This window comes from Candoia aspera, chromosome 6 (genome assembly GCF_035149785.1).
Source record: "Candoia aspera isolate rCanAsp1 chromosome 6, rCanAsp1.hap2, whole genome shotgun sequence".
NCBI classification, from domain to species: domain Eukaryota; kingdom Metazoa; phylum Chordata; class Lepidosauria; order Squamata; family Boidae; genus Candoia; species Candoia aspera.
Window position 1 is genome coordinate 350,882 of NC_086158.1, and position 560,604 is coordinate 911,485.

General features: G+C 53.0%; 13 protein-coding genes across 19 annotated transcripts in view; 8 read left to right on the forward strand and 5 right to left on the reverse strand.

The window, feature by feature from the left end:
• Positions 1-3,807: 3,807 nt before the first annotated feature.
• FAM43A (family with sequence similarity 43 member A) lies at positions 3,808-5,764 on the reverse strand. The gene has a single exon (XM_063306202.1). The coding sequence runs from the start codon at positions 5,607-5,609 to the stop codon at positions 4,257-4,259; it is 1,353 nt and encodes a 450-aa protein (XP_063162272.1). The 5' UTR covers positions 5,610-5,764; the 3' UTR covers positions 3,808-4,256.
• A 2,825-nt stretch (positions 5,765-8,589) lies between these two features.
• On the forward strand, positions 8,590-26,379 carry LSG1 (large 60S subunit nuclear export GTPase 1). The gene is made up of 14 exons (XM_063306203.1): positions 8,590-8,686; positions 8,797-8,917; positions 8,990-9,083; positions 10,660-10,746; positions 12,511-12,597; positions 13,521-13,581; positions 20,958-21,134; positions 21,562-21,963; positions 22,950-23,051; positions 23,487-23,630; positions 24,205-24,328; positions 24,981-25,060; positions 25,742-25,924; positions 26,165-26,379. The coding sequence occupies exons 1-14, from the start codon at positions 8,606-8,608 to the stop codon at positions 26,342-26,344; spliced, it is 1,923 nt and encodes a 640-aa protein (XP_063162273.1). The 5' UTR covers positions 8,590-8,605; the 3' UTR covers positions 26,345-26,379.
• Positions 26,380-31,785: 5,406 nt separating this feature from the next.
• ATP13A3 (ATPase 13A3) lies at positions 31,786-74,337 on the forward strand. Of its 3 annotated transcripts, none has more exons than XM_063306205.1 (33): positions 31,786-31,883; positions 42,021-42,100; positions 43,852-44,025; positions 45,203-45,394; positions 45,728-45,798; positions 45,905-45,985; positions 46,375-46,444; positions 49,395-49,529; positions 51,430-51,502; positions 51,960-52,091; positions 52,179-52,358; positions 53,102-53,259; positions 53,638-53,826; positions 57,007-57,068; positions 57,619-57,769; positions 57,932-58,048; positions 58,345-58,362; positions 58,458-58,611; positions 58,708-58,828; positions 59,597-59,721; positions 60,541-60,719; positions 61,558-61,680; positions 62,186-62,265; positions 63,373-63,415; positions 63,507-63,616; positions 64,167-64,263; positions 65,645-65,717; positions 66,210-66,387; positions 68,889-69,076; positions 69,402-69,490; positions 69,809-69,889; positions 70,378-70,497; positions 71,290-74,337. In XM_063306205.1, the coding sequence occupies exons 2-33, from the start codon at positions 42,053-42,055 to the stop codon at positions 71,485-71,487; spliced, it is 3,810 nt and encodes a 1,269-aa protein (XP_063162275.1). In that variant the 5' UTR covers positions 31,786-31,883; positions 42,021-42,052; the 3' UTR covers positions 71,488-74,337. The 3 variants fall into 3 exon arrangements, with proteins under 3 accessions (XP_063162275.1, XP_063162277.1, XP_063162276.1); XM_063306206.1 differs by lacking the exon at positions 31,786-31,883 and adding an exon at positions 32,912-32,981; XM_063306207.1 differs by lacking the exon at positions 70,378-70,497.
• Positions 74,338-101,443: 27,106 nt separating this feature from the next.
• On the forward strand, positions 101,444-104,385 carry LOC134499524 (leucine-rich repeat-containing protein 15-like). Its single transcript, XM_063306208.1, has one exon. The coding sequence runs from the start codon at positions 101,444-101,446 to the stop codon at positions 103,184-103,186; it is 1,743 nt and encodes a 580-aa protein (XP_063162278.1). The 3' UTR covers positions 103,187-104,385.
• Positions 104,386-106,330: 1,945 nt separating this feature from the next.
• LOC134499525 (carboxypeptidase N subunit 2-like) lies at positions 106,331-110,916 on the forward strand. 2 transcript variants are annotated; one of them, XM_063306210.1, is made up of 3 exons: positions 106,331-106,429; positions 106,768-106,792; positions 108,363-110,916. In XM_063306210.1, the coding sequence occupies exon 3, from the start codon at positions 108,377-108,379 to the stop codon at positions 109,817-109,819; it is 1,443 nt and encodes a 480-aa protein (XP_063162280.1). In that variant the 5' UTR covers positions 106,331-106,429; positions 106,768-106,792; positions 108,363-108,376; the 3' UTR covers positions 109,820-110,916. The 2 variants fall into 2 exon arrangements, with proteins under 2 accessions (XP_063162280.1, XP_063162279.1); XM_063306209.1 differs by lacking the exon at positions 106,768-106,792.
• A 779-nt stretch (positions 110,917-111,695) lies between these two features.
• LOC134499526 (SLIT and NTRK-like protein 4) lies at positions 111,696-115,897 on the forward strand. Its single transcript, XM_063306211.1, has 2 exons — positions 111,696-111,776; positions 112,812-115,897. Exons 1-2 carry the CDS (start codon positions 111,730-111,732, stop codon positions 115,216-115,218), a joined length of 2,454 nt encoding a protein of 817 aa, XP_063162281.1. The 5' UTR covers positions 111,696-111,729; the 3' UTR covers positions 115,219-115,897.
• A 55,229-nt stretch (positions 115,898-171,126) lies between these two features.
• On the reverse strand, positions 171,127-173,563 carry HES1 (hes family bHLH transcription factor 1). The gene is made up of 4 exons (XM_063307852.1): positions 173,338-173,563; positions 173,144-173,239; positions 172,584-172,671; positions 171,127-172,056 (listed from the first exon to the last, which is right to left on the reverse strand). Exons 1-4 carry the CDS (start codon positions 173,443-173,445, stop codon positions 171,518-171,520), a joined length of 831 nt encoding a protein of 276 aa, XP_063163922.1. The 5' UTR covers positions 173,446-173,563; the 3' UTR covers positions 171,127-171,517.
• Positions 173,564-231,158: 57,595 nt separating this feature from the next.
• On the reverse strand, positions 231,159-285,435 carry OPA1 (OPA1 mitochondrial dynamin like GTPase). Of its 4 annotated transcripts, XM_063306224.1 has the most exons (31): positions 285,359-285,435; positions 283,028-283,340; positions 281,294-281,390; positions 279,484-279,591; positions 278,387-278,440; positions 270,847-270,914; positions 266,975-267,085; positions 263,758-263,811; positions 262,729-262,833; positions 262,147-262,233; positions 261,673-261,786; positions 261,460-261,540; positions 259,703-259,777; positions 259,486-259,557; positions 259,022-259,121; positions 258,582-258,712; positions 257,113-257,185; positions 256,944-257,016; positions 254,377-254,492; positions 252,653-252,717; positions 251,549-251,625; positions 249,416-249,581; positions 247,505-247,657; positions 247,307-247,415; positions 247,025-247,104; positions 245,727-245,867; positions 244,809-244,925; positions 243,107-243,200; positions 242,531-242,641; positions 232,138-232,218; positions 231,159-231,529 (listed from the first exon to the last, which is right to left on the reverse strand). In XM_063306224.1, the coding sequence occupies exons 1-30, from the start codon at positions 285,397-285,399 to the stop codon at positions 232,151-232,153; spliced, it is 3,054 nt and encodes a 1,017-aa protein (XP_063162294.1). In that variant the 5' UTR covers positions 285,400-285,435; the 3' UTR covers positions 231,159-231,529; positions 232,138-232,150. The 4 variants fall into 4 exon arrangements, with proteins under 4 accessions (XP_063162294.1, XP_063162295.1, XP_063162296.1 ...); XM_063306225.1 differs by lacking the exon at positions 278,387-278,440; XM_063306226.1 differs by lacking the exon at positions 266,975-267,085.
• Positions 285,436-290,220: 4,785 nt separating this feature from the next.
• On the forward strand, positions 290,221-470,460 carry LOC134499535 (probable cation-transporting ATPase 13A4). The gene is made up of 31 exons (XM_063306229.1): positions 290,221-290,335; positions 295,621-295,794; positions 297,412-297,543; positions 299,057-299,127; positions 299,218-299,298; positions 301,012-301,081; positions 305,215-305,349; positions 306,832-306,904; positions 307,323-307,454; positions 308,797-308,970; positions 309,518-309,675; positions 311,329-311,517; positions 313,283-313,344; positions 314,207-314,357; positions 314,982-315,059; positions 316,749-316,902; positions 317,316-317,427; positions 317,865-317,989; positions 318,565-318,731; positions 319,864-319,968; positions 320,084-320,163; positions 320,274-320,316; positions 320,926-321,035; positions 321,718-321,814; positions 322,495-322,567; positions 323,165-323,339; positions 324,484-324,704; positions 325,891-325,979; positions 326,812-326,892; positions 328,714-329,547; positions 470,450-470,460. Exons 1-30 carry the CDS (start codon positions 290,273-290,275, stop codon positions 328,942-328,944), a joined length of 3,606 nt encoding a protein of 1,201 aa, XP_063162299.1. The 5' UTR covers positions 290,221-290,272; the 3' UTR covers positions 328,945-329,547; positions 470,450-470,460.
• Positions 353,276-385,089, forward strand: LOC134499797 (probable cation-transporting ATPase 13A5). The gene is made up of 30 exons (XM_063306641.1): positions 353,276-353,389; positions 353,722-353,895; positions 355,022-355,162; positions 355,799-355,869; positions 355,956-356,036; positions 357,345-357,414; positions 358,115-358,249; positions 359,990-360,062; positions 360,476-360,607; positions 361,201-361,371; positions 363,151-363,308; positions 364,143-364,331; positions 364,662-364,723; positions 365,625-365,772; positions 368,590-368,676; positions 373,357-373,513; positions 374,761-374,878; positions 375,253-375,377; positions 376,303-376,469; positions 377,773-377,892; positions 378,066-378,145; positions 378,800-378,842; positions 380,212-380,321; positions 380,541-380,637; positions 381,314-381,386; positions 382,341-382,515; positions 382,735-382,919; positions 383,506-383,594; positions 383,741-383,821; positions 384,691-385,089. Exons 1-30 carry the CDS (start codon positions 353,276-353,278, stop codon positions 385,087-385,089), a joined length of 3,825 nt encoding a protein of 1,274 aa, XP_063162711.1.
• LOC134499798 (uncharacterized) lies at positions 387,430-465,014 on the reverse strand. The gene is made up of 100 exons (XM_063306642.1): positions 464,920-465,014; positions 464,192-464,436; positions 463,808-464,091; positions 463,447-463,718; positions 462,518-463,116; positions 461,523-462,096; positions 460,894-461,093; positions 460,414-460,794; positions 459,903-460,189; positions 459,277-459,548; positions 458,667-458,723; positions 458,050-458,199; positions 456,895-457,154; positions 455,135-455,418; positions 454,774-455,045; positions 453,845-454,443; positions 452,850-453,423; positions 452,221-452,420; positions 451,741-452,121; positions 451,229-451,515; positions 450,603-450,874; positions 449,993-450,049; positions 449,376-449,525; positions 448,219-448,478; positions 446,472-446,755; positions 446,111-446,382; positions 445,182-445,780; positions 444,187-444,760; positions 443,558-443,757; positions 443,078-443,458; positions 442,566-442,852; positions 441,940-442,211; positions 441,330-441,386; positions 440,713-440,862; positions 439,564-439,823; positions 437,817-438,100; positions 437,456-437,727; positions 436,527-437,125; positions 435,532-436,105; positions 434,903-435,102; positions 434,423-434,803; positions 433,910-434,196; positions 433,284-433,555; positions 432,345-432,730; positions 431,053-431,143; positions 430,325-430,569; positions 429,941-430,224; positions 429,580-429,851; positions 428,651-429,249; positions 427,656-428,229; positions 427,027-427,226; positions 426,547-426,927; positions 426,036-426,322; positions 425,410-425,681; positions 424,800-424,856; positions 424,183-424,332; positions 422,973-423,289; positions 422,395-422,485; positions 421,667-421,911; positions 421,283-421,566; positions 420,922-421,193; positions 419,993-420,591; positions 418,998-419,571; positions 418,369-418,568; positions 417,889-418,269; positions 417,378-417,664; positions 416,752-417,023; positions 415,818-416,203; positions 414,526-414,616; positions 413,798-414,042; positions 413,414-413,697; positions 413,053-413,324; positions 412,124-412,722; positions 411,129-411,702; positions 410,493-410,692; positions 410,013-410,393; positions 409,502-409,788; positions 408,876-409,147; positions 407,945-408,322; positions 406,815-407,065; positions 405,136-405,316; positions 404,821-404,929; positions 403,525-403,613; positions 402,914-403,090; positions 401,699-401,931; positions 401,223-401,367; positions 400,645-400,895; positions 400,187-400,357; positions 399,585-399,712; positions 398,490-398,758; positions 397,920-398,131; positions 397,556-397,700; positions 396,924-397,174; positions 394,515-394,644; positions 394,131-394,299; positions 392,692-392,880; positions 390,890-391,020; positions 390,433-390,635; positions 387,798-387,942; positions 387,430-387,605 (listed from the first exon to the last, which is right to left on the reverse strand). The coding sequence occupies exons 2-100, from the start codon at positions 464,372-464,374 to the stop codon at positions 387,430-387,432; spliced, it is 28,104 nt and encodes a 9,367-aa protein (XP_063162712.1). The 5' UTR covers positions 464,375-464,436; positions 464,920-465,014.
• Positions 467,980-472,649, reverse strand: LOC134499534 (zonadhesin-like). The gene is made up of 5 exons (XM_063306228.1): positions 472,456-472,649; positions 469,956-470,008; positions 469,582-469,731; positions 468,822-469,084; positions 467,980-468,093 (listed from the first exon to the last, which is right to left on the reverse strand). Exons 1-5 carry the CDS (start codon positions 472,536-472,538, stop codon positions 468,004-468,006), a joined length of 639 nt encoding a protein of 212 aa, XP_063162298.1. The 5' UTR covers positions 472,539-472,649; the 3' UTR covers positions 467,980-468,003.
• A 74,229-nt stretch (positions 472,650-546,878) lies between these two features.
• The window catches only part of MB21D2 (Mab-21 domain containing 2), a 26,634-nt gene continuing 12,908 nt past the window's right edge, over positions 546,879-560,604 (forward strand). Inside the window, exon 1 of the mRNA XM_063306230.1 lies at positions 546,879-547,160. Coding sequence (XP_063162300.1) covers positions 546,920-547,160 — 241 coding nt within the window. The 5' untranslated portion in view covers positions 546,879-546,919. The remainder of the gene's footprint in view (positions 547,161-560,604) is intronic.

The following is a 560,604-nucleotide window of genomic DNA, read 5'->3' on the forward strand; positions in this document are numbered from 1 at the left end:
CATGATTGGGCTGGCCTAGCTGTTTATCCCTGTAGCCACTGGCAGCAGTGGGCAAGAATCCCCCACTGCTCCTCCCTCAAGGGGGCTGGCCCAGCCAAGGGGGCACTTCCACATCCTGCCCTTTCGCTGCCCTGCAGGGGCCAGTTCCACTAAGGGGGGCTCGCTGGGAAAGGGGGGAACTTGTGGCTGACTGTCTCATCACAGGGAGGCAGGACCAAATCCTCCATCTGGATCCTCAAGCTGCTTGAGGGAGTGTCGTGCAGATTCCTTGTGGATGGAATGCCCCATTCCCTTAAAATAGATGCTGCAGTTCTAAATAAAAGCAGGGATGGGCACAAACATAGACTTTCTGCCATTCTGGAGGCCGACCCTGGAATGAACTGAGTTTTGAGGCGCCTGTAGGTGGCCAGCATCAGCGGCTGTTGTCTGTGGCCCAATTGGAAGGATGAGGATGAGGGTTGTGGCTGGCCTTCGGGAATCCTGGCGCTTTGCTTTTCCCAGCAAAGGGGCTGAGGCTGGGGCTGGGGCTGGGGCTGGGGCTGGGCCAGGGCGCAGGCTCTCCCCCTGCCAGGACTTTGGCCCTCCCGGCCAGGCAGCCCCCTTGGCCCCGAAATCAGGCCACAGAGATGTGTCTGGAGAGGAAAGCTCCCTGCATTCCAGGCGCCCTCCTCCCGCCTGGCCCCAGGATGATCCTGGCCGCCTTCTCAGGCTGGGTTGAGACTGGGCCCGCTGCTGCTGCTGCGGTTGCACAAGCCACCACCTGGCCCAGGTGAATCACTGGCTCGGAGGGAGAAGCTGAACTCTCCCCTATACACCTGTGCTTGTGGCTGTCAGGAAGGATGTGGGAATCACCTCCTCTTTCGACCAGGGCGGGGGCGGGGCAGGGGGATCAGCGCTGTTATTCACACACCTGAAACGCCCTCTAGCTGCCCAAGACCCAGGGCCCCTTCTCCGCCTTTCCTGCCTCGTTATGGATGCATTGTTTATCCGTTTATTAAAAGCATTTCTGTATTGTTCCTTGGTTTCAAAATCCTGAAGACACTAATAATATTTACCAACAAAAGACTTTTAAGCAAAAAAGCCCAATTAAAAATAGAATTAAGACCATCCATTCAAACCCAGAGGCAAATATTGGTGGGATTAATGGCAAATGGCAGGCTACGTGAAAAGATTATTTTTTCATAGGAGCCAAAACCCTACCCAGCGCTACTGGATGCAGCATAAAACACTCTCAACTATTCATAGCCTTCTCTTCCGGGACTGACTTCAACCTTCTTTTAATCTGGTTGGCAGTCATGGTATCTCGCCTGTTAGCTCGCCCCAGCCCTTTCAGGCCACACTTCCTGCCTTCTGTCTTTCCTCACCGCCCCCCACGCCCGGCACTGCCTTATTTTCCGCTGTCAGGGCCCTCACGTCCCTTTCCTAGCTGCACTGCCCTTCTTTCCCTTGCATCACACCTCTCCGGCCGGGCAAGGGTGGTGCCCGTGCCCCTTCCCTGGCAGTGGTTACATGGCAAATGGTTCCTTTGTTGTCCAGAGCAGAATGCCCCTTTCGCAGACCTCTGGACCAGTCACAGGAGCCTTGCTTCTCCTCTGGCCAGCTTTCCACCCGAAGACCTTGGTCACCACCCAGCATTCTGCCAACCTTGGTTAGACGGTTCTAGTACCTTTGGGCTTTGTGTTCTGCCCAAGGCATTGTGTGAACCCAGAAAAATGGGTTAATCCAGGACCCCATTAAGCGAGTTGTGTGAATGCAGCCAAGAGAATTGCCATACTTCCTGCAGAGCAAGGTGTACGTGGGGGGCAACGGCTAGAGTGGCACACTTAGGTGAGCGGGATCCAAACTGTGGGGCTTCATTAAAAAAATTAAAATCCTTTAACAACGCCAAAGAGCAAAGTATTTCAACAGGCATTTCAGCACCAAATTGCGGCATCCATGACCCGCCTACGAGAGTGTAGGCGCTGAGAAGTGGCTTGTGCTGACACAGGTGCCTGTCTTCTGTCTCAGGACCATGGTTTGATTCACACAACCCACTTAGCAACTCAGGTTAAAAACCTCTCAGCTATATTCACACAACACACCAGTTGCCTACTTTTAGTCTTGGTTTTTGTTTTACTGGCTTTGCATGTTATGTGATTGCAGGTGCTAGGTTTTTATCCGATCAAAAAGTAAGTTGTGCAAACTCGGCCTATTCGGGTAGCTCAGGGTTCAAGGTGTTCTGTGACTCCCCAGATGGGCTAATTCACTAAACCAGGTCTGCTGGGTGGAACAACCAGTTTTCCTCCCTCCCATGTGAAGTCGATGGACAGCAAGGCCAGGACAGCCCTCTGCAACTCCTTCAGCGCCTGGCCAGGGAGCAAAGCCCTCCCCTGGCTGCAGGTCCTCCACAAGGCCGTGGGGAAAGGAAGGAACTGATCCCACCCGGAAGGCTGCTGGCTGGCCAGCTGGCCAGCCTCTCACCCTCCCTATGCCTCCAGCAGGGGCGTTTCCTTTCTCCCAAGCAGGGCCTGGGGCTGAGAGATGCTTCCCTGGGCAGAGGAGCTCCCAGGCCCAGGGGTGGGGGAGGCTGGGGGGTTGCTGCTTCCCCTGCCCAAGGGCCAGAGGATCCTGGATGGAGACAGCGAAGCCTGCAAGCTGCAGCCATGCTGGCCCAGCTGGAGAGGAAGGGCCGAAGGTGCCCTGGTGTCCACCTGCCGGAGTTCCTCTGCAAGCCCCCACCTCCAACAGCTGGGCAGCTCCTATGGCACTGAGTACCAGCCCCCTTCCAGGCCAGTCACCTAAGCGCTTGGAAGGAAGACTGAAACCAAGCCGGCCACAAGCTTGAATTAATCATAGTCCATGACGGCTGGAGGCAGCATTCAGCTCAAATGACCCCCCAAAGGGCATCCAGGAGAATGGAGAGCCACCCGGAACGCTCAGCCACTGCTCGGTCTGGCATAAGTCGGAAGCAGCCCGCCGCTTGCTGTGGGGCCTCTGTGGGCCACCTCAAGAAGGGACAGCCCACCCCCACAAGCCAAGTTCCACAGAGTGTGCCTGCTGAAGGGGTGGGGCAGCTCCTGAGGCCTCTCTGCAGCCCTCTGGGAACACCTCCTCAGGGCCCCTTGTTCTCAGGTCTCCGCACGGCCAAGAAGCAAACAGCCCAAACCAGGACTTGGAATTAATTGGCTGGAAAGCAACACCTGCGTGCACCTGGGGCTGCCTGGCCCTGAAGGTGGGACAGAGCAGGACCTGGTGATGCTAAGGGGGCCTGCCCAAGAATGTGAGGGGCACCAGGAAGGGCAAGACCCTGAGGAGCAGGAGTGGGGACCCTCCAACAACCCGTCCCATGGCAAGGAGGGCCAAGGAACAGCCTTGCTGGGCAAGACTCCCCCGCCCCCCATCTTTCGCCAGCAGGGAGAGACTGGCTGCCCTGCTGAGCTGCTGGGGCTGGGTGCAGGCACTCTGTAGGCTGCCCATCCCATGAATGCACGGGGGGGGGGGGGCAATTTGACCAGCCGCCTCCTTGCCCCAAAAAGGGTTACAGTTCTGCTGAAGGTGGAAAGTCCATGCCTTCTTATTCTTTACCTCAAAAAAGCTACAGAAACCAGGCAGCTGCAAATGGGACAGTTGTTCCAAAGCAGGACCCCCCACCCTGGACCCTAAGGGGGGACACAGCCACTTCCCAACCCGAGGCCCTCAGAGACTGCTGGAAGCCCAGCTGCTGGGGATGGAGGAGGGGGCTCTCCCCACCCGCTGTGGGAGGGGCACATGGACCAGCACCCTCCAGCCTGGGGCTGTCCGGGACGCAAGCAGGGTCTCTTTCCTGTTGCTTTCTTTTATTGTGTGCAAAACCAACCACGACAGCCAAAATCCGGGCGCCCCGGACGAAAGGGAGCAGCGACTCGGTAGGTTCCAGTGAAGATCCAAAGGTCCAGTTTCTTTTTGCACAGCAAAAGATCCCGAGAGCCCAGGGGGGGTGGAGGGGGAGAAGGCGGGCTCCTGGGGAAGAGCCCCCACTGTTTTGATCCCTCCCGGAGAAGTTCCCCCACCCCGCAGAGCAGGAGCGCGGAGGAGCCCCGCCCTTTCCGACGCCAAATTCCGCGGCGGTAAACAAACGCGCCCCTCCCCCACCGGGACGACCGGCTTTTGGCCGCAGCTTTGGGGGCGGGGTTCGGCAGGCCGAGATCCGGCGCACATCCTGGGCCGTTCTCCGCCGGCCGCCCCACTTTCCCAGCGCCGCCCGGGGACCCGCGGAGCAGCGGGAGGGAGCGGGGTCGTCAGCCGCAGTCGGGCTCCGGGCTGTGGCAGGGCTGCAAGGGCGGCGGCGGCGAAGAGCCACCCCCGCCGCCTCCCTCGTGTCCGTTGCTCTCGATGGAGGACTCGCTGCCGGTGCTCTCGCCCGAGAGGAGGCGGGTGACGCGCAGGTCGGCGCGGAGGAGCGCCACGTCGTTGCCGATGGCCAGTGCGCCCAGCCCGCAGATGAGCTGACCCAGGCTGGGCGCCGCGGGCGCCGCGCCGTCCCCGTCGTCCTCGTCCAGCGGGGCCAGCAGCTCGTCCTCGTCTTCGTCCTCGTCGTCCTCGCAGTCCTGGTCCCGGCTGCCGTTGGCGCAGCCCGGGCCGGCGGCGCGCTCCTCCAGCTCCTCCCCCAGCAAGTCCTCGGTGATGGAGCCCAGCTTGGGCGCGCTGCGGCTTCGCTCGACGGGCGGCTTGTAGCAGCCGCCCGGCCCGTGCAGCAGCAGTTTGCGGAGGGGCACCAGTGGGATGGCGCCGTCGGCCCCAGGGCCCACCTGCTGGAGTTGCTGGTGCCGCGCGTCGGCGCGCTTCTTCAGGCGGCGGAACTCGGCCAGCGCCGCCGCCGAAGTCTGGTACAGCAGCAGCGCCATGGCGCGGGCCTTCTCCGCCTTGGAGACCAGCACGGCGTGGCAGCGGAGCAGCACCGCCTTGTGCTTCACCTCGTGGCGGTAGATCCAGGCGAAGAGGCGCGGCAGGCGCGGGTCCGCCACGCAGTAGGTGACGCGGTGCAGCAGGTAGAGGTGGCCGGGGCGACAGGCTGCCTCGGCCGCGACCGCGGGCGCCATGCGGATGCCCTGCGGCCCGATGGTTAGCTTCATCTTGGTGCCGTGCCGGCCGGCCTCGCTCTTGGCCCAGATCTTGCCCACCGCCGCGTCGGTGCAGCCCTCGCCTTTAGCCTGCAGCGTGGTGGCGTTGCCCAGGTAGAGCGCCGTGTAGGTGGGAGCCTCGCTGCTCACGCGGAACTTCTTGCGCTTGGAGCGGAACAGGCTGCCCACTCGGGAGAGCGCACTCTCGGCCGGGCAGGCGCGCGCCAACGAGCCCAGGGCCGCGGAGCAGGGCAGGCTCCCGGCGCCCGCCTGGCAGCGGTCCTTGGCCTTCCCCGCCGGCGGGGAGCAGACGCAGGGCGGCCCCGCCGGCTGCTGCCGCTCCCGCCGCCGCCGCCGCTGCTGCTGCTGGCAGTCCTCGTCCGCGGCCAGCAGCTCGAACTTGTGCCTTTTCCAGGGCAGCATCGCGGCGCCCCCGCCGTCTCCCGACGGCGCAGCCGGTCCAGGGCGCTGCTGCTGCTGCTCCCGGTCCTCAGCTGGAGGCGCCCGTCGCAGCCCCGGCCGCCCGCGCATCCCGAGGGACCGCCGGGCCGGGCCCCTCCGCCTGCCGCCGCTCGCGCGCCCGTCGCCACCCCGTCGCCATCGCCGCTGCCACCGCTCGCGTTACATGCCGGCCTAGCGCCGCTCCGCCGCCGCGCCTCTGCTGGCACTGGCTGGCCGCGCCGCTACATATAGGCCGGGCGACGGAGGCCGCTGCGCCGGGAGGCGGCGCCCGCGATGCCGGCAGCGAGCCGAAGGGGAGGGCCCAAGCAGCCGCCGCCGCTGCCGGGAGGGGCAGAGGATGTGGCCACGCCGCCGCCAGCAGCAGCGTTGGGGTCGGAGGGCTTAGTCGCAGCCCCGCGCCCTGTTTGTTCCCCGCTGCACCCGGAGCCCGTACAGGTGGTCCCCGAGGTTACCGGCCCGGCAATCGGGGACGGAGGGAACCCGGCGTTCTGCTCCGGAATGGTTTTCCCAGGTCGGGCGGCGCCGGGAATGAAGGGTAGCGCCATCTGTCCTGTGGAGAGCCCCCGCCGCGCGCGCGCTGGAAGGGGGATCCCTGCCGGCCGACCAGCTGACACTTTGGTCGCCTGCTTCCTGTGCTGCCCCCCACCCCACTTTCGGGAGCTGCCGGGCAGGCCCAGGCGCGAGCCGCCTGCTGCTGGGGCTCTCCACCCCACCTCTTCCACCCTTGTGGTCACTGCAAGACGTTCCCCTTGGACAAACGTCCCCACTTGGGCCATTTCCTCACGGGGGGAGGAGGGTTAAAGTGCGGCATGGCATCACCCAACATGGCTGGGCTGGCCTAACAGGCTTTGTGTTGCACAAGGAGGGCTGATGATGCCAAAAGACAGGACAAAACGATGAGCAACACTCCCTGGCTGGCTTCCTGCTTCTGATGCTTTCAGTGTTTTCGGCTATTGTGTTTAGCAAGATCAACACACTCTTGAAAACGTGTTTTTCTTCCCCCTTTTTGGGTCCGTTTTGCTTCTCTTGTTTCTGCTAATGAGGATTACACTTCCATATTTAAAAGGAAGATTCCAGAGGAAAACTATCCCAGAAAGTGTTTGACTGCGTGCTTAAACTGGTTACTGAATTAACCCATATATTGATTGACTAATCAACAAGGCTGGGTTTGCTATGACACTCTAAGCCACAGTTAACTGAATAATTTGTAAGCCATGTTTTTACAGTAGTCTTTCTATGGCCTCAAGCGTACATGTTTACATGGCTTTGGGGTCCCAGTGAAGAGACAGCTGCAGTGATCAATTTTACCCTAACATGTTGTGTGAACCTGCCCCAGCTGGCACTTCTGAGCAGGAGGTACTGTAGCATTCTGGTTCCCCAGGGGCTTTCCCGAAGGCGCTAGCTAGCCGTGGTAAGCCCCCAGAGGCAAGACTGTCCCATGGACCGACTATGGTGCTGCACTGGAACTGGCCAGGCCCAGGTTGTTCAAGTCTGCCCGTAGCTACGGAAGCCTCTGGGCGACTCTTGACCCGCCCGTCTCACAGGGCTATTGTGGGGAAAAGCAGGAGGAGAGAGCACCATGTATCCTGCCTTGAGCTGCCAAACACAAGGTGGGATTCAAGTCTAACAAATAAACCAATACATCATTCCTCCATTCCAGATAATGATTACCTGCAGAGCATCTGTGTCCGCTGCAAGAGGAAGGAGGGGGGCTTGCTGCTGTCTAAAAAAGAAGGGCAAGGGAGAGGAGAAGCAGCACTGCAAATGCACCCCCCTCTCATGTGTAGTGCTAGAAGAGAAAACTGTGGGGGGGGGTTCCCCTTCTTCAGCTCCCAGGCTCAGCTGGGCAGGAACTGCGTGTTGGGGGGAAGGGAAGAAGAGTCTCAGGCAGTTCCCAGCACTGATAGGCAGTAGGAGGAAGAAAGGGTGCTGGTCCTATTTCCTCTGTTGTTCCTTGTGCCATCCTGCTGGACTTGCTCTTCCTGGGCAGCAGATGAGGTCAAAATGTGCTTCCTATCGGTGCTGGACAGCTTAGCTTGGAAGCTCTGCCATTAGCCCATAAATATCTAGTCATTTAACGTAGCCTAAAGTTACATTCAACAAAAGTTGTAAATCCCTTCCTTCTCAGTTTAAAAGCAATCACAGAAACTGGCTGGTGGAATTACACTGGGGTGAGAGCTGGGCAATTCTTGTTCCCTGTGCTGGAAATCTCTTCCTCTTGCGCTGACCTCAAGCCCAACAGGCTGCTCAGTCTTACTGTGGACCTTTTTGCGCTGGTGTGGTAGATGCCCGGAGCCACAAGCTCACAATGCTTGCCTTGCAGCTCACCTTTCCAAGCCTTTGGGTGTGGGTCTGTGCAGGCCCTTTGCCAACAACAAACAGCCCTCCACCGCCCACCCCCATGCTGGACCAGATGGACCCTTGGACCAATTCAGCGGCCAGGCAGGCAGCCCTTCCTCGCCACGGTGATGCCACTGTGTGACCTGACAACACAAGCTGCATGCTTTAGGGCTCCTGCTGCGATACGCATTTTGTCCCCTGCGGACGACTGTGTGGACTGGCCCGCGGGATCTGACACATTCCCCAAAAGGAGTCAGCAAAGTTGTGCCATCGTGACACCGGCTCCGCCCCTTTTGTACGTGCAAATCAGGTGCACGGAAGTGGCGCTTATGTCGGGAAAACGCAGCGCTGCCTTTGCCCCCATGGTCCTTGCTCTGAGGCCTGAAGGACCAGCCTCGACCATCCTCCCTCGGGCATCCTTCCGGCTGTCCCCCAGCTGCTTTAGGCCCCCTCCTCAGGGCTTAAGTTTCTAGTCCTCCTTGCCCTCCTCCGAAGCTTCCCCAGGGAAAGCTTTCAGGGAAGAGGCGCCGGCCCAGGGGTGGGTTACCGGGTTGCAGCCGAGGGCTTTCCGCAGCGGCCCTTTAGCGCCCCCGTGAGGCCGGCGCCGCGGCCGCCGGAACTGCAGGTCGTGGGGCGCAGTTTCCGCCCGGAGCCCCGCGCTGTCACTCCCGGCCGCACCGCCCATTGGCTGCGCTCCGCATGTGCCCGGAAGTTGCGGGCGTGCGATGGGCAAGAAGCAGGCGCCGGGGCTGGGGCGCGCCCTCCTCCGCGGGGGTCGGGGAGGCCGCGCGGCCGGGGCGGGATGGGTGAGCCGCGCCGCCTCCCTCCTTCCCTCCCTGAGCGGGGCCGCGGGGCGGGGTTCCGGCTGCCGGGGGGCTCCCGTGGCCCTCCGGTAACGACACGTTTCCTCCCGCAGCGCCACGCGAGCGAGCTGGGCGACGGGGGCCGCGCCGCCCCGCCGCAGTCCGTGACGGAGCAGAGCCCCCTGGAGGCCTTCCTGGCGGCGGCGGAGCTGGCGGGGGCCGCGTTCGTGGCAGGTGAGGGCCGGGGCGGGCCGGGGGGTCGCGGGGCGTCTCTCCCCGCCTGACGCTGACGCTTTCCGCCCGCAGAGAAGCTGAACGTCCGCCTGGCCCCCGGCGAGGCTGCGGAGGAAGCCGGCCAGCTGCGGGAGCGGGAGGAGCGGGTCCTGCGCATCCCCAGGAGGTGAGCCTCGCTGCGCCCAGCCGGCGCTGCCTTCGGGGCTTGGGCGCCGGGAGAGCCGCCCGCGCGACCTCCGAATGGGCAGGCGGCTCCGGGTCGAGGGAGGTGGGCTTTGGCTCCCAGCAAAGGCCAGGAAGACGGAGGGCTGGGGGAGAGGAGGATTCGGCCTCTTAGCTGCTGGCTTAGACCCAGATCCTTTTTGCACCTACTACTGCCTCCTCGCTGCTCTGAGCTTGGGCCTGTCCTGTTTCCTGCCCAGGTGCAGAACTTTTCTTCCTGTTAAATTTCATCCTATGTATTTCAGCTGGCTGTTCAAGCCTGTCTGGATCTTTTTGAATCTTCTCGCTTTCTTCTCAAGTATTAGTCCCTCTTTCCGGCTTTGTGACTTTTGCAAACTTGATGCTGATGTTATGATCAACTCCTGCAGTAATTTGTTTCTTTATTGCCCAACTAAATGTGAACTTGTTAAAGTTATAGACTTCGATAAGATAAAAACTGTTGAAAGTGTGTCTTGTTTTGTTTGTTTTCACCCTATCAAGGTATCTGTGAGTTTTGCTTAATCGTGAAGAGCAGTTTGAGCTAGATTCTATATTTCTACTGTAATAACTGGGGAAATGAGGGCTTGTGAATTGTCCTTCATTCCAGCAAACCCTGAAATCTAGAGTCCCCTTTGCATTCTTGCAGACTGTTTCCTCCTGCACTTACTAATAATGGCAGATGTGACTTGGGCATCTGCCATCTTTCCCCTGCCCCTTTCTTCTGGGTTTTTAAAAAATAATTTTGCCTGATGAAATATTTTTGGGAACTTGACAGTTTGTGATATTTTGTGTTCTTGAGCTGACCTATGTACGGTATTGTGTTAATATGGATCTTTGCTTTTGTGTGTATTTCTTAAGTGTAGCATTGATGATAGGGAGGGAATCCTTGTGGTGAGATCTTTGCACTTGGGGAAGACAAGGCCGAGCGTGTTCTTATACTTGCCCTACCTCTTTTTCTATGCCACCAAGGAAGGACTTTATACAGGGCAGGGGGGTGGGCCAGAAGGCCTCCAGGATCCCTTCCAACCCTAGGACTCTGTGATTCTGCAGCTCCTGGAGGCAGCTGATTTCAAGAATGGATAGCTCTCTTCAAGCTAAATTTCCCTCACTTGTTTTGCTTTTCTGCTCTTGCACTTGTTGTTTTTTCTCCCATCTTTCAGGCAGGATTCTATGAAATCTGTCCTCCCATGAGTTTTGGATAGATGCAAAGTGTTTGATCTCTGTTCCTCTTTCCTTCCTGTTCCTTTGTTCTCAAGCAGTGGAGCTGAGGGGTAAAGGTTAGTCCCTGTCTTCCCTGAGTGCCAGGAAGAACCGCCTGAAAGGCTGTCCAACCTGAAAGGCGCTTCTCAGCCCATCCAGCTTTCCTTTCTAGTCTGGGCAGACCTCAGCTTTTCCTCTAGCAAGTTCCTTTTGGTTTCCATTAAAACCCAGTGAAATTGTCTCTCCCAAGGTCATTTTCTGCATCGGAACAAAATTTTTCTTTGTGGTGCATTCATCAGGCTAATGAACCTGTTCTCCCATTTTGTGCTTGGTTCTTCCAGGCCCCCGTGGGACAAGCACACAACCCCTACAGTGCTAAACAAAGCCGAAAGAGACAGCTTCCTGAGGTGGAGGAGGCAGCTTGCTTGGTGAGTCTCCTCTGCTGGTGCTGACCATGGAGGCAACAAAGAGCCCCTGGCCAGCCTAAGTTAGGATTCCACCTGTGGAGGGGAGATGGAAGTGGAGCACACCAGACTCATCTTGCATTTGCAGCTGTCCTCGTGTGAGCTTTTGCAGCCTTGACTGGCCCTCCATTGGTATCCCCCCACTAAGGTGACGCGGTCCTGAAGGGTGGAGGGATATCTGGCACTCTTGGATCCACAGTCAGTCCATCTCTTGGCACCATGGGAACAGTTTTGAGTTTGCTGATGAGAATGTGAAGGAAAAACTCATCCTTCATTGAAAGCAGTTTATTTAACTGAAAGAAAGAGGAAATATTTCCCACTAATTTGCCTTTAAAATGGGAGTGTTTGTTGGAGATGGAGGCAGTTGAAGTTTCATTGTCTGTCTAATCATCCTTTGGGAAGGGAATCCAGGTTGCCTTCTACCCGGGCAAAAGGACTTTGGGCCCTCAAGCCACAAGCATTACAGAAAACTTGAAGTGGAAGAATATAATCAGCATCAGAAATTATACATGGATGGTGTTCTCCACAGACCATTACTTTCACTGAAACAAGTATCCTGTAGGCAGACCCCAATCTATAAGCATTGTAAAATGTAGTGATCCTAAATCTTTAGCCAGGCTTAGATCAAACCAGGAAAGGCCCCCAAACCCTATCCATTCGATTTTGAAATATGTATTTGGTCACCTCAAGGCAGCTAATGTACTTAATACTCATGCCTCCTATTTGCCCCTTCTGAGGTGGGTTGGGCTGAGAGAGGGGGACTGGCCCAAAGTCACCCAGCCAGCTTTCATGCCTATATGACAACTGATGCCATTTGGTATTTTGCTGTAATGGATGCTGTAACAGATACTGGTTTGCAGGAATGGCCTTTCATGACCCCTCTTTTTTTTTTTTTAAGTTATATCCTCAGGTAACAGGATGTCTGAGCAGTTTACAAATGAAAAAAACAGAGATTCCCAGACAGTAAGGCAGATCATGAGTTAAAAGCACATGAACAAGTTTAAGGGGCTTGGATAATAAAAATGTTTTTCCCTCTCAACAAAGAAACTGATGGCAGCATGTTAGAAGCTTCTTTGAGATGATTTTTCAACTCTTGTCAAGATCCTGTCAATGTATTGAACATCCTTCATATGTTCAGATGCCTCACACCGAAGGAAGTTTGCTCATTGAACAAGATTAGCCAAACTAAGGATTGCATCCTATCCATTAATAACATTTGTCCCTGCGCTTGTTCTTCCTTTGTCATGGACCAGCTTTAAAATGAAATCAACTAAAAATAAAAACATATGAATTATGGCACTAAATAAAATACAGATAGCAGCAAAGCTTTTATGAAATGGCAGAAGCAGAGCCCTGAGGGCCAAGTCAGCAATGAGCAAATGGACAAGGCTAGGCAAGACCTATTCTCTGTGGCCCCCCTTTCTTGTAGAGCAAGGGGGCCCTTCGTTGCACCTTTGGGGAAAAACTGGTAGAAATTTGGGTTATGGGTCTTCCTGGGTTTAGGGTAAGCCCTCTCATGCAGCAAAAGAGTGTGTGATGATAGATGGAGAATCAAAGCTGTTGCTTCTTGGTCTTTCAGATCTGTGTTTTATTCTGCAGGGCTTATGTCCCTCAAGTTGGTGGTAACATTAAATAAATTAAAAATGTGATTGCAGGTAGAAAGCCATCGCTGAATGAGCGTGCTTTCTTAAAATCCCCAGGACTATTTCTTCCCCTGCACTCTTACAGGCTAGAGGAAGAGGGGGAACTCCTGTTGACCCCATTTGAACGAAATTTGGATTTCTGGCGTCAGCTCTGGAGAGTCCTTGAGAGAAGGTAAAGCTTGATTATGGCTCTCGGCTTCCTGGGATCCCTGCAGGGATGGGCTGTCCCTGGCCTGCCGGGGGAGGTTTGGGCTGCTGGTTTCTGCCTCTTCTTGCCTTGGCTCTGATATGCTGCAGCACTTGCTAAGGCTATCCGTGAGAAGAATGCACTGTGCCCTCCCCTGTTCCTTCCCTGCCTGGCTCTCGAGGGCGTGGCCTCAGTAGGGGCTCTGTGTGGGTTAGTCACCAGGGATTCTGAGCTAAGGGGGGCTAGCCGGGTTTTGTCCCATGTCCCTGCAGAAGAGCATCCCAGTAATTGGGGCTGCTTCAGCAGGGCCACTGGTCCCCCTGGGTGAAGAAGGTGTGTCTCCTCCTGTCCATCCTGCAGGGGTGATCTCACTGTGGAACTGGGGAGATTACTCAGCAGGCAGATAGATTTTCCCTGGAATCTCCTGGAAAGCTCCCTCCCCCTCCTCAGGGAGCTGGGGAATTCAGTGCAAAGGTGCTTGTTGGCAGGACAGCCGGTCCCTGCTCTGACCGTGACAGTCCTGCCTGCCTCCCAGAATCAGGCAGGCCCTCTCCTTGGATTCCCAGGCTGCCCGTCAGAGCAAGTGGGAGGGTTACTGCCTGTCCACTCTGAAAAGGAGCCTCCTTGTGGACCAGGATGCTCTTTGCAGAGGCTGAGCAGGGGGGCCATGGCGAGGAGCTCCTGCCTGCCAGGAACAGATCTGGGAGTGGGTGGGGTGTTAGGATGTGTTCACCTGCCTGCAGGCTTTGTGTGTGGGGTGGCTGGATGCTGCCTCTGGGCTCCACTGTTCGGATCCTTCGTGCCGGAGCCTCCCTGGGCCCTTGGTCCTCGGGGAGAGTGAAGTGGGGATGAGCTCAGGCGTGTGCCCCAGCCTGGGGGAATAGCACATCTTGTCTTCTCCTTTGCAGTGATGTTGTGGTTCAGATCGTGGATGCCAGGAACCCGCTCCTGTTCAGGTGCCGAGATCTGGTAGGTAAAACAAACTGAGATGTTTGCATGAGGCAGCAGTTCTACTGAGGGCGTTAGAAGCCTGCTAAAAAAATCACCCGTGTTCCAAACCAAGCGAGCTACTGTATGTTGACGCTGATCTCCTCCTCCTGGCCAGGATTAGAGTGGGGAGACAGTAGACTGGTCCTCACGTACGTTAGCAGTCATGTGCATTTTGGCTTCTTCAGAAGACTGCAGCTTGTGTAAATTACAGGTCAGAATGAAGCACACACAGGGAACTGAGGGCTCTCTTGATAGGCTGGACATTTTAAAACTAATCGAAGCAAATATTTGTAGCTCATGGTTGAACTGTGGAGTCCAGGGTGCTCTCTGAGCCTTGTTGTTTCCTTGCAGACGTTTCATTGCCAGACTAGGCAACATCTTCAGTGCGAAGAGGGAGCGGGCCTTGCTCTCAGTTTATAGACCGTGGCTTGCCCTGCTTGTGTTGGTGGGGGTGTTGTTCTCTTCTTGGGAGTTCCTTGATTGGGCTGTTGTTTGCTGCTGGGTTGACTGAGTTAATAATTCCTTGATTAGGGTGCTGTTTGATTGTTCATCTGGTGTTAATCCTAGTGTTGATGCTTGCATATCTGGGTGTTGATTGCTGGTGAGGAGGTGTTTTGGCTTTTCTATTGTCTCTTTTGATGGTATGTAAATGTTTACCTCTATGTGTCTGTTGATGGCTGCTTTGTCTGAGTGCCAGGCTTCCAGGAATTCTCTGGCGTTTTTGGATTTGGCTTGGTTTAGCTTGCTCAGTTTCCCAGTTGAAACTTTGGTTGAGTCTGTCCATGTGTTGTGAGATTAAGGAGTTCTCATCGTGTCTTCTAACTGCCAGTTGTGTTTGTGGATGCGCTCTGCTAGTTGACAGTTGACAGTTTTGTGACAGTTACAGCTGTCACAAAAGCCTGGCACTCAGACAAAGCAGCCATCAGCAGATACATAGAGGTAAACAACATTTACATGCCATTCAAAAGAGATGATAGAAAAGCCAAAAGACCAGTACACTCCCTGGCCAACAATCAACACCCAGTTATGCAAAAATCAACACTAGGGTTAACACCAGATGAACCATCAAACAGCACAATACACCCTAATCAAGGAACTCAGGCAATCAACCAAGCAGCAAACAACAGCCCAATCAAGGAACTCCCAAGGAGAGAACAACACCCCCACCAACACAAGCAGGGCAAGCCACGGTCTATAAACTGAGAGCAAGGCCCACTCCCTCTCTGCACTGAAGATGTTGCCTAGTCTGGCAATGAAACGTCTGCAAGGAAACAACAAGGCTCAGAGAGCACCCAGGACTCCACCTTTTAAAACTACTAGGTTCAGCACTCCGAAGGTAGGTGCACTTTTCCCGCAGACGCACTGAATTTGGAACCCACCATGTGGCTTCAGATTCGCATTTCTGGAACAGTTTGAAAGGCTGGTGGGGAGAATCTGGACAGCTGTAGCTACTTGTGCAGAAGCTGGAAGCTTTGCCTTCTGCCAGATTTCAGGGCAGTTGCTCTTCTGAGACGTGAAGAGATTTCTGGGCCCAGCACTGCTGCTCAGGCTGAGTGGAAAAGCAGCAGAAGCCTTTGCGAGTTCAGGAGGTGATGAACTTTCTCATCTGAGAACCTGGAAAAGGTGTGAACTTCTCTTCAGGAAGGGCTGGGTCAGGTCTCCCAGAGTTCCCTGTGCATCTGGGCGTGAAGAAGGTATGAAGGCTGTCTTCCAGGTGCTCCTGACAAAGCACAGTATGTGCATTCAGTGTCACAAACTGACTGTGTTCACACAGCAACCTTTCCAGGTAAGCTGAAGGCTTCACAGAGACATTTACAATGCTTAGCCTTGCTTAAGTTTTCCTCTGGCTTTGTGCATTGGGCCAACCCAGCTCATTTAGTTAGCTGGCGGTTCAGTGAATTCTGTAGACCCAGCAAATGAATTCAAAAACTGGGGTACCAACCGTGGCATGAGAAAGCTGGAGTGACTCAGCTTTCTGATGGCCTGGGAGGGGGCAGCGGGGGTTGGTGATTGAGCGACGGAGCTGCTGCCTTCACTGGAGGTCTTCAGCCAGAGGCTGGTCATCTGTCACACAGGGTCTGACGGATTCTGCACTGACCAGGGGGTGGGGCGAGATGACGTTTAAGGTCAGCCCCAATCCCTTCCGGCTCTTTCGCAGAGCCCTCGGTGATGCTCCATCCCTGGAAGCCCCAAGGCAGGGTCAGCCGTTCTTCAGCTGCAGAGGCAGGGCCAAGGGCTTTCTTCCTCTTCCCAGAGCGTGAAGCACTCCATTTGTGTGATGTACTCACTGACACCATCCCACAAATATTTCACTTGGAGCTTCACAGAGAAGTGAAAAATTTTCTGTCACAAGAACAAATGGACAAGATGCAAAGGGGAGCAAGAAATCCTGCCTTCCTCACAATCCACATTCATAAAACCAACAGCCATCCCGGCGTGATGGTCACAACTACAGGCTCATGTCTGTTCATGCCCACCACAGTGCTTCCATCTAGCAAAATGTCCATCTCTGAATATTGTGGAACATCATCCAGTGCTGCCCCAGGGGCTGGAACCAGGGACAGGTGAAGAACACTGTTCCAGGGATGGAATGTTCCAGGGTTCCAAGAACATCCTGTTTTGTTATTTTTTTGCCTGGGCCATGTCCAGATTGTGTCAAATCCCTTCCTGATCCAGAAGATATATTTCTGTAAAATTGCAAGCAAGCCCTGGAGATTGGCACATTAAGGGAGGAGAACTGAATGTTTGGGATGTTGCAGATAACTAGCTGAAAGCCATAAACCTGCCAGCAGGATTGTTACTCAAATAACTGATAAAGGAGGTGATCAGGTCAGTATAGATGCCCACCTCTGTTGGGGGACCACCGGAACAGATTGGTTCGTGGTTCATAGCGTCAGCATGAGTAAGACTTCCCGTCCATCGCCTGGAAACACTGTGTATGCACAGTGTTTGACAAGAGCCTAGGTAAATCAGCAGGGGATTTAAGAAGGAGACTGACTCCTGAAATGGGCAGAGAAACATTTCTTACCCATCACAATTAAGGACATAAATCTCATTCAGGGAGAGTGAATGCTGCACCCTGAATCTTTCAGTGGAATGGGGCATCCTGGAAGTCAACTTTTTTGTAAGTGCAAACAACAGTACGGGTACATCTCTTGCGTCTCCATGGCCCTCATGCCTCCCTGGCAAGTTCCACTGATCTCAACACTATTGAGGGTGTCCACAGAAAAAAACAACCAAGAGTCTTAGTTGTCCTAATAACACTACGCTGGCTCTGGATTATGATAGACCTGATGGAGATGAGGAAAGAATGTCTGTGATGCACTCTGATGCACATGAATATATTGTCATGTGCTCCAGTGTTGCGTTCAAATCTGACTGGTTCCAGCTCTGTGCATCAAAATTCGCTGTGACTTGTGCTTCTGCAGTAATCAACCCTGTAGGTGCGTATAGCCACATGCAGTGAAGGGTGGTCCAGTTTGGGCCGGATGATTTATTGTTCAATAATTGTGACTCTTGAAGTTAGTACAGAGTATGAATCACAGAATTACAGAGCTGAAAGTGGCCACTTAGGCCATTGGAACAAAGTCCTTGTTTAGTGCAGATATAGACTGTTTAGTCTTTGCTTTAAGGTGTCCAGTGAAAGAAAGCCTAACATTATGATGGGTTATGTGGTTCCATTATCCAACTGCTCTTATTTTTAGGGTTATTTTTCTAATGATTGAAATGAAGGTATATTATGTTATAGCCTTCCCACAATCTGTTAAAAACGTTACCAATTCAAAAAATGAAAGGGGATCAGGCTAGCAAAAAAGAATGCCTCGAGAAAGCCGTGCTGATTTCTGGTAATTACATTTTTTCAAAGTGCTTTCAGATCATTCTCTGTGTCATGGCCTGTGGGAATGGCCTGGGAGACAAGAGGGAGGCCCACAGCCCAGGCAACAGGCTGATAAGAGGTAGCTCAGTCCGCAGGTGGGGAAAAGCAGGGGAAGCCTCTCAGAAGAGACCTCCCTCATTTTCCAGAGACTAAAAAGAGAGGAGGGTCCCTTCTGAAATGCTTCCCATGCTCCCTCCCCACCCACCGTGGACTGAGCTGCCTCTTATCAGACCGTTGCCTAGGCTGCTGGTCTCCCTCCTGTCTCCCAGGCCATTCCCACAGGCCATCACTTCTCTTTGTGATCGGCTCCCTCAGGGATACCCACGCCTGACTGTCCTTAGTTTGCTGCCTCTTCCTTTCTTGCCTTTGAAGAGAGAGACAGCTTGGCTCTTCTCCAGCTCTCTGGCACTCCAGTTACACAGGCTTTTCAGGGATAATGTACTGTAAAAAGGTTCATCCAATCCCTTGCCTAGTTCCTTTAATAACCTGCGCTGCAGTTCATCTGGTTCTGGAGATTTAAATAGGTGTTCTCTGACCATGTTTTTGTCAGCTTTAACCTTCAGTCCTGCCCTTCTTTTTTTTTTTTTAATAGTGAAGACTGAACCAAAATAGGCACTGAGCAGGTCTGCCTTTTCTTTGTTACCTGTTGGCATTTTGACATCCTTATGGAGCAGTTGGTATGCTGATCCTTTTCCTTTTCTTTTGAGCATATCGAAAGAAACCCTTTTTTTATCCTCCGCATCCTTCACCATACTCACTCTGAGCGTTTGCTTTCCTCACGCAGGTTCTACAGTTCTGGTGTACCTGTCTGTCCTCTTCCTTTGCGGCCTGAACCGTACTTGTCTTCACCTTGAGTTTCTTTTCTTACTATCTTCTCTTGCCAAGGGATCCTACTAATCATTGTTCTGAGTTTACTATCTTTTTTAAAGCCCTAGGTACATGTTTGGCTACACTCAGTTTTAGTTTCCCTCAAGAATTCCCCCAACGTTTCTGCTACTTCCAGTTGTTTCACTAAATTTTCCCTGTTGGTTAGTATGCAGTAGCTGACCTTCTTGTGCCTCCTTCCACCATTGGAAGGAGAAAATTCTCAGCAAACAAGTCAGGAATTCCCTGGGAGGACCATGCTTGGCGAAGTTTGTCATCCATCGGATGTCACAGGGTTGTGATATTTACAAATGTAAGGTCATGCAGCTGACATCATTTCATGTGACTGAACAGAGAGGGCTCCTCCCAAGGAAACAGGAAGGAAGTTATTTTGTCTGTGACTTCCTGCCTGAAGAAAGTTCATTCTTTCACAACCGTGACTACAGAATCATAGACTGAGAGGGTTTGATGGGACTCTGGAGATGATCTAGTCCAACACCCTGCCCAGTGCTGGAATCCACCACTGTAGCATCCCCAGCAGAGGCCGTCCAGCCTTTTTGGAACAAGGGGAAGCGCACCAGCTCCTAACGTTTCTCTTCCATTGCCGAACAGCTGTTACTATTAGAAAACGCTTCCTGAGGTCCGGCCAAAATCAGCTTCCTTGTACTTTAAACCCATTGTTTCTTCTGTCTTCTGGAATATTTCTGAACAATTCTGCCCTGTCTTCTCCATAGTAACCCTTCAGATATATGAAGACAGCTTTCTTGTCTCCGCAGGCTTCTTTTCTCCAGACTAAGCATACCCAGCATCTCCAATTCCCCCTCATAAATTTTCCCCTCAGGCCCCTTGCCATTTTGGTTGCTCTTCTCTGGACAAGCCCAGGATTGACAGTGTCCTTCCTAGAATGTGCTCAAAACTCAAGGCAGTATTCTGGGTACCATCCGAGCAACGCAGCTTGGAGAGGGACAGTGACTCCTCTTGGTCTCGACAGCATTTGCTTTTTGTTGTATCTGCATCACGTGGTTGGCTCATGTTTGGGTTGTGATACGCCAAGGCACCCAGATCCTTTTCACACGCTTTGTTGCCCAGATGGTCCCACCTGGTTTTTCTCCCCTACCCAGATGTAGGACTTTGCATTTATCCCTGTTGAAGCTCATCTTGTTGGTGTGTACTCACTACTCTAGCTCAGCCTTTCTCAACCTTTTGACCCTGGAGGAACCCTTGAAATAATTTTCAGGCCTCGGGGAACCCCTGCACGTTCAAACTCAAATATAGGCCAGAAGTGACAAAATTATTATATTCATTTCACGGGTAGGCTTATACATATGCATTAACAGTGCTTACCTCTTTATGAATGAAACTTACCTCTTTAATGTCGTTGCCTGAAATTGAAATAATTTTTTAAATAGTGATCTCCCAGGGAACCTTAGTGACCTCTCACGGAACCCCAGGGTGCCACGGAACCCTGGTTGAGAAACCCTGGTCTAGCTCGTAAGATCCTCCTAGATCTTAAGACTGTTCTATTCGCCATCCCTCCAAATTTGATAATCATCCAACCTCTTATAAACATGTGGAAGAACCCAGAGCCTAGGGCCTTGTGGTATGCTACTGGGCACTTCTTTCCAGCTTGAACCAAAATCACTGAGGTGCATTCATGGGGCAGCCATGTGGGGTTGCCATTCCCTTCTTTTTTCAGTTGTTTTTGTTACATCCACTTAAACACAGTTATTCTTTGGGAAATAAATGGAAACAAAGTTGGAGTTGAGGAGCACTGTCCTCCTCATCTGTTACTGTCCTAGCAATGGGTCCATCCCGTTCTTTTTCCTCCATTGATATAGCCAAAAAGCCCTTTTTGTTGCTTTTAGCTTCCCTTGCAAGCCTATGTTCCTTTTGTGGTTTAGCCTTTTTAACGTTTTTACTGTGTATACTGCGTCCTTGCTGGAGCATCATCTTGGGTGTTACACCCTGTTGGTTTCCTAAGCTGCCCCGCCCATTTTTTTTAAAATCCATTTTTCCATTCTGTTATGTTTGTACTTCCGCTATCATATTTTTGTGTGGTTCCCGGTTCTTCTGGGCTTCCTTTGACTTGATGGTTTCTGGCCATGGGATCTCACCTGGTACTTTGCCAAGCTTTTTGTAATCGGCTCTCATGAAATCTTGCATGCATGTATACCTGTGCTTCAGTTTCAGACTTCGAACAACGGATCCCCTTGTCTTTTCTTTAGAAGTCTAGAAAATTCTGAGGAAGTTTTGGGATCTTGGCCAAGATGGGTTTTTTTAGTCTCTCCTCCTGAAAGTTCTGTAATCAGGCCCAGGAAGGCATTATCCAGATCTTTTGCCTGGCTTGGCAGTCGATAGCTCACCAACCCAGTATTCACTTTGTTTTGTCTCCTTCCTTGTATTCCTACCTGAATGTTCTCGGCTGGATTCTGATGTTCAAATTCTTGGGGGTCAGCACCCACAGGTACTTCTGTCGCAGTTATTGCCACTCCTCCTCCAGAAGTCTAACTGCCACTCCTCCTTCACAACACCATTTAAGGTGGCAAGACTCCCTCACTTAATTCTCCTGTGTGGATCTGGTGATGACCGCCTTTTGTTGCTTTGGATCCTGCAGGAGTGCTACGCCACAGAAATCAGTCCTGAGAAGGAGAACCTCATCCTGCTCAACAAAGCAGACCTGCTGGGTGAGGAGCAGCGCTCGGCCTGGGCACAATTTTTCAAGAAGGAAGGTGTCCAAGTGGTCTTCTGGTCAGCCTTGGTGGAGGGGAAACAGCTGGTGGCCAATGCTAAGGTAACAGGTGGTTGTCTGTGATGGCTTGTGGACTATTAACCACTGCCTGGCCTCCCAAAGGTCAGAGTTTTCTGTCGTACCCAGAATATTTTCCATAAACTTACAGCTGATTCAGGTTCCTGTGTTAAACTTCCTGCCAAGTTAGCGCCTTGAATGAATTCACACTACTTGACCTGCACTCCCCACCCACCCCATCCCTAGTCTTGTCTTTGGTTTCTCGCTTGTTGGGAAATCTAATCAATCTGAAAGACCAAGCATCATCTGGCGGCCGTGCGACTTTGGCGTTTAACGTCTTTCAGGCAACTCAGTCTCTTGCAATAGAATATATTGAATGGCAACTTGGTCTGTTTGGGGAAAAAACCGGTACTAGGAAAGTCTCTTGCAACTGTCTGCAGCTTCTGATAAGTGTCCTGTTTCCTTTGCTCAGGAGGTGGAAAATGTAGAAGTGCCAGACCCGGTTGGCAAGGGTGCCAGCCAGAGGGAGGAGCAGAGAACCGGCAGAGAGGCCGAAATCCCCCTCGGCTCTCAGCGGGAGTCTCCTAGGGGCGAAGAGCAAGAAAGTGACCCGGAGGAAGACTGTGATGTGTATGAGGACTGTGAAGAGGAGGAGGAGGAAGCCTGGCTGACCTGCTCTGAAGATGGGGAGAGCAGGACCACCATCGAGCCCCTGGGGAGAAGCAGGGCTGAGACCCCACAGCCAGGACCCCCTCGGGGTCACCCTCTCAGAAACAGCAGCCGCTTGGTCCAAAGAGATGAACTCCTGGAGATATTTAGATCAGTTCATGCTGGGAAGAAGAAGGTCAAAGAGGGGGAGCTCACTGTTGGCTTGGTGAGTCAAGGGTGCCGCTGAAGGCTGCAGCTGTTCTTCGGGAAGTGCTGGGGAGGGACGTCCTGCCCCAGCTTTGCTCTGACTGCCCCCTTCCTCCCTCTAGGGCTGAGTGCAGAGCAGGCTGGGGGTGGGCAGAGCCCCCAAGGGCAGCCAGCCAGTGCTGCTGCCGCGAGGTGGCAAGACAGGAGACAACGCGGGGTTCCCTTCCAGCGCCCAGACGGGCACAGCCGAGGACCAGGCTTTCAAGACAGCTCTGGGGGAGGGGTGTGTGTCGCTGGCCCTGGGAAAGGCTCCTCGGGGGAGGTAGAATGTTTTCCCTCCCTGCTGAGTTGCTGTGACCAGAGGTGTCCAAACAGGCCGTGGGGCTGTGCTGCTGTGTCTTGGGGCCTTGTCTGGGGAGCCTGTGGGGCTGGATGAAAGGAGGGGAGGGGGGCTGTTTCCTCCCACCACCACATTGTTCCTTATGTGATCTTTAAAAAGACGCCTTCAGCTTTGCTTTTTCACTTTTTGCTCCCAGACTTCCATTGTGGCTTATTTCTTCTTGCACACCTAACCTCTCCTCACACCCTGTTGAAAAAATAGGTGGCTCTGAACCTTTAACTCCCCAGAGTCAGGAGAGGGGCTTGAAGTCCTCTGAGTCCAGGCTCCTGCCCAGGGCAGAAGCCCCAGTTCAAGCATCCCCAAGAGCTGGCTGCGTAGCCGCCTCTGGAACGCTCCCGTTGGAGGGGAGCCCGTCGCCTCGGCCAGCATCTCACGCTCTTAGGAATATTTTTGTTTTGTGACCTTCTCCCTCTACCTCACACCCATTACTTGGTGCCCTGTCCTCTGGGAAAGGAGGAAGCCAGTTTGCCCTTCTGTCGCCAGCTTTCTGGAATTCTTAAAATCTTTCCTAAGAATGCACAAATAGTCTGCTCTGCTGCAGCTCATACAAACATGACTCTGCCAAGCTTGTTGGAGTGACCAATATGTCCTCCCTCCCTCCCTAGGTGGGCTACCCCAATGTAGGGAAGAGCTCCACCATTAATGCCATCCTTGGGAAGAAGAAGGTGTCTGTGTCGGCCACGCCAGGACGCACAAAGCACTTCCAGGTACTGCAAGGAGCTCACAGGGCTGATGGCCAGAGACGCCTTCTTCCCTCTTCTTTCCTCCTCGGTCTCCTGCCTGAATCCCCTGCATCTCAATCTGGGAAAGGCTGTGTGTCTCCTGTGGAGGCGTCTCCAAGCGGCCACCCCAGCACAGGTGTGTCCTGGAGTGTCTGGTCTGTCGGCTTCCGTGGATTTCCTCTTTCACTCCCTTGCAAGGGAGTCCATTCTTGTCTCCAGAGACCCCAGGAGATGAAAAAGAGGCGCTTGCTGGTTCCCTATTGGGTGTGAAGGAAGGGTGGGAGGGTGGAAGAACCAGGATAGAAATGCACAGGGGAGCCCCCTCTGCTCTGCTGTGGAGAAAGCCCCGTGCCTTTGTCAGCCTGGTCCCCATTTCTGCCACACCTCAGCTGGTTCTGAGCCTGGGTCGCTCCTTTGCAGACGCTCTACGTGGAGCCTTCCCTTTGCCTTTGTGACTGCCCTGGCCTGGTGATGCCCTCCTTTGTCTCCACCAAAGCCGAAATGATTTGCAGTGGCATCTTGCCCATTGATCAGATGCGGGACCATGTCCCCCCCATTGCTCTCATATCCTTTTATCTTTGTGCACTGTGGCTGGGGAGGGAAGGATTAGTGGGGGATTGGCAGGAGACAGAGAAGCCTGCTGGGGGGTGGGGGGCAAAAATCCCAGCTGCACAGATCTGTTGATGGGAGGTGTGTTGGGGATCCCAGTGCTCAGAATGAAGCTGCTGTGAAAAAGGCAGGACTTTAAGGAAAGAATTTGTGAATGAAGCTGCCGATATTCTGAAGTCTTTATATTGTTTGTGGTGCAGTTCTGCAGGCTTCAAAATGGGATTGGGACAGACTCTCCCTTTGGGAACTCATGCTGGACTTTTATCAAACCAGTTTCCTGAATAAGAGAGGCAGTTGGCCTTTTGAACTGTTTTCTGGGGCCTCTGGCTGGGGAGGGCCAGGGACCGTCAGGTCCCTGAGGTTTGGAAACGGCTGAAAGGCCAAGTGAGGGGTGCCGGCGTTAGTCCAAACGGTTCTAGGCTGTTCTTGAGTTGGGGGGGGGGAGATGCAGAAGGTCCCAGATGGGGAGCCTGCTCTGCTCGCTCTAGAAGGTGGCACCTCACCAAAGGCGGTTCCTTCACTCCCTCACATCTGCCAACGGATCCCTCGGCCCGTCTTGGAGGCAACCTATGGAATCCGCATCATCCGGCCACGTGAGGGTGAGGACCCTGACCGGATGCCAACATCAGAGGAGCTTCTCTCAGCCCTTGGCCGTGAGTGAAGACCACCTTGGGTGCCCGTGACAGTGCCAGGGGGGCAGGATCTTTATGCGTGGGTCCACAAGCCCCATGGAGACAGGGCCAGCAGCTGCAGCTAGACCACTGGTCTGGAGCATGACCTCTGGTGTTGGTGGGGGAGTGCAAGAGTGTGTGAGATGTGGCTTCTACACAGTGCATGTGTAAGGCTGAAGCGGGAATCTCTGATTTTCATGCCAGAGAAAGCCGCTTTGTAAATGGGGCAGATGGCAGAAGCCTTCTGGGCTGGAAACAGGCAGCTTTCTGGCTGATGGCTCAAAAAGGGGAGGAAGAGTCCCAGCGGACCGTCATATGCAGAGGGCAGGATTCTGGGAAAGTGTTGAAGGGGGAATGTCTTGGCTGACACAGCTTCCTCCTCCTCAGCAGTAAATCTGATCATCTAGCCCCGCATCCTCTTGGAAGGGGGAGTGGGGAGAGAGTAATTGCCATACCTGGTACAAAGCCTTGATAGGCCCAGATCCTGGTTTAGGCTAAGCCGTGTGCTGGCCCCTGTGTCTCCCCAGCCAAGGCCCTGCTAAGTGGGCTTGCTTTCTTCCCCTGAGATTCTTGTCCTGTAGGTGCGGTGACCCCCCGCCCCTGGTGTCTTGCTTTCTCCATCCCCTCCACACAGGCATGAGGGGTTTCATGACGGATCACGGACAGCCAGACCAGCCACGCTCAGCCCGTCACGTACTGAAGGACTATGTCACGGTGTGTTCGAGGACCTGGTTTATAACTTTCCGAAAGGGGAGGATGCATCCTTTTGTCACATTGGCTTGCAGGTCTGCTTGGCCAGGCAGTCCCTTCACCGCCTCTTTGGCCTGGCAGGAGGCAAAGCCAACCCCCCCACCCCACACCCCCACTTTTCAGTCAGGAAAGAATTATTGTAAAGAAGGAGAAGTCTCATATCACTCCAGCATTTCTGATCCAGATTGGAAGATGTTTCCTAAACCAATATAATGACAGATAGACAGAAGCTGGATATATGCAACAACCTGCCCAGCAAGTCTTAAGCAAAGTGTTGATGTTTGCGCACAGGCTGGGTGCAAGCGTCACACCAAGCCGTGGCTTGCCTGGTTTACAGAAGTGGCTTGTTTTACCCAAAGTGCTGTTTTAGAAAAGCCACGCTCTCTTGGTTCCCAGGTCACCCTAAGCCCAAACCGCACCACACTGGTTTAGCCTGGCCTGTGAACCATCCAGAAAGTAGGGAATTCCTGGAAAATGAGGGGTCCGAGGAGCAGGGGAGCGCTCACTGCCAGATTGGGGCAGGGGGTTGCCAGGGGTGCTTTGGGGCCTGTGGGCGTGGCCTTGCTCTCCTGGGCTGGGGTCAGGGCCCACGGGTTACATGTGCCTCCTCCTGGACGTTCTCCCTCCTCCCTGACCCCCCCGCAGGGCAAGCTGCTGTACTGCCACCCACCTCCGGGCATGGATCCCCAGCACTTCCAGCTCGGGCTCGAGCGGCTTTATTCAAGCAAGGGAGCAGCAGCAGCAGCACGCAATGAGGAACAGTGGCCCGGCAGGGATCCCAAGGCGAGGCAGATTGACAGCACAGTGGACTTGGCCTTTTTCCACCAGGTGAGGCAGGGGTTCCCCGGGTGCGGGTGGGCAGGCGGGCTTCCTAGAACACGGAGGCTCTGGGATTTAGAGGGCTGCTCCCATCAGCTGCAGCCAGTGTGGGCACCAGCGAGGGATGGTGGTGCATCTGGCTGGGGAGGCTGACTTGCCCAGGCCCCTTCTGCTGCGGGATTGGGCTGGCCCTTGCCTGCCCGGTCACCTGTCCCCGGAGGGGGCCTCAAGGCCGTGCCTGTCTTCAAGGAGAGTGTCCAGGCCCTGACCCGAGGCACCCGGGCTGGAGCGGGCCACGGAGCAGGGACGGCCACCCACAGCCCTTCCGGACCCAACTCGGCCAATGGAGCGGGGAAGCCTTGGAAGAGACACAGGAACAGGAACAAGAAGCAGAAGCTCCGCCGTCTCACCAGGCACCTGGAGCTGTAAGGGCGGGAAGCCCGGGAGGACACAGAGGTGGCGCCCTCGGGGAAGGAGCAGCCCTCGTGCCCAGGCGCTTGGCCAGGCAAAAGGCCAGCTGGGCCCTTGGAAATTAAAGGAAGACGTTTCTCAGCAAGGTCTCTTGGTCGGTCTGGCTTTATTGTGAAGGTTACGTCCCGAATCGTTTTGACAACATCCTGCTGGTGGAAGCTGCTCCCCGTGGGCGGTCCTCCCCGCTCCATCTTTTCCTTTCTCGTGCTGGCAGAGGAGCCGCGGGTTGCCTCTAAGTCTTTTTCTAGCCCTGCCTCGGTTTGCTTCCCCCCTGGCCCTGGTGGACGTATCCGGCTCTTCTAATTCGTTGAAGGAGCCGTGATGACCTTGGCAGCACTCTAAGCCTGGCACTCCCTGGCGTGCTGCGTGCGCCTTGCTAAAAGCCCCCAGGCTGAAGGCTGAGGGGACCTCCACATGGGGGCAGATGCCTCCCGGTCCGCTTGCAGGGGAGGGTCGGTCTCCATCTCCCGCTTAAGAGCACCCCAGAGGCAGCTGTTGGCCACCATGGGAGACAAATGCTGGACTCGGACGGGCCTTGGCCTGATCAGGTGAGGCTGCTCTTAGGTTCCCCAGTAGGGCCCAGTTTTGTGGGCTGTCCTGCTGGCCCTTGGCACAGAGCCCTTTCAAAAGCCAGGGGGCCCCTTGGAGCCCAATGACAGTACAGCCCCCCCTTTTCCCTGCCCAATCTGGGTGGTGCCTGGCCCTTGCAGGGTGGCTCTCACGCAGATGTCACAGTTCCTTTCTGCTGGTTGGCATCTGCCTGCGGCCTTTGCGTACTCTCCCACATGGAGGAGCTCCAATACCAGGATTAAGCACCAGGGAATTCCAGAGCAAGAAACCAGTCTGTTTCCCCTATGTGGATGAGAAGGGGGAGAGAGCAGACGATGCGGACCAGCCTTTCTACAGTCATGTGAAAAAGCACACCCCGTGTAAAGTTTTTTCTTTTTTAACGTATGTGGGCATATCAGTATTTTATCTTCATTCAAACAGTATATAAAGGTGATACAATTGAACCAAAAAATACCCCTCTGAAAAATGGACTTTGCAATCATTTATTCAATAAAAAATTAACAGATATGCTATTTCCTTCTATGGAAAAGGTAAATACATCCTTATTTTCCCCTTTGCAGAAACAACCTTAAGTAGGCATTTCTTATAACTGTCCGTCTCTGACATCCAATGGGAGAAATTTTTTCCCACTCCTCCATGTAGAATTGGTTCAGCTGTGTGATGTTTGAGGTGCTTCTTGTGTGCACAGCCTGTTTCAAATCAGCCCACAGCATCTTCATGGGATTTAGATGTGGGCTTTGACTTGGCCAGTCCAGAATTCTCCATTTCATTTTTTTTCAGCCATTCCTTGGTGGACTTACTGGGATGTTTAGGGTCATGGTCATGTTGCAAGATCCACTTTCGCTTACACTTCAATCTCTGACAGATGGTCTCACGCTATCCTCAAGCACCCTCTGGTACACTGGAGGGTTCATGGTGCATTCTGTGATGAGAAGCTGCCCAAGCCCTGATGGAGCAAAGCCACTCCAAGCCACAACATTTCTTTCATCATGCTTTACAGTTGGTGTCTGGTTCTTCTGGTGAAATGCTGTCTTTGGTTTTTGCCAAACATGTCTTCTGGTATGGTGGCCAGATAACTCTATCTTTGCCTCGTCTGTCAGAGCCCAATGTTCCAGAAGTCCTGGTCTTTGCCTAGGAGTTCATGAGCAAACTTTAGTCTTTCCCTGATGTTCTTTCTGGACAGCCTCGCTCCTCTTGCAGCACAGCAGAGCTTGGCCATTATGCTTGACCTTGGGCTACAGGTAGCTCTTGCTTAGTGACCAGAATTGGGACCAGAATTTTGATTCCTAAGCGATGCAGTCATTAAGCGAATCAGATCCGATTGTACAACCATTTTTGTGGCAGTTGTTAAGCAAATCACTGTGGCCATTAAGTGAGCCACTTGGTTGTTAAGCGAATCACGCGGTTCCCCGCTGATTTTTCTTGCTGGAAGCCAACCAGGAAGGTCAAAAATGGCGATCATGTGACTGTGGGACACTGTGACATTAATGCATAAATCATGTGACTGGGACACTGAGACATAAATGCAAACCAGTTGCCAAGTGCTCAAATCATGATCATGTGACTGCGGGGACACTGCGATGGTCGTAAGTGCAAGGAACAGTCACAAGTCGGGTTTTAGAGCCGTTAAGTCCAAATGTCACTAAATGAATGGTCGTTACGTGAGAACTACCTATAGCCTGCTCAACGCCAGGACCCACCCATCCTCAGTAGTGCTGACAATGACCCCTTCCAGTCCAGTGGGCTGCATGTGCTCCTGCCTAGCCTTGGTGGCCCCAGGGTTCTCTTCCTGCTTGCCACTAAAAATTGACAGCAATTTGCCAAGTTGATTGCTGTCAATTTCAGCTCAGGAGAAAAAGCGACTCACAGCAAAATTAAGTGTTGAACTGAAGCTGCTTGGTAATGTTTAGACAGTTTACCTGTCTTTCACTGAATTGAGACATCCACAGCTTGCAGACAGCTTTGCAATTTTAAGTTTTCTCACTTTGCTGCATGAGATTGTTCCCACTTGCAGTACTACTGTCTTGCCAATTTCATCTCTACCTTCATTGTTCTCAACTTTAACTTGCCAAATTAATCAGTCAAGTTAATTGGAATTGATTAAAGGACTTGATGATTGATTAAAATATAATAATGGATAGAGGTTTTAAAACCCTTTTTGTTTTGTGTCCTATCACTTTTTCATTCTGGCCCTCTGATCACCCCCCAACCCCTTGACTTTCACAAAACACACTTTACTGTGTTAAAATCTAGGGGCTGCAACCAGACACAATAAACTTGGTTAGTTTAAGCTTTGCTTCCATTCCTGTGTGGCTCAGCAGGTTGTTCAGCTCTCCAAAAGGTTCAGTTCTAGAATCACACACATTGTGTAAATGCTATTAAGTTGCTAGAAGAAAAACTGAGCTGCATCCACACATTTAACTTGGTGATTGAACTGACCATTTCCTGGGTTCACACCACCTCCTGAACCATAACAATGGCCTGGGATGGCAGAAAAATGAAATCACAAAAACTAAAACGATCCAGGCTTAGCTTCTCTGGTATTTTTCTGACTGGTGAAGTAGCCTTTGAGTGCAGTCCTCAACTCATGACCCAAAGCTGAATGTAGCCATTGGCCCTGAAAGGCTGCCTGCTCCCACCCTGCTTGGGGCTAGGAACCAGGAGATGATGAAAGCTGGCTCTGTGACTTTAGGCCAGTCCCTCTCTCTCAGCCCAACCCACCTCACTGTGGTGGTTGTGGGAAAAATAGGAGGAAAGAGCATTAGATATATATCCTTCCTTGAGATGTATAAAAACAATAAAGGCAGGATAAAAAAGTATTTTAAAAAACAGACTTGTGCACTCAAGCCTTTGGGTTTTTTTACTTTTAAAAATGCACCCTTCTTGTTTAAGATTTAACTGTATTTCTGTGAGCTGCTCTGAGCCACTGACAGAGCAGGTGGCAAATCTCTCTCATTACTTACTTAATTGTATATTTATATATATATTCAGAGAGAGAGAGAGAAAGCAGCAGACTGCATGGAAGGAGCATGCCTGTGACCTCGCCAGCTTTTTGGGGGTTGGTGGATTAGAAGTGCCCTTGTTGTGCTTGTACAAAAAGTGCTCAAGGGGTCTCTGGCTTTGTTGGCCTCTACCATTTTGTCAATTTTGTGTAGTCCAGGTGCTGCTGACTTTGGTCCAGTAAACACAGGCATCTCCTGGCGATTCTTCCGGATTCCTCTCTAGCAGCTTCATGTCCCATTTATTTTCTCTGGAACCTCCAGACTCCTGGCTGGGCTCTCCGGCCCCCAGAACTTCTGGGAAGAGGGTGCCAGAGCGCTTGCATCAGATGAAGCAGCCTGGGGAACTCGCTCTGTTCCCCCTTTTCTGCAGGAGCTCTGGGGCAGCCCCAGGCCTCTTCCACAGCGCTTGGCTGCTTCCCTGGCTTAAAAGAAAGCGCTGGGGGGCGGTGAGCTCTGCCTCAGCTTGGGATGTTTCACCAGGCAGCAGCTTCAGAACAGCCCTGCGTAGTCCTTGGGGACCCTGCAGCTAGGGTGGCACCCCACGTGCCAGAGGAGATAGGAAATCTGCAGCAGCTGTGCCCACCTCCCTCCGGGGCGCTCATCGGCACAACCAAAGCTCCATCCCGCCGCCAGCTAACCCGCCGGCCTGCTGGTCGCCCCCTCCCCTCTGCCATTGTGTCCCGAAGCCCTTCCCGGTCCAAGACAATAGGGGGGAAAGCGCCAAGGGAGGGCCCTACGGCCAGCCCTCTCCCTGCCACCCCGGTCAGCCCAAGGCAGGCTCGACTTCTGCCCCGGCGGCATAGGATGTGCAGGGCCGGGACAATGGGAGCCGGCCAGTCACCCTGGCCCAGAGCCCCACCTGCTCCCCTCGGCTTCCCTTCTGATAAGGCCCAGATAAGCCCTCTGAGAGACAATGCCAGTCCCGCTGTCTGCCCTCTGGGGCCAGGGTGGGGAGGGGGGCTGCTCCAGGGCCCTGGCCACCGTCCAGGAAAGCCTGCGGTCAGCCGGGGGGCGCTGGCCGGCCTGCGCCCCCCTCCCTGGCTTTCCCTGCAGCTTAAGCCACCGGCAAGCGGGTAGGGTAGCCGTCGGTCAATTTAGCCAACGGCTTGGTCGATCAGAGAGCCGCACTCACCCCCCCCCCGCCGGAACTGCTGACTGATAGACGCTGCCTGGCTGCCCCCAGCCCCTCTAGGCTCCCCAGTCCCCAGCAGCGGCAGCCTGGCACTCGCGGGCGGGCCAGCCTCACGACAAGATCCCACCCCCACGGGGCATAAATTGCGGCTGCAGAGCTGGGACGGCTTCGAGGGGTCCCTTGGGGGAATCCGGCCGCCCTGCTGACCTGCCTGGACGGCCCTCCGCGCTGGCGGGGCTTGCCGTGTCCGCGAGGCTGGCGGAGCGGGTGTCCGTCGGGGCGCTGCACCGGGACCATCTGGGCCCCGGCGCCTCTCCAAACCGCCGCCACCCAAGGAGCCCTGCAGAGGCCCCGGAGCGGGGGGGGCAGGGAACGGCCCACGGAAGTCCCCTTTTCGGGGGGGGGCAGGGCGGATTAACCACGCAGGCAGGGAGTCGCCCGCGGCCATTGGACCCCTCGTGGGGGGGTCTCTCGTGGCGCGCGAAACGCGCGGAGGGAGCCCATCTTTGGGGGCGTCGGTCGGGGCGTTCCAGGCGCGGCGGCGGAAGAGAAGCCCCGAGCGCACACCGTTTCTTGGGGAGGGGGCATCGCAGCCCCTCGCTGCCCCGCCCGCTGGGGGAGCGCCTCGGGGCGGGACGGCACCGACCGCCCCTCCCGCAGAGGCACGTGGGCGCTTCGGGCGCCCGGCTCGGCCGGCGCGACACATGACGTCACTTCCCGTCGCCGGCGAGGAGGGGGCCACGGGAGCCGGTTGGACGCGCGCAGCCTCGGCCGGGCGGGGCGGCATCGGCAGGTGAGCGCGGGGGCGCCCCCTCCCTCGAGGGGAGCCACGTGGGCCGCGGCGGGCCCGGAGCGCGCCGCCCGGCCCGGGGGCGAGGAGGGGCCGGCGGGGGCTGCCGGGGGCCCTCCGAGCGGAGAGAGCAGCGCCCCGTCCCCGGCTCGTCCCGGGCAAGGAGGGCTCCGGCGCGCCCGCCGGGAAGCCCCTTGGGGAGGCGCCGCCGCCGCCGCCGCCGGGCCCCTCTGGCGTCGCGCTCGGGGGCGGCCGGCTCGGCTGGCCGGCTGGCCCTCCGCGCTCCCGGCGCTTCCCGCGGCCAGGGCCGCCCGCCCGTGCCCGCCAGTTCGGGTCGGGAGGCTGGCGCCCCGCCGCCCGCTTCGGGCCCCCCCCGAGGGAGCGAAGGCCGGAGGGACCAGTCGGGTCTCCGTGAGTCTCGCTAAAAGCGCGGCCCCCCCGCGCGGCGCCGAGGCGAAAGGGCGCTGCCGAGGGCGAAGTCCGCGCTCCTCTCTCCGGCGCTTTCTCCGGGTGGGTGAATTCTCCCATTACCGGGCGGGGTGAGCTGACGGGGAGGCCCGGGAGAGGCGAAGAAGGGGGTGCGGGGAGAAGCCTTTCCCGGACCCTGGGAAGGGTTCCCTCCGCGGTGGCCTTCATCTCCACAAACCAGCGGGGTCACCCCTCGGTGGGATCGTCGCAGACCGGCGGAGGCTTTTCTGCTGCCCCTCGCCCCGACTGCTTTCCCCGGGCGGCCGGGGCCTTCGGGCTGCCTCTGCCGGTCCCCCTGCGGGGCTGATGGATGGGATCTCCCCGTCCCCTGGCAGCTTGCCTGGGCTTCAGGCTGGGCGGCCAGCGGCCCTTCCCCCGCCCCCCCCCCCCCCGCCAAGTTAAGTTGGGAATCAGGGACGGGTTGTCCTTCTTACCCTGGAGGACAGGCAGGTCTAAAGGTTTTGGGTGGAAGGACCTCCCCCTCGTCCCTTCGGACCCGCCAGGTGGGCGGCAGAAAAGGGCGATAGAGGAGGATCCCTGTAGCTCCGTAGGGTGATGGTGGAGTCCTGGGTGCCCTCTGAGCTGGGTGGTTTGCTTGCAGACGTGCCCTGCCCAACTAGGTGACACCATCAGGTAAGAATCCTGGATTCAAGAGACCAGACTCTCTTGGGCCCAAAGCAGGGTATTTTCCTTATGTACTTGCATCGGTTCTAATTGAATTCTTACGGTTACCTTGATGTAAAATCACCCACCCGCTTTATGAACCAACTATAATTTAAATTTAATGTATCAGATATGATTTTATGAGTAAACCAACTTGTATATTTTATGTTCATAAAGTAAGAATATGGCTTTGGGATTTGTAAAGCTGGTTAAAAAAAATAACTTTCCAAAGTTTCCCACCAAAGGTGAAACAGATGTGGGCACAGTTTAATAATTACACATGTTTATGTGAGAAAATATTGCTGGAAGACACTCTTAAGTAGTGGGAAGGTCCTTAGTTTGATAAGGAGTTTGCAAGGTATTTCAAACTGGTTCTTTCCAAAGCACTTTGGAGTAACAAAAGAAAAGAAAAAAAGAAAGTCCTGGTGGTGGTGAAATGGGAGGCATGAATCTTCAGACAAAAACAAACAGACACCACGTCTTGTTTTTAAAAATGGATTTAAAGCAGCTTTACTCCAATCTGCTGCAGCCACATTTTTGTAAGTTTATGGGTTCCTTACCAAGAGAAACCTGCACCATCTGTTGACTTCATGGCATTGTTCACCCAAGAATAAGGGGAATTAACACATCTTTTTAAGTTACTGACTTTCTTTACACAATAACTCCTATGACTGTTTGTTTTATGTTTAGTGGGATTAGTTCCCATGGAAGAAACAATTATGCCTTTAATCTAGTTATGTCCCTCCAAAAAATTCATTATTGTGGGTGTTTTACTTGATTTTTATACTTTATGTAACCCACTAAGAGTCTCAGGGTAGAAAAGTAGAACATAACTAAGAAAGACTTTCCACTCCCCTTTTTTAAAAAATCAGAATTGACCAGAACCTAGTGCAAAGCCATTTGTCTCTGTCTTTGTGACATAAGGCAACATTTTCTTAAGGATCATGCTGCATCTGCAGAGTTCATTCCATTCAGAAAATAAAACTTGAACAGCCATTTGGGGGGTTCTGGAGGGGGAATGACATTTGAGATTTGTTTTTTTTCATCATTTTGCATTCTTTCTTTTGTTTAACATGGCAAACTAAAAATACAGAACATTTTAAAAGGAAAAAGACTAAAACAAAACCCAAAAGAGAGAGAGAAAGATGTGTGTGTGTGTTAGTGTTATATTACATGACCAGTCTTAAGGAGAGAGTCCATATTCCATATTCCTAGAATTTTATTAGAACAGACAATGGTAATCTTGGTTAATGTAGCCAAGAATAGAGGGCCAGATTTGAAAACCTGTCCTTTAACAACAGGGTTCATCAAAGTTCTTTGGCTGTTGTTTTAGTCAGAGCTCTGGATTTAGAATTTCATTTCTGTCTCAGGCCCAGAGTTGAGTGTGGCAGCCTCCAATTCAGTCTAAGTTGAAATGGCTGTTTTCCAAACTGCCAGGCTGGACCTGAATCTTATCTTGTGCTGGTGATGCAAATCCCTATCTTAATTGGGGTGCAGGTCAGAATGTCTTGACACAGCAGATCTGCTTCCCATACCTGAGCGTGTATCATGTTTTGAAAGAATGCGCAATCTAGGCATATCTGTGGGGAGACCAATGGAACTACTCCTGGGTGTACATTGTACTGCAGCTGCGTGATGTCAGGCTTTGGTTGCCTGGTTTGTCAGCATAAGGTATCTCTGGCCTTAAATCTCACTTTCCAAATTAAATGCGGCATTTTTTTTTTTACAGATGGCAAAACCCATAATTATGTAAGGAATGCACTTTTTACCAGTGTAAATATTGTTTTAGTTTGATGGGTGCTAGATACAATGGTCTTCCTTAGGCCTAAACTTTGAAACAAAAGCTTACATTATGCTACAAAACCCAAGATGGGAAACGATAAAAAGGCACATTGAGAAGAGAGCTTTGTTAAAAAGTAGCTGGTATGCTTGTAAAATTTCCAGGTATTCATTTGGAGATGAAGTCATGCTGACTTCCAAGGGGCGTAAAGGGTGCAGCCTGGTTTGCCATTCAGCAGCCAAGTCTTTCCGGCAGCACAGAGGTTCCTCAGGGGGGTCCCACAAATGCTGCTCAGCACCAGTGTGCAAAGAGGTGGAAGGACAGTCTGGAGTAGGGGCTCCTTTAAAAAGAAGGCCATTCCATAAAATCTGCCTCCTCCTTGCTTATACACAAGGAGGATACCTCAGTGAGGGCAGAAATGTGCGGGAACCACTGTCCCTTTTTCAACAGGAAGAGGGAGACTATGCTCCTTGTGGGCTTCTCAGTGGCATTCGTTTGACCACTGAGGGAGCACTTTGGAGCCTGAGGAGGGGCACTTTGGTCATTTCCAGCAAATCCGTTTTATGGCTGTACCCCGTTACACCAAGTGGACTAGGCCTGCTGGAAGCTGAGATGGCAAAGTGCTTGTCCGGACTGGTGTTCTGATTCATTAATGCTTTAATGGCACTAGCTCTCTTGGCTCAGTTTTCTGGTGTGTTTTTCTTGTTTTGTAAGTGAATGGAAGTGTCAACCTTCTCATCTTGCACCAAAGGCTTGGATTTTAAGTTTCCTCTGAGCTGACTGCAAAGTGGGCAACCGGTGGAGCAGTGGTTGTGGAAAAGGCGTCTCCTCAAGTGGGGGGTTGGATCCTGATGTCAGATTTTGGAAGCCACTCAGTGGGGACAGGAGCCAGTGGCAGGTTTTGGGGGTTGGTTCTTCTCAAACTGGAAGGTTTCATCGCAGGAACGGCTGAGCGCTTTGCCACAACGGAGGCTTCCCTGATTAGAACTCCAGTGACACATCTCCTTAGAAATGTTATCGCTCAGAGGATGGGGACAAGGACAGACAGGGTGGCTGCTGTTGCATGACATAGTTCAGGTATTGTTTAAGCAAAATGCACACTATTTTTAGGTGCTCCAAGTAGATCTTGCCAACTTCCTCCGTGATTTCATCTGGCCTCCGACTCTTTGGCGAGCTGTGGGTCATGCGGGCCACTCTGGGAGGCGCCTTTCTTGGAATGCCTTTGGACGGTCCAGAGCTGGTATCCCGAGGTCTGAATGCACAAAGCACACACCAGTGTACTTCCTGAGCCATTTCTTTCAGGTTTCTGCTTTGCTGGGGGAGAGAGAGAGGCTCCATCTGAATGGAAGGGCTTCTTCCCTGGCCCAGTGAGATCATTTCAGTACTCCTCTTGGCTATTGTAGTGTGGTGGCACCTGTGGGCTCTCCTCTGTTCAGAAGATATGGATGGGGATCCCCAAAGAAAATGCATTGTAAATAACCCATTCTCTGCTTTAGAAACAGTTTGAAAAGACATTGAGTCATTCTGAAATCCAGACAGATGCCAGTTCTACTTGATGGTTTATGTGATGCCCACATGATGATCCCACAACATCTGTGCATAAATGTTATTTTCTCACTTCCATAGCTCTGCCTCTTCTAAACAGGCCCATGTAGCCTTGTGCAAAGTTACAAACTTCCTTTGTGAAGGCTGTTGTGCCTGCCCCGTGGAACACCCACCCTACCCGGCTCCCTCAGAGATCTGGATTGCCCTGAAGACTTAGCGCTTCCCTCAGGCACTGAGACAGCATGTCGCATGAGCTGTCAGGATATGCATGTGCTAAATTTTGATCCTGTGATACTGTTGGTGTTTATTTGTGGTTTTCTTGTGTTATTTCCTTTTTTTTTTTTTTGGTTGGATGATGATGATTTAGTTGTTTTTAATGTTGTCCGTGGCCTAGAGTTGCTTGGTGAGCGAGCAGCCATACGAATGAATGAATATAATTGCATCGGTAAGGGATGTGATGTGGTTGAATTCTGTGCATAGTTTTTTCCTGCATTGGCAGGAAAATTTCTGTATTGGTGCACTTGTCACAGCTTTTCTCACCAGAAGACACAAAATGGAACTTGGGGATCTGATCCCATGCTTCTGAGTCAGGCTGCTCTCCTTGAACTGCACTGGTCTTCCGAGCCCCACGATTTCTTCCATGTGGGAAGGTGTTCCATGAACTAGGAAGTGTGTTCTCTGGAAGTGTTTCTGTGTGTGTCAAGTTTGAATCCTTGGCAGTGGTGTCTTCTGACACCCAGAGGGGCCTACCACATGTGCTTTTCAGCCTGCTAACACCTCATCTGTATGCTTCTAAGAGAGCAGGTTGAGAGATAACCTTTTCCAGTAATGGCAAGAAGTCACATCTGTGCTGCATGCAGACTCCCCTGTAAATGGTGAGAACACAAGACCTGTCACTCTTGGCGCATTTTGACCAGTCTGCCGCATGTCCAGCCAAAGCCTGTTTTTTCCTGAAATGCTTATTCTGTTCTACAGAAGCTAAGGTCGCTCAGCTAAAGATGGACTTGAAAGCCAACGAACTTTTTCTGATATCGGACCAACCAGGAGGCACATGTACAGATTGAGCATCTGCCTATTTTGTTACGTGGAAATAAGAGTTGGGTGAACAAAAGTGAGTTCAGTGCCATGCAAATGGAGGTCTTAATAAACGTGTGGTAAAAAATGAAATAACAGTCATGTCATGAGTGGGTGCTGAATGAATGAGGACTGAGTCCAAAAGGGAGTGACCACTGGAGGTGGCTTGGTCATATGGGGAGACTGAAAATGCTTGAAGGGAGAGTAAATGCATTGAGAAAGAGATCTGTCAATTTCTATGACCGCCCACTTGCCATGCGATTCATTTTGGCTAACAAAAATGAATAACAAATAATCAACCCAAAACCTATAGCGTGCTGCGCCAAGGACAGTTCGTACATGCTACACGCTCTGAGGTCTTCAAGGCCTTTTAAAAGGCAGTCATCTGGACCTCAGGGAACCTCCGTTCTCTAGGGCAGGCCCAGTGACAGAGAAGCCCAGGAAGCTGGAGACAGGCGGTCCTGCTAATGGCTGGGCCTTTCATCCTGGGAGCCACAGAAAGAAAGAAACGAGAAGCGGTGGAAGTAAAAGTGGTTTGATAGACGGTATGGAGAATTTGTGAATGGTCTTGCGTTGAACCTGCTGCTCCTTTTTCTCTTCTTCTACTCTTGGCATAGCACTGTTTCCCCTGAAAGGGAATAATATGATGGGTACGTATGCAGGGATGTCCTATTTCTTGGATGTCCCCGTCCTGCGGGTAATACGTGAATCTGGGCCTGATCCTCATCTCCTTTCCTCTTGCAAACAGAGCCGCTCTCCCAGGCCCGTCTCCCGCAGCCCAACGCCTCCCAGCGTTGCTTTCCTCTTGGGCTCAGTGCCTTTCAGCGGCACGTCCGGTGTGCTGTCCCCGCTAGGTCTGCCGTAAGGTTTATTCCCTGGGGCGAGCGATGACAGCCATACTTCACTGCTAGCGCGTTGGCGCCTGTTCCGCCATTTTTGGGTCTTGCATTGTGTGCTCGCCCCGGTGCTGAGCACAAAGCTGCCCATTGTGGAAGCGAGGAAGGGCTTGGTCAGAGGCATAATATCCTCCTGCCTTTAGCTGGGGAGATAACATCGGGACTCCTACTCGCACAGCCCGCAGCCCCAAGCGGGCCATTTGTGTGCTCTGAATAGAGTGCGCTGCACCCACAGTCCGGGAGCTGCCGACACATCCGCCTGCCCCGTTCAAGCATGCCATTGTTGTTTTTGGTGGTTGTGCTCCCAGGCGAGCCGTGCCAAGAGCTTTCCTGATAAAAGAGTTGAAGCGCTTTGGAGACTTTCTTTTTTGAAGGTTTTGACAAAACAGTTCATTGGCAGGACTTCCCTTTGAGATAGCAAGGTGGCTATTAAGAGCCGGCTGCAGCGATAAAAAGCGGAGAGGATGGAGGGGAGCTGCTGGCGGTGAGAGAGTCCCCGTGCTGTGGGTTGTTCGGCCTCGCAAGCAGCCTGCCTTTCTGGCGCTCCCCCCACGCCTCTCCCGGGCTTTCATCCCTGGGGCGAGTGATACGGCGATAGGAGACACAGGCAGGAAGGGGTGGGTACTCGGCAGCCTGGCTGAAGCAGCGGAGGAGGACAGGACAAGTGGACCGGCAAGGGGCAGCTGGCACGAGGGCAGCTGGGGGCTGCTTCACCCACAGGGAGTCTCCTTGGATCCTTTCACCTTTGGCATCTTGCTGGGCAGGTAGGGACCAAAGTGGCAGATGGCAGTGCCCATTCTGCAGACCTCGCTTTCTTCTGTAGTTGAGGCTCATCAGCTGCCTGTTCTCTGGATCACTTTTCTCCCTTCAGCTTTCACACATGCCTGACGGTGAAGCTGCATTGCTTGCGAGTGCAAAATAATTTGGGGAGCCAAGCAAAGCTTTATTGCTTAGAAATGTGTTCTCCTTTCTCTGCCCAGTTATCATTTCTACGTCTTCTGAACTGGCGAGGTGGCTGGCACCACTTCCCCTTTCAGAGGGCCTACATTTTTTGGCATGTACATGTTGTTGTTTGGGAATCCACAGTGGAAAAATGTCCACTGAAAAATGGTGGCATGGGGTCTGCTTCCATGGTCTGAGTTGGGTCCTTCGCACTTGTTTCTTCTCCTTTTCTTTACCAGTATTTCCCCACGAAGGATCAGATAGACTAATTTTTCCCCCCTGTTTTGTTCCCTAGTAGTGCTGCTACTTTCTTAGGCATTGTTGGGAGTCTGGAACCTGCAGGACAGGAGCTGGACCAGGGATGTGTGCAAGGCTGGGAGATGGTAGCCAAGGGGTCAGCTGTCTCCTCATCTTGGCATCTGATATGTCCCTTGTTGTTCTGTAGCTGGTGATGGACAGCTGGGCAGTCAGGTGCTGCTCTGAAGCTTTTGCTTGGCTGCAAACTTAGATGAAACTAATTTATTAGAGAACCAGCATCTTTGGTCCGTGAAGCTCATGAGTATTTAATTTTATTTTATTTAGCCAACTTATATAGCTGTCTTTTCGAAATGACTCAGTTTGCTTTTGCTGGGCATCTGTGTTTCTGGTGAAGGCTTTGCAGAAAGGTTAAGCAGAGCAAGACAGAATTGGTAACCTCTCTCTCCCTTCCCAACATGGGCTGCCTGGTTGGGGTGCAGGGGCAGGAGAAATAACGTCAGGATAGAGTCAGGGCATGAGATCGTTCTCTTTTGGGATAACTTGCCTCCCCCTTTAAAACAATGTAGAAGCTAAGAATTAATTGTTGAAGGCATCCTTCAGTGGAATAACACAATGAGAGTTGCATCATCACCACCACCACCACCATCATCATCCCCTTCTCCACCCAGAACAGGTCAGCACAGGGTGGATTTTTTTTTTACTTTTTCCCCAAGGAGGCATTCTTAGTCTGTTGGATCTGGTTGGAGGTGACAGCAGTGTAGATCCTGAATCTGCATATTGGAGGGAGATGTTCTATTTCGGGGTCCAAATCTAAGTGGCAGGCTTTTAGCTTACTCAGGGTCAGGTCCTGGGCTGGGCGTTCCAGGGAGTTTAAGAGCTAAACCTGAGGTGGTGTATTTCCCTGCCCAGTGCCAGTCGTAGGGCCTGGGGCTGCGCTTGCTGGGGAAAGAGCAGCTGCCTCATAGCCTCCTTGGGGGGCTAGTTGTCCTTTTGGGAACCGGTGCTGGGCTCTCCTGTGGGTTTATTCAGTCTAATTCTTTGGGGGAGCTTCAGTTCCACCTTTTATTACAGAACTGCGATAGGAGAGGGCCCTAATGCTCTGCTGGTTCTGGGGGAAATGGGGAGGAAGAGGCTGACTGCTTGTTTCTCAAAGGTGGCATCCCAGCCCAGCCTACCCCCAGTGGCAGAGTGGGTGGTCGCAGCCTCCTGCCCTTCTGAGGTTGCTCTGAGCTCTGCTCCTGACCTCTAGCTGTGTGCAGAGCTGTTGGCAAAATGGGTATCCTTGCAAGGACCATAGTGCATTTACACAGACCAGGATGGGAAAGCCCACTGGGAGTGAAATCATAAACACTGAGGAAAAGTGTAAAAGGCCCCTTCTCATGTACAGAAGTTCACATCTGCAGTGCTCATCGTTTAACCCAGGATTATCTTGCTGCCTCCCATTTGTTTTGGACCGTAAAACCTACGGTAGCACTTGCAGCAAAGTCCTGTAGTTCTCTGCCACCATCCCTGTTGACAGCAACTAGGAGCTGAAGCCCAGAGCATCAGGAGACTGCCAGGTATCCGCCCATTCTTAGATTTGTCTTCTGCAGAATGGTCCTTGTCATCCAGGGGATTCTCTGCATTCAACAGAACAAGCTGGAAATGAGGGGATGCCTCCCCTTTGCTTGGCAGGGAGAGGAGAAAGTGGTGGTCCTCTCGGAGGCTGCAGTAAAGGAAGACCACAACAACTACACCAGGTCCCAAGGGGAAAAAAAGAGTGTGAACTGAGTGGTTCATGTTGGTGCTACGTGTGGCAAATTGCTTGTGCTGTCTAGTGGTAAAAGTGTGTGTGTGTTTGGAGAACTGTTATAAAAGCAAGTCAAACCTTTATGGGAGGTATCTGCCGTATTTGGCAATATTACATTATTTCCTGGTATGGGGAATCCACGATGGTGAAAGGTGGGATAAACACATGTACTTAATGTCTTGAGCATAGGAGCATACATGATCTTTGAGGCAAAGGGCAGTTTTGGGAAGCTGTGAGGGGAGGGGGGATTTAAGTGGCAGAGAAAATATCTGGGGAAGAAAGTGTCCTCGCAGCTGCTTTGGCTGGGTGTGGTTCTTTGGGTTGAGCTGGTTTCCATGGTTGACAGGTTTTGATTCTATTTACTTTAAGAGGCCTTTATTTCTTTTATAGGATTTATAGCCCACCTTTCTGAGCAGAAAGGTGGCTAGGAGCAAAATCTTTGCATGCTTTTAAGAACTCCACAGTTCAGTGTATGTCAAGAATTTCATCTCAGGGCGTGGCCACAGATCCGCTGCCCGGGCCCAGTGGTGATTTCTTCTCCTCCATGAATGCTCGTTTGCCGGTTGCACTGTGGGTGACATTTAGAGAGAATTATGATTTTTCTCCATGTTGCCCAGTTTGAGTGTGTCTGGGGTGCTACCAAGGAATGCTTCACGAAGGCCAAGGCAGAGCCGATCTTTGTAAACGTGTTTTCAAAGCTTCTTCCCTTTTCTTCTCCAGTCCAGGTTTCCTGTGACCAAGCTAAGAATTCAACACCATGGAAAATGAGGAAAACGTGCTTCAGGAAGGCGAAGAAGAGGAGCTGGTAGTTTCTTAATCCTGATAATTTTCCTTCCCCACCACTGCACAGCTCTGGGAGCATGCACCCCCACCCCAAGCTGCAGAAAATAGCAGAGATTAAAGATCTGGTGCAGCCATTGTGAGACTGAGTCCTACCAGGGAAGAGCCCACATGTTGACCAAGGTCCCGGGAAACCAGAGCTCAATGCGCCCTTAGCCATGGAAACTCCCTGGGTGACTTTGGGTCAACCACTCTCTCAGCCCAACCTACCTCACAGGGCTGTTTTTGGGAGATAAAATGAAGAGAGACAGCCATGGGTGCCACCTCCCAGGAAAGGGTGGGATAGAATCTCAGTAATGCCTCAACCAGTCCTCCTCCTTGCAGGCTATCACAGGGGCCTTGATGGCTTTATTCCCTCAAACAAAGTGCACCACTGTCAATGGGCAAATTGCCCCTCAGTAAGAGCTCCAGAAGGGCTTCTCCAAACCAAAACTCTCACCCCACCTTCACCCCGCAGTTTCCAGAGGCCCCCCACCCACAGAAAAAAGGCAGTCCCTGCTTGCAGGCCTAAAGGCCAGCTCACAAAGGGAAGCCCTTTGGGAGGTCCTTACTGTGAATGGTTCAGGGAGAGGAAGAGCCGAGCAGAGCAGTCCTTCAGCACGGCTGACGCATGGACAGCCTGTTCCCCCTTCCTCCTGCCAGAGCAAATGTTCAGGGATAGCAGTGGGGGCAGGGGGCAAAGCCACCTTATCTTGGTAGGCCTAATGGAGGGAGTCCCAGCTGGAAGCGCCAGGGACTGGGTGAGCCCCACTTGCAGAAAACTCCGATGAGCCAACTTACCAGTTGAGGCCACTGTGGAGATGAGCGCCCAGCTGAATATTTATTTAGGGCAAAGCCCCTCCAGGGCAGCTCCTTCATAACAAGAAAGGCAGAATCATTGAACCCAGCAGCTAAAGCTCATTTCCAAAAGGCTGGGCTTGGTTGGAAGGGCTGTGATGCCCATGGCCCTGAAGGAGTGTTGCACAGGCAGGCTGACCCCAGAAAGGATGAGGGGACATCAAGAGAGGCTGGGATGGCTTCAGGGCCTTTCAGAGTTCAAGGGAGCTCCTTTCCTTCTTTGGCCTTCCTCCCAGAGATCTGTGGCTGCTCACCTTTTTCAGCCGGACCTCTGGACCTTTTCGTTTCCACTTCTGGCTGCCCTGACTTTCCTTAGCATAACCATGACCCGCTGCCTTCCTTGTTCCCCCCACTGGACCCTTTCTGCCTCTGCTGTGCAGTTGGGGAGTTCCTCTTGGGTCTCACGGCCTGAGTGCCTGTGCCTGGTCCGTCGCTCTTGCGGCTCACAGCCCTCTCCTTGCGCCACCTTCAAATTTGGCCATGCCCCACAGATCAGAAGAGGTGTAATTCGGTCACTCGCTCTAGACCACGTCCTGTTGTCAGTTTAGCCCCAAAAGGGGCTTCAGCTGTTCACCTCCTTGCAGTGTTGTTGGTGGGGAGGGGTGGGGGAGCGGGGTCTGCTAAGGCCTTCTTCCTGGCTTTTCCCTGCTTGGCTGATGCCAAAATGGGGTTGATGGGGAGGCCAGTAAGACAGCTGCTCTTGCTGCCCACTGCACGAGAGCCCTCTGGACTGGCTCCATCTGGGCCAGGAGCCGCTCCTAAGCCTGAGAGAGCTGCCCATTGCCAGGCTGCGGGGAGGGAATTCCCCCCTCCCCCCTTCACAGCTGCGCTGCTGCAGCTGTTGGGCTGCCATGCTCTCCCTGGTCTCTTTCTGTGCAGAAAGTCTACGGTTACAACTTTTGCCGATGGAAGATGGTCTTTGTGGCCGGAGGTGTGCTGTGTTCGGGGGGCCTCCTCCTCCTGCTCCTCTACTGGATGCCTGAGTGGCGAGTGAAAGCCACCTGCCGAAGGGCTTCACTGAGACGCTGCCAGGTGGTGCTGCTGAGAACAACCGTAAGTCTGTGCCCCTGGGCGGTCGGCCAGTCAGTCATCAGCTTGAGCCGGGGCTGCGGACATCTTGGGTGGCTCCGTGGGCTGGGGCTGCTACCACGGGCTCCTGGCCCCAGAGTTGCTCGTAATTCCCACTGGGGGTGCTGCTCAGGCCCTCTGCTTCAAGAGCCAGCAAGGGGCTGGACTGGCTTGCCTTTCGCCCTTCTCCAAGCACGGCACACCCTTTGTGTATCCCATTTTTCCCAGCTGAAATGGTGTCGGTGTAGAACAAAATAATAATAAAAAGCAGAAAACTGTGCAGGATTAGGCTAAAAGAATATCAAGGCTGGGTTCACACAACATGCTAACACCTAAACCTGGGTTAGCAAAATGCAGTTTTTGGGCCATGTAAGTTAGTAACAGCTTACTACCCAAAGTGCCAAGATAATTGCTAGGTTCCTACACTCAGTCAAAGAGTTGAAGAGTCTTTGAGCAACAAGAGAATCAAGAGATTCAGAATAACAGGAAGGAGAAGAAGTGGTTGTGTTTTTATGACTTTGGAAACTGGCAAAAACTGCACCAAGTGACAGGTCGTGGAGAGAGAATACAGCTAGGAGGGTAATGTGAAGATTCAAAGCTTAGTAAATACCTGGATGGAGAGTTAAGAGAAATCAGCTGCAGTGGGCCAAACAGGAACAAGAGGATGGACTTTTGCAAAAATTCTTTAGAATTATCCTTGGTTTAGGCTCTGAATTAGGCCTCTTGGCCTAATCTGTCAGCGGACCCTCTAGCACCAAGCGCATCCACTGGGAGCTGAAGTGTGGTGGGCTGCCGTGAGGAAAGGCTCTCCCTGTGGGCCTCCCAGGCTGCCTCTGACCTCCTGCCCTGCTCTGGGGAGGCTCCTCCATGCCTCGCAGCCTCGGCCTTGGCAGGCATTGGCCCCGAGGGCTCGGCTCTGCTCCGCCTGGCCAGGCAGCTTTGAGGCGTTGGGGAGGGGTCTCTCAAGCCGGCCCGAGCAAGTCTGAAAGGGTCGGCAGCGGAACCCATGCTTGTGCTTCACCTTTGGGGGGGGGGCTTCTGCGTCTTGTTGGCGCTTAATGCCCATTTTGTCTCACGCGATGGGGATTCATTTCCAGAACACCTTCTCACAAAAGAAGTAGAAACCCACTCTGCCTCTTTTTCTTTCTCCCTTTTTCCGAAGGATGAATTCCAGACGTGGTTCTGCGCAAAGGTCTGCACCATGTCCTCCCTGGGGCACCACCCGTTGCAGGCCCCGAAGCGCCTGGCACCAGAGAAGGTGGCCAATGGCTCCAGCCCTCCTTTCTGCGTTGCTCCCTCTGAGGAGGATGGCAGCGCTTTGAACGGACTCTCCCAGGCTCACCAGCGGCAAGAGGTACTTGGGACTGCCAGAACGTGGCCCTGGCCCCCAAGAGCAGCTTCGGTTAGGCCTGGCTGGCCGGCCTCCTTTCGTGAGAGAAGGCCCATTTTCCCGAGGGGGGGCTTGGAATCAGTGCCGGCCCAGCTGGGAAAACAGCAAAGGAGTTCTGCTCCGTGCCCGCCTCTCCCATAGGCAGACCGACCCACAGGAGCGGTGGGGCAGCAGGTAGAAGCGAGCGGCACTGCTATTTGATGTTTAACACTGTCAGTGCTCAGTCTGCTTTTGCGAGCAGCCTCTGCCAGGTCTCACCCGTAAGTGGCCAAATCTTCTGTGTTTCTTGCCTTCCAGCTGCGCTATTTCACCCACCACAGCGTGAAGTATTTCTGGGATGATGTGATCCAGAACTTCACTTCCATAAAGTAAGACACGGACGCCGGTTTCCATCCCCAGGAGAGAGGCCCTGGCAGCACGGGGGGCTAACACGCGTTTGCCTGTCTTTCATGCAACCATCTCCGTTTCCTGCAGGGGTTTGGACGAATCTACTTCCTGCGCGTCAATTCACCAGGAGCACAGCACAGGGCTGACAAAAGAGATGCAGGACTACAGGTGCGCTTCGGCAGCGAGCACGGGGTTACAGGGAGGTCTCCCTGTCAAGGCAGCTGCTGTGGCGTCTTTGGGGTGGCATCGGAGGAGGGCATCCTCCCTTGAAGCAGCCACCCTCCCTCCCTCTCAGCCTCCCCCGGCACCAGCTGCTTCCCTGCCTCTCGCCCACCAATATTGCCTCCCCCTCCCCCAGCTCGGCTTCCACGTTCTCGTGGCCACCCAGAGAGCCCAGGTGTGTCTCAGGAGCCCCTGCAGGGTGCTCAGATTCTCCGTATTCCCCTTCATCCCACCCGCAGCCCTTCCTCCTTCCAGCTGTGTGTCTTAGTGCTGAGTAGCTGTCGGGAAGCAGCCGCAAGCTAAATTTATGCACTTTTCATCTCCTTTGGATACAGAAAGATATTCTACGGACTGAATGAAATTGCGGTCAAAGTGCCTTCCATTTTTAAACTGTTGATTAAAGAGGTAAGCCTTTTGCTGTGGAAGGGGGTGGGGGAACTGCTGCTCTTGGAAATATGTGGTGGCTAGCAATCACTCAGCTCCTCTGTCTCACACTGCCTGCGTGAGTTTCTGTGGGAATCGACTGACTTTATCTCAAAAAAGCAGAGAGTGTTGGGTTGTTAGTTAGAAAGTTCCAGAATCTGCGCTGGGCATATCTTCATTTGGTCAGCCTGTTTCTTAACGTGCTGTGCAGTCTAAAACAAGTTCCTGCTTGTTAACCAGAGTCCAGTGGCTCTGCTTCAGTCTTCCAGCAGTCTGTGAGCTGAGGATGGAAAGACCCCAGGCAGTGACCAGGTGGTTGGGGGAGCAGCACTGGACCATCACCCTGAATGAGGCCTTTGCAGTCTGCTCTACTGCCTAATTTCATTTTTTGTTTATTTTGTTTATTTTGCTTTTATTGGCTGAGTTAAAAAAAAAAGAAGAAAAAACAAATAATTATAAAGAAAAAAATCTAAATAAAGAAGCAAAATCAGAGTATATATGCACAAAGGCATTTCAGTGAGGGGTATCCTTATTTCCTTATAATCATCTATAACTAACCTACCTCACTAACTGATTCACTCCTAAATTGCTAGTAACATCAACTCTGTAATCTGTTGAATAGCTGAGGCCCTGTACTTATCTTCACTGTGCCGAAGAATATGTTTTCAGCTTTAACCAGGACACACAGAATCCACTTTCTTTGTCCAGATGCCAATTTCCATGTAATAAGAATATAGTTCAAGAGAATCTGATATTAAATCATGTGGAGTCCTGGGTGCTCTCTGAGCCTGGTTGTTTCCTTGCAGACGTTTCATTGCCAGACTAGGCAACAGCTTCAGTGCGAGGAGGGAGAGGGCCCTGCCCTCTGTTTATATAATGCTTGTGTTGGTGGGGTGTTGTTCTCTCCTTGGGATTCCTTGATTAGGCTGTTGCTTGCTGCTTTTTATTAAATCTTGTCTCAAAATTGAGTTGTAAAGCTTAAAACTGTTCTTTGGGACACCCTGTATTTAAGTAAAACATTAACCTCACCCCATCCCCAACAGTATGTTGGAAATATGTAAGCCGCCTAGGGTAGCCCTTATGATTGAGGCAGCCCACAGGTTGATTAAGCGAATAAATATGACAACTGACTCGAGCTCTTTCTACATAAATGCAGTGGAATTCAGTAGGTCTGAATTATCTGTTGTTGAATAAAGTGTAGTGCAGCCCCGGTTGAGATTTGGGGTACTGATGGTAATGTCTTTTCCCAGGGAAACACCCAGGGAAAACGGGAATCTATTTCTTTGTTACGCTGAAGCGTGCCTATCGAACGAATGCCTCACCAGCAGAAATTAATAAAGCGTAACTGTACGGGGAGGTTGTGTTGTAGGATTTGATAACCACTTGCAGATCAGGCACTCCCAAGAGTAGAAGCACCGCAGCTCCAAGCTGAGCATTGGTAGCTGCTGTAGCTGTAAATACCCCCACGGAGCCATTCTGGGCAAATAATACTTGTCCTTTAGAGGGGAGGGTGGTAAAAAAATGGTCACTTTCATCTGCCAACAGATCCAAAAGATAAATCCTACCTTCCACCCAAATAATAGGTATTATCGTCCTCATCCTCAAAATGCAGTTTCTTAGGAATAATGTACCATGAAGAGGAATTATTTGAAATCTCTTTCATTTTGATCGCAAGACAGTCCAACCAACGAAGGTACATTATATGAATATTCTAGAGGGGCCCCAGGAAGAAGAGTTTCCACTAAGGGGAGTCATCCAAAATTTGGTACTAGCTAAAAGATATGCAAAATAGCTCATTCAAGATATGAGACCAAATTCCCCCTCTTTAAGGGACAGCTGCATCTGTTTAAAAGATAATACCCCCAACAGTTTAGGAAACATTGTATTGAACGTTCGAAGATATTTTACAGGGGTGTGTGTGTATGGATTCCCTGCAAAGTCTATAATACTCTGTGTACCTTAAGAACATGAACCTCGCCCCAAAGGTTAATCTTTAAAACAGCCCTCTGTCACAATCCAAAGAGTCTCCTTAGACGTGTTATTCATACTGCAGTTGCTGTATTACTGAAGGGGCTTTTACCTATTGGCGTAAATTGAGTATCCTGCTGTTTTCCCAAACTCACTTATCAGCCCGTGAAGTACAGAAATAAGTAATATATGCCACCGGCGTATCATGCATACCCGTGCCTGTGCCTGTGCCGTGTATATGAGGTTTTACCCAACACTTCCAATAACTTGAGAGTTCCCTACTACCTGGTGGCTGCAGGTTTTAACAAAACCGTCCTGGCCAGTGAAGGCACCATCTTCTGCAGTCTGTTCGCAAAAAGGGCCTCCTCCCACATCCCATCTAAATGGGAAGTCCGCAGCACTCTGCCTTGCTGCCTCGTTTGCCATCCTGCCCGATTAAGCGTTCTGGAAGGCGGAGAAGCTTTCCCACCCAAAGTGGTGGTCTTTGAGTTGCCTCAGCGAAGGTATTGCCTACTGTGGGGGTTGACGTTCATGGTGACCGGAGTCCTGTCCTCCTCAATGTGCGAGCGGAGCTTGAACTCCAGCCTTCGAAAAGCCGAGGAACCTTCCGGGGCCTTTTATTCCAAGCCATTACGTGATGCCGGAGAGTTGTGGGGAGCTTTTCAAAAGGCAGCTTCTGGCTGGTGGTAGCTGGTCCCCCACAGCAGGAGCAGGAGGCGAGGAATGGCCAGCAGAGCCCTGTGTGGGGTTTCGGTGGCCCCTGACTTTGTGGCTGGGACGCTCCACCCCTCAGAGGAGCAGGACGGCTTCTCTCGGCCCCTCCACCTGCCAAGCTTTTCCCTTTCCTCTCTTGCAGATTAGGAGGGCTCTGAATGTTAACCCTGGATAGGAAATTCAGCATTCAGGCAACAAGGTGAAGGAAGGGGCATAACCTAAGGTGGTTTCTGTCTGTCTCTCTCCACAGGTCCTCAATCCTTTTTACATTTTCCAGCTATTTAGTGTGATTCTCTGGTGTACGGATGAATATTATTACTATGCAATAGCCATTGTGATCATGTCTCTGATCTCCATTGCCAGCTCTCTGTACAACATCCGAAAGGTGGGTTGAAAAGTGCTGCTGGGGGAGGTGGTCTTGACCTTCTTTGACCGCTCTGCATGATACATTTAAGCCAACCGGCTTTGGTGCAACAGGCCAAACTTGGTTATTTTAACTTTGACTGGGCTCTGATTGGCATAGTGAGTTGCTGGGACCCAGCCTGTTTGGTTAGTTTAGGTCCAGTGTCTGGGGCAAACACAGTAAGTTACTAACCAAGGTAAGCACTGCTTGGCTTGCGCTGCCCTGAACTGCGAACGTGTCTGGACTCTGAAGGCTCACAGAACTCGGGTTCGCCTTCTTGGTGTCAACTTTCCTGAAAGATGTCACAGATCCTGCCACCATTTTGCCACTTACTTTGGGCTGACCAGACTTCTGAAGGGCTGACCAGACTTCTGAAGGTGCAAACACATTTCTGAGGAGGTAACAGTGGTGCTTAAAAGTTTGTGAACCCTTTTGAATTTTCAATGTTTCTGCATAAATGAATCAAAACGAAATATGTGTAGCTTTGGATCATTTTCCTCAATAAATAAGTGAACAAGTATAATGTTTCTGACTGATCTGTTTAATTGGGTTCATTCTATCTAGTTTTAGGACTTGTGTGGAGAACAGATCACGTTTTAGGTCATATTTATGCAGAAATACTGAAAATTCAAAAAGGGTCAACAGACTTTTAAGCACCACTGTAGCTCTGAAAGTGGAAAGTACAGGTTGAAGTAGATCATTGAGGCCCGTTTCAGCCTAGCCCCAGTCTGTCTGGGTCACCGCTGTCAACAGTGTCTGCCCAGGATTGAACAGAAGGACCGTGTCCTTGATGGCTCTGCTGGCCCCTTGGTGGCTTTCAGTGACCTCCAGAAGTGGCTGACAAGGATGGGGTCTGAAGAACTTGTTCCATTGATGTCTCTGGCTGTTCCTTGAAGATTATTAGCTCACAACAATCAAACAAAGAAATTGTAACAAAAGCAGTGAAAGATTAAGATAAAAGGTGGCAAGCACGACGAAGTGAGGGGTCTTATTCTCCCTCACCAAAGGCCTGAGTGAAGAGCCAAATCTTCACAGCTCCTCTAAGCAAAGCAGGGCAGGATCCCATTCCAGAGGGCAGGCACTGCTGTAGATAATGAATAAATCAAAGTATTAATTCAGAATGTGGCCTCACCATTTGACTGGGGCCACAAGACTTCACCTGGAGTCTTGGGTTTGTGCTACTTCCTGCTGGGGGCCCCAGCCTCAACCTCTCTAGCAAAGGCCAAAGGAGCTTTTCATGTTCCCAACAGGTGGGGTGGGGTGGGGCGGTCAGGGCAAACAAATTAAACCCAGATAAGGCAGAAGTGCTCCTGGTCCTTTGAAAGGCCGATCAAGGTTACAGTTTTCTCTGAAGACTCAGTTTCCAGGTGTGGGTGCTCCTCAGTTCACCCCTGAATTTGGGTTTTGGGGGGAAATTCTGCATAGCTGAGCTTAGGCATGTCAGCCGCAGCTGTCCCTGGAAATGCTGGCTGGCTGGCTCAGAGCACGTGAACTTGCTCTGCGCAGGCTGCCTTTTGACGTGTTCAGAGGTCTCAGCTGAATAGAGCACCTCCTGGGACACGCGCCCCGCTGCTATGCTGTGGATTTCGTGGCAGCGCCAGAATCACAGGCCCGGCGCCCGGCCCAGCTCTGGGGAGGTGGGAGGCCGGTTCCGGGAGAGCGCAGGGGTTCCCCAGGGAAGGTGGTCTTGGCCCATTTGCCTTGTTTGCCTTGGCGGGGCCATGCGTCTCCCCGAGTGGGTGAGGCCTGCCGTGGCGGGTGGGCCAGCTGGAGCGCTCTCCCTTCCTGGATTCCCTTTTGGCTTGTGGGGTGACTGGGCTGAGGGATTGCCCGGCCAGACGGGTGGCATCCGGCTAGCAGCGTTTTCTCCTCCTCCCTGCAGCAATACACGATGTTGCATGACATGGTGGCAGCTCACAGCATCATCAGGGTGTCCATCAGCAGAGCGAACCACGGTAGGACAGGGTGGGGACGGGCAGCGGCTGAAGGGGGAGAGGCGTGGGGGGGTGACGGGATTCCTGCTTGAACTCCTCCCTGTGTGCGGGCTGCAGTGGGCGCAGCAGTGGCGGTGAGGGGCTTTCCAAAGCAAGGGGGAATGTTCCAGGCCTGGCTCCCCGGAGTTGGGTTCTTTCGGGAGAGGGTCCCGGGGGCGGGGGGCCTGTCCTTGCTTGCGGATATTCTGGGAGGCCACTGCTGGCTGCTGCCAAGTGTGCGCGGCGCCAGCTCCTCCCATGAGAAACGGTGGCCTCTCTCACAGCATGAGGGCCCTTTGGGGGCCAGGGTCCCTCTGCCAGCCACCTGCCCCACCCAGAGTCTCTGCCAGCCACTCTGCTGGCAGAGGGTCCGCCTGGTCAACCTCGGCAGGGGCCGTGTCAGTGGCCTGCCTGTTTGCAGCCCTCTCCTGCCTTTCAGGTGTGGAAGAGGTTCTTTCCACGGACCTGGTGCCTGGGGATGTGATCGTGGTCCCGCTCCGTGGAATGATCATGCCCTGCGACGCAGTGCTTCTCAGCGGAACCTGCATCGTCAACGAAAGCATGTTGACGGGTGAGTCGAAGGGGCACTTGCTCTGTGCTGGGAGCCGGGCTGTCACGCTGCAGGTGGGTGGGCAATGAGTGGCTGTTTCTTTCCAAGGTGAGAGTGTCCCCGTCACCAAGACCAACCTGCCCGACCCGTCCGAGGACCCCCGAGCCCTGGAGGGCGAAGTGTACAGCCCAGAGGGGCACCGGAGGCACACGCTCTTCTGCGGCACGACAGTCATCCAGACCCGCTTCTACACCGGGGAGCTCGTCAAGGCTGTGGTTGTCAGAACAGGTACGCCAAGGGCTGGGCAGGAGGGAGGTTCCCAAGTGGCCTGTTTGGGGAGGGCTGCTTCTGACCCCTCGCCGGCTCCTCCCCCCTGTTGCGCCCCCTGTCATGATCTCCAGCTCCCCTGGAGCCAATCAGCCGCTTGCCCCACAGCAAGGTCCCTTTGGCTGGCTGCCTGGGTGCCCTCCTTGGGGGGCGGGGAGTTCTCTGCTGCAGGCTTGCGGGCAGCCTGTGGGCTCCTTGGTTGTGGGCCCCAGAACCCCTCTGATGACGTTGCTAATGGCTAAAAGTCTGGCCTCTGCCAGACTTAGCACAGCCTTGGCACTTGGTGCCTCCCCTGACCTTCCCAGCATGGGAGAAACAGGCCACACCTTCTGGCCCTCCCCTTTTGGTGAAGCTCCATGCAGCTGTCCACCCCTCCCAACCCCCCCCCCCAAATAGAATGGTTCCAGACACCTGGGGGCTCCATGGAGACTGTTTGGATATAGTAATGGAGACCTTCCTCCTCTGCCCTCCATTCCCCGGAAGATCCTCGGTCTCTCCTTTTGCAGGAGAGCTTTCCCCAAGACTTTTCCCAGCTTGACAGAGCTGCCCTGGGCCACCGGCTTCACCCACCTGCCCAGCAGCTCAGCTCTTCTAGGTCGGCGGCAGCCTCTGGGGCCCCTTCGTAGCCTGCTACCCAGGCTGTGCCCGAGGTGCGGGGCAGGCTCCCCTTCTGATCTGCTCTTTGGAAACCCTCCTGGTTGCAGGTTTCAGCACTTCAAAAGGGCAGCTGGTCCGCTCCATCTTGTATCCCAAGCCCACAGATTTTCAGCTCTACAGGGAGGCCTACCTGTTTCTGCTCTGCCTGGTGGGGGTGGCAGGCATCGGGTTCCTGTACACAATCGTCATCAGCATTCTTCACCAGGTAGAACCCTCTCTTGGTGTGGGGAGGTGTCCGTGGTCTAGGGCTTGCCGTCGAAGCCTCCCTGTGGCAGAACAAATGGTGCGGATGCCGGATCGGCTGTTACACAAGGTGCTGGCAATGGATGCCCTGGCCACAGAGCTGCCTGCTGGGCTAGGCTTGGCTGCTTGTGCATGCAGCCTGCTGGGTGGCTCTGGCAGGCTGCACTCACCAACGCTGGGGGCACCTGCAGCCAGCCGTGATGGTCCTCCCCCAGTTTCTAAAGCTGCGGGCGCCTCCATCAGGGTCAAACCTGAGGCCTTTCCCAGCTCGTGCCTGGAGGCCAGGCAGCCCTTAGGAGGCTTCATCCCAGTCCATTCTTCTGGACGTTCATTCTTCCAGGTTCCTGCCCGCATCATCACCATTGAGTCTCTGGACATCATTACCATCACGGTCCCGCCGGCTCTTCCTGCCGCCATGACGGCGGGGATCGTGTACGCGCAGCGGCGGCTGAAGAAGATTGGGATCTTCTGCATCAGCCCCCAGAGGATCAACATCTGTGGGCAGCTGAACCTCGTGTGCTTTGACAAGGTCCTGCCTCTCGGTGACTCTCTAGGGCTTTGGGTGGAATGAGCTATGGGGAGGGGGGACCACCAGCCTCAGGCTCTCTTTTTGCTGCCTTTGGACCCCCGCTGGACCCCCCTTCCACGCTGAAGGGATGGGGGGGCAAGGAGTGCTAGAGCGGTCAGGAAAGGAGGAAGCCCCTGACCAAGGCAGCCCCCTCCCCCCCCCCGAAGCTCTGTGGCCACAGTCTGTCGCGTGCGTCACTCGGCCCCCGAATTGGATCAGAAGCGGCTGCCGGATAGCGGCCCTGCCTCCGAACGGTTTTCCCAAGAGGCAGCCTGACCCCTCCCAAACTAGGTGGCCCCCTCCCCGCCCAGGTAAGAATCGGGCCTTGCTTTGAAAACACTCCGAAAAGCCACCCCCGGCTGTCCCGGGAGGGCCCTGGGCTTGGCTGGCAGCCTCCTGTCTGGCTTGGCCATACGCATTCACACACGCACGGACGTCCCTCCTCTGTTTTGCTTAGAAAAGCCAAGAAAAAAAGCCATTCTGGAAGCGAGGAGGAGGGAAAGGAAGTCGCGCAGCATGCGCAGGAATTCAGCCCCGGCTGCCATGTTGACAGAGGCCCAGGGAGGTGGGGGCATGGGCACTGGCGAGGGAGGCGGGGGTGCACGGAGCTGGTGTCTGTTTTCTGCAGGCCGGGCTTTCTCCACAGCTGATCTGGTGTCCTTACAGAGGGGCCTCCTCTCTGCTCCCAGGGAGTTTCGGGGCGGGGGCACGAGCCCTGGTCATTGGGCCCCAAGGCTGCCCAGCCACTTTCCCCGTCCTTCCCTTGCGATCTTTTGCGGGCGGGAGGGTGGAGCCCGTGGGGGACGCGCTTGATCAGGAGCCTGGCCAAAGCAAACAGGCCGGTGTTTGCAGCGTTCGTTCTCACCCATCCGTGGGCCTCCTTCCCAGCCCTTGGCTGCAGGTGTCCCTGGGTTTAAAACGAACACAGGCTGAGCTTATGGAGGAAAGCAGAGGAGATTCTTGCCTGGACCTTGGGGGTTTCCAGCACAGTCCCGTGTTTCTCTTCTGCGCTTTGTGTGGGAAGAAGGTGCAGACCCAGCCGTGCCAGGCGGAGTGGGCGCTTCTCAAGCCTCTGCCCTGATCACACCCCTGCCTCTGGTGGCTGCCCCGCGTGGGGGTGATGGGAGGGGGGAGTCCTTCAGCAGCCCCTCCCTTGGCTTTGCCCCCGAGCACTTGGTGCCACCAGGAGGAGCCAGCTTCTCTCCACCCACCAGTGGGTTGGCGCAAATCCTGGGCTTTCCTCTGGGGCAGGGACAAAGCCAAACATCTTTGGGGTCGGGTCCACCAGGTGCTTTGTGGCTGCAGCCGCGCATTTAAAGGGGCTTCAAGTTTGGAAAGACCAAGGAGCCGGTGAGTAGACCGGTCCCTTGGAACCTCTCTGGATGTGGAGAGGACGGAGGCTGTCCACATGTGCTCTGGATGGCGGCTCCCCGTGAGGAGGCCGCAGGACGGCGGCTTTCCGCAAGTCTGGCTGCCGGGAGACAACAGGATCAGCCACCTTGCTCGCAACTGCGGTGGAGACTTTTAAAGGACACTAAGCTTGCAAACCTCACTTTCTAATCGCTTTTGGAAATTGCCTATTAACCATTTTAAACCTATTAAAAACCTTCGGAATGACAAGTTTGAAAAGTCTTCATCAAGTGAGTTTATCTTCAACTCTGAACAATTTAATTACAAGCTTAAGAATTTAAAGAATTTGAAATAAACAGCACAAAACTAAATGAGACTTTGCTCTTAGAAAATTATAAATAGACCAGGGGTCCAGATAAATTTGGAATATTGACTTTTATAATAAGACTTCAGAATGAATTATAAACAAAAACAGCTTCTTGTGGGAAATATATCTGTTTTGGTTTTTGGAAGACATAACAGATAAGTAATTTCATGATTTAAAAACGACATTAGAGGGGACTAAAGATTTTAGGTAGAGGGGAAAAAATCAAGTCTAAAAAACGCAAAACATTACAACAATGAAAATACTGAAGGAGACTTGATGGAGTCAGAAATTAGTAGCCACAATAGCGACAACATCAGTAATGATGTCTGCTTCTGTGGATAGACTCTCCAAAAGATGTTATTGAAGAAATGACAAATGTAGAACGAATTTTATCTGACAAGATAGAGATGGTATCGAAAGTGGATTTATAACTGACTGGCCAAGAAAACGATTTAGAAAAGGATGTTTCCTGGATCTTCAAAAGAAACCGGCTGAGGTTTTAAAATTAAAAGGGAGATACAAATGAAAAACCAAGACATTTTTTTCCTATTGGATTTACAAAAGGGACTTGTTACAGTCTTGAAGAACTCTGTGCGATGGGACGAAGAAGAAATGAAGAGAAATCATCCTATTGCAATATTTGAATGAACTTAAGATTAAGACTGTTAGAAGTAAAAGGAACGAATATAAAACTTGGTTTATTTGATCAAGATTAAAACAGGATATTTTGTTACCTCTGGCAATCCTTTATGGATTTTCTGCTGACACCAGGACTGAAAAGATGATGCTTTATATAGATAAGAGATGGGACATAGGATGAAGAGCTAATTGTTCGTAACCTTAGAGGGGATGAAGAGTCGCTAAATTTGTTTATACCTGCTGTGATGAAGGTTGGAAGTCACTTCTTTATATATTTCTTTTCCCCTTATTGTAGTTTTTTTTCTTTTCTTTTTTTCTTTTTCCTTGCATCTTTTATCTTTCTCTTTAAGTTTAGCTTGTATTAGTTTTTACTATTATAATCAAAATTCTTAATAAAATTATATATAAAGAACTTGAAAAGTTTCCACCTGGATACCACAGGGTGCTCAGCTAGACTAGGGAGCCAGGAAGAAGGCAGGGCCCCCGTTTTGTGCAGCAGCCAAGAGAAAACAGGTGGCGTCCCTGAAGCACCGGGAGCCGTGCTCCACGACGTTGCGTTGTGTGGGGTGTGGCTGGGCCGGCTCTTGTTCAGTTGTGGAATGGTTTCAGTTGTGCTTTAGTGGGACTGGCTTGTTTCAGATTTCCTGTTAGGTCTTTGTTGCTGCAAATGCCCAGAAGGACCGCGGCCCCCAAAGGCTGCCAAGCAGTCTGTGAAGCCAGTAGGCAGGCCTCTCGGCCCCACGGCCCCAGCTCTGCTTTGAAATACCCTTTTCCCTCCACCCTAGACAGGGACCCTGACTGAGGATGGCCTGGACCTCTGGGGGATCCAAAGGGTGGAAAACGCTTTGTAAGTAATGTAATAATAATATGTATATGTGTATGTATATGTATATGTATATATAAATAAAATAAGTCCAGGGGGGAAGAAGCTACTGGGGGGCTGTGGCCCAAGGCTTCTCCCTCGGTCAGGGACTTCAAAGGAACCAAACTTGGATGCGGTTTGCCACCAGTTTTATCAGGGTTAAGGGAGGCTAATCTGTTCCCCTTCAGGAGCCCCAACGGCAAGGGTTGGGGGCATCGTTCAGATGTCGAATCTGTCAAAGCAGCCTCTGTAGTATCCTCCTGCTCCTCTCCCACAGGTGGTGGGACCCGACCCTGATAATCCCGAGCCAGGCTGGCCAGGGTTTGGGGGGTGGGAGGTGCAGGTCAGCCCGTCTCATGGGCATAGGATGGGGAAGGCGTTTCTGCTTGTGCATTTCCATTAAAGGGAGTGTAAAATTCATGGGGCGCTTTGGCTTCGGGGAGCTCTGGCAGAAGGCTGGCTTCCTCTTCAAGGGAGCAGAGTGGTCCAGGCACAGCAGCCGCTTTTCTCGGTCTCTCCTCTCTGCTCTGTTCAGCTTCCATGTGCCTGAAGAAAACGCGTGCAAGGAGAGCTTGGTGAAGTCGCCCTTCATCGCCTGCATGGCAACGTGCCATTCCCTTACGAAGATCGAAGGGGTGCTTTCCGGAGATCCACTCGATCTGAAGATGTTTGAAGCCACCGGATGGGTGAGGATGGCCCGTCTGGGGAGGATACTCAAAACGCCCGAGAACGAGCGGCCTGTGGGGGTGGTTTTCCCACAGCTGTGGTCGCGGGTGGGTTGCGTTTGATTCCGCTGTCCAGATTCCAGGATTTGTGCTAATGGACTTCTGGGGCTCCGCTTCCTTTAGGTCCTTGAAGAAGCAACGGAGGAGGAAACGGCCCTCCATAACCGGATTATGCCTACGGTTGTCCGGCCACCCAAGCAGCTTCTTCCAGACTTCAAAGCTGGAAGCAACAAGGAAATGGTAGGCGGTCTGGGGCCCCTCTTGCTCGCCGCCTGGTTTGGGTGCGATCTGCTTTGCCAAGGAGTGGCCTGAAGTGCTGCCTCGCGAGGGCTGAGGCTCTGTCCAGCTGAGGACAGCCAGGGCGTGTGTGCATGTGTGTGCACAGCGAGTGGTCCTAAAACTGCAGCTTCGGGGGGGCTGTTGCTGTTTGTGAGAAATACTGTGGGGCTTAAGAGCCGCTGAGCTGCCTGGGCTGGCTTGGGAGGATTCTGGCCAGACAGCCTGGAAGAAAGGTGTGTTCTCTTCTTCCTCTGCAGGAGCTTTTCCAGCTCTCGGTGAGTGGTTTCCCTCCGTCCCCTTGGCTGCCATCCCCACCCTCCCCACTGACTGGTCGTCGAGCGCCTTCCTTCACCTCCCCTTCCTCGACCAGGCCAGCTACGAGATCGGGATTGTGCGGCAGTTCCCCTTCTCTTCTGCGCTGCAACGGATGTGCGTGGTGGCCAGGATCCTGGGGGAAAGAAAGATGGACGCCTTTGTCAAAGGGGCCCCGGAAGTGGTTGCAGGGCTGTGCAAGCAGGCCACTGGTAAGGCCTCTGGCGCTCGCTCCTCTGCTGGTGGGGGATGGCTTGAACACTGCCGATGTGGTCCTCACCTCGTGGGGCCTCTCTTGCTTCCACTAGTGCCGGCTGATTTTGAAAGGGTGCTGGAAGACTACACCCGGCAGGGCTTCCGGGTCATCGCTCTTGCCCACAGAAAGCTGGAGTCCAAGCTGACCTGGCACAAGGTCCAGAACGTTGGCCGGTGAGTGGACGCAGGGCTTGTGAGGAAGGGCCCCCTGCACCTTTGCTCTGAAGCAGCAGCTTCCCAAAGCATGAGAGGAAGAGGGAGCTTTGTAACCCCCAGCGAGTTTCTTGGGGTTGTGCCCCAAATCCTGCCCAGCAACGGATTGGTTTTAATATTCTTTTTGGCCCTGACTTCAAGCAGCCTCCTCTGCTAGGCAGGTCCAGGCTGACCCCCATTTCCCACCCTGGTAACCTGAGCAGCATTTCATAGATGCCCCTGGTCCCAGAAGCCTTGTCGCCAGCTCTTCTGGCTCGGACACAGTGGCCTCCAGCAGTGCCTGGTCCTTGCCAGGAATCTCTTTGAGCAGGACTGAAACGAGGAGGCCTTCTTTGGAGGCACTCCCTTGTGTCTTTCTGAGGATGCTCAGTCCCTTGGCAGGAGCCTTTGCGAGTTCCCCCCCTTGTAAGTGGGTGACACTCCTTGCATATCGAGCAGCTGCTGGACAGATTGCTTCCTTATTGCACTTAAACTTTGCCCTGTTTGTCTGCCACCCCCTGAGATGGCACAAAGTTCTTTAACATGGTAAAGACTAACGGTATTCAGATCTGAAGTAGGTGAGGTTCAGCATGGGTGCCTGTGCTGGGTCCCAATACTGCACCCCTCTAGTAAAAAGGGGTGAGTTTGAATTTCATGTGATTTAGCTCTTGGGAGTCACAGCAGCTTTCCAGATGCGATCTCTTTGCAAAGTCTACCCTGATTTTCACGGAAACACCTGTTCTGCTGTAGAGATGCCATTGAGGCCAACATGGATTTCATGGGACTAATTATAATGCAGAATAAACTCAAGCCAGAAACTCCAGCCGTACTTGATGATTTGCACAAAGCCAACATCCGCACCGTCATGGTCACAGGTTTGTAAGCGGCTGTACCTTTACTCTCACGCTCTCCCTAACGGTGGTCCTTTATTAAGTGAGTGGAGGCCACCTTCGAAAGAAATGATGCTCCTGCGCTGCCCATATTTCTACTTGCTTAGCTGTGGTTGAGAAGCAGCCGTTTCCTCTTCTAACTACCTATCACTTGGAGTCTAGGGTGGAATCTCTCTTCCCCAGCTCTGCCCGTAAAGGAGGGCGTATGCGTCATGGAGGCTGGCCGCTTCTGGTGGGTGTCCTGGCCCAGGCTGTCCCCAGCACGTGGCTGAGATGATCCCATCTCCCTGGCTGGACTACTAAAAAGATCAGACACTGAACACTGTCAGGCAGAGGCAGTGCAAGTCCCACATGTGCCTTGCTGGATTCAGGCCCTTGGGTCAGCTGCTCCTCAGTCCCCCCGGGGCTTCCCTTGCTGCAGGGGCTCGGTCTTCTGCCTTCTGTGCCGTCTCCCTTTGGGGGACAACCCGTAGGCTGCCTTGGTAGGAACAGAGTCCTAAATCCGTGGCAAAAGAGTTGGGTTTCTGAGATTCAAACCTAATCTTGTTTCCAGTTCTAAATAAGTTATTCCATCTTTGCTCTCTTAAAATAAACATTTGAGCCAAGTGTCAGCACCATGGGATAAAGCTCAGTAGGGAAGTGTTAGAGGCGTTCAGGACGCTTCTTTGCTGAGGAAGTTGCTCCAGGTCTGTTCCAGCAGCCGTAAGAGGCCAGAATGCTAAGCGGGGTGAGTGAGTGTGTGGGAAGTGAGGGATGCCAGGCGGGGCCTGAACCCCAGCCAAGGGTGTTCTGTTTGCGTAACAGGCGACAACATGCTGACTGCCATCTCTGTGGCCCGGGATTGTGGAATGATTCTACCTCAGGACAAGGTCATTGTGGCTGAAGCACTACCTCCCAAGGATGGGCACCCTGCCAGGATCAAGTGGCACCACGCAGATGCCCTTGAGAGGGATTCTGATGCCATGCCCACCATTAACTCAGAGGTAAGGGCCTGTTCCTGGATCTCTCTCCCAGCAGTGAGAGGGCTCTGGAGCCCCTTCTGCCCCTCTCTGCCTTTTAGTGAACTTGGGAGGGAGAAGCAGAGGGAGGGAAAGGGGTCCCCCCCCTCTGTTTTTTCCCCAGCTGCGTTTCACAACTAGGTGGAGGTTGTGCTGTGGGAAGAAGAGTGGTCTTGGGGGAAGGAAGGCGGGTCTGTCACAGAGGAAAAATGTGCCGGCCTTGCTGTTCCTGAATTCCTTCTGTAGCTGTGGATTTCACAATGCTCATTTGACACAAACGCACCTTTTTGCCCTTGATCCTCTGGAACCTTTGCCATTAAAGTGCTAAGTAGCTAATGCATCCCTTTAGCAGCAGTATTATGTAATTAATTTTAATGTATAGATGGGTTGTATCTACCCTGATTTGAACATCTGTCAATGTTTATCATGCCTGGCACGTGCGATTCTTTCTTGTTAATTTTTTTTTTGTGAAAGCTGGCTACTCATTGGATACGCCTTATTAATGGTGATTGGGTCAGCACTCTTACTTCTGGATTGGTCTCCCTTAAGATGCCTTAGATCGAAAACCTAATTAATTCTAAATTTGGATGTGGTTTGTTTCAGGTCAGATATTTTATCTGCAGCAATTTTAAGCCAGCAGTTTTTTCCCCTATCTTTGCTGGGTCTAGGTGGTAGTGACCAATTATGTTGACTTCATACTTCAAACATGGTCAGGAGGTACTGCTTTTAGCAGCTGTGCTTAAACATTCACTGGAAGTTTAGAGGTTTTGCCCAAAGGATTGGATGGTGAAATTTAAATGGTGCTGGTTCTGTTCTGTTACAGGATATTCCAATTAAACTTGCCCAGCAGAACTTTGAAGACTTCCACAAAACCAAATTCCATTTTGCTATGAACGGGAAGTCCTTCGCAGTAATCCAGGAACACTTTCAGGACCTTGTGCCAAAGGTCTGTCTCTGAGGTGGCTTTGGGGTCTCTCTCTGCATTTGTGCGTGTGTGTAGTTTGTCTCAAGTGAGGGTCTGTGCAGCCCCTGGGTCTCGTGGCCATGGCGAGACCCACTTGGTGGCTGAAAGCCTTCTAAAGAGCCCATGGGGTCCTCCAGCCACTTTGTTTCCTTCTTCCGCTTCCCTGGACCCTCCCACGGGAGGGGGAATGTTCCTTACACTTCAGCTTTTCCCAGTCTTGAAAGCTCCAAAGCTTGAGCCTGTGGTTTGTTCGGCCTTTCTGAGCCTTTCCCCCGGGGTGCTAGTAGGAGTTCTGGAAATGCGCCCATCATTCTGAGAAATACAGCTGGATAAAATGCTGCAAAATGTTTTGTGCAATTAAAGAGATGTTTCCTGGGTGGAAAGGATGTTGCGCTGAACTTTTGTCCCTGTTGCCAAACCCCTCCACAACGGTTGTCCCCGCTCTCCCTTATGCCCGGGGTGCTCAGAGACCTCCCTTATGTTCCAGCTGGTGCTGCACGGCACAGTGTTTGCTCGCATGGCGCCGGACCAAAAGACGCAGCTGGTGGAGGCCCTGCAAAATGTTGAGTAAGTATTTTTCAGAGACGGCGGCGGCAGCTACTCTGCAGGTAAAACGTGGCTTTGGCTGGATTATTTTCAAGTGGTTTAGGATTCAGAAGGGCCAGCCTGCAGCTCCCCTGGCCTCAGAGCAGCCAGCGCCTCGCCTCCTGGCCCACGGAGCCTGAGTGTGCTCCCGGGAGGCAGGATCTCTGCCCCGAGGAGGGCAGGGCCGTCTGGGGTCGCTAGACATAAGACTGGAACTCGGAGCGTGAAAGGGGGTGGCGGGTATCCCTGGCGATCGCTGCTGCCTGGCCCTGTGCTCTGCTGCTGGGGGCCTTTGGGGGTGGGGAAGAGAGCCATAAGAAGTGGGAAGCCGCTTCTGCTGCCGGGCAGCTGCCTTTTCCTTTGTGTCTTGCTGCCTCTTCTGCCCTGCCCGTTGCCCCTGGGCGAGGAGGGGCCGTTCTTTGGCTCTGCCTTCTGCTCCACACAGACCTCGCTGGCTTGCCCGCTGCCGAACCAGGGCTCCTGGGGCTCAGTCAGCTGGAGACGGCTTTGGGGCCAAAGGATGTGGTGGCAGTGTGCCATCTGGCTTTCCGCCTGGGAGGGAGAATACCCCTGCTGCTGGGCCGCCCTGGGCTGTTTCTGCTGCCTCAGCATGACCTGAGCAGGGTTGCTTCCTGCTTGCTGAGCCTCTGTTTAACCCGGTTCCCTGTGCAAGAGATGGCAGCTAGGTTTCCTCTTTCCGGGCCCGAGAGCATCCCCTTCTGCCCAACCCCCTTTGGGACCTGGGATCCCTCGCAGGGAACACTGGCCAGGACCTGCAGGGGCAGTGGGGCTGCTGAGGGTGCCGTTTTGCTTTGCTCACACACGGAGGGCAGACCTGGGGCTCTGGCCTGGTACATCCAGAAAAGCGGCTTGTGGGCATCTTTGTTGGGGAGACTCCTGGAATGCCTCCTCTCTCTCTCTCTCTCTCTCTCTCTCTCTCTCTCTCTCTCTCTCTCTCTCTCACACACACACACACACACACACACACACGCGCCTTGGCGTTGCCTGCTGCTCCCGCTGCCTGGAGTCATGGCAGAAGAAGCTACGGAGGCGCAGTGGGACCCTCACCCCTTCCTCTGTCTCTTGCAGCTACCACGTGGGGATGTGTGGGGACGGAGCCAACGACTGTGGCGTGAGTATTCCCACTTCCCTCACTTCAGCCCCTCGATTTGGGCCAGAGGGTGCCCCTTCCGCCTCGCCTCACTCCCCCTTCCTCTGGGCAGGCGCTGAAGCGGGCCCACGGGGGCATTTCACTCTCTGAGCTGGAGGCATCGGTGGCTTCCCCCTTCACCTCCCGGACAGCCAGCATCGCCTGCGTGCCGAACCTGATCAGGTGAGGGGTTGGGGCTCCTGACAGGTGGGCGGATCTCCCCCCTCGGCCCAGCACCCAGGGGGCTGGCTCTGAGGAGGCGGGGGGCCTGGGCTGAGGTCCGTGGGCAGGAGGGGCGGGGCGAGAAGGCCACTGGCACAGCCCCTCAGAGCAAGGCCTGGGACGCCCTTCAGACCTGCTGCCTGGGTCTGAAGGACACGCAGAGCTGGCAAGTCAGCTGCAGCTCATCGTGCTTCCTCTCTGGGTCTCCTGTTCCAAGTGGGCACAGAAGCACCCGGCCCGGCCCCCCATTCCTACTTCGCATTGTAGGAGCTGGAACCTGTTTTGAGATGGGGGGGGCTTGCATTTTGGAGCTCTGAACTGTCTGGAAATGTGGTGCTTCTCTTTTGCCCAAGATGTATGTGGGCAAAAAACGGGCGACGCCCCCAGCCACACAGATCCTCTCCCTTCCTACTGTAGTTGTGTCAGAGCGGGAATTCTCGGCTCCCCAAAGGAAAAGAGGAAGCTGGGCTGGGTTGTGGTTGTCTCCACGTCTGCTGTTTTGCTTTTGCAGAGAAGGCCGGGCCGCCCTAATAACTTCCTTCTGCGTCTTCAAATTCATGGCTTTATACAGCATTATCCAGTATGTCAGCGTCACTCTGCTATATTCTGTGAGTATCTGAGCAAAAACTTGGGGCTGCCCTGAAGGTACTTTCCGTGAAGGAAGGCTTCTTCCGAAGTACGTTGCTGTGCACCTGTCCCTGAGCCTTACTCATGAGTGCGTTGAACATCCTCCTGTAGGCAGCTGTGATCCTGAATACAGGCGCTGAAGGAAAAGTGGGGGAGCTCCGTATGGCGGCGTTTGCTTCTTAAGGAGGGCCCTAAACCAGTTCCCAATACACCCGGGGGAATTAGAATCTCCCATGGGGCTAAGGATGCTTAACCGAGCAGGGAGTGGAAAATCGAGGCTCAGTTGCAATAAATACAAACCACGCAAGTAATGCAGCAAGATCCAGGGGAAATAACGTCGGTCTGTGTGAGCAGAGAATTGAAGCAGTCCTGTTTCCTGAAGGTGTGGATCTGGGTGCTTCGGGCTGAAGGAGAAAGCATTCGGAACAGCCTCTTCTCTAAAGGTGGGGCGGTAGAGAATAGCTGGACTGAAGGCGGGGATTGCCAGGTGCTTGACTGAGGAGATGGGGAAGGGCAGGCCCAGGACCACCAGAAAGGGGAGGGGGAAACCCATTGGAAATAAGCTTCAGAGGAAGGTTTTAACTTAGAGGAGTTGAGGGGGGTATCCATCTCCCAAGGAGAAGAAAGTGAGGCAGGACAGCACAAAGGTATCCCGCTCTCTGTTGGGTTGAAGCTGGCTGATGCCACGGTGAGGGCAATAATACTACTAATAATACTGCGACTAACCCTACTACTACTACCAATACTGATGATAATAATTCGTTACAAGCCAAAGTGCTTCTGTGATGACAAAAGTTCCATCCGTCGACAGGGCAGGACCAAGGGACCCTTCCAGGTGGACAGAACTGTCCTTGCAAAATCCCGCTGCCAGCAAATGTCTTTCTATTCCACGCTTGGTAGATTTAGTAACAAATATAAGCCCAGGTCCCGCTTTAAAATGCGCCCTCCAGATCTGGGAAATGGACGTTCCGGGGACAGAAAGCAGAAACCGGCTCTTCCTTTTCCTTCTTGGGCCGGGGGGAACCGGCCGTGCTCAAGCACACAGGGGGCCGCAACCATACCGCAAGGCGTTAAGAGAAAGAAGGCGGAAGTCACAAAGGAAGGTGCCAGAGCCCAGGAGGCGCTCCTCTCAGCCCGTGCATCTGCCGAGACAGAGCCTCTGCCCTCAGTTGCAGGATATCTTTTCATAGCAAATATATGGCAGGGCTGTTGCCAGTACTGGTCCACTGGGGAGCATAAAGGAAGGGCCACGCGGGGAGAGAATGAAACTCCGTCTGACGGGGGTGGGGGGAGCTGGTCTTCTGGGCCAGAGCAGCTGCCCCATCCAAGCACCCTGCCTGACGCACAAACTCTCTTCTGCAGATCCAGAGCAACCTGGGAGACTTCCAGTTCCTCTTCATCGATCTCGCCATCATTTTGGTGCTGGTTTTCACCAGTGAGTAAGACTGGGCGGGGGCCTCTGGGGTGGGGCTGTGCTGGAGGAGCAGGTGTCGTCCCTCCGCAGGAGCAGCATCTGGAGCGCTGGGATCCCTGCCTGCCTGTCACAGGCAGATTTGTGACCGGGCTGGCCGTGGGCTTTCCTACCCCTGCTGGCCCTGCAGCTTCCTTGAGAGAGACAGGCCTGGCTGCCGACCCGTTTCTAGTTCTGCATTCCAGAGCAAAATTCCTGGACCATTTTGCTGGGGGGCGGGGGCAAGAGAGGAAGGCCTCCAACAGGCCTAGTCTCATTCTGTGCAAGTCTGCCCCGATACGTTGCTGAATGAGAACCAAGCCGATCCTTTTACTTAGCCTAACTTGTACCAGTCCCAAGGCTTGGCTGTTCTTTCTGCAGGTTTGGGCCGTGTTGGTGTGGGCAAATTTGCCTGATTGCCTCTCCTCTCCTCTCCTCTCCTCTCCTCTCCTCTCCTCTCCTCTCCTCTCCCTGCAGTGAGCCTGAACCCTGCGTGGAAAGAACTTGTGGCTCAGCGGCCACCCTCCGGCCTCATCTCAGGGCCCCTCCTCTTCTCTGTCCTGTCCCAGATCCTTATCTGCCTGGGCTTCCAGACTCTGGGCTTTCTGTGGGTCAAGCGGCAGTCCTGGTATGAGACCTGGAACCCGCTCTCAGAGTAAGTGGCCAGCCTGCTGGGCAGGGGCAGTCGAGACCCTGGGGCATCTGCAGAATTGTGGACCCGGCTTTGACTGGAAAGGCCCCTTTCCAGCTGCTCCTGTAGCCATTTCAGAAGGCGCAGCATGCAATCTCGCTTTCTGTTGTTGCCACAACTTCAGGAGCTCCTAAGGGTTCACACACCTCGTGGCAGGGGGAGCATGCAAGCCGAGAGGCCACAGAGCAAGGCACGCATGTATTTGTCACTGCTCGAGTCCTGAGCTGCTGTGGGGTTCATTCTAAGCCGTCCCCCCACTAGGTGGCGGCAAAGAGTTAGCGCTCTATGGCCATCTAGCGCCCGTCAAGATTTCTGCAACCAGGGCTAAGCTGTGAAGCTTTCTAAGGTGACAAGCGGTTGCTTGGTCTTCCCTTTTCTCAGCGTCTTTCTACGTTGAGTACTGACATTTTGTCACAGAGGACGGGTCTGTTCCCTCTGAGTTGGGGCACTGTGCCCCCCGGCCTGAGTGCCGGAGAGAGGTGCGCCTCTGTCTTTGGCTTGTGAACACCCCAGAGGCGCCAACTTGGACACTGGGAGGAACAGCATGCGGACGAAGGCCGGCCTCGGCCCGATCCAGCAGGAGGGTTCCTGCCTTGTCTCCAGCTGACTCGTCAGAGCGCAAAGCGTGGGTGCCTGACCACGGGGTGCGGCAGTTGGCACTCCCTGGTGCCAAGGGAAATACGTAATTTTCTGCCTCCCCCAAATTCATGTCAGAGAACACTTGCCTGGTTCTCTGCAAAAAGATGTGAACAGTTGCTCTGAAAGGACAGCTGTAAAGCCAGTAAGCCAACACTCCTTCCTTGCATTTGACAGGCTCTTGCTAGCTAGGATGGTGAAGGGGCAGCCTGCTGCCATTTTGGAACCCAGCGTCTTTCCAAGTATCCGCAAACGTAACTGCAAACTGTTGCAGGCGTTGGAGTGGGGAGAGGGGAAAGGCATCCCAGATGAGACCTGTAGGTACAGCAGCAGGATGTGGAAGGCTGCTTGTCTGGGAAGATGCAGTCCTGGAGCAGCCGAAATCTTCCCCTTCTTCTGACAAAAATTGCTCCTAGCCCTTCTCCCACCTAAAGGCAGCCCCTCCCCCCGCTCGGTTCCCAAGGGAAGGAGAAAGCAGGAAGAATTCTTTGTCAGTCTCACCCTGCTTCCTCCTCTTCCTGTGGTTGGAAGAGAGCCGTGGTGGTCTACAGTGGCCAAAAAATCAGGGGGAGTTGGGAGCAGCTTTTCCATCTAAGACATTTTTCTCAAAGGCAGAAGCTTTTGTGAACTGCAACTCACCTCATCAGACGCAGTGGAGTGGCTAGGCCAGTGTAGGATTTAAATTATATTTTGTTCTTTTGTTCTTCGCCTTATTGTCCTTTTGGAACCAGGGTTCCTAGTGGTTTTGCGCAAATAAGGAGTCTAATAGCACTTTTTCTGACTAACCAATTTTACCACAAGGCGTAAACTTTCATGAACTGCACCTTACTCCATCAGATGCTGTGGAGCGGCTAGACTGGTGTAGCATTTAAATTGGGGTGAGATGGGAGGGGAAGGTAGGTTGGTTATGCAGATTACATATGAGACAGATTACCCAATCAGTTAACAACAATTTTTTTGTTGAGACCTGCTAAGATTGCCTGAAACATTTTGATGCAAGTTCAGCAATTTCTCACTCAGTGGTACATCAGTCCAGCCACTGTAGGCATCTGATGAAAAAGTGCTCCCAGATTCCTCCTGAGTTTTTGCTAGCAGCATTGCAGAGAATCAAAATAGCCCAGGTCAATCCTGGCTGCACTTTAAAGTGAATCTCTGGAGGGAGACCTGTAAAGCCATCAAGCTTCCTTTCCCCTTTGAGGACCTAGCTCAGCTGAAGCACAGGGCTAAGAGCATTCCCACGAGTGGAAACACAGGCCGCCTGCTGTTTCTACAGAACCTCGGCATTGCAAGTGGAAAGATTGCTCTGTTGTGGTGCTGGGTGCCCTGCAGCTGGGCGGAAACTTAATAGAGAGGATAGCACAGAAACAGACCAGATTCTGTGGGCTGCAACGTTCCCATTTGTCCCAGTGGGGCTGCAAGGATAATGTGGAAATACACCCTGTGGTGGTGGGGTGAGATAAACAATAGCTGGGTTGGCTGCTGATTGGCTGGGATCTTGCGGACGGAGGAGGGTTGCGTCTGCTTATCTGCCTCCAGTTGAAAAGGGGCCCCTGGCAGCCAAGGAAACCCCTCCTTCGTTTGCCTGCAGACGCCCTGAAAGGGAAGGGGGACCTCTGGCCACCTGCAGGTCTTATGGATGGGGTGACTGAGAATGAAGCATTTCAGGTTCTCCAAGGGCTTGTTACAGACCCGAGTCTGCCTGGGCGGTCAATCCGGGATCCCTCCTGCCTGGGTCTGGCCGAGCCTGATGCCCACGGAGGGAGCCAGCGGCAGAGCTCGGCCTCCCCCTGCTTGGCAAATAACTCCTTTGGCCGCCACTCCTCTTGCAGCGCCTGCAACTTCTCGGAAGCTGCCTCGGCCAACGCTTCTGGGCACATCAACGCGTCCGGCCACGACGAGCACAACATCCAGAACTACGAGAACACGACCCTGTTCTTCATCTCCAGCTTCCAGTACCTCATCGTTGCTGTCGTCTTTTCCAAGGGCAGGCCCTTTCGGCAGCCTTGCTACAGGAACTGTACGTCCCCCCACCCCCCGCCCAGAGGAAGGCACCTCGGGGATCGGCCTCCTTTTTGCTGGCTCGGGTGCCCAGAGGGGCGGCCGGGAGCCTGCTGAAGAAGTGGCGGCTGAGATTGCTGCGGGGGGGGGGCACCCGGGGGAGAAGCAGCCCTGGAGGTCGGGGGTGCCCTGCTAGGGGGAAGTGCCGGTGTGCAAAGGATGTCAAGTCCAGCCCTCCATCGGGGGAGTGGCAGGCGGGGGGTTGCTCTTGATGTCCTCGGAGCAGTTTTCTCTTGGGGAGGGGGCCGCAGCATGAGGCAGCTGAAGTCCCCTCTCCTCCCCAGATCCGTTTGTCATCTCTGTGTCCACCCTTTACGCCTTCGCTCTGACCGTCCTGCTGTACCCAGTGGCGGCCATTGAGTCCTTCTTGGAGGTAGGAGGGGCGGGCCCGGGCCCCCGCCACAACATCAGCTCCCCCTCCCCGGGAGCTGAGCTTTCCAGCCTTCCTCGTCTGGGGGGCTTCGCAGCAGCAGCCGCTTTGGCTGGGCCAAGGAAGGCTGGCTGGCGGCCCCCACCTCAGGGCTGCGTCAAGGTGCTGGCAGGACTCCGGGGAACCCACCTCCTGGGAGCTTTACCTCCCCCAGGAGGCCCCGGGGCCTTACTTCACGAGAGGACCTCCTGCCCTCCAGAAGGAGGCGCTGCTGCCCACCTGCCTGATGTGAGTGTGTGTTCGTGTCTAATTTCCCCACAGCTGGTCTGTGTGCCTTTCACTTGGCGTGTCACGGTTCTTCTCATCGTGGTCGTCAATGCCATGGTATCTGTTCTGGTGGAGGTAAGCCATGCAGAGCCCATCGTTCTGCTAGCCGCGGGCAAGGGGGACACACCTTCCGCTTTGAAACGGGAGCCGAGCAGGCAGCGTCTGGGTCTCAGGCAGCTGCCCTTCCTGTGACTCGTCCTGCCAGGCCATCTTCCTCTGCACTTAAGATCTGGAAAAAAGCTAACAGGTAGTTAACCTCTGGTGCCCCTCCCCAGAAGGAACGTGTGCTCCTCCCAAATGCCGGGTACAGGGAGCACGTGGAAGGAAGGAAGACACCTAAATCCAGGCGTCGGATGTGCCAGGCTGGAAGCAGGAACAGCTGCCTTCTGCGCGCAGCCAGCTGGCCTGCCAGAGTCCCTCCTCAGAGCTGCCCGGGCTTTTCTCCCAAGGAATCCCCAAGCTATTCTCTGCGCTGACTTAATTGCCCCAACTTTGCTCTTGTTTCTGAAGCCCTTTCTGATTATGCCTTCTTGATTCTCCCCGCTTCTTGGATCAAACCGCAGAACTTTCTCCTTGACATGGTCCTTTGGAAGGTTATCTTCAATCGAGACAAGCAAGGGGAGGACCGCCTAGCTTCCTCCTCCTCCTCCTCCTCCTCTTCCTCCTCCTCCCACCCGCCTCAGGTTGGAACCGTGCACGTTTCCGTCCGTCCGTCCAGCATGCAGTGGCTCCCGTTCGAAGGCAGTGGTCGGGGAGGGGGCTCAGCGGCAGTTTGAAAAGAGCTTCTGCTCATAATTGCGGCACTTGGCAGAGACCTGGTGGCATGATGCGACGGGGGAGGGCGGGGCAGAAGGTTCCTTTGTTTGCTGAACGTGGGTGGCCGCAGACGTGCCAGTAGGCTAGATGGCGAGTGTGGGTGGGTGGATGTTGGGTACCAGTCTTCTCCCCAGCTTGGAGACCCGGGTGCTTCCTGTGTTGGGTGATAGCATCCCCCTCTCAGCTCCTGAAAGCGTTTTGCTCCCTTGAGGTTGCCCTCCTGGTGGGGGGGTGCTCAGGCGAGCCTTCGGTCACGCAGCTGAAGTAGAGGACCCTGGGGAAAGGGGGGTGGCGCTGGCGGTGGTGGGGGTTAGAAGACGCAGCAGGTGACTGAGAGAGCTGCCGGTTCAGAACTAAACGGATGAAGAGAATCTCTGGAGCTCAGGGCTGACCTGGGGAGTCCTAGGCGCTCCCTGAGCTGGGCGGTTTTCCTGCAGACGTTTCATGGCCCAGCTAGGCGACATCATCAGAGCAATCACGCACTGATCTTCATGCACCGATGATGTTCCCTGGTCAGGTCACAAAAGGTCTGCAGGCAAGCTGCCCGGCTTGGAGAGCACCCAGGGCCCCCTAAGGAGGCCTCCCCAGTTTGTGCTGCTCGAGTGCCCAGAGGTTGGGCAGGGGAGCCGCCCCGCTTCCACCCCTCTGTCTCTTTCCAGGGGGGCCTGGACCGTTGCTGTGGGTGTGCCCTGCCGGCACTGCTGGGCCTGAAGAAGAGGCCGCCCAAGGCCCGCTACATGCACCTGGCCCAGGAGCTGCGGGTGGACCCGGAGTGGCCGCCCAAGGGCCGCACGACGACTGAGGCCCCTGGCCCTGCCTGCCAAAATGGCGCCTGCCAAGTCATCACCATGACGTAGCAGTGGAGGCTGTGCGGGAGCGGGGGCAGGCTGGGGCTGCCGACGGGCTGGACGTTCCCCTCCCTCCCCACCTCCCTCCCCATCAGCCATGCTGTCTTCCTCCTACCAGCCTGCCTGGGGCTGGGCGCTTTGAAAGACCTTTCCTCGGGGGTTGAGCGGCCCAACGAGGGACAGCGCCTGCCTGGGGCAAGGACTCCCGGCTCCTCAGAGCAGCACGCGGGGGGCGCTACCTCTCTTGTCCCCTTGCCCTGGGAGGGGGCCTGACCTGGCCCTCCCCGCTCCCTGCCTTGCTGGGGCTGTGTGAGGGCATGGCAGGAAAGCCCACTAGCTCTTCTCGGGCGAGACTCTCTGCTGCCCGCCGTTGCTGCCAGGGAAGGTGGCCCTGGACCTGTGGGCCTGTCCAGGATGGGCAGGGTGCCCACATTTCTCAGGCTGCCCGTTCCCAGCTGGTGAGCCTCCCCATCCCTACCGGCTGAAACCCCCCACGACACATGCGAGGAGATGCGCCCCCCCCCCAATCCAGACCTCTGCGTAGGAATCGGAGACCGCCCGGAAGCCCCAGTGACAGTCCGAGGGAGGAGGAAGGGAGCTGGTGGCACTTCGGGTCCTTGTCTTCCTTCTGCAAGACACCTGCTGTATGCAGGCGCACGCAGGGCATCTTCTGCCCTTGGAACAACTCTGCACTCGCCCAGCCCCGGCACAGGAGTCTGTCGCTGGCTGGAGCAGGATTGCCCTAACAGGAGCACTTGGCAGAACCCTGGCTCAGACCAGCTGTGGCCACATCGGTAGAGTCTTCCCCCAATGGAGCTGAAGCCTTCCACTGTGACAGCCTCCTTTGGGAAATAGCCCAGGGCACGAGGACGGAAAGGACAGGAACACAAGCTGGATGTCCTTTGAAGGCTGACCTGTTGCCTGACCTGTGCAAAACATGACGCCTCTCTCGCCCGCTGAGCGGTAAAGCTATTCTCTGGGCTGCGTCGTCTTTCTCTGCGAGCAGCCATTTCTGCGCTGCTGTTGAGGGGGCGGCTGCACCAAGATTGCAACTCCATAATGGTGCTAGAGAGTTGGAGGGCCAGCAGCCACCAGGAGAAGCTGCTGGAGAAGAAGGCTGCTGTTGGGTTCCCACCCTGGTGCCATGTGAAAAAGAAAACCATCCCTTGCAACATTTCTCCCTTCTACATTTGAAATTCACAAGTATTTTACTTCGGCAGTAGTTATAATAAAAAAGTCTGTGAGGCTGTACGTCCGTCCTTTGGCCTTGGAACTGTGACTTGCAAGCACCTCCTGCTGCTGGGAAGCTGTGGATGCCAGGGGACGGAGGGTCCACAGGGTGTTCGAAAAGCACTCCTGTGAGTGCCAGCTGCACCTTCCAGCTCTGCTGCCTGCGTTTGTCCCCCCCCCCCTCCCTGGCTGAAGATGAGGGGGCTGGTCAGCCAACCTTAGAGGACTCTGAGGGACTGTCTGCAGAGTGTTTGCACAGGATCGTCGGGCTAAAAGCAATATTGGGGTCAGTGCTGGGGAGAGAAGCAACCCGGCCCTTTGAAGAGTGGACACTGGCAACCCCTCGGATCTCCGTGGTCTCCCTGCTGGGCTGGTTCCTCGGGAAGGGATCTGGTGCATCCTCAGTCTGTTCCAGTTACACTTAAAATTCCTCAGTTGGTGGTTTTTAAATCATTATTTTCTTATATATCCTTGATTGCTTGTGAATTCAGGTGAACAAATGTCACTTGGCTAACTTGGATTCAAAGTGGTTCTTAAATTATTTGAGACAGACCTACCCCTAAACCTTTAAGTTAGGATTGTATATATGGCCAATTAAATATTATTTTATTATTTATGCATATCCCTAAAGGACTTGCTTGCTCAAGAAAGGAGCAACTCTTAAATTATACTTTTTAAAAACAATATCCAGATTTTAAAATAATATATATATACACACACACACACATCTCCATCCCTCAGGGTTATTTTTTTAATTGCTTTTCTTTCCTCCCCAATAACTCTAATTAAAGGACTGCTGGGTTTCATGGCACGCAGGCATCTCTCCGCCCTGCACAGGTGGGCAGAGCCCCATCCCTGGAAACCACGTGTGCCCCCAGTGCCCCTCAGGGCAGCTCCCCCCACAAGGGGCAGCCCCCGTTCCACCTCCAGAGAGAATGGGGGGGCACAGGGGTCCTCTGGAATACTGGAGTCTTCATGTTCTGCTGGAAAAAGAAGCTTCCTCAGATGGGCCAAGACTACATATTCCCTATAGCAATGTTTTCAATTGGCAACTTTAAAAACCTGCACTCTTCTTCATTTTTATTTATTTTTTCAGTGGAGAGTCAGTTCACCTTCACTGGATGAGTTTATCTACTGTAGTATATTATGGCTGCATATCAGTAGTTACGAGGTGAAGAATAATTCTTAATGCTGCAAATGATCTTTTTCTTAAAAGCTTTCCTTGATTGTCACAGACTTAAAAGGGCTTCATGACTTTAGCTTAAAGTTTAAATTCTAAAATCAAATGTTTGTATATATGATGGAAAAGTTTATTTAAAGGTTCAGATATGATCATTTTAGGGCATAGGACTGTCCAATTTTAAGAAAACCTGTTTGTATAAATATGCAAACATTTGGATAAATTATGTATTCTCTGCCACCAGCACCTCAGGTCAGGATTGGCAAGATCACATCATCTTAAAATGTCTAAAAAATACTTTTGTTTAAGAAGTGGCTCTGCATAAAAATTATTTTGCTGTTTTTTTATAATGGTACCCAGTTGTAATAAAGACATTTTATGTAATTGTAGTAAATGGCCTTGTAAAATCCCGTTTTTATTGGAATAAAATGTAATGACCATGCCCTTTCCACATTCTTGGGCTGATATTTATAATCACTGCTCCGTCCCCAGCGCAGGCCTCTGCTTCACACGGGTCAAGACGTTCTGCAGAGGGCCAGCCCTTGTGCGGAAAAGCAGAGCCCGGACCCTCAAAAATGAGGTACAGTAATGGGGATTCCATCTGCAGAGACTGAGCCTGGAGATGGGCAGGTTGTGTGTGGCAGGGAAATTCTGTGGGGACATGATAATGACCAAGGGCCCTTGAGCAAAACCTCTGCCGTGACCCAGCTGAGTTGCCTCACAGTGGTGAGTGAGCGTGGCAGATTTTTCAGGTGGAAAAATTATCAAGCAAGGAGGAAATACAAGGATGAAGATATCCCCTAAAAAAGGGAGCCACAAGGTGGGACTTCTGTGGCCATCATGGCAAGCCTCTGCTCTGCTCTGCGAAAGGAGTGAGAAACTGCTGGGGGGAAAACCATGCGCCCACCTGCCCTGACCAGCTGCTCTTCTCTCCCGCTCCATTTCGTGTATCTAGAACTGCCCAAGGTAGGGTGGCCTTCAAGGCAGAGCATCAGGTGGTGATGTTGGCTGATGAACTCCTGCAGCCCCACCTCCCCCATTGCTTCATCCGACATTCCCAGACACGTGGGAACCTGGCAAATGCAGCCTCATTCCCAAGGCCCCTGGAAAAACAACGGGGGGTCCTCCCTGCTTTCAGAATGGAAACTGGCCCGTGTCTAGCATCTTGGTTGGGTGGAGTGGTCAGAACCTTGCTAGTTCAGGGCAAAGAATGTAAGCCTTTCCTGCTATTTTCTGGAAGCTGGGGCCTCTCGAGGGCCACCACCACCCCCAGCCTAGAATGCTGAAGGGGCTGTGCAAGCAGGAGGGAAAGGACCCGAAGCTGGAGCAGGGCGGGCTCTGCCAGGGTGGCCAGGCTCTGGTGCTCAGCTTCCCGGGAGGAAGGACGGTTGGGTTGAAGAGCGTTGGGGGTTCACTTGCAAAAGAGATGATAGCGGTCCTGGTCAGGACAGGAGCCCCGTCAGTCTCTGCTCGCTGCCTCTGAAGATGCCAGCCGCAGTTGCCGGCAAAATGTCAGGAAATCTGCTGTCCAGACCACGCTCACCAACACCGCCCAACATACTGGCCGGCCGTGAAAGCCGATAGATCGTGATCCACAAACTTTGAAAAGGCCGCTGCAGGCAAGAGGGAGGCGGCCAGGACCCGGACCGGCGGGCGAGTTAAGCCCCGCTGGGACCAAGAGGAAAAAGCCGCTTTGGACCAAGGGAGGGGGCCTCCTCTCAAGCCTCGGCAGGAAGCCAAGGACGGCTCAGCCGCAGCTTTGCCTGTTGAGAATGGCGGCTCTTGAGGCAGATTCAAGCACCATGTTAACATTTCATGTTAATCAGGTATCTAGGTTTACCTACAATCACCGAATCGTTTGGGGCAAAATCCGGCAGGACCCAATTGTGAATCGGATGGATCTTTCTGAACCTGTTTGGCTAGAAGAGCAGAGGCCACTCGCCTCACAGGAGCTAAACGGAACATCTGGGTCAAGAAGGGAAAAGGGGGTGGAGGGGGATTTTAGAAAATGTCAAGCTCGGAAGAGCCATAACGGGGCGGGGGCGGGGGGAGAAATGAATCCCATCGCCCTGGGGCCGAGCTGCAGAAGCCTCAGCCCCTGAGCTGGATTTCCTTCATTCTATATTTGCGTGACGCGGTGGCGCTGCGGGTTAAACCGCTGAGCTGCCGATCGGAAGGTCGGCGGTTCGAATCCGTACCGCTTTGGCGAGCAGATAACGGCGTTTAGTCATGCCGGCCAGATGACCACGGAAGTGTCTACGGCTCTTCGGGTGTGAAACGGAGATGAGCACTGCCCCCTAGAGTCGGACACGACTTAATGTCAAGGGAAACCTTTACCTCTACTATCCCACCACCAACGCCCAAGGCCATGGGAGGCTAACACCCGAGTGGCAGCGGGTCCAAGCGCTCTTCCCACCGAGAGCGCTGGACCCCCTGCTCGGGGAGGGTGGAGCCATCCAAAATGCTGGTGCCACGGCAATCATTCAGTGATTGGCTGCGCGCCTCTAGCTTCGTCCAATAAAGACTTCCTTTTTCCCATAAGAGATTTTGGGGGAAGGGCAGGGGGGTTCCGGGGAGAGAACGTGCGGGACGTGGCTCTGCTGGCCCCCCTCGCTGGGACGCCTCACTCCGCTCTTGGGGAACGTCAGGCCTGAAGTCTAAGGCGACCAGGCTTCCGCTGCAGCTTGCAGTCTGGAGAGCTGCATTTCTCCTTGCCTTTGCGCCTTCCCCCTGCGCAGTCGCGCAGTCGGCGATGGGATCCCGAGTTCCTCCCCCCGCGAAGGGTGTAACGGAGACTGAGCGCGTCTGATCCGAGCTTTTACCGGGCGGTCAAGCTCGGACAGGGCTGGGAGGCGAGTGGCCGACCTCTTCCCGAGCGCAAAACACGTGCCTTCCTTGCCGACGTGGTTGGGGGGTCCTTCCACTTGCTCACAGTCCCCGGGAGAGGCTTTCCCCGCTGCCTCTGCGCTTGGTGTCCGGACGAAGCGAAGCAAAACTCCGCTCGGGCCCCGAAGCACATCTCTCCCTCCAGGCCGCTTCCTCCTCGGGATCCACCTGCTTCTCCGGCTCCGTCAACCTTCACCGGGTCATCCGAGCGAAAGAGGCAACAGCTGGGCGAGGCTTTCGGGCACAAGCAATCCTTGGCCCAGCATCGCTTCCCGGAGACAGCAAAGCGGCCTTTCTCCCTTCCGGTCCCCGCGTGGCGTCCAGCGGGATGAAGCCCGCCACGCTTTGCCACCCCTTTCCTCGGAGGTGAGGACTGGCGACTTGGGGCAGGTGGGACTGGAGGGGTGCTTGGGGAGGTTGGGAGGGGCAGCAAGCTCTCTCCCTGCCACCCACCAGCCCAGTTTTTCCGCTGCAGCCGTTGCTCTTCCAGCCCCAGCCCCCAAAGGGCACTTTGCTCCCTCCTTCCCTTCGGTTACAGACCAGCATCATCTTGTTGCCTCTTCTGACGCTCCAGGCTCAATCTGGTTTGACGTTCTGTAAGCCCCCCGTTTTTCTCTTTACAGCGGCCAGAGAGTCATAAAGACTGAAGGGAACTTTTGTTGTTAACCAGCCAGTTTCCCCGTATTTGTCAGTTTCAATCTCTCACTGTCTTCCCCCAGTACCCCCACCCCCACCTCAGAGAGGGGCTGCCCAGCAGCTGGTCAGTTCCAGTTCTCCCACCCTCTACAGGCATCAGTGAGTGGAACCAATCTGGCCAGCTTTGTCCCCCCCATCTGTAGGGCTCTTCCTGCTTTGGCAACTTCCCATAGGCTGCACTGTATGTCTCTCTCTGTCTCTCTCTCTCTCTCTCTCTCTCTCTCTCTCTCACACACACACACACACACACACGCACACACGTGCAAAGGAATGCATGCAGTCCAAAAGTATGATTTATTGGATTGCTTGTGATGGACTGAGAATTAGGGCTAGTCTGCATGACCATGCAGGAGCCAGCAGACGGAAGACTGTCATTAAAAAGCCTGCTGTCCATACTGTCAGACTCTTTTCTGCCTTGGCCACAAAGCAAAACTGGGCACCTGGTTATGAGAACTGGGGAAGGAGAGAGGCAGGGGCATGCCAGGTTTGGGCCAGAGTGGTCACTCCAAAGGCCCAGGGAGCTGGCCCTGCAGGACCCACTTTCGCCAGTACCCCCCTTTTTCTCCTTCTGTCCATGGAAAGAGAGGGAGGAGGAGAATGAGGGAGCCTGGTGCTGAAGGCCAGGTCTTCCAGCACTAAAGAGAACTGATGCCCCCCCATCCTGTGGAAGAGCCACTTCTCCCCAAAGAGAGTAGCCCACTCCCTGTGGCTGAAGCATTGCAGCACCTACTCCACATGGGCACCTCTTTGCTGCAGGGCTGTTGGCCTCAGGGCACGTCTGCCTCCTTTCCCTTCCCTGCTGGGAAAAGGGAGTCTTCCATGGCCCTTCTTCGAGGGTGGGGGGTGACCCCCTTTGGGGATGGCAGGATTGATGCCATTGCTGTCAGTCCTCTGACCTTGCATGGCCCTGTGGAGCAGGTCCAGAAGACCTGAGCTGCTTCCCCACTTTCTTCCCTCCCCAAAGCTTAATCTGCAAGGTCTGTGAAGGGTTTGGCACCAGCCTTAGACCCAGCTGTGCTGCGCCTGCTCCTTCAAGCCTGAGTGACTGGCCTGACCCAGGCCCACATGGCTAAAGATCTGCCCATCTCCCCCTTTTCTGCCCCAGCAGTCCTGCAGGATGGAAGAACTGGAAGCTAAAGACCCCCCCCCCCATCCTTTCATACTCAGGCTTCCCTCGCCAGCCCTCTGAGCCTGGCAGTCAGGGATCTGCACCACGCCTGGCAGGACTGGTGAGATAATTGCGAGAGGAGGCCACTTGGCATGGGCAGGAGACTGAGCCTCCTGCTGCCAAACAGCAAGTAGCTGGAAGGCAGTTGCCAGGACCAAGAGGAGAAGGGCAGGACCCCACCCCAAAACTCATCTTGTGGGCCTCCTGTAAGGAATGCCTAAGACCAAATAAAAGACTCAGACTCTAAATCAAGTTTAAGCTCTGGCTTTTATTTAGAATAGAATGCACACCAGTAAAAAGCTGAGAGTGAGGGAAGCGCGCCAAAAGTTGAATTAAATAGTCTCGCGCCAAACAGCGCTCCACCCCCACACTCCCCGGGTGTGCCCCACGAGTTCCACGGAGTGACAGGCCATCAAGACTTGATAGGTGAGAGGTCGTCCAGCCCCATTCGCCCCGGGCATTGCCCTGTTTATCTTCCTGCGAGGTAATGGTCCATTACCGGGCGATTAGACCTCGATATTCCTTGAAAGCCCGGACACGCCTTTCCGAACCTCACCCTGATCCTTTCTTTATCAGGGGCGTCAATGGCCGATTACCAGGCGATGGGATCTTGTTTGTTCAGTAGATCTCCCAACCCCATTACCTTCTTTGTCCGGTTTATCACCCGCAGCTCTCCAGCCATTGACACGCATCCGCGCTTTGTCATGCGAGCCGTTACAATGTCACAAACATCGCAACGGCGATCATGACATACTGCCCCCCTGAAGAAAATCAAGCCGAGGGCTTGGAGGGATATGCAACATGGAAGTTGCGGACTAGCTTGGGGGCCTGAATGTCACGGGCAGCGACCCACTCGGGGTGGGGAAAGTGTTTCCAGCGCACTAAGTATTGGAGAGAGCCACGAAGCTTGCGGGAGTTGAGAACCTCCTTGACTTCGAAGTGCTGCTGTCCGTCGATCATGATGGGTGGAGGGGGGGGGAGTGTGTGGATGCCACTGGGAGGGGTCACTGGCCGGCTTGAGTAAGCTGCAGTGGAACACAGGGTGCAGCCGCTTCAAATTATGAGGTAGATCCAAACGCACTGTGACCGGGTTCACAATTTGTGTAACCTGAAAGGGGCCAATAAATTTGGGGGCCAGTTTCTTGGAAGGCTGAGGTGACTTGATAAATTTAGTGGAGAGATAAACCAGGTCCCCTACTCGAAAAGGTGGTTGTTGGCGCCTGTGCTTGTCAGCCTGTGTAATGATTGCCCCAGCCCAAATACTCAGACTCACAAGAGGCTGCTATATGAAATCTGATTTATTAGGGAACTTAGGGCAAATACAGAGAAAGCTGAGAATGAGCAAAAGCGCGCCAAATACAAACTTAAACCCTTGGTGCAAACGTATCCCGCCTCCCTCGTAACAGCCCCGCCCGTCACAGGTGCTAGCAATCGTCAGAGCTGCTAGCCTGGGAAAGTAACCTTGAACGCAGTAGATAATGCAAATACATTCCAGAGCAAAGCCAAAAGATAAATACTCCCATCCTCCCGAGAAAGATGAAACACGCATCCAGCTAATGACATGCGAAATGTTACGATGTATCAAAGACATTGAAACGGCGAACATGACATACCGCCCCCCTAAAAATACCCCTAGGGACCCGGCTTAGTGGGATAAGCAGAGTGGAAACGGGCAACTAGGACAGGGGAAGCCACATCTGGTGCAGCTACCCACTCCGGATGAGGGAAATGCTTCCAACGAACTAAGTATTGCAGAGTATTGCGAAGGCGTCTAGAGTCCAAAATTTCTTTAACTTCAAAGTGTTGCTGACCGTCAATCATGATGGGGGTTGGAGGTGGAGGTTGGCGATGCCAGCGGTCAGAACGAATAGTCGGTTTGAGCAAACTGCAATGAAAAACAGGGTGTAAGCGTTTGAGGTTATGAGGCAAGTCAAGTTTAAAAGTCACAGGGTTAATTTGAGCGGTAATTGGGAAAGGACCCACAAATTTAGGAGCCAGTTTCTTGGAAGGTTGTGAGGACTTTATGAACTTAGTGGAAAGGTAAACCGAGTCCCCGACTTGAAATGCCAGCTGAGGGGCACGCTTCCGATCAGCATACTGTTTATAATCCAATTGTGCATCAGCTAGTGCCTTTTGAATCATCGGCCAGGAGTCTGCCAGTTGTGTTGCCCAATCACCCGGAGTGGTTGATCCGCCTGGAGGTTGCGGTAGATCCGGAATAGGTACAAAGTCTTTGCCTTGGGCAACACGAAATGGGGTTTGGCCGGTGCTTTGATGAACCGCATTGTTGTAAGCCACTTCAGCAAAAGGGAAGAGGTCTACCCAGTTGTCCTGCTGGTAATTCACAAAAGCTCGAAGGTACTGCTCCAGAGTAGAATTTAAAGCCTCTGTGGCCCCGTCCGTCTGGGGATGCCACGCCGTGGACAGGGCTTGCTTCGTTCCTAACAATTTGAGGAACGCCCGCCAAAATTGTGAGGTAAATTGTGTGCCCCTGTCCGAAATCAAGCGGGAGGGACATCCGTATAGCCTGTACACGTGTACCAGAAATAGGCGGGCCAATTGACGTGCCGACGGAATGGACACACAAGGGATGAAGTGGGCTTGTTTTGAGAAATAGTCTTTGACCACCCAAATGACAGTTTTGTGTTGACTGGGTGGTAATTCAACAATAAAGTCCATGGAAATTTCATCCCAGGGGCAAGAAGGGGCAGCCACCGGCTGCAGCAGCCCCTGGGGCTTCCCCACCTTGCGCTTAGACATCGCACAAACAGTGCAGGAGGCAATATAGTCCTTGACATCTTTGCGTAATGTGGGCCACCAGAACTGCCTCTGAACAAGGTGTAAGGTTTTAACAAACCCGAAGTGACCCGCTAGTTTGTCATCGTGTGAACGTAGTAACACCTCTTTTCTTAGGCTTTCAGGGACGTAGAGGCGGTTAGATTTCCAAGCGAAGCCTTGGTCAAAAGTAACATTGTCTTTATTTGCAAGCAACCAAGTATCAGTTTTCAGCTCTTTTAGAAACTTTTGTTGCAACTGGGAAGGAATTGACAAAGCGCTCGGCTGGGCGGCGTCTGCAGCGGGTGGCTGCTGCGCATGCGTTTGGCTACGCGTCACAGCCTGCATACCCAATTGGGGCGCCGTCCACAGGGTGCTAACCACTTCGGGCGCTGCCCCAGAGTCCTGAGGTTGCCTTGACAACGCATCAGCCAGGAAATTCTTTTTCCCCGGAATAAACTTCAATTGAAAATTGAACCGATTAAAAAATTGAGCCCAACGGACTTGTTTCGGGCTCAGTTTTCGAGGGGTGCTAAGAGCCTCCAAATTTTTATGGTCAGTCCACACCTCAAAGGGATGATTCGCCCCCTCTAACAGATGCCGCCAAGCTTCTAACGCGGCTTTTACCGCGAATGCCTCTTTCTCCCATACATGCCAACGTCTCTCAGTCTCGGAGAATTTGCGGGACAGGTAGGCACATGGCTTGAGGCATCCTGTCCCATCTTGTTGCATCAACAGTGCTCCAATGGAATAATCGGAGGCATCAGCCTGAACCACAAAAGGTTTCGAGGGATCAGGATGTTGCAAAATGGGCTCTTTGATGAAAGCTGCCTTGAGCCGCTCAAACGCCGTTTGACAAGCAGGCGTCCAGCACAACAGCGCCCCTGGATTCTTTACTCTTCGAGTGTCTCCCAAACCCTTGGTTCGGAGCAATTTGGTTAGTGGCAAGGCAATTTCAGCGAATCCCCTTATGAATAATCTGTAGTAGTTACTGAACCCCAGGAAACTTTGAAGTTGCCTGCGGGTGCGGGGACTTTCCCAGTCCATGATAGCCTGCACCTTAGCAGGGTCCATTTCAATGCCTTTATCTGAAATTCTATACCCCAAATAGTCAATTTGTGTCTGATGAAATGCACATTTAGACAGTTTGGCATACAATTCTGCTGATCTGAGTTTACTCAGCACCCTTTTCACCAGAGAGACATGCTCTTCCATGGTTTCAGTGTAAATCAATACATCATCCAAATACACCAATACCCCCTTAAACAGATGCTCATGCAGTACTTCATTGATCAATTGCATAAATACCCCAGGGGCCCCGGCCAAACCAAAAGGTAACACCTTATACTGGAATGCACCCAGCGGGCAATTGAAGGCAGTTTTCCACTCATCGCCCTCCTTGATTCGTACACGATAATAGGCTTCTCTTAAATCGAGTTTAGAGAAGATTTTTCCCTTAGCCAGATGTGACAACATGTCCTTGATCAATGGCAGGGGATATTTATTGGAAACTGAGACGGCATTTAATCCGCGGAAATCGGTACAAAGTCTCAATGTCCCATCCTTTTTTGGGCAAAAGAGAACCGGCGCCCCCACCGGTGAATTCGCTGGCTCAATGAATCCGCGCGCCAAATTTTTGTCCACAAAGTCTCTCAACAGAGTCAGTTCCTTTTGTGTCATGGAATAAATCTTTGGCTTGGGCAATTGGGTGTTGGGCACCAGTTCAATGGCACAATCCGTTTTACAATGAGGGGGCAATTGATCTGCTTCCTTTTCGCCAAACACATCAGCAAACATCCGGTACTCCGGCGGCAAGCCTTCCAGAGGAGGGGCCGGGAAATGCGGAGTCGCAGCTGCCGCAACCCCCACCATCTCCTCTGGGGCACCCTTCCCTTCTGTCGCTTGGTAAAACCCATCCCTAAACGTGAAAGTCCGGTAGACCCAGTTTATTTGGGGATTTTGCTGAACCAACCAGGGCACCCCCAACACCACCAGGGGACCCCCTACTGGAGCCACGACAAAAGACAAACCTTCCCGATGGCTGCCCAGCTGCAAGGCTACCCGCCCTGTGAAATGGGTGACCGGTTTGCCCCCTGCCATGGACCCATCCAGCTGTGTAAAGGCGATGGGTCGCTGTAAAGGGAAAGTAGGTAGCTCCAGAGCCGCTACCACATCGGGGTGCATTAGACACCAGGAACACCCTGAATCAATCATGGCCCATACTTCTACAGTCTTGGATCGGGAGCCCAACTTCAACTTCACCGTGAGAATGAGGTAACTGCCACTCACCGATGAAGGCTCGCGCCCTTCTTCCACCACCTGCCCTGCGGCGCCCTTTAAAGCAGGTGGCTGGCATTTCCCGCCGGCTGCAGTAGTTTGGGCTCACCCTCATCCTCGTAGAACATCACATCGTCTCCCTCGCTTTCAGCCACCGCGGCTTTCTGCTTCCTCGGCAGGGCAGGGGACTTCGTCGGTGGCTTGCCGTGCCGTTCCTCTCCCTTTGCCTTCGGGCACGACGCCACTCGATGCCCCTCCTTACCACATCACAGACACTGGCCTTTTGCATACCGCTTCTCTCACTCCTCGTCCCAGGGTCGTTGTCCTGGTCGCCCCCCGGTGCTTGGTGGGCGACTGGGCTTCACCTCCCGCCCCGATTTGGCAGTCTTTCGATGGGCGAAGATCTCATGGGCATGCTCAGCCCTTCCCACCAGCTGGATCCATTCATACAGCGTATAGGTGTCGTCCCTCCCCAAGGACCAGCGCAGCACCTCTGTGTTCAGGCCGTCCTTGAATAACTCGATGATGGTGGCTTGGGACCAGTCATCCACCTTCCCAGCAAGTGCTTTAAACTTTAGCGCATAATCAGCCACAGATCTTGACCCCTGCTTAAGTTCTTTCAGAGCTCGCTTTGCCCTCTCTTTCGCCAGGGGATCCTCAAAGTGTTGCCTCAATGCCCAGAGAAACTCGTTGAATTTCTCCAGTTCAGGCGCTTCCGACTGGCACATCTGGACATACCAGTCTGCCGCCCGCCCTTTCGGTTTGGTGGCAATGGTGATGATCTTTGCCTTTTCCGATTGAAAAAGCGACCCCCATTCTTCCATGTAGGCTTTAGCATTTGTCAGGAAAAATGAGAGTTTGGTCGGGTCCCCATCAAACTTGACAGGGAAGTCTCTCATCCCGCCCCCCGCCGGGCTGTGCCCCGCCACTGGGGCTACAGGGATTTGCGCTTCCCAGGCTAGCGGCAGCGCGGGGCCCGGGGGCGGCCGCACCGGTGATGCTGCTATTTCCATCTGGACCGTCTGGTCCCCCTTGCGCATCCACACCGTCCGTCGCCGCTCCGGGGACTGCCCATGGGACGAAGGGGTCGAATGCTGTTGGCTTGACCATTCCCGGGTTTCTCTCAACGAGGTCACATCTAGACTCAGCTGCTTCAGTATTGTTTCCAACGAGTCCATTTTTGACTCCAGCACTCGGATACGATCTGGGGTGGGGGAGCCTTCTCTTGGCTGCACCTGAACCACTGTGGGGGATAATGGGTATCTTTGCCTCCAGGATGGGCCCCCCGCCACCGAGACATCCCCTTGGGTCTCATCCCAGGTGACCAGCTCACCCGGAGAAGTTACGGTAGTCTCCGGGGCAGTTTTCATGCCCCCGGCTTCACCCTCCGACTTGGAGCTCGCCTCTTCTAGGATGGCTGACAGCTCCCCCACTTGGGATGGTCGGTCGGGTCGCCTCACGGTCGAGTCCGGTTCCCCTTCTTCCATCATCACGATGTCGGGTTCGGTCATCGCTGGCACTCTCCCTCACAGGGTTAGACAACTTGTCTTTTCCTGGACAGGGGCCAGCGGAGTTGGGATCTTAGATTCTCAGCTTTATGTAATGATTGCCCCAGCCCAAATACTCAGACTCACAAGAGGCTGCTATATGAAATCTGATTTATTAGGGAACTTAGGGCAAATACAGAGAAAGCTGAGAATGAGCAAAAGCGCGCCAAATACAAACTTAAACCCTTGGTGCAAATGTATCCCGCCTCCCTCGTAACAGCCCCGCCCGTCACAGGTGCTAGCAATCGTCAGAGCTGCTAGCCTGGGAAAGTAACCTTGAACGCAGTAGATAATGCAAATACATTCCAGAGCAAAGCCAAAAGATAAATACTCCCATCCTCCCGAGAAAGATGAAACATGCATCCAGCTAATGACATGCGAAATGTTACGATGTATCAAAGACATTGAAACGGCGAACATGACAGCCTGAAGTTTGTATGAGGTCTGTGCCTCATTGAGGGCGTCCTTAATGATGGGCCAGGAGTCTGCGAGTTTAGAACCCCAATCACAGGCCGCCACTACTGGAGACGGGGGCTGTGGGAGCTCGGGAATGGGGATGAAGTCCTGACCCGATACCACCCTGAAGGGGGTTTGTCCTGTGCTTTGATGCGCAGCGTTATTGTATGCGACCTCCACGAAAGGAAGCAGATCCACCCAGTCGTCCTGGTGGTAGTTGATGTAGGAGTGGAGGAATTGTTCAAGGGTGGCATTGAGGATCTCGGTAGATCCGTTAGTCTGGGGATGCCAGGAGGTTGACAATGCTTGCTCGGTGCCAATTAATTTCAAAAAAGCCCACCAAAACCGTGAGGTAAATTGTGTGCCCCTATCGGTCACCAAGCAAGAGGGGTAGCCATGAAGGCGGTACACGTGCACCAAAAAGAGCTTCGCCAGCTGTTGCGCTGACAGGATAGAGGCACAGGGGACAAAATGAGCCTGTTTGGAAAAATAGTCTTTGACTACCCAAATGACTGTTTTCTTTTGACTGGGCGGTAAATCCACGATGAAATCCATAGAGATTTCATCCCAAGGGCGTGAAGGGTTAGCCACGGGCTGCAGCAGCCCCTGGGGTTTACCGGACGGTCACTTAGACATTGCGCAAACAGGGCAGGATGCCACATACGTTTTGACATTCTTCCTCAGCGAGGGCCACCAAAATTGGCGTCGGGTCAAGTGGAGGGATTTGAGAAACCCGAAATGACCAGCCTGTTTGCTGTCATGAGACTGGCTGAGGATAGTTGATTATTGCGAGTCAGGGACATATAAACGTCCCTCCACCCAGGTGAGGTCTTGTTCCATGGAAACCTTGTCAGGGTTAGCAAGGAGCCAGGGATCAGACTTTAATGCGAGGGCAAAATCTGCATGCAACCCACCCGGCATCTGTGGTTGCCTGCGGCCTGGAGCGGGCTGTGCCAGAGTCGTTCGCGGGGGGGGGGGGGGAGGCTGTTCCCAAGCATGGCTCCAGGTGACAGCGGCCAAACCCAATTGAGACTCAGAGAGCACAGTCCCCATGACGTCGGAGACAGGTTCCGCGTCCTGGGGCAGTCGGGAAAGTGCATCTGCCAAAAAATTCTTCTTCCCCAGAATAAACTTCAGCTGAAAGTTAAAACGGCTGAAAAACTGAGCCCAGCGAATCTGCTTAGGGCTGAGGTGCCTGGGCGTGCGGAGCGCCTCTAGGTTGCGGTGGTCTGTCCAGACCTCAAAAGGGCAAGTTGCCCCTTCCAAAAGGTGACGCCAAGCCTCCAGTGCCACTTTTACTGCAAATGCCTCCTTTTCCCAGACATGCCAGCACCTTTCTGTCTCGGAAAATGTCCAGGAGAGATAGGCACAGGGCTTCAAGAGTCCGGCAGAATTCTTTTGTAATAGGATAGCCCCAATTGAAAAATCAGAGGCATCAGCCTGAACGACAAAAGGCCATTCAGGGTTGGGATGGGATAAAATTGGCTCCGCTGTAAAGAGAGCTTTCAACCGGTCGAAAGCAGCCTGACAGGCAGGAGTCCAATTGAGCACGGCCCCTGGGTTTTTTTACCTTGCACGTTTCCCCGACGCCTTTGGTCCGCAACAAATCAGTCAAGGGCAGGGCAATCTCCGTGAACCCTTTTGTGAAGGATCTGTAGAAATTTGCAAATCCCAGGAAACTTTGGAGCTGGCGCCGGGTGCGCAGGCGCTCCCAGCTCAAAACAGCCTGAACCTTTGCAGGATCCATTTCGATGCCCTTATCTGAAATCCTGTAACCTAAGTAATCCAGGTGCGACTTATGGAATTCGCACTTGGAAAGCTTAACATAAACTTTAGCATGCCGAAGCTTGGTGAGAACCTGTCTTACCAATCTTTCGTGTTCTCTCTCAGTTTTGGAGTATATCAGGACATCGTCCAGGTAAACCAGTACTCCTTTAAACAAATGGTCATGCAGAACCTCATTAATTAGTTGCATGAAAACCCCCGGGGCCCCTGCAAGACCAAAAGGCAGTACCTTATACTGGAAGGAGCCCAAGGGACAGTTAAAAGCTGTTTTCCATTTGTCCCCCTCCCTGATGCGAATGCGGTAATATGCCTCACGGAGGTCAAGTTTGGAAAAAACCTTTCCAGTCGACAAGTGTGCCAACATATCTTTCACGAGGGGGAGGGGGTACTTGTTTGACAAGGATGCTGAATTTAACCCGCGATAGTCTGTACACAGTATTAGGGTACCGTCCTTCTTCTCGCGGAACAGAACGGGCGCTCTAACCGGCAAGTTTGCCGGTTCGATGAAGCCCCGAGCGATGTTTTAATTGAGGAAGTCCCGCAATGCCGCCAATTCCTTTTGTGTCATTGGGTAAATTTTTGGCTTAGGCAATGGGACATGAGGGAGCAGTTCAATGGCACAGTCCGTCTTGCGATGGGGGGTTAACTGGTCCGCCTCCTCCTCCCCGAAGACATCAGTGAAGTCTGCGTGTTCTTCTGGCAACCCCTCCATGGGGGAGGCGTGAACTTGAGGGTCGACAATCTCAGCCCTCCCCACAGTCAAAGTGAGGGATTTCCCCTTAGTAGGCGCCTGATAGAACCCATCCTCAAATGTTATCGTATGGGTCCTCCAGTTAATGTAGGGATTGTAGCAAGTTAGCCAGGGGATTCCCAGAACCACTATAGGCTTGCCCACTGGGGTGACCACGAATTCTATGGTTTCCCTGTGCGTGCCTATTTGTAGGGTAACATTCCCTGTACCCTGGGTGGCCACCCCCCCCCCCCCCACCATGGAACCATCGAGTTGCTGGAAGATCAGCGGCTTCGGGAGAGGGAAACAGGGTAAATTTAGTGCAGCGACTAGGTTGGGGTGGATCAGGCATCTGGAACACCCGGAGTCCACCAATGCCCCGACTTCGATGGTCTTGGAGCCGTAGCTCAGTTCAATTTTTACGGCCAGGGTGGGACAGTCCGCACTCACCCTGGTGGTATCGCGCCCATTCTCCACCACCTGCCCAGCGGTGCTGTTTAGGACAGGTGGAAGGCATTTTCCGCCGGCTCCTCCGGGGTGGCCAACCCGTCCCCCGTGAGGTAGATGTCCTCTTCTTTGTCCAGGGTCACTAGTGCCCCTGTCAGCCATCGGGGAGGGTTGGGTGGTTTCTGCGGAGCCTTCTGCGTCGGTCTAGGTGGGCGATCTGCCATCCTAGCCTTGTGGCATTCTGCCGCACGGTGACCTGCCTTACCACACTTGATGCACTGCCCACAGGCAAAGCGACGTTGTCTTTCAGCATCCCATGTCGGGCCCGACTGTGGCACTGGCCCTTTCCCGCTGGGAGGACGCCTGTCTCTCTTAGTCGCCAGCATGAAGGTGCGCTGGGCGTGTTCAGCCTTCCCAGCAAGACAGATCCAGTCATGCAGTGAGTCTGGATCATCTCTGTACAGCGCCCATTGCAACACCTCTCAATTGAGGCCATCCTTAAACATATCGATCAGGGTGACCTCCGACCATTCAGGGACCTTCCCTGCCAAGACCTTAAATTCTAGGGCATAATCTGCGACCAATTTCTGCCCCTGATTAAGTTCTTTCAGAGCGCCTTTAGCCCTCTCCTTCGCCAGGGGGTCTTCAAAGTACCGCTTCAAGGTGGCCAGGAAGGTGTGGAAGGTAGCCAGGGCTGGGGCTCCGGACTCTGACATTTGTATGTACCAGTCTGTGGCTCTGCCTTTAAGTTTTGTGGCAATAGCCGAGATTTTAGCCCCTTCCGATGCAAAACAATGTCCGTATTGCTGTACATAATTTGTTGCATTGGTTAAAATAAATGACAGGTTCGTGGGGTTGCCATCAAATTTTACTGGAAAGTCTTTAGCGATCCCACCAACTGGAGAAACCCCAACCTGTGAGTGAGTAGGGGTAACCCCCACCAGAATAAAACCACGGGGCCCTGGGAAAAAGTCCTGCACCTGGCCCCTTCCTCTCAGGGCCGGCGATAGGGTGGGTGGGATGCCGAGACCCCTCCCTGTGCCCTGCTCAGCAGCACTCTTTGTGAGCTCACTCACCACAGTTGACATGGATCGCAGCATGTGTTCTAATGATTGCACCTTGGACTCCAGAGCCCTGATCCTGTCCGGTGTGACGGGATCGTCCATCCTCGGTGCTGCCGGTTGTTGCCTGATCGGCAGTCCTGCGAATTCCCTCTCGGGCATCTGGGGGTATTGGAGTCTCCAAGTGGTGTGGGATGTCCCCGGCCGGGGGTCCGCTACGCCGTCCCACCTGAAGTGTTGTTGACTCATGACTCCCTCTTCCATCAGGGCCCTCCACTCCGGGCTGGGGCTCCAGGCTCCAAACTGGGGTGCGGTGTGGGTAGGGAGGGGGCTCGTGTCCCATCTCGGGAGCGCTGATTCCAGAAGCTGTCTGGTTGCCTCGCCCACTCGCGTTGAGTCCTTCACGTCTCCGCTCTGAAGCACTGACTCCAGGATCGTCCCCGGTTCAGTCATCGCTAGCTGCTTCTCTCGCAAAAAAAAAATTTCCTGGTAGAGGCTAGCGAGGTTCGTTCTTAAAAGACTCTCAGCTTTATGTAAGGAATGCCTAAGACCAAATAAAAGACTCACTCTAAATCAAGTTTAAGCTCTGGCTTTTATTTGGAATAGAATGCACACCAGTAAAAAGCTGAGAGTGAGGGAAGTGCGCCAAAAGTTGAATTAAATAGTCTCATGCCAAACAGCGCTCCACCCCCACACTCCCCGGGTGTGCCCCACGAGTTCCACGGAGTGACAGGCCATCAAGACTTGATAGGTGAGAGGTCGTCCAGCCCCATTCACCCCGGGCATCGCCCTGTTTATCTTCCTGCGAGGTAATGGTCCATTAGATCTTGATATTCCTCAAAAGCCCAGACGCGCCTTTCCGAACCTCGCCCTGATCCTTTCTTTATCAGGGGCGTCAATGGCTGATTACCGGGTGATGGGACCTTGTTTGTTCAATAGATCTCCCAACCCCATTACCTTCTTTGTCCGGTTTATCACCCGCAGCTCTCCAGCCATTGACACGCATCCGCGCTTTGTCATGCGAGCCGTCGCAATGGCGATCATGACACCTCCACAGACAGACCACACAGCATGGCTCAGAAGGTGTGGTGGGAAATGCTCCTTTAAAACTGGAGCAGGAAAAGATGAGTTTAGGCTGTGTAACAGTATGTGGGAATGACCTTGGAGGACTGGGCAACAAGACACAACCGACAGAACAGTCAGATAAGAGACAGCTTAGCCTGCAGCAGGACTGTGGATGGGCAAGAAGTTTAGAAGAGACCCTTCCTAGTTTGGGCTGTAACTGACATGTGGGGAGAGATGTACTTTCAGACTTGCAAGATTCTGTTAATGTAGCCTTACAGTAAAGTAGAAGTAGCTCATCTGGATGTGTTTTCTGTCTGGTCTACCTCATAAGGCTGACAGGCTGCCTTTTTGGTGGATCAGGAGTGAGTTGAAGACTACCCCATCTGTTTTTGTCCTCCTAATATAGTTGCTGAGATACCTCCAATCCACAATTAGCAAACCATGCAGAAGGATACCAGGGTGAGGAAATAGAACAGTGGGACAGACCAGTTTTTGGTAGTGTTAGAAGTGAATCTTGGGGGGAAATGGACAGGGAAGAGAAGGAAAGACCTGAAGGAATCAAGACTGAAAGTAGAATTACTACAAGAAGATAAAACACCCACTTTATATGGAAAAAGACACTAGATGATTAATTAATTAATTAATTAAGATTAAGGAGAGCCAGTTTGGTCTAGTGGCTAAGGCTCAAGGCTAGAAACCAGGAGACTGAGAGTTCTAGTCCCACCTTAGGCATGAAAGCCAGCTGGGTGACTTTGGGCCAGCCGCTTTCTCTCAGCCCAACTCACCTCACAGGGTTGCCATTGTGGGGAAAACAGGAAGTGGAAGGAGTATCTGGTATGTTCCCTGCCTTGAGTTATTTATAAAAAAATAATAAAGGCAGGATAAAAAATCTTAAAAAAAAACATCCCCACAGAATGAATGGAAAATGAACTTAAGGAAAGATGATGTGGAAGTTGCTAGGAAGGGAAAAGAAAGACTTATATTATGAAGTGCTACAGAATGGGTGGGTTATGCTAACAGGAAGTATGAAAAAGAATGCTTGGTGGAATGATGAATGAAAAGAGGCTGGGGATGAGAAGAGTATATAAGAAGATACTGTAAAAATGAGGATAAGAAAGATATTGTATGATGAGCATATATAGAAAGTATGGTTGCAAAGAAAGCAGTCAAAGAGAGCAAGGAATCATTAAAAGCAGCAGAGAAAATGCAAAGTGATTTTGATGGAAATAAAATAAATATTTTGATAGTAACTGAAAAAGGATAAACAAGGAGCCTCCAACAGAATGAATTGAATTAAAAATTAAATATCTGAAACTATTTGTGACAACACTGAAGAAAGGGAATGTTGGAAGGAGTAGAGATCTGTATGGTAATGGTAAAATAGTAGTTATGTTATGTTGAAGAGTAGAATTGGAATTGATGTAATAAATGTTTGTATCCAAGGAAAAAATGTTGAAAAGGAAGATGTATATGTTTTGAGAATGTCGAAAAATGATAAGGCTGCAGGTGTAGATGGTGTAATTGGAGAAATGTTAAAATATGGATGTGGTTTGCTTTTGGAGAGATAGTGCAACATGTTTAATGTGTGTGTGAAGACTATATGTGCCTGACCATTGGAAGAATGCCATATTTTACAGAAAGAAAAAGGTAGCAAGAGTCAATGCAAGAACTAGAGGAAGGTTAGTTTGTTAAGTATGCCTGGAAAAATCTGTCTGGCAGGCGGTTGTCTGAAATGGTACAAATGGAGCAAAATCTGGGAAATGCAGTGAGGCTTTATGCTGGGCAGAAAGTGGCAAGACCAGATTTTTGCTCTGCAGCAGGTAATTGAGAGACCCATGAATGCACAAAAGGAAGCTTATTGAGAAAGAAAGATGATTGCACTTTTCTTGGTTTAGAAAAAGTATGTGATAAAGTGAATCAGCTTGAATTGCCAAACATTTTGCAATGTTTTGTAAGGTTGGTTACGGAATGTTATGTTGATGGAAGCAAAGCACTTGTGAGAGTAAACGGAAGCACGCTGGATGTTTCAAACGAAGCAGGGAGAAAGACGAGGATGGATGATATCCCCTGGATTGTTTGATGCACTAACGGATAAATTTGTAAGGGAAACCTGTTGTGATGGTAGGGTGTTGGTTGGTAACGTGAACAGATTTGCACTTTTATATGCAGATCATTCCATGTAGTTGGCTGAGAACCCAAATAATCTGCAGCAAATATTAGAGAGATTATATGATGCAACAAGGACAATGGATAGGAATATAAATGCATAAAAGTTATGTTTAGCAGGAAAGATGAACAACTGCAAGTCTATAGATGGATTATGCTTGACATGGCTGTCTGGCTGTGGCCTTGGTTTGATTTCCTTATTTCCTGCCTCCAATTTCTTTAACTTATCACTTTGGGGTGGGTAGGCGTGCCTGCCTATGATTCTTTATTCCCACTTGGAGGTGCCCAGTGGGCCGTGGGGGAGGCCAGAGCAGCTCAGGCAGAGCCTGAGGCAGACCCTCCCCTTTCCTCCCACCCTCATGATTGTGGGGTCCCCTGTCCCCACTGGGCATCCTGCTGAAAGGGGAGGGCAGCCAAGCTGGGGACAAAACCAGTGTCCTGGCCCAGCCTACACTGACCAGCACCTCCCTGGTCAGGAGACCTGTTTTGCAGCAGCTTTGAAGAGAAGCCAAGGTTGGCGATGTGGACAGGCGCTTTGACGGTGTGGCCTTCTGTGTCCACCTCTTCTGGATGGGGGTGCTTGAAATCTGGAGTGAGGAAGCGGTGACGTGGAGGTTCCAGAAAGATCCCTGGCTGGAGAAGCTCCATGCGGCTGGCGGGGTGTGGGGGGGGGCAGGGAGGAGGAGGAGAGAGATTCTCCAGGCCGCGGCAGCGCCTGTCCTTCTCCAAGGGAAACGTGGGGAGGCAGCCAGTCGACAGCAGAGCAGCAACCAAACCGCAGCCGCTTCCCCGCCAGAGAACACATGGCCCAGGGCGCTGCTTCTCCCACACGGAGGGTGCGCGGGGGGGAGGGGGGGAGGCCGGGCACAACTCGTCCCTGCAGGAGCCCAAACAGGATTGGCAGCTGCTCCTTTTCACTGTTCCATGGAAGGAAGGTCCAGTTTCAGCGGCGGGAGGGGAGCTGGGGCTGGCCACTCTCTTTTGTACAGAGCAAGTGCCTCCCTGGAGATCCCCTTGGTACCCCCCCCCCCACAATCCTTCAGGGAGGTAATGCTATTGAGAGCAGCTGTGCAGCTGGCGGGGGATCCAGCCCTCCCTGGAGAACGTTTTCCAGATGAGCTGCAGAGGATTCCTGCTCCGCCGCAAGGTGTCCTCCCCCTTCGTGCCTGCGTGAAATGAGTGGGGTGGGGGGCTCCTGCCTCCAGTGACAGGCAGGGCCCTACTTCTGGGACCCAGCCTTGGCGAGGCTGCTGCAAAAACTTTCCCCAGACTGCAGAACGTGGCAGCGGAAGGCCTGGGGCGGCGTTAGGCGCCGGCCAGACTCGCACAGTTAGAAGCGGATCTCATGGCTGCAGGTGCACGACATTCAGATTAACCTGGTTGGCCTTGCTGGGGAGGGCGTAGCGCTAATCCGTCTGATTTGGCCAATTTATGGAAACCCAGAAAAAGGTAAATGGAGTTAAGAGGATTGTCCGAAGATAATCTAGACTGAATGGTGTTTACCAGCTCCTAACTTGTTTCTAGGCTCCGTCCAGAATTTTATTTGTTTGTTTGTTTGTTTGTTTGTTGAACTTCTCGACCGCCCAACTGGTATGAAACAACTCTGCCGAATGCCGCTTTGCGGCTGTGGCTGTGGAAACCTACTTTCCCTGCTGGAATTGGCGGGGGGGGGGAGGGGGGGCTCTGAAGAGCAGCCTTTTTCCTCTGCACCCCCACCCCCCACCCCCCCACCTCCAGAATGTCCTCCCAAAGAGAAGCACTTGGGCCAACTCTGCTATCTCTGGGAATCATGCAAAATCCTTTTCCTTCTCTCAGCCTTTTTAATCCTCTGCATATTTCTGTTGCTTTGTTCTGATTTAAAGAAATTTTGAACTTGGTGATGTCTTTGGGTCATCCTGTTGTTGATGCTTGCTCTATTTTAAGTTAATGCTGCTTTCATCTCCTGTTTTATGGTGTTGATTTTGACTTGAAGTATGTGGATTTGGGATAAGCCGGATTGGTTCCCGCAGGCCCCTTTGAGAGCTATTGGCTGTAAGTGACTAATACATCTTGGAAATAAATACCAGGAACCGCTGAGGGCTGCCAGATTTAGAGCAAGTCCTGGGACAGTATTATCCTCCCCACCCCCGCCCCCCGCCCCAACAAGTCTCCCACTGCGATCCCTGACACAGAGAATTGCTGATCGCAGGAGTCTGGTCAGGAAGCTGCCTGTGGACTCATTTTCAGAGGCCTGGATGAAGTGCTGACTCTGCAGCTGATCTGAAATCCCTCCTCAAAAGGACTCTGGACAAGCGGGAAACCAGGGCGGCCGTGCCTGAAGATGCCTGTCTGCTTCCATTTCCCCATCTCCTTCTGCCGTCTCTTTGGCAGGTCCCCTTTCAAGTGCCACCCCTTCCCCTTCAGGACTAGCCCCCTGCGTGGCTCCAGTGTGCATGGCATGTGGTGCAACCAGGGATGCTGTGTTCCATTGGGGGTGGCACACTTGGGGTAGGAAGAGCAGCTCTGCTCTGGGCTCCCCCCCCCCACCTACATTGTTGTCCTGAAGCCTCCATTTAGAAGCGCCCTTCCTCTTCCTTGGTGGATCCAAGAGCAGAGCAGAGCAGAGCCCCTGGACTGAGAGGACAGCCGGGGCCTCGGCTTGGGAGGACCAGAGGACCGGTTCCCAGGGAAACTCTCTGGGAGTGTTCAGAGGGCCAGCAGGGAGGAGGAGGAGGAGGGGGCAGGAGGGAGGTGGATCTCTCCGGAGAGGCCTCTGGCAGGCAACTCAGCAGAGCCCCCAGTGAAAGGGTGTGTATGCGAGAGATCCAGGATGCCCCAAAGCAAGTCCTTCATCCCACAGGGCACACTTGACCTGGGGATTCAGCAAGATCCTGGATGGGTTCACACATGCTCCACCAGTATTGCATAATTTTTCAGTTTTGTCGCATTAAAACCTGCAGTTTAGATGCAATTTTGGGAACAGTTCTGAGCCTTGAGGAAACACACAGCACTTTCTCCTGCCTTTCACAAGGTGGCGAGGGCTTCTGATCACACCGGCGATTTGGGATCAAGCTCTGGTCCGGCCAAAGGCAGGGCCGCCATGATTCCTGCTCCCGAGCGCAGGGCCGAGGCCGAGAGCCCCTCGCTGCGGGCGAGGCCTTCTGACAAGCAGCTCCGATCCTCCTAGCTGCTCCCAGGACTGGCCAAGCCGCTTTCGAAGCTCTCCCGCTTGAAGCCTTTTCTGCCTCTTGCGGCTGCAAGTGCCGCAGGCTTTCCACGGGACTCCCCTTGTTCTCCCTGAATATCCCGCCCGCCATTCAGCTCCTGTCCGTGACCCTGTGAGTCTGTTGGGCTTTCGGAAAAGCGACGGCCCTGGTCCACCCGGGCAGGGCAGCGGCAGCCAGGTAACCCTGGGGAAGGGGCTGGCTGGCTGGCTGGAAACGCGGCCGAGAGTCCAGCCTGACCTCGGCTGCCCAGGAAAGCGGCCTCTCCAGCGAGCAGCTGCTCTAGGCGGCTCCCAACACGGGGGCTGTTTCCTCCCTCCTGGATGCAGGCCGCCGCCGCCGCCGCCGCAGGCCTCCAGCGCAGGCTGCAGTGGGGGGGCTGTCACTTGGGGGCTTCCCAGGAGCACCGGTTGGAGCCGCCTTGAACCCGCCACCTCCCTGTCCTCCTCTGGGCGAAAGGCCAGCGCCTGCAGAAGCCCCCAAGGAAAGCTAATGCTGAGCTGCCCCGATGGCGGCATTCACACGATATCTTAACCAGCTGGGTTAAAACCCTAGAAGATGCATTTCCTTGGTTAGTGTTGACTTTGGCTACGGGGGTGCATGGCAGCATGTGTGAACTCAGCCTGCTGGGTCAGTCACTGCAGGAAGCAAACCCAGAAAAGGGATCATTTTGTTAACCAGGTGACGCCTGTTGCTTCTGGCTTATTTATCCTATTGGGTGAACGGCCTAAGGGGTTAAAACTGCAAGGAAGGAGGTTCAGGCTAGACATCGGGAGGAGATTCCTGACTGAATGAGCTGTAGCTGTGGAACAGGCTGCTGCACGAAGGGCTGACATCTTCAAACTGAGTCTGGAGGGTCCTACTTTGGAAGGTCCTCTGGAAGATCCTCCTTTGAGCAGAGGGCTGGATTAGATGACCTCTAAGGAACTCTATGATTCTAGGGGGAAGTACGTTGGCAGGCAGGCACTCCCCACCCGGTGGCCTAAACTCTCTCCGACCCTGGTCACAGAGGCACAAGTGAGACATCCCTGCAGCTTCCCTTCCTTATACTGCTCCTGTGAATCCAGGACGCAGGTCGGCCTCCTCGCACTAACAGACGGGGGGAGGGACGGAGGGAGGGAGGCTGGCTCTCGGGCCGGCCTCCTTCCTTTTCCCCGTTCCTCCCGCCCCTCGCTCTGTTGCAACAACCTGTGACGCTCCCCTCGCTGGTGGTTTAAATGCAGGGAAGAGAAGGGCGGAGGAGCGCAGCACGGCCAAAGTGCGGCAGCCTTCGGCACGGCGTCGCCGTCTTTCCTCGGGCCTCTCGCGGTAAGTCCCGCCCGTGGTGCCTCTGCAGCCGAGGAAGCCTCTTCCCCAGAGCTGGCTCCTGACGCTCCTTTCTTCCTCTCGCCTTCCCCTCCCCTCACTTTCTCGCGGGTAACTGAACCGCCAGTCTTGCCCGAACGCACCAGAAGGCGCGCGGGATGTGAGGAAGCCCGAAGCCAGGACGAAGAGACCGGTTCAAACGAGGAAGGCAAAAGTGACCAGAGGCCCCCACTCTGAGCTGCGGGGCGCGGGCGGGGGCGCGGGGGTGAGAGAGGAGCGGCGGTCACAGCCGCTGCTCGTGGAGCTGCTCCCTTCCTTCTACAGACCAAACCCGCCAGAAGCGCTCCTCTGCCGCGGCGCAGCTCCTTCCCCGAAGAGCTTTTGGAGCGCCGAGGCGGGCTCCGGCACCCCGCAGGCGCCCCGCTCCAAGCGGGGCCGTTCCGCCCAGCGAACTGCTTCCATATGGCCGAGGAAAGGCTGCGGTTGGGCCAGATGTTTTCCTCGGGAAGCCGGCGGGGGTTTAGTCTGGAGCAGCTGCAGCTGCAGGCAAAGTTCTCGCTTGGAGGACTCGCGCGCGCGTCCGGAGCCAGCGGTTGGTCGGTGGCGAGGGAGGGAGGGAGGGAGGGAGGGGGACAGCACGGGATTCCTCCCAGACGGAGGCTCTGGAGAGCCGCGGCGAGGCGTGGGTGGGCGACCTGGAAACGCCCCTGTCCCTCTCCGGGCGAGGACGGGCGTGTTGGAACTCGGATCCCGCAGCCGGCAGGCTGAGATGCCCTTGCAGACAGCAGAAGCGGCCGCCAGCGGCCGCACCTCCCGGCTGAGCTGAGCGCCTCACGCCCCCCGCTTCCCAGAGAGCAGTTCCCGGCAAGCAGGATTCTTGCCCAGCGACTCGTTTCTGCCCCACGGCGGGAATGGAGTTGGGGGGTTGGCTGTGGCCAAGCCCTCGGCTCAGGGAAAGGACCTCTGCATGTTCAGAGACGCGCGCTGGCTGTGTTCACACAACACACTCCCCGATCACATACAGACTTCGCAACTGGGTTAGGGCAGGCGCTAAACTTGATTAGTCTTCACTTTTATTAGGGATGTGTGTGTGCGAGAGAGAGAAAGTTAGTTTGGGAAACAGCCCATCTAGATCAATTCGGGTTCAAGGTATTTGTGTACCCAGAGAATGAGTTAAATCAGGAACCAGGCAAAGCGGGCTGTGTGAACGCAGCCACGGGACAGCTACCCTGGAGCACCGCACTTCCTCCAGGCAAAAGCGAAGGAGCGGCTGGAAGGGGCCGGGCGGGCATCAAGAGCCGACCACACGCCGCCCCGATGCTGTAGTGCGTCAGCCTGGCCCCGCGCCCGGCAGCCTCCATGACCTCACCAGCCGCGCATGTGCTCCCGCCGGCTGCGGTGGCTGCTCCGATGCCTCCCCTCCCGCCCCCTGGGGCTAGGGACCCCGTCCAAGCTCGGCCTGGTGGTGTGTAATTATCGCGGCCGCAAAGCCCCGCTCAGAGTTTCCAGCGGGAGGCGCTTATTCGCTGGCTGGGGACAGGCGGGCGCGCCCCATAACGAGTGAAAGGCCTTCGGGACTTGGCCTTCGGTCTCCGCCGACCCCGCTCTGCGCTCCGGGGGGAGGCAGCCTGTGACCTAACGACCCCTGAAGCACCAGGAAGAGACCCGAAACGGTCCCCCCACCTCATTTCTCTTGCCAGACTCGCCTCCCGAAAAGACGAAGACAAATCCTGTCGGGGAGAGGTTTCGGTCAAGCAGGCGTGGGGGGATTTAACGGAGCGCTGAAAGATGCTCTGGGTCTCCGGGCTCTGCTATCTGCCTTGTTGATGCAAGAGAGAGAACTGGGAAACGCGCGTGCGTCGGTGCATGGCCCTTCACTGTGGACTGCGGTTCCTATCATCACGAGTAGGGCTGAAGGGAGGAGGTGACGAGGACCTGGGGTCACCCCCCGCGGAGATCGGTCATCTCTCAGAGAGAAAAAGTGATCCCCTCCCTGGCACGAAGCTCAGAGCAAACCCCCACCCCGCCGCCCCGTTTAACCAGAGAGCAGGGTTGGTCTGGATGATCTCATGGACTTTCCTGGCTTCTTTTTATGAGGTTTGCATGAATTAACCAAGTCCTGCCTGCTGACCAAAAACGACTGGCTTGAATTTCCCCCAGCGAGATGGAGTTACTGGCCGGAGTTAAGCCCCTCTGTGCCACCCCTTCCTGTGCTGTGGGCAGCCCGTGACCACAGCCCCCATGACCCCTTTTCCCCTCTAGATCCAAAGGACCGTGACAAAAGGGGCTGTGCATATGCTTGGTAAACAGGAAAGTCTCTGTCACAACATTATATATTGATGGAGAAAGGGATCTCAGAGATCATCTAGCCCAGACCCTGCCTTGTAGATGCATCTACAGCATCCCTGATGGATGTCCACCCAACTTGTTTTGTCTGCTGCCCAATATGGTTCCCCTCCCCCGCCCCTATACACATGGCTTTTTTCCTAACCAAGACCAGGACTTTACATTTGTCTTTGTTGAAATTCATCTTACTGGTTTCTACTTGTTCCAGCTTATCAAGTTGTGTCTGAATCTTGAAACTGTCCTCTAAAGTTTTTGCTGTCACCCCCGCTGCATCTTTATGTTGCCTTCAAATCAGATCATCCTATTTTCTAACAGCGCCCCCATCCCAGCCATTCTATAAACGCGTTGAACCAAAACGAATGAAGCCCTCTCCCCACCCCGTTGCTATCCTAGATGGAGCAACAGCCAGCAGCTCAGAGAGCTTAAGCCAGTGTTTCTCAACCTTGGGAACTTGAAGTTGTATGGACTTCAACTCCCAGATTCCCCAGCCAGCATGGCTGTCTGAAGGATTCTGGGAGATGAAGTCCATGTATCTTAAAGTGGCCGAGGTTGAGAAACGCTGGCTTCCACACACCTGTGGAGAGGAGAGCCAGACGGAAGGGCAGCAGAATCAGCTGCTGGAAGACCAAAGACTAATCGAAGAGAATTTCTGGGTGGAACTGTGGAATCCCTGGTGCTCTCTCAGCCTGGTTGTTTTCTTGCAGTCGCTTTTTTGCGATGAAACATCTGCAAGAAAACAAGGCTCAGAGAGCACCAGGGACTCCACAGACCAAAGACTGGAGCGACTGAGGGCTGTTCCGTTTGGGAAGTGGAAGGAGCAAGTGGGTTCTTCTGGATCGCATCCCGGGCTGCTCCTACGGGAGAGACACGCAGAGAGTCTGCCCAACCGCACGAGAGCGTCTGCTCCCCGGTCTTCCATCTGCCTTGGTTCTTCCAAGCCACGGGCTCTCCTCCCGCGGCTCCTGCCATCTCGTTCAGTGCCCGACAGGCTGCAGCGTCAGCGCCTGCGGGGAGCTGCCTGGTTCGCCTTCATCCGCGTTCAAGGATTGCTCCTTCTCTGCGGCCGGCACCACTTTTTATCCACTGAGCTTTTATGGACAGGGGTCTCCTCGCTCTTCCCACCAAGACGCGTCCTGGATCTTCTCTGGTCGCTACCCTTAATAGATCCCCCCTCCAAGTCAGGGACAACGAAGGGTAACTGCTGGCTGTGTCAGTCTGCCAGGCCAGTCATCTGTAGTGAGGGGCGGGCTGGTGGGGGTTATACAGGCAAGAGGGGCACAGAGGGAGGAGGCCGAGTGCCGGGTTGTTCGGAAAGTGGGCCAGGGCGAGCAGATCTGGGCTGCAAAGATTAGAACGGGAGGGGCAGAGCCACACAAGGAACCCCGCGCACTCTGCTGCCGTTTCACGGCCACCCGGGGTGGGGGCGCGGCAGCCCCGACTGGGGGGGCAAGCGCGAAGCCCTGACCCGCTTGAGCAAGTTCTCCCGCGGGTTCGCTCACCAAGCCGCTTCCGCCAGACCCCCCAGCGCGCCCCAGGAAGGCTTCAGCCTGTCTATTGCAGGGCTTGAACTGAGAGGCACCTGGCCCGCGCGGGCAGCCTAGACCCACGTCTCACGCCGGGTTTCTCTCTCTCCGCAGGCGAAATGGCGCTCCGCGCCGCCCTGCTCTTGAGCTTCCTGCTGTCCGTCTGGGCGGGCAGCCGCTGTCCCAGCGAGTGCTCCTGCTCCAAGTCGGCCCAAGTGGAGTGCTCCGGCGCTCAGATCGCGGAAATGCCCGCGCCGATGCCCGGCGATGCCATGAGCCTGCAGGTGGTCAACACGCGACTGGCCGCCCTGGGCCCCGCGGCCTTCGGCAACGCCTCGCAGCTCATTGCGCTGCGGATAGAGAAGAACCTCCTGGAGCGCCTCAGCCCCGGCGCCTTCCGGCCCCTGGCCTCCCTGCGCTACCTGAGCCTGGCCAGCAACCGGCTGCAGGAGCTGCCGCCGGAAATCTTCCGGCCGCTGGCCCGGCTGGAGGCACTGCTGCTGTCGGGGAACCAGCTGCTCCGCATCCAGCCCGCCCACTTCGCCGGGCTGAGCGCGCTCAAGGAGCTGCAGCTGCACGGGAACCGCCTGCAAGCCGTGCCCGCAGGCGCCTTCGATCAGCTGCCCAACCTGGCCCGCCTCAACCTGGCCCGCAATCGGCTGGTGCGCCTGCCGCCCCGCCTCTTCGCGCCGCTGGGGCGCCTGCAGGTGCTGCGCCTCTACGAAAATCAGCTGGCCGAGCTGCAGCCCCGAGCCTTCGACGGCCTGGGCGAGCTTCAGGAACTGGCCCTCTACCAGAACCGGCTCCGGCAGCTCCCCGCCGGCCTCTTTGCCGGCCCGCGCCGGCTGCAGAAGCTGCTGCTCTCTGGCAACAGCCTGGAGGCGCTGCCCGAGGGGCTCCTGATGAACCTGCCCGAGCTCTCGCGGCTCTCGCTCTTCGGAAATGCCCTGCGCGAGCTGCGACCCGGCACCTTCGGCCTGATGCCGCATCTGAAGGAGCTGTGGCTAGCCGACAACCAGCTGGCCGCCCTGCCCGGCGGCGCCCTAGCCAACCTCACGGCGCTGCAGGTCCTGGTCGTGAGCAGGAACCGCCTCCGCTCGGTCGCCGCCACGGCCTTCGCCGGCCTGGACGACCTCCAGGAGCTGGCCCTGCACTCCAACCGGCTCGCCACGCTGGACGGGGAGATCTTGCGCGGCCTGACCAGGCTGCAGAACCTCTCCTTACACAGCAACCAGCTAGCCGCCTTGCCCACGCGCCTCTTCCATCGGACGCCCGGCCTGCGGGCCCTTCAGCTGCAGAACAACTCTCTGGAGGCGCTCCCCGCCGGCATCTTCGACCGGCTGCCGGACCTGCGCGACCTCCAGCTGCACGACAACCCCTGGCGCTGTGACGCCGCCCTTCGGGCGCTCCGGCGCTGGCTGCGGGAGAACAGGTCCCGCCTGGGCGGGGGAAGCGACCACCCCCGCTGTGCCGCGCCGTCTTGGCTGCTGGGCCGGTCCCTGCTGGAGCCGGAGGCCACGACCTTCGGTCCCGAGGTCTCCCCACTGCCCGAGGGCCGGGGAACCGCCGGGAGCCGGACGGAGGCCCCTTCCCGGCGCGAGCCGAGGCCGGAAACGCCCCCGCCCGGACGCTTGCAGCCTCCGCTGGGTAGCGAGCCGGGCAGCGCGGACATCGCTCAAGAGTTCCCGGATGAGGGCCCTGAAACGGGGCGATCGGGAGGCGGGATTTGGGGCCTGACCCGCACCCAGACGGGGGTCGTGGTCACCTGCCTCGTGGTGGCCTCTGCCCTGCTCCTGGGGGCGGTGCTGGCTGCAGGCGTCTACGGCTCCAGGCGAAAGCGCTCGACGCGGGCCAAAGCATAGGCCCACGACGGGCTCTCCCGGTTCGCGCCCGTTCTTCCAACAGCCACGCGTTCGCTCGCCCCATCCCGCCGGCCCTCCCCCGGGCACCGGCTCAGCAGCGGACCCGGAGCGCGGCAGCCCTAGGCGCGCCGAGCCGACTATTGTCCCGGCGGAACTGAGCCCTGCCGGAAGCCCGCGCTCTTTCTCCAGAGCGCGGGGGCCGCATGGCGCTTCCTGGGGGACAGGAAGCCCCGAGTGACGCCCAGGAGCGCGCAGCAGGACGGCGTAGAAAGGCTGGGCGGTGCCTGGTCCCCAGACTGGGAAGTTGGGGTCAGCTCCAGGCGCTTATGGAACGGCGCCAACCCAACCCGCGCCTTTTGCACGCCGGAGGCAAGCCCCGGGCTGTTCGAAGGGGCAGGAACCCCATGCAAGCTCACCGTCCCGAAAGAAGGCTCTTGACTCCCGAACCATGGATTCCAAGCGTCTGGAGCTTGCTCCGGTCACCACCGAAGGCCCGGGGCTCCGGGGCGAGTTGGGTGCTCCGGTGGTGGCGCGATTCTCACGCTCCCCATAGAAGTGCGCAGAAGGTCAGCTGGTTCTTTCTAGGGAGGAAGACTCCCCTCCGGGTAGCCCCGTCGCTGACCGATAGGGAACCGGACTAGTCAAGCGCTGACCTGGCAAGAGCGGCCCTCCCTGGTTGGGAAAGGCCCGACGGTCTCCCGCTGCCCTCTTAGGGCGAGGCTGGTGCTCCAGACACATCTGGCATCGACCGGAATGGGACCCGGGCTCAGGCGCCGGGCGGCAACGCAGCAATGATTGAGCGTCGCGGGAATGCGCGTGTTTCGCGGCCAGGGTAGTCTCATTCTCCGGGAGCCTGGGAGAGAAAGGACCCCGGGCTCAGTCTTCTACGGTGAAGAGAATGGAGTTGGGGCACGGGGGCTGCCCTGCTTTCCCGCGCAGGGGTCGTGGAGGCTCGAATGCGTTTTGCATCTCCTGGCGGAACGGAATCGGGCAAAGACTGGGAGGCTCCCGCAGTCCACCAGGCCGGGAGCTCCGCCGGCGGAGCGTGGCCCGCAGCTACGGTCGCTCCTTCGCAGCCCAGGCGACTTGGTTCGGCGAGGGGTGGAGACGGGGACAGCTCTGGGAGCGAGCGGACGAGCCCCGTGAACGCGGCTGTAGATGGAATGCCCGGGGCGATTAAAGCTGCTGTTCTCACTTCATCTCACGCCCCGCGCCCTTTTCTAGACCGCCCGCCCGGCCACGGCCACGGTCTCGCCCCGCCCCTCCCCTGAGCCCGGCCCAGATCCTTCCGCTCCGCAGAAAGCTCCGGCTAAGGGGCGGCGCCGAGGCTTCCCAGTGCCTTTGCCCTTTGGAGTTGGGCGGGGGAGGTGGGAGCGGGGTGCAGAACTCGCCAAAGAAGGGAAGGAATGTCTGGCTCAGCACAACATTCTAGCTGTGGGTGGTGGGGGTCTTCAGATAACAGCAAGCACTCCCCACTGGTTCTTTGCCCAGCGCAGGACAGGTTGAATGCCATTATCCAGTGCTTGGTCAGTGCCAGGAAAAGCCCTCCATGGCTGACACAGAGGAGTTGCCAGCCTGGCTGGGAGTTCAGCCTCAAAGCTCAAGGTCTTGGTGTGCCCACCCCAGCCCCACCCCCAGCCAAATCTGAATCTCAGTTGCTGCTTCACAAGGTTCACACCACACACAAGCGTAGGCTCAATGGGGCCCTGTGTGTTGTGGGAACCCAGCAGCCTCTATTTTTCCTGGGAGGAAGGGGAATCCCTCCCCCTGCAAGGCTTCACAGCTTGGCTAGGGCTGTCCAGCCAGAGGTGGCCATTGGATGGAGTGGGGGAGGGGAAGGGAAAGGCGGGCACTTCCCTTGGCTGGCCTCCAGCAAGCGTTCCTGGGGAACTGGCAGGGCTCTTTGATGCCAAACTGGTCAGGGAATGCCAGGGAGAGTCCACCGGCGGTTAACTGATGGCTCTGCGGCTGTCCTGCCCCCACAGCCCCTCTTCCTGTGCCATCTGTGGGGTTGGAAGGCGATCCCAGTCCCAGACCGGTGTGTGTGTGTGTGTGCGCGCGTATTTGGCCATTCTTCCAAGAAAGGCACCTGGAAGTGGAAGCACATCCACCGGGAAAGTTCCCCCCTCCCCACCCTGGGTTGTGTCTGCGACGCAAGAAAAGAGGTGTTCCCGGCTTCTGAAGCAGAAGGGAAACCCTCTCTGATTGGGCAGATGCTGCGCTCCAGCCCACAAAGGCTAGTGGGGGGTTCCAGTGTGCCCAGGCTGGTGAGATGCCCAGCCACCCCAGGCCCCTGTGGAGCAGGGGAAGGCAGCCAGTCCATATGGGCAGGTGGTTGCAGCCCAGGCATGGGGGTCACAGGGTGGGCTGGAGGTGGCCAAAGAGCTCCTCTCTCTTCCATAGCGGACGTGGGCAATCCCCGGTTGAATCTGAAGGAAGGAAGAGTTGGACAGGCCTAGGAAAGTTCACAGCCATGGCATTCACACAATACATTTGGCTTGGTTCCATTTCACTGAAAAATCAAGGAAACAAACACAGGAGGGGCTCCCAGGATGCGCAAAGCTACAGAAAAAATATTCGTGCAAGGTTAACATATCAGGGCAGGTGCCTGCTGTCAACATGACATGCCTGCTCTCGACATGTATGAACACAGCCACCTAGAGGGCCCTGAGAAGAACCAGGCCAGGCAGGAGACACAGAGGTGGGTGGCCCTCAGCAGAGAGGCCTGCCCTGTGCAAGCGCTCCTTAGATCTGGGGTCCCTTCAGGAGCTGTTCTCTTCCTGGGGTTCAGAGGACCAGCCACCTGCCCTGTTGGGGGTCCTGGGGATTCTGGGACTTGGGGACCTGGAGGTGGGTACTGCTGGGGATTTCTGGACACCTGGTGAAGCTGGGGCCTTCTCTCTGGTGGAGGGCTCCCCGAAGGCCATGCAGCTGCCCTCCAGGTGCTCAGGTGTGATTGGAGGCAAGAGCGAGGGCGCTTCTCCCCTTCCCCACCACTGGGGCCGAGGACCCAAAGAAAGGCTCCCTTGCTGCTGCGGTGGCAGCGGCTGTTGACTCAGAGGCCAGTGCCCGCCCTGCTCCCCTCCCAGGGCTGCCAGCCTTTGCCCCGGATCTCTGGGCCTCAAAAGCAAAGTCCCACAGCTCGTCCTGCCTGGTGGGTCACTGACTCAGATCCTGTAGACCAAGCGCTGCTAGTGGAGCCGGGGGACCCGGGGCCTTCCGTGGTGCCTGGTAGCACAGAAGGTAAGGGCCTGTGGTGTGAGCGTTGGGGAGCAGGCCCTGGGCAGGACCAGGGGATGTGGCTGTGCATTGTGGGGGGCGTTCTCCTTCCACTTGCCACACTGGGGTGGGGAACGGGGTGCTTTCGACCCCCACTGCTGAGACTTGGCAGGCCTGTGCCAGCATTCGGAGGCAGGAAACCCCAGGAAGGTGTAAGGGAGCCCTCAAAGAGCAGCATTAGCAAGGCTGAAAGAAAAAGAGCCCCCCCCCCCAACACACGCATCGGGGAGAAAATTAAGAATCCCGGCTGGCCTCACCTGCGCCGTTCAGCCACGCTCACTGCGCTTTGTTGTCTCCCTCAGGATGGCCGCTGCACCTCGACCAACAGTAAGTGCGACTTCCGGTCGCCCCTGTCATTTTGCCGCCCCCCCAAGTCCTCTGCAGGGGATCCAGCCCAAAACTCTGCATCTGTTTCCGGGGAAAATCCACCATGGCTCAGGAACCCTGGTCTGGATGTTGAGACACTGGGAAAGGGTGGGGGCAAAAGGCACCCTTTGATCAACACAGTGAAGAACATATAACATTTCCAGAAATGGGGCTTTGGCATGTAGGCCCACAGCAAACAGGGAAATGAGGTCATCTGCAGCATGATGAGATTGTGGTCAAGGGCTAACTCACTGGGTGAATATACCTAATCCTCCTGCCTCCTATTTTCCCCTGTGAGGTGGGTTGGGGTGAGAGAGAGGGACTGGCCTGACCTCCCCCAGCTGCCTTTCATGCCAAAGGGAGGCCTCGAACATACCCTCTCCTGGTTTCCAGGCCAGCCCCTTCACCACCCCACCAGGCATGCTCTACCAGGGGCTGCCTTTAAAGACCATTTGGAAATGCAACGGCGGGTATATTATCCCTCAGTTGCTGGTGGGAGCACATTGCCCCTCCGGCACCACAGGGGCTTCCAGGCGCAGCTTAAAGTGCTGGGTGTTGACTTAAACACCTTCCTGGCCTGACCCCAAAGCCACCTTCAGGGCTGTCTTTGCCCATTGGCATTGGCCAATCTATCCTCGCAGGGAAACGCAGCTGGCAGCTCCTAAGGTGGGTGGGGGGCGCGACACAGAGTTGCTGCTTTTGTGTAACAGAACCAGTCCTCTGAAATGCCCTCCCCCGCCCCCGACCTTAGATTAGTCCCGACCGTGGCAACCTCCCGGAAGCTGCTGAAGGCGCAGCATCTCCAGGGAACCGCAGGAACTTGGCGCTTCTTCTTTGGATTGGTTTTTGGATTTTCTGGTTTATACATTTCAGGTTGTTGTATGCTTCCAGTTTTCACTTGGACTGTGGATGTTTGGATGGTTTTTGCATTCCTGTAAAGCTCCCGAGAGTCCTGTGGGACCGCGGTGGGTTCTAGATTGGACCCTCGTGAAGATGGGGTAGCGGCCGTGAAGGGAAGTGTCTACAGCCCCCGATCTCCCCGTCACCCTTCTGTGCACCTCGATCTCCCCCCCGCCGCTCCCCACCCCAGTGCGCCTAAAGGTCCTTCCCGAGACGCTCTTGTCCAGCTCGGCCATGCCCACCCCACTTGTTGGCAGATTGCTGGGAAAGCCTTTGGCCCAGGAGAGATCAGAAAAGTCACACACACCAGGCATTTCTATAAAAATAATTTATTTACAGAAAGCAAAACGAAAGCAAAACATATTTAAAAGTCTTGGGCTCTCAGTGAGAGCAGCCTGACTTTCTACATGCCTGCACACAGAGGAACAGAAAAACTAAAAAAAGTCCGGGCAAGTTCCTCCCCCCCAGGTGATGCAACCATTTAACACGTGAAAAGGAGACAATTAAATTCAACCTCTTCACCCGGCCAAAATGATTAGTTACCATAGCAACCTTAATCTGTAGTAGGAAACATTAACACCATTCTCCGATCCCGGGGGATCTCGGCGGCTCATCTCCTTTCCTTCCGTAGGCAGAGAAGAGAAGATGGCCGGCTGGCCCTGCCTCCTGCTGCTTGGCTTCTTGGTGCTGGCCCTGCCAAGGAGCACTGCCTGCCCCCAACTGCCCCCATGCCAGTGCTTCGGCAACACCACCGTCTTCTGCTCGGGGAAGAACCTCTCGGGCATTCCGGATGAGGTCCTGGCCCACGCCACGCAGCTCTTCTTCGTGGAGACGTCGCTGGACTCCCTCCCATGCCGGGCCTTTGCCCGAGGCGGCAACGGCAGCCGCGCCCTCAGCAAGCTGGCCTTCCTGGACTGCCCCCTCCGCGAGCTGTCGGAATGTGCCCTGGCGGGGCTGCCCCATCTGCAGGAGCTGGACATCGCCCTCAGCCCACTGGCCGGTCTCCCTCGCGGTGTGCTCCTCGGCTTGGACCGCCTGCGCAGGCTGGCCGTCAGGTACAGCCGCCTCGAGGCCCTGGAGGAGGGGCTCTTCGACGGCACCCTGGGGCTCGAGGTGCTGCACCTGCAGGGGAACCGGCTGGCGGCTCTGCCCCCACAAGTCCTCCATCCCCTCACCCGCCTCCGGTCCCTCTCCTTGTCTCAAAACCGGCTGGTGGAGCTGCCCGCTGAGGCGTTCGGGCCCCTACGGCACCTCCGGGAGCTGCGGCTGAGCAACAACTTCCTGACGCACCTCCCACCGCGGCTCTTCCGGCCCCTCTCGGAGCTCCGGGAGCTCTTCCTGGATGGGAACGGCCTGGCCCAGCTGCCTGGTGGCCTCTTCGCGGGGCTGCCCCAGCTGAAGCGGCTGCACCTGCAGCACAACGCCCTGCAGCACCTGGAGCCACCCGCCCTCTCCCCTGCGCTGCCCAGCTTGGCTTTCCTGAGCCTGGATGGGAACCAGCTGGCGGAGCTGCCTGAGGGGCTCTTCTGGGGGACCCCCAGCCTGGTGGAGCTCTCATTGGCCCACAACTGGCTGCGGGAGCTCCCGGAGGGGCTCTTCGGTAACCTCTCTGACCTGTCAGTCCTCTGCCTGTCCCACAACCACCTCACCGGGGTGGCCGCCGGCGCCTTCCGCGGCTTGCCCAGCCTGGCCCGGCTGCAGCTGAGCCACAACCGCCTCTCCCTCCTCCCCGGGGCAGCCTTTGCCGACCTCATCAGCCTGGAGGCCTTGGACCTTGCCGGCAACCGGCTGGAGAGCCTGCCGGAGGGGATCTTCAATGCCAATGAGGTCCTGGTCAGCCTGGCCCTGGGGGGCAATCCCTGGCTCTGCGACTGCCGCCTGGCACCCCTGGCAGACTGGCTGCACTCCCTGGACCACCCGCTCAGCTTCCGGGTCTTCTGTCAGGGTCCCGCCTCCTTGAAGGGCAGGACTCTCCTGGCTGCGAGGAAGGAGCGCCTGCTTTGCCCCCGTCAGCCTGGAAGCCCCCGTTGCCGAAGGGAGGCTCGGGGCACCTCCGGGGAGTCGGGCGCCCTGGCCCAGGGCACTTAGAGGCTCAGTCTGTTGGCTGGTGAGGGTCGGATGTCAGCCGGCATTGAGAAGGGGCCCCCGCCATGCCCAGGAGGCAGGGTGCCAGCAAGCAAGGGCATTACCCAACCTAGACATTTCTGCACCCCCCTGGCACAGCTGGGGTGACATGAAGAGGAGGGCCAAAATGGGGTGGGGGTGCGGGATACACACCTCTCTGGTGGTCTTCTGTTGGACAGCTGGATACCTGTTGTAAGTGCCCCCCTCCCGCAGCTTCTGTGCTGTGGTGCCCACGGTGTGGGGGTGGGGGGAGCTGTATTCTGCAGTCCGCGGCTGGTATCCTTGCGGTGAAACTGCCACAGCCTGACGGTGGAGGAGCCGGTGGAAGAGCCTCCTCTCTGCTTCCCCTGGGAGGAGGGAAGGGGAGAAAGTGGGTCTTGCGTGCCCTGGGGGGGAACCCCAAAGCCCTGCTGCCCCACCTCCTCTCTCCTTTGGCTGCCCTGCTCCCGGTTGGGAGTCTCCCTCTGCTGAAACCAGGGACCAGGTGTGCCCCCAGTAACCTCAGTGAGGGGGCTATAGGAGCAGGGCAGCCCAGCCCCCCAATCTAGTTTGGAACAAGTTGCCACAGGCTGTTCGGAGTAGCTCCTGATGGCAGAGCCCAAAAACACCTTTTTGAAAGCAGGGCAAGAAAAGGGAGGCCGAGGCTGTTCTGGGAGGGGGGGGGGGAGCTCCATGCTGGGCAGGCAGGGCAAGATAGGGAGACCCCCATCTTCCTGGGCAAGCTGAAGACAACGACACGCACACACCCCGAAAAATGTTTGCCCCCCTTCTTTTGGGCCAGCTCTAAAGACCTTTGGATTCCAGCTTGGCTTGATGATGTAACTGCTGCTGCTGCTGCTGCTGCGACCATTTAATTTTTTCCCCCCGTTTTTGCAGATTTCTCACGTATTTATGTGTTGCTATCATTGTCGGTGTCATGATGTTTCAGGACTTGCGTATCTGTGAGATCATTGTGTGATATTTTACAGAGGCTGGGTGAAAGCTAATCCGAAGTTAATCAAACTAAAGTTCATATAATGTGTTTTGCCCAAACCAATAAACCATTATAGTCAGTTGTTACTTGAACAGTTTTATCTCTCCCTCCCTCTCTCTGGATTTATATCCTGCCTCCCCCCTCCCCCCTCCCCTGAGTATCCATAGCTCTCCCCCCTCCTGTTTTTCCCCAGCAGCTTCCACAGGGCTGTGGCTGCAGATGGACTGGCACCTGGGTCTCCCTTGCCCTGGCCATTATGTCCAACCCGGGGGTGGGGGGGAGCAAGTCCTGGCCTTTCCCATAATCCTAGTCCTGGTCACTGGACTCTCTCCAATTTGGCCCCACGTGGGTGCTGAGGGCCCCTAGCTAGGGAACCTCCTAATGTTTCTGAAAGAGGGAGCCTCTGTTCCTTGTAGGCACCTCCTTCCAGGTTTGGGAGGTACAGGGAACATGTGGGGATGCTGGCCCTGCCTCCAGGGAGATGGAGGCCCGCCTCTGCCAGGGGGCCCCTCTCTTCCTTCTGCTCAGCTTTTGGCAGTGTCAGACTCCTGCCAGCCTGGTGGGCTTGGCTGCTGTCCTCATGAGAGTCTTTTCATGTGGAGAGTTCGTGCCAAGGGAAGGGCAGTTCCTATGCCAGGGGGCAGCTCAGCTCCAACATGCTCCTGCGGGCCAGAAGAGAGCAGCAGCCACTCCTGAGGCTCCAAAGTGTCTCTCCTGGCTTATCCAGCTTATCTGACGAAGCCAGCAAGTGAAAGGGGCCTTGGGCTGTGCCTGAATCCCCGCCCCTCCAGAAGCAGGAGGTCTCCTAGAGATAAGGCCCAGCTTCTCCCTCTGCAGAGGCACCTTCTCGAGGGAATGAGTGGTGCGGCGGCGTTCTGGAGACCTCTTGCTCTCCTCGTCCATGAAAGCCAAGCCAGCAACAATCTCCCCAGGCTGCTCAGCCAACAGGTGCGTCATCTTAGCCCACTTGTCTGAGGGCCCCGGGGTGGCCCAGGGACCGTGGCTGCTTGTCCATGGAAGGGAAGCCCTGGCTGGAAGGGCAGGCCACAGGTACCCAGGGAGCATGCACCAACTTTTACAGAGCCGCATAAGCCCTGAACCCATCTGGTCTCTCGTGAGTGTGGCCGCAGCAGCAGAGTACGGGGACCTGGGCAAAAGTGAGCTGGCAGCTTGCTTGCATTCTCCTGTGCAAGAGTTTTGTGGTCTCCGGTGATTCTGCCCCTCCCTGGGCTGTGAGTGTGTGCTTTTTACGCTGCAGCTCTGGCCCCCTGGTCCCACTCACCCACATTGCTTGCTAGAAAGCCGTCTTGGAAGGCTGGCAGGGCCCTCCAAGAAGCTGCTCCCTTCCCTGACATGAGGGTGTGAGGTTGTCTGAGCCTGGGAAGTTGGGCCCTGGAAGGAGCTTCTGGTGGAGCGGCAACTGGTGCGCCCTCGGATTTCCCAGGAAGAGGGGTGAATGGGAACCAGCCCATGTCCAGCTTGACCTCAGGCCACCCCCTTGTCTGTCTAGATGTGGCCCAGCTCCAGGTTCTCTAGAAAATGAGGCACTTTGAATCTCGACTCCCTTCCAGAAAGCAAAGCTGATCTGGTTGCACCTCGGAAGAAATAGGTGTTCATGGTCTACTTGCATCATCGTAGTACTTAAATTTCATGTCATTTAAATAAATTATCTCATTTAAGTAAATTATGATATAAAACCTCAAAGAAAGTCTGGCAGCACTGGCCAACTGACCAGTATGACCCTTTACACACTTACTCAGAAGGGAGTCCTAGGGTGTTCTGCCAGGTCAGTGGGCAGAGTATCTTGGGTAAGTGCACTGACCAATCGATTTGCAAGAATCAAAACAGTAGGCTGGGAAGCTCTAAGAAGGATGGAAGGATTGACTCAAGGCCTCCTGGAAACTGGGATGCCTCAGTTGCAGAGAGCCATGCTCGATGCTGATGCTGTTTCAAAAAAGGCTAAATGCTGTTGGTTTCTTCCAGCATGTGGCTCAAGAACACCGTCCCCCTCCTCCTCCTGCTCCTCCTCTTCAGGACTGCCCAAGGGAACCAGGGCTGTGGTGGTAGTCCCAACGACAGCTGTCCCTATCAAGATGTCTACACAAGAACGAGAGATATCACAGAGATCCCAAAGTCAGTAGCTTCCATTATCACTGAAATGTTCTTTGTTCAGACCAGCCTTGTAGAAATCAGAGAGGGAGCCTTCCGAAACATGCCCAACCTAGTGAAAATTGAATTTATGAACAACAAGATTAAAAGAGTTGAAGCAGGGGCATTTGATAACTTGGAGAAACTGGAGGATTTGGAAATAACGGGGGCTGAGCTAGATGATCTCCCTCTGGGCACCTTCCAATCCCTGTCTCATCTGCGGAAAGTGAACCTGAGGGACTCCCAGATCAAAAGGATTGAAAAGGGACTCTTCGATAATCTTGGGAATTTGGAAGAGATCTATCTGCATATGAATGAAATCCCTTCTCTCCCTGATGGAGTTTTTGATGGGCTTCCTAAACTCACCTTACTACATCTGGCAATGAACAAGATCTCAAACATCTCACAGGATGTCTTCAGGCAGCTGACACAGCTGAGGGCTCTCCGGCTGCAGAAAAACCAGATCATTAGTCTAGCAGAGGGGAGTCTGGACAGCCTGCAGGGCCTGGTGGAGCTCAACCTTGAAAGCAATAGGGTTCGGACTCTGTCGCCCACCTTGCTAAGACAGCTGACCAACCTGGAGAAGCTTTCTCTGGACAACAACTTGCTTGAAGTCCTCCCAGATGAGCTGTTCTTTGGGCTGAGAAAAATGAAACAGCTGAAGATAGCGTCCAACCTCTTGAAAGTGCTGCCAGCCTTGGGCGCCATGCCAGTGCTGAAGGAGCTGGACCTGAGCAGAAACAGGCTCTTGTCCCTGGAGAATTTGGCACTGGCTTCTCTCCCGTCACTGACAACTCTCAGGCTTCAAAGAAACCTTCTAGAGAGCCTTCCCACAGGCCAGTTTGACCACCTGGGAAAACTTAATTCCCTGTACCTTGGTGACAATCCATGGAGGTGTGACTGTCGTATTTCCTATCTTCATCAGTGGATAAGCAGCAATACCAAAATAATAAAAGATGCCAGAAGGGTGATCTGTAGAAGCCCAGGCAGCCTGGTTGGGACAGAAGTCAGTTCGCTGACAAAAGACCAGTTAGTCTGCTTAACGACCACCCCCATTTTATCCACCTTTAAAACCACACGGTCGCCCATGCCTGCTTCTACATCGGCCACCTCAGCGGGGAAGAGCACGGCAGGTGCCCCAGTTTTGTCCACCACACTCCACGCGACCACCACGTCTGAGGCTTCAGCCACAGCTCCCCAAACTAGCCCTGCTACAAGCAGGCAAATCCTGAAGACCAGCAGGGCGTTGCCTGAAGCGCCCCTGACGCAGACCCTGGCTTCGAGTCCCCCCAGCGCCCCCACCCAGAGCTCCACGTCCACCAGGACAAGTCCCGAAGTCACAAGCCCTCAATCTGCAGCTCCCACAAGCAGTCCAACCACAACCACAGATGCCACAACTGTCACCGAGGTTCCTTCCACAACCCAGGAAGTGGCCCCTCCCCTGAGCCACCGGTCCTCACCTTGCACAGACACTCCGACCACAGACTACACACTGGGTACCAGGACCAAGGAGGCCACTGCAGCCCGGGGCTCTCCCACCTCAACATCCCTCACGGCCCCAACCCGTATCAGCTCAGCGACCCTTTCTGCGCAGTTCACAACTCCCAAGACATCCACAGAAACTCAGGATCCACCCACTAGCAGTCCTGCGATCACCCCATCATACATGACCACCTCTATGCCACGCGTGAGCAGTATCAAAACCCCCTGGGTCAGGGTCTCCTCCACCAAGACGTTCCCTTCCTGGCAGATTTCTACTCCAACAGGCGCTGGGACAGACCCTTGTGGGTCTCACTCCCTGGCTGTGTGTAGCTCTCGGCCCTCAGCTCCAGAAACGCCTGCCAGGCGGGCAGTCACGGTGCCTGGCACCACACCCCCTTCAGCAAGGCTGACACAGACTCCCATTGCTGGCTCGGCCTCAGAGCTTCCCTCTGCAGCAAATCACACCTACTGTTCTTCCCCCTCCCCCCCTCCTTCTCTCCCCCGTGCTGGGACCCCCCTTCCCCCCCACATGACCTCCCTCCTTCCCCTGTTTCAGGCCTGGGGCTTCTTGCTCAGTCCCAACTACTGGTATTGCCAGGTGTTCCTCCTGCTGTACCTTTCCATGCTCTGCGTGGAAGTCTTGTGCGCAGTGGTCTTAGGGCGTCTGGCGTATGCACTCCACAAAGCCACAGGGTCAGTTGAGCTGCCTTCCAGGCCAGTGAGGCTGTTGCACGTCGAGGCCAGAAAAGGGGGGGCATGAATGTTTGGGGAGCAGAAGGTGGTCCTGCAATCTCTCCAGCAGGAGCTCTTGCCTGCTGGGGCACCTCCTGCGACCCAGCACAGAGGCGCTTCTCGCCAATACTGCCCCCCAACTGGACTCCAGAGGAGAGGGTGGATGGGGAAATTGAGTGTGCCAGCTGTAGCCCTGCCTGGAACATGAGGACCTTTCTTGTCCTTCTCACCATGTGGCTGGGCTACCACAATGCACCTGTGGTGGTAAAAGGTCCCCTCCCATGCACGTGTAAGCTGCATTATTACCGAACCTCTGAGATGTCCCCCCACCCAGCTACACATGAACAACTGAAAGTGCCCTTGCAAGAAAACATTCCTGGCAAGCTGAACTGACCCTGAGTGGTGACAGGAGGAAGAGTCCACCAGGACCCCGTGGCCCAGGAAACCAAATTGCTTCTATTCACCAAGCATATCTCAGAGATAATATGGCTAGCATGCTAACCTCATAGGAAGGGATGAATAATAATGTGGTCACATGGATGGGTTTATCTAAAACATTCCAATGTCACACTGTAATTTCTGCTGTGTCTGCCTTTTCCTTTGTCTTGTCTTTGCAAAGTAGGCCAAAGGTATATAAACTCTGGTTCTGCTTTTGATCAGGGCTGCTAAGCAAAGTGCCAAAGCTTTGCTGGGAGCCCAGTATATACCGTATGCATGGTAATATAAATTACGTTCTATCTTCAAAGTTGTTGTTGTTTATTCGTTTAGTCGCTTCCGACTCTTTGTGACTTCATGGACCAGCCCACGCCAGAGCTTCCTGTCAGTCGTCAACACCCCCAGCACCCCCAGGGATGAGTCTATCACCTCTAGAATATCATCCATCCACCTTGCCCTTGGTTGGCCCCTCTTCCTTTTGCCCTCCACTCTCCCTAGCATCAGCATCTTCTCCAGGGTGTCCTGTCTTCTCATTATGTGGCCAAAGTATTTCAGTTTTGCCTTTAATATCGTTCCCTCAAGTGAGCAGTCTGGCTTGATTTCCTGGAGGATGGACTGGTTTGATCTTCTTGCAGTCCAAGGCACTCTCAGAATTTTCCTCCAACACCACAGTTCAAAAGCATCGATCTTCCTTCGCTCAGCCTTCCTTATGGTCCAGCTCTCGCAGCCATATGTTACTACGGGGAACACCATTGCTTTAACTATGCGGGCCTTTGTTGTCAGTGTGATGTCTCTGCTATTGACTATTTTATCGAGATTTGTCATTGCTCTTCTTCCAAGGATTAAGCGTCTTCTGATTTCCTGACTGCAGTCAGCATCTGCAGTAATCTTTGCACCTAGGAATACAAAGTCTTTCACTGCTTCTACATTTTCTCCCTCTATTTGCCAGTTATCAATCAAGCTGGTTGCCATAATCTTGGTTTTTGTGAGGTTTAGCTGCAAACCAGCTTTTGCACTTTCTTCTTTCACCTTCATCATAAGGCTCCTCAGTTCCTCTTCACTTTCAGCTATCAAAGTGGTATCATCTGCATATCTGAGATTGTTAATGTTTCTTCCAGAGATTTTAACCCCAGCCTTGGATTCCTCAAGCCCAGCTTGACGCATGATGCGTTCTGCATACAAGTTGAATAGGTAGGGTGAGAGTATACAGCCCTGCCATACTCCTTTCCCAATCTTAAACCAGTCCGTTGTTCCGTGGTCTGTTCTTAATCTTCAAAGTGATTTGGTCATATTAGGTGAGCCAGGTTTTGGCCACACCACACTGGATGTGGGGATGCTGTTGAAGACCACTGAAAAGCTTTAATTAGTCCAGAAGGCACTGGCCTAATTCTGGGCCACCACAGACACATTATGTCTGTGCTGAGCCCCACGCTGGCTTCCCATTCACTTCTGAGTGCAGTTCAAGGTGCTGGTTGTCACCTGTATGGGTTGGCACCAGGGTTTCTTCAAGACCGCCTCCTCCAATTTGAGTCAACCTGCCTAACCTATCCATCCTGGGAAAAAACATGCCTAGTCCCTATTTTTGTGGCTTGTGGGTGCTGAGTCTATGGGGCAACAGCTATCCTGCTTGAACTGAGGGTGGCCCCTGCCGTTTGGCCTTTCAGAAACAGCTGGAAACAAACCTCTTTGGTGGCACGTGATGTCACCGCCCCTCCTGCTGGAGCGGAACCGGCGGCAGGTCGAGTGGTGGGACCCCAGGTCACGGTAGTGGTTCCTCTTCGGGGCGGAGATCCATCCCGGAGCCGTCTCCGGCCCCGCTCCGCCGGCGGTTCGGGGGGTAGGATGGGTGATGGTTGCGTGAAGCTAAGACTTCCATCGTATCTCACCTGGCCGCCCATCGCCAAAGACAGGCTTTTTAGCAGATACTCTACCGATTCCATTTTTGTCTCCAGTACTCTCGGCCTCTCAGGGGTTTGAGATTCCTCCCTCTGTCGCACGCCAGGCTGCCTCCCCGTTGCTACCATGGTGGATTCCACCTCTGGGGTCAGCGGGAAACGGTGCTTCCAGGATGCCTGGGACGTCCCTGGCTGGGGCTCTCCCATCGTATCCCAGGTGATCAGCTCCGCGGGTGATCCACTCGGTGCCAGTTGCTCTGGCTCTCCCCCATCGCTAGATCCCCCCAGCTCAGGGCTGGAACTCGACTCCTTCGGGTAATATGAAAGTTCGGGGTGGGGGGGCTCGGCTCTCTACTCCAAATTGTCGACTTGGGTAATGGGTTAGTCGGCTCCTCCAGCTCCCCGGACGCTAGTTCCGACTCTGCCATCGCTAACTGCTTCCCTCACAAGAGTTGATCTTGACAGGAGCTAGCGGTGTACTTTGGAGATTCTCAGCTTTATGTAATGGTTGCCTATCCTAAAATACTCTCAGACTCACAAGCAATAGCTTAATAAAATCTGGTTTATTTAAGAATGGTATGCAAGTACAAAGAAAGCTGAGAATGAGAAAAGCGCGCCAAATGCAAACTAAAAACCCCTCGGTACAAACGAGATCCCTCCCCCGGTAGAATCTTCCCAGGCTCACAATCCCAGGTGCTCCTAACGGCTTCTGATGGTCCGCAGGAAAAAGTCCTTGAGCGGAGCACATAACCCAAACACGTTCCATTGAAACGAACACAGATACAGAGCTTGGCACAAGGTCTCCCAGCAGCTCCCTCCCAAACAGAAACGAGCGTCAGCGCCATGGCATGTGAAATGTTACCATGTACAGTGCACATTGAAACAGTGAACATGACACCAGGAGAGATGGATGCGAAGGTGTTAGGTCCTTTGGTTTTTATGATTGTGTTTCGTTTCCTGTGTTTTATTGCTGGAAACCACTGAGAGTGTTGGGATTGCGGAAATCTGATAAATAAATAAGCCAGCACACTGGATTAATCAGACCTGGATGTTTTCTGCTGCTCTTTGGTGACCGGCAACCAAGGGGACAATTTGCAGCCATTTAACATCACAGCTTAATTGGCTTACTGAATGAACCTGTTTTCCAGATTTCCCCAGTACGTCAGGAATGCCCGGAGATTCACGTGACTCTTGTTGGCAGATTGCTGGGAAAGCCTTTGGCCCAGGAGAGATCAGAAAAGTCACACACCAGCCATTTCTATAAAAATAATTTATTTACAGAAAGCAAAACAAAAGCAAAACATATTTAAATGACTTAGCTCTCATTGAGAGCAAGCCTGGCTGACTACATGCCGGCAGACAAGAGAAAGAGGAACTGAAACAAGTCCGGGCAGGTTCCTCCCCCAGGTGCAATAATTAACATTCGAAAAGGGGGCAGTTGAATTCAACCTCTGCACCCGGCCAAAATGATTAGAGACAATAGCACCTTAATCTGTTAGTAGGAAAACCATTAACACTCCCCTTTTTATACTATAGATTAAGATGCAAACCAATCTTCTTTGACAAATTTGTATGTCTTTCCATTCACATTATTTTACCATTATTTCCCCTTTGGTTTAACAGAAAGCTACCATCCTTCTCCCTGTGTACTTCCAAACCTAGGTAATTTGTCACAACTCCAAGGCTTTTTAATATGAAATGGCTTTTCATGCAGGCTTCAAAATCAAGCCTTTGTTTTTCTGTTGATGTGAACAGCAGCAAATCATCAACATAAATGCACAGATACATACAGCCTTGTTTGTCCTTCTTCATATATACACAGGGATCTGCTTTTCCTTTTTCAAAACCAAAATTCTGCAGTTTTTCATCTACTTTTTGGTTCCAGGATCTAGCAGCTTGTTTTAACCCATAGATTGACTTCTGCAGTTCACAGACTAGATTCTCCCCTTTTTCATAGCCAGGGGGTTGCTGCATGTATAATGTGTGGTCTAAATCACCATAGAGAAATGCAGTTTGAATGTCATAGTGGTGAACTGACATTCCTTTCAGTGCAGCAACTTTTAACAGTAATCTAATTGATTCACCTTTAGTAACTGGTGCAAAAGACTTGTCAAAGTCTAAATCTTTCCTTTGAGTGAACCCTTTTTCAACCAACCTTGCTTTATATTTTTGGATTTTGCCATCAGCATCCTTTTTCAGTTTGAAAACCCACCTACAACCCAGACAGCGTTCATTGGGAGGTAGATTTACCAGTTTCCATGTTTTATTTTCTTTCAAGGATGCTAATTCCTGTTGCATGGCAGAATGCCAATTTTGTGCAATCTCTGGTGGTAAAGACTTGTTCTAAAGACTCAGGTTCTGTGAATATGTAAAAAGCCTTTACTGTTTCAGCCTGAAAACGTGATGGAGGAACGCCTTTATTACTTCTCTGAGATCTGCGAGGTAATACAGGGCTTAAATTTTGACTCCTATCACTTTCCTGAGAAGCATCTGTCTCATCAGACAGATCTTCAGTTTGCTTTTCTGGTTTAATGTCCTCACCAGGCAAAAAATCACCATCAGCAAGTCCTTGCTGTTCTCTTGTGGTGGTCAGATCAACTGGAGAGCTAGAGTTTAATCTCCCCCAGTTTTGTTCAGCAAAAGAAGCGCTTTTGCTAATTATTAATTTATCTCCCATTATGAACCTGTAGCTCCTTTGGCTTTGTTCATAGCCAACAAAGATGGCTTTCTTTGTTGTGGGGCCACCTTTCCTTCTCTGTTGTTTTGGAATGTGAACCCATGCAGTGCTACCAAACACTCTAAGATGGTTTACCTTTGGTTTCACACCATAAAACAAATGGAATGGAGTGTCCTGAATCACAGAGTTATACAATCTGTTTTGTACATAACAAGCAGTAGATATTGTTGCAGATGCTGGGAAAGCCTTTAGCCCAGGAGAGGTCAAAAAAGTCACACACCAAGCATTCTATAAAAATAATTTATTTACAGAAAGCAAAAACAAAAACAAAACATTTAAAGGACTTAGCTCTCATTGAGAGCTACCTGGCTTGCTACATGCCGGCAGAGAGAAAAAGAGGAAGTGAGAAGACAAGTCCGGGCAGGTCCTCCCCCCAGGCTATTTTGCATGAAGCACGTGAGAGGAGACAATCACTTGCAACCTTTTCACCCGGCCAAATGATTAGGTATAAAAGTAGCTTAATCTGTTAGTAGGGAAACCTCAACACTCCCCTTTTTATACTATAGATTAAGATGCATAACCAATCTTCTCTGACAACTTTATATGTCTTTCCATTCACATTACTTTACCATTATCTCCCCTTTGGTTTAACAGAAAGCTACCATCCTTCTTCCTGTGTTTTTCCAAACCTAGGTTATTGGTCACAACTCCAAGGCTTTTTAATATGAAATGGCTTTTCATGCAGGCTTCAAAATCAAGCCTTTGTTTTTCTGTTGATGTGAATAGCAGCAAATCATCAACATAAATGCACAGATACATACAGCCTTGTTTGTCCTTCATATATACACAGGGATCTGCTTTTCCTTTTTCAAAACCAAAATTCTGCAGTTTTTCATCTACTTTTTGGTTCCAGGATCTAGCAGCTTGTTTTAACCCATAGATTGACTTCTGCAGTTCACAGACTAGATTCTCCCCTTTTTCATAGCCAGGGGGTTGCTGCATGTATAATCTGTGGTCTAAATCACCATAGAGAAATGCAGTTTGAATGTCATAGTGGTTAACTGACATTCCCTTGAGTGCAGCAACTTTTAACAGTAATCTAATTGATTCACCTTTAGTAACTGGTGCAAAAGTCTTGTCAAAGTCTAAATCTTTCCTTTGAGTGAACCCTTTTGCAACCAACCTTGCTTTATATTTTTGGATTTTGCCATCAGCATCCCTTTTCAGTTTGAAAACCCACCTACAACCCAGACAGCGTTCATTGGGAGGTAGATTTACCAGTTTCCATGTTTTATTTTCTTTCAAGGATGCTAATTCCTGTTGCATGGCAGAATGCCAATTTTGTGCAATCTCAGGTGGTAAAGCATTCACTTGTTCTAAAGACTCAGGTTCTGTGAATATGTGAAAAGCCTTTACTGTTTCAGCCTGAAAACGTGATGGAGGAATGCCTTTATTACTTCTCTGAGATCTGCGAGGTAATACAGGGCTTAAATTTTGACTCCTATCACTTTCCTGAGAAGCATCTATCTCATCAGACAGATCTTCAGTTTGCTTTTCTGGCTTAATGTCCTCATCAGGCAAAAGATCACCATCAGCAAGTCCTTGCTGTTCTCTTGTGGTGGTCAGTTCAACTGGAGAGCTAGAATTTAATCTCCCCCAGTTTTGTTCAGCAAAAGAAGCGCTTTTGCTAATTATTAATTTCTCTCCCATTATGAACCTGTAGCTCCTCTGGCTTTGTTCATAGCCAACAAAGATGGCTTTCTTTGTTGTGGGGCCTCCTTTCCTTCTCTGCTGTTTTGGAATGTGAACCCATGCAGTGCTACCAAACACTCTAAGATGGTTTACCTTTGGTTTCACACCATAAAACAAATGGAATGGAGTGTCCTGAATCATAGAGTTATACAACCTGTTCTGTACATAACAAGCAGTCGATAAAGCTTCTCCCCAGAACTTAAAACATAATCGTGAATCTTTTAACATGCATTCCATCGCATTTTGCAAGGTTCTGCCCTTTCTTTCAGCAACATCATTTTGCTGAGGGGTGTACGGGTTAGAAAGAATTTGTTCTATCCCCTTTTCCACTAGGAACCTTCTGAATTTGTGAGAAAGGTATTCTCCTCCTCTATCACATTGGAGTGCAGATACAGGCCTAGGGAATTTTCCATTTGCCCACGTCACAAAACTTTTAAATTTCTCAAATGCCTCATCTTTATGTTTTAAGATGTAGATAAATGTGTATCTTGAGAAATCATCAATGATGGTCATTGCATACCTTGCTTGTCCAAGACTTGGAGCAAAAGGACCAATAATATCAGAGTGTACAATTTCCAAAGGTCTAGTTGTAACTCTGTCACTGTGCTTACTCACAGGAGCTTTCAGTGTTTTGCATTCTTTGCAAACTACACAATCTAAGTATTTGTCACAGGGTTTTATCTTTAGGTCAGCACACAGCTGTGGCATTTGTGCTATATACTTGAAATTAGCATGACCAAGTCTCCTGTGCATCAGGTGTACACATTGGTCATGATATGGAGTGTTGCCAACTGCAACCTTGCAGCTTGGCTTCCTTGCATTTTGCACAATGTACAAGGAGTCTTTTAACATACCAGTAGCACACAATTTCCCATTTTTACGTATCTCACAACCATTTTTCTTAAATGTTATGATATACCCTGTTGCAGCCAATTGTGCCACAGATAAAAGGTTTGATTGTAAATTTGGCACATACAACACACCTTTTACAGTTTCTCCTAAGCAGGATAAATACAAGTCACCTTGTCCCATAATTTTGGTCACAGACCCATCAGCCAAAGATACACTTTGTCTTTCAGTTTTAGACAGTGACACAAAAGAGCTTTTACAATTACATAAATGACAACTGGCCCCAGAATCTAACACCCATACATCAGAATTACCCATCTCAGCAACCTGTGCAATTTGGGTTGTCTGAAGAGCCTTCTTCTGTGTTGCCCTTGTGTTCTTCTGCTCTGTCTTTCTACTCTTGGGTCTCATGGCACAGTCTCTTTGCAAATGTCCAGCTGAACCACAAGTGAAGCATCTCTGGCTTGCTAGCGCTGTGCCCTCAGGTTCCTTTCCCTTCTTTTCCCTCATTTTCTGGTCTTGCAGCTTTCCAGAAGAGATGGGGGGGGATCTTTCCTCTCTCTTCTCCCATTCAGCGAGTAAGCACTGTGTAACATACGATGGGGTGAGGTCTGCTTCAGGCATAGCCTCCAGGGTACAAATCAGCGTGTCCCACGTTGCATTCAGTGAGGACAGGAGGATATAGGATTTTGTGAGAGGTGTAAATTCCATTCCTCTCTCCTGCAACTCAACAAACAGCTGCTGAATAAAATGCAGGTGCTCAGGAAGGCTATCTCCTTCTGCAAGGTAGGCTCTGTACAGCTTTTTCGTCAGAGTAACTTTACTCCCTGCTGTTGCCTTTACATATAAGTCTCTCAAAGCGTCCCAAAGTTGCTTTGCAGACTGCATGCCTCGAACGTGGACTAGCTGATTGTCCTCAACTCCCAAGATAATGGTGGCTCTAGCCCGCTCATCCTGTCTCAGCCATTCAGCACTGGGATTTTGGGGGTTTTGCTCACCAATTGGCAGCCAAAGATCCTCTCTGCGAAGATACATCTCCATCTTCAGGGCCCAATTCAAATAGTTGGTCTCTGATAGGCGCTCCAGAGGCATCGCTGAGGGCTGGGAGGCAGCCATGGCTTCTCCCTTCTTTTGCAAGTCACCTCAGCTAGCTTCTAAGTCCTGCAGACCGGCAGTTGCTGGAAAATCTCCAGGTGGCTCCAAAGAAAATCTTCACAGGTCTTTGCTACCTGCCTTTAAATTGTGCACGAGGTGTGGAGCTGACCTCTCTTTTCTCTCTGGGTTTTACTGCGTTGTTTACTGGGCACATAACCTGTTGGCAGATGCTGGGAAAGCCTTTAGCCCAGGAGAGGTCAAAAAAGTCACACACCAAGCATTCTATAAAAATAATTTATTTACAGAAAGCAAAAACAAAAACAAAACATTTAAAGGACTTAGCTCTCATTGAGAGCTACCTGGCTTGCTACATGCCGGCAGAGAGAAAAAGAGGAAGTGAGAAGACAAGTCCGGGCAGGTCCTCCCCCCAGGCTATTTTGCATGAAGCACGTGAGAGGAGACAATCACTTGCAACCTTTTCACCCGGCCAAATGATTAGGTATAAAAGTAGCTTAATCTGTTAGTAGGGAAACCTCAACAGATATGGCCTCTCCCCAATACTTAAAAGATAAATACAAATCTTTTAACATGCATTCCATCGCATTTTGCAAGGTTCTGCCCTTTCTTTCAGCAACATCATTTTGCTGAGGGGTGTACGGGTTAGAAAGAATTTGTTCTATCCCCTTTTCCACTAGGAACCTTCTGAATTTGTGAGAAAGGTATTCTCCTCCTCTATCACATTGGAGTGCAGATACAGGCCTAGGGAATTTTCCATTTGCCCATGTCACAAAACTTATAAATTTCTCAAATGCCTCATCTTTATGTTTTAAGATGTAGATAAATGTGTATCTTGAGAAATCATCAATGATGGTCATTGCATACCTTGCTTGTCCAAGACTTGGAGCAAAAGGACCAATAATGTCAGTGTACAATTTCCAAAGGTCTAGTTGTAACTCTGTCACTGTGCTTACTCACAGGAGCTTTTAGTGTTTTGCATTCTTTGCAAACTACACAGTCTAAGTATTTATCACAGGGTTTTATCTTTAGGTCAGCACACAGCTGTGGCATTTGTGCTATATACTTGAAATTAGCATGACCAAATCTCCTGTGCATCAGGTGTACACATTGGTCATGATATGGAGTGTTGCCAACTGCAGCCTTGCAGCTTGGCTTCCTTGCATTTTGTACAATGTACAAGGAGTCTTTTAACATACCAGTAGCACACAATTTCCCATTTTTTCGTATCTCACAACCATTTTTCTTAAATGTTATGATATACCCTGTTGCAGCCAATTGTGCCACAGATAAAAGGTTTGATTGTAAATTTGGCACATACAACACACCTTTTACAATTTCTCCTAAGCAGGATAAATACAAGTCACCTTGTCCCATAATTTTGGTCACAGACCCATCAGCCAAAGATACACTTTGTCTTTCAGTTTTAGACAGTGACACAAAAGAGCTTTTACAATTACATAAATGACAACTGGCCCCAGAATCTAACACCCATACATCAGAATTACCCTTCTCAGCAACCTGTGCAATTTGGGTTGTCTGAAGAGCCTTCTTCTGTGTTGCCCTTGTGTTCTTCTGCTCTGTCTTTCTACTCTTGGGTCTCATGGCACAGTCTCTTTGCAAATGTCCAGCTGAACCACAAGTGAAGCATCGCTGGCTGGCTAGCGCTGTGGCCTCAGCTTCCTTTCCCTTCTTTTCCCTCATTTTCTGGTCTTGCAGCTTTCCAGAAGAGATGGGGGGGATCTTTCCTCTCTCTTCTCCCATTCAGTGAGTAAGCGCTGTGTAACATACGATGGGGTGAGGTCTACTTCAGGCATAGCCTCCAGGGTACAAATCAGCGTGTCCCATGTTTCATTCAGTGAGGACAGGAGGATATATGATTTTGTGAGAGGTGTAAATTCCATTCCTCTCTCCTGCAACTCAACAAACAGCTGCTGAATATAATGCAGGTGCTCAGGAAGGCTATCTCCTTCTGCAAGGTAGGCTCTGTACAGCTTTTTCGTCAGGGTAACTTTACTCCCTGCTGTTGCCTTTACATACAAGTCTCTCAAAGCGTCCCAAAGTTGCTTTGCAGACTGCATGCCTTGCACGTGGACTAGCTGATTGTCCTCAACTCCCAGGATAATGGTGGCTCTAGCCCGCTCATCCTGCCTAAGCCATTCAGCACTGGGATTTTGGGGGGCTTGCTCACCAATTGGCAGCCAAAGATTCTCTCTGCGAAGATACATCTCCATCTTCAGGGCCCAATTCAAATAGTTGGTCTCTGATAGGCACTCCAGAGGCATCGCTGAGGGCTGGGAGGTAGCCATGGCTTCTTCCTTCTTTTGCAAGTCACCTCAGCTGGCTTCTTTGTCCTGTAGACCGGCAGTTGCTGGAAAATCTCCAGGCGGCTCCAAAGAAAATCTTCACAGGTCTTTGCTACCTGCCTTTAAATTGTGCATGAGGTGTGGAGCTGATCTCTCTATTCTCTCTGGGGTTTTACTGGGCTTCTCACTGGGCCCATAACCTGTTGGCAGATTGCTGGGAAAGCCTTTGGCCCAGGAGAGATCAGAAAAGTCACACACCAGCCATTTCTATAAAAATAATTTATTTACAGAAAGCAAAGCAAAAGCAAAACATATTTAAAGGACTTAGCTCTCATTGAGAGCAAGCCTGGCTGACTACATGCCAGCAGACAAGAGAAAGAGAAACTGAAACAAGTCCGGGCAGGTTCCTCCCCCCAGGTGCAATAATTAACATTCGAAAAGGGGGCAGTTGAATTCAACCTCTGCACCCGGCCAAAATGATTAGAGACAATAGCACCTTAATCTGTTAGTAGGAAAACCATTAACAACTCCCACCCTGATGGCATCTAAAAGGTGCTGAAAAACATATTGTTTTCCCTGGCCTTGGGGTGGGGGAGTGGGTGAGCCCCTGAAAAATTTTGGGCTGCTTTGTATGGTTTTCCTCTTTCTGGACAGATGTCCTTTGCTCCTTTATTGTAGGGTTCTGGCTTTTTATAAGGTCAATGCCAAGAGTTGTTGGGCAGCGGGCATCTGTCATGTAGAAAAATAAATAAAAATAAACTCTAAACCAGTGTTTCTCCCCAGCTGGCTGGGGAATTCTGGGAGTTGAAGTCCACACGTCCTAAAGCGGCCGAGGCTGAGAAACCCAGCTCTCAATGAACCAGGCAGACTGGCTTCACAGAGCCTGCTCAGCCCCAGAAAAACCGTCCCGCAGCCTCGTCTTATATCAACTTATATCAACTTATATCCCCATATCAAAAAAGGGAAACACTAAAGAATGTTCAAACTATCGAACAGTGGCACTCATTTCACATGCCAGTAAGGTAATGCTCAAGATCCTGCAAGGTAGACTTCAGCAATTCATGGAGTGAGAATTGTCAGATGTACAAGCTGGGTTTAGAAAAGGCAGAGGAACTAGGGACCAAATTGCCAATATCCAATGGATAATGGAAAAGCCCAGGGAGTTTCAGAAAAACAGCTTTTCTGTTTTATTGACTATTCTAAAGCCTTTGACTGTGTGGACCATAACAAATTGTGGCAAGTTCTTAGTGGTATGGGGATACCAGGTCATCTTGTATGCCTCCTGAAGAATCTGTGTAACGACCAAGTAGCAACAGCAAGAACAGACCACGGAATGGACTGGTTTAAGATTGGGAAAGGAGTATCGCAGGGCTGTATACTCTCACCCTACCTATTCAACTTGTACGCAGAACACATCATGCGACAAGCTGGGCTTGAGGAATCCAAGGCTGGAGTTAAAATCGCTGGAAGAAACATTAACAATCTCAGATATGCAGATGATACCATTTTGATGGCTGAAAGCGAGGAGGAACTGAGGAGCCTTATGATGAAGGTGAAAGAAGAAAGTGCAAAAGCTGGCTTGCAGCTCAACCTCAAAAAAACCAAGATTATGGCAACCAGCTTGATTGATAACTGGCAAATAGAGGGAGAAGACATAGAGGCAGTGAAAGACTTTGTATTTCTAGGTGCGAAGATTACTGCAGATGCTGACTGCAGTCAGGAAATCAGAAGGGCTTAATCCTTGGGAGAAGAGCAATGACAAATCTCGATAAAATAGTTAAGAGCAGAGACATCACACTGACAACAAAGGTCCGCATAGTTAAAGCAATGGTGTTCCCCATAGTAACTTATGGCTGCGAGAGCTGGACCATAAGGAAGGCTGAGAGAAGGAAGATCGATGCTTTTGAACTGTGGTGTTGGAGGAAAATTCTGAGAGTGCCTTGGACTGCAAGAAGATCAAACCAGTCCATCCTCCAGGAAATCAAGCCAGACTGCTCACTCGAGGGAATGATATTAAGGGCAAAACTGAAATACTTTGGCCACATAATGAGAAGACAGGACACCCTGAAGAAGATGCTGATGCTAGGGAGAGTGGAAGGCAAAAGGAAGAGGGGCCGACCAAGGGCAAGGTGGATGGATGACATTCTAGAGGTGACTGTTGGCAGATGCTGGGAAAGCCTTTAGCCCAGGAGAGGTCAAAAAAGTCACACACCAAGCATTTCTATAAAAATAATTTATTTACAGAAAGCAAAACAAAAACAAAACATATTTAAAGGACTTAGCTCCCTTTGGAGCAAGCCTTGCTTGGCTACATTGCCGGCAGAGAAAAAAAGAAGAGGAAGTAAGAAACAAGTCCGGGCAGGTTTCCTCCCCCAGGTGATTTGCATGAAGCATGTGAGAGGAGACAATCTAATACAACCTTTTAACCCGGCCAAAATGACTAGGCACAATAGCAGCTTAATCTGTTAGTAGGAAAAACTGAACAGTGACGGACTCATCCCTGGGGGAGCTGGGGGTGTTGACGACCGACAGGAAGCTCTGGCGTGGGCTGGTCCATGAAGTCACAAAGAGTCGGAAGTAACTAAACGAATAAAAAACAAGCCTCGTCTGCAGCCACTTGCAGTCTGGCGCCGGGGAGCGGAACCGCAGCGGCGCTCAGGACGTTCTTGGACGGAGGCTCTGCTGGGAGAGGCCCCACCAGGCAAGCCCACCAGGTGAGGCCACGGGCCCAGACGGGCAGGAGTCACGCCCCTTCTCAGGACTGGTTTGAGATCAGGCAGGGAGAGGAAGCCGGTTCTGATTTCACTCCGCCCGGGCGTTGCGGAAGGGCCGGCAGGGATGGGCGCAGTTTATCGGCCCAGCCAAGGGGCTGCTTGCAATCGGGGCGAGAGCGGCGTGAGAAGAGAGCACTCTCTCCCTGCGGGGCACTCCACTTTGCCATCCGTCATCCATGATGGCATAGGAGGGCTATCTGTCATAAACGGAAGCACGGAAAGGACCCGAGTAATCTGAAATTCTGGGTGGGCGTGGAGGGATCTCCTCCGTGGAACCCCGGCAAAGAATGCGCAATTCCCACCTCCTCCTCCTCCTCCACTCCTGCGTCCAGGCCGGGCGACCCGAACCGAGCCACACCGCCTGCCCTTGAGCCTCTCCTGCCTTGCAAGCGGGGTCGCCGCCAGGACCCTCCTCTCAAGCCTTGGGCCGCGCAGCCACAACGCCTTCCTCTGGCAGAGCTCCCGCCGGGTTCGGTCGCTGCTGCTCTCGTTGCGGCGGCGGCGGCGGCGGCTTCGCTCAAGGCAGCGCCGGAACTGAGATCTTCGAAGGCAGAGCGGGCCTGCCGCCCTTTCTCCGGACGGACCCCGGCGTGGGGAAGTCCGGGGCGCCGCCGACCGTGAACCATCTGAGCCGAAACCCGAACCCTGCTTCGCGGAGGAGCCCGCGGGCGCCGAACCTCGATTCCTTCAGCAAACTGAGCGTCGGCGTGCCCGGAGGCTGGTGCGGCTTGATCCGTGTCCTCTCCGTGGAGCAGCGTGTCTCTCCCTTGGCCGCTTAAGGTAGGTGGACTTCAACCCCACAATTCTGAGGGCCGGAGTCCTCCTGTCTTAAGGCGGCCGCGGGGGAGCCGGAGTTCAGCCCCTGGCCTGGCCGAGCCTCGACCGGCGATCTTCTCTCGCAAGCAGCCGGCAGATGGCGCCAGAGTCCGGCTCGGCTCGGCTCGGCTCGCCGCCCGCAGCTCGATCCGTCCGGCGCGGGCGCGGCGGGGTGACGGTCGATAGCATCCCCCCGAGGGCGTGGGGGTCGGGAGCCTTTCCTGCGAGGGCAGGTGGTGCCCCCCCGGGGCTGGGTGAGGCCCTGCCCATGCTCGGAGGTGCTGCTTTCTACAGAAGAGGAGCGCTGCTGAAATCGCGGCCCCTTCGTGTAACGTGCATCTCAAAAGCCGGCAGGCGCGGCGGTCTTTCCCGGCGGCCGCGCCCTCGCTTGGAGCCGCGAGAAAAGGAGTCCCCTCCGCCTCCCGCGAAGCCCTGAAAACGCTCTACGTCCACCTGGTGCTTGGGAGCTGCCCGGCGAGTTAATTGGGCCCGTGGCTGTATTGAAACTCCTGAGGACGGGGGCTTGCCAAGTCCACGTGAACGGGGAGGTGGTCAGTCGGTCTCTGCGCAGACAAGGCCCCGCAAGCAGCCAGCGGCCACCGCCCCAAGGCCACCTGCAGTTTGCCCTAGTTTAGGGAAGAGTCTTCGCGGGTCCCCTTCCAGCGCTGTGCCCGCAGGTGGAATCCTGTCTGGGTTTGGTTTGATCTCCATGTTGCCCCCCCCATCAGCTGGGGCCCAGCACATGAAGTGGAGGGCCCCCTGTCTCGTCCTCTGCCTGGCTGAGCCTAGGGCTGGCGGCTGCTTGGGCTGCCTGCCCACTCAGGCTCTGGGCAAATAAATCTTGATCTCCCAAGGAAGCCCTAGTGACCTCTCATGGAGACCGAGGGTGCCATGGAACGCTGGTTGAGAAACCCTGGTCTTGGGTATGAGAGGGAGGGAAGGAGGGAGGGAGGAACCTGAGAGGTTCTGTGGTTGTCCTCTGTGACAGAAGCCGAATTCCAGCAATTCTTACCGTACCTATTTCCTGACCTGGCCTACCTGGAAGGGCAGAGCTGCTGGTGCCTCCCTCTCTGCAGCATCCTTTCCAGACAGGCTCAGCAATTCTGGCAGGGCTGGCGGGGGAGGAATTAGCCCCCCCCCAGCACATTTGTCTGGCAGTCTGTTTGCAGGGAGTGGGGTTCCTACTGAGAAACACCCGAAAGTCCTCCATGATACTTCAGCCCCCCTTTTCCAAAATGCTGCTGGTTAAGACATTTTTCTTGAAAGGAGGGAGTTTTGTTTTCTCTTTTGGCAACTATACTTTAAGAGCTGTTTTTCTATGGATACAGGCCCTCTTTAAAAGAGGCCATTTCTGTGTGATTTGGGGGCTATCAGCTGGCCCTGGGGGGCCCTCCAAGACTTAGGCTGGGATGCCAGAGGAGCCAGGGAACCAGCCACCCAGTGAGTGACTTGTCCAAAGCACTTTTTCTGTAAACAAGGAAGTTGCTTCACAAGAACATACTGCCCTGAGGATCGCTTTGGCTTGGCGGTGTTCACATGCTGCTCAACCAGGCCAGGTAAAGACCCAGCATTTCTGCGCAAGACCTGCCATGCCTGGCTAACTTTAACCCTGGCTATATGTTGATGAAAAAGCTGCTTGGACAAGCAGCAAAACATTTCAACCAAAACGAAAGAAATCCAGTTGCCATGACTTAACCTACAGACAGTTAACCCTGGCTAGGGCATTGGAGCTTGGCATGCTTTGTGCAATCTCAGCCCATGCTTTGAGCTATGTGGCTCTGGAAATGGACTATTTCCATATCCAGGTTAAATGTTATGGACCCTGCCCATAAGAGACTGTCGATTGGGAGGGTCCAGGAGGAGGGCCTTCTTTGCTGTGGCACCCGCCCTCTGGAATAAGCTACTCCTGGAGGTAAGGCAGGCCCCCACTCTCCCAGCCTTCTGAAAGGGGGTTGAAACCTGGTTATGCCACCTTGCCTGGTGTGGGAGGTGGGATAGCCAATCACGGAGGTGGTTAGCTCCCTGATGGGGCCGGTGATAACATCACTATTTCTCATCTTGAATTTTATATTATTTATTCTATATTACTTATTTTATAGATATAGATATAGATTGATATTATATTGTTTTAATGACATTTTATTCTTCTATTTCTAGTTGTCTGTAAACCACCCAGAGTTGTCATAGTATGAGTTGGGCAGGGAGAAATATGACAATAAATTAAAAAAAAATAAAAAATGTCTTGTATAAATGTGGCCACTGTGTGGTCTGAATTTTGTGTTGGGCTCCAGGCCCTGGGAATGCTCTGTAGGGTAGCTGAGAAGTCATGGGGGAGGCATTTGGCAAGGGTGGTGCTGTGGGGCACTCAACAGCCCAGGGCAGGCCTTGGTTCCTCTGGCCCAGGCAGCGGAGGTTTCCAGAGTGGGTCTGGGGGCCTTCTGCAGGCTCTGGGACACTGCAAGAGAGAAGCAGGCAGGGTATCCTTGGGGCAACCTTCACCCTGCCATTGCTGAGAATGGGGGATCCCTGGGAGTGGGCCCCAATGCTCTGAGTCTAAACTCTGTTTTGTGGGGCCATAATGGATGGATGTGGAATTAGAAGGTCAGTATGGGTTGGGGGGCGCATTCAGGGGCACAAAAGCACATGGCAGGCCTGGAAGTTGGCTCCAGGAAAGCCTCTTAGGGGCTGCTGCTTGACGTCCAAGGATGCCTTTCTTTTTGTAGCGCAGCAGCCTCCTCCCATGGTCCTGGGAATATGGGGCATTCCAACCTTCTTCTCTTGCTCCCCTTGGAGACCACCGTTTGATTGCTCTGCCTTCTGGCTCCAGGGTGCAACTTTTCAGGGGCAGCCCAATCACAGGATGAGAGAAAAGGGAACCTAGCAGGCATTTTGGGGTGCTCACAATGGCTGCATTTCAAAATTTAGTGTTGTCACTCTAGGTTCAGAAAGGCTAGGAATTCTGAAATATTTGGAGGGCTCCAGGATGGGAAAAGTGGTGATATTCTGTATTTGGGCCTCTAAAAAACCTGACTGCCTTTGGAACCCGGCAGTGTCTTGCCCGGCAGTTCAAGGTGATGGCTTGAATCACAGGGAAGCAAAGATCAGAGCCTTGGTTCTGCAGCGGGAGATAATGTAATGGAGCAGAGATTTCTGGAGTGCCAGGATCAGCTGTCACTGCCTAGCCGCATTGTTCGTTCGTTCGCTCTTTGACGCTCCTCCGCATTCCAGCTCCACCCGCTCAGAGCCAAAGCAGATTTGGGCAGCAGGCTGGTCTCGGTTTCAGCTGACCTGGCAAGATGGGAGGGAGGCCCCCCAGAAGATGTGCTGCAAACAAGGGCAAAGCTCCCGTCCCCAAAACTTAACGAGGTTTACTGTTTCCCTGTTTAAGCAGCTCTCAGGGATCTTTTGTAGCCCACTGGCAGGACAGAAATGCTGTTCCAGATGAGTCAAAATAGCAAAATGTTTTCAGGATGACAAAATACTGAAGACCTTCTGGCTGAATTCTGGAGACAAACCTCTCCTTGGATTCTGCATTCAAACCACCCTTGCTGATGCTTTGATGGCTCAGAATTCGCGGGAATGCTGAATTCCTGCAGAGGCATCCTGAGATTCCGGCCTCTGAGCAGGGCTGGGGCTGGGGCCATCTGGGAAGGAGGCCAAAGGGCAAGCAGGGACATAAATAGGAAAGGTTAAGGGCTGGGAGCACAGAGCTGTAACTGAGTCATCCCATCAGACATGTCTGGATCAGCAGGGCAGGCTGTTTGTCTCAAGAGGAAAATGCCCGGACAAATTCCAAGCAGCGGGACGGGGCACTCCCCTGGGTGGGGGCGTGAAAGGGGCATGCCGCCACTCTGCAGCCACCCCCCCTGCTGGAAAAGAGCCCCTCTGGCTCAACTCTGCCAGTTTCTGTGCTGGCTGGGGAGACAGAGACCCCATGAGTGGGCTGTTGCAACCTCCAGCCTTGGGCTCCATGGCCCACGGGGGAGAGTCAGGGCTCCCACATGCCAGACAGGGCGGGAGAGCCCTCTGCAGCCACCCCCTGTCTCTCCAGAGTGCTCCAGGGCCCTTCCAGGGTCTGCTGGCTGCTTCCGTGGAGCATCGCACCTGGCTGCCTGCCTGACTCAGAGTTCACACACACAGCTGCACCAGAAAGTAGCTTGCCTTAGTCTTAGTGCGCCATGAGCCACAAACATGTGGCTTAGCCTGAAGTGCATACCTGGCCACTATGGCTAGTTTAAGAAACCCTGGCCAACATAATCCTGGTTTCATGATGTGTGCGAACACAGCTCATCCTCTTTCAGTCCCCTGGCAGGGAAGAAGCTCAGTCGGGAGGCCTCGCTGGAGCTGTCCGTGGTCCTGCCCCCCCCCCCCGCCCTTTTCTCCAGGAGCCTCTGCCTGTGCTTGGCCTCCCTGTCGCCCTGCAGGGCAAGAAGCTCTTCCTGCTGGCCCACAGCCTCAGGGCCAGAGCAGCTCTTGAGGAGAGGCCACAAAGGCAAGGCCCACCAAGAGATGGATGAAGCCTGAGAAGGTCTGTCCTGGCAGCTCCTTGGCTGCCTGTCTTGGCATTGCTTGCTACGTAGGGGGCCAAGCCCCTGAATGAAGTGGCCCTGATTACGGGCCCTGCAGTGGGGCGCTGTTCCTCCTGGGACCAACCCAGGCTGCCTGACAGGAACTGCTCCTCCCTTCTTCTTCCCTGGACCGTTGGCTCCCTGGAATATGGTCTGTGTTTTGGACAAGCATGCCTGGTTCTTTAGAGAGAAAGTTGTGCTGAAAAGAGTCTCAAAAATCATTACTTTTAAGTTAATGACTTAAAACGGGACTGCTTTTTCAGCTCATTCTCGAAGGTTCTGGCCTTGTTCTGAAGAGGGGTCTGCTGCCTGCCCAGCAAGGTGAGAAAGACACCCTCTTCAACCATAACTCCAGAGAAGTCCCTCTCTCTGTGGAGAAAAAAGAAATCCCCTGAGACCAAAAGGACTTTGGACATCTCTTCCATTCTGACTTGTGGACCAGATAAATAATCCCATATGAGATGGTGTAGGTGAGCAAAATGAATTTTTTTAAAAAAATGAAAAGGATTGTTGAGGCAGAAGAGGGAAATCACAGAGAAGCTGAATTACTTGATTTGTGGATCTTCCCAACCAAAAATGGTCTGGAAACCAGGCTTTAGCTCCCTCTCATTGAGCTGTGAAGCCCATTGATGACTCTGGGCCAGGTCCTGTCTCCTGCTGAGTCCACTTCTGGGGGGGCGGGGTTTGCAAAGATAACATTGGCCAAAATGGGAGGGGGAGTAGAAGGATTCATAAGCTCCTTGGAGGAAAGGTAGGATAGACATGCAATTAATCAATAAAAGATCTGACTGGAGACCTGCCTGAACCTTTCTTCTGTAAGGGTGCCTTAATTGGATTCTGGCCCTGTGCAGGGTGCCAGATCTGGGGCCTTTTGCCCCTTCCACCTTTGGATGCTGTGACAAATTTGCAGAATTCATGGAAAGGAGCAGCAAGCATGTCAGGAGAACTGAGCCAGAAGACCCTGTAGACTGAGGTTGCTTTGTCTTCCCCGCTTTCCTAGGAGAGGTGTAGATGATCAATTTTCCCAATTGGGGGTTGGGAAGAAGCAAAGGTTTGTCTTTGGATCAGTGATTGTGAAGTTCTTCATAAGAATTGGACCACTGTGGAGGGCCCCAGATTCTTCAGGATAGTAAAAAATGAGGTGGCAAGGAGTTCCAAGGGGAGATCCATCTTCGCCAGCAGAAATCCGAGACAGCCCTTTTATTCATCGCTTCAGCATGGGCAGGATGTAGTCCACAGACCACACTGGAGTGCTATGAAGCCTGAGGAGGCTCTAGATTTCAGTGCACCCCAGTCCTTGCAACCCACTTCATGGACTCTGAGCCTTTCCCTGCCCAACACACAACCCCCAGCTTCACCTGGCCCAGCTCAGCCAATAAAGCACGAGGCCATGATCTTGGCCTTCTGCCAGGGGATTTGACTCCAAAGCAAAAAATGGGGTGGAGGCTGTGCACAAACTCCCACTCCAGAAGGTGCAGTCTGGAATCCCTAGATGGAAGGGCAAGGCCGCATCCTGACCCAGCCAGCAAAACGTGAGGTGCTGGGCAACACCACCAGCGGAAAACCCTGTGAATAGGCCCTCCCCAGATGGGATCTACAGAAGAAACAATGGGGGAAGTCTATCTCTGAAAGGTCCTTCACGCAGGCCTGCCTCGGCTGGGAGAAGGGCCTGCTCTGCTCTGGGGCGCGATCCCAACCTGGTTGACCCGCCTGGGAACTTGGGGAAGATTCCCCCTTTCCTGCAGGACAGCATCACCCAGATATCTCTCCCCTCTTTTTCCATGCAGATGTTTCCACCAAACTCTTTTCTTTTGTCCCTGGTACCCTCACCCAGCAACTGCTTGACAGCCAATTATTTCAGTAGGGTTCTGCCAGTACCAGGGACAAAGGCTTAGGAATGGTGCCTCGGCGAGCCTCTGACCTTTCACACTGTTGGACAAATAGGCAGCCTGAGCAAGAGCCAGCACAAAGGGGCCAGAGGAAGCAGTGGCCTTGCCGACCATTGCCACCCACTGCTCTGCCACAAAGCGGACCATGTCCCAGAAAGCGGAAGAAGGAGCTGCTGGCTGGCCCTGCGCCTGGCAACGCGGCCCTGTCGTTATGCCCCAAACAGCTTCTTCATCCTCCTGGATGATAACCCAGAAATAAATGGGGAAGAAAAGCCTTTGGGAGGAGGGAAAAGGCCAACATCTGGGTGTCCGGCAGCAGGACCAGCCACAGCTGGGGTGGATTCTTTCAGCCTTCCAAAAGACAGGGCAACAGCGATGTGCTCAGCACCAAGAGGAAAGATCTGGGTTGCCTTCTCCTGTGCCATTGGGCAAGTGCTGCTAATACCACCCACCCCTCCCCTCCATTCAGGAACTCAGAAGCGGGGTCAGAGTGGTGGGGTAGGAGGCAGAAAGGAACCGCCAAAGGATTGGGCAAACCCACCTCTACTTCTGCCTGCTGGGAGGAAGGGAAGGGAAGCAACAGGCTTCAGAGAAAATGCAGCTGAAAAGTGTTTCTTTTGATGGTCCATTTGCAGAGAGAAGCGCAGCCAAGGAGCCAAACCTGCTTAGGGACCCCACCCCCACCAGAGGCCCCTAATGCAAACATGATAAATTCAGAAAGCAACAGTCCTTCCTTGTGGTTGGTCAGTCTGTGCAGATGGGTTTCCCCCAAGACAGCCTTGGCACTGATTCTGGGAGTTGAAGTCCACACATCTGAAAGTTGCCAAGGTTGAGAAACACTGGACTAAGCAGTTGGGGGCAAAATTGCTGCAGAGCCCAGTGAGATGAGGACAGGATGAGAATCTGATGAGGTCATCTGGGATCTGTGGGTTGAGGGCATTTGGACCTGTGGCTTCCAAAGAAATAGACAGGGTTCTCTGTAGGAAGAGCTTGCCACATCTTTCCCCCTCCTGGCTTCTCTCAGAGGCTGGGTTCAAGAAGGGCAAAGGGCTGTTGGAAAGAGAGGGGGCAGCGTGATTGTCATGAGTACCGTTGAGCTGAAGGCATCAGCACAACGGCACACATGACAATACCTAGGAAGCAGGGGAAGGGATTTAAGATAAGCAAAGCACGCACAACAACAGACACAGACCTCGAGGAGAAGGGAATGACCCCGGCCGGATGACCCAGCCATCAGGACACAAAAGAGGAAGAAGGAAAGACAAAGACAGGGCAGATCACGAGGCACACCTGAAGCTGTCAGCAAAGCGCAACGGAGATCGCCCAGCTGACAGCAATCACCGGCCGGAGAAAGAAACCGATTATGGGCGAAGCCCGGGGCACCAGCAGAGGCCCTGCAACCCTTCACCTACTGGCACGAAGCATGCAGGACTAGGGGGGGATGATGCAACCCAAAGTGGGGGGGGCGCTGACCGGCGCGGGCTATTTAAACTCCGCACCGGCGCGCTCCCTTCACTCTCAGCTTTTTTCTCGTCTAGCACTACACTGAAATAAACCTGAACCTGCTCTTCCCTGAATCAGTGTCTGTGTTTCACTCAGCGGTAGGCAGCGCATGACATAAAGCTGAGAGTCATAAACTCAGCCTCGCCAAGCCCCACCGGACAACAACGAGCCGCGGGAGGAACAGACAGCGAGAAGAACACGAACGGAGGGCGATGGAGCCGACGCGTCGCGGCCAGGACGGGCGAGCCGCACGGCGAGAAGCGGAGGAGGACCGAACGAGGCCAGAGGCAACGCGGACCCCAGGAGCCACGGACACCCTCCCGACCCACCCCGAGCCTCAGCTCCAACCCCGGAGGGAGGCGGAGGCGTCCCGGCCACGGGAGGGAGCAACATACCTCCCGAGACCCGCGGAGACCTCCCCGCCCCACATCGCACCCCAGCCACAGGCGTGGAGCTTCAGCCCAACTGCAGCAAGCGCGGTGGAGGACGGAGAGGCAAACCAGCCGATTCACTTCCAAATCGGGGAAGCTGACCAGCGGACGGGAACACCTGAACCCCACCGGTGGCTCAACCTTACAGAAACGCCGACAGGTCCGACCACAGCTGCGGCGCGGATCTCGGACCGAGAAACGCAAGCCAGACTCGTGGCCATGGAGGCCCAACTAAGGGACCTCGGGACCATGCTGCAGTCGCTGATGTCCTCCATGCCTCACAACTACATTCCCGTGCAGGTACACACCCCGATCCAAACCCCGAGCGGGTCTTCGCACCCCCATAGGCCAAATGCTACCCAGCACGTGTCCCAGGTGGACGAAGCCATGGGTCAGGAAGCGAGAAGAGGGGACTCACCGAACACCCGGGCCCCAAAGGACTTCCCCATTTTCTTCGACCCCGCGAAACTGTCGTTTTTCATCACAAGCGCCAGGGAGTTCATGGGGCGGCACGGACACTCCTTTAACTCAGAAGCGGACAAGATCGCAGCCGTGGCGATCAAACTACAAGACAGGGCGGCAGACTGGTACGTCCAAATGTACGAGTCCAACTCCCCTGCCCTCTCTGACTTCCACGCCTTCATCACTGAGATGAAGCACTACTTTGAGGACCCGCTAGCCAAGGAGAGGGTTAAAAGCGCGCTCCAAGGCCTCAAACAGGGCGCATGAACTGTCCCGGACTACGCCCTCGAATTTAAAGCCCTCGCAGGGAAGATCAATGACTGGTCCGAGACTACCCTGCTAGAAATGTTCAAAAGGGGCCTCAACCGCAAGGTACTACAATGGGCACTCTACCAGGACGACCCGGAGACTCTGCAAGGCTGGATCCACCTCGCAGGGAGAGCGGAACACACGCACCGCACTTTCCTAATGGCGACAACAGAGGACAAAACAAACAGCAGCCCAAAGGTACCCGCGCCACACTTGGGGCCGGCTGGTCCCACGTATCAAAAGAAGAAGTTTACTCGCGGGCCCTGCGGGAAAATGGGGCACAAAACGGCAGATTGCTTCTCCAACCGAACACTAACTAGCGCTCCCAAACCCGCACTGAAAACAGCGCTCAAACCAACCAACCCACCGCTGCCCCCCCACCGCCGGATGACCGGAGCCACAGCGACACCAGACGAAGGCTGGGACGCTTACTTGGGGGGGGGAGGACGCCGAAGGCCCAGACCAGCCGGCGGGAAATGCTCCCTGCCTGCCTTAAAACGTGCCTTGAGGCAGGTGGTGGGACAGGGGCGTGAAACACATAGACAGAGCGACGAAAGCCCCATAATAATGGGGGCAATCAGGCTCTCCGTTGGCAACAGAGCCACCACGGCTGCGGCACTAGTGGACTCGGGGTGCTCCAAGAACCTGATCCACCCCGACATAGTCGCCAAGCTCAACCTACCTTGCCTCCCCCTCCCCACGCCGCTGGCATTCCACCAGCTGGACGGCTCAACAGCGGGAGGGAAACCAGCCACGATGCAGACCGAGCCGGTCACCCTCCAAATGGGCACCCACACTGAACGAACATCGTTTGTGGTAACCCACATAGGGCAGCCCATCGTAGTCTTGGGAATACCATGGCTCGCGACTAACAACCCCCGCATTAACTGGAAGACCCGCACCTTCCAATTCGACGACGGCGCATACTGGGCGCCAGTTCCGGCGGGCAGGATCAACCCCACAGTGGGACGGGCAGAGGCGGCAGCCCAGGACAACATAGCTACCCCAGAAGACCTACCTGAGCAATACGCTGACTTCTCAGAGGTCTTCGGAGAAGCGGAGGCAGATCAACTACCCCCCCACCACAAGACGGACTGTAGGATTGACCTGCTTCCCGATGTCCCCTTACCCAGGCCGAAGATTTACTCGATGACCCCGAAGGAGATGACAACCCTCCGGGAGTTCATCGATAAAAACCTGGATAGGGGTTTCATAGAGCCGGCATGCTCACCGGTCGGAGCGCCCGTCTTATTCCGGGAGAAAAAAGACGGCACCCTACGGCTCTGCACCGACTACCGGGGCCTCAACGCAGCGTCCCTATCCAATAAATACCCCCTACCCCTCGTGAAAGACATGCTCGCCCACCTGTCCACGGGTAGAGTATTCTCCAAGCTGGACCTTCGCGAGGCGTACTACCGAATCCGAATCAGGGAGGGGGACGAATGGAAAACTGCGTTCAACTGCCCCCTAGGCGCCTTTCAGTACAAAGTGCTGCCATTCGGACTAGCAGGGGCCCCGGGAGTGTTCATGCAGCTCATCAATGAGGTACTGCATGAACACCTGTTCAAAGGAGTCCTGGTCTACATAGATGACGTCCTCATCTACACCCAGACGCACGAGGAACACGTAACCCTAGTCAGACAAGTCCTCAAGAAGTTAAAAAGGGCGAAACTCTATGCCAAACCCTCAAAGTGCGAATTCCATAAAGCACGCCTAGACTACCTGGGGTACCGAATCTCCGGGGAAGGCATAGAAATGGACCCCGCAAAAGTCGAGGCGGTGGTGAATTGGGAACGCCCACGTAACAGGTGCCAACTCCAAAGCTTCCTCGGCTTCACGAATTTCTACAGGTCATTCGCACGGGGGTTCACGGAGATAGCCCTCCCCCTAACAGACCTCCTCAAAACTAAAGGAGTGGGGGACACACGGCGTGCCAAGAACCCAGGGACAGTACTAAATTGGACTCCCGCGTGTCAAACCGCATTCAACAGGCTGAAAGTGCTGTTTACCACGGAGCCAATCCTCGCGCACCCGGACCCAGAACGGCCGTTCGTGGTCCAAGCCGACGCCTCAGACTTCTCCCTGGGGGCCATACTACTCCAAAAGGACCCCACAGGAATCCTGAAGCCATGCGCCTACCTGTCGAGGAAATTCTCGGAGACGGAAAGGCGCTGGCACATGTGGGAGAAGGAAGCATTCGCAGTAAAATCGGCGCTAGAAACATGGAGGCATCTACTGGAAGGAGCCACCCAACCATTCGAGGTCTGGACAGACCACCGGAACCTCGAGGCCCTCCGGACGCCCAGACGCCTCAGCCCGAAACAGGTCAGATGGGCCCAATTCTTCAGCCGCTTTAACTTTCAACTGAAGTTCATGCCGGGCAAAAAGAACTTCCTGGCTGACGCCCTCTCCCGACTGCCCCAAGATGAAGAACCCATCCCAGATATGATCGGGACGGTCCTATCCGCCTCCCAACTGGGGATGGCTGTGACCACCCGGAGCGGCTCTCAGAAGCAGCCCAACCTCACGTTGCAACCGACGGCAGGCCAACCAGCGACCAGACGGTGCCACCCGCGACTGCCAGGAGGTATACGCGCGGACCTCACCACCGCCCTCAAAACCGACCCCTGGCTACTAGCAAACCCCGACAAGGTGACGATGGCGTAGGACCTAGCATGGGGGGAAGGCAGAATATATGTCCCGGACTCGCAACGCCAGGCGATCTTGCGCAGATCACACAACATCAAGCAAGCGGGACACTTCGGGTTCCTAAAGACCCTGCATCTAACACGACGACAATTCTGGTGGCCCGCGCTGAGACGGGACGTGAAGGCCTATGTAGCGTCCTGCCCAACATGCGCCATGGCCAAACGGGCACCAGGTAAGCCCCCGGGACTTCTACAAACGGTGGCGGAGCCCTCCCGCCCATGGGAGGAAATCTCCATGGATTTTATAGTAGATCTCCCACCCAGCCAGAAGAAAACGACCATTTGGGTGGTGAAAGACTACTTTTTGAAACAGGCCCACTTCATCCCCTGCTCATCGGTCCCGTCCGCCCAGCAACTGGCCAAACTCTTCCTTATACATGTGTACAGGTTACACGGATGTCCCGCATGCGTGGTGACCGACAGGGGCACACAATTCACCTCGAAATTCTGGCGGGCCTTCCTAAAACTGACTGGGACCCAACAAGCCCTATCCACGGCCTGGCATCCCCAGACGGACGGAGCCACAGAGATCCTCAATGCCACCCTGGAACAATTCATATGCTCATACACCAACTACCACCAAGACGACTGGGTCGAACTGCTTCCGTTCGCAGAAGTCACATACAATAACGCCGTCCACACAAGCACGGGGAAAACCCCGTTCGAAGTAGTCTCTGGGCGCGACTTCGTACCCATACCAGAGCTACCGCAACCCCCGGGACCCCAAGTGGACGCTAGCGACTGGGGACGGAAGATAGCGGAATCGTGGCCAATAATCACGGCAGCGCTGAAGGAAGCACAGGCGGCCTACAAAGAACAGGCCGATAAGCACCGGCGCCAGCAACCAACATTCCAGGCAGGGGATATGGTCTACCTATCCACCAAATTCCTGAAATCACCTCAACCCTCGAAGAAACTGGGGCCTAAGTATATCGGGCCGCTTCGAGTGACACAGATAGTGAACCCAGTGGCAGTACGCCTGGACCTGCCGCACAATCTAAGGAGACTCCACCTGGTATTTCACACCAGCCTCCTGAAACCTGCAACCACCTCTCGATGGCACCCAAGCACGCCGCTGCCCTCCCCAGTGATGATCGACGGCCAACAACACTTTGAAGTAAGAGAAATACTCGACTCTCGCCGTCAACGGGGAACACTACACTACCTAGTGAGGTGGAAACACTTCCCCCACCCAGAATGGGTGGTGGCGCAACACGTCAAGGCGCCAGACCTGACCCGGGCATTCCACAGGACGTACCCCGACAAGCCAAAGGGGCGCCAAGCCGAACCGGCCTCTTGAACACCCTTCCCCCCTTGGGCCTCCCCCCCCACCTGCCGCGCCCCCAGGGGAAAGGGCCCCCCAAGCCCGCGACTTGAGTAGACCTCCTCCCCCCCGGGACTCACCCTCCCCCCGCCCCGGGCCCACTAGGGAGAGACGATTGGTCACAAGTGCATCGCCAGGGGGCAAATGCCCAGGATGCACACATGACAAATACGAACTCACAATACAAAAAGATAAGGTTCCTACCTGGAGCTGAAAAGCACCCGACCAGCCACGCCTCTAACCACGATGAACTGAGCACGAACAAGCAGGGTGTGGTCGGGGCATGCGCACTCCCAGGGTGTGGTCGAGGCATGCGCACTCGGAACACACCCAAAAGATGGACACGAGGTAGAGGCGGAACAGGGGGAGGGGCGAAAACACTCCGGCGGGAAATTCAAAAAAAAAAAAAATTTTGACAGCTCTCCCGGGGAAAACCGGAATGCCAGGGGGGGGGCACTATCGAACGGGGGGCAGTATGTCATGAGTACCGTTGAGCTGAAGGCATCAGCACAATGGCACACATGACAATACCTAGGAAGCAGGGGAAGGGATTTAAGATAAGCAAAGCACGCACAACTACAGACACAGACCTCGAGGAGAAGGGAATGACCCCGGCCGGATGACCCAGCCATCAGGACACAAAAGAGGAAGAAGGAAAGACAAAGACAGGGCGGATCACGAGGCACACCTGAAGCTGCCAGCAAAGTGCAACGGAGATCGCCCAGCTGACAGCAATCACCGGCCGGAGAAAGAAACCGATTATGGGCGAAGCCCGGGGCACCAGCAGGGGCCCTGCAACCCTTCACCTACCGGCATGGAAGCATGCAGGACTAGGGGGGGATGACGCAACCCAAAGTGGGGGGGGCGCTGACCGGCGCGGGCTATTTAAACTCCGCACCGGCGCGCTCCCTTCACTCTCAGCTTTTTTCTCGTCTAGCACTACGCTGAAATAAACCTGAACCTGCTCTTCCCTGAATCAGTGTCTGTGTTTCACTCAGTGGTAGGCAGCGCATGACAGTGATGGAGGTGGTGGTGTGCCCCCTTCTCAAGGGGTCTCGCTCAAGCCAGGCATTCTGGGCAACTTCAATCTCATTTCAACCCTTCTGTTGGTGAAGAAGCTGGTGGGGCAGCAATGACAGGGGTCTTTGGATGAAGCAGGTTATTTATATCCCTTTCAATCTGGGTCCAGGCCTGTGTGTGGGACAGAAAGCACTTTGGTTGCTCTCTTGGATGTTGGATGGAAGAAATGTGGTTCTGCTGGGCATCTCAGTGGCATTTGGTACCATTTGCCAGGGCGTCTTTCTAGGCTGCCTGAGACGGCTGGGAGTCAGGGAACTGCTTGGTGGTGGTGCTGCTCTTCCTGGGTGGGTGTATCCAGTTGTGTGTATGTTGCGGGGAAGAAAAGGTTGAGTCTTGTGCGTGTGGGTCCATCCTTTTCCCCTGTCCTTTTCAACATCTACATGAAACTGCTGGGGTAGATCATCTGTCAGATCAGTGTGCGGATGATATCTGATTGCCTATCTCCACCCGAGCCAAGCTGGACAGCATGGAATTCCTGACCTGGTGCCTGGACACAGTGGGGGACTGCCTGGGACAGAACAAGTTCAGATGGAATCCCAACAAGACCAAGAAGCCGCCCTCTGGGTTTGGGTTAGTTCCATCCATCCATCCATCCATCCATCCATCCTCTACCCATCCACACTGTAGACGTGGTTGCACCACCTCTGAAGGACCAGGTCCTAATCTGGGAGTTCTCCTGGACTCTCAGTTCCTGCTGCATCAGAACTCTGAAGACCACAGCCAGGTAAGGCTCTGCCCAACTAAGGTATTAGTTGCCGCCATATCTGGAGCAGGAGGCTCTGCATTCATGACTTACCCCCTTTCCTTCTCACAGCTGGAGTGCTGTAATTTACTCCACATGGAACTGCCCTTTAAGACTGTTAATATGTTTTCTACTACAGATTAAAGTTACTATGGTAACTAACCGTTTTGGCCGAGTGAAGAGGTTGAATTTAATTGTCCCCTTTTCACATGTTAATGGTTGCATTGCCTAAGGGCGGAACTTGCCTGAACTTGTTTTAGTTTCAGTTTCCCTTCTGTGTAGGCTTGCAGAGAATATGCAGCTGAGAGAAATCTCTCCTCTCAGCAAACAGCCTTTAAATATGTTTGTTTTCTGTAAATAAAATTATTTTTATAGAAATGCCTGGTGTGTGACTTTTCTGATCTCTCCTGGGCCAAATGCTTTCTAGCACTCTGTCCACAAAGACTACTTGGAAGTTACAGTTCGTGCAAAATGAAGCAGCCCCATTGCCAGTGGACAGCAACCAGTGTCCACTGAGTTGGTATTTTAGCTTATGGTAGTTTTTGTGTTGATCAGCACAAAGTCAGAGGGCTTTTATACACAGAGCTGCCTCAAGTCTAGGATGGAGGTGCTGTACAAATGATTATAATAGGTAGAGAGAAAGAGATAGGTAGACAGACAGGAAGCTGGTGGAATTTCTGGAGGAAGACAGGATGTCCATTCAGCAAGTAAAGAAACCTGGGTCAGCCACTGTGAAGACCTTGCTGCTGGCCTGCAGTGATGACCATGACTGGATGCCCCCTTTAAGCAACAGGAACATTGGAAGCTGCTCAGGTCAGATGGTCCCCCATTTGGTTGGTGGACCATAGTCGTCTTCGTGTAAGCCTGCAAAGAACAGGCCAGGATGGAGGCGGGAAGTGCTGGGAATTGCCTTGTCTCTGTGGATGCAGGTGCCCTGCAAGGGAGTCAAAAGCACAGAGAAACCTCGCTGGTGAAGGCTTGGGACTGATCCTGAGGGCGGTTGGACTGGGGCTGCCTGACTGGGACAACCAAGGGAGAAGTCTGTGTCTCTGTCCTCTTATTACTTCTTTTCTCTTGAACCTCTTCCAGTTTCTCTGAATCTTTTAAAAGTATGGTGCCCAGAACTGAACACAGTTCTCAAGGTGGGATCTAACCAAAGCAGAGTCAAGAACAATTACTTCTTGTGATTTGTAAACTATAGTTCTGTTGATGTCACCCAAACCTGCATTTACCTTTTGGCAGTCCCATCACACAGCTGGCTCATATTCAGTTTGAAGTCAACTACTAGTGAAAAAACTTTTTCACAAACACTATTACTTTCTGTGATTTGGAGATAAATGTGAAATCTTTGGCTAAAGGAAAGGCTATAAATAGTTGGAATAAAGACCTAAAAGTATATATACTATATTTCAGTCGATGCAGCCTAAAACTGTATTCACCTTTTGTGCAGTTTTGTGCAGTTTTGATGGTTTATACTCAGTTTGCAAACTTTTTTCCCCAGATCTTTTTCACAAGTAGTATTACCATGTCAGAGAACACCTCCTGCCCATCCTGTGCATTTGATTTTGTTACTTAGATAAAGAACTCTGAATTAATCTCAGTTAAATTTCATTTTGTCAATTTGTGTAGGTTTCTAATCTATTATAATTTTTAATTTTGTTTTTGTACTCCAGGGTATAGCTATCCCACACAACTTTGTGTCATTTACACACCTGGTAACTGTTCCCTCCACCTTTTCATCCAGGTTTTTAATCACAAATATTGAAGGGTAGAACTCCACTTGATATCTCTCTCCAGTCTGATGTGGAATTGCTGTTGTTTAAATATGACTTTTGAGCCAGGAACACATCCAGGTCATGATTCTTCACCCATCCTTAACTAGCTTGCTAATCAGAATATTGGGCGGTGCTTTGTCAAATGCTTTGCCAAAATCAAGCCATGTTACAGCATTCACATAATCCAGTAAAGAAGTTATGTGATCAAAAATTAGGTAAGGTTGACATTCTTGACAAATCCACACTGGGTTCTGGTAATCATTGTATTATTTTCAAGGTGCTGAAAATCAGCCTCTTTATGATCTGCTCTATATTCTTCTTAGGTACCAACATCATACTTACTTATCTGTAGTTCCACAAATCCTCATTTTATTTGTTCCTGTCATGGACTCCTATTTGTCATTGCCTCTAAGTTTATTGTAATTCCTTCCTTGGAAATCTAAGATGGGTGTTACTACTCTCAGCTTTAAAATCCAAAACTCCAGCATTACCTGTTCACTTTCTCCAGTGTTCCAGCTCCTTCTATTTTATTTATTTTTTAAATTTTCTATCCCGCCTTTATTATTTTTATAAAGAACTCAAGGCAGTACAAATACCAAATACTCCTTCCTCCTCCTATTTTCCCCACAACAACAACCCTGTGAGGTGGGTTGGGCCGAGAGAGAGGGACTGGCCCAAGGTCACTCGGCCAGCCTTCATGCCTCAGGTGGGACTAGAACTCACAGTCTCCTGGTTTCTAGCCCATTGCCTTAACCACTAGACCAAACTGGCTCTTTTTCTAGCCTTTTTTCTTTTTTTCTAGCCTTTTGGTTGGTATCAGGTCAAAGATGGCTGCACAGAACCACCTTGTTGGCTGACGCTCCCTCTGTTGAAGAGAAAGGGTGTTCCCCGTCCAGGCGATCAGTGGCTGGTGGGGCTTCTGTACCCATGTTGAGGGGCAGTGGGAATGGGATCACCAGGACTGTGGTCTTTTGGGGGTACAGCCCAGGGGCCTCTAGAAGCTTCCATGGCTCACCAGCCTCACAGACTGCTCACAAAAGGAGGTCACCGCCCAGCGGCTTGGGCCCAGGGATGAGAGCAGCCCCTCTTCCCTGGCATCCACCTGGAGATGGGAAGTGACAGTCAGTCCTTCTGTGAGCTGCCCACCAACACAGAACAGCTGCCCAAAGGCAGGATGAGCAGGTGGGTTTATGAGTCCGTGTGATGGACTGATAATCTCATCTCTTCTTAGGGCTTGGTCTTAGGCCGAAGCTCTTGTGTAGAGAGAGGCTGGAATCCCGAAGAACCAGTCTATTTGGGACCCAGCCGATCTCCTGGCCTCTGGACCTCTAGGAGTGAAAAGAAGAGAGGGGAGCTTCTTTTGAACCCTCCTCCTCTTCCTGCTCAGGGCATCTACTTTGCTCTCAGGGGCAACCTTAAACAGACACAGGAGGAGTGGCTCAGCAGTAGCACATCGCCCACCCACCCCACTCAATCACTGACTGCGCTGTGCCCAACTCTGTCTTTGTTTATGGATCCTGACCATGAAAGCAAAGCCGTTCCTTCTGTTTTTCAGGTCCTGAATGATAAACAGTGTGATCTTCTGACTGAAAGTGTCCAATCCCAGTCCATTTCAATTGCCTGATGCCTCAGATGCCAACGTGTAGTTGCTTCATTTCATCTTTCACTGCAGTGAGCTTTCCTGTGTTCATGCTTCTTACGCTCCACGTTCCCACTGTAATTCTATCTTTGCAGCTTTGGATTTTCTTTCCCTGCATAGCAACATCAGCAAGTAAACATCCCAAAGGGTTTAATCTAGCCACATCATAAACACCACTGGGACTCCGAAAGATCCTCAGCTCTTCCTCAGTAGCATGTTGGGTGCCATCCAACCTGAGGGGCCCATCATTCGGCACTATATTGTCAACACGTTTTATATTTTCCAACCATGTGGCTTTCTTGGTAAAAATACAGGAGTGGTTTGCCATTGACTTTTCCCATGCAGTATGACTGGATGCCTTTGCCATTGCCCCTAAAGCGATCCTCTGCCTCCCACACCTTCCTCTATTGCTGCTGCCCAACATGGGGCCTGCTGGCTTTTGCTGGGCAGCTAGGATGACCTCCATGCCTTGGGGGACCCTCCTGAGAACATGTACTGTACTCTGGGCATAACTCCCAATGGTCTTCTCACGTCCCTCCCAAGAAGAGGCAGCACTGCAGGACTGGGGGGAGGGCCTGGTCCTTTACCTCCCCAGAAAATGTGGCATACAGTTTTCAGAGTCATGGGTTTGACCCAGACAGAGATTTGAGGCACTAAACACACATACAACAGCAAGAACAGACAAAAAGGAAATGGGGAAGATTCAGGAAGGAAGATAAAAGGCGAAGATGTTTCCATAGTGACTATTGCAAGATTCAGCCTGTCTTCAGGTGGGCTCCTCAGAAGCCCCCTTTGTATGCTTCCTGCTCAGAAGGGCTGCAACACAGATGATTCTAGGAAATCAATTGCCCCAGTTCTTACTCCTTACTGTGGATTGCTTTAATTATTAGTTTACCCTCTTCTTAAAACCAAGATTATGGCAACCAGCTTGATTGATAATTGGCAAATAGAGGGAGAAAATGTAGAAGCAGTGAAAGACTTTGTATTCCTAGGTGCAAAGATTACTGCAGATGCTGACTGCAGTCAGGAAATCAGAAGACGCTTAATCCTTGGGAGAAGAGCAACGACAAATCTCGATAAAATAGTTAAGAGCAGAGACATCACACTGACAACAAAGGCCCGCATAGTTAAAGCAATGGTGTTCCCCATAGTAACATATGGCTGCGAGAGCTTTGTTCATAAGGAAGGCTGAGAGAAGGAAGATTGATGCTTTTGAACTGTGGTGTTGGAGGAAAATTCTGAGAGTGCCTTGGACTGCAAGAAGATCAAGCCAGTCCATCCTCCAGGAAATCAAGCCAGACTGCTCACCTGAGGGAATGATATTAAAGGCAAAACTGAAATACTTTGGCCACATAATGAGAAGACAGGACACCCTGGAGAAGATGCTGATGCTGGGGAGAGTGGAGGGCAAAAGGAAGAGGGGCCGACCAAGGGCAAGGTGGATGGATGACATTCTAGAGGTGACAGACTTGTCCCTGGGGGAGCTGGGGTTGTTGACGACCGACAGGAAGCTCTGGTGTGGGCTGGTCCATGAAGTCACAAAGAGTCGGAAGCGACTAAACGAATAAACAACAAAACCCTCTTCTTTTTAAAAAATGGTTTCATTGTTAAAAAAAAAAGCTCTGAAGCATCAACAAACAGGGTAGAATGAGAGACAGAAGCCACAAGAAGGAAATTTTATCAGAACTTTGCTGAGTGACGTGGAGTCAATGATACACAAGGGAGCCATGCCAGATAATTTAGCACTATTTTAATAGCCATGTGGAAGGAAGAGCTATTTCCTGCTGATGGTGGAAAAGCTGGTTCCTTGCAATGGAAACTACTTCTACTCTACAGGAGGCTTATACTGATAACATTTTGCTGAGCAGGTAATTTAAAAACCAAACTGCATGCAATGTGGGTGCCCCAAAGCAGTTCTCAGAAAATCTTCTCTTAGAATCAGCCAAAAGGGAGGAGGGATTTGGACTGGAAACACACAGGCTAGATTCACACAAGATGTTTAACCTAATTGCAGAAGTAACCAACTTTCTGGGTTTACCCCATGCACTGAACCATGATGTCGCTATGGGGCTGGGGGATGCCTGACTCACTAAGCCACCAAAGAAAAGTTAGCCAGGATTAACACTATCCAAGTTAGCTTGTTCTGTGAATGAAGCAACCTGTGTGGTGAAGTGAGGGAGGTGCAGAAGCATCTTCTGAGCTGCCACCATGTTTGTTTGTGCCAGGGGCCACCAACAGCTTTGGAGACCAGTGGCTCCTGGTCTGTGCTCCGATCTGCGGAAACAGGCCAGGGGAAGGGCACGTGCACAAGACAGTCCACAACCTCTTTAAAGGAATAATGTGTTCAGGAGAAGAGGAAGACAACTGACTGCCAACTCTCCTTCCTGGAGATTCTCATCAACAGAGGAAGCAACGGCAGACTACCGACCCAGGTTCTTCGGAAAGCAGCCCTCGCTAACGAAGGGCTTTGCTGCCAAAGCAGCAATCCAACTGTCCACACGAGGAGCTGCCTGAGCACATCATACAGACGACCAAAGACACTCCACAGTAACCCACAGTTCCAGGAGGAGGGAACCTGTCATCTGTACAACGTTTCTAAATGAAAGCCCATGCAACTCTATCAAAAAGTGCTTGGCTACACAACCTATCACAGTGCAGTCATCACAACTCTCCCACACACCGAAAACATCTCTGAACAGCCATAATTTATTTATCTTCTATCCCGCCTTTATTATTTTTATAAATAACTCAGGGCGGCAAACATCCCTAATACCCCCCTCCTCCTCTTTTCCCCACAACAGCAACCCTGTGAGGTGGGCTGAGAGAGAGGGACTGGCCCAAGGTCACCCAGCCGGCTTTCACGCCTAAGGCAGGACTAGAACTCACCGCCTCCTCCTTTCTAGCCCAGCGCCTTAACCACTAGACCAAACTGGCTAAATAAATAAATGAACAGCCATAAATAACCTATATCTTGGTATCACTGTCACGTACAAACCAACAAAATTCCCCCAGAACATCTTAACGATCCAGTAACCAAAGAACATGCCTGCAATGTGCAGTCTAAGGACCGCAACAGCCACTGAGGAGGACAGACACACAGACGACTGGCCCAACATGTCTATGATCATTAACTGGCAGTCAGAAGGCAAGATGAAAATTCCTTAATTTCTCAACATGTAGACAGATTGAACTACAATCTCAGCCCCTAAATGCTAGGGAATTCCTGGGAGCATTCTGACAAGTCAGCCATCAATAGGCCCACCAAGATAAACCCCATCTCCATATGTTCAAAGATACATTGAAAAGCCTGGGAAGGAAGCCCAGAGCACATCCCACCCAGCAGAAACACCCAAATAAGGAGGAAAAAGCACCAGATAAATCATTCCCATGGAACCGAGAGATGCCAAACAATATGAGTCGAATACCTCTGGATCTATCATTTCCCTGTGCAAGGAGAGATACTTTGATGTGCCTGGACAGAGATGAAGATCTCTGTATTGGCCAGTGGACCATAGCTGCCTTTGTGCCAGCCTGCGAAGAACAGGGCAGGGTACAGGCAGGAAGTGCTGAGAACGTCTTTGTCTTGGTGGATGCAGGCGACCTGCACGAGGATTGAAAGCACAGAGGAACATCGCAGGTGAAAGCTCAGGGATGATCTCCAGGGCTGCCTGCAACATCTGCTGCGCAGCAACAGCTGGGATGGGAACCTGCCCTGCCTTTTCTCGTCAGTACCCGAGAAGTGTCTGGTTGGGCTGAGTTAAAAACCAAACTATTTATTATCTATCTATCTATCTATCTATCTATCTATCTATCTATCTATCTATCTATCTATCTATCTATCTATCATCTATCTATTTTCTGTCCTGCCTTTATTATTTTTACAAATAACTCAAGGCGGCGAACATACCCAATACGCCTTCCTCCTCCTCTTTTCCCCACAACCACCACCCTGGGAGGTGGGCTGGGCTGAGAGGGAGGGACTGGTCCGAGGTCCCCCAGCCGGCTGTTGTGCCTCGGGCGGGACTGTTATTCTGTAATTCTTCTGTTAGGAACAGATTTTCTGTTCGGGAGCTAAAGGGGCTGCTCCAGTTTTGGGGCTGGAATCCTAGAAATGGACAGGGCCCAGAGTCCAGCCCATGCTCAGTTCAGGAGTTCAGATTTGAGCATCGCTGATAGATGGCTGCCCTGCCTGAAAAGATCCAGTGAAGTGGGCCATCGTTTCTCTGGGCTCCATGGTTCAACTTCTCTTCCTGGTAGGAAGTTTTCGTAACATTCAATCAAGCTCTACCTTCCTGTAATTTAAATTAAGTATTCCATATCCTGCATTATTGGTCATCTGTTTCAAGGCTGCTGTAATAATACTCCACAGTAAGGCTAAATATTCCTGATGCCTTCAAACTCTCTTCATCAGACTTACTTTCTAACCCCAATCATCCCCATTTTGCAAATAGTATTACGGTACCAAGCCAAGTGCAAATGTGAGTAGATCAATAGGTACCGCTTCGGCGGGAAGGTAACGGCGTTCCGACATGACCCGGAAGTGTCCTATGGACAACGCCGGCTCCAAGGCTTAGAAACGGAGATGAGCACCGCCCCCTAGAGTCGGATTCGACTGGACTTTACGTCAAGGGAAACCTTTACCTTTACCTACCAAGCCAAGTATCTCCCATCCTATACCTGTGGCATTTGATTTTTGTTTCCTAAGTAAAGAAACCTGCACTGTTCTTTCTTAAATTTCATGTCACTTTCGTTCAACTTCTCCAAGCTATCACGCTCTCCCTTTGATCGTGTGCTGCCAAGTCAGTGCTGACGCTTAGCGACCACTAGATGGATTTTTTCCGCCACCTGGTCCTTCCGGTCTCCCAACGGTGCCCCAGACAACACCATGCCCCTCCCCCTTGCTGCTGGTCCTCCTCCTCTTCTCTTTCCCTCCACCTTTTCCAGCATTAAAGCCTTCTCTAGGGAGCTGGGTCTTTGCGTAATGTGTCTGAAGTAGGATAATCTAAGCCTGGTCATTTCCGTTCTTCTCCTTACCCTATTTTTATCATTTGTCACTTTGGGATAAGTATTATCTCAATCTCTTTATCCAAGTCATAAATCAAAATCCTGAACAGGAGAGGATCCAGAACTGATTTTTGTGGCACCCCACCTGATACTCCTTTCCAGTTTGATGAAGAACTGCCACTGACAGCTCTTCAGGTACAAGGAGTCCTCTCTTGATGATGATAATTAGGACTGGAATTTCTGACGCTAAGCGATGCAGTCGTAAAGTGTGATGTCACGTGACTGCATTGCTTAGTGACAGCAATCCCAGCAGTCCCGGTTGCCATTGTCCAGCAAGGATCACAGGCCATTAAGTGAGGACCTCACATGACGACTTGCAACTTCCTGCCAGCTTCCAACAAGCAAAGTCAATGGGGAGGCCAGCAGGAAATTGTATGTCCCGGTCATGACAAGCCTCTCTTTAGGCAGCTCGCAAGCAGGCTAGCAAAGTGTGGGCAGGTGAGGGGGTGGGTGCTGCAGTGCAGTATGAGGGCAGGTGGGCGGTGGGGGTGCTGTGGCCTGGCATGAGCACAGCTAGGTGTGCACTATGGAGCGCAGGCAGGGGATGCTGCGGGCAGGTGTGAGCTACAGAGTATGAGATCCCCAGGATCTCGTACTCCAGAGTGGGGCTCCTCAAGAGAAAAGGTGGCAGGAGGGGGAGTGACTTACAGGAGAGATTTGCGACCTTCCCTGCCAGCTTCCTCACTGACTTTGCTTGTGGGAAGCCGTCAGGGAAGGTCACAAATGGTGATCATGTGACCATGGCATGTGAGCCAGTTGTCAAGCACCCAAATCACGATCACGTGACTGCAGGGGTGTTGTGACAGCTGGAACTGAGGACTGGTCATAAGTACCACTAGTTCAGCACCATAACTTTGAACGGTCGCTAAACAAGTGATCATAACCTGAGGACTACTTGTATGACATTTCAGCCAGCTTAATTGTCCTGCCATCCAGCCCACACTTAACTAGTTTGCTGATCAGCATGTCATGAGATACACTGTCAAATGCACTACACTGCTTACAAAAACATGAAGTCAGTTTGCATCACACATTTTTATTCCACGTCTCATTTTTCCAGATCTCTAGAAAAGACACAACAAAACCACCAGTGTCACTGTTCTCATAATATCTGCCAAGCCCAGTTACTCCCAGTAGTTGTTTGCTGATTCCTCAAATCCAGAACTGAGTGGAGCAGTCTGGCCATCAAATCCAAACCTTGGTCAATGCAGGCATCCCGGCTACAGCATTCACGATCGATGTGTGTCCACTGATAAAAAGCTTACCTGATCATCGGTAAATGCATCAGTGCAACCTTCTGAGCGTTTTCCTCCACTCCATCAGTCCTGGCTTTGATTAACAAGTTTCTCATAATGAAAAAATGGAAAATTAAGGAGTAAACTGGAGCCGCTGTAAGATTCTGGCAGGTTGCAAAGAACATTCTAGACACTGGGCAGCCATTGGACAAAACCAGATTTTCTCCTGAACCTTTTCTCACGGAGATGGCTGAGGGTGCCAAAGCATCAGTGCCCACCGCTTGCTTCAGCACCCCAAACACTCTGCTCTGGGGGCACTGGGAACCCAGGCCAACGACCCAGGTATAGCTGGGACACCTGTACAGTCCCATTGTGGGCGGAGAGATGTGCTAGCTTGGGGTAGCCAATTAATTAACGGACACTCTTTGACATCAGGACTCAAAACAAGGACAAAATAATACCATAGCATTTCAACCTTCCAAGACACTTCACTGCAAATCTCAGAGCTGCCATTTTTGAGTGAAGAAACTATCCCAGCATCACAGTGTGACAGACTGCCAAACTCACATATAAACATACAAGAGGTTTCCAGCTGACTTAGAAGATCTTGACAGATACAGTGGATGCTTTAACACGTTACAGTTCCTAATTGATGAGCTACAGGTAGTTGTCGCTTAACTATGGTAGAGACCAGAATTTCCACTGCTAAGGGATGTGTTCAGAAAGAACAGCTCTGGCTGTTCCAGTTGCCAACGTTAAGCAAATCCCATGCTGTCATTAAGCAAGGACCTCACGTGGTCACCATTTGTAACCTCCTGCTGGCTTCCCCATTGATTTTGCTTGTGGGAAGCTGGCAGTGAAGGTCACAAATGGCAATCACATGACACTGTGACACTGCAATGTCATAATTGCAACTATAAGGACCAGTTGTAAGTACCACTTGCTACAGCTCACAGAACCCTTTTGGTTGGAAAAGGTACCACCAGATGTCCATTTTCAGTGGATTTCCACTGGCTCTGCTATATATGATAAAACACATTTTTCCCAGGATGCATTTGGCTCATTGCCTGTTGAGTGGATCTTGGCTGTCCAAATGGAGCAGCACAGAAAGTGGGGCCCAGGGCCAGCCCTCCCCATGCACCCCCTCAGCCAGTCTGGGTGGCAAGTGCTGAGCCTGAGGCTGAGCTGCAGAAGTTTAGAAGCCAAGCTTGTTCCCGCTGCACACCTCCCCCCGCCCTCTTTCCCATCTCGCCCAACGAGAGACCCACACAGGCTCCAGGGAGGGTAGTCAGGGAGTGGGCAACTGCCGTTGGCCTCTTCTGCTGGCTGGGGGATGGGGAGCCTGGATTCAGGACACCCTCAGCCACCTCAGTCACTGATCTATGCTTGACTGCCGCCAAGTGGTTTGCTTTTTCTGGGGGATAGAGCCCATCATATGCCATTCCATCTGGGCAGAGACTGATCTGGGGACATCCTTCCAAAGAGCCTCCCTCCCTGAGCAAGATGCCACTTGGCTGCAGTACAAAAGCAAAAAAAACCCCTTCCGTGTGCGGGGAGGGGCCAAGGAGGCCACGAACACCACCACATCAGACACAGGTCACAGATTGCATAATTTGCACAGGCAGCCATATTCTCAGGCACATCATCATGGCTTGCACTGGATGCCTGCTCTGCCTTGCAAAGGCTCCAGTAAACACACAGAGCTGGCCATGCCCAGGTTCCTTGCCTTCCAGCTGGGGGGCACCAGTGCCCGAGCGGCTTCCTGCCCAGGCCTACCCTGGGCCACCTTTCAGGCCAACCAGCAGGTGCTCCATGGAGGATGGGCTGGTTGACCCCTGGAGAAATGACCTTCCTATCCTGCCAGCCTGGACAGCGTGTCGTTGGGCATGATGAGTGTGGGAGGGGCAGAGCCCAACTTGCGGCCCCTGGGAGCCACTGCCCGTTGGAGCCCTGAGGTGCCTCCTGCCCCCAACTGAGCAGCCTCCCCAACAGCTGAGCTCCAGTTCTTTTCCAGAACCCCGCAGTTGCCCAGGGCAGCCCCCTCCCTTCCAAGGCAGGAAAGGGGCGGGGCTGCTGTGCACAAGACAACCAGGTCAGGCAAAGAAGGTGGCAGAGGCTGGTTAAGCTGGTTATTCTCCATACGGGGGGGGGGGGGGGGGTGTTGTTGTCTCTTGGGAGGGGCTCATTCTGCCCAGCAGGGTGAATGCAGTGGAGCCCCACCCCATATGTCCTTGGGGTGCGTTGGGGTTCCGGGATGTCGTGGGTGGGGAGCTCCCCCCACAACTCTCTGGGCAGTACCAGTGACTGGCTCCATGTCCTGAGAGTGTTCCTCTGGCTGGGATGCTGGGAATCCATGGGACCTCTTCCCCAGAGGCCTTTCCGGGGCTCTGGAGTGAGCAGGGCCTCCCTGAAGCCATGCTGTTACAGGGAGGGAACAATTAAAAGCTCCCTTCCCCGGCCCCCGATCAACCACTGTTAGCTGCCCCCACAGGAAGGGAACAATGGTGGGAGAGAGAGGCTGCAGCGGGGCCTTTTGTCTTCTGCCCCTTTGAACCTTCCAAAATGCCTCTTCCAAGGGAGGGGAGGGGGCGCTGCTCCGGCATCCTTTCAGGGACCCTTGGCTCTGCTGCGCCCGGGAGGGGGCTGTTGAGCAGCACAGAAAGGTGGCCGAACTCCTCCGGAGGCTCTCCCCGGGCCTCAGGGCCTGGCCTTCGGTCTTGGGGCATCGTGGCCCAGGGCAGCCGCGGGGAGCGGTGTGCATGTGCGACGGGGCCAAAGTCCCTGGTCGCGGGTGGGGGCTGCTTTCCCAGCCTTCTCCCCAAGCGAGAAGGCACCTGGGAGTCCCTTGTCTGCCTGACCAGCGCAAAGGTGCCAGCTTTGGGGAGCTGCAGAGGGTTGGTGGGAAGGGGCTCCCAGGCCGGGCACCCGGCTCCGCTTCCGCCACAGGGCCGGCCTCCCCCGCAGCTCAGCCACGGGGCTCCGCCTCGGCCGGCACCGGGTGGTGGGCCAAGGAAGGCCGCTCTGGCCCAAGAGCAGGCGGTGGCCGAGACCGAGGGCGCCCTTGCTCGCCGGGCAGACGCTGCAGCCGACCCGGACGCGGCGTCCCACGTTGCTCCGGGGACCAGGCAGCGAGGGTCGTTCTGGCCAGCCTTCCGGACGGAAAGAAAACGACGCAGGCGGAAGAAGGGAGCCGGGGGGAGGAGGTTCGCTGGTCCGAGCCTGGCCCGGAGCACCCAGGCACCCCCCAGGCAAGGCGGACGCCTTTCCTGCCCGCGCCACCCGTCCTTCGGGACGCAGGGCGGCGGCGGCGGCGGCTCCCGCCCTCGGTGGCCGGGCTGGTCGGGCTGGTCGGGCCGCCCGCTCCGCAGGCCGGACGCCGGCTGGCCAGGCGGAGGTCCACGTGGCCAGAGAAAGCGACCCGGGCTGCCCCGCCCCCAGGACGGCGGCCCACGTGCGCAGGCGCCTCGCCGGAGGCGGCCGGGGCTCCCCTGCGGCGGCGGCTAATTGGCGGGCTCCCGAGGCGAGGCGAGGCGAGGCGAGGCGGAGGGCCGGGCGCCGGGTCCCGGGCCTCGGCCCTAATCAAGTTATCCCGCCGGGCGGCGCTTGTCAAGGGGAAAATGGGCTGACAAATTCCACGCAGCGGGGCGCGGCGCTCTCCTGCGCGGGGCCGGGAAAGGAGCCTGCCGCCGCCGCCGCGCGGCTCAGGGCTCCCCCACGCCGGGGGCGGGCCGCTTCTAAGGCCGGCCGACCGGCCGGAGGAGAGCCCCGCGGGGCCCGGCGCGCTCGTCGAGGCCCGGGGAAGGGCCGCTCTTGCAGCCCTGGGCCGCCGGCCGTCCGGCCAGTCAGGAGCGGGGAGGAGGGCGGGAGGGGCGCGCCCTCGCCCAGCGGGAAGAGCCCTGCGCCGGCCGTTGACGGGAAGGCCCTTTGCAAAGAGAGACGCCGCCCCCTCCCCGGGCTCTGCCCCGGCTCGGTTTAGCGCTGCGCGGCCTTCCCTGCTTCTGGCTGGCCCCGAAACGCCGTAAGGCCAGACCGAAGCCTGCCCTGCCCGCGCGGCCCCCTTCAGCGTGTTTCCCGGGGCGGGAGGGGAGCAGCTTCCCCCGCAGGAGGGGGCTGGCCACCCGGAAGGGAGGGAGGGAGGGAGGGAGGGAAGGAAGGAGAGGGAGATCTGGCCTGCCCGGGGACAACCGTCTTTGGTCCTTCTGAGGCATCAGGATTTGGAAGGCAATGCAGCCAAGAACTTCCCTGATCCCCTGGACGTTAATCTGTGCTCACAGCAGCTAGATCTGCCAAGGAGGCCCCCTGCATTATTTGCTCTGAATGGAGAAGGGCTCCCCCCTCGCCCCGGTTCCCACAGAGCCTGGCCCTCCACCAGCCTCTCTCCTCCTGGCTAATAAAGGCGTTGTCCACCTCATCTTCTGAGCCTCCATAGTTAAAGGACTCTGGCTACAAAAAGCACACACAGCTAATCTGGAAATAAAGGTCACTTTCGCGAGCCCTCGGCCCTCTGCCACAAAGGCCCAGGTATGGTGTGCTGGCAGGGAGTGACCTTTATGAGCAGTGAGAAAGCGTATCACAAACAACCGCACAAAGGGAGCCGGGCGCTGGACGGGAAAGGATTTTGCCTGCCTGGACTACCTGCTGCTCTGCCACAATGGAGGCCTACGCTTGCGCGGCAAAGATGTGAAGAGAAAGGCCCGAGACAATGAGAAGACAGGCCGTGTTCAGAAGGGCCTCCGGGGGCCATTTGATCCACCATGAATAAGTGAAGTGCCCCCTCCCAAAGCTGCTTTTGTGTGCCCCCCTCCTCCAGCCAAAGGAAGGCCTCTGATCCCAGGAACAACACAGTGCCACCCGGATGCCACTAAGTGAGGTGCTGTCTGCTGCCTCCAGGCTGTGCCCCTGGGGACTGGGGGAAGAGGTCCAAGGCTCAGGTGTAATCCAGGCTCAGGTGTTCTTTAGATTCTGGAAACCTACAAGTTGTGCTCACATGGCACTCATAGCCTGGTCATGCAGAGGTAGCAGATGTACCCTGCCAGACCTGGTTAATTCTTAGAACTGGTTTAGGTTTTCTGTGGCTTAGCCTTCTGTTGAACCCAGACTATTTGATCAGTTTATGGTTATGCGCGTTGTGCAAACCTAGAAAATGAGTAAGTCAACTCCGGGTCAAGAGGGTTGTGCGAATGCAGCCATGAAGAGGATTAAGAGCAGCAGGCTCTTTGGCCAGGGGTCAACCCATCTCCTGTTCTAAAACCATTGGGGGTCATGGAACAAAACACAGTGCCTTCCTTCCCAGATGAAAGGAACTCAGGTTTCAAAGAACAGACCTGCTCCTAAGATGCATATTTATTATTGTGAGAAACATGTTCATAAATTGGAATATTGGAAAAAACATGGACTATATGTTGTCCATGTGACAAATGGAACCCGGGATGATGATAATGCTGGTTGCATTATTGATGCTAGAGCAAGCAAACATATATGATCCAACTGGTTACTAACCTGTTTTTTGGGTTTGCAAGAACTATCAAACCAGAAATGAGCCAACCAGGTTTAATACTAGCCAGGCTCTCAACTTCATGAACGCAGCTGTGAGGTCTTCAACTGACCTGATTCAGCATGTGGCGAGAATGCAGCCAGCAGAGTCACAGTCAGGACAGCTGTCTCCAGGAAAAGGCGTTCTCCACAATCATCAGGCAAGTGGAGAAAGATCTGGAGATCTGGAGAACATCCTGAGATTTCCAGAACACTTCCAATGAAGTACTTCCTTCACGAGAACCCCAAGTAAATGCAGTGGGATAACAATGGTTGAGCGGTGAAATAGACAAGCTGAAGGAGAAACTCACTCTTCCAGACTCTGGTGGGAACAGCATCAAAGGGTCTCTCTTGGACAGTCAGCCACCCTGCTGAACCAGATGATGAAAAGGAGCAAGAATGTTGTGGGGTGGCAGGAGGCCACTCAGACTGAGGGCCTTTCTTCCCTCGCTTTGATCTTCCTTGGAAAGCAGCAGAGAGGAGGGAGACTGCAAGATCTGCCTTGGGAGAGACCAAATCTCAGGGCCTCAAAAGCAATGGAGACCTGCAGGCCTGAGGACTAAGTCCTGTCTTCTCCACTCATCAGGGCTCAAATAGCCAGGACCTCTTGGAGGCAGGTGGCTGATGGCCTTGTGGAGGTACTGGAAGGCCACCCTTCGTGCCATAATATGGCTAGCATCTTATCCCTACATTGCATTCACACAGAAGTGTGAGTGCAGTGCAACAGACCCCCATCAATTCACCTTCGTAAGTGAGGTGGAAGCCCCATGGCTGCAATCAGGGTGGAAATTCAGATAATTAGGGGTGCAGCCTGAGAGAAATGTATCTACCAAGTGACCCCTAGTGATTCAGGATCCAGGCTGGGCAGTACAAGGAACCCAGCCATCCCTGCTCCTGTGTACCAATAGTGCATAATATGGGATGATCAAGTTGGGGGAGGGGTTCACCCCTCCTGTGTAGGTGGGGTGAAAGAGAAAATACCAACAGGAATCGGGGGTCTAGAGAGGCCCTGATTTGGGATGGCTTCTGTGACTTCACCTCTCTCTTGAAAGAGCTCCTTGTGTGACTCACCAAAGTTGGAGGGCTCCCTCCCCAGGGGGCAGTTCACACACCACCCCCACTGCCTCTAAGGTCTAGGTAAACAAGTGTGAATGGGGATGTTGTCCAGAATGACAGCAGGGCCCCTGGCTCCAGAAGACCCTCTAGCTTCAGCAGAAGACCAGAATCAGTGGGTCCACCTGAGCGGTGATCCAGTTCTGTGGGAACAGGGCGCTCTTTGAGTGCTACAAATCCATCTGGATGGGGTTTCAGAATGTCATGCAAAGTTTCACATGCACCTCGTTAAATGCTTGCAAGCACTTCCATAAAGGTGCACGTGTGACTTCCACAGCAGGGAGTCTTGGAGTCTGAAGGTGCCCTTGGGAGGCTGTGGATGAGAACAGAAGAGCTGAGCTCAGCTCTTGCGTTGGCTTAAAACTGTAAAGCTCAGTCAGGGAGCCATCCCCATGAAGGAAAATCCATCTAGCCTCTTGACGCAGCGACACAGAGCCAGTCTTCCGCCAGCCCCATAAACTGGGTTGGTCCTGGAGAAGGCGGTAACTCTGCAGGTGTGTCCATTCCTGGTCTTGCAGATCTCCAGGTAAGAATGGAAAAGACTCATCCTGACCCTGCTTGTCCCCAGGTGAACTGAGCCAGGAGGAGGCAGCTGCTGATGTTCTGCCAGCTTATGGACCCAGTTCCTCAATTGTTTGCCCTCTGCCATGGCCTTCCACGCACCGGAAGGGAGAACACCATGTTCTGTCACAGGTGTGCGCAAGCCATGACCATAAGATTGTAGGAAATCATCAGGAAGAGAAGAAACAAATTTGTCCACCTGGCTGGGAATTGTGTGTGTGTGTATTTGTGTGTGCAGGGCTTCTCTCCCTGGACCATTTCGGTCTCTGCTGTGCTTGGCACAGGATGGAAACTGTGGTGCTGCTGCTGTGGCGTCTTGCCACTCCATTGCTGATTGGCGGAAAGCTGGCACTTCTGCTAGAAAGACCTCCTCCCTGTGCCACAGTGTCCCTGGGCCCCAAGCCTCACCCAAATGGCCCATTCTAATCAGCTGTTCTTTGGACAGTACTGCCTGCCTGGATAGATGGTGCACACACCTGTGCAAAGCACATTTAGGAACAGAGAAAGGCACCTGCCAGAGGGAGTGAGCATCGAGGCTTGCTCACACAGCGTGCTAAAACCTAAAACACCATTCCTATGCTCAGGCAACATGCGATGCCATCTCCTGTCATCTGGCTTTTTTCTCTGAGGTTGGGGTCAGCTAGCTGGCTGAGTGCCAGAAACACTCTCTGGGTGCCTGGGAGAAGACTGAGCACAGGCCCTGCAGAACATGTGGAGAGCTGAGCAGGAAGGCCTGAAAAATGATCTGATGGCAGCTCAAAAGGGCAGATGAGTCTTCCCTGGCCCCTCTTTATCAGCTTAAAATATGACCTGCCAACTGGAATGCTGGCAGATAAAGCGGCAGGGGAGTGGAGGATCGAGACCCTGATAAGGAGATATTTACTGCTTTCCATTTATGAGCCTTGAGGGGGGAAGGGGACTCTGCGGCCAGATGGCCCACCCCAATCCTTGTGGAAGGGCCTCCCCAGTGAGAGTCCAGTTGCTGTTTTGCCCAGCCTGGCCTCATGCCGCAGCCCTCCCAATCCAGACACAAAACAGAAGCTCAACAAAAGCAGGGGACCAGTCCTGCCCCAGGCCCTGGTTTGCCCCTGGGTCCACTGAACGGCCAGCAGTAGGGCCCCCCTTGTGCAGCCTTGGTTCCTGCAGCCTTTGCTCAAAGGGGAGCTTCCACTGCAGCACTTGATGGAGACCCCACGGCAGTCAGGAGAACAGGGATGAACTGGTCCCGGAAGCTCATGGTGTTCTACACACCCTGCTTCTCTCCCTCCCTCCCTCCCTCTCTCTCTCTCTCGTCTCATTTTGGAGCATGGGACACTAAGGAAACAATCCCCTCCCCAAACTGCCCAGAATGTGCAACGGTGGCATTTGACCCTCCTCCAAGCACAGCCCTACCTCCCCACAACAGCCTCATCTTGGGACCAAGAGCTGAGCTGAGGATCACTTGTGCTGCTAAGAAAGACACTGTGGAGAACCTTCTTCAGATACTTTCACTGGATCATGTGGGCCTCCCACAAAACTCCAAGCCATCACTGGGTGGCCACCAAAGGGAAGCTTTTTTTTGAGGGAGGGGGTTGGGATCATCCAGCCCAGATCTGCTAGCTGCCTGTTAAGTGAAAATGCAGCTGTGATGTGGCTGCAGCAGCAAATGCTTACATGCGACTCCCTTTTCCTCTTTTCCAGCTTTTCCGCTAACATCAGTCTGTGGCCATGGACCAGTCACCCTCCGACTGCCTTCTGGCTTCCTGGTGCCACCTTCTCCTGTGGGTAAGGAGGGCCTATGTGATCAGCCTGCCCCAAGTGCCTGATGGACCCTATGGGATTCCAGATGGAGCTGGGGTTTTCCTTGAGAATCTGGCAGACAGTGTGGCTGAGGCCTTGGTCACTGCCTGGAATGAACAGGTGGCTGGGGCCTTGGGCCGCATCACCCTGTGCAGCCTCACCCTGTACACTGCTGTGGTGAGACGGAGACTGTGGTGCATCCCCTCCTCAAGGGGCCATCCTTGGACTCAACTGTTTTAGACATTCTCATCTTGCCTCCAGCCTTCTTTTTTAGGGATGGTTGTTGAGACGGTGGTCTGGTTGCAGTTCCAGAGGACCCTGGAGGAGCCGACTTTGGCTCAATTCTACCAAGACCAGCATTCCCAGACCAAGGTGATTGTTGGAACTGTGTAAGTCTGGGAATTTTCCATCTTTGCTCCTATGTGAGGTTGTACTTCCCCATTCAAGAGTGATGCCCAATCTGAAGGCCCCCTTGGACTCAAAGCAGGTGGCAGCTGTGGCCAAGAGGGCCTTTGCACCATTTCATCTGGTGCACCAATTGTGCCCTTTCCTGGATTGGGTATCCCTCCAGAGAATCACTCATGCCCTGATAACCTCATGGCTTGGCTACTGCAATGAGCTCTTCATGGGGATGCCCTTGAAGACCACTTGGAAGCTTCAACTGGTCCAGAATGCAGTGACATGGGCAGGGGTGGGCTTGCCTTCACCTGCCTATGGGACATCTCTGCTGCACAGCTCTATGGGTTGCCAGTGGGCTTCTGAGTGCAATTCAAGGTGCTGGCTGTGATCTATAAAACCCTACACGGCATAGGACCTGGTTACTCGACGGACCATCTATCTTTCATGATGTCTCCCTGCTGGTACGATCCCTCAGAGTGGGTGTGCTCCAGGTCTCCATGACTGAACAGTGTCATCTCTTGGGACTCTGGAAGGGTGCCTTCTCAGTAGTGGTGGCTGCCCTCTGGAATGAGGTCCCCCTGAGAGCCAGGTGGCTCCCACCCTGATGATGCCCTGAAAGCCCTGAGAACCCAGCTCTTCTCCCATGCCTCAGGATAGGGTGGATGGACCCCCCCTTTTTTTTCCCAGATTGGTTGTTATCTGAATTACCATCTTGTAACTATTTGGTAATTCTTTTCGGATTAATTTTTATTGCCTTCTTATTTACTTGGTCTTTTAAAGTTGTTTTTCGCTTTGTGAGCTGCCAAGAGTTGGCTGGAGTTGGGGGGCATCAACTGTTGAATTAATGAATGATCGATCTTAGCCCTGGTTAACAAAACATGGAGCATATGATGATTTAATGGATAGTCTGGTTCAGAGGGAGGGCATGTGGAAACAATAGTTGCTTCACCCAAGGCATGAAACTATGACTTGCCCATCCTTTTTTAAGACTCACTGAGCATGTTGTGTGAGCCTAGCAGTGTCGGGCATTGCTGCATTGCAGCCGTCCAAACCCAGGTTTGAGCTGCTCTGTTGGCCAGATGCTCAGCTGGTGGTTTGGGCTGCCTCTCCACTGTTTCCATTCTTCTACTTTTTCTGTTCTTAGATGGCTGTTTGAGAGTCCTACTTACACCACTTGGATATCTGTAGGAGTCAATAGTTCCTAAATGATTGTAGTAAGCAAACCCACAGCAGCTTCTTTGATTGCAATTGTGACTTCCAAGAGGCTTTCCACTTGCCCCCCCTCCCCCCTGGCCTGTTTTAATCAGTTGTCCTTTATGGTTGTCTGTTCTGTAATAAATGCTGCCCCTCCACGCCTAGCCTAACATGGCCATGTGCAAATATGCCAAGCAAACTGCAGGGTCCTGAGCCCCCTCTGTGCTGGTGGGCTTGAGCAGCTCTCAGGAGGCAGCCCCCCTCCCGCGATCCCTCCCCCCCTTGCTGCTTTCTGTGTTCCAGACCTCCACTGAATTCCTCCAGAATCAAAGGCTGTGGCAACTTCGCAGTCATGGGATGAGGAAAACATGCTTCAAACCCCAATGGGCCCCGGGCAGTGCAACCCCCTCCCCAAGGTGATTCCAGCCCCTTCCCATCTTTCACCCTTGGAAAGCGCAGACACCTTTCCTCTTGGATCCCCTTGGACCCTGCTAGGCACCATATACCATATCCAGCCTACTAATTAGGGCAGAATGTATGTGTCTCCCCTCCCCTCCCGCCGCCTTCTCGGTTCCTTTGCCAATCTGCTTCATCCCTCATTTTCTGGGTTAGCGCAATACACTGAACCATATACTCAGCATACAGGCTGGGTTCACACAACACACTAAGATTAAAAAAACAAAAAGGAAAGCAGCAAATCAAGGTTAACCCTAACCAAGCTTAGGCTATAACACAAATGCACCACTTGGTTTTTGCCTGACCTCGGTAAGTGTTGCAAGAACAAGCCTATGTTGGCATGCTGATCCAAGGCAGCTGCTGGCTGAGCTGACTGCTGTTGTCTCTCTGATCACAGCAAAGGGTGTGCTTAAGTTGGATCATGTGCCCGTGTTTTGGGTTTGTGTGTCCTGGATCTGTTTTGGACACAGAATTTTGCTAGTGGCACAGAAAGGAACTTTGGGTCCCACCAGACTCCAGGTACCCCAGCTGTGCTCTGCCCTCAGTCCCACATGCATTGCGTAGACACCGGATCTCCCCTCCCCCCCTCCCCTCCTCTCCAGACAACCTGAGCCTCCTTCTGTAAACATCCTGCCAATAAGTGGGGGGAGGGGAAGGGGGATGCTCTGGTAGATTGCCTGCCAGATAAAACTGCTGGCTGATTGAAGGCGTGAAAGGGGGATCACCCTGCCAGGCCCTGCTGGGACGTCTCCTGGCTGGTAAGGGCGAAGAGGAACCATGGGACAGCCACTGGGGAGATGCCAGCCCTTGTTCTGAGCTGGGGGGCAGTGGGGGTGGTGGGGAGAGGACAGAGCTGTGGCTCAAGATCAGGAAGCTCCAGGAGAGCCTTCTCCAAGCAGTGTGCATGCAGGATGCTGCAGCCCAGAGAGGACGAGCTGGGGCATCTGCCTCCTCTGAATCCTGTGCTCACTGGGGTGAGGCCCAGATAGCTGCTGGTCAATAAACAGCCTTGCCTGTGCTGGCCCACTGCCACCTCCCCTCTTCGTTTATGGGTGCTGCTGCTTGAAAAAAAAAGAAAAGCCTCGATTCTGGCAAATTAGTTCTTCCCAGACCTCTGGCTTAAATATCTATGCTTCTTATTTCATATTCAGTTTGTGAAGCAGACAGGCGTTCAAAGGTAAAGGTAGAACAAAGCAAGAGTTCAGCCTTTCGGGCTCCAGATCTTTCTGGTCCTGACGAGGAAAGGATGAGTATTTCTGAAGGGAGGGACCCTTGCATGTTAAATGGGCATTTGGCAGTGGGATGGGAAGCTTTACCGCAAAGAGGAAGAGCCAGTCTGGCAACTGAGGTATCAGAGGGAAGCCGCTACTTGGAGGCAACTTTCCCACAGGAGGCGAGGGTTTCCTGGCATCAGCCCCTGGCAAGGTCATTCCTAGGGGAAACTGTGACTCAGATGGATGGAGGGCATGGATCCATCAGCCGGCACGTGTCCTCAAAGGTGGAGCTCAGAAGGACTTTGCCAGGGAAGACCTGGTTCCTTGCCAAAGCAGGGTGGGTTGCCCTGTGTGAAGCCCGGCAGGATTTCAGTATTTGGAAATGGTTTTCTTGATTCGGCCTGAGCCATGCTGCTGCTCCCGTTTCTCTTGCTTTGGCTTTTCTGCAGCCCGGAGGGGGCCTGGCTGTCGACTTCTCTAACGGGCGGCCCAAAAGTGGGTAGGGGTCGAGGCACCAGGCGAGGGAAAGAAATCCCCGCTCTCTGCGCTTCCCAGAGAAGAGCTCCGCTTCATGTGTCAGAGAGGCGCCTTCTGCCTGGCGGGCTGCCTGCAGCCCCTTTCTCACGACCTCGCCTCTTCCGGAGGTCACCGGAGGGAGCCCTTGTTTCCTGCCAGGAGGCCAGCTGCGGGGGAGGTGCAAAGGTCTAGCCGCAGGTCCAGGTCCCGAGTGGAAGGCCGAGTCCTGGAGGAGTCCTCAGATTCCTTCTGAGCTCCACCTTTGAGGACACGTGCCGGCTGATGGATCCATGTCCTCCGTCCATCTGAGTCACAGTTTCCCCTAGGAAGGACCTTGCCAGGGGCTGATGCCAGGAAACCCTCGCCTCCTATGGGAAAGGGCCGACCCGACCCTGGGTACTGTTGGAGCTGGTGGGCCACAGGCGAGGCATCAACCAAGCCCAGGCCAGGCCGGCACTGTGGCCAGGGACTTCCCTGAGGTGGGATTTGTGGCCAAGGAACAGGCGAGCCAAGCTGGACTGTGCACACAAACAGCCTCCTCCGCTCTGCCCAGAGGCAATTCCGTCACTTGGGCGGGGGTGTATGCACACGTGTGTCGCAGAACAGGACCGGGCAGAGGAAGGTGGCTGGCAAGCCAGACCAGACCGCAGGAAAGGTGGCCAGGGCAACTGTCTCTGCCCGCCTTCCTGTCAAGCACTCTGCGCCCTGCTGGGGATGGTTCTGGGCAGTGGCTTGTGGGTGCCAGGCTGGATCTGTCGGTTCTGCGGACGCGACAGACCCTGCGGTGATGAGGGCCCCCCCTTGGATCTTTGCCTGTTTGTACCTGGTGGCGATTGGGGCAAATTCTTCTGGAGGTCCCCAGACTGGGGGGAGGCTGTGCTGGGGAGCAGTGGAGAGATCGAGCTTTAAATGGAGCCATCCTCACCTGCAGGAGGAAAATGTACAACGCCCATCTTTTTGTAAACCTCCCAGAGTCCCCTTTTCCGGGGAGATGGGTGGTGATGGAAATTTGAAATATAAATAAATAAATGGGCGGGAACAGTCGTTTGCACTTATTCACGACCATGGAGTTGGGTACTCCCCAGCCCACTTGGCCGGAGCGGGATCTAGCCATCTGTTCGGCCCCCAGACCCACCCGGGCAGCCTTGCTTGGCCGTCCGCACGACGTGGTTATCCAGAGGGCAAGGGATCAGCGGCACCATCCGAGGGAGGAAACCAGACGAGCGGCTTTCCTGAGCCGCAAGCATCTCCGGCAAGCCCTTGCTCGCGAGCAGGCGACGGGACCCCTGCTGCTCAGCTGCCGGCCGACCGCGCTGCCCTCCCGGCCGTAGGACGGTTAAGCGGAGACGGGGGATGGGGAGCCGAGGGACGTCCGGCGGGGCGTCGGGCGGGAGGCAGATCAAGCCTGCGATCACCGCCGGCTAAAGGGGAGGTCTCCAGCACGCCCCTCCGCTCCTCTGACAATGATTGACGGAATGAAGCAGTTTACTGGGGGTGGGGGAGCGAGGAGAGCGAGGTTTGCTCTGCCGTGGAGAGAAAAGTGGGCGAGTCCTGCCGCGAAGGGTCCCTTGAGGAGCCCCCGCCCGTGGATGGCCTTGGGGGGGCGTCGGCTTGTGTAGACAAGGGCTAGACCCCCTTCCGCTCCGCCCCCCTCCCCAGCATTCCTTTCCCAACACCTGAATGCCGGCAGGCACCTGGCCGCCCCGCAGGCCTGGGAGGGGGTGGAATTTTGAAGAGCAGCAAGGACTTAAGACTTGGGTGGGGGCGAAGAAGGGCCCCTCGGGATCGGAAACCTGAGCCAGCCCTTTATCTGGCTCTCCCATCTCATTTGCAAATGAGCCGTGACCAGTAGGGCAGGGGGCAGAGCGGCTCCCGGGAGAAGCAGCGAGCGAGCTGCGTTTGCCTGCTGCCCCCCGCGCTTCCGCAGCCACATCTTTTCTGTGTTAGCAGGCAGAGGAAAAGCGGGGGCTGATCACAACCAGATGGGTCGGGTGTTAAATCATCACAGCCAGGCCAGGACGGGCGTGGAGAAAGGAGAGAGTGGGGCCTGGGTTTCCCTTCTTCTGAGAGAGGCACTAGGCCAGGGAAAAGGGCCAGGCCAGGCCAGGCCAGGCCCAGGGGATGTAGGGGCAGTGTCCCTCCCCCAGTCAGGAAGCAGCCTTGTATTGGCAGGAGGGGAGGGATGGGTGGGGCTCTGCTGCACATGCTCTGTACCCCAAATGGTTAGTCTCACCCTCTGGACTGGGAAAGAGCGTTTTCCACAAGCAGCCAGTCTGGCCGCCCTGCTCAGCTGAGCTGAAAAAGAGAGTCCAACAAGGGGCCAAATCACACAACAGGCTTCACCAGGTTGCACGGGTGCAAGCTAAACTCGGTCAATGTTAGCCATGATTTTGAGTAACTGATTGTGTTCAGTGTGTGAAGTAAGCCCAGAAGGTCAATCCATTTGGTGGCCAGGCCAAGGGAGCGGGGTGGGGGGGGGCAGAATGCAACCAAGGGCCCTCAATCAGCTGAGGGAGGCAGAGCAAATCTAGGTTCACCTGGAAGCAAGTGGGCCAGCTGGGCTCAGTGCCCACATCCCCTGAGAATCCCTGAAGAGCTGCCAACTCCTCCACCATCTTCCAGGCTTCCCAGCTGAGCTTTCCACACACAGCACCTCCGGCTGACCCAAACTCCACCATTTCCTGCCCAATTCCTCCCATCCCAAGGAACCTACACCTGTGTGGTCAATGTTCAGTGGAGCCCCACTTTGGCATTCCCTTCCTCTCTTAGTGACCCCTCACCCCACCCCATTCTTTCCCAGCAAGATGATTGTTTAGTTGTTCAGCCATTTCCAATGGTGTGACCTGAGCACTGTCACTCAGTAACACCTCCTCCGAAGTTACTGCTTGGGTCATCAGTGATAGGATCTGGGCCCTCGTCTTCCACCAGCCTCACCTTTGGATGCCAGAAGCCCTGGCCATGTGACTGCTGCCCAAAGAATCGCCTTCTCTGACCACTCTGCTTTCTCATGTAGGCTGGATTCATGCAACATGCAAACAAACAAGACTCAGAGAGTCCTGTGAACTGGGCTGGTGCCTAAACATGGAGGTTCCATTAACCATCAGGAGAAAGGCATCTTCCTGGACTTTCCCTTGCTCATTAAGAGCTACCCAGATGAAGCCGCTTGTTGGGGCAGTCCTTGGGAGCCCTGGGCTGCATCCCCAAGGGGGGCAGGTGTGGACATGCCAGTCCCAACAGGAGTGCAAGTGGCTGCCTGGCGGGGATCTTTCACCAGGGCCCAAGCCATCCTGTCCTGGGCCAAGCTTGCTGATGCTGTTCCTGTCCGTTTGCTGCAGACAGCTCCTCCTGTCCAGATGGAAGTGCGGCGCGGTTGGCCTGTTTAGCACCTGGAAGGAATCTGCATGGAATTCTGGGGCTGTGAGCTGGTCTGGGAAGCTGAGCAGGCAGTGGGAATGTCCCCAGAGCCTTGCCAAGGAAGCCACATGGAGGGATCTCTGGAGTCCAGCTCAGTCAGAAGAGATCCTCCCTCGGCCACACCTGGCATCCTCTCCCTGCGTCTGGGCCAGCAGGGGAAGAGGAACCCAGCATGGCTCCTCTGTGGTGGAAAAGCCAGGAGGAGGCAGGCTACACTCCCCCCACCCCCAGCACAGTCAGCACTGCCACAAAGGTGCAGCATGCCCCAAGCCCTCACCGCTCTGCTCTGAAGGCTGACCATTTAGGCCAGGATCTGCAGATGAGCCCCCCCACCTTTTGGGGGCAGAGTCTGGATCCAGACTCTGCCTGCACCCCCTGCAGCAAATATATGCCCACCACAGGGCTGCAGCCTGAGTGATGGTCAAAGTCTTTATTTCTATCAAAGCTTCCAAAAAGGAAGGGAAGGCTTTTCGTATAAGAACAAATCAATCTTTGGTATTGCTTAGAATAATAAAAAGGCAGGTAGACAGACAAGGAGGGAAGGTACACTTGAAACCACCCCTCTCCCCCACACCCATGAAGAGGCAGCCAAGAGAGAGAAAAGGAAGCCCAGGAGGGGCTTGTGGCATCTCAGGGAAGGCACAATCCAATATGAACAGTAGATCCTATTTACAAGCAGGGACAAGGCTCCCTCTCAGGCAGTACAGAAGAACCCAAGTGAGCCGTGGCCACGCACATAGGCAGTCTCGGTGTGCCCACCAGTGGGCCTGCTTGCCGAGTCCAGGGGCGCCCATGGTCCTGGGAGTTTACCAGGGCCTCCAGAGCGAGTCTGCTGGGAGCGAAGGGGCACCCGATCCTGGTGAGATGGTGGCAGTGGCAGGGGGAAGGCCTGAACCCAGTCCCCCATTGGCGTAGAGTGGGATGACCGCATTGCCATGGGGCGCAAAGGCTGTGTGGGGGATGAGGAAGGCAAACTGCCCGTCAGAAGCTGGCACCAGCTGGAAGCCACCACATGCCTTGGGGCTCTCCCCCGCGGGATTGCTCAACTTGCAGGGAGGCACGCTGCCAGGAGGGGGCGCTGCGCCGGCAGGGATCTGTACCAGAGGCTGCCCAAAAGAGGCTCCGTGCTGGGCCCCTGGCGCGGGGGGCAGCGCTGCAGACGGTGGGGTGGGGTAGCTCAGGGCGCTGATCTGGCTCAGGCAGCTGGCCAGGTGTCCGAGCAGCCGGTTGCGTACCTCCGTGTTCACCCCCTCGCAGGTGGAGAGGAAGCGAGTCACCTCGTTCATGCATTCGTTGAAGCCGGCCCGGTATTTGCACAGCACTGTGGGATCCGTGCTGAGTGAAGCTGCAGGGGAGGAAAAGAAGCGGGGTGGTCAGGGGGAGGAACTGGGGAGTGTGGCAGGCAGGCAGGCAGGCAGGCAGGCAGGCAGGCAGGCAGGCAGGCAGGCAGCTCTAGGCCCCTTTTCCCCCACAGGCTGCTGCGCACAGGCACAAGCACCGCAGGCACCTGTGTGTGGCTGGCAACTGCTGTCACACACCCCCCCCCCCCGCCCCCATGGAGGAAGCCAGGCTGCAGGCCTCTGGGCCTCTGGGAACTGGACACCCACAAGCAGCAGAAGGCTGCCTCCCCCGGCCTACAAGCTGCCCCCCCTTCTCCTTCTCCCCCCCCCCCCACGCCTCCCGCCTGCTTTTCCGGAACAGGAACGACTTGGCGTTGTGGCTATAAATAAGAGCCAGACCGTGGGAACGTGTGCCTGAGCCAAGCCAGTAAAAGGCAGCTTGGATGGCATTCAAAACCACAGGCGGAAGTCTGGAAGGAGTCACCCCTGGAGATGAGGGGGGGAGGAGGCCACCGCCCGCCTGGTCACTCACCGGTCATCTGGGCTCGCTGCAGGCTGCGCAAGTGCTTCACCGTCATTTCGAGAATATCGGCCTTTTCCAGCTTCGAGTGTCGGGAACTCTGCGGGGCAAAGAGGAGGTGGAGGAGGAGATGTGAGCACCGGTGGTGGGGGGAGTTTTAGCTCAGCTGGACACCAGGAACAACCTCCCTTTCTGCCCGGGGGAACATCCCCCAGAAGGAAGAAATGCCATATCCCATCCCCAGAACAAGAAATCAGACTCGTGGGTTGTCACCGGGCAGGGGGTCCCGCCCCCCAGGACGATAGAGGGCCTCGGACCCCCCTCCCCCCCCGCCTTGCAGCAAGAGGAGCGCGGGGGGGGGCAGGGCTGCCAAAGTTACGCCCTCGCACCCCCAGGCAGTCCGGCATATCTGCGGACACGCGCTGCGGCGTCCCAGGCTGGTCCCCGTCGAGAGGGGGTCTAATCCCCGCCCGGGAGCTCGGCCTGGAGCATCGAGGGGGTATTCCTCCGCCTCGTCGAGCTCTTTGGTCGCCCCCGTCCCAACCCCGCGGCTGCAGGCCCCCCGCGCTTACGTCCTTCTTGAGGGCGTCCAGGATGAGCGTCTTCAGCTGCCCCAGGCTCTCGTTGATCCGCGCGCGCCGCCGCTTCTCCATGATCGGCTTGGACGACTGTGGGGAGGAGGGGAGTGCCAGCGGTGGGCCGAGTCGCGGGAGAGGCGCCCCCGCCCCGCTCCCCCCGCCCGGCCCCGCGCCGCCCCCTGCTTTACCTTCCGCTGCTCGGCGGCGGTGCGTGGCTTGTCCGGGGTGGCGTGCGCGCTGGCCGGGGTGGCCGCCGCGGGCGAGGAGGAGCTCTTCTCCATCAGGTCGGCGGGCATCGTGCCTGGCCGCGCCCGACGTGTCCCCGGGAGAGCCGGCGCGACTCTGCAGCGAAGCGAGTGGGCGGGGGGGTGGGGTGGATGGCGCGGGGGCACCCTCGGCCGGCGGCGGCTGCCGGCGCCTTGTCTCGAGGGCGAACCCTCCCGCGCTTCTCTGCGGCCGGAGCTGCCGGGGCGAGTGCGGCCGCCCCGAGCCCTGCGCAACCCCGGCCGGCTCCCTGCCTGGCGGCCGCTATTTATAAACTGCCCTGCACGCGAACGGCTCGTGTGAAACTTGCCAAACTTTCTTTCCCACAGTGACTTTCAGCCAATGGGAGCGGGAGGCACGCGGCCCCGCTCGTGGACGGTGCCCACCCATTGGCTGCTGGGCGCATCGACCGGCGGCCAATGGCGCACGCCTGGCCCCCGGGCACCAGAAGCCGCGCTGTCAATCAAGCGCCCGCGTTAACCCTCGCGGCGCTGCCGCCGCACCCGGCCGAGGAAGGGGGCGAGGGTCTCTTGCCTCTTGGGGAGGTGGATCAGGGCGGCGGCGTCCGGCACGCGAGGCTTTAGAGACCGGCGCGGAGGCCTCGGAGCCCCACCCAAAGGGCCGCGGCGGCCTCCCGACCACGGGAGCCCCCTTTTGGCCACAGCACCGGGACCCGGGTGGCCGCGCGTGCATGGACGGGGTAGAGCGGCGCAGAGGAGGCTTTCCGCCAGTCTAGGGGTTGGGGGCCGGCCGGCCGGCCTCCCTCCGTCCCTCCCCTGCTCCAGACGCCTGGATGGAGCAGGAGCTGCGCCCGGAGCGCGTGCCGGAAGGGCTTCCTGCAGCCGCCGCCGCCGCCGCCACCAAGGGTGAGGCGGGCGGGCGCTGCGCGGCTTGGCAGCCGGGGAGAGAAGCCGGGCGCACCGCTGCCGCCGCGCCAGAGCCTGGGAAAACCCCGCCTTTCGGGGAGGGAAGTGAGGAATGCGGCCTCTCGGGCGGGAGAGGGCAGCGGGGCAGCCGGCCTCTCTCTCCAGGAAGGGAACGGGCGGGGGAAACAGAGCCTCTCCCGCGAAGAGTCGCTCTGGGCCGCCGCGGAGCCGCGTTGGGCGCGCGGGGGTCGGGCGCAGCCCCCCCGCCCCCCGAAACGGCAGCTCCCAGGAGGAGCAGCGGGGCGGGCGGCTTCGTCCTACTGGACTCCTGGCGGGCTCTCAACCGCGGCTTCCAATCTCAGCCGGTTCGCCCTGCGCAGGGAGCCGCCCGCGAGGCCACCTCTCTTGACCCATTGTCTGAACGCAGCCCGCGATCACTTGAGAAAGCCGCGGTTACATTTACAGGGCCTTTCAAAGGGGGACTGCGCCCCCCCCCGCCCAATAGCTCAGTGTTTGAAACAATCAAACGGATGAATATTTTTCGTTCAAGGCAGCAAAACTAATTACAATAATATGCCAGGAGTTGCTTCACGTGTAATCAATGAACTGTTGATTTCAGTGGACAAAAAACAGAAAGCTTTGGGTGTTCAGAGACTTAGTTAAGCAGGGTGAGCACCGCACGAGCCGCAACGGTCGTTTTATTATAAACTCTCGGTTACGGTGGTCGCGTGGGATCGTCAGTGCAAAAAGCGGCTCCTCCTCAGTCCAGATCCAGAGGCGGCGGCTGCGGCTGGGGTTTTGCAGGGTCGGGCGGAGGGAGGAGGCAGGGAGGCAGCCGCGTCAGTCCCTTGTGCTTCCCAAGAAGGGCCTGCAAGGAGGGAGCTCCCCTCCCGCCCCAATTGCACTACAGCCAGCCCGAGGTGTCCAGCACCCAGGATACCCTCTTCAGCAGATTGGATGGGGCTCAAAATAGGCAGGGTGTTTGGCGGGGTTTCTTATTCCTCTGGGGCCCGCCTGAGGCGGGGCTCAGCCAATCAGCAATTCCCCTGCCTGCCTGCCTGCCTGTTCGCCCCCCCCCCTCCTGCAGGACCAAACAGGAGCCACCACTGGGCACTCCCGGATCTGGAAACTGGCTCCTGGAAGGTTGTGGCTTTCTGCCGCCCCTCCAAGCGGCAGAGATGCAGACCTCCTGCTCAGTGGAGACTGAAGTCGCAACGTGGGGAGGGGGCGGCTCTTGGGCGGCTCAGGCTTCCTGCTGGGGTTCCGGAGGGGAAGCCAAGCCAGCAGCCAGAGTCCTTCCCACTCTCTGAACTCCTCCTGGTTCCCTCCCCCGCAAGCTGGGAGGGCGGACCCACCGGAGGTCCCTCGAACTGCCCTCCCCCTCCTTTGGCGTGGTTGCTTGGCGCTTCCCGGGGGGTGGGCTTGGCTCCCTGATCACGGAGGCCAGAGGTGGCCTTGGGATCTCACCTGCTCTCATCCCGTCAGCCCCTTTCCGGTTAATTGGCTTGACATTGATGAGATTGGGGGGACAATGGCTGGGGAGGCCTTGCTGTTCCTGCTCTGCCTGCACTTCTTTAGCCTCTCACCCACAGTCAATGGGCAGGCAAAGCAGGAACTTTTCAGCCGGCCGTTTTAAGGGTGAGCCGCCTTTGCTGTTAACTCTCCTTTGGATGCTGAAATGAATCCAAGTCCCCCATCTGTTTGCTCTGGAGCCAATTCTGGGCGCGTCTGACTGAAGTACCTTGGGAGACCTCCTGCCGGCTGAAGGGGTGCTGCAGGCCAGCCAGGCCGATGCCTGCCCTCTTTCTCTGCTCCCCAATTCAGGAAAGAAAGGCCTTCTTTCTGTGAAAGGGTGGAAAAGCCCAGCCCGCCTTTCTCTGCCAGGGCCAAACCCTGGGGCAGGAAGCAGCAAGGTGGGCGCCTTGGGGCACGTGCAAACTGCCATCTCTCCCTGGAGATGTGAAGCCTCTAGAGCTGGCCAAGAGCTGGCTCAAACGTGCTGCACAGCACGGCACCCAACTGCAGCTGCTTTGAGGTCTGGGGACGGGAGCTGGCTGCTGCCACCCTGGCCCTTGCCCAGAAACTCTGGTCTCTGGCTCCAGCAAGAGTGCGCTTCTCTCCTGACTCCGAGCAAGGGCTGCTTGGGGGCAGAGAAGGGGCCCCTTGGAGGTGGGGCCCAGCACTGCAGCTGGGGGGCCGGAGCTGCCCTCTGCCTTGCGGCTTGGATGTCCCAGCCCGAGAGACGCTCCATTCAGGAAAGGTCCAAAGGCTCAGGGGGTTGACAAGGGAGAGGCCCGGCGGGCCCTGGGGTGCTCTCCCCTGTTCCGGCAGCTCCTGATGTGATTTGCGGGGGAGGGAAAGGCGAAATCAAGGTTTCGAGCGGGCTTCCTGGCCGCCCCACCCCGGGCGCTAGAGCCGCAGTCGCCCGTCGGATTGGGCAGGGCGGCCTGTGAGCGCCTGGGTGGGGGCCGCCACGGAGAAGGCCCTCTGCCTGGCCTTGCGGAACAGGGGTGCCCGACCGGCGCGGGGCTTCTCCGGGAGTCCCGGCTCCGCAGGGCAACCCTTCCGAGAGCCCTGCAAGGGCCGGGGAGAAGAGGAGCGCTTCCTGGGCAGCTCAGCGGAGAATCGACAGCGGCAGGCCAGGTCCGGGGCCACGCCGGCGCCGGGCGGAGAAGGTGGTCTCCGCTCGGGGCCGGTCCTCGCCTGGGCCCGCCCGCTCCCTCCGCAGCTGCCTCCGTCTTTGCGACCGGTTCCCCCCGCGCCGAGAGAGGGTGCTGCTCGGAGGGGAAGCGGCCGGGCTCCCTTCCCGCGGCGGCTCCCGGCTCCCGCGCTGCTGAATTCGAGGGGGCGGGAGGAGCGGGGGCTTCTTTGCCGGCGGCCCTGGAGGCCTTTCTCCTCTCTTTCCTTCGCTTGACTGACTTTCTCACACTCGCGTTCCCCCCGCCTCTCCGCCGGCTCAGGCTGAGTCCGCCGCTTGCCAAACGCCGCCTTGTTCGAAAGAAAAGCGCCCCACCCCTTTCTTCTCTTCGGCCAGGGGGCAGCCCGGCGGCCCCCCCCTCCGTACTTGTCCCGCACCCACCGCATCACCTGACCCGCTTCCTCGCAGGTCGTGAAAAAAAGGGCCCTTTGCTCCATCCCGCCAGTGTTCAGGGCGCCCCGTGGCGTCCAGGGCGAAGCAGGCGGGCGTGGGGCGCCTGCGGGGTGCCCTCCGTGGTGGGGGGCCGGCCCGGGACCTAAGCGCGCGCCCCGGAAATAAGGACAAAGAAGCCGGGGAGCTGGACCGTTGCTGCGAGGCCGTTTGCCCGCCTTCCTGCTCCTCCTCCGTTCACGAAGCAGGCTTCTAAGACTGTCCGTTTCACGAAAAGAAAAGCCACCCGTGTGCCCTGCCTGCCAAGGCTCTGGACTGGTCTGCATCTGGGAGAATCCGGGGTTGCAGGTTAGGCGGGAAAGTCCGTCCGTCCGTCCCTCCATCCCAGAAGGCATCAATGACAAGCAACTTCCACATCGCTGTGTGGAAGTTACTGGGATGGGTAGCTATGAATTCAGCAGGAGGTGAACTTGACTCCAAGGAGGCTGCCACACTTTCTCAGCCCAAAATGGCTGTTCCAAGTTCTGAGCTCAGACTTGGAACAAAATCCACGTGGCTGGAGCTCTGCGCCAAGGGTGTTTTCAGATGTGTTCTGTATTCTTTCAGCTGCACAGACTGGAGAGTGCCGCGGCCCCTGCAAGCTTCATTCCTGCTGCTCTGGCCTGGGGTTTGCAGGGGGCGGAGGGGCAGAAGTGGGAGGAGGCAGGTTAGCCGAGCGCCTCTCCGGGGGTCCGAGAACCGCTCTGGACACACAAAAAGATCGCTGCCTTCGGGGCAAGCTGTCCTTGCTCCGTGAATACAGCGTTGCTGTGGGTTTTCCCTCCGTTGTTGTGCTTTGCCTGGGGAGTTACAGCCAAATGTTAAAGTACCTTCTGCATTTATTAATTGCCTGTCTGGCTTTCAGGTTGCTCCAAATGCACACAATATCTTGGGTTTTTGTTCGTGGAACGACTTTGGCAGAGAAGTATTTTTAGTGCTATTATGTTGTTCATGAATTGGTTCAGGTAAAGTTATTGCTGTGGTTGCTTTTCTGAGCTTAGTTCTGCAGCTAATTCTAGTGCAGACAGACCAGGCTGCAAAAAAAGACTGTAAATCTGTTGTTTTCTATGGTAGTGCAGTTTTTTTATTTTTAAATTAAAAATCCCATTCTCTTGGACAATTTCTCTATGGATTGAATTGTAGGTATCACTCAATGTGGACTACCAATTGCTTATTTTGCTTATTTCTGTGAATCTAGGAGAAAAAGTAAGAGAAAGTGGGTTGTTCTGAATTTCTATTATTCCCTACAGTGGAATTCTTAAGGTGTATTTTGAATTTTGTTCCATCAGAATGAAGAACGCTTAAAATGTTCTACCAAGTTTTCTAAGAGGGTCATTTTGTGATTTGTTCCAAGCTTAGAACATTTTTCCCAGTTTTGGGAACATCCTTATAACCCAGTCCCTTTGAATTCAGTGGTTAGATTGACTTTCCACCATGAGGTGCCATCAAGATACTATGTTGAATATCAACCCCCCACAAGAATTCCCAGTTGGTACAGTTAAAGATTGACAATTCTGATAGTCATGGAATTATGGAGTCCTGGAATTGAAAGGAGCCATTGAGGTCATCCAATCCAACCCCCTGCACAGTGCAGGAATCTAAACTAAAGCATCCTGGACAGTCACTTCAACCCATCCAATGCAAGGAGGCCTTGCACCCTCCCCCGTTCTTCCTGCTGTTGTAGATAGTACCATGATTGGAATCTTCCTCCCTGCAACTGAGATCCCTTATTCTGTGTCCTAACTATGAGGCTAACTCTGGAAGGAGGAGAAAGGCCTCTGGCCTTCTTCAGTGGGACATCCCCAGGGATTTGAAGAGGGCTATCAGGTTCATGACACATGCCTGCAGGGCACTGAGTTGGGGGAAGCTGGGTTGCCTCTCCAGGAAGGAAGCCAAGCCAAATGTTCTGATAAAACTGTTAGGGATTGGCTGGAGAGGAACCTGCTGACTTGGCACACTCAGAGGCGAAACCTGGCCCACTCCACTTTTCCCATGTTCAGTATAATCTCCTCCCTGCTCCCAGTTCCCAATACATGTCTTTAGCATTTGCCGGGCCCAAGATAGTGATCCCAGTTTCCTGCCCTTTGGTTCACCAATCTTGACCCACAAAAGTAGGTAGTTTCTTTGTTAAATTTTCACACCTGACCTTGAAACGTTCCCCTCTAAAGATGCCTTTTGGAGTCCACATGTTAATCCAGTGACTGGCTGATGGGTAACTCCCAGGAAGGGGACCACTGGCTTCCTGTCCTGGATCAAATGATTGCGCAATTCTCCCTCTCATGAACGGGCATTCAGAAGGTAACAAAACCTGCCAAATATTCTGCCTGGAAGCCTTCTGTCTCTCTGAGGAGCAGGGGCTGTTGGAGACCCTTCCCTAATGGGCCGCAAGAGGAATATGCTGAAGACGCTTCCTCCTCCAGAGTGAGTCTTGGTCTCTGCAGGAGCTATTGGGCTCATCCCTGTTTGTTCCTCCACAGGAGAAGCGCACTGGATTGATGCCAGGAGGGGAGCCCAGTTCAGACACACACAAAAGCCCCATGTGCATTCCCAAATAAGCTTCCCCTCCCGTCAGGGTCTTCAGCAAGTTCTGCTCCTGGGACACCACCCACTCTCACAGCCACGCACATGCCACCTCCCCCAGCTGCAGGAGATTTGTGTGGTGAAAGCACAATAGCTGTGGCCCCAATCTATGCTTGTTTTCCTGGAATTGTGTGTCCTTTGTTTCAGGGGGATGTGATTTCTAGTCATGTGTGCAGAATTTAAGTCTTATTTTCACAACCAGGTTTCTTAAACCTGCCCACACTCAAGCACGCAAACACATTTTATCCGTAGTTTCATTGGCTGCCCCAATCTGTAGTCTTCCAAACAAAATTTGCTAGTCAGAAAAAGTGTTATCCACTTCTAATTTTTTGCCACCAGTGACTAGCTTTGCTCTCCTCCTACCCTGCCAAAGAACACACCGTGTATCTTCTGTCTTCTGCCACAAAGGAATCCTCTTCAAGGCTCACATTCTACCCTGCTCAGATGCCCTTCCTCTGTAGAGCCCGAATTATAAAGAACGTGAAAGACAAAGTCTCCCTCCGTTCAGCCTCAGCTACGATGCTTTCCAAGACACGTCTGTGTAGCTTTTCAGGCTATGATTTAGGGGTCGCAAAGAAACACTAGGACTAGGTGCCCCTGATGGCTTTCTCACCTACTGCTGTAAACATCTGCAATCCTCTTTGAAAAACTACCCAAGGGAGCTTCCCTGTGGCCCCATTTCCATGCTGAATGTCTTCCAAAGCCTTTTAAGGTTGGCCATGTGGCTCTCTTAACTCCTGCTGAATTCAGCCTGACCACCACAGCCAGCAGTGCTCCTTCCAGCCCATCAAGAGGAGAGTGGAGAAATGGCCATCCAGTCAGTTCCCATCTGCTGAGCTGCAGCACTTTGCAGAGCAAGAAAAGCCCCTTCATACGGACAGGAAAGGGGAGAAATAAATGGCTGCCCCCCATTAGGTTTGCAAGGGCCAGGCGTTTGACGGTTTCACAAAACAGCTGAGCTGTTGGCGTGAGAGGAAAGCTGCATGGCTGTCAAGAGATCATGCTTCTTGCACATAAGATCCCTTATTGTGATGGTGGTACAATGCATAGCACCAGGTGCTTTCCCCAACAGGTCCAACCATGATTGGAGGTTGCCCTGTAGACCTTCAGTGGGTGAATGTTGGCAGGCATAGTGACAACAAGGGCTTGCTTGGGCTTGGAGCCAGAAGGCAAAGTGAGGAGGGACCTTGGCAGGCTACCAGCTCTTCAAAAGAATGACTAGAAATTGGCTTGAAGGATTAAATGCTCACATCCTTGTCAAGGCTGAGAGTTCAGATGGGGTGGGCATGGGGGTAGGGGTGGGTGAAGCACAAGGTTCCAAGGATGGAGAACGAAATGGCCTGTGGAGCTCAGCGAGGCCCTGCAACCAATCTGGGTGAAAACTGCACAGCTATGCAAGGACAGGGGCACAGGGCTAACCCTGGATCAATGCAGTGCTTTATGTGGAGGGACCCTATTTGACTGCCATCACCACACCTTCTCCTGGTTTCTTTGCACGTATATCCTGCCTTGAAGGGTCCCGAATCACCTTGCATTTAGATTTAAAGGAGGAGAAATGCTGCCCTTTGTGCACATTTTCCCCACATGGATGATTTTGTATATTTCCACCCTGCCTCCCCTTACCTGCCTTTGCTTCAAGCTCTCCTCGTGGATGCTGTGCCCCCTCGTCTTTCTGGATGGCCCATCTCCAGCTCTCCTGTGTCCTTCTAGAGGCACAACAAAGATTTATTCAAGGGCACTATTCTGTTGGTGTTTCTGTTTCTTTTGAATGTCTGGAGGCAGGAAGGTGCCTGTTTCTACAGCATTCCCTCTTGCAGAGTGCTGGAAAGCATTTGGCCTGAGAGATCAGAAAAATCACACACCAGGCATTTCTATAAAAATAAATTTATTTACAGAAAGCACAAAAACATATTTACAGGCTTGTGCATTCACACACACGGAGCTGAGGACGGGGAAGAGAGGCTGTGCTGCAAGGAAAATGAAAGCGAAACTAAACAAGTCCAGCAAGTTCCTCCCCCAGGCAATGCAGCTATTAACACCCAAATTGAGGACAATTAAATTCAACCTCTTCACCCTGCCGATACTTAAGGAAGTACTCAATAACATTAATTTCTGTAGCAGAAAACAATATACCAACATTCCCCACCCCCACCCCTGGGGCTGCCTCATGCCCATTTCTTGGGTTGGCCTCCCCCATCTCATCTATGAAACTGCAGGTTAAGCTTGGGTTGGCTTTAGTCTCATTTGCCAGTGTGAAGGATCCTCTGGAGAGCCTTGGCTTGACCCCACTGAAGTATTTGGTATTGTCTGCCCAGCTGGCCAGTTCCCGGCTCCCTACATGGAATGCCTTCCAGCGAGTAAGTGAACCTTTGGTCCCTTTTCTCCAGCCCTGTTTGCACGGGGCCCTTAACTGGCTCTGGGAGAGGAAGGGCTTGCAAAGAGCCACCAACAAACCACTTAATTCATCCCTTGAGGACTAGATTGGCCCCAACAGACCCAGGTGTCCCTGGAGAGAAACCCCAATCGATGTGCTCCCCCATTTGGGTGAACTGTTTACTCTCAGGAACGTCAGGATCGATCGAGAGGAAGTCCTCACAAGACTTGTGGAAAAGGGTCTCCAGATCCCCTCTGGCCAGTTTCTGGAGATTTCCTCCCCCCAGGAACAAGATGAGGTTGAGAAAAGGGCAGAAATGTAGCCCTGCCAACCCAGATCGAGCTCTTTTTCCCTGCCTCCCCCAGCAAGCTGGTTTCTGCAGTTGATCTGGAGCCCTTTACCAAATCTGCAGGGTGGGGAGGAGCAGCTGGTTACTCACAAGCACCTCAACTGCTTTATGGCTTTACGATGGAGGCAACCCTTGGACCTGCAGCTAGATGGGCATTAGCAGGTTAGCAGAGTTGGTAAGAGGGCCTGCTGCCACTGCTCTGTCTGTGCCGGGTGAAGAAACCCTGCCCTGCCTCTCGGGAAAGGCTGCCACACCAGAGAAGGCAAAGCAAGGCTCTTCCGTGCAGCGTACCCTTCCAAACCAGTCCTCAGAAGCTCCCTGGGGTAACCAAGGGCACTGGACTTGTTCAGCAGGTCCAGGGCCCCTGCAAAATGCTCCTGCAGCTTCTGCTCCCAGGCGGGAACACTGTTCAGGGTTGGGGTCTGTAGGCCAGCTGTCCTAGTCATGCTCTGCACCTGTGAGGAGAGCTCCGAGCGCTGCCCCATCTCCTTCTCCTGTGCTGCGCTGCTGCCTGCCTGCCTCCCCCCCCACCCCATGTTCCTAAACTCACATTTTGTTCAAGACTGCCCTGTCTGAGGGCACAGCCTTGGCTGGGGGAAGGACTGTGCTCCCTGCAGCCGAAGGAGCTCTTCCCAGCCTTCAGCCTCTTTGGATGCCCAGTGTGTTTCAGCAAGGGAACAGGTGGCAGGGTGGGCAGACCCAGGCACTCACAGCTAGGCTCCCCCAGTACAGAGGCAGCCCCTGGGCAGGCCAGTGAGGGAGGGGCTCCAAAACAAAGGGCCCCCCTGAGCTAGGCATCCAAGCCTCTTGGCCGGGTGGGTGGGTTACTCAAAACTGCCCCTCCAAAGCAACCCCAATCCCTTTGGGGCCTGGCACCAAATGATACTCTGGTAGGACCTCATGGTTTCTCTGGGGAGTGCCACTGGGCCCCCCCCAGCTGCACTTTAAGGGGGCCCTTCCCTGCCTGCTGCAACCCAGCGGGGGACAGGCAACCCCCCCAGGTGTGAGCTGGCTGATCTTGAGGGCCTCTCTCCCTTTTGGCTTGGAGTCCAGAGGTTCGGCAGCTGTCGCTCAGCTGCCACAGCTGGATGACTTGGCTCTCTTGATTTCTGCCAGAGGCCACTATCTTTATTGGTGGCTGTTAAGCCAAGCCTCCTGGCTGAAGATTGCCAAGGCAAAGTATCTGGGAGAGGAAAGTCTGTGGGAACAAGGGAGGGGCTGCAATCCCAGGCAATCAGGGCCTCCCCCCCCCCCCCCCCCCGTCATGGCCTTATGGCTGGCAAATGTGGTCCTGGCTGCCAGTGCAAAGGGTGGTACAGGCGGGGGAGGGGGCATCGCTTCCAGGCCCCACAGAAACCCAGAGGGGCTCAGACTCCTGGAGTAATAAAAGAGGGGTTTTTGCACCCTTCAAATGTTGGCCACAGTTTTGCCAGCTGAAGGCAAACTTTGGGGGCAGAAGTTCAGTTTGAGTAGCTTTGAAGGCAACTGTGATTCTTATGCCTCCCCAGGTCTAATGCCTGTTGCAGATTTAACCATCTCCAGAACGCAGGTCTTTGCTTGTGTCCCGCTGTCTTCGCCCAAGGTCCACTTCCGTCCTGTCTCTTGCAGCAGAGGCAGCAAGGCGGCTGAGCACCCCCTTTCAGGAACGTTGAATCTCCAGGCGGAAGGGAAGCCCCAAAGCTGATGCTGGGAGTTCAGGGCAGAGCCTGGCTGCTTTCGCCCCATTCCCATTCTTTCTCTCCTCAGCTCAGATGGGGCAGCTGGTCCAGGACTGCTACTGTGTTTGGGCCAGTGGACCCAACTTTTCTTGGCTCCCTTGGGCGGTGTTTCTCAATCTTGGCAGCTTTAAGAGGTGTGGACCTCAACTCCCAGAATTCCCCAGCAGGGTTAGGGTTAGGGTTAGGGCTGGGTTAGGGTTAGGGTTAGGGTTCCCCTGGCTGGGGAATTCTGGGAGGTGAAGTCCACTCCTCTTAAAGTTGCTAAGTTTGAGAAACACTGCCCTTGGAACTTCAGGGGAACTTCAGGGGAACTTCAGTGCTATTCCCAGAAAAGGGGCTAATCCAATAACCTGTTTTCGGTTGGATCGTGGGGATCGACACTCATGCCCTGGCCATCCCACTGGCTCACTTTGCCCACCTGCAGGGCCCAGCCCCCTGTTCCTGACACCTGTGGCTTGCATGGCCAGCTGGGCTGCGAAAGCACCTGGGAGGGCTCCGGACCTTGCCAAGGTGAGCTTGGGGGCTCTGCCGCGGCACTTCAGCTCAGTCTTCCGGGGCCAGCTCCCCCGTGGGCGCCTGCGGGAGCCAGAGCGGCTGTCCCGTTCTCGGACGGGCGTCCGCTCCCCCCCGCCTCCCCCCCACCCACGGGTTCAGCGGTGGCAGCGAGTGCGAGGGCCAGGCCGCGACGGGCGGGGCAAACATCTGCTTTGCTCCCGCCTCCTGCTCGGCTACTTTTCCTTCCACCCGCGCTGGTCCTGCGGCACACAAAGTCCCCTCCGCCCGCCCGCCCGCCCGCGGGAGTCTGGAGAGGAGCCCCTGTGCCTGTGCCTGGCTCCCGCGCGGCTTTCCGCGGCCCCTCCCCTCTCCTCCCCGCCCTGCCCTTCTGCCCCGCCTGGCCCGGCCGGGGACGATGAAGTGTCAAGGGAGGGTGCGGGGTCCCCGAGCGGCGGATGCTACCTGTGCCCTGGTGACCTCGGGCGTGCGGCCGGCGCTCAAGGCGTCAGCTTGCAAGCGCTGTCTGCAGGATGGTCGTCGCGCCTCCGCAGAGCTTCATCCTGCCGCCCCCCCCGAGCCAGCCGGCTCTGGGCCTCCCGCGCCTGTCCCTGGAAGGCGTTGCTGCCTCGGGCGGCTGCATTGGCATCCTCCAACCAATCTCGGTCCGGACAAGGCAAACGGGAGGAACGTGGGAGGGGGTCTTAGCTGGCGCTGGGCTGGGGACTGCTCGCGTACCTGCACACACACACACACACATGTGCAGTGGCCCTTGGTCCCCACTATGTGTCTGAGCAGCTGAGAGAAAGGCTTAGAAAGTTCTACAGAAACAGTGCCCACAGATTCCACTCTCATTGGGGATGGTGGGAATGGTAGTCCCACACCTCTGGAGAGCCCTGGGGGCAGGCAGCCCTTGCCAGCTCTGGCAGGAGAAAAGTACCTGCCTCAGCTGCATATTTGGGGTGAACAGGAGGCTCATTTCCATCTTTCTCCAGGTTCTTTCCTGCAACCCCAGAAGGTTGTTTGTTTGTTTGTTTATTGATTGATTTGATTTGATTTGATTTGATTTGATTTGATTTGATTTGATTTGATTTGATTTGACTTGACTTGACTTGACTTGACTTGACTTGATTTCAGTTCTGCCTTTATTTTTGGCCAGCTCGAGGCAGCATACATACCTCCCACCTCCTACCTTCTCCACGACAACCCTGTGAGGTGGGCTGGGCTGAGAGAGTCACTAGCTCAGGGTCACCCAGTGGCACCCAATGGCCACAAGAGGACTAGAAATCATGGTCTCCAGGTTCAACCTGGCATCTTCAACCACCAGAATAAATTCGCTAACCGCAGGGTGCCTTGGGGGCCTTGAAGCCTCCTCTGTGGAATGAGGAGGTCCCAGGGAGGAGGCGAAGGCTGCAGTTTGTTGGGCCAGTGACTGCAGGGCCAGCATCCTGCAGGGCCTGGGGCCGGACCAGAATGAGCATAGCCCAGCACAAAACACACTGCCCAGCCTGGTAGATGTGTGGCCTAGGACAACTAAGGGCAGCCCCATGGGTGACTTGGTGGCTTGCCATCATAGCCAAGGAAGGCTGCCAGTGCAGCACGAGGTCTGGCCCTGCTGGGCTGGTCAGTGCGAGGTGGCTCGGTTGCCCACCTGTCCACCTGGGGTGGTGCAGGGGCCAGAAGCTCCTCCCCTGGTGGGCCTGATCTCAGGAGGGGGAGAACTCAGAGACCCCACTTCTCCCCTCCCCTGTTGAACAGGCATCTGGATCCATGCTGGTTCCCTGGTCAGTCCTGGGCCCTTGGGGGCTGCACAGAACCCTCCCCCAACTCAACAGTAGGGCCAAGGGTGGCCATCAGCTCTGGACATTAGCCAAGTGCCTGCCCAGCTGGGGGTGGTGGGGTGTTGACACCTGTTGTGTGGGGAGGCAGTTGAAGAGCAAAAAGGAGGTGGCAGAGCCCCCCAGCCCCTCCAGTCCTGCAGAGCCCCGCCCTTTGGCTGCTGCTGCACTCCTCTGTGTGTCTGTGTGAATGCTCTTTTGAGCAGCTCCCTTTATGCCAAGAGTACTTTCTGCTGGAGGGGTTGCCCAGCCTCAAGCCCAGGGTCTTCCTGGAAGCAGCACTGGGCAGCAAAGGATGCATGGGGCTGGGTGGTCCTCTGGACTCAATGACCTCATTTCAGCCAGGCCAGTGCTCTGTCCTTCCAAGGGTTGGAGAGGAGCCCCCGAGCACACAGGGCTGGGGGCAGGCAGGCCGCTGGCCACCCAGCATGCCATCCCCATGCAAACTGGCCAGGGAGTGCCTGGAGCACTGCCTTCCTCACTGGCCTCACTCCTCTGGGAAATCTGCCCAGGCTGCCTCTTCTCTGGCTGCAGCCCAGGTGGGGGGCTGCTAATCAGCTGTGTGGCGAGCCAAGACTGGGGGGGCAGCACCGCCTGGCCGGGCCACAGACAGTGGGAAAGCACTGCTCGGCTGCATTCCCTGCTGCTGCCTTGGCTTGGCTCGAGGCGGTGGTGGCAGGGAAAGGGAAGCCCCTGCAGTCCCCCTCAGGCAAGGGTGGCTGGCAGGGACCGCCACAGAAGCCAAGGAAGAGGTTGTCTGGCCACGCAGCCTCCCTGGGGGGGTTTGCCCAGGGCAAGGCTGCCTGGGGAAAATGGGAGGGGCCCACAGCAGAGAATCAGGGCGTCCCAGGATGGAGGCCCTGGAGCGTCCTTCTGGAGAGCCAAGGACTGGCGCTGTGGTGTGGGAGTGACCCTGAAGCTGGGCTGGGGGGATGTCAACAGCTGGCCAAAGGCTCGGCCTCACTTTGCAAATCCCTCCATGCCGGCTGCTGGAGGATCATCTTCCTCTGCTCCTTGCTTGCAGGGCACATTGCTGTAATGAACTGGTGCTGAGCACGCACGTCTCTCCCCGTGGCCCTCTCAAATTCAGGGCACCTGCTGCTCTTTCCGGAGGGCCAAGGAGCACCAGGCAGGGTGAGCCAAGACCTGCACCCAGGGAGACCGCCAGCAGCAGCCTTGAGTCATTCTGGGCAGGGTCTGTGCATGTGGCTGCTCCTGGCCCATCTGCACTGGATGGCTGCTGGCTGCTGGTCCCCTGGCCTATGCAAGCCATCTCCCTGGAACGCAGGGGCACCCAGGAGCCCTACTGGTGCCCTCAAGAGGAGGCCAGCCCCTATGGATTTAGCCCTAGAGGCTTTCCATCCAATGGTCCCAATGATGTGGGGTGGGAGGTGGCGGGGCAGGCAGAGGGGAAAAAAATAGGGTAGTATCTGCCAGAGAGCCAGTGTGGTCTAGTGGTGGAGGCTACTGGGCTAGAAAGCAGGAGGCTGTGAGTTCTAGTCCTGCTTTAGGCATGAAAGCCAGCTCGGTGACCTTGGCCAGTCCCTCTCTCTGCACCCTGGGAAGAAGGCCAGGGCAAACCACTTCCAAAATCTTGCCAAGAAAAATGCAGGGACTAGTTCAGGCGGTCAACTCTCCTCCTCTGATTGGTCTCTGGCACTTGCTGGAAAGGGGTCTTCCTTGCCAGCTCCCTTCTTTCTTCTTCTCCGGTTCCACCAATCCAGCTCCCCAGACTGGTGCCCCTAGCTCTGCCGGACCCCTGGGAGGATCCAAAGGCCAGCGTGCTGGCTCCTCCCCAGGACCTTCCAGGTGGCTGGGTCTGAGCCGGGCCATTTTAGCAGAAACCGCCCAGCTGGGAATTCCCAGGGGCCCCGGGGCTCACTCTTGTCAGGGGAGGCCCCTCTGTTGATCAGCTGCAGGAAGGAATGCGCCCCCCTGGGTGAGGGGGCAATTTTCAATGTCTGCCCCCTGCTGTGGCAATTCCTTCTGCCCTCGGGGTTCACCACCTTCCCTGCCTTCGGCAGCTGCCTTATGCTGAAAGAGTGAAGGGGGGCAGCCGCGATGTGCCAATTTGCTCTGTGGGGATGGCTGGTAAGCTCTAAGCGTGCTAAAAACGATGCCTCCTCCTGCGCAGGTGGGCTCCGGAGCATCATCCGCGCAGCAGGGGCGAGAGTAGCAGGCACCTTGCAGGCTTGTGTGCCAAGGAAGGAGAGGCTCGCAAAGCAGTTTGGACCCGGATGAACCACGATCGCTCATTAGTCACCTGAAGACAGCCCTGCCTGGAATCCCCCTTTGACTGTCCAGGAAGGAGCTGGGAGGAGGGAGATTGTGCAGGTTGGGAGGGGGAAACGGGAAAGAGAGGCGCACACGTGTGTGTGTGTGTGTGCACGCGCTCCCATAGCAGTTCTAGGCACTCCTTGTCTAACCCTCCCTGCACGGCATTCTTATCAACCTGCTTGGGGTCACCCTGTGCAGTCGCCTGGACTAACACATTGAGCGGATGCACATGAACAGAAACCATGAGAGCCCCCCCACCTACTTGGAGGAGGGAGGATGGCCGGGAGCTGCAGAGCCTTGTGACACACAAAGGGTGACAAAACTCAGTGTGTTGCACGCTCAAACACGTCAATGACTTTTCTTACTTGCCTTAACTGGCTTGTACACCCAAAAGGAGGTAGCCACTATCTGACTCAGAGCAGATTGGTGGCCGGCTGTACAGCCCCCAGCCTGGAAGTCCTACTTGCTCCTGGCATGTGCTCTACGGAGAGTCGGTCCTGCTGGGCCACAGATACATCCCAAGATGTTTGTCTCCAGCCCAGTCAAATGAGCATCCGCGGTCTGTACGTCCACAGAGGCGATTCCCAAGTTGTGCTGACCCAAACAGACGGGTTGGCAAGAAAAACTGGGGTGGGGGGAAATGGGGCTGATGTTAGGGACTTGTCTGGGTCAGCTTATATTCTTGGATGAAGGGGCAGAGTGCTTTCAGACATACAGGTAGAGGCGATATTTGTACAGTACACTTGACTAGGGCAGGCAAAGAGCCACAGATGGGTTCATACAACATGCTCAGCTTCGTTCTTTTCAATTTTGGTTCTTTGTTCTGGTTCAGCGTGTTGTGTGAACCCTCAGTTTTTGGATGTAGATCCCAGTTGGAATCTGACTTGATTCTGGATCAGCCTCTTTTCTCCCCTCCCCTCCAGGAAGGCCTCTCTGGATGGAGGGAGGAGGCTTTCTTCTCTAGTCCACAGACCAGGGCTTCCACCTGCCCAGGCCTGGGGTGGGGGTGGAGGAGAGGCCCCCCTGCCAGCTCAACTCAGCCCCCTGGAGAGGAGGGGAGATAAGAGGGGGTCTTATCAGATCCTTTGTTTGTGGAGCTCAAGGGCTGGGCCTGCCTCCCTGCCCACCCGCCCATTAACATTCCCCCCTGATGGCCCTTCCTTACCCAGCAGAGGCAAGGGGCTGGGGGGGGGAGAGGGAAGGGGGGCGTGGGGGGGTTGAAGGAGGGTGTGTGTTTGCAGGATCTTGAGGCGAGTGGCCTCCATGCTGATGCAGGGTGCAAAGGGCATCAGCACAGAGCCCCTCTCCAGCCTTGGGCTTAATTTAATTTAATTTAATTTAATATTGTTTAATAATTTAATATTATTTAATTATTTAATTATTTAATTTATTGGATTTGTAAAGCTGCCCAATTCCAAACGATTCTGGGTGGCGTTAAATATTAGGTATAAACAGCAATTAACAAAAAATATAAGTTGTTTGCTAAAGGCCCAGCCTTTGCAAAGGAGGCCCTGGTCTTCTTGCAGTGCACCCAGCCCACACTGGGCCCTGAGGAAAAAAGCAGCTTGGGCTGTAAACAGGGTGATCCGGTGCCCATCTGCATGACAATGGGGATGCTCTCTCATTCCCTCTCCCCTCCCTCCCCCACAGTTGAGTCATGTTTTTTTCCCCACCCTCTGTGACCCGACCCTCTTGGCCAGGCTGGCAGTGCCCAAGAGCAAAGCCAACTAGCACCAACTGTGGGCTGTAAGCCAGTTTGGTCTAGTGGGAGCCAGTCTGGTCTAGTGGTTAAGGCACCCGGCTAGAAACCAGGAGGCTGTGAATTCTAGTCCTGCCTTAGGCATGAAAGCCAGCTGGGTGACCTTGGGCCAGTCCCTCTCTCTCAGCCCAACTCACCTCACAGGGTGGCTGTTGTGGGGAAAATAGGAGGAAGGAATGTAAGATGTTTGCCACCTTGAGTTATTTATAAAAATAATAAAGGCGGAATAGAAAATAAATAAATAAATAAATAAATAAATAAATAAATAAATAAATAAATAAATAAATTCCCTGCCCACCTCCAGTTGGAGGGGCTTTCAGAATCTCTGTCCCCCAGGACCTCTTGGGTGTTCCCGCCTCCCTCCACCAGTCCCTTCAAGCATTTGCCACCTTCTCCGGGAATGTTTTGGAAGGGGAGGCTGCTGGCTGCTGTGGAAACCTGGGGGTGGTGGTGGAGGGGGCAGTAGTAGCCACAGCAGGGGTGATGAGGGGGTGTGAAAAGCGCCCCCCCCACTTGCAAACTCGGCTTTCGGCTTCTGAGAACCTTTGACAGAGCAAGCAGGTGGGGGAGTGGGAGGTATGTGGGGAGCCCTTTCCAACAAAGTGGGGCAGGGGGCAAAAGATGATTCAGGTGGGGTCCCATTTCCCAGGAGCTGCACCCCATGCATCTCTCCTGCCTGCTCCCCCAACCCAGGAGTGACCCCTGAAGCAGCCGGCTATGGCTGTTCCTGGTGGGAAGGAAGGGGCCAAATGTGGATTCTGCCTTAAGCGCCGTCTCCTCCTCTGCGCCCCCCCCCGAAACCGGAGATGTGCAAGATGGCCCTCCTGACGCCCTTGACTCGAACCCAGGAACCCAAGCCCCTTAATTAGGGGGGGAGAAGATGCTACCCAGCAGCTTCCTCTCTTAGAGGATGCCAGGAGGTGTGTCCAGGATCCCCCCACCTCCCCCCATTGGGAGACTCTGTACGGACTTGTGGGCCAGCAGCCTACGGCTTGCAGGCAGAGGTCAGAGCAGCTTGGAACCACATCTGGAGAGCACTGAATTGTGAAACCTCGACCTCTCAGGAACCCAGTGAGACAAGCAAAACGGCTTTTGCCCCTTGACACCTGGAAGATGTGGAGGCAGGTGCCACGGGGCCCGTCTCCTGGCCCTCCAGGACAGCTGCCCCAGAGAAAGCTGGCCCTGCTTCTGCCCCCTCTGGCTGCAATGCTTTTATCCTGATCCAGCGGCAGGTTTTCCTCTGTCCCCCTCCCACATTGGGAAGCAGAGTGAAGGGAACTGCCTTTGCCAAAGGGGAAGGGGGGTGCTGCCCCCCAACCCGCCCTTTCCCTGAGTGCCGAGCATGCCTTCCTTGCCTGCATTTGGCAGGTCAAAATTTATGGGCCTCTTGGCCACACATCAAAAGCGCGTCTGTGGAGCCACTTGCCTGCAATCAAAGGGACGGAACAATGAAGGGAACTCAGGTCGAAACACCTCATGCCTGGAACGGATTGTTCGTCTGACATCCCAGCCATGGAATTTATGCCCGGGCAGGTTGGAGCCAATTTCGGTGCGCGAATGAAACCGGGATTTCTGGCTCTGCTGGCTTCCTTGGGCATGCGGGGACCCCACGATGGGGGTGGCTCAACTGGGAGGCTGCTTCTGCACATCCCGGCAAGAGACCCTTGCTTCACTCGCACGCAGAGCCCAGGGTTGCTGTGGGCGCAGCTGCCTTCCCTGGCCCCTGCCTGACAAACTTGGCCTGAGCCAGAACCGTCACACCCCACCCACCCCATTTGCAGGCTGAGCTGAGAGGCGCCCCCCCCAGCCTCCTGCTCGGCTGTGCCCTGGCTCTCCCCAAGGCCTCGGCCGCCAGGAGGAGGGCAGCGAAGTGGCTGCTGAGGGCTGGGGCCACACTGGGCTAGTGGAGCCTGCTGGCTGCATCCAGTCACTCTGACCTCCAGCCACTGGCACGCCACTCCTGAGCAGTGGCTGCACTTTCCTCTGTTGCCAACCTCCCCTGCTGAGAGGGCAGTGCAGGCCCTGCCTGGAGCGGAAGGGGCACCTGCAGCTTTCCTGTTTATACCCTTTTCCCCCTGAAAGTGTTAAGTGCCAACTATGTCTATAAATGCCAAACATTTCTTACTGAAAGCCAGTTAAACATAGGGGAATTTGAAGCTTCTTCCCCCACTTTCACTCAACCCCCCTCGCAAAAGTCCTTTAAAAAATTGGGGCTAGACTCTAATGGTGTGTGGGGATGCCAGCAAATCTGTGTGCTAGATCTATATTATGACTTTTTTCCCCCTTTGCAGCACATGGGACATCTGCCTCGCCTCCTTTTTCCTTCTGAATAGGGTCCTTTCCTTTTTCACCCGTACCTCGGAGGCTTTACAACAGCAGTTGCCAAACTGCCCTGTCAGTCATTCATTCATCTTTTAGGCAGGCCTGGGCATGTTTTCTAAAGAGAAAAAAAAACGTTGACTTAAACAACAACAAACCCACAATTATTAAGTAATAAGATTGGTAAAAGCCATCAGCTTGAAGGCAAGGAAAAGGTTCCTGTGCAAGGCCTGAATCCTTCCTGGAGCAATACTGAATTAAGTAAACTCTAAGCCCAAGAACACAGAAACTGTTCCTGGAAACAGCGATGGGCAGGCAGCCAAGGGGGGTGGGTGGGCTGCTTCCTCCAACCCAACCCAACCCAATTTGCTGGAAGTGGGTTCTAGCGATGCCCCAGGAGCAGCCCAAGCAAGTGAGGGGCAGGCGGGGCCTGGATGAGACGAGCTGAGCAAGGGACAAGGCTTGTCTCTCCCCACCCCCGTGTGAGGCTGAACGGACCACCAGGGAGAACGGCCAGAACCCAGCTCTGCAGCCCTGTATTCCGTCAGGTGTGCTGGTCCACCCCCCCCCCCGAGGGAGCTGGGGTGCGGGAAGCCATCCACCTGGGTGGCGGGGTGCTTCGCTTCACTCTGGCCCTCTTCTGGCTGGATGTTTTCCCTTTTTTATCATTTATCAATAACTATAAATAATCATGAGAGCCAGTTTGGTGTAGTGGTTAAGGCGCGGGGCTAGAAACTGGGAGGCTGTGAGTTCTAGTCCCGCCTTGGGCACAAAGTCAGCTGGGTGGTCTTGGGCCAGTCCCTCCCTCTTAGCCCTGAGAAGGGGGAGGCAAGGAGGCAAGGGCAAGCCACTTCTGAAACCTTGCCAAGAAATCCGCAGGGTTTTGTCGAGGCAGTCTCCAAGAATCGGACATGACTGAACAGATCAAACAAACAAACGGTGGAGGCTTTACCATTAAGTAATAAGTAGTAAGCTCAAATATCGAAACCTGTTTCGTATTATAAAATAATTCAATGCATTTGGCAACTGTTTAGCGATGCTATATTTAGCATTAATTGTACAATTTAAGCAACCTTCTCTTCATTTACTAATTATATTTAACATTGATATAAACTTCCCCCCTTACCTTAAAAGGTTTAATTTATCAAAATTATCATAGCATTAACAATTTTTAGTTTCCATTGCATAAATGCCACTGTACTCAGCTATCATCTGTACTCTATAATGTGTTAGTCCCATGTTATAAGGTAGGGCAAATAATTTGGAAAAGAAAAACAAATGGTCAGCGGCTTCCCTTGCTGGATTGCATGATGCTGCTGGCCTTATCGTGGTCCAGTCCTTGTCTCGAACAGCAGTCTTGCAAAGAAACATGGATCATGCCAGATGAGGTGCAGCATGGCTGGAGGGCAACCCGTCCCAGGCCAAAAACATGGCCCCAGCCTGTGGCCCCAGAAAAGCCTGTGGGCAGCCACGTTGTAATGCGAAGGGGAATGCGCTGCAATTGCTGGAAAGTCATCCTACAAGCTCAGTTTCCCTTTGATTAAATGCCTGTGTAAATGAAGTGCCACCCTTGCAGTGGCTGCGGAGGGCATCTCAGCCTCCCCAGCCCAGGGTGCCCCCAGCTGGCCCACCCAGCACCACAGCAGGGACCTTGGGCCCCCACTGCGGACAGCAAATGCCAGGGCTGGCAGTGGAGAGCAGTTGTCCATCTGACAGGCCCCGGTTCTGCTGTGGGTGGGAAACAATCTCCCCAGGCCACAGGAAGGGGCTCTGGCCACACCCCTCTTCCTCTGGGGGCCGCTCCTGGCCTCGCTCCAGATGCCACTTCCACAACTTGCAGACAACATGCCCACCAAAGGCAGAAGAGCAGCAGCAACAGGATCAGAGGGACACATATCAGTAACACTATTTCCTTTAAGGCCCCCAGACGTCCCACCCAAGTTTCACCGACGTGCCTTCCGTTCCGAAAGGATTTAACGTTCTTCCTGCTCTGTGGGAATTCCTGACAGGTTCTGTTCCCTGGACTACTCTGATCGTGTGAACTGAGGCTGGAGAGGTGCAACTCTCCCAGTCATGTGCGTGGCATCATGGGGCAGCCCCCCTCCATACTTCTCTGCAAGGCCAGCCTCAAAATCTTAGCAGCTCAGAAAGGGGGGGGGCTTCCTTTGCCCACTTCCAGACAAACAAGGTTTGAGAGGTTCAACACAGCTCAGAGGCAACCTTAAAGGATCCCGTCTGAGGCTCCTCGCTGCAGCCCCTTCTGAAGGCAGGGATGGGGGTGGGGGTGAGGAGATGGGATACCAGCACAAGGGCTTCTGTTGCCGTCCTCCCCCACCCCCCATTCCCTGCTGGGCCCTTGTCCTGAAAGGCCAATTTGCCGCAAGGCCGAGAGCTCAGCTCCCTTTGGCTCTGAGTGGGCTGAGGACTCCCGGGCCCATGCTTTGGCCAGGGTGGAGGGCCCCTTGATGCCTCCCCAGGGCAGTCGTGGGGGGCTTTGGTTGGGGGCTCCCCAGCTCTGTGGGTCGGGCCAGGGATACTTTGCTTCAGCAGAGCCCAAAGGGGGAGGGCAGAGGATTCAAGATTCAGGATCTACGGAGGAACTTGGTCTAGAGGGCCTCCAAACCACAGCAAGTTGCTGGCTTAGCCACAGAGGAATTGCTGGTGTGCGGGGAGAGACACCCCGTCACATTTTCCAGGCCATCCAGACAATGAACATCAAAGAGTTAGGAAGGGACAGCCTGCTTGTTTGCTGCAAATGAAAAGCCATTTTGTCCCCTTAACAATGCCAGGATTATTTGGAACCACTTCCTTGTGCCAAGGCAGCGGCGGGGTGGGGGGGGAAGCATCTCTTCAGATTGCTCTGCCCTCCTCACAGTGTGCGATTGCCTCAGACCCACTGCCTGTCCCAGGCTTCAGGAACAGATTACTGTGTGTCCAGCAGCCCCATGGCATGAAGGCCTGCTCTGACCCCGGGCTCAGCACTGGCCCACTGCTGTGGAGTTGTTTACGTCCCCTGGCTTGCCCCCCGCTGCCTTCCTGGCCCGCCCAGGGCAGATTCTGCAGTTAAGGGACCTTCTGCCAGACCAAGGCGAGGCGGCTCAGAGGGGCTGTGCGTAGATTCCAGCCCCACTGATGCCTCAGGCCACATGCACTTCACCTGGCCGGCTCTAGCCCAGCGGCCTCGTGTGCAGGCCAGCCCTACGCTGGGTTCTGCTTTGGTCAGGCTCACTGGGCTCCATGAATCCATCCCATTTGGTCTCTTTCTAGCTCAATAGTCTTCTGCGAATTCAACAGCCAGGCTGTGTGTCTTGGGTGACTCCAGCACAGCTTTGAAGGGGCCCCTCCTATGATGAGGTTGACCAGCCCCAGACATGGAGAGGAGCTGGCACTTTTGACCCATAGTGGAAGAGGCAAAGGGCTCCTCTCTGGCTGGAGCGCAAGCGGCAATTCATGAGAGCTTCTACCTTGAATCAAGTGGGTTGGCCTGGAAAGGCACTCCTAGGCGCCTTTGCATTCATGGATTGGGCCATGGTTCCTTCTGGCCCATCATTCTGGGCCCCAGACTCACCGGAAGCCCATGTGCCTGGAGAGGAGAGGGACCACCCTCCTTTGCCCCTGTCCTGAGCATCTGGCCGTGGTGTCCTGTGATGCCAAAGAGAGCTGGGTGAGAAACGAACTGTTGCCGGCAGGGAGAGGTGGGTCCCCAGTCTGAGCAGGGATCTGCCCAGAGCCCTGAGCAAATCCCAGATGGCCCTCACAATTGTGGGCACTGAGGGACTGATCCTCCCGGAATTTGCTCAGGCCTCTGGGCAGATCCCCACTGAGACTGGGGACCCACCTTTCCCTGCTGGCAAGGGTTTGTTTCTCACCCAGCTCTCTTCTTCATGGGAACATTTTCCAAACTGCAAGAAGGAGAGATGGCAAAATAATGCGTTATTCAGTCGTAATGAGGGTCCCGTTGCTCCTCTGGAGAGGTGACTGTCCAGAGAAACCTTGAGAGAAAAAGGGTTTCTCCCCTGAATTTTCCAGAGCCTCTTTCCTCGAGCAAACTTATGAGGGTGGCCACAAAAAAACTCCCACACTGCAGGTTAGGAATGCAAAAGCGGAACATGCACACATCTGGCTTGCCCCTGAAAATATGTCTCCCAGATGTGTCCTAACAGCAAGTCAACTTCACGGTGAGTTAACCACTCCTAGCAACTTTAGGCTTCAAGGCCTCTTCCAGGGCTCTAACCAAATCCGGATGGTTTTCCCATTATTTCCTCAGCTTGACAACTGGAAATGGGCAGATGATGTTCAGAGGGTTGCAAGGGAGAGGGGAGGAGACGGGAGGGGAGACTGCTCTGGAGCCCACGAGCCCAGGCATTCCACACCCAGCAAAACCACCCAGGGGGTCCTGCCCCCCCAGCCCCGAATTCAGGCCAAGACTTCAGGAGAGGAGGCCACCTGGGGTCCTCTTTCACTCCCTCCTGGACTTAAAACCATTTCTAAGAAAGTCCTGGTCCTGTGCCAGAATCACCTCCTCTGCCCCAGGCTTGACATGGATGCAACATGCAAAGAGCCCCAGACATCCACAGTAGGCAGGCAGGCAGGCAGGACTTCCTTCTCTAGGCCAGGCTGACCACACACATCTGGGGTACCAGGCAGGGAAGGCAGAGCCGAGGAGCTCAACAAGAAGGTTCTGGGGCTGATCCTGGGCCCATCTGCCTGAAAAGCACCAGCCCCATGGATGCCAGTTGATCGCTCAATCAATCAATCAGCTGCTCTGCCAGTGGAAAAGCAATGCTCAGCCCCAGGCTGGGCACAAGAGAGAGCTTCTTCCAAGCTTGTGGAAGGTGGGAAGATAACCAGTGGCCTCAGTTGCCCTTGACCCATTTTTCTCTCCAGCTATGACAACACTCGTGTCAGGATCCTCCCCACACTTCATGAAAACAGGATGAAGCTGAGGATTAAAGTGGAGAGCAAAACGGGCAGAAGCTTAGGGGCCAGGGATCCCCATTCTCCTCCTTTTCTCCTTTCCTGCCCCTGCCCCATTTGGAAGTGGGACAGGAAGCCCTATGCTTGCGCTTGGGAGCCTGTCCCTTGCAATCCACAGGGAGGTGGTGGCAGAACAGGACCCGCTGCAGGGGGCTGAACCAGGTGCCTCTTCAGCTGGGCGGCCAGTCTGTTGGTGCCGTTAAGGTTCTAGCAGCATCCTGCTGACCTTGGCTGATGGGTCTGGGAAAACGAGTCAGGGCTGAACCGGGTGAGTCTTGGATGGGGTACCATTAGGAGATCCCAGGCTGTGGGGTTCTAGGCTTGAGCTTCATAGAACCAGAGCCATCTAGCAAGAACCAGCAGCAGGGGGAGACTTTGCAGATGGAGATGCAGACTTGAAATTCAGAGGAATTCCTTGAGTGCGAGAGCTGGGAAGCCGTGGAGCAGCCTGCCTCCTGGAGCCTTGGGGGGCTCCGTCACTGGAGGGTTTCAAGCCCAAATTAGATGTCCGTTTCTTCTGGGGTGGTCCGTGGATTCCTGCCCTGGGCAGGGGAGTGGACTAGAAGGCCTCCAAGCTCCCTTCCAACCCCATGAGCCTATGACCCCCTTCAGCCAGCACACAACAGCTGGGGCAGCAGGGACCTGGGGGGCGAAGGAAGCCCTGCCTTGGGAGAAGCCTCTGCAGGAGGCTGTTCCTCTGGGGATGGCCCCTCCTTCCTCAGCAGGTGCCACTGCCCCTTTGGGAAGAGGACCCCCCAACCCTTCTGGCTGCCTCCTGGCAGAGGCCTCTCTTTTATGCTCTGCAAATGTCATAAAGCTATTTGGAGGTAAAGGGGCATTTCCATCCCTTCAGCCAGCCTCATTAGCTGAAGGGAGGGAGAAAATCCCCGGAAGATCCCGGTCCTTTTCTTCCAGCCTCTTCCCTTAACTGCTAAAAGGTCTTAATTGCTCTTGGGCTAATGAGCTTTTACAGCTCTGCCGGGCAAGGGAAGAACTCCTGTAGTTTCAGGGGAGGCGTTTTATTTAGCCTGCTATAAAATCATTAACAAATTGTCCCTCGCCAGGCATTGCAGCCGCGCTTGTCCTGCCCTGCTGGTCTGGGTGCTGGAGCCGGCCAGGGAAGGCGAGGGGTGGATTTCCTGCCACCAAAGACGCCCCCGCAACGGCCCGACTCCCTTCCCCTGGAAGTAGCAGGAGGGCCCTGGGCCTACGGAGGGATGAAGGCCTGGGGAAAGGCCTCGGTGCTGATGCCTGTGATGACCTTAGCCGGAGTGGCGGGCTGGGGGACGGGCATGGGGGGTTGCGTGGGTATCTGTTATGAACCCTCCTGACAACCGCAAAAGCCTCGCAGGTTTCAAGGGCTGAGCAGGGTTCTGGACCCGGGGAAGAGACACGGAAGCTGCGGCGAGACCCCTCCTCCCGGCGTCTTCTCCTGACGAGGCTGCCCTTCGCGCCTCCGAGGAAGCAGACCAGAGCTCACCGCGTTTCTCCCCCTTAGGTGGTCCTGCCCCAGGGCCCCGGCCTCCAGGCTGTTTTCGCTGCTCTGCCCCTTCCAGAAAGGGGAGCGGGGAGGCAGCGGGACACTGGCGGGCTCCGGGGTCCTCTCCTGAGCACGGAGCTGCCTCTGCTGCAGCCCCGTTGTGGCCAGGCCGCGGCCAAAGGCAGCCAGCCCAGCAGTGCGGCCTCCAGAGCAATTCTTCTCTCCTGTGGAGGCCGCCGCCGCCGCCTCTCCGGCAGCCCCGGGAGCAGACGCCTGCCAGGGAGCTGCAGCAGAAACCTGAGCTGGCCTCCGGCCCGGTGGCCGTCCGGTGTCTCTCCCAGGCGCCCCAGTTGTCCAGGGCGGCTGTGCGCGGCAGATAATCGGCGCTTGTAGTCTCTGGGCGACCCCCCTCCCCCATTTCCGCACTCATGAACTGCAGGGTCGGGGTATTGCGCGGCTCCCGGCACGCCCTTCCCGAGGGGGCGGCCGGCCATTGCGGGGCCAGGAGCGCCCAAGCAGCCCCAGCCTTTCTTCCGCCGCCGCTTCTTCCAGGCTCAGCAAAGTTGGAGCCGAAGCTCCGCCCGGCTGATCTGTAAGATCAGCGCGGACAAAACACCCGCCCGAATCTGCTGGCCGGGCGCACAACTGTGTGAACCCGCGAAGACAAAGGAAGCCGCTGTGTCAACAGGCCGCGAGCTCAGGCAGCTGTGGGGATAGAGGGGCGTGGCATGGAGGCCCCCGGGCCGCGAGGCGGAGGGGGGCGGGGCGGGGCTGCCCTGTCTTCCCCGCAGCCGGTGTTGGCTGGGCGGGTGAACCCGCCCCTGGAAAAGATCCTCCAGTCATCGGCGTCACCGATCGACCCTGGGCCAGTCCCGTCTCTCTGCCAACCCACCTCCCGGGGTTGTTGTGTGGGGAAAATAGGAGCGAGCTTTGTGAACGTGCCTGGAGTCGTACCAAAAAAGGCAGGACAGAGATCGAATCAGTCCCTGCTCTTCGCAGAGACAGCCAGAAGTGCCGGTCAGTTTCAGGAGCCGCAACCGCCTCAGCCAGCGGAGACTTTTACAGCGGGCAGCGGAGGAGGCCTCGTTTCGTTCTGCCCACCCCCCATCCCCCCGTACGGCAGAGGGACAGGAGCTCCTTTTCAGGGCCCCAGCCGCAGCAGCTGGGGCCCGTTCCAGAAAACCAGCTGCCCCCACACTGTGGATGGGCAAGGTGTGGGGGTACCAACCTGGCAACCCGGGAAGGGCAGGGCAGGGCAGGGCAGGGCAGTGGGGAAGGGGGGGCAGGCCCCAACTGAGCGCAGAGGTCCGACTGGCTGGCTGGCTCTGGTCATCTGGCCAGAGATGACTTGTGCCAGCCAAGAGATGCCACCAAGCCCCACTCTCCTCTGCTCACGTGGGTCTCCTTCCTTCGCAGAAGCTGCAGCTTTATTGAGAGACCACAAATCACAGATCGGAAGCCCTTTTGCGGCTTCAGCTCCCTTAAATGCTGCTGGAAATGATGCCCGCTCAGGCAGCCCAGTAGAAGGGGGTGACCACCTGGCTGGCTTGGAGGACAGTGACAGGACCAGCCCCTCCCCCAAGGCCACTGAGGAAGTTTGGTGCTGCAGGCCTGAAGCCCTGACCACACAGCTTCCCATCTCCCTGCTCTGGAATAGAGGGGCAGTGGGCCTTTACAGGGGGGACAGGGCAGGGCAGTAAGGCAGGGGATACACCAGCCTGGCTTTGGGGAGAGCCCCCCCATGCTGAGGCTGAGAGATCCTTCCTTCCTGGGCCGTGTATGCCCCCTTCTAAATGTAGGGGTGCCCCCTGCCCTGTGGGTAACTGGCTGGGGCCAGCTGCCCCATGGGAGAACTAACGCTTCAGGGGGGAAAAACGCCTCCCTCATCCTGTTCCACTCCAGCTCTTTCCTGGCTGCATGGCAGTCAAACTTTGCCCTCCCTCAAATGCAACCTCCCCCCTTCATAGCTCCCCCCCGCCCCGAGCTGTCCTTTCACTCCCCTGGACATGCTGCTTGTCAAAAATGGGATGCCGCAAGCCAGCCTTCGCTCTGCCAGCTGCGGGGTCTGTCCACTGGCTTGCAGGATCCTCCTCCAGAGTGCCGTGGCCCCCTGCAAGGGCAGAGCAGTGCCCAGGAGCACAGAATGTCGCCTGCAGGCCAACCCAGCAGGCTAAGAGAACGACCAAGCGAGAAGCGGGGAAGCCCTGGCAACAGGGGAGCTGAATCTGATGCCTGCCCTTTCTTGGGAAGCAAGTGAGCAGAGAGGGCACCCATGGCTGGACCTCTTGCTCAACCCGAAGGAGGGGGCCTGGGCCCCATGCAGGCTGGGAGGACCAGGGCCAGTCATGGGCACCCTGACAGCTTGGTGATGGGCGAGAGGTCAAGGACCAGGGGCAGCTGCCTCGGGCTGGCAGTCCTTGGCTGCAGTCAAGTTATCCCACTGGGCAGCATCTGGCAGCCAAGTCCAGCTGGGAGGCTCTTGTCAAGGGGAAAACGGGCTGACAAATTCCATGTGGCGGGAGATGGACGTCCTCTTCTGCCTGGCGGCCTGAAAAACACCCTCCACCTCTGGGTCCCCCTGCAGACCCTGAGAGGGCTGCGGGGCCTCTGGAGGCACTCAGGGCTGCCAAAATCCTAGCTCCCTGCTCCCCCTCCACTGACTGGTCATGTCCATATTCCAGGGACATGGAAGGGGAAGGAGGCTGGCGAGGGTCTCCCACCTTATCTGTCCCTGAGTGCCAGAGGCTTTGCCAATGATACCCTTGAGGCCATGCCTCCCCCCTCCCCCTGGGCAGTTTCTACCCCCTGGTGTGCTGCTGCCAGGCAGATGGCTGTCTAGACTGTCCAAGGCAGGGGAGGCCACTGGCTGCCTGGCCACATGGGGAGGACCAGAGAGAAAGTGCTGCTGTTAAGGAATGGCCATGCCATGGGGGAGTAGAAGCGGGGAGTGACTGAGAGAGGGGCTTCTGGCCACAGGGGAGGGCAGAGTGCTGGACTGGGGCTGGTCCAACTTCAGGACTTCTGCTGTGCTTCTACTCCTGCCAAGAGACAGCAGTCAGTCATCTCCGTGGCTTTTCCTGACACAGTGTGCCTGGGTGTGCATGTGAAAGGCATTGGGCTTCATGCCCAGGGCCACAACTAGGGGGGTGGGCAAGCAGGGCATGTGCCCCAGGCACTGCACTGGGGGGGGGGTGCCAAAATGAGCCCGGGGGGGGGCGCCAAAATGGGCGTGGAATCCATGTTTGCCCCAGGTGACACAGACCCTAGTTGTGGGCCTGAGATGCCTCAGCTGAGCAGCTCCACAGGAATCATAAAGCCATAGAATGATAAGGTTGGAAGGGATTTCAGTGGTCTTCTAGTCCAGCCCTGCCCAGGAAACCCAACATCCTGTGGGGATTTTGTCCAGGAAGCTACATCCACCCGCATTCAGCTTCCTTAGTTTTCCTTCAGATTCCCTGGGCAGGCAGGCGGTTCAGCCTCTGCACAGCCCAGCCTTGGGTCCGCCTATCAAGCAGAACCCGGAGAAGGGTTAAGGCAGTGGGGCAGGAGGTATGAGCCCTGAGGCTGCGGCACATGCTTTCTGGGTGCTTCCTCTGAGGACCCTGGCCCTGAAGCTCAGAGAAGTGGGAGGGGGCACCCCAGCACTGGGGGGGGGGGGCAGCCCAGGTTCTGGTTCCCTTTCCAGTTGTCACCCAGGTGGGGTTCTTGGCAGTGGGCACAAGCTGAAGGAGGGTGACTGCCCAGATGTGTTCCTTCCTAAGGGTTTATTTGCTGCTGAGACTCAAAAGCGGAAGGACCATGGAGGGCTCTGTGCCTCTAACAGCAGGGCAGGGGAGAAGGAATCCATATACTGGAGGACCTCAGTGAGGTAAATCCGATTAATTTCCCTTGTGACAACTGGCACAAAAAAGGGAAGGAGCCGCCCTTTGGCTGGAGCTGCCCTTTCACAGGAGCGACCAGGGGCCTGGGAGGGTTTTGTGCTGGTCAGCGGGGCAGCCCTCCCTTTCACACTACCTGCTGCTCTGGACAATGCAATCCGACACACTTTTCAACATGATGGAAAACATGGTCAGACCAAAGGGCCTTTGTTCGGCCAGGGAGCCAGTGGGCAAGATGGAGAGGGCTCCTTGGCTGCAGAGGAAGAGACCCTCACCCACTTTGCACCAAAGGAGGGTCCTGGGCTCTGCAGCTGGGAATCTGGTCCAGGAGCAGAAGAGTCTCTCGTTGGGAGAGAATGCAGAGCCCACTGACCACATCCCTCTGAGCCACCAGAAACCACCAGGAGAACAAGCAAAGAGGGGCTGGACTGCCTGAAATGAGTCCAGGGCCAGGCAGGATGGGGAGGGTGGGCAGGGAGTCCTGAGGACCTGGCTGCTGGTGATTCGGGCTCAGGGGACTAATCCTGGCTGGGCCTTGGTCGAGTTAGGGTGATTGTCATGTTCCCCTTCGCTCTTCTTCCTTGCTGGAGTCCTGGTATGTCTGCAGATTGGTCAGGAAGGAAAAGGAGCTGTGCAGCCAGAGGGACACTGAACTTGGTCTTCATCCTGGCCAGTCAGCTAGGTAGGAACAAGTCCCCTGCACCCCCCAGAAGTGCCAAAGCACCCCCCCGCTCCCCCCCCCCCTGCTAGTGACAGCATTGTTCGTGGACTGCAACCTGGTGGCTAAAAACGTGTTTTCTGATTTTGTACAATGGACTGCATCAGGAAGAGCTGGGTTCACACAGCACACGGCTGTACAGACAACCCTTAATGACGCTCAAGGCAAATTGCGTGTGGTGCCTTGGGTGAGGGCCCATACTAGGGCTTTCCTGGACCTAGTTAAGCATGTGTGTGAATGCACCACACGAGACCCTGAGCGGGGACAGAGCCTTCTTCTCGAGCCAATGGAAGGGATTTGCAGGAGGAATCCCAGCAACCTGGCAAGGAACCCGCGGGTGCTCTGGGGCAGGGAGAGGAATCAGGCATGGCTTCAGCGCATGACTGTATGTGGATGTCTCGGGGCACGGGTTTCCCCTCCTCACCCTCAGACTGGCACCACCAGGGACCAGATGACTTGTGCTAACAGTACTGGAGTGTCCCCAGTCGGGTTTGAACTGTTTTGAAAGAGACGGACTCCGTGATACAGCTGGGGAGGGGCTGGGGTCTCCCTTCCAAACCTCAAAAGGCTTCAAGAACCAGATAAGAATCACAGAAGGTCACGCAGTGTATCATTTTCTTCCTGTCCTACGTGTGCCTCTGGTTCGTTTTTCCGGCTTCTACATTGTTCCAAGGAAACAGTTGGAAATCTGAAGAATGAGGCTCTGATCTCAGGAAATCTCAAACCGTCCTCCCAACTGAGCTAGGAAAGCTCTGCAGCCAGATGTTCTCAGCGTTTGCAGGGATGTGAGAAACATCTGGTGAGATGATGTTAAGCGGGCCCAGCCTCCGGCTCTGGACTCTGGAAAAGGTAATAAATCTGCTCAGCTCTTGGCTCTTGGCCAGGGATAGAGCTGGGTGTTGTCCACAGGCAGCTGCCCGTTGTTGTCGCGGTCCCTGCTGAACAGGTGAAGGGGGGCCTGATGGGGTGGCCTGAACAGCATGGGGAGGGAGCCTGCACCCCCAAGGAGCAGCAGGAGCCTGGGTGGCAATTGTGGGTGTGTGGGTTGGTGTTCCTCACCCGCCCTTTTGTGCCTTCGTATACTTGAGCCATGCCATACACCCCTTTTTTCAAAAGGCAGCTTGCAAGTTTATAAATCATTTGTAATTGGAGTTCAGGAACCTTGTAACTTATTTGGTTTCCATCAACTTAAGGGACGTTCAAAAGCAACAGTGTGGAGACCAAAGAGCCGTTTTCTAGTTAAGTAGTAACTCATTTTTTTTCCTCCCCTAAAGTATGGCCACTGTATAAGTTTTGTTTGCAGCTTAAGAAACCAGTCAATAAAGGTGTTTGAACATCTGGTCTCATTCCTGCCGATGAAGGAACAGCAGCCTTCATCTGCAAAGGCTCGGAGACAGAGATGGATGAGGGTCACCAGGTTAGGCTGAGCCCCATCTCAGGCCTTGCTGCTGATTTACAGTGTCCAATTGATTTTCCTGGGCCACTGCACCCACTGCACGCTGAAAGATGGGCGTGCCGGAGATGGTTTTCGCCAAGGTATTTTGGAATGAGTTTGTCCCTGGGCATTGGGGGGAAGCAGGAGGGCAGGGATGCCTTCCTCTGGTGAATGAGAGGGGCCAGAAGAGGGGCTACCTCTGCCCCCCTTCACCACTGCTTTGTTGGGGTCCTGGCAAGGGGCTGCCCTATGCACTGGACTCAAACTGGGGAGACCCCTCCCTGTCAGGGTCTGGCTTCCTTTCCTCCATGGTTGAGTTAGAGAGCATGCTCACCTGGGAGAAGGCCAAGTGCCACTTTGCAGACCTGTGGACAGTTAAGGACACCACAGGCAGGAGGAGGAGAGTGAGGGAGCTTCATCCCCCCCCCCCCCATTTGCTCTTAATGGAAAAAGGCTGAAAGGTAGGCCTGAAGGCCTGGGCACTCCATCCCTTTTTTCACCAGGATTTTAGGGTCCTGTGCCACGTGGGTTTCTGCCCAAGGGCCCTGGGACCCCCAGGGTTTGCTTGGTTGCTGGATGATTTTGAGGCAAGCAGTTCTGGGTTATTCACAGATTGTCTTGATTTGCATTTTTACCGTGGCCAAATGATGAAAAGAATATTAATGGTAGGAGGGCATCAAAGGAGGAGGGGCAGCCTTGGGTCTTTGCGGGGACCCCCAGAAGCTGAGAAAGGGTGGGCTCTTTCTGTCTTTGGAAATCCAACCCAGCTGTAATAAAAAATGCCCCCCCCCCAAATCTGGCAGGCACCACAGAAGAGTGAGTCCTAATTTGGTAACTTTAAATAAAAGCATAGTGAGGGTCTGTGGATCCCTTCCTATTGCCCTCTGCACCTGAGTCCAGAAGAGCCTTTCCTTCCTCAGATGGGCTCATCTCCAGAGAGTGGTCAGAAAAGTCAAGACGGCGGCTACGAAGGTGTGATCGAAGCTCCCCTTGCTTTTACACGCGACGAACAGAACGTGGCCGCCATCTTGACTTTTCTGACCACACCCTGCGGGCATCCCGGCCACAGAAGAGGCTGCAGTCGCTTTCCTTGGGAACCGCGGAAGCCAAACGGGCCAGAAGCCCTGAAACGGAGGGCAGGCACAAGTCTTCCCTGGAGGAGCAGGAGGAGTGCCCGCCGGAGGGGTTTCTCAATACGGAGCGGGTCGGAGGAAGCCGCGGGCGTGGCCGTTCTTCACCACTTGCCACGTTTGCTTCCCGGCCTCCCGGCCAGGCGCGCGCGCGCGCGGAGAATTAAATAATTAAAGAACCCAGCAGATGTTTGGCCTGTTTGATCTCCGGGCTGAATGGAAACAAGGGAGTTTGAAGTCTCTGATTATGCAAAAGCAGTTAAGAGAAAGGAAGGAAAAAAGAGGGAGATTCAACGGGAAGGGAGTCGGCCGGAAGGAGCACTTCCGCTTTTCATCTCCTTGCTGAGGGCCCGGAGTGGAGGGCCCCCCCGCCCAACCCCGGTTGTGGGAACGTGGGAGCAGCCTTCGGCCTCCTCCGCGGAAAGGGGAGCAGAGCCGAGAATTTCCTCATCCTCTTTCTTACGGGAAGAAAATACGAACTGGGCTCCCCTTGGACGGGCGCTTTTATGGAGCCAGGGAGGCCTCCGGGCCAGCTGCCGAGGATCTTCCAACCCCGGCTCGCCCCTCCGCACCGCCGAGGGGACGGGAGAATCAGGGTCCCTCCGCCCCGAGTCCCTCTCCCGGCCGGAGCGTTTCCTGGCCGGATCAGTGCAGGTGCTCCGGCGGAACGACCTCCTTCCCGGCGCGGCGGCAGCTCCCGGCCGGAGGGGCTCCCGAGGGGCTCCGTCGGGCTCACCCCAACGCCGCCGCTTGCGGGAGCTACCCGGGCAGACCGGCAGAGGGACTTGCAAGAAGCCCAGGCGCGCCGGCTGGGCCAGAGGCCTTCTCCCGGGGCGTGGGTGCGCATGTGGGTGAGGCCAAGCGCAGCCCGGGAGCTTCGGGTCCCGGACAAACCGCGGCTGGGCCGGCGGGAGACCTGAATTCCCGGCCGAGCCCTCGGCAGCAGCAGCGGGACCGGCGACAGGGAAGAGGAGGGGCCTCGGCCTGGGCATCCCCGGCGAAGGAGCAGCGCGTCCTCCTCCCTAGGGCTCCCTGGGCTCGAGCAGCGGCCGGTCAGCAACCAGCGGGCTTCCGGGCACACCTGGCACCAGAGCTGTTTCCGAAGGCGGGCGTGGGGAGGGGTGGGGGGTGGGTTCGCCCGGAACTCCCAGCAAGGGCTTGTGTGCCGGCAAGGGAGGGGCGCTGCCATCGCACCAGGAGGGAGAGGCCAGGAAGCTGACCGGCCCCCCTCGCCCCCCCACGCCATGTCCTGGATCTGGCTGCCTTTTCCTCGGCCTCCCCCCAGCACACAGCCGGTCTCTTGCCATGGAGCCTCCCCGCTCGGAAGAGGCGGAGCCCCCGGGAAAGGCCGGCCCGGCGGAATGGGGGCAGTCATTCTGCCGCTCAGGTAACGCAGCCCGTCACCCCCAGAATGGCCGAGCCCTTTTCCGCAGGGGAAAAGAGCTGCTCCACGAAAGAGCTGCTCCGAAAACCCTGCCGTGTAGGCCAGCCTCGCCCCTCACTCTCCCGCTCGACCGTTGCACAGATCAGCCAATGGCACCCTGGAGTTGCGGGGAGGGGCGGGGCGGACGTTTCAGGGTGCTCCAGACCCAGAGCCAGCAGAAAAGTCGGCCTTCGGTGGGTAAACTCTGTGACTCCCCCTTCAAGGAGAAACGCCCCGAGCCAGGACCCTCCCCACCGCACGCCCCCATTTCACTGCTTCTGCAGCCGCTTGTGCCAACAAACGGAGCCCAGCAGCAGGGCCGCAACTGTGGGGGGGGGGGGGGCAACCGGGGCATGTGCCCCGGGCGCCGCGCTGGTGGGGTGCCAAAATGAGTGCTGGGGGGGGGGCGCCAAAATGGGTGCGGAATCCATGTTTGCCCCGGGTGACACAGACCCTAGTTGCGGCCCTGCCCAGCAGGGTACACACACCCCTCTACGCCCCCCTCTGCCCCAGGCCCCTCTGGGGCCCTTCAGAGAGTCAATATTGACCAGGCCCCTCCCTGTACAAGCAGCCAGGCTGGGCCTCCTCAGGAACAGGAAGCAATTGGGGGGGGGAGAGTAAACAGGAGTGGCAGTGCTGCCAGTGCCACTCTCTGTTCCTGCTTCCTCCCCTGAAGCTGGAGTTGAAGCTCAGCTTCAATTCAATGGTGGGGCGGGGCACTGCTGTGGTGCCAAAGCAGCTGAAATTATGGGGGCTACAGGCCCTCCTGAAGGCCCAGGTCCAGACCCTGAGAGGCTCTGGGTAGAGCTCCCCCCTTTTTTTGCATCAGTTGCATCATAAGTGGATCCTGGCGTTGGGGGGCTCCTCTTTCATCACGTCCTGGGATGGAGAGACGCCCTGTGGGTGAAGCTTGGCCAGAACACGGCCATTGTGGCATCTGTCACGCCACGTGGCAAGGAAGATCTGCGCCCCAGGCCTTTTGAGCAGAAGTGCCCCAAGTGGATTCCTACAAGGGCCCCTAAGGAGCCGTTGTGCGAAATCTCAGTCCTTCCTCTGTGGTCCTTGTGTGCACACCCATTGCACATACACTGTCTGGGACTTAGCAGCTCCCAGCTTTAGTTGTGCACATGCACGTGCACCCAGGAGAGCCACCTTGGAGGGTGAAGGAGCTGGGCTGCAGGGGGTGGGGGTGGATCTGCCAGGGCTGAGCCTATGCTCCTCCAGGGAACAGGAGCCTGCATTGCCCTGTTCCCATCATGTTTTCCCTGGGCATCTTTCCAAGTACTCTCCCACTTCGTGCCACTCTCTTGTTCTGCTTTTATCCACCTTTTGCAGAGGATGGGAGGATAAAACGGAGGATCTTTGCAACCGGCCAGGAGAAGCAGCCCAACCCTTCACGTGGTCCTCAGTGCAGCCACCCTCCGAAGCACCTCCAGAATCTCGCCCCCAGCCAGATATTGTTTTGGGATTTTTTCTCTCTTCGGCCCGGGAGACACTTCCAGCAGCAGCAGTCGTGGCCCAGAGTCCACCCGATTCCACGCAGCTTTCGGAGACCTTGGGAGATCCCGCAAGGCCCCGGGTCTGCCCCTTACCCTGGAGATGGAGGCCCCCAGCTGCCCAGCTTCCGCGGCCTTGGTCGCTGCCCCCGGAGGACCTGTTTCTCTGCCCTTCCTTGTTCGGATAAAGGCAGTGTGGCAAGAGGATCCCCCCTCTGCAGGATGCAGATGCAGTTCCGCGCCCCCCCGCTAGCCAAACATCTGGACTCAAGGGAGCCTTGGCAGGCGTCAAGAGCAACTCCAGAGCTTGGGCTTTTCTGTATAAAGCTGTGTTGAACGTGAACTTTCCATCTGTGCAGAAGCAGAGTCTCTGAGATGGGGCATGTGGGTTCCCCGAGCAGGAGCCCAGCAGGGCAACGTCTGAAGGACCAGGGTGGGAAGCCGTGGGGGCCGTGGCGGTGGGGTCCCCTTCCCACTCTCCCTTGTGGGGGTGTGGCTGTGGGCACAAGCTGGGAGGTGCTCTGGGCACCTTGAGCCCACCCCCCTGAGGAAGGAGGAGCAGTACCCTCCCCACCTAAGAGAATGTGCAGGAGGAGGAAAGGCCCGCTCTGAGGGGCCCAAGTGGGGGGGCTTCCTACGGTGCCCATCCCTGCCTGGCTGCTTCCCCAATTTGGCTTGATGCCTCTGATGTGTTTGCACAGGAGATTCGTCCCCACCGATCCGGCCTTCACTGCCTGGGGGAGGGGTTGGTGGCAAGGAGTGGGATCAGCCCTGCTCTCCACTGACCAACCCCCCCAAGGGCTCCCTCTGGCAAGTCTCCCCCTGTGCCTCTGGCCTTTTGATGGAGAGGGACGGTCTTCGAAGGCTCTCTGGGGAGTCACTCAGCAGCCAGACCAAACTGTTTCCTATTTCTGCCCAAGCGAAACTGGAGGAAAGGTGGACTTCCTTTGCAGGAATGTGCTTGGAAATCTCTCTTCCACCCTCCCCCTCCAAAAGATCCCAGGTCCCCTGGCTCCCCACCTCCACCGCTGGTTGCCGCCAGGGCCAGTGGGGAAGCCATGAGGTCAGAGCCTCCCCCCTCATGGGCAGGGCCCATCCTGCTTCCCTTTGGGAGCTGCCAGGCTAGAGGCAGGTCTGGAAAAGGGAAGCAGGGCGTGGAGCTGCCTGGGAACATGCATGTGGGAATAACCTCCCATGGAGAGCTCACCTACCCTAATGTGGTTTTGGCCAACCTGGCATCCTGTTTCCCTGGGCCTTGCCAAGGAGACAATCCTCTGGCTCTGCTGGAGAAGTGGCAACGCTTCACACTGGACCCTCCCCAGGTTATTTACCATCAGCCCCCTCCCCCCAAGCTGGAAAGGCTGCAGCCAGCTGCTGAAGGAGGAGAGGAAAAGTGGAACCTCACCAGCCGGGTCCAGCCAGCCTCCCCTGGGTCCAGGCGATGCCTCTGGGATGGGCTTTGTTGCTCCACCTTGGAAATGCAGAAGGCAAGCCTCTTGCTGTAAAAAGAGCCCCTTCCCCAAGAAAGAACCCCCTCCTCAAGACTGGCCATGGAAAATAAAAGCTAAAATCAACCAAGAGGATACTTTTTATCAGGCCAGGTGAAATTTTAGGAAGTTGAAAGCTTTCAAGAGTTTCAGGAAACTTCAGCTCATTCTAATAAAGGCATCACCCCTCTCAGATCCCGGTCTGCTAGAGCAGGGAGAGACAGAGGGGTCCCAGGCCACCCCCTGCCCTGTAGGAAGGCCAGCCTCCTCCTCTGGTGCCACACCCCCACCCACTGGTCCCAGCCTCCATGGAGCCTGCTCTCCCCAGCGCCCCCAGGGAGTTTGCCAGACTGCACCTCCAGTGTCTTTGTGGCACACTTGGACAAGGATGGCAGCAGCCTGTTGGGAGAGGAGCCTTGTGCCATGCCGCAGCACCTGCCCTTCCTCCACGAGCACCCTGGAAACTGCTGCTGCTCCTGATGGAGTGGGGCGGCCCACAGTCACCACCCCACCCTGCACATCAGGTTGTCCTGACAGCCAGCTTTGCAATGTCACCGTCCCTTGTTTCAATGGCCAGGTTTTAGCCAGATGGGCCCAGACCCAGGCAGTGCTAATGCCAGTAGGGTGGCACCTTTGGCTTCCGCTCTGCCATGGGGGCCTTGACCCCCAGCCCTACGCCCGGGCACCTGGCGAGCTCATTCCAGCAGCCTCTTCTGAAGGATCCTCCAGGAGTGAGCAGGCACTGGTGCCTCAGGGAAGCCCTCAGCTGGAGCTCGCGCTGGGAAGGCTGGAGGGCCGGTGTCAGACTCCCTCCGGTGTCAGACATGGAGGGTCCTGCTGGAGAGGCCAGCGCAGGGAGGGTGGGGAGCAGGCGCAGACCTCCTCTCTCCACCCAGCACAGAGGGACGCGGGTGGTAGCCTCCTAGGCATGCCAGGGCTCCTCCTGAGTTCCAGCCTGGGGTGGGGCAGAGGGGGGCTGCCTTTGCACCTGGAGGAGAAGCCCCGGAACCTCCTCACCAGGCATCCTCCTGGAAGAGCCGGCCAGGCCCCGTCAGCTCCCTCTCTGTTGGGCCCCGCTGACCTGCTTGTTTTGGAAGGGAGGAAGTGGGCAATTTTTCAACTTCCTGCCTTTAAGATTCCTATTTTCCCCTTGTTCATGGGAGCCTATTAAGGTTTCAGAGGGTGGAGGAGAGGCGCCGCCCCTGGCACCTTCCTCCCTGGCCGCGCACCTGCAAACGGGTCACCGAGGCCGGGCACCGGAGGAGTGGAGGAGGCGGCGCGGCGGCGAGACTGCCGCGGGGTGGAAGCCGCGAGCAGGAGAAGGGAGGGCAGGCGGAGGATCCGTGCGAGGTTTCCCCAGCGGGGAGCTACGCGCCTCTTTGGGCTTCTGCGAAACCCAGCGCGTCCCGTTTGGGGGATGGGCAGCCGCGGGGGAATTCCCGGGAGGGCAGGACTGGGGGGCCCTTGGGGAGTGAAGGTGGGAAGGGTCGCTTTTGGAGCACTGAGGGGCAGAAGAGAGGAGGGGCTAATCTGCTGCCAAAAGAGGGAGCAGGTCAGCGAAAGACCGAGGGGACCTTCTGCATTCCCACTATACGCGAAACTGGGTTAGCGTTAACCTTTGTTACCATTTGGTGGTTTAGCGTGTTGTACAAAGCCAGCGCAGAGGTTTCGGTTCTGGATTGTGCGAATCCAGGAAACGGATTAACTCGGGAATTGCTAAGCCGGCTGTATGAACGCAGGACTGTTCCCGGAATAAGCATCACTCAGGCAGGCTGGCCCCACAACTCCACGTGGCAAGGAGTTCGCCTCGGGCCGATGGGTCGCCGCTTCCGCCAGTGGGTCGATCCGGCTCCCGACGACCTTTTGCCGGTCCGGAGACGCCGCGCGCCCCCACCCTCCGGCCCGCGCGGCGGTCGGGCACGGGGGCTCGCGGCGGGCTTCGCGCGGTTCACGCGCGCCCCCTTCGGGCGGCCGGGGGCGCGTGGCAGGCCGGCGGTGGGGCACCCCAGAGCCCGGCCAGCCTCGCCAGGGCTCCCAGCAGACGGAGGGCGCGCGCCTTCCTTAGCCGGCCGTCAGGAGGCGAGCGGGACCTCGTGCGGCCCCGCGCGGGGAAAGCGCCGCCGCAGCCCCAGCCTCGCCGCCGCGCCGCTTCGGCCCCTGCTGAGCAGTCGAGGGGCGGGAGGGCTAGGCGTGGCTGCGTTCTCGCGGTCCATGGTCCCCGCGGGAGGCAGCGGGGCCAGCATTTCCCGGCCAACTCCCGCCAGATCTCCGTCGCCCAGCCCCGAAGCTCCAAAGTGCAGCTGAGCTGGGTGTCCCCCGACCCCGGACCTTGGAGGCCGCACTGCTGCCCCCCAGTGCTGGACTGCCACTCTCGTCACCCCGACGCCGGTCCGGGGTAGGGGGGTTGCTGGCGGTTTTGAAGCCAAGCGAGAGCCCAGCCTTCCCCCGAGCGTGGGCTCTGCAGGGGAAAGTCCCCCCCCCGCACCCCGCTTGCCTTTCGGTTGCCTGCAAGCAAGAGAGACGCTTCTGCATGAAGGGGGCAGCCGCTGGCCCTGGCTGAGGGTGCCGGGTCAGTTGCGGGTCCACAAGCAGCCCCCACCGAGGTCCTTGGGCCCGGGGCAGAACTTTGCTGACCAGCAGCCCGTCCCTGGCATTTTAAATCGCCTGCAAGGGGCAGGGGATTTATTATTGATCTTCCTTCCATTTTTATCCTGGGACAGAAGTTCTCTATCGCCATGGCCCTGTGCTTCCTGAGACTCTTGGGGTGGGGGCTCAGCTTCCTCCTGGGAAGCGGGGGCTCCCCACAGGGTCAGGAAGACAACACCGAAGGCTCAAGGGACCATGCAGGGTGCCCAGGTTCCAGAGAATGAGCAAGGAGGACCCTGGCCAGAGGGTGGGGGGTCCACAGGGTGTGATCAAGAATGTCAGGATGATCTTCATGACTGTGGAGCAGATGCTCCACTTCTTCTTTATGGACATTGTGCAACTCACCTACAAGCTGCGTAGATGGCACCACTGTGGCCCCCTCTCGATGGTGTGTGATGCCTGTCTTATTGTCAGAAGAGGCAGAAGGGTCCACCTCTGCAGGGGCCTGAGTCTTTTGGGGGCGAAAGCAGAGAGACTTGAGGAAACAGTGGCTACTCTCTTGGTGGTGGTGGTGATGAAGTGAACAGCAAAGAGCAGGAGAACCACCCCTTTGGCGGTGCCCCAAAGAAACAAGAGGTGTGATGGCTGGCTGGCTGGCTGGCCGGCCTCTGGGGCCCTCCCTGTCCAAGGGGTGCTGGAAGGTTGTTGTTTGCTGTTTATTTGTTTAGTCGCTTCCGACTCTTTGTGACTTCATAGACCAGCCCATGCCAGAGCTTCCTGTCGGTCGTCAACACCCCCAGCTCCCCCAGGGACAAGTCCGTCACCTCTAGAATGTCATCCATCCACCTTGCCCTTGGTCGGCCCCTCTTCCTTTTGCCCTCCACTCTCCCCAGCATCAGCACCTTCTCCAGGGTGTCCTGTCTTCTCATTATGTGGCCAAAGTATTTCAGTTTTGCCTTTAATATCATTCCCTCAAGTGAGCAGTCTGGCTTTATTTCCTGGAGGATGGACTGGTTGGATCTTCCTGCAGTCCAAGGCACTCTCAGGATTTTCCTCCAGCACCACAGTTCAAAAGCATCGATCTTCCTTCGCTCAGCCATCCTTATGGTCCAGCTCTCGCAGCCATAGGTTACTATGGGGAACGCCATTGCTTTAACTATGCGGACCTTGGTTGTCAGTGTGATGTCTCTGCTCTTAACTATTTTATCGAGATTTGTCATTGCTCTTCTCCCAAGGATTAAGCGTCTTCTGATTTCCTGACTGCAGTCAGCATCTGCAGTAATCTTTGCACCTAGAAATACAAAGTCTTTCACTGCTTCTACATTTTCTCCCTCTATTTGCCAGTTATCAATCAAGCTGGTTGCCATAATCTTGGTTTTTTTGAGGTTTAGCTGCAAGCCAGCTTTTGCACTTTCTTCTTTCACCTTCATCATAAGGCTCCTCAGTTCCTCTTCGCTTTCAGCCATCAAAGTGGTATCATCTGCATATCTGAGATTGTTAATGTTTCTTCCAGCAATTTTAACTCCAGCCTTGGATTCCTCAAGCCCAGCTTGTCGCATGATGTGTTCTGCATACAAGTTGAATAGGTAGGGTGAGAGTATACAGCCCTGCCGTACTCCTTTCCCAATCTTAAACCAGTCCGTTGTTCCGTGGTCTGTTCTTACTGTTGTTGTTGTTGTTGTTTATTCGTTTAGTCGCTTCCGACTCTTCGTGACTTCATGGACCAGCCCACGCCAGAGCTTCCTGTCGGTCGTCAACATCCCCAGCTCCCCCAGGGACGAGTCCGTCACCTCTAGAATATCATCCATCCATCTTGCCCTTGGTCGGCCCCTCTTACTTTTGCCTTCCACTCTCCCTAGCATCAGCATCTTCTCCAGGGTGTCCTGTCTTCTCATTATGTGGCCAAAGTATTTCAGTTTTGCCTTTAATATCATTCCCTCAAGTGAGCAGTCTGGCTTGATTTCCTGGAGGATGGACTGGTTTGATCTTCTTGCAGTCCAAGGCACTCTCAGAATTTTCCTCCAACACCACAGTTCAAAAGCATCGATCTTCCTTCGCTCAGCCTTCCTTATGGTCCAGCTCTCGCAGCCATATGTTACTACAGGGAACACCATTGCTTTAACTATGCGGGCCTTTGTTGTCAGTGTGATGTCTCTGCTCTTAACTATTTTATCGAGATTTGTCATTGCTCTTCTCCCAAGGATTAAGCGTCTTCTGATTTCCTGACTGCAGTCAGCATCTGCAGTAATCTTTGCACCTAGGAATACAAAGTCTTTCACTGCTTCTACATTTTCTCCCTCTATTTGCCAGTTATCAATCAAGCTGGTTGCCATAATCTTGGTTTTTTTGAGGTTTAGCTGCAAGCCAGCTTTTGCACTTTCTTCTTTCACCTTCATCATAAGGCTCCTCAGTTCCTCTTCACTTTCAGCCATCAAAGTGGTATCATCTGCATATCTGAGATTGTTAATGTTTCTTCCAGAGATTTTAACTCCAGCCTTGGATTCCTCAAGGCCAGCTTGTCGCATGATGTGTTCTGCATACAAGTTGAATAGGTAGGGTGAGAGTATACAGCCCTGCCGTACTCCTTTCCCAATCTTAAACCAGTCCGTTGTTCCGTGGTCTGTTCTTACTGTTGCTACTTGGTCGTTATACAGATTCTTCAGGAGGCATACAAGATGACTTGGTATCCCCATACCACTAAGAACTTGCCACAATTTGTTATGGTCCACACAGTCAAAGGCTTTAGAATAGTCAATAAAACAGAAATAGATGTTTTTCTGAAACTCCCTGGCTTTTTCCATTATCCAGCGGATATTGGCAATTTGGTCTCTAGTTCCTCTGCCTTTTCTAAACCCAGCCTGTACATCTGGCAATTCTCGCTCCATGAACTGCTGAAGTCTACCTTGCAGGATCTTGAGCATTACCTTACTGGCATGTGAAATGAGTGCCACTGTTCGATAGTTTGAACATTCTTTAGTGTTTCCCTTTTTTGGTATGGGGATATAAGTTGATTTTTTCCAATCTGATGGCCATTCTTGTGTTTTCCAAATTTGCTGGCATATAGCATGCATTACCTTGACAGCATCATCTTGCAAGATTTTGAACAGTTCAGCTGGGATGCCGTCTTCTCCTGCTGCCTTGTTATTAGCAATGCTTCTTAAGGCCCACTCAACCTCACTCTTCAGGATGTCTGGCTCTAGCTCACTGACCACACCGTCAAAGCTATCCCCGATATTGTTATCCTTCCTATACAGGTCTTCTGTATATTCTTGCCACCTTTTCTTGATCTCTTCTTCTTCTGTTAGGTCCTTGCCATCTTTGTTTTTGATCATACCCATTTTGGCCTGGAATTTACCTCCAATGTTTCTAATTTTCTGGAAGAGGTCTCTTGTCCTTCCTATTCTATTGTCTTCTTCCACTTCCGCGCATTGCTTGTTTAAAAATAATTCCTTATCTCTTCTGGCCTACCTCTGGAATTTTGCATTTAATTGGGCATATCTCCCCCTATCGCTGTTGCCTTTTGCTTTCCTTCTTTCTTGGGCTACTTCTAGTGTCTCAGCAGACAGCCATTTGGCCTTCTTGGTTTTCTCTTTCTTTGGGATGTATTTTGTTGCCGCCTCCTGAACAATGCTGCCAACTTCTGTCCAGAGTTCTTCCGGGACCCTATCTACTAAGTCCAGTCCCTTAAATCTATTCTTCACCTCCACTGCATATTCCTGAGGAATATTAGTGAGCTCATATCTAGCTGATCTGTGGGTCTTCCCTAATCTCTTTAGTCTGATCCTAAATTGTGCAAGAAGAAGTTCATGGTCTGAACTACAGTCAGCTCCAGGTCTTGTTTTTACCGACTGTATAGATGTCCGCCACCTTTGGCTGCAAAGGATGTAGTCAATCTGATTTCAGTGTTGTCCATCTGGTGAAGTCCATGTATAAAGCTGTCTCTTAGGTTGTTGGAAGAGAGTGTTTGTTATGCAGAGTGAGTTGTCTTGGCCAAATTCTATCAGCCTATGTCCTGCTTCGTTTTGTTCTCCCAGGCCATGCTTACCTGTAATTCCAGGTGTCATTTGACTGCCCACCTTAGCATTCCAGTCTCCCTTGATGAAAATAACATCTCTTTTAGGCATGTTGTCCAGCAGGTGCTGCAGCTCCTCATAGAACTGCTCTACTTCAGCTTCTTCAGCATCTGTGGTTGGGGCGTATATTTGGATCACTGTGATGTTAGATGGCTTGCCCTGAATTCGAATTGAGATCATTCTATCGTTTTTTGGATTGTATCCAAGCACTGCTTTAGCCACTTTACTATTAATTATGAAGGCTACTCCATTTCTTTTGTGGTCCTCTTGTCCACAGTAGTAGATCTGGTGGTCGTTTGATGTGAAGTGGCCCATTCCAGTCCATTTCAGTTCACTGACGCCCAAAATTTCTATCTTTAACCTTGACATTTCACCAAGAACCACATCCAATTCGCCCTGGCTCATAGATCTTACATTCCAGGTTCCAATGGTGTGTTGATCCTTAGAACATCGGATTCGCCGTTCACCACCAGCACCGTCGGCCGCTAGCCGTCCTTTCGGCTTTGAGCTAGCTGCGTCATCACGTCTGGGGCTAGTTGAGCTCATCCTCTGCTCCTCCCCAGTAGCATTTTGACCGTCTTCCGACCTGGGGGTCTCATCTTCCGATGGTATACCGACATATCTCTGATTGTACTGATCCATTGAGTTTTCACGGCAAGAATACTGGGGTGGGTTGCCATTACCTTCCCCAGGGATCACATTTAGTCTGACCTCTCTGTCATGACCTTCCCGTCTTGGGTGGCCCTTCACGGTTTAGCTCATGACATCATTGAGGTGCTCAAGCTCCGGCACCACGGCAAGGTAACGATCCTTTGCTGAAGGCTGGAAGGTTGCACCCTGGGAAAAGAGCCCGCTTGAAGTGGCTTTTCCACTGACTTCCTTCACCTTTGAAACAGAGGGGTCACCAGCCACCTCACTGGCCCTTAATGGGGAGCAGCAATTTAAGAAGCCGGGCATCCCCTTGCTGCTGTCTTGGGAAAGGATGCCGATTCACAAATCTTCTTTCCTCTGGAGCATCTTCGTGAAGAGAACTCCTCTCCTGGTGTCTCTAGGATGCTACAATCCTCTTGGTCCAGAAGCACATTTTTCTTCCCAGCTGCAAAGGTGAGACAGACCTCCAGGCACTGTGCCTTGGAGAGGGACCTGGGCTGCATTTCCCTCCAATTTCCCTTGCTGAGATCCATGGGCGTTTCCGGCCAGTGGGAAATACCCTGATTCTGGCTGGAGAGGTGGGTTCCCGGCCAAAGGTCCCACGCAGCAATGGGTACTTTGGGGGCCTTGGAGTGGTTGCCGGCCAAGGAAACGTGGAGGCCTGGGAGGCGGTGAGTGTGCTAATGAGCACTAAATGGGTGCATTACACGCCCCATTAAGTACGGCTGCAGCCAGCTCAAAAGCACTAATAAATTTTCTTTCTGGGGTCAGGAATAATCAAATGATGGATTCTCCACCGTACTCAGGCCAAACATTTTAGCTCGTGGTCGTTTGTCCCTTCAAACTGCCTCCTGCTCCTGCCAAAAGGCGGCCTGGGCTTCCCTTGCTGGTGGTGGTGGGGAATTAATAGCATTAATACAGTCAATAACCTTCTTAATACAGCTAATAACCTTATTAACTGTATTTGGGTCGGAAAGGGGTTTATCCCTGGAAGGGCACGTAAGGCTAGTAGGTAAGTAAGGAATTAAATAAATCTGAATCCAGTAACAGCAAATTGGTTTACATATCAACATTTCCTTCATATCATTCTTGTATTTCCACTTGCTTTCAACTGAAGGTTTCTGTGATGATCGGAGGTTTCTGTTTTCAACGAAGGCACAGCAGCTATCGCTTGATCTCGGGCTGGACAGGGGTGTCCAAAGCTGTGAAGGTGGAGACAAGCATGCATTTGAAAGGGGCAGGGCTTCAATCACAGCTGCAGGGGCTGCCTTGACCCCTCCTGCAGATGCTCCTGGGTCTGGGGCTCTTTTGAAAGTGAACGGCAGGAAGGCTTTGGACTGTCCACCCAGGCAAGCCCAGCGCCCCCTCCTGCTCATTAAAGCCCGGTCATGCAGAGAGGGCATGCTACAGATCCTGTCGGCAAGGAAATCCCACCTGGCGGGGTCCAGGAGGCGGGCCTTCTCTGCAGTGGTGCCCGCCCTTTGGAACACGCTGCCCCTGGAGTTAAGGTGGGCCCCTTCGCTCCCAGCCTCCCGGAAGGACCTGAAGACCTGGCTCTGCCGCCTCGCCTGGGATGGGAAGGGCAACAGCTCTTCCTGGGGGTGGCTGGTGTCGTAGGGTCCTCCCTACTGAATGTAATCTCCCCCGCTTGGGTTTTATATTTATTATTTTAGTACCTTGGTTGCTTACTTTGTAATTTTAAACATTCATTTTTTAAATGGTTAATTTTCTTGTAAACCGCCCAGAGTCCCCCTTTTCCCTGGTTCCAGCCATCCATCCCCAGCATGCCAGTCCTTCTCCTCACCAGCTGCAGACTTTACCACTGCCAGGTTTCGTGTGCAGCAGGGAATTTAGGTATTACCTCTGCAATCAATTTCTATTATTTTGTAACTTTCTTCTGTTGGCTCCCTTGAATGCCTCACAGATGGAAAGGCAGGGAGGAAAGGAGAGGACTGAAAGCCGCAACCTTCTCCCAGAGAGATCAGGAATGACGGTGGGGGCCTCAGTTCATGTGTCGGGGAGTTCCCCCTTCTCCTCCCCACCGAGCAGGGAGACACTCAGCCTGGAGCACAAAGGCTCCCCAAGACACCTCCAGGCCCCCCAGTCCACCCCTCTGGGTTCCTCCCACCCCTTTGGGCCAGAAGCAGCCGAAACAGTGGGCTGCGGACAGGCTCCCTTTGCCTCTTTGTGTGCTCAGAGAGAGCAGGCGGGGACGCTGGCCCTGGGGTGTGGGCAGTGCGACTGCTGCTGGGGGGGAGGCGCAGCATCCAGCACAGCCGTTCTGTGGGTGGCAGGCGGGGCCCTCCAGGGTCCATCCTGATGGCGAAGCACAAGATGTGTCGGCAGACTAGGTCATTTCTTGCCATGCGCGCGTGGGGGAAGCAGGGCTGCCCTCCTCGTTCCGGCCCTATTTAGCGACAGAAAGCGGGCTGGGCTGCGTTGCGAGAGGGCTGTTTAAGAGACGAGGGGCCATGAATCACGGAGGCCTTTGCGGTGCTCCTCGGAGAGTTCAGGGAAGCCCAAGCTGGGCCATCAAGGAAGGCGCTGGTAATTAACCACTGGGGGAGGCTTCCCTGGAGTCCATATCGGCAAAGGGCTTGGCCCGGAGAGCTGATCCAGCCGCCTTCTCTGGAGCACCAGATTCTGAATGGGGCGTTTGGAAACCGCGTCTTAATTCTGCTTCCAGCTGACGGTAGAAAATCCTCCCTGGTTCTGATGGAGGATGCAGGGGTGCAGGGGAGGGCATAGAGATTATTGGCTGACAAGTTGCCCACTTTCCTTCCCAAGAAACTGATTCCTCCTCCAAGAATCAACAAACGATTATCATCAGGATAATTTGCATACAGGTAGTCCTCACTTAACAGTCATTTGCTTAGTGATAGTTTGGACATACAATGGTGTTGAAAAAAACAACTTACAATCAGTTCTCACACATGACCAACACAGCGTCCCCGTGGTCGCTGTGTTGGTCATAAGTGATCACGATTTGTGTGCTTGGCAACCAGTTTGCATTTATGACCATCACAGTGCCCCATGGTCACATGATCATCATTTTCAACCTTCCTGGCTGGCTTCTGGCAAGCAAAATCAGTGGGAATTGTGTGATTTGCTTAATGACCATGTGGTTCACTTAACGCTCATGGTGATTCACTTAACGACCACTGCAAAAAGGTAATAAAAGGTTGGATTTGCTTAATGACTGCTTCACATAGCAACTGAAATTCTGGTCCCAATTGTGGTCCTTAAGTGAGGACTACCTCTACTCCTAGGGCAATAAGCAGAAGGTCACAGCTGGACTTCATCTCATCAAATAGCTTTCTCCTGTTCTTCTTTCTCAGGAGAGTTTAGGCAACAGAGGATACAAAAGAAGGAGCTGTTTGGCGTTGTACAATCTTCCGGAGACACATACATGGACAGGGAGGCCACCAGGCCTTGCAGAAGATGCCGATGAATTTTTTGCAGATCAGATGGCTGCGGTGCCCAGGGGTGATTTCAACCACCTCCGTATCAACCGGGAATGAAACTTTGCAGAAAGTGAGGGATCCAACAGGTTCCCGATGTACCTTGTCCAAAAGACAAAGGAGGGAATTAGAGGAGCAGCTTTACTGACTTCACGCTTGCCGACAGAGGAGAAATGGTGACGTCGCAGGAACCTTAGGAGTGACCGGGAGATTCCAGCATTCCCTGTAGCGCAGGCAGGGAGGACGGAAGATGATCAGATACGCGGAGCAGACTTCAGTAAGCTGAGGGGAAAAGGTTCCATGGACGGAAATCCTGAAAGGGACGACAATTCCGGAGGGTGGGAAATTTTGAAAAATGGGAGAACTGAGGCTCAAACGCAAACGAGGCTACAGAGAAAGAAGCAGCCGGTGAGGCCGGCATGGCCGCATAACACGCTCTTGGGCAAAGGAAGACACAAAAGGGGCAAGTTTAAAAAATGGAAAGAGGAACGCCAGACAGAAGCAGAGTATCGGGAGAGAGCCCAAATCTGCCCGGAAGGCTCAGACTCAGGGGGAGCTGAGGCTTGTGGCAAAAGCCAAAAGCGATCCAAAGGCCTTCTCTGGGTAGGGGCAGAACAAGGGGAAAAGGCCAGGAAACGGATGATCCGCTGGCTGGGAACAGGGAAGAGGCTGCACGCCGAGTTCCTACTTTGCGTCTGCCTTTCGCAAAAGGGAAAGGGGCCCAGCTTGTCGGAAGCTGCATTGGAGGGCAGGTCCCAATAGGAAACGCAGAGGGGAGAGAGCCCCCTTCCGCTCCAAGTCGCCCAGGCTGGGTGGCTCATCCCCCCGGGTGGCAAAGGAATCGGCAGGTGCGATCTCAGAATCCCTGACTGTAGCCTTGGAGAACTCTGAGATAAGGGGAAAGGCCGGAAGACGGGGAAGAGCCGATCTGGTTCCCATCTTCTGAAAAGGGAGAAGAGTGGGCCCAGGAAATACGAATACCTGGGAAAAGGGTTACAGGTGGCTTTGCTGATAGCTGCACAAGGCCGCTCTGCTCCTTCACCCACCCACAAGAGTGGGGAGCAGGGAAGGTTGTGCATCTTGGCCCTGTGGCTGCTGAAGCAGGAAGAACTGGTTACATCACTTGGGGCTGTTGGCGGGGAGCAAGAAAAGGCAGCCTGAAGCCTCAAGGGATGGCACTGGGCCTTTGGAGTGAAGATTTCCTTCTCCAAGAAACTTGGGCAAATGCCCACCTCAACAGGGTCCCATGGGGTTTCTTCACTGGGCCACCAGAGGAAGGGCTGAAGGTTTGTGGTCTGGCTGTTCAGTCCTGTCCTTTATTGGTTCAGCCCTGCCTGGGCACCGGCCCCACCGGTCCCCTTCTGATCCACACCTGTCACCTGCAGTTGTCGCCCGGCCATCCCTGGCTCTCTGCCACAGCTGACCCCCCTGAAGGTCACTCAATGTGGCTTGAAAGATGACCCGGCTGCCTTCTGGCAGGGCACAACTTTGGAGAGGAGAGAGGCAAAATGCCCGGCATCCATTTCACGTGACTCAGAAGGAGGTTCTCCTTCAGAGACTGCAGTGGCACCTTTTCCTACATAGCAGCAGCGCAAAGAAGCTTCTGGGTCACAGTGAGGGTGCTGCCAACGGACTACAAGTGACACCTCCAGGAATGGACGCACTGTACCACTTGTACACACCTTTCCCCAAGCGTGATTAAAAGCTGGAGGAGGCTGGGCTGAAACCTGGGGCAAGAGTTGCAGGTTGATTCAGGCTGCTGAGGCTGAGAAATGGCCTGGCCCAGCAGCATGGCGACTGGATGCTTGACCTCTATCTGTCTTCATAATGAAGTCCATGGAGACAGCCTCCCTTTGAGCCTGCAGAGCAGAGGAGCCCGGCGTAGGCAGTACGGAGGGTGACTGTCACAGGATCTTTCCAGGTCACGGCCCGGGAAGCACAATTAGACGCTTCTGGAGCAGCCAGGAAGCCTTGCTGCCCAGCCCCTAAATCATTAAGGCCTCTCGGGTCCTCATGATAAATGGCTGGGCAGAGTGAAACAACCTGCAGCCCATTAATCTGGGCTAATCAGCTTGAAGGCTGACTTGTTTTATTTAGCAATTAAAGGTTATTCAGGGAGGGGGAGAGAAAATGATCCACCCAGCGCAAGGACGCAGAGCTGCGGGCAGCTGCCGATGTCATGAGTACTGATGGCGAGCAGGAGGGGGCCTCTATCCAGGGGAGAAAACGCATGCGTAGTACTGAAGAATTAAGCAGCCGTTCAAAGAGACACAGATCAGACCCGCCTTAACTTTCGGGGTTTATCTGTCTGGGTTTTTCCCACACTTCTTCAGTTTGTTAGGATTGATGTCCTAACAGTCAGAAATCACGCTGAGACGAGGAGTAGGTCTCTAGTGTTTATTACTGCTACATTAAACAGAATCCTAACAAACTGAAGAAGTGTGGGAAAACCCAGACAGATAAACCCCAAAAGTCAAGGCGGGTCTGATCTGTGTCTCTTTGAATGGCTGCTCAACTCACTACTACACATGCGTTTTCCCCCCTGGATAGAGGCCCCCTCCTGCTCGCCATCAGTACTCATGACGTCCGAAGGTCTTCTCGGCCCCGAGAGAGTCTGGGCCTCGGCTGGGTCAGAGGCCGGAAGGGGATTGACAGGTGGGTCGAAGGAAAGCCCAGATGCTCCACAGGGAGGCTGGGCCCCTGGGCAGTCCCTGGACACCCAGAGGAGCCGCTGCTCCGAAGTCCAGGAGGCGCTGGCTGGTGGGGCCCTGGCCTGGCTCCATCTCGCCTTTCCTCTCCAATTATCACTCCAGCTGTTGAGCACAGGTCCGGCCAGAGGGTGCACCGTTGGCGTTATTTCTGGGGGAGAAGAGGGGCCCTGGCGTTCCCCCCTCACCCCTTCTGCTGCCCTTCCTGAGGCCTTGGGGGGTTTTCTTCTAGACTAGGTTTTGTTCCGATTTTATGCAAAAGCAGCAAAAGGTGTCCAAGGGGAAACCAGTGTGGCTGTTGCTGGGCAGGCGGAGATGGCCCTGCAATGAAACTCACATCCAGCACTGACCGCCTTCTTCAGTGCCACCCGTGGCCAGGCACCTCTATGCCACCACCGTGCCTCCTGCAGTTATGAGGCTAAAGAAGAGTTAAGCCTTTGCTTACGCTCCTTGACCAGGTCCACCCAACAGGTGACGAATGAGCAAGTTGTTTGTGCCCAGCAGGCTACCTGGGAAGGCGGTAACCCTGGTTTCCTTTCAGGGCCAACACAGCCGTCCTCTGAATGCGTGCCTCTGTTGTTGTCATGGGTGAACCCTGATGTCCAGTGAATTCGGGATTCGGATGCAGTGAGTGGTGTGGGCAGAGCAATGAGGGGTCCTGCTCGCACACCTTCATTCAGCCTCGGTGCCCAGGGCGTTAGCGCACCAGAGGCAGCTCAGCTCAGCCTTGGGGTTGGGAAGGTCCTGCTCTGTGTTCACACAGTGGCTCTTCCTGGACAGCCCTTATGCCAGCACATTCACCCATCCCTCTTCGCATTGTGTGGGAGCCAATCGGAGATCCTCCATGGCCATCTCTGCCCCCAAAAGCCCCAAACTTCCAAAAGTTGGTGGTGTGAGTGCCCACCCACCTGAACAGTGTATGCCATAAAGTCACCTGTACAAGGAGAGCCCTCTCCCCGACCCGGGCCCTGGAGCACTGCCCCAGTTTGGCCCCTGGCCTGGAGTGCGAGGAGTGCTGCTCCCCCACCAGGCCTTGGCCTCCCCAGAAGCCGGTTTCCACCCCAGAAAGGCTGGCTGGCCAGTTGCCCTGGGTGGAGGCCCCGCGGAGGCTCCCTCCTTGGCGAGGGCTGGCCCGGGAGGGCTCAGCTGGCCCGGGAATAAACCCTTCCCCAGGAGGGAGAGCTTCCCAGCGCCCCGTTGCTGCTCCGAGGGCTTCCGTGTCCAGCTTGAGGCGGCTGCGGCTGCAGCTGGCCGGCTGGCCGTTCTTGGCTCTGGAGCAGCAGCAGACAGAGTGCTCTAGTGGGAGAGTAAACAGGGGACTCGGCAGGCCCTTCTCTTGGCTGTTTACCCAGTATTGTTCCAGAGTCCCTTGCCAAGTTGCACTTCACAGGAACAAAAAGGGGCAGTGTGGCTTGCCAGGACTATTGAGCTCAAGATGTTAGTCCAATATTTGCCCCCAGGAAGAGTGGGCCTCTGGTGTGGGGAATTATTCTCGGCTAGCCTGAGATGGGTGCTGCCCCTCTGTCTGTCCATGTGCCTGCCTGCCTGCCTGCCTGCCTGCTTGGGGGTCAGCCTTGTCTGCTGGAGGAGGGGAGAGAAAGCAATACCCAAGCACTGGCATTTTCCTAGTCCTTCTTCCCTGGCCCCCTTGGCCCCTGCTCTTCTCCCATTTGCACCACCTGGGATTTGGGCAGCAGCTCCGTGCCACAAAGGCTGGGGAGGCCCTTGGACAGCTGTGGGATCCCGTGCTGTACAGAAAGGGTGGCCAGGAGGGGCTGCAGACTTCTGCCCTGGAAGGCCAGATCTGCAGGTCAAGGTGGGCTGGACCCCCTGGGTCTGCTCAGTGGAGAGGGAGAGGCACATCTGCAGCGGTGCCTTAGCCAGCTGGTAAGTGAAGAGCCATGACCGGGTCCTCGACCGTGGCTGGAGGCTCTTCTTTTTGTGTGTGGCCAGGGCCGCAACTAGGGTCTGTGTCACCTGGGGCAAACATGGATTCCACGCCCATTTCTGCCCCCCCCCAGCACTCAATTTGGCGCCCCTCCCAGAGCTCACTTTGGTGCCCCACCAGCACGGCACTCGTGGCACATGCCCCGGTTGCCCCCCCGAGTTGCAGCCCTGTGCATGGCCCACCATGATGCCCGAGGTTTTACAAACCCTTCCAGGTCTGGTCCTGGACAACTTTTGTGGTTTTGGCCCTGTTGCTTCCTTCCATTGGACAAGCAAGGATGGCAAGAGTCCTTGCTAGGAGATGGTCATCTGCAAGGCCTCTGGATGACCTGGTTGAGGGGCTGCAGGAACAGGGCCTGGGGTCTGCTGAGCCAGACCTTGGCAATACTGCCACCTGTACCACCATCCCAGTTTTGAATGTTCATGTTGGCAAGAGGGAACCCACGTTCTCTTTCCATTTGTCCAAGGCAGTGTTCTTTTAGTAATCTGAGGCACCGAATCCTTGCTTGACCCAAGCTTCCTTTGCAATGTACTTTACCTCCCAGAGCCCCATTGTTGGGAAGCAGGAAATGCCATTCTCATGGGAGAGGCGGTCGACTCCGGATTAAAAGGAGCATTTTGACCCTGCCGGTGGCTGGATTCACACCAACCACTTTACCTGCTTACTGGATTCACCCATTTTCTGGATTTACAAACACAGGAAATCCTAACCTTACCCAACAGGTTTGGGTGGGGCCACTGCATCCGGGCTGCAAAATCCTGCTCAGCCATTAAATGGCGCAGAGACACGGAGACACTTTGGAACACTTTGCTGCCATCTAGCAATCATCTGGGGATTTGCAGCCCAGACCTGGAGGCCCTGCTGTAAACTTCGCCAGTGAATAAGACATGGCAGGATCCAAGGCAGTGAAATCAGGTCTTGTCCCCAGGCCTCCAGAAGGGTGGCGGGGTGTCCATGTGGAGGAAATCTGAAGCTAGGGTAAACACGGCCGGGGTTCCCACTTCCCAGGCACCAAAAGAGGATGGGACAGACCATGTCGTTCCATCTTTCCTTCGATTGAACTTACCCCATTTCTTCTCCCGAGGGGGCCAAACGGAACAGTCTCCAATGAAAGCAAATCGGCAATATTGCCTATCCTAAAACGTGCAAATATCAAAAACAAAAAACAGAAGGTGACCCCACAGGCAGGCCTTAAAGGCCTGGTGTGAGCAGACAGGCAGGGCTGCCTCTTCCTGTTGACAAGGAGGCAGACCCCGGGGGGTGGAAGCAGAGCCTGCCCGGCTGATTCGGCAGGGGGCTGAGGACCCTGGAAGAGGCAGCCTTGGGGAAGCCAGAGGAGCCTCTGGAGCCCGTGGAGGCGATCTGGCTGCACGGATATGAGGGCACACACAGGCCGCCCCACAAAATCCAGGCATGGAGGAGAGCCTGTTTCTTTGGAGGGAACACCTCCATTTATGGCGTTGCTGGACTGATGCCCTGCTTTGCCTCCAGGAATGCTCCCCCCCACTTCCCCCGCAATGAAATCCAGCAGGCCCAGCGAGCGAGCAGCCTGTCCCAAGTCCTCCAGGACTGGCATGTCTCGGGGGCTGCAACCTGGTCTCCCATTCCCTGGTGACTCCTTCTCTGCTCCCACCTGGCTGCCTTGCCCCCAGGGACCCTCCCGCCCTCGTCTGTCTTGGATTTTGGCTCCTTCCAAGCCACACTCCTTGTTCCCCAGGCATGGTGCACACTTGGCAGGGTGTGTGTGTGTGTGTGTGCATGGACCCCTCCTTCCAGAGGCCTGAAGATTAGAACGGGTGGGAGGGTGACTTGGGCACCTGGCAGGGAATCATCTATGGACCAGATTCCCTGGGTTAGCCTCGCCTGCCTCTCCAGAAGAGAGCGCCCCCCCCCCCCCGGGCACAAGTGCTCTGCTGCTGCAGGCCAGGTGTGCGAGGGGCTGCGCTTGCAGAAACCCGAGCTGCTGCTCTGGGCTGCCCTGCACCCCTCCAATCTGGTGCTTCCTTGTGAAATAGGGGGTGGGGGTAGGGGGTGTCAACTCGCACTCAGGGCTCTTTCTGCTCTGGTGGGCACAGACAAGGTGGGCATTAACTCCCGTCATGCAAAAATTATTTGAAACAAAAGCCCGAAGCTGTCCCTTGGCCCCTGACAAGGCTGCCAACAAACGGGGCAGGAACTGAGGCACAAAGGCTCCCCCCCCCCGAATTAATTTACCTACCTCAGAGCCCATTCAGGGAGAGGGGGGGATGCCGCTTGGGGGTCGCCTCTTACAGGGCAAGATTGGACTGGCCTCTGCTGGCCTGCCCGCCCTTTGTTGCCACATAATAGGTCAGGAAAAAAAAAGGGGGGGGTGCTTGTGGGGGGAGGAACCCCAACTCCACTGCAGGCAGCGATGGAGCCAAGCTTTTGCAAATGCAAACTGCCTTTCTGAATGTTGATGCTGGCAGGAAACAGGAATTGGGGCTGTGGGTGGGAGGGGAGGTGCTTCGAGGCTGACCGGTCGGGCAGACCCTGAGGGGAACCCCAAGGACTCGTGTGTGTGTGTGTGTGTGGTGTCATTCCCTCTGTTGCTCTTCCTCTGCGACAGAGGCACGTTCAGCCACCAGCCCGCGTGTCCCACCCCTGTGGGCAGCGTGGGCCACTGAGCGCCAGGGGCTGCCAGCGCTTGGTCAGGATCCCTGGAATTAACATGGGCCCTTGAAGGCAGCCAAGCAGCGCCCCCCTCCCTGATCAGCCTTAAAAAGGCCTGAGTTTCTTTTCCCTGATGGCAGGACTGAGGGAGGGAGGGCTGGACTTCCCTTGCACACCTGTCTCGTCAACGGAAACAGGTCACAAGGACGACATCTCCGTATTTTTATTTATGTGGGTAATCCTGTCCACTTTTGAATTTACTGCGAAGCACTCATGCAGCTTTGCACATGCCTGGAGGGCTCCTCTTTGGTGGGCGTAAATCCAGGGAATGGTCATTCAGACCATTTCTAAATCTTGGTGCATTTTAACCATTTAAGGTTCAGGAAGCTTTCCCATCTGCACCCCCTCGCCCCAACCCTGCTCTCCCCAGAGAAGATTTCTGCCTAAGCATCCTATCTGCAAATTTATGGGGTGGATTAACCAATGGACTACTCAGTAATGCAGTGTAATTTCTGTATTAAGACAAATAATAAAATAAATAGGGTAATTTTATTTTAATACCCTTCTAAGCAAAATGCAGCCAGCCCATTTCTCTTGCAATGCTGGCTTGAGTAATTAAAAGAAAATAATTTTTTTTTGCACTTAGTGATCACTATAAAATACCCAGTGCTTGGTGTTTTACCAAACCAATCCATCACAGCTAATTAAAGATGATGGAGGATCAGCACTCTAAAGAAAGACCAAATGCAGCGTACATCTTGAACTTTTTTTTTCTTCAGAAAGTATGATAAACTTCTTCCCAAGATGAGAGAACAGTGAGTAACTCCTCCACCATGCTTATTAATTTCCATTTTTCATGTGCCCTCCATCAAGCCCAGGGCATTCCCTCGCATACCAGCACATTATCCAGACACTTGTGAACAAGCTTTGGCTGAAGATACAGAGCACTGGCATTTTTGAACAATGGAGACCAGAAGCAGCCCCTTCTGGGGATGCCCATGGTCAGTGCAGCCAAGGAAATCAAAGGCAAGTTCTGGAGGAGCAGCAGGGCTGGCCCCGGGGGGGGGGGGTCATTTAATCACTGAAACGATCTGCAGGGCCTTGAGGGGAAGCCTCCCATGGAGAGGCACGCAAGAGGGAGAAAAGGGTGCTCTGATACACAGCGCTTGGCAGTGCTGGAAAACCAAAAGAATCTGCAAGCCTGAACAATAAGGGAACGAAGGAAGTGACCAAAGCAAGTTCCTTACTCAGGCTGCTGTCCACGCTGGGCCTTGTAAGAAGTCCAGGAGCCCCTCCGTGGCCCTTTTCTCCCTAAACGACTCCAGCCCACTGGTGTCTATGAAGAGGTGACACACGGCTGTGCTTTGCAGAGGGGCAAATGTGATTTTCAGAGGCCTGGAGCTGGGGAGCCAGAGAGCTGGCCTTTCACCTGGGAGCCTGGCGCAGCCGCAGAACGGAGGGACAGAATGAAGCCTGGGCGAGGTCTGAGAGACTGGTTTCCTTAAGATTAGTCAGGGAACAGAACTCTGGAAAGGTTCTCCCAGAGCTGCTTATCATCACAAACCGCCAAGGCACCATGGTTCATTTGCTACCGCCTGGCTGCATTGTTCTTTCAACAAGAAATCAGAATCAAATCCTACTGGGGAGCGCGAAACATGGAAACGAGAGGTGGGTGGCCACAGGATTCCCCTGCTCCACCTGAGGAAACGGCAGCCCAGCGGATGGGGGATGAGGCAGTTCTGCGCACACGGCTTCCACCAGAGGCAGCAGGAGCATCCACCTGCAGAAGCTTCTACTGGGACTGCTGCCCATCCTCGTCAAGTTCTCTCAAGCGCTTCAGTCAAGCCTGGAACTACTTTGTAGACCTGCCTGGCCTCTCCACGGGACATTACAAGCAAACGCACTTGGGGGACACCTCGACATACTGCACATACAAGCAAAATATCCATTAAACGATATCGATGTATGTACAGATGCCAAAATTTTATTTTAAGCTCCTCGGGGCTTACATATAATGGAGGAGGCGGGAGAGAAGACCATTTTGGGCTGAAAATCCCTCACTTCTGTTTATCCCATCTTCAAAACAAAAAAGGGGAGAGGAGAATTGCACGGTCTGGATACCACCCCATAAGCTGTCATTTCAAGGATGCGACTGAGTCCAGGTTTCTGTTGTCTCCTTGCTTTGCTTCTCGTTCTGAAGAGCATCCACGAGCCGACTGGCTTCCTCCAAGCACAGCATTTCCTTCTGCGACATTCTGGGAGACTCCAAAACGTGCAGCAGAGAGGTGACCACCATATGCGCCACAGCAAGGCTTTGTCTTTCCATAGACCTTTACTGAAAAACAGAAGCAGGCAAATGAATTTATGAAGAGAACACCCAGTGATCGTCAAGGCACGCTACTGCACTTCCATGTCCAGGTCGCAGCAGCAGACCCCCCTTTGTCTTCCGAGTCCAAACCACCCAAGGATTTTACAGGTAGCAACTGGGAAGCACTTGCCCTTACAGGAAGCAATTGCTTTAAGCAAACTGTGTTGGATTCAGAAGCCCCAGGTCCCCAGCTAGGAAACACCACAATGTTAGTGGTGCCACGAGAAGAAACAAGGCAAGGCTTGCCAGATGAAGCACAAAGATCAGCTGGGTGGCCTCTCAGAGCCACGTTGCCCAGAGTTGTTGGGAGTCGGGCGGTGTGCCGATTGAATCAATGAACAAGAGAATTGTCAGGATCAGACCGTGGACCTCAGTAACCGGCCTCTTGTTTCCTAAGGAGCCAGTGAGTGATGCCACCCCCAGGACACCAGCCCAGGTGCATCCTTCCACCCACCCCAGAAACCAGCATGACAAGTTCCATGCCCCCACCAAGGACAGTCACCGCTGGAGAAGAGAACCCACCGGTTCTTGGCAAGGCTAAGTGATCTTCCCCCAAAGCAGCTCAGCAGCATTACCTGGGTGAGCCAGCTACTTCTCCTCTTGATGGAGGGCTTCGATGAAGACTTCAAGCTTCTCCTGGATCTCCCGAACCTTTTCTGAAATGCCAAGTTCCTGCCTTTAGGCACAGAGAAGGAAGTCCAGGAGGGGCAGCCAGGTAGCCTCTCCCTCCTTCTCTGTCCCATCACTTGCCAGAGGACTAACTGCAGGCAATGGGGTTCACTCAGACCAGCTCTCAGAACCGCTTCCTCCAACTTAGTTCCTTCTAGACGAACCGGTCAAAGGGCTTGGAAGGGCTTAAATTCTGGGACACCTGAATTTCCTTTAGTACAGTTTTCATTTAAATCTATCGTACAGCATATACTTGGAAATGGGAAAAAAAGCCCACACAATTATATTTAATAGCGTGTATTAGTTACATTCCCAGCCTTTACTGAAACTCACAGAAGTGGATCTCGGGGCCGGCACTCTATGCTAAGACACGCGTGCGAGTTGAAGGGGGCTTCAGCGATGGGGGTCCGAGCAGAATCGCCCCTCGCAGTGGTGAAGCCAGGCCTTCCCTCTGCCTGGGAGTGCCATTTTCTCCGAAAGGCCCCTCCCTCACTGCTCCTCCACAGGTGCCCTGGTGGAAACCCAAGGCAGCCCCACACAATCCAGCAGCTGGGCCTCACGCACACCCTGCCTGCCTTCACACAGTCTTAATCTGAAGGGAGCCGCACCCTGGGCTGGCACAAGGTGCCAAAAGGACTACGTTTGTGCCACCCACTAAGCCACCGAAAGACCAAGTCATGCCCCGAACCAAGCTTAACACGCTGTATGCTAACCAAGCTAATTAACTGGGTTGAGGGAACCCAGATCCTGATCATGGCTAGAAGCCAACCACGGGGAAGCGCAGTGATTTCTTCCTGGAGGACGATGCGGGGCAGGTGCTGCTCCCCCTCAGAAGGGGCAGGGTGGGGGGATGGCCAGGGCTGCTCAGTCTCCCACAATGGGCCTCTTCGTGTTGATCCAGCTGTTTGACCAGCTTCAGGAATGCAGAGAGGAAAAGCATTAAACCTGTCGCTGGCTCACAAATTCCAGAGCACAGCACCAAGCGCCCACTTCTTCCAGAGGGGCCTGGCTGGACGGTTGATAGTTTGAACGGAGCGCTTGAACGAAAGAGCCCAGAAGAGACAGACAGGCCAGCAGGGAGAGGCCAGGGAGTGTCAGGGCACTCCTGCAGAGGGGGTGCTCCGCTCCTCTGCCTGCTTTTTGGCTTTCTTTGGCTCAAAACCTGGAGTCATTCAAACACTACGGGAAAGGTGACGGCTGAACACGAGACTCCTGCAGTCCGATTTGCTACAAGGAACGGTCCGTTGAATGCAGACCTCCCCCGCCCACGCAGGCCAGATCCCCCCAGCTCTGGGCAAAGTGCTCCTGCCCAGGGACTCAGGTTGCGTGTCCTGCCAAAGCCAAAGGAGGTTCCCCTCAAGGCAGAGAGGCAGGTGAGCTGGGAGCCCAAGTGCAGCAGAGCAGCATGTCCTGGGTGCAGGGCAAAACGGTCAAGGTGGCCAAGCAGGACTAGCACTTCAACCCCTAGCTGCCAGCCAAGGTTGGCATCCCCAAATGACCTGCTTTGCACTGTAGGCCCAGCCTGGTGCCTCTGGGCTGGGCCAGCCAGGATTCGGAGGTGGATGCCCAGAGCATGGAGGACAGCAGCCTGTGGACGGCTATGCTGCCTAACTGGCATCCCCCTTGGCTTGGGGGCAATTTCACCCTCTCGCTGATGACCCTGAGGTGGACAGAGAGGGTCCCAAGTGATGGCTGAGGGGAGATGAGAGCTGGGCCTCCCTGGTTCTTGGCCAGCCTTGTGACCACCTGACCACCCTGCTGTGGGAATGTGACTGGATTGCTGGTAGGCTCGGGAGCCGATACTTCCCAACCCCAGGAAGGTTGCTGCTGCTGACACACTTGTGTGTGCAAAGGTCCTTGAACCGTGAGAAAGTAAGAAGTTGGAGGAGGAGGCTCTTGGGCTACAAGCGCCCCAGGAAAATAATGAGCCAGTTTGGTCCAGTACTGGGAGTCAAGCTCCACTCTATCCCATGGGCTCCACTTGATAGCCATCATCCACCAACATGAACAGTGAAGCCAAGCCAAGACATCCTCCATGGCTTAAAAAAAAAAAAAAAGTAGGATAATGTACAAAAACACAGAGAGGAACAAGCCTCCAGGGGTCCCAGATGGCATCAGCTGTGAGGAAGACAAGGTGGACTTTGGGAGCCCTCAAAGCAGGGTGCCAGGTGCCAAGACTGGCAGCTTGGGCAGAAGAGCTGCAGAGACAAGCAGCCATCCCATCCCATCTCCATGGCAAAGCTGAGCCCGGGCCCCCAAACCAGGAACTGGAAGGGTCAGCACAGAGACAGTGAGGTGCCCAACTGGCAAGCTCAGCACCCTCGGCCTTATCTCCTCCAGGGCACCGTGAGCTGTGCCGCTGTGGATTCTGTGCCGGCCCCGAGCCCCTTCGGCTGGCTTCTTGGGTCTCTTGGGCTCTGTCCATTTTGCCTCTCCCTCTTGCTCCAGATGCCGAGGAAGGGCTCCAGACAATGCCTCTTTGAGAGGGTGAGACATGAATGCCCCCCAATTCCCCCAACACCTGTTAAACAACTCTCCCACCACCAGCCCCCCAAGGCACACAGCCCTCATCCAAGCCTTGCGACAATGGAACGCGCTGGCCGAGTGCAGTGGATGCCCCTTCTCCCTTCCATTTACTCCGTGTTGACTCAAAAGATGAGCTGTTCCAGGCTCCATTCTTCCCAGCCCCTCATCTGGTCATGAATATTCCCATAATCCTTTCTCCCAACATCCCATAAACTCTGCCTGACACAGAATGAAGAAACCCACATCTATTCAACAACTTCAAGAGACCCATTCATGTTTGCAGCCTCTTTATCCCCACATGAAACAACATCCATGGGCCACTCATTTTCCTTTCATTAATCCTCTGATACTGGGCTCAGAAACAGACTAATTGATCTGTAATTAGGGTTTGAATACACAGAGAACACAGGAAAACAAAGCCACAGGGCCAAGGACTGCTTCTGCTCATAACATCAGCTCAAGATGGAACGAAGCTGTCAAAAACCACCTCCCAGGATCAGCCGGTAGCGCCCTCAGTCCTAGTAAAAAGCATTGTTGCAGAGGATGAGGCAGGATTTCAGCCCTGGGAACCGGGGAGTGGACTAGGCTGCATACTGAAAGAGAGAACGGTGTGTGTGTGTGAATTCATCTGCCAAAGGCCAGGCTCCTTGGCCAGCCCTGCTTGGCTTGTCATGTGCCCAAGGGTGGTGGTGGTCACAAAACGGTTCCCGTTCCCTGCAATCAGGGGGCAGGCTGGTCAGGGTCTTTCTAACGATGGATCAGGGTGCCTTGCCATTTGGCCAAACAGGCGCCCAACCACAGGGAGGCATCAAGCAACGGAGGCTGGCTCTCAGGAGTGCCCTGGGCAGGAAGAGAAATGAATGTGTGGGGAAGAAGGGGGACTTGTTCTGGGATGCCGAACGCTTAATGGGTGGAGGCCCTGGCAGGCGAGCGATGCCTCACCGCCGGACTGCGCTGCCACGAATCTCTGGGGCTGCTGACTCTGAAGGGAGCCAGCAGCAGCCCAGGGAGCCCCTTCTCACTTGTGAATCCTTTTCCCCCCAGAATTGGTTTTGCAGAAGGGAGCCAGATCCGGCCTCAAAATGTTCCACAACCACAGCCTCCATGCTGAAACTGGCTGCTGGATCCTGGCACTGCCCCTGGAGCCCCTCACAGACAACCATCCTTTTATTTATATCAGCTCACAGCACTGCAAGGCTGGCAACACGTGAGGGCCAGCGGTTGTCACATGGCTGAGAATGACGGTTGCCATCTGCCGAACAATGTAAAGTTTATCAGCATATAGCCTCAAGCAATGCTATCTCACACGGACAGAGCAGCCAACTTCCTAATGTTAGGCATTACCAGGTTACAAGCACCAAACGCTGCTTCTCTGATCAACTAATTCCATTTGGAGACTCTTTTGAATGACTCACCAGCAACTTTTCTGATGGAACAGCCAAGTTAGTTGACCACACGGATGACTGCAGACTTCCAAGACTAGTTCAGGAGGGCCCAAAATGTGAGCTGGACTCTGCTTCCATTATTCAGATCAGTCTTTTCTCAACCTTGGGAACTTTTAAGACATGTGGACTTCAACTTCTTTGCTGGCTGGGGAATTCTGGGAGGTGAAGGCCACACATCTTGAAGCTCCCAAGGTTGAGAAACACTGATATAGACAGAGAGGTGGGTGAGCACTCATATCAAAAAATGAGTATCAGTGGCTCCCCATCAAGCTGGCAGGATGTGTCAAGGGCCTACTGCAGGGCTCCCTTCCAGCTCTGTAATGCTCAGCATATTTACAGATGACTTAGATGGGGGGACAGAACAGAGGATCATCAAATTTGCAAATAAAGAAGACACGATAATAAGTGGAAACCAACAAGAGGGATTTCCGTGAGGACGAATACAAAGATCTGCATTCAGGGTCAGGATTCAAAGGCTTCCAGCCAACTGGAGAGAGCAGGGCCCTCATCCCAGAAGGCGAGGAGGGGATGGGTGGGGGAAAGGCTGATGGCTTCCGATGGCCCTTCCTACACTGGGGTTGTGCACGTACTTCACTGCATTTCTGCCTTTCCCCAGGAAGCTGAAAATGATCTACAGGGAGACAGGTGGCTCTCCTGTTTCGCCCTCGGAGCAGTGGCTGCAGCACACGGGAAGCTCCCAATCGAAAGGGAACCAGGGTGGTCCAGGACCCTGACTGCAGCGCCTGCTTCCCATCAGCAGGAGGTGACCAGCTGAGACATGGGCCGTTCCTCGGCTCATGTGCCTCCTCCCTCTGAGCAGAGGAGCCCAGGATCTTGCACTGGCTGGGAAAACATTCGCCCGGGAGAAATGGCCTTCCTTAACCATCCCTCTTCCGCAATGTGACTAAAAGCTGCTGGAATGAAGTGATCTGAACTGGGGTCATGCCCCACTGAATGGCCTGTCTTTTTTCGTAAAGCCGCTTTACACGAATGTTCCACATTTTTGAGCTGGTTCCCTCTTGTTCCCATCCCAGGCAGGCCAAGAGGAAAAGCCACCCAGGTTTATCATCGATCACTTGCAAAGACAGATTTATAAGAAGGGCCCTCCCTCCCGTTTCTTTCTTTAAGGCTGGAAAACCAGATGGGAAGTGAATGGGCAGGCGGTGGGTCAAGGAAACGCCAGGGAGGTTCTGCCTGTCTGATGCGTTTGTGCTGCTAGCAGAGAAAGGGGGTCAAGACGGAAACGGCACGGCTGGCGACTGGGAGGCCCTTTCTTCATGCGGCCACAAAGGCCGATGCTGTTCCTCATCCTGCTGTCAAGCGGGGAGAAAGACGGGCTTGTCCAAAGGTCTTCCACAGCCTGGGATTCCCCAAGAGGCAGAGACGGGCAGACGAAGCTGGGGAATTCTTAAACAATTAGCTCATTAGTGCAAGGAAGCCCTGAGACAAAAACAGCCAAAGAGAAGGCCTTTGAGTGGGAGGTGGAACAGTTCAGGAAGAGTCACCCCAGGAATCGGGACAAAGGGGGTGTACAAGCTCCGGGTGAAAGCTGACACTGCGGCAGACACCATCCCGCTCGCATCAATAGCAGAAAGGCATTCAGAGGCTCTGTGGTCGGCGGTGGGGACGGAAGCCAATTCCTGCCAAGCTTAAGCCAGGCTTCCTGGGAATTTCACCTTACGGAAGACATGACCCGGAAGACTGGAAAGTCACGGCAAAGGTGCCACGTCCATAACACCGAATGAACATGGAAGTGAGTGGTCAGCGGCGTTGGGCTTTAACCTGCTCACCCATGTGCAGTATATAAAGGGTTGCTCCCGCTGCCTTTCCAGGGACCTGATCCCAAGAAAATCTCAGGCTCTCAGCCAGGAGAGAGGTCTGATTCCCACCGCCTTGGCTCCCAGGCTGCAGCTGGGAGCTCTGGACATGACCTGAGAAACTTCCCTCAAGAGTCACCTGCTGTGTTACCCTCACCAAGGGCAGGGTGGGTGGGGGGCAAAGCTGCACCTTACACTATCCCGTTGAGAGCAACTGCCGGTATCCCACGTGCGTTATCGTAAAAGAACAGAACACAACTGACACTCCGGTGTGATCTTGTGTTGTGTGCCCCAGACATCGCAGAGGGGTAACTTTCCCACCCCCAGATGAGATGTGCTTGAGAATATTTGGCAAAACTAAACTTTTCTGTAGCCTGGAATTCCAAAGCCCAGAGTCGCTGGTAGTCAGGTGGCGTATAAATGTAATAAACAACAACAACAACAACGATGCCTGGCTATTTCAAGAGCATGGCTAGGCGAGTCTCCTTTAAGAATGAGAGCCGTGTGGTCCAGCCAAGGCTCCTGGAGAGGCAGCTCCCTGATGCCTTCCTCCAGGAGCTGACCTAAGGAACCTGAGCACTGTGGTCAAAAGGTAACACGTGTGGCATCTCATGCCTGGCATCAGCAGCTGACCCAGAAACTGAGCTCGTATGTGACTCAAAAAAAGGAGAGGGGAAATCTGGGGTGACCGTGCACAAGCGTGGTTTCGTGTCAATGTTCTCAGACCTGGGAGGCGACTGGCAGGGATCGCAGTGGTCGCTTTTCTTGACCAAGTAGTCTTTTCCACTTAGCATCCTGGCCAAAGTGAACTAGGCATGAGTGGCAACTCTGCATACACGCGGTTGCCACTTTATTGGTCTCGATGGGAAATCAGGAGCCTGGATCTTGTGCCCAGACGGAGTGAGGCACACAAGGGGGAGAACGAGTGAGGACAGAACAGTAGAAAAGGTGGCCGGCCAGCCCTTCGGTTCCTTCCATCTCCCCACCTCAAATGGGAGGCAGCCGGGCAAGATGGCAGGCAAAGCCTCTCGCCAGGCCCTGCCAGTTTCCCAGTTGCAGGAGAAATGCAGGACCTGTACACGGAAGTGCCCAGGAAGTGTGAGAATTTTGTGAGGCCCTGTTTCGGGTATGCAAAATGATTCCCTCAGAGGCAGCAGGAAAGCACAGGGCTGGCAAAAGCCTTCATACACCCAGCTCACCCCACAGGGCCAGAACAGCGGAGCAGGTGCACCGGGACCCCACCTGAAGACAGAAAGCAGCACGGGGGCTGGCCATCCTGAACACCAAGACCAAGCAAACGAAAATGAGATCTGCTGCTGAAAAAGACCAGCTTGGTTTCTACAGACAGCAACTGCCATCAAGATTGAGTCCCCCTGGGGTCTGGGCCCCCGGTATGCTGGACTTCGACTTCTACAGTTCTCACCATCAAAGGGAACTTCTCTCACAGCTGTCAAGCCAAGGAGGGTTCCTCTGAATCAGCTCTTGGGAATCTGCTCTAGTCCCGTGGCTGAGAGGAAGCCGTTATTACAAAGAGATAGCAAGCACTTGAACATTTCCAGTACTCTGTTTTATCTCATGGGGACAAATGCAGGGATCTAAGCAGGCCAATAATAGCTCTCCCACCGTAAGATGAGATTTCGCTGTCATCCAGCTCACCCCAAGGCGTCCAGGGAGCATTACAAGACTGGCAGGACCTCCCAAAGGGAGTTATAATTTGCACAGAAAATGCAGCCTGTGAAAACATGCAAGAACGGCCGCCCTCTGCCGATCCTCCAAGCCCCTCCTTGTGAGAAGCAACCAGACTCAGACAGGCGCCCAGACTGAGGTGGGCACCAAGGAGGAACACGGCCACTGAAGGACACAGGTGTCAAAAATATAGAGATGGACTTGGAACTACGCAGGATCACGAAGATGCACTTAGCGGACCCACTGGGGAACATCCAAAACATTCCCACGTGCTTCAAACTGGTCACAGAATGAATCCACCACCCTTTGCTATCAAGTCAGTTCTTGACCGAAACTGGCAAGAGCTGTGGTTGTGCTGTGGTCCCAAAGGACAGATGCCAGAGAAGCTGGCTGGTCCACAGAGGACTTCTGGAGTTAGCAGCGTCCCACAGCAAAGGCACAGCCAGAGCAGAATGGCGCACCACCAGGCCGTCACTGCCCAAGCACTGGGCCCAGCTCTTCTGCCGCACAGAGGGGTGGGGTGCCAGCAACTCAGGTAGCCCAAAGCCCTGGGCGCAAGTGGCATTAAGCACTCCAGCCAGGCTCCTGTGGTGGGGCTTCCAGGCGGAAGGGGTGTTTGTGGAGAACTGGGCTGTGGCTGACCTGCACACGTGCACAGGGGCCATGCCCTGGCATTGCCCTGGAGGGGACAGCCCACTCCCAGCCAATACCTCCCCAGGCAGGGCCCTCTTCCTGCTGCTCCGCTTCAGGGACATCCACGCCTACCGATATTTCTGAGCAGCTGAAATGGAAAGAAGTCATGCCCCCCATTTTGTTTTAAATATTCGCAGGGAAAACCCCCCTTCCCCTCTCTCACATAATATCTAGTCAGGACCACGATGCTGAAGCATGCCATGAACTGAAGTGGCAAAGTGACCCCCCCACCCCACCCCCACCCCCACCCAAGGATCTCCAGGACTGGGTCCCAGACACTCCCAGGCCAGCGGGAAAGCAGGAGCAGGCCGCATGGCTGAGGGATCCCTCGTTCTGCTGGCCAAGATTCCCGCAGCAGCTTCTGGAACCAGGGGGGTTCCTGCTCAAGGGCTGTGACTGCCACTCCTCTTCGCCACCCCTCCGGGGCTTTCCTAATCCTTGCGGTTAGGGATCGGTTTCAACAAGTAGAAAGATGCAACAGAGGATGGAAATTCCTGGTGACATGAGATCACCACCCTAACAGCTCCCTGGAAGGAGAGCACGTGTGTGTGTGTGTTAAGAAGTAACCAAAAACTCACTGCCAGTTCCCATTTCTACAGAACTTTGGCCTGGCCAGGATAATTTCCAAGAGGAATCCTAATTCTAAAGGAGGGGAAGCGCTGCACACACAGAGTGAAATGCCCAGCTGACAATTCAGGCACAACTTGAGCCCACAGAGGTTGCACCTACTTGATGCCACCCCCTGGTCCCCTCCCAGGGACCAGGAGCAGCTCTGGAGGGTCTGTCTAAATGGGAAAGACCACCCACACACAATGCCCTGACCGGGGTCTCCATGGCGGCTTTGAACAGCCTGCTCCTCTGCTCTGAGGAGGGGCCCTGGCTAATAGGCTGGCAGGGCCTGGCCTCTGAACGAGGGCCCATCTGTTACACTGCCACCCGGTGGGGTTAAGCTAACTCTTAGCAGGACCTAAAGCACTAAAATAGTTCTGGGACAGTCACTTCTGCACTCAGTGGCTCCAACCGATCAGCTTGGGTGGCTGAGTGCATAACAAGAGTATCCACTGCTTTTTCAGATCTTCGGGCACCACAAAAGCCGGTACGTGGTTTCTGCTCAACATTAATGCCAAAGCCGCTGAAATTCCAAAAGGCCGAAGTATATTTATTAAAGGAATAAACTCGTAGTTCACATTTTCGGGCTTCCACAACACAGACAATTAAATCCCCAGGATGGACTTTTCTCCACTGGTTTTTTAAGAAGTTCTTTCAACAACTTAATCACAATGACCATCATCAAAGAGAGGAAATTAATGCCCATAGGAGGGTCCCTAGTCAAACCCCCAGGCTCCGGGGAGAGAGGAAGACCAGCACAAAGGCCCGCCCTCCATGGGAGGCCGGCATCACCCCTTTTGAACAGCAGACATGCCACGTGGGGCATCCCCATGTCAGTGAACAATGGCGACGCCTCCAGGCAACATCCTGGAGTAAGAGAGGGTTGAGCTGCCTCGGCATCCGGAGACAAGCCCCAACAGGGGAGCGGCTTTGTGGGCCAGGAAATGTTCCTAAGACAGCAACTCAGCAGGAGATTACAAAGGACAAATAGTGACGGACGACCCACTCAGCAGCTGCCCCCCCAGAGGGAAGGCTTCACCGCTTCTCCTAACCTTGCAGGAAGCCGACTGCCCCCCAGGTGTGAGCTGCCCTTCCTTTAGGGGGCAAACATGGCTGCCCTTCTGACCCAGTGGCCTCTCCACCCCCTTTTTCCTGCCTGCAGGAGAGAACCACGGGGAAGACCGTTCTTTCTTACTGAAAACTGGCTGGAAGCTTTGTGTGCCATAAAGATGGCATCGCATCCTATTTTAGGATATTTACAAGGGATGAAACGCAGAATCGGGACAGCTCCCAAGAGGAGGCACCACACCAAAACTGCTTCAGTGGACCGTGGCTCTACACACGTGAGGTTCAGGCACAAGGGCCCAGAGACAGCCAAGGTGACCCAGTGAGGCGCTGCTCGGGCTTTTTAACCACGCTAAGTACAACGTGCCTCAGTTGGCACAGCGTCCACAGAACAAAAGTCCCAGCTGCTGTGGGGAGGGAGGGGTTGGCCCCCGCGGCATTGAGCCAGGAATACTCACTGAGATCCTCCGCGAGCTGCACGCGCTTCCCTGTTAGCAAGGTCATCTTCTTCCTGCAGTCTTCAGCAAAGTCCTCCAGCACTTCCTTGACGTTCTTCTCCAGGCGCCTCACTGCAGAAAAGGCCTATGTTTTAACAAAACTATTTTTGCAGGACAAAAGCGCTCAAAACAGAGAATTTGCTTAAAGGAAGAACCAGCTCATGCCTCTGAGTAGTTAAAAAAGACGAAATGATGGGGGCCCGAAGGCAGCCCACTGAAGGATCCAGGATCCAAGGATCTAGAACCAGATGCTATCCTACAGGAGACAGGCGTCTACCATCCAGCCAGGGCTGAGCACTCTGGCAGGAATGGATCTCGGGCCGAGCAACAGATGCACAGGCAGCTGTAGGATCTGTAGCAGAGTTCTGGGAAGAATAAGTTTCCCAGCTCCTGGAGGGCATCTGAGACCAGCCATCTCAGACAAGGCTGAAGCAGCAGCAGCAGCAGCTGCAGGGCCTCCTGCATCCCTTCCACCCAGCTAAACTGCCTTTCTCCCTGCCAGGAGCCCAAAGCAGGCTGGGAGAACTGGGACTTTACCTTCGGTGTTGGCGAGCTGCTGCCTGAGGGTGTTGGCGGTGATGGCCAGCATCCGCTGGATCCGCCAGAAGAGCACCACATCGTTGCACTCCAGCTAGAAGACCAGAGGGATAAGTGAACACCAGGGATGCAGTGGCACGCCCCCAACTCCGCTCACCATGTCCACGTGAGGGGCAAATCCAGCACAGCAGGCGAGCATGTGGTTCATGCATCCAGAAGACAGGTAAGCAGAGCAATCAGACAAACTGTGCTCCACAGATTCCACAACTGGAGTACAATTACTTTAAAATGCCACAAAACTATTAAAAACATCCAACAGCCTGCTGAAATAAGGCAGTCTTCCAGCTCTTCTAGGAAGAAAAAAGCTGTTTTGAGCTACTCCTTCCATGCAGGTTATTTTACTTATTTATCAATTTGTATCGTTTCCACAGTCACAAATTGCAACTGGGCGTGTAACAGGATGCTAGAAACAAAACCGAGAGATGAAAAGAAAAGGAAGCTTAATGTAACTGAGGCCAGCCCAGAGTCACTCAATCTCCAACCCCCACAGAAGGGCTCACCCACCACCCTGCCGCAAAAGCAGCTTCTCATGGCCTTTGAGAGTCACCAGTTACTACCAAAGGCCAACGATGACGCTGGAACCTTCTGCCCACTGTAGCCGCCAGGAGAAGACAGGGGCGGGTTTGGCTGGAGCCTCGGTGTAATCTGGGAGACCTGGACTTTTGGCTCCTGCGTGAGGAGCAGGTGGTAGCTCTGGCCACAAAGGCTTTCATACAGATTCGTCTCCTATGGCACTTGTGCCCACCCCTGTCCCAGCAGACTCTTAGAACAGTCATCGGGGCTTTGGTCATCCCATGTTTGGACTGCAATGCCCTTCACGTGGGGCTGCCTGTTGCAAGACCACTTGGGAGCTGTGGCTGGTACAGAATGCAGCAGCGCAAGCAACTGTGGGCATGTCACGGGACACCCATGTAGCACCTCTGCTGCTTGAGCTGCACTGGTTACCAGTGGGCACAGGCTGCGACTCAAGGTGCCGGTGATCCCCTATAAAGCCTTTCGCAGCAGCCTGCTTGCTCGAGGGCCTGCCTGTCTTCCACAGCTGCTGCCTGCCCTGTGTGATCCGGCAGAGTCGGCCCGCTCTGGGTCCCATTGATCAAGCCACCCACCCGATGGGACCCATGAAGTCTGTGCCATGATGCCTGCCCTTAGAAGCGACACCTCCCTCCCGAGGTTCATATGGCCTCCCCTCCAACCTAGGGGAGTGGGCTGGAGTCAGTGGTGGACCCTTGAGGGTCGTTTGAACTGTGAGAAGGTGAGGGTTTTTTCCAGATGTTTCTCACGCTTTGTTTTAAATTTTGTATACCGGACGCTGGCCAGAGTCCCCACGGAGTTGGGTGTCCTGTACACTTCATGAAACAAACAAACAAAATACATAAAATAGACCCTGGCTTCTAATTCCTGAGAGCGTTTAATAGGAGGAGTGCTGGGCCAGGCAACAGAAAAGGGAGAGCGCCCTACACCGGAGGCCCTCAGGGAGTTCAGAGGTCTGCACAGGGAAGCAGCAGGGATTGGAGGTTTACTGCAAGGCCACCGCCTGTGGAACAGCACCACAGCACCACCCAGCTGGAGTGCCCTCTCCCCCGGCTGGGCTGGGCAGGAGAGCCCCTGCTCCCCAAGCAACCGCCACGGCTTCTCCACTCACCTCCGAGTCCACAAAATGCCTCTGGTAGTAGTAAAAGCCCCTCCGGCAGAGATTGCAGTGGCTCAAGGCTTTCTTCAGAAAATGCTGCCTGTAAACCTGGTGCCAGGTATCCTTGATCTGGGAGCCGAGAGAAGCACCTGGCTACTGGGATCCTGAATGACTGCCTCAAGCAGCCACGCAGGTGAACCGAACGTCTCCCGCCAAGGAGCCTGATCAATCCCGGATTGTGGAATGCCTCCTCCCAAGGCCCTGACCCCGAGCAAAAGGCAATCCGCAGACTCCTTTCCCTGAGATGCTTACAGAGAATTGCCTAATATTCTGCTTGGACCTCCTTGCTGAACACCGTGTGTCCAGTGCAAAATAAGAGGAATATCAACTATCATTTGCCTCCTTTGCCCATCACAAGCCTGGGAGTTAAGCCAGGTGAAGTGTTTGACCTTGGAGGTTGGAACCCCCGGTTAGCAGCAGGAGGATCTTAAGGGCTAGGAAAGTCCTGGAGCGCACTGCAGGCCTCCAGCTTGATGGAGAAACTCGGACACTGAGCAGGAAGAGAGAGGAAGGGAGAACCAGGGCTTCCAACAGTCAAAAGAACCCAGAGACCCTCCTCCTTGGGCTGATGCTGTCCTCCCCAGAAGCTTGGCTTTAGGGCCCATTTTCCTCAGCCAGGGTACGCAGGGGGCGCTGGGTAAGTCATGCTCATGGCTGCTTTTATCTAGCACACCTCAACGAATTCTGGGGAGCTCAAGGACCTGGAAACTTGCCAGCCACTCAGCAGCCAGCAAGCATCAGAAATCCTCCCAAGAACAAGACTTGGCAGGCCACTGACCACCGATTTAGATGACAGTTTCTTATTTAAAACCCATCTTTTCCCTCTCAGTGGAATCCAAAACCCTTGCAAACTTGGCAGGGACGCCTTACCAAGCAGGGGTCAACCGCCACCCCTCGGGCCTCGAGGTTCTTTCGGACAGTGGTGACCTCGTCGTTCGCAAGGTAAGCCGGGTGTTCTTCGTTGCATTTTATCATCTTCTCAAGTTCATTTTTTGTTTCATTGCGGACCGACTAAAATGAAGGAGAGGACACAGCTTGTTTAGCCCTTTCTAAATTTCAGCTGAGACAGATGGGCTCATCCGGCCCCCTGGCTTTTCCCTGGGCGCTGGGCCAGGGGCCGGATGAGCCTGGCTCAGCATGTTGAACGAATGGCCTCGGTTCGTGCTTGGTTTTTGTCGGTGTTATTTTCACCCTGCTGGCTTCAGTTTGGGTTCTAAGCCTACATTAGCCACTACAGTCATAATCTGTGAGCTGGGCAACCATACAAATCGACTGACCGACTGAATAAATAAATGTTAATTGCAGTTCTACTTTAAATGAGAAGGAAGCGAAAGCATTACCATACCTGATGCGTTGACGGCTCTCCACACTGAATACAAGGCACAGGGAAAACTACATGGAAGCTATAAAGGTTTCCGTTTCTTTCTACCTTCTTGCTCCTTTTCATAAACCATCCAAAGGCAAAAGGCCAGCAGTGGGGAAGACTTCCCAGCACTGAGACTCAGAGGAACGCCTCAGATGCTAATTTAAACATATCTACCGCCGGAATCCGTCTGCCCATTCCTGAGCCAGCCCCAGGTTGAGTAAGTGAAATGGAGGAGTTGTGTCGGTCTTCTTAGCCAACTCTCAACCCACTGCTTTGGCCCACAGGCAGATCTGGATTCAGAGCATTTTTACTATGCATTTATTTATTGGTTTGTTTAAACAATTTACACACCCACCTATCTCAAAGCTGTGACTCTGGGTGGCGCATCCAGGATTAAAACCCCAAACCCCCAGGACATAACAATCTTGATCCAAAATAATACAAATGATATCTAAAAACATCCCATTTTCAACAGGGCTGGTTTAAATGCCTGAGGGAACATCCAGGCTTTTCATGCCTTACAAAGGGCCAGGGACCTCTGGATGGGTCTCTGGGGGATGCTGCTCCCCGGACAGGCCCTGCAGATGAAGGCCTGCATCTATCTGGGAAACAGCACGGACATGGCAGGCTCTTGACAGGCCCAGGAGCCAGAGGCAAGGTGGGCCTCCAAGATGCACGAGCCTCATGCGCAGGGCTCCCTTAAGGGTGTGCAGCCAGCCCTGGTCCGAATGGCGGCCCGGCGGGGGGAAGCCACACAAGATGGAAGAGCCAGCCCCGGCGCAACGTCTGGGTAGCCATTTACCTGCTCTTTCGTGCGCTTCACCCAATACAGCCACCTTTTTTTCCAGTCCGGACCCACCATGTCTTCAATGACTGACTCCGCTAGACCGGCAGACAGAAACAGAACAGGCCGTGAGTCCCGCAGCATGTAAAGCCTCGCCGGAATTGTCCTGGGACAGGCGCAAAGCCACCCGCCCTGGCCATGGCCCGGAACGGCTTCCGACCTTTCCACGGGGAGCCGTTCCAGCTGGACCTCTGGAGCAGCAGAGGGAGGCCGGAGCCCTGGGGAGGAAGGGGCACTCACTGTCCTTCAGGCGGCTCTGGAGGGTCTCCTCCATAAACTGGATGGCAGCGTCCCACTGCTGCTTGTCGGAGATGGACCGGTCTTCCAAGGCGTTGTGCTGGATCACCCTCTGCCAACGCACGGCACGGAAGGCTGTCAGGACGACCCTTCTCCCCCCGCCCTGCCCCGCCCTGCCCCGAAGGAGGGGCCAGGCCCTACCAGGCTGTCCTCCGCCCGCTCGTTCCACTTGTGCCGCTTGATGCTCTCCTCCTTCACGGCTTGCTTCAGTTTGTCGAAGATGTCGTCGTGCTCCTTGCCCTTCTGCTCCGTCATGAAGCGAGAAAACTCCTCCTGGAGGGTCTCCCAGGCCACCTGGATGGGGCGGGAGGCGCGCTGTGGCAGACCGGCAGGCGAGCCCCCCCTGCACTCTTGCACCCGGCCTGGCAGCCCCTTGCCCCAGATGGCTGGCCACTGGCTCAGGCTCGCTCGGGAGCCACGGCTCCCCAGGCTCAGCTCCGGCAGGATGTGTACAGCAAGCGCCCCCCCTGTCCTGGACGAGGGTCTCCCTGGTCAGACATCAAGCTGAAGCCCCTCGACTGGGAGTGGGGTCGATCCTCCCCTTTCGAGCTGGACGTGGCAGAATGACGGACTCTCCTGGCAGCTCCCTGCCCAGAGGAAACCTCTCCCCCCACCCCCATTTTTTATTTATTATTAATTTTTCAAGATATAATTAAGACATATAATGCAGAATGTAAGACTGATAGAATATGAGAAACAGGAAAAGCTAAAATGGTGTAGGAGTAAGCAAAAAAGGGTTATCAGACCAGTGGCTTCTGACTTTTTCCAGCACAGGTATGGAAGTACGTAAAAGTTAATCTCTTACTATTAATTAAACATTTAGATTTGTTTCCATTTGGAAGCCGCTCTTGGACCATTTGCTTGTAATGCAAAAGAATGAAGTCTGGGTTTTGGGTTTTGATGACTGAATGGTTTGACTTTAGAGATACAGCGTTACTAAAGGAAACCTCCTTTCCGAGGGCCTTCTGTTCTCAGCAGAAGCAGGAAGAGGTTAGCCAGGGACTGGGCCCAGCTTAATTTCTCTCCCGAGTCTGATGATCAGTGCTCGGTCCTCTTTGTGCAACTTGGAAGTTCGTTACGCCTCTACACCGGGAGCAGGCCAGCACTGTCCCGGGGCCCAACAGAGTGTTTTCTTTTCTTGTCTATTTCTCTGCTGGAGGTTCTTCCAAGATGCCTGTCTGTGATCGGAGCAGCCCTATAGTGTATTTCCTCAGTGACCGATTGTTTCGTATTAACTCCTTAAAGTTAAAAAGAAATGTTTAATTTTTTTCTTTTTTAAAAATGAAGTATTATTCTGTTTGTCTAGAGTGGCCTCCCTCCCTCCGAAGAGGAGGAAGGACTAGCCAGACTTCTCAACTCTACTGGGCCAATAGGTAGCAATATAGAATTAATTCCTTTTTATCTTCTTTTTCATCCCTTCACTTCCCAGTAAGTTGTACAAACCGCAAGAGCCCTGTCTCTCCCCTACCAGGATGCGTGGGGACGACACTGGGCCAGGGCTTCTCTCTGGGAAATCCAGGGTGGCAGTGAGAACCCCCAAGAGGCAGGAGACAGGCAGGGTCAGGGGACTTCTGGGAAAGGAGACAGGAGACTGCTCACCAAGGAGCTCCGTCCCGCCGCCAGACCACGTTCAGCCCAAGAGAAAGAATGCACCAGCAGAAGCTGTTTAAGCCACCAAACAGGACAGTGGTCCAGTTTCAGGTGTATTATCACGAATGGGATGGCCTTAGAAAAGGGGAAAGATGCTTGAAACAGGGTGTACAGTAGACGATTAGGAAAGGAACTGGCTGATTTGGCAGGCAGGGGAGACTCTGCGCGGCACACGGGGCAGACCGTGGGAGCTATTTTTTGCCACCGCTTGGAAGGGAGATGGCCGAGTAGTGATGCCCAGAGGGGCCGGTCCTACTAACGGGCGGTCTGGAGTGGGGTGGGTCACGAGCTGCAGGAACCTGAACACAAGGAGGAGGCTGTGCCCAGGCTGCCTCTGGTCTGCATCTCTCAGGAGGGGAGGTGTGAAACGGGAATGCCGGAGGTGCAGGGCCAGGAACTCACCTCTACGGCTTTGTTGGGCAGCTGTTTGTCAGTCCACTGCTTCAGCCTGATGTCCACGGTGGTGTTAAAAGTCCCTGCGTTCAGAGACTGCGCCGCCGGAAGGTAGATGTTTTCTATCACGTGTGTCGAAACTCTGTCCCAGAGAGACTTCTGAAGAATTTCCTCCCTAAGAGGCAAATGCAGGAATAGACGATATCGGAAGTGTCGCAAAAAGGGGAGAAAATTACCGTAGGTTGCCGAGATTGTAGCCATTATTGGGGTGGAATCTGATAAGGTAACTGTATCTTCTGCTTACAAAAGAAACTCTACGGAGCTCAGAACAAATTATCTGAGACACGTCAATAGTGTTTCATAATATCTAGTCTAGAAAATTTGAGGCCAAGAGATCTAAAAGGCGACCTTACTTCATTTTCTAAAAATCTCAGTCATTTGGTGGAACTATCATCCGGCACTCAGAAAAAGAAGATAAATTAAGTTTTAACTGATAAATCAAACTCCTTGTGCTCTGATATAACAGATGTTTCCATTTAAATTGTCATTTTAATAAACAAAACCGTAATTACTGTAACACAGACATAATTATTATATGAACGGCAGAAGCCTTGAATATTTTGGGGGAATGGGCAGGATTGTATTAATGACTCACAAACATAAACGCTGTTGGAACCTGACGGGCCTTCCGTGGAAAAAGGCTAAAGGAGCGGGACGGGGGAGGGAAGAGGGCGATTCTGCATGTTGTGAGAATTCACCGTTTCTCTTTGTTTGCTGTGTGAACCAGGCCATTGCAGGAAGCACTAAAACCATCTGTTTAGGTACTGCATACGGTATTCTGTGAACACAGCCGTGGTGTTTTGTTAACGGGGTGGGGGGAGGATTTAGAGTGAGGTGTAACCCCAGCACAAGAGGATTGTTAACCCAAAAGAAACCCTGCAAGAAGCAAGGCAAGAGGGCAGAATTCTGAACACAAGTAATTCAGAATTAACTAGACAGAAATCTAGGACCATGAGATAGGAAATTAATATGGGGGGGTGTTATAGGCTTATAAGCCAAAGGGTGGAAAGGACCATGGTTAACATAATGAGCGTGAATGTTAATGGGCTCCCTCTGCAAAATGAAGAAGACTGTGAGGTTTGCAAAGGAAAAACGATTTTCTTGCTGAACATTTGCTACTTCAAGGGGTGTTTTGTGAGTGAACCCATTCCAGCCTCCGCTATCCTGCTAAAGTTATGCCACTGGAGTAGTAAATAGGTCCATATGGGTTCCAACCAGCTTACTTCAAGCTTTAAGAAAGTTATTTATGAGATCTTAAAAGGATACAAAGCATTTAAAAAAAATGTTGGAAGGACTTGGAAACTAAAAGCAGAAGTTCCTGTTGTCTTTAGCCAAATGATGCTTAATGCCAAACTCTTGCCAAACCAGATTCATCTGATAAAAAACAGCTCCATAAATGCACACAAGCACTTCAACCAGCCTGCTGTTGGGGGCCTGCTGATCTGATCAGGCAAGAGGCAAATCAACAGCCACAGCCCACAAGGCCGAGCAAGCCAGCCCCACCCAAGCCACCAATCCCACACTGTGACATTTCAGCAGCAGGACTCAGCACGCGCACATGGCGGTGGTTCCTGAGACCTCAACGGAGAACAATCATGCTAAGCATATACATGGTTCTTAGTCCAGCATCTCTCCTGCTCCATCTTGCTTATATACCACTCTGGGGGACCTTTGAGGCTGTTTAGATTTTTGCTTGTTCTTTGTAAGCCTCTGTATGCTGACAGATGACATTTGTTTGGCAACCAGATACACCTGGATTCTATTTAGAATATTTACAGCTGTGCACAGCTGTTTCACCTCCGCTGCCCAAGACCCTCCTTCTTGACTGTTTTTGATCACTCCTGGACCAAGAACAATCCACAAATGGGATGATTTCTCCTAGGGGGGCTGCAAAACTGTCAATCCGCAGCAGAACAGCCAGGGGTCACCCAAGCGACTCAGACACGTAGGACCATCAACATGTAACAGTCCCAGATGCATTCCAAGAACTGTGCCGCCAACAGAGCGTTCAAAGCAGCCCATTTGAACTTCAGCATCCCCGGCTACATTCCTAACAAAAACAGAAGAAATCAAGTACTATACCAGTGCTTGGGGGTCACCTGGCTCAAACTTATGACTTCATCAAGGATTTCATTCTTGGCTTTTTCAAACAGCTCATTCTAGACAGAGGAACAGAATTAATGACCAAGAGGCGTGGGGCAAATCAGGTGTACGAACAGGCATGGTCGCTTCCTGCCAGCTGAGACCACTCAGCCAGAACGGCATCCTCTGGAGTGGAGTGAAGGCACAAGTCTCTCTGAGGGACCTCAGTCTTCCACTGGGCTGCTGGAGACCCTGGATCGCTCCTTGGCCAGTCTCTTCCCCCTCTTCTCCCCACCTCAAATTCCTCCTTTTGCAGGGCAAAGGCAGGCAGCAGCAACGGAGACGCTTCCATGCTGGGACGCAGCAGGGTCCTCTTCCACGTGGGGTCATGGGGTCAAACTATGACCCCTTCACCCCTTGTGGGAAAGGCCAATGGCTGGAGGAGAGGAGAGCAGCCTAACGTACACAATCTTGAGCACCGTCTGCTGCTTCTGAGGCAGCTCAGGTCGTGATTCTGACGGCACCTCTCATTTGTAATCGTGCTATTATGGGGGATGGAAGAGCGATGCTGATTATAACTTGGGTTTCAACTTTAGACCTTCCATGCAAGGTTTATTAATTGATCATACATCTGTGTTATACCGTGCATGTTTTAATTTTGTGGTAAGCAACCATAAGTTGGTGGCAAATAAACTCAACCAACTGGTCAATCCATTTTAGCTTTGAAAGGAGGCGCCATGAGAAGAAGAGGAGGCAGCCAGACCACCCCAGGGACTGATGTAAGTGCTGGTAGGCAGAACAAATCCCACCAAACGTGGTGTTTGAGCTTTATTCCTCCTGGCCTCCTCCTCCTCCTCCTCCCTTCTGGCCCCAGAGGCCCTGCAAGATCAGATCTTGGCCAGATCCCTCAGTGGAGACACAAGGGTGAGATGTGGGCCATTTCCCTCGCTTTAGTGTGGAGGCGCAGAAAGGCGGGCGAGGCAGATACTTTTCGCCTTTCAAGGAACACCCCTCGTGAGCACAACTCCCTCCCCTCCCGGCCAGCGAGGCACAAACCAGAAGGGCCCCAAGTTGTTCCCAGCTCTGAGACAGACAGGAACTCACCCGGTCCAGCTCTCGCAAGCGGGGGTAATTATTCTTCCACTCCGTTTCCAAATTAAAGCGGGTTGCTAGGGAAACAAAACAGGGAGATCCACAGCTGCATGCTTGCTTGCTCACTTTTCTGGAGTGCGCCCATTACATGCACTGAAACTTCCCAAGACACGCTTGTGCACTCCTCTGCCCTGGGGCTTCAACTGCATGATACTGGTGGGAAAGACTGTCTTTATCTTCAAAAGCTATTTGCATATTTATTTAGCCATTTGGGCATTCAATTTGCATACTGCCAAATCAGGGCAGTTTACAGCAGCCCAGGAAGAACATACAACCCATTAAAACATCCATAGTCAGCATCATTAAAATCAAATCTATCCATCTATATACTACTAAAGCTCTCGTGTCTGTCTGTCTGTAACCTTTAACTGGGCAAAACGGTGCATCATAGGCCAACAATTTTTGAACCAAGGAACCTCAAATGGGCTAACTTATAGAATGCATCCAAAATCCAGGGCCCATGACTCCAGTGGAATTGAAATTTGGCAAATTTTCTAAAACATTTTACAACATAGTACAAAATGTCATAAAATGCTTCCTGATGTTTGACTGTGCCATACAGCTCATTTTGAATGACATGGGCTATTTGCAAGCCAGACACATCTCTGAGTATCTCCCTGAATTTTAAAGTACTTTTCCAGCGAAGGCAGCACATGAGAAGCTCTGCCGCTGCTGAAGGCACTGAGGAATCTGGTAAGGAGACATCTCTGAAATGATGACCCAATGGGTTGCCTAGCGATCTATTATTAATAATAATGGAAAAATAAGTAACACCCCTAGAATACGGGACAAAAACGGACCACAACATTGAACTGAAACTGAACAGCCGTGACCCTTAACCAGGCCCCAAACGCTCCGCGAGCAGCACTGAGACAGGCAGCGCAAGCCTCAGTTCCAAGGGAGGCGATTCTGTCCGGCCAGGGCTGCGGCCGAGAAGCAGCCCCTGCTGGCCTCTTTCCCCCCAGCCCGGCAGCAGCAAGAGAGCTGTGGAGCCAACTCCTCCGTGGCCATAGAGTTTTTGCTCGGGCAGCTGCCCCCGGGTGTTCGGTGGCTGAGCTGAGAGGGCGTCCGTTCTGCCTGCTGTGAAGGAGGTCTCCCGCTCCCTGGGCCACTCTTCTGCCTGAGGGGCGCAGGTTTCCCTTCCCCCTGCCCCACTCGCCTGGGGACGGCCGAGGGAATGGAGGAAAACCCCCTCCCCTCAGCTCTGAGATCCTTTCCTCTGAGCCAACATTTTTGCCCATCAAATTCTCAGGATCACCCTCGCTCTGCCCTGGGAATGCACAGAACCTCAAGGTGCCACAGAGGGAGGGCAGGACTGGAGCGGCAGGGCGTCTCTTGCCTTCTGCCTCCAGAGCGTTTTGTCCGGCGGTCACTCTGGGCAGCTGAAGAAGACCTCCCTGTACCTCCCTCTGGGTCTGACCCTAGGGCTCTCCCCCCCTCCATTCCGGCTGCAGCAGAGCCCTACAAGCGCCCCGAGCCCAGCCCAACCCAGCCCCGAGCCGGTCCCTCAGAAGCATTACGCGAGACCTCCGAAGGTGGCCAGGGTCACTCTGCTGACCCCGAGACACAGCGCAACAGCCTGGCCCGATGGGTCATTTACACACAGCAACACACCCAGGCTGTAACGAGAGCCCTCGTCTCTCCCCAGGCCTCCCACTGCTCGATCTGCCCGTTACCTTTGAAGGCATCTGCCTGCTGCTCCACGGATTCACGCACCATTTTCCAAAAACAGTCTGACACAGCAAGGCTGAGGTTGCGTGTGGTCACCTGATGGGGTTTCAGCATGCAATTCCTTCAACGAAAAGACACAAATACTGCAGAAATGTATCGAGCGAGGAATGGAGGTCTCAGAATCAGAGGCCCTGTCTCCACCTGCCCCACACCCCCAGAAGGAAGGAGCACAGAAAAAGGTGGTTGTGGAAACACTCACGTCTTCACCGCCACACCCTTTTTGTTTTCTTCTGGTTTTGGAGGCTGCATTTTCATTTAGGAAAGAGAACTTACCAGACACACAGGTACAATGTGGGCAGATCAGCAGTGGTACTTGTGAGAAGGATCTGGGTCTCTTGGTAGACCACAGATTAGGCATAAGCCAGCAGTATGCTGCAACTACCAAAAGAGCCAAGAATCCTGGGCTAAATCAACAGAGGTATACTCTGCATTGGTCAGACCACATCTGGAATGCTGGGCCCAGTTCTGGTCACCACAATACAAGGAGGACATTGAGGAAACGGAAAGAGAGTAGGGAAGAGCAACGAAAATGGTGAGGGGCCAGGATGCTAAACCCTGCGAAGATCAGTTAAGAAGAGCAGCGGGTATTTGGCCTACGGAGGAGAAGGCTGAGGGAGACACGACAGCAGTGTCTGAAGGGCTGTCACAGGGAAAAGAATGTGGATTTTTTTCTCTGCGGTGCCCAAGAAGAAGGCAGAAAGCAACGGATGGAAGCTTTGCAGGAGATCCCAGCTCAAAATGTGGAGTTATTTCCTGACTGAGAGAGCTGTGAAGCAGTGGAACAGCTGGCCTCTTGGATGGGGGGGGGGGATCCACACTGGAGGGCTTCAGCTAAGGTTGGGCAGGCATTGGTCTGGGATGGTCTGAGGATTCCTGTCCTGGGCAAGGGGGTGGACTAGAAGGCCTCCAAGTTCCCTTCCGACCCTAGGGGATTCTAAGTTGTATTCCCAAGCCAGATATCCTCCAATCCTTTCTTGTGACTTTAACTTGTTTCCTAGGTGCATGATTTTGCATTTGCCTCTTAAATTTCATTCTGCTACTTTCAGCCCGTTTCTCTAATCTATTAAGATCATTTCAGATTTTATTTCTGTCTTCTAGGACAGTAACATCCCACCCAACTTTATATGATCAGCAACTACAGTGAGCATTCCTTCCACTTCTTCACCCAAGCCACTACTGAAAGACTGAAGAGCAGGGTGTTCAGAAGTGGTCCTTGCGGCATCCCACTCAATTCTTTCCTGACCTAATCGGAAAACACCAACGAACACTCTTGGATTAGAATTTTTGAGCCAGCGATGTACATAGTTAAACTTCCTGCCATGCAGCCCACGTTTAACCAACCTGCTAATCAGGATGTTGTGGGGTGCTTTGTCATAGGTAAAGTCTATAGCATTTCCACAATCTGTTAAGGAAGCTACCCTGTCAAGGAATGAGATAAGATTAGCCTGGCTAATCCACACTGGTAATTACTGTGTTGATTTCAAGGTGCTTACAAATCAATTTCTTTATCATCTCCTCTAGAACCTTCCCAGATCTCAATGTCTGTGTGACAATACTATACCTCTCCAGAGAGAGTCTTTTCCCTACTTCTGAGGAAATCATCTGGCACTTCACCACTTCTCCACGATTACTCAAAATCATGCATAATAATTTGGCTAAACTATCAACCTGTTCCTTCACCGTCCCAGATGCCAAACTTCTTGGGTTTGGAACTTGAAGCTCATTCAAGAAAAGCTTCAATCCTGCTCCTTTATCCTGCTGCCTGGCTGGATCAAAAGAGGAGTCAGTTGCTCGGCCTTTTCTTCCAGCTCTTTGCCTTATTCAGGGGGCACCCAGGGTGCCGATTCCCCCCCATGTTACATGTTATTTTAACACGTAGCAAAGCAAAGGAACTCTAACACAGTCTGAGAAGACTGTGTGAAAACACAGAAGCCGGAGAGTGACCATGAGAGCCTCTGGGCATAATTATGTGGAAGCGTTCCACCGACCAGGAGGCAGAGAGCAGAAGCACACCACAGGCTGCTGCTCCTTGGAGGATGCAGACTGTGGCTGCAGCTTTAAGCATGCTTATTAAGGAGAAGAAGCCTTACTGGATTCCAAACATTCACAGGATCGTACTGTGCAGATCTTTCATGTGAATACAACGTTCAGACCCCAATCCATCCAGAAACAAGTTGCTGCATTTCTCCGCACTGCGCACTGCAAGTCCATGTCCCAGCTCGGAAGCACCTTCTTCCAGAGCTCAGACACTGGATTGCCCTCGCATCGGAGAAGACTGAAGGCTGAAGGCTGACTGCTACCTTCTGCGTTCTGAGGGAGGGACTTCTGTTGCTCAAAGGAAAACCACATTTAATCAGAAGGTTTTCAGGACAACCAATTCCAAGTCAGACTTTACAAGTGTGATGCTGCCTGGCCAACTGAACTGCTTTACACCCTCAAAAATTCTGAAATATGCCTTAGCAAGTGGCTTTAAACCAGCAAGACATGCTTTAAAAACCAAGTATTAGCATACTTCAATAGTTTCGAGTTTTGGAAAAACTCCTCTTCATAGTCTCTAATAGATTCAATACTTTCACTGCTGTTTCCTAGAGAGAGAAAAAAGAGAGAAAGAGAAAACATTTGAAATCTTCCCTTACAGGAAGGAAATATCTAGCGGCTGGACAAAGCCAATCTTAAGATACCTTTTCCGGTAACCACAGCAAAATACCCCAGAGCCTTCATTGGGAAGAGTTTGCCTTCGATGATTTGCTGAATCTACAAAAAAGGAAAACAGAGCTGAGCCGCACAAGTGCGCGCAGGTTTCCTTAACAGGTAGTCCTCAACTTACGGGCATTCATTTAGCGACATCTGAAGTTACAACGGTGCTGGAAAAGTGACTTGCAACCAGTCCTCACACTTGCGACCATCGCAGCATGCCCCCTGGGTCACGTGACCAAAATTCAGGTGCTTGGCAACCAGCATGTATTTATGACAGGTGCAACATCCCATGAGTCACATGATCGTCCAGAGTCCCTCTGGTAGGAGGAGATGGGCGGTGTCAAATTTGATAGGTAGGTAGGTAGGTAGGTAGATAAAATGATTGCCATTTGTGACCTTCCCAGCTGGCTTCTGACAAGCAAAGTCAATGGGGGAAGCCGGATTCGCTTAAAGACCATCTGATTCACTTAATGACCATGGCAAAAGGTTGCAAAATTGGGCATGACTCACTTAATGACCACCTCACTCAGCAACGGAACTTCCAGTCCCTATTGTGGCCTAAGTCGAGGACTACCTGTACTCATGCAGCAAAACCATCCACACAGTCACAAGGTGCTGTTTAGATCAGGGTCCAGTCCCCTCTGCTAGGTCAGGAATCAAAAGTCAAGCATCCCGACCAACGGCTTCAGTGAAGAGGACCCCGCCCTCTCCAGAATGCCACAACCTCCCCCACGCACCCCTCTATGTGCAGAGCGGAAAACTTTGGTAGACAACGCAGCCTGGCAGAGGGAATTCAAGGAAGCCCTGAGTCACAGCAATGATAGCGACCCAAAGCAGAGCAAGGCAGGGTCCCTGATCCTCTCCTCTGCACCTGCACAGCTGTGCCCAGAGCTGAGGGCGAGGCAGGACACCCTCTGGATGCCCCCCAGAAGCCATCTGCATGAGCAGTTACTGTTTGTCTAGAGCAGCGTTTCTCAGTCTTGGCTGGTTTAGGCTGGGTGGACTTCAACTCACAGAACTCCCCAGCCAGCCATGCTGACTGGGGAATTCTGGGAGTTGAAGTCCACCCATCTTAAACCTGCTGAGGCTGAGAAACGCTGCTCTAGAGGCACTCTCATGTGAGTTTCCAACTAGCACGCTAGCTGTGATGCATATTCCCATTTTTTGTAGCTTCAGAAATACATATACGGGGAGAAAACACACCCAGAAGACGTAAAACCTTTCTGACTTCAGCTAAGCAGCAAACTTTCCATGGAAGAAAACCTCACATATACTAGGAAGCACAATTACAGACCCAGAATCTGCCCAGCAAACCAGACCAGAACCACCTGGCAGTTCCTAAGAGTTACTGGGAAGAGCTTCCTGGGAAGAGCTTCCTACGGGAACCCAGCATTTTAAAAACCGTTTTGCCGGCTGAGCAGCCTCTGCTCCATGAAATTGTTTCCCCACTCACCCTGCTCGGACTGGTCACGTTCTTCTCCGCCAGATCCACTTTTGTTAAAACGAAGATGGTCCTCCTGCCCTGAGGGTCCATTTGGCTGACCAGGTCGGTGACGATGCTGCGTTCGGCATCCACGGACCCATCTGGAAAGGAAGCGGAAGCTCAGAGCTGCTCCTGAAGTGGAATCAGGGGCTTGTTGAAAGCAAAAGGCTGAATGGGCACCATTATTCAACTCTGGGAGCAGCTGAACATCTGATGGCCAGAGAGCAGCGCAAGGAGAGACAGCTGTCGACCCACGGCATGGAGGCAGAATCGTCCCTGCCCCACCTCGCTCAGGCCAGGGGCAAAGGGCAGCCGGTCTGCTCCCACCAGTCATAGCCCAAAGGTTCAGAGGAATGCAGGGTTCTGTTTCCGCAAAGCCTCCTGAGCGGCCGGCAGGACCCCTCGCTCACCTTGGATGCACAGGATGATGGCATTCGGATTCTGCATGTAGGCTTTGCTGATGCTGAAGATGATGTCTTTTGTGTTTGGAGCCATCCCTGAGGTCACCGTCTGCGGAGAGAGGAGGGAGGAGAAGAGGGAACCGCAGGGTCAGCGGAGGGGTGTTTCTGTGGGTGTGGATTTGATGTTTCTGTGAAAGAAGAACCTGCAGTGCCCCGAGGCAGCTGCGCTTGGGAACGAACTGCTCATTCGGGTGGGGAGGGGCCGGCTTCAATGCAACCCTGGCAAGACCAAATGGGTTGGGGGGTTGAGGCCCCTTGGACCTGGGGATCTCCCACCCTTAGCTCAGCAGCACCCCTGTTTTACAGCCAGGGAACTGAGGCTGATGGAGCAATGCCCCAAGCCGACTGGGACTTAAGCACCCGTCTCCTCGGCCCTGGCGCTGCGACAATCCCTCCTGGCACAGGATACTTACGCTGATGACCCCGGGCAAATCTACCAGCACCATCCGCTGCAGGCCAGGCCCCTTAACGCTGAGGGATATCGTCTGCAAAGGAAATAGTGCAGCGTGAGAGAGAGGGAGAGAAAGAGCGGGGGGCTCAGGACATCCTGCGCCCCAAGCGCTTTCTGGCAAGGCCTCTTTGGAAGCAGGAAGGGGATAAAATGACGGGGCGGGAGAAGTCAGGCCCCACCTCCGAGCTGACTGTGCAACCGTCGCTCACGCTCTTCTTCATCCTGATCTCGATCTCGTTCCTCAAGGCTGCCAGCTGTCCCAGCACAATCACAAATGAACAGAGTCAGACCCAAGCAGCCCTGTGGGGAAACGCTCAAGGCGCAAGCCTCTTCCGCCACTCTGGGGCAGCAGGAGTGCTGAGTTGTACAGAATCTGGTCTTGGGAAAGGCACCCTACAGCATGGCCATGGAGAAGAAAGCAATCAGCTACAGAGGAGGGGCATCCAGAGTGCTCACTGTGGGGTTGGGTGGCCTTGTGAACTTGCCACAAACGAACGAACACGTTCACAGATCCTCCACTGGGCATGGCAGAAAAGGCTCCTCTCTGCCCCCCTCCCACTGCAATGACCTGGACAAGCAGATTCCCCTTGGATCAGGCCACTGTGGATAATCATGCCCCAAGTCACATGGGGCTTTACAGATGATAACCAGCACCTTGAACTGCATCCTGAAGCCAATGGGCAAACACTGCAACTCCCACAATAGAGGTGTTGCATGGTTAAATTGGGCCTGAGCCTTTATCACCCGGGAAACTGCATTTTGAACCAGCTGTAGCTTCTGAATGGTCCTCAAGGGCAGTCCCATGTCGAACATACTGCCTTCACCATCATTTATTTGACCAGCGACAAGAGCACGAGTGAAGAGCAGTAAAGCCCCCCACTGCAGGAAAGGCCGCTCCTGGTGTGCCAGCCAAAGCACCTCCTGGCCATGGCCCCCCCCTGCTCTTCCACTAGAACCCCTGAGCAGGAGGACCCTCAGACTGTGACATGGCTGTCCATGAGGGCAGAACCGCATCCAGAGTCAGCTGGAATTTCTCTGGAATCAGAGAAGTTTCCGAATCAGCAGCCATTCCCTCCTGCCTGCTGGAGTCTGAGCCTCTTTTCCTCCATGCAGGCCCTCCAGGCACCAGATCAGCTGCCACTCGGCCTGGGGTGGATATGCACAACTGGATACGACCAGCACACCGATGATACCTCTCTTCGGGCCAGCAGCTTCACGGAAATGTTAAATAGTAAAGGGAAGAGGGAAAGACCCGTGGCTCCCCTCAGTGGAACAGCCAATGCTTGACATCTCCTCCTCTACGCTGACTAGAACCACCTGCTCAGGAAGGAGAACCACAGCAAAGCAGTGCCCCCCCAACCCTGGCAGAAGGACACCATGACTGATGGCACTGAAGATCCCAGAGAGGTCCAGCAGGACCAGAAAGGTCCCACAGCAGGTCAACCACCAGTGTGTCCCATGCCGTTTCAGTCCCATGCCATGCTGAATGCAGACTGAAAAGAGGAATGAATCCAAACTGATTGTTTTATGCTGCCCAGTCACTTTTTGTGAGATGGGCGGCCATATTCAATCAATCAATCAATCAATCAATCAATCAATGGATACGTACGCTTCACCTCATCCAGGACACTCTGTAACCCTGTCCCATCACCTCCTCAACAACCTTCTCCCAAGAAGGGAAACTGGGAGATATGGCGAGAATCCCCTAGCAGAGCCAGGCTGAGGGCTCTTGGGGAGCGGGGCGTCATCACTCCTCCCTCAGGGAAGCATCACCACAGCTCAAACGCTTTGGCCAGGCTCCCTCTGTAACGCAAGTTGGTCTCTCTTGACACCACTTACTGAAAACCCCTTACATCGACTGACAGGTAATTCGTTCTATAGGCCATGGGGCATGATTAAGAATACTTTGATAGTACTCTTGCTTCTTGAAACTTACATCTTCCTCCTTGGTCAGATCGAACTCTCGAGAACTGTCCTTGAACACAGCCACGTGGTGGGGACCTTCGCTGAGAGTGACCTGAAGTCCGGAGTGGATTTAAAGAAGAGAAAGCGCCTGATTAAACGTCCTCCCTGGGAACTTGCCCTGTGGAGCAGGGTCTCCTTCTGGGAAGCTCATGGTTTTAGTACTCCAGTTATTCAGTGTTCCTACCTTAACAGGCGAGCGCGTCATCATTTCTCCTGAGCCTCGAGGGAAGATCCGGGCTTGAGCGATCATTTCCAGCACGCTGGTTTTGCCAGCACTCTGATCTCCAACCACGACCACCTGAAAAACAAATGCTGGTTTTTCAAAGAAACAAATGATTTCCCCCAAGTTGGGGAAAACTCCATTTTTTACCCACCACTCCAGAATTCTTCTTCGGCACAAGGCAGCCTCCTGAATTTTAAACCAAGCTTTTCAAAAGCTCCAGCACAGAAGATCCAATGACATCAAGAGGAATAGATGCCACCTAGATGTAGTCCACTTGGGATGCCCCCAGACTAGGCCAGATATTGCCTACCCTAACAACCTGGGCATTTTCAGCCATTGCATAACCATAGCAGCCTTCCTTTTCCTCACAGCTGAACTGGGAGATATTAAGCTGCCCGTTTTCAGGGTGAACGCCGAGGCTCATCTCCAACTTACCCGAGGCAAGTGATCGTGGGTATTGTAGCTAGCATCATAATCTGACAGAGTATCCAGAACTTCAGAGTACATGTCAATCAAAGATTTCTAAGGGAGAAATAATTAACTTGGTGAACAAAGTCAAAGCCAAGGGTGGGAGAGAAGGAAGGTTATCACTGTCACGGTCTAATCTCTGATACAACGACAGACAAATCCTGGGAGCTGCTGTAGTGCCGAACACTAGTTAGGGGACTGGAGTGGGATGATCCAGATTTAACCCCTTGTTGGACTGCCTTGGGTCACTCACCCTCTCAGTCCACCCCACGTTGCAGGACTGGGTAAGGAAAGCGGAGATTGCCTTGCAAACCATGCTGCTCTCGGAGGAAAGGTGGGAGATGAATGCAAGGTTCCTGAGGGTATTTGTCTCATCCAAGTGGGACAGCGCAAGGAAGTATCTTGAGACTTGCACCATCTCTCAGATACGACATCATCTCCAAAACAAAGGGGATGCCATCCATGTGAGGGTGTGCTTTTATGAAGTGAAAACTGCCACTAGAAATAACACAGATGAGCCACAGGAGTACAGTAATCTGTACTGACTACCTTTAGCTTCCTCTGATGAATGCCTTTCTCATCTTTCTGCAAGACAATCTTCCTCAGCTCTTTATTCTCCTTCTCTAAACGCTCAAGCATCCGTTGATATTTCAACTGCAAAAAGATTGAAACGGTGAATATTAAAACTTGACAGTGAAGTGCAGGAGAAGATGCAGGCAGATGAAACAGGCTAACGGTTTGCTGCTCTCTCCTACTTAGCACAACGATTACCAGTATTTAACAATAAAAGGTCTCAGGTTCCTTCAAACATTGTTTTTTGCTTCCACGGAAAGGTAAGACAGTTCTTCAATAGTGCTGGTTTAAAGGGGCCGTTGGTGTCACTCTCGATCTTGCCCTGGTCTTTCCCCAGCATTGCTCACCTTCTGGAAGGGGAAATTATCCAAAAGGGAGTGTCTCAGTTCACCTGGCTGGAAAGCTTGAGGAGCTTGAGAGTTATGAAGGGTCCATCAGCCTGGACAGGCAACCTGAGCCTCCCTGAGGGGGCAACATGGCTGCCCAAACCTCCCTTTTGGGAAGCCAAAACCGGTGGCAATGCAGGTAGCCTCCAACGTTGAAGAGGAAGCCACATACAAACATTATCTTCACACAATTTTTAGGATTTGGTTAAGAAAAATTGACAAAAAGATCCCAAATGGTTATGAACTTATAGATAAATGGTATATTAAATTTGAGAAATGTTTCGAAATGGATCTGATTATATCTTTAAATGGCATTTCCCCCCCCAAACTCTCTGCTTAATAGCAAAATAAAATGGACAGGGTTAGGACAGAACTGGAGAGATACGGGAAATATCTGAGAAGGGTTTCCAACAACTGGACGAGGGCGGTAACGTTTGTTGCTGTGACCCTCACTGAGCTGGACTCTCCATGCACAGGGCGAGCGCTGAGGACCCACATCTGGTTCTCTGCCGACACGCGCCTAAGGGCACAGCAGTGGCAGGTCCGAGCCTGCTCAGCCCCCCAGCCTGGCACGTCTGGCGCTCAGCTCTCGGCCTCAACAGCAGCAGAGCTCCCATACCTGCGTACGTAATAATTCCTCTTGGAGCTGATCGATCTTTTCTTTATCGGAAACCTGCAACAGCAAAAGACCACAGAATGCAGCCGGGGCTTTTTAGATGTTACCTACTGTATGTCCATATAATGGGATATAAACTAGATTAACGTTCTGTTGTTTTAATCTTTGTTGGACTGCAGAGTCTTGTATGAATGGGTGGCCATAAAAGCTGAAATTATAAATAAATTTGAAAAACCACAATATTTGAGACGCAAGAGATCCACAACTCATAAGCTTCAAGAGCCATTATTTTTACAAGAACGATTTAGTCAAGTCCTTTTGCCAAACTGATAGCCTGGACTCGAAAGCAAACTCGTTCATAACAGTATTTTGCCATAAGGGCTGCCACACTTGCCCAGGTGCCTTATTTCTAAAAGCAGCTGCAGATTTATTAGCCGCGTACTTGAGAAAGCATACTCTTGAGATGTTACGTCCTAAGGTGTCCTCGGGGACCATGTTTTTCCAGATGAAAAGACCTTTTAGATATGCACTGTAATAATACAGGTCACTTCTCCTAATTCCATCTATCTCTGCACAAAAATCTGCTGAGCTGTTAATAAAGTTTTTTTTTAATCGGTGCAAAGATACACACTGGTTTTATGATTGGGGGAAAGATTCATCTTATGATCATTAATACCTCTTTCACGTATTCCACACCACTAGTTGTGCTTCAAAAAGTTTCAGCTGGGTCAGAGTTGCAGAGGGTATTATTAGAAGCCATTCTAACGTTCAAAGAACAAGCTGTCCAATTTTAAAGTTGTCTAAATCGAAGAGAAAAAGTTGGTGTTTGTTTATACACCAGAATGGAGTAATGTTTCAAGGCCACAGGCACCCCTCTGTGCACAAACAGCCTTTCCAAAGTCTGCAGCCATTCAACAGGGAGACCCTTTCCATTGGGATGCTTTCAGCTGCCAACCATTCAGCCCAAGAAGACCCCTGGCTGGCAGCTGCCAGAGGGGTGACAACACAGCTAGCACACCTCAGCTGGACGGGCTTGCAGAAAAGGTGACACTTGGGAGATTGATTGATGGATCAGATTTCTAGGGCCACCCAAACCTGGGTGATGTACAAAGTTAAAGCAACCACCCCATAAAGCTGGCCTGTTCTCATGTGAGCCTCTCTTATCACCCAAAAGTGACTGGCATAGTTTTCAGCATGACTGAAAAGCACCCACAATAATCACCAAGCTGTTGCAGAAGGTTTATTTTTGCCTTCTGCATGTCCCGCTTCTCCAGAACAATTAATGTACTGTGGGCCAACCACAATGTTTTCTCTTTTCCTTTATGAACAATTGGTCCGCGTGCAAGAGATCAGAAAAAGCATCTCCTTTGCCGAAATCTGCGCCTAAGGATGTTCAGCTCTGCCGAGCAAGAGCGCTTTGGTCCTAAGACGTGCAGGGAGATCTGGAAGATGCTGGGGACAAAATGGTCCAGGGGAATTTGCAGCTCAGAAGCAGCATCTCCAGCAGCCTCTTCCCCTGCTGCTCCCTTGCAACCGGCATTTCCAGGGAGGCAACAAATGCTGCCAACCCCAGGAGCCACCGAGAGCCCAAGCACTCCATGCCTTGGTCTAATCTTCAGGGGTGGCCATCTGTTAAAGTTCAGGTCCGAGCATCATGCTGACAAACATGTTCAGAGGAAGGATGATTCATGTGCTGATGGACTGGAAGCCGAGTCAGCTGAAAAAGCTATGTGGAGCTCGGCCAAGGGGAAAGGTGGCAGCAGCCTTCAAGTTATCTGAGCGGCCGCTCTGCAGGGGAGGAGTCACCTTGTTGTCTGTCTCTACAGAGGGAGGACAGGAGCCCAGGGGCAAGAAGACGTGTCCTAAGGGCCAGCACTGTTCAGCAACGGTCCAGGCGGTCACAGGAAGCAGTGGTTCCGTTTCACCAGAGCTGCTGAAGCAAAGCCACCACCGTCCGCTGCACTGCAGACAGTGCATGGAGGTGGTTGGATCGTGTGACTTTCAAAGTCACCTCCAATTTAGGGGGTCTATTCTGCTTGTTCTCCACATGAGAAAGAAGGCAGGATCGACTGAAGCAGCTGGCAGCCTTTAACCCTTCACCAGAGCAAATTGCAGGTTGGATGAAAATAATGAGATGGGTTTGGCTGTGGATTAATCCATTTTCTCTGCAAGAAGGGGAGATTTCTGGGCTACAATAAAATCCAAGGTAATGATGACCACCGCCTGTACATGGAATAGAAGATCTGTAACACCTCGTTCCTTGGTTCACAGAAAGCAGATTAAAGCAATAACCATCCTCCAAGACTAAAGTACAAAGTCAAAAAAACAATTAAGCTTATCTCTGGGTGACTATGCAGTCATTAAAAGCACTGGAAGAGTTAAACATTAAAAAAAGTTTTCAGCATTTGTCCAGCAGGCTGACAGGAACTTTTCAAAAGGGAAATGCCCAACATCTCCTCTGACTGCAACCTGCTGTTCCTCCTGGCCAACTCTCTCCTGGCTCGCTCAGCACGGCAGCCTCGACCGTGGGACAGCAGGCGGAGCTCCAACAGTGGGTCTTAGAGCTCCTGCGTGTCAGCACTGAAGAGGAGTCTGCCCGAGAACCGGAACATTCCTAGGTCCCACAACCTCACCTGGGACCTCTCCCGCTGTCTTGCCTCTTTCCTCAACCCAGCTCTCATTGCCAGTCTCATTCGGAATTCCCTCATCTTGCGTGAAAGTTCTACCGAAATTGCCTGGGCTGGGTGAACCTTTCAAATTCAGAGGCACTAACATAAAATGTGCAGCATCTGAAGTTCAGGCATGACGTCCAAAAGCTGTTCAAGATGCTTTACCTTCTCACTACGGATACCTACTGAGCCATGCTGGAAAAGACCAGAGAGGCCTCCAGAAAGACCACCGACACAACAGCCTTTCTCCCCATCAGCATCCAACCGTCTCAATAGTTGATGGAAAAACTGAGGAGCCAGGTTACACATGCATTTTCTCAGGGCTTAACGTCACTTTCGTGAGAATTAAAAAGGCAGGAATCAACATGCTGAAAAGACAACCCCGTGATGAAGGAGGAGCAAACGGATTGGTGCCTTCTTAAAAAGGACAAATCGAGCAGAAAGCCCAGCAACCAAAGTCCAATCACTGCAAAGGGTCTGATTAGGTGAAAGCAGGGTGGAGGAGAGGAGGGCACCCCCAGGGCCTTCCTTGTCTATCTGAAAGCCATCACCTTTCGTTTCTGCTGGGAGGAGCCTGGCCCATATTGGTCAGCAGCTCGGCGGACATCCTCTTCGTGCTGCTGGATTTGCTGCTGCAAGAGAATGAGTTCGCCCAGGAGACCCTGCCACGTGTTTGCAAAAAGGGGGAGAAGGAAAAAAATGGAGGTGAGGGGAGCAATAATGTCAACCAAAGGGTGCAACACAAAGACAGGGCACGTAACAGAACCAGCAGAGTAGCTCAACGTAAAAATGACGACAGACGGAAGCCTTCATGCCAGAACACCTGCCTTCTAGGAATTCTTAAAATGAAAGCAATTCTACTCAGGCAAGACGAAAGAGGTTTAATGAAATTAAGGTCCCCCTGAGAAGTTTCCCTGAGGAGGCCCAGACAGTGCAACATAAACCAGGAAAACTCAGAATATCTGAAGAGTCCAAATATGCCAGTTCTCTTTGGAATATTTGGGACTGTCCAGACAATCATTTGTGTTAAAATCTTGCAGGCAAGAGAGTCCAAACACGTTCAACTCACTGTCAATTCAGTTATTTTATTTATTTATTTTATTTTCTATCCCGCCTTTATTATTTTTATAAATAACTCAAGGCAGTGAACATACCTAATACTCCTTCCTCCTCCTCTTTTCCCCACAACAACAACCCTGTGAGGTGGGCTGGGCTGAGAGAGAGGGACTGGCCCAAGGTCACCCAGCCGGCTTTCCTGCCTAAGGTGGGACTAGCACTCTCAGTCTCCTGGTTTCTAGCCCAGCACCTTAACCACTAGACCAATGCCACAGATGTACATATAACACCTGCACAACTGGTGCAATTTGTGCACATATGGGCAATTTTCATTTGTTTCAGTGCCCTTTTTTGGCCACACAACTAGAAAATAACTTTAGAACTGCTGCACCCAGGGCACAGGAACGCAAACAAACAGAAGCAATGGGTGAGCTTTGAATGCACATTCTGGGAAATGAATTGCAACCAGATGGCTGATAAATGAAATTTACCCATCCTTAGTGCTCTCAAAAATGTTCTGGACCAGAGGCAGCCTTTCATTAGCACCTTTGTTGCCTAAAGGCAGGTAATATCACCGTTGTGAGAGGTGTGGTTTTGGGCACGGGCTTCCAGGATAAACCCGGAAGGCCTTCCTTCCCCAAACAGAAGTCCCAACAGAAGGCCAGGCAAGGCCAGCAGCACAAAGAGATCTGACGCAAAACAGGGTGGTGCTGCCGAGTGCAGTCGGATGCAGGCAGAGTTGGCACCACCAGCCCCAAAGGCTGCCTTTTTTAGGGTTTGGGAGCATTCTGGAGTTCAGCCTTCTCCAGGATCGTGAAGCAGCCCGCTCACATCCACTGCCATTTGAACCCAGGGCATTCCTTCGAAGAGGGAGGGGAGCAGGATGGATAGTCACACCGCAGCGAAACGGCCTTCATCAAAAGCCAGGCCTCCTTCAGGCTGAGTTCCCCCCACCAAGCAGTTTTCTTCTATGGGGTTTTTCAATGAATCAGTCCATGGAAGCCTCCAGGTGGTCTCCCACTCCAACCCTGCTCGTTTTGGGGAGTCTGCCAAGGTCAGCGACATACCACCAGCAGCCGAATTCTCTCAAATTAGGCACGAGCAATTTGCAGTCAACGTACAGCGCCACAACTACAGACACCCAGGACCTCCCTCGATGCTAGGCCCGAGGGGTGCTTCCTTTCCGTTTTATCCCCTTTCCCACAGCGTCCAAAGACTCTCGCGGCTCCGAAACATGTGCTCCCTCTTCTGCTGCTATTGGGGTGGAAAATCTCAGACACTGCTGCCATGAAGAAAACATCCACTGTGCGACACACAGAGACAGAAAACATGGGGCGATGTGCCGCTTCACACGTGTGCAACGTTGCCTGTGCCCTTGTCCAGTTCTCCAGAAAGACGAGGGACATGGAATATTCAGGCGGAAGGGAGAGAGGGCGCTGCCAGACCACAAAAACGTAGAAGAAAAATCATTTCTCCATTGTGCAGCACGGTCTGTGCCTGTGTCCCAGAGGAGGAATTGGGACCTCCTTTGGTTCTGGGTGGGGGCGAGGGGGGCCCAGCCACTGCAGGGGAACACAAGCCAACATCAAGCTTTCTGCCCTCTTTAAGTGTGCCCTCAAGAGCAGGTCAGCTTGCACAGGACACTGCTTTTGTCCTGCTGAAAAAGAACCAATGCCTGCATAGTGGTTGAACTGACATAAAGGTGACAACTGAACAAATGACTTCGTTTTGTAAAACACCATAAAATCTTTTATTATGAGATTTATATCTTACCTTTCCTTCTACAACTGAAGGCAGGGCACATAGCAACCCCCTCTCCAATTTTATTTCCCAGCACCAACCTTGTGAAATAAGTTTGGCTGACAGATGGCCCAAAATCACTTGGGGGGCTTCTGTGGGGAAGCGAAGCCAGAAGGAATGATGGGCTCCAGTTGTACAGCTCAGGGTGACCTCTGACCTCAGATCACACAGAGAGCCATGGATCTCAGGTCAATGGGGGCTTCCCATCTTACCCCCACCTTCTGCAAACAACCCTGGGTGAGCGGGGGGGGGGGATTCTCCTCCCTCTCCAGCACAGCCATTTGGCACTGGCTTCACTACGAAGCTGGCCTGGAGCCTCTGCCCAGCACTATGCACCATGCACCGCTGCCACACAGCCAAGGGGTAAACTACATTCAGTGTTACATCACAAGGTAGCATCCTAACTATCTGATATGAGAAGAAAGATAGGAATAGCCTCATTTAGCTATTCCTCGCTAAAAATGAAAGAAAAGAAAAAAACTCGAGGCAAAAGATCGCAGCGTTTCAGACCACGAGCTTCAGCTCTGTTGAAACCATCTTCCTGCCCATCAAGCAGTGGGAACTCGTGGTCTTGGGTGGAGCAGGGCTCTAGCAGACCCATCACGATTGCCATGATTCCTTCTTGGATCACATACAGGCCACCTGACAGCCTATCTATCCAACATGCAAAACATTAACCCACTGAGTCTTGGTCTGGCCCTTCCAGGAACTGGCACATGTCTGAAGCCCGGGAACTCTAGAGTATGGGGCCACGTAAACCACGTGGTACTCCCGTTTCCTCTGATTTCCAATAGACTTCCCTGTGCCTACTCTAAGCTGCCATCTTAAGTAAAAACACTAGAAGTGAATTCCATGGAAGTTAATCCACATCCCAGCACCTCGTCCCACACCCTCCAGGTCCAGTGCAAACACTGATTAATCAGGTGGGGGGGTGTTGGGCCTTTTTTCATTTCCTGTGTGATCCCTGAGAGAGTTCACAGGCTCAGGCTCCATCTACCGCATCATCTACCACTCCAAACACCCACAGCAAGAAGTGAAATTGGGGGGAAGGCTAACTGTAAATAAGCAGGAGGATTTTCTGCTAGGGCTCTCCTGTCACTGATTCAGGCAGGCAACAATGGTGAAAGCAATTTCAACCAGCCTGTGCTAAGGACTTTTCTTAGAGGAAGGTTTTTTTCTATTACATTTTAAAGTCTAGACCAGGATTTCTCAACCTTGGCCACTTTAAGATGTGTGAACTTTAACTTCCAGAATTCTGGGAGCTGAAGTCCACGCATCTCAAAGGGGCCAAGGCTGAGAAACCCTGGTCCAAAGCAAAGGTACACATAAAGATACCTGTTCCAAAGCAAAGCAATTTGAAAACTTAAATATGCAAACAAATGTGTTTGTGACCTGGACTGGAACGACTCATCAGCAGTATTTTTCTGGATTTGGGGTAGCTCATTTTGGCAATACAGCTCATGGCGGGGCAAGCACATGGGTTCTACTGAACTGACACCCAGAGCCCCACCCAGCCTTTCAGTCCTTGCTTTTCCTACGGACGTAGCTCTGCATTTTCGCCACTTACCTTCTTGTGCTGTTTCTCATTCTCGCCTCCCTTGTCTGTGGCTCTGAACGCCGTATCCCCTGAAGAACCTGGGGAGAAAAAGGAAGGATTCCTGGAACGTGGCACCCAATTTCAGCAGAACCCAGATAAGCCATAGCCTTTCAGAAACAATCTGCTCTTCATTAATGAATTCATTCATTCATTCCAGGAATCTGTATGGGCCCTACTCACTAGACTGCAGGTGGCTCACAGTACTGAAAAACACTAACACCACCCTAACATACGAAAATCACACATTCACATCCCTGTACACGGGTGTCCCTCTTAAGGGTCTTCCTCTCCAAACAACCTGCAAAAGAAGACTCTTCTAAAGCATAAAAAGAGTGGGGGCTGGCCCAGTCTGCAGTGAGGGGGTCACCCCAGGCCCCAGCAATCTGAATCCTAGCAGTTTCTTTCACGAGTTTCTCTGTGGGACACTGGAAGCTCTCTCACACGCACTTTAATCTCTCGCTTAAAAATGCACAGATGGAGCAAATACTAAAGTGCCATGCAAGATTTCTCTACTTAGTTTGCAAGGAACAGGGTACTGTAGCCATGTCCCAGGACCCACGGTCATGCCAGGGAAAAGATGGGGCCTGGGAAACTGCTGATGGAAACTGCTGGTTTGTGGGGGCAGCTGGGACCATCCTAGTCAATTAAGTTCCTTTGGGTAGACCCTTAAAAATCTGGACACTTTTGGACACACTCTCTGAGTCCTGGGGCAATGTGAACAAGTTCAAGAGCTGCTGAAACAACTAACTGAACAGTGACGATTTACTCCCAAAGGGTTTATCAAGGGAATTGAGAAACAGGCACTTTGAACGGGCACTGAGACCACAATTTGTTTTTATCAGGCAGAACTGGGTTTGTAACTATTACACAAAAGGCTATTCCCATGTGGATGTTCATTTCCCTCATCTAATGAGGTGGAAAGTGTGGTTTCTTAAGAGCAGTAATAAAACAATCAGCAGCTCTTGCAAAACTGATCAATAATCTAGAAATTTATTAACCAAGCCTGGTCTGTCTTTTGCCACTGCTGGCTTAAAGGTAGAAGAGAGACCTTCTTGTGGAGGGGCAGAGCTGTCCCAGGCCACTCCAGTCTGACTCGCAGAGGAAGTTACTTTATCCTCCTTACCTGCTTAGTTTCCAGATCCTTTTTCTGTTCCGCTGGGGCAGAGGGAGAAAAGGGGGACAGATACTGGGGAGGGTAGAGACAGAGGAGGAGAAGAGGAAGTTGCCAAAGAAAAGCCAGGATAACTGTGCAACACACAATTTGAAATGTTAGCCTTGCAAGGGAATGGAAAGAACTAGAAAGGATTTTTCAGAGAATAGAAGAGAAACACAGGCCTGCAGATTTGCTTAGTCCAAAAAGCCACCCTGAGTCTGCATTTTATTTCAGAGGTACCCTGATCACCTTCACTAATAATAAATTGCAAGACCTTGACCTGAGGCTGGAAAATAGCCTGTTCGTGCCAAGGGAGGGAGATCTCTCCCCCAAAGCTGCTGGTGTGGAGAGAGGCGACAGTCTTTGGGCACAAGGTGCCCAGCAAATGATAAAGGCAACAGCCTCGCTGGGATGCTCCAAGGAAAGGGGAATGTGCTTCACCGCTCTGCCCAACAGGGACTGAACGGGGTCAACAGGAGGGTAAAAGCTCAGCCGCCTCTCTAGTTCAAGGAGCCTGGCAACTTATTTAAAAGTAGTTATGATCCTGCCTTTCTGATAATGTGAATATTGGTATTGGAATGAGTAAAATTCCAATAAAAGAATTCACTAACAAAGAAGCAGCAGCCATTTCTGCAGCAGGATTTTTGAGAATCTGAACCTCAGCCTAAAAAGAGCCGGATTTTTACACACACAAACACCATTTACAAGTTTTAACTTCACGCAGGAGGGGCCCTGTTTCATGATCATCTGTGGGGCATTTTAACGCATCATTTGCTGAGACCATCAACGCACCAGCAAAGTTCATTTTACCGACCTGTTTCATTTCTTCCAGCTTGAATGGAAAGGGTGGGCAAGGACCATCACAACATTCCTTTTCCAATCTTCTTACTTTTTTTTAATCACGTGATTTTGTTGCGGTAATGCTTAAATCTGTAATCCATTTATTCATTACAGTATATGTATTAAAGATTTAAAAGATCCTAAAATGTTCCTTTCTATACAGTGATGTACCGTTGGAATAGGACTCCAGAAAAATTATCTTGATTGTATAAGGGTACTTCAAATTTAAGTTGGAAATGTGGGAAACATGAAGGATCATTGTATTACGCTTGGTGGACTCGTAAAAAAGCCAGAAAATTTTGGGTTCAAATACATACACTGACATAAAGAATGTTAAGACTAAGATTCAACTGAAAGCAGAACTTTTCTTTCTGGGATTAATGGACAGATAACTAGAAAAAAGCCACAGAAGATTGTTTTTATATACGATCACTGCTGTGAGACTATTATATGTGCAAAAGATGGAAACACCGACAATGGCATGCCCACAATGGAGGAATGGTTGGTGAAGATGGTGGAACTAGCAGACATGGCAAAATTAACTTCTTTGCTCAGATTACATTTATTAGTGACTGGAAACCCCTAATGAACTTTTTGCTGAAAAGAGAAAAAAATGGATTTGTGATTTATGTGTTTGATGACTAGAAAGAATAGTTTATAGATGAAGGAAATTATGTGTAACCTTAGAGAGGGTAAAATATAAATGCATTTATAACTGTTGTCAAAAAGATCAGAAGCCGCTTTTTTATATCCTTCCCTCCTCCCTCCCCTTCCTTATTTCCTATTTCCTATCTTATTTACTCACTATTCTTTTTTATTTTGTTTCTTTTCTAATATTGGTATCACTTTTATTTTGTTAAAAATTCCTTCAATAAAGATTATATTTTAAAAAAAGATCCTAAAATGTTCCTGAGCACAGGCCGCTCAGCTAATTCTCTCAGGATTGCTCTGATACGATGCTTGCTCAAAGGCAAATGAATTGGGTTTGGGAATCAAGCAAGCAGAATTGGTGGGGGGGAGGCAGTTAATGTATTTTGGGGTCTGCTGAAGCTTGAAACAAATGTTGGCTTTCCTCTTTCCCAGCTCAGATGCAGTGCTGAAGGAAGGTACTATGTGGAAGGCTAAAAGACCAGGAAGACCCAATTTAAAAAGAAATAAAACGCTTCCTGTACCATAAACTACTGTCAAGGCTGATAAAGTGAGATACTTGGGATCAGAGGCTTATCACTCTTCTGGAAGATAATGCAACGATTAAAATAAAAAATGAAAAATGTATTATCTCTAATCTGGTTTTGTCTGTTTATGGAGCAATTTAGCACGAATTACTATTATGCTTAGTAATGGGGATGTACCAGATTACACTCTGGGCAAAAGGCAAATAAAGTAAGTTGATCACTCCATTCCGTTCGTGAGGTACATAAAGTATTCTGAGTTGGGTTAGATAAACGGCAACCACATTTTGCATGCCAAAGGGTGGGTGGATTCCAAGATTCTGAGACTGAGCGGGATCATTTTCATTGTGTCAGCTGTGGGAGGGTGCAGATCAGATTCTGAACCAGAATTCCATTAAAAAGGAAAGTTCCAGAATGCCAGACATACAATTAGAAACAGGGAAATCTTTGTAACTTTAGAAGAGCAGAAGACTGGCCTGTTGTTTAGGAAAAGAACCTCTTCTTTCAGGTATAAAGCAGCACTGGCAATCACCAGTTATCAAGAGAGGAAGGCAGCGAGGTAGGATCAAAGGGAAATAAAGACCGCTCGCTGCCTGCACAGAAAGGAAGGCAATCTGCTGAGCATGCAGGAAATGGGTTCACTTGGCCTTGAGGCAGATGCTGCCAGCTATACAGGAGACCACTTGGATCTACGAGAGCCGACTGCGTGGCATCTGATGGGAATAGTACAACCGCGTGAGTTCTGAATTTCAGTTTGGTGCAATGCAGCTTCTAGTTTTTGATTTGAATTCAACAGCAGGCCCAGGAGAAGCTCAAGTGTCAGCTGGAGTTCAGTCCCCGATGGCCCCGCTGCCCCTCCTTAACAGGTGTTATTTCCAGGGGTGTGGTTTGCTTGAGATACAGGAGCTTCCTTTAATGCCCTAAAGATTTGAGGAAGAGTGCACTGGCTAGATTCCGATGTAATTATGTGCCTATAATCTAGTTTATAAACAATTGCATCAGTGAACTAGTAGCAGAGAATGTTGGACAGGTTGGCTTTATAGGCTGAGGCCTTGTGTAAACCTCGCCAGGAGCATACAGCACAGCTTACTTTTGTGCAAAGGCACACAGGAGTGTTGTCTCCACAGAGACCTGGAGTGAAAAGGACCTGCTCCCAGACCAGCAGCAACAGAAGGGACATGTCTTTACTTTGCTCTGACGGGACCTGCTTTGCTTTCCCTAGAACTGTGTGATCTATCAATTGGGATAGGTTTATTGCCGGAAACTGTGAAATAGGGCACCTTTGCACATCCTTGGACATGTCGGTTAATCAGAACGGAACTGGGTTATTAACTGCACTCCTGAAGACTTGCTCCATTTATGTAGAAGGAACTGCTTCCTAGTAAAGGTAAAGGTTTCCCTTGACGTAAAGTCCAGTCGTGTCCGACTCTAGGGGGCGGTGCTCATCTCCGTTTCAAAGCCTTGGAGCCGGCGTTGTCATAGACACTTCCGGGTCATGTGGCCAGTATGACTCACGGAACGCCGTTACCTTCCCGCCGAAGCGGTACCAATTAATCTACTCACATTTGCATGTTTTCGAACTGCTTGGTGTGCAGAAGCTGGGACGAGCAACGGGAGCTCACCCCGCCGCGCGGTTTCGAACCGCCGACCTTCCGATCGACAGCTCAGCGGTTTAACCCGCAGCGCCACCGCGTCCCTTCCTAAGAGCAACAATAAAAGAGTGGGTCCAGCAACTGGAAATCAGTAGGACTATATACAGATCCTTACAGCTTATAGCTCCCCACTGCTGGCTTAAAGAGAGGGTCTGATGCTGCCACGTCAGGTGGACTGCACAGACCAAAAGATGACCGCCCCCTTTTCTCTCCGCTTCCCCCTCCTGATTACTTTTCTCTGGGCCTAGAGAAAAAAAAGGTTCTTTCCAGCTGGGTTGGATTCCCTTAAAGCACCAGTAGGGGCAGGTTTTGGCTGGAGGTCTGCAGGCCAGGTGAAATATCAGGCCATGGGATAAATCATCCCCCCACCCCCAAATATCGTATTCCAGGAATTAAGGCCCCTTGGAGAGTACTCTCCCTGCATGGCTGATACTCAGAACTAAGGCAGCTGATGGGGCTGGAATCTGCCTGCTCTGCCCAGCCCAGGAGTTTCTGCCACTTTACCCCCCTCCACTGGGTGAAGCCTGGCCCAGCAGAAGTCCAGTTCCCAGCAGGGTCTCCAGCTGGAACGCTTGCAAAGGAGGCTCAGCCCAGCACCACCACCCCTGCATGTTCCCCCTGGGCAGCCTTGGCAAAGGTGCTCCCTTAGCAGGGCTCTAAGAAGGGCCTGCCCCAGGCCGGCTTCAGAGGAGGACAGCCAAGACAGAGCCACAGCTGAGATGGCCATGCTTGCTGCAAAGAATCCCCTTGAGGCTCCAGAGCTGCCTTGATTTGCGTGTGGCGGCACAATTTAAGATCCTGGTCTTCTCCTTTATACCCCACAGGGCTTAGCGTCTGAATGTCTTCCCTACAACCTTGCCAGTTACTTCGTTAGTTACTTAGGAGAGGCCCTTCTGAAGACACCCTGCTGCCAAGTTCTCTGGTGTTGGATACCCAGGAATGGGTGCCCGGCTGCAGCAGGGCAGGGGCTCCCTAAGAGGGTGCGTTTGGCTCCCATGAGGAAGCACCTCTCTTTCACCAAGCTTTTAGTGGTCAATTTTATTATTAGGTCTAATCTGAATTTTGATTTTGATTGTGTTTTATAATCTGTTTTTATTGCTGTAAGCCGTTGTGATGTTGGCGTTTCAGATAGGCAGGGTATAGTTTCCATAACAGAATCAAATAAACAAACAAGCAAGTAGAATACGAGCAAAACGGAGACGAAGAATAATAGGAAGGGGTGCAACCAGAGGTTACAACCTGAACTTCAGCAGTATGCAGTTCAATACGTTAACGCTGTTAAAGGTCATACGGGACTGAAGGAGTAAGATAGGCGTATAAACACTGAGCTGCAGAGAAAGAAAACGTGGCATTGAGGTGGCTGCACTATAAACACAGATTACTCTTCCGCAGATCCTGAGGGGCCATGTACATCGTGCGTTCCTACTCACCAGGCAGAAATAAGTCTATGCATCAGACAGGGGAAGAATCCACCAAGAGATGAGGTGGGAAGAATTCAAAGCGCTCCCCACGTTCAACCACAGAGTGGGTGCCACTCTTTGGACAGGAGGGGGTGCAAAACTGGGTGCAACCAGGAGACACAGTAGGTCAAAGGCTGGATGCTTGGGTAGCTGCCACGGGGGCCAAATCAGGTGGTGCATGGCTGAGTTTCGGTTTAGGCACCAAGAACCAGAAATCAATTCACCCCTCCGTTCATGAACAAGGTAATTTATAATTATTACCTTGTGTTTTTAAGATGGTCTAATCTTTATTGGAGAGCCAATGTGGTGTAGTGGTTAGGGCACTGGGCTAGAAACCAGGAAACCATGAGTTCTAGTCCCGCCTGAGGCACGAAGCCAGCTGGGTGACTCTGGGCCAGTCACTTTCTCTTAGCCCTAGGAAGGAGGCAATGGCAAACCACTTCTGAAAAACCTTGCCAAGAAAACTGCAGGGACTTATCCAGGCAGCTTCTGAGAATTGGACATGATTAAATGGATAAAAAAAATCTTAATTAAAAGTCAGATAATATTTAATGTTCCAATAATGAAATGACAAATAGTAATTGCCGCAATACTGTTCTGAAGAAACATACACCCACATCTGAAAAGTATGGATATTTGACATAGTAACAGATCAACATGTATGTATTTTAAATTATATCTGCCTAAATTCTTCATTACGAATAGGACACTTTATATAACATATGCTTAGAGCATTCACAGACTTGCAATTTACATTTCAACAAATTGCAACTGTTTTGCTTGTTCCTGTTTATTTGAATGGGAAGAGTATCCCAGACTCATCACAAGACCTTGTATATTATTTCAGTGTCAAATTTACTGATCCTCCCTTTCTGCTCCACTGGTTACTTTTTCTGTTCATTGGGGCAAATTAAAATCAATGAAATAAAAAGCCAATTTTCAAAAGCTACTGAATTTTAGTGCACAAAACTGCCCTGACTTCTCATGTTTCCTTGGCAATTGTTTTCTAAAACTGAAAAACTGAATTTATACTATGAAGGAAAGATGATGCTATTAGCCTGACCTGAGCTTACCAAGATTAGTTCCAGGATTCACAAGTCTTAAAAATTAAAGAAACATTCCATCTTAACTGAGGCATTGTCTCCTATTCCTGCAAGCATTTTATTTATTATTACAATTTTTGAAAAAGGGAGGAATACTAAATGATAGTAAAAAAAAGTGCATTTTACACACCTAACAATAGAAGTAGATCAGAAGCTCCTATGACTTCATTAACCAAATTGTAACCTGTGAGAAACCAGCAAAAGGGGGGGGGGGAAGAAAAATTATAAATACCACGAATGGCAAAACAAAAGCAACACCACACGGTAGGATCAGCAACAAGGGCCGCGCAGACACAATCACAACCTTCTCAAAGACGGCACACCAACAGGTACCAACAAGGCGATAGATCAAAAATGAATTCCCAGGATGGGAAGAGGATGGTCTGGTTTCCAAAATCCAGAAGCGCGCAGGAGGGTCTCATCTACCGGTGCTGAGTTTCTGGGCATAACCCCTCCACCCCTCCCATCCACTGCCCCCAATAAGCAACCCCCACTAGGCAAAGCCAAAGGCACCGGAACTTTCCAGGAGAGGCAGCCACCCACCTTTTCCTCCCAAGTTCCTGCATCAGCTGCTGCCTCCAGCTCCACAACCCCCCTTTCCAGTTTACATCTGGTAACAGACAAACGTTGGTGTAAGCCAGCATCCACCTACAACACCCTTATTGCTACAGAGGACAGCCCACTCAGTGCAGAATCAGGTCAGTGATTAACACGCTGGAAACGATCCAGAACCAGCCCCAGGACCATTCGGCGCAGCCTCGCAGCCAAAACCACCTCTCTGGAGCTCCCTAAGAAGAAACAGCTGGACCTGAGAGCTCAGAGATGCACGCAATCCCAGCCCGGAGACTAGCATGGCCTGCAAAAGTGGTCTCTTCCAGGAGGGACCCACTTTCTAGGCCATCTCTAATGAGGAGAGCGAAGGGGAGACTGGCCAAAAGGGGGGACAAGGAGATCTGAAAGGGTGGGTAGCTACACAAGAAACAGGTCTAAAGATTCGGGGGAATTCCTGGAGTCTGGCCGGGTGCAGGGGAAAGCAGGGTGAGCAGGCGCACCCCTGGAGCTACCCACAAAGCCTAAGCTATGTAGTGCAGCTTGCTCGCTCACTGCCCCAACCCACCTCCAAACAGTCAAGATTAGAAGGGTTAAAAATACAGAATAATTCCTTTCCAGCTTCTCCAGATCACACTCACTGCATCTCACTCTGCCAGAGGAAAAAAATTCCCTTACCAGGTGTAAAGAAACCAGACAAGGAACTGATGCTCTCGCTGATCTTGTGGAAGTCGGGCATTAGTTTTGCCAGCTCTTCAGAATCTGGAAGAGCCTTTTTAAGTTTTTCTAGGAACAAAGAAGTTGGAAAAATGAGTCATCTCCATATTTTTAATGAAAAAAAATCAGTTTTGCTTTGGTTTAATTGTTATAGTTTGCAGAACACTTCACGCAATACTGCTATAAAAGACGGTTGAACCTTCACCTCCCAGCAAACGGTATCTTCAAAGGATCAACAAGTTCCCTGGCGTCTGGAATTATTCTAACCCCACAAGCTGCCGGCACCAGCAAGTCCAAGCTCATACGAAGCCAAGAATAAGTTGGCTAGTTCTGCCTCTGATGCCCCTTACAAGCACAGAGAAGACTTCTGTAGGGGGCATGGCAGGACAATTCTTGCTGTCTCCCACAAGACCGTGGCTGAGGGACCTCTGACTGCCCAGTCCCCAGCTGGAACCAAGAGCCCAGAACCTCCACCCCGGACCAGCTGAAACCAGGCAGGTCCTGAGAACGCGAGTTCCTGAAAAGGGGGTAGCCGAGGCCCTGAACGGATTCGATTCTGCTGCCAACCACGGAGATCTGCTCCCAGCTAAGAGCAGCTCTCTCTTCTATGAAGGGAAATGGGGGGGCGGGGGGAGGGCTCGACAAAGCCTGTTTACCAGTCCAGAAATGGGAAGTACATGTTTTACTCATCGCCTTTCTCTTATATAAATTCTCAAGGCAGCCTACAATAATTTTAAAAAAGCAATCCGTAAAATATAACAATAAAATCTAGTTAAGCTACCAGTGGAGAAGCTGCTGCTCTGATATGGTTTTCTCTTGCCTTTTGTTCTAAGTTATTTGTTCTTATATTGTCTTCACTGTAAGACAGAACAAAATGCTAATACAAAAATTAAAAGAAAATGTTGAAAAGTTACAGGAGATGTATTTTCATTAGCAGCTAATATAAAAGTGAAAACAATCCGCTGACTTTGTAAATGCTGTAAATAAAAATTAGAACGGAAGCAGTAATTAAGTAGTTGGGCTTAAGATGCCCCCCTGCTGTACTGTTCTTAACTGTTTAAATCTTAATGTTACTGTTTTAATTTTTTTAATTGTAAATGTAATTTTAGCTTTAGCTTAGGTTTATTACGTGGTTGAATTTGTTTGTGCTTGGCTTGATTATGATATTTTTGAGTTATTCGGTCTGTTGAACTGGATATCTTAAGTAATAAATAAAGTACACAGAGAGAATAGAACATTCGTGCAACAGCATCAGGCAAAAAGTTGTATGGTTCTGAAGAGCTGATCCAGCCAGGAAAAACTGCATGAGTACAAGCCAGCAGAAAGTAGATTTTTCTGGATCAAGAATTTTCCCTGCATAAAAGTGAGGTTATAAACATTTTTGTGGGTTACCAGCAAGACAGGACAGGATAACGAACAGTGTATGCTGACCTCTGCACTTCCTCTGCCACAGGGAGAAAAATGGGCAGGAGAGGAACTTGGTTTTAATGGGTGAAATATGTTGTTTTAATTGTGCATGCCACCCAGAGTCACATGCAAGTGAATATAAATTCAGCAAGCAAGCAAGCAAGCAAGCAAGCAAACAAACTTTTCTGAAACAAAGCCAGAAATTGTAAAGAAAACAAGGAGCTTTGCTATACTATATACCCCAGATTAGCATAAAAACACCAATGAAAAACCCGAAAGTTGGATTTGGTGAACAAATATCTGGAATCCCATTGAACTCAACAAGAATTCTGTGTTAGAGGCAACAGGACAACTAAGCACCAACCAAAATCAATGTATTCATCAATTTCCCATAGGAAGTCAGGAACAATCCATTTATATTCACTGAGGTCAGGCAGCGCATCCTTCCACTGGTTGTATGTCTAAAATAAGTCAGAAAAAGATAATCAAGCTTTCACATTCATGAGATAAACCTGAAAAAGTCTTCCACAAAATCCAGTCCTTATCAACTAGTTCTTACATATTAATAAATCCACTAATTAATAAATCCACTAAAGCAGTGACACCACTGTCATGTGAGCTACACTGGGTGCCAGTCTGCTTCTGGGTCCAATTCAAGGTGCCGGTTATGACTTTTAAAGCCCTGCATGGCTTGGGTCCAGGTTACCTGAGGGACCGCCTCTTCCCCATTACATCAGGCTGTCCCATCAGATCGTGCAGGGAGGGCATGCTATGGATCCCGTTGGCAAGGGAATTCCACCTGGCGGGGTCCAGGAGGCAGGCCTTCTCTGCAGTGGTGCCTGTCCTTTGGAACATTCTGCCTCCGGAGGTGAGGCAGGCCCCTTCGCTCCCGGCCTTCCAGAAGAATTTGAAGACCTGGCTCTGCCGCCTCACCTGGGATGGGTGCCATAGAGCCCTCCCCACTGAATTAGATCTTATCACAACTTGGATTTTATACCTATTTTTATCTTTTATTTATATCTGGCTGTTCGTATTGTATTTTTACATGGTTATGGTTTTGTTAATTTTATTGTAAACTACCCAGAGTCCCCCTTTTGGGGGAGACGGGCAGTGATACAAATTTGAAAAACAAACAAACAAACAATTTGTATCTGAATGTGTATTTGAGACTGGAAACGTGGCATGCAAGAGGAGCAGGCAGAGGCAGACTGAGTTCTAGCAAGGCAACTACGAGTGGCTTGCAGGATGTCATCCAAGATTGCTGACTTCTGACTATCAAACAGTAACTCCTGAGGTAACTTCTACAAGTAGCCAACCGGTTTACTGAGAAATGGGTGCTGGGTGAAACCTGGGAGTTGGGTTTTACACAAAGGGCTCGTGCATTAGGTCTAGTACCAATCTCCTACGTGAAGTGCCCTCCACAGAAGCCCCCTGCTCCTTAATACTTAGAGCAGCCTTTCCCAACTCTGATGCCCTCCAGAGGTGTGGGCTTCAAGTCTTACAAAAGGCTGGCTGGGGACTTTTGCACTGAAGGCCCCACATGAATCCAGGCTGCGAAGGAGGCCTTCCAGTAGACCCATCCTTCTGGGCTGCCATTTCTCCACCTAGCTCCTGCTGGCAGACTTCAAGGATGTATTAAATCTGATTATAGTAGCCATACAGAACGGAGTAAATGCTTATTATAACTGAAAGGGCATCAGTAAGGAGCTTAGGATATTCCAGGCTTAACTTACCTTTGGATTCCTGGCTCAGCTTAAATAACTGGCCTACTTGCAGAGTCATTCTCAGCAGCCGGTAGCCTTTTTTGTACAGAATTATGAACGCTAATTGGACTACTGTCACACCAACACATCTTGAGAAATCTAGCCTTCCTGTCATTTCCTAACCCTTGTAACAGACATGATGCTAGTGGCCCTTATAATCCTGCAACAATGAGTTCCATAACACAATTACGCTAGTTCTGCATTAGCAGAATGATAATTTCCAAATCACAGGAAGTAATCGTTTTTGAAAGGATACCTAGACTACACAAAACTTCAAAGACAAGCCATCCTCAAGAAGAGACAACCGGAACAGTCTCTGTTACAGAACTGTGTACCTTTTGGGCTGTGTAGCCGCCACCCACCGCAGACCCCAGGACGACATAGCGGAGCCTCAACAGCCTGGATGCTACCCGAGCAAGCCAAAAGTTCCTGTAAGGCTGGAACCCGTACTTTACAAGGAGCCTGGGGCGGCGCAAGGGAAGGCGATTAAGGGTGGAGTACTGCTGTGCCGTGGTCCATAACAGAAGCCTTGGTAACTTGGAAACGGGATGGCAGGAATGATGAGTTTTTCGCGAAACAAGGTGCAATTTCTGCAGCGGCAACTTTCCTCTTGCTCTGTAGGTCCCATTGGCTAAGTTCTGACAGGCGCTAAAGGGAAGGAAACACAGATTTTGGTTACTCGTGCAGGATTCTTATTTTCTCAGAGTCGTAAATACAAGCAGTTCCAACGATTACTGACCATCAACATCGCACTTTGAGTTGAGTTTCTATGGCTACCCCCAAACCATCAACTGCCACTTCCCAAGAGGCAGCGTGCAACCTTCAGAAGCAGGTTTCTGGGGTGCACTTTGAGGTTAGAGCAGAACAGGCAAAAAAGATGCTGCAGCAGAAAATAAGTGTCATTCTTTTAAACCGCACCAAATCTGTGCTGAAACCATCCTCTGCTTCAGGAGCAGTTTACGGTTAGAGGTCTCACAAAACCTCTCTGCATAAAGACTGTGGCCGCCAGGAGAACATTTGCTCCAAGCGCTAAAAGTACCACTCCCACATCAACAGTGAATGGAAACCACACTATGGCAATACAAGCTTTAGGCCCTAGCCTGCCACAACATGGTACCCTCAATGGGAGAAGTAACCCAACACACCTTGAGTGACTTCGGCTTGGGAAGGTCAAACAAGGGAGTCAGCAACAGGGCAGGCGGCTTTTTCCAAATGGCCGTCACTATATGGTAGCTACACAGGGACAATGGGTTAAGTTCTTATTCTCATGTTCTCTCCATGAACATAAGCTTACAATGCTGCTAATTATAAGGCCTATAAAAAGCAGACCAGAGCCTTTTAGTTATGCATTCAAGGTAACCTTTGGACACCCCCCTCCCCACTTTTAGCCTTCTGAAAGGCTGGGTAGATCTGGCTTTTCACCCAGGCTTTGGGCTAGGATAGCAGTGAGTCCAGCAAATCTAAGAATACGAAGAGTTTATTGGATGTTGTGGTTGGGATATGCGGTATCATTAGTAGTAGTAGTAGTATTAATTCAACTTAATATAGCCTCCCACTCCACTGTTCTTGTGCCGTTCGGTCAGTTTTATTTACTTTGTTTTTCTTGAATAGAATTATCTTGTATAAGCGGCCATATACAGATCAAAATAAATTAATCCAAAAAGGGGGATAGTAGCGTCTTAATGTGGGATCCAATGAGCAGCTTTTTAAACCTTCTTTATTACTGCAGAAAGCCAAGATGCTCCAACATTAGGAGCGCTGCACTTGGATGTAGGAGAACGGGGTACCCGGAACTGAAAACATTCTTTCAGCATAACTGGATGAGATGACCAGGGGGCTCAAGGGTTATATGCGCCGCTGGCCTCCTTAAGCTGAGACTGTTTTGGGGGTGCCTTTGAGTCAGTGTTGACCCCTGGCGACTACCTGGACAAGTCCATGCAGTTTCCTCGGCAAGGTTTTTTGGAAGCGCTTTGCCATTGCCTTCTTCTACCTAGAGCTGAGAGCGCCTGACCGTCCCAGCTGGCTTTGTGCCCGAGGCGGAACTAGAACTCGGGCCTCCCGTTTCTAGCCCGGCGCCTGAACCGCCACGCCACACTGGCTCTCTCTCTCACTGTTTACCCTTCGATTAATCTTCCTTCAGTGGAAGGCTTCTCTTCACCTCGCATTAGAGAAGGTATCATGACAATACCTCCGCGTCCCTATACGGCCACCGATTAGCCTGCGCCGTTTTCTTTTTTCACGCATTCCCTGTCGGAATATGACAACGCGCAACACAAAAAGCGACTGGGCGCGGGGAACGGGCGGGAAGGCGCAGCCCGCGGCTCTCTGGGGCGATCGGGTGCTCCGGAGAAGCTGGTTCTCTGCACCGCGGGAAGCGCCGGCGCTGGGCTGGCCGCGCGGGAGGAGCGGGCCGCCTTCCCTCCGCGGGGAGGGTCCGCCCTGGGCCGGGAAGCCGCAGCGGGCATCGGCGGCGCCTCCTGGGCCGAGCCGAGCACGCAAGACCGGCGGCCGGAAGAGCTGCCCCGGGAGAGACGCGCCCCCCGCCCCGCTTCCCCCTCGGCCGCCTCGCCGCAGGCAGGGCCGCTCGGGCGGGGTCCGGACGCGCCGCAGCCCGGCCGGGGACCGGGGACTCGCGGCCCGGGTCCGCGGAGGCGCCCCGCACTGACCAGGCCGCCGCCGCCGCCGCCGCCGCGCGGGCCCGCCACATCCTGCGCCGCCCAGCCCGGCCGGTGCTCCTCGCCGCCGCCGCCGCCGCCGCCGCCGCGCCCTTCAGCCAGTTCCGCTTCCGGCCCGTCCGCCGAGCGTCCCCGGAGCGCCGCGGCCGCGCGGGCAGTTCCGGGCGGGGACCCGATTGGCGGGCGCGCGGCGCCGTAGAGGCACGAAAGCGCAGAGGGGTGGCGCCGCCGCGCCCGCCCGCCCGGCTCCGGCGCCTCGGCTGACTCCCGCCGCCCGACGCGGGGATCCCCGGCTGGCCGGCCTTTCCGGCCGCAGACTCGCGCCGGGCCCCTCCGCCGCTCCCGCGAGGCCCGGGGCGCGGCAGCCGCGGTCCTGCTGCGGGGACAGGAACGGGCGCGCGGAGGCCACGGTGCCGCTGCTCCGCCGAGACCGTAGATCGGCCTTCCTCCGCCTCGGCGGCTCCGAGATGGGCGGACTCCGGCTCCCAGCATCTCCGGCCGGCGCGCGGGAACCCCAACTCCCAGAACCCCCCAGCGGCATGCTGCTTTTATTGGAGCTGATCCGTGCCGTGGCACGCAGCAGCTCGAGACGCGTAATTGGAAAAGTTGGCAAGGGGGCTGCTTGGTGCCTGCCCCCTTTTGCCCCTGAGACCTCGGCCGTCTCTGGAGGGGCAAAGAGCGCCGATTGCAGAGCCGGAAAGGCCGTCGCGGCGCTGGGGGTGGTTTCTCTGCCAGCACGAAAGAAGGAAGGCAGACTCCGGGCACAGCTGCCGGTTGGCGCAGTTCACCCCGGGGGTGGTCAAAATCTGGCATGGCATCTTGGCCACCATCGCGCCTGAAGGAAAATGGAGTCCCGCTGTTCATAGTTCGTCTGAATGCTTGTCTGGGTCTGTCCCTTCAGTTTTGCACCTGGCCTTGCATTTCTCCTTCGCCCCCACCCCCCGGGAGGGACTTGACTCACGGGGGAGGGGGCCGAAGGCGGGGGCTCCAGCTTCACCCCCAGCCCTTTTATCTTGCGTCGGAGGGGAAGAGGCGACGAGTAACGGAACTAGCCCAAAGCGGGGAGCGGACCCTGCAGAACTGGAGTCTGGTGCGAGGGAACGGTTGGGCTGGGCACGTTGGAACTGAGATACCGTGTCGGGACCGTAAAAGTCCTCTTTAAATTCAGCAGCTAACTCGAATCCAGGTAATGATGAAAGTAAGGTTGCGGAGTCCCTGGTGCTCCCTAAGCTTGGTGGTTTTCTGGCAAACGTTTCATTGCCCAACTAGGCACCGTGTTCAGTGCTAGATCTAGCTCTGAAGGTTTTGCCTAGTTGGGCAATGAAAGGTCTGCAAGAAAACCACCAAGCTCAGGGAGCACCAGGGACTCCACAGTTCAACCCTGAGCTACAGAAGTCCCCTTGGATTGAAAGTAGGGTTGGCATGCTTCAGTTCCTATTTATTTGTTTTATTTATCAAATTTATATGGCTGCCCATCTCACAAGAAGTGTCTCTGAGTGGCATACAGCAAAAAATATAGAAACAGTAAACATGTCAGAAGCCGTCAGATTAATAGTTAAAAAAGCATAACACGCACAAGAGATTAGATCAGCAAATTGTCAAAATGTGTTACTTTTTTTGTCCTTGAACACTGACTGCTCTTTCATTAACCATTTCTCCAGCATTAGAAATCTTTATAGATGGATCAGCCAGCCAAATTCTGTTTCGTGTACTTCTACATGACTGTGGGCTGGATGGCATCAGGCACCCCGCTTGTTCTTTCAGGGGAAGCTTGTGTTGAGTGGAGAGTTTTGAGGCAGTTTTCCTGTATAGCCACTCCTCCTTTAGCAGCTACCTCATTTAGTGACTGTTTGCAAATACAACTGTAATTTTTAAAAAAATCATTTTCTGACCAATGCACGCACTTACAACCTAATTTAAGGTGCCTGACAACAACGCACGCCGGAGTGAGAGTAACGCTGGTGTAGCTGCATGAGAACTTTATCTAAATGAGGCTGCAGCAACCAGTGACCTTCGCAGCATCTCTCTCTCTCTCTCTCAGCCAGGTGTTTGCTTTTTGATTTAAGGAATGGATTGCGGTCGCTAAACAAGGAGAGGGTGTAATGCAGGGGAAATCCGGCTGCTGCTCACACTCCCCCCCCCCCAAATGTCCCTGGTGTTCCAGGCAGCCAATCACCAGATTTCCACCACTCCTGCAAAACAGGTCCTGAGGGCAGCAGGGAACCAGCGTCCTTGAGTAGGACTGCTGCGGGTGAAGGATCCAAAAAGAGGCTCCCCCAATTCTCAGTAATGTACTCAGAACTGCTTGTTTCTTCTCACCAGGGAAATCCAGCTGTTTCAGGTGTGTGGTCATTCCCTCCCTCCAGCCAGGGAAAGCCTCTTGGAGGCAGGAGATGCCAAAGGGGAGCATGGCTGGCTGGGGAATTCTGGGAGTTGAAGTCCACATAGCTTATAGTGGCCAAGGTCGAGAAACACCATTCTGGCAGACCTTTGGCTCCCAGGTGGCTGGGACAACTTATTTTATGTCTTCTCTGGATCAGGTTGCATTTTCTTCCTTCTTTCTGTGTTGTGCACCACCTGGAGTCCTAGAGATTAGAATGGTACCCACAAATAGTAAGCAAACCACCCCTCCCCCCAATATTGGTGACTTTGCAAACCACTGTGATTGTGATTCCACCCCTGTGAAAGCATCTGCTGTATTTCCTAGTTTCCTGTCCTGTGGAGTGTGAGAAGCTGAACCCCGGGCTTCAGCCGGTGCCAAGAGAAGCTCAAGGCCTGTTGGTTTGTCTTGTCGATAAAGCCCTCCTCCTCTAAGGAGAGCCTCCAGGGCAGTGGCAGTGGCAGGCGCAGGAGACGTCTTCCCTCTCTAAGGCGGTGGAAGCCGGATTTCTTGGTTGAGGTTTAGGAGTGGCTGTTGAAATCGTATAGGTTCTGCGTGACCTTTGTCTGCAGAAACCACACTGTATTCCTGTATTTTCCAGATTGTTTTTTGTCTTATCTCCTGTTTTAAGTGTTGCCTGTTCTGGAGAGTGGCAGGCTGTAAACACTTCCCGGCAGCAGCAGCTCCTGAGACTCCAGTGGACAAGTCAAGGTTTGAAATAGGAAATGCCCCACGGGGTGGGGGGCATTTCTTTTCAAAGTGCCCACCTCTGGAGAAGCAGGGGCGCCTCCTTGGACTCCATTCCCTTTCCCCTGATCCTTCAGGAAGAATTGAGTCCTTCCTTTGCCTCCTTCTCCAGCAGGAGGACAGAAAGCACAGAAATACCACCTTGACTCATCCTTCTGGATCTTGAGCAGATGCTCCTAATGCACCGCTTGGATACATGGATCCAGGGGAATCAACCGAGAACTCCACATCTTGGGTTCTCCCCTCCACTGCCTAAGAAAGCTGCTCCCGCGGGATGTACTTTGAGCAACAATAAATTGGCTTTAATGGTGCTTTAATAACTTTGAAACATTTGATTGGATTCTCACCAGCAAATGAAGGATTTCATTCTTTGACAAACCTTAATATAGTAAATTTGAAGTTTTCACGACAATTTGAAAGGTATTTCGGCGTCCCTGTCTGAAAATGGGAGGAAAATGGATATATTAATCAATTATCAGCACATGTAACTTGCCCTTGGGGTGCTTTATTGAACTGCCTTGAGCTCTGGCTCGGTTGTAGTCCTTGCTGAATAAATGAGAGATGCAACGCTTCAGATGATTAGCTCAGGAGACACCACTGCTAGGAACCAACTTCTGAGGCTTGTAGGGTGGAAACACTTGCCTTGAAGTTCACCCGGACTAGATGATGCTCCATTAAAAAGGCCATGGAGAAATGGCACGTCTTTTGGGCAGTGCAGCTGCCAGTGCTGTAAGAAGCAGTGGGGGCTGGACCCAGCTGGGTGGCAGGCAGAGTGCGAGTGTTGGGGACCTGCTGAGTCCCTCTCTCCTCCACCTGCCAAGGACCAGGAAGGCCACAGCGATCGCTTGAGCATCCGCAGTGGAACTGGCCAAGCGGGGCTCACCCAGATTGCATAGCACCGTCTGCTGCTGCTGCCTTGTTCTTAGGGAAGGAGGCTTCTGGCTGCACCCCTTCCAGCTTGTCCAGGGGCAGGTAGCCCCTTCCATTTCCAGGGACCTGCCAGTGGAGTCCCCAGGAGCCCAGCGCAACGTGTAGGTGGAATTTCTCTGAGAAAGGGCCCTGCAAGTTCTAAAGAGCCAGAAAATTGCTCACAGAATGGCCCAAGAGTATTATTTATTTATTTTTTTGCTGCTGCTGTGGATCAATTGGCTGCATGTCCATTGTTCCTTCTTTAAAGATCAGCTTGTCCTCTACTCCCCTGCCCCCATGGGGTTTCCTCGTCCCCTTCCAGGATGCGAAGCAGAAGAGTGAGGGATCTGGGGGAAGCCATCTCAGGAGCAAAGAAAAGGGGAAGCGCCTTCAGAAAGTGTAAGAGAGGAGCGATGTGCAATAGGCCTCCTCGGATTCAAGCGGCCTCTCTCTCTGCACCACCGGTGGCCCATCTGGTGGCAGTCACACAATACCTCCCTTTGTCAGGAGCCCTCCCCAGTGCAAATGCGCCTCCTAATCTCCGAAGCAGGGCTTCCCTCTTTGCCTGGCCTGGAGCCTGCCTGGGCACCTGGGAACGGATGTGATGCTCGCTCTCTAGTGAGCTGGATCTCTTCCAGGTGACAGCACTGGAGGAAGGAGGGTGGGTGAAAGGTGTTTTTCACCTGGCGCTCCAGGGAGGAGCTGTCCCTCAGCAGGGGAAGCCTCAGGGGAGGAGGGTGTGTACCTGCAGGTCAGCCTGGTATATAAACTGGCCCATCCTGGCTGTCCCAGCAAGGGCTGTTGCGCTGATCCTGAAGAAAACCTGGGAGGCTTGTGGGAACCTCAGGAGCCCACCCAGACCACTGCCCATGGGGGAGAAGCATGGAGGGAACCACTGGACCTGGCTCAACAAGGGAGATGAGGCCGAAATGGTGAGTCTTTGCCATAAAGGTGGGATAGAAAATAAATAAATAAACAAACAAACAAATAAAAAAACAGTCCTTTCGCTGAGTAGGTGACAGCCGTTCACTTCTTGTGCTTCTCTGAACTTTGAAACCCTCTGCTGAACTTGGCAGTCCCCTACGAGGGTGCACTTTTACGGTGCGGGGGCTGAATTGGAAATGGTTTGGACCACCAACCAGGAGAGCAACGTTGCCCTCCCCGGGTTTATTGTACCAAAAGGCTTAACAAGCTTACTGGCTCCTTAACCCCTGACTTAACACCTATCACTGAACCTTCCCTCAGTACTGAGAATCAGTTTGGCAAAAGTGCCAGTCTACAGCTGGGAAGACAGCCTCTCACTCGGCCCCGGGAAGGAGAAGGAGAAAAAGAAGAAGTCACGGCCGCCAGGAGGCAAGACTGACCTGAAGGCACAAAAACCCCACCTGACAAATATGCAACGTGTCTCTAATTTTCCTAGTGGGTAATTTTCTCCTCTGCCGGCTGAGCCGTAGCCAAGCCGGGGAGCCTCCGCTGCAGCAGCTGCCGTCCCGAGCTGCGGCTGAAGCGCCGACTTTGCCCGCCGTCTCAGGCTGTCGCGGGGGGGGGGGGCGGCGGCGGGGGAGAGAAGGCTGTACCCGCTGCTGCCCTCGTGTCTCTGCTGGAGCGGAGGGGCTGCCCGGCTCCGCTTTCCCTGCCAGATCTTCTGGGGCGGGCTTGCGGGCACCCGCGCCGGTGCCCCCTCCGCCGCAGTCCCCGCCGTGCTGCGCTTGATCCCGGCAACTGCTCCCCCCTCCCCCACCATTCCTTCTTCCTTCTCCGCTCCCCCCCGGACCGGAGTCTCCTTCCGCTCCCCCCCGCCCGCCGCCCCCTCCACCCTCCGGGGCGAGCAGCGCTAACTGGAGGCCGGGTATGGCCCGGAGCTGCTCGGGCTGCCCCGAAGTCCCAGCGGGGGAAAGCAGCAGAGGGCGGGACGGAGGGAGGGCGGGGGCCGGCCGTCGCTTCCACGCTTACTAACCACGGGCTGGTTCCAGGGCAGCAGGTCTGGCAGCTTCGGGGCAGCCGCCGGCCCTGTCCCAACGCCGGGGCAGAGGTGGGATTCCTCCTGCCATTTTTGGCACGCGTTCGCTTTCCGTGCGCAGGTTGTGAGGAAGGGGCTGGCACCCTCTGGAAACCCCGAGCTGAGCTCGGTCGCTCTTCCCGGGAGCTCGGCTGCGCTCCTTCCCTCGCCCGCCTCCGTCTCCTGGGGCCGAGCGGAGATCGCGCCGGGAAGCAGGGGGCAGGCGCCCCGGAGCCGGCTCAGCGTCCCGGCTTGGTCTTGCCTCCTCTCCGCTTGCCGTCCGACGCCGACCCTGCAGGAGGAAGACCGCCCTCCGCGCAATCCTTGAAGCAACCCGCGGCCTCTTTTAGGCCCCGCGGAGAGCTTGGGATCCGGTGGCACCCCAGGCAGACGGTGGCTCTCCTTGGCATTTTCTCTAATGAGGTGGGGGTGGCAAAGGTGCCGAATCTCAGCGTACCCCATAGAACAGAGAGGGGTAGATTCAGCTAAATGCTTCTCAGTATTTGTATACATTCTTTTAATTGTAAATATATAAAGTTCCTACATCTACATTTTGAAAGTTTTACATTTAACTTTCATTTTCAGCCCTTAGCAATGCCAATGACCTAAGAAGTACCACAACATAACATCAATGTGGGTAACTGTAACCTCTCAGCTCCAGTGGTATTAAGACCCTGAGACAGGATGTCTGCAGAGTATGGTCAAAAAAGTCAAGATGGAGGCTGCAAGGGTGTGATTGACACACATAACAAATAGCATCACTGCTTTTTCGATGTGGACACCCCTGCCCGAGAGCCACCTTCTCAGCCGCTCAAACTTGGGCCCCGTGCCTCAGCAGAGAAGGCTCCCCTCCCTCTCCTCCTGGTCCTCCCTGTCCAGTCTGTCCACTTTGACACTTGCTGCCTCACGGCCTTCTTGTACTTTTGCTAAGAACAGCAGCCCGGCAGGGGAAAGTTGCAGGCCGGTGGGTCAGGAGCAGCCCAGGGGGTGGGCAAACCAACTCCCTCCAGATTTTGGGGTAATCTGGGGTCAGACACCAGGGAGCCCATGAAGGGCTGGGCAGGGGGCGCCAGGCTGCCTGCTGGGCAGAGGACTCCTCAGTGCTGCTTCTCAGAGCCACCCGGGCCCGGCTGCTGGCCATCCAAGCAGGGCTTCCCTTCTGGGTCACCCGCTCCTCACAAAGAGGCCTGTTTCTCAGGTGAGCTTGGATGCTCAGCCTGGGCCTTCAACTGCGGAAGGTGCATCCGCTTCTTTCCTTCAGACAGATGTGGGGCTCTGGGCCATCCCAAGACCCACTGTGGTGTCTTCTGCAGGTCCAGGACCTGCGAGGTCCCATTCAGGGTTCTTGGGATCCAGCTGCTCCCCATGGATGTCTTAATGGGGGTTTAGCCTCATTCTCCATCGGAGGCCAGCCTTGGAGCTCTTCCATGCTGTTCTGTGAATGCTCCCCTCTGGGGTGGGAAAGAATTGCAGGGAGATTCTCCCCTACGGAACCAGGAAACAGCTTCGCCTTTTCTCTTGGGCCAGTCCCCATGAGCTCATCGCTCCAGAAGAGAAAAGGGGGGACACAAGACCACAGGAAGGAGCTGGGCTTGAGGCAGCAAGATGCCCCATGGCGGCGCCCAGAAACCTGGTTCTCTTGGCTCACCTGGGAAAGCCCCAGGCAGCATCAGCCACTCTGCTGGTTTGGCAACTTGAGAAGGTGTCAGCCCTGCATGTTTGAGGCTGGGTGGTATTTTTATCAGGAGTTCTTCAGGGATTCTTGCCAGAAAATACGCTGTAGCCACAACCATCCCAAACAGAATAAAAGTGGGCAATTAGAGGAAATGCAGGACAAGCGATTAAAGCAGTAGATTGAAATCATTACACCCCAGACTTCAAAAGTCCTGCCAACGTGGCTCCAGGAAGAGATCCATGAATGGAGCCCCACCCTCAAGAACCAGTTGCTGCCCACCTTGCCTTTCATCCCCTGGCAGGGCACCTTCATAATCTGCTAGGACAGGGATGACTAGCATTAGCTGCCAACTCCTCACACACACGTCTCGATCCACAGGACTGTATCTACTTCAGCCATACTGGACTTCAACTCCCATGATCCTAGACTAGTACGTCCAATGGCAGCATGGGTGAGAGGTGACTCAGATTTGTAAACAGCCCAGAGTTCCCCCCTTTGGGGGGAGATGGGCAGCAGCAAAATTTGATAAATAAATAAAATTAATTAATTAATGATGGCAGGTGCATTTCTGGAGCAGACCAGCTTGGTGAAGCCTCCCTTAAAACTTCAACTCGGGGCTACGCTTTGGATGCCAAGAGTAAACGCAGGATGGGATTGGCCTCTCACTTGCTGGCTCAAGGCCTCCATTCCATAAACAGGATAGGGCTGGCTGGCTCGGTGGCATCCATGAGCCATCCCTGGCAACGGCTCTCCTGGAAATGCAATGCAAAGCAATCCTGAAACTGACTGCAGGAAGTCTTCTGAATTCAAAAGCACTCTGTCAGTCTTCTTTAATCCCTCCTGTGCACTTTAATCATCTGGCTGCCAAAAGTAATTATGCCCAAAACATAGCTTGGTTTATTTTGGATACCTTGTATGTGTGGTTTGGTAGCTTGTCAAGTAATTTGGTGAGGTGCAGCTCAGGTGAAGGAGGATGAAGTGGACTGAAGGGCTGGGCAAGTGTCAGAAGAGGGAATCCATCCACACAAGTAGCCTGGAACCCAAAGGGAAGAACTCTCTTTCTTCACCTAAAAACCTGCTTGCTCCCGCATTCTGGTGACACTACTTGGATGGATTTCCAGAGAAGTTGTCCTGTTAGTCTCCTGTGAGGCAAATCAACAGGAGTTGTACCTTAAGCAAATGGGTTTCTACAGAAGTTCTTCTGGCTCACCATCTACTCCTTCAAGACTAACCAACTTTATTAGGCAATAACCTTTCCTGAGCAGCAGTTCCCTTCATCAAACACTAGACTGGTTCACTATTACCAGACTTACAGGCAGAAGATTAAAGTGGGGAGGGAGCTAATGGGTTAGAAGAGATCGAGAGGAAGATCTCATGGGGAAGGGGTGTGGGGCGGGGATGAGTATCTTATCAACTAGCAAATGTAATGAATTAAGAACCTATTATCCCTGTCCAATTCTTCTGTAACGGATTGAATTTTTCTGATATGCCACCATCCGGTTGTCTTCCCTTGTATTCTGGTGGGGAAGTTTCTCACTTCCAGCACTGCTACCTTGAAGTTAGTGATGGAGGGTCCTAAGGGGATGAAACGATGCTGTCTTGTTGCTATTTCGAGTTCTGGTGTCCCATAGCGCCCATTTATTCTTCTGCACAGCATCTGGCTAGTTTGTCCTACGTAGAATTTGGAGGGGCATTGATGGCAGATGATGATTTATATCACATTAGAGAATGAGCAAGTGAAGGCAGCCCAAACATTGTGGTGACATCGCTGGTGACAAATTTGTTGGGTTTGTTGCAAGGTTTGGTTCCCACATTTGTGTTGTCTGGCTGTATCTTAGCTGCTTTAAAGTGGGTGGTTGTCGGAATGCAAATGCAGGCCTCCCTGCCCGGCTTCACAGACAGTGCAGTATACTTTTTAAAGTCACAACACAACAACTAAAAAATGATGCAAATATGCAAATGTTTGCAGTTTCCTCTGATATTTAGAAGTGATGCTCTTAGCATTGTCAGCGTGACAAAAGGTGGCCTGCGGTGTTTTTCAGATTTGCAGTCTACAGAACCCTTTTGGCTTGGGAGTGATGAGATAAACCTCCATATTAAGCTAGGAAGAAGAACCCACTGGTGAAACGTCCTCCTTGGGAGGTTCAGTATGGAGTGGCTGCACTCCCTGGCCTTCACCTTTTGTGCAAAGTGGGTTCATGTCACTAACAGATTCTCATAAGATTCAATAAAAGGAGCCACTTGGAATGACCCCCAGGCAAAGTGTCTGTGAAATCCACATGAAAATTATTCTTCTCTTTTTTCAGAGTGTCTTGAAAGTTTTCTGTTTCAGAATATAATCCAAAATTCATGCAGTATGCAAGCCTCAGTGTTCTAACAGATGTATTATATGCAGCTGGGAGATCAATTTGTCCAATATACAGATGGTTGATCGTTTTGAGAATTGCACATCACAGGTGCCACAAGATGACTTTTACAAGGATTGAGCCTTCACAGTAGCTGAGTGGAAACAGCTATCTTCATGGCAAAGTCTTTCCTTCCAGGAGATCTTTGGCTACAAGACCCAAGGCTTCCGGAGGGCCCTGTGCCTGGTTGGGTCCATCCTGTCCTGCGGAGGCCTCCTGCTTCTCTTCCACTGGAAACCGGAGTGGGATGTGCGGGCGAACTGCCTGCCCTGCAGCTTGGAGGAGGCCGATGTGGTGCTGCTCAGAACTACAGTAGGTCCCTCCTGCCTGCCTGCCTGCCTGCCTGCCTGCCTTCCTTCCTTCCTTCCTTCCTTCCTTCCTTCCTTCCTTCCTTCCTTCCTTCCTTCCTTCCTTCCTTCCTTCCTTCCTCTAAGAACATCCACAGAGCCTGAATTTCCCATGACAGCATGCTCTCTTTCTGCTTCTGTGTTTTGATGTTGGAAAGTCAACATGGGGTAATTTCACCTTTATTGTAGCAAGAGCCAGATATGTCCCTCATGAAGCTGATCTTCACTCAACCTGCCCTGGGTGTGTGTGTGTCTGTGTGTGTGTGTGTGCGCACGTTCATTTTCATAGCACAAGCTGCTGCTGAAAAGTAAAAACAGAGAGTTGACTTGTGGGGCTTACACATCCTTCCAATTGTTGCCCTCTCTGGGTGGTATCAGTCAGTTGCCAGAGGGCTTCCCAAAATTTAGCCTGCCTGTATTTTCTTTAGGGACCTTCTTTTCTGAAAGTTTGGATTCAGGGTTCATTTTAAAGTTCTTTTCCTTGGATCATAAAAGCAAATGTGTCCATACGTGGGCCGATGTTTTCTGAAGAAAAAAGTTGCAGTTTTTTCTTCTCTCCATCTCTTCCTTCCTCCCTTTCTCCTTATTATATCCTGGTACCTGACAGTGGGTGATGAGTCCTCATTTATTTGGTGATGTTGCTACTGTGACTGCATTCTATCTAAGATTAATGTGGCAAACAATTGGGATGCCTTCACACAACTCACGCTTCCCAGTTATTTAATTACAGCAACCGTTTTCTTTGCCTGAGACATTGAACCAAACTTAATCATGTAGCTGGGTTTGAATAATATGCTAAGCTACATCAAACCTAACCAAGGTTAATATTATCCAAGTCTAGCATGTTGTGCCCATGTTAAAACCTTACCTGATCTAATTAAGCATGTCACACCCGTGTGGTCAAGGGGCTGAAACTCTAAACTCAGCCAGTCTAAACTGCAAAAGAGGGTGAGACAAGAGAGAAAAATGGAGGGAGTTACAGTTTTACATTCCTAAGAAATAATTTGGGTTTCAAAGACTGGGTGTATCTTGCTTTTAATCTGGAACCTCCTATGTTCTTGATTCAGTCTCTCTCTGCCCTCACCCCCCGAATCACCGCTGCCTTCTCTGAGCCATGGTGTGTTGGTTGTCACGGCCCCTCTTCAGTCCCCAGAGGAAATGGGTCCCCTTGGGATTTCCCACTTGGGGAGAAGACAAGCAGCCTTTCAGATAGCTGAGTTTCCAAACCATCAGAGAAGGATTGAATGTCATGATACTTCGTCTATTAACATTAGATTTTGGACAGGGAAGGTTTTATAGCAGCCTTGAATTAAAACCCTAGACTGATGTCAGGGCCGACCTGAAGGGGCTCCTGAGAAGAAGATGCTCAGGATGGCAGGAAGATGGGTGGCTGCTGGTCTGCAAGGCTGACCCTGGGACTGACTCCAAGCAGGCTTGCCGGTGGATGTGACAGGGTGGCTTGGGCGCTTCCATGTGGCTTTCAGAAAAGGACCTGGGCAGTGCTCAACAGGAGGGCTCAGGGGTTCTGCTTCTCTTCCTGCCTGTGATGTGTTCCTCCATGATTTCTGCTCTGTTTCTTCAGGATGAATTTCAGATTTTCACCCAGAAAAAGGTGACCTGGATCCCTCTGTCTGCCCAGTCGAACCCCAGCTCTCTTGCCATGGATGATGAAGGGTCACCCCTGAACAGGGTCATTGTGAAACCAGAGTTCAAGGTAAACCGGAATCCCACAAACTTGTGTGGCTCTAGAAGCCTTCAAGAAGGGCTGAAGGATGGGAGGATGGCTGGCTCCCCTCGCCACTCAGCCCATCTATCTATGCCTGGCGAACTGCTTGAGCCACCTGCCTGCTGGTGATCCTGGGAGGTGAAGATCCTGCCCTTCTAGCACAACAGAAGAGGCTAGAGTGGCCCAGAGCCAAGCATTTAATCCCTTTATAAGGCCCATGGCAAGGGGGGGGGCACGCCCAGGCCCTTGGCCAGCTTCCTGGCTTCTGAGCTGCTTGGAGATGAAGCCAAGGAACCTCTCCTGCTGGCACAGTGGTGCAGAAATTCACCAGATATCTCTCTAGAAGCCCCCAGTTCCCACAATCCACAGCCAGGCTGGTCGGGTGGGGGATGCAGCTGTAGTCCACACATTGGTGGGGTGCCAGGTTGGGGAAGGTTGCCCCATCTGACCCCAGCCCTGGCTGGAGAACTCCTGCCTCACCTCTCAGGGTTATGCTGTGGCTTCATCGTGTCTGGATGCTCCTGCAGGGAGCCTTCAGGGCCTCCCCCTCCTCCCTCTGTCTGGGGCTGCTGAGTGTTTAGCTATGCTGTGGGGCTGCTGTCTCCCCATCTCTGTTGGAGAGAGGGGACATTTTTCTCTGCTGCCCTCAAAACTGGCCTGGAAGCCGCCTTCCCACCCACCCTCCACCCGTGTTGTCTGCACTTTGCAAGGCCAGGGCAAGAAGGACACAGAAGCCCTCCTCTGACTCTCCATTGAGTAGGAGGGTTGGTGCATGCCCCCTCTGCCAACAAAGCTGCACATGCCCATGGGGAACGGGCAGGAAGGGAGGAGCCTTGGCTAGCACTGGAGCCGCTCAACACCTGTTCCTGGCCTGCCCCCTGTGGACCCCCAGGGCTGGGGTGGGTCTGGAGGCCCCTTTGCCTCATGCAGGACTGTCTGCCACGGCAGCCAAAGAGGGGCTCCAGATCTGCCTCCCTCCCTCCTCTGCCCACAAGAGCCACACGCTCGGAAGTCAGGGCCAGGACCACTCTGCAGATGCCCAGCTCCAGCCACTGGCCTCAGCCAAGGTGACTGGCCTGCTTTAGAGGAATGCCTGGGGGCTGGATCGGACTCAGAATCCTTCTGGTCCCACATGCCAATCAAGGAGTTGGGCCCACCCCATAATACCAGTTCTCCTCCTCTTCATACATTTGTATGAAGCTGACCCACCCGGTGGCCCTCCCTACAGCTCATGGCAGCAAGTTTCATTAGTGAACGAGGTGGATTCTGAAAAAGTGCCTTCTTTTTCTCTGTGGTCTTTCTCTGGCCCATCCGTTTCCTTGTGCAGTTGCTCCTTGTAATATCCGTTTCATCCCCTACCACAAGCTCTCCCGCGCTGTCCCCCTTGCACAGCTTGTTCACTTCTTGCCTGAGCCTAAAGCTCCCCCCACCATCCAGCCCTGGGGAGTGGCTGTGACCCCCTTCCCCTTACCATGCCTGCTGTCCTTGCTTGGCTCCACAGGTGCGGTCCATCCAAGTGCAGAGGATCCGGTATGCCTGGGACTTTTCTGCTCAAGAGTTCCGGAAAGTTGGGTGAGTCCCATTTCTGCTGCTGGCAGAGGAGGCTGGCTAAAAGGAAGCCAATCTCGCTCGTGTTCCATGCCAGGCCCTCTTCTCTTTCAGGGTCCTTGAGGACAGTTACAGCTGCGTGGAGATCCATGTCAAGTTTGGGACAGGGCTGACCAGCCCAGAGCAAGAGCTCAGGTACTCTCTCTGAGTAGGACTAGCACATTTGATTGGGCAAAAATTGTGGGTCATTTGTGTGTGTGGATCATTTGTAGCTCAACGTGTTGGGAATGTCTTTGTATGTGGGGTCCACCAGGCCACCTTCAGCCCCAAGAGGGGTTGTCTGTTTGTCCATAGCACATTATGGGAACACTGTCATGGTGGGCTTCTTACCTGGTTGAGAGCTTGAAGGCTGCGTGGCCATTTCTGGCTGGTCTACCCCATCAGCATCTCCCTACCACCCAGGCCAGTACCCTTCCCAGGCCCAGACAAAGGGCTCCTTCCCCACTCCCAGTGGCAAGCCACTTGGCTTAGCTTCTGCAGGCCTCTGCTGGTGTGTAGCAGCATCCCAGGGGGCTTCTCCCATTTACTTTTTTTGCTGTTGATGTTTTAATCTGAAGGTTCTCATTGCAGTATTATAATTTGAGGCGTAACCTGATGATAGCCCCTTGGACAGCATTTTGGGTGGGAGCTGAGATATAAAAACACAGGTAGATAAATGAAGGTATGGGGCAGCTCCTTATTCCCAGAGGTGGGGCGTGGGGGGGGGGAGTTCTAATTTGGAAAGACCTGATGATATCTTCCCCATCTTCTGTCTTCTAAGGACAGTCTTTGTTTCAGAAGAGCAAGGCCGCTGCATGTCTGACAGCACAAGCTACCCCAAGCCATGCATTGGGAAGATGTATTAGGAAAGCTCAGAGGTCTTCTGCTCCCAAAGCAAGGGAATCACCAAGCTCTGTGAGGTGGCCACTCAGGCCACCTGCAGACCATTAACTCAGCATTGGCTTTAGCACAAGTTTTTTGAGCCCCACTGGAGATCCAGTGAATGCCACATCCCTGTTGAATAGTTCTCATAGCCAAGGTGGTAATTTCTCACTGAAGTCTTTCAAGCCAACGTTGGACAGTCATGGTCTGAGGATTGCTTCCCTGGACAGGTGGTTTGGACTAGAAGACTTTCAAGGTCCCTTTCCACCCAAGGATTCCATGATCCATCCATGATTCTTGGAGCTGGAAAAAAAAAGACCTGCCCATTTCCTGCCAAGGACAGGAATCCCAGACCTCCTGCCCACCTTCCAGAAGCTCTGCTGTATTGGCTTGCTCTGAAATAACATATTCTCCGTTTTTCAAAACACAAAACAATTGAGTGATTATTTCCTTGGCTAAATACATATTGAACCATACGGGATGCCTTTGACCACTTAAAAAACAAAATCTGGGCAGCAACATTCATGAAATACACAGTGTGCGCATGTCTGGTGCATGTGGATGTGTTCAGCAAAAAACAACAGTCTTGGTCACCACAAAATTTAGCTTCTAGAGCAGTGGGAATTCTTGAAGTCCACATATCTTAAAACTGCTAAGGTTGAGAAACACTGTTCTAGAGGGCCTTTTTGGAGGAACTGAGCTAAACTCTAGGACCCTGCAAGGAGAAGCATCCTAAAGAAAGAAAGAAGGTCTGTCCCTGCTCTGCAGCAGAGGAGCAACTGCAGGCAGGAAGGTCAGCCTTCCTGTTCGTTCACCCATTTCTGTGGCCCTACATTCTGTCCCTCTTGGCCTCTTTGGGTCTGGAATGGGAAGTCCTACAGGAGCAAAAGATGGCCAGAACCAGTTCTGGGGATGGAAGCAGAGGACGTGGTCAGGTGTGGGCCTGAAGGGGGACACTGAGGTCACCTCTCACTTCCGTATTCACAGGAGAGAAATCTGTGGTCCCAACACCATTGACATTGAAGTCACACCTATCTGGAAGCTGCTCATCAAAGAGGTACTTTCTTTTCTATGGATTAGCTTCTCTGGCATATTCTGTTGATCAAGGCAGAGACTGTGTGTCCTGGGCTTCCCTTTCATCCCCATGCAAAGGGCAGCGGGGAGGACTGGCTTCTAGGGCAAAGCTGACATCTGGGGTGCCTTTTATGGAAGGGGCAGAAGCAGTGGAAATAATGCCAATGATGTGGATGGTGATCACCCATCTGCATAGGCAGCCTGCAACTTCAGAAAATCTCCAGGGCTGCTCTGGGTACCCTGCCGTGCTGTGGACTGTCCCCAACTCCGGCCTTGCTCACCTCCCATCGATCGTCTTTCTTTTCATTTCTCCTTCGCAAAGCTGCAGCTTCTTTGAAAACCTCCATTGTGTGAGTGATATTAGATCTGCCTGTAGGAAGTGAAATGGGGTAGGTTTCCAGGATTAAATCATTTTGTGCTTTCACAGAAGTGGCTTTCCCACAGTGTGTAAGTTGGTAAGACAAGGAAGGCTGTGTTTATACGACATTCTTAACTAATAGAAGAGAATCTCTGTGGCTCAGGGTTGAACTGTGGAGTTCTTAGTGCTCTCTGAGCTGGGTGGTTGGCTTGCAGATGTTTCATTATCCAACCAGGCAACATCATCAGTGCTAGTGTGGGGTTTGCTCCCTGTTCATATACAGTAGCTTGCCCTGCCAGTGTTGGTAGGGATGTGGTTTTCTCCTTGGTAGTTCCTTGATTAGAGTATAGAAATAAACCACATTTACCCACCCTTCAAAAGAGACAATAAAAAAACTAAGAAGGAAACAAAAAGACCAGAACGTGTCCTCTTCTGCAGCCAACAGCCAGAAAAGCAGGGATTAACACCAGACAAACAATCAAGCAGAAAACAATGCCCTAATCAAGGAACTTTTACACTCAGCAACGTGGTGGTCCAGAATTTGACTCTCTTCCCCTGTTGGAATTTGGCATGCCATTCCATTCTCTTTCCCACTAACTCCAAAGACCTTGTCTGCAAGGGACAATTCAGCAAAGAGCCGAGACTTGCTGTCTTCAAGGCATCTAAATTTTGATACTTCACGGCACTAAAAAAAAGAGCAGCGTTGTCACCACTGATTCTAGACCTCAGCGATTTAAAGAACTTCATTACTCCTTGAAAATTTCTCCCACCCGTGATTGCCATATCTCCCAAGTGGTGGAGGGGCCACAAAATGTGTAACATGGTGAACTTTTTGGCACTGTATATCTTATACAGACAACTGAGCACAGCATTTCCCAACCTCAGCAGCTTCTAGATTGGTTGATTACAACTCCCGGGAATCTCAGCGATTACGATGCTGGCTCTCCTACTAGGAGGAGAGCTGTGTTAGTCTATAGTAGCCCAAAATCAGGAGCCTGGGAGCACTTTTTCAGACTAACCAATTTTATTAAAAGACATACTGTATATTGTTATGATGGTTTTAATCAATGTATGCCATTCAGAGTCACTGCAGTGAGATGGATGGCTCTATAAATCCAATAAATAAATAAATAAGCAAGCAAGCAAGCAAGCAAGCTTTCAAGAGCTACACCTTACTTTGTTAGATGCAATGAAGTGGCTAAATTAATTTAAAATGGGATGAGGTGGGGGCAGAAGGGAAGTCAAAGCAGTTTTGCAGATGTAGGATACATTTGATCCTACAGATTACAAAGTACCTGATCAATTAACAATGGTAGTGTATCAAAAACCCATTCTGTTTGTTGAGACCTTTCTAAGATTGCTTGAAATCTTTTGATGTCTGTGAGTTCAGCAATCACTTGCTCGATGGTCCTGCAAACTTCCTTTTTTCCAAGATAGTTATATTGAAATCTGAGATCTGCAGTGGAGCGTCCTGGAAGATTGAAATGCTCTGATATTACTTTGTCCTTCTACATCTTAGTCATTCCTTGTTGGCTCTGTGCAACTATACTTTGTGGACCCTCTTCAGGCAGCAGAAAACAGTCATGGTTGACTCCTCCTTTGAGACCATCTCCTGTCTTGTGTTGTCCACTGTTCACCTGGCAGCAGACTGGACACTTTGTCCTCTGCACCAGCTTCCTTTTTGGTACAGCAAGTCCTGGAGGCTTTCTATAACTTCTGAAATGTGCCCACCACAAGCTTTTTTCTCCTTGTTGGCACCCTGCAGTTTTTCTCAAGCACAGATGCCTTCTAGTTCATCTGTAAAGGTTTATTTGACCGCTGTTTCCAGGATCTATGCTCCTGTTCCCAACTGTTAAAAAGTTCAGATTTAGTCTACACAGTTGTTCCAAACTATGAGGTCCCTGATATCTCAGGGAGCCTTTTGGTAGTACTGAATCTCTGAGCTAATGGCTAATTATTCCTGCACTTCTTAAAATGGATGGAACGCTTCTGGTGGCGGTCACCCTCACCATCAGGGCCAGTGAATTCTCAGCCCTGCAGATTGACCAGCCTTCCCTGGTTTGGCCTGGGCTCTCTGCACTGATGTCTCCCTTCCACCTTCCTGCAGGGGGTTCTGCTCACTGCGAAGGGCCTTGTGGCAGAGAGGGACTGAGAGGATTTGGGTGGGCTGATGCTCTGTTGGCAACGGGGGTCAGGGGGCTCCTACCAATTCAGCTTAGCCAGAGAACATCCCATTCTGGGGAACTGACCCATGTAGCTGCAGACTCACCAGTGCACCCACACAGAGGATCACTGGTAGAATCGCAGCACAGGTAAGTATCCTGCTGTTTTCTGGGAGCCAGATTAGCAGTTCAATCAACAAAGGATTTATTTACCCAGTCCCAGGCAGAACATTCAGTCTTTTCTGGAGCAGCAATTGCTGTTTCTGCAGCTGCTGGGCAATTCCTATGAAGATTTTCTGAACCTGGTGAAGTCATTCAATGTTAATTAAAATTCTGCTTGCAAAAAGACCTCAGGAGATTTCAAATTAATCCTTTCCTACAGGGCCATGTGGTTTTCCTTTGTGCCACTGGTAGCCTGGTGGGGGGTGGGAGGGGAGGTGGGGGAAGCAGCCCCTGCATTCAGCCATGCACCTCGGGCTGTCCGTGGGCCTCATAGCTGTGAGTGCAGCGTGGTGCTGTCTCTCCTGGGAAACACCCTGTGTCTTTTGGCTAGGCAAGGGGTCAAGAATTGTGCTCCATTCAGAATGCGCAAACGTCTCTACCAGGTCCACCGCTGATACAGCCTTTGTAGCCGTTGACTCCCCCTGGGTATTACAGTTTCCATTTTTTAGAATATATTTTAATAAGGATTCTAACATACAAAGCAATATAAAAATATTTTAACCAATTATAAACAGAAATAATAATATGGAAGCGAAAGAACTTGTAGTTTAAAAAAAGCAGGGCTTGGCTCTTCTCCACGGAAGGCACACTTGGGGGATCTCAATTGTTTAAATAATGAAGTAGTTGAAAAGTCTTGAAATGCATTAAAGCATAAAGGTTCGTGAAGAAATCATGGGGATCTAACCTTTTAAAAGTTATTTTTGCTTTAATTTTTGGATATTGTCTTGGTAACTTTTCTGATGTGCCATGCAGTACAGTTCTGGCCTGAGAAGGCCTGCTCAGATGGGCTATAAAGCTATACAGCCAGTGTGGCCTAGTGGTTAAGGCACCGGGCTAGAGACCAGGAGGCGGTGAGTTCTAGTCCCGCCTTGGGCACGAAAGCCGGCTGGGTGACCTTGGGCCAGTCCCTCCCTCTCAGCCCAACCCACCTCACAGGGTTGTTGTTGTGGGAAAAATAGGAGGAGGAAGGAGTAATAGGTATGCTCGCCACCTTGAGTTATTTATAAAAATAATACAGGCGGGATAAAAATTAAATAAATAAAAATTAAAAAAATAAGCAGGTGCCTTCTTGTGTAGAAGGACAGTGAGGTGTGTTCAGTGCTCCTGCCCAGAACAAATCCCTGAGGTCTACATGAGGACATGCAAGGGGTCTTCTCCCCCCAGGCTGCTGTCCTAGTGGGTCTCTGGGCTTCATAGAAGAAGGAAGCTGTGATTGAGCTGCCCAGTCCTGGCATCAGGGAGGGAAGGGAGGCTCTACGGTGCCTGGGGTGGGGCTGTGCCCAGCCCCCTTGGGGGTGCCTCAGCCTGGGCAAGACAGGAAGCCTGTGGTAGGGTAGGCTCCCTAGCCGCCTGGTGTCTTCTTTTCTTTCACAGGTGCTCCACCCGTTTTACATCTTCCAAGCCTTCAGCGTCTGCCTGTGGTTTGCAGAGGACTACACTGAATACTCCGTGGCCATAATCATCATGTCCCTCCTTTCCATTTCACTCACTGTATATGATCTCAGAAAGGTGAGCCCCTTACCTGTCCCTCCCTGGTCTCCAAAAGGTCTCCTCTTCTCACCACCAGCCCTAGGCACCAGTCAAGATCAGTCCATTCTTCTGTTGCTGCCAGGATGTTCTGTCTTGTCCTCCCTGAATCTCCTGTCCTGATGCTGCTGCCCAGGGCTTGCCCAGGCCCACAGGAACTCAGATTTATAGAGCAGGGGGCGGGGATGGAGCCATTAAGAGAATGGCCGCCAGTGAGGTGGGCGGCCCCCCAGCGGCTTCATGGATCTGGGTGAATTCTGCCGGGGGCTTCAGGAGTTTCCCAGTGATCTTGGGGGCAGTTCCTGGTTCAAGAAAATTGCTCCAAAGCACAGATCCAGGAGACCCCCGTGGCTGACCAAGGATTTCTGGAAGATGAAGCAGCACGAGTGACCCTGGAAGAAGACAAGATGTGAACTTGACCGGGAATGAGGGTCTGGGTCGAGTTCGAGCCCACCCTCAACAATGACAGAGTGCCGCCATTGCTCCTCCCAGGGAAAACCGGTGCAGACCTCCATGTCCGCAAAGTACGTGGGGTGGAGGGTCATGGGCTTCTGAAGAGCCTCCCTGTGGAAAGGACCTTGAGGTCCTCAGTCTTGGCCTTCCAGAAACCTCTGGACATTGAACTTCTGGATGGCCTGTGGAGAGTGACAGGACACCCAGGGCTGACTGGTTTTGTTTTCTGTTCATGGTTTGATGACTCTGTGCATCTGTTTTAGTCTTCCTGTGGCTTTCGATTGCCCTTTTTCCCCTTGATGCTCTTAATTACCATAAACTGTCAAGAGTCTGGTTGATTAAAAAGATAAATAACCAAATGGTGGTTTAAAACAAAGAACCCCCACCCTTGCCTTGGAGCCAGGGCACTTCTTAGTAAGAAGCAGACCTGGCAGGATGCCAGGTTGCTCAGGTAGGGCTGAACATGGCCGAGGGCAACGATGATGCTGGGAGCCTCCCGACGCCTTGCCTGCCCTCTGCCGGAGTCCTCAAAGCAGCCCCTGCAGCCTTCGTTCTTGACTTTACTCCGGAAAACTGCCAAGGAGGGGATTGTGGCTGGCACGCCATCTCCAGCCACCTGGTATCAGCCCATCGGGGTAGTCCAGACAGAACAGTGAAGCCACAAGTGCTAACACTACCTTCATTGTAAGGTTACAGTAGCTGAATCTTGCAGGTCTGAAAGCATGTCTCTCCCTGCTTGCCTTAATTTTCCAGGGAAGTGGGGGGGGGTCCCTTCTGAGACGCTCCCCACACCCCATTCCTTCTGTGGGCTGAGATGTCTCTTCTCTGACCGTCACCCCGCTGCAGCAGTTCCTCCTCCTTTCTCTCAAGGGTATTCCCACAGACCATTACGTCTCAGCTGCTGGCACCTTTCTAGCAGGCTGGCTGAGGTCTTGCTCAACTGCCCATGGGCTGGCATGTCCCCCGTCCGTGCCCTTTCCTGATCTGAGTCTCCCTTTCCTTCCAACATAGCAATCGGTGAAGTTGCACCAGCTGGTGGAATCCCACAACAGTGTCCTGGTCAAGGTGTGCAGGAAACAGACAGGTAAGTCCAGGGCCCAAGAGGGCTCCATCGTCCCACTCATTTTGCCAGCGTCTGTGCCAGGGATGAGAGAGAGCAGCATGGGGAGTGCTGGGGAGCCCTGAGGAGGTTTGGGGCAGAGCCAGCTCTTGCCAGACCCTCATCGGCTGTAGAACGGTCGGTGATGGGCCTGCCTGGCAGAGGCAGCAGCTTCAGGGCACTCCACGCCTGCATGAGGAGCAGTGACCCAAAGGCAGGAGCTAAGCTGTCTGCCTGGGATGGGGCCGTGAAGGGCTTGCGTAGAGCCAGGCCCACGGGCTTCCCCAGGCGTAGCTCAGGTTGAGGGACCGGCCACGGAGAGGACCAGGATCTGCAACCCAAACCCTCAGCAGGCCCTGCTGCCTTTGCAGTCACAATGCAGAGGCTCTCTCTTTTCTGACAGGCATTCAGGAGGTGGAATCACGCCATTTGGTGCCCGGAGACACTCTGATTCTGGACGAGGGCAAAAGCCTGTTGCCCTGCGATGCCATCCTGGTCAGCGGCCAGTGCATTGTGAATGAAGGCATGTTAACGGGTAAGCGGAGCTGGGCTGGTGGTCTTTACAACTGTGTGGCCCAAAGTGGTAGGGAAAGGGCCAAAGTAGGTTCCCCAGTTGGGCAGGGGGGCGGGTCTGGATCAGTGGGGGGCATTACAGCTCCCCTCACGGCAGCCACATCCAGCCCGTCTGGTCAGAGCCGAGTGGGGGATTCGCTTCGCAAGCCTGCGTTAGTGGGGTGGATTGCTCCGTCTGGGAAGTGACGCCTGCGGATGTGAAATGCAGTGAGGTGCAGAAAGGGAGCCCTGCTGGTGAAGAAACCCAGCGAAGCCTGAAAAGCACTTGATACTCAGTATTCTGAGTTATCTTGTGTTTCATGCATGTAAAGTCTGCAAAACAGCAAACTGGCTTCAGGATGGCATGTAATACTGGAAACTGTGAAGAAGATGGTCGCATCCTTCACTGTCTTTGTTTTTTACGTATCGGTGTACAACGTATTATAGGTGATCCCTGTGAATGGATGCATGCCATTCATATTGCTGATAGTGTAACACAAAATCATGATAAATCAGTGCAATCCAGCAAAGTGGGAGCATCCTAGAACAGTGTAGAAAAAGGGAGCAGAGCAGCCAAAGCAACACAGCAACAAACAAAGTGCAGGTCAGGAAGAGCGGCTCCTGGATCCCAACACGCCTGCCGCCCCTGGAAGGCGGAAGGTCCTGCAAGTAAACCACCCAGAGTCCCTCTTTTGGGGGAGATGGGCGGTAATTAAATTTGAATAATAAATAAATAAATAAATAAATAAATAAATAAATAAACAAATAGTTGACCCAGAAAGCACAGGGCTGCCGGGTGGGGGTGGGGGTGGGGGCTCTTCGGGACAGCCTCTGTCCGAGGAGGGGCTGGGCAGAGCTGGGGAGGAGAGGACCTCTGGTTGCGGCTCCCAGAGGGTGAGTAACCGCCCCCCCCAGCAATAGCCAACTGGTTTGGGAGAGGAAATGTGGAGCAGGACAGCAGGAGCAGGCCCCACCACCCCCTTCCTTCAGGAGAAGGCGGCTCTCAGCTGGGGGGCGCCTTTGGCCAATTCTTGTCTCCCCCATCTTGGCTGTCTCAGGAGCTCGAGCCGCTGCTTTTGTCAAGCGGTCGCAGAGGGAGAGGCATCCCCGCAGAACTCTGCTTTTCAGTTTTCAGACCCAAGGCTGGGCCCAGATCCGTGCAACCTGAGAGCCCAACTTTTATTAAAAGAAGGCACGAGTACCCATGCAAGCACAGAGACCAGCTGCCGAGCCTTAGCCCGCCTGTCTCTGGCTCCACTGGGCTGCGAGATGGGGGCTGGGGGGGCAGGGATGGATCCCCCCTCACGTGCTGCATTCTCTTCCAGGGGAGAGCATTCCGGTCACAAAGACCAGCTTGCCCCAGGACAGCAAGGGCGCCCAGCCGTGGCATCTCAGCTCATCTGAGGACAGCAAGAGGCACCTTCTTTTATGCGGGACAGAAGTCATCCAGGCCAGGGGAGACGACAGTGGGCCAGCGAGGGCCGTCGTGCTGCGGACTGGTGGGTGAACCGGCATGTTACGTTGCGTGTAGTGGTGGGTGTAGGCTGGACAGCAACCTCCCTGCAAAGCCTGGCCTCTTCTTCATGCCCCTCATCTAAGCCGCCTGATTCTGGCAGCCATTTGGTCAGGATGGGTGGGGGAGATAACCATAAACCTATAGTTAAATCTCGTCTCTGCCTCTGGATGTCCACTTCCCCTCCCTGCCAGATCTCTTCGGAAGTGGGTCTCAGCCACGGATGCCCAGAATGACTCTCTGGTGGCTCAGGATCTTTCAAACCCACGAGGTAGCTGTGGCTCAGGGGTCCCTTGTTCACCTGCAGAAAGCACCTTCCCATTCATGCTTATCCTGACCCAGGCAGGAGCAAAAGTCTGTCTCCTTCAGTTGGGTCTCTGATGCGCTGCCTTCCTCTTCCTCCACCTTGCCTCCCCTCCAGGCTCTGTATGAACTGAACTGTAAACCTGTAGGCCCAAAACCGTCTTCCGTCACCGCCCATCCTCAGGATCCATCTAACAGTTGCTGCTTCTCTCTCTTCTTCACCGCCTCAGGTTTCAACACAGCCAAGGGAGACCTGGTGAGGTCCATCCTTTACCCCAAGCCTATGAACTTCCGGCTCTACAGGGACGCCATGCAGTTTCTCTTGTGTCTCGTAGTGGTGGCTGGCATTGGGATGGTCTACACTGTCTGTGTCTTTGCAATCAATGGGGTGAGCAACTGGGGAATGGCAGAGCCTGCCCAGGGGCCTCTGGAGGGCAAACATGGAAGCTTCTTCCTTGCTCCGTCAGTCCTGCTGGTGGCTCTACATACAAATCCATGTTTCACGCAACGGTTCAGAATCTATAACTGCTGCAGTTATCACAGCCTTAGTCTAGAAGGATCCAGATTAAAGCTAAGGTCTGTCTACCAGATCAACACACTCTAGGTCCCTTCCCTTTAAAGCTGCCATCTAATGGGACCTAGGAGATGTGCCTTTTCCATAGCAGCCTCTGCCCTGCTTTCTCCTTGAGATCCAGTACACCCTCATCCTCTTAATCTTCCAGAAAGCTGTAAAAACTGCCTTTTCCCCAGGCCTTGGGAGAGAAAAGTTGAAGCCTGGGGGACTGTATAGACCAGGGTCTCTCCACCAGGGTTCTGCGGCACCCTCAGGTTCCACGAGAGGTCACTAGGGGCTCCCTGGGAGATCACAATTCATTTAAAAAATTATTTCAACTTCACATTAAAGAGATAAGTTTCATCCTTTATTTTCAGTGTAAGAGCACTGTTAATGCATATATACAAGACTACTCATGAAACTGATGTAATAATTTGGTAACTTCTGGCCTCTATTTGAGCCTGAATGTGCAGGAGTTCCCCGAGGCCTGAAAACTATTTCAAGATTCCTCCAGGGTCAAAAAGTTGAGAAAGGCTGGTATAGATGAATGGGTGTAGTTGTTGGATTATGCCCCTGGTTTTTCTTGGTTTTACTACTTTTGTTATTGATTTTATTATTGTTACTAGCCACCCAGGGTTGTGTTCCACAAGAAGGTGGCAATAATAATAATAATAGTAGTAGTAATAGTAATAATAATAAATCTTTAAAAAAATTAAATTGACAGAAGCTTGTTCTCCTTTTCCCTTGTTCTCCCACACCTTTGTAGCAATTTTCCCCATGGAATCATTTATCTTTCTTGCATTTCTTCACAAGAAAGCAGTTCTTGGTTGTGGTGATATATGAGTCCATGAGATTACTGTTGTTTTATCATGCCAGAGAGCAAGTTTGGTGTCGTGGTTAAGGCACCAGACTAGAAACTGGGGGACTGGGAGTTCTAGTCCTGCTTTAGGCACAAAGCCAGCTGGGTGATCTTGGGCCAGTCATTCTCTCAGCTCGAGGGAGAAGAAGGCCAGGGCAAACCACTTCCAAAATATTGCCAAGAAAACTGCAGGGACTGGTCCAAGCAGTCACCAGGAATCAAGACTGACTCGAAGGTACCCCCCCAATAAATACAATAATTTGGTAAAATTATCCAATCAATCAATCATGATTCTAGTATGTGAAGGATGACATTGATTGGGTCCATCAGTTTTGGTTTCCTGAGGCAGACAACTGTGACCCTTGGATGTTTCAGATGACCACTATCATAATCACTTATCATTTTCCATGCTGGCTGTGGCTGAAGTGAGTTAAAGTGCAAAACATCTGGAAAGCAGCTGGTTGCCTCCTTGGTCTTTCAGACAACCTTCTTACCAAGGATTTTCCTAGTGTGAGGATGTAAGCTGGCGGAACACTCACATTCTTTGACATACAGCCTTTCCATCTAAGCATGGATTCTCTATCTGCTCTTGCTGATGGCCACCATCCTTCCTTCCACATGTCCATTAGCAAGAGGCAGGAGAGGTGGTGAAGAAAGCCCTGGATGTCATCACAATTGCAGTACCTCCGGCTCTGCCTGCTGCACTGACCACAGGGATCATCTACACCCAGAAGAGGTTGAAGAAAAAAGGGATTTTTTGCATCAGCCCCCAGAGGATTAATGTGTGTGGCCAGTTGAACCTCATCTGCTTCGACAAGGTGAGTGTTTTCACTCCCAAGGGAGCCAAGAATTTCAGCCTGAGGATACTGGGAGAGAAATGCAAGAGTTGCTGGGTGGGAGCAGCTGTGGAGGCCATGAGTCAAAGTGCTTCATGTCCTTGGCTTAGAGATAGGAGGGGTGGGGAAGACTCTTTGTCATCCAATGGTCCTGTCTAAGGAGACAGGTAATGGTTTAGGAAAGGGCAAGTAGGACAATCTCCTTTCAGGCTGCTGGGATGTGTTTACAAGTCACTTTGCTGACCAAATTGCTCAAATTCACTCCCACAAAGGCAGACTCTGAGGAGGCGACTGGGGCAATCTAGTGACATTATCTGGAATTCATTTCAGCCTGGGGACTCTCAGGAAATGGACAGTTTTCTGAGGCATATATTCCTCCACCTGCAGTTTGGATCCCTGTCCCCCGAGGTCCTTTGGCCTGTTGGGGGGAGGTGATGGGTGTGTAGCTGGATTTGAAAAGTCATTAAATGTCTCTTTGAGAGAGGGAGTGATGCCACTCACCTTGAAGGAGGTGGTGCTGCAGCCCCTCCTGAAGAAGCCATCTCTTGGGTTGGACAATTTCTTCTGGTGCCTGTTTTTCCATTTTTATGGAAGGTTTTGGGAAAGGTGACAGAAAGTCAGGTGCAAAGAGTCCTAGATGTGAAGTTTTTGGAGTGCTTTCATTTGGGGTTCAATCCTGAACATGGGATGGAACCTACATCAGTTGGTCTGGGAGATCATCTGTGTAGGGACCCTAACCCTAACCATCTGGCTCCTTTTTGGCTTTCATGATGGTTGGGGCGGAGTCTCCCTCTCTGAAAGAGCACATCGCTGAGATTCAGGACTCCTGTTTGATCAGCAAAGAGAGGCTGTGGCAGAGCGGCCCCTGCCCAGTTTTGGTGGGTGGGCCAACTGGGACTCTTTTTGGAGCAGGAGTTTCCTGTCTACCTTGTACAGCTGGCAGGTCTTACTGGTTGGGTGCGATGGGAATTGTAGCTCAACCCACCCAGAGGGCAGCACTGATCTCAGCATTCTAGTTCACAATCAGCACCCCTAGGAACTCACTGGGACCCCTTGTTTATGGCATGTTTACTATTGCATAATTTATGGCCTACCCCAGTTCAGCAAACTCCAAACAGCTCATATGAAGTCATAAAACACAACTCCCTAAAAATGTTAAATTTAAGCAGTTAACAGATTTTTTGAAAAAGGCTTCAGAAATTCCTTGAGCCCCAAATACTTGGCAGAAAAGTCTGGTCTTCATTTCATCTTTAACTTTAACTGAGCCCACAGGAAGACTAGAACCAAACTTTATTGAGACAGGCTCTAGTAACAGAATCTTGCAAGTCTGCTCGTTTTCCCTCCCTCCCTTTTCTACCCCAGCGGGGGTGGGGGGGACAGTCTGAGTTTCTTTCTCTTGCTCTCCCACCCCCTGGGCTTAACACCTGCTTCTTCTGTGCCTGTGGTGCTAATGGCTTCTGGATGCCTTCTCCAAGGTAATCTCCCTGGCTCCCTACAGACCACTCACCATCCTGACTTGGAATTATAATCAAGTACTGGTGCATGTTTCAGAAACTTGTTAACCTTCTCCATGAGGTGCAAAGATCAGATCTGTGGCACAATTACCCCGAACCCCAAAGAAAGCTCACAAGTGCGAGATTGCACCTCAGAGGGCTTGACAGCTCCCTCTCACATCCTCCTGCTTCCTGACTGTGCCCTGTTGTTTTGTTCTTGCCTCGACTCTGGCACCTGGTGGACCCACTGACAGACTGGCACACTAACTGAAGATGGGCTGGACCTCTGGGGAATTGTCTTGGCTGAAGGAAAGAGGTACCCATCTCTGTCTTTCTGTTTTTCTGCCTGTTTTGACTTCCAGCCATCTGTCTCTAATCTCTCGTTGGGTTTTCAGCTAACTGCTATATCTGAGAAGTAGAACTTATTGCAATAATCTTGCCTAGCAGATGTTGGAATCTGGGTGACTGTAAATGTCCTGATCCTGCTACCCATTGAAGTCTCTGAGAAATTCAGAATCTTAGCAGATGGCAACACCTGACTAATCTTGCCTGACCTGAAGCTAAGCAGGGTTGGGCCTGGTTAGCACTTGAATGGGTGGCTGGGCTGCCACCTGCTCAGACTAGACTGAAAGTCAAAAATCATCCCAGAAGAAGACAATGGCAAACAGCTTCAGTGTTTCTGCCCCAAACCTGGACAGAGACGTCCATTAAGTCAAGCTTGAGTTGAGGGCATCTATCCTGCACTTCAGAAATTCAGTCAGATGAAACCCCAGAATAAAATCTCCATCCCCACAGAAGGTGGATCTTGCCTCTCTTCCCCAGGATCTCCAGGCAGGTTCTAAAACTTCTTCACTTTGCTGAAACCAGAAGGGTTTTTGCTGTGTCCCATCAGATGCTCACAAGATCTCTTTTCCTCCTGGAGGGGCTCCAAGCAGCTAGACTGGCCACCCAGGGTTATCCATCTCAGAGTGAGGGCACAACCATACTTTGCCAGGCATAGGGGTCCACAGGTCTTGTGGAAGAACAACAGGAGCTGAAGCATAATTTCTGGGAAGACTCGGAGGCTCAGAACTTGAGACAACTAAATACGCCTTCATCTGGGGTGGTTGGTTTCTCACCTCTGTGGGGCAGCCAAGCCTCCCTGTGCAAAAGTGTGTGACTTGCTGTCTCAAACCCAGCTTCCAGGAGGTCCATCGCTTCTCTTCGGGCCGCACGATGCCCTGGAGCCCAGTGTATGCAGCCATGGCCAGCTGCCATTCCTTGATGGTCCTGGATGGGAAGATTCAGGGAGATCCGCTGGACCTCAAGATGTTTGAGGCAACTCACTGGGTGAAGCTCCAAATTGTTCTTCTTGAATTAGTCTAAATCTGGGATCAGTGCTGTTGGTGTCCCCTGATGTGGAACCTGTATGGAGTGTGGGTGTGGGAAGTGAGGAGGAGAGATGCTCCACATTGCCCAATCTGCGGGCTGCTTGCCTGACGAAGTCCTTGGTGTGCAATCTTCCATGCTCTCCCTCCAACCAGACTCAGCCCCCAAACAGATTCCACTTCACCCGTTTCAGTCACCTTCTTGGGGCAGCAGGGCAGCAACCTAGTCTCTTCACTACGCCCTGGCACATCACCGGACAAACAATTTGTTTCACCGCTGGTTCAAGACCCAGAGGGAGGCATCTGAAACAAGCCTAAATGAAGCCACGTGTGTCATGATGTCATCACTCAGATGATATGAATCTTGTCATGGCATCATTTCCATGCTGGTGATGTCATGATGTGCCCCTGCCACCGGACACCAACAGACGCGGATTTCTTTTCTGCAGTCTGACATTACCAGAACAGTGTGTTTCCTGAAGCTCTCTCTTTTTGAAGTCTTGGGTAATCTCATCCACCTTTTAAATGAACATAGAGCCTATACATCTTGGTACAATATAACTTTCCCTTCTGTTTAAAACAACAGGAATTTGTGGACTCCGCTGATAGAGAAGGAGGACCAGCATTCGCTGTGATGGTCCGACCAGGATCTGAAGCTGCAGAGGTAAATGCCCGGTCCTTTTGCCAGCCCTTAACGGCAGGAGGCACAGTTAGCAAAGAAAAGAATCTCCTCTCTTCTTTTCTGCATTTGCCCACCTATAAATCTGTTCAAATCTGCATTAATAGATACAACTTTTTAAAGAAAAAATACGTTATGTTTGCATTTTTATAGGCACTGCTCTTAAATGTATGCAAGTGATGCAGTTTTAATCCTGGCAAGATGCTTCTGTTTTAAGCCAGGAACTGTATCACAGCATTCAGGAAGTGCAGGATCCAGAAGATGTCTAGGTTATTAACGGCATAGCCGATCAGGCTGCATCCACTTGCACCAAGAACAAACCTTTGATATCCCTGCTCACAGCTGGGCCCGTGGAGAGCAGGCTCCGGCTGATCTTGTCTGGAACCGGAAGCAGGGCAGAGCTGAATCCTTGGGCAGGAGACTACCTGGACCGCCCGGGGTGCGGTGGCCAGCCTTTAGTCCTGCTGCTAAGAACTGTGCCCAGTTTGACTTGCAAGAGAGGGCTCTATGTGTTGGTCTCCTTTAGGCCTGGCCTGCTGTAATTGGATCCCTAGAGTAAAGCAACTTGTTTGACGTTTAGAGATGGGGGTCGGCCTGGATGTGGTGGGGGCAGCGCCTCCAGCAGGTCCAGCCTTCCCCAGTTGGGCATCCTCTGGGATGGGAGCCGTAGTCTGAGTCATCTGACGGCTACTGCGCTGGGGAAGCCTGTTCAAGGCCATGCCATGCCCAGAGTGAGGTAGCTCTCAACCAGTAATCCACCAACTATGCAACATTGGTTATTTATTTCATAATACCTGTTCTCATAAAATGACGTATTCTGCTTGCATTGCTTAGAAATAAAAAACAAATTCAGACCATACTAAAAATGGTGCTCCTTAAAAAGATGCCCAACAGACTCACTGAGGCACCGTTCCTGCGGGGAAACTCTGGGTGATGGAGGCTTTCCAGAGGCATTAAAGGAATCTGCACTGGGGGTCTCCCAAACATGGCTGGTGGAGGGGGCATCCCCAAGCACTGCCCCATCCCAGAGAGAGGGGGCCTCTGTGCAGGTGAGGGCCAGGCGGGCCCCGGCGGTGCTCCGCTCAGGGACCAGGCCTTGGAATCACTCGGTCTGACACTATCCGCCTGCCCCCAAGCTGTGGAGTCCTTTGCTGTGGGTAGGAAACCTTGAGCTGGCCTAGGCTTTCTCTTGGGCAGCTGCTTCAAGCGGGGGGCAACGGGTGTCTGCATGAGCTGCAGCTCTGGGACCAACTGAGGGAACTTGTCCTGCTTATGTCTAAGTTGTTGAGTGAGTGAGTCTGTGGCCATCTCCTGGTGCTGCCAGGGACCCACCCAGGATGGGTGATGCTGTTACCTCCAGCTGCTGCTGGTGGGCAGAGTGGGAAGCACTGCCGGGGGAACTGGGATGTAAACAGCTTATTTGGGCCTGAGTTGTGTGACTCGATGCAAACCAGCAAACCCTATTCCAGCTTCCCTAGTTGGCCAGGTTCACACAGCATGCTAAAGAAGGTGCTGGGTTGCTGGTCAATGTCCCAGGCCCATTTTTGCACCAGGCGAATCAGGCTGGGCATCACTATGTGGGCAGGGAAATGTCTCTCTCTCTCTCTCTCTCTCTCTCTCTCTCTCTCTCTCTCGTGGCCAGGAGGCCGGCTCAGCTCCCGCCTTTCTCCCCAGGTGCCCTTGGAGGCGATGGCCGTCTTGCGGCAGTTCCCGTTCTCTTCGGCCCTGCAGCGGATGACCGTGGTTGCCCAGGAGCTCCCCGGGGACTGCCAGGTCTTCATGAAGGGCGCGCCAGAGATGGTGGCCAGTTTTTGCAGGCCAGAGACAGGTGACCTCTGGTTTTGTGGGCTGGCTGGGCCCTCAGCTAGCAGAGCTTGCGTTGCCCCGAGCCACCCTTCTGCCCGCTGCAGCACGGAGGGCTGCAGAGGGAAGGCTCTGCTCTAGCCTGGCGGTTGGGGAGGAGAGGCGGCTCTGAGCTCCGGAAGATCTGAGCCAGGGGTGCTTCTCTGTAGGACCCCTAATCTGGGCAAGGGCCCAAAGGGAGCTCCACCCTGGAAGCAGGGCAGACGGGGGATCCGCCCCCATCTTGGTTGGTGCTGGCCCCGGGGCAGGCTGCCTTCCTTGTAAGGGCAACTGCACAGGCAGGCTTCTCTTTGCTGAGCCCCCACCCCCAAGCTCTCCTGTGAGCAGCTGCCTGGGAGGGGCCACCTGGGGCCTGACTGTTTGCCCCCCTGCCTCCAGTGCCCCCCAGCTTCGCTGGCGAACTCCAGAGCTACACTTCCCAGGGCTTCCGGGTCATTGCCCTGGCACACAAGCGCCTGCAGGAAGGACAGGCAGCAGCTGCTCTGGCAAGGTGAGTGGCTTGAGGGCCCGGTGGGCGGGGCGGGAGGATGGGCTGGTGCTGCTGCTGGTGGTGCTGCTGCTGCCTGCCTGGGCCGGGCAGGCCGGCCTGGCAGGTGATGCCAGAGTGCAGCTCCTCCACTTCCAGCCAAGAAGGATGACCGGCCCAGAGGCTGCCAGGCAGTCTGGCGGAGAACAGGAGGCAGTGGGGAGGGAGAGCTGCTGGTGGCACGATGGGGTCCCTTGGCGCGGGCCTTGCTGGGGCTGGCTGGTAGCTGGAGCTGCTCCCAGCAAAGAGGCGGGCAAGGGGCCTCACCGTCCCCAGATGCCTCCCGGGCAGCTGGGCAAGGAGGACCGCCTTGGCCCACTCCTCCTCAAGGGCCCAGCCGCCAGGGAGGACTGGCCGACTGGGCTGCCCTTCCACTCACCCGCCCCTTTCCTCCACCCGAGGGAGGAGCTGGAGTCTGGCCTGGCCTTGCTGGGCCTGCTGGTCATGGAGAACCGCCTGAAGAGCGAGACCAGGCCTGTCCTGGAGGAGCTCCACAGGGCCCGCATCCGGAGCGTGATGGTCACAGGTGGGTCAGCCTCTTCAGCCGGGGGCCGGGCCGGGAGAGAGCCCCTTGCTCGGTGCTGAGAGAGGTCAGTGGGTGGTCTGGCCAGCGTTCGAGTCCTTGGCAGAGCCCTGGCCTGTGAACCAGAGAGGCCGACGTGGGTTGCGTTGGAGCAGGGGGCCGGGCCGGGCCTCCCGACCAGCCTTGAAGCCAGGCCCCAGAAGCAGGGCCGCTTTGGCCGGGCTTCCCCCACTCCTCCTCCCCTTGGGTCTCCTTCTTCCACCACCACCACCACACCTCCCATGCTTCCCTTCCTTCACGACTGCCTGACGACCGAGCAAACCACATGGGGATGTTGCAGGGGCTGGGGTGAGCTTTGGGGGCAGCCAAAACACAATGAGTCTCATTTTGGGACCAGCATCGCCTTCTGTGTGAGGAAAGGGGGGGCACTGCCATCTGGCGTCAAAGGGGCACCCTTCTCCCTGCTTTGCCAACCCACCTGCCCAAAGACACGGGTTGGGGCAGAGCCCTGGTCTCCAGCACAGGGCTTCCTGGAGCTCCAGTCATCAGTCGGTCACTCGGCGGTCTCAACTTCCCAGGTGACAACCTCCAGACCGCCATCACTGTGGCCAGGAACGCAGGCATGGTCCCCCAGGGCAGCCAGGTAATTCTGGCTGAGGCCAGTGCCAGGCCAGGCCAGCCCATGGCCTCTATCAGCTGGCAAGTGCTGGAGGAGGCTGGACTGGGAGGCGGCGGCGGAGTGGAGGTGAGTGGACCGGCGGGAGGGGGCCAGTGGCACAGGGCCAGCTGGCTGGGCAAACCTCTTGGTGGTCGCCCCCTTGCCCTCCTGCTCCATCAGGATCTGTCCTGGCCGGAGGGGGAGGGCCAAAGGTTGGGGCGGGCAGGCATCGCCAGGGGGACCGGCCTCTGCCGGACACAACCAGCTTACCTTCTTTCCCCTGGGAGGCCTCCTCCCCCAAGGGGCAGGCAGCGGGTGAGTGGGAGAAGGACCCTCCAGGCATTTGATTCTGCTGGCTTCTTGTGGGAAGGACCTGCGCCTTTATGTGGCATTGGCTGCTTTTGGAGATGCCAGTGTGCTGGGACATTTCTGCTCTGGCTCAGTTTGTGCCACATGGTGCCCTTTCGTCTCAGGCCAGGGCTGCCCTTCAGACCCTCTTCCTTCACCCCTAATTGTGGCACGCCCCCTGTTTTCCCTGGGGTTTCTCTCTGCCCAGCAACCGGCTGAGGGGGCGTCCAAAGGAAGGAATGACACAGAGAGCAGGAAACCCCCTCCTCTGGATTTGAAAATCTTAATAGAAGTACAGGTAGTCCTCGACTTACAACCACAGCTGGGACCAGAACTTTGGTTGCTAAGTGATGCAGTCCTTAAGTGAGGCATCATGAGACTGCGCCTGATTTTACAACCTTTTTTGCAGCGGAATCTGGCTTCCCCCATTCATTTTGCTTGTTGGAAGCCAGCTGGGAAGGTCACAAATGGCGATCATGTGACCCCAGGATGCTGCAACCATCATAAATACAGGCCAGGCACCTAAATTTTGATCATGTGACTGTGGGGACACTGAGACAGTTGTAAGTGCGAGGACCAGTCACAAGTCACTGTTTTCAGTGCCTTCATAACTTCAAATGGTTGTTAAATGAATTGTCGTAAGTCAAGGACTACCTGTAATAGGAAGGGCAGAGGGAAGGAGGTGACGCTGAGCCCCTAGGAGGCCTTTTGGATTCCATTCCCTTCCCCTGGGCTGCTCTTCCCCCTCATTCTCCTCGCCCGGTGGGGCTGCTCAGGGGCTGAGCTGTGTTCTGGCTGTAGGCAGGAGGTGATCCTCCCCCTCTTCTGCCTCCCCTTTGCCCCCCCTCCTTTGCAGGTGGCGGCTGTGGAGCCTGGGGGAAAGACCCCGCCTGCGTGGGGCCGCGGATACCACTTCTGCCTGAGCGGGAGCTCCTACGAGGTCTTCAGCCAGCACTTCGGGCACCTCCTCCCGCAGGTGAGTGCGGAGGCCCCGGCCTGGATGGGGAGGCGCTGGCCAGCCAGCTGGGTCTCGGTCCCCCTCACCCTCCCCATGGGCCGCCCTCTGTGAAGGCGATGGCTCTCTCCCACAGCTTCTCCTGAACGGGACGGTCTTCGCCAGGATGTCTCCTGCTCAGAAGGCCCACCTGGTGCAGCAGTTCCAGCGGCTTGAGTGAGTGAGGGGCCCCATGGGCCCCTGGAAGGGAACCGGGCAGAAAGGAGTGTTGCTGCCGAGCTGGCTGGGACTCACGGAGGGCCCGGGCACTCTCTTCTCTCTTCCAGCTACTACGTGGGCATGTGTGGAGACGGGGCCAATGACTGTGGGGTGAGTCTTCCAAGGCTGCTGAGCAGGCCGGGCGTGCGTCTCCCTGGCCGACGGGCTGGGAAAGGGCAGAATCAACTTCTTGAGGGATGGCGTGCTTTGGGAATCACTCTGCCAACAGCACTGGCTCTCCCCTGCCAGGCTCGGGGCAAGGGCTGACGGCCTTGTTTCTGGAGCAGCGTTTCTCCCCCTTAGCAACTTCAAGGGGTCTGGACTTCAGTCCCCAGAATTCCCCAGCTAGCCAGCGTAACTCCCAGATGGATCATAAACATGGGCTCCGAACTAGCTCATGGAACTGCCTCCTTCCCACACCTGTCCACGTGAACCTGGCAGAGGGGCTCGGCTGCTCCAGCCAGGAGCCTCTCCCCCAACTGGCAAAGGCCTCCCGTTCAGGCCAGGTTTCCTTCAGCTGGCTGGGCGGGTTCTCCCCGGTCTCCCGAGAGATCATAGCACTGACTGCTGTCTTGGACTCCTTTGCTGTTAGCTAACCTGAGGGGAGCATAAGCAGCAGAAGGGCAGGAATTGCCTTTCGAATCACGATGGGGGGGGCGCAGGTGGGGTGCCAGTTCCCCACCCCCAGCCTGGCTCTGAGCCCGGCTTCCTTCCTTGCAGGCCCTGAAGGAGGCCCATGCGGGGATCTCCCTCTCCGAGCAGGATGCTTCGGTGGCTTCCCCCTTCACGTCCAAGATCCCCACCATCGAGTGCGTGCCGGAGCTGATCAGGTGGGATGCCAGCAGAGCCCGGAGGAGAGACGGGGCAGGGGTGCCAAGGGGGGCCTGGGGCACTGGGTTGAGGCTCCGTGCCCTGCAGGGTCCACTGCGATGTGGATGTTGCACTTGCTGCACCCCGAGCCTTGAAGGAGAGAGGCCTTTCGGGCCGGCAGGCTCTGAATCTGGAGGAGCAGCTTTAGAAAGGGGCAGCTGCCTCATTATCCCGGGGGGGGGGTTGATGGACCCCGGAGTCAAGGGAGGGGCCCTGACTGCCCTTCAGCAGCTTCATCCAGTGGAGGAAGCAGCAGGAGCCAGGCCTTTGGTGCAGGCATCGTGTGCGGCACATGCTGGGAAAGGCAGCCGCCAGCCAGGCACCCCCAAGGGCCTTGCAGCCTAGAGCAGGGCCAGTGTGTTTTAGTGCATCGGGAGAAGCCTGTCAGAGGGAGGGACCAGGTTTGCTCCTCCAACGCGGGTCAAGCTTCCGGGCCCTGGGTGCAAACTTGCTGCTGGGCTTGGTGTTCAGAGGAAGCTAGAAGGCCTCTCCAAAGTTCCCTGGTTTTTTTTCACTTTTCTTTTCCTTGCAGCAGTTCCAACACTCGCTTCTCCTCCCCCACTCAGCAGCCTGGTATGTTGAGCTTTCCAAATGGGCCTGGTGCCCTCCTTGCTAATGCTCTCCTCCCCCATTTCCCCCCAGGCATGGCCGGGCTGCCCTGGTCACCTCCTTCTGCATGTTCAAGTACATGGCCCTCTACAGCCTTGCCTCCTACATCGGTGTCCTCCTGCTCTACTGGGTATGGCCGTGGCACCTATTTATTTTGCCAGAACTGGAGTGGGGCTGGTGTTGCGGGGATTCACCCCACCGGGAGCCTGGTGTCTTCCTGGCAGTGACCAGCTGCATCGTCTTGGGAGAGCGCTGCCCCCTGGACCTCCAGACCTGAGTTAGACGGCTCTTCTGGATGCCCTGCCTTTCCCTGCAAGGGGTCCTCCTCCATTTTCAAATAAGTCCCCACCAGGCTGGGATGCTCTCTTTGCAACTGGAAGCTGGGTCTCCTAACAGCTATGGTGGGGGGGCGGGCTTAAGGGGCTGGTAGCTCAGACTGAGCTTTTATCCATCAACAGAAAAGCAGCAGTTGCAGCAAGGTCGGGTTGCCAGCGAGGAGGGTGCAGAACCACAGAGTCCTGCCCCCAAATGGCTCCCACAATGAGCTGGCTGGAGTTCTCCTAGAGCAGTGCTTCTTGACCTTGGCCACTTGAAGATGGGTGGACTTCAACTCCCAGAATTCCCTGGCCAGTCTTCAAGTGGCCAAGGTTGAGAAACGCTGTCCTAGAGGCCCTAGTCTGGTGGGAAAGCCCAAGCCCCAGCCCCTGCCCCTGCCCCTCTCATCCAGTCAGAGGGTCTGGGGCTGGGAAGGGGAGCCAGCCACTGGGCATTCCAGGGCTCAAGACATACAACTGGGCTTCTTGCTTTCAGCAACTCAGCTCCTTTGGGAATTACCAGTTTCTCTTCCAAGATCTGGCCATCACCACCATCATTGGGATGACAAGTAAGCAGTCCACAGCCATGTCGTGCAGAGACTGGCCTGGGTGAAAAGCTGGTCAGGGTCTTCCCAGGGAGACCCAGTAAGGGCACCAGCTCCTAACAGAGAGGGAGAGGATAAGCCATCCCTGGTCTGCCGAGCAAAAACGGCTCAAGAGGGGGGCCCCTTTGGCAAGACCTCCTTTGGGCCTGGCAGAGGCCCCGTTCTTACCAGGCAAAGATGGCCCAATCCAGGTCAGGGGAGCCTCATTCAGGGGCAGATCCTCCAGGTCTGCTCTCTTCCAACGGCCACCAAGCTGGCGTGCCAAGGGGAAGGCTGACTGGCCCGTGTTCCTTCATTTCCCATGAGAAATGTTCCCTCCCAAGAGGGAGTGTGAGGGTAGAAAATACTGGGGCTACTTCAGAGTCTGTTAAGCAACATCCCCCTGCCTTCCATGCCAAAACTCCAGGCTGGCATCTGCCATGCCAAAGCCCAAGGTTGGGATTCAGGTCATGCTTTGCCTCTCTGCCTGAGCTAGGCTGCGGTGGAGGACAGAGGACACAGCTGCTGCCCCCCATCCCTCCCCCATGTCCTCTAATCCCTCCCCCATGTCCTCTCTTACAGTGAGCCTGAACGGGCCTCACACCAGGCTGGTGCCCTATCGGCCCCCCACGCAGCTGATCGCCCCGCCACTGCTGCTCTCCGTGGTGCTGAACCTCCTGTTCAGCCTGGTGGTACAGGTCTGCGGCTTCCTGCTGGTGCAGCAACAAGTCTGGTACTCCCCCACTGACATCCACAGGTAGGCCGCTCCTCCAGTCCCATGGAGATGGAGACCCCCCCCATGGGCCAAGGTCTCCCCAGGCCTGGGGGGAGAAAAGGGGGCCCAGGAGAGCTGAGGCACAGACCCAGCTGCATTGGCAGTGCCAGGCTAAGATGGCTGCACCCCGGACATAACACTTTTAAAGCACGGCCCTTCTGGGATTGCTGCTTGGAACACCCCTTGCTTGGCAGCCCTGCCCTCATTCTGGCATTCTTGGCTAGATGATCTGGGCCAGGTGGGAATGGAATAGGGAGCAAATCTGGACGGCTGAGCGGTCAACCACCTCAGCTCAGTGGCTGGGTCCCCCAAGAGGCTGAATCAGGCCAAGGAGTAGCCCAGGGTGGCAGGTACACAGCGTACAGATGTGCCCAGCCTTTAGCCTGGGTGCAGGGTTTTTTTTGAGGCTTAGTGTACTGCTTGCACTCAGGACACTGGCAGTTTTCTGCTGCTCTCTATAGTGAAACCCCAGAAAATCAGTTAATTTGGAAGCTGGTTCTGTATTGCGTGATTGCTGCCACTGGGTCTTCTGAGAATAGGGCAGAGAACATAGCCTTGCATGGTGGTGGATTTAAAGAAAAGCTTTCAAAGATTTTTTTAAAATCACTCTAGCAACCTACTCAGATTGTGGAGTGTTTATTAATGGCTACTAGCATAGACTATAGCTTTTTTTTAAAAAAAGAAATTGGTGATGATAAGAGAGCCTCCCTGTGCAAGGTCGCCTCCCTCTGCATATCAGCTGGCTGAGCAGCTGCACTTTGGTGGGGTGGCTTTGCCTTCAGGCCCTGCTTGGGAGGTGCTGATCTGTCTCTGACCCTTTCTGCCTGGGGGCCTCCCACACAAAGCTGGAGGATGTTATTTATTCATTTAAACAGTTGATATGGCCACAAGTGCAACTTTGGGTGGCTCCCAGTAAGTTAAAAATGACTCACAAAAGTTACAAAACATCAACCCCAAATAGTTAAAAAGAGTTACAGCAACAGTCGGAGATGGTGTGCTTGAGATTCCCCAAATCTCTTCCATCTTGCAAATCAACGGCTGACAGGCAACCGTCTCTCTGTGAAAGCGCTGAGGCAGAGCTGCCTGGTCTGGTGAATTCAGCTCCTCCCCCTCGGTTTCTTTCCAGAGGCTGCTCCCCAGAGAACAGCACTCGTGGGGGGCTGCCGGAGCCAGTCAACAGCAGCGTGGGCAGAAGCACCCCCTCTGGGAACCGAGCTCCCCTGCCAAGGGAGAGCTTCCAGAGCTATGAGAACACCAGCGTGTGGCTCCTGTGCACCATCAACTGCCTGATGGTGGCCCTGGTCTTCTCCAAGGGAAAGCCCTTCAGGGAGCCGGTCTACAAAAACTGTAAGAGCCACCAAGCCGATGGAGGGGTGGGAGGAGCCTTCCTGGGGCTTGGTTGCCCATCTCCACAAGTCCCCACCGGGTGCAGCCCAGAGCTTGGTTGCCCATCAGCAGTCCCCAAGGAATGGAAAGCCTTCCCTTCCTTGAGATGAAACCAAGCACCCCAGGCTGCACCTCGTGCTTGGCTGCATATCATTTTTGTCTGAATGCCTTTGGACCTGCCGAGTCTCAAACTCTGAATGGTGCTGAAGGCATCTGACATGGAGGAGAATCAGTTTCACACCCAGTGGAACAAGGAGGCAACCGGAGTTTTGTCTGGGGCACTCGGCCCCTCCCTGCTTCGAGCCTCCATGACAGAGATCTCCAAGAAAAGTCTGGAGAGATGGCTTGGGGGTCACTGTGTCACACTCTGGAGTTCAACTGGTCCCACCAGGGCAGGGGGGTAGAGAGGGGTGCCTCCCTCCTCCTGCAAATGGGAGCATTACACCTTCCTCCCTGCCCAGTGGTGTGGCGTGGCCTTTGTGTTCCTTGCCAAGACATCTGGAGGTGGCCTTGAGTCTTGGGGTGAACCCTCCCTTCTGGCCAGGGGACCCGGGGCCTGCGTTAGTTCTGCCTTAGGGGACTTGGGTCACCTGCTGGCCGTGTTCCAGCTCTGGCCTTACAGCTCTCCATCCCCTGACCCAGAATGAGGGTGCAGCCAGAGGCTCTGTCCCTTGCAGGATGGCTGCCAGTCAAAGTATCCAAGCAGGGCGATAGGCTGCCTGGCATGGCTGGTGGAAGGTAGCTCCTTCTGAGTGACAGCCCCAGAGCCACCCCCCAGAATCCAAGGTCCCCAACCAGGCAGGTTGTTCTCTGCTCTCTCTGGAGGGGGTGAGCATGATAAATAAGCATCCACTGAGCCTCTTCTCCCCCCCATCTGTGTGTGCACACATGTGCACACGCATGCACACACACACACCATTAGCATCACAGGCTTTTGGGCTGGCTTCCCAGCTCTGCATCCTTAAATGCCTCCATCGAGGACAGAGCAATTGAACGATGGAGGGACTGTTGGGCGGCAGGTGAGGGGTCTGGGAACATGCTGGCTCGGCCACATTGCCCTTTCCCCTGCTGGCACTGGCACTGGCACTTGGTTCTGCCTCTTCCTGGCCTGCTTCTCTTGAGCCCCCCAATGCTTTCACCCCTCCAGACGTCTTCGTCGTGGTCTTGATGGTGCAGCTGGCGGTTTGCCTCTTCTTCCTCTTTGCCAACCTCGATGGACTCTATGCCCAGATGGATGTAAGCAGGATGGGGGGTGGGGGGTGGGGTGAGGCCTGGCTGTGGGTCCGGAGGGTGCCCCTCCCAGAGATCCACTGCTCAGCCTGGCCAGGGTGGGGCTGGCTTTGCGCTGAGTCTCAGGGAGGGCAGCAGGTCAGCCCCTTCTGGGCTCCAGCTTGTGGCAGAAGACTCAGCTGAGACGTGGAGGTGGGGGCGATCCTCTTATGCCCCCCCCCCCGTTGATTTGAGGGCTTAGAGCAGCAGCCAGTCAAGCAGAATACTCTGCTGGTGCTCCTGCCACCATCTGGCTTACAATATTGCTTGTGATGGTGGTGGTGGGTGTCTCAGGGGGTGAAAAGAAGGGCAGGGAGTGTTTCAGCAGCCCGTTGCCTGCCGTTTCCCAGGCCTGAACTGTGGCCTGCAGCCAAGCTTGCCATTTGGTTCAGGTCTACCCAGGGACCAAGGCCTGCCCTTTGGACTCAGAGGACCAGGACTTTCCCTGGGGCCAAAGTGGGAGGTGGGTGGGAAACCCCCTCTGCCCCCACCCCCAACAGCTTGGACATCTCAAGCTGATCCACGATGGGAGTTAGTCCAGCCCACTGGAGGGCTCCACGTTGGGACAAGCTGATGCCAAGGAGGTTGGGCTGCCCCTTTGCAGGCGAGCGGGGGGGAGCAGAGAGCCAGTCAGTACCAGGGCAGGCAGCAAGTGGAGTCTTTAGCCAAGAGGATGTAAAGATGGGAGAGGAGGGCAACCCAGACTGGAGCGGGGAGCAGAATCTTGAGGCTGCAGATGCAGAGCCCGCCCCTCTGGTCCCCTCCCTCTCCGACCTACTTCCATCTCTCCCACCCCCAGCTGGTGTGCACTCCCACCCTGTGGAGGGTCTGGCTTCTTGGCCTGCTGCTGATCACCTTCATCGTCTCGTTCACCGTCGAGGTGAGTGGGTCCTGCTTTGCTTCCCCTCGGGCCAAAATCCCGCCCCCCCTCAAGATTCCATGGGGGCTTAGGAGCAGTCACGGCCCCCGCACCGGCAGTGTGCCACCCACTGTAGAAGCTGCCTGGGAACCTGTGGGCAGAGTGTGGCATGGCTGGCAAGTGCTGCGATGCGGGAAAGGCACTGGTTCCTGCGTGATCCTGCATTTGTCTCTTGAGCTGCCCTGTTTCTGCCTTCCCGCATTTCAGTAGCTGGAAGCAAAAAGCCGCCGGGGGCCTTGAAGCAGAGGGCTTCCCCCTTCTGGCCCTTCAGCTTGGCGGCCGACTGCGGCAGGAAGGGGAGAAGGGCAGGATAGGCATCTCTGCCATTTGGAACTAATCCACCTCCCCTTGGACCCACCACCCCGCTTTGCACCCCAGGGTCAGATCTGGTGGGGGAGGGAGTTGCAGTGAGACTGAATACCCCTCCACCACATTTGTCTTCTTCAGTAGGAGGTTAAAAAGAGACCATGCAACACTTCCTTGGGGTTACCAGGTGACAAAGATCCAGAGGACCCCCAGGGGGCGGCTGAGAGCCACAGCCCCACAACCTTTGCTGCCCCCTGGAGGTTCGTTGGATCTCTGTCTTTGGCATGCAGGTCAGAGCTGAATCCTGGCATGTGGTGTCCATGGTTTATCATTTTTAGGGCCCCCCCAGGGTGGTGAGATGGGATAGCATGTCAATTAAGCAGATAAATGTGTCAGTGGCAGCCTCAGCAGGCTTCCATCTGCTGAATGAAACTCTGCATGCGCCAGTGGCTTTGTCCGCAGATGCTGTAGAAGTCCGACGGAAATTATTTAACTCCGCTGCCCATCTGAAACTTGTCACTGAAGTCAGACATCCTCGTGTTGAGTTGGACTCTGGTGTTTTCATGGTGGGCGCGCCAAGCAGTTGTCTTGGCAGCAGCAGGGAAAGGAGATGCCTCTGCCTTCTTCTGGGGAGACATTTTTCTCACTTCCCAGCCTGAGAGTCTGAATGAAATACATTAGGAGTTTGCACCCAAATTAGACAGAACTGTGAAAAAAAATGGTGTACTTTCAGCACTTTTTAACTCAAGGGGCCTGTGGAAACTTTGAATGGATTGCCTGAAATTTGGCACATTTATGGTCCCGGAGTCATACAGTCCGGAGTTGAGGGGGGCTCTGAGGTCATCAAGTTCACCATTCTGCTCAGGGCAGACACACAAATTAACCCATGGATGCCCGGTGGGCAGGTGCGGAACTCCCATTACAGACTATTTGTTCAACAGGACTCCCATTTTTAAGCGAACTTGAGAGCTTATAATGGCAGAAAGTTTAATGTCTGATCTTTGGACTCCCTCACTGACAAACAACAGAAAAGAAATAGAAACTTCAAAGAACATAAATTAACAAAATATCAAAAGAGGTGTCCCAGTCCACGGGAACAATGGTGCAGTTTACTCAACTGTTTCGAAAGTTAGGTGGGGAGTCCTGACGTTCCCCAATCTTCAGTGAGTACATGAGTATGCGTGTGTGTGCAGGGTGCAGATGCACACATGTGACTTGCATCTCAACTGCCCTCAGGGCACCCTTTTTTAAAACTGTCCACGTTCCTCTTTTGAGATGCCTATGAGGCCTGCCAGTTCCACCGGTCTCATCTGCCGCACCAGAAATCCACCAGGGACAGGCTTTGCTCTCTGGCTGTTGTGTCTGGTGCTGCGACGGGTCCTGCCGATCCGCCATTCTGGAGTGTGGCTGGGGGAGGTCTCTGCCCCGCTGATCCCTGCCCTGCCCTGCCCTGACAGCCCTTTCTTCCTCCTGCAGGAGGTGCTGATTGAGAACCGGGCACTCTGGAAGTGGGTCAAGAGATGTGTGGGGTACCAATCCAGCAGCCGCTACAAGCAGCTCCGGCGGGCCCTGGAGCGGGACTCGGCGTGGCCTCCCCAGGATGGGACGGACTTCTTGGGCTCCACCGCGGTCCACGTCGAAGGGCCGGGGGCGACCTACCGCAACCCAGCGTTTGTGAGCCACGAGCAGCCATCCCAGGACAGCTGAGGCCTCCTTGCTGGCAGCACGGGCAGGCCTGACCTGGGGGGACCTGGGCCCAGACGCCCTTTTGCACCTGCCCTGTCGATCTCGGGGTGCAATGGAGAGCATCAGGGAGGGGCTGCTGTTCACTCTCCCCCGTGGGGGTCAATAGCTGGGGGGCAGGAAGGGTGGAGGGAGGGAAGTGCCAGTGGGAGCCTGGAAAGAGCTGGGGGGGGGGGCAGGGAGTCTACCTGCCTTGTTGGAGGGACTGTGTGGATGCTCCAAAAGGACAGGTGATTGGATGTAGGAACGGGGCCCTATGTCTGAGATACCACCCTGTTAAGCCACAACGGGCAAAGTCCAAGGACGCCCCGAATCCCAGGTGTTGGGGTGGGGGTGGGCTTGCTCCAGAATGTTCTGCTAGGCAGCCCTGGGCCACAGGGACACTGTGTCTCCAAGGTGCTGGAAGGTGTCGCAGCTGCTCCAGATGTCTTCCACCCTTGGAAGGCTTTCCTCCCCTGGTTGCCCTCCACAGGCCTTGGGCTGCCAATCCCCTTGTGCCCAGCCAGCTGGCCCTGAAGACTGCTGTGCAGATAATAGCTGGGCCCCCACAGCATGCAGAAGAGTTCTGTGAAGGGGGTTAGGAGTTCAGCTTTGTGGGAACCGCCAACCCCGTCTTTTGACGTTGGAGGAACAGGCCAGTGAGGTTGGTTCGCTTTGGAATACTGCGTGATGCAAACCCAATGATTATCTTTGGAACTCAAGTTTAGGGCTTGGTGGGCTCTGTGAGCACATCCATTTGGGGACTACCCTGTGCAAAGAGCAGCCTGGCAGTCAGCACCATTGGATTGTGCCAAGCTTCCTGCTTCCTTCCTCATCAGGGTCCTTAAGGGCCAAGCCTTTGTTGCCTTCTCGCCCTTCGCCCAGCAAACGTCTCTTTGGCTTTTCTTGAGGCCCAGAACATGCCCCTTTTTTACTACTGGAGTTTCTCTGGTATCTTCACGGGTCTTCCTGGGCCCACCAGCCCTCACTATAGAAACAGCAGGACTGGGGTCATGGAGGCCATCCTTCCTGTCCTCAGCCGGGGTATTCTTCTGTGGGCTGTGGACCTCTAGTGGTTCACCTGGGCACTGCAGGCACAGGTGCTGAAATCATGGGATTGCAACCACTGTTTACTTAAAATGATTTTTGTTAAAATTTTGGGGTCCTGTGGGGCATGCATGTGCCAGGGTGCTGACCAGGGTCCTGATGATGATGACGAAATGGTCTGCTTAAAGGAGCAGTTCAGGAGCTACCATCCTGGCCTTTTCGCAAAAGTTCTCTTTAACAACGCCCAACCTATCCCATCAAGACTTTTCTGTTCCGAGAAAATTGGAGAAAGAGCCCCTAGCTTTAATTAAAGGCGGCTGACATGCTTGCAGTCTGTATCTCTGATAATTCCCCCTGCGACCAGAGTGAAAATTGCAGCCAGCTCTGGATGAGCTCTCCAGGGCTGCCCGGTCCCTGGGCCCTGGATAAAGGCTGGGGTGATAGGTGAGCCCGGCCCCTGGGTGGGGCTTGGGGCTCTGTTGCCTGGGATCGCCTCTCCATAGATGTTCCCCAGGGTCGTCACCAACCAAGCTTGCTTGACTCAGCAGCTTTCCATGGGTCCTCCAGACCCACCCAATGATGTCAGACTGTTGCAACCAGCTTGCCAATCACCATTCTCCTCGCACCCCACCCTGCCCCACCCCGCCCTGTGGCAAACAGCAGAGTTCTTCAGCATCTCAAGGTGGCACATAAGGCTTCCTTCTTCCTTTCACCCTTCCCGCCCCAACAGCAGAGCTGCTAGTGGGTTGGGCTAAAAGGGAGCAAGGGGACCAAACTGGAGCTCCCACAGCAGAGGAGGATTTGAACCCGGCTCTCCCAGTCCCAGCCCAGTCCCTCAAGCCTACACCTCTGCTCTCTAGAGGACAGGTAGCACGACTGAGGGCACAGCAGGTGGGCACAAAGAATGCTAGGCTCCAGTTTGGTTGCTGGCTGAAAGGCGTACTGGCAAAAGATTTGCTGCCTGATTCTGCCATACTGAAAAAATATCCATGACCTTGGCACAGACCCAGCCCTTGTCCTCCAGCCAGGCACTTTGCCTCACCACAACCAGGTTGTGGGGAAACCCTAACGGTTTTCTGAAAGAGCACTAAACCTGTGTCCCAAAACAGACCGGCTGAGAGACCACAGGTGTGGAGAGGGGCAGGGTGACTTGGGATGGATAATGAACAAGTTGTGTCTTTGAATAGCACTGCAGGGGAAGGACCAGGCTGTCTGGGTGTCCAGTTCTGTCTTTGTCACAGGGCTGGAATGGAGGGGCAAAGCGGTGCCTCTCTGAGTGATAAAAACCATAAAAAATGCAGCTGTGTGATTCTCCTGGTCCGCAGAAGCAGTGGAAACCCCCTAACGCAGCCACTGATGACCGAACAAGCAGTGTGCAGCTGGCAGAATCGGCCTCTCTGTGGGTCTTGAAGGACTGTCACGCTCTCAAGTCAGGACCGGCCGCCCTCTCTTTAGATGCCAGGCTCTGTGGCCGTCCCTGGCTCCCCCCAGGTGCTGCGTCCCTCAGAACAGAACTGTGATGATTGCCTATTCTAGAATTACTCTCAGACTCACAAGCAGAAGTACAAAGATATCTGATTTATTAAAGAATAGTATGCAGGATCACAAAGAAAACTGAGAATGATGAAAGCGCGCCAAAATCAAACTAAGAACCCTCGGTGCAAATGAAATCCCTCCCCCCGTAGAGTCTTCCCAAGTTCACAATCCCAGGCGCTCCTAACGGTTTCTGATGGTCTGCAGGAAAAGTCCTTGAGCCGAGCACAGAACCCAAACACACTCCACTGAAACGAACACAGATACAGAGCTTGGCACAAGGTCCCCCAGCAGCTCCCTCCCAAACAGAAACGTGCGTCAGCGCCATGGCATGTGAAACGCTACGATGTACAGTGCACATTGAAACAGTGAACATGACAAGAACTGGACTGACCAAGGCCCCGCTCAAGGGCAGACCAGGCTTGTTATCAGTCACTGCCTCCCAATTCACTAAAAAACCCAGGTCTAGCACTAAAATGTGGATATCCAGAGTCCCCAAAAGACTTGATAAGTTTCAGCCCTTTGAGGTAGTCCGGACAGGAAACCGAAGCCACGAGTACTAATGCTACCTTTGTTGTAGGGTTGCAGTAACAGGATCTTGCAAGCCTGAAAGCACGTCTCTCCCGCTTGCCTTTACTTTCCAGGGAACAGGGAGGGTCCCTTTGGAGACGCTTCCTCCAGTTACATTCCTGCTTTGGACTCAGGTTTCTCTTATCAGGCCGTTGTCTTCCTCCTGTCCCTTGCGGTTCTTCTTGCAGCCTGTTACAATGAGACCCACAGAAGGGGCTGGGCCAGCAAAGGGCCTCTGCAGGAGCCGAGTGTTGGGCCTGTCCTGCCACCCACAGCCAACATGGCCAGGGAGGCAGTGCCCAGTGGCCAGAGGGAGGGGTCATGCCCACAGCAGCAGGGGAGCTGGACAGGCCCACCTCTGGCCAGGTCCTCAACCACATTGCCAGTGCCGCATGCCAGATGATGCCTGCGGCAAGCAAGAGGAGGACCACTGCCACTGTAACCCAGGAACAAGCGAGTCTCGGGGCGTTTGGGTGGGCTGGAATGGGACCCAGGCGGCAGGAGTTGCCACCTGAAAACAGCTGCCCGGTCTGCCAGGGGGCGGTCAGGAGGAGGGCGGACTTCTCCATGTCGAGGAGGTGTCTGTTTTTCCGGAATCAATCAAAACTGTGGATTTTGTGCAGGAGGGCACTAAAACAATTGTTACACAATACAGAAAAGATAAATCTACAGCTGATTTGCAACCAAGTGTGTTATCTCTGAACATTCAGATGGATCTTTTTCACAAAAAAGGGACAAAGAACTGGGAGCAGTTCGGGCAGACCTTTTTCCCTGGTGGTTTATGATGGAACGTTTTGGTCCTCCTTCTTCCTTTCAACTTTCATGTTTCGTGACGTTGTTCATTGTTAACCTACCCAGGCTGGGGGGATGGCTGCACCAACACCCAACACACACACACACGCATCCTTTGGGGTGGCTGGGTTTTGTACTGTCGAGGAAGGATCTATTTTAGCAGACTCTCCTGGTGGGGGGCTGTGGCTGTGCTGAGGGCCCAAGGGCTCAGGATGAAGGGCCCGAGCTCCGCATGGGGGCATCAGGGCAGGGGCTGCCAGGGAGGGGGAGCCACGAACAGTGGGGAAGGTGGTTTTGCATCTCTCTCTCTCTCTCTCTCTCTCTCTCTCTCTCTCTCTCTCTCTCTGTGTGTGTGTGTGTGTGTGCAGGATCTCCTCCCACAAAGGCTGCTGCTCCCAGACAGCTCTTTCTCCCAAGCAGCAGCCTGCACCAGATGGGGACCCCCTGCCTGACTTCGGCTCACTTAGTTCCTTGTGCGAGGAAAGTAACTGGGTTGGGGAGAAGGCAGAGCCTTTATTTTCTCCTGGGTGGGGCTCTCCCCCTCCAGTCTGATGAACTCATGTATCCAGATGCCTCCAGCCGCTCCACCTTCTCCCAGGACACTCTCTGGAAATGCCCTCCAGCAGCTGGCATCAGAGCTTCTCCTCCAGTTCCTGGCATCCTGTGGGCACCAGTCTTGGGCGGGGGATCGGCAGAGGGAGACAGGCACCCCTGGGGGGGGGGGGAACCGCGACATCTGGGGCAAGCCCACTCCTCTTCCTCTTCTTCCCTTTTCTTGCTGCGCATTTCCTGACAGCTGACAGTTGATGACAAGAAAAGATTCGCAGTGCTTCATGGGGTTGCTCTGGGCAATGCAGGACTTTTAGGGGAAGGGGCTCATGCAGCACCCACGAGAGCCTTTCAGCTTCTTCAGGGTTCCCCGTTGGACCAAACGCCAGAGACAGCAAGAGGCCAAGGAAAGACAGAATGCCTGATGTTAGCCCAGCTCTTGCAACTCTGAAGAAGGAGAACCGGGATGCAACGGTTAGTCATCCGCAGGCAGGCGTGGCTCTTCCCTGCAGTCTGGGCAACTCCCCAGAGGAGCGCAACAGTCCATCTGTTACTCAAGCTGGGGATTATCTCCAGGTGGTGTGCCAGGAGGGAAGCCTGAGATTAAGTTCTGCAGCATCACCTGGAGGGAAAGGTGTGCAGCTCTCCAGCCCCAGCCTTTGAGGGGAGGAAATGCCAGATTCTGCTGGTGGGAGATGCCACCCTGAGGGGTGGCACTGGTCCGTGCAGGAAGACGCACCGAGGAGGGGGGAGTTGGTGGGAAAGGCCCCTCTGTGCCCAGCAACTGGAGAGGGACGCCACCCATCGTGGGAGGCAGTGCTGGGTGTGGAGGGCGTCGGGCCTCGGCCCACAGAGACACCATCCCAGCCCGGGTGACTCAGGGTGACTGCCAGGCATTGGTGGCTGCCTGGAATTCGGGGAGAAACAGGGCTGGGTGTGAGGGTGGTTCTGGGCTTAGTAAGACGCGGCTGAGCATTGCTTGTTATTTGTTTATTGGTTTGATAATTTATTGTAAAAAATTACGTGGCCAACTCGACCACTGTGACTGCAGGATGCATACAGCAAACCCCAAACAGAACATATAAACACAATTAAAATCCAACCTGACACGAAGAGGTCAGAGGCTCCCATTCACACCCCCTTCAGCCATCTCAGCCCCAATGTCCAAGGCAAGGTTGGGACCAACCGTGTGTGGAGGTCAGCCCTAAAGAAATTGCCCAGAAGCTCCAATAGACTCAGAATGCAGTGCCCTAGGTAGTTCTGGATGCATCTCGGCGGTATGCCCATGGAGCATGACTACTTTGCGAGGAAAATAAGTTTTCCAGGGAATGGGACAGGTTAAACCAAATAGAAACATACGGAATTTGCTCTGAGCCTTGAAGCTGGCTTTTTACCCCAACTTCTTGCAAATCTTACCTGGACCTTCCCACGGCAACCCATGCATCTGTTGCCAGATGCCAAGGAAGAATGTATCCTCCTTCCTGCCACTGGCACTCCTAAATTGCCCCCGCCTGCTGACCTGTTACTTCTCACTAAAATGATGGTTCTCTCTGAAGCCAGAAGGGTGGGAGGTTTCTGCTTACTTATGAAAATGTATGCATGCATCATTTCCTTTCCTGAAATGTACAAATATCAGTGCCTCTCTTTTGTCGGTAGGTGTGGCCCCCTTTAGTGTGCCCTGTTTGATAAATACTGCCATTTGCCTTGATTATTTGCTTTGGGTCCTGCATTTTGATTCCACAACTTCACAAGACACATTCCTATAGGCTTCTGGGTGCAATTCAAGCCTAAAATTCAGGTAAAGACCAACATGGCACAGCACTGGATTATATGTGGGACCACCCCTCCTCCATGGTATTCACCTGTCCAAATGCTCCAAGAGCATGGTTGTGCTTCAGGTCCCTTCCCTGCAACAGTGCCATCTGATGGGACCCAGGAGGCATGCTTTCTCTGTGTGGGTCTGCCCTCTTGAACAACCTCCCATCCCCACAGTAGAGGGCAGTGCGAACGGAACATCCACCACCAAGGCAACACTCAGGTAAGAGGGGCTTGAGCCCGGGCCAAGAAAGTAACGTGAGAAAACACCTCGTGCAGGCCCCTCCCTAGTTCACCTGAAGATAAAGTGAAGCAGGGGGAAGCATATTCAGACCTGCAAGATTCTGCTACTCCAGCTGTTCCAGTAAAAGTAGTGTTAGACCTTTATGGCATTGGTTTCTTAGTCTAGTCCAGCTGGGAGGTGACTAGGGCATGAGTGACAGTGAGCGGGACCCCCCAATCCACTGACAGGCACAACTGGCACACAAGAGAAGGGTGTTTACTTGTTTCTACAGCACAAATCCCCCAATAAAGGAACAACATTGAGAACAAGATGCATCCAGCAGGTGTGCTAGAGAATGTGAACCAGCGGATGAAAGTGCAAAATAGCCCTTGGCAGAGCAAGGGCCGTACCAGGATGATCCAAGCAGTGGCATGGAAACTTGCAGCAGACCCCAGGTGGCCCATCGAGGACCATCCAATCAATGAGTTGAGTGGGATGATGGGCGACGTACCACAGTCATCTGACCAGTCAGGAGCTAGGCAGGTGGTAACCACAAGGGTTCTGAAAAGGTATAAAAAGATCACCTGTGGCCCATTTAAAATTCAGTTCTCGATTTGAGTGGGGTTTGCTCTCTGTTTATATGACACCCACGCAACTTTATCAAAAAGTGCCTGACCACTCAACCCACTACAACCCAACCAACAGAAGCAATGAAAAGGATACCACCACCATATATCAGAAACATCTCAGAAACCACCAACAGACTGTTACAACCACACGGCATCACCGTAGCACCTAAACCAACCAAAACCCTTCAGAACATCTTAAAGTAAACCAAAAGACCAGGAGCCCAAGAAGGAAAAACAGGAGTTATCTACAACATGCAGTGTAAGGACTGTAGCTGCCGCTGTGTAGGACAGGCAGGCGGAAGACCGGCAGAGCGCATTTCAACTGGGAACTGGTGAGCTTCCTAGACTGAGCCAAATCCAAAAGCGCTGGGGAATTCCTGGAAGCCTGGCACTCAGGCAAGGCAGCCATCAACGGGCACAAAGAGGTGAACAGCATTTACACCCCATTCAGGAGAGACAACAGAAAAGCTAAAAGACCAGAACCTCCTCGCCAGCAATCAACACCCAGATATGCAAAGATTAACACCAGGATTAACACCAGATGGACAATCAAGCAGCAAACGATACCCTAATCAAGGAACTACCAATTCAGAGAAACAATCAAGCAGTAAACAACAGCCTAATCAAGGGACTGCCAAGGAGAGAACAGCACCTCCACCCACACTGGTTGGGCAAGTGACTGTATATAAACAGAGAGCAAGGCCCACTCCCTTCTTGCACTGATTATGTTGCCTAGTCGGTCAATGAAACGTCTGCAAGCAACCATCCAATCTCAGAGAGCACCAAGGATTCCCCATCTAAAGCATCATTCAGGGCAAGTCAGGCCCTCAGCCCTGCCTCCTCCCCAGGGCATGTTCTCTTCTTTCTCCTTGAATCCTGGAACCCCTTTAACGAAGGGGCATCTGCATCTGCAGCCACGCACCAGGCCATGCAACATCAGCCCTGTAGTGCCTGAACCTCTTGTAGCCAGGCCCAGGCTGGAGCCTCCGGGCATGGTGCCCTATGTCTCTCTTCCCTGCACAGCCAAAGGCAAATGGCTGGGGGTTCTGCGAATGGAAGTCCAGGCAGGGAGAGACCTACGGAGTTATGAGGGCAGGACTGGCAAATGCACCCACTCACTAAAGTTTGAAGGCCCACTCTCACGTGTGGCTCAGGTTTGTACCTACCCTCATGCACATAAGGGCTTATGTAACATCTGGAGGCTGGCCAACCAGAACAGGTTTTCTCACCTGTGGGTATTGCAAAAATCAAAGGGGTGCATTCCACAATTCTCAAAAGCTGCTGGCAGCATTATGAGCAAGGAAGTGTTCCTGCCCAGAGATCAGGTTTTTGTAGCTAAAGTAGTGATCGCCTTCCTTCCCAGGCAGGCCACTCTGGCACAAGCAGCCGCTGCCAGCTTCTACGGGGAGGAGGCTTCCAATGGACCCCCAGCATGCCCTGCTCAACAAGGGGAAGGAGGGCGAGATGGTAAGAGCAGCAGTACCCCAGCCCCACCCTGGTTCAGTTTTCCAGGAACCCCCAAAGCTGCCCCCATAGGAACCCTGGGCTCCAGAACTAGCTTCTGCTAGCCTGGCACTGCCCACCCCACAGCCCGCCAGCTCCCCCTCGAGGCCAAGCAGCTGTGGAAGGAACAGCTCCTAAAGAGTAGGGGCAATCTTGGGCTCCCCTCCTGTGATACGAGGTAGTTTGGCAGGAATCTTCTCCTGGTCTTTTTTTCAGGGAGTGGAGGTCGGGGTGGGTGGGGATGGGGATGGGGATGAGGAGGTAAAAGAGAAGTTGGCAGAGCTTGGAAACATGGTCCATTTCTGGTCCCCACCATCCGTGTCCTTTTCCAAGCAAATCCCCCAATTCCAGGTGTCTTGACTGAGGCTGTTTCAATCGAAGCGAATCTCTGGAGCTCAGGGTTGAACTGTGGCGTCCTTGGTGCTCTCTGAGCCTGGTTGTTTTCTTGCAGACACTTCACTGCCAGACTCAGCAACAACATCTACAATCTATCTGACAACCCCACTCCCCACTAGGCACCAAAGCTGTTGCCTAGTCTGGCAATGAAACGTCTGCAAGAAAACGACCAGGCTCAGAGAGCACCAGGGATGCCACAGTGAGGCTGTTTCGTTCACTTTATTTTTCTGGTTCAAGCTGCTCAGTGCTCATGCAAATCTTTCAAACCCCCCCTCCCAAAACCAACTTGCTGCCTTTCAGCTGCATAAAGATACTTTTCCATATTTGAAAACCCCTTTCCCACCCGTTGCTGCTGTCAGAAGCTCCTTGTGGAGGAGAATTCTGCGATTTGGGTTTTCTGCAGGAGTGGCACATGCCTGTGTCTGTGGGGTGATGTGATGCTTTTCTTCTGCAGCTGGAATTTGTGGGTTTCCACAGTATGAGCTCTGCCTCTCTTCTCCTCGATCAGTGATAGGGAGAACATAATTTGGAGAGTGGCTTATTCTGGAGTCTAAGATCCAAACTGCACATCTTGGCCCCCCTTCCTATAAAGATGAGTCAGCAGCGAAGTGCTGAAGCGGCCAGGAACACCACGGCTTTCTTGGGGCGCACGGACAGGAGCCCAGAGTCCAGGTTACAGGAAGTGAGGGTACCCCCTGCTCTGCTCTGCTCTGCTCTGCTCTGCTCAGACCCCATGGAGTCTCATGTCCAGTTCTGGGCCCTGAGCTCCAAAAGGAGGGGGGCGACCTGGGGGATATTTAGAAGAGGGCTACTAAGATGGCAAGGTATCTGGAAACCAAGTGCTATGAAGAAGAGTTGAAGGGTCTGGTATGTTTAGCCTGCAGAGAAATGGATCAAGGGGAGAGATGAGAGCAGCCTTCCGAGGTCTGAAGCGAGGTCACACACAGAAGAAGGAGTGGGCTTACTTTCTGTTGGTCCAAAGGGCAGGGCCAGAGTCAATGGATTAAACCCACAAGGAAACAGGTTCCGTCAAGGTGCCAGGAAGAACCTTCTAATTGTAGGAGCTGTCTGCCAGTGGAACAGGCTGCCACATGAAGTGCTGTGTTCCCCTTAACTGGAGAATGTCAAGCAGAGGCTGTCCAGAATGCTTTAGCAACAGCAGAGTGAGCAAGTGTGCATAAGATGGGAGGTTCCTTGTATGAATGACTCCACCGATGGAGGTGCAGAGTAAATGCTGGTTCTCTTGGGGGTGACTCTTCTCCTTCAGGAAAAGGAATGCAGTTTGGCCATGCTCTTGTTATGTACCAGGGACAGATGTGGGCAGAAACAGAGACTTAGTCAGGTCCCATCCAGCTCTCTTGGCTTGGAGCAGCATCTGCCAGGCAGGCCCAACAGCTGTCCCGCTCTCCAGATGTGTTAACCTTAAAAAAAAACACCCTGTTCGAAATGAGTCAGTCCCCTTTGTCCTTTGTCCTAATGGCATTTTGGCTCCATTTGGACAATCAGGAGGTTAAAAGGGGTGAGATTGCTTGAAGTTCATTGTGTTGCTGGCACCAACCATTATCTTATGTGTTGTGTGAATCAGGCCATTGTGTTAAGCTAGAATATAGTGTGTTTTACCAATGGAAGTGAATATTTGTAGGGTTGAACTGTGGAGTCCTGGGTGCTCTCTGAGCATTGTTTCCTTGCAGACATTTCATTGCCTGACTAGGCAACATGAGGGAGGGGGCCTTGCTCTCAGTTGATAGACCGTGGCTTGCCCTGCTTGTGTTGGTGGGGGTGTTGTTCTCTTCTTGGGAGTTGATTGGGCTGCTGTTTCCTGCTTGGTTGATTGACTGAGTTAATAGTTCCTGGATTAGGGGGTATTGTGCTGTTTGATGGTTCCTCTGGTGTTAATCCTGGTGTTGATTTTTGCATATCTGTGTGTTAGTTACTGGCAAGGGAGTGTCCCGGTCTTTTGGCTTTTCTATTGTCTCTTCTGAATGGTATGTAAATGTGGTTTACCTCTATGTGTCTGTTGATGGCTGCTTTGTCTGAGTGCCAGGCTTCCAGGAATTCCCCAGCGTTTTTGGATTTGGCTTGGTTTAGCTTGCTCAGTTTCCCAGTTGAAACTATGGTTGAGTCTGTCCATGTGCTGTGAGATTAAGGAGTTCTCATCATGTCTTCTGACTGCCAGTTGTGTTTGTGGATGCCTCTGCTAGTCTTCTGCCTGTCTGTCCTGTTGGCAGATGCTGGGAAAGCCTTTAGCCCAGGAGAGGTCAAAAAAAGTCACACACCAAGCATTTCTATAAAAATAATTTATTTACAGAAAGCAAAAACAAAAGCAAAAACATTTAAAGTACGTAGCTCCCTTTGGAGCAAGCCTTGCTGAGCTACATTTCCAGCAGAGAGAAAAAGAGGAAGTAAGAACAAGTCCAGGCAGGATTCCTCCCCAAGGCTAATTTGCATGAAGCACGTGAGAGGAGACAATCTAATACAACCCCTTCACCTGGCCAAAATGATTTGATACAATAGCAGTCTTAATCTATTAGTAGGAAAACCTCAACACTCCCCTTTTTACACTACAGATTAAGATGCATAACCAATCTTCTCTGACACCTTTATATGTCTTTCCATTCACATTACTTTACCATTATCTCCCCTTTGGTTCAACAGAAAGCTACCATTCTTCTTCCTGTGTTTTTCCAAACCTAGGTTATTATAATTCCAAGGCTTTTTAATGTGAAATGGCTTTTCATGCAGGCTTCAAAATCAAGCCTTTGTTTTTCTGTTGATGTGAACAGCAGCAAATCATCAACATAAATGCACAGATACATACAGCCTTGTTTGTCCTTCTTCATATATACACAGGGATCTGCTTTTCCTTTTTCAAAACCAAAATTCTGCAGTTTTTCATCTACTTTTTGGTTCCAGGATCTAGCAGCTTGTTTTAACCCACAGATTGACTTCTGCAGTTCACAGACTAGATTCTCCCCTTTTTCATAGCCAGGGGGTTGCTGCATGTATAATCTGTGGTCTAAATCACCATAGAGAAATGCAGTTTGAATGTCATAGTGGTTAACTGACATTCCCTTGAGTGCAGCAACTTTTAACAGTAATCTAATTGATTCACCTTTAGTAACTGGTGCAAAAGTCTTGTCATAGTCTAAATCTTTCCTTTGAGTGAACCCTTTTGCAACCAACCTTGCTTTATATTTTTGGATTTTGCCATCAGCATCCCTTTTCAGTTTGAAAACCCATCTACAACCCAGACAGCGTTCATTGGGAGGTAGATTTACCAGTTTCCATGTTTTATTTTCTTTCAAGGATGCTAATTCCTGTTGCATGGCAGAATGCCAATTTTGTGCAATCTCAGGTGGTAAAGCATTCACTTGTTCTAAAGACTCAGGTTCTGTGAATATGTGAAAAGCCTTTACTGTTTCAGCCTGAAAATGTGATGGAGGAACGCCTTTATTACTCCTCTGAGATCTGCGAGGTAATACAGGGCTTAAATTTTGACTCCTATCACTTTCCTGAGAAGCATCTGTCTCATCAGACAGATCTTCAGTTTGCTTTTCTGGTTTAATGTCCTCATCAGGCAAAAGATCACCATCAGCAAGTCCTTGCTGTTCTCTTGTGGTGGTCAGTTCAACTGGAGAGCTAGAATTTAATCTCCCCCAGTTTTGTTCAGCAAAAGAAGCGCTTTTGCTAATTATTAATTTCTCTCCCATTATGAACCTGTAGCTCCTCTGGCTTTGTTCATAGCCAACAAAGATGGCTTTCTTTGTTGTGGGGCCTCCTTTCCTTCTCTGCTGTTTTGGAATGTGAACCCATCCAGTGCTACCAAACACTCTAAGATGGCTTACCTTTGGTTTCACACCATAAAACAAATGGAATGGAGTGTCCTGAATCACAGAGTTATACAACCTGTTCTGAACATAAGTGGCAGTCGATATTGCCTCTCCCCAGAACTTAAAACATAATCGTGAATCTTTTAACATGCATTCCATCGCATTTTGCAAGGTTCTGCCCTTTCTTTCAGCAACACCATTTTGCTGAGGGGTGTACGGGTTAGAAAGAATTTGTTCTATCCCTTTTTCCACTAGGAACCTTCTGAATTTGTGAGAAAGGTATTCTCCTCCTCTATCACATTGGAGTGCAGATACAGGCCTAGGGAATTTTCCATTTGCCCATGTCACAAAACTTTTAAATTTCTCAAATGCCTCATCTTTATGTTTTAAGGTGTAGATAAATGTGTATCTTGAGAAATCATCAATGATGGTCATTGCATACCTTGCTTGTCCAAGACTTGGAGCAAAAGGACCAATAATGTCAGAGTGTACAATTTCCAAAGGTCTAGTTGTAACTCTGTCACTGTGCTTACTCACAGGAGCTTTTAGTGTTTTGCTTTCTTTGCAAACTACACAGTCTAAGTATTTATCACAGGGTTTTATCTTTAGGTCAGCACACAGCTGTGGCATTTGTGCTATATACTTGAAATTAGCATGACCAAATCTCCTGTGCATCAGGTGTACACATTGGTCATGATATGGTGTGTTGCCAACTGCAGCCTTGCAGCTTGGCTTCCTTGCATTTTGCACAATGTACAAGGAGTCTTTTAACATACCAGTAGCACACAATTTCCCATTTTTACGTATCTCACAACCATTTTTCTTAAATGTTATGATATACCCTGTTGCAGCCAATTGTGCCACAGATAAAAGGTTTGATTGTAAATTTGGCACATACAACAGACCTTTTACAGTTTCTCCTAAGCTGGATAAATACAAGTCACCTTGTCCCATAATTTTGGTCACAGACCCATCAGCCAAAGATACACTTTGTCTTTCAGTTTTAGACAGTGACACAAAAGAGCTTTTACAATTACATAAATGACAACTGGCCCCAGAATCTAACACCCATACATCAGAATTACCCTTCTCAGCAACCTGTGCAATTTGGGTTGTCTGAAGAGCCTTCTTCTGTGTTGCCCTTGTGTTCTTCTGCTCTGTCTTTCTACTCTTGGGTCTCATGGCACAGTCTCTTTGCAAATGTCCAGCTGAACCACAAGTGAAGCATCTCTGGCTTGCTAGCGCTGTGGCCTCAGGTTCCTTTCCCTTCTTTTCCCTTATTTTCTGGTCTTGCAGCTTTCCAGAAGAGATGGGGGGGGGATCTTTCCTCTCTCTTCTCCCATTCAGCGAGTAAGCGCTGTGTAACATACGATGGGGTGAGGTCTGCTTCAGGCATAGCCTCCAGGGTACAAATCAGCGTGTCCCACGTTTCATTTAGTGAGGACAGGAGGATATATGATTTTGTGAGAGGTGTAAATTCCATTCCTCTCTCCTGCAACTCAACAAACAGCTGCTGAATAAAATGCAGGTGCTCAGGAAGGCTATCTCCTTCTGCAAGGTAGGCTCTGTACAGCTTTTTCGTCAGAGTAACTTTACTCCCTGCTGTTGCCTTTACATATAAGTCTCTCAAAGCGTCCCAAAGTTGCTTTGCAGACTGCATGCCTCGCACGTGGACTAGCTGATTGTCCTCAACTCCCAAGATAATGGTGGCTCTAGCCCGCTCATCCTGTCTCAGCCATTCAGCATTGGGATTTTGGGGGGTTTGCTCACCAATTGGCAGCCAAAGATCCTCTCTGCGAAGATACATTTCCATCTTCAGGGCCCAATTCAAATAGTTGGTCTCTGATAGGCGCTCCAGAGGCATCGCTGAGGGCTGGGAGGTAGCCATGGCTTCTTCCTTCTTTTGCAAGTCACCTCAGCTAGCTTCTAAGTCCTGCAGACCGGCAGTTGCTGGAAAATCTCCAGGTGGCTCCAAAGAAAATCTTCACAGGTCTTTGCTACCTGCCTTTAAATTGTGCACGAGGTGTGGAGCTGATCTCTCTTTTCTCTCTGGGTTTTACTGCGTTGTTTACTGGGCACAGGGACGCGGTGGCGCTGCGGGTTAAACCGCTGAGCTGTCGATCGGAAGGTTGGCGGTTCGAAACCGCGCAGCGGGGTGAGCTCCCGTTGTTAATCCCAGCTCCTGCACACCAAGCAGTTTGAAAACATGCAAATGTGAGTAGATTAATTGGTACCGCTTCGGCGGGAAGGTAACGGCGTTCCGTGAGTCATGCTGGCCACATGACCCGGAAGTGTCCTATGGACAACGCCGGCTCCAAGGCTTAGAAACGGAGATGAGCACCGCCCCCTAGAGTCGGACTCGACTGGACTTTACGTCAAGGGAAACCTTTACCTTTACCTTACTGGGCACATAACCTGTTGGCAGATGCTGGGAAAGCCTTTAGCCCAGGAGAGGTCAAAAAAAGTCACACACCAAGCATTTCTATAAAAATAATTTATTTACAGAAAGCAAAAACAAAAGCAAAAACATTTAAAGTACGTAGCTCCCTTTGGAGCAAGCCTTGCTGAGCTACATTTCCAGCAGAGAGAAAAAGAGGAAGTAAGAACAAGTCCAGGCAGGATTCCTCCCCAAGGCTAATTTGCATGAAGCACGTGAGAGGAGACAATCTAATACAACCCCTTCACCTGGCCAAAATGATTTGATACAATAGCAGTCTTAATCTATTAGTAGGAAAACCTCAACATGTCCTACATAGTGGCTGTTACAGTCTTTGCATTGTATGTTGTAAATAACTCCTGTTTTTTTCTCTTGGGCTGTTGGGTCTTTTGGGTTGCTTAATAGGTTTTGAAGAGTTTTAGTTGGTTTATGTGCTACGGTGATGCCGTGCGGTTGTAACAGTCTGTTGGTGGTTTCTGAGATGTTTCTGATGTATGGCAGTGTTATCCTTTCTGTAGCTTCTGTTGGTTGGGTTGCAGTGGGTTGGGTGGTGAGGCACTTTTTGATAAAGTTGAGCAGGTATCCATTTTGTTGGAAGATGCTGTACAGATGATCTTTTCCCTTTTTCTGGTGTTCGGGGTTGCTGCAGTGTATAAGTGCTCGTCTGAACAATGTTCTTACACAGCTTCTCTTGTGGGAGGTTGGGTTGTTACTCTGGTAATGGAGCACTTGGTTGGTGTGGGTAGCTCTCCGGTAGACTTGTGTTTCTAATTTACCATCATTTCCTCTACTGATGAGGATGTCCAGGAATGGTAGTTAGTTGTTTTCTTCCTCCCTTTGTGAATGTTATTCCATTAAAGATGTTATTGATGGTTTTGTGGGTTTCTTCCAGTTGTTTCTTTTGTATTAGGACAAAAGTGTCATCTACATACTGGATCCTTACTTTGGGTTGTATGTGTGGGAGTGCTGTCCTTTCCAGACGCTGCATTACAACGTAGTTGCTGGTTGCTTGAGAGTTACTATTAAACCCTAATACCCACTAGATGGCAGCAGAGAGATACAGATTTTTTTTCTGGTTGCTTGAGAGTGCCGGTTCTTTTCTGGTTCAATTTTTGTGCCGGTTGCTTGAGTTCTGCTTAACTGAGAATCTACTGTAATTTATTTTTTGGGAAGGTAATGCACAGAATCTCACCCACTTTCTGTCTTGCACACCCATGTAGCCTATTTGTTGTTCTATGGTTCAAAATATTGCATGAATCCAGGAAATGGATGAATTCATTAACAGGGTGAAGGATATTGCGTGAGCCCAGTCAAGTGTCCATTAATGCATGGGTTTTTTGTTGTTTATTCGTTCAGTCGCTTCCGACTCTTCGTGACTTCATACATGGGTACCACGGTAAAAATGCACAGGTTGGAGTTTTGCGGGAAGATTTTGATTTGGGTTGTATTAAAAGTCATTCCTTGTTGCACTGCCACAGAGGAGTTCCATTCTGTGTAATGCCCTGGAGAAGAACATCATCGCTTGTTTTAGCACGGAGCTCCTGAGTGTAGCGAGAGTACAAATTGTAATAGCAAATATTTAGCAAGTGAGTATGCTTGAAGAGATTGGGGAAGACCCACAGATCAGCTAGATATGAGCTCACTAATATCCCTAAGGAATATGCAGTGGAGGTGAAGAATAGATTTAAGGGACTGGACTTAGTAGATAGGGTCCCGGAAGAACTCTGGACAGAAGTTGGCAGCATTGTTCAGGAGGCGGCAACAAAATACATCCCAAAGAAAGAGAAAACCAAGAAGGCAAAATGGCTGTCTGCTGAGACACTAGAAGTAGCCCAAGAAAGAAGGAAAGCAAAAGGCAACAGTGATAGGGGGAGATAGGCCCAATTAAATGCAAAATTCCAGAGGTTAGCCAGAAGAGATAAGGAATTATTTTCAAACAAGCAATGCGTGGAAGTGGAAGAAGACAATAGAATAGGAAGGACAAGAGACCTCTTCCAGAAAATTAGAAACATTGGAGGTAAATTCCAGGCAAAAATGGGTATGATCAAAAACAAAGATGGCAAGGACCTAACAGAAGAAGAAGAGATCAAGAAAAGGTGGCAAGAATATACAGAAAACCTGTATAGGAAGGATAACAATATCGGGGATAGCTTTGACGGTGTGGTCGGTGAGCTAGAGCCAGACATCCTGAAGAGTGAGGTTGAGTGGGCCTTAAGAAGCATTGCTAATAACAAGGCAGCAGGAGACGACGGCATCCCAGCTGAACTGTTCAAAATCTTGTGAGATGATGCTGTCAAGGTAATGCATGCTATATGCCAGCAAATTTGGAAAACACAAGAATGGCCATCAGATTGGAAAAAATCAACTTATATCCCCATACCAAAAAAGGGAAACACTAAAGAATGTTCAAACTATTGAACAGCGGCACTCATTTCACATGCCAGTAAGGTAATGCTCAAGATCCTGCAAGGTAGACTTCAGCAGTTCATGGAGCGAGAATTGCCAGATGTACAGCTGGGTTTAGAAAAGGCAGAGGAACTAGGGACCAAATTGCCAATATCCGCTGGATAATGGAAAAAGCCAGGGAGTTTCAGAAAAACCTCTATTTCTGTTTTATTGACTATTCTAAAGCCTTTGACTGTGTGGACCATCACAAATTGTGGCAAGTTCTTAGTGGTATGGGGATACCAAGTCATCTTGTCTGCCTCCTGAAGAATCTGTATAACGACCAAGTAGCAACAGTAAGAACAGACCACGGAACAACGGACTGGTTTAAGATTGGGAAAGGAGTACGGCAGGGCTGTATACTCTCACCCTACCTATTCAACTTGTATGCAGAACACATCATGCGACATGCTGGGCTTGAGGAATCCAAGGCTGGAGTTAAAATCACTGGAAGAAACGTTAACAATCTCAGATATGCAGATGATACCACTTTGATGGCTGAAAGCGAAGAGGAACTGAGGAGCCTTATGATGAAGGTGAAAGAAGAAAGTGCAAAAGCTGGCTTGCAGCTAAACCTCAAAAAAACCAAGATTATGGCAACCAGCTTGATTGATAACTGGCAAATAGAGGGAGAAAACGTAGAAGCAGTGAAAGACTTTGTATTCCTAGGTGCAAAGATTACTGCAGATGCTGACTGCAGTCAGGAAATCAGAAGACGCTTAATCCTTGGGAGAAGAGCAATGACAAATCTTGATAAAATAGTTAAGAGCAGAGACATCACACTGACAACAAAGCCCTGCATAGTTAAAGCAATGGTGTTCCCTGTAGTAACATATGGCTGCGAGAGCTGGACCATAAGGAAGGCTGAGCGAAGGAAGATTGATGCTTTTGAACTGTGGTGTTGGAGGAAAATCCTGAGAGTGCCTTGGACTGCAAGAAGATCAAACCAGTCCATCCTCCAGGAAATAAAGCCAGACTGCTCACTTGAGGGAATGATATTAAAGGCAAAACTGAAATACTTTGGCCACATAATGAGAAGACAGGACACCCTGGAGAAGATGCTGATGCTAGGGAGAGTGGAAGGCAAAAGGAAGAGGGGCCGACCAAGGGCAAGGTGGATGGATGATATTCTAGAGGTGACGGACTCGTCCCTGGGGGAGCTGGGGGTGTTGACGACCGACAGGAAGCTCTGGCGTGGGCTGGTCCATTGAGATTGTTAATGTTTCTTCCAGCGATTGGTCCATGAGATTGTTAATGTTTCTTCCAGCGATTTTAACTCCAGCCTTGGATTCCTCAAGCCCAGCATGTTGCATGATGTGTTCTGCATACAAGTTGAATAGGTAGGGTGAAAGTATACAGCCCTGCCGTACTCCTTTCCCAATCTTAAACCAGTCCGTTGTTCCGTGGTCTGTTCTTACTGTTGCGACTTGGTCGTTATACAGATTCTTCAGGAGGCATACAAGATGACCTGGTATCCCCATACCACTAAGAACTTGCCACAATTTGTGATGGTCCACACAGTCAAAGGCTTTAGAATAGTCAATAAAACAGAAATAGAGGTTTTTCTGAAACTCCCTGGCTTTTTCCATTATCCAGCGGATATTGGCAATTTGGTCCGTAGTTCTTCCTTTTCTAAACCCAGCTGTACATCTGGCAATTCTCGCTCCATGAATTGTTGAAGTCTACCTTGCAGGATCTTGAGCATTACCTTACTGGCATGTGAAATGAGTGCCGCTATTCGATAGTTTGAACATTCTTTAGTGTTTCCCTTTTTTGGTATGGGGATATAAGTTGATTTTTTCCAATCTGATGGCCATTCTTGTGTTTTCCAAATTTGCTGGCATATAGCATGCGTTACCTTGACAGCATCATCTCGCAAGATTTTGAACAGTTCAGCTGGGATGCCGTCGTCTCCTGCTGCCTTGTTATTAGCAATGCTTCTTAAGGCCCACTCAACCTCACTCTTCAGGATGTCTGTGTCATGTTCACCATTTCAATGTTCTGTTAACATCGTAACGTTTCACATGTCAAACCGTTAATCCGTGTCTTACATGCTTGAACGTTTGCTGGTATTTTCCATTATTGCTGTGTTCTTTATTTTGCTACTTTGGAATGTATGTTTGGGTTTGCAGTGCTGTTCAAGGTTACTTTCCCAGGCAGATGTAACGGTTGCTAGCACCTGGGAGGGGGTGGTTGCTAACGAGCGCTCGGGGCGGGACTGGGTTGGAAGCAAGGCTTTTAAGTTTGTATTTGGCGCGCTTTTGCTCATTCCCAGCTTTCTCTGTATTTGCATACTATTCCTTTAATAAATCAGTTATCTTTAAGCCCGGGCTTGTGAGACTGAATATTTGGGATTAGGCAACCATTACAGTCTGGCTCTAGCTCACTGGCCACCCCATCAGAGCTATCCCCGATATTGTTATCCTTCCTATACAGGTCTTCTGTATATTCTTGCCACCTTTTCTTGATCTCTTCTTCTTCTGTTAGGTCCTTGCCATCTTTGTTTTGATCATACCCATTTTTGCCTGGAATTTACCTCCAATGTTTCTAATTTTCTGGAAGAGGTCTCTTGTCCTTCCTATTCTATTGTCTTCTTCCACTTCCGCGCATTGCTTGTTTAAAAATAATTCCTTATCTCTTCTGGCTAACCTCTGGAATTTTGCATTTAATTGGGCATATCTCCCCCTATCACTGTTGCCTTTTGCTTTCCTTCTTTCTTGGGCTACTTCTAGTGTCTCAGCAGACAGCCATTTTGCCTTCTTGGTTTTCTCTTTCTTTGGGATGTATTTTGTTGCCGCCTCCTGAACAATGCTGCCAACTTCTGTCCAGAGTTCTTCCGGGACCCTATCTACTAAGTCCAGTCCCTTAAATCTATTCTTCACCTCCACTGCCTATTCCTTAGGGATATTAGTGAGCTCATATCTAGCTGATCTGTGGGTCTTCCCTAATCTCTTTAGTCTGATCCTAAATTGTGCAAGAAGAAGTTCATGATCTGAACTACAGTCAGCTCCAGGTCTTGTTTTTACCGACTGTATAGATGTCCGCCACCTTTGGCTGCAAAGGATGTAGTCAATCTGGTGAAGTCCATGTATAAAGCCGTCTCTTAGGTTGTTGGAAGAGAGTGTTTGTTATGCAGAGTGAGTTTTCTTGGCAAAATTCTATCAGCCTATGTCCTGCTTCGTTTTGTTCTCCCAGGCCATGCTTACCTGTAATTCCAGGTGTCATTTGACTGCCCACCTTAGCATTCCAGTCTCCCGTGATGAAAATAACATCTCTTTTAGGCGTGTTGTCCAGCAGGTGCTGCAGATCCTCATAGAACTGCTCTACTTCAGCTTCTTCAGCATCTGTGGTTGGGGCGTATATTTGGATCACTGTGATGTTAGATGGCTTGCCCTGAATTCGAATTGAGATCATTCTATCGTTTTTTGGATTGTATCCAAGCACTGCTTTAGCCACTTTACTATTAATTATGAAGGCTACTCCATTTCTTCTGTGGTCCTCTTGTCCACAGTAGTAGATCTGGTGGTCGTTTGATGTGAAGTGGCCCATTCCAGTCCATTTCAGTTCACTGACGCCCAAAATCTCCATCTTTAACCTTGACATCTCACCAAGAACCACATCCAATTCGCCCTGGCTCATAGATCTTACATTCCAGGTTCCAATGGTGTGTCGATCCTTAGAACATCGGATTCACCGTTCACCACCAGCACCGTCGGCCGCTAGCCGTCCTTTCGGCTTTGAGCTAGCTGCGTCATCACGTCTGGGGCTAGTTGAACTCATCCTCTGTTCCTCCCCAGTAGCATTTTGACCATCTTCCGACCTGGGGGTCTCATCTTCCGATGGTATACCGACATATCTCTGGTTGTACTGATCCATTGAGTTTTCACGGCAAGAATACTGGGGTGGGTTGCCATTACCTTCCCCAGGGATCGCATTTAGTCTGACCTCTCTGTCATGACCTTCCCGTCTTGGGTGGCCGTTCACGGTTTAGCTCATGGCATCGTTGAGGTGCTCAAGCTCCAGCACCACGACAAGGTAACGATGCTTTGCTGAAGAGTCAGAATATACAGTTAATAAAACACAGCTTGGCACAAGTCAGCTTTTGTGGTTAGTTACTTCCCCCTGCTTTTTTTTTTTTTTCAAAAAAATCTGTTCCATTGTCTCTGATTCTTGGAGACTGCCCAAACAAGTCCCTGCAGTTTTCTTGGCAAGTTTTTTCAAAAGTGGTTTGCCATTGCCTGCTTCCTAGGGCTGAGACAGAGGGACTGGCCCGCGGCCACCCAGCTGGCTTCGTGCCCAAAGCAGGACTGGAACTCACGGCCTCCCGGTTTCTGGCCTGGTGCCTGAACCCAGGGTTTCTCATATGCTGGCTGGGCAATTCTGTCCACACGTCTTAAAGTGGCCGAGGTTGAGAAATACTGCCTTAACCACTAGACCAGACTGGCTCTCCCTTCCCTGAAAGGACGGCGTTCTGTGGAATGGTTGGTCGTTTGTGCATCCTCCTCCTTAGGACAGGGACAGAAACCGAGTTCTCCAACTTCTGGGCCTCACCCTCTTGCTCCTTATTCGTTTACTCTGAGCTGACACCCCTTGTTTGCCTCCCGCTTTAGTGGAGTCAATTGCGGGTTTGGTGGCTGGGTTTCTCCCTGTTGTGCCAGTTTCTAGGGAAGTTGGTTCTTAGCTTTTCTCCAGAAATGTTTGTCAATCTGCAATCCTGTTTGCAAAAGCTTCCAGTATTTTTTTAAAGATCTTTCCTTTCATCTCCTTTGCCTCTCTGAGCTCCCTCCCATGATTATTCCTGAGTGTTCCTCTTCCCTGTGATTTCTGTTCACTTCCTGGAAAGAGGTCTTGTTCCTTCTTTCCTTGTGATTTTCCTGTTTCTTCACTTCCTTGATTGAGATCTCTTTCTTTGCTCTTTCGTGCCCATTGGCGAAAGTCTTGCTGCCTGGGGTTTCATGTTCCGTCTTTCTCCGACTGGCATAAAAACTTAGCTTGAAGCCACCTGGAGCTGTTCTTCTTTACAATTTCTGGAATCTTTTTTTACCTCTTTGATTTTCCTGTTGTCTCTCCACTCTTCATTTTCACATGGTAATCAGACTGAATCTGTGCCTTTCACTGATTTTATATTCATAGCTTGCTTTAATTATTTATAAACTCACCCAACAGCCAAAATTTTCTGGGCGAAAAATACAATAATGCATGCTTTACAATAAAGAGTGCTAAAAAAACAACTTGAATAAAGACATGCACATTAAAATGCAAAATAAAAACACCATATAAACTAGACAACTGGAAGGAGGTCATTCAAAAAGTGAAATAACATGAATTAAAATGCAATCAAAGGGCAGTTAAAAAGCCTGGGAAAAAAGAAAGGTCTTTATCTGGTGCTGAAAGGTGGGCACTAGTCGAGCTTCTGGGGAGGGCGTTTCTGTGCCACCACAGAAGAGAGAATCTATTTCATCTATCATTACAATCCCATGAAGAACCTTGAATGTGATGGGTGGAAAACACAACCTTCGGGCTATCAAAAGGGAGTACTGTACTGAGACGCTCTCCAGGATAGGCAAGGTTACAAATCCCTCCGCAGTGATCTGCATTAACCTGTTGCCCATTCACGGATCTTTCCTGCTTAATGCTTAATGTTCCTTCTGCAAACAGAAAGCAGCGTGAGAAAACAGTTGCTGTACTGGCACGCCTGTTTCTCTTTGCACAACTGAGGTCAGCAATAGCTACACTTCGTGCATTGTGCAAATGCAACACGGAGTCTTTTTCTGGCCTTGCCGAGCCAGTTGGGTGGCCATTTGAATTGCTACCCCGAGTCTTCAATTACCTGTTGGCAGTACCCTGGGTGAATTAAGCCGATGACTTGTATCTGAGTTCAGATCCATTGTTGGTTGGCTGATAACACCCTGCTTAAATGCAGCCCTTAATTGCTGTTCCTTTGGAATCGTTGTAGGAAATTGATGTGACCAATTTCCAGCTTGGTTTGCACCCAGCATATTTCAGATCAGAGCAAGCTCGCCTGTGACTCAGCTCAGCCAGCCAAAAACATGGCTTGAGGTTCATTTATTTGAACAAAACAATTGACTGGCAAAACAGGAGAAGAGGAGGCAGGGGAAAGCGGGGAGTTGAACGACTGGCAACAATTCGCATTATCTACATCTACCTGCACCCGTCTCCGTCAGAAGGCGCAGGGCTTTCCAGAGCCGCTGGGCACAAGCCAGAGTAATTAGCCTGGACGGTCCCAATGGGTGGGGCCTTCGGTAATTCCAGCCTTGGCCCCGTTTGTAGACATAATGGCAGAACTGTAGAGATGGAAAGTAGGACACCAGGTGATCCCCCTTCTCTGCACCAGGAAGGAAAGAATTTGGTGAATGCTGATGATGTATCCAACAATCTTGCATCTGAAGATGGCAAAATTAGGAATCAGATGCATCTGGCCAGATTATCTCAAGTACATCCGGTGGCAATTTTGTTCAGAGCTGGAAAGAAGGACCACTGGGATTAGGGGCTGAAAGGGTGGTAGAACTGCAGGAAGGAGGCCATCATGGAGGGTTCTTCAGAAGATGGGGATCATGCTGGAAAGAGGCTCCTGGCTCCTCAGGGGCTCTGCCTTCTGTCTCTCTCTCCCCCGAAAATGGTTCTGAAGCAGAGACCCAGAGTGTGAATAGCTGGCCTGTTGCAGGCTAAGTCCTGCTGGCATTTGACATGGGAGAGCAATTTAGAGTCACATCCTTTGACCACTCCATGGCTTAATCAGGTTGGGGAACACCTACAGTTGTATTCGCACAACATGAAAAGCTGGATTCATCTTAACCCTGGTTATGTTTTGTGCCATAGTGTGTTGTACAAAGCCACCCCAACTGCTGAGTTTATGCTTCAGTACTTTGTATGTTCCAGAAAATGGGCTCGTTCAGCCACCAGGTTGAGTGTGTTGTGTGAACAGCCAGGGTTTGCACCACCGTTGGTGCCTCACACTGACGTTCTCCCCAGGAGATCTTTGGCTACAAGACCCAAGGCTTCCGGAGGGCCCTGTGCCTGGTTGGGTCCATCCTGTCCTGCGGAGGCCTCCTGCTTCTCTTCCACTGGAAACCGGAGTGGGACGTGTGGGCGAACTGCCTGCCCTGCAGCTTGGAGGAGGCCAACGTGGTGCTGCTCAGAAGTACAGTAGGTCCCTCTTATTTCTCCGAGGCAAGACTGCCCCCCTTCGTGTCCCTGGAAGTCCCAGCCAGGGCGTTGTGTCTCGCTCTGCACAGCAATGTCCTCACCCCTCCTGAGCAAGGAACCTTTTCTGCCACTGAGGTGCTGGAGAATTGGCAGCCTCTCCCCATGCTTCAAATCTACCCTGCTGGACACAGATATAGTTTGGATGTGCACTTCAGCCTCTCCTCTCTTGGAGCAAAACTGTGACTTGTGTGGTTCACAACTATTTCATTTGTTTGCTGTGAAGCCTTCACCCCTTGGGCTACAAGGTCATATCTGCTGTTTAGAAATCCAAAGATTGGGCTGGTGGGAAAGAGAATCCCCACAATATTCAAGGGGGAAGACAACGCATTCACTGTTCTTCCTTATTCTGATCTAATGCTGGGTACTGGAGTTGCTAAATTAAATCTGAAATCCTTAGCCCGGGTTTTCATGGAAGGAAATGTATTCTAGAAATCTGAAATAGTTTCCCAGCATAGTTACTCTAATGAAGATTGAGAGCTCTTGGCAACTTGACAAATCTCACTTGAAGGATTAATTTTACCTTTTAAAAAATGTTTGTTACTATGGTTGAAGTTGCTAAGGCCCCAGAACAAAGACAGATGATGATAGAATGGACGGATGGGTGGATGGATGGATATAGATAGCTGATAGCTAGCTAGCTAGCTAGCTATAGTTAAATGATATAGATAGATAGATGATAGATAGATAGAGATACATATAGACAGACAGATGAAAGAAATAGAAATAGATGATACATGATACGTGATACGTGATGTGCTACCAAGTCAGTGTCAACTCTTAGTGACCTCACAGATAGGTTTCCTCCAGGAGGGTCTGTCCCCAACCCGGCCCTTCAGGCCTTCCAACGGTGCCCCCATCGCCACTGTGACGGAGTCCGCTCTCCTTGCGGCTGGTCGTCGTCCTCCTCTCTTTTTCCTTCCATAGGAAAAGGAGGTGGCATAATTACGAGGGCCTGCCTCTCAGTCTCCTGCTCAAGCAGCTAAACCAGCCCTGCTCTAACAGGAGAATCAAAGAGTCTGAAGATTCACCCAAAGTTTCTCTCCTTTCCTCCCTTTTCCTCCCCCAGGATGAGAGCAAAAGGTATGCTCGGAAGAAGGTGATCTGGCTTGACTTTCAGAATCTTTTGGGCAGTGAAAAATTGGATTACAGCTTCAGCCCAGACAAGCATTCAGTCCTAAGCAGAGCCATAAAGATGCCCGAGACGAAAGTAAGCAAGGACCAAGGGGTCAGCCGGAAACAAGTGGGGCTGGTGTGTCTGTGTGTGGGTGTGTGGAGGGACCCTGCAAAGAGTCTTCCAACTCGTTTTGCTCTTCCTCCTGCTGAGCAAGTTCCATCAGGCACAGCCTGGGGTCAGAGCGACATGCCAAGGAGCGCCTCGGCCCCTGGAAAAATCGGCAGCCTTGCACCTGCGGGCTTCCTGCTTAGCCGGCATTCCCTCCCTGGTTTTAGACCTCCAGGCCCACTGCAGGCCAAGAACCCAGCCAGGTCACGGTGGTGGCCTCATCTGGGGAGAACAGGGAGAACATCAGCTGGGCAGCCTTGCCCTGGATGCTTCCAGAGGTCACGGGGCATCCCTGCGCATCATGGCATCTCCCGGCATCCTGCGTGGGAGGGGGGAGCGGGAGCTCAGCCCGGGGAGGGGAAGGGGAGGGCTGATCCTCCCTGCTGATGCCACCCAATGCTGACCCCTCCCCAGCAGAGCCGAGCCCCAGGCGCACTGAGCCCGCTGCTTGCTCCCCCGGAGGACGGCCTTCTGCTCCCAGGCCTGGCGGAAGTGGCTGCTAGGGAAGACCAGCCGGGGCCCCTAGTTTTCTAATGTTTTTGTGATGTGTTGCTTTTACAGGGGAGGTATATCCAGGTACAAAAAATCCGCTATCTCTGGGATTTTTCTGAGAAGGAGTTTGCCCGAGTTGGGTGAGTTTCCCACTTCCTGGAGGAGAAGGACGAGCCAGAGGGTCCCTGCCAAGCTCCACCATGTTTTGCTGTGGCTCCTTTTCTAGGTCACTGGAGGATGACAACACTTGCTATGAAATACATCGCAGATTTGGAGATGGCCTGGGGAGTGGGGAAAAGGCTCTCAGGTACGTCTCCCCCCCCCCCCCCCAGTCAGCACCTCCCACCTGGCAGCACCAGGTCCTCCGAACTGGAAGTCAGTAAAGCTGCAGGATCGCCCGTTGGGAACTCCACCAGCTGGAAACTAATCATAGCACAAGCTTGTGTCTTAAAACAACTGTAGCATTAAGACTGTATACAGGCATTTAAATATTTTATCAACCTTGACTCTGGCCAAGAAAAAACACACACAGAATTATGCATGTGTGGACACTCTGAATTTTTCTTCTTCTTTTGTTTTAATTCTTTTTTTCTTCCTTCCTTTCCTTTTCTTAACTGTGTATTTTTTTTTTAGTTTTTGTCTTGATGTTTTATTCGTTCAGTAAAAGCAACCATAAAAAGATGGGATAGGATGATTTTTCAAGTGTAGAGTGTTGCAAATGGGACAAAAGAGCTTGTCTGTTGGGAGAGAGAGAGCTGCAGGAAATGCCTGATCTGGCTTTGGAGGTGCCTACTTCTGATGGCCAAAACCTAGTCTAAAGATCCTCTCTTTTGGTGGCTGGGAAGAATCCTGTTCTGGCCCATGTTTGTTTGTTTGTTTGTTTATTTGATTTATATAGCTGTCCATCTCAAACCAGTGACTCTGGGCAGCAAACAGTCATAAAAACAATCTAACAATTAAAACAATACACAAAATTAAATATAAACACAGCCAAGAGATATTAAAATCCATCGGTGTCAGCATAACCAGGAAATGAGGCCCTTCACACACTCGGGGCCCCAGGCCTGGGCACAAAGCCGGGTCTTCAAGGCCTTCGGAAAAGCCAGCCGGGTCGGGGCCATCCTGATCTCAGGAGGGGGGATGTTCCAGAGGGCAGGCGCTGTGGCAGAGAAGGCACGTCTCCTGGTCCCCACCAGCTGACATTCCTTGGCTGACGGGACCCAGAGCATGCTCATCCCTCCAGACTGGATTGGATGGGTAGAGACAGCTGGGAGAAGACGGTCCCTCAGGTAACCCAGTCCCAAGCCACAAAGGGCTTTAAAGGGGACAACCAGCACCTTAAATCGCACCCAGAAACACTATGGCAACCAATGCAGCCCCTGAAGCAGGGGTGTTCCATGTGCCAAGTAGCTGACACTATTTACAACCTGGGCAGCTGCATTCTATACCAGCTGAAGCTTCTGAATGCTCTTCAAGGGCAGCCCCACATACAGTGCATTGCAGTAGTCCAAAGCAGAGTGTGTTGTTCTCTCCTCACCTGCTCCTCAATCTGCTCCTCCTCACCTGCTGGTGGCCGCTTGGCCTCACAAAGCGCTTCTCCCTCCCGCCTTCACAGGAGTTTGGTGTGTGGCCCCAACACCATTGAGATCGAAATCCGTCCCATCTGGAAGCTGCTTTTTAAAGAGGTAACAGGGTGCTGCCTGGCTGTCCCTGGCAAAGGTGTTGAGGATGCCAGGGAGAAGGGGTGGGGTCTTGGGGTCAAAATCTGGGCTCTTTTGTGAGGCTTCTGGTAGGTCTCAGATGGTGAAGAGCCAATTCAGAAAATTCAAGGTATTCTACCTCGGGGGTTGGGACACTTCTCTCGGGGAGCCAAGCCACAGCAAATCTTGTTCTCCAAAAAGCATGGTGCTCTTGTGGGAATAGGAGGGAGACCATGTCCCCACCGCTTGTGATGATGCCAATCTGGGTCTCCTTCGAGCAGTGCCAGCTCAGCTGTGGGTGCTGTGGGCACCGGGGAGTGGGGTGGGGTTTCCCAGCACCTCCTCCTGAGCTGTGGCAAGGGCGGCCGGCATCCCTGGGGTGCAGCGAGTGCCGGGTGGAGGGCTGAACCTCTGGTGGCAACTGGGGGTTGGTGCAGAGCTGCTTGCTGTTGCCCCGGGTGCAAGCCAAGTCTGCCAGTCCAGCTGGCACTGGGGCACACAGGGGGCAAATGGGAGGTCCCCATGGAGTCCTGTGAGACTCGAGGGTGCCCCGCTGGCCCTACAGATGCCGCGTCTGTCCTTGCCGTTCTTGCAAAGGGTGGTTGCCACAGGGCTGAATGCCTGTGGGTGCTTTGCGGGTGCCCCAGGGCTACCCTGAGAGCCTACCCATGTTCTCTGCTGGCAGATCCTGAACCCCTTCTACGTCTTCCAAGCCTTCACGCTGGCCCTCTGGCTCAGCCAGGGCTACATCGAGTTCTCCGTGGCCATCATCATCCTCTCTGTTATCTCCATCTCCCTCACTGTGTATGACCTTCGGCAGGTGAGTTCACGCTGCTGCCCCACCCAGAAGTCTGGTCCCGCCCATTGCGATCTCACAGAAGAGGGGATCTCGCTCCCACCCATTTGTTTTATCTGCTGGATCAATGCCCCGTCTCTCCCCAGGCACTCAAGGAAGGGCACACAACCCTGTGAGGGGTGGGGGGGGAGAGAGGGATGGGCCAAGGCTGCCTGGTCAGCCTCCGTGGCTGGGTCTGCCTGGTCCTGTGATTCTCATTACTCTGGCTTTGTCCAGAGATGGAGCGACCTGCTCAGGGGACTCTGCACATGCTCAGGGAACTCTCCGCACACTTATTACTTCCTGGGCTGCACTTCCTGGGACTGGACTGACCTGGGGATCCCCAGGGCCTGTGGCAGCTGTCCCTGCTGACTTCTACCCCCAGGGGTCAGTGTGGGGAGGGGACCTGGGAAGGCTGACTCCTCTTTTTCCTGGGGCTGTTTTTGTGGGGGAGGGAGGAGCTTTGCAGTTCTGGTCTTAGGGTATGGGGGGAACAGAGCTCTCTTCCCCCCCCCCCCAGTTTGCCTTTGATGGCTGTCTCTCCTGCTGATGCCTGAGAGCCTGGAAGCCCTGGACCTGGGAAGGCTGACTCCTCTTTTTCCTGGGGCTGTTTTTGTGGGGGAGGGAGGAGCTTTGCAGTTCTGGTCTTAGGGTATGGGGGGAACAGAGCTCTCTTCCCCCCCCCCCCCCCAGTTTGCCTTTGATGGCTGTCTCTCCTGCTGATGCCTGAGAGCCTGGAAGCCTGTCCTTGTCCTCTGAGCTTCAGAGAGCTGGGCCAGAGTCACACATTTTCACTCCTGTCCCTTTGAGCGAGAACATGGGGGGGGGGGCTTGGAGCCCCTGAAAGGGAGAACCGAAGGCCCCTGCCTGCCAAACCTCGGCTGGCACGTGAGGATGGGAGTCCAGCACCCTTGTTTTTGGGCCTTGCTGGCGGGGGGCCAGAGCACCTGCTGGCCAGCTAGAGAGACTAGACGGGCCCGGGCCTGATTCATCTCTCAGGCTCCGGGGCCCAGCCCTGAAGTAGAAGGGAGGTCCCCTGAGAGGCCACAAGGATAAAGCGGACAAGCCCAGGGCGGACTGTCCGAGCTTTGGCCTCAGTGTCCTCTTGGGAGCCACTCTGGGTTCCCATCTCGGCTTCCCACCCCTCCAAAGTGAAGGGCAGAGGAAGTGAGTGGTCCCCAGCCCCAGCCAGAATCTGCAGAATCTTCCTTCTCCAACCCAGAGGGAAAGGGGAGCGTGCAAGTCCCCCACCCCACCCCACCCCCGTCATCACCCAGCTCTCCTGGCAAGGAGCCTCATCCTTCTTTCGGGAGAGCCCTTCGTCCTGCAGTTCTCTCCCTCAAATATGTGTTTTCAGTAGGGAGGGGCAGGTTGCCTTGCCACATTCTCCAGCTGCTTCTTTGTCTTCCTTTATCGCCATCCAAAAGGAGAGAAACAGAGAATGGTTGCCTCCATAGGTCACCCCTCTGGAGAAACCCTTTCTCCGTGTTTGTGTGTGTGTGTGTGTGTGTGTGAGAGAGAGAGAGAGAGAGAGAGAGAGATGGATGGATGGATGGATGGCTTATTAGATTTTCCAGGTGACTGATAGAATTTGGCAAATCTCACACCCGCCCCGCCCCCGGGATCTGGATTAGCCTTCCCTCCCCCGGCTAGAAAGAGGAGGCAGAGCCAGAGACGGTCCAGTTCCAGCCCTTTAACCTTCTCCCCCCACCCCCGCACCCCCAGCAATCCCTCAAGCTGCACAACCTGGTGAAGGAGCACAACCGGGTCCAAGTCACAGTCTGGGCGAAAGGCGAAGGTGGGTGTGGTGAGACCAATAACCCTCCCCTCCCCTCCGCTCTGCTCCCCTCCCCTCCCCTTTCCTGCCCCACATCCCCCTTTCCTCTCCCCAGCCCATACTGACTACCAGTCCCGTGGGGAATGGGCTTCCGCGTTGCCTTCTTTGACGCCCTGCTCACTCCAGCAATTTGACCGGAGGGGGGGGGAGCTCTCCTTCCGTCCCTGCCCCTTCCTCTGGCTGGCCCAGAGAGGCACCCGGGAAAGCGTCTGCACCAAATTCCTTCCCAAACTACTGCAGTTCCCGGAGCAACCAAAGCCTCCTCGCCTCCCCCGCACACAAAAATGAAAGGAGACGAAAGGACGCGGCTAAAGGTTCCGGCCCAGGTCCGCGATCGGGCGAGCGCCGCCTCCCTCTCTTTCTCGTCCCCCCAGGGAGCCGCACCTCGGAGTCCTGCCACTTAGTCCCGGGCGACCTCCTCCTGTTGGAGGGCCAGCGGTTCTCCCTGCCCTGCGACGCCATCCTGTTGGAGGGGAGCTGCGTGGTCAACGAGGGGATGCTCACCGGTACAGGCCGCCGGCGGTTCGTGCGTCCGGGGCGCTTCTGCTCCTCGCGGCCTGTGGCTCTGGCGGGCCGAGAGAGGAGCCTTGCGGGGAGGGACGCGGGGAGAGCGGGGGTGTGCCCGTGTGTATGCACACGCAGGGGGCCGTGTGGGTATGAGACTCTGGTTGTTTCAGGGTGGAAGGTGCACTGTACGGCTGCTGTCATCCAACCGGGATGGCGTTCCCCACTGGCTGCCGGCAGCAGCCCGCCTGCCCGCCCCTCTGGCTGCGCCTCCGCTCTGCGAGCGGCGTCTCCGTGGACGCCCGTCCCCGAAGGCCATTTCTCGCCTCGGCTGCCGGTTTGCTCGGAGAGCCGCTTGCAGATGACGGCAGCGGGTGGAGAAGCGGAGCCCAGGAGCCCTGAGCCTCCCCGTCTCCCGCGGCGGAAGAGCCTTCCCTGCCGCCCCTGGCTCCCTCTCCCTCCCTTTCCTCTCCTGAATCCGGAGGCAGCTCGCACGTTCCTGGGGCAGCCGCTGGTCCGTTGCCGCACCCCGCCAGGCTCCATATCGAGGAGGGTGAAGGGCACTGAGCCGTGTGCGATTTTCCGTGACCTTTAGGTGAAAGTGTCCCGGTCACGAAGAGCCCCCTGCCTCACACCGACAACACCCTGCCCTGGAAAGTGTACGGGATGGGGGATTACCGGCGGCACGTCCTCTTCTGTGGCACGGAGGTGATCCAGACCAGGCGAGCAGGCCCGGGGCCTGTCCAGGCCGTTGTGCTGCAAACTGGTGCGTGTGCGTCGGAGGACCAGTGGCTTTGCTCTCCTGGGAGGACGGGGAGGAGCAGAGGGTCTGGGTCCCTGGCAGCACCAGCGGGCAAGCCTGGGAAGGGGGGAAGGAGCTGTCCCACCACCAGATGGAGGGCGGAAGAGGAGGATGTTCAGGGCACAAACCTGGGAGTGCAGGGAGAGTGAAGCATTTCTGGACTTGACGCTGCTCCCAGAACCATTGCACAGAGGTTCATGGCCTTTACTTTTTATTTTCACAATGTCCCTGGTTACAGATATGGCTGGAGTTGGAGTTCTTATGAAGAAAAGAGGTTAAATATTGACTTTCACTCATAATTTCCTGATTCAGGTTGCTCCGTAAAATTTTATGTCTGTAACACATTCCAGCTCAGGAGCAGGTGGGAAACGCTGATGTACAGTTCTTTAACCATCTGGTCTGGACCCAGATCCCTCTAACCTGTTGGCCAATTATTTTCAGGCTTTGGCAGTCCTCTCCCCCCCCCCCAAAAAAAACACATCTGGAGGCCTGTCACTGATGAAGCCTTAGTGAGAAAGCCTCCCTGTTGGGGGTACCTTCCCCCAAGTCATCGCTGTGCGCTGCTCAGCTTGATTTGCAAACTCTCCCGAGTGAGGCTGAGAGATTTATGATGAGAATGAAGGATGGCAAAGGGATGTCTCTGTCTCCGCTGACTGCCCAGGCCAAGGGAATCAGCCTGCTTGGGTAGGAGCCTGTACAGCCTGCCTTTCATGCTGATTCAGTGTCCGCCCCCCCCCCCAAGCAATCAGTCAGGAACAGCGCAGGCTTACTAACTGGTCCAAACAGAAAGTACGCCAGAGGCCCCGGAGCAAAGGAAAACGGTGCTGCTGTACTTAAACCAGTAAACAAACTAGTAGGAATAATATGAAATCAGGAAGAACAAAGCTCTGATTAGCAGCCCCCCACCCACCACCTAGTAGGGCGTTGCACTCAGTGATCTCCCAGGGCAGTTTCAGCTTTATGAACCTGTTCCATTGTTCCACATTAATCCAGGTGGAGATGCCCGCAGCCTTCAAGAAATAACTTCTCTGGTGCCAATGTATACATATACTCAAATGCTAACAAAAGCAAGCAGGCAGAAAAGCCCGCAGCAGGAAGGGGCCCATTTCACAGTGGGAGTCCAAACCGCGTCCCGGCGGTTGATCCTTGAGCCGGCGCTAGGCCCGCCCTTGACACCAGGGGTCAGCTCTGGGCAGGACGGATCTCGCTGCTTCCCAGGAACCGGACCCCCTTTCCAGGGCTGCAGCAAGGCAGTGGCTCTGCAGAGTCCTGTTCGGGCACCCAATTCTCACCTGGGAGTCCCAGCTGTTATTTTATGGGCAGGACAAGACGAAGCACTTTCTGTGAGGGGCATCCGGCTTCGAAACGAACCAGGGACCTTTCCGTGCCTCTGTTCTATGTGTGCTGTTTCGGCTGGCCTGCTCACCAATTGTCAGTCATGGCTGTCCCTTCACTGACGGGCTCCTTTCTCCAAAATGCAGGACGTGGCCTGGCCCCTCTGCAGCCCTTCCCGGCTTCTGAGGGGATAAAAGAGCCTGTCTTTCTTTCTGGCCAGCTGAGGAGCCCCTTGAGATGCTGAGCTGGGAGCTGCAACCCTTTTTGCTTAATCCTCATCTGGGACAGGTTGCTCCTGCTTTGGCCTGGGAAGTGAGAACCTCGGGAGGCCCCCATGCTGTCTCCCCCGGTGCCAGTTCGGGACGAGTGCCCTCAAGTGCCCCTTGCCCACTGCGTGTTCCCCTGCAGGCTTCCGTACTGCCAAGGGAGACCTGGTGAGGTCCATCCTCTACCCAAAGCCACTCAGCTTCAGGCTGTACCGAGAAGCCTTCCAGTTCGTCGTGTGCCTGGCTGTGATTGGGATCTTGGGGCTGATCTACGCAACCTGCGTGTACGTGACCCGGAAGGTGGGTCCCAGAAGCAGCTCGAGGATGATGCAGGGCCCAGCAAAATTTCACGGGCAAGCAGGGGACACGGTGCTGCCCCTCCCTCCCTCCGTCTGGCCGGGCTCTGCTGCAGCCTGTCTGGGTGCATGAGGAGGAGCAGATGAAGCTGAAGCAGAAGCAACAGGTTGCAGTGTGGAGGACCAAGAGGTGCTCTGCCGGGACAGACTTGCAAGTTCTGCTGCCCCCCCCACTCCAACTTTGTTTCTCCCCTCCCTCCCCATGCCCAGTGTCGTGTGGGCTTTTTCTCCTAAAGAAAAGAGGTTTACGGTGGGTCTGTTTGGGGTATGCCCAGATTCCAGAGGGCAGGAAGGATCAGAAGTATTTGCACTTACCCAGGACAGCGTCCAGAGCAGTGTTTCTCAACCTTGGCAACCTGAAGACGGGTGGACTTCAACTCCCAGAATTCCCCAGCCATGGCTGGCTGGGGAATTCTGGGAGTTGAAGTCCACCCGTCTTCAAGTTGCCAAGGTTGAGAAACACTGGTCGAGAGGATGTTCTGTGGTTGAAGGTTGCCCAGACAGGCTGCAGTGGAAAGGCTGCAGAACTGGCACCTCAACAGCTTGCCCCCTTGCAATTGGCAGCAAAGGATGGGCTGACCCCTCCCCACATCTGTGCTCCTCTCTGCAGAGACAGCTGACTGTGAACACCCTCCCTGTTTTGGGAAGAGACCCCCCCCCCAGTACTGCCAAACTTCCCCTCGCCTGTCAGGCTGCCTTCCTGGGGAGGCAAGAGCTGAGCAGCCTGCACAGGCTCCTTGGCAGGGTCTGCCCACACCAACTGCTGTGTCCTTTCCAGCGACCCACATCAGACACGGTGGCCATGGCTCTCCTGCTCCTGACCATCGCCGTCCCACCGGCCATCCCAGCAGCCTTGACCACCAGCATTGTCTATGCCCAGCGGAGGCTTACCAAGAAGAAGATTTTCTGCATTAGTCCCCAGAGGATCAACATCTGCGGTCAAATCAACTTGGTGTGCTTTGATAAGGTGCGGCTCTGTGTGTGTGTGTGTGTGTGAGTGCAAGTGCAAATGTGAGTGAGTGAAGAGCTTCCGGGAGATTCACCCTGGGGAGGGTGGCCTGGCTTCCGGGAGATTCTTCTCAGCCTCTTCCAAGTCCTCGGGATTGCTGCCCTTGACCACGATGCCTTGACCGGCTCCTTCATGTCCACCCTGCAGAATGCTGTTTCCTTCAGGTGCCTGCCTCCGCTTTGGCACCCCCTCCCGTCCCCCCCTTCCCTTGCTTCCATTCACGCGTGTGGGAGCAGAGTGCTTGCACCCTCTCTCGCGTGGCATAATCCGGCTCTTCCTTTAACCCAGACAGGCACCCTAACCGAGGATGGGCTGGATCTCTGGGGCGTTGTTCCTTGCCAAAACAAGAGGTAAGGCATGTGGAATGGGAATCTGACTGAGCTTAAAGAATGCGATTCCCGGGGGCAAAAAATGGAAGAGTGCTGAAGAGGAGACTGGCCTGGAAAGCTGGAAGTTTGCCAGCGGGCTGTTGCCTTCCGGGCCGCTTTCTGGGTCCTGCCAGGAAAAGCAGCCTGGCCAGCTGCCCTGAGGACTAGCAGAGGGGCTGGTCTCCCACTGGCCAATCCTTCCTCGCAAAGGATGGAGGTGGCGCTTCAGGCCCAAGGAATCGGCAGAAGGGCTTTTGCAATCTCGCCACTTAATCGTGGATGCTCAGAAACTGAGCACTATGATGGGAAAAGCCACCTTTTCTGAGCCGAGAGCCACACTTGACCTTTTTGGTGGGGGGCGGGAGGAGGGTAGAGGTGGAGGACTGCAGGGTAGGCAGGGCGCCATCACCCAGAGGGGTCAGAATGTGTGTGGGGGAAATGAAGGGGGAGAAAACAGTGATCAGCCTGTTTTGGGGCACAATTATAATTTTCTTCTGTTGCTCACCAGAGCATGGTAGTAAATGTGTCTGGCCAAAGGAGCTGGAGAAAGAGGACTTGGAGGTGTCCGGTTGCCCCCCTGCCCTGGGCTGCCTCCTTCCTGGTCCTGCCCCTGGGGTGGGAATGACATGGACCAGAGTCTTGCAACTCCTAAGTGGCCCCTGGCTGCTGTGCCCTTGGCTGACCTGCCCTGGAGGCACCGGCACTCTTCTGCCCAGGGAATGCTGGCATTCAGGCCCAAGGATGGCTGAAGGAGGAGTGAGCCACCCAGAGGCTTCCTGCCACCACGCAGGCAGCACTTCTGCCCAGGGAGCCAGCTGGGAAACGGTTCCTCCTTCTGTCCTGCACACAAGGGAGCGCACCTTAATCCCCATCTCCGCCTCAGCTTCCAGAGTGTGCACAGCTTCTCAGGGCCCCCTTTGCCCTGGGGGCCGTTATGCAGAGCCATGGCAACTTGCCATTCCCTGTTGCTGCTGGATGGGAAGATCCAGGGAGATCCGCTGGACCTGAAGATGTTTGAGGGCACAAACTGGGTGAGCCTAATTCCATTCTGGCTGCTTCTGCCTTCCTGAAGTTTTCCAGCTCTTGCGGGGGAATTGCTGGGAAGGGGAAGAAAAGGTCTTCCTTCTTCTTGGGGCTGCAGTGAGCACTTCCAGCTACATTCCTGCCAGAGTCACTCCTTGCCATGTTTCTGGCTGGCACAGAGGGGTTAGCAAGACAGATAGTCTGCCCCTTTAGCAGCCACCCCACATTGCATGCTGAGTTCTGGGCTCCCTGTACAGGCATCAGGAAAGGGCGAGTTCCAGGAAGGGAAGACCATAAATCTTCAGGAATCTGCAGAAGGTTTCCTGGCTGGGCAAATCCCTGTAGGGCACTGTCTGACCCATCAGCTGTTAAGTGATGCCCAAGGGTAGGTGCTGCAGTTCAGCTAGGCCTCTGATGATGGGGAGGTGAGGCCTTACAGCTCCAGCTCTCCGTCTCGCTCTGGAAAAGGGGAGCTGGGGAGACCAGCCACCCACCCTGGGCTCTGTGCAGATGCCCTCCTTAACGGACACCAAGAAAATAGTTTCAGAGCATAAACACGCTTACTCTAGCAGGTGCAGGGGATGTGATAGAGAAGGAATGGGTGGCTGTCAGGATGGCAAAGCCCTTGGTAGTGGTGACTGAGGGGTTCTCAGCCATGGCTTTCTGTTTTTGTAAACTCTCCTAGGTCTTCTGTGAACTACAGTGGTTCTGCCAGTCCCACTTTCTGCCTTGCTTCAGGAAGCTCTTCAGTCTAAACCAGTGTTTCTCATCCGTGGCAACTTGAAGATGAGTGGACTTCAACTCCCAGAATTCCCAAGCCAGCTATGCAAGATTGAGAAACAGTGGTCTAAACTGAGTTTGAAATGCAACAGGGATTGCTCTGGGTTGTTTTAATGATTTCCAGATACATCTGACATCAGGGACAGGTGGAGGTTTCAGTCCATGCGCTTGCGATTGGCATGTGGCTGGCACAGTAGACTCACTGCCTGCCATAGTCATGTGACCAAGGCTTAAGAAAATGGTGACCTGCCAAATTCAACAAAGACGACCTTGAAAACTGGGGAGAGAGTTTCCACTGTAGGACTGATTTCATGTGCTCGGCCCCTCCCCGTTACTAAGTGTCTGAGCAAAATGTGCCCTTGGTTTAACTCCAGGATGTGATTTTTCTGTTTGCTTGTAATGTTGGTTCAGTCTCCTTTCTAGGACTAGAAGGATCAGGTGTTTAATTCCGTCTTGCTTAAATGCAATGCCTTTTCCGCTTGCATTACCAAGCTAAGTAACATGCACACCCTAGGATTATGGGCGTAGACTGTCACGGGGCTCCGGAGATGGAGATCATAGCCTGGGGGGGGGGCTGAAGTCTCTGGGTGAAATTTGTGGGTTGGGTGAGGAAAGGGGCTTGGGTGGGGCAGGAGGACCATTCGGAGGACACGGAGGGGGAAAATCAGCTGCAAGAAAGAGGCAGGCCTGGGAGAGGACGGTAGATCTCAGAGCTTCCCAAAACAGCCAGGAGGGGAGAGAGGAAAACTGAGGAAGAAACTGTCTTAGGGGCCCAAAGGAGAGCCTGGCTTAAAAGGAGGGGAAGTTGCCTGCGAAGGGAGGATTTCTGGCTGCTCCACTTGTGGGAAAAGTCCCTCACTGAATAAAGTTGACAAAGTCTTGAGAAGCAGCAAAAAGGTTTTATTAACGTTCTTGCAAGGACGGGTGCCCGGCCAAAATAGGCACACCCCTTCACACAAAGCATGCGGTTTTATTCCCTACCCCCCACCCCCACCCCCACCCCCACCCCCGCTGTTAGAAGCCCTCCTCCTGTTCCCCATTGGATAGGTACTGAGGAGTTAACAGCCTATCCGAAACGCCTAAAATACTGTAGGAAGTCCCGCCTCTGTTTATATCTCCCATTCCCCACTTTTTACCTCTCCCAGTCCCTTATTTACTTCTTTCCTTATAAGGCAGCTAGCCCCCTTGGAGCAAGTAGGTCAGGGTCGTGTCTGATCACAAGTTCACTAGAACTGGTTTTGAGCATATTTTCAGCATTGGTTAGGCAGTTTATTTCCTTTACACCTGCTAATATGGAGACACAGTCTCCTGTTCCCCTAACCACATATCCCACATCCTCAATATACCAACAAGCAAGCCTAGTTTTGCGATTCACTAGAAAGCAAGCTTCATTTGGCAATTTTCTGAAAAAGCAAGTTCTTTTCTATTGTAGAAACAACTATTGCAAAAACAACATTGTTATCCCCTTTTCTCACACTCTCAAGGTCTCAGATGGGACTTTTGGTCCTCCCAAACCTGGCAGGGGTTGATCCTGAGCCTGGCCTCACCCTGTTGTTTCCTGGGGTAGGGTGCTTGACCAGTGTGACTGATTGGGCATTGGCCTGTTTCAGCATAAATACAGCAACTGACAGGACAGGTAGTCCTTTTTAGACTTGGCCTCCACTCATTCAGAAGACGGTACAGCAAGACCTGAAACAAGCAACTGGGGGCCGTGATGGAGCGTATAAAACCATGCACAGCCTGGAGAAGCATGGCTGGCTCTGGAATTCTGGGAGTTGAAGTCCACACGTCTTCAAGTTGCCAAGGCTGAGAAATACTGCTCCAGTCTTTCACTGGTGCATAACCAAAGTGACCACTGCTAACCCGTAAGCCCACAGGCCGAAGTACCTTCTTAGTCCTAAACCCACAAAACCGGACTCTTTCTGACAGCAAAACCAGGTTTTCAGTATGCTGAATATTGTGCTTCTCATTCACGTCACGTGCACGTACACACCTGTAGGCTCTAGAATGCCTTCTAATATTTCTGATTATTTTTCCCATACCAGGAAATGGAAGACCACCAACCGGAAAACAGCAGAACCAGCCTACCCGAATTGTGCATCATTGTGAAACCAGGCCCTGCCGCTTCCCCGGTAAGCAGATTCTCCGGCCCTGCTTTTTCCCTGGGGTGGTGCAGGAAACGAAAATGAGTTGTGGAGAATCAGGATGGGAGTTCTCTGTCCATGAAGGCTGGGAAAAATCTAAGATCACAACAAATGGGTTTGCATCTGGAGCTTATTTTCTCACAGATGCAAGCAGGTAAGGAGAAAGCAGATGGAGGTCTGAGTATTTGTACCATTACGGTATTATCATTTAATCCCTTTGTTTATTTATTTAAGCCACCAGTCAGAAGCACCTCTCAGCATTGACTTGCAGAACTGCCAGCTTGCTGGTGGGCAACCAGCAGGGTCTCAGATGCTGTTCTTGCGGGGGGGGTGTGTGCCGGGGCAGTCTCCTTTCAAGTAATCTAGATTTAAAGCTTTATAGCTTTAAAACTTCAGCAAAGGATCGTTACCTTGTCGTGGTGCTGGAGCTTGAGCACCTCAATGACGCCATGAGCTAAACCGTGAAGGGCCACCCAAGACAGGAAGGTTGTGACAGAGAGCTCAGACTAAATGCGATCCCTGGGGAAGGTAATGGCAACCCACCCCAGTATTCTTGCCCTGAAAACTAAATGGATCAGTACAACCAGAGATACGTTGGTATACCATCGGAAGATGAGACCCCCAGGTCGGAAGATGGTCAAAATGCTACTGGGGAGGAACAGAGGATGAGCTCAACTAGCCCCAGACGTGATGACGCAGCTAGCTCAAAGCCGAAAGGACGGCTAGCGGCCGACGGTGCTGGTGGTGAACGGCGAATCCGATGTTCTAAGGATCGACACACCATTGGAACCTGGAATGTAAGATCTATGAGCCAGGGCGAATTGGATGTGGTTCTTGGTGAGATGTCAAGGTTAAAGATGGAGATTTTGGGCATCAGTGAACTGAAATGGACTGGAATGGGCCACTTCACATCAAACGACCACCAGATCTACTACTGTGGACAAGAGGACCACAGAAGAAATGGAGTAGCCTTCATAATTAATAGTAAAGTGGCTAAAGCAGTGCTTGGATACAATCCAAAAAACGATAGAATGATCTCAATTCGAATTCAGGGCAAGCCATCTAACATCACAGTGATCCAAATATACGCCCCAACCACAGATGCTGAAGAAGTTGAAGTAGAGCAGTTCTATGAGGATCTGCAGCACCTACTGGACAACACGCCTAAAAGAGATGTTATTTTCATCACAGGAGACTGGAATGCTAAGGTGGGCAGTCAAATGACACCTGGAATTACAGGTAAGCATGGCCTGGGAGAACAAAATGAAGCAGGACATAGGCTGATAGAATTTTGCCAAGACAACTCACTCTGCATAACAAACACTCTCTTCCAACAACCTAAGAGACGGCTTTATACATGGACTTCACCAGATTGACTACATCCTTTGCAGCCAAAGGTGGCGGACATCTATACAGTCGGTAAAAACAAGACCTGGAGCTGACTGTAGTTCAGATCACGAACTTCTTCTTGCACAATTTAGGATCAGACTAAAGAGATTAGGGAAGACCCACAGATCAGCTAGATATGAGCTCACTAATATCCCTAAGGAATAGGCAGTGGAGGTGAAGAATAGATTTAAGGGACTGGACTTAGTAGATAGGGTCCCGGAAGAGCTATGGACAGAAGTTCGCCACATTGTTCAGGAGGCGGCAACAAAATACATCCCAAAGAAAGAGAAAACCAAGAAGGCAAAATGGCTGTCTGCTGAGACACTAGAAGTAGCCCAAGAAAGAAGGAAAGCAAAAGGCAACAGTGATAGGGGGAGATATGCCCAATTAAATGCAAAATTCCAGAGGTTAGCCAGAAGAGATAAGGAATTCTTTTTAAACAAGCAATGCGTGGAAGTGGAAGAAGACAATAGAATAGGAAGGACAAGAGACCTCTTCCAGAAAATTAGAATCATCGGAGGTAAATTTCAGGCCAAAATGGGTATGATCAAAAACAAAGATGGCAAGGACCTAACAGAAGAAGAAGAGATCAAGAAAAGGTGGCAAGAATATACAGAAGACCTGTATAGGAAGGGTAACAATATCGGGGATAGCTTTGACAGTGTGGTCAGTGAGCTAGAGCCAGACATCCTGAAGAGTGAGGTTGAATGGGCCTTAAGAAGCATTGCTAATAACAAGGCAGCAGGAGTCGACGACATCCCAGCTGAACTGTTCAAAATCTTGCAAGATGATGCTGTCAAGGTAATGCATGCTATATGCCAGCAAATTTGGAAAACACAAGAATGGCCATCGGATTGGAAAAAATCAAGTTATATCCCCTTACCAAAAAATGGAAACACTAAAGAATGTTCAAACTATCGAACAGCGGCACTCATTTCACATGCCGGTAAGGTCATGCTCAAGATCCTGCAAGGTAGACTTCAGCAATTCATGGAGCGAGAATTGCCAGATGTACAAGCTGGGTTTAGAAAAGGCAGAGGAACTAGAGACCAAATTGCCAATATCCGCTGGATAATGGAAAAAGCCAGGGAGTTTCAGAAAAACCTCTATTTCTGTTTTATTGACTATTCTAAAGCCTTTGACTGTGTGGACCATCACAAACTGTGGCAAGTTCTTAGTGGTATGGGGATACCAGGTCACCTTGTCTGCCTCCTGAAGAATCTGTATAACGACCAAGTAGCAACAGTAAGAACAGACCACGGAACAACGGACTGGTTTAAGATTGGGAAAGGAGTACGGCAGGGCTGTATACTCTCACCCTACCTATTCAACTTGTATGCAGAACACATCATGCGACATGCTGGGCTTGAGGAATCCAAGGCTGGAGTTAAAATCACTGGAAGAAACGTTAACAATCTCAGATATGCAGATGATACCACTTTGATGGCTGAAAGTGAAGAGGAACTGAGGAGCCTTATGATGAAGGTGAAAGAAGAAGGTGCAAAAGCTGGCTTGCAGCTAAACCTCAAAAAAACCAAGATTATGGCAACCAGCTTGATTGATAACTGGCAAATAGAGGGAGAAAATGTAGAAGCAGTGAAAGACTTTGTATTCCTAGGTGCAAAGATTACTGCAGATGCTGACTGCAGTCAGGAAATCAGAAGACGCTTAATCCTTGGGAGAAGAGCAATGACAAATCTCGATAAAATAGTTAAGAGCAGAGACATCACACTGACAACAAAGGTCCGCATAGTTAAAGCAATGGTGTTCCCCGTAGTAACATATGGCTGCGAGAGCTGGACCATAAGGAAGGCTGAGAGAAGGAAGATCGATGCTTTTGAACTGTGGTGTTGGAGGAAAATTCTGAGAGTGCCCTGGACTGCAAGAAGATCAAACCAGTCCATCCTCCAGGAAATAAAGTCAGACTGCTCACTTGAGGGAACGATATTAAAGGCAAAACTGAAATACTTTGGCCACATAATGAGAAGACAGGACACCCTGGAGAAGGTGCTGATGCTGGGGAGAGTGGAGGGCAGAAGGAAGAGGGGCCGACCAAGGGCAAGGTGGATGGATGATATTCTGGAGGGGACGGACTCGTCCCTGGGGGAGCTGGGGGTGTTGATGACCGACAGGAAGCTCTGGCATGGGCTGGTCCATGAAGTCAAGAAGAGTCGGAAGCGACTAAACGAATAAACAACAACAAAAGCTTTAAAAGCCGGGATAACATTTGGATGGAGTTGGGAAGCATGTGGGCTTATGGCCATTAGCCAGGACGTAGACCTGGTCCTTCCGAGTGAGCAAAGCCCTTCCCATGTACAGGTGAAACTTCTCCCTCGTCAGATCTCCCAGCCCACAACAGTTCCATCTTCTCTAGAACAAAGATCCACCTTGTAGGCCCTCGTCCTCATGCCCGTGTTGCCTCTGAGCACCAGTTCATGAGTTCCAGACCCGCCTTCTGAATGTTGGGTGGGGGAGAGCAGACCAGCAACCTACTGGTGACCGCAGCCCAGACTTTCAAGGGGTGGACACGAACAAAGCTACCTACAGTCCAAAGACTCAAGTCCCTCTGAGCCACTTTCTGAAACCACTGGTGTCACTGTAGCACCAGGCTCTCCAACCGAACCGAGCCAGGCTCTGCTGGAGGAGACCATCGTTGGTGGCATCAAAATCCCAGAGAGGTCCAAGAGAAATAAGAGGGCTGTATCCTCCTTGGCTATCCCAGGAGGGTCATCCACTAGGATGACCAAGCCTGTTTCTGCCCCCAGATCAGAGTCAAATTTGGATCAGAGTTAATTAAAATCATTATATTCTTCCACGAAGCCCCTACCAGCTGCTGAACTTAGCTCCAGAACCGAAGATCAGATACAGCTTGACCAACTGTGGAAGTCCAGCTTGGTCTTCTTTTCAGGAGAGGCCTAACCATCACACCCGTAAAGGCATCCCTTCCTTGTCTCAAAGAAGCATCTGCTCCTCCTAAAATCCTGCCCTGGCAAACTTATGGGCAGGCTGTGGAAGTTAACCTTCAGCCTGCCCTGATGTCAGCTCTTTGAGGTAGGCCAGACTAGGAAGCCGAAGTTACGAATGCTGATACTACTTCTATTATAAAGTTACAGTAACAGAATCTTGCAGGTCTGAAAGCACCTCCCCGCTTCAAGAGAACGAGGGAGGGTCAAGCCTGAGACACTTTCTCAAATTACGTTTCTTTGGCCTGCCCCTGCCCCCAGTTGCAGCTCTTCTGCCTGTTCCTCAAGGTTCCATCTGCTTCCCTTCCCTCCCCAGGCCCCCGTGGAAGGCATCGTAATCCTGCATCAGTTCCCCTTTTCCTCCTCCTTGCTGAGAATGTCCGTCATCACGCAAGAACTTGGGAAGAGCGGGTACGAGCTCTACCTGAAGGGAGCGCCAGAGACGGTGGCCAGCTTTTGTGAAGGACTTACTGGTGAGGGTCAAAGAACCAAAACCCCCGGTCAGAGAGGAATCCTGCCTCCTCGTTCAGCTCCACACTTGATGGGGAATGCTGGTGTTTCTCTCAGCAGACAGGCTGGGTGCTTAACCTGTTCCGGAATCATCTTAACACCACCGAAGACCATGTTTGTCCGTGGATTTTTTAAGCTGGCCAGGTGGGGTTGCAGCCTTGGGGGAGGTCTGGCACTTCCTCTTCACCCCCAATCCTCCATGCGGCCAGGAGTCTCGACTGACCTCAACAAGGGTGATTGAAGCCCAGCCGGGGACAATCTCTTGACCTCTGCTGACAGGAGATAAGAGCTTCTGCACTAGAGCCTGGGGGTGGGGGTGAAGTCAGGGAGCAGCCAGACAGGAGCCAGGGAATCGGTGGGGGAACCTCTACGGCCAATGTTTGGCTTGTGGGCTAGACCTCGCCCCTTCCTCTTTCATTACTGGGGGGGCATTAATAATCCTATGCCAGCGGAAGTTGTTGCAACAACAACAGAGGCCGTCTTCCCAACGTCCCTCAGCCTTATACAATGGACATGGCGTACAAGTTAATATACTCTCTTCTTCTGGATGCTGTTTTGCGATTCTTTTTCCCAGCTGCCTGGATTAATTGTTTCCTTGTGCAAAAGGGAAAGTGTCTTCACTGGCCTTTCAGGGCAGTTGCATTCCTGAGCTTTCCTGATGCGCAATTAACGTGCGGGGCCCATTCCTCCATTGGTGGCTTTCACATAATGGGTGGCCGTGCCGCACAATGGCTGGTAGAGACCTCCTCTTTCTGGGGTTGCTGTTCTCCAGTTCCAGGAAAGGGGTGGGATGGTGAAGGAGGCAGGAGGATCTGCACTGGGCCGATGGGCCAGAGCAAGAATCCAGGGACAAGGGAGACCTGGGCCTGGGCCTGGACCGGGTCAGGGCCCAGTTTGATGTGAGACCATGAAGATTTGAGAATCCCAGATGGATTTGCTGGAAAACTGGGCACTGATTCTTGCCTGGTTGGTGGGGATGAAGGAAGAGCCAGGAGGCCCAGGGGCAGTTGGCCCAGGGAAGGTCAGAAGAAGGAAGGGCCTGTGGAGGACACGACCCCCCCCAAGCCACGGCCGTGGATTGTCCAGCAGCGCTGCTGCCTCCTGGCTCCTCCCAGTGTTGCACGGAGTTGCACAAAAGCACAGAGGGTGGCGTAACATATCGGGGTGAACACCTTCTCAGCACCGACTGGAGCCATTTCCCCTTCCCCAGTTCCAACCAACTTCCAGGCTGAGCTGAAACACTTCACGGCTCAGGGCTTCCGGGTCATCGGCTTGGCCCACAAGACGCTCGTCCTTCCTGACGGAGTGGCCTTCAGTGACCTGGAAAGGTGAGCCATGCGGAGGGGCAGCTGCAACGTGTAAGATCCAGCTATTCAGCTCACAGACTTCCAAGTTCATCTTCCCCTTTCTCCACATTTTAGCTCTGTCAAAATGCTTGTACTCGAGGCAACCGGAGAGGAAGGGCTGATGGGTGGGGAGATGGAAATATTTGCAAATCTCTCACTCCCAGCACACCATGCACCCAACTGGGCATATCTGGGACACACACACAGACCCCACCCCATTATTTCCCCCTACATTAAAAAGTCCCGGCTCTTGCAACTTTTGGAGCTGAATTTCCTTGCCATACCATCAGAGAGAGGGCTCTAAACCACCGCGTGGAGGACCGCAGGCTCAGCCTCCTCCCTGCCTCTCCTCACAGAGAAGGGGTGGAGTCCGGCCTGGCCTTCCTGGGCCTCCTGGTGATGGAGAACCGCCTGAAGAGGGAGACGACGGCCGTCCTGCAGGAGCTCAGTGGCGCTCGCATCCGGAGTGTGATGGTCACAGGTCTGCTGGGGGGGAGAGCTCTTGGCTCGAGTGCCGGGCCAGTGGCGAGAGTGCTCAGGCAGGGCACAGCAGTTGGGGCCCGCTGGATTGCCCAGGCAGCCCCCCCGCCCTCTCGAACTTGCTCCACTTGCCTTCTAGGGCACCAACGGGTAGAGAAGTCCCTCAACATCTTGTTGTGTTGCAGGTTTCCCAAGAATCTCCCCCACTCCAGGGGCTGCTTTGGTCCAAATGCCCCAGAAGTGCCCGCTAGCCATTTCTTCTGCTCTCCTCAGCCACAGATCCCCCCACCCTGTTTTCTTGCCTCCTTTAACAGCTCCAACTTAGTGGCCTCATTCCAGAAGCACAATTACGCTTTCTAGGCTTGGTTCCTAAAACAGGAAGTGCTGCTCTTGGGATCATGTCACGGCAGCCCTGTGTGGGCCTTTGAGGTTGCTTCAGATTTTCCCAGGTCTCTTCCAATCACTGGCATCCTGGCCCATATTGAGATATTTGGGCTTCCACTGCCCATCTCCTTGTTATTTAGAAAAGACACGGGTGTCATGAGTGAGGATGGCGAGCAGGGGGCTCCCATCCAGGCTGTAAAGCTCATGCGTAGTACTGAGGAATTAGGTGGCCATTCAAAGAGACACAGATCAGGCCCGCCTTAGTCTTTGGGGTTTATATGTCTGGGTTTTCCCACACTTCTTCAGTTTGTTAGGATTCTCTGTTATGTAGCAGTAATAAAACACTAGAGCCCTACTCCTTGTCTCAGCGTGGTTCCTGGCTGTTAGGACAACGGGGCTGTCGCTGCCCAGGGCTTGACGCTGTTCCTCTGGGAGAGAGTGCCTGGCCGATGTGCTGCATGCTGCAGATGTGCTGATGGTGGTGATGAGGACATTTTGGTTGTAAGACTGTTCCCGCTCATCTCAGCCCCCCTCGCCCCCAGGTGACAACCTTCAGACGGCCATCACCGTGGCCAGGAGCTCCGGGATGCTTCCCAGCGCCAGCCAGGTGGTCCTGGTGGATGCCCGTGAGCCCGAGGATTCCAGCCCAGCATCCGTGACTTGGCAGCTGCTGGAGGAGGAGGTGTCCTTAACTCCAGGCAAAGATGAGGTAGGGCAGCGCCCCAGAGGAGAGGTGACCTGGGAAGATGGGCGGGAAGGGCCTGGGGGTGGAAGGGGAGGAGGGTTCTGGCACTAGATGTTGGCCTGAGATGCTTGTGGTCAGAAGAGAGCTAGGCTGGCCCCATTCCTTGTCACCTTCTTAGGAGAAGACCATCTTGGTCCATCTGGACCAAGTTTCTTAGACTCAAACTGAAGATCGCTGGTGTGAGGGAAGCCAGATGTTCCCCTGTCCCTGAAGGAAGTGGCCTGGCCTGGGCTGGAGAAAAGCCCACCCCTGGCAGGTTTTCTTTAATCCCTCAGATGGGGGCTGAGGGGCTGGGGAGCTGAGGCCACGACACGAGGCCAGTGACCACAGCTGGGGTTCGTTTCGTGAATTTGGGCATGTTGGCACAACAGACTAGACCAGGCTCAAATGGGGTTGGGCAGTTCAGTTCAGGGTGATGTGGGAACCCAGGCCTTGTCTTGGTTCTGAGTGAAAACTCCTATCAGATCCTTGCCAAAGGTGAGTTGGGGAGGGGGCGGGGGCCTTGCAGTCCAGCTTTGGCTCCCCTTTCTCTTCACAGTAGGCCATTCTGGTAAGCCATTTGCTTTGGGCATCCCAGGTTATCTGACTATAGGAGTGGGGCTTTGTTAACCCAGGTTGTGGGTTTAGGGTGTTGTGTGAACCCAGCCAGTCAGTAAATGCACAGTGTTGGTTATGTAAGGAAATGGCAGCCCTGCAGCTATTAGGGGCTCCGTTAGAAGAAGATGGAAGTTTAACTCTTCTTCCATGCCTCAGTTCTGAAGATTCTTGCGTGTGGAAATAGGGAATGTGTTACGGTCCTGAGCATCCTTCGTGGGGCTGGGATGGAGATCTTGGAGAACTGCTGAATGTTCTTTCGGTTCTCAAGGGGTGCAGCGATGCCTGTGCATTATGTCCAGTGGGACCTTTCCTGGCACATTAGTTCCCTCTGAACCCACGGCTCGCGTGCCCTTCTAGCCACCCCATTGACTTCCATGCCCCCAGGACCACCCACAGGGCCGTGAGCAGCCCTCCTTCCAGAGGAGGGAGGGAGGGGGAGGGGGGTCTGGCGCTGTGGCAGGTGGGGGGAGAGGAGGATTCAGGCTGCGGTTGGCCAGTCTGAAATGGGATTTCTTTTTTGCGGGGTGGTGGTGGTGGCAGGGTAGAGACAATGTCCCTTTGAGGATCTTTCCCTTGGGATAACTGGCTCACTGTCCAGTGCCTTTTTGCATTTCATTTCCAAGAATCCCCCAGAGGCAGGGGCAGACAGTAATTGAAGCCTAATTTTCAGGCCCCCTATATTACCCTAGAGGACTGCAGCCCAAAAGAGGGGGGCGGCAGCTTCCACTTCGTCTTGAGTGGGGCATCCTATCAGATCCTCAGCAAGTACTTCGGCAGCCTGCTGCCCAAGGTGAGTTGGGAGGGGAGATGCAGAGGGATCCTGACTCCAGAGTCGCCTCCCTTTTCTTTTTGATTTGCCCCCCCACTTCATGGCATTGGGCCCCACCAGCAGGCCCTGCCTTCCTCTGCTCCTGGGCCCCTTTCTGTCCAGGTAGGTGAATCATGGCTTCTTTCTTTCCCCAGGTACTTGTGAACGGAACGGTCTTTGCCCGGATGTCTCCAGCACAGAAGTCAAGCCTTGTGGAAGAATTTCAGAAACTTGAGTGGGTTTCTTCTCACGAACCAAGGAGAAGGGGCAAGGGGCTGAGCTGACGTCCTCCCTCCCTTCCTCGGGGTCCGCTGGAAACTAGACCGGCATGTAATAGGCTGCCCCCCTTGCTGTTCCCGTGGCTTAGCTGGCACTCGTGTTGTGAAGTGCCAACCTCTGCCAGCTCCTGGGGGACTCTGGGTCCTGACTGTCCTCATGGCCTGGAAGGGCTGCTGTGAAACTGCCCTCCACCGAGGTCATCCCTGTCCTCGAGCTCCAAAGCAGCCCCAAGTCACAGCAGATGGGCGGCCGAGGGAGGGAGGGAAGGGGTGGGGGGGTCCCCCATGCTCAGCAGAGAAACCAAGCGCCCTGCCAAGGGTCTTCCATCCTGGCAATGCCAGAAGGCAGAGGTGGTGCTGGAGAAGGAGCAGAGCAGCTGCCCAGCCAGGCCAGGATCTGCGGTAAGCAGGGGCCACCTCTGACCCCAGGACATGCCGCAGCCCCATTTTGAGCTGGGGGAAGCCATGTGAGGAGGACGTGGCAGGAAACCCTCCCCAGAGAGGATCTGCCATGGGTGTCTTTCCATGCCCAGAGGGATTAAATAACCCCCTTCTTCTTCCCGCCTTCCCCTCTTCCCCCCCTTCCCCCTTCCTCCTCCCCTTCCCCCCAGTTACTACGTGGCCATGTGTGGGGATGGAGCCAATGACTGTGGGGTAAGTGGGAACTCCAGAGTCTGGCTGATCTTTTCCTACAGGTTGCCACCCACCCCAGCTGGGTGAATCGGGGCCAAAGTAGCTTTTAAAAACTCTCGCTCTTCCAGAAGGTGGAGAAGGTTAGGAACCATCTCAGTTTCTAAAATTTGGACTGCGGATGCAGGGACCTCTTTTTAGGACCAAGGGATCGGCATTGTGGTTCTTGCTTTGAGCCTTAAAACACAGAAAACCATCCTTGTGATAGCTCAAGCAGAGCTGCATGCTGGGTGTCTTCTACAGTTAGACACCACCCAGGGTTGCTTTGGACTCAGGCAGCACCTAAATCCAATGAAATCAATCAATCAATCAATCAATCAATCAATCAATCAATCAATCAATCGTTCTGCTTGTGGCCACCATAGAACAGGGAGGGCCACTTTGGCTTCTGGATGAAATCCTTTCTGTGTGTTTACATGTTCATACCCTGAGCGGTTCTGGGTTCAGTGGTGGGGAGTCCAAGATCATGTTTCATAAGGACCAGATGGGTTTTGGCGTTCAGTTGACTCCCAGAGTCCTCCATGCAGGGGCTTCTGCCCCAGTCACCTTCTCAGCAGCTCTGCCCTTGCGTCCAAGCCCTCTTTCTGGACAATGTTGTTGACATTATTTATCATGGTTGCTGAGCAATATTGACCCAGGTGTTTATAGCAGCACATTACAGCAGCTTGTGCAGGTGGGAGCAACCGCAGATGGAGGTTACCAGGGCTTAGGGTCAATAGGATGGATGGATTTCATTAGATTTAGGCGCTGCCTGAGTCCAAAGCAACTCTGGGTGCCAGCCTTCCCTTTGGCCAGAGCTAACGAAAAGCATTTGTGTGTAAGGATCTCACGGTTCACCTTCATTTCCACTTCTTGGGTGGAAGAGCGTTGGGCCGGCCTTCCCCCAGCCCCACGCCAAATATTTAAAGAGCTTCTGCATGCTGGCAATCTTTTTCTTTAACACTTCCCTGCCTGGAAAACCAAGCCAGTGTGTGTGCAGCTTCCAGGCTTAACAAAATTAGACCTCTGAAATGGCCCCTGGGGCTGCCCGCTTCTCCTGCTGTTGCAACAGGTACCCCTACTATGAACTTAGAGCTCCTGGCTGCTGACATTTCTCTTGCCTGGCACCACCCAAGGGTGCCACTGGGAGACTCTGCCCAGGAATCCCGAGTTTTGCCCTTCACGAGGCATTTCAATTTTGCACCCCCCCCCAGCATTGCAGCCCCCGCTGGGGTCACCTCCATTTGCAGGGATGTGGCCACAGCTGGAACACCTGGGCTTCCAGGACAGAACACATCTTTTCCATTGACTGTGATGCAGAGACAGCATGAGTGAGAACATTGTTGCTCTCCAGGCCCTGAAAATGGCGCACGCGGGGATCTCCCTTTCTGAGCAGGAGGCCTCAGTGGCTTCCCCCTTCACGTCCCAAATCCCCAACATCGAGTGTGTGCCGGCACTGATAAGGTACGCGGGGCCTCCTGGATGTCTGTTCCTCCCGAGCTAGCTTGCAGACCCAGCTGGCAGACAGGTTTCCCCTGCCTGCCTTCCTGGGTTGGAGCACCTGAGAGGGTGGCTCTCAGGAAATGTGCCTCCCTGTCCCTGGGTGATGCCTGCCTTGGGGGGCTGGGCAGGGGGGTCACTGCATTCCTTTACGAACCTCTCCTCTCCTCTCCCCAATGCCAGGGAGGGCCGGGCCTCTCTGGTGGCCTCCTTTGCGGTGTTTAAATATCTGACCCTTTACGGTATGGTCCAGTTCATCGCTGCCTGCCTGCTCTTCTGGGTACGTAGGGGGCTGCGCGGAGGGACCACCCGCAGGGCCCGTAAGCGGGGTAGCAGCAGCTTCTAGGAGGATGGGAAGCAACTTGGCACAGCTGGGGCATGTTTGCCGGCACAGCCCTTTGGGGTCTGGCAGGTTTTTAAAGTGCCCCACATTTGCCCAAGCTGCAAATATCCAGCATTGTGGGATGGATGCTGTGCCCCGAGAAGCTTGGAAGGCCGAAAAAGGATCTATTTCCAGAGGAATCTTGGTGGGCCGTCCGTGTCCATGCCGGCCTCGTTGCCTTCCGTGACCCTCCTTCTCCAGCTACCCTGGACAATAAGCCAGGGAGCAGAAAGGGGCAGCAGTGGCAGAGGAAAATGTTGCCCAAGCCCTGGGAACCACCTGCCTTGGCATTGCTGCAGCAGAGGAGGCAAAAAGCACAGTCCCAGTTTTGGCTTGATCGCCTGAGGGTCGGGGCGGAGGCAGGCTTGGCTTTCGAACCACCACACAGGCCATCCTGGGCTGGAGGGTTATGGGAGAACAAAGCTCTGGGTGGGTGGGTGGGGTGTACCTGCCCACCCCCGTAGCAATCTTGGGGTCCTTTTGCAAACTCTAGGGCCCCTATGCATATCCCTGTGAGCAAAATGTTAATCTGAGTGTGGCCATAAAACCCTTGGAATTAACACTTTCCTTTTAGCAATTACAGATTTTGGGGAATTACCAGTACCTGATCCAAGATGTCTGCATCACCCTTGTGGTTTGCCTGACAAGTAAGCAGCTCCGCTCTTGCCCGTTTTGCCCCAGGCCACCAATGGCCACCCCTGGGCATGTTCACGCTGGCTGCGGGTTGGTGAGGTGCCTCCCAAGACATTGGCAAGGCAGGAGCGCAGGAAGGGCCGCTCTGTACAGCAGTGCTCCTTCGCAGGACATGTTTAAAACTGGTTCCTGTTTTCTGGGTTCCCACAGTACGATCATTGTGGGAGATGGAATTCAGCGCCAGCCCTTATGCTCCTGGGAGTAACAGATGCTGAGGGAATTCTGAGTAACTGAGTGGCTGGACATCCCATTAAGAAAACCCAATAAAAGTGCCTAACGTAACTGTTTGGGACACAGAATAGATCACCGAATGCTGAAACGAGCCTCCTTCCATCTAAGCCACATCTTGGCGAGAGGTGGAAGAAGAGCCCTTTTCATCTCTTCAGCACAGAGGCTCTTTAACAACAATCAAACCAGGGATCCCCCTCTTCCCTCATCTCTAGTAATCAAAAGGCCCCAGGGTGCCAGGAGATTCCCCAGGAATCTTAAGCTGAACAAACTGACCGGGTTGGCACAAAATTCCTAACCAAGGTGAATCCTAATCATGGTGAGCACCTGGTCTGAAACCACCTGCCAGTCTATCCCTGCGGGATTAAGGGTGTTGTGCCAATCCAGCCAGCTGGCTTCAGGTTGGCTCCCTCTTGGCCTGGCCTCAGCCACAAGGGGCCCGTCTGGACAGGCAGTGCCGGGGTACGGATGCTGGCATCTGTCTTGGGCACGGGCACCACTAGGAGTGGCTCTGCTCAGGCATCAAGCAGGCAGTTGCCTGGCACTCTGCTTCTCGCTCCCCCTTGCCTGAAGCAATGTTGGTCAGGAGGGGGCCCTGATGGCTGGTGGGGTGGAAAAGGGCTTGCCTTTCCTCGGGGCACCTGGAGATCCTCTGGAACGCTCCCCCTCTGTCCTCCCAGTGAGCCTGACCCACGCCTACCCCAAACTGGCCCCCTACCGGCCCCCCGGGAGGCTCCTCTCCCCACCGCTGCTGCTGTCCATCCTCTTCAATGTGGGCCTGACCATCCTTGTCCTGGCCTTTGGCTTCTTCTACGTGAAACAGCAGGCTTGGTACTCGCGGCTGCGTGGCCACTGGTGAGCACACACACTGCCCCCTCCTGTGCCTGGGAGGCCTTCCAGTGGGGAGGGCCCTGGGGCTGCTGCCTCCCCAGGCCTTGGCACAGGCAGTCCTTCTCTTCCCTTTGGCGCCATTAGGATGCTCCCAGGGTGGGGCAGGGGGCCCAGGAAAGCCCAGGTGCTGCACGGGGCAAGCGCAGGGAGGGCTGACGGTTGGGGACCCTCCCTCCCTCCCAGTGGGTGCCCTTCGGGAAACCAGCCTGCCTGCCCAGGCAACGGGACGGCCAATGCCACAGCACAGGAGCACGGCGTTTTGAGCTACGAGACCACCACCCTTTGGCCCCTCGTGACCGTTGGCTCCATCATCATGGCCTTTGTCTTCTCCAAGGGGAAGCCATTCAGGAAGCCCATCTACACCAACTGTAAGTGGGGTGCCCCACTGCCCTGGCCCTTCTCCCCACTCCTTGCTTGGGGGGTTGGGCACCAAAGGCGGCTTTGCCATATCATGATTGCTACTGTCATTATATTACATTTAGAGGCCACCTGACCCTATTACACTAGATAGGTTACCTTTAAAAATGAAGGAAAAAAAGAACACAAACAGGAGCGAAGAAGAACCATGCACACTATAATAAAAGCAGCAGGTGGGGCCCAAGTCCCACCCAGCCTCTGGCCTGGGAGAACAGCCAGGTGTCAAAGGCCTTGGGAATGGCATCAAGGTGGGAGCCGCACGGCTTTCTGCTTTCAACAAGAAAGCGTTGCAGGGCTGTGGTTTTGCGCACTGACTTGGGGACACTAAAATGCCCCCAGTGGCATTGGTCCTCCTACCCTGTAGCTGCTGCAGAGGGCACTGGGCTTCAGAGACCACCTTTCTTCCTTGTCCTCAGCCCAGGGGCCCCTCGCACATCTACTGCCTCATGTAACTGCCTATCCCTCTGTTGGGTGCAAGAGCCCCCCATTCATTCCCCAGGACTGGCAAGGTCTCCCCGCCTCCTTTTCAATCCTCAGATATCTTTTCTGGCATGCTGTGCCTCCAACTGGCGGTCTCCCTTTTCCTCTTCTTTGCTGACCTTGAAGTCATCTACAAGAAGATGGAGGTGAGCGGGCAAGACGCCTACCAGTTTACCCCGATGCGGGTAGATTAACTTCAACAGGGCAGAACTGGCTCTTTTGAGGGAGGGGCGGGCCTGCAAGTTCAGCCCAGTCAGGTCAACTGATGGGAAGCCTCTCTCCTGCCTCGTAGCTTCTCTGCACCCCCACCATCTGGAGGGCCTATGTTCTGCTTATGCTGCTGGTCACCTTCCTGGTCTCATTCCTGGTGGAGGTAAGCAACGGGGCTCTTCCCCAGGAAAGGATCCATGGCGCCTGGGCAGATGCAGGTTGCCCTGGGAAGCAAAGGTCTCCTGTGGCTCAGTGTCCAGCACCAGAAGCCCCCCAGAGGTTTCAGGCAGGGAGGAGCCAGGGGGCCGCAGGGAGAGCTGGCTCCAGGACCTCTCAGAACGGGACTTGGGGCGGACTCTGCGGCCTTCTACTGATCCCAAGCACTCTTTTCCCCCCTTGAGTCCGGCTGCCTGTCCTGATGGCTGGTCCCTTGGGCCTCTGTTGCAGTCCTTCTGGGCAGGGCATTGGTTTGCTCCCCTTCCCCTTCAGCGGGAGCCCCAGAGATCAGGAGGGTAGGGGAATGGGGCGAGGGTCTGCCTTTGGGCTTGGCCCGGGCTGGTTGGGTTTGCCTGTCCTGCCAAACCCCACCAGGGCCTCCCCCAAGTGAAAGCAGTGTGACACACCAGGGAGACACCAGGACAGAAGCAGCCCCCTCCCCTGGGGAGGGAGGGAGGCAGGCAGCCTTATTCATTTTCTCCTTCCTTCCTTCCTTCCTTCCTTCCTTCCTTCCTTCCTTCCTTCCTTCCTTCCGTCTATCATCATCTATCCATCTATCATCTCTGTTTATCTATCTTATCTATCTATCAATCAAATTTGTTCCTGCCCATCTCCCGCCGGAGGGACTGCGCAGCAAGGGGTCGTTTTGAGTGGGGGAAGTGGAACAGAGTAGCTGCTGGCACCCAGTTCCCTGAAAGCTTTCTACCGGGGGGGGGGGCAGTGATTGAGGCTCAGAGACCCATTTCTTCTCGCCTTCAGGAGCAAGGAGCGACCAGAAAACCACCTCTGTCCTTCCTTCCTTCCTCCCCCCTCCAGGATGGCATCCTGCAGAACCGGCGGCTCTGGCTGCTGATCAAGGCGCTCTTCCGATTCCGCTCTTCCAGCCGCTACCGCGTGCTGCAGCGGCAGCTGGAAGGGGATGCAATGTGGCCCCCCCTAAACGGGCGAGACTTGGCCGAAGACGGAAGCAGCCAGGCCTACTGCAACCCCGCCTACGAGCCGGAGGAGGCCCCCGGCTACCTGGGAAGCTGCGCCGGGAGAGCCAGCGGCGGCCGCGTGCAGCCAGAGGGGAGCAGCCCCGCGGGCGGCGCCCCCGAGGATCAGCAAACGCCGGAGCCCCCTGGTTGGCACCCAGCCCGCTCGGAAGGGACGTCCCCCGGTCGCTTGTGCCCTCGTCAAGGAGGAGACTGGTCCGAGGTCTCCGTTCGTCTCTAAGGAGAACTACTGGGAGCGCGAGGCCGCTTCGGGTTTTCTAAACAGGCTGCCAAGGGCCCCTGGCGCAAAATAAAGTTGATTCTTTTTTCCCCTGGGGAAATGTCACACGGTTTGCTTGCATCCACGCTCTTTGTAGGCAATAGAAATGGCGGCGGGGCAAGGGGTGCTTTTGCCAGACCGAGGAAGAAGAAGGGCGCAGAGGCCTAGGGGGCGTCTCCGGGGGGGCGTCTCGCCCACTTGGCCTCAGCCTGAACCAAAGATCTCAGGGAACATTCACAAGCTGCAACCGCAACACTTTGACCAAACCAATTTGGTTTATTCCGGGGGGAGGAGGAGGCGGGCTCCGGGGCCGGGGAGGCTCGGCTTCTAGTCCTGCTGGAAGGCCGGGTTGCTGAGGTAGCCAAGCCTGGCGGGGGCGGGTGGGTCCCGGGTCTGGGGGCGCCGGGCGCGTTTCCTGCCAAGACAAGGCGGCGGCGTTAGAGCAGAAAAGGACGCGGGACCTGGAGAAGCAGGACCGTCCCAGTGGGGGGGGCTCGCTTGGTGACGTTTTAAAGTTTCCAGCCCTGAGGATCCGAAGGGTTGGGGGGGCTCTTCTTCTTTGCTGGGTGGGGGGCTCTGTGGGGACGTGGGGTACCAAACGAAAGATGCTGCTAGCATTTTGGTGACGCGTTCTGGGGGGGCTCAGGGGTAGGGGCAGCAAATGAGAGCAGTAAACAGCCAACGCACTAGCAGCCCCCCCCCGCCCCCCCGCAGAAGTTGGCCTTGGTGGCTTTCGCCTGGTTGTCTCCCCAGGTTGCCCGCGGGGAAGGTCTCCCTACGCTTTGAGGAGGCTCCCCGCTCTTTTCCCCTGCACCCCGGATCCCCCCCCCCGGCTGCCCTTCCTCTTCTTTTTAACCACCAGACGCTGCTCCCACGGCGAAGTGCCCCGCCCCCCCGAAGCCCAGCAGCTGCTGCGGGCAGAGCTCCCTGGAAAAGACCCCCGCTCCGCCCGGCCCCCGGCAGAGCGGTTCCTGCTCCCCCGCCCCGGGAAACGCCCCTCGCTCGCGCCGGCCGGGGCGGCTCACCTGCGCGCGCACAAGCAGGTGGCGGCGGAGACGAGCAGGGCCAGCAGCACGGCGCCGGCCGCCACGGCCACCGCGATGTAGACGGCGGTCGGAGGGTCTTCTGGCCCCGGCTGCAGCTGGTCCTCTGGGGGAGAAAGGGGGACAAGAGGGGCGGTCGGCAGAGCCCGGGCAACGTCCGCGGCTTCCCCGGGGCTGCGTTCACACGGCACGCGAAACTTGGCTCGGGGCCGAGTACGTTGGCGTGGCAAACCCTTGATTATTTTGGGGTGGGGGTAACGCACCAGCCGTACCAGCCCAGGTATTGAATTAATTTGGTCACCAAGACCTGCTTACCGGCATAGGGCGCACAAGGCTGCCTTGCCCCCCTTGCTAAAGGCCGGGGGAGGTGGGGTGTTAAGCCACTCAGCTGATCTTGGAAAAGGGCTCCCTGCCTCCTGGGTGGGAGACCACCAGGGACGCCGAGGGCTGGCCTGGAGGCCAGGCTGGGAAGTTGGAAAAAACGGTCTCCAAAAGAACCCTTTTCTGAATGAAGCCAGGGCCTCTCAAGGAGGGAGTCCTTTCTTTTCCTGCAGGCGCGCCTAGGAAACTCCTTGTTCTGTTGTCACCACAGGCTTAACCTGGCTAGTCAAAGAGCAGTGGGAGCCTTTGTACAAAATGCTAAAGTTGGCTGGAGTTATGCTTGGGATGGGTGGTTGCAGGGGACAGCTCTGTCCATTATGTGAACTTGGCCTGTTCGGCTTGATGCAACGCGCCATGTGAATCCTGGAGGTGGGTCAATTCAGTATGTTGCCTGAATACAGCCTTCGTGCATTAGGAGGAACACTGGACTACCTCCCGCCAGGCAGAAAATGTTACGGTACTCAGCTGGGGCCCTTGCAGGGCAGCCACACTGGCCAGAGATGTCAGAAAGGAGAGTGGCCAGTTGCTGTGGGTGGGAACCCCAGAGCTGCAGCTGGTCACTCCCAGCCCCACTGATGCTGACCGTCCCTGGGTCCAGACCCAAGGATGGAGGGCCCTTGTGCCTTCCCCAAGACCCTCTGCGCACCAGGAGAGAGCATAAAGAGAGCCTGGAGGCCTGCTTACGACTGACCACCGTTCATAGACTCTGCTCAGTTGCCCCAAGCAGCGTGAGCCCCCTTCCCTTTTGGGGCCTGCACCATACACAGGCCTGGAAAACTAGGGGCTGGTGGCTTTCAGCCCTGGAGTGGGACCGACCCCCTGGGAGTGACAAGGGGGCTGGGGCGCTTCCAGGGCCCAGAGCAGCCTGTGCACTTAATCAGCTAAAACTATGGGGGGGGGGGGGCTGAGGAAGGGCTTTACCTTCTGGCGTAACCTCAATCTCACAGTTTTTTCCTTGATATTTCTCAGGACACACACAGTGAAAGGCATCTGGACTGCCATCAGGCACGCAAGTTCCATTATGCAAACAAGGGTTTGGCTGGCAGGGCTCGGCTGCAGAGGAAAGAGAGGTGGGTTTGGAAATGGGTGGCCTTGCTGGCTGTGGCAGCCCCCACCCGCAGTCTGGGATGAGCAACGACCCCAAGGGGCCAATGCCTCCTTTGGAGAGGAGGGTGGGGCAGCGCCTGGGTCCACCCTGCCCTCCCCTCTGCAGCTCGAGAGTTCAGCCTCCCCAGGGAGACTCACCAAGGCTGCGGTAGCACCCACGGGTGAAGTTGAAGATCCCACAATGAAGGTCTTGGGGACAGGCTGTCCGGGAGCAGGAGACGCTGGAACTGTCCGTGCAGATGCAGTCTAGGCTGCAGTCATCTGCCATGAAGCGTTGCCAGACCTGGCAGAGAAGCAGGGAGCAGGGGATGAAGTTTGCCCCAATTAGTAGCTAACAAAAACACCCAGGAGGAAGATGATCAATGAGACTAGCGCATAAACCCTCAGATTTCCTAAGCAATACGTGAGCAATGGGTGTGAGGAGCAATTTCGGCTAGACGTGCTTGTGATGGTTATAAAAAGGCTGTAAAGGAGAAGACCAGCCTCTCTACGTAATTGTAAAGGAGGCCCTTCTCTGTGAAAAGGCTTGCTTCGGCTTATGGTTCTGCAGAAATTTGCAGAATAACAAGGAACAGAAATAGCATGCCTGGTACAGGTTTAAAGGGAGTGGGCTGCTGATGCTGAAAGGCTGAGCAATTTGGTGAAGGAATCAAGGAGACTGAGAGACTGTAAATGGAGGACAGACCTCTGGGGGAGTGTCAGGAGTTGATTTGGGGAGAAAATGGATATGGAAGAAAAGGACGGAAGAGACAGAAACTAGAATGAAAGTAGAACAACTGCTGGAAGAGATGTTCTGTGTCTGTTAAGCAAAATAGAATAGAAAGCATCACTCCGGAGAAGGAACGGGAAATGGATGTAAGGAAAGATGATATGGAAGCTGCTTAGAACAGAGTGAGAAAAAATTAAGATATGGAGTTCCACAGAAGCGCTAATGGGAAACAAAAAGTAGGATGTTTGGTGGGATGATAAAGTGAAAGAGGAGGCAGTTTGGCTTAGTGGTTAAGACACCAGGCTAGAAACCAGGAGACTGAGAGTTCTAGTCCCGCCTTAGGCACGAAAGCTGGCTGGGTGTCCTTGGGCCAGCCCCTCTCTCTCAGCCCAACCCACCTCACAGGGTTGTTGTTATGGGGAAAATAGGAGGGAGGAGCACTAGGTATGTTCCCTGCCTTGAGTTATTTAGAAAAATAATAAAGGTGGGATTAAAAAAATAAAAATTAAAAAAGTAAGAAAATGATTGCTGCAAAAAGAAATGTGAATATGAAAAAAGGACAATTACGAAGAATGCAGTCAAGGAGAGCAAGGAATGGTTAGGATAAAGAAAATGCAGAGTAATTTTGATTGAAATAAAAATTGCTTTGGAAGGGGGTGAAGAGATCCAAGAGAAGGGCCTCCAACTGAAATGATTTGGGATGAAATTGAAGTGAGTGAATGTTGGAAGGAGCATTTTAGAGATTATATGTGGAACTTAATCACATGTTATAAATGCTATTGTCCCATCCAAAAAAAAAAAGAAAAGAAATTATAAATGCAGTTAGAATGTTGAAAAATGGGAAGGCTGTAGCTGTATGAGAAATGTTAAGATATGGCTGCAGTTTCTGTGCAATAAATAGCAAAAAACTAGAGCATGTAGATGAATCTGTGTATCGGTCGAATGTTTTGTAAAGGTGGAAAATGGAGGGGGAATTTTTAAGTTGGACAAGCGCTGGTAGGAAGGTGGTGGTAGCATGTCGTCTGTTGTGAGGAATGAAGAAGATACGTCGAAAGCAGTGAAGCTGGTGGTGCTGAGGGTGTGCTTCTGCCCACTTCGCTGCATGGAATTTGAACATGTCAGGAGGAACATCAACACCGAATGGGGTCTGGGTTAGGACGGGAATGGAGCGTGTAAGAAGTGGGTGTGGAACAAGAGGAGGGGGCCTGGAAGGAACAGGTCCTGAGGGCAGGTGCATCAGAGCGGAGTAGCCGGCCGGCCGCCAAGAGCTGAGATGGCTCGGTCATGCAGTGCGAACGGACAAGGGTTGAACCCCAGAACAGGCTATGCAGGAAGAGTGACAGGTGGAGAGGAAGGGGAGGACCAAGAAGGGCCTGCATGGAGACAGCTGATGAGATGCTCAGACAGAGAGAGGGGCCAAGGCGGAAGAGCACGTGTGGACTCATTTAAAGATGGGATGGAAGCAAGGAGGGTCTGCAGGGACACCGAGGTACGGTGCGGGTGAGCATTGTTAAGCCGATTGTCCTCTTTCTCCTGCCTTTCATTTCTCGTGCTTACGGTTATTTCTCTTTTTCTGTGCTCTGAACTGAAATGGCAAAATCCTTATGTATACATGCATGTTGTTGGCATTTATGGCCCTCAGTGGCAGGTAAGTGTGTTTGTCACAGCGTTTGGCCCAGGGATCCTCCGGCGGGGAGTTGAGACAGCCCTCCCACTGCAAAATGGAAATCACCCTGTTTTTTAAAATCATGCCTTAGGCACGGCCAGAGCTTGGGTTTCGGGTATCCCTAAGCTTAAAAATAGGTGGTCCGCTTCTTTCCTTCCTTGGCCCAGGTGTGAGGGCTCTGAGGAGGCCAAGGAGCTTCGTGGGGGGGGGGGGGGGAGAGCAGACCCTTCGCCCCCAGCGAGGCGAGGGCAGTCCTTGCCCGAGGATCCGTCCCGTGCGCGGGGCAGCCGCTGTGCTGGAGAAAGACGCTCTGCTGCAGAAGCGGGAGCCCGTGAATTGGCCCCGGAGTGGGTGATGGCTGGCGGGGGGTGGGGGCGGTGCAGGAGCGGGCCCCGTACCTGGTAGTAGTTGCCCATGAAGCTGCAGCCGCAGTTGCGGAAGGGCACGCAGTCGAAGCCGCTGAGGACGTAGCCGGGGTCGCACGCGCAGCCCTCCAGGCAGGGGGAGGAGCTGCAGTCGGCAGGCGCAGCCAGGTCGGAGCACGACGGGGGACAGGCGGACATGCACGGGCTGTACGTGCTGTGGGGCGGGCAGTCGGGAGCTGCGGACAGAGAAGCGGAAGCTCTGCACGGTCAAGGCGAGGGAACAGCCCTCCTCCCGCCCCGGGGAGCCTGGGGAGCCGGGCCCCCTCCCTCTGGCCCAGAAGGAGGCAGCTGGGGAGAGACGTGGGGCTGCCCGCTGGAACCGTGGGGAGAAGGGGGCCCCTGGAGAGCTGGGGCAGGAGTGAGGCAACCTGAGGCCGAGCCTTCATCCTGGGACCGGCTCGGGAAGAAAAAGAGCGCTGTTAGTTCTCACCGCAGCCCGTCGCTGCCCTCCAGGTGGCCACGGAGACGTTCTTGCGCTGGCAGGCCTGGGCATACTGCTCCAGGATGGGGCACAGGCGAGTGACCCGGTCGGCCTCGGTGCACATGTCGAAGAGGCAGCTCCTGCAGCAGGGGAGAGGCGGCAGGCAGGTGGGTGAGGGCAAGGGCCCAGCTCTGCCCGGGGAGGGGCCCCTCCAGGGCAGGGAAGGAAGGGGTGCTCCAACACGGGCAGGCGGAGGAGGAGAAGGGTAGAAGGCAGAGGGAATGGCCTTGAGGGAGGGGCGGGAGGGAGGAGGGGTGAGCTGCATCCAGACGTGCAAGATTCTGTTACCCATAACAGTAGTGTTGGTCTACCTGGCCTCTGGCCTACCGCGAAGGGCTGATACAGTGGCTGGTCCCCAACAGATGCCGGATGCCTCCCTCCTCCTGTCCGCTACCTAGGCACCCTCTTTGCCCATCAGGTTGAGACCTGGGGGCAGCATTTCCAGCAACACAGCCCCCCCAGATGGGTCTTTGCCACGTTGCCTGAGTCCAGCCCCTTGAGCTTCTTGGCAGTTGGGCATATGGTGTGAGCTCCCAAAGTGGGGTGATTCAGGAATTAGCTTAAGCGTCTTGTGTAAGCCCAGCCGGGGGAGGGGGGATGGATGGGGGGGGGAGAAAATAAGGTAATAAAAGAGATCAGCAATGGAAGAGAGGGAGAAAGAGTGCATCAGAAAACAAAGAATTGGGGGTGGGGTGAGGTGAAAATGCCTCCAAAGTCATTTTCTACCAGATTGGAAATTCCTAAATCCCTGGAGGCCGTGGCTCTTCCATACTCTAAAGGAAAGGCTTTACTGCTTTGGCCCTCAGGTGAGTGAGGGCAGAAGGGGACTGCCCCAGGATGGGGATGCTGCCCAGAAAGGGGGGTGACTGCGTGGGGCAGAGGAGAAAATCGCCCTCTGGAAGGACTTGGAACTGGGTAGAGGCGAGGGAGGAAGGGGGCCTCTCTGGGCTTGCAGTGGCTGCCCCTCCCTTCCCATTCCGGGACTTCCTCCAAGGGCACCGGTGGTGGTGGAGCCAAACGGAGCCTGCCCCCCTTGCAGCCGCTGTTGGTTCTGGAATAAAAGGGGAGACACCCCAACGGCCAGCACAGCTAGGGACGCCTTCAGCCTGCTCGCTTATGGGCTGCTGGGCTGCTGGGGAGAAGATGAAGGCAGTGCTGCGGTTGGGTGCAATGGGGAAAGGCTCTTGTGGGGCTTGCCCTGAACCCCAGATCCCCAAGGCCGCAGGAAGTGGGTCTGGGCGCCCTGAGGAGTTGTGGGGGAAGCCCTGGGGGCCCTCTAGGTCAGCCAGAGGGGCTCTCCGGGCAGATTCCAGCTTGGTCGCCGTCCAGGACTCCTCCAGGAGGAAGTGCAGGACAGAATCCGGCTGTGTCCTCCACAGCCAGACCCGTGGGGAGGAATGAGGGTCCTCGGCCCTACAAGCATACATTTCAAGGGGCTTCAGATAGAAGGTTAATGCTGAGGTGCTTGGGGATCAGGGTGAAAGAGGAGCATCGAGGGGGGAGAGAAAGAAACAAACAGGGTTAGGGTTTGAAGGATTTGAAGCAGAGACCTGGAGAGGCGGCCAAGCCCCCTTAAATTGCAGCCTTGGGGGCCGCCTAGGGGTGCAGTGGCTCTCCCTGGTCTGAGCAGGTGATCTGCAGGCTCCCTGCTGTTCCTCTCCAGCCCACAGAGGGGCAGACGTAGCAGCGCATTCCCCTGTGACCTCCTGGCCCCCCAGGGGAGGGGGTGGGGAGGAGAAAGCAGCACTCACTGTAGGAAGGGGCTGGGGGCCTCGTGGGCGAAGCACCCTCGGAATGGCCCGTTCGGGTCTGCCAGGACTCCACAGGCGGAGCTGCTGTTGATGGTCTGCAGGTCCTCTTGGGAGCAAAGGAGGGCAAACCCCACGTCCAACTCGTCCAGCTTGGCCTCCTCCAGGGGTTCTTCTGACAGGAGGTCTCGCCTGGGAGGGACAAGGAGTTTATTTGGGGGGTCTCTGGAAGGAAGGGGAAGGCTGGACTCCCTGGGAGGGCCCAGCAGAGATTCCTTCCTGAGGCTTTGAGGACATTCCCAATTTCGGAGGCCAAGCCCAGCTGAGCCATCTACCTGGACCGTACTGGCGGACATCCTTCCCCGTCCAATCCTGGCTCGGGAAGCAACAAGGAAGCATGAGGGCGGGGGGGGGGCACAGTTTGGGCCCTGCAGTCACATTTCCTGCCTGCACAGCTATGCTCATCCCAGAGAGAGGGAAGAATTTTGCCAGGAGTGACCATGACCAAAACGGACAGAGACAGGATGGCACTGTTATGCCCGGAGGGCTGGCAGTTGTTGAGTGGGCCAGATGCATGATGGGGTCTGCTGGAACCCTCAATCCCCCCCTCCAGCCAAAGAATTTGCACCTGGGGATGGTCCATTTGCTTCCACCTCCCCTTTTCCCTCTCCCTGGAGATTATTGCACACACAGTGTGGGGAGGGGAGTTACTGGGGGGGGGGCAGGATTTGTCATTTCCTGATCATTAGGTGGATCTTTCATCTGTCATCTAAAGCAACACTCAACCCTTTACTCTCTCATGCAGCTGTTCTGAATCCAGAGCTGCTGATGTCTTGCCAGTTTGGCTGCCCCTGTGCCGCTTCTCTACCCTGCCTGTTGCTAAGAAGGCAACAGGGAACCCCTTGAATGCTGGCACATTCTGGGCCTGACTAAGGCACCTCCACTGCAGAGGGCAGAGGGGCCTCGGGGCTGCCCAGCTTCAGGACAGAACAGGGTGCAACAACGCTGCTGAGTTCTCCTTCAGTACCCCTGGAAGACGGACCCGGCACCCCGGGAGAGAGGAAGTTCCCATGCACCGGGTGAGTTCAAGCAGAGGCTAGATGGGCATCAGCCAGGAATGCCTGCATTTGGATTCCTGCCTGGAGCAGAGGGCCAGACCAGATGGCCTCTGAGGAGCCTTCTACTTCTGAGATTCTGGGGTTCCAATGCAGGACAGATAAAGGCTTTGGCTCCATTTTCACCCCCTTCCTCCCCCGGGGTTAATTCTGTAACCAGGCTTAGGCTACTGTCCAATCACAGCGCCCAGATTTTGTTGGCCCTACTTTGCAGGCAGTGTGCCCGTGGCAGCCTAGCAGTGGCGGGGGGGGGGGAGGGGGCTGCGGTGGCCCTGGGGAGGCTCAGCCTGGCCTACAAGAGGCACTACCGCTTTTGGGAGCCCGCACCTGAGACGGGAAGGTCCTCTTTCAACAGGGACTCGCCAGCTCTCCCCAAAGGTGGTCACGTCTTTGACCAGGGTGCCATCTGGCGTGGTGAAGTCATTCTTGTATCTCCCATCAAAGTTGCTGCAGAGCCCCTCAACGTTCTTCCTATAGCTGTTGGGGAGCAGGATGCCTGCCAAGAGGGAGAGTCACGCTGCAGTGGGAGCCCGAGGCTCTGGGCGGTCCAGCCTCCCCCCCCCCAAGCAATTAGTGCTGGAATGATTTCCTTCAAACCAGAACCCAGGTGGTGGGGTGGCTTGGAGGGCCCTCTCTCTGCACCCTCTCCTTGGGCGGCTTCACTCCTCCCCCCCATGCCAAAGCCCTCCACGGTCTGGGCAGCTGCTTCACCTGAATTCTCCAAGCCGTCAAAGCTGACTGAGAGGCCAAAGTCGGACTCCAAGAAAATCAGCCTTCCGCTCTGCTGGATGCGAAGGCCTTCGTGCGGTCGCACCGGGGGCACAGTTGCCACTCCGTCCACCTGGGCAGAAGAGATTTGGAGTGTGACCCTCATCTTCCAAAAGTGGCGTCAGAGCACAGCCAGGCAGCACCCTCAGCTGACCTGTTCCTACTCCAGAGGGAGGCTTCCTGGAACAGCAGCCACCCGCTGCCCCTCCAGGCCAAGAAAGATGCCAGGCTCAGCCACTTTGGAAAACAGGCAGGGAACATGGAGATGCCCGAGCCAGAACTGCCCCATGGCCATGGAAAAGAGCGCCAGTCCTGGCCAGTTGCTGGTGGGCAGCAGCAGGGCCTCAACTGGGGGGGGGGCAACCAGGGCATGTACCCCGGGCGCCGCGCTGGTGGGGCACCAAAATGAGTGCTGGGGGGGTTGCCAAAATGGGTGCGGAATCCATGTTTGCCCCAGGTGACACAGACCCTGGTTGCGGCCCTGGGCAGCAGGCAGATGCTAGAAATGGGGAAATTAAAAGTTCTGCCTCCCCCCCTCCACCCATGAGTCAGTGGCTTTGGGCCAAGGACCGCCCATCTGTTTCCTTCTTTTCAGGTGGCAGAGGGCAGCGGTGAACAGGAAGAAGCCATCCAAAGGATTTTCCTGAGACAATCCGCAGCAGCTCTTGGTTCATTGCGGTCCAATGGCAGTGAAAAAGTCTTAGCAACACAAATTAATCTGAATAGGAGATGACCCATGGTGCTGGCTAACAACCGCACTATGCCACGGTGCCCTTGTGGCTTAGTTCCCCCGGGGGCCGTGTGCACACCAGCCGGGGTTCCCACCCAAAGAGGACCATCCCTAGTTTCTTCCACTGTAAGGGCAAGACTTTCCCAGGCCTGCTGACACAGGCAGTGAGCCCTGTTCTGGTGGCATGCCCTTTCGCCTTTTGGCAGCAGGAGAATCCAGCCCTCCCCTGAGCCAAAAGGCCATCTCCCCCCCCCTGCTCTCATCAGCCTCGGGGCCTTTGGGGCACCAGCTGCCCCCCAAAGAAGCCCTCTTCCCCCCACAGAGGGAGAAAGAGGGGCAGGGGGGCTCTGGTGGTCACTGCTTCAATCCTGGGAGTGCCAGAGAACTGGCAGCAAAGGAGCAGGTCCCCCCCCCCCCGTACCGACCTCTCCTCCTCCTGTCCATGGGTGGCCAGAGCACTGGGGAAGAGAAAGACCCGCTTCCCCCCACAGAGGGTCCCCAGTCCCCAACGCCCAGTTCTGTCTGGAGCCCTATGAGGCAGAGGTGGGGAAGGCTGCCTTTAGAAGCCGTTCGTCCACCGAGCCCACCAGAGAGTGGCCAGCAACCCTGTGGGGAGTGGCCAGAGGATCCAGGGCAGCCTGGTGCAGGGTGCTGCTTCATCCCCACTTCTCTGCCTTGGAGGAAGGGGACTGGGGAGAGAGCCTCCCCAGCTGCCACTCCCTGGGGGGAAGTGGGTCTCTTTAGCAGCCAAGACAGGCTTCCATCCTTCTCTGATTGCCCCCTGGGGGTGGGAGAGGGGGAGAGAGAAGCAAGGAAACACTCCTTTGCTGCCCATTCTCCAACCCCTGGGAGGGATCACAGGAGTCTCCTGCGGTCAGCGCCTTCACCACCGAAGCCCCCCCTTCTCCTCCCCATGCTTTCCTTCCTCTGTCTTGCCCAGGCAGAGCCAGGATGGGAGGTGCAGAGAGCTGGGACATTTTTCTGCTGGCTCCTGTGCAGGAGAACCTACCTTCCGGCAGAAGAGAATGTCTGGCCCAGAGTCACCGTGGGCTTCTGGGGCTGAGGGGAGGGTGAGCCTGGCTCTGCCAGGCCTAGACCAGCCTTCTCCCCACTGTACCCTCAGGGCCCTCTTCGCTGCCTTCTGCTGAATTTGAGTTGGCAAAATCCTTGTCTCATCCGCTCCTTCAAATGCCCTGCATATTGCTGACTTCAGGGCAGAAAGTTGGATCTAAGGCCCATTCACAGTCTTGGCAGCAAAGATCCAGGGCTTTCATGCCACATGGAGCCAATGGCAGGCCCTGGAGGGAGGGCGAGGTGCAATGACAGTCCCTGCCTGCAGAGAGGACCTGCAAGTGGTCCTTTTAGCACAACCAGATGCTCTCTGTCCTTGGTTTTAGGACCAGAGTCTGGGAACAGGTCTGTGGATTTGCATGAAGTGCCGTATCCACCCCATGCACCACCACCATGTGGCACTCGCCAAGCTGGATCAGACGATGGTGCCCTGCGGAGCTAAAGCTGATGAAGTGGCTTTGAAGGTGAGCTGGACAGCCTCCCTGGGCAGAGCTGCCACTCTGAAGATCGCCAAGAAGCATCCTGTGTTGGTGCGCTGACAGAGTCCTTACCACAAGCTTCCTTCTCTGCCTGAGGAGCACCGTATGGTTGTAGACCCGGATCAGCAGCTCCTTCAGCACCGAGGGCTCCCTGGCCCCGACCACCAACCGGTTGGTCCCCTCAACGCTGAAAGGCTCAAGGCGTTCCGAGGCACCAGGGCGGGTCTGGGAGAGCACGTAGGTGTCCAGCCCTTGGAAGTGGTGCAGCAGGCCGTCGAAGGTCATGTAGTGGGGGTCTCCTGTGATCAAGCACTTCCCAAATCCTGGGGAGAGAGGGGAGATCAGCTGGCAGCTCCTGCACTCTCACAGGCCCAGGCGCCGCTCACCGGGCCTCGAAACCAAAGGTTCTTTATGTTATTGTGCCCAACCAAATTTGCCCGTGGTTTTTCTTTTCTAGCGGCCGGTCAGCTGGCAACATCCACCCATTTGAGCCAGTCACGGATGCTGGGACTCCAAGGGGCTTAGACCCTGGGCCGGACCGAAGACTCCCCTGCTCCATGCCTGGGTTTCTCCCCAGCTGAACCACCAGAGGTGGGAAGGGGTTGCTGCACTTTTCAGAAAGACGCCCTGAGGGCTGGCTCAGGCGGGACCCTTCAGCTTCCCTTTCCCCTCCCCACACCTAGCAGGCTAGCACTGACCCCTACCTGTTGGCTTGCAGTGTAACTTCCCATTCTTCTTGGACTCACAGACCTCCCCAGGCTCACAGCCAAAGTCCTGGCACTTGATGGTGCCCCCTCGGCGACAGCGGCACTTTTGGCTGCAGTGTGGGGTGAGCCAGCTCTCTCCAATCTGTCGGAATGAGCAGGACTTAGGTGTTAGTGGGGGGCAGGGCTGCCGGCCACAGGGGAGTCCCTGTCCTCAGCCACTGGCCAGGAGCCAGCTGCGGGGACTGCTGCGCACAGCTGCAGCTCTCCTGCCCCAAGGCCAGGGCGCGAGGGGCAGTGATCAGGGGCTGCTCTGCCTCGGGATGGGACTCTGCCCCCAGCTGGCAGGGAGGGCCCAACTCACCTTGTGGTACCCGCCGTCCTTGTCCCGACAGCCGCACTGGCTCAGCGGCACACACTGGTCGTCGCTGAGCACGAAGCCCTCGTTGCAGACACAGCCTTCCAGGCACTGCCCGGGCGGCTTCTCGCAGAGCTCACTGGCGAAAATATTGTTGCAGGTGGGGGGACAGGCAGGAGCACAGCTGGAGTAAAAGCTGTTGGGAGGGCAGGGCAGAGCTGGAGAGGAGCAAAGAAAGTGGCGTTAGCCAGAATCTCCATTGATGCTGGGCCCACAGAGGCAGTCCAGCTGGGAAGAACGTTTGTCAGGCCAGGTGTGTTGATGCCAGCTCCCTCTATGGCAGTGTTTCTCAACCTTAGCAACTTTAAGATTTGTGGACTTCAACTCCCAGCATAGCTGGCTGGGGAATCCTGGGAGTTGTAGTCCACATATAAAGTTGTCAAGGTTGAGAAACACTGCTCTCTGGCATGATGGTACAGTGCAATCCTCTGCCCACATTTGGACTTTCCCTCTTTCACCTCACTGCTTCTTCCCTGGATGCCCCCCTGCCCCCAGATGTGCTTCCCAGGTACTTACGGCAGAAAGTGCTGTTCCTCCACTGGATGGTGACTCCCTTGGCCTGGCAGGCATCCGTATAGGCTTGCACCACAGCGCACAGCGTGGCACGCATCCCATCATACTTGCACATGTCATAGACACAGGTCTGGATGAAGAGGTCTGGCTGCACCAGGCGGTGGCAAGGGACAAAGGCGCTGGATTGCAGAACATGGCACTGTGCTTCCACAGATGGTCGGGCTTCCTGGGTGCAGGGCGGCCCCAGTTCTGGACGGGTGTCTGGCAGGCAGCTGCAATAGAGGCGGGCATAGGGGATTCAGCTAGGGAACTAGACAGGAAGTGGGTCTGGGCACCTCTTGCACTCAGGGGAAACGGGGGTGCCACCAGCCCTGAAAGTTGTGCCTGGCAGCGTCTGCAGCTCCTCCAGCAGACCAAGACTGGGAGGCCCTCACAGCTCAGCTACTGCAATGCCCTCTACATGGGGCTGCCCTTGAAGGCCACTTGGAAGTTTTAACTGGTCCAGAATGCAGTGGCATGGGCAGGGATGGGCTTGCCTTGGCATGCCCACATAGCACCCCTGCTTTGTGAGCTGCACTGGTTATCAGTGTGCTTCCAGGTGTGATTCAAGCTGCTGGTTGTTCCTTGTAAAACCTGACGTGGCACAGGGGCCAGTTATTTGTGGGACCCCCTATTTTTCCTGGTTTCTGCCTGGCAGAATGTGCCGACAGGGTCTGTATCCCTTTGATTAAACAGCATCATCTATCGGAACCCCTGAAGTGTGCCTTCTTTTTCATGGCGCCTGCCCTCTGGGATGTGATAACCTCTAAGATCCAGTTGACCCCCACCTAGATGGCATTCTGGAAGGCTTTAAAGACCTGTCTGTTCTCCCAGGCCTTGGCATAGGGTGGATGGAACCCTTCGTCGGCTATCTTTGGCATATGGCTGCATATGCGTTCGGTGTTAGTTGGCTGGATTTTCCATCTTGTTAATTTATTTGTATTTTTTATCTTGTTCCTTTATATTGTGAGTCACCGAGAGTCAATTTGGAGTCAGGTGCCACTGATGTAGAATTAAATAAATAAATGCATTAATAATGGCAAGGAGGGGAACACACACCCTGAGTCATCAGGATCTTCCACCTTCCAACTGTTCCCAAACTGAGTGACATTCTTGGCCTGGGATCCATTGGGCATCAGCAGCTCATCTTCTGTTTGGCCATTGTAGTTCCCACAGAGGCCACGCACCTGAAGACAAAAGGGAGGTTCACACATGCCCCTGGGCCCCAAGTCCAAAATGCAGACCCTAATGCACAGCATGGCCATGTTTCCATCTTCTGTTGCCTGGTAGAATGGGATAGTTTTACCCTCAGAGTATTGGGGCAGTTCAATGCCTTGTTCAAACCCATCCTCTTTGCCAGCTGATAGTTCAAGATACTGAGTGAATCTAGAATAGGGGCTTCATTGGTGGGAGGTATGCTGGGAGGACAGCTGTGATGACTTGACTGGCCCTTTCCCAGAAGCTTTCCTGGTTCTTCAGAGATCACCTAAACTAATCCAGGGTTTTCTTATGAGGAGGCATGTAACAATGTCCCCAAACTCGCTGCTGTCCAGAGATACTGGATGAGGGCACCAGCAGGGGTGTTTGCTCTCAAGAGACGAAGTTGGGAGCAAACCCAACATTTCAGCCTCCACCTGGATCCCTTTTCACCTGAGACTCACCTGAGAGAAGTAGGAGCTTGGCAGGCTGATCTCCAAGTACTGATTCCCATCGTATTTCACCATCAGCCCAAAGTCAGTTTCCACCACCACGTAAATTCCAACATTCCCCACTGTCACGGAGTTTTGTTGGGAGCGGCTTTCCACTGGTGTGTAGGTTCTCATCCTGTTGAGCTATGGAGGACAGTCACAAGTCAGCACTGGGATGGAAGCAGCATGCACACGTGGCCAGGAAACGGGGGTGTTTCCTTGCTTCCCCCACCGGGAGAGCCACAGTACCACTTGGTTCTTCCCAAAGGATTGAATGACTCTGGAAAGTCCCTATGAGCAAGTACAGACTTCAAACCAGCCATGGCTATAAATGGAGAACCAATAAACCCTTAAACTGAAGATCAGTCAAAAGTGACCAGTCACTGGAAAGTGCTCAGAAGATCTGAGGCCACCCCAGTTCCCCTTTGTACCAGAATCTTCTTGTTTTTCTGGAGTGTGATCCGGATGTCGTACACATCCACGTGGACCTCCCGGAGATAGGTGGCTCCTCGTAAGCCTCTGTCTTCATTCTTCCCAGTGATGTTGAAGGGGGTGACGGTGCAGTTGTTGCTGCTGTCACAGGCAGTGACCAGGGTATACAGGCAGGTGCCCAGGAAGGTGTGCATGACTTTGTCAAAGGTGTAATAATGGGGATCACCAACCACGTGGCACGATGCTTGGCCTGCATTATGCAAAGAGACTTTGGTAAGCTTAAGGGCGCATGTTTACAGTGGCTGTGCCACCCCTGGACCCATTTTGAAGATTAATCTCTCTCGTTTTCTCCTCTCAATGTACCAAGTCTATCTGGTGTGGTCAGGGCCAAGTCCCACCTCCCCCCGAGTTCCTTTGGAGTTCCTAATGGATTGGTTTGTTGGGTCAGAAGAGTTATCTCTCCTCCGTGCCCTTGAAAGGCCAGGCATGTTGACTTTGCCAGCAGCTCTGCCAGTTCTCCATCCTGCCCATTGCAAAATGTATGCCAGTCTGAAATGCTGACCATCGCGAAACTTACTCTTGGTGTAGCAGCCCAGCACTCCGTCCTGAGCAACACATTTCTCCTGCACGCCACAGTGCCATGATGTGCACGTGATAGTATTGTTGCGCCCACAGGTGCATCGCTCACTGCAGAGCTCATTGATGAACCAATTCTCTCCCAGCTGCCAGAGTAAGAAGAGGAGGACAAAACAGGTTAGAAAGTCCCAGCAGCCCTGCAGAAATGGCCTCTTCCTTCCTTCATCCCTTCTGGATGCTGATTGCTCCAGCCCAGGCCCCCTGCTGGCTCAGCCCTGCCATCTCTGCTGGCTTTCCTCTTCCCCTGGATTTCATCTTGATCGCCCATGCTCTGGATCCTGTGTCCCATGTCACATTTCTGAGTATCGGGTCTGAAGAGGCAGATTTGTGCCCCTCTACTAGAGCACAGCCCCCTGGTTGAGGAGGTCTGCAGCCCAGATGCCTGTGCTGGGAAAAGCCAGTCCAGGTCATGCCCACCACCCCCTGCCCCAGGGGAGAAACACCCGCCTGGTAGTAGTTGTGCTGGTGATCCACACAGCCGCAGTCACTCTTGGGAACACATCTGTCTCCGCTCAGGACGAACCCTTCGTTACAGAAGCATCCATCTGCAGGCAAAGGGCTGCAGGGGGGCCGCCCCAGGGGTGTGATGCAGCTGGAAGCGCACCGGTTCCCACAGCTGCTGTAATGGCTGCCGGCAGGGCAGGAGACGGCTGGAAGGGACATCAAAGCAGTCACAGGAAAGGCCTCTGTCACACAAGCTAACTCTTCCTGTGAATTCTCAGGACTTCAGCTCCCCTAAACTCTAGTCAACGTGGTCAAGTGGCTGAGGAGGAGAGGAGATGAGGGCCTGAGCTAGACTGGTGGCCTGTTGCCTGGGCCAGGAGGTGGAGGAGGAAGGAGAAGAAGGGAGGAGAAGAGGAATGGAGAGCATGGGAAAAGATAGAAGAGGTAGATGATGAGGAAAAGATAAAAAGGAGGAAGGGCAGCTGGGAGGAGCTGAGAGGTGAACTGGAACGGCCTGGAGTGAAAGTGACAGCTGAGAGCCGCTTCGTCCAGTTGGTGGTGGTGAGAGGGGAGAGGCTGGGCCGTTAAGCACTCCACTACGGGGTGCCCCAAGGTTCAGCCCTTCTGACGTGAAGCCATTGTTTCCCGGTCGGGAGTGAGCTCTTATCAACCTGTTGCTGACACCTAGCGGTGGACCCCAGGTGCAATGGGGGGTGTGATGTGCTGGAAGTCCTGACCCAGTGCCTGGAGGCTGTGAGGGCCTGGATGGAGGCTCAGGCTCAGGCTCAGCCCAAGCAAGAAGGCTGTTAGCTGAGAAGCCTCCTGATTCTCAGACAATATCAACTTTGGCCCTCAGTGGGTTCTACTCCCTCTTTGGAGAGACTTGGGGGGTCTTCTGCCCTCAAAACTCCTGCTTGTTTTTCATGTTTATATTTTGTTCACCATCTAGGGTCCTTCATTATTTATAATGAAACAAACAAATAAATAAATAAATTAGCCATTCTCAGGGTGGGGTGTAAAAAGGGAGGGAGGGAGGGAGGCTGGCTGTTTTGGCTGCCTCACTCATGGCCACCTGGGTGCCCAAATCACATCCTTTGGTTCTCCTGTCCCAGTCCCAGATCTCCCCTTGACCCCTCCCTGCCAAGGCTCCCCTCCCCTCCCCTCCCCAGCCCCAAGCACAACACTTACGACAGAGGGTGGCGTTCCGCCATTCCACACACACTCCAGCATTGGAACACGATGCAGCGTAAGCTTGCAGTCCATGGCAGACAGAGGTCTGCTGCCCGTGGGTGAGGCACGCATCATAAATGCAGTTCTCCAAGAAATGGGCTGGGTCCACCACAGCGTGGCACTGCCTGAAGGGGCCTGTGCAAAAGAAGAGGGAGCCTCAGTACTGCCAGAGCCCCCTGGGGCTCCCCTTGCTCTGGCTGCTTAATAGACTGAACACAGGTGCCTGGACAGGATCTATTGCCCAAGCAGCTCCTCCAGAGAAAGCCTGCAGCTTGGCAAGTGACATAAAGGGGTCTCTGAGTCAAAGCCACTCACATATTTTTCTCAGCCTTGCTGCTACCCTGGACTCTTCTTAAACTGGGGGTGCCACAGATTGCAAAGCATCTGCCCCCAAGCATTAGCCATGGACTCAGAGCATGCATGGTGTGCTGCATTGCAAATAAAACACACTTCTGCCCTTCACCTTACAAGCCCAGCTTGTACTTTCAAGTGCAGTGTGAGCTCACAATCAGAGAGACAGCTGATCCACTTTTGAGCCATTCTGTCCCATCAAGGGCTAAGACATTTACCTGTTGGATCTGTGATCAGGTTGCAAGCAGGATCCCTCCGAATTTCATCCTCCAGCTCTGGGGCACATGATTCTGATGGGCTGGAACACCTGCCAAAGGCCAGAGGGGGAAAATGGCTCAGGACAATCCCATTTATGGTCTTCTTGGGCTAACAATCATCTTTATTGGGAGGGAGGGACACTGAGTATGCCCCACCTCCATGAAAGTTGATGAGGAATAATGGGAAGCACAATTCAACATCTGGAGGGCCCAATCAAGCTAAGAAACCCCCGACTTGAAATCTCTTCTCCCAGCCCAACAGCTGTTATCAATTTCAAGTCTTATTGTTCCTCATGCCCATCTTACAACACTGTCCTAAGAGCTATCAAAATGCTTACTGTGAGACACTGAAAACTCCTCTATAAAAACCAAGGGTTGATGTTAGTGCCACAACGAGACCAGCCTGAGGTCAACACACGTATCAGACGTATTTGTGCCTGGGAGGTCTCCCTGCTGCTGGTGCTCCAAGGTAAATGGAGCACCAGCTCCATCTACAAATGCTGGTCCAGATGAGTGGAAGGCCACTCCGAATGGTCCAGGAATGCAGGCTTTTACCACGGAGAAAGAGAAAACAAGAATGCCCAAGTGAACAGGGCCTTGACTAAACAGGCAACGGTGATGGATTGACACATAACTCGGAAAGGGTCAGCAGCTGTGCAGAACAGCCTCCAGCGCTTCTCCTCAGTTGGGAAGCCCCAGAGTCCCTTCTGGATGCTTCTTTTATTGCACAATCACACTGCCACAAGGCCAAGACCATGGGAGGGTCTGGCTGACATTCTCCTTTCCTCTCAGGTTTCCCATCTTCCACTGTACCATAGAAAATCTACTGAGCCCCCATCTGGAAGCAACCTGGAAAGTATCTAGTAGTGAGAAGTGAGCGTCCAATTGTCTCCGTCTGCAGCTGGGGGACCACAATTCTCAGAATTCTAGATGTGCTTTGACCACAGTTCCCAGGACTCCTAGGCATCATGGCTGAGAATTCTGAGAGTTGTGATCAGGGATAATCTCAGCCACCACCTTGACTTTTTTGAGCCCTTCTGGACACCTCTGGTGGTAATCCTAAGACATCTGAAGGCACCAGGTTACAGAAGGCTGACAAAGGTATTTTATGGAGGATAACTCTAGAACCCTTTGAACCGGAGGATCATCATCTACGAGGAAGACGCTTGTAGTTTGAGAGGCTCCCGTCATGGAAGGCTTTGCGGCATTCTCTTCACCAAAGGTACGTCAGCTATGCTTATGCCATGCAGTGCATACTTGCTGGTGTTGTCTGGGACAAGCCAACTGTTTCCGAGGTGGGTAGAGCTTCCTGCAGGTTGTCCATCAGGCTTTAGATTGTCATCTCCTGGATCCCCATTGAAATTACCTTTGGTGGGGGGGAGAGAAGACACTCATCTCTGGGGCCACATTTCTTTATCTGATCAGCATTTAACATTCTGTTTGAAAGGGGTGACTGCTCTCCTCTCCTGGTCAGGCACAGAGCTTTGCTCCTGCTCCTGCTGATTCCATCTACAGTACTATCATCCTCCAGTGGTTGCCCACTCTTGCCCATAGTAAGGACCCACATCTCACCACACAGGCCACAGAGCAGTCCCTGGTATGCAGGTGGCAGGGAGACTTCCACATATTGGTTCCCATCAAAGCGGATGCCCAGGCCAAAGTCTGTTTCCAAGAACACGTAGCCACCGCTGTTCTGCACCACAATCTTGTTGCCCCCAATGAACACAGGCAGGTTCCTCCGAGTGCCATTGACCTGGGGAAGATTTCCAAGAAGAGTCATATCCTGCAATCCCGAAGCCAATGACTGTCTCACACCCTGTGGTGAAGCTGAGGAAGCCTCCTTGATGCTTCTCTCCACATAGAAAGAGCCCTGATGAAGCCTTCTGGGGGCCAGTCCTCCTTGCTCCTAAGAGCCAAGGCCCACTCCCAGGACTTGGCCAGGCCTTTCTGAGCAGCCTGCCCCCCCCCCCCCTCTGCTCAGGGCAACTCCCAGCACGGGGTTTGGGTAGCTTGATGCAGAGCATTTTCTAGGCATGACAGCAGAATTAGTTGGGCCAAAAAAGTCCATCCATAGCTCTTCCTCCCAGCCTGCCCACCCAGGTGCTCTGGGTCCTCTTTGCTTGAGGAATAGGGAGGTTAAAGATAGGCTTGTTTTATATAGGAAGTTTTGTTTGTTTGTTTAATTTATTTCATTTTATTTATATACAGTAGCTGCCCATCTCACATAATATAAAATAAAAACACATAGCAGCTGAGCTTAATAAATAACTATCAACAAAGCCAAGAGACAGGCTCTATTACATGCCCGGGGCCCCAGGACCAGACACAAAACTATGTTTTTAGGGCTTTGTGAAAGGCCAGCAGGGTCAGGGCTCACCTAATCTCAGGAATGCTGTAAGAACAATTATATTTACCTGAAAAGAAAACAGCCCTGAATTTAAGGCTATAATAGCCCTCCCGAAAAACAAAACCGGAAAGAAGGAAAAACTAATCCGCCTGCATCAGCATATGCTCAGCAAATCTAAGACGATTCCATCATTTGAAAGACACATTATTTTGCAAAATAACACACTGCCTTCCTTTTAGAGAAATGTGATGTTCATTTTTGAAAAACAAATTATGTATCCAGTCACAGAGCTAAATTATAAATCAAGAAAAGATGATTTCTGGAAATCTTACAAATTCTGGGCATGTCCAGTGAAAAAAACTTATTGGGTGTCCAAAGAGGATGAGGCACCTGGGCTAGCAAAGGTCTTTCTGTGTTCGAGAGTCTAAGATGCTGTGGCCAATCAGAGCAGACTTGACCTCCCTCCACCTGCTGGGGTGCAGCTCCCAGCATTCCTGGTCAGTAGGGTTCTGCTGGCCCAGCTGGATTAACAGTGGAAGCTCTCAGTGGCAGCCTCAGGTATTCACTGGATGGACTGGCTTGATTTCCTTTTTGCCTGACCTCTCAGGATATGGGCAACCCTCCCACTATCGCCATGGAGGACCTCTTAGAAACACCTACTAGAGATGGCCCTGTCCACAGAGGCTCTAGAGCTGCCCTTTAGAAGGAAAGCAAAAGTCAAGATCTGGGTAGCTAAATTCTGCTGCAGCCATACCAGTCTCTCCCAGTCTTTCAGCATATGTCAAACTTGGTCGCCTGCACAGATAGCTGCCCGTGTTTCCCCTTCCCAATCTTACATGGATGACCTCAGACCTTCTGGAGAGACCGTGTCACCCTACAGCCCACAGAACCAGGATTCCCTTACATTAACTCTCCTGTTCTTCAGCAAAGACACCCGGGTTCCGTACACCTCCATGTGCACTGAATTGACGTAGGACACAACCTGGTTGGAGCCCCGGTGCTCGTTGGTGGTAGACACATCAAAGACACCCAGACCACTGCTGGAATTGGTGCAGACTTTGGCCAAGGTGTAGGTACAGTTGCCCATGAAATGGTGGACACGGCCATCAAAGGTGGTGTAATGTGGGTCACCTGAGGCAGTGCAGACAACACGGGCTGGGGGGAAAGAAACAAGGTATTGGTTGGAGATCTGTTCCCACAGCAGCATGGTCAGTGAAGCAACTGAAAGCTGTCTGCTCACAAAACCCAGCAGCTCATGCAAAAAGAGTGTGGTAGCAGGATCTTCCTGCTCAATTCCTCCAAGAAGCCCCCCTTAATGAGGTGCGAAGTCTCCCGCTTCTCCAAATTGGTCCCCACATAAGCAGCCTCTGCACTCAGAGATATAAAAACAGGAACAGAAGTAGTATAACAATTTTCGATCCAGCCATGGAGTCAGGAAAGCAGGAGATTAATCTCTAGGCACCTTTCAAGTCAGAGGTGGGGCAACATTCCAAGGGCCCCACTTGAACACTCTTGGAAGGGCAAGGGGAGGGGGGCTTGCTTTTACCACACTGGTTGATTGCATTTGTGAGGGATTTTTAGATATTGTTCTAAGTCCTTGTACAGTTTTTCATTGTTCTTAGCCATAACGAGTCTCGCAAATCTAAGATGGGTGGCCGTGTACTTCATGCCTCATCTTTTCCCGCTGGAAATGTGAAGCTGCATTGAAGTCATGGCTGTCCTTTGTGAATTGCAGCCAAGAGAGATTTGACAGGGGGGAGGGGGAAGGGGGAAGGGGGAAGGATTGTGTCTTAACCATCCTCTTCTCCATTAACGAGAATCATTGACAAGCTCAAAGCACAGGAGGAGCATCATTCCCAGAAAGAGGGAAGAGGAGAATTGGAGAATGGATCTGTCCTGGTTTTTTGGAGACTCACCTGGGGTGGGAGGGGTTGGGCTGATGGTGGAATCTTCAGGAGTGGTAGTTATCCATGCTAAAAAGAGAGAAGTCATGTGTGATTTCCTCTCAGTTGTGTTTCTCACACACACACACACAAACACACAAAGCTGCCAAAACGAGGTGGTTCGTTTTGGCAGGTCCACACAAGGACACGCGCTCATTGGCAAGAACTCTCCAGAGCTCCACAGCAATCTCTCCACAAAGACAAAGTGCTTCTGAGTGTGTGGGATCAGCAATTAGGGAGAAGAGCCCCATGGACCCACAAACCACAGCTGAGCTCCTCAGTCCCCCGCACTTCTCTCTCCTTAGCCAACACGAATCGGTGGCAAGCTCAAAGCACAGGAGGACCATCATTCTGGGAAAGAGGGAAGAGGAAAACTGGAGAACGGATCTGTCCTGGCTTTGAGGAGACTCACCTGGTGTGGGAGGGGTCGGGCTGGTGGTAGAATCTCCAGGGGTGGTAGTAATCCATGCTAAAAAGAGAGTAGTCATGTGTGATTTCCTCTCAGTTGCGTTTCACACACACACACAAACACACACACACACACACACACAGACCCACGGTATAGGAAATGGGAAGGGAAACCCAAGCCTTTGTGTCGCCTTTCCATACGTACAGTCAGGAGCATAAAACCACTGATCTGTGATCATCCAGCCCAATTCATTGGACGGTGGTGGAAGGACAATTACTGCTTGTAAGGAGCAGAGGGAAATCAATCTGGCCAAACGATCGACCTCTCATGTCTTACAGCTCCACGCAACGTTCAAGGAGCACATTGACACTAGCTAGGAAACTGTCAAAGAAGACGCCACGGAGGAGGAACTTCTGGCCCTGCTTTGTTCCAAAGGGGACAGAGGAGAAAGGAAAGGAGGCTTCCGACCGCTCACGTGTGCCAGAGGTGCCGTACGCTGGCTGAGGAGGAGACCCTAGGCACGGGTACTCTCACGGAGATCTCATTTGCTGCCCCTGTTGACGCTTTCAGACGAGCAGGAAGACACCCAAGTCCCCCAAACGGCTCTACTCACCGCAAGCCGTATCCTTTCTCCAGTCGCCGAGGTCTACGCCGTTCCCTTCGCAGGCGGCGGCATATGCTTCCAGACTTTTGCACAACTGCCCTGTATGTCCCCCGGTGGCACACTGGTCATACACGCAGCTCTCGAAGTACAGCTGAGGAGGGATGCTCCAATGGCAGTCCGCAAAAGGCCCGTTTGTGGACAGAACCACTCTGCACAGACCTTCGAAAGCTGCCTCTTGCGCAGGGTCGCAGTGGGGTGGGGGTGGTGGTTCTGGGAGACAACTAGGGACAGGAAACAAGCCAACAGTAAAGCACCCTGCCTTTGGGTGTGCGTGGGGAAATGGACGTCATAATTGTTGGCTCAGCTGGCCTCCTTGTTGAGGCACTAGGTGGGCTCAAGTGCTGACCAATTTAAAGAGCAACGATTTGTCCAATGGCTGCAAGTGTGCCCTCTGAACCCCAAATCATTGGGCCTCCTTCCTACTCTCACGCATGGTTGGCTTTCCTGTCGGTGTACACGGTACTGCAAAGCGTGTCCAGCTGGCCGACCGTTCGGGACTTCGCAATCCAAGTCAAGGAACCGGATACGGAGACCGTGGCGGAACCCCTCAGAACGCCTGGGTTACAGCCACTTACCTCCACTGGCCATCTGCCACTCTCCAGCTGTTGCCAAATTTGTTGGGATCGTGATCCAGGATCCCATCTGGCCGTTGGAAATCATCCAGCTGGCTGCCCGAGTACGTGCCACACAGCCCACATAGGTGTCCCTGGTATCTCTCGTCCACTTGGATGAACAGCTCCTGATCTCCATCAAACTTCACCAGAAAGCCAAGGGGGCTGTCGACAACCACATATGGAGGCTGCTCCTCCACCCGAAGCTCTGGGTGTAGCTTCAGAGGAAGATCAACTTTGGCTCCATTCACCTGAAGAAAAGAAAAAGGTCAGCCCGCGGATTGCCACGTCACTGGATTTCTGGCGCAGGCCAAAACGGCTTGTTTTCTACCATGCCTTCCCTGGCTACCACCTACCCCACACCCCTGGAAACTTTACTGGAGCAGTGCTGGACGTGCAGGCAGACCCCCCCCCCCCAAGATTCAGCCAGCTTCGTCCCTTGTGCTCGCACAGTTCTTCAGGGTGTAATACTCACGTAGACCTCCTTGTTCTTCCTCAGAGCCAAGTGTATGTTTCTCAACGAGATGGCCACCGAGTTGAGAGCCGTCCAGTGCGGGCTCCCGCGATGTTCGTTCCGAGTCGTCACCGAGAAGCGCTCGGAGGAGTTGCTGCAGATTTCGACTGCAGTGTAATTGCACCCACCCTGGAAATGGTAGAGTCGGCCATCGAAGGTGACATAGTGGGGGTCTCCGTAGATGTGGCAGGTGGCCTTGTCTGCAGGGTAGCAGCCCAGGATGCCATGCTGCACTTTACAGACTTGGCCTGGTTTGCAACTGTCCGGCTTACAGTCCAAGCTGCCATTTTCTGCACAGCGACATCGGCCGAGACAATCCGACTGCCAGAACGTCTCTCCTTTCTGTTGGTGGCAGGGCAAAGGAAAAGATGAGAACCGTGCACCGTTGTGGCAATTTGCAGCAGACTCTGCCGCAGCCACAGAGGTTGCTTGGGAACGAACCTCGTAATATTGGTCTCCATCCAGGCAGCCGCAGTCCTCCCGCGGCACACACCGTGCTTCGCTGAGGACAAAACCCTCGTCGCATTCGCAGCCCTCCACGCAAGGCTTGCTGCAGTTCCCTGGAGCCAGTGGGCTGGAACAGGTGGCGGGGCAGGAAGTGGTGCACACGTTGTAATGGCTATGAGCATCGCAAGGGATCACTACAAAACAAAGCAAGACCCATCCAGGCAGTGAGGCTACGCTTCCCAAGGCCACAGCCCACAGCCCACAGCCCACACAAGCATTTTTCCGGGCCTGCTGCTGGAAACTCCAGGGACTCTGCCTGGATTTCACGTGCTCGTGGAACCATGTTTGCCAAGCGGATCGCAGCAGTGGGAGTCACGCATCTCTCCTCTTTGGCTGAGAGATGACCTGCCGGCTGAGGCAATAACTAAGCAGATGGCCCATCTCCCACCACCACTACCACCACCACCACCACCACCTTTTAAGGCGGGCTAGTCCTTCAGCCAAAGGCAGATTTTCGCTGATGCCTGCCCTTCCGCATAAACTAGGATGCCACTGCAACCGACCGGGAGGGCATTTCCCCCCAACTATGGCAGTGTCTCATCTTTCAGAGTATTATCAGACAGTACTCACTGCAGGAAGTGGCATTCCGCCAGTTGGGAAGATGCAAGCCAGCTCTCTGGCAGGCGTCAGCATAAGCCTCCAGAGCACCACACAAGGCCTCCGGGGACCCATTCAAGGCACACAGGTCAAAGACGCAACTGGTGAAGAAGCTCTCGGGGTTGATTGCGGAGTGGCAGGCTGCCAACGGTCCCTGGCTACTGGTAAGTTGTCCGCAGTAGGCCTCTGTCCCATAGAGATTTCTCAGCTCAGGGGGACAAGGGGGTGGCGGTGGTGTGTCCCTGCAATTGGGGGGGTCGTACTCCGCATTGGGAACTTGCCAGCTCTTTCCCAGCTGATTGGAATCCTCGGCTTGCTCTCCGTTGGGCATCATGTAGTCATCCTGCCTGCGGCTGTTGAAGTTCCCGCACATGCCGCAGGTCTTGTTGAAGAAGGTGGTGGGGACCCTGATTTCCACCGAGTGATCTGTGTCGTAAGAGACCGTCAGCCCGAAATCAGTTTCTAGGGTCACGTAGCGTCCATTTACGCCCACTTTCACCGAGTCGTTCAGCTTGCGCACAGAAAGGCTGGTAAGCACTTTGTTCACCTAGAAGGAGCCAGATAGAAATCCTAAATATGTTTCCTCAGAAAGGAAACATCTTAAGAACGCCTTGGGAACTGCTGGGATGGGAATGGTTCGGTTCCCCCTTACTACGTCCCTATACAGAAGTGCGGGCTCGGGCTAAAATTCCAGGAGGGGGAAAGGAAATATTATACCCTGATACTCGTCAAAGGAGTGGCCGGTACTATCCCTTTCACGCTTCCCTTGTTCAAACTGATATACAACCAGAAAGGCCTTTGTGAAGTTTCAGAAAACACGTGGCTCAAACATCACCGCTGGGTTTTGAAACGGTTTCCCCCACCCGTTCACATCCAACACTGACTGGCTGGGAGTCAGCGTTGAGAAGGAATATAGCTTTCTTCTATTTCAAAGCACAAGTAGGAAATGAGAAACTGCATTTCGTTACCAGCACTTGACCCTTGTGTCCTTTGAGAATTTCAATCCGCTGCCCGTAAACCTCCACCAGGACCCGCTGAACGTAGGACACGGAGGGATTCCCGCGATGCTCGTTCTTGGCCTCGACGTTAAAGTAGGGCAGCCCGGTCTCATTGGTGCAGACCTTGACCAGGGTGTAGGTGCAGCTGCCCATGAAGTGGTGGGTCATTTTGTCAAAGGTGTTGTAATGAGGGTCGTTGTGGACGCGGCAGACCCCATAGGTATGAAGGTAGCACTCTGGGACGCCGTTTTGGACTCCGCAGTAATGATCTTTTGGGCAGGAAGCGCCGGAGCAGCTCAGCTGGCCACCTCGACTGGGGCACGTGCATCTGGTGGAGCAGGTGTCGTCGGTCCAAAAGCTGGAGCCCACGGGATAATGCTTACCCTGGTGCCAGCACCCACACTGCTGGCTGGGCACACAGGTGCCATCGTTGAGGAAGAACCCAGGGTCGCAGACGCAGGCTTCCGTGCACGGCCAATTGCAGGTGGCCGGAGCGCTTGGGTTCACGCAAGTGGATGGACAGGCGTTGGCGCATGGCTCATAGTGGCTGTGGAGCGCGCATCGGATGGCTGCAGGAAGCAAGCAGATCTCCGTGAGGTCAGCGCCGAAGGCTCGGTCCCGAAGAACACACCGCATCCTTCAACCGATGCATTCCCTGCTCTCCTGGGTCCCAGCCAGAGATTTAAGACAGTTGCCCTCCAAGATAAGCTGGAGTTGCAGAAAGCGTCTCTCCAAGAGAGAATGTGGCGATAGCTGTGCGCCACTCAAGGGAAGTGATTTTCTTCAAAGAGAAAGAGAGAGCCCCTCGCCCCTTTTGGCTGATCCCCAGACATCTCTGTTCACAGAGAGGTTCCCCCGTGCTCAAGGCAGACCGCGGGCCCTGCAGCCACAAAACTTACGACAAAAGGTCGAGTTCCTCCAGGGCTCTATGGGAATTCCCAGGGACTGGCAGGCGTCTGCGTAGGACTGCAAGCTCCTGCAGAGGGAGCCTGGATCTAAGTGCAAGGCGCACTGATCATAAAGGCAGCTGGCAAAATGCCCCGTCGGGTCCAAGGCGCTATGGCAGTGTCTGAACGGCCCGCTCGTGTCCGTCAGCCGTCCGCAGAAACCGCTGCTCTCGGCTGTGTCTTTCTCGGCCTCCGTGCAGACAGGAGCGGAGCCTGAGGAGCAACTGGAGACAAAAGCCACACCGCGGCGGTTCAGTCCCCTGCGATCTGCATCTCGGGGAGAAGCCGCCGCTCGGGGATATCAGCTACAAACCTGGTGAGGTTGGCCACCTGCCAGCTGTTGCCCAGGCTGGTGGAGTCAGGCTCTGGTTCCCCACGGGGGTTGAGGAAATCGTCGGAAGGATCCCCGTTGTAGTTGCCACACATGCCGCAGACCTCGCCCTCATACGTGCTGGGGAGCGACACTTCCACTTGGTGGTCTCCGTCAAACTTGACTCTCAACCCAAATTCCGTAGAAACCACCGTGTAGGAGCCGCTGGGTAAGATCTCCACGCCCCGTGTTGGGGTGGAGGGGACGACGACTGGCTGCCCGCCCACCTAGAAAGAGATTCAGGCGTGGCTCTTGCAGACTCGGCTACAAAGGTGCTGTTTCGTGCCCTCCCATCGCAGCAAGCGCGCCTCCACCAGCTCCACCTACCTTCACTCTTCCTCCCTTTCCCAGGGTGACCCGGATGCCAAAGACATCAACGTCCACGCTCTCCACGTAGGAGACGTGCGTGTTGCCCCCTCTGTGCTCGTTGCTCGCTTCCACGTTGAAATAGGGCAGTCGAGAGCTGTTCCGCTCGCACAGCCGGGAGAGAGTATAGGTGCAGTTGCCCATGAAGTGGTGAGTCTGCTTGTCAAAGGTGTAATAATGCGGGTCACCCGACACCAGGCAGGACTCTGGAAAGAACAGAGGGAGGTTCTGTTGACGCGTGCCGGCCTTAGCCAGTTTGAGACGGGAATAAGCAGAGGCTGCAATGGCAGCCCCCCATGCGTGAGAGGAGCAACACTCTTGGGCTCTTCAGGAGCTCGAAATGGCCCCAGGAACTTCAACCTTGCCTTGTACTTGACCACATTCTCCTCTGGCATCGGCAGCTTTGTAGGGCCAAGCAGAGGCCTCAAGGACATTGCTGCCTGGAGATCTACAGCAAGGTTGACCCAGCGTGAAGGAATTTCAGAGGGCAAGAGAAGGGGGCCACAGGCAGACAAGCTCCATCAGCTCTGGGATAAGCACCCGGCTCATTCATCTCCTGCACTGCTCTCTTGCTAGCCAGTGGGATCTCAAGCCAAGCCAAAGACTCATCAGAAGAGGAGAAGAGTCGGAGATCAATGAGCTGACTGTTCGGTCCAGAGCAGATCCGCTTCCACCGCAAAGAGACTCACCTTGGCTGGGAGGGGGCGGTTCCGTTGTGGTTGTAGGTTCTGGGGTGGTTGGTGTCCATGCTGAAAAGAGACATGAGCACTGGGTTTTCCTCTAAGATTGCGATATGCAAAGCATCATTAAAACATCACCGAGTCTTCCTGTCCAACCTTGAAGCATACTTGGGCTTGTGTCCCAGATACTCCTATGCTGAGGGGGCTTGGAGAAGAAGGAATCATCTTCTGCAACTCGACCCACCACCATGAAACCATCCTCATGCTAACTGAGGTAGGTTTTAAGCTGTTGAAATGGGTTCCTAGTTATATATGTCCCTCCTTGTTCACCCTGGGAGAAAAACCCCAACATCATGGAAAATGCCCAACCAAGTTCCCATGATGCTATCCTTCTTCACCCCATCTCGGGGCAGTGCCCGGTGCCAAATCGCAGAAAAAAATAGAAGCTGTGAAGTCTTACAAGGACAATAACCGTGCTCTACAAAGATGTCATCCACGGCCACATCGCTGCGGAGGGTAGACACACACATACACACACACAAACAGACAGACCCACGGTATAGGAAATGGGAAGGGAAACCCAAGCCTTTGTGTTGCCATTCCATATGTACAGTCGGGAGCATAAAATCACTGATCTGCGGTCATCCAGTCCAATTCATTGCACAGTGGTGGAAGTGTTGGAATTATCAGGGGCCAACTTAGCATTGTCTCACGAGCATAATAAGAGGGCTTATCTGGTAGGCGTGTTTCTATTGTTCTTGTGGGAAGTCACATGGGTCCCCTGATTTCCTGTTCCTCCTCCTTCTTGAGTCTGGGTGATTCACAGTCTCCATCTTTAACTCATGGGCAGACATGCAGGCAGGAGGACTGCCTAATGCAGGCCTTCTCCACTAATATCTCACTTGCACACAGACTTTCTATTCCACATAGAAAGTGTCCACAAAGAATCAGTGATGAAGTGCCTTTTCTACTATGAACCTACCTCTATCCAGATCTGCTAAATAAAGCAAGTTATCTCTACTTTTATTCATCTCACTGCTGTGTGAAGACTGAATTTATTTCTAAACATAACTAAGCTTGATATGCAAGTTCTCTTTTTTTTTGGTCCACACTTCTACTCTGCAAGATTGCTGTTAGCTGCTTGGAGTTCTTTTATGAACATTTAAAAACTCCACCAGGAAGGACAATTACTGCTTATTAAGAGCAGAGGAACATCAATCTGGCCAAACGATCGACCTCTAGTGTCTTACAGCTCCACACAATGTTCAAGGAGCACATCACTCTCAAGAGGTCTTACGTACTGAGAGTGAAGCAAAAAAAGCTGCCAAAATGAGGTGGTTCGTTTTGGCAGCTCCGCACAAGGACCCGCGCTCATTGGCGAGAACTCTCCGGAGCTCCACAGCAATCTCTCCACAAAGACAAAGTGCTTCTGAGTGTGTGGGATCAGCAATTAGGGAGAAGAGCCCCATGGACCCACAAACCACAGCTAAGCTCCTCAGTCCCCCGCACTTCTCTCTCCTTAGCCAACACGAATCGGTGGCAAGCTCAAAGCACAGGAGGACCATCATTCTGGGAAAGAGGGAAGAGGAAAACTGGAGAACGGATCTGTCCTGGCTTTGAGGAGACTCACCTGGTGTGGGAGGGGTCGGGCTGGTGGTAGAATCTCCAGGGGTGGTAGTAATCCATGCTAAAAAGAGAGTAGTCATGTGTGATTTCCTCTCAGTTGCGTTTCACACACACACACAAACACACACACACACACACACACAGACCCACGGTATAGGAAATGGGAAGGGAAACCCAAGCCTTTGTGTCGCCTTTCCATACGTACAGTCAGGAGCATAAAACCACTGATCTGCGATCATCCAGCCCAATTCATTGGACGGTGGTGGAAGGACAATTACTGCTTGTAAGGAGCAGAGGGAAATCAATCTGGCCAAACGATCGACATGTCTTACAGCTCCACGCAACGTTCAAGGAGCACATTGACACTAGCTAGGAAACTGTCAAAGAAGACGCCACGGAGGAGGAACTTCTGGCCCTGCTTTGTTCCAAAGGGGACAGAGGAGAAAGGAAAGGAGGCTTCCGACCGCTCACGTGTGCCAGAGGTGCCGTACGCTGGCTGAGGAGGAGACCCTAGGCACGGGTACTCTCACGGAGATCTCATTTGCTGCCCCTGTTGACGCTTTCAGACGAGCAGGAAGACACCCAAGTCCCCCAAACGGCTCTACTCACCGCAAGCCGTATCCTTTCTCCAGTCGCCGAGGTCTACGCCGTTCCCTTCGCAGGCGGCGGCATATGCTTCCAGACTTTTGCACAACTGCCCTGTATGTCCCCCGGTGGCACACTGGTCATACACGCAGCTCTCGAAGTACAGCTGAGGAGGGATGCTCCAATGGCAGTCCGCAAAAGGCCCGTTTGTGGACAGAACCACTCTGCACAGACCTTCGAAAGCTGCCTCTTGCGCAGGGTCGCAGTGGGGTGGGGGTGGTGGTTCTGGGAGACAACTAGGGACAGGAAACAAGCCAACAGTAAAGCACCCTGCCTTTGGGTGTGCGTGGGGAAATGGACGTCATAATTGTTGGCTCAGCTGGCCTCCTTGTTGAGGCACTAGGTGGGCTCAAGTGCTGACCAATTTAAAGAGCAACGATTTGTCCAATGGCTGCAAGTGTGCCCTCTGAACCCCAAATCATTGGGCCTCCTTCCTACTCTCACGCATGGTTGGCTTTCCTGTCGGTGTACACGGTACTGCAAAGCGTGTCCAGCTGGCCGACCGTTCGGGACTTCGCAATCCAAGTCAAGGAACCGGATACGGAGACCGTGGCGGAACCCCTCAGAACGCCTGGGTTACAGCCACTTACCTCCACTGGCCATCTGCCACTCTCCAGCTGTTGCCAAATTTGTTGGGATCGTGATCCAGGATCCCATCTGGCCGTTGGAAATCATCCAGCTGGCTGCCCGAGTACGTGCCACACAGCCCACATAGGTGTCCCTGGTATCTCTCGTCCACTTGGATGAACAGCTCCTGATCTCCATCAAACTTCACCAGAAAGCCAAGGGGGCTGTCGACAACCACATATGGAGGCTGCTCCTCCACCCGAAGCTCTGGGTGTAGCTTCAGAGGAAGATCAACTTTGGCTCCATTCACCTGAAGAAAAGAAAAAGGTCAGCCCGCGGATTGCCACGTCACTGGATTTCTGGCGCAGGCCAAAAGGGCTTGTTTTCTACCATGCCTTCCCTGGCTACCACCTACCCCACACCCCTGGAAACTTTACTGGAGCAGTGCTGGACGTGCAGGCAGACCCCCCCCCCCCAAGATTCAGCCAGCTTCGTCCCTTGTGCTCGCACAGTTCCTCAGGGTGTAATACTCACGTAGACCTCCTTGTTCTTCCTCAGAGCCAAGTGTATGTTTCTCAACGAGATGGCCACCGAGTTGAGAGCCGTCCAGTGCGGGCTCCCGCGATGTTCGTTCCGAGTCGTCACCGAGAAGCGCTCGGAGGAGTTGCTGCAGATTTCGACTGCAGTGTAATTGCACCCACCCTGGAAATGGTAGAGTCGGCCATCGAAGGTGACATAGTGGGGGTCTCCGTAGATGTGGCAGGTGGCCTTGTCTGCAGGGTAGCAGCCCAGGATGCCATGCTGCACTTTACAGACTTGGCCTGGTTTGCACCTGTCCGGCTTACAGTCCAAGCTGCCATTTTCTGCACAGCGACATCGGCCGAGACAATCCGACTGCCAGAACGTCTCTCCTTTCTGTTGGTGGCAGGGCAAAGGAAAAGATGAGAACCGTGCACCGTTGTGGCAATTTGCAGCAGACTCTGCCGCAGCCACAGAGGTTGCTTGGGAACGAACCTCGTAATATTGGTCTCCATCCAGGCAGCCGCAGTCCTCCCGCGGCACACACCGTGCTTCGCTGAGGACAAAACCCTCGTCGCATTCGCAGCCCTCCACGCAAGGCTTGCTGCAGTTCCCTGGAGCCAGTGGGCTGGAACAGGTGGCGGGGCAGGAAGTGGTGCACACGTTGTAATGGCTATGAGCATCGCAAGGGATCACTACAAAACAAAGCAAGACCCATCCAGGCAGTGAGGCTACGCTTCCCAAGGCCACAGCCCACAGCCCACACAAGCATTTTTCCGGGCCTGCTGCTGGAAACTCCAGGGACTCTGCCTGGATTTCACGTGCTCGTGGAACCATGTTTGCCAAGCGGATCGCAGCAGTGGGAGTCACGCATCTCTCCTCTTTGGCTGAGAGATGACCTGCCGGCTGAGGCAATAACTAAGCAGATGGCCCATCTCCCACCACCACTACCACCACCACCACCACCACCTTTTAAGGCGGGCTAGTCCTTCAGCCAAAGGCAGATTTTCGCTGATGCCTGCCCTTCCGCATAAACTAGGATGCCACTGCAACCGACCGGGAGGGCATTTCCCCCCAACTATGGCAGTGTCTCATCTTTCAGAGTATTATCAGACAGTACTCACTGCAGGAAGTGGCATTCCGCCAGTTGGGAAGATGCAAGCCAGCTCTCTGGCAGGCGTCAGCATAAGCCTCCAGAGCACCACACAAGGCCTCCGGGGACCCATTCAAGGCACACAGGTCAAAGACGCAACTGGTGAAGAAGCTCTCGGGGTTGATTGCGGAGTGGCAGGCTGCCAACGGTCCCTGGCTACTGGTAAGTTGTCCGCAGTAGGCCTCTGTCCCATAGAGATTTCTCAGCTCAGGGGGACAAGGGGGTGGCGGTGGTGTGTCCCTGCAATTGGGGGGGTCGTACTCCGCATTGGGAACTTGCCAGCTCTTTCCCAGCTGATTGGAATCCTCGGCTTGCTCTCCGTTGGGCATCATGTAGTCATCCTGCCTGCGGCTGTTGAAGTTCCCGCACATGCCGCAGGTCTTGTTGAAGAAGGTGGTGGGGACCCTGATTTCCACCGAGTGATCTGTGTCGTAAGAGACCGTCAGCCCGAAATCGGTTTCTAGGGTCACGTAGCGTCCATTTACGCCCACTTTCACCGAGTCGTTCAGCTTGCGCACAGAAAGGCTGGTAAGCACTTTGTTCACCTAGAAGGAGCCAGATAGAAATCCTAAATATGTTTCCTCAGAAAGGAAACATCTTAAGAACGCCTTGGGAACTGCTGGGATGGGAATGGTTCGGTTCCCCCTTACTACGTCCCTATACAGAAGTGCGGGCTCGGGCTAAAATTCCAGGAGGGGGAAAGGAAATATTATACCCTGATACTCGTCAAAGGAGTGGCCGGTACTATCCCTTTCACGCTTCCCTTGTTCAAACTGATATACAACCAGAAAGGCCTTTGTGAAGTTTCAGAAAACACGTGGCTCAAACATCACCGCTGGGTTTTGAAACGGTTTCCCCCACCCGTTCACATCCAACACTGACTGGCTGGGAGTCAGCGTTGAGAAGGAATATAGCTTTCTTCTATTTCAAAGCACAAGTAGGAAATGAGAAACTGCATTTGGTTACCAGCACTTGACCCTTGTGTCCTTTGAGAATTTCAATCCGCTGCCCGTAAACCTCCACCAGGACCCGCTGAACGTAGGACACGGAGGGATTCCCGCGATGCTCGTTCTTGGCCTCGACGTTAAAGTAGGGCAGCCCGGTCTCATTGGTGCAGACCTTGACCAGGGTGTAGGTGCAGCTGCCCATGAAGTGGTGGGTCATTTTGTCAAAGGTGTTGTAATGAGGGTCGTTGTGGACGCGGCAGACCCCATAGGTATGAAGGTAGCACTCTGGGACGCCGTTTTGGACTCCGCAGTAATGATCTTTTGGGCAGGAAGCGCCGGAGCAGCTCAGCTGGCCACCTCGACTGGGGCACGTGCATCTGGTGGAGCAGGTGTCGTCGGTCCAAAAGCTGGAGCCCACGGGATAATGCTTACCCTGGTGCCAGCACCCACACTGCTGGCTGGGCACACAGGTGCCATCGTTGAGGAAGAACCCAGGGTCGCAGACGCAGGCTTCCGTGCATGGCCAATTGCAGGTGGCCGGAGCGCTTGGGTTCACGCAAGTGGATGGACAGGCGTTGGCGCATGGCTCATAGTGGCTGTGGAGCGCGCATCGGATGGCTGCAGGAAGCAAGCAGATCTCCGTGAGGTCAGCGCCGAAGGCTCGGTCCCGAAGAACACACCGCATCCTTCAACCGATGCATTCCCTGCTCTCCTGGGTCCCAGCCAGAGATTTAAGACAGTTGCCCTCCAAGATAAGCTGGAGTTGCAGAAAGCGTCTCTCCAAGAGAGAATGTGGCGATAGCTGTGCGCCACTCAAGGGAAGTGATTTTCTTCAAAGAGAAAGAGAGAGCCCCTCGCCCCTTTTGGCTGATCCCCAGACATCTCTGTTCACAGAGAGGTTCCCCCGTGCTCAAGGCAGACCGCGGGCCCTGCAGCCACAAAACTTACGACAAAAGGTCGAGTTCCTCCAGGGCTCTATGGGAATTCCCAGGGACTGGCAGGCGTCTGCGTAGGACTGCAAGCTCCTGCAGAGGGAGCCTGGATCTAAGTGCAAGGCGCACTGATCATAAAGGCAGCTGGCAAAATGCCCCGTCGGGTCCAAGGCGCTATGGCAGTGTCTGAACGGCCCGCTCGTGTCCGTCAGCCGTCCGCAGAAACCGCTGCTCTCGGCTGTGTCTTTCTCGGCCTCCGTGCAGACAGGAGCGGAGCCTGAGGAGCAACTGGAGACAAAAGCCACACCGCGGCGGTTCAGTCCCCTGCGATCTGCATCTCGGGGAGAAGCCGCCGCTCGGGGATATCAGCTACAAACCTGGTGAGGTTGGCCACCTGCCAGCTGTTGCCCAGGCTGGTGGAGTCAGGCTCTGGTTCCCCACGGGGGTTGAGGGAATCGTCGGAAGGATCCCCGTTGTAGTTGCCACACATGCCGCAGACCTCGCCCTCATACGTGCTGGGGAGCGACACTTCCACTTGGTGGTCTCCGTCAAACTTGACTCTCAACCCAAATTCCGTAGAAACCACCGTGTAGGAGCCGCTGGGTAAGATCTCCACGCCCCGTGTTGGGGTGGAGGGGACGACGACTGGCTGCCCGCCCACCTAGAAAGAGATTCAGGCGTGGCTCTTGCAGACTTGGCTACAAAGGTGCTGTTTCGTGCCCTCCCATCGCAGCAAGCGCGCCTCCACCAGCTCCACCTACCTTCACTCTTCCTCCCTTTCCCAGGGTGACCCGGATGCCAAAGACATCAACGTCCACGCTCTCCACGTAGGAGACGTGCGTGTTGCCCCCTCTGTGCTCGTTGCTCGCTTCCACGTTGAAATAGGGCAGTCGAGAGCTGTTCCGCTCGCACAGCCGGGAGAGAGTATAGGTGCAGTTGCCCATGAAGTGGTGAGTCTGCTTGTCAAAGGTGTAATAATGTGGGTCACCCGACACCAGGCAGGACTCTGGAAAGAACAAAGGGAGGTTCTGTTGACGCGTGCCGGCCTTAGCCAGTTTGAGACGGGAATAAGCAGAGGCGGCAATGGCAGCCCCCCATGCGTGAGAGGAGCAACACTCTTGGGCTCTTCAGGAGCTCGAAATGGCCCCAGGAACTTCAACCTTGCCTTGTACTTGGCCACATTCACCTCTGGCATCGGCAGCTTTGTAGGGCCAAGCAGAGGCCTCAAGGACATTGCTGCCTGGAGATCTACAGCAAGGTTGACCCAGCGTGAAGGAATTTCAGAGGGCAAGAGAAGGGGGCCACAGGCAGACAAGCTCCATCAGCTCTGGGATAAGCACCCGGCTCATTCATCTCCTGCACTGCTCTCTTGCTAGCCAGTGGGATCTCAAGCCAAGCCAAAGACTCATCAGAAGAGGAGAAGAGTCGGAGATCAATGAGCTGACTGTTCGGTCCAGAGCAGATCCGCTTCCACCGCAAAGAGACTCACCTTGGCTGGGAGGGGGCGGTTCCGTTGTGGTTGTAGGTTCTGGGGTGGTTGGTGTCCATGCTGAAAAGAGACATGAGCACTGGGTTTTCCTCTAAGATTGCGATATGCAAAGCATCATTAAAACATCACCGAGTCTTCCTGTCCAACCTTGAAGCATACTTGGGCTTGTGTCCCAGATACTCCTACGCTGAGGGGGCTTGGAGAAGAAGGAATCATCTTCTGCAACTCGACCCACCACCATGAAACCATCCTCATGCTAACTGAGGTAGGTTTTAAGCTGTTGAAATGGGTTCCTAGTTATATATGTCCCTCCTTGTTCACCCTGGGAGAAAAACCCCAACATCATGGAAAATGCCCAACCAAGTTCCCATGATGCTATCCTTCTTCACCCCATCTCGGGGCAGTGCCCGGTGCCAAATCGCAGAAAAAAATAGAAGCTGTGAAGTCTTACATGGACAATAACCGTGCTCTACAAAGATGTCATCCACGGCCACATCGCTACGGAAGTCTTCTCCCCGCATTCCTTCCAGCAATATCTGGGAAGAGAAGAACATCTCCAGTCTGTTTCAGCAAGGGGCAGGATTCCATGATATCGGCCAGATGTTTGGTGACAGAGGTGCCACCCTCAGCCTTACCTTCACCCTTCCTTTGTGAACCACGCTGAATTCTGCTGCCTGCCACCGGCTGCCCTTGTTCCCCGTTTCAGACCAGACCAGAAAACGTGGTCCATCATCCAAGCTGACATAAAAGCGCAGCGCCATCGTGCGGGCTACGCCATACATGTGATACCAGAAGCGGAAGCACAGGGGCCTCTGAGGGTTGCATGTAGGGCTAATCAAGTGTGCCACATCACCAGGGTTGGCATCGCTTCCATCCAGGTAAATGAAATAGCCCCCTAAAGAGAGAGAGAGAGAGAGAGAGAGAGAGAGGGAGAGGTCAAAGCAACGGGCTTCCTCGGAGATGTGGAGAAACAGTTCAGTACACTTCAAGCTGCCTGGGGTCTCCTTGGGTTCCCCAGAGTGAAGGATACCAAGCAGCTCTCCTGGTCTGATGCCTTGAACTTCCAAGGACACAATCTATCCTTCAGTGAACCCTGGCTAATGCAGCCTCTCTCTAGCCAGGCGCTTGTCCTTGGCCTGTGAAAAAGGGTCCCACATCTCTCTCTCTCTCCCTCTCCCTCTCTCTCTCAGAAGGATGACTCCTTCATGGGAAGGTGGCCCAGATTGGAGTGTAGCAGGGGGACAATCTTGAGAGCAGAGAGGCGGCAACTGCTAAATATGCTATTCTACCTATGTCAACCTCTTTACAGGAAGGCTTATGGGCAGGGAGTCCAAGAGAAGGGGAGGGCAGGAAGAAAGCCAGTGGACATGTCCAAGCAGAGGCTCCAAAAACCCTCATCCCGCAGACCTTTGCTCGCAACCAACAGAGTTCTCGAGGAGTGATAGAAAAGGCACTTCTGATTGCCATGTTATTGTTTTAGTACGTTTCTATGAGAAATATTGTTGCGTTTCTCGATTATGTCCCGTTTTGGTTTTTTCCCCCCTTCTTTTCTTCTTGTGCACCACCTACGGTCACGTGGTCTGAGCTGGGCAGCCATATAAATGTTTTAATAAATGAAATAATAAACCCTCTCTTGGGGATGCTACAGTTGGGATTCCTGCAAGGAGCAGGCATCGGATTCCGTCGGGGAAATGGCTTCTTCCAGTTGTATAATTCTATGAAAGGAGGAAAAGCATGAGGATTTTTCCCTCTGGGAACGTAGGAAAGACCAATCTGTCCCAGCCTCACCTCCAGTGGTGTGGTCGTACGAGGGTCCTGTGTCCGGCGAGGATGTTGGGCCTTTGTGCCGTCTCCAGTCAAAGCTGTCAGTGGACGATTGGGTCCAGGAGCAGAAGTCCTCCTCGAAGGAGCAGGAGAAGTTGCAGCGCGCTACCGGATCTAGGAACGCAACAGAAAAGAGACCGGTGTGTATCTTTGGAAAGAAGGTCTTGAAATCCTGAGTGGATTGTGAAGTCCTGCCAAAGGAGGGGGAATGGCACTGGAGGCAGCTGGCAAGACAGAGAGGTCTTACGTACTGAGAGTGAGAGAAATTCAAGCTGCCAAGACGAGGTGGTTCGTTTTGGCAGCTCCGCACAAGGACCCGCGCTCATTGGCGAGAACTCTCCGGAGCTCCACAGCAATCTCTCCACAAAGACAAAGTGCTTCTGAGTGTGTGGGATCAGCAATTAGGGAGAAGAGCCCCACGGACCCTCAAACCACAGCTAAGCTCCTCAGTCCCCCGCACTCCTCTCTCCTTAGCCAACACGAATCGGTGGCAAGCTCAAAGCACAGGAGGACCATCATTCTGGGAAAGAGGGAAGAGGAAAACTGGAGAATGGATCTGTCCTGGCTTTGAGGAGACTCACCTGGTGTGGGAGGGGTCGGGCTGGTGGTAGAATCTCCAGGGGTGGTAGTAATCCATGCTAAAAAGAGAGTAGTCATGTGTGATTTCCTCTCAGTTGCGTTTCACACACACACACAAACACACACACACACACACACACAGACCCACGGTATAGGAAATGGGAAGGGAAACCCAAGCCTTTGTGTCGCCTTTCCATACGTACAGTCAGGAGCATAAAACCACTGATCTGCGATCATCCAGCCCAATTCATTGGACGGTGGTGGAAGGACAATTACTGCTTGTAAGGAGCAGAGGGAAATCAATCTGGCCAAACGATCGACCTCTCATGTCTTACAGCTCCACGCAACGTTCAAGGAGCACATTGACACTAGCTAGGAAACTGTCAAAGAAGACGCCACGGAGGAGGAACTTCTGGCCCTGCTTTGTTCCAAAGGGGACAGAGGAGAAAGGAAAGGAGGCTTCCGACCGCTCACGTGTGCCAGAGGTGCCGTACGCTGGCTGAGGAGGAGACCCTAGGCACGGGTACTCTCACGGAGATCTCATTTGCTGCCCCTGTTGACGCTTTCAGACGAGCAGGAAGACACCCAAGTCCCCCAAACGGCTCTACTCACCGCAAGCCGTATCCTTTCTCCAGTCGCCGAGGTCTACGCCGTTCCCTTCGCAGGCGGCAGCATATGCTTCCAGACTTTTGCACAACTGCCCTGTATGTCCCCCGGTGGCACACTGGTCATACACGCAGCTCTCGAAGTACAGCTGAGGAGGGATGCTCCAATGGCAGTCCGCAAAAGGCCCGTTTGTGGACAGAACCACTCTGCACAGACCTTCGAAAGCTGCCTCTTGCGCAGGGTCGCAGTGGGGTGGGGGTGGTGGTTCTGGGAGACAACTAGGGACAGGAAACAAGCCAACAGTAAAGCACCCTGCCTTTGGGTGTGCGTGGGGAAATGGACGTCATAATTGTTGGCTCAGCTGGCCTCCTTGTTGAGGCACTAGGTGGGCTCAAGTGCTGACCAATTTAAAGAGCAACGATTTGTCCAATGGCTGCAAGTGTGCCCTCTGAACCCCAAATCATTGGGCCTCCTTCCTACTCTCACGCATGGTTGGCTTTCCTGTCGGTGTACACGGTACTGCAAAGCGTGTCCAGCTGGCCGACCGTTCGGGACTTCGCAATCCAAGTCAAGGAACCGGATACGGAGACCGTGGCGGAACCCCTCAGAACGCCTGGGTTACAGCCACTTACCTCCACTGGCCATCTGCCACTCTCCAGCTGTTGCCAAATTTGTTGGGATCGTGATCCAGGATCCCATCTGGCCGTTGGAAATCATCCAGCTGGCTGCCCGAGTACGTGCCACACAGCCCACATAGGTGTCCCTGGTATCTCTCGTCCACTTGGATGAACAGCTCCTGATCTCCATCAAACTTCACCAGAAAGCCAAGGGGGCTGTCGACAACCACATATGGAGGCTGCTCCTCCACCCGAAGCTCTGGGTGTAGCTTCAGAGGAAGATCAACTTTGGCTCCATTCACCTGAAGAAAAGAAAAAGGTCAGCCCGCGGATTGCCACGTCACTGGATTTCTGGCGCAGGCCAAAAGGGCTTGTTTTCTACCATGCCTTCCCTGGCTACCACCTACCCCACACCCCTGGAAACTTTACTGGAGCAGTGCTGGACGTGCAGGCAGACCCCCCCCCCCCAAGATTCAGCCAGCTTCGTCCCTTGTGCTCGCACAGTTCCTCAGGGTGTAATACTCACGTAGACCTCCTTGTTCTTCCTCAGAGCCAAGTGTATGTTTCTCAACGAGATGGCCACCGAGTTGAGAGCCGTCCAGTGCGGGCTCCCGCGATGTTCGTTCCGAGTCGTCACCGAGAAGCGCTCGGAGGAGTTGCTGCAGATTTCGACTGCAGTGTAATTGCACCCACCCTGGAAATGGTAGAGTCGGCCATCGAAGGTGACATAGTGGGGGTCTCCGTAGATGTGGCAGGTGGCCTTGTCTGCAGGGTAGCAGCCCAGGATGCCATGCTGCACTTTACAGACTTGGCCTGGTTTGCACCTGTCCGGCTTACAGTCCAAGCTGCCATTTTCTGCACAGCGACATCGGCCGAGACAATCCGACTGCCAGAACGTCTCTCCTTTCTGTTGGTGGCAGGGCAAAGGAAAAGATGAGAACCGTGCACCGTTGTGGCAATTTGCAGCAGACTCTGCCGCAGCCACAGAGGTTGCTTGGGAACGAACCTCGTAATATTGGTCTCCATCCAGGCAGCCGCAGTCCTCCCGCGGCACACACCGTGCTTCGCTGAGGACAAAACCCTCGTCGCATTCGCAGCCCTCCACGCAAGGCTTGCTGCAGTTCCCTGGAGCCAGTGGGCTGGAACAGGTGGCGGGGCAGGAAGTGGTGCACACGTTGTAATGGCTATGAGCATCGCAAGGGATCACTACAAAACAAAGCAAGACCCATCCAGGCAGTGAGGCTACGCTTCCCAAGGCCACAGCCCACAGCCCACACAAGCATTTTTCCGGGCCTGCTGCTGGAAACTCCAGGGACTCTGCCTGGATTTCACGTGCTCGTGGAACCATGTTTGCCAAGCGGATCGCAGCAGTGGGAGTCACGCATCTCTCCTCTTTGGCTGAGAGATGACCTGCCGGCTGAGGCAATAACTAAGCAGATGGCCCATCTCCCACCACCGCTACCACCACCACCACCACCACCTTTTAAGGCGGGCTAGTCCTTCAGCCAAAGGCAGATTTTCGCTGATGCCTGCCCTTCCGCATAAACTAGGATGCCACTGCAACCGACCGGGAGGGCATTTCCCCCCAACTATGGCAGTGTCTCATCTTTCAGAGTATTATCAGACAGTACTCACTGCAGGAAGTGGCATTCCGCCAGTTGGGAAGATGCAAGCCAGCTCTCTGGCAGGCGTCAGCATAAGCCTCCAGAGCACCACACAAGGCCTCCGGGGACCCATTCAAGGCACACAGGTCAAAGACGCAACTGGTGAAGAAGCTCTCGGGGTTGATTGCGGAGTGGCAGGCTGCCAACGGTCCCTGGCTACTGGTAAGTTGTCCGCAGTAGGCCTCTGTCCCATAGAGATTTCTCAGCTCAGGGGGACAAGGGGGTGGCGGTGGTGTGTCCCTGCAATTGGGGGGGTCGTACTCCGCATTGGGAACTTGCCAGCTCTTTCCCAGCTGATTGGAATCCTCGGCTTGCTCTCCGTTGGGCATCATGTAGTCATCCTGCCTGCGGCTGTTGAAGTTCCCGCACATGCCGCAGGTCTTGTTGAAGAAGGTGGTGGGGACCCTGATTTCCACCGAGTGATCTGTGTCGTAAGAGACCGTCAGCCCGAAATCGGTTTCTAGGGTCACGTAGCGTCCATTTACGCCCACTTTCACCGAGTCGTTCAGCTTGCGCACAGAAAGGCTGGTAAGCACTTTGTTCACCTAGAAGGAGCCAGATAGAAATCCTAAATATGTTTCCTCAGAAAGGAAACATCTTAAGAACGCCTTGGGAACTGCTGGGATGGGAATGGTTCGGTTCCCCCTTACTACGTCCCTATACAGAAGTGCGGGCTCGGGCTAAAATTCCAGGAGGGGGAAAGGAAATATTATACCCTGATACTCGTCAAAGGAGTGGCCGGTACTATCCCTTTCACGCTTCCCTTGTTCAAACTGATATACAACCAGAAAGGCCTTTGTGAAGTTTCAGAAAACACGTGGCTCAAACATCACCGCTGGGTTTTGAAACGGTTTCCCCCACCCGTTCACATCCAACACTGACTGGCTGGGAGTCAGCGTTGAGAAGGAATATAGCTTTCTTCTATTTCAAAGCACAAGTAGGAAATGAGAAACTGCATTTGGTTACCAGCACTTGACCCTTGTGTCCTTTGAGAATTTCAATCCGCTGCCCGTAAACCTCCACCAGGACCCGCTGAACGTAGGACACGGAGGGATTCCCGCGATGCTCGTTCTTGGCCTCGACGTTAAAGTAGGGCAGCCCGGTCTCATTGGTGCAGACCTTGACCAGGGTGTAGGTGCAGCTGCCCATGAAGTGGTGGGTCATTTTGTCAAAGGTGTTGTAATGAGGGTCGTTGTGGACGCGGCAGACCCCATAGGTATGAAGGTAGCACTCTGGGACGCCGTTTTGGACTCCGCAGTAATGATCTTTTGGGCAGGAAGCGCCGGAGCAGCTCAGCTGGCCACCTCGACTGGGGCACGTGCATCTGGTGGAGCAGGTGTCGTCGGTCCAAAAGCTGGAGCCCACGGGATAATGCTTACCCTGGTGCCAGCACCCACACTGCTGGCTGGGCACACAGGTGCCATCGTTGAGGAAGAACCCAGGGTCGCAGACGCAGGCTTCCGTGCACGGCCAATTGCAGGTGGCCGGAGCGCTTGGGTTCACGCAAGTGGATGGACAGGCGTTGGCGCATGGCTCATAGTGGCTGTGGAGCGCGCATCGGATGGCTGCAGGAAGCAAGCAGATCTCCGTGAGGTCAGCGCCGAAGGCTCGGTCCCGAAGAACACACCGCATCCTTCAACCGATGCATTCCCTGCTCTCCTGGGTCCCAGCCAGAGATTTAAGACAGTTGCCCTCCAAGATAAGCTGGAGTTGCAGAAAGCGTCTCTCCAAGAGAGAATGTGGCGATAGCTGTGCGCCACTCAAGGGAAGTGATTTTCTTCAAAGAGAAAGAGAGAGCCCCTCGCCCCTTTTGGCTGATCCCCAGACATCTCTGTTCACAGAGAGGTTCCCCCGTGCTCAAGGCAGACCGCGGGCCCTGCAGCCACAAAACTTACGACAAAAGGTCGAGTTCCTCCAGGGCTCTATGGGAATTCCCAGGGACTGGCAGGCGTCTGCGTAGGACTGCAAGCTCCTGCAGAGGGAGCCTGGATCTAAGTGCAAGGCGCACTGATCATAAAGGCAGCTGGCAAAATGCCCCGTCGGGTCCAAGGCGCTATGGCAGTGTCTGAACGGCCCGCTCGTGTCCGTCAGCCGTCCGCAGAAACCGCTGCTCTCGGCTGTGTCTTTCTCGGCCTCCGTGCAGACAGGAGCGGAGCCTGAGGAGCAACTGGAGACAAAAGCCACACCGCGGCGGTTCAGTCCCCTGCGATCTGCATCTCGGGGAGAAGCCGCCGCTCGGGGATATCAGCTACAAACCTGGTGAGGTTGGCCACCTGCCAGCTGTTGCCCAGGCTGGTGGAGTCAGGCTCTGGTTCCCCACGGGGGTTGAGGAAATCGTCGGAAGGATCCCCGTTGTAGTTGCCACACATGCCGCAGACCTCGCCCTCATACGTGCTGGGGAGCGACACTTCCACTTGGTGGTCTCCGTCAAACTTGACTCTCAACCCAAATTCCGTAGAAACCACCGTGTAGGAGCCGCTGGGTAAGATCTCCACGCCCCGTGTTGGGGTGGAGGGGACGACGACTGGCTGCCCGCCCACCTAGAAAGAGATTCAGGCGTGGCTCTTGCAGACTCGGCTACAAAGGTGCTGTTTCGTGCCCTCCCATCGCAGCAAGCGCGCCTCCACCAGCTCCACCTACCTTCACTCTTCCTCCCTTTCCCAGGGTGACCCGGATGCCAAAGACATCAACGTCCACGCTCTCCACGTAGGAGACGTGCGTGTTGCCCCCTCTGTGCTCGTTGCTCGCTTCCACGTTGAAATAGGGCAGTCGAGAGCTGTTCCGCTCGCACAGCCGGGAGAGAGTATAGGTGCAGTTGCCCATGAAGTGGTGAGTCTGCTTGTCAAAGGTGTAATAATGCGGGTCACCCGACACCAGGCAGGACTCTGGAAAGAACAGAGGGAGGTTCTGTTGACGCGTGCCGGCCTTAGCCAGTTTGAGACGGGAATAAGCAGAGGCTGCAATGGCAGCCCCCCATGCGTGAGAGGAGCAACACTCTTGGGCTCTTCAGGAGCTCGAAATGGCCCCAGGAACTTCAACCTTGCCTTGTACTTGACCACATTCTCCTCTGGCATCGGCAGCTTTGTAGGGCCAAGCAGAGGCCTCAAGGACATTGCTGCCTGGAGATCTACAGCAAGGTTGACCCAGCGTGAAGGAATTTCAGAGGGCAAGAGAAGGGGGCCACAGGCAGACAAGCTCCATCAGCTCTGGGATAAGCACCCGGCTCATTCATCTCCTGCACTGCTCTCTTGCTAGCCAGTGGGATCTCAAGCCAAGCCAAAGACTCATCAGAAGAGGAGAAGAGTCAGAGATCAATGAGCTGACTGTTCGGTCCAGAGCAGATCCGCTTCCACCGCAAAGAGACTCACCTTGGCTGGGAGGGGGCGGTTCCGTTGTGGTTGTAGGTTCTGGGGTGGTTGGTGTCCATGCTGAAAAGAGACATGAGCACTGGGTTTTCCTCTAAGATTGCGATATGCAAAGCATCATTAAAACATCACCGAGTCTTCCTGTCCAACCTTGAAGCATACTTGGGCTTGTGTCCCAGATACTCCTATGCTGAGGGGGCTTGGAGAAGAAGGAATCATCTTCTGCAACTCGACCCACCACCATGAAACCATCCTCATGCTAACTGAGGTAGGTTTTAAGCTGTTGAAATGGGTTCCTAGTTATATATGTCCCTCCTTGTTCACCCTGGGAGAAAAACCCCAACATCATGGAAAATGCCCAACCAAGTTCCCATGATGCTATCCTTCTTCACCCCATCTCGGGGCAGTGCCCGGTGCCAAATCGCAGAAAAAAATAGAAGCTGTGAAGTCTTACAAGGACAATAACCGTGCTCTACAAAGATGTCATCCACGGCCACATCGCTGCGGAGGGTAGACACACACATACACACACACAAACAGACAGACCCACGGTATAGGAAATGGGAAGGGAAACCCAAGCCTTTGTGTTGCCATTCCATATGTACAGTCGGGAGCATAAAATCACTGATCTGCGGTCATCCAGTCCAATTCATTGCACAGTGGTGGAAGTGTTGGAATTATCAGGGGCCAACTTAGCATTGTCTCACGAGCATAATAAGAGGGCTTATCTGGTAGGCGTGTTTCTATTGTTCTTGTGGGAAGTCACATGGGTCCCCTGATTTCCTGTTCCTCCTCCTTCTTGAGTCTGGGTGATTCACAGTCTCCATCTTTAACTCATGGGCAGACATGCAGGCAGGAGGACTGCCTAATGCAGGCCTTCTCCACTAATATCTCACTTGCACACAGACTTTCTATTCCACATAGAAAGTGTCCACAAAGAATCAGTGATGAAGTGCCTTTTCTACTATGAACGTACCTCTATCCAGATCTGCTAAATAAAGCAAGTTATCTCTACTTTTATTCATCTCACTGCTGTGTGAAGACTGAATTTATTTCTAAACATAACTAAGCTTGATATGCAAGTTCTCTTTTTTTTTGGTCCACACTTCTACTCTGCAAGATTGCTGTTAGCTGCTTGGAGTTCTTTTATGAACATTTAAAAACTCCACCAGGAAGGACAATTACTGCTTATTAAGAGCAGAGGAACATCAATCTGGCCAAACGATCGACCTCTAGTGTCTTACAGCTCCACACAATGTTCAAGGAGCACATCACTCTCAAGAGGTCTTACGTACTGAGAGTGAAGCAAAAAAAGCTGCCAAAATGAGGTGGTTCGTTTTGGCAGCTCCGCACAAGGACCCGCGCTCATTGGCGAGAACTCTCCGGAGCTCCACAGCAATCTCTCCACAAAGACAAAGTGCTTCTGAGTGTGTGGGATCAGCAATTAGGGAGAAGAGCCCCATGGACCCACAAACCACAGCTAAGCTCCTCAGTCCCCCGCACTTCTCTCTCCTTAGCCAACACGAATCGGTGGCAAGCTCAAAGCACAGGAGGACCATCATTCTGGGAAAGAGGGAAGAGGAAAACTGGAGAACGGATCTGTCCTGGCTTTGAGGAGACTCACCTGGTGTGGGAGGGGTCGGGCTGGTGGTAGAATCTCCAGGGGTGGTAGTAATCCATGCTAAAAAGAGAGTAGTCATGTGTGATTTCCTCTCAGTTGCGTTTCACACACACACACAAACACACACACACACACACACACAGACCCACGGTATAGGAAATGGGAAGGGAAACCCAAGCCTTTGTGTCGCCTTTCCATACGTACAGTCAGGAGCATAAAACCACTGATCTGCGATCATCCAGCCCAATTCATTGGACGGTGGTGGAAGGACAATTACTGCTTGTAAGGAGCAGAGGGAAATCAATCTGGCCAAACGATCGACCTCTCATGTCTTACAGCTCCACGCAACGTTCAAGGAGCACATTGACACTAGCTAGGAAACTGTCAAAGAAGACGCCACGGAGGAGGAACTTCTGGCCCTGCTTTGTTCCAAAGGGGACAGAGGAGAAAGGAAAGGAGGCTTCCGACCGCTCACGTGTGCCAGAGGTGCCGTACGCTGGCTGAGGAGGAGACCCTAGGCACGGGTACTCTCACGGAGATCTCATTTGCTGCCCCTGTTGACGCTTTCAGACGAGCAGGAAGACACCCAAGTCCCCCAAACGGCTCTACTCACCGCAAGCCGTATCCTTTCTCCAGTCGCCGAGGTCTACGCCGTTCCCTTCGCAGGCGGCGGCATATGCTTCCAGACTTTTGCACAACTGCCCTGTATGTCCCCCGGTGGCACACTGGTCATACACGCAGCTCTCGAAGTACAGCTGAGGAGGGATGCTCCAATGGCAGTCCGCAAAAGGCCCGTTTGTGGACAGAACCACTCTGCACAGACCTTCGAAAGCTGCCTCTTGCGCAGGGTCGCAGTGGGGTGGGGGTGGTGGTTCTGGGAGACAACTAGGGACAGGAAACAAGCCAACAGTAAAGCACCCTGCCTTTGGGTGTGCGTGGGGAAATGGACGTCATAATTGTTGGCTCAGCTGGCCTCCTTGTTGAGGCACTAGGTGGGCTCAAGTGCTGACCAATTTAAAGAGCAACGATTTGTCCAATGGCTGCAAGTGTGCCCTCTGAACCCCAAATCATTGGGCCTCCTTCCTACTCTCATGCATGGTTGGCTTTCCTGTCGGTGTACACGGTACTGCAAAGCGTGTCCAGCTGGCCGACCGTTCGGGACTTCGCAATCCAAGTCAAGGAACCGGATACGGAGACCGTGGCGGAACCCCTCAGAACGCCTGGGTTACAGCCACTTACCTCCACTGGCCATCTGCCACTCTCCAGCTGTTGCCAAATTTGTTGGGATCGTGATCCAGGATCCCATCTGGCCGTTGGAAATCATCCAGCTGGCTGCCCGAGTACGTGCCACACAGCCCACATAGGTGTCCCTGGTATCTCTCGTCCACTTGGATGAACAGCTCCTGATCTCCATCAAACTTCACCAGAAAGCCAAGGGGGCTGTCGACAACCACATATGGAGGCTGCTCCTCCACCCGAAGCTCTGGGTGTAGCTTCAGAGGAAGATCAACTTTGGCTCCATTCACCTGAAGAAAAGAAAAAGGTCAGCCCGCGGATTGCCACGTCACTGGATTTCTGGCGCAGGCCAAAAGGGCTTGTTTTCTACCATGCCTTCCCTGGCTACCACCTACCCCACACCCCTGGAAACTTTACTGGAGCAGTGCTGGACGTGCAGGCAGACCCCCCCCCCCCCCAAGATTCAGCCAGCTTCGTCCCTTGTGCTCGCACAGTTCTTCAGGGTGTAATACTCACGTAGACCTCCTTGTTCTTCCTCAGAGCCAAGTGTATGTTTCTCAACGAGATGGCCACCGAGTTGAGAGCCGTCCAGTGCGGGCTCCCGCGATGTTCGTTCCGAGTCGTCACCGAGAAGCGCTCGGAGGAGTTGCTGCAGATTTCGACTGCAGTGTAATTGCACCCACCCTGGAAATGGTAGAGTCGGCCATCGAAGGTGACATAGTGGGGGTCTCCGTAGATGTGGCAGGTGGCCTTGTCTGCAGGGTAGCAGCCCAGGATGCCATGCTGCACTTTACAGACTTGGCCTGGTTTGCACCTGTCCGGCTTACAGTCCAAGCTGCCATTTTCTGCACAGCGACATCGGCCGAGACAATCCGACTGCCAGAACGTCTCTCCTTTCTGTTGGTGGCAGGGCAAAGGAAAAGATGAGAACCGTGCACCGTTGTGGCAATTTGCAGCAGACTCTGCCGCAGCCACAGAGGTTGCTTGGGAACGAACCTCGTAATATTGGTCTCCATCCAGGCAGCCGCAGTCCTCCCGCGGCACACACCGTGCTTCGCTGAGGACAAAACCCTCGTCGCATTCGCAGCCCTCCACGCAAGGCTTGCTGCAGTTCCCTGGAGCCAGTGGGCTGGAACAGGTGGCGGGGCAGGAAGTGGTGCACACGTTGTAATGGCTATGAGCATCGCAAGGGATCACTACAAAACAAAGCAAGACCCATCCAGGCAGTGAGGCTACGCTTCCCAAGGCCACAGCCCACAGCCCACACAAGCATTTTTCCGGGCCTGCTGCTGGAAACTCCAGGGACTCTGCCTGGATTTCACGTGCTCGTGGAACCATGTTTGCCAAGCGGATCGCAGCAGTGGGAGTCACGCATCTCTCCTCTTTGGCTGAGAGATGACCTGCCGGCTGAGGCAACAACTAAGCAGATGGCCCATCTCCCACCACCACTACCACCACCACCACCACCACCTTTTAAGGCGGGCTAGTCCTTCAGCCAAAGGCAGATTTTCGCTGATGCCTGCCCTTCCGCATAAACTAGGATGCCACTGCAACCGACCGGGAGGGCATTTCCCCCCAACTATGGCAGTGTCTCATCTTTCAGAGTATTATCAGACAGTACTCACTGCAGGAAGTGGCATTCCGCCAGTTGGGAAGATGCAAGCCAGCTCTCTGGCAGGCGTCAGCATAAGCCTCCAGAGCACCACACAAGGCCTCCGGGGACCCATTCAAGGCACACAGGTCAAAGACGCAACTGGTGAAGAAGCTCTCGGGGTTGATTGCGGAGTGGCAGGCTGCCAACGGTCCCTGGCTACTGGTAAGTTGTCCGCAGTAGGCCTCTGTCCCATAGAGATTTCTCAGCTCAGGGGGACAAGGGGGTGGCGGTGGTGTGTCCCTGCAATTGGGGGGGTCGTACTCCGCATTGGGAACTTGCCAGCTCTTTCCCAGCTGATTGGAATCCTCGGCTTGCTCTCCGTTGGGCATCATGTAGTCATCCTGCCTGCGGCTGTTGAAGTTCCCGCACATGCCGCAGGTCTTGTTGAAGAAGGTGGTGGGGACCCTGATTTCCACCGAGTGATCTGTGTCGTAAGAGACCGTCAGCCCGAAATCGGTTTCTAGGGTCACGTAGCGTCCATTTACGCCCACTTTCACCGAGTCGTTCAGCTTGCGCACAGAAAGGCTGGTAAGCACTTTGTTCACCTAGAAGGAGCCAGATAGAAATCCTAAATATGTTTCCTCAGAAAGGAAACATCTTAAGAACGCCTTGGGAACTGCTGGGATGGGAATGGTTCGGTTCCCCCTTACTACGTCCCTATACAGAAGTGCGGGCTCGGGCTAAAATTCCAGGAGGGGGAAAGGAAATATTATACCCTGATACTCGTCAAAGGAGTGGCCGGTACTATCCCTTTCACGCTTCCCTTGTTCAAACTGATATACAACCAGAAAGGCCTTTGTGAAGTTTCAGAAAACACGTGGCTCAAACATCACCGCTGGGTTTTGAAACGGTTTCCCCCACCCGTTCACATCCAACACTGACTGGCTGGGAGTCAGCGTTGAGAAGGAATATAGCTTTCTTCTATTTCAAAGCACAAGTAGGAAATGAGAAACTGCATTTGGTTACCAGCACTTGACCCTTGTGTCCTTTGAGAATTTCAATCCGCTGCCCGTAAACCTCCACCAGGACCCGCTGAACGTAGGACACGGAGGGATTCCCGCGATGCTCGTTCTTGGCCTCGACGTTAAAGTAGGGCAGCCCGGTCTCATTGGTGCAGACCTTGACCAGGGTGTAGGTGCAGCTGCCCATGAAGTGGTGGGTCATTTTGTCAAAGGTGTTGTAATGAGGGTCGTTGTGGACGCGGCAGACCCCATAGGTATGAAGGTAGCACTCTGGGACGCCGTTTTGGACTCCGCAGTAATGATCTTTTGGGCAGGAAGCGCCGGAGCAGCTCAGCTGGCCACCTCGACTGGGGCACGTGCATCTGGTGGAGCAGGTGTCGTCGGTCCAAAAGCTGGAGCCCACGGGATAATGCTTACCCTGGTGCCAGCACCCACACTGCTGGCTGGGCACACAGGTGCCATCGTTGAGGAAGAACCCAGGGTCGCAGACGCAGGCTTCCGTGCATGGCCAATTGCAGGTGGCCGGAGCGCTTGGGTTCACGCAAGTGGATGGACAGGCGTTGGCGCATGGCTCATAGTGGCTGTGGAGCGCGCATCGGATGGCTGCAGGAAGCAAGCAGATCTCCGTGAGGTCAGCGCCGAAGGCTCGGTCCCGAAGAACACACCGCATCCTTCAACCGATGCATTCCCTGCTCTCCTGGGTCCCAGCCAGAGATTTAAGACAGTTGCCCTCCAAGATAAGCTGGAGTTGCAGAAAGCGTCTCTCCAAGAGAGAATGTGGCGATAGCTGTGCGCCACTCAAGGGAAGTGATTTTCTTCAAAGAGAAAGAGAGAGCCCCTCGCCCCTTTTGGCTGATCCCCAGACATCTCTGTTCACAGAGAGGTTCCCCCGTGCTCAAGGCAGACCGCGGGCCCTGCAGCCACAAAACTTACGACAAAAGGTCGAGTTCCTCCAGGGCTCTATGGGAATTCCCAGGGACTGGCAGGCGTCTGCGTAGGACTGCAAGCTCCTGCAGAGGGAGCCTGGATCTAAGTGCAAGGCGCACTGATCATAAAGGCAGCTGGCAAAATGCCCCGTCGGGTCCAAGGCGCTATGGCAGTGTCTGAACGGCCCGCTCGTGTCCGTCAGCCGTCCGCAGAAACCGCTGCTCTCGGCTGTGTCTTTCTCGGCCTCCGTGCAGACAGGAGCGGAGCCTGAGGAGCAACTGGAGACAAAAGCCACACCGCGGCGGTTCAGTCCCCTGCGATCTGCATCTCGGGGAGAAGCCGCCGCTCGGGGATATCAGCTACAAACCTGGTGAGGTTGGCCACCTGCCAGCTGTTGCCCAGGCTGGTGGAGTCAGGCTCTGGTTCCCCACGGGGGTTGAGGGAATCGTCGGAAGGATCCCCGTTGTAGTTGCCACACATGCCGCAGACCTCGCCCTCATACGTGCTGGGGAGCGACACTTCCACTTGGTGGTCTCCGTCAAACTTGACTCTCAACCCAAATTCCGTAGAAACCACCGTGTAGGAGCCGCTGGGTAAGATCTCCACGCCCCGTGTTGGGGTGGAGGGGACGACGACTGGCTGCCCGCCCACCTAGAAAGAGATTCAGGCGTGGCTCTTGCAGACTTGGCTACAAAGGTGCTGTTTCGTGCCCTCCCATCGCAGCAAGCGCGCCTCCACCAGCTCCACCTACCTTCACTCTTCCTCCCTTTCCCAGGGTGACCCGGATGCCAAAGACATCAACGTCCACGCTCTCCACGTAGGAGACCTGCGTGTTGCCCCCTCTGTGCTCGTTGCTCGCTTCCACGTTGAAATAGGGCAGTCGAGAGCTGTTCCGCTCGCACAGCCGGGAGAGAGTATAGGTGCAGTTGCCCATGAAGTGGTGAGTCTGCTTGTCAAAGGTGTAATAATGTGGGTCACCCGACACCAGGCAGGACTCTGGAAAGAACAAAGGGAGGTTCTGTTGACGCGTGCCGGCCTTAGCCAGTTTGAGATGGGAATAAGCAGAGGCGGCAATGGCAGCCCCCCATGCGTGAGAGGAGCAACACTCTTGGGCTCTTCAGGAGCTCGAAATGGCCCCAGGAACTTCAACCTTGCCTTGTACTTGGCCACATTCTCCTCTGGCATCGGCAGCTTTGTAGGGCCAAGCAGAGGCCTCAAGGACATTGCTGCCTGGAGATCTACAGCAAGGTTGACCCAGCGTGAAGGAATTTCAGAGGGCAAGAGAAGGGGGCCACAGGCAGACAAGCTCCATCAGCTCTGGGATAAGCACCCGGCTCATTCATCTCCTGCACTGCTCTCTTGCTAGCCAGTGGGATCTCAAGCCAAGCCAAAGACTCATCAGAAGAGGAGAAGAGTCGGAGATCAATGAGCTGACTGTTCGGTCCAGAGCAGATCCGCTTCCACCGCAAAGAGACTCACCTTGGCTGGGAGGGGGCGGTTCCGTTGTGGTTGTAGGTTCTGGGGTGGTTGGTGTCCATGCTGAAAAGAGACATGAGCACTGGGTTTTCCTCTAAGATTGCGATATGCAAAGCATCATTAAAACATCACCGAGTCTTCCTGTCCAACCTTGAAGCATACTTGGGCTTGTGTCCCAGATACTCCTACGCTGAGGGGGCTTGGAGAAGAAGGAATCATCTTCTTCAACTCGACCCACCACCATGAAACCATCCTCATGCTAACTGAGGTAGGTTTTAAGCTGTTGAAATGGGTTCCTAGTTATATATGTCCCTCCTTGTTCACCCTGGGAGAAAAACCCCAACATCATGGAAAATGCCCAACCAAGTTCCCATGATGCTATCCTTCTTCACCCCATCTCGGGGCAGTGCCCGGTGCCAAATCGCAGAAAAAAATAGAAGCTGTGAAGTCTTACATGGACAATAACCGTGCTCTACAAAGATGTCATCCACGGCCACATCGCTGCGGAAGTCTTCTCCCCGCATTCCTTCCAGCAGTATCTGGGAAGAGAAGAACATCTCCAGTCTGTTTCAGCAAGGGGCAGGATTCCATGATATCGGCCAGATGTTTGGTGACAGAGGTGCCACCCTCAGCCTTACCTTCACCCTTCCTTTGTGAACCACGCTGAATTCTGCTGCCTGCCACCGGCTGCCCTTGTTCCCCGTTTCAGACCAGACCAGAAAACGTGGTCCATCATCCAAGCTGACATAAAAGCGCAGCGCCATCGTGCGGGCTACGCCATACATGTGATACCAGAAGCGGAAGCACAGGGGCCTCTGAGGGTTGCATGTAGGGCTAATCAAGTGTGCCACATCACCAGGGTTGGCATCGCTTCCATCCAGGTAAATGAAATAGCCCCCTAAAGAGAGAGAGAGAGAGAGAGAGAGAGGGAGAGGTCAAAGCAACGGGCTTCCTCGGAGATGTGGAGAAACAGTTCAGTACACTTCAAGCTGCCTGGGGTCTCCTTGGGTTCCCCAGAGTGAAGGATACCAAGCAGCTCTCCTGGTCTGATGCCTTGAACTTCCAAGGACACAATCTATCCTTCAGTGAACCCTGGCTAATGCAGCCTCTCTCTAGCCAGGCGCTTGTCCTTGGCCTGTGAAAAAGGGTCCCACATCTCTCTCTCTCTCCCTCTCCCTCTCTCTCTCAGAAGGATGACTCCTTCATGGGAAGGTGGCCCAGATTGGAGTGTAGCAGGGGGACAATCTTGAGAGCAGAGAGGCGGCAACTGCTAAATATGCTATTCTACCTATGTCAACCTCTTTACAGGAAGGCTTATGGGCAGGGAGTCCAAGAGAAGGGGAGGGCAGGAAGAAAGCCAGTGGACATGTCCAAGCAGAGGCTCCAAAAACCCTCATCCCGCAGACCTTTGCTCGCAACCAACAGAGTTCTCGAGGAGTGATAGAAAAGGCACTTCTGATTGCCATGTTATTGTTTTAGTACGTTTCTATGAGAAATATTGTTGCGTTTCTCGATTATGTCCCGTTTTGGTTTTTTCCCCCCTTCTTTTCTTCTTGTGCACCACCTACGGTCACGTGGTCTGAGCTGGGCAGCCATATAAATGTTTTAATAAATGAAATAATAAACCCTCTCTTGGGGATGCTACAGTTGGGATTCCTGCAAGGAGCAGGCATCGGATTCCGTCGGGGAAATGGCTTCTTCCAGTTGTATAATTCTATGAAAGGAGGAAAAGCATGAGGATTTTTCCCTCTGGGAACGTAGGAAAGACCAATCTGTCCCAGCCTCACCTCCAGTGGTGTGGTCGTACGAGGGTCCTGTGTCCGGCGAGGATGTTGGGCCTTTGTGCCGTCTCCAGTCAAAGCTGTCAGTGGACGATTGGGTCCAGGAGCAGAAGTCCTCCTCGAAGGAGCAGGAGAAGTTGCAGCGCGCTACCGGATCTAGGAACGCAACAGAAAAGAGACCGGTGTGTATCTTTGGAAAGAAGGTCTTGAAATCCTGAGTGGATTGTGAAGTCCTGCCAAAGGAGGGGGAATGGCACTGGAGGCAGCTGGCAAGACAGAGAGGTCTTACGTACTGAGAGTGAGAGAAATTCAAGCTGCCAAGACAAGGTGGTTCGTTTTGGCAGCTCCGCACAAGGACCCGCGCTCATTGGCGAGAACTCTCCGGAGCTCCACAGCAATCTCTCCACAAAGACAAAGTGCTTCTGAGTGTGTGGGATCAGCAATTAGGGAGAAGAGCCCCACGGACCCTCAAACCACAGCTAAGCTCCTCAGTCCCCCGCACTCCTCTCTCCTTAGCCAACACGAATCGGTGGCAAGCTCAAAGCACAGGAGGACCATCATTCTGGGAAAGAGGGAAGAGGAAAACTGGAGAATGGATCTGTCCTGGCTTTGAGGAGACTCACCTGGTGTGGGAGGGGTCGGGCTGGTGGTAGAATCTCCAGGGGTGGTAGTAATCCATGCTAAAAAGAGAGTAGTCATGTGTGATTTCCTCTCAGTTGCGTTTCACACACACACACAAACACACACACACACACACACACAGACCCACGGTATAGGAAATGGGAAGGGAAACCCAAGCCTTTGTGTCGCCTTTCCATACGTACAGTCAGGAGCATAAAACCACTGATCTGCGATCATCCAGCCCAATTCATTGGACGGTGGTGGAAGGACAATTACTGCTTGTAAGGAGCAGAGGGAAATCAATCTGGCCAAACGATCGACCTCTCATGTCTTACAGCTCCACGCAACGTTCAAGGAGCACATTGACACTAGCTAGGAAACTGTCAAAGAAGACGCCACGGAGGAGGAACTTCTGGCCCTGCTTTGTTCCAAAGGGGACAGAGGAGAAAGGAAAGGAGGCTTCCGACCGCTCACGTGTGCCAGAGGTGCCGTACGCTGGCTGAGGAGGAGACCCTAGGCACGGGTACTCTCACGGAGATCTCATTTGCTGCCCCTGTTGACGCTTTCAGACGAGCAGGAAGACACCCAAGTCCCCCAAACGGCTCTACTCACCGCAAGCCGTATCCTTTCTCCAGTCGCCGAGGTCTACGCCGTTCCCTTCGCAGGCGGCGGCATATGCTTCCAGACTTTTGCACAACTGCCCTGTATGTCCCCCGGTGGCACACTGGTCATACACGCAGCTCTCGAAGTACAGCTGAGGAGGGATGCTCCAATGGCAGTCCGCAAAAGGCCCGTTTGTGGACAGAACCACTCTGCACAGATCTTCGAAAGCTGCCTCTTGCGCAGGGTCGCAGTGGGGTGGGGGTGGTGGTTCTGGGAGACAACTAGGGACAGGAAACAAGCCAACAGTAAAGCACCCTGCCTTTGGGTGTGCGTGGGGAAATGGACGTCATAATTGTTGGCTCAGCTGGCCTCCTTGTTGAGGCACTAGGTGGGCTCAAGTGCTGACCAATTTAAAGAGCAACGATTTGTCCAATGGCTGCAAGTGTGCCCTCTGAACCCCAAATCATTGGGCCTCCTTCCTACTCTCACGCATGGTTGGCTTTCCTGTCGGTGTACACGGTACTGCAAAGCGTGTCCAGCTGGCCGACCGTTCGGGACTTCGCAATCCAAGTCAAGGAACCGGATACGGAGACCGTGGCGGAACCCCTCAGAACGCCTGGGTTACAGCCACTTACCTCCACTGGCCATCTGCCACTCTCCAGCTGTTGCCAAATTTGTTGGGATCGTGATCCAGGATCCCATCTGGCCGTTGGAAATCATCCAGCTGGCTGCCCGAGTACGTGCCACACAGCCCACATAGGTGTCCCTGGTATCTCTCGTCCACTTGGATGAACAGCTCCTGATCTCCATCAAACTTCACCAGAAAGCCAAGGGGGCTGTCGACAACCACATATGGAGGCTGCTCCTCCACCCGAAGCTCTGGGTGTAGCTTCAGAGGAAGATCAACTTTGGCTCCATTCACCTGAAGAAAAGAAAAAGGTCAGCCCGCGGATTGCCACGTCACTGGATTTCTGGCGCAGGCCAAAAGGGCTTGTTTTCTACCATGCCTTCCCTGGCTACCGCCTACCCCACACCCCTGGAAACTTTACTGGAGCAGTGCTGGACGTGCAGGCAGACCCCCCCCCCCCCAAGATTCAGCCAGCTTCGTCCCTTGTGCTCGCACAGTTCTTCAGGGTGTAATACTCACGTAGACCTCCTTGTTCTTCCTCAGAGCCAAGTGTATGTTTCTCAACGAGATGGCCACCGAGTTGAGAGCCGTCCAGTGCGGGCTCCCGCGATGTTCGTTCCGAGTCGTCACCGAGAAGCGCTCGGAGGAGTTGCTGCAGATTTCGACTGCAGTGTAATTGCACCCACCCTGGAAATGGTAGAGTCGGCCGTCGAAGGTGACATAGTGGGGGTCTCCGTAGATGTGGCAGGTGGCCTTGTCTGCAGGGTAGCAGCCCAGGATGCCATGCTGCACTTTACAGACTTGGCCTGGTTTGCAACTGTCCGGCTTACAGTCCAAGCTGCCATTTTCTGCACAGCGACATCGGCCGAGACAATCCGACTGCCAGAACGTCTCTCCTTTCTGTTGGTGGCAGGGCAAAGGAAAAGATGAGAACCGTGCACCGTTGTGGCAATTTGCAGCAGACTCTGCCGCAGCCACAGAGGTTGCTTGGGAACGAACCTCGTAATATTGGTCTCCATCCAGGCAGCCGCAGTCCTCCCGCGGCACACACCGTGCTTCGCTGAGGACAAAACCCTCGTCGCATTCGCAGCCCTCCACGCAAGGCTTGCTGCAGTTCCCTGGAGCCAGTGGGCTGGAACAGGTGGCGGGGCAGGAAGTGGTGCACACGTTGTAATGGCTATGAGCATCGCAAGGGATCACTACAAAACAAAGCAAGACCCATCCAGGCAGTGAGGCTACGCTTCCCAAGGCCACAGCCCACAGCCCACACAAGCATTTTTCCGGGCCTGCTGCTGGAAACTCCAGGGACTCTGCCTGGATTTCACGTGCTCGTGGAACCATGTTTGCCAAGCGGATCGCAGCAGTGGGAGTCACGCATCTCTCCTCTTTGGCTGAGAGATGACCTGCCGGCTGAGGCAACAACTAAGCAGATGGCCCATCTCCCACCACCGCTACCACCACCACCACCACCACCTTTTAAGGCGGGCTAGTCCTTCAGCCAAAGGCAGATTTTCGCTGATGCCTGCCCTTCCGCATAAACTAGGATGCCACTGCAACCGACCGGGAGGGCATTTCCCCCCAACTATGGCAGTGTCTCATCTTTCAGAGTATTATCAGACAGTACTCACTGCAGGAAGTGGCATTCCGCCAGTTGGGAAGATGCAAGCCAGCTCTCTGGCAGGCGTCAGCATAAGCCTCCAGAGCACCACACAAGGCCTCCGGGGACCCATTCAAGGCACACAGGTCAAAGACGCAACTGGTGAAGAAGCTCTCGGGGTTGATTGCGGAGTGGCAGGCTGCCAACGGTCCCTGGCTACTGGTAAGTTGTCCGCAGTAGGCCTCTGTCCCATAGAGATTTCTCAGCTCAGGGGGACAAGGGGGTGGCGGTGGTGTGTCCCTGCAATTGGGGGGGTCGTACTCCGCATTGGGAACTTGCCAGCTCTTTCCCAGCTGATTGGAATCCTCGGCTTGCTCTCCGTTGGGCATCATGTAGTCATCCTGCCTGCGGCTGTTGAAGTTCCCGCACATGCCGCAGGTCTTGTTGAAGAAGGTGGTGGGGACCCTGATTTCCACCGAGTGATCTGTGTCGTAAGAGACCGTCAGCCCGAAATCGGTTTCTAGGGTCACGTAGCGTCCATTTACGCCCACTTTCACCGAGTCGTTCAGCTTGCGCACAGAAAGGCTGGTAAGCACTTTGTTCACCTAGAAGGAGCCAGATAGAAATCCTAAATATGTTTCCTCAGAAAGGAAACATCTTAAGAACGCCTTGGGAACTGCTGGGATGGGAATGGTTCGGTTCCCCCTTACTACGTCCCTATACAGAAGTGCGGGCTTGGGCTAAAATTCCAGGAGGGGGAAAGGAAATATTATACCCTGATACTCGTCAAAGGAGTGGCCGGTACTATCCCTTTCACGCTTCCCTTGTTCAAACTGATATACAACCAGAAAGGCCTTTGTGAAGTTTCAGAAAACACGTGGCTCAAACATCACCGCTGGGTTTTGAAACGGTTTCCCCCACCCGTTCACATCCAACACTGACTGGCTGGGAGTCAGCGTTGAGAAGGAATATAGCTTTCTTCTATTTCAAAGCACAAGTAGGAAATGAGAAACTGCATTTGGTTACCAGCACTTGACCCTTGTGTCCTTTGAGAATTTCAATCCGCTGCCCGTAAACCTCCACCAGGACCCGCTGAACGTAGGACACGGAGGGATTCCCGCGATGCTCATTCTTGGCCTCGACGTTAAAGTAGGGCAGCCCGGTCTCATTGGTGCAGACCTTGACCAGGGTGTAGGTGCAGCTGCCCATGAAGTGGTGGGTCATTTTGTCAAAGGTGTTGTAATGAGGGTCGTTGTGGACGCGGCAGACCCCATAGGTATGAAGGTAGCACTCTGGGACGCCGTTTTGGACTCCGCAGTAATGATCTTTTGGGCAGGAAGCGCCGGAGCAGCTCAGCTGGCCACCTCGACTGGGGCACGTGCATCTGGTGGAGCAGGTGTCGTCGGTCCAAAAGCTGGAGCCCACGGGATAATGCTTACCCTGGTGCCAGCACCCACACTGCTGGCTGGGCACACAGGTGCCATCGTTGAGGAAGAACCCAGGGTCGCAGACGCAGGCTTCCGTGCATGGCCAATTGCAGGTGGCCGGAGCGCTTGGGTTCACGCAAGTGGATGGACAGGCGTTGGCGCATGGCTCATAGTGGCTGTGGAGCGCGCATCGGATGGCTGCAGGAAGCAAGCAGATCTCCGTGAGGTCAGCGCCGAAGGCTCGGTCCCGAAGAACACACCGCATCCTTCAACCGATGCATTCCCTGCTCTCCTGGGTCCCAGCCAGAGATTTAAGACAGTTGCCCTCCAAGATAAGCTGGAGTTGCAGAAAGCGTCTCTCCAAGAGAGAATGTGGCGATAGCTGTGCGCCACTCAAGGGAAGTGATTTTCTTCAAAGAGAAAGAGAGAGCCCCTCGCCCCTTTTGGCTGATCCCCAGACATCTCTGTTCACAGAGAGGTTCCCCCGTGCTCAAGGCAGACCGCGGGCCCTGCAGCCACAAAACTTACGACAAAAGGTCGAGTTCCTCCAGGGCTCTATGGGAATTCCCAGGGACTGGCAGGCGTCTGCGTAGGACTGCAAGCTCCTGCAGAGGGAGCCTGGATCTAAGTGCAAGGCGCACTGATCATAAAGGCAGCTGGCAAAATGCCCCGTCGGGTCCAAGGCGCTATGGCAGTGTCTGAACGGCCCGCTCGTGTCCGTCAGCCGTCCGCAGAAACCGCTGCTCTCGGCTGTGTCTTTCTCGGCCTCCGTGCAGACAGGAGCGGAGCCTGAGGAGCAACTGGAGACAAAAGCCACACCGCGGCGGTTCAGTCCCCTGCGATCTGCATCTCGGGGAGAAGCCGCCGCTCGGGGATATCAGCTACAAACCTGGTGAGGTTGGCCACCTGCCAGCTGTTGCCCAGGCTGGTGGAGTCAGGCTCTGGTTCCCCACGGGGGTTGAGGAAATCGTCGGAAGGATCCCCGTTGTAGTTGCCACACATGCCGCAGACCTCGCCCTCATACGTGCTGGGGAGCGACACTTCCACTTGGTGGTCTCCGTCAAACTTGACTCTCAACCCAAATTCCGTAGAAACCACCGTGTAGGAGCCGCTGGGTAAGATCTCCACGCCCCGTGTTGGGGTGGAGGGGACGACGACTGGCTGCCCGCCCACCTAGAAAGAGATTCAGGCGTGGCTCTTGCAGACTCGGCTACAAAGGTGCTGTTTCGTGCCCTCCCATCGCAGCAAGCGCGCCTCCACCAGCTCCACCTACCTTCACTCTTCCTCCCTTTCCCAGGGTGACCCGGATGCCAAAGACATCAACGTCCACGCTCTCCACGTAGGAGACGTGCGTGTTGCCCCCTCTGTGCTCGTTGCTCGCTTCCACGTTGAAATAGGGCAGTCGAGAGCTGTTCCGCTCGCACAGCCGGGAGAGAGTATAGGTGCAGTTGCCCATGAAGTGGTGAGTCTGCTTGTCAAAGGTGTAATAATGCGGGTCACCCGACACCAGGCAGGACTCTGGAAAGAACAAAGGGAGGTTCTGTTGACGCGTGCCGGCCTTAGCCAGTTTGAGACGGGAATAAGCAGAGGCTGCAATGGCAGCCCCCCATGCGTGAGAGGAGCAACACTCTTGGGCTCTTCAGGAGCTCGAAATGGCCCCAGGAACTTCAACCTTGCCTTGTACTTGGCCACATTCTCCTCTGGCATCTGCAGCTTTGTAGGGCCAAGCAGAGGCCTCAAGGACATTGCTGCCTGGAGATCTACAGCAAGGTTGACCCAGCGTGAAGGAATTTCAGAGGGCAAGAGAAGGGGGCCACAGGCAGACAAGCTCCATCAGCTCTGGGATAAGCACCCGGCTCATTCATCTCCGGCACTGCTCTCTTGCTAGCCAGTGGGATCTCAAGCCAAGCCAAAGACTCATCAGAAGAGGAGAAGAGTCGGAGATCAATGAGCTGACTGTTCGGTCCAGAGCAGATCCGCTTCCACCGCAAAGAGACTCACCTTGGCTGGGAGGGGGCGGTTCCGTTGTGGTTGTAGGTTCTGGGGTGGTTGGTGTCCATGCTGAAAAGAGACATGAGCACTGGGTTTTCCTCTAAGATTGCGATATGCAAAGCATCATTAAAACATCACCGAGTCTTCCTGTCCAACCTTGAAGCATACTTGGGCTTGTGTCCCAGATACTCCTACGCTGAGGGGGCTTGGAGAAGAAGGAATCATCTTCTTCAACTCGACCCACCACCATGAAACCATCCTCATGCTAACTGAGGTAGGTTTTAAGCTGTTGAAATGGGTTCCTAGTTATATATGTCCCTCCTTGTTCACCCTGGGAGAAAAACCCCAACATCATGGAAAATGCCCAACCAAGTTCCCATGATGCTATCCTTCTTCACCCCATCTCGGGGCAGTGCCCGGTGCCAAATCGCAGAAAAAAATAGAAGCTGTGAAGTCTTACATGGACAATAACCGTGCTCTACAAAGATGTCATCCACGGCCACATCGCTGCGGAAGTCTTCTCCCCGCATTCCTTCCAGCAGTATCTGGGAAGAGAAGAACATCTCCAGTCTGTTTCAGCAAGGGGCAGGATTCCATGATATCGGCCAGATGTTTGGTGACAGAGGTGCCACCCTCAGCCTTACCTTCACCCTTCCTTTGTGAACCACGCTGAATTCTGCTGCCTGCCACCGGCTGCCCTTGTTCCCCGTTTCAGACCAGACCAGAAAACGTGGTCCATCATCCAAGCTGACATAAAAGCGCAGCGCCATCGTGCGGGCTACGCCATACATGTGATACCAGAAGCGGAAGCACAGGGGCCTCTGAGGGTTGCATGTAGGGCTAATCAAGTGTGCCACATCACCAGGGTTGGCATCGCTTCCATCCAGGTAAATGAAATAGCCCCCTAAAGAGAGAGAGAGAGAGAGAGAGAGAGAGAGAGAGGGAGAGGTCAAAGCAACGGGCTTCCTCGGAGATGTGGAGAAACAGTTCAGTACACTTCAAGCTGCCTGGGGTCTCCTTGGGTTCCCCAGAGTGAAGGATACCAAGCAGCTCTCCTGGTCTGATGCCTTGAACTTCCAAGGACACAATCTATCCTTCAGTGAACCCTGGCTAATGCAGCCTCTCTCTAGCCAGGCGCTTGTCCTTGGCCTGTGAAAAAGGGTCCCACATCTCTCTCTCTCTCCCTCTCCCTCTCTCTCTCAGAAGGATGACTCCTTCATGGGAAGGTGGCCCAGATTGGAGTGTAGCAGGGGGACAATCTTGAGAGCAGAGAGGCGGCAACTGCTAAATATGCTATTCTACCTATGTCAACCTCTTTACAGGAAGGCTTATGGGCAGGGAGTCCAAGAGAAGGGGAGGGCAGGAAGAAAGCCAGTGGACATGTCCAAGCAGAGGCTCCAAAAACCCTCATCCCGCAGACCTTTGCTCGCAACCAACAGAGTTCTCGAGGAGTGATAGAAAAGGCACTTCTGATTGCCATGTTATTGTTTTAGTACGTTTCTATGAGAAATATTGTTGCGTTTCTCGATTATGTCCCGTTTTGGTTTTTTCCCCCCTTCTTTTCTTCTTGTGCACCACCTACGGTCACGTGGTCTGAGCTGGGCAGCCATATAAATGTTTTAATAAATGAAATAATAAACCCTCTCTTGGGGATGCTACAGTTGGGATTCCTGCAAGGAGCAGGCATCGGATTCCGTCGGGGAAATGGCTTCTTCCAGTTGTATAATTCTATGAAAGGAGGAAAAGCATGAGGATTTTTCCCTCTGGGAACGTAGGAAAGACCAATCTGTCCCAGCCTCACCTCCAGTGGTGTGGTCGTACGAGGGTCCTGTGTCCGGCGAGGATGTTGGGCCTTTGTGCCGTCTCCAGTCAAAGCTGTCAGTGGACGATTGGGTCCAGGAGCAGAAGTCCTCCTCGAAGGAGCAGGAGAAGTTGCAGCGCGCTACCGGATCTAGGAACGCAACAGAAAAGAGACCGGTGTGTATCTTTGGAAAGAAGGTCTTGAAATCCTGAGTGGATTGTGAAGTCCTGCCAAAGGAGGGGGAATGGCACTGGAGGCAGCTGGCAAGACAGAGAGGTCTTACGTACTGAGAGTGAGAGAAATTCAAGCTGCCAAGACAAGGTGGTTCGTTTTGGCAGCTCCGCACAAGGACCCGCGCTCATTGGCGAGAACTCTCCGGAGCTCCACAGCAATCTCTCCACAAAGACAAAGTGCTTCTGAGTGTGTGGGATCAGCAATTAGGGAGAAGAGCCCCACGGACCCTCAAACCACAGCTAAGCTCCTCAGTCCCCCGCACTCCTCTCTCCTTAGCCAACACGAATCGGTGGCAAGCTCAAAGCACAGGAGGACCATCATTCTGGGAAAGAGGGAAGAGGAAAACTGGAGAATGGATCTGTCCTGGCTTTGAGGAGACTCACCTGGTGTGGGAGGGGTCGGGCTGGTGGTAGAATCTCCAGGGGTGGTAGTAATCCATGCTAAAAAGAGAGTAGTCATGTGTGATTTCCTCTCAGTTGCGTTTCACACACACACACAAACACACACACACACACACACACAGACCCACGGTATAGGAAATGGGAAGGGAAACCCAAGCCTTTGTGTCGCCTTTCCATACGTACAGTCAGGAGCATAAAACCACTGATCTGCGATCATCCAGCCCAATTCATTGGACGGTGGTGGAAGGACAATTACTGCTTGTAAGGAGCAGAGGGAAATCAATCTGGCCAAACGATCGACCTCTCATGTCTTACAGCTCCACGCAACGTTCAAGGAGCACATTGACACTAGCTAGGAAACTGTCAAAGAAGACGCCACGGAGGAGGAACTTCTGGCCCTGCTTTGTTCCAAAGGGGACAGAGGAGAAAGGAAAGGAGGCTTCCGACCGCTCACGTGTGCCAGAGGTGCCGTACGCTGGCTGAGGAGGAGACCCTAGGCACGGGTACTCTCACGGAGATCTCATTTGCTGCCCCTGTTGACGCTTTCAGACGAGCAGGAAGACACCCAAGTCCCCCAAACGGCTCTACTCACCGCAAGCCGTATCCTTTCTCCAGTCGCCGAGGTCTACGCCGTTCCCTTCGCAGGCGGCGGCATATGCTTCCAGACTTTTGCACAACTGCCCTGTATGTCCCCCGGTGGCACACTGGTCATACACGCAGCTCTCGAAGTACAGCTGAGGAGGGATGCTCCAATGGCAGTCCGCAAAAGGCCCGTTTGTGGACAGAACCACTCTGCACAGATCTTCGAAAGCTGCCTCTTGCGCAGGGTCGCAGTGGGGTGGGGGTGGTGGTTCTGGGAGACAACTAGGGACAGGAAACAAGCCAACAGTAAAGCACCCTGCCTTTGGGTGTGCGTGGGGAAATGGACGTCATAATTGTTGGCTCAGCTGGCCTCCTTGTTGAGGCACTAGGTGGGCTCAAGTGCTGACCAATTTAAAGAGCAACGATTTGTCCAATGGCTGCAAGTGTGCCCTCTGAACCCCAAATCATTGGGCCTCCTTCCTACTCTCACGCATGGTTGGCTTTCCTGTCGGTGTACACGGTACTGCAAAGCGTGTCCAGCTGGCCGACCGTTCGGGACTTCGCAATCCAAGTCAAGGAACCGGATACGGAGACCGTGGCGGAACCCCTCAGAACGCCTGGGTTACAGCCACTTACCTCCACTGGCCATCTGCCACTCTCCAGCTGTTGCCAAATTTGTTGGGATCGTGATCCAGGATCCCATCTGGCCGTTGGAAATCATCCAGCTGGCTGCCCGAGTACGTGCCACACAGCCCACATAGGTGTCCCTGGTATCTCTCGTCCACTTGGATGAACAGCTCCTGATCTCCATCAAACTTCACCAGAAAGCCAAGGGGGCTGTCGACAACCACATATGGAGGCTGCTCCTCCACCCGAAGCTCTGGGTGTAGCTTCAGAGGAAGATCAACTTTGGCTCCATTCACCTGAAGAAAAGAAAAAGGTCAGCCCGCGGATTGCCACGTCACTGGATTTCTGGCGCAGGCCAAAAGGGCTTGTTTTCTACCATGCCTTCCCTGGCTACCGCCTACCCCACACCCCTGGAAACTTTACTGGAGCAGTGCTGGACGTGCAGGCAGACCCCCCCCCCCCCAAGATTCAGCCAGCTTCGTCCCTTGTGCTCGCACAGTTCTTCAGGGTGTAATACTCACGTAGACCTCCTTGTTCTTCCTCAGAGCCAAGTGTATGTTTCTCAACGAGATGGCCACCGAGTTGAGAGCCGTCCAGTGCGGGCTCCCGCGATGTTCGTTCCGAGTCGTCACCGAGAAGCGCTCGGAGGAGTTGCTGCAGATTTCGACTGCAGTGTAATTGCACCCACCCTGGAAATGGTAGAGTCGGCCATCGAAGGTGACATAGTGGGGGTCTCCGTAGATGTGGCAGGTGGCCTTGTCTGCAGGGTAGCAGCCCAGGATGCCATGCTGCACTTTACAGACTTGGCCTGGTTTGCAACTGTCCGGCTTACAGTCCAAGCTGCCATTTTCTGCACAGCGACATCGGCCGAGACAATCCGACTGCCAGAACGTCTCTCCTTTCTGTTGGTGGCAGGGCAAAGGAAAAGATGAGAACCGTGCACCGTTGTGGCAATTTGCAGCAGACTCTGCCGCAGCCACAGAGGTTGCTTGGGAACGAACCTCGTAATATTGGTCTCCATCCAGGCAGCCGCAGTCCTCCCGCGGCACACACCGTGCTTCGCTGAGGACAAAACCCTCGTCGCATTCGCAGCCCTCCACGCAAGGCTTGCTGCAGTTCCCTGGAGCCAGTGGGCTGGAACAGGTGGCGGGGCAGGAAGTGGTGCACACGTTGTAATGGCTATGAGCATCGCAAGGGATCACTACAAAACAAAGCAAGACCCATCCAGGCAGTGAGGCTACGCTTCCCAAGGCCACAGCCCACAGCCCACACAAGCATTTTTCCGGGCCTGCTGCTGGAAACTCCAGGGACTCTGCCTGGATTTCACGTGCTCGTGGAACCATGTTTGCCAAGCGGATCGCAGCAGTGGGAGTCACGCATCTCTCCTCTTTGGCTGAGAGATGACCTGCCGGCTGAGGCAACAACTAAGCAGATGGCCCATCTCCCACCACCACTACCACCACCACCACCACCACCTTTTAAGGCGGGCTAGTCCTTCAGCCAAAGGCAGATTTTCGCTGATGCCTGCCCTTCCGCATAAACTAGGATGCCACTGCAACCGACCGGGAGGGCATTTCCCCCCAACTATGGCAGTGTCTCATCTTTCAGAGTATTATCAGACAGTACTCACTGCAGGAAGTGGCATTCCGCCAGTTGGGAAGATGCAAGCCAGCTCTCTGGCAGGCGTCAGCATAAGCCTCCAGAGCACCACACAAGGCCTCCGGGGACCCATTCAAGGCACACAGGTCAAAGACGCAACTGGTGAAGAAGCTCTCGGGGTTGATTGCGGAGTGGCAGGCTGCCAACGGTCCCTGGCTACTGGTAAGTTGTCCGCAGTAGGCCTCTGTCCCATAGAGATTTCTCAGCTCAGGGGGACAAGGGGGTGGCGGTGGTGTGTCCCTGCAATTGGGGGGGTCGTACTCCGCATTGGGAACTTGCCAGCTCTTTCCCAGCTGATTGGAATCCTCGGCTTGCTCTCCGTTGGGCATCATGTAGTCATCCTGCCTGCGGCTGTTGAAGTTCCCGCACATGCCGCAGGTCTTGTTGAAGAAGGTGGTGGGGACCCTGATTTCCACCGAGTGATCTGTGTCGTAAGAGACCGTCAGCCCGAAATCGGTTTCTAGGGTCACGTAGCGTCCATTTACGCCCACTTTCACCGAGTCGTTCAGCTTGCGCACAGAAAGGCTGGTAAGCACTTTGTTCACCTAGAAGGAGCCAGATAGAAATCCTAAATATGTTTCCTCAGAAAGGAAACATCTTAAGAACGCCTTGGGAACTGCTGGGATGGGAATGGTTCGGTTCCCCCTTACTACGTCCCTATACAGAAGTGCGGGCTTGGGCTAAAATTCCAGGAGGGGGAAAGGAAATATTATACCCTGATACTCGTCAAAGGAGTGGCCGGTACTATCCCTTTCACGCTTCCCTTGTTCAAACTGATATACAACCAGAAAGGCCTTTGTGAAGTTTCAGAAAACACGTGGCTCAAACATCACCGCTGGGTTTTGAAACGGTTTCCCCCACCCGTTCACATCCAACACTGACTGGCTGGGAGTCAGCGTTGAGAAGGAATATAGCTTTCTTCTATTTCAAAGCACAAGTAGGAAATGAGAAACTGCATTTGGTTACCAGCACTTGACCCTTGTGTCCTTTGAGAATTTCAATCCGCTGCCCGTAAACCTCCACCAGGACCCGCTGAACGTAGGACACGGAGGGATTCCCGCGATGCTCGTTCTTGGCCTCGACGTTAAAGTAGGGCAGCCCGGTCTCATTGGTGCAGACCTTGACCAGGGTGTAGGTGCAGCTGCCCATGAAGTGGTGGGTCATTTTGTCAAAGGTGTTGTAATGAGGGTCGTTGTGGACGCGGCAGACCCCATAGGTATGAAGGTAGCACTCTGGGACGCCGTTTTGGACTCCGCAGTAATGATCTTTTGGGCAGGAAGCGCCGGAGCAGCTCAGCTGGCCACCTCGACTGGGGCACGTGCATCTGGTGGAGCAGGTGTCGTCGGTCCAAAAGCTGGAGCCCACGGGATAATGCTTACCCTGGTGCCAGCACCCACACTGCTGGCTGGGCACACAGGTGCCATCGTTGAGGAAGAACCCAGGGTCGCAGACGCAGGCTTCCGTGCATGGCCAATTGCAGGTGGCCGGAGCGCTTGGGTTCACGCAAGTGGATGGACAGGCGTTGGCGCATGGCTCATAGTGGCTGTGGAGCGCGCATCGGATGGCTGCAGGAAGCAAGCAGATCTCCGTGAGGTCAGCGCCGAAGGCTCGGTCCCGAAGAACACACCGCATCCTTCAACCGATGCATTCCCTGCTCTCCTGGGTCCCAGCCAGAGATTTAAGACAGTTGCCCTCCAAGATAAGCTGGAGTTGCAGAAAGCGTCTCTCCAAGAGAGAATGTGGCGATAGCTGTGCGCCACTCAAGGGAAGTGATTTTCTTCAAAGAGAAAGAGAGAGCCCCTCGCCCCTTTTGGCTGATCCCCAGACATCTCTGTTCACAGAGAGGTTCCCCCGTGCTCAAGGCAGACCGCGGGCCCTGCAGCCACAAAACTTACGACAAAAGGTCGAGTTCCTCCAGGGCTCTATGGGAATTCCCAGGGACTGGCAGGCGTCTGCGTAGGACTGCAAGCTCCTGCAGAGGGAGCCTGGATCTAAGTGCAAGGCGCACTGATCATAAAGGCAGCTGGCAAAATGCCCCGTCGGGTCCAAGGCGCTATGGCAGTGTCTGAACGGCCCGCTCGTGTCCGTCAGCCGTCCGCAGAAACCGCTGCTCTCGGCTGTGTCTTTCTCGGCCTCCGTGCAGACAGGAGCGGAGCCTGAGGAGCAACTGGAGACAAAAGCCACACCGCGGCGGTTCAGTCCCCTGCGATCTGCATCTCGGGGAGAAGCCGCCGCTCGGGGATATCAGCTACAAACCTGGTGAGGTTGGCCACCTGCCAGCTGTTGCCCAGGCTGGTGGAGTCAGGCTCTGGTTCCCCACGGGGGTTGAGGAAATCGTCGGAAGGATCCCCGTTGTAGTTGCCACACATGCCGCAGACCTCGCCCTCATACGTGCTGGGGAGCGACACTTCCACTTGGTGGTCTCCGTCAAACTTGACTCTCAACCCAAATTCCGTAGAAACCACCGTGTAGGAGCCGCTGGGTAAGATCTCCACGCCCCGTGTTGGGGTGGAGGGGACGACGACTGGCTGCCCGCCCACCTAGAAAGAGATTCAGGCGTGGCTCTTGCAGACTCGGCTACAAAGGTGCTGTTTCGTGCCCTCCCATCGCAGCAAGCGCGCCTCCACCAGCTCCACCTACCTTCACTCTTCCTCCCTTTCCCAGGGTGACCCGGATGCCAAAGACATCAACGTCCACGCTCTCCACGTAGGAGACGTGCGTGTTGCCCCCTCTGTGCTCGTTGCTCGCTTCCACGTTGAAATAGGGCAGTCGAGAGCTGTTCCGCTCGCACAGCCGGGAGAGAGTATAGGTGCAGTTGCCCATGAAGTGGTGAGTCTGCTTGTCAAAGGTGTAATAATGCGGGTCACCCGACACCAGGCAGGACTCTGGAAAGAACAAAGGGAGGTTCTGTTGACGCGTGCCGGCCTTAGCCAGTTTGAGACGGGAATAAGCAGAGACGGCAATGGCAGCCCCCCATGCGTGAGAGGAGCAACACTCTTGGGCTCTTCAGGAGCTCGAAATGGCCCCAGGAACTTCAACCTTGCCTTGTACTTGGCCACATTCTCCTCTGGCATCGGCAGCTTTGTAGGGCCAAGCAGAGGCCTCAAGGACATTGCTGCCTGGAGATCTACAGCAAGGTTGACCCAGCGTGAAGGAATTTCAGAGGGCAAGAGAAGGGGGCCACAGGCAGACAAGCTCCATCAGCTCTGGGATAAGCACCCGGCTCATTCATCTCCTGCACTGCTCTCTTGCTAGCCAGTGGGATCTCAAGCCAAGCCAAAGACTCATCAGAAGAGGGGAAGAGTCGGAGATCAATGAGCTCCAGAGCAGTTCGGTCTGTTCGGTCCAGAGCAGATCCGCTTCCACCGCAAAGAGACTCACCTTGGCTGGGAGGGGGCGGTTCCGTTGTGGTTGTAGGTTCTGGGGTGGTTGGTGTCCATGCTGAAAAGAGACATGAGCACTGGGTTTTCCTCTAAGATTGCGATATGCAAAGCATCATTAAAACATCACCGAGTCTTCCTGTCCAACCTTGAAGCATACTTGGGCTTGTGTCCCAGATACTCCTACGCTGAGGGGGCTTGGAGAAGAAGGAATCATCTTCTTCAACTCGACCCACCACCATGAAACCATCCTCATGCTAACTGAGGTAGGTTTTAAGCTGTTGAAATGGGTTCCTAGTTATATATGTCCCTCCTTGTTCACCCTGGGAGAAAAACCCCAACATCATGGAAAATGCCCAACCAAGTTCCCATGATGCTATCCTTCTTCACCCCATCTCGGGGCAGTGCCCGGTGCCAAATCGCAGAAAAAAATAGAAGCTGTGAAGTCTTACATGGACAATAACCGTGCTCTACAAAGATGTCATCCACGGCCACATCGCTGCGGAAGTCTTCTCCCCGCATTCCTTCCAGCAGTATCTGGGAAGAGAAGAACATCTCCAGTCTGTTTCAGCAAGGGGCAGGATTCCATGATATCGGCCAGATGTTTGGTGACAGAGGTGCCACCCTCAGCCTTACCTTCACCCTTCCTTTGTGAACCACGCTGAATTCTGCTGCCTGCCACCGGCTGCCCTTGTTCCCCGTTTCAGACCAGACCAGAAAACGTGGTCCATCATCCAAGCTGACATAAAAGCGCAGCGCCATCGTGCGGGCTACGCCATACATGTGATACCAGAAGCGGAAGCACAGGGGCCTCTGAGGGTTGCATGTAGGGCTAATCAAGTGTGCCACATCACCAGGGTTGGCATCGCTTCCATCCAGGTAAATGAAATAGCCCCCTAAAGAGAGAGAGAGAGAGAGAGAGAGAGAGAGAGGGAGAGGTCAAAGCAACGGGCTTCCTCGGAGATGTGGAGAAACAGTTCAGTACACTTCAAGCTGCCTGGGGTCTCCTTGGGTTCCCCAGAGTGAAGGATACCAAGCAGCTCTCCTGGTCTGATGCCTTGAACTTCCAAGGACACAATCTATCCTTCAGTGAACCCTGGCTAATGCAGCCTCTCTCTAGCCAGGCGCTTGTCCTTGGCCTGTGAAAAAGGGTCCCACATCTCTCTCTCTCTCCCTCTCCCTCTCTCTCTCAGAATGATGACTCCTTCATGGGAAGGTGGCCCAGATTGGAGTGTAGCAGGGGGACAATCTTGAGAGCAGAGAGGCGGCAACTGCTAAATATGCTATTCTACCTATGTCAACCTCTTTACAGGAAGGCTTATGGGCAGGGAGTCCAAGAGAAGGGGAGGGCAGGAAGAAAGCCAGTGGACATGTCCAAGCAGAGGCTCCAAAAACCCTCATCCCGCAGACCTTTGCTCGCAACCAACAGAGTTCTCGAGGAGTGATAGAAAAGGCACTTCTGATTGCCATGTTATTGTTTTAGTACGTTTCTATGAGAAATATTGTTGCGTTTCTCGATTATGTCCCGTTTTGGTTTTTTCCCCCCTTCTTTTCTTCTTGTGCACCACCTACGGTCACGTGGTCTGAGCTGGGCAGCCATATAAATGTTTTAATAAATGAAATAATAAACCCTCTCTTGGGGATGCTACAGTTGGGATTCCTGCAAGGAGCAGGCATCGGATTCCGTCGGGGAAATGGCTTCTTCCAGTTGTATAATTCTATGAAAGGAGGAAAAGCATGAGGATTTTTCCCTCTGGGAACTTAGGAAAGACCAATCTGTCCCAGCCTCACCTCCAGTGGTGTGGTCGTACGAGGGTCCTGTGTCCGGCGAGGATGTTGGGCCTTTGTGCCGTCTCCAGTCAAAGCTGTCAGTGGACGATTGGGTCCAGGAGCAGAAGTCCTCCTCGAAGGAGCAGGAGAAGTTGCAGCGCGCTACCGGATCTAGGAACGCAACAGAAAAGAGACCGGTGTGTATCTTTGGAAAGAAGGTCTTGAAATCCTGAGTGGATTGTGAAGTCCTGCCAAAGGAGGGGGAATGGCACTGGAGGCAGCTGGCAAGACAGAGAGGTCTTACGTACTGAGAGTGAGAGAAATTCAAGCTGCCAAGACAAGGTGGTTCGTTTTGGCAGCTCCGCACAAGGACCCGCGCTCATTGGCGAGAACTCTCCGGAGCTCCACAGCAATCTCTCCACAAAGACAAAGTGCTTCTGAGTGTGTGGGATCAGCAATTAGGGAGAAGAGCCCCACGGACCCTCAAACCACAGCTAAGCTCCTCAGTCCCCCGCACTCCTCTCTCCTTAGCCAACACGAATCGGTGGCAAGCTCAAAGCACAGGAGGACCATCATTCTGGGAAAGAGGGAAGAGGAAAACTGGAGAATGGATCTGTCCTGGCTTTGAGGAGACTCACCTGGTGTGGGAGGGGTCGGGCTGGTGGTAGAATCTCCAGGGGTGGTAGTAATCCATGCTAAAAAGAGAGTAGTCATGTGTGATTTCCTCTCAGTTGCGTTTCACACACACACACAAACACACACACACACACACACACAGACCCACGGTATAGGAAATGGGAAGGGAAACCCAAGCCTTTGTGTCGCCTTTCCATACGTACAGTCAGGAGCATAAAACCACTGATCTGCGATCATCCAGCCCAATTCATTGGACGGTGGTGGAAGGACAATTACTGCTTGTAAGGAGCAGAGGGAAATCAATCTGGCCAAACGATCGACCTCTCATGTCTTACAGCTCCACGCAACGTTCAAGGAGCACATTGACACTAGCTAGGAAACTGTCAAAGAAGACGCCACGGAGGAGGAACTTCTGGCCCTGCTTTGTTCCAAAGGGGACAGAGGAGAAAGGAAAGGAGGCTTCCGACCGCTCACGTGTGCCAGAGGTGCCGTACGCTGGCTGAGGAGGAGACCCTAGGCACGGGTACTCTCACGGAGATCTCATTTGCTGCCCCTGTTGACGCTTTCAGACGAGCAGGAAGACACCCAAGTCCCCCAAACGGCTCTACTCACCGCAAGCCGTATCCTTTCTCCAGTCGCCGAGGTCTACGCCGTTCCCTTCGCAGGCGGCGGCATATGCTTCCAGACTTTTGCACAACTGCCCTGTATGTCCCCCGGTGGCACACTGGTCATACACGCAGCTCTCGAAGTACAGCTGAGGAGGGATGCTCCAATGGCAGTCCGCAAAAGGCCCGTTTGTGGACAGAACCACTCTGCACAGATCTTCGAAAGCTGCCTCTTGCGCAGGGTCGCAGTGGGGTGGGGGTGGTGGTTCTGGGAGACAACTAGGGACAGGAAACAAGCCAACAGTAAAGCACCCTGCCTTTGGGTGTGCGTGGGGAAATGGACGTCATAATTGTTGGCTCAGCTGGCCTCCTTGTTGAGGCACTAGGTGGGCTCAAGTGCTGACCAATTTAAAGAGCAACGATTTGTCCAATGGCTGCAAGTGTGCCCTCTGAACCCCAAATCATTGGGCCTCCTTCCTACTCTCACGCATGGTTGGCTTTCCTGTCGGTGTACACGGTACTGCAAAGCGTGTCCAGCTGGCCGACCGTTCGGGACTTCGCAATCCAAGTCAAGGAACCGGATACGGAGACCGTGGCGGAACCCCTCAGAACGCCTGGGTTACAGCCACTTACCTCCACTGGCCATCTGCCACTCTCCAGCTGTTGCCAAATTTGTTGGGATCGTGATCCAGGATCCCATCTGGCCGTTGGAAATCATCCAGCTGGCTGCCCGAGTACGTGCCACACAGCCCACATAGGTGTCCCTGGTATCTCTCGTCCACTTGGATGAACAGCTCCTGATCTCCATCAAACTTCACCAGAAAGCCAAGGGGGCTGTCGACAACCACATATGGAGGCTGCTCCTCCACCCGAAGCTCTGGGTGTAGCTTCAGAGGAAGATCAACTTTGGCTCCATTCACCTGAAGAAAAGAAAAAGGTCAGCCCGCGGATTGCCACGTCACTGGATTTCTGGCGCAGGCCAAAAGGGCTTGTTTTCTACCATGCCTTCCCTGGCTACCGCCTACCCCACACCCCTGGAAACTTTACTGGAGCAGTGCTGGACGTGCAGGCAGACCCCCCCCCCCCAAGATTCAGCCAGCTTCGTCCCTTGTGCTCGCACAGTTCTTCAGGGTGTAATACTCACGTAGACCTCCTTGTTCTTCCTCAGAGCCAAGTGTATGTTTCTCAACGAGATGGCCACCGAGTTGAGAGCCGTCCAGTGCGGGCTCCCGCGATGTTCGTTCCGAGTCGTCACCGAGAAGCGCTCGGAGGAGTTGCTGCAGATTTCGACTGCAGTGTAATTGCACCCACCCTGGAAATGGTAGAGTCGGCCGTCGAAGGTGACATAGTGGGGGTCTCCGTAGATGTGGCAGGTGGCCTTGTCTGCAGGGTAGCAGCCCAGGATGCCATGCTGCACTTTACAGACTTGGCCTGGTTTGCAACTGTCCGGCTTACAGTCCAAGCTGCCATTTTCTGCACAGCGACATCGGCCGAGACAATCCGACTGCCAGAACGTCTCTCCTTTCTGTTGGTGGCAGGGCAAAGGAAAAGATGAGAACCGTGCACCGTTGTGGCAATTTGCAGCAGACTCTGCCGCAGCCACAGAGGTTGCTTGGGAACGAACCTCGTAATATTGGTCTCCATCCAGGCAGCCGCAGTCCTCCCGCGGCACACACCGTGCTTCGCTGAGGACAAAACCCTCGTCGCATTCGCAGCCCTCCACGCAAGGCTTGCTGCAGTTCCCTGGAGCCAGTGGGCTGGAACAGGTGGCGGGGCAGGAAGTGGTGCACACGTTGTAATGGCTATGAGCATCGCAAGGGATCACTACAAAACAAAGCAAGACCCATCCAGGCAGTGAGGCTACGCTTCCCAAGGCCACAGCCCACAGCCCACACAAGCATTTTTCCGGGCCTGCTGCTGGAAACTCCAGGGACTCTGCCTGGATTTCACGTGCTCGTGGAACCATGTTTGCCAAGCGGATCGCAGCAGTGGGAGTCACGCATCTCTCCTCTTTGGCTGAGAGATGACCTGCCGGCTGAGGCAACAACTAAGCAGATGGCCCATCTCCCACCACCACTACCACCACCACCACCACCACCTTTTAAGGCGGGCTAGTCCTTCAGCCAAAGGCAGATTTTCGCTGATGCCTGCCCTTCCGCATAAACTAGGATGCCACTGCAACCGACCGGGAGGGCATTTCCCCCCAACTATGGCAGTGTCTCATCTTTCAGAGTATTATCAGACAGTACTCACTGCAGGAAGTGGCATTCCGCCAGTTGGGAAGATGCAAGCCAGCTCTCTGGCAGGCGTCAGCATAAGCCTCCAGAGCACCACACAAGGCCTCCGGGGACCCATTCAAGGCACACAGGTCAAAGACGCAACTGGTGAAGAAGCTCTCGGGGTTGATTGCGGAGTGGCAGGCTGCCAACGGTCCCTGGCTACTGGTAAGTTGTCCGCAGTAGGCCTCTGTCCCATAGAGATTTCTCAGCTCAGGGGGACAAGGGGGTGGCGGTGGTGTGTCCCTGCAATTGGGGGGGTCGTACTCCGCATTGGGAACTTGCCAGCTCTTTCCCAGCTGATTGGAATCCTCGGCTTGCTCTCCGTTGGGCATCATGTAGTCATCCTGCCTGCGGCTGTTGAAGTTCCCGCACATGCCGCAGGTCTTGTTGAAGAAGGTGGTGGGGACCCTGATTTCCACCGAGTGATCTGTGTCGTAAGAGACCGTCAGCCCGAAATCGGTTTCTAGGGTCACGTAGCGTCCATTTACGCCCACTTTCACCGAGTCGTTCAGCTTGCGCACAGAAAGGCTGGTAAGCACTTTGTTCACCTAGAAGGAGCCAGATAGAAATCCTAAATATGTTTCCTCAGAAAGGAAACATCTTAAGAACGCCTTGGGAACTGCTGGGATGGGAATGGTTCGGTTCCCCCTTACTACGTCCCTATACAGAAGTGCGGGCTCGGGCTAAAATTCCAGGAGGGGGAAAGGAAATATTATACCCTGATACTCGTCAAAGGAGTGGCCGGTACTATCCCTTTCACGCTTCCCTTGTTCAAACTGATATACAACCAGAAAGGCCTTTGTGAAGTTTCAGAAAACACGTGGCTCAAACATCACCGCTGGGTTTTGAAACGGTTTCCCCCACCCGTTCACATCCAACACTGACTGGCTGGGAGTCAGCGTTGAGAAGGAATATAGCTTTCTTCTATTTCAAAGCACAAGTAGGAAATGAGAAACTGCATTTGGTTACCAGCACTTGACCCTTGTGTCCTTTGAGAATTTCAATCCGCTGCCCGTAAACCTCCACCAGGACCCGCTGAACGTAGGACACGGAGGGATTCCCGCGATGCTCGTTCTTGGCCTCGACGTTAAAGTAGGGCAGCCCGGTCTCATTGGTGCAGACCTTGACCAGGGTGTAGGTGCAGCTGCCCATGAAGTGGTGGGTCATTTTGTCAAAGGTGTTGTAATGAGGGTCGTTGTGGACGCGGCAGACCCCATAGGTATGAAGGTAGCACTCTGGGACGCCGTTTTGGACTCCGCAGTAATGATCTTTTGGGCAGGAAGCGCCGGAGCAGCTCAGCTGGCCACCTCGACTGGGGCACGTGCATCTGGTGGAGCAGGTGTCGTCGGTCCAAAAGCTGGAGCCCACGGGATAATGCTTACCCTGGTGCCAGCACCCACACTGCTGGCTGGGCACACAGGTGCCATCGTTGAGGAAGAACCCAGGGTCGCAGACGCAGGCTTCCGTGCATGGCCAATTGCAGGTGGCCGGAGCGCTTGGGTTCACGCAAGTGGATGGACAGGCGTTGGCGCATGGCTCATAGTGGCTGTGGAGCGCGCATCGGATGGCTGCAGGAAGCAAGCAGATCTCCGTGAGGTCAGCGCCGAAGGCTCGGTCCCGAAGAACACACCGCATCCTTCAACCGATGCATTCCCTGCTCTCCTGGGTCCCAGCCAGAGATTTAAGACAGTTGCCCTCCAAGATAAGCTGGAGTTGCAGAAAGCGTCTCTCCAAGAGAGAATGTGGCGATAGCTGTGCGCCACTCAAGGGAAGTGATTTTCTTCAAAGAGAAAGAGAGAGCCCCTCGCCCCTTTTGGCTGATCCCCAGACATCTCTGTTCACAGAGAGGTTCCCCCGTGCTCAAGGCAGACCGCGGGCCCTGCAGCCACAAAACTTACGACAAAAGGTCGAGTTCCTCCAGGGCTCTATGGGAATTCCCAGGGACTGGCAGGCGTCTGCGTAGGACTGCAAGCTCCTGCAGAGGGAGCCTGGATCTAAGTGCAAGGCGCACTGATCATAAAGGCAGCTGGCAAAATGCCCCGTCGGGTCCAAGGCGCTATGGCAGTGTCTGAACGGCCCGCTCGTGTCCGTCAGCCGTCCGCAGAAACCGCTGCTCTCGGCTGTGTCTTTCTCGGCCTCCGTGCAGACAGGAGCGGAGCCTGAGGAGCAACTGGAGACAAAAGCCACACCGCGGCGGTTCAGTCCCCTGCGATCTGCATCTCGGGGAGAAGCCGCCGCTCGGGGATATCAGCTACAAACCTGGTGAGGTTGGCCACCTGCCAGCTGTTGCCCAGGCTGGTGGAGTCAGGCTCTGGTTCCCCACGGGGGTTGAGGAAATCGTCGGAAGGATCCCCGTTGTAGTTGCCACACATGCCGCAGACCTCGCCCTCATACGTGCTGGGGAGCGACACTTCCACTTGGTGGTCTCCGTCAAACTTGACTCTCAACCCAAATTCCGTAGAAACCACCGTGTAGGAGCCGCTGGGTAAGATCTCCACGCCCCGTGTTGGGGTGGAGGGGACGACGACTGGCTGCCCGCCCACCTAGAAAGAGATTCAGGCGTGGCTCTTGCAGACTCGGCTACAAAGGTGCTGTTTCGTGCCCTCCCATCGCAGCAAGCGCGCCTCCACCAGCTCCACCTACCTTCACTCTTCCTCCCTTTCCCAGGGTGACCCGGATGCCAAAGACATCAACGTCCACGCTCTCCACGTAGGAGACGTGCGTGTTGCCCCCTCTGTGCTCGTTGCTCGCTTCCACGTTGAAATAGGGCAGTCGAGAGCTGTTCCGCTCGCACAGCCGGGAGAGAGTATAGGTGCAGTTGCCCATGAAGTGGTGAGTCTGCTTGTCAAAGGTGTAATAATGCGGGTCACCCGACACCAGGCAGGACTCTGGAAAGAACAGAGGGAGGTTCTGTTGACGCGTGCCGGCCTTAGCCAGTTTGAGACGGGAATAAGCAGAGGCTGCAATGGCAGCCCCCCATGCGTGAGAGGAGCAACACTCTTGGGCTCTTCAGGAGCTCGAAATGGCCCCAGGAACTTCAACCTTGCCTTGTACTTGACCACATTCTCCTCTGGCATCGGCAGCTTTGTAGGGCCAAGCAGAGGCCTCAAGGACATTGCTGCCTGGAGATCTACAGCAAGGTTGACCCAGCGTGAAGGAATTTCAGAGGGCAAGAGAAGGGGGCCACAGGCAGACAAGCTCCATCAGCTCTGGGATAAGCACCCGGCTCATTCATCTCCTGCACTGCTCTCTTGCTAGCCAGTGGGATCTCAAGCCAAGCCAAAGACTCATCAGAAGAGGAGAAGAGTCAGAGATCAATGAGCTGACTGTTCGGTCCAGAGCAGATCCGCTTCCACCGCAAAGAGACTCACCTTGGCTGGGAGGGGGCGGTTCCGTTGTGGTTGTAGGTTCTGGGGTGGTTGGTGTCCATGCTGAAAAGAGACATGAGCACTGGGTTTTCCTCTAAGATTGCGATATGCAAAGCATCATTAAAACATCACCGAGTCTTCCTGTCCAACCTTGAAGTACAATTTGGGTTGTGAACCAGGTTCTCCTGGGCTCAGGAGATGCCTGTTCTCCTCATCCCAGTCCCCTCCAACCATTTTCATACCAACCACAGTTGCTTTTGGAATGTTTTCCTGAGGGTGCATTCCCTTCTTTATTCACACTGGGAAAAATCATGTAATTCAGGAAAACGATGAGCAATGGGAGAACAATTAGTACTTATCAGGAGTGGAAAAAACCTTTCTGTAAAAGTAATTGACTTCTCATGTTCAAGAGTTCTTCTCTAAGGAAGAGTTGGGTAACTACCAAAGAAGTCACCAGTAAGGGGGAATTTCTTGCCAGAATTTGTTCTAAATGTGACACTGGAGAAAGGACGGTCGGCATGCCACGTTTCGTCAGTGCCTGAGGTGCCGGATCCTGGCTGAGAAGAGGCCCTCGGGGTGGGTGGTCTCTTATGTGCTGGCCACTGCTGGCATGAATTCCACTGAATTCCTGAGAAACTAGGAAAGACCCTGGTGATAAGCGCAACCTTGCCTGTTGTCTGCTTTACAAGCCGTGTCGCAACAGCCTCAGGGTTTATTTATTTATCCTATTTCTTCGCCTCCCATCTTGTATTGCAACGAGGAAACTGGGAAGAGGTAGGGCTGCTTCAAAAATTATTGTAGAGACTTGCTTGAGACCGCAAGTCTTTTTGAATAATTTTCAAAGTGCCGTACGCAGGCAGGTCTAGTAGGCAGATTAGCGACCTGACTATACGTGAATGCTAGGCAACCCGTATAATCTTTTGGCAGAGCGTTTGCCTACATTCACCTGTTCTAGATCAATATTTTACTAATCTGAGAGAAATCTTTTTGTCTTAGGAGTGATCCAGAGATTAATATGGTAAAGGCGGGATCCAGGAAAACATGTCCCCAGGATGTTTGGCCTTGCAGCTCAAAAACAAGTGCATCTCATTAGTCTGCAAGGAATAAAACCAAGACACAGAATAAGGATTTTTGATTATAATGGAACTGTTCACATGTTTTCAAATTTGAATTTTGGAATTGAAAAATGTGATCCAGTGACTAAGTTTTATTTCAGCTAGAAGTCAGATCTCACATCCAACCACCAGAGGGTCGTGTGCCCTGCAAATCATCCCTGCAACCCTCGGGGGTCTGCAGAAGTTGGGTGGCTGGCAAGCCCTGCCTCCCCCGAATGGAACTAATGGAGCCCTAAAGTCAGAACCACATGCAGTTTTTCAAAATGGCCTGATAATTCAGGGCATTTGCGTGACCTGTTGAACTTTCATTAAGCTCGGAATATTGCTGTTGCACAAGGAGGAAATGGTGAGTATCTTGCTGATGGTACAAGGAAGCAGAACCCTTTGCCTGATGTGCTCCATACATTGCTCAAGCTAATCTAGAAGAAATTATAGAGGTAAAAGTCTATCTTCCCAATCAAATGCTTCATCCCCTGTCCCTGATTACAGCTGATTACAAGTTAAGCAAGAAGTTATTATAATTCTGCTGATTAATGGCCCGGCTGAGTCCCAGGACAGAAGTCTGTGGGCCAGCCATCAGTCGCTCTTGTCCCCGGAAGCAAGGGCAGCTGAAAACGGGGATACCCCTGGAAGAGGAGGAGGAGGAGGAGGAGGAGGAGGAGGAGGAGGAGTGCCGCAGATTAGCAAGAGCATTTGAGCATCTGTAATTAGTGCTGCTCACAGCCCAGAGGGGCTGGTCTCCTGGGGAAGGCTGGCCAAACCAAAGGAGTTCTGGTTTTCATCAGTCCTAGGGTGATTTTGTGCACCATTCCCAGCCCTCTTTAAAAGCCCTATACTGGTTGGTGCCAGAACGAAAAGGGCTCTGTGGGTTCTCAGAGGAGATCCTGCTCCGTGTTCCACCATACCTGGTCCTCAGCAGGTGGGCTCTTCCTTTGTTTTAGCAGCCCTATGGTTGGAAGAGATACCACCCTGCCTCCCTACCCATTTAGACTTTTGTTCCCCTGAAAAATGCTTCTTAAATCGAAAGGATATGCTGTGGCTTAAACATGGGATTAATTGTAGATTGGGGCTTTTTTTTAAAGGAAGATGACGCCAGGGCTGTGTCCCTGAAAAAGCGAAGGAAGCCGCTGAAGAGATCTCCTGGCTAATGGTCACCATCGCCCTCTAAACCAGGCCTGCTTGCCAGACTCGGGCAGGGGAGTTCCCACAAGGCCCTTCCAAGCCCGTGTCTCGGCCGACAGAAAAGGCTGATCTGAGACGGGGGCCCTCTCCATCCTACAGGCTTCAAATGCCCCCAGGGGCATTCCTGAGGGAGAGTGTGTGTGGGGCAGGGGAGGCGCTTCCAGAAAGATGGCTACCCCCACCCATACATTGTGACACTTTCTTGAAAGTCTGTACCTATGCACAACAATCAGGTTTTAAAAGAATTTTCTGTCTCCTCCTCAGTGATGTGACCTGCCACTTTGAAAACTGTTCCATCCATGCTGCTACTTGTCTTTAAAAAAATTCTCTGGCCCTGTCAGCCTGGAGGCTGAAAAAGCTTATAGCGTTTAGGTGGGGCTGTAACACTGGCTAAATAAATGTCCTCCCCGATTTGCTGGCTTTAGCCTGGTCATCTGGCTACTGGTGTTTCTGCTATATCTTAGGCAACGGTCAACCTAGCGTGGCCTTCTTTTATGGGAAGAAGCGTCCCACAGGCCTTTGACATAATGATATTATCAGACAGAGTTGCAACTACTTCAGAATAACTCCTCCGTGGAGTCTGCACGTGAGCCCTGAGTATTGTGGAAGGGCCCCCACATCTCCCCCAGGCCGAGAGGTGCTTCATGGCTCCCTTCCACTTCCTGCATTCATCTGGGAGCAGCTGTGGCTTGAAGACCCAGGACATCTTCTGAAAGGTCCTCTGATTTTGCAATCCAAGATCAAATTCATAGGAACACTCTTGGGCTGAAAAACTGAGCTGAGGAAGGAGTCACTTACTGCAGGGCCCTCTCCTGACAACCACATTGTCCATGGCTGTGTCACCATATTCTGTCAATCCCCGAACGGCATCAAAAGCCACCTAGGAAGAGTTAAATGAGTCCAGTCAGAGTAAGGAAACAGCTGGGTCTGCAAGGAGCAAAGGGAGGGGTCTCATTGAAGGGGCCAGAAGGCCCTCTGATCTACCATCTTCTTCCAGATGAGGTCAAACTGCATGTCCCATCATTCCCAGTTCTGGATAGGGAAAGGCTGCCATGAGCAGAATGTTAGAACCTCAGAGCAACTGAAGTTCCTTCTTTAAGCTCATAGCAGAAATTGAGGTCCTAGTTAATGAACATGATGTGTCTTTCCCAGCTCGTTAATTTTGGTTGGTATATGAATTATGCTTGTTTCCCCTGTATTTTCTCTTCTTCCACTGGAGAAAGGGGAGAATTCCACACATACCCCCGCTTTAAAATGCTACAACCCAGGTGTCACCCAATAATGCTGAACAGATGTTGGGGGAAAGGGAATTTTCATGCAGTGTGTTATGATGGTCCTCAGCTTGGGTGGCTTTGAAGGAGGACTAGTCTAGTTCTGACTGGAGGCGAAGGTTGTCAGCAGCTACTAGCCTCAAGTGCTAGCCTCAACTGCTGCCAGAGGTGCCAGGCTTGGACTGCCAGGAGGGGCCACTGCCCCCAGCTTCTCAGGGGGGCGTAGTCTCATGCGGGCAACTGAGTGGGCACTCAGGGAGCAGGACAGAAGATGCAGTGAACCTTTGGTCCAACCCAGCAGTTTCCTTCTACACTGTAAGAGCTGTCCAGCTGTTACCTTGAGGCGACTCTCCTTCCTGAAGTAGACTGAGGCGAGCCCGTGCTGCCACGCGGGGCTCTGGCTCCCTGTCCGGTTCCACACCACAGACTCGCCGTCCTCCCCCAAGAGGGTCACATGCAGCTCATTGAAGTCCTCGGAGCCAAACATGTGATACCAGAAGTCGATGCACATGTCTCCGGAGACCACCAGCTGGGGGCTCTCAAGTCTGTTGAGGTCGTGGGGAACCAGGTTGCTGGCTTCTTGGTAGATGAAGTATCCTCCTGCAAGAAGAAAGGAAGACTCCTCAAAGCTGTTTATAGAACGGGGAGAGGGGACGGGTGACTGCTTCTGCAGTGCACGCAAGGGAGATGAGGGACCAGACGTGCCAAATGAGGTGAGACCGGGTGAGATCAGATAGCCCTGATCTGTTCAGGCCATGTTTAGCTTAGAGCTTCGTGCGATAGGTAAACAAGGCCTAAGTGTTGGGAAGTGACAACATCAGAGCAACCTCCGTTCAGAAATGACCACAGTCAACAACTTCACAGCAGGCCTGAATTGAGATAAAGGGGCCGTTTGTTTCATGAGACCCTTGCAAGTGGGTTGCTGTTCTTCCTGGAAGCGGGGGCTACATTCAGCCGGCCTCAGGCCCAGGGAGAGCTGGATGTCCCCAGCTGTACTGTGCGAGGGAGGGGGGGGGCGCATAAATACTGTGACCTGTGAGAAAGGGGACCAAGGGCCAGTGAGAACGGGGAGGGCTTTGCGGTAACAGAGCACTTACCTCCATCTGGATAATCTCCACTTGGGCCTGTGCCAGGGGTGGGCGTATCATGCCTGGTGCGTATCCAGGTGCCTTGGTTGGTGCCACAGGTTTGGGTCCAGTCGCAAAAGGGCCAGGAGTTGTTGTTGAAGTCACAGCTGGCCAGGTAGTCTGAAAGGGGGGGGGGAGGAGGCGCTGTGAAAACAGGCAGGCATGCTTCCCGGCAGCCTCCCTCAGCCCGCTGCCTTCCAGGTGTCTTGCAAAAGAACTCCCATCGTCCACAGCCAATGGGCTGGCAAGGAACTCTGAGTAGATTTTCCAAGACGTTTGGGAGATGCTGAGCTGGGGAGGGAGGCTGCTTCGAGGGCACCCAGCAGGAATGAGGTGGGGGGTACCTGTATTGGGAGTCCAGCTCACCAGACCAGCCGCCCAGGTGCCTTCTTCTCTCCTGCCAAGGGAAGTGGGGAAAGCTGAGGCTTGTCCGTGGGCCCACATCCTTCCCACGAGGGGGACCGACTGACCCATGAGAAGAGCAAGACCCACCTCCCGCCCCCAGATCCCAGGGGAAAATATGTTGGGAGGCATTTGGGAGCAGCTTTCCGCACCCTGCCATTTTGTCCAGACACTTTTGAGAGCTGCGACTTGCGTCATTTGATGCAGCATATACATGCTATGTATGCACGTATGTATGTATGTATGTATGTATGTATGTATTAGCGCATAGCAATTGTCCTTCCCAGTATTCCCTCCACATCAGTCCAGTGAGGTTGTGCTGTAGCGAGTGGCCCAAATACATCCTGTGAGCTTCTGGAGGCTGGCCTTGGTTTCCCCGCTGTGAACAAGCCTGGGGCCTGGCGCTGGGAGAGGCGTTTATGGGGCTGGGGAGCAGATGGCGAAGGCCACCGGGCCCCCAGCTGCCTCTTCGGGCTGCCCGGTCCAGCCCTGGCCCTGCCAGCTGCGGCCACAGCAGGGGCAGCAAGGTGGCCTCCCTGGACTCTTGGCCTCGGTGGCATAGGAGGAGGAGAGGGAAGCGAGCCTGAGCCTTTGGAGGCCTTTCCGAGCCTTGGAGGGGAGAAGCCCCCTCCTCACTTTCCGCCAGGATGCAACGGGAGCGCCTGGAAGGCTGTCCAGCAGGACCAGAGGGGAGGAGACCCTGGAGGGGATGGAAGGGGGGTGGGGGGAAACGTAGGGAAATGGGGGGTGGCTCCTGGGAGAGCAGAAGGTGGCCTGAGAAGAGACAGCTTTCCAATAGAAGGAGGCTTCCAATGGTCAAAAAAGTCAAGATGGCATCACAATCGAAGTTGACAGGTAAAGGAATACAAATACACCTGAGTTTTGCAAAGCCAATTCTTTTTTTGAACCAGCAGAAAAACGAGGGAAATGGTTAGCATACTAACTGAGGAAAGAAAGAGAAAAAAAATGACATTCTAGTTGCAGACAGGAAAAGGTATTACAACAGACAGTAAGGGAATGCAAAAGACTTTGAAAAAATATTATGCAAAATTACATAAAGGAAGTTCAAAAGGAGAAAAAAGGTGAATATCTAGAGAATTGCCTGAACTAACGGAACAACAAAAACAGATGTTGGGTGGGAAATCTGGGAGCTGAAGTCCACACATCTCAAAGTGGCCAAGTTTGAAAATCACTGAGCTAACCTAATTCAACTCAGCCCCACCCAGCCCTAACCCTACTTCCCTGCTGCTCCCCCCCCCCCCCCCCGGAGCGCTGGCAGGATCCTCCCCCCCAGCAGACCAAGCTCCCTCCCTCCCGGGGGAGGGGTGGCATCTGAAGGAACCGATGTTGCACAAGCTGCTGGTCACTGGAGTTCAGCACTCAAAGGTGTTGGCACAGGCAGGGCAAAGGCTTTCCCCACAGAGAAACTGCAACCAGGAAATTTGGCGAAGGAAAACAGTCCCAGGGTAAGGGTGAAGTCCCCCCTCCTCCCATTCCCCCTTTCTACTTTCTAGCCCCCCCCCCCCAGCAAATCAGCTGTGTCTTAGCTTGTCCCCAAGTAATGGACGGGTCACCCTTTGGGGCATCGCAGTGACTGGGTTTGCAGCTCTCCAGTTCAGTGAAAGACCCAGTGGCTGCATTCACACAACACGTTAAGCTTAATTAATATTATCCTGGGTTGGATCCTTTTGTGGTGTGGGGAGTTGCTTCAGCCCAGCCTGTTGGTTAATTGGCAGTTCGGTGAATTGTACACCCTCCGAAGATAGGCCGGTTTCATCACCAGGTCCTCTATGTGGTATGGACACCGGCGATCTTTCGCTGATCTTTAGAACATGCCCCAGGTCGGGCAACCAGCTTCCTCCCGTTTTACACATCAGGGAGGCTCAACTTTCGTGGGAGGGGCTGAGTAAGGTGATCCTCCCCAACATCCCAGAAATAGATCTGACCCTACAGGAGAGGGACCCCCAGGAAGTCGTAGCTTATGCGGGTTTTTCTTAAGGACAGTTCTGGGAAGGGTGTTCCTGGGAGCCCATCTCGATGCCAAGGATGGCTTGGCTCTTCAAGGAGAACCTCTCTGGGGAACCTTCAGCTGTGCAGCTTGGCAGGAATGATCTGATCCCCCCGCCCCCCACCAGTATAAATTGCTAGCTACAGAGGGACAAGTGACACCCCAGTTTCGTTCCGGTGGGAAAGCATGAAAAGGGCTGATGATAAACCTTGAGAGAAGCACCCAGGTGTTGGCTTTTCTGAGAAGTTAGCCAGACAGAGGCAGACAAGAGCTATCCCACTCCTTACCAGGGGTACCAAAGACCAAGAAAGAAGGGAAAGACTGTGAAGAGGTTCCCAGTTGCTGATCTGACACCGCCTTCCGCTCTCAGACGAGAAGCAGGAATTCACATTGAAGATTAACCGGGTACCCTGCAAACAGGCTGAGCCGCTTACCCTTCGCTCTTTTGCATGGAAAGGCACAGGAAGACCCAGCTGCCCACGAGGCACCACCTGGTCCCCATGGTGCTGGGGAGCATCGGGGGCTGCTGCTGCTGCTGCTGCGGCGGCTGCTACTCTGCTCTCTTGCGGCTGCCGCCCAGCACAATCTTAATCCATCGCGGCTGCAATCCAGGAGTGGAGTGAGGACCAGCCTGGAGGACACAGGCCCCAGCAGAATGACGGGAGGGCGGAGTCCACACAGCCATAAAGGGTTCTCCCGTCAGGTGTGAGCATGATGAAACTAAAGGTGAATGCGGCAACCCCCTGGCCACATGGGGGCCTGGAAAAGCCCAGATCCACAGTTGGATCCTGCCTTTCTCACAGCCGGCTAAATGACGCGGAAGAGCCCCCTAGATTTCGGGCAGGTTGTGCCCAAAAGCAGGAAGTGGGGGTGGGCTAAGACCCTCCCAAAGGAGTCCAGGTGTTTCAGCCATGGGGCTGCCCTTTCAAGGACAGGGTGCTCCTTCCTCCTGGAAACACAGAGGAAACATGGGGTATAGATTCAGCTGAGCCTGATGGGCCTCTCCTTCATGGAGCCCTGCAGCCTGAATGCACAGCCCCCCGGCCCTCCAGCAGGGCTCCTCAGACAGCGGGCCACAGACCCCTCCTGGCCTCCTAGACATGCTGGCTTGGCTGGGGGTCGTTTCTTCCGCCGGCCCCTATTTTTGGCTTTTCAGAGGCAAGGATGCCCCAGGCCAGCCACGCTTCTGGGATGCAGCCTCGGATGGTCTGCAGTTCATATCCTGTCAGGTTTTGGCCTGGATTCCTTTTCCAAAGGGGAATCTGTCTGGCGGAGGTTCATTCGCCCTGATCCTTCCTCCAAGCGATTGCGGCTGCTTGACACACCCATGACCACTACTGGGGAAGGCTGGATGGAGAGAACCTCCTCCCGCTGCCCGGGACTACGCAGGGGCTGCCTTCACATCACACCACACAGATCGTTGTGGTTTCACAAAACGTTTCTGATAAGCTATGTTCCCACAGCAGGACCTCGCCGAAAAAGCCTAAAAGCAGCCAAGCGGGGCATGTCGCCTGTAGGGGCTGAGTCTTTCTCTGCCCGGGCCGCACTGCTGAGCTGAGGTCTTCAGTTCCTGCTTGCCAGGCCAGCATCCCAGCCAGCCTTCACCAGCCGGGCTGCCACCGGCTCTCCTGGAACGGAGCCGCTCCTAGGACTGGGTGTGTGCGTTCATTTGACGTGTGCCTCAGCCCTGCGGGTCAGCGACTGGCTCTCGCAGAAATGTTGCTTTGGCTCCAGATGCAGCCCCTGCAGCCTCGGGGTGGGGAGGAGGCAACTTCCCTTCCCCTGCTATGTTCTTGTTCCGGCTCTCCCGCTCCGACCCTCAGCCAAATCTACGCCACACTCCTTCCCACTCAGAGCCGATGGCAGAATTTGGTGAAGGAACATTTAGACTGAAAAAGAAAGAGCAGAAGAAAATGGCAGTTCTGCCTTCCTCACAAATGGCTGCTTGAAGGTGAAACCGAGGCGTGTCCCGTGGGAAAGACCGGGCTTGGCAATGGCCTGCGTGGAAAGGATCTGGGTGTCATGTCAACCCAAACTTAAACATGCGCCAGCAGTGAGATGCGGCTGCAAAAGAGGCCAATGAGATCTTGAGATGCATTAACTGAAGCACAGAGTCCCGTTTCTGAGAAGTCGTTGTCCTCCTCGCCCTACCCTGGTGAGAGCCCCTGCGGCATCCTGTGTCCAGTTTTGGGCACTGGGGCTGGGCAAGGACAGTGACAAGCTGGAGTGAGTTCAGAGGAGGCGAGCAAGTCGGGAAGAGGGCTGGGAACCAAGCCCTTCGAGGACCAAATAAAGGGTCTGGGTATGTTAGGCCAGAGAAGAGAGGACCACGGGGAGATATGATGGCAGCCTTCAGATGCCCAAAGGGCTGTCGCACAGGAGGAGGAGTGGACTGATTCTCTGCTGCCCCAGAGGACAGGGCCAACCCTAATGGGCCAAAGTTCTTGGGAAGGAGGTTCAAACTAAAGATGCCACGTGAAGGAGTGAATTCTCCTTTGCCAGAGTTCTTCAAGCAGGGCTGGATGGCTATCTGCCCAAGTGGCTTTAGCAGATCCTGCACCAGGCAGGGGGTTGAACTAGATGACCTCTGAGGTCATCCCAACACTCTGGTTCTGTGATTTTATAACCCATTCAGCCTTGGTCTGTGTGTAGGAGGAGGCAGTGGCAGGCAGCAAACTACCTTGGGCTGATCCTGAACTTGCAGGAATCTCTTTGCCACATAAGCCATTCAGTTGTTTGCTTGCTTTTCCGATATTTTATGGAAGGAGCCAAAGGCAATGACCCCGTATTTCACAGGGCAGGAACTTGGAGCATAAACCGCCTTTGCACCTGGCTCCGCTGGCGAGGACAAGGCCCAGATTCCTCCCTGCACAAGAGGAAAAGAGGGAAATTGCAGAAGGACAAGCAAAACAATCAACCAGCCCCAGTTTGCGCTGAGGATAGGCGATCCTTTCTCCCCACTCCCACCCTGGTGCCACTGTTGCAGTGATATTTTATGGCTCCATTTTCTGAAGCTGGAGAAGGGATTTGACTCTGGGCTCACTTCAAGAAGAGCTACGATGCCTCCCTTGGATCCCTCCTCCTCCTCCTCTTCTTCTCCAGATGCTTTCCAAGGGTTTGGGGCAGGAGAGCAGCGCTCGATCCTAACCCTTCTGCAGACGTGCAGCTCCACAGGGGCTTGTCCTCATGGTTTATTGTAAGCTGCCCAGAGCCCCCCCGTAGGGTGGTGAATAAATTTATAAAATAAATAAATAAAAATAAAATGTCCTCCGACACAACCCAGATAGGCTCGGGGGCCTGTTTTCTAACTCCATGATGGATCCATCACCGCTGGCAGCCACAGAAAGGTTGCCAGCTGGGGTTTTAGGTGATGATGATGGTGATTTACCTTGCCAGGATGCTCCACTCACGTGGGCATTCTGCAAAGGGGGAGATTACAATGCAGACTTCAAAATTGTGCACTCTGGGGATTGCGCAACTGCTTCTTAATTTGTGTGCATTTGTGTGCAACTGGCAAAACTTCAAGAGGAAATTGGACTTCTATGGGTTGAGGCTTTGCCTGCAGTACTGGTACCTCTGAGGCAGTGGTCTTCAACCTTGGCAACTTGAAGATGTGTGGACTCCAACTCCCAGAATTGGCTGGCTGGGGGATTCTGGGAATTGAAGTCCACATGTCTTCAAGTTGCCAAGTTTGAGAGACACTTCTCTGAGGGTCTGAGGCCTTCCAAATGCAAAGACTTCCCAATCTGGGGACAATTCTTTCCCAGAGCAGAATTACAGCAACCACCTTACAAAGTGTTAAGATCTTATTTATCTCAACTGCAAGGATTTTTGAAGTGTTCTTTTTCCAGGAGCAGAGATGCACAGTCATTTCCAGCTTGGTGATTTAGTTTTTCTCATGCAATTCCAACGTGAGCGCTGCCTTGCACCCAGCGGTCTGTTCCTGGCACAGCCTAGCACCGAGACAGCTGTCAGGGCCAAAGGTAAGGACTTCTGGCACCCGGGGAGAATCAGCAGAAGCAGAGGATATCTGGAGGAGAGTATCGCAGGGCTGATGCTGCTGGCAACTCAGCCCAGGAAGGAGCACTTCCCCAGCGAAAGAACAAGAACAGGGTGGGAAAGACTAACTTACACCGTCATCACAAGACATTGACTCAAGATAAATAGGGGGTTTGCTTTCTTTTTAATAGAAGTCGAAACCGTACGTCAAGAGGGCAGCTTAATTTTATGATTTTCTTTTATCATGCTCACGCTAAACATGTCTGATGGTTGGATATGCCACCCAATACCTTACAGGGTTATTTAATTGCATCCCCTTTAAACCTATCACAATTAGTCGGTCATGCGCCCAAGATAACAGAAATGGTTCGACTTCAAACCCAGCCTGACTGCGTAACCTGATACTTGCCTTCATTGTTATCGCTCTCCGGATTGTGACAGGAATGTGTTACTTGCAATGCTTTTGCTCGTTCTGTGTTCCTCTTGCGTCCCCAGGTTCTCCCATGCTGGCTGGTCCAAATCAGGTCAAACTCAGTCGGAGGGAGGGGACTCCCCAGGGCCAAAAGGGGACGGTAAGGGGCCTATGGAATAAGGGAGCAAGACGGCTGCCGTGACAGGAAGAAAGCCACAGGGTGGGCTAAGGAGGTCTTAAGGAAGGTGCTGCGTGGGGTCAGGGACTGTTAGAAGTCTGAACGAATGGGCCAATGTCCAACTGGCAACTTTTGGTCACTGTGCTACATTTATACAGTGTAAGATTTTTCTTTTGTCCTCCCTCTAGAGCACCATCTTCTTTGCACCAAGAAAATAAATAAACTTTGCCGTTCCCATTTTGGTTGGGTTCATTGACTCTCCAGTTCAAACAGGCCTAACAGATCGATCCAGGGTAGAAGGAGGGGGCCCAGGTGTATCCCAACAGCTTAATTCCCTGAACTTGTCCTGCATTGAAGCAGAGTTTTCTGCTAGCTCTCAGGCCAGGGAGAGCAGCTGGCCCTGTCTGTGCAGTGAAGAAAGGCCCTTCAGAAAACAACCCACCCCAAGTTGATTGGGACACTTAACATGATTTTATGCAGATTAAACTGGGTTTCTGATCTCCTTTCAGCTGCATTCACACAGCCCATTTCGCCAGGCTGTTTAAGACTAGAGATGATGCACAGCTGGCACGAGGAGCTGAGTCAGGTTGAACCTTGGTTTCTTTTGTGCAGCGTTGGGTGTGTGTGGGGGGGGGGTGTAGGAGGACTTAACTGTTGTGCAAGCACAGTCCATCAATTGGTTTGTGGTTCAGTGTATTGTGTAGCCCAGAAAACCGTTTTGATGCCTTTATCAGTTCCCCAATCTAAGAACGGGTCACACCCAGCAACGGTTTATTAGAGGCCACACTGCTTTCTGGCCACTTTTTCTGATTTCTCCCTCCTTCCCATCTCTGTGAATGCAGATAATATTCCAGGAGGCCCTGCTTGCACCTGGACTACAATGTGGAATGTCACCCACCAGGGCTGCTCCAGCTCTACGCGACCACGGCTTTCTAGAGCCCGAAGGCCTCGGGTTTTGCTCAACAGTCACTGGGGCTTCCTTGGCAGATGACAAGGACCCCTTCCCTTCCCTTCCCTCGTGGGCCGGGGTCTGTCTGGGCTGGGGCGTAAGGCTGAGCCCCAGGACCTGCTGGCTTACCTGTTCCCGGCCATTTGGCCCAGAGGCCCCTAGAGCAGCACTGGGCCAGGGAGGGTGGGTGGATGGTTTGGCGGTCGTATCCCGGGACGTGGGAAAAAGGAACAGCTGGAACTGCGCTGCGTGCACACGGCCTTTCGGAACCGGCAATGCAGTTAGAGGGCTTCAGCTCCGAGAGTTGGGATTTCCCAGATATTCAGCCAAATGTCATAACATCAGACTCAGCTGGGGAAAGCCCCCCTCCCTTCTCTTCCCTTCGGGCCCTTGAAAAGCCCTCTGGCTGGCGGGGAAGGGCATTTAGGGTCCGGCCTTTGGGCAGCCGATTTCCAGCAGTTTGAGGAGGCTGCAGCCGATGGTGGGGGGGAGGGCTGCCTCCCCCAGTGTAATTCCCTGTTCAAGCATATAACGAAGGTTGTGGAAGGGCTTCCCGCCCAGATGAGGGGATGTGGGGAAATTGGCCGGCATTTTAATTATGGTTCTACCGCATGTGAGGGAGGTCAGCCCTCCCCACCAAAATCCTGGGGGTGGGGGTGGAGAAAGAAGTGCGGCTTCCTTTTTTTTTCTGTGAAGAAATCATGTTGGCGTGTTCACATGAGTACAATTCTGGGCCACTGACTTTGTCTTCCATACTAATTTAATCATAGGATGGAAAGATTAAACAGAGAATTCCCCTGCAAAAGGCTTCCGGCCTGTGTCCTTTGCAACGCAATGGGGTTCCTGCCCAGAAGGAGATGAAGTTCACCCTTTTTGCAGGGTTGTCTCTGTCAGTTCATTTCCTTGTCACATTGCCAGAAAGTGGAGATTGGAACGATACGGGGCAGTTCCTCAGTCTTGCTGGGGTTATGCCGAAAGAAGGAAGGATAATGCAGAAGGGATCATCGTGGCGGAGAAGGGACTTATTTGGGAATAAACGTTACGGTGGGAAGCCAGAGACCCCCTCCCGCAGGGGGAAGACTTTCCACTGGAGGAAGGGCCATTTTCTGTCTGGGGCTTGTAGGAGAGCCATGCTCCTCTCTGGTAGCCAAAAATCAGGAGGAGTCGGGAGCCCCTTTTGCAAATAACATCTTTGACTGAAAGGCAGAAACTTCCGTAAACCGATGCATGATCTAGCCACTCGCTGCATCCAAGGAAGAGAACAGCAGCTCACGGAAGCTTCTGCCTTTGAATCAAGGTGTGTGGCGCTTTGTTGTTGTTTATTCGTTTAGTCGCTTCCGACTCTTCGTGGCTTCATGGACCAGCCCACGCCAGAGCTTCCTGTCGGTCGTCAACACCCCCAGCTCCCCCAGGGACGAGTCCGTCACCTCTAGAACGTCACCCATCCACCTGGCCCTTGGTCGGCCCCTCTTCCTTTTGCCCTCCACTCTCCCCAGCATCAGCACCTTCTCCAGGGTGTCCTGTCTTCTCATTATGTGGCCAAAGTATTTCAGTGTGGCGCTTGGGCATCCTTAAATCTGCTCTCGACAGAAGCCCACTCTGGCTGCACTGGAGCCCATCCTGCAGCAGGGGCAGTGGGCAAGGGTGGCAGTTGTGCATCTGGAGCTCCTCCTGTGCCCAGGCTGCTCGAGAACATGCGAATCTTGGCCTCACCAGAGGGCCTGAGGGTGGGGGCAGAGCGGGCGATGTGTGTCCCCCAAGGGCTGCCACTGGAAGGGGCCTGCAGGCGACTCTCATGGCCAGAAGGCACTGTGTAGTGGACTGGAGATTCCTCTCGCTTCCTGGGCACACAACCAGCATTTTCAAACTGTGGTTTCTAGAGCCTGGGCCATGAAAAGGCTGATCTGCAAGGCATCTACGCACAGGGCCACAACTGGGGAGGAGCAAGCGGGGCATGTGCCCCAGGTGCCGCACTGGGGGGGTGCCAAAATGAGTGCTGGGGGGCGCCAACATGGGCCTGGAATCCATGTTTGCCCCAGGTGACACAGACCCTAGTTGCAGGCCTGTCTACGCAAAGCAGATTACAAGGACAGATTCGCACCACCTCCACCATGTCTAGCTTGAGACATGGTGGTGTCGTGATTATGGCACCAGGCTAAAAACCAGGAGGTGGCAAGTTCTAGTCCTGCTTTGGGCATGGAGCCAGCTGGGCGACCTTGGGCCAGTCCTCCCTTCTCCCGAGGAAGAAGGAGGCAAGGGCAAATGGCTGATGATTTTACAAACAGGGGACCTGCCACAACACAACTTCTAGGAGTCATTCCGAGAAGAATCCCAGATGCAGGATTTCCCTGCTTGTATAATTTTAGTCTTATTGTGTGTCTTTTCCTAACCAGGCCAACTAGAAGCTACATTTACACACAGCTTGGTTAGTGTTAACCTTGCTTAATTTTTTGTAGTATTGCTAAAACAGAGGAAAACAGAATATGGAAATAAGCATTCTGAAAAGAAGAAGGAAAAAACACCCAACTGACCCAAAAGTAAAATTAACAATGATTACAACTAGGTGACCATCACTATAACTCAATTGTTAAACAAGAAATGAAACCTCCACTACACAGAATTATATTGTCCAGTCTTTCCTTGACGTTAGAAGGGGAAAAAAAGCCAATTCAAAGGCTGAGCGTGGGTACATTTCATCAAGCCAACCTCTGGCATCAATACAACTGCTCTTCCAGGAACACAAAATCCTTTAAAAAACAATCTGGCCGTGGTAGATCCAAAGTTCTCCAGAGATAGATTCCCAACTTTCGCAATACCCATAAATCTTATCTACGCCAGAGTAAGAATTCGCAGCCAATGAGGCAAACACAGGGCAGGACCAAGGACCGTGAACAAGTGCACTTTCAAATATATTGCATCTCTAACTTAGGAAAGTGTATCACCAGCGAATTAGAACAACTATTTTTAATCTCATTTTAAGAATGTAAGAAATGTATTCAACATTATAAAAACCAGACAGCATTGATTTCGTAAAACAGAAAACTCCAATTTTCTGTTCCAAATTTCATATATGTTATACAGCACATCTTCAGCAAAGGATCGTTACCTTGTTGTGGTGCTGGAGCTTGAGCACCTCAATGATGCCATGAGCTAAACCGTGAAGGGCCACCCAAGACGGGAAGGTCATGACAGAGAGGTCAGACTAAATGCGATCCCTGGGGAAGGTAATGGCAACCCACCTCAGTATTCTTGCCGCGAAAACTAAATGGATCAGTACAACCAGAGATATGTCGGTATACCATCGGAAGATGAGACCCCCAGGTCGGAAGATGGTCAAAATGCTACTGGGGAGGAACAGAGGATGAGCTCAACTAGCCCCAGACGTGATGACGCAGCTAGCTCAAAGCCGAAAGGACGGCTAGCGGCCGACGGTGCTGGTGGTGAACGGCGAATCCGATGTTCTAAGAATCAACACACCATCGGAACCTGGAATGTAAGATCTATGAGCCAGGGCAAATTGGATGTGGTTATTGGTGAGATGTCAAGATTAAAGATAGACATTCTGGGCGTCAGTGAACTGAAATGGACTGGAATGGGCCACTTCACATCAAATGACCACCAGATCTACTACTGCGGACAAGAGGACCACAGAAGAAATGGAGTAGCCTTCATAATTAATAGTAAAGTGGCTAAAGCAGTGCTTGGATACAACCCAAAAAACGACAGAATGATCTCAATTCGAATTCAGGGCAAGCCATCTAACATCACAGTGATCCAAATATACGCCCCAACCACAAATGCTGAAGAAGCTGAAGTAGAGCAGTTCTATGAGGATCTGCAGCACCTACTGGACAACACGCCTAAAAGAGATGTTATTTTCATCACAGGAGACTGGAATACTAAGGTGGGCAGTCAAATGACACCTCGAATTACAGGTAAGTATGGCCTGGGAGAACAAAACGAAGCAGGACACAGGCTGATAGAATTTTGCCAAGACAATTCACTCTGCATAACAAACACTCTCTTCCAACAACCTAAGAGACGGCTTTATACATGGACTTCACCAGATGGACAACACCGAAATCAGATTGATTACATCCTTTGCAGCCAAAGGTGGCGGACATCTGTACAGTCGGTAAAAACAAGACCTGGAGCTGACTGTAGTTCAGATCACGAACTTCTTCTTGCACAATTTAGGATCAGACTCAAGAGATTAGGGAAGACCCACAGATCAGCTAGATATGAGCTCACTAATATTCCTAAGGAATATGCAGTGGAGGTGAAGAATAGATTTAAGGCACTGGACTTAGTAGATAGGGTCCCGGAAGAACTCTGGACAGAAGTTGGCAGCATTGTTCAGGAGGCGGCAACAAAATACATCCCAAAGAAAGAGAAAACCAAGAAGGCAAAATGGCTGTCTGCTGAGACACTAGAAGTAGCCCAAGAAAGAAGGAAAGCAAAAGGCAACAGTGATAGGGGGAGATATGCCCAATTAAATGCAAAATTCCAGAGGTTAGCCAGAAGAGATAAGGAATTATTTTTAAACAAGCAATGCGCGGAAGTGGAAGAAGACAATAGAATAGGAAGGACAAGAGACCTCTTCCAGAAAATTAGAAACATTGGAGGTAAATTCCAGGCAAAAATGGGTATGATCAAAAACAAAGATGGCAAGGACCTAACAGAAGAAGAAGAGATCAAGAAAAGGTGGCAAGAATATACAGAAAACCTGTATAGGAAGGATAACAATATCGGGGATAGCTTTGACAGTGTGGTCGGTGAGCTAGAGCCAGACATCCTGAAGAGTGAGGTTGAGTGGGCCTTAAGAAGCATTGCTAATAACAAGGCAACAGGAGACGACGGCATCCCAGCTGAACTGTTCAAAATCTTGCAAGATGATGCTGTCAAGGTAATGCATGCTATATGCCAGCAAATTTGGAAAACACAAGAATGGCCATCAGACTGGAAAAAATCAACTTATATCCCCATACCAAAAAAGGGAAACACGAAAGAATGTTCAAACTATCGAACAGTGGCACTCATTTCACATGCCAGTAAGGTAATGCTCAAGATCCTGCAAGGTAGACTTCAGCAGTTCATGGAGCGAGAATTGCCAGACGTACAAGCTGGGTTTAGAAAAGGCAGAGGAACTAGAGACCAAATTGCCAATATCCGCTGGATAATGGAAAAAGCCAGGGAGTTTCAGAAAAACATCTATTTCTGTTTTATTGACTATTCTAAAGCCTTTGACTGTGTGGACCATCACAAATTGTGGCAAGTTCTTAGTGGTATGGGGATACCAAGTCATCTTGTATGCCTCCTGAAGAATCTGTATAACGACCAAGTAGCAACAGTAAGAACAGACCACGGAACAACAGACTGGTTTAAGATTGGGAAAGGAGTACGGCAGGGCTGTATACTCTCACCCTACCTATTCAACTTGTATGCAGAACACATCATGCGACAAGCTGGCCTTGAGGAATCCAAGGCTGGAGTTAAAATCTCTGGAAGAAACATTAACAATCTCAGATATGCAGATGATACCACTTTGATGGCTGAAAGTGAAGAGGAACTGAGGAGCCTTATGATGAAGGTGAAAGAAGAAAGTGCAAAAGCTGGTTTGCAGCTAAACCTCAAAAAAACCAAGATTATGGCAACCAGCTTGATTGATAACTGGCAAATAGAGGGAGAAAATGTAGAAGCAGTGAAAGACTTTGTATTCCTAGGTGCAAAGATTACTGCAGATGCTGACTGCAGTCAGGAAATCAGAAGACGCTTAATCCTTGGAAGAAGAGCAATGACAAATCTCGATACAATAGTTAAGAGCAGAGACATCACACTGACAACAAAGGCCCGCATAGTTAAAGCAATGGTGTTCCCTGTAGTAACATATGGCTGTGAGAGCTGGACCATAAGGAAGGCTGAGCGAAGGAAGATCGATGCTTTTGAACTGTGGTGTTGGAGGAAAATTCTGAGAGTGCCTTGGACTGCAAGAAGATCCAACCAGTCCATCCTCCAGGAAATCAAGCCAGACTGCTCACTTGAGGGAATGATATTAAAGGCAAAACTGAAATACTTTGGCCACATCATGAGAAGACAGGACACCCTGGAGAAGATGCTGATGCTAGGGAGAGTGGAAGGCAAAAGGAAGAGGGGCCGACCAAGGGCAAGATGGATGGATGATATTCTAGAGGTGACGGACTCGTCCCTGGGGGAGCTGGGGGTGTTGACGACCGACAGGAAGCTCTGGCGTGGGCTGGTCCATGAAGTCACGAAGAGTCGGAAGCGACTAAACGAATAAACAACAACATACAGCACATATTTCAGCACAGCTTTTTAGTTGTGTAACCACTAAAAATATGTTCCAAAGCACTGGAGTTTCTGAGAAAACCACTGCATCAAGTCCAAGAAAAGAGCCCTGCAAATGTTTTATCCGAATATATTGTTATTCAGCAGTTTTTGATGAGTTATGTTCTTTTTGTTACTATAAAAGCTTTGAAAATATTATTAATAATGACCTGATCAAAGGAAGACATTGTAGGAGACCTGTGTTAGTTTATGGTGGTCAGAAATCAGAAAGAGTGGTAGCACCTTTTCAGAATAAGAAACTTTATTAAAAGGCATCACCTTTTGTGGCCTGCAGTTCACTTCCTCAGATGCATGGCTAGGTTGACATAGGGTTTGAAGTGGGGGGAGGTGGGGGGAAGGGAGGGGAAGATGAGTTGGTTATGCAGATGGAGGTTACATGTGAGACAGATTACAAGTACCTGGTCAATTAATAATTTTAGTGTATTGAAAGCCCATTGTGTTTGTAGAGACCATCTGAGAGTGTCTGACACTTTTTAATAGATGTGAGTTCAACCATTTCGCGTTCAATGGTGCTGTTAAACCCCCACTTTTCCAAAACACTCGGAAGTCTGCAACAGAGCATCCAAGGAGGTTGAAATGCTCTGATATTCCTCTGTCCTTGTTTTGGGACCTGATGCCAAACCAGTCGCCATTCATGCTTTTGCGCGAAGTTTTTCCTATTCACCCTATGTGCAATCCAGAGCAACGTTGCTGGCAGGTAATGACATCACACTGGAGGAAGAGCAGTGAAGGCACCTCTAACCTTGTGTGTGTGAAGTTGTTGGGGCCTGGGATGGTGCTGGTGGCATAGATGTGGGGGCAAAGTAGACATCTGGGTTTGCTGCAGGGTCTGCTTCCCATGCTGGCCTCATTCTCCTATTGTTTCCTGTTGCCTGTAAGAACCTGCTTCGGGTTGGGCATTTGCCTGTGTGCAAGTACGGCCCTGCCACCCAAGGCCTGAGGAAGGGCAGGGTGTGATGGTCGCCTTATTCCCAAAGAGACACAGACTCACTTAGTCAGGGCTAAGGATTTCCGGTTTATTAGGAATAGAATGCATACACAGAAAAAGACGGGAATGAGCACATGGCGTGCGAGGTAGCCGGTAAATGCCCGCGGTGCGGACCCGGTCCTTCTCCACCCCCCATTGTCCCAAAGTCTTGATCCGGAGGCTTGATGGGCAATCAGGGGGATTAGCGCTGATTACCTCTGTCCTCTTCCTGTGTCCGGCGCAGGTGTGTCCCCTGGGGTAATGCAGAGATGTCAGGGAGATAGGATGATGGCTTCTCGGGTCAGGGTAAAGGTATGGCTCCTTTGTCCTTTATTTGTATTTGTCCTTTGGTGCTTAAAGGATTATCCTTGATTCTTTCCTCCTTCTTTCCCTTCTCCGGAAAGGCATGTTCCCCGTTGTGATGCATGTATGCATTGCAACGGGGGATATGACACAGGGTCATTCGTTGTCCAGCATGGTCAGCAGCTCCTTAATAACGCGTTTGAATGGTTTGAGCTACGAGCTGTAGTGACAACCCGTGGTGTTCGGTTGTTCTGTTGCTGTGCTCTGTCTTTTAATAGGTCCCCCTTGGGAATTGGTCTGGCTGCATTAATTTGCCTGTTGATTTCGCTGGGTGAATAGTTCCATCTTCTGAATGCCTGTTTTAATTCTATCAGTTGAGCATCTCTGTCAAGTGGGTCAGAACAACTGGTGTTGTAGTGTAGAGCCTGGCTGTAGATGATAGATTTGGTCGTACTGAAGGGCCGCAAATCACGGCTTAGGACCGGAGTCCTTTAAACCTGGTATGGGTCCCAATAAACACACCAAGTGAGAAATAGGATAACCCTTTTATTTGAGCGCTCAAGTAACAAGGGGGTCTCTCCCCTGAAAAGGAGAGCCCTTTGTGTTAGTAGACAGCATCTTTTATACCATTATCCATAAGATACAGTTACAAGCATAAAATGATTATTGGGCAATTTCTGCCACAGGGTACATAGGCATGCATACATTTGTGTTATCTTTGTTAACTATACACTAAATCTACACCCATCACCATTTAGGGATTTCTCCCCTCCTTCAGGTGCAAAATTCCACCTTGGCCCCTCCTTTGGGAGTGGAATGATCTAATTACGGGAGGAGATTTTAACAGTACAATTACTTGTCTGGTTACCTTCGGACAAGATATCCCCCATATGCGCATGCTTGCATTCTTGTATTATCTTCTACTGGTTCTGGTTTGTATTCCCTTCCCTCATCTTCCATTCACGCCATCTCCCAACTTATACCTATCATGTACCTGCCAGCCTCCCTCATATTCCAACTTATTCTTAGGCATCCGTATCCCCCAGGAGGGCCTTGGAGCTCTTGAGACAAGGAAGCTATTATTTTCCTTGACAATTACAGCTTACACAGTTAGCTGAACACATGCAGTCCTTATAAGAAGGATGCTGGTAAAATTCTGTCTCCACAGTACTAACTGGGTGGAAGTTGGAAGCATGTAGGCATACATGCAGGGCCGCAACTAGGGGGGGCAAGCAGGGCATGTGCCCCATGCGCCGCGCTGTGGGGGTGTCAAAATGAGCATGGGGGGCGCGCCAAAATGGGCATGGAATCCATGTTTGCCCCGGGTGACACAGACCCTAGTTGCAGCCCTGCATACATGGCAACCTATAGTTTTCGTGTATTACATGATGTTACTGCGTTATTGTGTAACATAGGCCTAGGCTGAGGTTGCTGATAGGGTGGAAGTTGTTGGCCATGATGGAATTTGATGAGAGATTCACTTCCATAGGATTGGATGCTGAAAATATCATCAGTGAATCTCAAGTAAAGGAGGGGAGTTAAGAAAGTCTCACTCTAGGGCAACCATGAAGATGCTGGCATACTGAGAAGCCATCAAAGAGGCTGCGCCAGAACATATGACTGCCAAAGGCGAAGTAGTTTTGTGTGAGTGCAAAAACACACAGTCTGGTGTGGCCAGTGGAGTAAGAATCCCATTTCAGCCCATTTCTCATGGAACAAGAACCAAAGTGTAGTTTCTTAGTATTTAGTAGTAATACTTCTGTAGTACCATCCAAATATATCTGCCTTTAATGCTGGAAATAGGAAAGAGTTCTTGCTGTACTTAGAACCAAGTACTTGCTAAGATTTCAGAACTGCCAAATAATAGCTCTTGCAGGGAGAAATAAAGGCTCTTCTCCATGACGGCTGAACAGACCAGTTGCGTATAAGAAAATCAAGGTAATAAATCAGTGTGCCTGTCAGGATGTTCTAGAAGGAGGAACTGATCATCAGTGCTTTAGAAGACCGTATAGAGAGCAACTTGCCTTTGGATGTGCAAAAAAATGTGAAGTTTAACCATATACGGCAAAAGCAGTGAGCATGGAAATTGTGCTGTGTGTGTTTATAAGAACTTTGAAAGAAAGAATTCTGGAGTCTGAATATTCTTGAAAAACTTAATCATGAACTTGTCAATAGGTTTAAAAATAGGTTTTAATTCCATTTTAAAAAGTGGAATTAAGATATACCTCCCTCTTAAAATATATAGCAATCATTTATAAATGTTATCATGATCTCTGTTATATGCAATTTAAAATATTCAGATCTACCAACAAAGATGTTTTCTAGAAACCTTTTCTCCCAAATATTTAATAGAATCCAAACCAAAAAGCAAAACCCCATTTTTACAAATTTCCATAAAACCTTACTGCCTATTGACAAGGTATTAGATGTACTCTAATTTATTGTATAACCAGAATATTTACCAGGTTGTTGGACAATCTCCACAAAATTAGGTAGTGAGCCTTGATTATAATTTAGAAAGCCCAAAGTGCTATCAGCACACAATCAGTAATAATTTATGTTCAGTTCTAGCTCCTGTATACCTAATAAGCAAAGCAAAGGTTCCAGCCCCAGATTAAATGGAAAAGGACAGAGGGGTCTGCAGGATGTGGTCAAAATGATGGCCATCTCAGCTTCCTGCTTGACCTTTTTTTTTTTTAATCATACCTTGTGGACATCCCTGTAAAAGGAGCTCAAAGACATCCATGGTAAGTTCTACAAACTATCCTAATGGAGTGAAGATGGGGAAGAATCCCATTTGTAACTAAGAGGATGACTAGCGAAATAATTTTGATCCAGCAAATAAAACTTCAGGGAAATCAATTATTTCCATAAATAGTTCCAAAAATGTTTCTGCATCCAACAATGCAAACTAGAGCCATTCCATGATCTTCAGAAAGAATTGCTGAAAGAATTGCCAATAATCTAATATTATCAGAATCTCAGCATCCTTTCCTAAAACCAGATTCCCAGAAGGAAGGGGATCTCTTCTGAAAACAATGTGCCGGAGATGCACTCATAATCTTGGCATCCCAGTTCATCTCCATGGTAACGCAACCTCCAACCTGTACCAGCCAGAGCTACTGGTAAAGTGTTTCTCAACCTTAGCAACTTTAAGATGGGTGGACTTCAACTCCCAGAATTCCTCAGCCAGCCACAGCTTTTGTCTTCCTCATACCACAGATGTTTTATGTTTTGTGTATATCTTGTCAACCACCAAGAGCCGTGTGGTTGCTGTGGGAGGATGCTTGCCTGCTTTCAAAATAGCCAGTGAACCCTGGTTAGGGTGGACCTTCCTTTTTGCTTAGCAAGTATGTCTGTTTTATGGTTTAATGCAGCATCTCTCGACCTTGGCAACTTTAAGGTGTGTGGACCAACTCCCAGAATTCCCCAGCCAGCGTGCACACCTTCAAGTTGCCAAGCTTGAGAAACACTGGTTTAACATACTGCATGAGCCCAGAAAATGGTTAGTTCAGTAACCCGTCTGAGTGTGTTCTGTGAATGCAGGCGCCTTGTCACTAGGATGCTTCAAGGAGCTTGTGCTGGCACTACCTACCCCGCCTTGCTTCCCAAGCAGGTTTCAGGATCCCAAGACGAGCCTTGGCAGGAGGAGCTGACTGCTGGCCAGGGTGACATCTCACCAGGAGGAGGAGGAGGAGGAAGAGACCCATTTTTTCAAGAAAGGGAGAGAAAATCAATCACTTCCTCATAGTCAGCAGAAAAGTAAATAGTCCTCTGGCCCAGCTATTTATATGTTATTAAAACTAGAGTCTCAGAAACGCATCCCTGCTTTTAATAGTTGACCTTCCCTCTACAAACCAAACGCTGCACAGAAAGCCTGCTTGACTAAGGGAGGACCACGGGGTGTCAGACTCCCCGATCAAAGGTTCACAGAGCCCTCTTATCGGGATCACTTCCGTCTTTTACATCCCGGTGTTAACAGACTTCGTGTTGCCGGAAGTCGTTCCATGGGGTTTCTGGCTGCTCCCAACTCATGACTTTCCAAGCTCCTTGGACTAAACCCTTGGCCAGTTTTGTCTTCACCCAAAGCTGGTACTGTTTCTGGGGAGAGCTGGGCAGGGAGACCCACCTTTTCACCTCTGTCTCGCTGGCAGGCAGGTGCTCACAGGGGATCAGGATGGGAGAGGATGGCACTGATGATAAAAAAAAGAAGCATAGCCCCTTCCCCTGAATTGGCAGCAGGCAGCCTGTGGATCTCTCCAGCCCCTACTTGTTGCAAGAGAGGCCTGGCAGAGGGCACTGCCTCACTGTACCCCTCCCAGTACCACCCTGAAGCTGCCTCTGGGGTTCCCTTCTGCAGGGGCAAACAAGGGAAGCTACTCCCCACCCCCATGTCTAGTGGTTTTGCAGAAACGGGGGGTAGCAGATGCCCAACCTTTTTTGGCTCGGAAGCTAAGCAGGGTCACTCCTGATGAGCCCTTGGATGGACTCCCAGGGCTGGAAGCTAAACTGGGAAGTCAAAATGGTGTCCAGAAGCCAGTGTCAAAACTGTTCTGAATTGTTGCCAAGAAAACTGCATGGCCAAGTCAAACTCAACTTGAAGGACACATTACTTGTTTTCCATTTTGCACAAGGCTCCTGTGTTGGTATTTTACACCCCATGCAGGGCAGCAAGCAAGACCCTGTTTCTGCCCTGCAGATTCCAAGGCAACGTTTGATATATTGATTTATTACCTTTTTTAGTATTTTTCCTCCAAGAGCAACAGGGAGCTCTTATAATTCATTTCTCATGAACTAAAGCACAGCAGCATCTGATCATGGAACATCAGGGTTGCATGTCTTAAAGAATGTTAAATCAGTTTCTAGTAACATATGGCTGCGAGAGCTGGACCATAAGGAAGGCTGAGAGAGGGAAGATCGATGCTTTTGAACTGTGGTGTTGGAGGAAAATCCTGAGAGTGCCTTGGACTGCAAGAAGATCAAACCAGTCCCTACTCCAGAAAATAAAGCCAGACTACTCATTTGAGGGAATGATATTAAAGGCAAAACTGAAATACTTTGGCCACATCATGAGAAGACAGGACACCCTGGAGAAGATGCTGATGCTAGGGAGAGTGGAAGGCAAAAGGAAGAGGGGCCGACCAAGGGCAAGATGGATGGATGGCATTCTAGAGGTGACGGACTCATCCCTGGGGGAGCTGGGGGTGTTGACGACCAACAGGAAGCTCTGGCGTGGGCTGGTCCATGAAGTCACGAAGAGTCAGAAGCGACTAAACGAATAAACAACAACAAAATCAGTTTCATCGGAGTTAAGATTAAAGCCAGTCTGGTCTAGTGGTTAAGGTGCTGGGCTAGAAACCAGGAGACCGTGAGTTCCAGTCCCACCTTAGGCACGGAAGCCAGCTGGGTGACCTTGGGCCAGTCCCTCCCTCTCGGCCCAACTCACCTCACAGGGTTGCTGTTGTGGGGAAAAGAGGAGGAGGAAGGAGTAATAGGTGTGTTCCCCACCTTGAGTTATTTATAAAAATGATAAAGGCAGGATAAAAAATAATTAATTAAATAATTAAATTAATAAATAAAACTGATTCATCAAAAGATTTTATTTCAGGTTTATTGGATGCCCCAAATAACGTATTTGAAAGGATGGGCATCAGTTTATCTTCGTAGATAATATGAAAAATGTGAGGAGTTGCTGACTGATATGGTCTTGGGCATCACTGGCATCTCCTGGGATAAGGTTTTACCATATGCCAGTAGATTTATGAGGAAATCTCTTAATGTTAAAGATGTTAGGTTAAATTATGTTCCAAGACTCTTGACTTCCTCCTGCCAAGACTCAGAGACCACCCCCAGCAGCAAGAGACCCCATGAGCACCTGGACTTTTCTCTTTGTTGTCCTTCTGCACCAGAGAAAAGGCTTTCCTGCACAGGAATTGTGAGACTAGGTTGAAGATTTTATTATATTTTTTATATTTTTACTGTCTATTTATTATTGTATTTTATATTGGTATGGAATTTTAAACCCTGTTTTTGTAAACTGCCCAGCATCCCTCCTTTGTTAAGCAAAGTTGTTAAGCAAACAGAGGAAAAAGTGTCACCTGAACCAGACAAAGGAAGTTGGGCCTGAGCACATGGAGAACCTCCCAACCCCAGCTAATCAACGAAGCAAGAACTTTTAGGGATAAAAAGGGGTCCTGAGGTCTGCCCACTCCTGGAGTCGTCTTTGGGTCCAGACTTGGTGGCTTCCGTCCCTCTAGCTAGTGCCTGGCAGCCCAGTTGAGTGAGAGTGAGCCTAGTGTGTGGGTAAGTGTGGATGAGCACGTGTGTGTGTGTGTGTGAGAAAGAGCAAATGTGCCTTGCAACCAGTAAAGTTTTGCTGCTGCTTTAAATTCACTGGGTCCCCTGTGTTCCAAGGAACCTGTTGTGCCTCAGTGTTTGGCTGGAAGCGATTTGTGTGTGTCCCTAATTAATTCCTGGCTGTTGACTAGGGCTGTGGTGGGTCTTGTCTGCTCAAGCCGCACCTCTCTGGAAAACCCAGGTGGAAAGCCAGGGGGGCTGACAAGATCCGCGTGCCTCAACAGGCCATGAGCGTGTGAGCGAGTGACCATAAGCCGAACCTAGAAAAGACTCGCATTTCTCCCCCCTGCCCTCCCCCGGCTGGTCTGAATGTCTGAGAGGTTGCCAGGCGGAGACATGAACGAAGGAGGTTGGCTTACACTGGCCCTTGAGGGAACCCCTCAGGTCACTGGCAATGCTGGTAGAGCTGAACCTGTAGGCTGATGGCTAGATTTGCCCCTCCCTGGGCCTGGCTGACCTGGTCTAAAATCTGTTGAGTTGGGCAGAGCTGCACTGAGTGAGGTGGCAGTTAAATCCAACCTGGTGGCCAACAGTCAAGCAGTCAGATTGGCCATGTTGGAAACTGTAGTCCAACATCTTTAGAAGGTTAGAGCTGGGAACACTGACCCAAAGCTCTGCCCACAGACTGGCTCAGAGCTCCCGCTTATCAGTTACAGGCTACTGACTTCATTCCCAGACTGCTGTGGGACAGGACACTTGGCATAGTAGCTGGAACAAGGGAGGAATCCCTGAAAGAGCTGCCCCCACCATTGCCAGGCTCTCCATGCAGCTTCCCCTGTCTTGGACCTCCTGGCTGTCCTCCTCCTCAAGGAGCTGACATCTTTATTGGCCACAAATCAGTGTTTGTCCTTCCTGCCAAGGAAAACAGGAAACCAAGAAATACTCATAACTGTCATGCGCTGCCTCCCTCTGAATAACATTCAGACACTGGTTTGCGAATCAGGCTCTGGTTTATTACAGGGCAGGTACAGCGTTGGTAGAAAAAAGCTGAGAGTGACAGGAGCGCGCCGGTGCGGGGTTTAAATACCCCGCGCCGGTCAGCGCCCCCTCGCTCACGGTCACGTCACCCCCCTTTTGTCCCATGCGTTGCCCTGCCGGTGGGTGAGTGTTTCCGGGATCGCCCATCATCAGGTTTCCATTCCTCTGCTGATTGCTTTCAGCTGGGCGATCCCCGTTGTATTGCCGCTGATGGTTTGGGTGGCTCCGTGATTCATTTGGCTATTGTTTGTTGGCCGTTAGTCGTTGTAGGTTGATGGCTACTTAACTTGTACCCCTTCACCTATTTCCTTGTCATTGTCATGTGTGCCATTGCGCTGATGACTTTAGCTCAACGGCACTCATGACATACTGCCCCCTTTTCGAATAGTGTTCTCCCCCGGTTTTCTGGGTTTTCCCCGTGGAGCTGTCAAAACGCCACATTTTTTTTTTTTTTTTTTCAAAGTTCCCGCCGGAGTAGTTGTCGCCCCTCCCTTTGCTCCTCCCTCTACCACGTGCCTTCCCAGGGTGTGTCCATGGTGCGCATGCTCGGGTTCTGACCTGGCGTGCGCATGCTCCAACCACACCCTGTTTGTTTGGCTCAGTTCGGCGAGGCGAGAGGCGTGGCTGGTCGGGTGCTTCTCAGCTCCAGGTAGGGCCCTTCTTTTCTTATTTAGAGTGCGTCGCCTTTGTTGTGTCTCCTGGGCGTTGTCCCCAGGTTGCCCTGTTGACTTGCTTGCCACTCCCCCGCGGCCGGGGGGCGGGGGGAGGGTGCTGGCGATCGTTTGTCACCACCCCGTGGGCCCGGGGCGGGGGGAGTGAGTCCCGGGGGGGGGAAGGTCCACCCAAGTCGCGGGCTTGGGGGGGGCCCTTTCCCTTGGGGCACGGGAGGCGGGGGGGGGCCTGCGGGGGGGGGTTTGGTTTTGCTGACCTTGGTTGCGGTTTGTCGGGGTATGCCCGGTGAAATGCTCTGGTCAGGTCAGGCGCATTAAAGTTGTGCGCCGCCACCCATTCCGGGTGGGGGAAGTGTTTCCACCTGACCAGATAGTATAGAGTTCCTCGTTGCTTGCGGGAGTCGAGGATGTCCCTTATCTCGAAGTGGTGTTGCCCGTCGATCATTAGCGGTGCGGGCTGTGGCGTGCTTGGGTGCCATCGGGAGGTGGTTGCCGGTTTTAGGAGGCTGGTGTGGAACACCGGGTGGAGTCTCCGGAGGTTGTGTGGCAGGTCCAGGCGTATTGCTACCGGGTTCACTATTTGCGTGACTTGAAACGGCCCGATGTACTTAGGCCCCAGTTTTTTCGAGGGTTGGGTTGACTTTAGGAACTTGGTGGATAGATAGGCCATATCCCCCGCCTGGAACGTCGGTTGTTGGCGCCGGTGCTTGTCGGCCTGCTCTTTGTAAGCAGCCTGTGTCTCCTTCAGCGCCGCCGTGATTACTGGCCATGCTTCCGCGATCTTCCGTCCCCAGTCGCTGGCGTCCACCTGGGGTTCCGGGGGTTGAGGTAGCTCCGGTATGGGGACGAAGTCGCGCCCCGAGACTACTTCGAACGGAGTTTTCCCCGTGCTCGTGTGGACGGCGTTGTTGTATGCGACTTCGGCGAACGGGAGCAGTTCAGCCCAGTCGTCTTGGTGGTAGTTCGTATATGATCGTATAAATTGCTCTAAGGTGGCATTAAGAACCTCAGTGGCTCCGTCCGTCTGAGGATGCCAAGCCGTAGATAGGGCCTGTTGGGTCCCCGTCAGCTTCAGGAAGGCCCGCCAGAATTTGGAGGTGAACTGTGTGCCCCTGTCGGTCACCACACGTGCGGGACATCCGTGTAGCCTGTACACGTGGATGAGGAAGAGTTTGGCTAGCTGTTGTGAGGATGGGACCGACGTGCAGGGGATGAAGTGGGCCTGCTTTGAGAAGTAGTCCTTCACCACCCAAATGGCCGTTTTCTTCTGGCTGGGTGGGAGGTCCACTATAAAATCCATAGAGATTTCCTCCCATGGGCGGGAGGGTTCTGCCACCCGTTGCAATAGCCCCGCGGGTTTGCCTGGTGCCTGTTTGGCCCTAGCGCACGTTGGGCAGGACGCCACGTAGGTTTTTACGTCTCGCCTGAGCGCGGGCCACCAGAATTGGCGCCGTGTTAGGTGTAGGGTCTTGAGGAACCCAAAGTGTCCCGCTTGCTTGGCGTCATGTGACCTATGCAAGATCGCCTGGCGTTGCGAGTCCGGGACGTAGATTCTGCCTTCCCCCCATGCCAGGTCTTGCGCCATCGTTACCTTGTCGGGGTTCGCCAGGAACCAGGGGTCGGTTTTGAGGGCGGCGGCGAGGTCCGTGCGCATTCCCCCTGGTAGTTGCGGTTGGCTTCTTTCCGTCGCCGGTTGTCCCGCCGTCGGCTGCGCCATAGCGTCGAGCTGCCTCCGTGCGCCGCTTCGGGTGGTCACGGCCATCCCCAGTTGCGAGGCGGATAGGACCGTCCCAATGGTGTCTGGGGCGGGCTCTTCGTCTTGGGGCAGTCGGGAGAGGGCGTCGGCCAGGAAGTTCTTCTTGCCCGGCATGAACTTCAGCTGGAAATCAAAGCGGCTGAAGAATTGGGCCCATCGGACCTGTTTTGGGCTAAGGCGTCTAGGCGTTCGTAGGGCCTCGAGGTTCCGGTGGTCCGTCCAGACCTCGAATGGTTGGGTGGCTCCCTCGAGTAGGTGTCGCCATGTCTCTAGTGCCGATTTCACCGCGAAGGCTTCTTTCTCCCAGACGTGCCATCGCCTCTCTGTCTCGGAGAACTTCCTTGACAGGTAGGCGCATGGTTTCAGGAGCCCCGTGGAGTCTTTCTGTAGCAGGATGGCTCCCAGGGAGAAGTCTGAGGCGTCGGCTTGGACCACGAACGGCCGTTCTGGGTCCGGGTGCGCGAGGATTGGCTCCGTAGTGAACAGCGCTTTCAGCTTGTCGAATGCGGTCTGGCACGCGGGAGTCCAATTCAGCACTGTGCCTGGGTTCTTGGCGCGTCGGGTGTCCCCCACCCCTTTGGTTTTGAGGAGGTCCGTTAAGGGGAGGGCTATTTCAGCGAACCCCTGGGCGAATGACCTGTAGAAATTCGCGAATCCCAGGAAGCTCTGTAGTTGCCGTCTGTTGCGGGGCCGCTCCCAGTTTAGCACCGCTTCGACTTTTGCGGGGTCCATTTCGATGCCGTCCCCGGAGATTCGATACCCCAAATAGTCTAGGCGCTCTTTGTGAAACTCGCACTTTGTAGGCTTCGCATAGAGCTGCGCCCTTCTGAGCTTGTCGAGGACTTGCCTGACTAAGGTTACGTGTTCCCTGTGTGTTTTTGTGTAAATAAGGACGTCGTCGATGTAGACCAGGACCCCTTTAAACAGATGTTCGTGCAGTACCTCATTGATGAGCTGCATGAACACCCCAGGGGCCCCCGCGAGTCCGAAGGGCAGTACCTTGTACTGGAAAGCGCCTAGGGGGCAGTTAAACGCCGTCTTCCATTCGTCCCCCTCCCTGATTCGGATGCGATAGTACGCCTCGCGAAGGTCCAATTTGGAAAAGACTTTGCCCGTGGACAGGTGGGCGAGCATGTCCTTCACCAGGGGTAAGGGGTATTTGTTGGACAGGGAAGCCGCGTTTAGGCCCCGGTAGTCGGTGCAGAGCCGTAGGGTCCCGTCTTTCTTCTCCCGGAATAAGACGGGGGCTCCGACCGGTGAGCATGCTGGCTCTATGAATCCCCTGTCTAGGTTTTTATCGATGAACTCCCGGAGGGTTGCCATCTCCTTCGGGGTCATCGAATAGATTTTTGGTCGAGGTAAGGGGACGTCGGGCAGTAGGTCGATCCGGCAATCCGTCTTGCGGTGGGGGGGTAGTTGGTCAGCCTCTGCCTCTCCGAAGACCTCGGAGAAGTCGGCGTATTGTTCTGGTAGGTCTGCTGTGGTAGCGGCGTTGTCTTGTGTGGTCGCCTCCGCTCGTCCTACCGTGGGGTTGCTTTTGCCAGCTGGTACTGGTGCTCGATACTCGCCGTCGCCGAATGTGAAGGTGCGGGTCGCCCAGTTGATCCGCGGGTTGTTTGTCGCGAGCCATGGCATCCCCAGGACTGCAATGGGCCGTCCGATGTGCGTGACTACGAACGATGTGCGCTCGGTGTGAGTGCCCATTTGCAGGGTGACCGGCTCGGTTTGTAGCGTGGCTGGTTTTCCTCCCGCTGTAGAGCCGTCCAGCTGGTGGAATGCCAGCGGCGTGGGGAGGGGGAAGCAGCGGAGGTCGAGTTTGGCGACTAGGTCGGGGTGGATGAGGTTTTTTGAGCACCCCGAGTCCACTAGTGCCGCGGCCGTGGTGGCTCCGTTGCCGGTAGAGAGTTGAATTGCTGCCAATATTACGGAGCTTTTGTCGTTTCGTTGAGGTGGTCCGCGTTGCTGTCCCACCGCCTGCCTCGCCACGCGTCTCAGAGCAGGCGGGGAGCATTTCCCGCCGGCTGGTCGGGGTCGGTATTGTCCTCTTCCCCCCAGTAAGCGTCCCAGCCCTCTTTCGGTGTCGCTGTGGCCACGGTCATTCGGCGGTGAGGCGGCGGCCCCGGGTTGGGTGGTTTGGGGCTAATTTTCGGGGTGGGCTTGGGCGCGCTGGTCGGCGGTCGGTTGGCGAAGCAATCCGCCGTCTTGTGCCCTAATTTGCCACACCTCCTGCAGGGCTCCCGGTTGAACTTCTTTTTAGGGTATATGGGGCCGGCCATCCCCCCGTGTGGTGCGGGTACCTTTTTCCCGGCATCGTTTGTGTCTTCCGTGGTTGTCATGAGGAAGGTGCGGTGCGCGTGTTCGGCTTTCCCCGCGAGGTGGATCCACCCGTGTAACGTTTCTGGGTCGTCGCGGTAGAGGGCCCATTGGAGAACGTCGCGGTTGAGCCCCCTTTTGAAGATTTCCAGCAGGGTGGTCTCGGACCAGTCGCTGACCTTCCCCGCGAGGGCTTTGAACTCCAGGGCGTAGTCAGGGACCGTGCGGGTGCCCTGTTTAAGTCTTTGGAGTGCGCTTTTCGCCCGTACTTTGGCCAGGGGGTCTTCGAAGTAGTTTTTCATCTCTTTGATGAAAGCAGGGAAGGTGGCGAGGGCGGGGGAGCTGGACTCGTACAGTTGGACGTACCAGTCCGCCGCCCTGTCTTGGAGTTTGATCGCCACGGCGGCGATCTTGTCGGCCTCGGAGTCATAGGAGTGTCCGTGCCTCCCCATGAACTCCCTAGCGTTGGTCACAAAAAACGAGAGTTTTGTGGGGGTCCCATCGAAGAAGATGGGGAAGTCCTTTGGGGCCTGGACATTTTGTGCGGCCCCGCCTCTCGCTTCTCGGGGTGTGGTGTCGGCCGCCTGTGCCGTCTGCTGGCCCTCCGCTGGCCCGTGTGGGTTCGATGCTTCGCTCGGGGTGTGGGCTTGTGCGGGGACGTCGTTGGGTGGCGCGGGGGGCATAAGCGCCTGGAGCATGGTCCGGAGTTCCGTCAGCTGAGCCCGCATGGCCGCGAGTTCAGCTCGTGCCTCCTCGTCCACAGCCCGCGCCGCCGCTGGGGCCGGTTCCGTTGGCGCGTCCTCGGGGGTGGGTTGCCGGCGGGGTTCATCGTCCCTCTGCCGCGGGTCCGCTTCCTCCGCCGTCTGATGGGTGTCTCCGTCGTCCTCCTCCGTGTTGAGCGCCGTGGGGCTGTCGCTCCACGCCCGTTGCTGGGGTGCGATGTGGGGCGCGGGGTCCTCCGCTGGTTTCGGAAGTCGTGCTGCTCCCTCCCGCGGTCGGGTTGCCTCCGTCGCCAGCTCCCCTTGGGGTTGGAGCTGAGGCTCGGGTCGGGTGGGGTGGGCGTCCATGGCTCCGGGAGTCCGCGGTGCCTCTGGCCTTGGTCGGTTCTCCTCTGTCTCTTGCCGCGCGGCTCGCCCTCCTTGCCCGCGCCGTTCCGGCCTCATCTTGCTGGTCTTCTCGCCGTCTACTCCTCCCGCGGCTCGTTGTCGTCCGGTGGGGCTCGGCGAGGCTGAGTTTATGACTCTCAGCTTTATGTCATGCGCTGCCTCCCTCTGAATAACATTCAGACACTGGTTTGCGAATCAGGCTCTGGTTTATTACAGGGCAGGTACAGCGTTGGTAGAAAAAAGCTGAGAGTGACAGGAGCGCGCCGGTGCGGGGTTTAAATACCCCGCGCCGGTCAGCGCCCCCTCGCTCACGGTCACGTCACCCCCCTTTTGTCCCATGCGTTGCCCTGCCGGTGGGTGAGTGTTTCCGGGATCGCCCATCATCAGGTTTCCATTCCTCTGCTGATTGCTTTCAGCTGGGCGATCCCCGTTGTATTGCCGCTGATGGTTTGGGTGGCTCCGTGATTCATTTGGCTATTGTTTGTTGGCCGTTAGTCGTTGTAGGTTGATGGCTACTTAACTTGTACCCCTTCACCTATTTCCTTGTCATTGTCATGTGTGCCATTGCGCTGATGACTTTAGCTCAACAGCACTCATGACAATAACTGACTCATAGTCATATTTCTCAGTCAATTATCAAGACTTTATAGGTGGGTTTTTCTGCAGGGCGAAGTTTTATGGGGAAAGTCTGTCTATGTGGTTGATGTTGACTCGATGGCACGTAATCAAATGCTTTGTCTTCTTTACATATGGCATGAACACATGAGGAAGACACTTTTTTCTGCCATGCCCTCATGTTGTCCAATTCATCCCCCATTTCCAGCTGAGAACCAGCTGTTCCAGATTGAAAGCCACGGGCCATTTGGCCTTTCCGCAGGCCCTTCTAGGATGCTGCCAGCCACAGCACCCACTGCCAGCCCTGCCACCCCCCCTTGTAGCCCTAGTTGGATGGACTTCGCTTGTTCTTGGACATCCCTCTTACTTCTCAGAACCTTGTCTTGCCAGTAATGAAAAGGCAGTGAATTCCCCCAGCAGAAATACCAGCAGAGTCTGTTCCTGAATTCCTCCTGTCTTCATTGGAGCAGACCAAAACCCTGCAGAGGGTTCCTATTTGCCAGCATGGTCAGTTGTATGCCTCAGGGGGATGAAAACTACCAGGCACCAGGATGTGGATCCAAAAGACGTCTCTTGCTGTTCCTGCCAGCAGATGGTAGACAATGGCATATATTGGCTGACCTCTCCTAGTACTGTGTATCTTCCAAAAGGATGACCTCCCCAAGAATGACCTCCCCTCCCTTCCTCCCTTCCTCCCTTCCTCCCTTCCTCCCTCCCTTCCTTCCTTCCTTCCTTCCTTCCTTCCTTCCTTCCTTCCTTCCTTCCTTCCTTCCTTCCTTCCCTCCCTCCCTCCCTCCCTCCCTCCCTGGCTCAAAAATTGTTTCAAAGTGTCCTTGCACAGTAGGAAACCACCAGGATCGGTCCCAGCTCCTCTAGTATTCAATATTTTCATTAATGATTTGGATAAAGAGGTGGAGGGAACGCTTATCAAATTTTCAGATAATACAAATAAAGTAGTGTTACTAGTCCCCTAGAAGGCAGAAACAGCTTTCACAATGGTATAGTATCAAGGTGAACTTCCCCATTCAAGACTGGTGCACGAACCTGGAGGTCATCTTGGTCTCACAGTTCCTGCTCAAAGAGCAGGTGGCAGCAGTGACCAAGAGGGTCTTTGCCCAATTACATCTGATGCACCAGTTGTGCCCATTCCTAGATTGGGAGGCTCTCCAGACAGTCACTTATGTCCTAGTCACCTCATGGTTGGACTATTGTAATGTGCTCTACGTGGGGCTGCCCTTGAAGACCACTTGGAATTACAGCTGGTTCAGGATTCAGTAGCCCAGGCAGTGCTGGGCATGCCTCTGTATGCCCATGTGACATGTCTGCTCCATGAACTGCACTGGTTGCCAATTGGGTTCTGGGTGCAATTCGAGGGGCTGGCTCTCATCTACAAGCCCTTCCCGGCCTAGGGGCTGGTTATTTGAAGGACCACCTATCTCCCATGGTTTCTGCCCATCAAATTGGGCAAAGTTCGTGTGCTTTGGGTCTCCAGAATCAAACAATGCTATCCACTGGAGCCACGAAGCACATCTTCTCAGTTGCAGCACCTGCCCTCTGAAATGCTATGCGCCTGGAGATCCATGAAGCTCCTCCTTGATGATCTCAAAGTCCCAGTGAGGTTCTCTCAGGCCTTGGGGCAGCTAGGTTGTGGACTCCTGTTGGTCATGAGTTTTGTTAGAGGATGTGTATTTGCTGAGATTTTCTTTTTATTGTTTTCCTTTTATTGTTCTTATTTTTAGTGTGCTCCACCCAGAGTCATTCTGGAGTTGGGCAGCCTCTAAATCTAATAAATAAATCCATCTGGAGAGGTTAGAGAAGTGGGCCAAATGTAACAGAATGAAACTTAACAGAGAAAAGAGCAAAAGTTCTTCCCTTATGAAACAAATCTGAATGCACCAATGTCAGATATGGAATACCTGCCTAAGTAATAAAGCCTGTGAAAAAGATGGCACAGCTGCAGCGGACGGCAAATTGAATATGAACAACAGTGCAAAAATGCTGATTTACCAACAGAAACATTGTTTTCAAGTCATGGGAAGTCCCCCGTTCCCTTTATTTTGTTTGGGTGAAATCCAGGCGTTTGGTGCTTGCAAGAGACATCAGTGGCAATCCGAAAATATCTGTGCATCTTTAGTCTGTGGGAATTGTTATGTGCTACCTGGAAGGGCGGAGGCGCTACTTGTGGTCACCCGCAAAATGTTGAAACACGTCAGCCGAACTTCCTCCTGGGTAACTGTATCTGGGATGGCAGCTTTTGAAGTCTCGGGTGTCCAGCAAAACTGTCCCTTTGTCCCTTAAGTTCTGTCATTTTACATGGTGACCTTTCCAACTAGTTTATTGTATGCTAAGATATGGGGACATGAAAGTCTAATGGATTGGATATTTTATTTACTTCATTTTAAAAATGTGTATGTTGCTCTTCAGAACAGATTTTTAGAAATGGGTTGTTTTATGAACTGCTGATGTGATTCACTGGTACAGGTGATACTCATAATTTAACTTTTTAAATTGCAAGTGCTGGTTTCCAGTGGTGCAGTCTGCCTGTTGCCTTATTCTTTTGATTATTAATTTTATGGAGGAATTTTATACCATAGTAAAAATGATACAAATTTAAGAAAACAAAAAAAGAAAAATAGTGATTAAAGAAGAAGAAGAAAGAGAAAAAAGAAAAGGAAAAGGAAAAGGAAAGGAGAAAAAATATAAAGAAGCAGCTTCCGATCTTCTTTACAGCAATTATAAATAAATTTATTGTATGATCTCCCTCTTTAAGGTTACATCATGATTTCCTTCCCCCCATATTCTACCCTTTCAAATCATCAAATCCATAAATCACCAGTTCATTTTTTTTTCAATCTTTAACAAAAAGTCCATAAAGGGTTTCCAGTCACTAATAATTGTACCTCTTGTCTTTTCTTTAATCAAACAAGTCAGTTTTGCCATTTCTGTCATCTTCACCAACGATTCTTCCATTGTAGGTATTTCCAAATCTTTCCATCTTTGTGCATATAATAATCTTGCTGCAGTTACCATATATAAAAGCAGACTTCCATGAGTCTTTACTGGTTGACTGTCCATAAGTCCCAACAAAAAAAATTCTGGTGTCAACTGGATGTTAATCTTTATGTATGGACCCAGAATGTTCTAGTTCTTTTACAAAGCCTATTGCCTTATTCTGTCTTTCTTCCATAAGTTTTATAAATTGAACGAAGAGGGCATCCAAGGGCATACTATACATCCAGATTGTTCTAATATTTCTTTTTTACAACATGAAGAGTAAAGTTCAGCTACAGCGCAGATTTCTCAGCCTATAGCTGGGCCCTACAGAAACCAGTGGGTGTTATGAAGCAGTAAAAGGCATGGTTGAGTTATATGGGTTTTTTTAAATCATTTTATGAGGGCTGCCCTAGGCCTTTTTGAAAAAGAAAGGTAAAGCCTTGGCCATCCAGCAAATATATTAAACTAAGCTTAAAATATTTAATATTAGTGAAATTTAAATTTAAAATGTTTAATCTATACTGGATAAGTAGTTTTTTACCAAAGAAAATGATATGATTACCGCGGCAAGATTATTATATGCACAAAGATGGAAAGATTCCGCACTTCCCACTATGGAGGAATGGTCAGTGGAATTGACAGATCTTGCTGAGATGGATAAATCGACTTCTTTGATAACAGAAAAGACAATTTCTACATTTATTGGCAACTGGCAACCCCTTATGAAAAAAAAATGAACTTGTGATTTATGGCTTTGATGATTAGACAGGATTATAGAAAGAAGAGAGTCATGATGTAACTTTAGGGAGAGAGGTTAAAATATAATTTTACTTATAACTGCTGTGAAGAACATTGGAAGCCACTTCTTTATGTCTTTATATTTATCTTTATAATTTGCTCTTTTTTTCTATTTTCTATTGCATTTTTAGCTGTTTCTGTTATTTCTTTGTTTTTCAATTTTTCTGTTCTAATTTAGTTTGTTGTAGTGGTTATTCTTATTTTTAAAAAAAACTTCTAATTAAAATTATATATATAGTGTGTGCATGTGTGTATAAAATTCCCTTCTCACCCCTATGGGTGGTGTGTGTCTTCCTCAGCCTCAGGTCCTCTACCAAGGCCTGGGAGTTTGCAGGTTCTGCGCAGGATCACTGCACCCTTCTGGACAAAGAGCTCTGAGGTTGCTCCTGGGGTCTGTTGGAGCCCCTTTCCTGGCTTGGGGGTCACAGCCCAGAGTGCCCCTACCATCGCTGGAACCACTTTGGCCTTCACTTTCCACATCCTCTCTAGGTCCTCCTTCAGGCCCTGGGACTTCTCCAGCTTCTCAGCCTCCTCCTTCTTGATGTTGCTGTCCCTTGGCACCGCTACATCTATCACCACCGCGGTCTTCTGGTCCTTGTCTACTACCACGATGTCCGGTTGATTGGCCAGGACCTGCCTGTCCGTCTGGATCTGGAAGTCCCACAGGATCTTAGCCCTGCCATTCTCCACGACCTTCTGTGGAGTCTCCCATCTGGACTTGGGAGGGTCCAGCCCATGCGCTGTGCAGTTGTTCCCATACACAACGCCAGCTACTTGGTTGTGCCGTTCAGTGTGTGCTGTTCCTGCCTGCATCTGACACCCTGCCACTGTGTGTTGGGCTGTCTCTGAGGCATCTCTGCACAGTCTGCACCTCTAGCCAGGAGGTCCACCCAGGAGCCTGGCAAATACTTTAGTGTGGGAAGATGGAAGACTTGGAGTGAACAGAGATCAGGGGAAAAGGACATGATGGAAAAGATTTGGGAGAAGGGGCTGAGGGCTTCATCCATCCCAATTTCCTCTCTCCTTTGTGTGCATCTCCCTTCCACCAATGATAACTAGAGCTCCACTTACACAAAAGCAATGAAGTTGCTTGCTGTGCAAATTTTTAAGCCTTAAATTTTTCTGGCTATTCTATTCCCATAGCACATAAGTTGTGAAGGTGGTCAGATCCCAAAGCCTGAGGCCACATGGGGAATAAGGGTCATCTGGTCAAGTGCCCACTTGTTTGCAGCTGTCAGGCCCTCCTGATCCTCTGGGAAAGTCATACACGGGACATGAGCATCAGAGGACTTTTCTCCAGAGGACCTGCTTCTTTGATCTGCTCCACCTCCCAAATACTCCTCATGAAAAACACATTTCCAGATGAGCCTGTGGGGCCTCCAAGGACAGGCAGAAGGAACAGGAGGTCTGGCTCAGGTACCAGTGAAAAAATGCAAGGCTATGACCAGTTCTGAGGGGTTCTTACCCATGCAACGTCCACTTTGCAAGGGAGATCTCTTCCATAGCCTCCTCCCTGAGAAAATCTTTCCCTCTCATGCCTTCCACAGTGATCTAAGAAGAGGCACCATGTTGGGTGAGTCAGCCCAGTGCCATCTTCCTTCTCAGCCATTGTGTGTGTGTGTGTGTGTGTGTGTGTGTCTGGCAAATGGAAACTGCCCTGGCAAAAGGGCATATCATTCATCCCTTGTGACAGATAGGCAAACAACCGATTATGCACCACTGACGTGCATACCAAGTCCACAGCACTTTGAAATAATTTCCAGTATTTGTTGTTTTAAAGCACTCTGAGTGAGAATGGAGCTGGCCCACCCAAGGGCTCACCCCACCCCAATAGCCTAAAGCACAGGCTAGTGTGAAGAAGGTGTGTGCCATCCACAGACATTGCACAAGTGCTGACATCATCAGATCAAACAGAGATGGTCTGGCTTCCTAACTGATTGGGTTTGTGAGCCACACCCGAGTCACACAGCCTTTCTGTCAGGACAAGAATGACACAGGAAGGGTTCCTTGAATTGTAAGGAGCCATCCACTTTGATTGTATTTTTATACATTCCATAACAAAGGGTGACCTGTGTGACACTGCTGAAATCATGGGCTTTCTCTGAAGCTCTGGGCACGCCTGGCTCTTGGAATGAAGAAGACTTGATGTCAGGGTCAGTCTCGCTTCGCAATAAGACACAGACTCACTTAATGGATATTAAGGATTTCTGGTTTATTGGAATGATGGCTGACAGAACGAAAAACGGGAACGGGGGAGATGGTGTGGAGGTGCCCCTTTTATACCCTCTTGTAGTGCCCCGGGCTCCTCCACCCTGCATTGTCCTGATTCCTCTTGATGGGACCCTAGATGGCTGCCTGGGCGTTTTCCCGGTGTCTTCCTTTGTCCCCCGGATTCGGTTGTGTCCTCCAGGGCACCAGGTGCGGCTTATCTCCGTTCTTCCGATGTCCTTCTTTTCAGCCATCTATGGGTCCATGGGTGTGGGTGCTTTTGGGTGCTTGTGTTAATCCCTGGTTTAATTATCTCCTTCCTCTATTTCTTAATGATCATGATCTACGTTGTGAGGCTCTTTGTGCCTTGCAACGAGGTCATGATACTTGAGCAATAAGGAAATGAGGAAGAAGACTTAGATAGTGCAACCACGATTTTCCAGAGAAGAGCCTGGCGTGGCTTGTTAAAGTTTTGTTTACTTTGCATGACTGTGCACCCTTCCCCTCTACAAAGTGAGCCCACCCTGTTTACCACACTGATAATCTGTCCAATAATCTGTCCATTATTGCAGTGCACCTAAAAGTACATAAAGACAGGCAGAGTTTCAATCACACCAGGTGGACACCTCTGGAGTCGGCACCCCCCCCCCCGCCACACACACACTTCCACGCATTTCTGACAAGGTTATTAATTCCCTGCAGAGGTGCACTGTACCTGTAAGCAGAATGCAAAGGGGTGGAGGGGCAGAATTCTCCTGTGGCAATCTGCCAGAAGCCCATCCTCACCTGCCATTGCTTTGCAGAACAGATTCCGTCAATGTCTCATGACTGGTTTGCAGGCTGGTGGACTGATAAGTCCAGGGTCCCACTTGGAACTCCAGAAACGCAGCAGGAAGGGGCAGGAAGCTGAGGAACTTCCTCTTATCGTAACTGAGCTAATGATAGCAAGAGATGTTTAATGTCTTTTTTTTAGGGCCCAGGTGGCGCGAGGCTTAGCTGTGACTCCAGTTCACCAAATGCTCATGTGGGCAACTGTCCATCCTGGCCTGAGGCCTAGCCAGAGGCATGCTTCCAGAGCTACCCTCTCTAGATCTTGGGAAGGTACGGCCCAGGTAGGAGCAAGGCACTCTCCTACCTGACCTTGAGAAGATCAAGGGTGGGCTGGAGGGAGGATGTGCAGATGACCCCTTGAAAAGCCACCCCGGTCGAGAAACAGCCTGCCTTTTGTCTGGGGGCCCCACATAGGCTGGCCCTGGGAGACTAGCAGGCTGGCCAGCCGGGGAGCATCGGTCCCCATCCAAGAGGCCCCCCACAAACCGTTAAGAAGGCTCCTACTTTCACACGCGCCCCCTCAACACCCGCACCCACCAGCTGCCCAGAAGAAGCCACAGTGCTGGTGCGCAAGTCACCCGAGCCCCTCAGCAGGGCTGCCAGACCAGAAGAGGGGGGGGAAACTCCTAATGCCAGGCTGCTGCTGCATGCCCATCTGGACGCCAAGGAGCCAAGGAGCAAGGCCATTGCCAGGTGGCACAATGGCTGTGGTTGCGATGTGCTGGGGGCAGTCTGGGAAGAATGCCCTGGCAGGACAGGCAGGAACGAGACTCCCCACTCAAGGAAGATGGAGTGGCTGCGGAAACGTGCAGCCTCCCCACTGCTGTCAGCAGCAAATTGGCCAAGCAGGAGCCGACCCACTGATGCGCTTGCCTGCCTCTCATGCGTTATGGGAACTTCCACCGTGGCTGAGTTGCTTGAAATACCTTGCAGCTCCGGCTGCACCTTCTGTGTTAGCTTGAAAAAGACGCTGCGCCATCGCCCACTTGCCCTGACTGCTTGGAAACCACCTGGAATTTGCATCAGCGGACCCTGGTTTGCAGCATCCCTGTGGTTTGCTAGAGGGTAGCTTGAGCTGCACATCTGATGTCAGCCCAGATTCCAGGGAGAGACTTTGAAGAAAATTAACCAAAAATAAGGCTACCGATCCTGTTATAGCCATTTATTGTGTAGTTCCCTTTGCCACATGACAGCTGGTAACAAAGGGAAAATATAGGCAGAGTAGGATATCTGCTTCCTTTTCTAAGGTGGGAATGTGTATTTTTTCCAACAGCAGGTGGAGCTCCAGCCTATATGATATATTGGCCAAAGCCTCCTGCCTGCCTGTCTGCTGTGAAATGTTGCTCACATGTCATGTTCATCGTTCCAATGGTTTGAATACATCGTAACGTTTCACATGTCACTCTCCTGTTCCGTGTCTGTCATTTGCGGGGAGGGGAATTTCAGCCGTGCCAGGCTGTAATCTCCTTGCTGTTCTGCAGGAATGTATGTTTGGGTTATGACATGTCTTCAAGGTTACTTTCCCAGGCCGATGTGTGACGGTTGCCAACACCTGGGAGGGGGTGGTTGCTATGGTGGGGCGAGGGGCGGGATTGGGTTTGAAGCGAGGGTATTTAGTTTGTATTTGGCGCGCTTTTGCTCATTCTCAGCTTTCTTCGTACTTTGCATACTATTCATTCAATAAATTAGTTTTCTCTAGTAATTACTGATGAGACTCCTTTTATTGGAATAGGCAATCATTACATAAAGCTGAGAATCATAATGAAATTTTCCGCTAGCCCCCATCCAAGCCTTTGGTGAAGGGGAGAGCTAGCGATGACTTTAACAATGGATGGAGGAATCGGGGCCCAACAGCGCTCCAGCGGGGACGGCGTGGCGGAAGCTCGGTCGGGTCTAGCTCATGCCACCTGGAGACCCCAATACCCCACATTTCCGGAGGTGAAATTCGCTGATCGGCGGGTCAGGCCGCAACGGGCAGAGTCGCGGGGGAGCGACCTCAGCGCGGTGGCCGGTAGCGATGTTCCGGAGTCGGGGATGGGTTTGGAGGTGGAGAGCGGCGCCCCGGTGTGGTCCCCGGAGTGGCTGGCATCCTTGATGGCCCGGGCTGGGACGCGGCGTGGCTGCATGGTTCCGGCGAAGGAGGGCGGCACGTCGGCATTTTCGTTGGAGTGGTGGGTGTTCCTGCTGACCGAAGCCGAGCTGCGGTGCGAGCGCTCGGAGGCGCAGCGGGACTGGATGAGGAACTTCCTGTGGCTGGAGATGGCGCTGCTCCACGGGATGCAAGCGCGGCAGGAGAGAGCCATCGTTCCTGCCTGTGTCAGCGCCAAGAAGGGTGCGGCCTCGAGGGGCCTGGGCTGCGTGGAGAGCGGCGGCGGTCGGGTGGGATGCAGCGGAGAGGCCGAGGTGAGACAGCCCGCCTTGGGGCCCGAGGAAGAAGGCGACGCATTCATCGCACTGAGGGCGGAGGAGGTGGACCCACCGAGCGAGGCTGGCGATCAGCGAGAAATCCTGGATTTCGGGCGAGATAGGGGTGGGTTTCAGGGCTTTGTTTGCTGGAAGCATGTCCCTCCGGACTGAGTGGAGGGGCGGGGCTCTGTGGTTTGCTTTAGCATTCTCATGCTGTTTAGCCTTTTGCATTTATATGCTGTTTAACCACTGTAACCTGTTCCTTGCGTTTTGTCATGATCGCAATGTTCAATGCTAATATCTGCATTGTGAAAATTTTCATGCCAGTGCTTAGATCTTGTGTAGAGATGAATGGGAGCGTTTCACATGTGGATTCTTTGATGCGTGTCTTCCTATGTATAGGTGCTGATGCGTGTCCCACACTGTAAAATCACTTCGCCCGTCTTTATTCTGCCTAGCCGCATGAACTTGCTGCTTAGTTTAGTTTCTTTAAGGGGGGCGATATGTCATGTTCATCGTTCCAATGGTTTGAATACATCGTAACGTTTCACATGTCACTCTCCTGTTCCGTGTCTGTCATTTGCGGGGAGGGGAATTTCAGCCGTGCCAGGCTGTAATCTCCTTGCTGTTCTGCAGGAATGTATGTTTGGGTTATGACATGTCTTCAAGGTTACTTTCCCAGGCCGATGTGTGACGGTTGCCAACATCTGGGAGGGGGTGGTTGCTATGGTGGGGCGAGGGGCGGGATTGGGTTTGAAGCGAGGGTATTTAGTTTGTATTTGGCGCGCTTTTGCTCATTCTCAGCTTTCTTCGTACTTTGCATACTATTCATTCAATAAATTAGTTTTCTCTAGTAATTACTGATGAGACTCCTTTTATTGGAATAGGCAATCATTACATCACAGTCTGTTGGTGCCACAACATCAGGGATCGAGGCTGAATCTCAGCAGTGAAGTTCATGGAGCAGAGATGACATGTGCCGCACTAGGACCTGCAGCTCTTTGAATCCTCATCTACAGGTTCAGACACAGGTGTTTGGTGGCTGTGCTGTCATGGTATGTGGGAATGACCTTGGGAGGCAGAGGGAAGAGCCCCAGCCAGGGGAATGGTTGGATAAGAGGCAGCCGAGCCTGCAGCAGGAATGGGGTGTGGTAAACATCTCCGAAGGGACCCTCCCTTGTATCTTGCGCTGTAAAGGCGATGGGGAGAAATCTTGCAAGATTGATGTCAGCCTTGGGAGGTAGTCCAGGCAGGAAGCACAACCAGACAGACGAATTCTACTTTATTCCAAGATGGCCACCATGAGAGAACGCCGTTTGCTGCTCTAAGGAGAAGGGGCCGAACATCTTTGGACCTCTTTCCCCCAGCCTTGCCTTCCTAGTCAAGGTTTTGGGAGGGAGATTGGAGGGTCTTGGCCTCATACCTGACCTCATATTTGATGAGTCAGGGTAGGGGCGGACGGAACCCCTGGACAGAGTGGGGGAGGTGATGGACCTTGGTGGCGCAATGGCCCTTCTGTCAGAACCCCCATTGCCAGAAATGCAAAAGGAGCTTCTGCCGGAGCCCCTTGGACTAAGTAGGTGGGGCAAGACACCCCAGCGGGAAGACGTGGTGGCAAAATTTGGCAGTGTGGTGAACCCCGATACTGCAAACCAGCTTCGGCGGCAAAATTCAGTGGCACAGTGGATTTTTGGCAGCGTGGTGAGCCTTGGGGTGGAGGACCAGCCTCAGAGGCGTGGTGGGTCTGGGCAGTGTGGTGAAATTTGGCACGGTGGACTGGCCTTGCCCGGTATTGGAGGGGCAGACCAGCTCAGTGCAGGGAACCAGCGCAGCTTGGACAGGCTCAGTGCGGGGAACCCTGACAGTGCAGTGGGCGTGGCGGTGAAGTCCGGTGACGCAGCAGGCCTTGGTGTAGGCCTGAGTGGCTCCGCAGGCCAGTGTAGCAGACTGGTCTTGTTGGCCTTGGTGATCTTGGCGCGACGGCCTGGGTGGCGCGGTGAGCCTCGGGACAACGGACTGGCTTGGCGCCGCTATGAACTCTGGGGGTGCTGCGGGCCTCGGTGCGTGGAGGCCTCAGCAGTGGGGAGCAGCAGGCCCTGGTCCCTCTTGGGCCCCGTTGCCAGTCTGGGGGACTTTTTGGAGTCTCCGGCCAGGTACCGGCAGTGGCGTTGGGAGGGTCCCTTGGGGGTCTTTGGGGCCTTGGAACAGCTGGACGGCAGGGCCGTGGAGCCAGAATTAAAGTCCGGCCATCCCTCCCTAACCTGCTTAGACACGGAGGGGGTTATTGGGGTCCCTCCAAGGTGAATGCGGGACCCCTCCCAGGTGTGAGAGATGAGGGTTTGGAAGATGTATGTGAGGCACTCCCCTCCTGAGTGAGAGGTGGGGGGCGAGGAGTAGTGGAGGGAGCGCCCCTCCTGTCGACCAGTGAGAGAGGTCGGGGGGCACAGTGAGTGCGTGGGCAGTGGTTGAGCCCTGGCAGCACCGAGAGCGAAAGCGGGCGTGCTGGGGGGCCCTCCATCGCCTTGGGGATGACTGATGGTGTGCATGGTAGTGTGGATGAATGGAGGGATCTTCACCCCCACCTCAAGCCAGGGATTCCAGGGGTCCAGGATTGGGGGCAAATGGACTCAGAGACCCTGGGGATTGTAGGGCAGGGCAGCCTGTTGAGGTGGTGACAGGCTGGGGACGTTATGATGGGAGCCGGAGGGTGGGCCGTCTTCGGGGAAGGCGCCCCGGTGTTTATTACCGGTGGCATGTTCTGGCCCTCTGTGCTCAGACCCAGGCTCTGGACAGCAGGCTTGTGGGGGCCCTGGTCTCCGGCTGCTGCTGCTTAACGCCAGGTCAGTTAACAACAAGGCCCCCCTCATGTGTGATTTGATCACTGAAGAGCGGGCAGACCCAGTGTTTATTACCGAGGCCTGGCTGGGCCCTGAAGCGGGGTAGCCAATTCCAGGGTGAGTGAGATATTTAAGTAGTTAATGGGGAAAATCCAAAGGGGTCCTTACCTCAGAAGAAAAAAAAAGTCAATTTGCTATTCCAGCTCGCTGATATTATCATCCTATCTACGTTATCTCTTCAGCAAAGGATCGTTACCTTGTCATGGTGCTGGAGCTTGAGCAGCTCAATGATGCCATGAGCTAAACCATGAAGGGCCACCCAAGATGGGAAGGTCATGACAGAGAGGTCAGACTAAATGCGATCCCTGGGGAAGGTAATGGCAACCCACCCCAGTATTCTTGCCGTGAAAACTAAATGGAGCAGTACAACCAGAGATATGTCGGTATACTATCGGAAGATGAGACCCCCAGGTTGGAAGACGGTCAAAATGCTACTGGGGAGGAGCAGAGGATGAGCTCAACTAGCCCCAGACGTGATGACGCAGCTAGCTCAAAGCCGAAAGGACGGCTAGCGGCCGATGGTGCTGGTGGTGAACGGCGAATCCGATGTTCTAAGGATCAACACACCATTGGAACCTGGAATGTAAGATCTATGAGCCAGGGCGAATTGGATGTGGTTATTGGTGAGATGTCAAGATTAAAGATAGACATTCTGGGCGTCAGTGAACTGAAATGGACTGGAATGGGCCACTTCACATCAAATGACCACCAGATCTACTACTGTGGACAAGAGGACCACAGGAGAAATGGAGTAGCCTTCATAATTAATAGCAAAGTGGCTAAAGCAGTGCTTGGATACAATCCAAAAAATGACAGAATGATCTCAATTCGAATTCAGGGCAAGCCATCTAACATCACAGTGATCCAAATATACGCCCCAACCACAGATGCTGAAGAAGCTGAAGTAGAGCAGTTCTATGAGGATCTGCAGCACCTGCTGGACAACACGCCTAAAAGAGATGTTATTTTCATCACGGGAGACTGGAATGCTAAGGTGGGCAGTCAAATGACACCTGGAATTACAGGTAAGCATGGCCTGGGAGAACAAAACGAAGCAGGACATAGGCTGATAGAATTTTGCCAAGACAATTCACTCTGCATAACAAACACTCTCTTCCAACAACTTAAGAGACGGCTTTATACATGGACTTCACCAGATGGACAACACCGAAATCAGATTGATTACATCCTTTGCAGCCAAAGGTGGCGGACATCTGTACAGTCGGTAAAAACAAGGCCTGGAGCTGACTGTAGTTCAGATCATGAACTTCTTCTTGCACAATTTAGGATCAGACTAAAGAGATTAGGGAAGACCCACAGATCAGCTAGATATGAGCTCACTAATATTCCTAAGGAATATGCAGTGGAGGTGAAGAATAGATTTAAGGGACTGGACTTAGTAGATAGGGTCCCGGAAGAACTATGGACAGAAGTTAGCAGCATTGTTCAGGAGGCGGCAACAAAATACATCCCAAAGAAAGAGAAAACCAAGAAGGCAAAATGGCTGTCTGCTGAGACACTAGAAGTAGCCCAAGAAAGAAGGAAAGCAAAAGGCAACAGTGATAGGGGGAGATATGCCCAATTAAATGCAAAATTCCAGAGGTTAGCCAGAAGAGATAAGGAATTATTTTTAAACAAGCAATGCGCAGAAGTGGAAGAAGACAATAGAATAGGAAGGACAAGAGACCTCTTCCAGAAAATTAGAAACATTGGAGGTAAATTCCAGGCAAAAATGGGCATGATCAAAAACAAAGATGGCAAGGACCTAACAGAAGAAGGAGAGATCAAGAAAAGGTGGCAAGAATATATGGAAGACCTGTATAGGAAGGATAACAATATCGGGGATAGCTTTGACGGTGTGGTCAGTGAGCTAGAGCCAGACATCCTGAAGAGTGAGGTTGAGTGGGCCTTAAGAAGCATTGCTAATAACAAGGCAGCAGGAGACGACGGCATCCCAGCTGAACTGTTCAAAATCTTGCGAGATGATGCTGTCAAGGTAATGCATGCTATATGCCAGCAAATTTGGAAAACACAAGAATGGCCATCAGATTGGAAAAAATCAATTTATATCCCCATACCAAAAAAGGGAAACACTAAAGAATGTTCAAACTATCGAACAGTGGCACTCATCTCACATGCCAGTAAGGTAATGCTCAAGATCCTGCAAGGTAGACTTCAGCAGTTCATGGAGCGAGAATTGCCAGATGTACAAGCTGGGTTTAGAAAAGGCAGAGGAACTAGGGACCAAATTGCCAATATCCAGTGGATAATGGAAAAAGCCAGGGAGTTTCAGAAAAACATCTATTTCTGTTGTATTGACTATTCTAAAGCCTTTGACTGTGTGGACCATCACAAATTGTGGCAAGTTCTTAGTGGTATGGGGATACCAGGTCATCTTGTCTGCCTCCTGAAGAATCTGTATAACCACCAAGTAGCAACAGTAAGAACAGACCACGGAACAACGGACTGGTTTAAGATTGGGAAAGGAGTACGGCAGGGCTGTATACTCTCACCCTACCTATTCAACTTGTATGCAGAACACATCATGCGACAAGCTGGCCTTGAGGAATCCAAGGCTGGAGTTAAAATCTCTGGAAGAAACATTAACAATCTCAGATATGCAGATGATACCACTTTGATGGCTGAAAGTGAAGAGGAACTGAGGAGTCTTATGATGAAGGTGAAAGAAGAAAGTGCAAACGCTGGCTTGCAGCTAAACCTCAAAAAAACCAAGATTATGGTAACCAGCTTGATTGATAACTGGCAAATAGAGGGAGAAAATGTAGAAGCAGTGAAAGACTTTGTATTCCTAGGTGCAAAGATTACTGCAGATGCTGACTGCAGTCAGGAAATCAGAAGACGCTTAATCCTTGGGAGAAGAGCAATGACCAATCTCGATAAAATAGTTAAGAGCAGAGACATCACACTGACAACAAAGGCCCGCATAGTTAAAGCAATGGTGTTCCCTGTAGTAACATATGGCTGCGAGAGCTGGACCATAAGGAAGGCTGAGCGAAGGAAGATCGATGCTTTTGAACTGTGGTGTTGGAGGAAAATTCTGAGAGTGCCTTGGACTGCAAGAAGATCAAACCAGTCTATCCTCCAGGAAATAAAGCTAGACTGCTCACTTGAGGGAATGATATCAAAGGCAAAACTGAAATACTTTGGCCACATAATGAGAAGACAGGACACCCTGGAGAAGATGCTGATGCTAGGGAGAGTGGAGGGCAAAAGGAAGAGGGGCCGACCAAGGGCAAGATGGATGGATGATATTCTAGAGGTGACGGACTCGCCCCTGGGGGAGCTGGGGGTGTTGACGATCGACAGGAAGCTCTGGCGTGGGCTGGTCCATGAAGTCATGAAGAGTCGGAAGCGACTAAACGAATAACAACAACAACTACGTTATCTATAAATCTGGCTGGCTGGGGAATCCTGGGAGTCGAAGTCCACACATCTTAAACTTCCCAAGTCTGAAGAACACTGACGGACATAATCCCGGCAGAGTGGAGGTGGAACGTAGGAAAGCGGGTGGTCCCTCCTCTTTCCTGCACAATGGAAGAAACAGTTTGGTGGGCGGGGCTGAGGGGTCCAGCGGGCCCCCATCAGAACCCCAGCGCAAGGATGCCGCTGCGTGGGTTGCAGCGGTTTGATGGATGGTCCTTACCCGTGAGCGAAGCTTAGTGGCGGCATCTCCTCCACGTCAGTGGATCCTTGTGGCCAAGGGTCCCTCTTCCCGGCTGATGCCTGAGGAAGGGGGGATCAAGGGAGAGGGTGGCATCTCCAAGGGGTCTCCAAAGGTCGTGGGAGAAGAGAGGGAGCCGGGTGCAAGGGCGAATCCGGGCGAAGCTCTGGATCTTCTCCCATGGCTCTCTTCCGGTAGTCCAAGAGACTGCTGGAAAGAGCGGTTGCTTCCAGTGCAGAAAGCAAGCGGCCGAAGTGTAATCTGGTGACGTTACTAGGAGTCGGGTAGCTCATTTGGCCAGGAGAAAGATCTCTGAGCATTTACCTAAGTCATATTCCCAGACAACTGTATTCCTAGCAAATAATCACCAAGCCAAGCCCGAGTATCCTCCACAGCAGAGTTTCTCGACCGTGGCAACTTTAAGATGTGTGGAAACAGTGCTCTAAAAGTTATCAGGAATTTGCACTTCTCTTTCCTGGGAAGGCCCGTACCCAGGTCGAGACACTGGCCGATCAACAGCAAGACTGCTGTACTGAAATAGCAGTCTAAGGTGTCGTGTCTAGAAACAAGAGTAACAGAAATAACATTTATTGTTCAGCTCACAACGGTTGGCGGAAGTTTGCCTTTCTCAAAACTGAATTAGGGGGATGCAGATTCCAGCTGACCTTCTAAAGGTGAACAACGAATGTTACTTTACTCTTCTTCTTTCTAAACATGACACCTTCGACTGAGCCTATCTACTGTACAGCTCCCCATGTACCACCAAGACTCTTCCTCAAATAAACGGGAGAGTTCAAAGCGAGCAACGATTTGGTCTTGGAGCAGTCCAGGAGGGATCTTATCGAACCCCCCAGAGGAACATACTTCCCGTTATTTCCTAAGGAAAACCCAAACAGCCCCCTGAGATCTCAAAGACTGCAACAGATAACCCAGAAACAATTCCTCCAGAAATCGCTCAGAATTGTAATGCAGGCAGTCCTCATTTAACAACCATTCATTTAATGATGGTTGGGACTTACAACAGCATTGAAAAAAAGACTTACGACCCGTTCTCGTACTTATGACTGTCACAGCGTCTTGTGGTCACACAATCGCCATTTTTGACCTTCCCGGCCAGCTTCTGGCAAGCAAAATCAATGGGGAACCGGGTGATTCACTTAAAGACCATGTGGTTTGCTTAACACCCGCAGTGATTTGCTTAACAATTGCCACAAAAAAGGTCATAAAATTGGGTTGGATTTGCTTAATGACTGCTTTGCTTAGCAACCAAAATTCTGGTCCCAATTGTGGTCGTTAAGCAAGGACTACCTGTAGCACCGACTGCCTCCTGTCCAAGTAAAGCCGATTAGATTTACAATAACTATCATTCTAAAGCGCGGCACCCACAGCTGTTTTCCCAAGCAGCCATACGAGAAAGCAGAGAAAGAATGAAATCAGCTGTAGGCTTGTTTCAGAAGGGGGGAGCAAAGCCACAGCTATTAAATGCAAATAAAGCCATCTGTCTTTCAGAACCCATTAAGCGACCGGAGTTATGCCCTGCGTGGTGCAGGAGCAGCGAAAGGGGCTATTCACGAGAATCCCTTTGCCCAAGAATGATTCACAGTGGGGGGGGGGGGGGAGACAGGCAACCAAACCGCTTTTGCAGGAAGGGGATTATTCCAAACCTCTGGGAAATGTATGTGATGACGCTGGGAGGACCCAGATCTCTGCCTTGCCCAGCCCGTCACTCTTTGGCCTCGGCTGCCAGGAAACGTGGGGAAGTCTAAACACGCCAGAGGCTCCGCAGGGCCCCGGTCCTTGGCGGCAAGGCGGGGAAGGGCTTCCCTTTGCCAGCAGCATCCTCATGTTAATCTGTGGCCCAGGCTTGGTGGAGCCGAGTGGGGAGGGCAGCAGTGGCTCCTTGGGTAGAAGGCCACAGGAGGAGTGGAGAGCAACACACACATACACACACACACTAGCCAGCCTTGAATCAGCAAGTGTGACCAGCATTGCTGTGATAGTTGTTTCTGACCCTCCCTGATGTCTGTCCCCTCTGAACTGTTCATGGAGATTCAGGTTTGCTACGCAGAGGAGCTCTAAATTTTTCCACCCCGGTTATATCACTCAACACGTCCAGGCACACAGACACACACCCAACAAGGAACTCTTTCAGCTTCTTCAAGGTAGGGGTAAATACAACCTTTCCAGAAACAGAAGGGCCTTTTTCCTGCCATACTTGATTTTCCTTTTTCGTGTAAGAAAACAGAACCTCCTGAGTCCCCCTCGGACAGCCAAAGCTACCACAATAATCTGCTGGGAAGTTTCCACTGTCCTGTTCAGACCCCTCCCACCCCGCCACCATTTTTCTCGCTTGCACTTCAAGTCCTTTTCCAGTCTGATCCACCGGCCACAGGCTTAATCCTGTTATTGGATTAAAACAGTGTGCCCACTATCCGAGCAGGCTGGATCACACCACATGCTAAGCCCCAAATACTTAACCAACATGAGCTTTAATCAAGCTGAGCCAGCTGCCTCCATGAGAAGCTCCATCTTCACATGGCCCAATTCAGCAGTGATGCACGGGGTCTGTCCTGAGTTGCATCCGCAAAGCCAACGGAGCAGGTGATGGGAGGGGGAGCCAGGCTGGCCAGAGAAGTGGGGTTCCCCATTCCCATGGAGCAATTGGCCAGGCTAGGTTGCCTCCAAAGTTGCAGTGCAGGGCCAGTCTCCTGCTCCTCCCCAAATCCACTGAACCACCTTGGAAAAGTGGGGGCTAACGCAAGTTGCCCCGGGCCCACCGTCAGCGCTGGCCTACCGCCAGCCTTTCCCACTGAGTAGGCGAGCTTGTTTTGCACAGACTTGGTGGACACGTCCATGCGGTTGTCTTGGCAACAACGCAAAAGTGGCTAGCTCTTGCTTTGGGGGTGTTCTTCTGGTTTCCCAGCCGAGCCTTCCACCCTGGGATTTCCTGGGCTGTCTTTCCTTGAGCCTGTCTGATGATAGGCACGTTGGCTGGGCTGCCCTCCAACCGGGCACCGAAAAGGAAAAGAAAAGGAAGGGATGGACAGGGTGCTGCCCGGGTGATCCCTGCTTATTCCTCCACCCTCTCTCTGCCCCAGGGAGATGCATGGCGTACCTAAACACCTTTTGACAGCAGTACCTTTGTGAGGACCAGGGAGGGTCTCACATGAGGTGTTTTCTCGGGTTACAGTTCTGGCCCAGACTTGGGTTTCGTTCATCTGACCATTGTCTCGGTTGCAGCTCTTCCTCCTGTCCTGCAAGGCCATTCCTTTGGCCAACTACAGTAACGTGGCAAAGACTTGATGCAAAATTGACTCATGGAGTCTGGCTATAGGAACTTAACTATGCTGTTTTCTCAGCAACAACACAGAAGTGGTTAGCCTGCCTTCTTTCAGGATGGTTTCCAATCTAGCTCCCCATCTGGAATTTTCTGGTGGTCTCCCATCCAAGTGCTAAAGGTCTGGCCCTGCTAAGCTTTTTAAAGATCAGTCAGCATAGCACTTCTTACTACTGAGTGGCTCCAGGCATAATTTTGTAACTTCTGGGTGTGTCTCCCTTTGCTTACTGCCCCCTTTCTAGGTGGAAAAGTCTCCAAATGCAGTGAGACTTCCCTGTCACGGGGTTGTACAGCCCCTGGGGTGTCCTGGTTACTCTTTCCTGCCTCCGTCCCGATTCTGCACTATCTTTCTTGACTCGTGGGAACCAGAGCTGCCAATGCGTCCATGCCCCACACATTTGCAGAGAAACATGCGGCCCTGGGGAGCTTTCTGTTCAGTCTGTTCCCTAAGGGCTCCCTGCATGGAGTCTGTCTTTCTTACCACGGCCACACGCTGGCTGGAGACACACGACGCGTTTGACCTGGTTAATGAAATAACCCAGAACCACAAACTAGCCGATCAGGCAGAATGCAAACAACATGCAAAGCTGTAAGGGGGCGGAGGAGATTGAAGCTAAACCATTAGGCTTTTAATTGACCTGGTGAAGTGTCTTATGCAAACCACACAGTGTCTTCTCTGAGCCACGACTTCAAGACCTCGTCCCCGGTGGATGACTGCAGCAGCTCCGTCTCTCTTAGCAGAGACGTGTTGAACTGTTTCGCCTCCATGTGCATGACTTGAGACCAGTTTTATAGTGATCTGGCCAATTTATGGCCTCTGTTTCGAGGGACCCTTGGGGAGCTCTTCACAACCGATTTTGATCGGCCAGATACTGCTTATCGCGTCCCGAGAAAGGCTAAATCTCCCGCCCTGAGAGCAGCCAGGCCAAGGACCCCGCAGCCAAAAGCCCCGCCAGGCATCCCGGAGGTGGCGGCCAGCTTCTGCTCCAGGGCTCTGCAGCTGGGAAGAGCTTGAATCCCCTGCCCCGAAGCAAGGGCAGATGTGGCACTGCAGCCTCCCGAGACAAGAGTGGCAGAAACCTTGCAGCGAGTGGGCTGGGCGTTGGGAAGAGGAAGGAGTTGCCCATTTAGGACTGGCTGCCAGAGACCTCCACATTCCCAGGCGCCCCGCTCCTCAAAACCTTTAAAGATCAAGTCCCTGTCTTTACACGATGGGGGTGGGTGGGTGGGTTGGCTGGCAGTTCCCTTGAGATCATCAGCATCTGGAAGTCTTTCCCCACACTTCCTAGCCCTCTCCCTTTACAGAGCACACTAAGCCTGGGTTAAGTAATACAACTGTGGTGTTCAGAGAACAGGCAATGCCCAAATAATTAAATTATTTTATATTATTATTATTATTATTATTATTATTATTATTATTTTACAAGGCTTATAAGCCACACCAATCAAAGCTGACTGAGTGGCATACAATTCCCTTTTTCCTAATTCAGATTTAAACAAATAATATCAACAATAATAATCTAATAGCTTTTTGTTGTTGTTTATTTGTTTAGTCACTTCTGACTCTTCATGACTTCATGGACCAGCCCACGCCAGAGCTTCCTGTCAGTCATCAACACCCCCAGCTCCCCCAGGGACGAGTCCGTCACCTCTAGAATGTCATCCATCCACCTTGCCCTTGGTCGGCCCCTCTTCCTTTTGCCCTCCACTCTCCCTAGCATCAGCATCTTCTCCAGGGTGTCCTGTCTTCTCATTATGTGGCCAAAGTATTTCAGTTTTGCCTTTAATATCATTCCCTCAAGTGAGCAGTCTGGCTTGATTTCCTGGAGGATGGACTGGTTTGATCTTCTTGCAGTCCAAGGCACTCTCAGGATTTTCCTCCAGCACCACAGTTCAAAAGCATCGATCTTCCTTCTCTCAGCCTTCCTTATGGTCCAGCTCTCACAGCCATATGTTACTACGGGGAACACCATTGCTTTGACTATACGGACCTTTGTTGTCAGTGTGATGTCTCTGCTCTTAACTATTTTATCCAGATTGGTCATTGCTCTTCTCCCAAGGATTAAGCGTCTTCTGATTTCCTGACTGCAGTCAGCATCTGCAGTAATCTTTGCACCTAGGAATACAAAGCCTTTCACTGCTTCTACATTTTCTCCCTCTATTTGCCAGTTATCAATCAAGCTGGTTGCCATAATCTTGGTTTTTTTGAGGTTTAGCTGCAAGCCAGCTTTTGCACTTTCTTCTTTCACCTTCATCATAAGGCTCCCGAGTTCCTCTTCACTTTCAGCCATCAAAGTGGTATCATCTGCATATCTGAGATTGTTAATGTTTCTTCCAGAGATTTTAACTTCAGCCTTGGATTCCTCAAGCCCAGCATGTCGCATGATGTGTTCTGCGTACAAGCTGAATAGGTAGGGTGAGAGTATACAGCCCTGCCGTACTCCTTTCCCAATCTTAAACCAGTCCGTTGTTCCGTGGTCTGTTCTTACTGTTGCTACTTGGTCATTAATACAGATTCTTCAGGAGGCATACAAGATGACTTGGTATCTTCATACCACTAAGAGCTCGCCACAATTTGTGATGGTCCATACAGTCAAAGGCTTTAGAATAGTCAATAAAACAGAAATAGATGTTTTTCTGAAACTCCCTGGCTTTTTCCATTATCCAGCGGATATTGGCAATTTGGTCCCTAGTTCCTCTGCCTTTTCTAAACCCAGCTTGTGCATCTGGCAATTCTCGCTCCATTAATTGCTGAAGTCTACCTTGCAGGATCTTGAGCATTACTTTACTGGCATGTGAAATGAGTGCCACTGTTCGATAGTTTGAACATTCTTTAGTGTTCCCCTTTTTTGGTATGGGGATATAAGTTGATTTTTTCCAGTCTGATGGCCATTCTTGTGTTTTCCAAATTTGCTGGCATATAGCATGCGTTACCTTGACAGCATCATCTCGCAAGATTTTGAACAGTTCAGCTGGGATGCCGTCGTCTCCTGCTGCCTTGTTATTAGCAATGCTTCTTAAAGCCCATTCAACCTCACTCTTCAGGATGTCTGGCTCTAGCTCACTGACCACACCGTCAAAGCTATCCCCGATATTGTTATCCTTCCATACAGGTCTTCTGTATATTCTTGCCACCTTTTCTTGATCTCTCCTTCTTCTGTTAGGTCCTTGCCATCTTTGTTTTTGATCATGCCCATTTTTGCCTGGAATTTACCTCTAATGTTTCTAATTTTCTGGAAGAGGTCTCTTGTCCTTCCTATTCTATTGTCTTCTTCCACTTCCACACATTGCTTGTTTGAAAATAATTCCTTATCTCTTCTGGCTAACCTCTGGAATTTTGCATTTAATTGGGCATATCTCCCCCTATCACTGTTGCCTTTTGCTTTCCTTCTTTCTTGGGCTACTTCTAGTGTCTCAGCAGACAGCCATTTTGCCTTCTTGGTTTTCTCTTTCTTTGGGATGTATTTTGTTGCCACCTCTTGAACAATGTTGCGGACTTCTGTCCAGAGTTCTTCCGGGACCCTATCTACTAAGTCCAGTGCCTTAAATCTATTCTTCACCTCCACTGCATATTCCTTAGGAATATTAGTGAGCTCATATCTAGCTGATCTGTGGGTCTTCCCTAATCTCTTTAGTCTGATCCTAAATTGTGCAAGAAGAAGTTCATGATCTGAACTACAGTCAGCTCCAGGTCTTGTTTTTACCGACTGTATAGATGTCCGCCACCTTTGGCTGCAAAGGATGTAGTCAATCTGATTTCGGTGTTGTCCATCTGGGGAAGTCCATGTATAAAGCCGTCTCTTAGGTTGTTGGAAGAGAGTGTTTGTTATGCAGAGTGAGTTGTCTTGGCAAAATTCTATCAGCCTATGTCCTGCTTCATTTTGTTCTCCCAGGCCATGCTTACCTGTAATTCCAGGTGTCATTTGACTGCCCACCTTAGCATTCCAGTCTCCCTTGATGAAAATAACATCTCTTTTAGGCGTGTTGTCCAGCAGGTGCTGCAGATCCTCATAGAACTGCTCTACTTCAGCTTCTTCAGCATCTGTGGTTGGGGCGTATATTTGGATCACTGTGATGTTAGATGGCTTGCCCTGAATTCGAATTGAGATCATTCTATCGTTTTTTGGATTGTATTCAAGCACTGCTTTAGCCACTTTACTATTAATTATGAAGGCTACTCCATTTCTTCTGTGGTCCTCTTGTCCACAGTAGTAGATCTGGTGGTCGTTTGATGTGAAGTGCCCCATTCCAGTCCATTTCAGTTCACCGACGCCCAAAATCTCTATCTTTAACCTTGACATCTCACCAAGAACCACATCCAATTCGCCCTGGCTCATAGATCTTACATTCCAGGTTCCAATGGTGTGTTGATCCTTAGAACATCGGATTCGCCGTTCACCACCAGCACCATCGGCCGCTAGCCATCCTTTCGGCTTTGAGCTAGCTGCATCATCACGTCTGGGGCTAGTTGAACTCATCCTCTGTTCCTCCCCAGTAGCATTTTGACCATCTTCTGACCTGGGGGTCTCATCTTCCGATGGTATACCTACATATCTCTGGTTGTACTGATCCATTAGTTTTCACGGCAAGAATACTGGGGTGGGTTGCCATTACCTTCCCCAGGGATCACATTTAGTCTGACCTCTGTCATGAACTTCCCGTCTTGGGTGACCCTTCACGGTTTAGCTCATGGCATCATTGAGCTGCTCAAGCTCCAGCACCACAACAAGGTAACGATCCTTTGCTGAAGAATAGCTTTTAGAGAAATTTTTTTAAAAAAAGAACTAGGAAGACAGCCATCTGTGGCCCCAAATTAAGCCTCATTCCTTACCAAGGTGGCTGTCATAGCATTCCAGCCCCCAAGGCTTGAAACAGCCATATTTTTATGGACTTCCTAAAAGCCAGGAATCTACCAGTACAGTGTCCTTGAAAAAGGTCATCTACCCTCTGTTCAAACATCCCTAGTAAAGAGCAGATGGCAAGGGGGACCTTTGCACAACTGCGCCTCGTGCGCCAGTTGTGCCCATTCCCGGACCAGAAGGCCCTACTCAAGGTCCCTCATGGCCACCTCCTGCTTGGACTGCTGCAACATGCTCTACATGGGGCTGCCCTTGAAAACGACCTGGAAGCTTCGGTTGGTCCAGAATGCAGCAGTGCGTGTAGTTTTGGGTACATCTTGTTATGCCCGTGCTACTCCGCATGCTGTACTGGCTTCCTGTAGGCTTCCAGGTGCCATTCAAGGTGCCGGTTATCATCTTTAAAGCCCTCCGTGGCATAGGACCAGGGTACTTGAGGGCCGCCCTCTCCCAGGAACATCTGCCTGCCAGACACACTCCCTAACCTTTTAAAATTTTGTCATCTTAGGGACCTGGGAAGTCTTTTCTGTCATTGCCCCTGTTCTCTGGGATGATCCTCCCTCCCCACCCTGATGTATGAGAGGTCCCTACTCTCCTCACCTTCAGGAAAGCTGTTAAAACCTGGCTCTTCCCCCAGGAACTGAGTGAGAATCCCCTTCTGGTGGTTCTGCTATGTTGCTTGGTTGCCATTTTATATTTTGTATTTATATATTTTCCCACTTTATTTTCCCTTGGACTCAGTTTTGGTATCTTGCCATGTTCTCCATGAAGTAACAGAAAACTTGCCTTATTTTCTCCACACTCGTTCCCAAACATCGGTTGCCTGTTTACATTCTCTGCATTCGAGCCTCAGGAAGCCTAGCTCTGAATGGAACTCTGGCTCCAGGCATATTTCGACCTGAGAAGAGACAGTTGGGAGGGGTGGTATGTGATAGTTCTCCAAATACCTGAAAGGATGTCAGTTATAGAATTGTCCTCCCTTATTGCAGAAGATGGAAGGATGGATTTGTTAGCAGAAGGCAGACTCCCAATGAATGTAAGAAATTTTTTTAACACTAGTTCAGTGTAGCAAAGGAGCCATTGATTCCCCTTCACTGGCTGTGCACACCTGGAGGCTGGACAGGCATCTGTCTGGGAGGGCTGGTTGGAATCTGTAAAGTAGGAACAGAGATTGCTACCTGAAGATAATCTGCTGGGTAAGTTAATTACAACTGGAGTGTAAAAGTATCTCCTGCAATTCCCTCCCTCCGAACGCTTCATGGTATTTTTACCCTGGAGAAAATGTCATCTCATTTTCTTGCTCTTGATTATAGCAGTTCACGTAACAATTGCATCACATTATTTTCTTATTATACACACCACAGACATGGTGTAACTCACATTACCTTATGCAAAATACCAGATTACATCTAAAAAATTAATTATGCAAATAGATCTGATGCATAAATAAAATGTTTCACTAATGTTATACAGAAACATTTAAATTAATTGGATATTTTAAGGGAATGTAAATTTTCATATAGAATTATGCCTATGGCTGCCAGCCCAGAGTTTTTATTAATTAAAATCAAAGCCCCTCTCATGGGGTCCCAAGGGGATCTTCTGGGTAAGCACTGATCAGGCCTGGCCCTATGGTTTCATCTCGCTTGTTCAGCCACAGCTTCCATGAGTCCCAGCCATCCAGGCCAGAGAAGCTGTCTGGTTGTAATGGCATGTGGGAAGGACCTTGGGAGACTGGGCAAAGAGACGCTGCCATGGCAATGGTCAGATAAGAGACAGCTCAGCCCACAGCTGGATAGTGGGAGGGGCAAGAGGCTCAGAAGGGACCCTCCCTTGTTTCTCAGGCTGTAAAGGGAATGGGGGAGAGATGTAATTTCAGACTTCCAAGATTCTGTTACTGGAACCTTACAATAAAGCAGCTCATCTGGTCATGATTTCTCTCTGGTTTGCCCTGCACGGCTCACATTGGCCAATTTCATCCAGGTCTTCAAAGCCCCAGGCTGGTCAGAGGCACCAGCCTTCAGACTCCAAGGGGACCTTTTGCAAGGACCCCTCCCCAACATCATCATTTGTGTATTTATTCCAGTGATTTATATGCCACCTAATCATCAAGGCTCAGGTGGCTCCGAGCATTAAAAGAAGGAGACCATCTACCTAAATATAAACTTAAAAATATATTCACTGCAGTTCCCCAATAAAAAAGCTTTCTCTCTCTGAAGGCTCTGTGAAACAGGATGGTTTTCACCAACTTCCTGAAGGATAAAATGGTAGGGGCTACCCTGACCTTAGCGGGCAAGATGCTCCTCAGTGAAGGGGCTGCTGCTATCATCCTCTGGGAACTAACCCCCTTGGTTTCCTGAAGTCTGGGGGCCTGTAGGGTCCCCTCCTGGCTAGACCAGGTAATGTTAGCAACATCTACCAGGTGCTACTGTGATTAGTGCAGTCAGCCAGCCAGTACCTCCATTCTGTGCCAGTTGCAGCTTCCAGGTCATCTTTAAGTGCAGCCCCACCTGGAGCAAATTGCAGTAGCCTGGGGGTGACAAAGGGGTAAATTGCTGCCTTCAGCACTTTCTGGTCCAGGAATGGTAAGCAAAACAGGAGCCATGAGTACAATTTATTCTGTTTCATCATTTGGATAGTCAGGTATTTCAGAAATTTATTTATTGTAAACTGCCCAGAGTTAGATAGTCAGGTACTAATTTATTTAAACCGCCCAGAGTCCCCCATTGGGGGAGATGGGCGGTGATATAAATTTAATAAATAAATAAATCTGAAGCAAGTCTGGGTAGTGGGTGGAGGAGGTAGACAGATGGACAAATACGCCTAAAGATATTTTTAGCGTAACTTTTGTTGAGGTTTCCCTACTAACAGATTAAGCTTTTATACCTAATCATTTGGCCAGGTGAAGGGGTTGCATTTGATTGTCTCCTCTCACGTGCTTCATGCAAAATAGCCTGGGGGGAGGACCTGCCCGGACTTGTTCTTCACTTCTTCTTTTTCTCACTGCCGATATGTAGCGAGTAAGGCTTGCTCCAAAGGGGGCTAAGTCCTTTAAATGTTTTGCTTTTGTTTTTGCTTCCTGTAAATAAATTATTTTTATAGAAATGCTTGGTGTGCGACTTTTTTGACCTCTCCTGGGCTAAAGGCTTTCCCAGCATCTGCCAACAGGTTATGGGCCCAGTAAAACAGCCCAGTAAAACCCAGAGAGAAAAGAGAGATCAACTCCACACCTCATGCACAATTTAAAGGCAGGTAGCAAAGACCTGTGAAGATTTTCTTTGGAGCCACCTGGAGATTTTCCAGCAACTGCCGGTCTACAGGACAAAGAAGCCAGCTGAGGTGACTTGCAAAATAAGGAAGAAGCCATGGCTACCTCCCAGCCCTCAGTGATGCCTCTGGAGCGCCTATCAGAGACCAACTATTTGAATTGGGCCCTGAAGATGGAGATGTATCTTCGCAGAGAGGATCTTTGGCTGCCAATTGGTGAGCAAACCCCCCAAAATCCCAGTGCTGAATGGCTGAGACAGGATGAGCGGGCTAGAGCCACCATTATCTTGGGAGTTGAGGACAATCAGCTAGTCCACGTGCGAGGCATGCAGTCTGCAAAGCAACTTTGGGACGCTTTAAGAGACTTATATGTAAAGGCAACAGCAGGGAGTAAAGTTACTCTGACGAAAAAGCTGTACAGAGCCTACCTTGCAGAAGGAGATAGCCTTCCTGAGCACCTGCATTATATTCAGCAGCTGTTTGTTGAGTTGCAGGAGAGAGGAATGGAATTTACACCTCTCACAAAATCCTATATCCTCCTGTCCTCACTAAATGAAACATGGGACACGCTGATTTGTACCCTGGAGGCTATGCCTGAAGCAGACCTCACCCCATCGTATGTTACACAGCGCTTACTCGCTGAATGGGAGAAGAGAGAGGAAAGATCCCCCCCCATCTCTTCTGGAAAGCTGCAAGACCAGAAAATTAGGGAAAAGAAGGGAAAGGAACCTGAGGCCACAGCACTAGCCAGCCAGCGATGCTTCACTTGTGGTTCAGCTGGACATTTGCAAAGAGACTGTGCCATGAGACCCAAGAGTAGAAAGACAGAGCAGAAGAACACAAGGGCAACACAGAAGAAGGCTCTTCAGACAACCCAAATTGCACAGGTTGCTGAGAAGGGTAATTCTGATGTATGGGTGTTAGATTCTGGGGCCAGTTGTCATTTATGTAATTGTAAAAGCTCTTTTGTGTCACTGTCTAAAACTGAAAGACAAAGTGTATCTTTGGCTGATGGGTCTGTCACCAAAATTATGGGACAAGGTGACTTGTATTTATCCTGCTTAGGAGAAACTGTAAAAGGTGTGTTGTATGTGCCAAATTTACAATCAAACCTTTTATCTGTGGCACAATTGGCTGCAACAGGGTATATCATAACATTTAAGAAAAATGGTTGTGAGATACGTAAAAATGGGAAATTGTGTGCTACTGGTATGTTAAAAGACTCCTTGTACATTGTGCAAAATGCAAGGAAGCCAAGCTGCAAGGCTGCAGTTGGCAACACTCCATATCATGACCAATGTGTACACCTGATGCACAGGAGACTTGGTCATGCTAATTTCAAGTATATAGCACAAATGCCACAGCTGTGTGCTGACCTAAAGATAAAACCCTGTAATAAGTACTTAGACTGTGTAGTTTGCAAAGAATGCAAAACACTGAAAGCTCCTGTGAGTAAGCACAGTGACAGAGTTACAACTAGACCTTTGGAAATTGTACACTCTGATATTATTGGTCCTTTTGCTCCAAGTCTTGGACAAGCAAGGTATGCAATGACCATCATTGATGATTTCTCAAGATACACATTTATCTACATCTTAAAACATAAAGATGAGGCATTTGAGAAATTTAAAAGTTTTGTGACATGGGCAAATGGAAAATTCCCTAGGCCTGTATCTGCACTCCAATGTGATAGAGGAGGAGAATACCTTTCTCACAAATTCAGAAGGTTCCTAGTGGAAAAGGGGATAGAACAAATTCTTTCTAACCCGTACACCCCTCAGCAAAATGGTGTTGCTGAAAGAAAGGGCAGAACCTTGCAAAATGCGATGGAATGCATGTTAAAAGATTCACGATTATGTTTTAAGTACTGGGGAGAAGCTTTATCGACTGCTTGTTATGTTCAGAACAGGTTGTATAACTCTATGATTCAGGACACTCCATTCCATTTGTTTTATGGTGTGAAACCAAAGGTAAGCCATCTTAGAGTGTTTGGTAGCACTGCATGGGTTCACATTCCAAAACAGCAGAGAAGGAAAGGAGGCCCCACAACAAAGAAAGCCATCTTTGTTGGCTATGAACAAAGCCAGAGGAGCTACAGGTTCATAATGGGAGAGAAATTAATAATTAGCAAAAGCGCTTCTTTTGCTGAACAAAACTGGGGGAGATTAAATTCTAGCTCTCCAGTTGAACTGACCACCACAAGAGAACAGCAAGGACTTGCTGATGGTGATCTTTTGCCTGATGAGGACATTAAATCAGAAAAGCAAACTGAAGATCTGTCTGATGAGACAGATGCTTCTCAGGAAAGTGATAGGAGTCAAAATTTAAGCCCTGTATTACCTCGCAGATCTCAGAGGAGTAATAAAGGCGTTCCTCCATCACGTTTTCAGGCTGAAACAGTAAAGGCTTTTCACATATTCACAGAACCTGAGTCTTTAGAACAAGTGAATGCTTTACCACCTGAGATTGCACAAAATTGGCATTCTGCCATGCAACAGGAATTAGCATCCTTGAAAGAAAATAAAACATGGAAACTGGTAAATCTACCTCCCAATGAACGCTGTCTGGGTTGTAGGTGGGTTTTCAAACTGAAAAGGGATGCTGATGGCAAAATCCAAAAATATAAAGCAAGGTTGGTTGCAAAAGGGTTCACTCAAAGGAAAGATTTAGACTTTGACAAGACTTTTGCACCAGTTACTAAAGGTGAATCAATTAGATTACTGTTAAAAGTTGCTGCACTCAAGGGAATGTCAGTTAACCACTATGACATTCAAACTGCATTTCTCTATGGTGATTTAGACCACAGATTATACATGCAGCAACCCCCTGGCTATGAAAAAGGGGAGAATCTAGTCTGTGAACTGCAGAAGTCAATCTATGGGTTAAAACAAGCTGCTAGATCCTGGAACCAAAAAGTAGATGAAAAACTGCAGAATTTTGGTTTTGAAAAAGGAAAAGCAGATCCCTGTGTATATATGAAGAAGGACAAACAAGGCTGTATGTATCTGTGCATTTATGTTGATGATTTGCTGCTATTCACATCAACAGAAAAACAAAGGCTTGATTTTGAAGCCTGCATGAAAAGCCATTTCATATTAAAAAGCCTTGGAGTTGTGACCAATTACCTAGGTTTGGAAGTACACAGAGACAAGGATGGTAGCTTTCTGTTAAACCAACGTAGTAAAATTCAAAAGCTCCTAGAAGATTTTAATATGCAAGACTGTAAACCAGTCTCTACTCCGATGATAATAGATTTTCAGAAAAATACAGGAGAAACTCAATTAACTGAGGCAGAGAACTATAGATCTGCAATTGGAAGTTTACTGTACATTGCAAATCATTCTCGCCCAGATATCTCAAATTCTGTGGCCATTTTAAGTAGACAGGTAGAGAAGCCTACATCTACTGGAAAAGCAGCATTGAAGAGGTTAATGAGGTATTTGCAAGGAACAAAGAATTATTGCCTGATGCTAAATGCCTCTGGAACTGAGAAATTGCAGGCTTTTGCCGATTCTGATTGGGGAGCAGATGTCAGTGACAGAAAATCCACTTCTGGGATTTTAATTCAATTTGCTGGATCTAGCTTAGGCTGGCATTCTAGAAAACAAACACTTGTTGCTCTTTCCACTGCAGAAGCAGAGTTTTATTCTCTAACACAAACCTGTAATGAGGTTACATGGTTTAAACATTTGTTAAAAGACATAGGCATGGAAGTGAACCAGCCTATAACTGTTTATGAGGATAATCAAGCTTGCATTGCTATGGCAAAATCTGAAGCCTGCAGAAGTAGAACAAAACATATAGATATTAGATATCAATATATCAAAGATATGATAAGCAAAGGAGAAATAATGTTAAAATATTGTGAATCAAAAGACATGATTGCTGATATTTTAACCAAACCTCTTCCTGTACCAAGATACAAAGAGTTGTCAGAGAAGATTGGTTTGCAACTTAATCTATAGTGTAAAAAGGGGAGTGTTGAGGTTTCCCTACTAACAGATTAAGCTTTTATACCTAATCATTTGGCCAGGTGAAGGGGTTGCATTTGATTGTCTCCTCTCACATGCTTCATGCAAAATAGCCTGGGGGGAGGACCTGCCCGGACTTGTTCTTCACTTCTTCTTTTTCTCACTGCCGATATGTAGCGAGTAAGGCTTGCTCCAAAGGGGGCTAAGTCCTTTAAATGTTTTGCTTTTGTTTTTGCTTCCTGTAAATAAATTATTTTTATAGAAATGCTTGGTGTGTGACTTTTTTGACCTCTCCTGGGCTAAAGGCTTTCCCAGCATCTGCCAACAACTTTATAGCTTTTGTTTAAAAGAACAGAAGAGAAGAAAGGGACCTTTATTTTACAGCACCTTGTCAGATTTGAACTGTGGCCAAGATATATGTCTCTGAGAGCCTGACTCATTCTCCCCTTTGATGACAAAGAGCGAGCCGGGCTCCCTCCCTGGCTGCTGAAAAAGGGGAGACTCACATCTCCAAAGAGCAGGAAAGTTAGTCTATTATTTCTACCTTGTTGTTTATTCATTTAGTTGCTTCCGACTCTTCGTGACTTCATGGACCAGCCCACGCCAGAGCTTCCTGTCAGTCGTCAACACCCCCAGCTCCCCCAGGGATGAGCCTGTTAATGTTTTCTACTACAGATTAAGGTTACTATGGTAACTAATCATTTTGGCTGGGTGCAGAGGTTGAATTCAACTGTCCCCTTTTTGAATGTTAATTTTTGCACCTGGGGGGAAAAACTTGCCTAGGACTTGTTTTAGTTTCTGTTTCCCTTCTGTGTAGGCATGTAGCTGCTCTAAGAGCCTGCAAGAATGCAGAAGCCTTTTAAATTTGTTTTGCTTTCTGTAAATAAATAATTTTTATAGAAATGCCTGGTGTGTGACTTTTCTGATCTCTCCTAGGCCAAAGGCTTTCCCAACAATCTACCAACAGAGTCCGTCACCTCTAGAATACCATCCATCCACCTTGCCCTTGGCCGGCCCCTCTTCCTTTTGCCCTCCACCCTCCCCAGCATCAGCATCTTCTCCGGGGTGTCCTGTCTTCTCATTATGTGGCCAAAGTATTTCAGTTTTGCCTTCAATATCATTCCCACAAATGAGCAGTCTGGCTTGATTTCCTGGAGTAGGGACTGGTTTGATCTTCTTGCAGTTCAAGGCACTCTCAGAATTTTCCTCCAACACCACAGTTCCAAAGCATCGATCTTCCTTCGCTCAGCCTTCCTTATGGTCCAGCTCTCGCAGCCATAGGTTACTACGGGGAACACCATTGCTTTAACTATGCGGACCTTTGTTGTCAGTGTGATGTCTCTGCTCTTAACTATTTTATCGAGATTTGTCATTGCTCTTCTCCCAAGGATTAAGCATCTTCTGATTTCCTGACTGCAGTCAGCATCTGCAGGAATCTTTGCACCTAGGAATACAAAGTCTTTCACTGCTTCTACATTTTCTCCCTCTATTTGCCAGTTATCAATCAAGCTGGTTGCCATAATCTTGGTTTTTTTGAGGTTTAGCTGCAAGCCAGCTTTTGCACTTTCTTCTTTCACCTTCATCATAAGGCTCCTCAGTTCCTCTTCACTTTCAGCCATCAAAGTGGTATCATCTGCATATCTGAGACTGTTAATGTTTCTTCCAGCGATTTTAACTCCAGCCTTGGATCCCTCAAGCCGAGCATGTCCCGTGATGTGTTCTGCGTACAAGTTGAATAGGTAGGGTGAGAGTATACAGTCCTGCCATACTCCTTTCCCAATCTTAAACCAGTCCGTTGTTCCGTGGTCTGTTCTTACTGTTGCTACTTGGTGGTTATACAGATTCTTCAGGAGGCAGACAAGATGACTTGGCATCCCCATACCACTAAGAACTTGCCACAATTTGTTATGGTCTACACAGTCAAAGGCTTTAGAATAGTCAATAAAACAGAAATAGATGTTTTTCTGAAACTCCCTGGCTTTTTCCATTATCCAGCAGATATTGGCAATTTGGTCCCTAGTTCCTCTGCCTTTTCTAAACCCAGCTTGTGCATCTGGCAATTCTCGCTCCATTAATTGCTGAAGTCTACCTTGCAGGATCTTGAGCATTACCTTACTGGCATGTGAAATGCGTGCCACTGTTCAATAGTTTGAACATTCTTTAGTGTTTCCTTTTTTTGGTATGGGGATATAAGTTGATTTTTTCCAGTCTGATGGCCATTCTTGTGTTTTCCAAATTTGCTGGCATATAGCATGCATTACCTTGACAGCATCATCTCGCAAGATTTTGAACAGTTCAGCTGGGATGCCGTCGTCTCCTGCTGCCTTGTTATTAGCAATGCTTCTTAAGGCCCATTCAACCTCACTCTTCAGGATGTCTGGCTCTAGCTCACTGGCCACCCAATCAAAGCTATTCCTGATATTGTTATCCTTCCTATACAGGTCTTCTGTATATTCTTGCCACCTTTTCTTGATCTCTTCTTCTTCTGTTAGGTCCTTGCCATCTTTGTTTTTGATCATACTCATTTTGGCCTGGAATTTACCTCCGATGTTTCTAATTTTCTGGAAGAGGTCTCTTGTCCTTCCTATTCTATTGTCTTCTTCCACTTCCACACATTGCTTGTTTAAAAATAGTTCCTTATCTCTTCTGGCTAACCTCTGGAATTTTGCATTTAATTGGGCATATCTCCCCCTATCACTGTTGCCTTTTGCTTTCCTTCTTTCTTGGGCTACTTCTAGTGTCTCAGCGGACAGCCATTTTGCCTTCTTGGTTTTCTCTTTCTTTGGGATGTATTTTGTTGCCACCTCCTGAACAATGTTGCGGACTTCTGTCCAGAGTTCTTCCGGGACCCTATCTACTAAGTCCAGTCCCTTAAATCTATTCTTCACCTCCACTGCATATTCCTTAGGAATATTAGTGAGCTCATATCTAGCTGATCTGTGGGTCTTCCCTAATCTCTTTAGTCTGATCCTAAATTGTGCAAGAAGTTCATGATCTGAACTACAGTCAGCTCCAGGCCTTGTTTTTACCGACTCTATAGATGTCCGCCACCTTTGGCTGCAAAGGATGTAGTCAATCTGATTTCGGTGTTGTCCATCTGGGGAAGTCCATGTATAAAGCCGTCTCTTAGGTTGTTGGAAGAGAGTGTTTGTTATGCAGAGTGAGTTGTCTTGGCAAAATTCTATCAGCCTATGTCCTGCTTCATTTTGTTCTCCCAGGCCATGCTTACCTGTAATTCCAGGTGTCATTTGACTGCCCACCTTAGCATTCCAGTCTCCCTTGATGAAAATAACATCTCTTTTAGGCGTGTTGTCCAGCAGGTGCTGCAGATCCTCATAGAACTGCTCTACTTCAGCTTCTTCAGCATCTGTGGTTGGGGCGTATATTTGGATCACTGTGATGTTAGATGGCTTGCCCTGAATTCGAATTGAGATCATTCTGTCATTTTTTGGATTGTATCCAAGCACTGCTTTAGCCACTTTACTATTAATTATGAAGGCTACTCCATTTCTTCTGTGGTCCTCTTGTCCACAGTAGTAGATCTGGTGGTCCTTTGATGTGAAATGGCCCATTCCAGTTCATTTCAGTTCACTGACGCCCAAAATCTCTATCTTTAATCTTGACATCTCACCAAGAACCACATCCAATTCGCCCTGGCTCATAGATCTTACATTCCAGGTTCCAATGGTGTGTTGATCCTTAGAACATCGGATTCGCCGTTCACCACCAGCACCGTCAGCTGCTAGCCGTCCTTTCGGCTTTGAGCTAGCTGCGTCATCACGTCTGGGGCTAGTTGAGCTCATCCTCTGTTCCTCCCCAGTAGCATTTTGACCACCTTCCAACCTGGGGGTCTCATCTTCCGATGGTATACCGACATATCTCTGGTTGTACTGATCCATTTAGTTTTCACGGCAAGAATACTGGGGTGGGTTGCCATTACCTTCCCCAGGGATCGCATTTAGTCTGACCTCTCTGTCATGACCTTCCCATCTTGGGTGGCCCTTCACGGTTTAGCTCATGGCATCATTGAGGTGCTCAAGCTCCAGCACCACGACAAGGTAACGATCCTTTGCTGAAGTATTTCTACCTAGCCACTTTAAAAAGTCCACTGGCAGAGCTATTTAAGAAAGAACTAGATTCCAGCGGATAAAGGAAGACCCACAACCGGATGGCATCTCTGGGTTAAGTGGGAACAAGCAAGCCTACAGAAGGGCTTATTGTGAACACAGCCAGTCTGTGTTCACAGAGGGATGTGTGCAAGTGTATCAAAACCTCTGTCACTTTTGCATTTTTCTCCAAAGTAGTTACCTGATGAAAGAATCTGTGCTTTCTACAAGGCCCTTTTGGACTAACATGGATCTCCTCCTACGACGGCTACACTGCCCCCCCCCCCACATCCCTCCATCCTCTCCCTACCACCCAACACACGGGCCTCAAGCTCAATCCAGGGAGGGAAGGAGGGAGATGGATGGAAGGAGGGAGGGAGGGAGGGAAAGGTGGGAGGGAGGAAGAAGGGAGAAAGGAGAAGGGAGATGGATGGATAGATGGATGGATGGGAAGGAGGGAGGGAGGGAAAGGTAGGAGGGAGGGAGGGAGGAAGGAGACGGATGGAAGGATGGGAGGGAGGAAGAAGGGAGAAGGGAGATGGAAGGAAGGGAGGGAGGGGAAGGAGGGAGGGAGGAGATGGATCAACGGATGGGAGGGAGGGAGGGAATCAGAGTATCCATGAGAAAGCTGGAGGGGCCTGGGCGTGTGCTGCTCATTTGAAGGCCTGAGGAGCCGGTCACTTGAGCATAACATTTTGCCACACATGCGCCTTTGTTCTGCTGGACAAGGAAAGAGGGTTGGCAGTGGGCATCCTGCCAAGCTGTTTTAACTCTCACAGAAGTAGACAAGCCACGATTAAGAGAGGAAAAAGTTAAGCATTCTCCAGAGTGTGGAACAAATCTGGAGACCCCTGAAGAAGCACTAAAGATTTTAAACAGCCAGGAGCCTTTCACACCATTCCTATTATCTGTATGCCACTAAAGGTTTAAAACTGGTATTTCCGTTCCCACCCCCCAGCCCCCAGCCCCACCCCACCCCCCGTGCTCCCCCCATTCTTCCTCCTGCTGTTTTAATTCTTTTGTGCTCCAGAGAACTTGACACCTTGTGTGTTTTTTCTGGTATTTGTTTGGCCATAATAAAAACACTGCCCATCTGAGGGTTTCTGTTTCCTGAGCATTTTTATTATTATTATTTAATTAACTAAATACAAAAAGAAAGAGAGAAGAAGAATACACAAAATTATAAAAGAAGAAAAAGAAAGCTAAAAAAAGAAACAAAAACATACAGGCTTATATTTATAGCCCTACATATATCAGTAAATGGAAGCCATAAGAGTCCCTCTTTTGGGGGAGATGGGCGGTAATTAAATTTGAATAATAAATAATTCACTACAGTCATCCATAGCTAATCTATATTATTCAGTTCTGCAGACTGCTGAATACTTGAAGCCACATGTTGGTCTTTCCAGTGCTGAACAGTAAGTCTTTGGACTATAAGTAAGGTACAGAAAATCCATTTTCTTTGCTCAGATGTCACCTCCCGTGTGGTAAACTTCAAAAGAACATGACTGTCTGAAAATATTAAATCTCAAAGTTGAGTTAATGCATGTAATTGCTTCTTACCCAAATGGAACAATATATTTAAATAAAGCATTAATTTCACTGCATCTCCAACAACACAAATCAGTAAGGTCATTTCTAAAATATTATTTCTTGTTGAAAAGATGTAACCTAAAAATCTACTGAGGTTTTTTTTGCTTTTTTTAAACATCCTTTTTTTAAGTAAAACATGCTAAACAAAAAAAGCAAAAAGAAAGAGAAAGGAAAAAGATACGTAAAATATTTTGCAAAAGGCAAAACAAACAAAATATAAAACACTTTTAAAAGGGCATTCTGATAACCCTCCTCTCCCACCCCTGCCTTTTTTCCCAGCTAATAGCTGCTTGAATATTTTTTTTATTTTACTTTGAACATTGTTTCTCATTTGATCCATTGTTTGGATCATTTTATTATTATTTTTAACAGTTTCTCTTTCTCTTCAAAAACAAATTCTAAGTGTTTTAGCTTGCCTTGCTGTGTGACATGTTGTATATAAGGGAACCATTCCTGCTGGAATTCAGTTAGACTTCTGCTGTGAATATAGGTACAGGTAGTCCTCACTTAACGACCACAATTGGGACCAGAATTTTGGTTGCTAAACCAAGCAGTCATTAAGCGAACCTGATCCGATTTTACCTTTTTTGCAGTGGGTGTTAAGCAAACCATGTGGTCATTAAGTGAATCACACGGTTCCCCATTGATTTTGCTTGCCAGAAGCCAGCTGGGAAGGTTGAAAATGGCAATCACGGGACGCTGCGATGGTCACAAATGTGAGGACCAGTCATAAGTTGTTTTTTTCAGCACCATCGTAAGTCTGAGCCATCACTAAGCGAATGGTTATTAAGCAAGGATTACCTGTAGTGGAGTCCTGGGTGCTCTCCGAGCCTTGTTGTTTCCTTGCAGACGTTTCATTGCCAGACTAGGCAACATCTTCAGTGCGAGGAGGGAGAGGGCCTTGCTCTCAGTTTATAGACCGTGGCTTGCCCTGCTTGGGTTGGTGGGGGTGCTGTTCTTGTTAAGGTTTCCCTACTAACAGATTAAGCTACTTTTATACCTAATCATTTGGCTGGGTGAAAAGGTTGCAAGTGATTGTCTCCTCTCACGTGCTTCATGCAAAATAGCCTGGGGGGAGGACCTGCCCGGACTTGTCTTCTCACTTCTTCTTTTTCTCTCTGCCGGCATGTAGCAAGCCAGGTAGCTCTCAATGAGAGCTAAGTCCTTTAAATATGTTTTTGCTTTTGTTTTTGCTTTCTGTAAATAAATTATTTTTATAGAAATGCTTGGTGTGTGACTTTTTTGACCTCTCCTGGGCTAAAGGCTTTCCCAGCATCTGCAACAGGTTATGTGCCCAGTAAACAACGCAGTAAAACCCAGAAAGAAAAGAGAGATCAACTCCACACCTCATGCACAATTTAAAGGCAGGTAGCAAAGACCTGTGAAGATTTTCTTTGGAGCCACCTGGAGATTTTCCAGCAACTGCCAGTCTGCAGGACTTAGAAGCTAGCTGAGGTGACTTGCAAAAGAAGGAAGAAGCCATGGCTGCCTCCCAGCCCTCAGCGATGCCTCTGGAGCGCCTATCAGAGACCAACTATTTGAATTGGGCCCTGAAGATGGAAATGTATCTTCGCAGAGAGAATCTTTGGCTGCAAATTGGTGAGCAAAACCCCCAAAATCCCAATGCTGAATGGCTGAGACAGGATGAGCGGGCTAGAGCCACCATTATTTTGGGAGTTGAGGACAATCAGCTAGTCCACGTGCGAGGCATGCAGTCTGCAAAGCAACTTTGGGACGCTTTGAGAGACTTATATGTAAAGGCAACAGCAGGGAGTAAAGTTACTCTGACGAAAAAGCTGTACAGAGCCTACCTTGCAGAAGGAGAAAGCCTTCCTGAGCACCTGCATTATATTCAGCAGCTGTTTGTTGAGTTGCAGGAGAGAGGAATGGAATTTACACCTCTCACAAAATCCTATATCCTCCTGTCCTCACTGAATGCAACGTGGGACATGCTGATTTGTACCCTGGAGGCTATGCCTGAAGCAGACCTCACCCCATCGTATGTTACACAGCGCTTACTCGCTGAATGGGAGAAGAGAGAGGAAAGATCCCCCCCCATCTCTTCTGGAAAGCTGCAAGACCAGAAAATTAGGGAAAAGAAGGGAAAGGAACCTGAGGCCACAGCGCTAGCAAGCCAGCGATGCTTCACTTGTGGTTCAGCTGGACATTTGCAAAGAGACTGTGCCATGAGACCCAAGAGTAGAAAGACAGAGCAGAAGAACACAAGGGCAACACAGAAGAAGGCTCTTCAGACAACCCAAATTGCACAGGTTGCTGAGAAGGGTAATTCTGATGTATGGGTGTTAGATTCTGGGGCCAGTTGTCATTTATGTAATTGTAAAAGCTCTTTTGTGTCACTGTCTAAAACTAAAAGACAAAGTGTATCTTTGGCTGATAGGTCTGTCACCAAAATTATGGGACAAGGTGACTTGTATTTATCCTGCTTGGGAGAAACTGTAAAAGGTGTGTTGTATGTGCCAAATTTACAATCAAACCTTTTATCTGTGGCACAATTGGCTGCAACAGGGTATATCATAACATTTAAGAAAAATGGTTGTGAGATACGTAAAAATGGGAAATTGTGTGCTACTGGTATGTTAAAAGACTCCTTGTACATAGTGCAAAATGCAAGGAAGCCAAGCTGCAAGGCTGCAGTTGGCAACACACCATATCATGACCAATGTGTACACCTGATGCACAGGAGATTTGGTCATGCTAATATCAAGTATATAGCACAAATGCCACAGCTGTGTGCTGACCTAAAGATAAAACCCTGTGATAAATACTTAGACTGTGTAGTTTGCAAAGAATGCAAAACACTAAAAGCTCCTGTGAGTAAGCACAGTGACAGAGTTACAACTAGACCTTTGGAAATTGTACACTCTGATATTATTGGTCCTTTTGCTCCAAGTCTTGGACAAGCAAGGTATGCAATGACCATCATTGATGATTTCTCAAGATACACATTTATCTACATCTTAAAACATAAAGATGAGGCATTTGAGAAATTTAAAAGTTTTGTGACATGGGCAAATGGAAAATTCCCTAGGCCTGTATCTGCACTCCAATGTGATAGAGGAGGAGAATACCTTTCTCACAAATTCAGAAGGTTCCTAGTGGAAAAAGGGATAGAACAAATTCTTTCTAACCCTTACACCCCTCAGCAAAATGGTGTTGCTGAAAGAAAGGGCAGAACCTTGCAAAATGCGATGGAATGCATGTTAAAAGATTCACGATTATGTTTTAAGTACTGGGGAGAAGCTTTATCGACTGCTTGTTATGTTCAGAACAGGTTGTATAACTCTATGATTCAGGACACTCCATTCCATTTGTTTTATGGTGTGAAACCAAAGGTAAGCCATCTTAGAGTGTTTGGTAGCACTGCATGGGTTCACATTCCAAAACAGCAGAGAAGGAAAGGAGGCCCCACAACAAAGAAAGCCATCTTTGTTGGCTATGAACAAAGCCAGAGGAGCTACAGGTTCATAATGGGAGAGAAATTAATAATTAGCAAAAGCGCTTCTTTTGCTGAACAAAACTGGGGGAGATTAAATTCTAGCTCTCCAGTTGAACTGACCACCACAAGAGAACAGCAAGGACTTGCTGATGGTGATCTTTTGCCTGATGAGGACATTAAACCAGAAAAGCAAATTGAAGATCTGTCTGATGAGATAGATGCTTCTCAGGAAAGTGATAGGAGTCAAAATTTAAGCCCTGTATTACCTCGCAGATCTCAGAGGAGTAATAAAGGCGTTCCTCCATCACGTTTTCAGGCTGAAACAGTAAAGGCTTTTCACATATTCACAGAACCTGAGTCTTTAGAACAAGTGAATGCTTTACCACCTGAGATTGCACAAAATTGGCATTCTGCCATGCAACAGGAATTAGCATCCTTGAAAGAAAATAAAACATGGAAACTGGTAAATCTACCTCCCAATGAACGGTGTCTGGGTTGTAGGTGGGTTTTCAAACTGAAAAGGGATGCTGATGGCAAAATCCAAAAATATAAAGCAAGGTTGGTTGCAAAAGGGTTCACTCAAAGGAAAGATTTAGACTTTGACAAGACTTTTGCACCAGTTACTAAAGGTGAATCAATTAGATTACTGTTAAAAGTTGCTGCACTCAAGGGAATGTCAGTTAACCACTATGACATTCAAACTGCATTTCTCTATGGTGATTTTAGACCACAGATTATACATGCAGCAACCCCCTGGCTATGAAAAAGGGGAGAATCTAGTCTGTGAACTGCAGAAGTCAATCTATGGGTTAAAACAAGCTGCTAGATCCTGGAACCAAAAAGTAGATGAAAAACTGCAGAATTTTGGTTTTGAAAAAGGAAAAGCAGATCCCTGTGTATATATGAAGAAGGACAAACAAGGCTGTATGTATCTGTGCATTTATGTTGATGATTTGCTGCTGTTCACATCAACAGAAAAACAAAGGCTTGATTTTGAAGCCTGCATGAAAAGCCATTTCACATTAAAAAGCCTTGGAATTATAACAACCTAGGTTTGGAAAAACACAGGAAGAAAAATGGTAACTTTCTGTTAAACCAAAGGGGAGATAATGGTAATGTGAATGGAAAGACATATAAAGTCAGAGAAGATTGGTTTGCATCTTAATCTGTAGTGTAAAAAGGGGAGTGTTAAGGTTTCCCTACTAACAGATTAAGCTACTTTTATACCTAATCATTTGGCTGGGTGAAAAGGTTGCAAGTGATTGTCTCCTCTCACGTGCTTCATGCAAAATAGCCTGGGGGGAGGACCTGCCCGGACTTGTCTTCTCACTTCTTCTTTTTCTCTCTGCCGGCATGTAGCAAGCCAGGTAGCTCTCAATGAGAGCTAAGTCCTTTAAATGTTTTGTTTTTGTTTTTGCTTTCTGTAAATAAATTATTTTTATAGAATGCTTGGTGTGTGACTTTTTTGACCTCTCCTGGGCTAAAGGCTTTCCCAGCATCTGCAACAGTTCTCTCCTTGGGGGTTCCTTGATTGGGCTGTTATTTGCTGCTGGGTTGATTGCCTGTAGTTTTTTCCATTGCTGCATATTCTTCAATTTTAGTCTCCCACTCATGTATTGACAGCAAGGTTTCCCTTTTCCAATGTTGTGCCAGATTGATTCTTGGCGACTGTTAGCACATACCTTAGATTAAGAGATCATTACGATGCCTTTCATTAATATTCTCTGGGGCCATAGCTAACAAAAATATTTGTGGTTTTAATTCAAATTTTATTTTCATAGTTTTCTGAATGTTTTCATGTATTTCTTTCCCGTACTTTTGAGGTTGTTTTGCACACCACCACATAAGATAAAACATTGCATCTTTGTTGTGGCATTTCCAACATTTATTGTTAGATGATTTATCCATCTTGGTAATTGCTGTCAGAGTTATATGCCATCTGTAGAACATTTTATACCAATTTTCCCTCAGACTATGTTGTTGTTTATTCGTTCAGTCGCGTCCGACTCTTCGTGGCTTCACGGACCAGCCCACGCCAGAGCTTCCTGTCGATCGTCAACACCCCCAGCTCCCCCAGGGACGAGTCCGTCACCTCTAGAGTATCATCCATCCACCCTGCCCTTGGTCGGCCCCTCTCCCTTTTGCCCTCCACTCTCCCCAGCATCAGCATCTTCTCCGGGGTGTCCTGTCTTCTCATTATGTGGCCAAAGTATTTCAGTTTTGCCTTCAATATCATTCCCTCCAGTGAGCAGTCTGGCTTTATTTCCTGGAGGATGGACTGGTTTGATCTTCTTGCAGTCCAAGGCACCCTCAGGATTTTCCTCCAGCACCACAGTTCAAAAGCATCGATCTTCCTTCGCTCAGCCTTCCTTATGGTCCAGCTCTCGCAGCCATAGGTTACTACGGGGAACACCATTGCTTTAACTATGCGGACCTTTGTTGTCAGTGTGATGTCTCTGCTCTTAACTATTTTATCGAGATTTGTCATTGCTCTTCTCCCAAGGATTAAGTGTCTTCTGATTTCCGGACTGCAGTCAGCATCTGCAGTAATCTTCGCACCTAGGAATACAAAGTCTTTCACTGCTTCTACATTTTCTCCCTCTATTTGCCAGTTATCAATCAAGCTGGTTGCCATAATCTTGGTTTTTTTGAGGTTTAGCTGCAAGCCAGCTTTTGCACTTTCTTCTTTCACCTTCATCATAAGGCTCCTCAGTTCCTCTTCGCTTTCAGCCATCAAAGTGGTATCATGTGCATATCTGAGATTGTTAATGTTTCTTCCAGCGATTTTAACTCCAGCCTTGGATCCCTCAAGCCCAGCATGTCCCGTGATGTGTTCTGCGTACAAGTTGAATAGGTAGGGTGAGAGTATACAGCCCTGCCGTACTCCTTTCCCAATCTTAAACCAGTCCGTTGTTCCGTGGTCTGTTCTTACTGTTGCTACTTGGTGGTTATACAGATTCTTCAGGAGGCAGACAAGATGACTTGGCATCCCCATACCACTAAGAACTTGCCACAATTTGTTATGGTCTACACAGTCAAAGGCTTTAGAATAGTCAATAAAACAGAAATAGATGTTTTTCTGAAACTCCCTGGCTTTTTCCATTATCCAGCGGATATTGGCAATTTGGTCCCTAGTTCCTCTGCCTTTTCTAAACCCAGCTTGTGCATCTGGCAATTCTCGCTCCATTAATTGCTGAAGTCTACCTTGCAGGATCTTGAGCATTACTTTACTGGCATGTGAGATGAGTGCCACTGTTCGATAGTTTGAACATTCTTTAGTGTTTCCCTTTTTTGGTATGGGGATATAAGTTGATTTTTTCCAATCTGATGGCCATTCTTGTGTTTTCCAAATTTGCTGGCATATAGCATGCATTACCTTGACAGCATCATCTCGCAAGATTTTGAACAGTGCAGCTGGGATGCCGTCGTCTCCTGCTGCCTTGTTATTAGCAATGCTTCTTAAGGCCCATTCAACCTCACTCTTCAGGATGTCTGGCTCTAGCTCACTGACCACACCGTCAAAGCTATCCCCGATATTGTTATCCTTCCTATACAGGTCTTCCGTATATTCTTGCCACCTTTTCTTGATCTCTTCTTCTTCTGTTAGGTCCTTGCCATCTTTGTTTTTGATCATACCCATTTTTGCCTGGAATTTACCTCTAATGTTTCTAATTTTCTGGAAGAGGTCTCTTGTCCTTCCTATTCTATTGTCTTCTTCCACTTCCACGCATTGCTTGTTTGAAAATAATTCCTTATCTCTTCTGGCTAACCTCTGGAATTTTGCATTTAATTGGGCATATCTCCCCCTATCACTGTTGCCTTTTGCTTTCCTTCTTTCTTGGGCTACTTCTAGTGTCTCAGCAGACAGCCATTTGGCCTTCTTGGTTTTCTCTTTCTTTGGGATGTATTTTGTTGCCGCCTCCTGAACAATGTTGCGGACTTCTGTCCAGAGTTCTTCCGGGACCCTATCTACTAAGTCTAGTCCCTTAAATCTATTCTTCACCTCCACTGCATATTCCTTAGGGATATTAGTGAGCTCATATCTAGCTGATCTGTGGGTCTTCCCTAATCTCTTTAGTCTGATCCTAAATTGTGCAAGAAGAAGTTCGTGATCTGAACTACAGTCAGCTCCAGGTCTTGTTTTTACCGACTGTATAGATGTCCGCCACCTTTGGCTGCAAAGGATGTAGTCAATCTGATTTCGGTGTTGTCCATCTGGTGAAGTCCATGTATAAAGCCGTCTCTTAGATTGTTGGAAGAGAGTATGTCTGAGTACTGATGGTGAGCAGGAGGGGGCCCCTATCCAGGGGGGAAAACGCATGCGTAGTACTGAGGAGTTAAGCAGCCATTCAAAGAGACACAGATCAGACCCGCCTTAACCTTTGGGGTTTATCTGTCTGGGTTTTTCCCACGCTTCTTCAGTTTGTTAGGATTTTCTCTCTAATGTAGCAGTAATAAAGCACTAGAGACCTACTCCTTGTCTCGGCGTGGTTCCTGGCTGTTAGGACAGAGTGTTTGTTATGCAGAGTGAGTTGTCTTGGCAAAATTCTATCAGCCTATGTCCTGCTTCGTTTTGTTCTCCCAGGCCATGCTTACCTGTAGTTCCAGGTGTCTTTTGACTGCCCACCTTAGCATTCCAGTCTCCTGTGATGAAAATAATGTCTCTTTTAGCCCTCAGACTATAACTTGGTATAAATTGTACTGATTGTTTCCATATATCTTCCCATTGTTCCACTGTTATTGCTTCTTTGAAATTTTGCATCCATTTTATCATTTAATTTTTTATTTTTTCTGTCTCCATATTATATTTAAGGAACAATTTGTAAATCCATCCTAAAAAAAATTATCTTGATTCTGTGTAAGTACTTCAAATTCCGTCATCTTCCTCAGGGCCCCTCCTTCTTTTTATTTTTCCAGTTATTTGCAAAAACATTAATAATGGTAAATTCCTTCCTTCATTAAACAATTCTTGTTGTGTCTTTAGTCTAGGCCAGCCTTTCTCAACCTTTTGACCGTGGAGGAACCCGTGAAATATTTTTCAGACCTCGGGGAGCCCCTGCGCATTCAGGTTCAAATAGAGGCCAAAAGTTACACAATTACTACATCTGTTTCATGGATAGGCCTGTATATATGCATTAACAGGGTTCTTAAACTGAAAATAAAGAATGGAACTCTTTAATGCGAAGTTGCCCAAATTTGAAATAGTTTTTTTAAATAAATAGTGATCTCCCAGGGAACCCCTAGGGACCTCTTGCGGAACCCGAGGGCGCCACGGGACCCTGGTGGAGAAACCCTGCTCTGCTGAGGCTGTTCTGAGATAGGGGAAGACTCTAAAATACCCTGGTCTGGCTTCCACTTTCTCTCCTCAGATTGATGACTATGCTATGATTTTTTGGTTTTGTAGCTTTATCATTTAATTTTTTTTACTCTGGGTGTCTTATTTTTTATGTTTCATTGCTGCAAATGCTGAGGGGGGCAGGGAAACAGCTGGCCAAGCTCCTCTTTCATCCAAAGAGGAAGGGGAGACTAACGAGACTCTGCGGCACATCTCTCATGGAAATGGGGGACCAACGGTGGTTGAGCTCTTGCAAAGGTGCCCGAAGTAAAGGAAATGTTCACATTTTTTTCAGGGCTTCAGTGCATCTTCAGGGCAAAAGCAGGCTCCTTGGCCTGTCATGGGTCCTCCTGAGGTCAAGAGTGGGGCACATTGATTCTGGTAGGAGCAGGTGGCGTTAAAAGATACAAGCCAGCACCCTGCACTGTGCTTGGAGACTAATCAGAAGCCAGGGCAGGGCTTGGAGCATGGATATCATACATTCATGGTGGCGAGTGCCCCCCAATACATGGGCCCCTGCATTCTGGACTTATGGAAACATCTGGGTAGTCTTCAAGGGTAGCCCCACATAGAGAGCATTGCAGTACCCCAGTGCTGAGGGGGCATGAGTTGCTTTTGAGTGGGTCCTGCTGCCACAGAACTTTTAAAGCTCTAATTTTCCTGCAATGACACCCCCTCTTGGTACACCATCGTGTATCTGGCTTGGGTTTGGCACAGCCCTAGGTAAACCCAGCAATTAAGACTGATAAGCCATGGCTTACCGCTTAGTGTGCTCTGTGAATCAAACCAAGTGTAGTTCCTGCAGTAATTCATTAAGCCAGCCTTTGTTTTGCACAATGGGTGAACCCAATTCTAGCCTTGGGTGTCACACTGGATAAACACAGGGCAGGAGAAGAGTGTCAAGTCCTTCCAGCTGAGCTCAGCTCCAGAGGAAGGACACCTAACACAGTTTTCTTGCAGATGCCCCAGGGATGTTTTTTTGTCCCCCCAGTCCAGCCAATGGTCCCCCATGTGGGGCTCCCTAATGGTCTCCATCCAGGGACTAGCCAGGCTCCTTTGCTTAGCTTGCTAACCCTGGCTAAGACGGAACAACTCCAGAAACACCAATATTTATTTCTGTATGAATCATCCAAGGGAGCCTTTTTGAAGGATGCTATTTACCTGCCAACCTGGTGATGGGGCAGGGCTGCGACAGCCCCCCTCGCATCAGGAGATCCATCTCCAGGGTGCGCATCGTGGTTCAGTGTTCGGCTTTGCACAGTGCAACCAACCTGCATTTGGCCAGATCTGCTACGACCCCGGTAAGACCTGGCCCAGCATCTGGCCAGAGGCAAGGTGCTTCCCTGGGGGCCACCACCGCGGCTTGTGGCCGGCACCCCGCCTCTTCTGCGGGGGAGCGGGGCTGGCCGAAGAGGGGCGCTCCGCTTTCGGGATCTGCTGGAGCCAGAAGCTTTCAGGGAGGCGCAACGGCAGGCTTAGCGTCGCCTCTGCTCAAAGAAAGGGGGGAAACCCACCAAGGCTTAGGTTTACAGCACACGGTGCACCTGGTGACCGAAGTAACCCACGTCCTGAAGCTCCCAACACCTTGAAGCTCACCGAGCCAGGCGGGCCGGGGTCACCCGCCCACAAACCGAAACACAGGTTAATGTTCGCCGAGATAGCCCGGCGGGCAGGCGCGGCGCGGCGCGGCGCTCCCCTCCAAGCCCGCGAAACGGTCTGCGGCGCCCCGGGTTCCCTTGCTGCAGCAGCAGCAGCAGCAGCAGCGCTTGCCCCGCCCGCGGTCCCGCCCAGGCTTCGGCGAGACCGCCGGAGGGGCTGCCCAAAGGACCGGGCAGCCCCTGGCGCGCCTCTCGCCCAGGGGAAGCGCGGGTCCCCGGCCGGCCCGGCCTCGCGCCCTGCGGAGCCGGCGCCCGTGCCGGCGCCGCCCGGGACTCCCAGCTGCAGGGCGCGCGCGCTTCGGAGGAGGCGTCGCCGGGCCGGGCCGGCCGGGCCGGGCCTGCCTCGCCAGCCGCGCCGAGCGCCGCGCCGCCTCCGGGCGCTTCCTGGCTGCCGGCCGGGCCGCCTCCCGCTGGCGTGTTGGGTCCCCCTCCCCCGCCTCCCCCCGGCGGCGCCGCCCTCGCGAGCGGAGGGAGGCGGAGTGGAGCTCCAGGCGGCTCCGGGGCGGCGGGGGCGGCTCGGCTTCGCGCGAAGATGGCCGCTCCGCCTCTCGCCACCAAGGCCGGTTGCTCCGCCGCCGCCGCCGCCGCCGCCAACGCGCTCGGGCCGGCCCGGGTGGCCGCCGCCTTCCCGGAGCTGGACTTCCGTTCGGGCGCCCGGATCGAGGAGCTGAACAAGCTGATCCAGGAGTTCGCCCGGCAGGACCAGCGCGAGTACGACGACCAGCGCGCCCTGGAGATCCACACCGCCAAGGACTTCATCTTCTCCATGCTGGGTGAGCCGCGCCGCCGCCGCCGGGCCGCCCGTCCTCCCCGCCGGGGCCCCGCAGCTGGGCGCCGCTCCCCGGGCCGGCTTGGGCGGCGCTCGGGGCTGCAGCGGGCGCTTCCCGGGGCGGCGCCGAGGAGGGAGCCCAGCCTCGGCGCCCCGGCCTGCCGGCGACGCGGACCCGCCCCGGGAGAGGCTGCTCGCCGGCCTGTTGCGTGCGGCGGAGCCCGCGTGGGCTGCCTCGCCCTCTCCGCGGGAGCCCGAAGCCTGCAGCCTGGCTGGCCCGGGGCGCCGAAGCCGTGGCAGGCGGCGAGCGGCCGGCGGGAGGGCTGCCGCTGGACTGGCCGCGCGGGACCGGGGACGCGAGGCGGGGCCGGCGGCCTTTCTTGCGCGGCCCGGCGAAGGCGCCGGGCGGGTCCGGCTCTGCCAGGGGCGTCCGCAGCGCTCCGTCACCCTCGCGCCGCCCCCCCCGGCTGCGGTCCGGCCGCGGCTCCCTCCGCCCCGGCCCCGGGCTCGCCTGGTGCGCCGCAGACAAAGGCAGCGCCGCGGCGGGGGGAGGGAGGAGGGAGGGGGCAGGACATTCCTGCGCTTCAAACAGGTCCCCTCCTGACCTGGGCGGCGGTGGGGGGAGGCCCACGGCTACACCGCTGCCTTCCTGGCTGCGCGGCGTGGGGGGGGCCGGTCCCCGCCCGCGCTGTCATTCCGAGGCTGCCTCCTTGGCCGCGCGGCGGTCCAGGCGGGTGCGCGTGGCGGAGCGAGCGAGCGGCCTGTTGGGTCGCGCGGCCGGGATCCCCGCGAGCTCCCCCCGCCATGCGGACCCTTCCTCGCCTCCGAGGACCAAGCCCCCCCCCCCCCCCCGGTGATGGTTCTGCAAAACCTGTCTTGGCGCCCATGATTTCTGAGATCTCTGCAACTGGCTGTACTGGGGTGGGAATGAAACTGGCTTAATGCTTGGTTGGGGAACCAACCTCTGTGGATCTGCAGGTAGGGAGAAAAGTGGAATTGTGGTCTTCCGGTTTGTAGTAACCAGGTTATATCATTGGGGTATCCTAGCTACTGCTTTCCAAACGTGGTGGGCTTTAATCTGTGATGCCCGAAGAAGATGGGCTGACTCTGTCAGCTGATTAGTGACACCAAACAGATTGGAAGAGGGATAAAGTCTGGCAGGCCTTAGAGGGGGCAGCACAGGGTTCTCAGGTTGGCACGCCTAGCAACAAACCGTGGGTGCCCAGGGTGGCTTTTCCGGGATCATTCTCTCAGACCAGCGTGTTGCCTTAAAAACACATTTTGCACGAGGGAACCCTCTGTGTGCGTCCCTCATATTCATGAAGGTAGTGAGGGGCTTGATGTGATTATGTCCGTTTCTTGTTCCTGATTGTGGGCCCAGAGTGCATGGAGACTCTGCCTTCGTTTGTGCAAACTGCCAGGCCGTGCCGAAGTGGGACTGGGTCCTTTGTGGTCCAGCCTGTCCTAGGAACCCGGCTTCTGTTGAGCGGCTTGTGCAAGCCGGACTCTCAGGCTCAGTAATTGGGCATCACGGGCCACGTGAATGCTGTGTTTGTGTTTCAGGCGCCGGGCCCTGGTTTTGTTCCCTCGGCCCTCGGCTTTTCCTTTTGTGCCTCTGCTGCTTAGGGGCAGCCCCTGCCAGCCTTTTGACCCTTGGGGCAGAGGGTGTTTCCTCTTGCCACTCCTGGGGGTCCGCCTTGGCTCAGCTGGATGTGTTTGGGGAGAAATGGCTCTCTGGGGCTGTGATAGGTGGGAGGTCTGCCTGAACTGCCTCCCCGCTTTGGATCGGGCAGCATTTGGAGTTGCACCTTTCAAGCAGTGTGTCGGTCCAGTGTGAAGCGGGACTGGATGACCTTTGATTTCCCCTCCCCAGAATCTTGCCCCCGCCCTGCCAGGGAGCCCACACGTGCCCTCTGGCTTTCCAAGCTGCCCCCAAGTCTTTCCCAGGGCTGAACTTCCTTCAGCCAGGCTTCTAGCGGTGAGGGTCCTCCGGAGCAGAATCCTGTCTGCCAAGATGCCACTTATAGCCAGGTTGGATGTTGGCACCATCCTGTAGCAGTGTTTCTCAAGCTCAGCAGTTTTCAGATGTGTGGACTTCAACTCCCAGAGTTCCCCTGGGAGTTGAAGTCCACACATCTGCTGAGCTTGGGAAACACTGCTGTAGAGGCTTTCAGATGTGTGTGGAAGCACAAGGCCAGCAGGTGTGGCCAGCCACGGAGGGGGACCTGCGTTAGGCCACCTGGCACCCTTGTGTGGTTGGGGCTGAAGCTGTCCAAGAGGGGCCTGCCTTCTTTCCTGCACACACTTGTGTAGCCTGGGACTTGGTGGGGGGGCAACATCTCTGGGGAACTTGGCATACAGGTGGTGAGGAGTCATGGAGGCTTTCAGTAGCATGTGGATCAGTAGCAGTGTGGGAAATGGTGGTTGGGGTGTCTTTTCTGAGAGACGGTCAGAGAGCAAGTTGGGTGCTGCCCCAGGAGATAGGCCTTTTCACAAGATGCCACCCTGGGGGCGTGGGCAGCTAGGTAGTGCCCATTGATCCAAAGACAATGGGGAAGCTGCTGCTCACACCACCACCACCCCTGGTGCTTCCTGCTACCCTGTCCTGCTGGCAAGGTGGGCCCTCCTCCAGAGAAAGCACGGGCCAGGTCTGCATCCTAGGGATGCCCTGCGGGCCCTGAAATATTCTCAGACAGCTGGAGATGGTGCTTTGCTACGTGCCGGCTGCGCTTTCCATTTAGCTGTTGATTAAAGAAATCTTTGCCTCCCTGCTCCCCAAATTAGCTGGCAACCATTAGACCAGCGATGTCCATGTGGGCACCCACAGCCCAGTCCTGGCTGTGGGAGGTCTTTCCCATCCCCCCGTCATTTGAACGGGCAGGGGGGGGGAGACCAGAGTTTCCTAAAGATGGAGGTAAAAAATCAGGAAGAGTCTGGGGTACCTTTTCCAACCGACCGATTTTATTTTATTTATTTATTCATTTATATTTCAAATTTCTGTCACCGCCCATCTCCCCCAAAGGGGGACTCTTCAAAGGCATCAACTTTTGGATAATTTATTTATTTTATTTATTTATTCGATTTCTATAGCTAATTGGAAAAGATGCTCCCAGATTCCTCCTGACCCCAAGACGTGCCCAGTGCAGCCCAGAGTCCTGAACGGGCTGGGGGGATTCGCAAGAGGATTCCGTGGGATGCCTTAACTTATCTACTGGATTAAACGCACATGGGTTTGTCAGAAAAGGTGGCGTTCTGGCACGCAGTTCTGTCTCTCCAAGTGGTACCTACGATGCGGCTGGCTGGTGGTTCTTTCCTTTGGTTGCGGTGATTCTGTACGTGCGCAGGGTTGAATCGGGGGTATGCTCTTCCTCGTTGAATGCCAGCTGTGCCACGGCTGCATAATCAAGGTGTGCACACCCTCTCGGTCACTTGATCTGGGAGAGACAGCCCATAAAGGGAGAGCCAATGACAAAGGTTCTTGTGGCACATCAGAGACCACCGTTTTGGAAGTAGGTTTTTATGGACCATGATCTGCTTGAGAAGAGGGCTTGTTACATACACTCAGGAAGATGGGAGAGGTCAGGCGAAAATGAAGTCCGGGTGGGTGGGCTGGGAGATAAGCAGCTTCCGTCCACCGCTTCCTTGGTAGTGGCCGTTCGCAAAACAGCAGCTGAACGTAACGCGGGCAGTCGGAATCAGGAGCTGACACGCGTGATGCAATCCACTAAGATAGAATAAAAATAGACAACACCGTTAACATTTTAAACAGCAGTAACCACAGTACAGCAATAGCCAGGCGCTGGTTTGCCAAGGGAAACAGAGCACATCCGGTCCGTGGCAGCGATGTCCTGAATGGAAGAGTCAAACGCCAGGCTTCCTCTGGCTCTGAAAGGTAGAGGAACTAGTCTGGCCGGGTCCCAGGCTTCCAGGGGAGACCCTCCCCCACATCCCCACCTGCAGTACTGCACCTCCAGCCAGGGGAAGGAGCTGGGGAGGGCCCCGCTCAGACAGGTAGGCAATCCCAAAGGCATCCGGCCTTAACGTGTTTTTCTAGCTGTTCATTTCGATCAAAGCACTAAAAATTTCAGGACCCAACCCATCCTGGGGCCAGCCTGTTCTTAGAACTGGTGCTGTTGGAGCCAGTGTTTCTCAACCTTGGCAGCTTTAAGGTGTGTGGACTTCAACTCCCAGAATTCCCTAGCCAGCAAAGGAATTCTGGGAGTTGAAGTCCACACACCTTGAAGTTGGCAAGGTGGAGAAACACTGCCCTGTTTGCAAGACAAGGTTGCATCTGTGCTTTGGGCCCAAACCGCTGTAGTTGGATTACTGCCACCTGCCTCCCCCCCACCAGAGAGGAATCCAGTTGCTTCCCCACCCCACCCCCCAGGAATCTGCCATGCTGCCTTTCCCCTTTGAGCAAGAGAGGAAGCAGTTGCCATCTGCAACCCCTGTAGGAAGAGGTCAGGTAAATGATTTCCAGGCGGGTTGTAGCAAACAACATGCAACAGGGCACTGGGGAGTTGGAAAGGCAGCTGCTGGCTTCTCTCTTTCGCGCACTCTCACACACACGTGCACATTCAGACACACCTGGATGATAGGCAGAGAAGGGGAATGGGCAGGATTGTCTTTGCTTGAAAACCCCGCCGTGGCATGGATTTTTGCCCTGGTGATATTCTCTGTGAAGAGACATGCCCAAGTGTGGGTGAATTATCCCAGGACACTGAGCAATCAAGCCAGGGTTAATGCATTAACCAAGCTCAGCACGAGGCCAGCAACTGCCTCTGGTGTGGCTAAGCGTGCTGCGTGAATCCTCCCTGGGATGTGCCCGTGGAGGGGATGGCAGAATTCTTCCCTCCCTCTGCCCCCCCCCCCAGCTGGACCGCTGGTTTCTGGCTTCCGTCTGTTGTGGGTCCCTCTTTCCTCCCTCTTGAGGGAGGAGGGGCCACCAGCTGCTCAGCATCTGCACTGGAGGGGCTCGTTCCTGCAGATGTGGGCCAGAGCCCTACTCGGGAGGAAGTCCTGCTCCCTTGGCTGGCAGACATCCCCTTGGCCTCTCCTGAGAAAGCGGGACCTTGTGGTGAGTGTGCTAAGTTTTATGGGGGGAACCTTGAACCCCCTTTCTCCCTGGAGGGACTCAAAGCCCCTCTGGGGCACGGCTGTTCTCCACTGAGCCTTAAATGAAAGGTGGGGGGGCATTGAGAATGTCTGAGCCATGGACCTGCCTGAGCGTGAACCTCCTGGGGGACGCAGTGGCTTCGTGTGGGGGGTGGGGTGGGGCGGGGTCCCACAAGGGCAGCAAATGGGGTCCAAGAATGGGGGGATAGTCCCCCACCCATGGCTTCCTTTGGGCTCTGGTCCAAGGAGTGAGTCTGCTGAAGGGCAGGGGGGCTTGGCGAGGGAGAGGGTAGGAGGGCAACAGTCCTGGGGGAGGGTGCCTCTCATCCCCTCCTTTTTGAACCTGGGGAGGGCTGGAGGCCAACTTTGCCTACGTTAAGCCCTTGGGTCAGTGCCACCATCGGCTGACCCCCCCACCCCCACTAAGGCACTTGAGCCCCAGGAGGGGAAAGGACCCGGAGGCTGCCCTTGGTTTCAGCAGGCCGGGCCCTTGCGCTGTGGCCACCCCCAGGCCCTGGGGCGGAGAGGAATGGTGCTGCCAAAAGGGCCGGTTGTTTAGGAATCCCCCTTTTGGCTGTCTGCAGGGTCCCAGCCTCCCCCACCCCCAAATCTCCCTTTTGTTTTGGCTTTCAGGGGACTTTGTGATTTATTAGCTTTGGAGCCTGTGATGACCCAGCAGACTGGCCAGAAATGTTGCTCCAGCAAGGGGGCCCGGGAGTTGGCTCGGAATTCTCCAGGCCCCGCTTGGCTTTGCAGGTGTCAAGTGGCACTGCTAGGGCTTTTCCCTGAAAGGCTGGCTGGGGTGCCAGGCGGGGGCACCAGTTTGACTCTCTCAGGAAGCAGCGTAGAGGAACATGCTTGCACTCCAGCCTTACCTGCGATGGTGACGTTGCACCTTTCACCTGTTTGATTTGTTCCTCATCAAATCCCCAGATCTGCTGTGCTGCCAAAGGAGCCCCACCCAAGCCATTCATGGGCAGCTGCAGTGCTGGGCTTTGAAGCAGCTGCGGTGCCCACGGGGATGTCTTCTCCTGTCGCCAGCTGCGTGCCCTCGTGACTTGGCCGCCCTTCCAGCTGGCCGTCGGCCACCGTCCGTTGTCGGTGCTAGTGAGTGGCAAGAGCCTGGGGATCCTCTTGACCCAAGGAGCCCAAGAGCGCTTCTGGCCGGCACTGCTTGGCTCCCGGGTGTGCCCTCGAGCTGTGCAGCCTGCTGGAGGACCTGGTTCCTCCAAAAGACAGCTGGGTGGCAGGCTCCAATTAACCCCCCCCCCCCCCAGTCCAGTGATCCATCCCTCCCTCTGGAGAGGGGCTCCACTGGGACCCCTGGAGGACAGTGGCTGACTGGTAGGAAGAGCTGTGCCATGCTTGGGGGGGGGGGCAGCACTGATGCTGGGCCTTGGACTCAGGCTGCAGAACGTTGCAATGCCTCACATCCCTCCAGGCCCCCCTCCTCGCTGAGGAGGATGGGGCAGCCGCCTGCCTGTGCCAGTTCTCCTGCTCTTGCTGCGCTGGCTATTGAGGGCGGGTTGCAGGCCAGAGATGAAAGGCCGTGGGGGGGCCGGCCCTGCCAGGAGAGTGGCTTTTCAGCTTTTCTCCTCGTTTGCGGCCTTCTTTAATAGAAGATTTATCTGATTTATCCTCCATCTGTGTCTGGGGACTTTTAACCCATGAAACAGCTGATCCTGTGACTCTGGAAGGGCTGCCTACTGTTGCCTTTATGTGCAGACCGCCCCCCCCCCCAGCCTCTCTGGACAGGTGCATGGCCATCCTGCCTTGGGATTTTCTGGCCCTTCAGTTGACTGCTAGTCCACCTTACCGGCTCCAAAAGGGTCACAGGAGAAGCAACCTGCCTTCACCTACTCAGGCCGTCTGCTTCCGTGGGACTTCTGCTGGGTGCCTTAAGTGTCGAATGGCATTCTTAAACTTTTAACAGCAAATAGTTGGAAAATGACATTGATTTTAACCAGGTTGTAAGTTGACAGAGTCTCGGAGGGTGGCAGTGCCTAGCCACATTCGGCTGACCTCTTCCACAAGCTACAGAATATCGTGGCTGAGAAAATTACAGCAACGTCTTCAAGCAGCTCCCAGCAGCTGAATGCAAATCCAGGACCCCTTTAGGTTTTACATCGACAAAGCCCAGGGAATAATTGAGACTTACAGGGAAAAATCCTGTTACCTTCAAAGAAGACTGTGGTGTGCAAATATATCTGTAAAGTTTGGAAAACATGAAACATGGAAAATACTGGTTAAAATTTAATCTGTGGAAGAGTTCTGAGTCACTCAGCGCATTCTCAGGGCTGCTCCGAAAGAAGAAAATCCATTCACTGGGCAGCCTTTGTACCCAGAGTGGCCAGGATGTTTCCCTCAGTCCTGTGTTTAATCATCCTAGAATCCAGAATGGAAACAGGCCGTTTACATTTTGCATCCACCTGCCCTGCCTGCTCCAGAGTGAAGCCCCCCTGAGAGATGGCCATCCAGTTGGGGGGGGGAGCCCAGCCCTCCATGGCTCAGGGGCTTCCCCCTGAATGGCTCTGCTCTCAGGATGCCCTTCCTGACATGCCCTCAGACTGTGCTTTCCTGGGCCCAGAATCCATAGGTCCGCATCCTGCACTGGAGCAAGGTCTTCGCCTCCTTTTGGGTGCCTGAAGAGGGCTTGTCATATTCCCCCTCATTTTTCAGTGATAAAGGATTGCAGCTGCATAACCCTGCAGCCGAACACATGCACACAGGCTATAGTCCATGCCCTGGCAGCTGAATCCTGTTTCAGAAACTAACCCATAATGTGATTTGTCTGGCTTTGGCGTTGTGCGTTCTGCAAGCACAGCTAAATGTGTTTTATTTAATGAGCTGTGTTTGAGCCAACCGTGGCCTGGGAGGGTGCACATCCTCTGCCACTGTGCCTTTTTCATCAAGCATCCAAGATCTCAATGGACCCCCATTTTGGGTGGCACCCTCTAAACAATGTCAGCTCTCCTGTGACCAGAAACTCAGGAAGACTTGATTTCACATTGCAAGAAACCAGGAGCAGCAAAGGGAACTCTGCTCTCTGTTCCTTTTCCACAGAATCAGAAGCTCTTTTTAAAACATGCCCAGATGTAGACTCCTTGCCTGTGCTTGCCCTATTAATTAAATCCGAGGTACTATGTTTAAAGGTTGTTTTCTCCGTGGCCATGCGCTGCACTCTCCCCTGGCCTGCCTTGTTTCCCTGGCCCCCTGGCGCTTGTGCAGCCTGCAGTGCTATGCCATCTGGCGCACGTGCTCACACACATGCCCAGGAGGCGGATTAGAGGAGAAAGCCTCTCTCTAGGGTGGAGGTTTTCCCTTCTGGAAGGAGCCATGTGCTCATGGGTCTGAATATCATGCAAAGGGTGTTGGACCTGCTTCTTAGAAAATAGAAAGGGGCTCGCGTCTGAGCTGCTTTGAGTGGTGGGGTATGGGAAGCAGCAGAGGGGGCAACACATTTCCAGGCACAGCCAGCTCTGGGAAATATTTCTGCCCTTTGAACATCCTCTGATACGGTGGTGGGGCTGATATACAGGGAGTCCTCGTTTAGCGACCATTTGCAGTTACAACTGTGATGAAAAAGTAATTTTGCGACCAGCCCTCACCTTTAAGACCTTCACAAGTCTGTAAAGCAGAGAAAAGCTGAAGTCAGTTTGTAAGCCCAGTCATGGTTTCGCTTAGCCACCGCTTAACAACCGAGTTGCTGGTCCCGATTGTGGTTGCTAAATGAGGACGACTTGCATTATATTAAGCTTTTTTTAAAGAAGTCCTTATTGTGGATGATGTCATGAGCCTCAGTTATGTGATGTCATCATGCATGTAGCATCTTTGTGGGTTCTATCAGATGCTCCCTTCGTTATAAGCCAGTGTTTCTCAGCCTTGGCCACTTCAAGTCCACTTGAAGACTGTGGACTTCAACTCCCAGAATTCCCCAGCCAGAGTTGAAGTCCACATGTCTTCAAGTGGCCACGGCTGAGAAACACTGTTCTAAGCTACAAAGCAGGGTTTACGAGCTGAGTTCTGACCTCCTGCTATGTCAGACAACTTACATTGCAGCTTAGTATGAAGCCACCCAGTTTACCCCAGGAAAAGTCTGTGTAGCTTTTTTTGCAACAGCACAGAAGTGGCTTGCCCTTGCCTTCTCCCAGGACATACTTCAGTTTCCTAGCCCAGCATACAGCCCATCCCGGGACTAATCAGTCCTACTTCTCTTTGGAGATCTACCAGCCTCTCCCGGCCAGATTTCTTCAGCTGCAAATTGCAGACGTTTCAGAATCCCCGCTTTCCCGTTGCAGGATTTGCAGCCAGCATGGGCTGAGAAGTCACTGAGGGGTTGCTCCAGAGCTGTTGAGCTGTGCCCAGGGCCCGCCAGCCTCTTCCCACCCCTTCCCCATTGTGTCAGTTGTGAGTCTGGAGTGGGGAGGGAGAAGGGCGTAGGGGGACCTCACCCTTTCCCCTCGCCCAGCCTTTCAAGAAATGCAGGACCTTCCTAGGTAGCCAAGAGTGATCAGTAGGAGAGAAGGGTGCCTGGGACGGGGTGGGAGGTGGGAGTGTGCCAAGGGCATGATCTGGGCAGATTAAACTTTGCTGAAACCAGAGGTGAGAACGGATCCAGGCCTGGCTTCCTCAAGCTCTGCAGTTGCAGGCTGCACCCGTTTGGCGGACCGTTTCTGGACAGGCCCGTGTGGAAACCCCTCCGGATTCCTGCTCCCTGCAGACTGAAAACGGAAGCCGGCTGGCACTGGAAGGTCTAGCCTTGGGAGTGGATAATCGTTCTGGGTGCTTGGGAGCTCCTCTGGGAAGCCCTCCTTGCCGCACGCAGTCGTCATCGCACAGGGCGCGCTCCGGGTGGCTGGGTTGGCTGAAAGAGTGGGACCTGCCGGTCGTGCCTGTCGTCCGAGCTGCCCGTTCGGTGGCGTCCTGCCCCGCAGCCTAGAGCGGGTGAGCCGTTGGGGTGGGCTTCACCCCTGAGGAGGTCCTCCTCTGCCACCAAGGAGCTGCTTCATTTGTGCGCCTCCCCTCTGGTCAGGCTGGCCTGGGAAAGAAAACGCCCCCCCGCCTCTCAGGGCTGTGCGTTGGGCGGAGGAAGGACAGCGGCACTGGCCATGGAGAGAGCGCTCCTGAGGCAGTCAGGAAGCCACCTTCCTGGCTGCAGCCCTTTGGGGCGCAAGGAAGCCGGCCAGGCAGGGGAAGAGCGCGAAGAGCCGGCACCTTTGGGGGCCCGTGGTTCTCTCTCAGCTGGTTCTCGTAACTCCAGGTTTCTGCAGCGGTGGGCTGCCTGGGCAGAGATGGACGGTGTGCAGGTGTGCCCGTATTTCCACTCTTGTGGCCCGGGCTATGTTGGCGGCTTGTAGGTCCTGCCAGAAACTGGGTCCTGACTGATGGCCAATGGAGGAGGCTTGGTGCCGGGGTGCTGCCCTTCCGGGCCAACTTGAATGCCCAGCCCAGCCCAGACGCAGGCGGGATTGTGAAGGAGGCGCTTGTGGGTCCCCGTGCTGACACTTGGGTAAACAGCAGCTATGCTGGCCTACATGAGATGAGAAGCTGGTGGCATTTCGCCCAGAGAGGTGCCCTCACGGCATGGACTGCCTCCTTTTTGTTGCTGTTTGCAGAAGGGGGTCTACTTCCATCTGACCCCCGTCCAAATCCGCAGCTGATTCTGGCAGGACTTGGAGGGGGATAAGGCTTGCTCTGATGTTCAGGGCTTCTTGGGTGAAAATGGCTGGATTACAGCTGCTGCTGCTGCTGCTGCTGCCGCCTGGCACTCCACCAGGGAGCTGAAGCAGCACCGAACCGGCCTGTGAACCGAGTTCTGCTGGCGCTCAGCATCGGTTCAGGATTGGGCTTGGCGGGCATCTCCCTTGGGAGACAGCCCAGCAGTCCTGGGGCCTGCAGTCCTGCAAACCTGGTTTTATGCAAGCTGGGGGCCATGGGCCTTGAAGTTGGCCCTGTGGAGGGCATCGGTTTGCCGAAAGGCGCCGCATTCTGTCTGTCCTGGCACCTCCAGCCTTCCCTCGAGGTGGTTTCATCCGGTGGATGCGAGTTCCAGGTTGCGCCTGATTCCCTTCTGGTCGTGGCTCTGAGCCTGGGGGTGCACCAACCGGCTACCTCAACGGCAGCCCTTCTGCCTTTGGTCTGAGCCTGGCTTTGCATTGGGGGGAGGGCCCCCAGGACCCCCTGATGCGCCAAAGGGACCTGGAGCATTTGATCGCCGGGAGGATTTTGTTCTCAGTCGCTTTCTCGAGTTGGTTTCAAAAGAGGCCTGCTGCAGAGCTGTGCAGCCTGGGGGGCTCAGCAGGCAGGCTGTTTCGGAGCCAGCAGGGTGAGGTGCCAGCTTGGCCCTCGGCCCAGGAGATGCCTCCAGGCGGCAGGCTTTCAAGCCATGCCCCTCCGCCCCAGGACCCACGTAATTCGGCCCCTTGAGGCAAGAATCTTGCTAGGCCTGTTTGGCTTGCTGCCGTTCCTTTCCTTTCGCAGCTCAGAGAACTAGAGAATTAGCCCGTGGGGTGCGGCCCTGTTGCCTTTCGCCACCTTTTTGTTCCCTTGGGGGAGGGGAGGCTGCAGCCTGAAGTGAGTTGATGGTTTCCTCTGCCAGGGAGGAAGAGGCTGGTGCTGGTCTCAGCTTTGCGCCCTTCTCCGTCTGCGTTTCACTGTAGGAAAGAAGCAGCTGGAACAGATGGGGCTTCTCTTCTCCCAGCGCCTTGACCCATAGTCGGGATTCTCGTGCAGCTGCATGTAGGTAACCAACCTATGGAAAGTTGGGCCCTGGTCGCTGGGACCTGTTTGAATCAGGTGGCACAAAGACTTGCACACACACACACACACACCCCGATCCCACACTTGCATAGAGGTCTTGTTGTCACACTCCAAAGTACAGAGGCATGGGATCTACAGATCAGAAGCATATTTGGTCACTGTGCACGGTTGCCACCCCGACTGAATAAAGCCTTTGTAAAGAGGCAGGGCAGCCTTGCCCGAGCTGTAGTTGGTCTTTGGCAGCAAAACCAGCAAAGGTTTTGTGGATCGCAGGAAGGGAAAGCTTCAGCTTTGTTTCATCTTTGCGGTGCCACAAGACTCTCTGTTGTTTTAATTCTGAGTAAACATCTCCACTGTTTTGGTGTTTGGGCCAGAGTGAGCCTGTGAGTAATTTTTCTAAAGAAGAAATGCTATAATGTGCTGCAGGACCTTTGAGAACACCAGTCAGTAATCGGGGGTACCTTGGTTGTGGGATCTGATGTTAACACTGTTCATTTTGATCAATAATTCTGATGGATTTATTTTTGGTTTTATTCTGTTTTAGTTTCTGTGTTTTGTTGCTGTAAACATCCATCGTGTGGGTTGTGAGAGTCAGCAGTTGATAGATGTCAGAGATGGATTAACAATATTTACAGGCAGTCATCGAGTTACAACCACAATTGGGACTGGAATGTCCGTTCCTAAGTGAGGCAGTTGTTAAGTGAGTTGAGCCTGATTTTGTGACCTTTTTGCTGTGGTCGTTAAGCAAATCACCATGGTTGTTAAGCGGATCTAGCTTCCCCCATTGACTTTGCTGGTTGGAAGTCAGCTGGGAAAGTTGCAAATGGTGATCATGTGACCCCAGAACGCTGCAACCGTTGTAAGTGCGAGGACTGGTCGTAAGTCACTTTTTTCAGCACCATCGTAACTTTGAATGGTCACTAAACTAATGGTTGTAAGTCAAGGACTATCTGGATACAGATTTTAAAATCTAGTAATAAAATAAAAAATATAACAAGATTGGTAAACCAGAATAGAGCAAAAAGTAAAGAGCCTTGGGGGGGCAATTGACCCTTGCTGACAATACAGTGCACGAAGGGGTCTCCAGGGTCAGCTGCTGGCCCCAGGCAGCCACGGGGGGACTCTCTTCAGCAATTCACAGACACGCCTGGCTCTTGGGCCCAAAGTCATTTCAGACTATAGAAGTGGAGAGCGACATTTTGAATAGGGAAGGCTGGAAACAAACTTTTGCTGACGGGGTGGCTGGAAGCGGCTCGAAGGGGTGTTTTGCATGGCCGGCCCCTGTTTCCTGAAGCAGCTGCGTTTCCGGCTGCCTTTCATCGTCGGCTTCCCAGGAGGAGAGCCGTTTCATTGGTGGCCGCCCAAAGCCAGGAAGAATCCCGTAGCCTCCTGTGAGACTGACACATTTTATTTGCCAGGCGTAAGCAGAGTTGGTCTGATTTTTAATTCCTTTCATTTGAGCTGCTGCACCACTCCTCCTCCCCTCCTCTTAAATATAAAAGGTAGAGATGGGATTCCTGGTGACCTCAATGTCCATATTGCATTCTTGGCACAGTGCAGAAGTGGCTTGCCAT

Bases quoted from the DNA above. Each gene is read 5' to 3' on its own strand.
- FAM43A (XM_063306202.1), bottom strand. From the start codon at position 5,609: ATGCGCGGGCGGCCGGGGCTGCGACGGGCGCCTCCAGCTGAGGACCGG.
- LSG1 (XM_063306203.1), top strand. From the start codon at position 8,606: ATGGGCAAGAAGCAGGCGCCGGGGCTGGGGCGCGCCCTCCTCCGCGGG. The intron at 10,747-12,510 runs GTGAGTCTCCTC...GCACTCTTACAG, and splicing joins TGGAGGAGGCAGCTTGCTTG to GCTAGAGGAAGAGGGGGAAC. The intron at 21,135-21,561 runs GTAACAGGTGGT...TCCTTTGCTCAG, and splicing joins AGCTGGTGGCCAATGCTAAG to GAGGTGGAAAATGTAGAAGT.
- ATP13A3 (XM_063306205.1), top strand. From the start codon at position 42,053: ATGGAAAATGAGGAAAACGTGCTTCAGGAAGGCGAAGAAGAGGAGCTG. The intron at 45,986-46,374 runs GTGCGCTTCGGC...CTTTGGATACAG, and splicing joins AAAGAGATGCAGGACTACAG to AAAGATATTCTACGGACTGA. The intron at 63,416-63,506 runs GTGAGTATTCCC...TCCTCTGGGCAG, and splicing joins ACGGAGCCAACGACTGTGGC to GCGCTGAAGCGGGCCCACGG.
- LOC134499524 (XM_063306208.1), top strand. From the start codon at position 101,444: ATGGCGCTCCGCGCCGCCCTGCTCTTGAGCTTCCTGCTGTCCGTCTGG.
- LOC134499525 (XM_063306210.1), top strand. From the start codon at position 108,377: ATGGCCGGCTGGCCCTGCCTCCTGCTGCTTGGCTTCTTGGTGCTGGCC.
- LOC134499526 (XM_063306211.1), top strand. From the start codon at position 111,730: ATGAAAGCCAAGCCAGCAACAATCTCCCCAGGCTGCTCAGCCAACAG. The intron at 111,777-112,811 runs GTGCGTCATCTT...GGTTTCTTCCAG, and splicing joins CCAGGCTGCTCAGCCAACAG to CATGTGGCTCAAGAACACCG.
- HES1 (XM_063307852.1), bottom strand. From the start codon at position 173,445: ATGCCCGCCGACCTGATGGAGAAGAGCTCCTCCTCGCCCGCGGCGGCC. The intron at 173,240-173,337 runs GTAAAGCAGGGG...TCCTCCCCACAG, and splicing joins CCGCCGCCGAGCAGCGGAAG to TCGTCCAAGCCGATCATGGA. The intron at 172,057-172,583 runs GTGAGTGACCAG...CCTCCCCTGCAG, and splicing joins GCAGCGAGCCCAGATGACCG to CTTCACTCAGCACGGATCCC.
- OPA1 (XM_063306224.1), bottom strand. From the start codon at position 285,399: ATGTGGCGGGCCCGCGCGGCGGCGGCGGCGGCGGCGGCCTG. The intron at 267,086-270,846 runs GTAAGTGGCGAA...AACACGTGGCAG, and splicing joins ATGAGAAACAGCACAAGAAG to GGTCTCCTGGGCGAACTCAT. The intron at 261,541-261,672 runs GTAGGAACACTG...TCCGGACTTCAG, and splicing joins TGACGCGCTCGCCTGTTAAG to GTCACTCTCAGCGAAGGTCC.
- LOC134499535 (XM_063306229.1), top strand. From the start codon at position 290,273: ATGGGGGAGAAGCATGGAGGGAACCACTGGACCTGGCTCAACAAGGGA. The intron at 301,082-305,214 runs GTACTTTCTTTT...TTTCTTTCACAG, and splicing joins GGAAGCTGCTCATCAAAGAG to GTGCTCCACCCGTTTTACAT. The intron at 321,815-322,494 runs GTATGGCCGTGG...TCTTGCTTTCAG, and splicing joins GTGTCCTCCTGCTCTACTGG to CAACTCAGCTCCTTTGGGAA.
- LOC134499797 (XM_063306641.1), top strand. From the start codon at position 353,276: ATGGAGGGTTCTTCAGAAGATGGGGATCATGCTGGAAAGAGGCTCCTG. The intron at 377,893-378,065 runs GTGAGTTGGGAG...TTCTTTCCCCAG, and splicing joins TCGGCAGCCTGCTGCCCAAG to GTACTTGTGAACGGAACGGT. The intron at 378,146-378,799 runs GTGGGTTTCTTC...CCTTCCCCCCAG, and splicing joins GAAGAATTTCAGAAACTTGA to TTACTACGTGGCCATGTGTG.
- LOC134499798 (XM_063306642.1), bottom strand. From the start codon at position 464,374: ATGGGCAACTGCACCTATACTCTCTCCCGGCTGTGCGAGCGGAACAGC. The intron at 439,824-440,712 runs GTGAGGCTGGGA...CTCTCTCTTTAG, and splicing joins GTACGACCACACCACTGGAG to GGGGCTATTTCATTTACCTG. The intron at 394,645-396,923 runs GTAAGGACTCTG...TCTTCTGCCCAG, and splicing joins GGCAGAGAAGGAAGCTTGTG to GTGGACGGAGTGGCAACTGT.
- LOC134499534 (XM_063306228.1), bottom strand. From the start codon at position 472,538: ATGCTCCCCAGCACCATGGGGACCAGGTGGTGCCTCGTGGGCAGCTGG. The intron at 470,009-472,455 runs GTAAGCGGCTCA...TTCCCTTGGCAG, and splicing joins TCCATGCAAAAGAGCGAAGG to GAGAGAAGAAGGCACCTGGG. The intron at 469,085-469,581 runs GTAAGTGCTCTG...TTCTTCTTGCAG, and splicing joins TGGAGATTATCCAGATGGAG to GAGGATACTTCATCTACCAA.